The sequence below is a fragment of the Typopeltis vanoorti genome, chromosome 21, assembly GCF_054136105.1.
Source record: "Typopeltis vanoorti isolate ZY-2024b chromosome 21, IOZ_Tvanoo_1.0, whole genome shotgun sequence".
Classification (NCBI taxonomy): Eukaryota; Metazoa; Arthropoda; class Arachnida; order Uropygi; family Thelyphonidae; genus Typopeltis; species Typopeltis vanoorti.
Genome location: NC_143569.1, coordinates 32,154,737 through 32,649,775, shown reverse-complemented (window position 1 = coordinate 32,649,775; position 495,039 = coordinate 32,154,737). Strand labels below are relative to the sequence as shown.

The following is a 495,039-nucleotide window of genomic DNA, read 5'->3' as shown; positions in this document are numbered from 1 at the left end:
TGCAAAAGTTCGAAAATATTCAAGTGTTGCCTGGGGCAGACCTCCCCTTCACCCCCCCCCTCTAGCTACGCCTCTGCGGTTGGGTGCTGGAAGATTTTATATTTATGTGTGCAGTAGCTCATCTACACATTCAATTAGTATATGAAATAAAAATTTAGTCGTCATCATCATCATCATCATCATGCATATCAACGATTTAGGCCTAGAGTGGCCTGTTTCGGTCTTAGAATTAATCGTTGAATCTTTTACAAGGATGTCCTTGTTTTCTTTTTCCTAATGGCTTTAAGGCTTGTTTTGGTAATTTTTAGGTTTTCATTCTTTGAATGGTGTTCCATCCATTTATGTTTACATTTTTTAATTTTTTTCTATTACCTGTTCTTGGTTTAATTCTTTCATAATTTTTTCGTTTCTTTTGTGATCAAATAGAGTATACTTTGCAGTTTTTCTCATAAACTTCATTTCTGCTGTTATTAATCTTTGTTTGTCTTTTTGTTTTATTGTCCAGATTTCACTTCCATACAATAAGACAGTTAGGGCGCTAATGTATTGTATATTTTTAGTCTGGTTTGTTTTTGAACTAGGTTTGGTTTAAATATAGAGTTAATTACACCTGTTATTTTTAAATATTTTGCAATTTTTAGGTTTATATTTTTCGTTTTCATGTGACGAGTTACGAGCATTCTAGGTAGTTAACGCCACCGTAGCGCAATTGGGAAGAATAGCGGAGCATTGCGCCCTTCGATTGGAAAAGACCTGGGTTCGATTCTCGTCGTGATAACGGACATCCCTATATGGGCTTTTTCAGTTGAAGATGAGTTAGCCGATCTCATATGGTGGTAGCAGGGGTTTTTTCTCCCGGAAACTCGGGTTTTTCATCCTGCGTACAGACAAATCGGCCGCCAGAACACATGTCTTTACAGACAAAAAATACTGTTGTTGGTGATGATGGGCGATAGATGGTGTTGATGGTAGTCGTATCGTAGTTGGAGAATTAAGTAGTAGTGGAGTGGATGAGATCCATTTAGTGAAATGGAGTATGATGAGTCCTTGGACTCCCAGGAGGCGTCACGTAGTAATAATAATAATAATAAATGAATTCACATTGTTCTAAAATCTTATTATCTATTACTATTTTAGTTCTTGCTAGATGTTGTCCTTTAAAGGCCACAGTTTTTGACTTTTCTGTTGATATTATCATACCATAATCTTTGGCTATCTCATATAGATCTAAAATAGCTTTCTGTAAGTAATCTTCAGAATTTATAATTATTATTTGGTCGTCGGCAAAAAGGAGAGTGTTTAAGTTCACAGAAGGAGAAAGTTTAATACCTTGATAAATATTTTTATTCCATTTTTATTATTATTTCATTTAGGTATATATTAAAAAGAGTTGCTGAGAGAGGACATCGCAGTCGGACCCCTTGGTTTATCTCTCTCGTATATGATAACTCATGATTTAATCTTATTTGTATTTGATTATTTTCATATATACTTATGATAGCTTTTAGGATATTATTTGGTATTCGTCTTTCTTTTAATATGTTAAATAAAATGCTTCTTTAACTTTGTCAAATGCTTTTTTAAAGTCAATAAATGCAATATGTGTTTCTAAATTGTATTCTCTTCTTTTCTCTATAATTAATTTTAGGCAAAAGGCCGGATCTATACATGATCGTCCTTTCCTAAATCCATTCTGTACTTCTAAAATAAAGTTTTCGGAATATTTCGTTAGTTTGCTATTTAAAATTCTGCTATATATTTTGTAACAGGAATTTAGTATACTTATACCTCTATAGTTTTTAGGGTCATCTCTGCTACTTTTTTTAAAGATAGGAATAACAATTGCTTTTTTCGATTCCATTGGGGAGTTACCAGTTGAATAAATTTTATTTAAAAATAATACGAGTCTCTTTGAATCTTGTTCCTGCATATTTATATAGTTCTGGACCTAGCTTATCTTCTCCAGATGATTTTCCGTTTCTTGTTTCTTTCAGGCTGATTTCTAATTCTTCTTGAGTTATTTCATTTTCATTAAATGTTTGCCATTTATATTTTTTAAACTATTTATCTGTTTACAATTCTGTGTAGAAATTTAGAAATTCTTCTAATTTCAATTCAGTGTTTAATTTTATGTTTCTTTAGTATCTGCATATATGTGTTTCAAAATCTTATATACATTGGGTCTTATTTTATATAAATCATGTTCTAAATTAGAAACAAATTTGTTACATGATTCTCTATCTCTTTTCCTGACTGCTCTTTTAGCTATGGCTCTTATTCTTTTATATTCTATTTCATCTTCTAATATTTTACTGCTTAACCATTTATGATAGGCTTCTTTTTTCATTTTGATTATTTCTCTGATTGTATCATCCCGTATCTTCAGTTTTTTTCTTTTATTGAATTTTTTGATCTTTCCTAAGCTTTCATTTGCTGCTGCATTTAGTATAATTTTCATATCAAGCCATTCTATTTCTATTTCTTCATTTTGTTTTATTTTATCTAGATATTGGTTATTTCTTTGTTCATATAGGCATTGTATATTTGTGTCATTTTATAGTCTAGTTTTATAAACAAATGTTTTAAATTTTCTTTCTGTTCTTGTTACCTGTAGCCACTTATGTGGCAATCTTAATTTTATTTTAACGAGGACGTGGTCACTACTTATTTCATATCCTGTGTGAGCTCTAATATCTAACGAAAACTTTGATATCTTTTCATTTAAGATAAAATAATGTAATATTGATTTCCATCCTCTTGCGGCCCAAGTATATTTATGTATGTCTTTATGTTAATAGGAACAATTCATTATTTTTAGGTTAATATAAACTACAAAATCAATCGATTTTTTACCATTCCTGTTTAGAGAATGTTCTCCATATATTCCTATATTATTATTAATTTTCGTTACTTAAATATAAAGAACTAATAAGCTTCATTTCGGCGATATAAACATTATTTAAATTAAGGGGATATTAAATCCTACATTGTTTTAAAACCGAATAAGAAACTCAAAGATTGGAATCAGAGAGTTTCATGCTGAATATAGTAAACTATAAAGTATCGGCGACCACTAGCGTGAGCTAATGCAAGTGACCCTGGTACGTAGTACAATACCGGAGAACGCGCAGCAAAGTCGGTAAAGTTCTGATCGCTATTCTTAGGTATTTTCCATAATGTAAAAACACATTTCCTAGGAAATGTATGCTGTTATTACATTATGGTGGGAGGTCACTACCCAGACCGGTTTCAGCCTTTAATTTGGTCTAGCTACTCACTGATGAAGCCTCAAAAAAGGCTGAAACCGGGTTAGAGGGTTATTGCAAATGAACATTACACTATAAAACGTTTTCTACAAAAGCAGCAAAAGACCTACAAACGTGAAATTTTACCTTTAAATAGAACTTGCAATATCAAATATTTATTTATAAGTATTAGAAATGAGCACTACCGTTTAGAGTTGAGTTATTTCGTACTACGACTGAACTGAAGCTACTGAGACTAGAAATGACCTGTTTTTGACAATTAAAAAAAATAATTAAAAAAAACAGTTTTCTTAAGGAAAATTCCTATACTTTCATATCATCCATATCACAAAAAAAAAATTGTCCATAGTATTCGATTATTACAGATAATATGAAGTTAGGATTAATGCAAAGCGATGGTGGTATTTATCATACATCTCTCTCTCTCTCTCTCTCTCTCTCTCTCTCTCTAAACTCATGATTCATTGATTGACAGTATATTTCACTCTCAGCGAACACTTAGAAGAAATAGACTACCTTCCTACCTGTCTCAAAAGTTAGGTCTAAATGAACTTTTCCTCCTCCTCTCTAGGGAATAAAAGGCATCGGAGGATTTATTTTATTAATTTTTAAAGCTTTGTACATTATACCCATCTTCATGTTCTGAAGGTGACTTATTGTATCATGAGTTTCAACACACTAATTCAGCTCTTTAACTAATGACTTCAATGGCGTATTCGATAGTTACAAGATTCCTGCTTCTTCAGCACAAAAATTACTAGCATCCAACTTCCATATGTCAAAGAAATGTCAGAATGTATTGGTAAAGTTCTCAAGCCACTGAATATTCATACTGCATTTCATTCTGCCCAGAAACTGTCCGTTTATCTTCCTTTGCCAAAAGACAGGCTTAATAATTAAGCTTTTCGGGTAACTAACTGTGGTCCGCGGCCCGTTTGGGGGCCGTGAAATAATGAAAACAAATTTAAAATATTTGAAGTGTGAGATATCAAAAGTGTATGTAAGATGCTAAAAATGTAACATTTGCATTTCTTTGCAATATTCGCTGTGTATGTTTTGTACTGAATATAAATATAATAAATATTATAATAATATGTCTGTATTACTGGCCGTTAAATATTTTAATTTTTCCAAAAGGGCCTTTACATCCATAAGTGAGGGAAGCACTGCTCTATATTATGTTTACTTCCATTCCTATTTTAAAAAGCAGACCTTCATAACCTTTACATGTGATTAATCAACCTGAAAGTGAACACAAAAGCTTTGGCTTAAATGTATAAAATCTCCACCGTGCACGAATAATGTGGTGGATCCTGTCTTTGGTAGAACGTCTCCAATAAATTTCACTGAAAACTCTTCCACAAAAACGATGTGAGATTTCTTGCAGCCTAACTTTTGAAAGTGGATGGACAGCTGTTTTCCACCTTTAGCGAGTTGATCTAAAGTTATCAATGATTCTAATAGACATCCCAGGAGGAGGGTACAGCTGACAACTGTTGCCATTTATGATTCCTAACGCCAAAACTATATATATAATTGTATGAAAGAATGTGAACTTAATGGTCGATTATTTGAGTTGCAGGTCTAAAAATCAGTGGATAAAAAAATCCCACTTGCCATGCTAGAAATCAACTATATCGGGAAATGCCTGTCGAAGAAAGGCTTAGAAAAAGTTCTTCATTTGACGACTAGAATCGAAATTATAATAATCTTTCTTCAGGTGGTCAGGTGCAACGGATGCAAATGCCATTCTACTGGGCCCTGCACAAGCCCTAATTTATTAGTTAAATATTTTTATTTTAAAGAGTTGTAGACTAGTAGTTGGGGGGATAACGATTCCATGTAAAACTATTGTCATTCACCAGTCTGCAGTGGGGCAGCATGGAGAATTATGGTCCAAACATCCATGATGAATCAGATAGGAATAAAAATGGCTCTCATTTTGCAGAGACCAGATTGTTACTACCTACAGCAGCATGAACACAGCAAAATATGAAGGCAGAGGATGTTAGCGATCTCTCAGATAATCAGTTTATGTTGCCATTGGGAACTTGATCTTGGAACTTTAATCTGTAGGACTCAGAGCAATGAAGCATGGCTAACTGAATTAACTGAAAAGCTAAAATGAATAAAATGTAATATTCTTATATTGTGATAAGTTATCCGTAGTGGTAAAGAAATTCTTCAACTAAAAATGCAGACATCTTTTACTACAGAGCACATAAGGAAAGAGTCGGTGGAGTAAAGTCATGGCCATCAGAAAATTGTAAAACATAATAGAATTTAGCAGTACTTCTGATCTAATAGCAAGTATTGTTATCCAGATCTCAAAAGTATATCACTTTCATGGGTCATCCAATCCAAGTCTATTGTCAGAATAACAGTAAGTTATTCTGATAAAGAAATTGATGATTTCTCTCCTGATGTATAACACCTTTACAACAAAGCAAGACATAGACATCATTTTTTTTCAAAATTGTAATTGCTATTCAAGAAACAAGTGAAAGTACAATGGGACATTTTAGATATGGCACATAAGATTATAGAGTAGTAGCAATGAATTAATACATCATGAATTATTTTTTCAAGAAAAGAACATGAAGGAAGTGAACATGGAAAAGTCTAAATGGAAGAATTAGTGAAATTGAGTATCCTGAGCAACAGGAAAAACATCTTTCAGAACCTTCAACATTGGAAGTGACCATCGTATAATAGCCAGTAAGATTTTTATTGGCAATTTACGCAATTAATTTCGAAAAAAAAAAAAGGAAAAGAAAAGAAACTATTTTGAAGATTAAAGCAAAATATAGATGTACTCAAACTCAAACATTAAAAAAAGATATTCCAACATGAAAGAAACAACAACGACATTATTGATCCATCGAAAGTAATGATATTATTACTCAAAATTTTTGTAATACTAACTTCTGGTAGATGGTCTTATGGAACAGAAACAAGACAAAATTGCTAAAGAAACAATAGAGTTTAGGAAGAATCGAATTGAAATATCTGATAACTTAACAGATAAAGCTGGATATACTGAATTTTGCGAAACAGTCAAAAAATATATCAGGGATAAGAAAATTCAATTGTAAAATCGTACAATAAACAATTGAGGACAACTGCGCCCTCAAAAGCCAAAACAGCAATAAACAAATCAAAAAAGCCAAACAGCAATAAACAAATGATTGAAGTCGGTGAGATGGGTACAAAACCAGAGAGATAGATATAGAGCGATAGAGAGAGAGATGCTGAGAGATGTATAGTCAAAAGGATTGAAGAATTTCATCGTCAGCATGATAGATTGGAGAATTAAGTGGTAGCGGAGAAGAAGAGATGTATTTAGCAAAGTATAGTAGTGTTTCCTCCCACGATGAGTCCTTGGACTCCGTGGAAGTGTCACGTAATAATAATAATAATAATAATAATAATAATAATAATAATAATAATAATAATAATAATAATTTCCTGATATGCACCCTCATGGAGTGCTCAGGTTATTATGACAGCATTATATGATAAAGTATACATTATTACTAATTGCCTACCAACAATTTTCCTGCAAATCAGTCAATTACTCGTGAGCACTCCAATATCCAATATCTAGCATTTCATACTTCTAAGGCACTTCTGGCTGAATCAATTCACATAGATCTTAGTCGTCTTCTGGGTCTCTTGCTAACCTTTCCTATTCAATTCTCTTTAAGTTACCACGCTCCATGTCCTGCGCTTCAGTAAATACCATTATTATTAGCTTTGCTTTTTTCTCTAAAATTTCCCCAAATAATCCTATATGCTTGGTGGGATTCGTTTCCTACTCTGCTGTTCAGATATCCAACAAGGGCTGCTTTTTCCATTTTTTTATGTCAGCTGCCTATCCCAATGACTAAAAATATTCCTTCACTTCTTCCTTAAAAGAACCTTCTGTGGGACCACAGGCACAAATAACTTTCTTTTTAATTCCCCATTTTGAATTTTTTTTTCTCCACATAACTCTACTTGAAACTTTATAATCAAGACATTTATCGTGGGCTGACCGTACATACCGTTTGGAACGGGACAGTTTTTTCATATTTCCTGGCTGTCCCGTCATTTTAATAAAAATGTCAAATTTGTCCCGTTTTTAATAAAAACCAAAAATACAGTATACAGTACTTTAATATTGATCAATCATAAATTATTTTCATAACCTATAATCGTATTATTATTATTATTATTATTATTATTATTATTATTATTATTATTATTATTATTATTATTATTATTATTATGATGATGACAGGCAACTCCAGGGAGCCCTTAGACTCATCAAGGGAGGCCCCAATTCATATTCATCACAACTATTCGACATTCACACAGTATCTATCATACCTCGCCTTAAACTCATTCACTGTCACAGCATCGACCACCGGCTCTGGCAGCCCATTCCACTCATTTACCACTCTAAAAGTAAAGAACCCAGCTCTAACACCCTTACTAACTACACTTTTGCCCAGTTTCCATGGATGTCCCCTAGCCTCCCATAACCAGCCCTGTTCTCAAAAATATCTTCTGAATTAATTTTATAGAAACCCTTCAGTAATTTGAATGTCTCAAACATATCTCCCCTCCTCCGGCTATCAACCAATTTTTGCAACCAACAAATCCTCAACCTGTTCTCATAAGATTCATTCCACAGACCTGCTATCATCTTGGTCACTCGCCTTTGGATCCTCTCAATCTCCTCCCCATCAAGAAGAAACCTGGGTGACCAAATCTGGGTACAGTAGTCCAGATGGGGTCTTATCAAGGCTCGATACAGAGGAACAATAACCTGCTTGTTTCTGCTTGTCAACGTATTCTTCAGCAACCAAGTGATTTGACGAGCAGATTTGGCCACTTTTGCAATGTGCCCACTAAACTTCAACTCCTTATCCAGGAAATCACGTACCTCATCGATTTCTTGGAGTACAGCTCCATCAATGTAGTAAACTGCTACTAATCTTTTCACCCCGAAATGCATAACCTTACATTTTGCCACATTGTCTCAATCATATCTCCCCTCCTCCACCTATCAACCAATTTTTGCAACCCACAAATCCTCAACCTGTTCTCATAAGGTTCATTCCACACACCTGCTATCATCTTGGTCACTCGCCTTTGGATCCTCTCAACCTCCTCCCCATCAAGAAGAAACCTAGGTGACCAAATCTGGGTACAGTAGTCAAGATCTTATCAAGGCTCGATACAGAGGAACAATAACCTGCTTGTCAACGTATTCTTCAGCAACCAAGTGATTTGACGAGATGATTTGGCCACTTTTGCAATGTGCCCACTAAACTTCAACTCCTTATCCACGAAATCACGTACCTCATCGATTTCTTGGAGTACAGTTCCATCAATATAGTAAACTGCTGCTAATCTTTTCACCCCAAAATTCATAACCTTACATTTTGGCACATTAAATTGACATCCATTCTCCTTAGCCCAGATCTCGAATCTATCCAAATCATCTTGCAAAATTTGGACCTCATCTGCATTCAGTATTGCCCTAACCAACTTTGCATCATCCGCAAACAAATGAACTGTTCCTCTCAGATCCTTTCCTATATCATTAATGAACAAATTAAACAGCAGTGGTCCAAGAACAGATCCTTGTGGCACACCACTAGTCACAGGCCATCTTGTGGACTCTACTCCCGAGTAAACCACTCTCTGATATCTCTCTGTCAACCACCCTCCTATCCATCTCACCAACCCTATATCCATTCCCATATGCTGCAATTTACTGATTAGAATTCCATGTGGTATCCTGTCAAAGGCCTTAGCAAGGTCCAGTAGAATCACTGTAAACCCATTACCCTTATCCAGTTCAGCCGTCACTGTGTTATAATACGTGAGCAAGTTACTGAGGCATGACCTACCTTTCATAAAACCATGCTGTCCCAGATACAGTATCCCATTTTCATCTATCCAATCTTGTATTTTCCTCTTGACTATTTTCTCCAAGACCTTGATAATGATTCCTGTTATGCTGATTTGCCGGTAATTTTCAACAGCAGCCTTGGAACCACCTTCATGCAGTGGAACTATTTTCCCCTCTTTCCACCTCCTTGGGACTGACCCAGACACGAGGCTCAAATTAAACAAAATGGTCAAGGGCACTGACAATTCTTTGGCGGCTTCAGGTGCGACACGAGCTGGTATACTATCCAATCCCACAGATGTATTGACATTGAGGTTCTGTAATAGACTAGTTACCTCTACTTCATTCATCACAATTCCAGTATAAGCTGTTGGTTCTTCCATTCCTGCAATGTCACCACCTGGATGATATACTCTTGTAAAGTGCTCGCTCAGTAATTCCACTATATCGACTCATTCGGTTACCTCCCTACCCTCAGCATTTTTTAAATTCATTCTGCCATGAGCATTTTTCCTTTTACTTGCAACATATTGAAAAAACTGTTTGGGATTCTCTTTAGCCTGCATGGCCAATTTTCTTTCGTAATCTGCTTTTGCTTTTCTTACCACCCTTGTTATCATCCTGACCTGAGCTTTATACTGTTCCTGCGCATGCTGGTCACCTCTCTCCTTAAATTCCCTCCACAATTGTTTCTTTCTTTGCAGCTCAAGCTTAATAGTGTTATTCATCCATTTAATCCCTACTTGATTTATTATTCAGACTCTTGGTATACAGTCAACCATTACCTCCTGCAAACACTTCTTAACCACCTCCCATGCAGTATCAACATCCAGCCCTTGCAGTTTTACATGCTATGGCACTGAGCCAAGCACATTCCTAAGTTTGTCATACTTAGCCCAGTAATTCCACATGTACCCTGTCTTAATTGTAAATTCCACTCCTTTAGCCACCTCCCAAGTCATGACCTTATGGTCAGTCTCACCAATTGGTGGCAACATGGTCATGTTCGTTACAGCCACATTCTCAGTCGCAATTACTAGGTCAAGCACTCTCTGCCTCCTGGTATTTTCCACTACATGCTGTCGCAGATAGTTTTCCCTTAATAACTGCATAAAATCCAATTCCTTCCTCCCATGTGCTCTTTCCTCTTTCCAGTCAATGTTACCATAATTGAAATCACCATAATAATTACTCTTCTTCCACTCATTTCTTCTATTTGCCTATGCATACTATCCCCACCATCTCTTCCATCACCTGGTCTATAGCAGCACCCAATTGTATATTTTGTTCTGCTAGATTCTATCTCACACCAAACAGCCTCAAATGTGCTCTTTTGTCTATCCTGCAGTTGTTCAACTTCTATACTCCTTGGCTGCAACTCATCAGCTATCATCAATAACTCTCCCCCCCCCTTTTTTTTTATTCTCCCTGTCACTCCTGAACACGCTATACCCATTGCATTCAATCCCACTAGCTTTATCATCTTCTGCCAGCCATGTTTCACTAATACCAACAACCTGTGGCCTGGAAGTGCCATCCAAGGCCAAAAACTCCTCCTTCTTGTTCCTAATACTCCTGGCATTAGTGTACATGAATTACAGAAGCCCATTAGTCCCATCCCTACTTTGATGCCTTATACTAACTATCCCATTCTGATTTGTTGTACTCGCTCTTCGTACTCGCCCTTCGTACTCGCTCGGGCATATTATACTCATTCATACACTCAACTGCCTCCCTAAAGTCTGCATATCTACTCTCCCCCCCTTAATAAATCTAGTTTCCCTGAGTCTGTACATCCACTTCCACATCATTCATCAACACTTTTTCAAGCCTCCGTACACCAACTCCATTCAAATGTAACCCATCCATCTTATATAAATCCTTTCGCCCATCGAACTCACTCCACACATAAACAAATTCCACTCCACTCTCCATGCATAACCCACGCATAAAGTCATTGGCAATTATGGCCACTCCTTGTAAGCACTTCACTGTCATACTGCGGTAAAATACTCACCATCCTAACTCTCTCACTCTTCTCTTTTGCTACCTCAAGTAATTCCCTCACATCCTCTATCGTTTCCATTTTGTCTTCTTTCAAATCATTTGTTCCTGCCACAATTATCATTTCTTTCACCCTCTGTTTTTGCACTCGAATAGATTCGCTGACGTCCTTTATGTTCGCACTCGGCTGGTACGATTTCGTCAAACTCTCAACTATCACACCTCTTAATAACGAATCCCCATACAGCACTCGCTCCTTCATTTTATTGACGTTTACGAACATTCTATTATTTTTCGTAATAGACTTTCACCGTTTATTGGTCAGTACGTTCATCACACATTTTTCCATATGCTCCAGTTGCCTTTTTGTTCTGTGTATCGCACCGCTTAATCTTGTGATTTCACTACTCGCATTTATCTCACCATTTTCATTATCAATCAATCATCCATTCGTTCTGTATTTCTACCTTCATTTGCACTTTCAACGACGCTCTCACACCTATCTGGCACTACCTCGCAATTCCCTATCACACCGCCATTTTGTTCATTCTGACTATCGTTAACGATATCACTCTCGCCACCCGAAACACGCTTGAGACCCTCATTCTCCTTAAACTTTCTGCACATATTATCTCCGCTATCACCATCTAACCAGACTCCCACCGCTCTTCGCAAAGCATACATCTCACAGACAGCACATTGCATAAACTCTTTTACATCAATACTCTTAAACAAACATGGCGACCTGGCCGCCATTTTTTTATCGATGCCATATGTACGCTATCTTATCTTAAAAATAATAATTAAAATAACACAGAAAACACACCAAAATCGCAGAGACACACCAAGAAACAAAAAGCAAACAATACTACGTCAAATTCTAGTAAAATTGCCAATGATAACACAAAATACTACTAATCTTTTCAGGAGCTCTCGACAAGCCGACGATCATATCAGTGCGACACCTATTGACCTGTGTCAATATCAATATCGTGGATACCAATAATTTGTATAACCATGGAGTCGCATTGTTCGATACTAAATGTCGATATTTGCAGTGATTTATTCAGAGAAAATAAAAAAAATACATGTTGGCAACACTTGCACGTCTCAGACATGGCGTCTCTTCTGCTGTAGCGTTAGTTTTTGTTTTGCCTGTATGCTAACTGGTGGCTTTGTTATTCATTGCCGCTGGTTTAAACTTCATAGTGTTGCAAGTTTTAAGTCTTATTTATTAAGTCATCATCATCATCATGCGTATCAAGGATTTAGGCCTAGTATGGCCTGTTCCAGCCTTAGAAGTCATTGTTGAATCGTTTAAGAGGACGTCCTGGTTTTCTTTTCCTAATGACTTGTAGTTTAAGGCTTGTTTTGGTAAGCTTTCTGTTTTCATTCTTTGAACGTAAAAAAAAAAAAAAAAAAAAAAAATCAGCTAATGCCTATTCGTTCCCATATCGGGAGTAGGCGGGGCGTTTACCCTATCTAACGATTGGAGACTGAGTGGGCAATTCAATCTCCACTGGTAGCCAATCAGGAAGATAGCTAGACCAAGGCTATCACTGATTCATCGGTACGCAGTGAAGAAGGTGTTTTTGAAGTGTTCCATCCGTTTATTTATTTATTTTATTTATTACTTAAAAAACTTATTTACTTATATATATACTAATATATATATACATACATATACTTATATATTAAAACTTATTTAAAAAACTTATTTATTAAGTGTTGTTATTTTTTAAACTTTAAGTCTATCCTTGCAATGCCAAATAGGCGAAACTGCAGCTTTAATGACGATCTCCAGAAAGAATTAAAATTTATTAAACTGGACAAGCTATGTAGTGATGGAGTAAAAGTGGTATGCCAACATTAAAATGTCCATTTTTCCATTGCTCATGGTGTGTGCCCCACAACCAACACCTACGTTGGTTGTGGGGCACACATTACACACAATTATCTCCAGTGCGCTGTCGACTATTTACCAATTGATATAGAATATTTTGCAGTGAAAGTATACAAATACAGTACTTAAATATACACAGTCAGAGTTGAAGAACTGAAAAACATTTCTGCCTTTGCAGGAAACAATTACACTAAATTGTTAGAGCATGGAAATACAAGATTTTTGTCCTTAGGTCCATCAATTGACAGAATTTTCAACATGTTTGATGGGCTTCGTTCTTATTTTCTTTATCAAGAAAAATGCCCTGTAATGTTGCGAAAATTATTTGAAAACCCCTGTTTGAAATTGTGGTGGTTATTTGCAAGAGATCAAGTGTCTACGTTCCAAACATACATTAACTTAATTGAAAAAGATAATATTTCAGCTACAGAGGTAGCCATGAACATTGATAATCTTGTAAACAATTTAGAGTGCAGAAAAAGTGAAGTGTTTGTAACTACTGATGCCAAAAAACAACTGAAAATGTTAATAAATTCAGAAGAAATTAATGTGATTAAGTTTTTCGAGATAGTTGAGGATTTCTATGAAACCAGCCTAGAATATTTCAATATGTGGGAGTGCAGTTTAGGAAACGCTGTGAACTTATACATATCTCAAGTAGCACCCACTTGAGAAGTTCAAGTAGGTGCTACTTTTGGAAAAAAAAAATGAGAGAACATTTTCTGTTAAGAACAGTATGTGGTCAAAGGAGAAATCTAGATTAAGTGTTGAGACAATGAGGACTATGCTAGTTGTAAGACAAATTTTTGTCATGGAGTCTAAGAAGTTTTATGATAAGATGTTGAAAGACCAAAATTTGCTGCGTAAGATCACTTCATGGGAGAAATATTCATGGTACGATCGTGGTGAAATACACTCCCCTCTACGTCTACCTACGTCTCTCTCTCTACTTAAAGTTTTGCATGGGTTCTGTCACTGAAGAATAATGGTAAACTCAATATGTTTATGAAATAAAACTTTTTTATTGTCTTACGTTTTTCATGTACATAGCAGCGTGAATGAATTCAATGAATAAGTATGATAGCTGGTGTGTGTAGCATGTGGCCTTACTCGATGAGTTTCTGACTCCCTGAAGGTCTCTCTTAATAACAACAACAATAATAATAATAATAACCCCCGTCCAGTTTTTGCCATCCCAATGTCCCGTTTTTGTCTCAAGGAAATATGGTCAGCGTAATTTTTCTTCGTGTTGGTGCGGAATGCTATCGCTACTCCTTCCTTTCCTTGATCATTAGTGCCTGAAAAAAAATCCTGTACTTATTATTTAGTAAGATCGCTCCTGTTTTTTTCTTATTTTTTTTGATAATGTCAATTATGTCCACATGGTACTTTTCAATTCTTCTGTAAGTTCGATTTCCTTTCTATTAATTCTCATTGTATTGATGGTTCCTATATTCAGTTCTTCTGATGTTGGGTTTCTTCTTATTCTTCTAGATGTTGGGTTTCTTCTTATTCTTCTAGATGTTGAGTTGAAGCTTGTTCCAGTAGTTGATATTTCACTGTTTTTTCTGATTCCCTGACAAAAACAGCTGGTACCTTGATTAACCGGGCGACGCCCCAGCTGACAGGACATGACATCTCATCATATGCATTTGTAGTTTAAGCCAATAGAGAGTACAGTTTGGTTAGCTAAGTCCCAAATTGCCAGCCCATCCTTGTTCGTTCAGTTAGTCACTGAATGAAGAATTTCATTCAGTAGTATATCAAGATGGCAAAGCAAATGAAGACAAATGTTAAATAACTAACCTGCCACAAATTCCATCTGAAGTTATGTGGAGCATCCAATGCAAGCATAATGGAAACTGCAGGTGAGGATCAAGTCATAACTGAACTTCTATAAGCAGGCTGGAAAGTAATCTACATAATATTTTCAGTACTTTTTACCCATGTTAAAAGAAAAACGATGTGTCAAGAGACCACTCTTATTTTGATACACAACAAAGGTGAAGTAGAAGAGTTGAAGAACTATCGACACATCAGCTGCTATCCGTGGTTTACCAAGTGTTTGCAAAAGTCTTGGCTCATAGACTGGACAACTCTAGGCCTTGCACAACCAAAAGAACAGGCGAACATTCGAAGTGATTTTGCACAGTGGACCACATTCAAGTTGCACATCAGATTATTGAATGGTGTAATGAGTACCAATTACCATTATATATGTTTTATTGATTATGAGAAACACTTGAGTGTTTCTCATAATCAAAGCGCTATGAGACCGGCAAGAAAAGAAGATATGTTAGGACCATCAAATCACATACACCGATGCAACAGCAACAATTAATTTCAATAGAAATATCTCCACTGTGGAAATTCAAATAGGCATAAGACAAGTTGACACAATATCTCCAAAATTATTCCCAGCATACTTTCTCGTAGAATAAATATTCAAACTTCTTGATTAGGAAGAAAAAGGTCTGAATATAAATGGAAAATATTTAAGGTATTTACGCTTTGCAGCTGAGATAATCTTCACTTCAAGTCCACATGAATAGCCAGTATATTCTTCTATCTGTGGACTCCAAATTGTTATCAAAACTGCTGGAAAATAAACCTAAAGAAGGCCTGAAAAAAGGTGTCCATGTTATGTTTAATAGCTACATAAAACCCGAAATAATAAAAATCAATGACGATGAAATTGAACAAGTGGATCATTGCATATCTTAGGACAACGGATATGAATGGATCAAAATATTAGAGAATAAATCAAATGACGAATAATGCTTGGGTGAAAATCAGTTGGAGAATTACAGTCAATTTTCAAAAGCCAGTTACTTAAATGGATTCTCTCTACATTGACATATGGCTGTGAAGCATTAAATGCTAAGGAAACACAAAAATTAAGAACAACACAATTTAGTATGAAAAGATGTATGTTTGGTATCCCAAGACTGGATCACAAAAGGAATACTTGGACAAGAACTCAAACCTAAGTCTCTGACATTATAGAAAGGGTGAAACTGGATTGTATTCCATTCCATGGGAGGAAAACGACCACAAACCGACTAAATCGTGATGGATTGATGAAATCATGAGATTTGCAGCAGTAACACGGGAAAGTAAAGCTATTGACGGAAAATCTTGGAGTCATCTGGAAAGGCCTTCATCAAGTAGTGGAACGATAATGGCTGACGATGATAATAATGATATATATATATATATATACATACAAGTTGCCTGAGCAGCCAACTGTTATGGAGGTCTGACCAAATTGAACCTATGTCAGATATATCTATTCTGAGCATCCATTGTTGCTCCATATTACTGTCCTAATCTAGTGATATCTTGTTTGATATTGTCAATCCATTTCACCTCGTTTCTTAATGCTTTCTAGATCACTTAACATAATCTTGTTGACTAAGCGAATGTCCTACATTCTGACATGGTCAAGCTTTAGTAGTCAGTGCTAAGAGATACCTGACCACTCTGCCACGTATCTCATCAAATTCAAAGTTACTAACAAGCGTATAAGGTGCAGCGTGGATACGCTGAACAAAGGGATCATTCACGTCCCGGATGGGACGGCTTGAGATTTCATCACGCTACTAAGAACGGCGCACTATTTAAAACTTATGAATTGTTTATTTTCGGCATTTTCCATTAAATAGATTCGGACCAGGGTTGACCGCGGGGAACTGAAATCGCAGAAAGCGAACCCAGAGATGAGGGGAGACTACTGTATTGACTTAATCCAAATTACTAGAAATAAAATTAAATAAAGAAACAGAGAAAAACAGGTAAAACAAAGTTGGGCGACATGCCACTGTTTTTCCAAGAGCTGCTTTTCCCTCACTGACACAGATTCTCATAAATAAGTACAGATACACGACTTAATTGCTATATTACTATTATATTCTCAGCTCATTTCACTGTGTACATGAAAACAAATAAGTTCTGAAATTTAACTGTCTGAACAGGATGACGAGTAGGGTTCGGGCTATGTGAAAAAAAGTTTTCGTCTTCCTTCCTTCCCCTTCTCCAGGACGAATAATATAATTGTATATTATATTATTCATTTTGGTTTCATTCTGTAGAAAGAAAATCTAGGAGAAAATCCTTTCTTCAGTCGTATGTGCATGGCTAAAGAAACCTTTAGTTAAGAAAAGCGTTTTGAAAAAAGTCTTATTTTAATATTTTAACAACAACAAAAATCACATGGATATAAGACAGTGAAAAAAAAAAAAAAAAAAAACACTACCCTACATAGCTTCCTATGTGTTGTTATAATCTTACGAATTCAATAAATCCTTGGAGACTGCCATGATTGTTTTAGCAAGTTGATGTCTACTTTTTCATGCAAAGTAGATGCATGACAAATTAGTGCATGCATCTACTTTGGCATGCACTAAGAGGCTGTATGAAAATAGCCTATTTATTTAACCTCAGTTACAGTACATTTAAAATTTAGATTATTTTACATATTTTTGACATACTGTAAAACAAGCTGTCTTAACACAAAAACAATATGCATATTTCTTGTAAAGTACTTCCAAAAATCACAATTTACTAAATCTCTTCATTGCGCGATTGATTCCAGATCTATGACGATAGATGAAATCTCTTGATATTGTTGCTTTGTTCTATCACTGTTTTCAGCTAATTATGTCTAAGAATAATCACAGTTGCAGCAAGCTTCACAATGATAATTGCTAATGAATGTATTTATATATAATTATTTTTCTTATCAATCAAGTAATAATTTTCGGAATTCTGAGAGATCGATTTTTCCATCATCAGTGGTACAGTAATTCAACAGCTGGAAAAAAAAAAATAATAATAAATATAAAAATATGAATGTTTTAGAATTTCTGAATATTCTATAAATTCATTTTCATTAATGAAGCGAACGATGCTCATTAGAAATTTAAATATCATTTGGAGTAAACGTATGAAATAGGGAGTTATGAATTAGTCGAATTGCCCTCAACTGAGCGGTATCGAGAAATACGATGATTTTGGTGCTGTTCCTAATTGCTAAGAGGAACTGACTACCTAATTACAAAAGGATGGAAGGCAGCTCATGGATAGTGCTTTGAATAAGGTGCATTATCAGGTTTGACGTAAAGGTTCTACTGCGTCAAACCAGATTATTATGCTTTAGAAAATTATGTAGGAAGCTTTCGTTCCAGTAAGAATTATTTCATTAACTACCAGAGCAAATATTTGGGTCAAGACAATGAAGCACAGTAATATGACTGTGGAAAAGATGAGTAAAAAATCACGCTCATCCTAATATGACTTGTCAGAGGCCAAGATGCTGAAGGTCATTTCATGAACATCAGTAGAAAGTTATGGTCTAACCTAGAAGGTCTACCGTATACAGAGAGGGGGGAAATGGTTAAGTAATAAGAATGTTTGAGAAAATGATGAAAGTTATTGGGCATTCTGGTAGTTAGATGGATAATATGTGGCATCATTACTTAGAACAAATATTTTAGCATTTCTTCCAGCTTAAGGGAAGCCAGTTGAAGATACAGACACTAAAGTCATCTAAGTTGATTGGAATTATTGTTAATTAAGGCTATAAGGACAGTCAGTTATGTCTGGAATGCTAGTGGAGGATTAGATGGTAACCGTCTTCGTAGATGGAACAAGCGAGTTCCAGAAGAATAACGTGCCTGCACTATTTTCGGTATCGTTCGAGATTGGTTCTCCAAATACGATAGCGAAGTTCAGGTGCTGCCATAGCCGCCACATTTGCCAGTCTGAATTTCGTAGATCTTTCCTAGGATTACGTGAGTCGAGAGATCTGCCTAACGTAGTTCAAAGTTCAAAGGTCTTATAGAATCCACAAACTATTACGATGACAGTAATAATATTCAAAGTGGACAGTGTATCATTTTATATTGATGTTTCGGCCACGACGTTTGCGAAGTATATGTGAAAGTAATGCCGAACTAGTCTCTTGACACATGCTTGGTCCGCTGACTTCGCTACGTTCCAGGACAGCGGCATGTTACCGAAGTCAGAAACTCAAGAGGTGCCAGTTACAGCATTACTTCCACATCTGCTTCACCAAATTTGTTCCGTATTAGAGTTTATTAATGTATTTTTTTTTAGAAACGATTTCTAAATAAAAATGAAAAAGAAGCATTCGTTGATTGGAGGAAACGCATTAATTGCCATTTTTCTCGAAGAAAAATAAAAGAGTTAGTCATGACGTTGTGCGAAATAATATCAATCAAAAGAATAGCTTCAAATAACTAACATAATAAAATACTTTTATAGTAATAAAAATGTATTAACTGACAATAAAATCATTTTAGGCAGACTTCACATTAAAATATATTTGTCTTAAAATGTGGGGTTTAAAAGGAATGGAATAAAAAAAAAAAAAGCTAATTTTAATTTATCTCTGGGATATAATTAGTTAATTTATGAAGAAAAGGCCCGAATCACGTATAGGAATACGAATGAAAAGATAGCGAAATCATATCTGAAAATTCTAGTCAACATTGCTAATAGTTTGGGTGAAATATAAAATCATTCTATGGATTACACTGATTAAAAATGTTTAATTTAAGTTAGAAGTTCTCTGATATTTAAAAAGAATAAACGGGTTCTAACTAGTCCTAGAAAACTTGACATAAAACGTCATGTACTTAGGCAGTACTCACTCCCGTTCCTCATAGGGATTTTGGTAGTAAAGACTTCTGCTAGAACTGGTAAATCGTCTATTTCCTTTCTATACACCGTTAATAGTACAATCACAAACATCAATACCATGGCGGGATGCGAATCTGCACCTTCACAGCTAAAGAGCAGGTACGTTAACCATTCAGCCAATCAAGCCAACTAAAACGTCAGGACTATCGATTTCTAGTGACTAAATGTCAGTATGACAAAGAAATATTATTGATGCACAATTATGTTTTGTGTCTAGTAGTAATATACAAGAAATCATATTTCCAGGTTGTGATCAGAACAAGAGAAACCAAAAGGACTTCTCAACAATTAATCTTAGATAAATTAAATATTAGTATAAAATTGCTTTTTTCTTCGTATTTTTGGTAAATTTATTTCTTTAAATGTTTTGATTAATTATAAAAAAAGATATAAGTACAAATACTAATTATTACCTATATTTACAAAATATATGTTGAGGTTTCGCTTAGTACCAAATCTATAATGAATATTGTGATGGAGTCGTAATCTTCTTGGGGGGAAAATAGGAGGGGGGGGGGAGATTTTAAGAACCATCGCTACCTGTATGCATCCAGTGAATGATTTTAATACTCGGCATTTCATATGATGATATGTCCAAATATTTTAAACTATAATAGTGTGAATGTTTTTTAAAGTACGAGTAGTTTTACGCTTGATTGTTCTCATGTCTCTATTTTATTTTACATAGTCATACCATTGTAACTAACCTAACATGATACAATGAAACAAACAAACAAACAATGAATAAAATCTTTCTACAAACCTGTTCAGTAAGCATAGCATCAACTGGAAAACCTTCATCCCGCAATATATCTCGAATTTTATTTCTGTCTTCAAAACCAGAAGAATCTATGCTCCTAAGAACATTTAAATCGTATCCTTTTCGTTCTTGGAGCTGTTTTCTTATTTCTTTCATCACATTTTCCTTTGAAATTACTGATTCACTTATGGGGAAAAAGAAAGTTTTAAGCAAAAATTCATAACTGATAATCATTACTTCCATTATTCAATAATAATAATAATAATAATAATAATAATAATAATAAGTAAGAGTATGTTTTTCGAATGAGTTTCATCATGAAACTCATTCGAAAAAACTACTCATGAGAAAAAAAACTTACTCTTTCTCCTGAGGAACTTTCGGACTTTCTCCCACAGTCTTCCGCATCGTTTCCATTTGATCTTCTGAAATAAAAACGATTAAATAAAAATAAATTGAAGCCGAATATTTTTTTATAACTGGAATAGTAATGGTAGCTAAATTATTCATTAACAGACATTGAGTGAGAAAGCATAATATTCGATGTGGTGCATATATATGGACTGCCCATGAGGTAGGTTATGAAAGGGTAAATATCTACTTATGAAACTAATATTACTGAGCGACTTTTATGAAACTAAATAGACGTGCATGCTGAGATATGTTTCAATATGTTTGGATTTGCATGAGAAAGAGTAGCACATTAATCGGATTAGTCTATCATATGTAAAAAAAAAAAGGTGTCCAAGTACTAAGAAAACGGGATGTTAGGCTGCACTTCTGAAATAAAAGTAAATATAAAGTCGAATTTTTTTAATAGATATAACTAGAGAACAGCAGTGCTGGCTAGATTATTGATCCGCAGATATGGAAAGTGAGAAAGCAGAGAAAGAAGAAAAAATATATTTTTTAAATATATATATATATATATATAATATCTATATTCTAATATCTAATATTATATTGGTTACTGTGATACATTTAAAAAAAGATATTTAATGACTAGAAAACCGAGAATAAGTTAGAAAACTTTAATGATACAACTAGTTTCGGCTTATTATGGCCTTCATCAGGTATCTTTGTAGGTAAAAGAAACAATAATAAAAGACTGAAGATATTAAGAAAACTGAGAAGCACAGATAAATTGCAATACATAATTGAAATAAAAATCATTGTATTAAAATTCTATGTGTTCTATTTACGTGCCATTGTTTATTGTATGCGTGGTAACAGAAAATTTGAACGCTTGGATATCATCAATGATGAATTTGTCATAAGACTTTCAGAAAATTGTCGGACTGAGCTCCAGATAATGATGACGACTCTTTGCAAAAAGGAAAAAGGTCTCGAAAGAACAAAAATGTGAGATTTCATGGGAAACAATGGGCATTAAAGGACAAAATGATGCAAACTATGAATGCATTTACAAAATAGGAGTTCAACAAATGTCTAACTTCATATGATGATTTGGAGACAGGATCTGTTGGACAAAATCAATGCATCAATAAAAATATGCTTGTTGTCCCTTTATTTTATACTCTCTTGCTATTGTGTGTGTGTGTGTGTGTGTGTGTGTGTGTGTGTGTGTGTGTGTGTGTGTGTGTGTGTGTGTGTGTGTGTGTGTGTGTGTGTGTGTGTGTGTGTGTGTGTGTGTGTGTGTGTGTGTGTGTGTGTGTGTGTGTGTGTGAATGTTATTAATTACAATTTTTATAATGTTCAGATTAGTTAAAGTAAAACCATTCGCTTTTATCATTATTTTTGTTCAATGCGCTATCCGAGTTGCAGCCATTACGGATGAAGAAATAGGCCCTCAGAGATCAGTGTACTATGTATGATAATTGCATTAATCTAGTTTTGCATATTTTTCCCGTCAAAGAGAATTATGAGGTAAATTAATAGTGGTAGAAATTAAGGGTAGTGTTGTCTACAAGAGTTACATTCGACTGTAACTTTTGTAGACAACACTACTCATAACAGTACCCAAAAGTTACATTCAAATGAAATAATCTAGAGTTTGGAATTACTTTGGAATTACGATTTTAGAATTACTCATGTTTAGTTGAGTTAAAAGATATACATACTAACAGGAAAAAAATATACATACTAACAGGAAGTAATTTTATAAACTGCAGGGCAGTAGCAATGGTATTGGAATAAAAGGTATATACATCATGTTTAGGACCTCACCCCATTTTGCCTTATTTATAAGTTATTTTATTAAACGAAACTATAGCATTTATATTTATTTATTTATCACATCACAGGATCGGTTGGCTGAGTAGTAATATGCCCACTCTCCCAACAGTAGGCACCAAGTTCGAATCTTTGAATCCTGCCTTGGGCGTAGATGCTTGTGATTGTTATTGGGTGGGAGACGGGAATTTCAGCTCCCGGTGTGAGACTGCTTCCCAGCTTATTCGAGGCCTGAAGTAGTATGAAAAAAATCCATTTCCGGAATATGTAAGAAATAATTTTAAAGAATACAAATAAAATAATAAAAAAATTGATATATTTAATTATTTTAAATAATCCGAAGCTTACTCAGGTACTGATGTACTATATGTTTATAGCCTTTCATGGGTGGGGAAAACAACAACAACAACAAAAAATTCCTAGCACATGAATAATGCTCTTCTTCTGTTGCTTGAAAACTAAAATTATAAATGGTATGATCAGATTACAAATAAAGTATAATATTTAAATAACGGCTTTACAAGTTTCTGATCTGATTATGAGTCCACCCCTTCCCCAAACACGCACGCACGCACACACCCACCCCCATCCACACACAGCCAATGGATCTTTTTGGCTGACTTGTTACCGGAACGACTTGAACAGATGTACGACAACACTTAAGACCTAAATACATTCAATATGTTGACGGTATGTTAATTATCAGAGAACCCAACACGTTTTGGGTGGGAGTCCATTGTGCATCATATTAGCAACATACTTGCCTCTGTATGAAACACTTTTCAAAGTTGAGGATAACGACGGATCGTCCTTACTGGATATGCTTATATCAAAATCAGGAAACCAACTGCGCTCTATTCCTGTCCTACTGAGTTAGAAGATGGACATGTCGAACCATTCTAAAACACGGAACTGAACTCGGTTCTGTACAAAATTCTCGATGTCTGAAAGATTAACTGTTTCACTTCTTGACAGAGAGATTAGCGTACCCGTTTGATTGTGGATTCAAATTCCATGGTGGAATGAATATTTGTGTTTTAGGTGGAGGACATTTTCGTCGCCCGGAAAGAGACCATCACAGGCCTGAAAAGTTTGATTCAACTTTGTTCTCTGGAAGAGAGTTCAGTTTAGTTCACCAAAGATATTATTCTGTATTATAGGTTAAGCTTTTCGTTGGTTGGATTGGCATAAATTATTCTTTATGCAATAGTTACAATAAAACTAAAGTACTCGTAGAAAGCGAACTGCATATAGGAATCACTCAACACACTGCACAGATACTTTGGAGGTATGACATCGAAGTGAACCCAACACATTTGAGTGAGAGTTAGCTTAATGTTGATAATAAATATGCATGTTCTTACCGCCCTGAACGAAAAGCAGCAATAATGGTGGTGACCAATTTATGAGAGCAATATGCATGAAAACACCTATAGAACTAACATAAGGCAGAAACAAAAAGGCCAAAATTCTCCTTAAGCATTCTTAGGGAGGTTTTAGGTGAACATCACTAATTAGTAAAGCAAGGATGAGCATATTTTGATTTGTACATTGTTAGCAATTGAAGAGGTAAGAAATTGTGTTTTGAGCAGAGATGCAGGCCTAATTTTTTAAAAGGATTAAGAAGCTGTGGCTGAGATATGTTTCTGTCAGTAAAGCCTAGAGGTGTCAGAACAATCTGATACCGTTTGTAGATGTGAGTATTATTGAGAGTAAAGGTAAATGAAATGAGATCTTTGCGAGAAACAAGAAAATGTTTTTGTTTTTTTTTGATAATATGACAGTTCACATGGTTATCCTCGCCCCCACTGGAGAACAGCAAGGAGATTTGAGTTTAAATCCTCGGTTATAAACGCTCTTGAAGCATCTAATTATTGTGCACTGCAAGCTCTGGCAAATGAAGAAGAAGAAGATGATGATGAATGAAGTGAATCATTATCAACTAAACTATGGTTAACTGATAACAGCATGCTCCATTCTTCTTCTTCATTTAAAGAAAGTGGGTGAAAATACATAGCCAGGATAATGCGTCATTAGTAGGGAAATGAGAAGAAATTAACCATAATAACTAGTGGTGATATAATTGCAAAAGGTAGAAGGCAAACCATAAGATGGAAATTATAAGAAGATAAGACTGGAGTTTCACATGAAATAAGCTATAAAGAGCTAACAGGAGAATCAGCTTTATCGGTTCATGTTTTGGACATGTCTCGTAGAGTCAGTGAAAGACATCATTCTTCAACGATCAAAAATTTGAATGCATATTCTTTGAGGTAGTTCCAGTGGAAAGAAGCCACAGATCGTTTTGTCGTAATGATGATATAATTTAATCTCAATCTGGTCGTCCATACTGGAAGTACTGCGGAATGAAGAATATGGTTAAAATGCAATCTAAAAGCGTAAATGTCAACAACCCACAATATGCAATGCGCTAGTATTTAGTCTTATCTGATGTACTGTGTATCAAGCCTGCATTTTATATTTGATTTTTAAGTTTTGTGTTTTTATATGATGTTTTCCTTAATTGATAACAAATAGTTAAGCATTGTTAAAAGTGCACGGATTACTTCTGTATTAAAGAATAATATGCGCTTTCACTTTTGAAGTAAAATTACATTTAAAAATAAAAATAGAGATGTCATTTTGAAATGTTTCATAAATTATACTGAAATAAGTATTGGGCACCCTTTATATTATACTACAATATATTGATATGTACGAATAAATTCGTGTATATTCATTAAACTCCACTGCTATGTAAGGTAATATATCGACTCTATTACGAGGGTGGTCTGAAATGTTCTCGGCCTTGACCATAGATGGCAACACTATCAGCAAGATTTTTTTTTATATAAGTTGGCACATCTGTCATAAGCAACCATGTGAAATTGCAAGTCATTCTATTAGGTATATTTTTATATATATATATACAGCTGTCTGAAGCAAAAATGTTGTCGTATCCCTTGAAATGGATCAAATTGAGTATCGTACGGTTATAAAATTCTTTGTAAAAGAAGTTTTAACGCCAAAAGAAATTCATTCGAAGTTCATAAAAGTTTATGGGCACTCTTCTCCTTCGTTTTCGACGATTAAGAAATGGGCTGCCAAGTTTAAACGTGGCCGTACCAGTCTTGAAGGTGATCCACGTGAAGGACATCCAAAAAGTGTAACAACACTAGAAATCATTGATCAAGTGCAAGATATGGTATTGGATGACCGGCGAGTCAAAGTACATGAAATTGCTGAGACTTTAGGCATTTCAAAAGAACGTGTAGGATATATTTTGCATGAAGAATTGCAAATGAAAAAGCTTCCCACAAGTTGGGTGCCACGCTTGTTCACAGAAGATCAAAAATGAACTCGCATGAAAATCTCTGAACAGTGAGTGCTTAGAGCGTTTTAACAAGAATAAAACTGATTTTGTGTGTCGATTTATTATTATGGATGAGACTTGGATTTCCCCCCCCCCTTACACACCAGAATCCAAACAGCAGTCAAAATAGTGGACAGAAGCCGGTTGTTCAGCGCCAAAGAAGACAAAGTCGGTTCCATCAGCAGGAAAGGTCATGGCATCGGTGTTTTGGGATGCTAAAGGCATTTTGTTTATTAATTATCTTGAAAAGGATAAAACAATAACCAGGGAATATTATTCCGATCTTTTAACCAGACTAGACGAAAAAATTCATGAGAAAAGACCCGGTTTGCTGGAAAAAAAAATCATTTTTCGTTAGGACAATGCACCTGCCTACAAATGTGTTTTGGCAATGGGAAAATTAAGGGATCTGCACTGTGATTTGTTGGAAGATCCACCCTATTCCTCAGATTTGGCTCCTTCTGACTTCTGTCTCTTCCCAAAACTAAAACTCTTTCTCGCTGGTCAGCGTTTTTCTTCGAATCAAGAGGTGATTGCAGCTGTAGAGGGTTTTTTGCTGATCTTACTGATAACCACTATAGGGACGGAATAATGGCGCTGGAGCATCGCTGGAATAAATGTGTTAGTCTTATGGGAGATTATGTTGAAAAATAAAAATAATTTTGAAAGTATAAATTCGTTTTCTCATTGTTAGGCAGAGAACTTTTCAGACCACTCTGGTATTCTCTGTAAGCAACATAAGCAACCGATAGAAATATAAAGGTGCCATCTTAGCTAAGAAACGTTATATGAAACTAATACAAAGTGGAGCTAAGGTTGACAGATATCTCAGTGTGATGTAGAAACTATGAAGCAGGAATTCGAAGACACATAAAAAAAAAATTGGGAAGGCTTGGTTTCTGTAAAAGATGGTGCAAAACATCATCCTAGTTCCTTTTTTCCACTTGATGAGTGGATGTGAGGGTGGTGGTGGTCCGTGGCTGGTTCTTCTAGTATATATTCAGATCTTTGTAGTGTCTGCAGGAAGAAAGCTTACGGCTGCTGCATTTCTGGATAAAGCTATGCTTTCGCCATTGCGGCAATTTTATACACAGAGCCATTTCTATATCAACACAACAATACATCATGTTATACTGCAAGTAATGCTGAAACATGAACATGTTTCAGCATTACTTGCATTTTTAACGAAAATGTTGTGGAAAAGCTTGTCTGGTCTGTAAATAGTTCTGATTTCAACGTGAACACCATAGGAACATCGATTGCGGGCGAATCAGTATACACCATTTCAGTCTACCATAATCATATAATCTCTGATAATATGTATTATAGATTATAGATCATAGACTTTTGGGCCCCCCTTCTTTGAGAGATTTCTGTCCCACACATTTTGTGTGTAATTGAGGACTTCAAAACATTATTAAATATTTGCGTATAATTTTTCGGATATAAATATTTCAATTAAATTAATATCTTATTAGATTAGCACAGATAACACGATTGAGTACACCTACCCGGCCACAATTCAGGATGATGTTCCATAAATCGAAGAACATATTTATCTGCATTAGTAATGATAAATCGACGTCCAGATGCTTCGATCCTTGCTCCGATATAGAGGTCTTGAGGCTGGTAATAAACAGGTTCGTCTCCAGGTACTTTTTTTCTTAGTCGACTTCGTTTCATGAATACACCTGCAGCCATACCCGAATTAGGAACAGGAGGTTCAAATATTAACATTGTATCATCTCCGGGGAAATAAGTAATGATGAAAAGCCGCCCTTTGTCTAATGGCCATACAGAATCCTAAAATTTGATTTAAAAAAAAAAATTTAAACATAACATTGAAAAAATTTAAATATGAATCAAAGAAATTATGAAGATATCGTTTAATTTATTTTAAACTTATTGAACCATTCAGTTAAACCTTTATGAACACGAGTATGGGTAATTTTCAAGATATTGTTCCTTTAAAATGAATTACAGAACACTGTATAGTTTAATGGTAACGTCATTGAAGAGACTGTCTTTAGTGAGAATGCATTATGATTATTTGCCAGGTTTTCACTACGCTTTAAAATTCTTGAGGTAATGAATATTCATGAATATTCATCTTTTCTTAGGTAGGATAGATAATTATGGAGGACACATTACCTTCTGTTAGAAATTTATCTTCGGTTTGTAGAACAAATCTCCACTTTTTGTTATATTCCAAGCTTTTCTATAAAAAATACATATCATCCATACGTAACGTAGGCTCTTGAGAAAGTTGTGATAGTGCGACAGTGTGATAAGAGGGAAGAATTTGGTGTACGAATACATTATATATAACAAAAAAAAAAAAAAATCCTCGTTTTCAAAACAAAACAAAAAAACAAAATTTTTGAAATGTTCTCATTTGTTGTTCTAATACGATTCATGTTCATGAATATATTTGTTCTTATACGATCTATGAATATATTTGTTTGGTCTAACACGATGTGTTAACATATGAATGAGCATGGGAGCGATGACCTTCTGTATATACAGTATATACAGTATAAGTGTGCTTTGTCAGACGAACATTGCTGTATTGCCCATTAATAATACCTTAATTTGATTACAACATTGATTACAGTTAAAATTACCACGAATATTTCAAGTCTAAGTTTCAGATCTAATTGGGATGACGATTTAAAAATTGGGTATAAGCAAATTCTTATTCTAAACCGGTATAACTGATAATCAAACAAAAATTTGGAATATACATTTGATAAAGAAGTAAACTCTCTCTCCATAAAATATTAAAATAAAGCATTATAAATTTAATAACTAACTTCTAACACCTTTTCGTTCCCTAAAAGAAGTAGAAGAAACATTTTTAGTCTTAACTCCATCTTTCGTCATCATCGGGTAGTTAAGTCCATTTTTAACCAACAATTGATCAACTTACAGGTGAAAAAAGTACCGTAAACAACGCCGATATCGCATGTTCCTAACTTATTACTATGTGAAATAGTGTGAGTTCTGGCTCGAATTTTTTGGGTTGAGAGGCGTAAAAACTGAGTTTCCGGGGCGGGATGGGGGCGGGGATAAAGAAAATGAAAAAAAAAAAATCGACTAACTTGAGAGCCAGCTTAAAAAAAAACGAAGAAAGTAAAGGCCTAGAGAAAGTTTTATTAATCGACGACTAATAAAACTTTCTCTAGGCCTTGACTTTCTTTACATAAAATATAAAGACCGATATAATATATTGGATATAACGGAATTCACTATATTGGTTTTTCTTCTACCGATGTCTTGCCATGCAGTTCAATAACGGTGTAATCCAAGAGTCTTGATCATGTTTTATTGTCCTTAATTTAAAACTGCTGACTAAAAAGAGGCCAGCTGGTCAAAAGTATTCGACGCCCATTCGGCGCACTGCTTATTATAGGCAAGAACAAGATTGGCTTACTCTTATACTTCCAGTAGGCGCCAGGCGGTTAAGATCATAGCGAGCCCAAACTATTTGTTCGGAGAACTTCTTCCGAAATAGCACACAGTGTCTCTATTTTCTTGGTAAGATTTTTTTTTTTTTTTTAATATGAAGATTGAATCTGTAGTAACTCTAAACTTCTTGGATTCCTGACAAGATCTGGAAGCCTGGATAGCTCGTTTTTGTTTCACTCAGGTGACTTGGCAATGCTCCAACACATACATCATACTAAAAAAAAAAAAAAGAAAGAGTGTGAGAAGCAAAGGTTATTTTTGTTTCGTTTCTCATATTTTCTAAGTAACTGCATATTGACATTGACTTTCTTCCGCCCAATAGTATTACAGAAACTGATTACTGTTCGTTTTAATATGCATGCTTTCTTTCATTATGATAAAATACATTGTTTGCATTTCATTGTGATAAAATGTAAGATATATCTAAATTCATATTTAAATTTCGAGTAGACAAAAAATTGTCTTCAGCACAAGTGGAATATACAGGAGATATGATAGAGGCATATAAATTATTAAAAGGGTTTTATAGGATTGATACTAATAACTTTTTAGGACCAGTGTAGGAAGGGAGAGAACGAGGGATCATCCCTGGAAATTGTGTAAGAGTGTGGTTAACAAGGGTGTTAGGACTAGATTTTTTGCTTGGAGGGTTGTAAATGGGTGGAATGCGTTGCCAGAGGTGGTTGTGAATGCTTCATCTGTGAATGAGTTTAAGGGGAAGTATGACAGGTATTATGTGAATAATGGTTAGTATGTCAATGTTGGGGGTCTCCCGCGATGAGTCTTTTGACACCATGGAGGCACCTTATATAATAATAATAATAATAATATTGAAAACGGCAGATTTGATAGCCAGCTTAGATGGTTTAGCCTCTTGTTTAACTGGAATATTAAACTTTTGCCCAAATACCGAGTTATTCTGTTTAAACATTAAGTTTCTATTACTGCTTAGGGCTGATTTCTCAAATCGACTACTGTCAAGTAGTCGATTTGAGACAGAACATATTGCTCGTACACTAGCAACGGAGTAATCAAAATGAATTTAAAAAAACAAAAAAGAAAGAAAGAAAGAAAACAAAGACATCAGAAGTAAACTGTTTACTATATATGCGCATTTAAATTATCATATTTATTTATACTCTAAACATATATTTAAATTACCTATTTATTTAGTGAAGTAATCTAGTTTCACTTACCATATAAGCTTCATATCTTAAGAAGGTCTCACCAAACTGGAGCCATTTTATAACATCTTTTTTGGGTGGCTTTGGAATGATAGAAAAGCAGTTCTGCATGGAATCTTCCCAACTGCCAAGGCCATTATGAGGAGCAATGGGCTATAAATAAATATATTATTTGTTAGTGTGTGTATCGCATAGTATTTCCAGAAATAGTTTTATTAAAAATTAATACTGAAATAGCTTTTTTTATGGTAAGTCAGTAGCAAAAATTACTACTGATTTACATAAAAATGTACCTGGTTTGAAAATACCACTAGTATTTTCCGACCGAAGTGTCGTGATATTTATACTTTAAATATTAATCGTTAATGGATAACAAATATTTTTCAACCTGCAAAGTTCGGTCATTACTTATCCAGGAAGGATGTATTGTTTAGAAATGCAAATTGCATTGTAAGGTAGAAGAATGTAGAAGAATATAAGTGAAATACTGTTTGTAAATGTTCTGATAAATTACTGCACATGAAGAAATTGCTTTTATATATATACTTTATTACACTGTAAGACATCCCCCCCCCACACACACACAATAAGCAGTTACAGGCATTGCACTACGTTTTGAGGGTCTATTGGTAATGGATGATTACTTCTGAGTTACGGAAACAAGTCGGAGAGGCTTCGCAGCTTTCTAGGAAGGGGATGGAGGTGGGAGTATGAGAATGACTTTGAGAAATATGATGACAAATCACATGATCTACAAACAGAATGCTGTTGTCGATTTAATTCTCGATGTTGCATAAATTCTAAAGATAAATTTGTCGAGACATTTTTTTTATTATCATATAACACTTCCAGGGAGTCCAAAGACTCATCGAGTGAGGGCACCTACACCATAACTCTCCGTCTCCACTACCTCCAGCAACTGCTTTCATCGTCTATACCAACGCAATCTACCGCCGACCACCACCACTATTATTTTCACAGAAAATCACAAACATCCATGCCCACGGCGGGATTCGAACCCGCAGCCTTTTGGCTGGAGAGTGGATATGGTAACCACTCGACCAACAAGGCCGGGTGGACTAGTTTAAGGGGGAAAAAATTTAAGGCAAAAAAAAAATTGCTTGAATATCTTTCTGATAATAAACCACAACGCCAGACAGGCACATTCAGTTCTAAGACACTGTATAGAATTTTTTTTTTTCTAGGCTATTTTTTTCAGACAGTTCCTGAGTTAGTCGAATTTTAACGTAGGATAAGTATAGATTTTTCTATAGGAAACTCAGGATTTTTAGTACCGCAACTTGGAAAAATTCATAATAAAAATCACATGATATTCATGCAATAATATCAGATAGAATAAGTAACATGACATGGTAGCTGTTATCTCTCGGATTCTTGCACGCTAGTGAGATATCGCACTAGTCTTCGGGCGGTGATGAACGTGGAAATGGGCTGCCAATCAACGATTTCCAAAGTTTGGGCTCAGTGATATCTACACACTTTGGGGATACAAAAAAGCATAATGTTTATTTTATTTATTTTGTTTTTAAAGTGATAGGTAACATAGTATGGGGGTAAAACGCATGGCATCATTTGAGGAAACCCTTACGTTCATACTTGACTTCCAATAATAATAATAATAAGTTTTTATTTATCAAAATGATACCATTAAAATATAAAACATAGAAGTACTAAGCGGAGTAATACGCCTATTTGTCGTGCGTGACTGTATTGCAAAGCCATTGGTTTAGATACATACCATTGGATACACTGGTGGTGGGAGCTCACTCATATCCACCGGAACGAAATCCTTAACCCCAAACTTCGTTTTATAGTAATATTTAGTAAAATCATCACAGTCGTATATTAGGAATTTCTTTCCATAAATGACAACTGTTTTTCCAATGCCGAAATCAGCGGGTGTGAACCATTCTTTGGTATCTTCTTCGGTGGTTTCGAAAACTGCTCGTGCAAAAGTTTCTAAAATAAAATGAAAACGATGCAAATTAAATGCTTTATTTTTAATTTAAATAATGAAGTAATTCCGAACTTATCACTAAACATAATATTACATAAACTAAATATTACAGTTAACGTTCCTCTACTCGAATCAACGGTCTTATTGGAGAATAGCTTTTTCCCATACTGGTAACTGGTATTCTTGAAAAGGAGCTAGATCACTTATCTTTTGTGCTGAAAATGATTTTTTTTTTTTTTTTTTCATTTTAGTGAAGATCACAGGGGACTCATTCAAGCAAGTAGGTTCCACGGGTTCAGATGTAATTTAACAAACCTTGCCATTGGCTACCAGCGCTGTGACGTAAAACAATGAATAAAAAATATTCAAGAAATCACTGCATCTTCATTTATGATGCAGCATATTAGATTCTTCAGCATATGGAGCCGAGAAAGGGTAATCATCATAGTTCAAGGAGCATCTAGAATTGCATAACAAGGAAAGGTAAATAACAAGGTAAAAAAAACGTTGCTTTGTCTGTTCAGGAGTATTTTTAGGTAGTGGAGTCATTTGATGATATCACCTATTGCTATGCCGTTTTAGTTTGTATATGCAACACTGCATAAAAAGAGAAATAGACTCTTCTTACGCAATGATGAAACATAGGATTAGTAGGTAGTGTGGCCGAGCGGTCTAAGGCGCTGGTTTTAGGCACCAGTCTCATTGAGGCTGTTCGAATCCCACCACTGCCGTGTTTTTTTTTTGATACTTCATGTGGAATTTGTGGGGGTGTCGAGGCTAGCTGGTGAACGGACGTGCTATCAGAGAGCTCCTGAGAGATTTGTGTTTTTTGTTGATTTATTGATGTTTTGGATTCAATTTAATGGACTTAAGTGTGTAATTTAGGTATATTATTGGAGCTTTATTAGCGTGGTTAGTGTACTAAAGTGTTTTATAACATAATCTATGTCGGGAAGTCGCCGCTAGATGAATTCGTAATGTGTAGTGTTCGTGCAAGCTCCAGATAAGATAAGTATCATTTTCAGTTATCGATACAAATTACTTAATATTGTGTAGTTTTGTTTTGTTTGCCTTGCGTATTTTAGTGCGTCTATTTTTGGTGTGTTATAACGTATAATTTGACAAAACACGTTGTAAATAAGTATGGCACCTGTGCGAAGGAAAATGGCGGCCAGTAATGAAGGTTCGCCATCGTTATCAAAGAACGGTAGCATAAAAGAAATGAGTCAGTGTACTAGCTCTGAAATGTACGCTTTGCGGAGTGCGGTCGGAGTGTGGTTAGATGATAATAAAGGATTGAATGTGTGTAGAAAATGTAGGGAGAATGAGGAATTGAAGTGTATTTCGGATCGTGAGTGTGATATTTTTGTCAACCTTCAGAATGAAGGAAATAGCGATATGACAAGAAACGGCAAGGTTGTACATGAAAATTGTGAGAGTGTGAATGTAGAAAGTGTGAATGATAGTATAAATGGTTTCTCAGAGAACAAAAAAGATGAGATAGATGCATTGAGTGAGATCGCGTTGTTGAATAGTGCGATAGAAAGCGCAAAACAGCAGCTAGAGTGCATGAACAAAAGTAGACTGAATGAACCAACCAATAATTAAAGGTATGACAGGAAAAATAGACGTATGAATGTGAACATGAACAAAATGAAGGATAGAGTGCTGTATGGAGATTCGTTAGTACGAGGTGTGTTAGTTGAGGATTTGACAAAATCGTACCAACCTGGTGCGACCATAAAGGACGTAACTGAGTCTATTAGAGAGCAAAAGGAAAGGGTGAAAGAAATGATTGTTGTGGCAGGTACGAATGATTTGAAAGGAGATAAAATGGAAATGATAGAAGACCTGAATGAATTGTTTGAGGTAGCAAAAGAAAAGAGTGAGAGAGTTAGAATGATTAGTCTTTTGCCACGGTATGACAGTGAAATGTTTAAAAGGAGGGCTATAATTGCAAATGACTTTATGCGTGGGTTATGTATGACGAGTGGTGTGGAATTTGTGGATGTGTGGAGTGAGTTTGATGGGAGAAAGGATTTATATAAAATGGATGGCTTGCATTTGAATGGTTACGGTGTAAGAAGACTTGAGAAAGTGTTGCTGAATGTAGTGGATGTGCAAATTCAGGGAAACTAGATTTGTTAAGGGGGGGGGGGAGTAGAGATACAGTCCTTATGGAGGCAGTTGAATGTAAGAATGAATATAATATGCCAGAGCAAATAAGGACAACAAATCTGAGTGGGATAGTTAATATAAGGCATCAAGGTAGGGTTGGGGCTAATGGGGGTCTTAAATTCATGTACACTAATACTAGGAGTATTAGGAACAAGAAGGAAGAGTTTTTGGCCATGGTTGGCACTTCCAGACCACAGGTTATAGGTATTAGTGAAACATGGCTGACTGTAGATGATATAACTAGTGGGATTGAATGTGATGGGTATAGTGTGTTCAGGAATGACAGAGAGAATAAAATGGGGGGAGGAGTATTGTTGATGATAGCTGATGAGCTCCAGCCAAGGAGAATAGAAGTTGAATTGCAGGATAGAGAAAAGAGCACATTTGAGGCCATTTGGTGTGAGATTGTGGCTAGCAGAACTAAATATACAATTGGGTGCTGCTATAGACCAGGTGATGGAAAAGATGGTGGTGACAGTATGCACAAGCAAATAGAAGAAATGGGTGGAAGGAGAGTGATTATTATGGGAGATTTCAACTATGGTCGCATTGATGGGAGTGAGGAGAGGACATACGGGAGGAAGGAACTGGATTTTATGCGGTTATTAAGGAATAACTATCTGCGACAGCATGTTATGGAAAATACTAGGGGTCAGAGAGTGATTGACCTGGTAATTACATCTGAGGATTTGGCTGTAAGAAATATGACCACATTGCCACCAATCGGTGAGAGTGATCATAGGGTCTTAACTTGGGAGGTGGCTAAAGGTGTAGAATTTTCAATTAAGACAGGGTACATGTGGAATTATCGGGCTGGAAAGTATGACAAGCTTAGGAGTTTGATTGGTTCAGTGCCATGGCATGTACAACTGCAAGGACTAGAAGTTGATAGTGCATGGGAGGTAGTTAAGAAGTGCTTGCATGAAGCAATGGCTGACTGTATACCTAGAGTCCGAATAATAAATCAAGTAGGGGTTAAATGGATGAATAACACCATTAAGCTTGAGTTGCAAAAAAAGAAACAACTATGGAGGGAATTTAAGGAGAAGGGTGACCAGCAGGCACATGAACGGTATAAAGCGCATGCCAGAAGGGTGACGAGTGTGGTAAGAAAAGCAAAAAAGGATTACGAAAAAGCATTGGCAATGCAGGCTAAAGAGAATCCTAAACAGTTTTTTAGATATGTAGCAAGTAAAAGGAAAAATGTACATGGCAGATTGATTTTAAAGAATGCCGATGGTAGGGAGGTAACTGAATCAGTTGAGATAGTTGAGTTACTGAGTGAGCACTTTGCAAAAGTATATCATCCAGGTGGTGACATTGCAGAAACGAATAAACCAGTAGATTATATGGGAATTGTGGTTAATGAAGTGGAGGTGAGTAGTCTATTGCATAACCTCAATGTCAATACATCTGTGGGATTGGATGGTATACCAGCTCGTGTTGTACGAGAAGCAGCTAAAGAATTGTCAGTACCCTTGACCATTTTGTTTAATTTTAGTCTCAGGTCTGGGTTAGTCCCGAGCGGGTGGAAAGAGGGGAAAATAGTTCCACTGCATAAAGGTGGTTCCAAGACTGCTGTTGTAAATTACCGACCGATTAGCATATCAGGAATCATTGTCAAGGTCTTAGAGAAATTAGTCAAGAAAAGAATACAGGATTGGATAGATGAAAATGGGATATTGTATGGGGGACAACATGGTTTTGTGAAGGGTAGATCATGTCTCAGTAACTTGCTCACGTTTTATAACACAGTGACGGCTGAACTGGATAGGGGTAATGGGTTTACAGTGATACTACTGGACCTTGCCAAGGCCTTTGATAGGATACCACATGGAACCCTAATCAGTAAACTGTAGCAGATGGGTATAGATATAGGGTTGGTGAGATGGATAAGAGGGTGGTTGAAGGAGAGATATCAAAGAGTGATTTATTCAGGAGTGGAGTCTAAAAGACGTCTTGTGACTAGTGGAGTGCCACAGGGCTCTGTTCTTGGACCACTGCTTTTCAATTTGTTCATCAATGATATTGGAAAGGATCTGAGAGGAAGTGTTCACTTGTTTGCTGATGATGCAAAGTTGGGTAGAGAAATTATGAGTACACAGGATGTCAAAATTTTACAGGATGATTTGGATAGTTTGGAGAACTGGGCTAGGATAAATGGATGTCAATTTAATGTGGCAAAGTGTAAGGTTATGCACTTTGGGGTGAAAAGAATAGCAGCAGTATATCGCATTGGTGGAACCATACTCCAGGAGATTGATGAGGACAGGGATTTGGGAGTGTTGGTGGATAGGGAGTTGAAGTTTAGGGGGAACATTGCAAAAGTAACTAAAACAGCTCACCAAATCACTTGGCTTCTGAAAAATACTTTAACATGCAGAGACGAACAAGTTGTTGTTCCTCTGTATCGAGCCTTGATAAGACCCCATCTGGACTTCTGTGCCCAGCTATGGGCACCAGGGTTTCTTCGTGATGGGGAGGAAGTGGAGAGGGTCCAGAGACGAGTGACCAAGATGATAGCAGGTCTGTGGAATGAACCTTGTGAGAATAGGTTGAAGATTTGTGGATTGCAGAAATTGGACGATAGGCGAAGGAGGGGTGATATGATTGAGACATTCAAATTACTGAAGGGTTTTTATAAGATTGATCCAGAAGATATTTTTGAAAATATGACTGGTGGTGGGAGGACTAGGGGCCATGCATGGAAGCTGGGCAAGAGCGTGGTTGACAAGGGCGTTAGAGCTAGGTTCTTTACTTGGAGAGTGGTAAATGAGTGGAATAAGCTTCCAGAGTCTGTTGTGGGTGCTACGACCGTGAATGAGTTCAAGGCAAGGTATGATAGATACTGTGTGAATGTTGAATAGTTGTTCTTGACATGATGTTAGGGCCTCCCTCGATGAGTCTGTCGACTCCTTGGAGTTTCCCGGAACAATAATAATAATAATAATAATAATAATAAGATTCGTGAATATATTGGTGATCACTGAGTATTCGCTATCTAAATGTTGTACTTTGCGCAGTCGCAAGTGCAGCTGTGCCATGACTTATCAAAACCCTATCACGTCTTAGATGGTCTGCGATTTACAACTTTCTTTCCATTACTTTTTTCCCCAACTGTTGTATAAATTGAAGTCTACTCTTTTGTATACAAAGATCATATTTTTCATCCACTATTCTAATATGCTAAGTCAAACTTCCATTCTTTTAAAGTGAGTTTGACGACTGACTTTACATACTGGCCAGATATCTGGAGAAGAAGAAAAATTGGAGTTTCCAGATGAAAAATCTTTGCCGTCTCTGACTGAGACGATTAAGTCTCCTATCTTCAAATTCTGGAAACTTCCTTACGCCCATCATTTGATTTGAATCCAGTTCTTTCCAAGATGGAGACGTGCGTTGTACGTCACAGAATCATCCAGAAAGCAGCAATGCATAAATATACTTGATGTGATTATAAAATTCACTATAATATAAACACTTACTTGGAACGTCGTTTCTGTTAATGGGTATTTTCTGTCTGTTTACTAGTGCTGGATAAGGATCTCTTCCGCTGTTCGGTACTTGAACTTCGGTTATTTGTAGGGTATCATCTGATAGATAATACTAGAAAATGTGAATAAAATGTAATTAAAATCATCCTTCAAATCTTCAAAAATTACGAAATTAAGAAACGCACGCGTGACACATACAAGAGGATAGTCAAAAATTATCCATAATATTTAAGTGCTCAAAATAAACGACCAAACAAATGTTAGGGTGAAAATCGATTATGGCGTCAATCCAAATCAAGGACTGATGAGAGGTTAGAAAAGACTGTGCGTTTTTTTCTCGAAAACTGCAGGGTGACTAACAATAAAGTGCCAAACGAACTGCAGACAAAACAATTCTACCTACGCATTTATCTACAACAGTCTCCCATAAAATATGAGCAAAACGTATTCCTTAACAACTCACAACGATCATGGGCAAAATCGTTTACATATCTATAACTTCCTTGAATCAATATCGTGAGGAATGTGACAGTTTCCCTGAAGTGTATAGTCACTGGTAACAAAGCTACTGCTAGGTAACAGTAGAATACGGTAATAGTCGAATATATACGATTGCTCACAAATAAGCATCGTCTCACGAGTGCATTGTATGGCAGGGGAATGCACTCATATCTTAGTGATGGCAAGAGAGAGAGAGAGAGAGAGAGAGAGATAGAATTATTTTATCGCTAACTTTTTTAAATATTGGATGCCTTTCGATTTCAAAACGTATAAAAGAAAGAACACAGATAAAATAAAAGTACAGATAAAAGAATGCCGCCTACTCCCTTGGGTTAGAGGGAGGGATGGAGAGAGAGAGAGAGAGAGAGAGAGAGAGAGAGAGAGAGAGAGAGAGATCGTGATATAATTCTTTGAACAGCAAAAATAACTCAGTAAATGAAACAAGGAGAAAAGACAGTACTCAGACAGATAGCCGGATACTATCTAAATTTACTTACCAGTATAACAACTGGACGCATTTCACTTGGCATATTTATGGTGTCATCCCACATAGCAAAATATCTCAATACTTTCCTGTCAAAATTCAAAAATTTGTAGAGTTTATCGTCCTGCACATTTTCATACTCATACTTTGGAGGTATTGGCTGTCTCTTTTCTGTGTAAGGATCTACAGGCATACTCTCTGGTGCATTTACTTCTATTCCACTACATATTAGAAATTCCTGATGGAAAAATAACAAGAATTTATTACACAGTAACGATGAAAAGAGTTATTAATAATCAGAATAATAAGTGATAATAAAAATATCATCAAGCAGTTAATGTCAACTGGAGGTGAGTTAGTCGGTTTCACACGGAGGTGAAAGGGTTTTTCCTCCGGGAAACTCGGGTTTTTCGTCCCGCAACCAGGCAAGCCGGCCAGTATAGCACATATAATTTGCAGACAAAAGGATACTTATAGGTATAAGGCTAACTACCTTATCCTCGAAATACGGTTAAGAAATCTAAGGATACTTGTTAGGTCGTTGACGCTTAAGTGCTTGTTAGAACCACTGATGATGATGAATCAGTTATGAGGAAAGAACTTTAAAATGTTTCATTCTTATTATTGAAACTTTTCACAAGATGAATAAAAGTAGGAACGTTTGTACTATGAACTCCTGAAGAACTTTCGCTAATAATAGCGCATAGAGCGTTTAATTACATACAGCACGAGTTGTTTAGTAATGGATTAATTCAAATATACAATCTGTGAAAATTTTCATAAACAGGTAATTCTCGCTTTATCCCGGATTTATGAGTACTTTATCAAGTATTAAGTATCAACAAAATCGAAAATTCGAAAATATAAATATCAATTGCAATAAATAGATGCTAAACATTCATATATATATATATATATATACTGTATATATATATATACGGCATTTCAAACCACACGCGTAGCTATGCAATAAACTACTACTGCGCTCAGTTGATTGATAATTTTGAAGGATTTCAAGAACCAGCAGAGATCGTAAAAAATGAAACAGAAGAAACGTAAATATTACTAACCAATTGTAGCTTGAGTTTTCTACAACTGATGTAAATGATTTGCTTCGAGCACCCAATGGAGAGTTTCAGAAATTTTGAAATGGCAAAATGTGAAGGAGCTGAGAAAGAAAGAAGATTTAACAGCCGAAATTTTTGTTCGTTCCTTCACCGTCTGGAGTGCTTGACGAAGTTTTTCAACTCATTGAAAAAGCAGTTGAGATTTTCGAGTCACAAGATTTAAATTTTGAGCGTACTAGATTCTTGTCCTACAGACTAAAGATAGAAAATTTTCAAGCTACTTCATGCCTTCAAAAAATGGGGCAGTCTTGTACAGGACGATGAAATTCATCTTCCATGTAAAACATTACTATGATCAAATTTCAACTGATTGAAATTTGATCATAGTAATGTTCATAATAATGGCGGTTCCCGACTTTATGAGTTAATCAACTGATTAACTCATAAAGTCGGGAATCGCCTGTATTTGCTTTATTATTTTTTTTCCCTCAGATAAGCTAATTAAAAAGCTTCAAGGATGCAAGCAGAGACATTACATCTCAACCGAGATCAACAGAAAGAAATGGGGAAAAAAAGAATTATTTATTACATTGAAGTGCTGTAGTTACAGCGGTTAAAAACATTAAAAGCAAAAATTGTAAAATATACATAACTTACTGTTATACTATAAATGCTTTAAAAAATGCAATCTTATCCAATTGCAAACTATAAATTACCATCTATAGTAACTATTATTAACACATTATACAAAAAACGGAAAAATCTATAGAAAATTCACTGTAAAAATAAACAAAAAAACTTACCGTTTTTAACTTACTAGAACAACATGTTTTGCAAATGCATAATATGCAATCATGACTTTAATAAAAAAAAATCATTGAATGAAAAAAATACTATTATCATATGTATGTAATGTAATTTTTAAATTTTGTAATTTCTATAAATTTATAATGTAATTATTATATGTATGCAAGACATAATAAAGTGAAAAAAAAATATTATTGACAGTTGGATTGCATCAAGGGTCAGCATTAAGTCTGTTCCTGTTTAATATTGTGAATGGAGGTGGTGACGGAGGAGATGAGAGAAGACGCATCTTGAACAATCTTTTATGCGGATGACATCGTGCTGTGTGCAGAATCAACAGAAGAGGTATCAGCTAAACTGGAAAGGTGGAGGAAAGTACTGGAAGAGAGAGGTATGAGACTGAGCAGAAGTAAGACAGAGTATATACTGTATGTGTTGCAAAGTGGATGGCAGCCAGGAGACAGATCTGGAGTGAGCTAGAAGGAAATGGCATAAGGAAGGTTAGGGACTTTAGATACTTAGTGGGAATGCAGGATACAAACGGGATGGAGGAACTAGAGAGAGAGAGATGGCTGAATGGCTATGCGATAAGAGGATGCCGATCAATCTAAAAGGCAAAACTTACAGGACAGTAGTGAGACCAGCTATGACGTATGCTACGGAAACTGTGGCCTTGAGGAAAAATAACATCAGCAGGATCGAGGTAGCGGAGATGAGAATGTTTAGGGGGATGTGCGGTGCGACCAGAAAGAATCGTCTGAGAAATGACTGTGTAAGGGGAACGTGAAAGTTACGAACTTAGGAGCGAAGATTCAGGAAGTAAGGTTGAGATGGTTTGGTCATGTGATGAAGAGGGAGGATGAGTATGTGGGAAGAAAAGTCATGCAAATGGATGTACAGGGGGAGGAGGAAGTGTGGGCGGCCAAAGAAGAGATGGAGGGAGCTGGTGGAGGAGGACCTGAGGATGAAGAACTTAGATGTGGTTACAGCCCAAGACAGGAGGATGTGGAGGAGACTCATTAAAAACAGCGACCCTACTTAAGTGGGGCAAGCTGCAGAAGAAGAAGATTATCATCATTATTATTATTAATCCAGATACGGAATAACAGTCTATGCAAACACATCAAACAGCCACCTAACAAAATTAGAAACATTACACAGGAAAATCGTGTCAACAGTGATCCGGACACCTTACACGCAACAACCAATATCCGACAAGCACATGGCAATACACAGAATTCTGAGCATTAAAATCCTGAAACACTACATGACATTAACAAGGAATTACTTCAACATCACCTATCGAAACAACAGACACATATCGTATAACACGACCTACAACAACTCTCTACATCCCTACACCCTTCAACAATTCATACAGTTCTTTTGTGAGATCACATCAGATACCCACGCAACTCAACAAACTACCAAGAAATTTAAAACACATAGATAACTATAGAACATTAAAATACGAACTCTGGAAAATATACCAACAAAGTTAATATACCATTAATACTAATATACACATCACAAATCACCAGCATCCAATGCCAACATCCCATACATAAACAGTAGCAACAACATAAATAGTGAAGCCTAACTCTCTTCACAAACGCTAACCCAAGCTTCGAAGTAGGTGGGATTAACTCGCCTCACTCAACCACACGTAATCCTTATAATCAAAGAAGCAGATTATGTAATAAAACAGTTAGTAAAATATAATATAAGATACTGATTATTATGTGATAATAGCATTAATATAATACTCTTATGTAACATGAAAATATAATGTAATAAATTATAATTAAAAAATTATATAAACAAAAAAAATTATTATACAAAAAATTCTGAATAATCTTCATTGTTAACATTAGAAGAACATGTGTTGTAAATACATAATATAGAGGCAAAAAAAATACTATTAAAACTTTTAGTTGAAATCAATGTAGAAAATGCAGCACTTAGAGCTGAATTCTGTAAAATTATAAGTTGCAATGCCACTCAAGATGTCTATTGTATGTGTAAATATTTTAGCAATCAATAAATTACTATTACTAAATATATATATATTATTAGTAGTAGTAGTGCTTCATTTAAGAGTTCCATTGAATTAGTAGCACTACTTCGAACTTGGTTCTTTCCAGAAGCCAGAGAGAACTCAAACTCAGAATACCAGTAGCTCATTTTTAAAAGTTATATCATCTATAGTTGAGGTATGGAATGGTAGCTGAAATTATAACATTCGTGCCATGTTTAGAAATGATCTGAATAATATGAAATCTTAATATGCATCATCAGTGGTTAGAACATTCACAGATCTGATGAATGAGATTATCAGTTGCATTGAAAATAACCAACTTGAATTATGAAACGGTATTGGTAGTGTATGTGGTGTTCTTTCTCTCAGATCAGGATTACACACGTTTACACTTTAAAAAGGAATACTTTATTCATCTATAATATTAGCTAGCAGTTTACCATCTTCTAGACGCGTAAACAATTGTAATACAGGTTATTAATGATTATTAAACACCTAAAGAAGGAGAACATCAGTAAATTAAAATTAAAATAAATTTCATGGACTATGAAAACGACAGCAAAGTTTGGATGGCATCAAAATGTTTTCTCTGGAATTTTTTGTTGCTTTAACCAGTGCTCCATGTCTAACATATAAACTGTGAATTGAACAGTTTTTCACATCGTCGTTATCATATGGAATTATTCTTTTAGCAACAAAAAAATAAATAAATAAAAATTTACAGATGGAAAATAACAAGATATGCTTGCAGTAGTTTCACAGTTTTTGTTTCCCTTTCCCCACACCGTACTTCGGTCGGTAAGGACAATGTTCTTTGATTGAGAAAACTTGGGTTCGGTTTCATCTAAGATGCCAAGAACTTTTTCAACTGAAGATGAGTCAGCCAGTCCCATACAGAAATGGGAGGAATTTCCTCTATGACACTCGGATTTTTCATTCCACAGATCAAGCAAATCGGCTGATTGTAACCTAACTCTACATCTTCAACAAAACGTCAGAGTTCATTTTGACAAGATATGCACTTTCTATCGTTTGTAGTCTGTAAGTAGGTTTTCAAGTGACCTTAGATCGGAAGAGAAAGTCCATTATCTGCTGGTAATTCTGGACGCCATACATTATATGTATTACTGAATTCTTTTTAATGGGGGTTATATTAAAAACTGAATTTACCACGTTAGTTCAAATCTGATTCGCAACGTTAAATTGATGCTTTTGAGGAAGCATAAGAACTGAAACGCTAGAAAAAAATATGGAAGAGCAAAATTGCAGAGCAGATGTTTTATATGACACCCACAGGTTGGCATGAATGACAACAATTTCGAGAGAAAAACTTGAAAACCATAATTTGTGCGGTTATTTTAAAAATCGTGAAAGATTTATATCTGAAAAATAATCGCTAAATATTAAAAGTATTACTTATTAAATTCCTGGAAAAACGTTTTTATTCTTTTTATTTGTTTTATTTTATTTTTCTATTTAATGATTTATGTTTCCATGAAGTTAAAGAGCTAATTAATATAACAACATACAGCGTTAAAACAGTAACATTATTAATAACACAAGCTGTTATTCGTGAAAAAAAGGAAATGAAAAACTAAACTTATCATAAAATAAGTTTAGTTCACATATATTCTTTATCTTACCTTGGTCCACTGGTCGCAGCTGGTGATATGGAAGACTTTTCCATAGAGTGGAATATCGATACCTAGATTCAGATCTCTCCACTTCCAAAATCCTAATCCATCATATCTTGGAAATCTGTGTCTTTTAACAAGTTTGCCCTGGAAATTTCAAGCATATGTTGTTAATTAACAAAATGGAAATTTCCGAATGAAAAGGGGAAAAAAATATTTTTCTTCGGTTAAATATCAACTACACGAACATAAGGTTGCAAACTTGTAGCACATCAGGTGTCTTGTTGGGGGGAAAAAAGCAGAGTGAGGAAGTCTTTTATAAAGAAAATAGGTAAGTGAAATGAAAGAGATTCAGTAGAGTTGAACTTGGAAAGTAAATGGTTCTTGACTAGCAGCTGTTCGTGATATGGATGTTTGTTGCTATCTTACGATTATAGAAGAAACTGGAGGAATAATTATGGACAGTTCTTCAGAAAACTATCCATGAAAATTCTTATAGAAGAGACATAAGGAAGAAATACGACATCTGGTATAAAGAGAAGCGAAAATGTGAACAACGGAATCATCATTTAACTGGACTACCCTCTTCTGAACAGTATTAAGCATTTTTAAGGAAGTTTTCAGTGCACTACCCAGGGTTGCCAGATTGGCATTTCATGGCCAAATTTAAAAAATTTGGCACTTTTGTGAACTCTGGGGCCATGAAAAAATCAGTTTGGCCATTTATGCAAATGTGGCCATTAATTTGGCCATTTTTACAAAGATTTCAATAACACCAAGCATGCCTAAGCTTCATTCTGTACTTGTATAAAACAAGTACACAAAGCTCCCGCTCGCTATTATTGCAATAAACTTGATCCAGTTCTGTTGATAAAAAATTACCACTAAACACGATGCAGCTTCGTTTTGTACTCGTATAAAACACGTACGCAACAGCTATACCAGCTTGGGTCTATGTCTGTTTTGATCGACTCTAGTAAGTTAGCGTAGACTTTGTGTTGGTTCCATGAAAATTCATCGAATGAACAATACATCGAACAATAATTTGTCGAAAATGCAATTCATCGAATGAACAATACATCGAACAATAATTTGTCGAAAATGCAATTCATCGAAAAAACAATTCACAGAAAATTTTTAATTTTCGCTGTTATGAATGTTTGTTCCATTTAGAACAAAAACTGAACCATGCAGAAGCTTCTTGTACTTGCAACTTCTACTAATTCCGCTAAGTCAGAGAGTTATTGTAACACATAATTTGGACACGTTATTTCTTTGTCGCCCCCCGAATATAGCTGAACTGAAACGGTTCGATATTTTCTTGTAAAAGTTTCAAATAGCGAATCCGAGTAAAATTCATCCCATGATAATTGCTGTATTGAAGTCGCATATTATTACTAGCAACAATAATAATAATGGAGCCTGCGTAGTTCAGTCGGTATTAACGAAGCCGTTTAGTTAGAAAGACCTGGGTAGTTGGAATCCCTTTTACGACGCGCATAATTTTTATCAGTCCTGTTCAGCTAAAGGTAAGTTAGCAGGTATAATACGGAGATGGCTGGGCTTTTCCTCCCGGAAACAGACAAATCAGTCACATGAACAGACATGAAATAGTTATCGGACAAAAAAGCTTATAAGAAACCATATTGTTCTATAATTTTTTCCTATTCAAGTAGCATTGCTATCTCCCTATGCACGGTTCGATTTTTGTTCTAAATGGATCAATTTTTTCATAACATTTTCAAACATTTAAAATTTTCGGTGAATTGTTGTTTCGATGAATTGCATTTTCGACGATTTGTCGTTCCATGAATTGTTCATTCGATGAATTGCCTTTTCGATGAACTCTCCGGATACCCTTTGTGTTGCAAGTGTTGTTCCGTTGCGTGATATCAGACATTTGGTGCTCTTTGGTGATAGTTCTATCTCATAAGCTTTCATACTGGAATATTTTGCATAAACTTTACCCGCATTGTGAAAATATGCAAGTAATGTGTTCAATTTCGTAAGAATGGTAATTAAGTGATTTTAGTATAATTAATGAATAATTTTTTAATATCGTTTATAAACTCGATCTTTATCTTGCTTATTTTTGTTATTTTCCCTTTACCAGATTGGTGTTTGCTGTGCCAGATTAGTATTTGTACTACAGATTTTGTAGTTCTATTATCTATAATTTGTTTTTTGTTTCTTCATTTTCTGAATTGAGATATTTTGTTTTTTTTCAAGCCTTTAAAATGCCTAAGTACAAAAGTGTTAATAGAGGTGGAAGAAAATATAAAAAAGAGTGGGAAGTAAAATATTTGTGGCTGAAATCTTCTGATGATGGACAACATGCATATTGCACGTGTTGCAAAACTAACGTGCTGCCAAAACTTTATAACATATCTGTTCACGAAAAATCAAAGAAACACCAATATAAATCTCCCAGTATATCACAAACAACTCTAGATAAAGTTATCAAATCGTCCATGAATGACCAGGAAAACCAAGCAGAAATAGAACTTAGCCTTGCAATAGCATGCCATTCCTCAATTCATGCTGTAGATCATATAGGTGAAGTAGTAAGAAACATTACCAAAAGAGTGTTCTTGGTGGCATTAAACTGCACAGAACCAAATGTATTGCAATTATAGAAAATGTAATTGCTGCTTCATTGAAAGAGCAACTGAAGCATGATTTAGAAGGTAAAAAGTATGTATTACTAGTAGATGAATCTACAGATATTGCAATACAAAAGCATTTATGCATAGTTCTTAGATTTTTTTTCAATGAAACAAATAAAATTCACTCAGCTTTCTTGGGTCTTATACCTGTTGTAGAGACAACAGCGGAGGTTTTATTTAATAAAATTTCAGAAGTGTTAGCTTCATATAATCAAACTCTTAAGAACTGTATTGGGTTTGCTAGTGATGGTGCTGCTGCTATGGTTGGAAGTAACAATTCCCTTGGACTAGGATTAGAAATGAAAAATCCGAACTGTATTCAAATGAAGTGCATTTGCCACTCTCTGGCAATTTGTATACAGCATGCATTTTCAAAGCTGCCATCCAATGTTGGATTCATTTTGACTGAAATTCCTTCGTGGTTTTCAAATAGCAATATGAGAAGAGAAGATTTTAAGGCTCTTTTTGAAGTGATGAATTCAGCAGTTGAAGATGACCAGGAACGAGATGCACCCCTTCCATTTATGAAATTGTCCAAGACAAGGAGGTAAAGTCTTCAATAATATACTGCTAAATTGGGAAGAATTAATTGCTTACTTCACCTACTGTGAACAATCTGGAGGTCAGGATATAAGGCATGGTTGATAAAAGAGATGTTACAAGACAGGATGAATTATTTTTACTTTGTATTTGCTACTCCCATTGTTAAAGAGTTCGAAAGGCTTAAAATTTTGTTCCAGCAAACCTATGCTGATCCTTACGATCTTGCCAAAGAACTGCGCACACACTGAGATAGTCTTTATCAAAGGCTGTACAACGAAGATGGAACATGCAAAATAGTAGAAAATGTAGACTTTGGAATTAAATTTGATCAAGAAATTAGGACGTACTTGATCAGCTTTAGCACTTCTCCTAATATGGAACAAGAAAATAATAAAATAAAGTCTGTGAAATTTAGGTGCCAAGCCATGCCTCAAGAATCGTTGAATCAAGTGAACAAAAGGCTCCCTGAGTCAGCTGATTTATTTAAAGGTCTGTCACTTTTAAATCCTACTGTTATTCTAAGCCAAATAGAAAAGGGAAAATTTTCTGATCTGTCATTTTTCCATCTAATAAACGAAGTTGATGTAGTTGAAGGCCGATACAGAAAAATTAGCCTTTTTTTTTCTTGGAATGAAGAAAACTTCAAACAAGATGGAATCCCTAAGGAAGCTTTAGAATTTTGGCAAGCAGTATCCAAACACAACAATTTTAAAGAACTGTCGAATTATGCCTTATTGTGCCAGCAAGTAATGCAATAGTTGAACGAATTTTTTCTTATGTAACATCTATCAAAACTAAACCCAGAAACAGGATGTAAATTAAACTGCTGGATTCAATTGTAAGAATCCGTTCATTCTTAAGCGATAACAATATGTGCTGCCAAAACTTTAAATGTACTCCCGAAATGCTACAAATGCACAACAGCAAAACCTTTTACGACTCTACTGCAGAAAAAGAAGAATAAGATATTCAATATCTTGAAGTGCTGTCAAATTAACAGCTGAGTTTCACTGTAAGTATTTCAAGTTTAATTAAAAGTATTTTTGATTATATGTAATCGAATATATAGGCATAATTTATGCACACTTAATTGTTGGTATGCTAATTCACACAATTCAATCATTTTATATCTTTGGCTATATTTGTGACCTAATACTTTTCCAAAGTGGCCATTTTTGGCCATATTTTCTTTAAATTTTGGCCATAAGCTGTTGTGTTCATCTGGCAACCCTGGCACGACTCCAGCGTTTAGGCGTTATTCCATGGCTGGGTGGGCTTTGGGATTTATATAATGTGTCTTGAACGGAAAAGAAATCACATATAAAGAATTAATGGGATTTTTTTTCTTTCCTTTTGTTTCTCAGAATTTTCTTCTTACTGATTATTCAGGATTATGTAACTTACAAGTTACAAGTGAGAAATGCATCATGATGAATTTGGTCTGTTTTCGATTAGTGATTATATTCCACTGAAATGGCCCTGTTTCATTAAGTAGATTAAAGGTTTTATTTTTCTGAATAAAACTTTTAATCCAGTTTTCGTGGAGCTGCTCCAATAACTTCCGTTAAAGGACTCGATCACAATCATAAAGGATTTCCCATTTCCACTTTTCTATGCACATACCAGCTGCTACTTTTATTTAATACCATGTTTCCATATAAGCATGCGACTGCCATGCTTATACGGAAACATGCTTAGAATTTTACTAAGTTAAATTCCCTGAGCATAGTTTGGTGAGATATGGGCGGGAATAGCCTTCATTAAATGCTTCAGTCCATTGCTGCACACAAGGAAGTTCTGTCTGTGGATATATGCCTTCCCTTCTCAGACAACAGCGATTTCGATCCTGACAGACTCTCTTAGGATCATAGTTACTCCTCTTAGACAAGAAATGTAGATTATATTTTCACAGATTAAACACTCGGGATATCTCATCTTTTGAGAAACCAGTCAACTCTACTGTTTTCAAAATCGTGGCTCCAGCCAGCACTCACAATAAGCCCTTTAACGAACTACGAGAGATCCTTAGTTTTTCCCATTGTGATCAACATTATTGACGATTACTGGCCAGCAGCATTCTTAAATAGTTGCCTAGATAACGTGGGGACGCATGTGACCAAGTATTTTGCGCATACGCTGCGTAAGTGACGTTTATGTTAGAAATGTTTCTAACGTTTAGAAATGTTTATCTGCATAAACATTTCTAATTCAGTGGCTGGTATGGGTATACATATATATGAAAGTGGAACTGAAATTCTGTATATATGAAATTTTCAGATATGAATATAATGTAATCTTAGATTAATATCGTTTGTAGTTGGTTTTGATTTACGTTTTTCTTTTTATTATAACATGGGGAACGCCAACAAAATAAACAATGCGAATCATTAAAATGAATTAATTTAAACTGTAACATAAATTTGAAAGAGAACACTATTGCAATAACTTCTGTAACATAAAGACTACAAAACGGAGTAAGGCTGGAAAAAAAATATCTATGCTCTTTGAAGCGTGAAAAAAAATGTTACTATGGTATTATACAGTATAACTGCAGTGGGTTTTCAATACGTTTCTTTTATTCTACATTCAAATATAACACTCTGGTGTGTTTAAGTCACAGCAGGCCGACTTTAATTGTCAGATCTAAAAACGGTGCCATATTTTTTTCTTTTTTTTCTGGTGCACAAAAGTGCGTGCATTTGCATAAAGCGCCTTACAACAATAATAATTGACCTAAGTACACAGTGATAACGACATCAACAACAAAGAACTGGAAAAAATTACTGACTATCTAGATATGACAATCGAAGTTGGCCGGCTGTGACTTAAACGCACCAGAGTCATCCCAGTTGTTATCAGTTCACTTGGTGCAATTTCAAAGAAGCTATCCAACTATTTACAAGAATTAAATATTAACAAATTAACCACATAAAATCTACAAAAAAAACTTCATTACTTGGAAGAGTCCATATGTTACGATGCTCCCTGACAGATTGTTCTTAGATTATTGGGTAAAATGCTCTGTATTACAGAACAATTTGACTGTATTACCGGTCAAATTGTTCTTAAAATATCTTCTTCTCTCGCTCTCTAATAATAATAACTCCTTACTGCCAGAACTGGAATCATGATGAACCAATGATGGATCCACGACTAAATATGTTATCGCTTACACTAAGGTAGAGGGAAGAACTGATCCCACTAATGCAGCCACATTCGCGAATGTTCACGTCTTGAGTTTAAACCGTAAGAGGAGCTGGAGAGAGAAGGGAACCCATGAACTCATTTGATAAATTACAAACAGTCGCGCCTCGTGACCAATGAGCCACAAACTAAATGTCAGCCGAAAAAAATTAAAACCATGATGAGAGGTTCGTTTTTATGTAGTGAGAGATATGAACTGTAGTACTGTATACAGAATCATGATATTTATCAAAAATGGAAATGGTGTAGTAGGAAATCAAACAGGAAAAATCATGCAATCCATTAATAGCAGAATTGCCCTATTTCTATATTGAATTTATGAATTGCGTAATATAAATTTTGACTGATCCGAACACTTTTTCTGCAAAGAGGATCAGCTTCAGGCACGATGGCTTCTTCTTCTTCTTCTTCTTCGCTCTCTCTCTCTTGGAGATATATATATATATATATATATATATATATATATATATATCTCCAATTTCACTTTTCATAGCTAACTCTCAAAGTGAAGAATCCTATGAAATCCCGATCCCGAACTGTTCGCGGCCAACCAGTTATTACTATGGATCATGCCGATTCGGTTGATATGATAATCCTTCATATTGGCCGAAATATTTTTTTAAAATATTGTCATTTAAATTCTGAAGAAAAATAAATGTAGCTGATAAAGTTAAATTTTACTTCATCTTTCGTCGTATGTTATTATATTTTTACTTCTGAAGCCTTTAAAAATAGTCTTTTTTTCATCCTTCACAATTTTTCAGTTCCAGATTTTTAATCCTTTAATATATTTCGACTTTTAATTTTTACAAGTTTTATAGTGTATTTATTATTAAAATCAAATCATTCATCATTCGATCTTTTAATAAGTATCCTGTCATTTTTACGCTTTAGATTCTTTTATTCATATCTCAGATTTTAATTTTTAAGATTCAATGGAGCTCCATCTTACTATTCTACTTATCAATTCATTCATCACCATCTACAATCTCCGCTTCAAGTTTTAAAGATCGTAATTGCCAAAAATAGAGTAAATCTAGGAATTAATACCTACGTATATGATCATTTCATGAGTTATTTAAAAGAGCTGCATTCAAAAGACACGTTCTGATCTCTTTACATCAAAGATTATAAAAGGAGCAACATGAACAATAAGTTCAGAGATAAGATAATTTTTACATTAAGGTAAATTTATCTTATCATTAAGATAAACAATTTTTTAACAATAACAACAAAAAAGTTGCAAAATGAACGTTTTAATATACTCTCCTGAACTAAACATTGAGCTGAAAGAAATACCTGAGGTATGCCACAGTTTTTCACACGAGGTTCATGAATGTCCATTGTATCATCCTCCATATAATAATGAATTTTGACAGGGCGGATGCGGTACTGTTCTTGTGGCCAGTCATATATCTCTTCCCGAAAATAGCCCTCGAAGCCAAGGACCTATGCCGAAAATATAACAAATAATATTTATAATAATAGTTTGATGAATGTATAATAATGAATATATTGATTAGTTTGAGAACTCGATATTTTTTTCTTTTGTCGGACTTCTTGATATCTCACACATTGTACTAGTTTTATTAAGACAAATTCATTTGAAAATTCCTTAAAATATAGTTAACAAATGCCCAGGAGCGACAAGTTTGCGGATGCGAAAACCGACAAAACTGCATCTCAATCATAATAACGCAGATTTTTATTATTATTATTATTTTACATATTTTCTTGAATTTAGAAGAGGCAAACCAATACTTGTCTAGGGCCGGCATATGCTCTAACGACTGTTCTGAAGTTATCATAATATGAGATTAATATCCATCTATATATATAATAGTATATAATTTAGATATTAATAAGTATTAATATCTAAATTATATTATATAGCAAATAAATATAAAATGAATTTACAAAAACACATTACTGCTTTTAGGGCCAGTTCGTTGTTTAGCATTAGCAACCACACCTGGATTATTGTGCACAGATCTGACATCCCGGGTTCCAAGGGGGTAAAAGGAGCTGTGGAAAGGATGCAAAGAAGAGTTACAAAGATTATATCCGGATTATGGGATTTATATTGAGGACAGATTGCGAATAAGTGGATTGCAGACTCTGGTCAGAGCCTCCGTAGCTAAGTCAGTATAGACCTTTGGTCGGAAAGACCTGGGTTCGATTCCCGTCGGTAACGTGAGGAACCTTTATCTGGTCTCTTTCGAGGAAAGGTGAGTTAGCTGGTCTGGTGCATCTATAGTAGGGTTTTTTCACCCGGAAACTCGGGGTTTGTCGTCCCTCAGAACAGACAAACCGGCTACGTCCCAGCCATATTCCGGTCCCGAGCCCGGATAAAAAAGGGGGGGGGGGGATGATGGTGAACTACCCTATAAAAAAAAATCTCACCAAGAACATTATGTGGGCAATACCTACAACGTCAATCGGAAACAATTGAAATGGGAAAAACCACCACCAGACTGGTTAATAGGAGAAAGAGAGGTGATATGATAAATGATTATAAACTTTTGAATGGGTGCTATAGGATATCATTTGATGAAAATTTTCCGTTATATGGAAGGTGGGGGAGAGAACACAGGACATCCATGGAAATATTAAATTAATTTGCAGTCAAGAATTAGGTTTTTCTACCAGAGAGCAGCTTATAAAATTGCTTGGTATCGTTAACATATATATATATATTCGACTGAACATATTTTAGTCTCACATATTCGACTGGAACCATGTTACATATTCTGGTTACATCCTGTATCCTAAATTCTATAAAATTCCATCCAACCATAGCGGAATTATCAATATCATTTTGATTCATTTTGTCAATAAAAATGATTCGATTTGGAACTACGATTGAACCACGTTGAATCTCTTGTTCTTGTTAGGTCCTATATCTCAAATTTTATTAAATTCTAACCACTGGAAAAGTTATTGAGATATATAATATATAATTTCGAAATACTGTATTTTATCCTTAAACATACCGACTGAATTTGAAACAAAACTTGGAAAGACTGGACAAATGTTTTAGGATTCTAAATACCAAAGTTCAATAAAAATTTATTCAACCGAAGTCCCAGAATTATTTGTGTATGAACAGTCGAATGGGGAAAACGACTCTATATTGTAATAGTTTTTCAAAACGCACCTATTATTAGGTGCGTTTATACATAATGTCAAAAAAATTCCAAATAGCAGTACCTCTTTCCTTACTGAATGCACCGACACAAATGAAATGGAATCGTTATACAACGCGAACTTCAATCGGTGAGCGTTTTAATTAGTATGGTGTCCAATGCTATACTCTTTCGCCCACCTTAGTCATAGTTTTTTTTTTTTTTTCATTTTTAACAGGTGTGGTATGGTATTCATATTGGCCACCTGATGGTATAGCCTGTTTAAAACAGTATCTGACTGATGATGAGCTTAGATACACTCCTCAAACCCTGGCTATACCACAAAACTCATTTCACCGTGTAACACATCTACTTGGTCCTTGATCCTTTGTCAGCCTATAAAATCGAACCTCTTCAAATCACACGCGCAGTATTGAACTGATGTGTTTTGCTTATCACAACATATAGGAATGTTGAGGTATCATCCATCGTAGTATTCCGTCGGAGAACTCAACAGCAGCGATTATGGATATCAGCTGCTTATGGATTGGTAAAAATTGGGGGGGGGGAGTGGTCTGTTCTCTTTGGAGCACGAAAATGTGTTAAAAGATTAATTTATTTACTCGATCATATATATGTGTGTGTGTGTGTGTGTGTGTGTGTGTGTGTGTGTGTGTGTGTGTGTGTGTGTGTGTGTGTGTGTGTGAATTTCTCGCGTTATACAAATCAATATATATATATATATATCAAAATCAAGTATAAATAATAATAATAATAATAACAAAAGGTGACTTACTTTTTTGTCAAATGCAACTGGATCTGGCAGCTGAAGCGATTGGAAAACGGGTTTCTTTGGACCATACGTAAACTCCACAAGTGTATTATCATTTAGTTTATTTTCTGCATTTAATAGTTCTAGAGCCATTGAAGGCGTATTCGGCAGAATTGTCTTGGGTACACGGCATCCTTTACTATATAGTAGAGTCTGAGGTATAGGGAATCGATATTTCTGGAAAGAAAAAAACATTAAGTGATTAACAAAGGTTTAACATTAAGTGATTAACAAAGTGATTAATAATATTATAATAATATACAAAAAGGACATGACTAGACTTTCTTTCACATCAAGAACGCTACTTTCAGTCTGCAAATTGTTTATGATAAATTACTAAATTTTAAAGTTTACTCATTTTTTAAAAAAATAAAGAGATATCTACGTAACTTCACGCAAAAATAAACAACAGGTTTTATTATTAACTAGTTATCAAACAGCTCCTTATACTTGGTAAAATTCGTTACAATAAATCATACTAATATACAGATTTGATTCTAGTCACCAAATGGAGGAACATTTTCAGCGGGTTTCAAATTATTCAGATGGTTTTTTTTTTCTCCGATTTTAGTCATATTAGTGACAAACCAGTGTTTTTGAACTAAATGACTAAACGACACCCGCATACGAAAGGCTGTAAACCGTAAACAGTACATAAGTACTGTGGAATTAGATCTGGTAATACTGCTTTAGAGATTAACATGGAACTTTTTCAAGATCCGATAAGCAAGGTATGGCAGCCGCCAGGAAAATGCTATACGAAGTGTTATCCTAAAGATCGGAGAATTCGAATAGTGCGTGAACCGGTAGTAGTAATAGCTTTGTGCTGCTATAAGGCAGCGCTTCCCAAACTGGGGGCCGTAGGTTTTGTTGATGGGGGGGGGGGGGGCGTGAAATAGTGAAAACAAATTTAAAATGTTTTAACACTAAATAGATTTTTTTTTATCTTAAAAGAATCGTATTTAATTTTTATTATTATTATTTCTTTTTTGGTAATTTTTATATTTTAATGGAAAAAATCACACATTGGTTCACAAATATTGCTTCCTGTGTATTTCGGCGCTTAATCTTCTTCTTCTTCTTCTTTCACTATGCCTTATCCCATGTTAAACGGGGTCGGCGCACCGATCTTTAACCTTCCTCTTCCAAGTTCTCCGGTCCAGGGCATCCTTCGGACTCCATCCTTTCTCCCTAAGACCCTCTGTCACCTTATCCCTCCACCTGAGCTTGGGCCTGCCTCTTTTCCTCCTTCCCTCCAACTCTGTACTCCACTCGTTTACCAACATACTCCTCACCCTTCCTCTCTACATGTCCGAACCACCTCAGCCTACTTTCTTGTATCTTCTTGCCAATTGGTCCAACCTTAACCGTCCCTCTGATGTAGTCATTCCTTATCCTGTCCTTCTTTGTCACACCACTCATCCATCTCAACATCCGCATCTCCGCTACCTCCATCTTCCTCTCCTGTGCCTTTGTTATAGGCCACGTCTCCTCGCCATGAAGCATCGCCGGCCTCACCACCATCTTATACAGCTTTCCTTTCCTCTTACAACTCACTCTCTTGTCGCACAGGACCCCGCTCATCTTCCTCCAGCCGCATGTTATTCGGTGCTATATTTCCTCATCCAGGTCACTATTCCTCTCGACGACCGACCCAAGGTACTTGAATTTCTTCCCTGAAATTAGCCTTTCACACTGAAGTCATATGATCATATCCTCGTCACTCCCCGTTGACATATATTCAGTCTTCTCCTGGTTAATTTTCATGCCTCTCTCCTCCAATACCTTTCTCTACTCTTCCAGGGTATTTTCAAGCTTCTCTCGGGATGATTCGCATAGAACAATGTCGAGCAAACAGAAACTCAGGTCAGGTCTAGTGTCGGCATGAGAGAAGGATTCCCCATTGTCGTAGGGCTACACCAAGGGTCAGTTCTGACCAGGTCAAAGAGGTAGGGGCTCAGAACTGACCCTTGGTGTAGCCCTACGACAATGGGGAACCCTTCTGTCATACCGACACTAGACCTGACCTGAGTTTCTGTTTCCTCATACATCTCCTTCACCAACCTCACGTACTTCTCCGACACCCCCCCCCTTCTTCCTCATACACCTCCATACCTCCTGCCTGGCCACTCTGTCGTATGCCTTTTCCAGGTCTATAAACACCATGTTCAGCTCCATTTGCATCTCTCTATATTTCTCCATCAATCGCCTTAGCGCAAATATCGCATCCGTTGTCCCCCCCCCCCCTCCTGGCATAAATCCAAACTGCTCCTCACCAATTTTCGTTTCCTGCCGTATCCTCCCTTCAATTACTCTTTCCCATATCTTCAATGTGTGTGACATCAGCTTGATCCCTCTATAGTTGCCACAGTCTTGAACATCTCCTCTTCCTTTGTAGATTGGGAAGAGAATACTTTTCCTCCATTCCTCTGGTATCTTTTCCTGTTGGGCTATTTTCCTCATCAGATCCCATAACATATCCACGCCCTTACTACCCAAACTTTTCTACACTTTACGGAAATAGTCTTTACGGAAATATTCTTTCCATCTTCCTCTGATTTTGTCCTCCTCTTGTAATACTACTCCTGAGGCATCCTTTATCTGCTTGACTGATGTTATGTCTTCCGAGGCCTTATCTCTGGCTTTCGCTATTCTCAACAACTGAGCTTCACCACCGTTTTTCTCCAGTTCTTCATAAACCTCATCAACTGCCCTCGCTTTCGCCCTTGCCACAGCTCTCTTTGCATTTTTCTTCGCTAATCTATATGCCTCCTTGTCGGCTCTAGTTCCAGTCATGTCCCATTTTTTCTTTGCCTCTTTCTTTTCCTTGATCTTCAACTGCACCTCCTCATTCCACCACCATGCCTCCTTATCCTCAGGCGGTCCCTTTCCTGATGTTATACCAAGCACCTCTTCTCCAATTTTTCTATTATTCCGACTATTAACGTCCCACCATTCTTCCACATCCTCTGGTAACTTCATTTCTTTCAATGCCTTTTCTTTAAACTTATTCCTTGGGCCTTCCTCTTCCAATTTCCACCACTTTATTCTCCTCTGTATCCGCCACTTCCGTCTATTCTTCTTTTCCCCTTTTATATCACAGTCTACCACAACCAACCTGTGCTGTGCCGCTACACTTTCTCCATTAATCACTTTACAGTTTTTCACCTCCTTCAGATATTTCCTACGGCACATAATATAGTCAATCTGACTCATTCTATCCCCGCTCTTATAGGTTATCAGATGCCCAACTCTCTTCTTGAACCACATGTTAGCTATAGCCAGATCGAAGGCCACAGCATATTCTATGATTCTTTTACCTTCTTCATTTCTTTCACCACTACTCCAACCCCCATGTACCCTTTCTTCACCGCTTCGTCGCCTTCCTACATGCCCATTCAGATCTGCTCCGACGATCACTCTCTCACCATCAGGGATTCCCATTACTACTTGGTCAAGTTCTCTCCAGACTGTCTCTTTCTCCTCCTCATCACAACCTACTTGTGGGGCGTAGCAACACACTATAGTAGCCACACTTCCTCCCATCTCAAACTTAACGCTCATAATCCGATCATTCTTCCGGCACACTTCGCAGACTCCACCCTTCAGCTCCTTATCGATGATAATTCCAACTCCGTTTCTTCCCTTCTCATTCACACCGCTATAAAACAGTTTATATCCCTCCGCCAGCTCCTTTGCTTTATTGCCCTTCCACCTTGTCTCCTGCACGCACAAGATCTTCAGCTTCCTTCTTCTCATCATGTCTACTATCTCCCTACTCTTCTCATTCATCGTACCCACATTCAACGACCCGATTCTTACTTTACACACACTCTCTTTCTGTTGGACTCGCTTCTTTAGCCGAACCCGTCCTTGGTTCAGTAGCCCTAGCCCACTTCTCACAGTCCTCGGGTGACAGAACTGGCGTCGCTTACGGGGTACGCCCTAGCCGTGGTCCTTTCTCTGTTATTCAATATTTCATCCTTGGTTTTGGCATGGTTTTTTAATGGCCGGATGCCCTTCCTGACGCCAACCCTCCCCATTTATCCGGGCTTGGGAACGGCACCGAGAAGACTAATTTCCCCTCCCCATTTGGCTGGGTTTTTCAGCGCTTAATGAATATTAGTAAATATATGCTTATTCATATAAGTTTCATTTCAAAGCAGAAATCTAAGAATTGCAGTTTCAAATATTTCACCTGATATTGACTTTTTGTGTAGCAGTATTGAAACATCCATCACATTAAATTGTTATTAAACTTCTTTTATATTTTTAATTATTATTTTGTTACTAATCGTTTTCGTTTCATGTGCTTGTACTGCAAATGTATAATAACAATATATCTATCTATATAAAAATATGAGATAACGTGCCATGTCAAATGTGTATGTAAGATGCTAAAAATGTAATATCTGCATTTGATTTTTGCAATATTCGCTATGTTTTGTATTGAATAATAAATACAATAAATATTCTATGTCTGTATTACGATTTTTTTTTCGAGGGGGCCGTGAAATATTTTAATTTTTCCAATGGGGGCCCTGACATCCAGAAATTTGGGAAGCACTGCTATAAGGAACAAGCAGTACCCTTTGTGAATCAGTATGCCAACAGCCGGAAAGTTGAGAGGTTGCGTTTTTGAGTTATGCGCATTTTTGTAACGTCGTGTTTTAGTAGTGATGCGATTTTCTTCTCCAACTGAAATAATCTACAATGTCGTAACCAGTGATGAGTCGGTTATGGTTATGACCCAGAGATAAAACAGCAGTCTAAACAATATCAAAATAATGTTGATTTTTTTTTTCGACAACCAAGGCATTATCCACAAGGATATCCTCCCCGCCCCTCGGTCAAAGTATCAACAGAAAGCTTTACTGTGAAATTTAAAGGGGCTAAGGGAGGGCATTCGGCGCAAATGTTCAGAAAAGTGGAAGAACAACGACTGGGATCACCACCATGACAACGCGTCCACCTATACATCACCCATTGTTCGACAATTCCTGGCTTCCAAAAAGGCTCAGGGGGTGGAGCTCCCTAGTATATATATATATATATATATATACATATGTATTAATCATTATAGTGATTGTGTACATATTTTAAAATAATTATAATAAATATTTCCAGGTAAAATATTTAAACATTTTTACTAACAGTCGCCTAGCAATAGTCCCAGTAACAATATCTTCCGTACCAACAGAGACAACATTAAGCAGATTCAACGTGATGAGAATGTTCCTGGACCATGCACCGATTTCTAATGTAAACAAGGGTTATTGCTCTCAATTCGATAGGTGAATACCACGCCAGCATCTTCGCAAACCACAGCAACAATTTTCAAAACATGAAATCTAATATAAACAGCCGTGTTCAGTTTTTAACATTATGGGGGGGGGGGGGGGATGAACTATTTTCGTACTGTTATTCATACCAATAATACAGCAAAGTTACGAGGATGAATATATGATTTCCATATAACTTACCGTTGGATCTGTAAACGAATATCCTGGCAAAAAAGGTAGATATATATGCTCTCCCATTTTGAAATACCCAAAACTTCTATTTTAACGATATTCAAAAAATGTGTTGCTGTTGGTTGAAATAATTATAAAGTTAACCGATCGTCCTACCCAATCAGCTTGACACTGACTAGTTTTTGTTCGCTTACATTGCTTTATGTTAAGATGACAATAGGTAGAAAATATCTATCATTCTGTCCTTTGTTGGTCCCCTAGTTGCTAGGCAATAGCCACTGAAAGCTCCGATACTATTCTCAAATTTTCAGAAGTTTGCACGCAACTTTATTGATCATTCAAGTAGAACGTTAGTTCTACATTAGTTCTGGCCACATAGTGGCGCCGTGGAGCAGTCACTATTCCATAAACGTTAATTTTTATTCCTTTTTTTTTTTTTTTTTTTTTTTTTTTGTAAAGAAATTGAATGCTTCAAAAACGAATAATTTGTACATAAAGCGATATACATGTAATTCCTACATGGCAGTTCTAAAGTCTTCAGTTATAAAGACTTACACTGGAAAATACGCGAATAAGCCGAAAGGAAATATTTCATAAATAAATGAAACGAAGGAAAGGTTAATTACTGTAAATTAGAACAGCATATATGGCGATATTAATTATGTTAAAAAGCATCAAAGTGTGATTAGTGATTAGTGAATACCAATTTCCTTTTAATTAAAAGAAAGTCTATTCATTTAACGGTATGTAGATAAATTATGATCAAAACTACACTAGAAGATAATATTTCGGATAAAAATAAATAATAAAATAAAATAAAATAAAATAAATAAAAAAGGCAGTCAATTTTTTATTTTTTATTACCAGGGTCAACGAGAGATGAGAGAAGGAACTCCAGAATCACAAATTCTGGAGTTCGATTATGTTACATATGTTTGTCTTCCACGGCACTACCATTGTTAGCTGGTTCTTCCTTGGAGGGAGGGCAAAACGGTTAGCTGCCCTATAACCCAAGGAAAACTGTCTATATGGGACCAAATTAAACGATATTAAAATAAGGTTATTTTTATTTAATTAAACATTTAAAAATTACATTTAAAAAGTAAAAAAAAATTTAAAAAATAAAAAATAAATTAAAAATAAAAATAAAAAATTACATTTTTTATTTTTTATTTAATTTTTTTAATTAAAAAACAATTAAAATAAAAAATAAAAAGTGATTAAAATTAAAAATTAAAAAAATAATAAAATTAAAAATAAAAAAATTAAATTAATTTTTTTTTAATTACAATTAAAAATAAAATTAAATTAAATACAATTAAAAATGCTCCGGTGTCAAGAGTTTGGGAATCCATTGGGCGCAAATGTTCAGCCATGATTGAGAACACTTCCACAGAAATATTCAGGACAACATGCAGCTGGAGTACTGTAATTCTGCGATCCTCCTTGATGATAATCGCTGCTGTGTTGATCATTGTCTCTGTGATGGACGTTGAAGGTCTTCCCTCACGTTCAAGATCTTCCACATTTTGCCTTCCTTCCTTAAAAGTTTTATGCCAGCGAAAAACACTTGCCCTCGACATTGCTTCATCGTGGAAAGCTTCGCATATTATGTTAAAAGTGTCCGATGCCAATTTTTGCAAACGCACACAAAATTTAATCGCATAACGCTGTTCCAATGATGCTTCCATTTCGACGACTGGTCGCGGCTCCTAGGCGCGCCGAAACAAGCTTGCGTTTAGGCACGTGACACTCTGGTACATCAGCCCGTATACGCCATCTATCAACCTCTTTTGTTAATACAGACAGCAACATTTCTTTATTCTACAGAAATTAATATTGGGATGAGTGGTTTTGCCACAGTAAAATTAGTCTCATTACTTATTGAGCAGCACTCGTAGTTTGCAATTGAATAAGATTACATTTTTAACAGCATTTATAGCTTAACAATATGTTATATTTTACCATTTTTATTTTCCCTTTTAATATATTTTTATAATTTTTTATTTTTTAGTCTTTAATTCCTATATATTTTATTATTATATTATTATTATTCTAAGAAACTTTTACATCAAAGGATTAATTAATTAAATAATAATAATTTTTAACAACATTTATAGGATAACGATAAGTTATATATATTTTACAATTTTTGCTTTTAATGTATTTAAACTCTGTAACTACAGCACTTCAATGTAATAAATATGTTTTTTTTTCTCTGTTGATCTCGGTTCCGATGTAATGTTTCCGCTTGCATCCTCGAAGTTTTATAATAAGATTATCTGAGGACGACACCGGTTACACATATATATATAATATTCATCAAAGCTTGATTTGCTTCCTCAGTCTTAATAAAAGGCTAGTTATATTCCATTAATTCGAGCCCTACCTAAGGGCCTATGAGTTGTGGAAATACTTTCTGAAAATGAAAGCTGTGCCGAACAAAGCGGCCTTTTGCAGCTGACCAATTTTTAATCCATCTAACTCGAGTGCTTCTAGATGTTCTTTCAATGTTTTAGGGATGGCGCCTAAAGCACCTATTATTATGGAAACAACTTTCTTTTTCTTTTGCCAGATTCGTTCAACTTTGATTTGCAAATCACGATACTTTGTAATTTTTTCATTTTCTTTGTCGTCAATCCGACTATCTCCTGGTACTGATATTTCGATAAACTGAACACCCTTGTTTTCACTTTTTTTCAACCACTCTAATATCGGGTGTATTACATTCCAAGCTTTTGTTAGTCTGGATTTTGAAATCCCAGAGTATTTTAACTTTTTCATTCTCAACCACTTTCTGGTGAACTTTATGCTTCCAATAGTCTTTAGATACTTTAAACCCATACTTTTTACATAAATGCCAGTGGTTTATCTTAGCTATGTTATCATGCCTTTTACGGTACTCAATTTATGCGATTTTGCTGCATCCACTTATAACGTAGTCTAGCATTTTATATATATATATAAAATGCCAGACCTCAAACATGCCAAAGGTGAAGTAATACAGATCTTATAAATATTGTACCTGAACAAGTTGCCATAAGGTGCATTGACCTCATTAAATAAAGATCTCAGGATGAGAGTAATATGTAGAAAGTTTTTTACCTTGTAATATATATATATATATGTACTATGTACTATATATATATAGTAAGTCAAGTTTGCGGCTGCACGTAGTGCAACACTTGGCAACTCGTGGTAAAGGTGGAGCAAGTTCTGATCACTTTCCTTAGAATTTTCCCGTAATGCAAAGCACATTTTCTTGCGGAAATGTATGATGCTATGCATTAAGGTAATGGTCACTACCCATACCGGTTTCGACCTTTATTGAGGTCTCGTCAGTGGGAGCCAGACCTAAAACATGCCAAGGGTGACGTAATACAGAGCTTATAAATATTTTACCTAAACAAGTTGCCATAAGGTGCTTTGACCTCATTTAAAAAAAAATCTCCGGATGAGAGTAATAATGTACAAAGTTTTTTCCCTTGGATACTTATTATGTTAAAGATACAAAGAAATTTTATAAGCTAGGTTTTTTTAATCCTTTTTCCCAAGTAAGCAAACAGACAAGTAAGTCAAGTTTGCGGCTGCCCGTAGTGCAACACTAGGCAACTCGTGGTAAAACGTGACATACTTGTCTGTTTGCTTACTTGGGAAAGAGGATCAAAAAACCTAGCTCATAAAATTGCTTGGAATCTTTAACATAATATATATCCAAGGTAAAAAACTTTCTACATATTACTCTCATCCTGAGATTTTTATTTAAATGAGGTCAAAGCACCTTATGGCAACTTGTTTAGGTAAAATATTTATAGGCTCTGTATTAGTTCACCCTCGGCAATTTTTGGTCTGGCTCCCACTGACGAGACCTCAATAAACGTCGAAACCGGTATGGGTAGTGACCATTACCTTAATGCATACCATCATACATTTCCACAAGGAAATGTGCTTTGCATTAGGGGAAAATTCTAAGGAAAGTGATCAGAGCTTGCTCCACTTTTACCACGAGTTGCCTAGTGTTGCATTACATGCAGCCGCAAACTTCACTTACTTCTCTGTTTGCTTACTTGGGAAAAAGGATTAAAAAACCTAACTTATAATATTGCTTGGTATCTTTAACACACACACACACACACACACACACACACACACACACACACACACACACACACACACACACACACACACACACACACACACACACACACACACACACACATACACACACACACACATATATGTAGAAAGTTCTTTTACCTTGGGTATATATTATGTTAAAGATACAAAGCAATTTTATAAGCTAGGTTTTTTTAATCCTTTTTTCCAAGTAAGCAAACAGACAAGTAAATCAAGTTTATGTCTGCACGTAGTGCAACACTAGGCAACTCGTGGTAAAGGTGGAGCAAACTCTGATCACCTTCCTTGGAATTTTCCCTAATGCAAAACACATTTCCTTGCGGAAATGTATGATGCTCTGCATTAAGTTAATGGTCACTAACCATACCAGTTTCGACCTTTATTGTGGTCTCGTCAGTGGGAGCCAGACCTAAAACATGCTAAAGGTGAAGTAATACAGATCTTATAAATATTTTTAAGCTTAAGGATCTTCCTCAGCCATAGCCAAGTTAGCCGGTCTTGGGCGTGGGCAGCAGGGTTTTTTCCGCCAGTTTATCTGGGGTTTTTCATCCCGCAAGCAGGCAAACCGGCCCCGTGAACACACAGGTTACAGTCATAAATACTTACGGCAAGGAAGGCAATGGGAAACCACCTTGCTCATAATCATCTCTCCCTAGAATGGTAGCATATAGCTACCCTCCCCCGGCCGTATGGCACATGGGAACCAGAAGAAGAATAAATATTTTACCTAAACAAGTTGCCATAAGGTGCATTGACCTCATTAAATAAAAATCTCAGGATGAGAGTAATATGTAGAAGGTTTTTTACGTTGGGTATATATTATGTTAAAGATAACAAGCAATTTTATAAGCTAGGTTTTTTTTAATCCATTTCCCAAGTAAGCAAACAGACAAGTAAGTCAAGTTTTACCACGAGTTGCCTAGTGCGCACTACATGCAGCTGCAAACTTGGGAAAAAGGATTTTTTTAAGAAGAAGGAGAAATATTCTTTGCATTAGGGGAAAATTCTAAAGAAAGTGATCAGAGCTTACTCCAACTTTGCAATGAGTTGCCTAGTGTTGCACTACATGCAGCTGCAAACTTGACTTTCTTGCCTGTTTGCTTACTTGGGAAAAAGGATTAAAAAACCTAGCTTATAACAGGTTATAACAAGGCTTATAACAAGGTTATGTTAAAGATGACCTTGGTATCTTTAACATAATAAGTACCCAAGGGAAAAAAATTTTTCTACATATTACTCTCATCCTGAGATTTTTATTTAATGCGGTCAAACCACCTTATGGCAACTTGTTCGGGTAAAATGTTTATTAGCTCTGTATTGAATGCATAGTGCATGCAGAAGATGTCAAAATCTTGCAGGATGATTTGGATAGATTGGAGGTCTGGACTAAGGAGAATGTATGTCAATTTAATATCACAAAATGTAAGGTTATGCATTTTGGGGTGAAAGGATTAGCAGATGTATACCACATTGCTGGAAGTGTACTCCAGGAGATTGATGACGCCAGGGACTTGGGAGTGTTGGTCGATAGGGAGATGAAGTTTAGGGGGCACATTGCAAAAGTGGCTAAATCAGCTCATCAAATCTCTTGGTTGCTGAGGAATACTTTGACGATCAGAGACAAGCAAGTTATTGTTCCTCTGCACTGAGCCTTGATAAAACCTCATCTCGACTACTGTGCCCAAATTTGGCGACCTTGGTTTCTTCTTGATGGGGGAGGAGGTTGAGAGGATTCAGAGGCAAGTGACCAAGATGATAGCAGGTCTATGGAATGAACCTTATGAGAATAGGTTGAAGATTTGTGGGTTGCAGAAATTGATTGATAGCAGAAAAGAGGAGACATGATTGAGACATTCAAATTGCTGAAGGGTTTCTATAGGATTAATTCAGAGGATATTTTTCAGATCAGGACTGGTGGTTGGAGGACTAGAGGACATCTATGGAAGCTAGCGAAGAGTGTGGTTAATAAGGGTGTTAGAGCTGGGTTCTTTACTTTTAGAGTGGCAAATGAGCGGAATAAGCTGCCAGAGTCTGTTGTGAGTGCTATGACAGTGAACGAATTCAAGGCAAGGTATGATAGATTCTGAGAATGTCGAATAGTTGTGTGGACATGATGTTTAGGGCCTCCTTCGATGAGTCTAAGGACTCCTTGGAGTCGCTCGTAGTAATAATAATAATAATAATTGTAATAATAATCACTTCATCTTAAACGTTTCAATGATGACTTCTCAGGCCGGAACAGAATCTAGGTCTGAATCCTTGATACGCATGATGATGATGATACTTACTTCACCCTTGGCATTTTTAGGTCTGGCCTAAAAATATAAATAATATAAATAATATTTATATAACGCCTGTCTCAGCTCCTTGTAGGTCTCTAGGTTTTTGTCATCGAACGGCAGTTTGTTTATCATGTCAGGTAAGTAGAAGTTTCGAGTGTTTTTCCGTAGTAATTCTTGTACTTATATGCTATGTAGGTTGTTGACTATGGTCATGTTTTCTGGTATGTTGTTCTGGTTATCCTGGAATCCTAAAAATATCTTGAAATTCTTGAGGCAGACGACATTTTAAGTTCAGAAGTCAAAAAATAAAATATTGTGTGAATATTTGTAAAGAGTTAGAAAAGTTCTAAAGTCCAAGATGAATGGAGACAATAGGTTGGACTGAAGTAATCTTTTAACATGACTGCGTAGTGGCATAAGTGTTTCACCTTAAATATGTTTTGTTCTGTCCATGCTGCCCGCATAAGTGTGGGTTGTTCCCAGGATATCAGTTTTGCCATTTTATTTTGCAACCATTGTAACCTGTTAAGTTCGTAGTCTATGCATAATGCTTATGATGTGATTGCGTATCTTAAAATGTTTTCACATAATGCTTTAGAGATTAGTATTTTTGTGTGTGTCGGGGCAATATCCTGAGTTTGTTTGGTAGGTAGTTTATATGGCTATTCCAACTTTGATCAGCATCGACGTGATTCCGAGATAGCGTTTTGTTTTCACCTGTGTGATGGTTGTGGTTTTAGCTTCAGCGCTTTGTATATAGGAGGGTGGATGTCGCACAGTGAGATATTTGGTTTCTATAAATAGGGTTTGGGGGTTTTGAATATCACTCGCTTTGTTTTTCCAGGGTTTATACATATGCCGTTTTCGGTTAGCCAGTTATTGATTTGATTGTCGTCGTGTTGCATATTTGTGTAAGCGATATTTGCGTTGTTTTGAATGGATACTATGGCCGTGTCGTCTGCGTACTGGAAGATGTTTCTTTTTAAGGGAAGGTGGCTTATGTCATGTGTATATATGTTAAATAGAATGGGAGACAGGACAGCTCCTTGCGGTACTCCACAGATTACCGGTATCTCTTTGCTGTACGCTGATCCTATACGTGCGATGTGCTTCCTGTTTTTCATGTATGATTTAAAGTTTAAACCACTGGAGTAAGCGACCTCCGATTCCGATATGTGATAGTTTCGTTAACAAGTTTTTGTTAGGTCAATGAAAACGACTAATGCTATTCTGTTTTTATCCAATGCAGCGTTTATTAGGTCTGTGAAATCTTTCAGGATTGTTGCTGTTCCTTTATTTTTTGAAAACCATATTATGTTGTAGGTATGATTTGAAATTTTTCAACGTATGTGGAGAGTTTGCAATGCGCGATGTGCTCCATGATTTGGTTGAATACAGACAATGTGGCGATGGGTCTGTAATTACTTATAATGTTGTTTTTTTTTCATGTTTATGTGATTAATGCAGTCTTTAGTGTTTCAGGTATGTGTCCCTTTTTCGAAGATTTTATTTAACAGTTTTAGTATAACTGGACAACATAGGTTGGTTGAGTGTTTCTTGATATCTTTTGGTCTGATTCCGTCTATTCCTGGTCCTTTGTTAGGGTTTAATTTGTTGAATTGCAAGTGATGGTTCTTCTTTTGTTACTACGGGGAACCTCATCGACTGGGTTGCTCTTGGACATGTTTCTCGAGACTTTATTTTAGAATTAACTGCAAAAGTTCAGAAGGTTCACAGTGCCGCCCGGGGCGGACATCCCCCTTCGCTCCTCCCTAGCTACGCTTCTGGATTTGTGGGTCACAAGCAAAGCTGTGTGTTATTGTTTCTGAGAGAGTGGTTCTGTGTGTATTGTCCAGCATTTCATTAATCAGGTGCCAGGTTTCCTTTATGTTTCTGAGCAGTTGTTAATTTGTTTCTGTTGTAGTTTCTTTTTTGCCGTTCTAATCTGTGTTGTTAAGAGATTCCATTTTCTTTTGTATTCAGCTTGTAAAACTAGCTGAATACAAAACTTCTTAAGTTGTTTCCATAGGACATCTTTTCTTTGTATGCCTATTAATATGTTGTCTGTTATCCATGGATTGTGTTTAGTTTGGGAGCGTATTTTTATTTTTGTTAATGCTTTGTTATATATTTTGTTATATGTTATATATTTTATTGATTGATAGCAGAAAAGAGGAGACATGATTGAGACATTTACATTAAGTTTAAGATTATTATATGCAGCATCAGCAGAGTTTAAAGATGCTATCTGTATCCAGTCTGTTTTTGTGATTTCATCGTTTACTATTGTTTCGTTTAGGATGCTATTATATTTTTGTAGTCTCAGTGAGTTTTATAGATTCTGGTTCTGTGAGTAACTGTAATGCTGTGAAATAATGGTCTATATATAATGGTCTATATAATGTGAAATAAAGCCCATAAATTCAAATAATTTGCCTGCTATCAACATTTACATCAACATTACACAATGAATTCCTAGTAAGTTCGACTAGTCAATATTTATCATGGCGCCAACTTTTGCTTACTGAACAAAAGGGATTTTGTAGAAAATCCATAAGAACAAAAGACCAATTGTTAACTGAAAAACGATTTTGAAAAATTCGAAAGACGAAAAGCTAACTTATGTATGACATGGTGATTACCATAAAACTTTCAACTCTTTGCTACATATCTGGTTACAAATTGTTTAGAAATGATGATTGAAGTGAGTAAAAACATCAAAATTATTAGCATCATGCCCACTTGAGAAATTCAGATTACAATCAATGAAGATAATCTGGGTAAAGTGAATATCAAGAGAAGAATTTTTCAAGGTGACTCACTATCACTCTGTTGTTCATCCTGAAACTGATTCTTCTAAATTTAATTCTAAAGAAAACTAGCTTGAGCCTCAAGCTGTACGGAAAATCCTCCAGGGAAATTTAGATACTGCTCAATACTTTCACTCAAGATTTCATGAAGATTCACGGAATCTTCAGTGAAGACATTTGTATGGACTTTGGACTTGAAAAATGTGGAACACTCTCCATAGTTCGAGGAAAAATAACAGGCAACAAAGGAATCACATTTGCAAATGGAAAGAAAATTAAAAACCTTCCACATCAGGAATCCTAAAAATATCTTGGAATTCTTGAGACAGACGACATTTTAAGTTCAGAAGTCAAAAAAGAAAATATTGTGTGAATATCTGTAAAGAGTTAGAAAAGTTCTAAAGTCCAAGATGAATGGAGACAATACTGTAACAGCGATCAAAACCTGGGTCATCCCTATAATCAGATACACAGCAGGGATAATTGACTGGACACAAGCCAGTCAGTTATCAGAGTGAACCATACCTTGCACCCAATCAGTGATGTGCATCGGTTGTACATAGCCAGGAAAAGTGGAGGACGTGATCGTTTGTAAGTGAAGCAAACAGTAAAAGAAAAGTGTGCGTTGACTGATTATATCAAGCAAAGAACAATAAATAAGTTAATGGAACCTTTCAAATTAAAACTGGTGAAGATTCTAAAAAGAAGTACAAAGAGAAAGAGATGGCAAAAATATCAGAAGAAGAAAAAAGCACTCCATGTTAGTATTTGATGACGGGAAAGTTGCAGTTGCTTAATTTGGCAATAGCTTTAGCAGGGTGGCATCAAGAAAGAGTCGGAAGACCTGATAATTGCTGTTCAAGAACAAGCACTACAAATTAATGCAATAAAGTCAAACATGGAAAAGATCTGTAACGATACCAAATGTCTACTGTGTATAGAAAAAGAAAATAGAGAGAGAGAGAGAGAGAGAGAGAGAGAGAGAGAAAGAGAAGGGGGACCATATGATTAGTTGTTACGGCAACATTGTTCATACAAACTATAAACAAAGGCACGATCTGGTAGCAAAATTTGTACACTGAAACTTGTGTAGGAAATATGGTTTACAACTTGCAAAATCCCTTGGCAACACACAGTTGGAAAAGTTATTGAAAATGTAAATGCCAAGATATTACGGGACTTTCAACTTCAGATAGACAAGACATCTGAACATAATATGTCAGACATCACTGTAGTCGAACAACAATAATCGATTGTGCGGTTTACTGATGTGGCAATACCAGGGAATAGTAGAGTAGAAGAAACATTGCAAGAAATACTAAAGTATAAAAATCCGGAGATTGGAATTTAACGAGTTTAGAGCAAGAGCGTAACAACAGTTTCAATTATCATAGCACAGGAGCGCTGTGAGCAATAAAAAGGACATTTATGAAACATATGAAAAAGTTGGGCCTCCCAAATATAATACCCTCTCAACTCCAGAAAATTGAACTTTTAGAGACATCTCACATCTTACAACGATATCTAGTCGATTCCTAGGCCTTTGATTATAATATTAATAACTGATTTTAAGGTGGTAGCCGATGTTAGTTCTCCAATATGAGACCACTGCCCTTCGTAGTGGAGGCCTGAAGTAGTTTGAAAATTTTCCATGCTTAGCTACTCCTAGCATAGGACTTTTGGATTAACTAATCTTTTGCCCACCCAAGGCACTAATGTGTTATAGGTTTTTCAGCCTTTAGCCAATGATAGGTTTCACATAAATAAAAAATGTAGTTAATTGCATTCATTCGATGAGCAAACGTTTAATAATATCAAGTTTCTGACTGACTGGCTGGTGAGAATTATCATGAATATATTGCTTTTAAAAGTTTCTACTTCTTTCTTTTTTTTTTTTAATATACGAAAAAAAAGAGCGTTCATAAGGAAACCGATTTTTTTTCCTTCTGTAAATTATGCCCATGAAAAGTTAAAACTTATTGCATGTTACTATTGTGGTTGGGTAAAGGTTTTGATAATTCGGAAACCCCACTCTAGGGACCAAGAAGGAAACTGTTCTAATTTATTAGATAGTGGCCTCACACTGTGCTATGCAACGTAAATCATCAACTATTTAAAGACATTCACAAACTTGATGTCTGTGTCCTACTATGGACACTGATTTATCAAATCCAGGTGCAAAGTCCCACTATGGAATTTGTTGTCCCACATTAGGATTTTGTAACTGGGGACTGGTAGTTGACGTCACTTGATGAACCAGGAGTTAGATTTATCAGGAAATCGACTGACGGCAATCAAATATTGCATTTTATTTTATTTTTTTATTTAACGAACTTTTTAAAGGAAATGTGTGTATTGAATTAAAGCCTGTGTAGCTCAATGGATGTGGCGTTTATACACCACAGCGTTTGACCGCAGGAAGGAAAAATTCTTGGTTTCGAATCTAGTGGGCGACTAGAGGAAATTTTTCTAAGCCTTTTTTCGACCGGTTCCCGAGTTAGTCGATCTCTGGCACGGTCAAGCGGATTTTTTCTGCTGGAAACTCAGGTTTTTCGTCCGGTAAACTCAAGAAAATCGACCCTAGAACCCACACTATTCAGACATTAAATATATTGTGCTAGGCTTAGGGACCACGAGATGGCGGCACTTGTTAAGCCATCTCTCTTAACTGTTTGGCGCTTAATTAGTGATAGACTTAGGTCAACTATCTCTGATTGGGTACCAGTGGAGATTGAACTGACCATTCAATCTTCAAAAGTTAGATATTGCTATAACGGCCTCGCCTACTCCCTATACGGGAATAAAAGGCGTTTACTGAATTTTAACTGAGAGCTGATGTATTGAATTTATCTAGGAATTTTTTTTAAGTTCCATTTCAAATAACGAGAGGACAGCAAACAAATCAACCAATGTTGAAGCCAAAAACGAGATAACGGAAAAATACTAGTAAACAATTGTTACTAAAATTGCATCATAGACAAATTAACTATGAAATTATCTGCCAGTACCTGTGGTCTCTTTCAGGAGTCGAAATTTCCTTCTCCATATAACTGAAATTATTATAGACAAATTGTTTGTTCTGCATAAATAGGAGGGAAAATTTACCGACTTCACCAATATAAAAAATCATATATACATACCACAAGATCAAATAGAAAAGCATGATCCTATTACATCATTAGCCTTTCAAACTTATTCTTTATTTAAAAACTTTAATGGTACTTCCCACATCATTCAAATCTAAATGAAAATAATTCGATGATTCTTTTGAAATTATTGGAAATCTATATCCGTATTAAGAACATTAGTTTTAAAAATCATGTTTACCTATAGAATCTCGCACTCCCCAGCGACTGCCATTACATTCAATCGCATGCCTTATAATTTTATACATCATACGTTTACTTTCTGAATGTTTTTTTTCTAAGTCTCACTGTCATGTTCGTAATTTGATGATGACGGTTGAAATTACTAGAGACATCTAAGCAACGTAATCAAGCTTTATTTATTTATTTCATATGTGCTCTCCTGTCAAGGAAATAAACTTGACCCAGAGAAGCATAAGTCTGAAAACTTTATTTTATAAGGCTTATGCTTGAATGACTTTAGTAAAAATTATTGAAATATTTAAAATTAACCCTTTGCAATTGGTGAACTCATATATCATGCTGGTAAATTTTCATTAAATTTAAATAAGATTTCTGAAAACTTTTCAAAGTTCATATCAGTTCAGTTTGTTTTGTCATTTTTCAAAATTTTAAATAATAAATTACTCTGCAAATACGAATTAGTTTTTTCCAACAACTGCAGCATTGAGCATCATTTCTGTTATTATTGATATGAGACCTAATGCAGAGAGTCAAAGAGACTAGATCATCAAGGGAGGAATGGGAAAATGTGTGTGAAACTTCAACTATGGTATGCAAACGTGATAAAGGTATGAATAGCTGAGAAAATGGTTATGTATCTGGCGAAGGGGTGGGAAAATATGCTTTGGGTTCGGAGCTTTTGAGCATGTCTGGGGAGGGAAAAGAGAAAATTCTAGAACAAGGCCAAATATATTGCTATCTAATTATAAGAATACGCTATGTGGTAATTTGTTATATCTATACACAAATGCCAGGCGCATCAGGAACAAAGGGGTTGAGCTTGTTGCTTTATTGAATACGATGTAGCCTAAGATTGTTGGCATTAGCTAGCTGTTCAAAACTAGATATGATAACTAAGATTAAGTGTAATGACAGAAGAGATAGGAGGGGGGAGTACCACTAATGATATCAGGCAATATAAGTCCAGTAAGGGTACAAACGCAAGAAAACAACGTTGGTAAGAATGTACCATGTAACAGTGAGTTTGAGGCTATCTGGTAGCTAACAAAATGAAATATATGGCAGGTTGTTGCTACACACCTAGTGACTCAGTTGCAGGGGACGAAGAAATGCATCGCTAATTTAGCTTTATGGCTACTAAACGAGGTATCATTATGGGTGACTTAAAATAAAAATAAAATAAATCAGCTAATGCTTTCATTTCCTTATAAGGAGTAGGCAAGGCCTTTTAACCCTATCTAGCTTTGGGAGACTGAATAGGCAGTTCAATCTCCACTGATAGCCAATTATAGATAGCTGGTCCATGACTAATCACTAATTGTAAGCGACCACCGATGAAGAGATAGCAAACAAGTGTTGCCATTTCTTAGTAACTAACCCTAAAAGGATATGTTAGTCTGAAATAATGTGGGTTCTACGGTCGATTTTCTTGAGTTACGGGAAGAAAAACCCGAGTTTCCTGGAGAAAAAACCCACTTGCCCATGTCAATGATCGACTAACAAGGGAACCGGTCGAAGATAGGCTTATAAATAGAAAACGTTCTTCCAGTGGGCGACTAGATTTGAACCTATGTCTAACTTTGAGGGACTTAGTGCAGAGGATACAAGCGCCACTTTCACTGAGCTACACATGCTAATTATGGGTGACTTTAATTTTCCAAACATTGATTGGGTAGAAGAGAAATCTCATTATAAGAATGAATAGAAATTTATTTGTATGTTGCAAAACAACTTTCTCAAGCAGCATGAAAAATAAGTAAGTCGAGGTCAATGAGTGCTGGATTTGTTCATAGCATCAGAAGGGGTCTCTGATAAGAATGTGACTATTTTACCACCAGTTGGTGACAGTGATGATGATGCCCTGCTCTTTTGAGAAGTATCTAATTATATTGATGTTCCCATTATAACAGGTTACATGCTGAAGTAGAAAACTGGAAATTATGATCAACTTAGGAAAATACTATCTTTGGTCCCATGGAATCAGTTACTTAATGGGAAAAATGTAGTAATGCATGGGAATTTTTGAAAACGTGCTTAAATCAGCCAGTATCTCAATGTATCCCTAATGTTCAACGAATAAATAGGTTGGGAGTGAAATGAATGTGCAACCTTATTAAGCAGGAAAACCATAAGAAGAAAGAGAAGATGTTGTAGACCAGGAGATGGCAGCACTTGTTAGCCATCTCTTCACCGAATGCAGCTTAAAATTAGTGGTAATTTTGGGCTAGATATTTCTGATTGGCTACAGTAAAGCTTGAACTGCCTACTCAGTCTCCAAAAGTTAAATAGGGCTAAAACGGTTTTTCTTACTCCCTATTAAGGAATAAAAAGGCATTAACTGATTTTTTAAAATTTTATTTTTAATACCTCATTTGGAATTTGAGGGATAGATATGATCATCTGGGTAAATTGGATATAAGAAAGCATTGGGGCAAGTACAAATATGGATAATTAAGATTGTCTCAGTATTCTGGGACATTCAATTGGAGGATAGATTGTGGAAATTTCGTCTTCAATGCATGGTGGATGTCTGCGTGGTTAGTCTAGTGGCTGTGCGCTTCGCAACCATATGCCTGGGGTAGGAGTGTCCTAGGTTCGATTCCCGTCGGAGACGTGAGGAGCTGAAGGATCTTCCTCAGCCATAACCAAGTATGGCCAGTCTTGGGCGTGGACAGTAGGTTCCCTAGTTTATTCTGGGGTTTTTTCATCCCGCAAAGCAGGCAAACCGGCCTTGAAAACTCAACACTACGGACATAGGATACACAGGGTAGTATGGCTGACCACCTTATCCTGTGAACGGTTTGAGGTACGATGATTAATAAATCCTCGACACCACAAGGTAAAAGAGGGAAAAGGAAGATGAGATGAGATGCATAGCGGATAGAAAGAGGAGGAAAGGATGATATTATCGAGACATATAAGTTGGTGAAAGGAGACTATAAGATAGATACAGGGAAATTATTGCATAGGATAATGGATGATGTGAAAATAAGAGATTATCCCTTGAAAAGGTACAAAAGTTATGTATGAAAGTGAAAAGGAAATTTTTTGCTTTGCTAGTAGTACAAAATGAAGTGGAATGCATTGACATGGTAGGTGGCAAACACATCCAACATTGAATGTGTCCAAGGAAAGTTTTGATCGATCTCCTGCGATGAGTCTTCATAGAGGCTTTGAAGTTGTACTGCTATTAAGATCTTGGAGGAGCCACATCCACCCTTACCCGATATTAACAGCTGCCCCAAGGCTATCGGTAATGTTCATGGGCCTCGGGGGTAGTGGTACTTCAGAACAGTAAGAATACAAGTTGATTTCTGTTATAGCCTTAGTTAGGGATATACTCAGGATATTATAACAGAGAACTTATCAGTTTTTCGTTTCAACTATAATCCACTAGTTGAATAGACTGCTTGAAAATGTCATGGTCAATTAAAACTCATCCAACTTGGAAATGAATGGTGTTATTTTGTTTCTTGGTGCAAACAATATACCAAACAAGAAATGCATATGAGTTAATGTAATCTGAGGGTGATAACCTGTTACATACCATTTTGCAACAAAATGTTGCAAAATGGTATTGGTTATTCAGTGATTGAAGTAAGTCAATCCAAGATGAGTCAATATGTATTAGAGCCATGAAATAAATATATCATACTTCTGTGTAGGTGGGGAGATGATCGTGGTTATTTCTTTGAAAAGGAATGTACAACTATTGTTTCTCGTTATCAGAAATATGTTTTGCCATCTTTCGGCCAAAGAAATAATAATAATAAATGATATTCCTCAGTGTTCTTTGGCTAAACTTTGTTTGCTTTTGTTATGTCTTCTAATTTGCCTCAGCCATTCTATTTTTTTTTTTTTTTGTCCTTTAGATCTTGGTTTTGCAGTATAATTTTTTAATTAAATTAGGAAAGCTGGATAGTTAATTTGCTCAGCTCCATTGGGCTTGAGTGTTCGCTTGGTTTGATGTACTATACTGTCACTGAAACTATCGTGTTCTGCTTAAGTGAAGAGGGCTGAGTTGACAGCTTGGTAGAGTTGTGCTTGTATGTTAAGTTTTGTTGGTGTGTGCTGTGGTGATTTATTCTGTTATTGTCTTTGCTTGAAATGTACGTTGTGTAAAATGATTTTAAGAATTGTTATGCATATTTACTATAAAATAATAATAAAAAAGGACGGTGCACATATTAAGCCAGGCTAAATATTCGAGTTTAGTCAAGTGCATCGTAATAACATAATAGAAAGTTTCACCAAGTTTCGATGCGAAAAGCATCAACTCATGTTATACGTCGAACAAATACACGTATAAATTCTCATCGCGGTAATAGCACATGTACTTCCCAAGTGAAGTGCAGCTTATAAAATCTGACCTTTTTTTTTTGCGTTACTTCATTACACATTTTTCCAATCAGGCTAATAACACATTTGTGTGTGAGTAGTTGCACTTTTCATAACACTCAGCAGAATATATAAGTATAAATATTGGTATAAAATATATACCAATGTTGATATATTTTACTAACAGCATTGGTTTTAAAATTTTCATTTATATTATAATTGAAAAATTTGTATATGAGGATGTTTTACAAAATAAGGTAACATCGTGCTTGAAAATGCTTCATTCTTTGGGTGAAGGAGAGTTGAATAGGTGAGTGCATTGTCAGTTTCCTCACAACTTTACATATGATCATTTTGCAAGATGGCAGAATCATAAGTGAAAAGCTGCAGAAGAGCATGGAGTAAATATGTCAGGGAAACAAGTCAGGATTTGTGGAATGCTTTTACTTATGACAAGAAAGATGTTCAAGAGGAGCAGACCTGAGCAAGCACACCCACTGTTGATGACATTTTCATACAGATGCCATAATCAGTGAAAACCAGATATGAAGTTCAGTGACATTGACCAATAAATTAACATTTCACTGGGTTTTGTGCATGCCATCATTCATGGTTGTCAAAAAGTTTCTGCATACAGAGCCAAAGCAGGCTCATGAATGTTCACAAATCTCCTGGAATGGGATGCTGTCCTGATGTCTGATAATAATGACAAAAGAATGCAGTTCTGTAACATGTTATGATAATGAAATGTGAGTATATTATGCAGTACTCATAATCAGTAAAAACCAGATATTAAGTTGAGTGACATTGACGAATAGATTAACATTTCACTGGGTTGTGTGCATACCATCATTCATGGTTGTCAAAAAGTTTGTGCATACAGAACCAAAGCAGGCTCATCATGATTGTTCACAAATCTCCTGGAATGGGATGCTGTCCTCATGTCTGATAATCGTGACGAAAGAATGCAGTTCTGTAACATGTTATGGTAATGAAATGTGGGTATATCATGCATTACTTAAAAAAAAAAAAAAAAAAAAAAAAAAAAGAGCCATAACCTAGGAACATGTAATTTCTCCCTTGGATAAATCTTCAGCAGTATTATGAGCAACGGTATTTCAGGGATCATAAAGACATGCTTTAAGCAGTGGCATAGGAATGCTGTTATAGGGCAGTTGCCAAGAATGCTAGTGGCAGAATATTTTAGCAATTATCAAGGTTGCTTATGTTGTCACACTAAAGAAAAAAAAGTGCATAGCTATGAATTTGGCAGTTTCACCAAAAGCCTATGTTACTGGCTCTGAGCATTTCTTAACTTGAGTGAGTGTGTGAATTCTGAATGCTGTTATAACATATTAGATATTATATCTAGCCATTTCTCATAGATACCCTGGTTTGCTTCATGAAAGCATGTCAGTGTACAGTAATACCATGTCAACACCTCCCGAACTGTACATATAAGCAGTTATGGTGCTACAAATGAGAAGTTCTGGACTACTTACTGCAGTGCCCTAAACTTGCCTCCCCCCCATTGGTTTCCATTTCTTTGGACTACTGAAAAATGCACCTCTATGTCAAATGATTTGCAACATTGATGTATATCATGCCTTTTTTTTTTTTTTCTTTTTTTTTTAAGATTGTTGACTTGTAATTTCTGCTATACTAGTATAGAATGATGCTATGGAAGAACTAATACATACTGTACTTGATATACATGCATGTATGTCAGAATAAAGACCTTTGCATATGAGTTTTGGTTACCTTATTTTTTGAGACACCCTTGTAGAAGGATTTCATTTAACTATATTACTTGTGTTATTTGTTATTTAGCTAAATTCAAAAACTCATTGTCAAATTATTTTACTTTTTTTTTTTTTGAATAAAGGGAGGTCATCTCTATTGCTGCTTCTCCCTCTAGTTCTTTTGCTTAGAATTGATGGTTTTGAGTTTGAACAATATCACAGAATTTGTAATTTCCTTTTAGCTGATACAAAAAAACTATTTGCTTTTGAGAGGCGTCAACTGCTATTGAAACGAGCAGTTCATAATCTGAAACCACTGACCAAATAGAAGGCAAAAGTATCTGATCAATGGTTTCAGATTAAGGATTACTTGCCTGAACTTTGGAGGAACATTAGTAACTAGCTTTATCTGCAAAGAATTCCATTGAGATATAATTTTAGTGAATTAAATGTCATAATAAACTAAACAGTAATAAATGTCTAGTAATTTTTTGTATTCTAATAAGAATAATTCTGATTTTGGAAGATATTGATACCACCATGGAGTAGGACTCATTTCCAGAAAACACAACATCGCACAACCCACTGTTTACATACTACACAATTCACCATCCATACCCTTGCAATTTACTGCCTATAATAGTATTTTGGTCTATTAATTATGTGTAACATCTGGCCAGTTTGTCTGTATGCTGAATGTAAGAGTTTCTGTGAGAGAAATTCCTGCAACCTTCATATGAAAATATCAGATAACATATCTTAAGTCATTAAATGATAACTCTTCAGTATGCTATAATGGAAGGCAATTTATGCTTCTTGGAAAGTCAGTGTGCATTCTGATTATATGGAATGCTTAGATCATAGGGAAATTGAAATATAAATTATATTTATATTCATGATTTAAGCATTCCATGTACTTTTTTCCTTTAATCCTTTATCCAAGTGTAAGCAAACAAAATTTGTGTGACGTATCCTCATGACTAGGTTACTTGTATATAGAGGCTGAAGATGTAACGAAGTGAATAAACGTTCTGTGGAATGAAAATTTCGCAGAACTTTGTATATATTCTGACCATAATATATACAAAGTCTAGAATTTCATGCAGACCTCGGCATATATTCTAGACTGTATATATTCTGGATATTGCATATGCTGGACTTGTCAAAGGCATTTGACAGAATACCACATGGAAAACTATTACAAAAGTTGGAGCAAATGAGGATGGATATGAAGCATGAATGGGGGGGGGGTGGCTGACAGACAGACACAAGAGAGTAGTATATGGGAATGGAACCTAAGAGATTGAGAATGACCAGTGGAGTACCTCATGGTTCTATACTAGGGCCACTGCTCTTTAATTTGTATATCAATAATATAGCAGAAGATTGGAGGGAGGGATATTCAGTTGTTTGCTGATGATACAAAACTGAGAAGGGCAATAGTTGATAAAAGTGATGAAGATATCCTGCAGGATGATTTAAATAAATTGTCATTGTGGACAAAAGATAATGATTGTCAATTTAATGTTGCAAAATGTAAGTTTATGCACTTTGGACTGAAAAGTTGCATACTGTGTATCACATTGATGGTATGGGATTGCAGGAAATTGATGAGGCTAGGGACTTGGGGAAAAATGGTGGACAGTGAATTGAAGTTTGGAGGACATATTGCAAAAGTTGGTAAAATAGCTCAGATGTTGAAACTTAGATCTTGAAAAACATGCTAACAAGTTACTATCCCTCTTTATGAGGCTATGATTTAGTTGCATCTTGACTACTGTACACAGATTTGGTCACTTGGATTTCTTGGGGATTAGGAGGGTGTAGAGAGGATTCAGAGATGAGTGACCAAGCTGATGACAGGTCTGTGGAATGTTTATTAAGAGGATAGGTTGAGGCTGTGTGGATTACAAAGTTTAGTTGATAAGTGGGAAAGAGGGGACTTGATAGAAACTAATAAGATATTAAAGGGGTATTATAGAATTGATGCAAAGAAAATTTTTCAACATATGACAAAGAGAGAAGTAGGAATCATTCGTGGAAGTCGTGTATGACTGTGGTTAGTAAGGGTCTGCAGACTAGATTTTTTTGCATACAGAGTGATGAACGAGTGGAATGAATTGCCAGAATTAGTTGTGAGTGCTCTGACAATAAATGCATTTAAGGAGTGATATGATAGGTTTTGCATGTACAAGCGTTAGTATGGGTCTCCTACGATGATTCAGACTCCACGGAGATACTGTATAATAATATACCACATAATTAGGAAAACAGAGATGTATAATTTTATATGATGTAATCTAATACTAGTTCAAATTAAAAAAAAAAAAAATCATAGTTAACTTAGATCCAATGTTAACATGGGTATGCTGTGTGTGTGTGTGTGTTGGGGGGTTGGGGGGGGGGGGGGAGTGTTAGCATATCCAGCCAAGATGCCATGGGTGGAATCCCATGTAAGCATGGATGTTTGTGATTGTCTTCATACATTCGTTCATACAAGTGAATAAACACTCTCCCAAGATGGAATGGGTGGTCACCGTGGGAGACATAGACCCAACCCAATGGGAGAGGCCTTTACCCCTGCAGTGGGGAAAAGTTACAGGCTGTTAAATATACAGTGTGTGTGTGTGTATATATATATATATATATATATATACACACACACACACATAAGGGATAAAAACAATTCAAACATATTATTCTTTATTAATTTTTCAAGAGTAATATAGAAAAAAGATTAAGCATAAGAAAAAGAATAAACATAATAGCCACCTCCATAGTGCACTTGGACGAACAATGGAATATTGTGCCCTTCGATTAGAAAAGTCCTGAGTTCAATTCTCATCATGATAAGAATATTTGTGTGCTTTTTTTTCAATTGAAGGTGAGTTAACTGATCCTATATGGAGGTAGCAGAGTTTTCTTCCAAGAACTTTAGTTTTTTATTCTGCATACAGGCAAATCAATAAAGTAGAGTGCTTTTCCATGATGAGTAGTAAGAGTGAGATGGCAGTTTATGTTTGGCCTTAGTGCATATTTACTTTTTTCTCATATATTGTATTCTGATCTCCATCCTAAAATATATATCATCACTTTCCCTATTAATAAAAATAAGTTCATATCCAGGTTGATTAGCATCTAACAATTCGGATTGTTGTATATCAGCATATGATATGACATGATGCATTAAAAGAAGGATCATCTTCAGTTATGTTCTTACTTTTGCTTCCAGAAGTTAATCTTTTAGCCCTTTGAAAGATATTTGAATCAGAATCTGATAATTCTTCAACATTTCCTATCAGTGGCGCACTCAGGATTTAATCTTGGAGGGGGGGCCGAGCACTCAGGATTTAACCTTTGTGGGGGGGGGGCGAGTTGAGTAGACGTTTTGCGAATACACACTACACATCGCATACGACCTATAACTGAGCATCTGCAGTGATCGCTAATTCATAAGTAGCACACAACATAAATAAAAAAAAATGAATTTTAATTAGGATAAGATTTTTGGAAATTTTTCTAATGTTTTTTCCTTTTTCTTTGGGGGGTGCCCAGCCCCCTTGCCCCCCCCCCTCTGGGTGTGCCACTGTTTCCTATAATATTTCTAGACTTTATCATGTAATTAGATCATGTAATTAGATATAGAGCTTTGGGAAAAAGAATCTAGATCTTTTATCAGTTTTTGGTGTTAAAGTTTTTAAGATTCACACCAGGTGTTATTGTCATCTTGTCAAAATAATCTTAAACATATCTTAATGAATTAACAATACATTTACTTATATGCTATTATCACTCCGGTGCACAAGATGTTGCAAGGCAAGTAAATAAATGCCATGTGGGTTGGGTTCAAGCATCAAGTAATCATTTGATGGTGATTAAAAAGATGAAGGTTATAATATAATCTTGAAGAAATACTTTGTAGGGAAGCCTGTTTCACAGAACTGAGGTAAATAGAATGAAAGATGACTTGGAGTAGCTCGTTCATTGAGTTAGCAGTTCAACTGTAAAGGGGTTTTTGGGCAGCTCTAGGTTTAGTAGAAATGGGAGTTATAATGGATACTACTACTGAACAATGCCCATGAAAAAAAAAAAGAAGAAGAAGAAACAGAATGATGAAGAAACAATATGGAAACTGACTTTGAGATAGTGGCTGAAGAGAGTCTGTGAGAGAGGAATTGTTAATCAACTAACTGCTCTTTTTTGAATAGCATCAAGAATTTTTGGAGAACTTTTAAGTGCACATGAGAGAGAGCAGTATTCCAAGGTTGGGCAGATTTGAGATTTGTACAGAGTGAGTAACTGAACAGATGAAAGTAACATCTTGGGTGAAAAGGGATGCCAAGTTTTCCAGAAGCTGAGAATACTATATCTTGATTGTTGAGTTGAACATTGCCAAAGGTAAGGGAAGAACTGAGGTGTTTTTTGCAAGAAGAAAGACAAAACTGTGTTTTAGAAACATTAAAGGTGACTAAGTTGTTACTGCCCATTGGAAGATGGTGTAGAGATTGTGTGTTTAGAATGCTTATTGTAGATGCTCTAAGCTTGAGATGGTTTAGCATTACAAGTTGTGCCACATATACATAAATTGGCATTTATGTATATGAGGAAGAGGGTAGATAAAATAACAGAACCCTGAGGAACACCTGCATTAATAGGAAAACTGAAGAGCGCCATAACCTTCTACCATTACACATGAACAATCAGAATGAAAAATGGCAATCTGTTTGCAAACGGAGGAATGCAGACCATAAGGTTGCAATTTGCTGAGAATTCCTTACTGCCAAACCATATCAAATGCCTTGGAAATGTCAAGTAGCAGAGCATAATTTCTCCAAAGCTTTCCATGCCGTATGTTCAGAGGTGGGTGATATTTGAGGAGATCTGCTGTGGATATTGATAAGAAATTTATATTGGTGAGCACTGATTGACAGTTCATTCAAGTAGCTTAATAATTCAATTTAATATATATAAATTATATTAAATTATATTATATTATATATAATATATATGTTATATATATATATTATTATATATTTGTATTTATTTATATTATTATATATTTATTATATTTATTTATATATATATTTATATATTTTATATTATTATATATATATATATTATATTATATTATATATAAAAATTATGATAATATGTATATATAAAACACCTCTGTAGCACAATTGGAAGAATGATGGTACGTTGCATCCTTCGATTGTAAAAGGCCTAAGTTCGACACTCGTCATGACGGGAGGAATCTTTATATGGACTTTTTCAATCGAAGGTGAGTTAGCTGATCTCATACGGAGGTAACAGGGTTTTTTCTCCCGGAAACTCAGGTTTTTCATCCCGCATACAGACATATCGGCCCTTCAGAACACACGCAATTTACAGACAAAACATACTAGCTGTGGTGGTGGGCAGTAGATGGTGCTGATGTTGTTGATTGGTGGTAGAGGTTCGGTATAGTGGTGGAGACAGAGGGTTGTACAATAGGTGTCCTCCCATGATGAGTCTTCGGACTCTTTGGAGGTGTCACGAATAATAATAATATATATATATATCAATAGTTTGAAGGTAGATGTCACCTTTTTTTTGAATTGGCTATATATCAACTTCCGTACTGTAAGGTGGATGCCAGCTGAATATTAACATAGTGTATAGATGATAAAGAATGCATTCATTAGTTCAGAAGAACATCTTTTGAACACATTTGATGGGATGATTGGATCAGGATCAGAAGTCGTTTTGGTATCCAGGTTTTTCCACATTCTTCTGACCTGTCTGTCCAAACAGACATGGCAAGCACAAATGGCAAGCAGTGCAATGTTCCAGTTAATGGAGATGATTTGTCTTGGTCATCTTTTCTGCAATTATATTAGAAGAATGATGCCAGTAGATCAGCTTTATCTTTCGTTGATGTTAAAATACTACCATCTGGTGTTGAAAAAGAGGTGGAAGCAGAGACAAACAAAAGTTGCACCTAATAGCTATTGTAAGTGCCCAGAAGTCATTGCCACAGGTGGTGAGTTTTCTACATTTAACATTTTCAAAGTCAGACTTAGCTATGTTAATGATGAACATGAAATGTTATTGGTTATGAATGAGGCTGGACTTTGTCACAAGGCCACGCTTGGACCACTCTGGCACACCTTTTGAAAAAACATTGGCTTGGATATAGGATGAAAATTTTGAACAGACTGGGGAATAAAAACCCTCATTCCACCATGAATTATTTCAATAACAATATTACAACAAGTATCTGGATCCGTAGAATGAAAAGAGCAGCCTGAACAAAAAGGAGGAGTAAAAATCTCAAAGATCATCTTACTTAGCATAGTTGTAGTGCCAAAGTACATGAGGTTGTAAATGGTTATGAGGAGGTTAGTTCACTATAGATGAAACAAATGAAATTTTGATCTGCATTACCAGGAGGAGCAGTGGTCACCTCAGCAGTGTATCTGGAAGGAGAACTGGTTAAGAAAAAAGATTTAGAGTGTTGGGTGAATGGAGAAGATTTCCAGGAATTCTGGTTGGGAGGTGAATGATTTGCTTTAGGTCATTGTTTATAGCAAATACCTCTTCTTCTCTTCCAGCTTTGTCAGTGGAGTTAGAGAAAGGGAGCCACTTAGAGTTGTGGATATTAAAGTCACCAAGGAAGATGACTTCATTGTTAGGGATTTTGGATTTGCCTCATTATGTATCATAATGAGGCAAGAAACTCTTAAGTCACAGAAAGTCAAAGAGGAGATTCAAGATTAGGCATCCTCCAGCATGGAATATCTAATTGCACAAAAGCAGAGGTTGTGGTTCTCCCAAAGAGAGTTCTCCCAACTATCCTTGTTGTGGATGCAATCATAATAGAGAGTGTAATTTGGGCAGTAGTTTTTTTTGTTGTTGTTGTTGTTGTTGTTGTTGTTGTTGTTGTGGAAGAGATTTGTGGTTTGTTCAAAAACAGATCAGGCTTGGATGCCTGCAGGTGATGCTGCTCATAATTTGGGTTGGTATAAATACAAACCCAATGTAATGTTGGTAAAGTAAATGAAAAACAATTTTTGCAAGTTTTTTTGAGTATTTTAATTTTTTGGGGGGAGGTTTGTTTTTTATTTTAACTGCAGTAACTACATGTACAAACTCCCTTTGTGACTTATAGACCACTCTCTGTTTCTAAGGTGAAATTAAAAGTTGGGGAACATACTGTGGGACTATATAAATTCTTAGACATATTGTCAGTACAGAGAGCATCTGGTCTCCCTGCCATAACGTAGCCTTGACAATGTCTCTTGCATACTATTACATGGCCTCCCTCTAGGCATAACCTATCAGTCAGATCATGTACCAACTTATTAGGAAGCCTCCTAAATCCAATATCTGGTTGTCCTTTTCCCCCATTGCAGCTTGCCTATAGAACTGCTTTACTGCTGTACCCTCGAAGATGGAGGAGGTTCTGGATCTCCACAGTATATTTGAGTGGGATGTTCTTAAAGGTTTCACTTACATGGCGGATTGGAGGGGGGGGGTGAAGCTAGAACCCCTGCTTTGGGAGAACCAAATATGGCAACAGTTCACTTTAGGGCCCCCAATAAGCAAAGTGGTGGTGTTTCATCAGGCAGTGAAGTTCAGCTACAACCTAGCAGGTCTACTTGACATTTACTCCAACTAGGAAGGTATCCTTTTACAGTTGGTTTTATGTTTTTTCTGTTTTTTTATCTGCTATCTTCTGTAACTGAGAGGTGATAATCTTCTGATAAGATCCAGAAACCTTCCTCTTTAACTTTCCAACTTTCTTCTCCTTTGCTGGATTTTGTAAAAGAACTGAATCACATAAAACTAGGTTTCTTTCTATACAAGATTTATTTATAGCCAGTCTCTGCCTTTCTGGAGGTGATTCCCTTATTTCATATATTATTTCCCATGTAGTGGAAAAAACTGTACATCATGTTAACCAAAAATTTACCTATATCTTTGTAACCAGAATTGGGAGAAGAATAAATTATATCTTATCAGGAATAAACAGAAAGTGCAAAGAAAATAAAATAGTGAGAATATTAATATCCCAATCCTTTATTCTTGTGTCATCTAAGATGGAAAGTATTAGCTTTATAGAATTTTTCGATCTCTCAATTAATCTTTACATTCAGATTGATATCCAGTGCTGAATATTTTCTTAATATCCACTAATTTGCATACCTGAAAAAATAATTTTAATGTTAAGCTAGGGACCTTTGTTAGTAAGTCAGTTTTTAGAAGCCATATCTGCAAGAAAGTGTTGTTAAATATTCGTGGATCCAGGCAGCCTACAAGTTATTGAGTAGGAGAGTGATCACATGATGCTAAATGTAAGGGAGGTTGTGGGATGAAGGAGGTATTGCAGTTTATTTACACTAATACCAGAAGTATTCAAAATAAGGTTGAGGAGTTTCTGGCATTGGTTAGCACAACTTGGCCAAAAGTTATAGGCATTAGTGAGGTGTAGTTGACCGAGGATGATATGGTGACAGGAATAGAATTCGAGGGATATATAGTCTTCAGAGAGGACAGAAGGAACAGGATTGGGGAGGGGTTTCGCTAGTATGACAAGCTGAGGAGTCTGCTTTCAGCAGAGCCATGGCATAAGAATTTGGATGGGAGAGGTGTTAGTAGTGCATTGGAAGTGAACAAGGAGTGTTTGAAGAAAGGAGTATCTGAATGTATACCTAGTCTGAAAGTGTTGTTAAATATTCTTGGGTCCAGCTTAGCGAGGGGGAGAGAGTTATGACATGTTGAGAAATGTTGCACTTCATTAAGCAGGAGTTACACCAAAAAGGATTGCAGAGGGATTATAAAGAAAAAGGTGATCAGCATGCCCATGAGCACTATAAGGCACTGGCAAAAAGGGTGACCAGTATGGTAAGGAAGTCCAAAGCTAATTATGAGAGAAAGCTAGCTGATGAGGCCAAATAAAATCCTAAAGTGTTATTTTGCTATGTAGCAAGTATAAGGAGGAATGACTATGGAAGGATGACATTTAAAAGTGCTGATGGTAGGGAGGTAACAGAACCAAACCAAATAGTTGAATTACTGACTGAGCATTTTGTAGTGATGTACTATCTAGGTGTGACATTGCAATGTCAGAACGGATAGTAACCCTTCCCATAATGCATAGCATTATGCATGTCCATAAGGATATGTGCTTTGCATTATGGGATGCTAAGGCAAGTGATGTGAAGTCATTAGCTTTATACGAGTTGCCCAGTCCTGATAATAGTTTAGGCACAAACGTTGTTTGCTTGCACTTGGATAAAAGATTAAACCAACAATATAATTTCTTGGCATCTTTAATTGCAATGCCAGAAGTGATATTGACTGATAGGAGAATAGAAGTTGAAGAAATGGAGGTGCTTAAAATATTGCAGAACCTCAATATGAACACAGCAGTGGGATTAGATGTCATATTGGTCCATATATTATAAGAATGTGCAAGGAAATTACTAGCTCTTCTGACCAATCTGTTTAATTTAAGCCTCATTAATGGGAAGGTTCCATTGGAGTGGAAAGACTGCAAAATAGTCCCATTGCATAAAAAAGGCTCCAAGACAGAAGTAACAAGTTACAGTTCAGCATCTCAGGAGTGGTGGTGGTGGTTAAGGTATTGGAGAAATAAGTGAAAGACAGAATTCAGGACTGGGTGGATAGGGATACGATACTCTGTAAGGGACAGCATGGTTTTGTGAAGGGTAGTTCTTACCCTAGTAATTTACTTACTTTTTATAATCAAGTGACAGTGGAGTTGGATAAAGGAAATGGTTACTTACTGATGTTGCTAGACTTTTCAAAAGCATTTGACAGAATACCAGATGAAACTCTATTGCATAAATTGGAGCAAATGGGAATTAGTGGGTGGCTGATGGACAGATATCAAAGAGTGGTTTATGGAGAAGTTGAGTCCAAGAGAAGGCAAGTAGTGTACCACAAGGCTAAGTACTTGGTCCTCTGTTATTTAATTTGCATATCAGTAATATAGGAAATGATTTGACATGACATATTCAGTTGTTGGCAGATGATGCTAAACTGAGAAGAACAATAATAAATGAAGATGAGGCAGAGATCTTGCAGGAAGACTTAAACAGACTAGCAGTATGGGCAAAGGTAAATGGCTTCCAGTTTAATATTACAAAGGGTAAGGTGATGAACTGCAAGAAACAGATGAGGACAGGGACTTAGGTGTGATTGTGAACAGGGATTTGAAGTTTAGGGGGCATATTGCAAAGGTGATCAAAACAGTACATCCGTCAATACATGGCAAGAAGGGAGAGAACAAAAGTCACCAGTGGAAATTGTGTGTGATTAACAAGGGTGTTAGGACTAGATTTTTTTGTTTGGAGGGTGGAATGGGTTGGCAGAGGGGGTGGAAAGTGCTTCGTTAGTGAATGAGTTTAAGGAAAGATATGATAGGTATTGTGTGAATGATGGCTAGTGTGTGAATAATAGATCTCCCACAATGAGTCTTCTGACTCCATGGAAATGTCTCTATAATAATAATAATAAATAGGCATTTTGCCATTGTTTCAGCAGTCTAATCAGCAGTCTAATATTGAGATTGCATATCTGCAATTACAGGGGAAAGGGGGGGGGGGATATGATTGAGACATTTAAGCTGTTGGAGGTTTACTATGGGATTAGCATTGGGGGAGATTTTTTATATGGTAGAATGAGGGAGAAGAACATAGACAAGGTATCATTCCTAAAAGTTGCAAAATTAAGTAGTGAGTAAAAGGGTAAAAAGACCTCCCACGATGAGTCTTGTCACTCCATCAGGACATCAAGAAATTAATAATGATTAAAAAAAATAAGAAAATGTATTATAATTAATAGTACAAATAATAAAGTAACAACTTTTCTCTAAATAAATCAGTTTAATAAAAATTAGTGATTTTTCCATTCACTGAAGGTTTTTTTTTTTTCCAGAATACATCTAATAGAAGTTATTATTATTATTCCTAACACCTCCAAGGAGTCCGAAGACTCATCGCGGGAGGACACCCACAACCATCTCAACCACTACATTGAACCTCTGCTACAAATTAACGTCATCTACCGCCCACCACAACTAGTATTTTTTGTCTGTAAATTGCGTGTGTTCTGAAGGGCTGATTTGTCTGTATGCAGGATGAAACACCTGAGTTTCCAGGAGAAAAAACCCTGCTACCTCCATATGAGATCGACTTTATCCATCGATTGAAAATCGTCCAGATAAAGATTCCTCCCTTCACGACAAGAATCGAACTTAGGCCTATTCCAATCGAACGGCGCAATGTACCATCATTCTTATAAGTGTATGAAAGCTGGGTAACCCTTCAAGTTTTTGCAACATTCTGCACTTTACAGTTTAAGAAACGCTATTCTAAATGGGTTTTATAACTGACAAGAATGACAGTATATATATTCTTGATTGTATATATTTTCTACATCAGACTACATATCAGTTTAAAAATACTTTTCTGAAATTGGTTTTAGTATTTTTGTAACCAGACTGATCAGACAGAAGACCTGCATGATCTGTTCTAGAACAAAAGGAAAATTTATGTCCAGATCATATACTTCACCCCAGAATTGATCTGTTTTCTATGCAGTCCTTCGGCTTTTATAATTCCACTTGGTAATTTTGTTCTTTAAGTGTGAATACTAGCCTGAGTAATTTTTCTCAGTTGAATAGTTTTCTTATTATTCATACCAGACCTCCTTGGAGTTAAAAGAGTTATTGCAGGAGGTACACACTGTCAGACACAAAGTTCATCTGTATTCCTCACACTGTCAGGCGATGCAGTCCACTCACACAACCACTCTCCATCCAAAGAACCTGCTCTTCACTCCCTGCTCACACCTTCCTTATATATAAGGTATCCTCATTACCTCCAATTGGTGAAAGCAATCATGTGGTATTGACTTGGGAGGTTGCAAAATTTGTGGATTTCTCTCTTAAAAAGGGGTATATACGGAACTACAGGTTAGGCAATCATAACATGCTTCGGAGCGAACCTTGTACTCCAAATTTTCTCCTTGTAAATTCTCCATAACATTTTCTTTTTTTGCAGATCAAGCTTGATACTACTACTCATCCATCTAACACCTACCTTGTTTGTCTTCCTGACCATGGGGACACAACCTGATATTGACCTTCCTCAGATATCCGCTGATTTTATCCCATGCACTGCTAACATCTTTCCCCTGCAATATGTTCTGCCATGGGATGGCTGCACATATTGCAGGGGAAAGATGTTAGCAGTGCATGGGATAAAATCAGCGGATATCTGAGGAAGGTCAATATCAGGTTGTGTCCCCATGGTCAGGAAGACAAACAAGGTAGGTGTTAGATGGATGAGTAGTAGTATCAAGCTTGATCTGCAAAAAATGAAAATGTTATGGAGAATTTACAAGGAGAAAGGCGATCAGTACACCCATGAGCAGCACAGGGCTCAAGCTAGGAAGGTTACCAGCATAGTAAGAAAAGCTAAACCAGATTATGAGAAGACCTTAGCCAAGTAGATCAACGGTAGTCCCAAAGAGTTCTTCCACTATGTAGCAAGTAAAAGGAAGAATGACTTCGGAAGGATAACCTTAGTGGGTGCTGATGGTATCGAGGTGACCAATTCAGATGTAATAGTAGAGTTACTGAGTGATCACTTTTCAAAAGTCTATCACCCAAGTGAGGATATCTCTGTACCTGTAGCACTAACTAATTGTGAGAATTGAAGTTAAGAAATCAGAGGTACTTAGTATATTTCAAAATTTAATTACAAACACTGCTGTAGGTTTAGATGGAATATCAGCTCTGGTGTTGTGTGAATGGGCAAAGGAATTGTCATTGCCTCTTACTTGATTATTTAACTTAAGTTTGAACTCTGGTATGGTCTCTAGGGAGTGTAAGGAAGGCAAAGTAGTTCCTTTGCATAAAGGTGGCTCTAAAACTGTGGTAGTTAATTACAGGCCAATTACCATCTCGGGAGTGGTGGTAAAAGTATTGGAAAAGTTGGTTAAAGACAAAATTCAAGAATGGGTGGATCAGGATATGATAATCTATAGGGGCCAACATGGTTTTGTTAAAGGTTGATCCTGCCTTAGCAATTTATTAACTTTTTATAATAGAATGACATCTGAGTTGGACAAAGGAAATGGTTACACAGTGGTAGTTATGGATTTTGCTAAGGTTTTTGACAGGATACCCCATGGAATACTGTTGCACAAATTGGAGCAGATGGGGATGGATACTAAACTGGTGATAAGGATAAGAGAATGGCTCAGGGAGAGATACCAGAGGGTGATGTATGGAGGAGCAGAGTCCAGGATGAGACAAGTGACCAGTGGTGTGCCTCATGGCTCTGTGCTTGGGCCATTGTTGTTTAATTTGTACATAAATGATATAGGAAATGGCTTAAAGGGAGATATTCAGTTGTTTGCTGATGATGCAAAGTTGGGTAGCACAAAAAAAAATCAAGCTGATGTTGAGAATTTGCAGGATGATTTAAATAAGCTAGCATAAGGTAATGGATGTTGGTTAAATGTGGAAAAGTGTGAAGTGATGCATTTTGGGAGTAAAATATTACCGGCTGTGTACTACATTGATGGAATGGTACTCCAAGAGATTGATGTGGCTAGGGACTTAGGGGTGTTGGTGGATAGGGAGATGAAGTTCAGGGGACACATTGCTAAGGTGTCCAAGATTGCACATAGGATTACTTGGCTATTGAGGAATACACTAACATCCAGAGATAATGAGGTTATTATTCCACTTTATAAAACGTTGATACTTCCACATTTGGATTACTGTGCTCAGGTCTGGTCTCCTGGATTCCTTGGAGATGAGGAAATTGTGGAGAGGGTTCAAAGGAGAGTGACTAAGTTGGTGAGTGATGTAAAAAATGCTCCCTACATTGATAGATTGAGAGCTTGTGGATTGTAGAGGTTGGTTGATAGGCAGAGAAGATGGGATATGATAGAAACATTTAAATTACTAAAAGGTTTTTATAAGATTGATGCAGAGGAAATGTTTCAGCTGTGTGATAGTGATGGAAGAACAAAAGGTCATCCCTGGAAATTAAGGAAAAGTGGTGTTAACAAGGGTGTGAGAACGAGGTTTTTTGCATGGAGGGTGGTAAATGAGTGGAATGCATTGCCTGACTCAGTTGTGAGTTCTTCGTCTGTAAATGAATTCAAGAAGAGATATGATAGATATTGTTTTGATAGTTTGGGTCTCCTGCAATGAGTCTACTGACTCCATGGAGATACCCATAATAATAATAATATTATTATTATTATTATTAAACAAGGCCTCATGGAGTCAAAGACTCATCTAGGAGGTCCGTTTATCTCACACACATCTCATCATACCGTGTCTTAAACGCATTCAAACTCCTTGCAGACACCACACTCTCAGGCAAGGCATTCCAATCAGTCACAACTCTGCACGAAAAAAACCTGCCTCTCACTCCCCTACTCACACCCTCTTTATACAGTTTCCAGGATGACATCTGGTTCTCCCCTGATCCCCCACTATTCTCTAAATATATATATATATTCTAAAAATATATATATATTTTTTTTTCTTATTCAATTCACCTAACTTCTTGCTCAAGAAAGCAACAGGTTTCAGAAATTCTTGATCTCATTGTTCTACTACTGTAACCAGAACCGGCACTAGGGTCTTTGCCGCCCACATGCAATTTCTATCTAAGCGCCCCTGTAATGATCCGGGCGTGTGTGGTTCTTTTACGATAATAAAAATTTAAATTATTTGAAATTTCTTAAATAAATTTTGACAGAACAGCCACACATTGGTTCGCTAAATGTAACGAACCAGGGGTGTTGACCAGGCAGGATAATCGTTAAAAACCGAATATTTAAAAAATTCTCAAAAGTTAAAGCAAATTTTGATAAAGCCACTTCACTTTAATCATTTAATATAATGATACAGGGATTATAGCCTTCTCACCGACCCGAATCGCTAACAAAATTAAAATGAATTTTAATTAAAGTTAAAATTTATTTGAACTAAAGTTTAAAAATTTATTCCATTTTACAAGTTACTAAATTCTTAGTAACTTGTAAAAATTTTTTAATAATTTTTATAAGTGCAACTATCTTTTAGGAAAATAAAAGAAACTCAAGATAGATGAGAAAAATAAGAAAATAATTCAGAAATAATTAGAACATTTAATATAAGTATTCAAAAAATAACATCTTTACAGAATAACAGAAAATGAATTAAATTATTAAATTACATAAATATACTTGAAATTTTTTAAATTAAAATTTTAGTGTTTTTGAATTTCACATTCACAAAATTAGAAATAACGGTCTTAATGTCTAATTCTGTACATATATAATTTTCAAGCTATTAATGCCAAACTAACAAGCCTTTTTTGTGACATACTTGTTCTTAAGTAGGTTTTAATCAATTTCAACTTGGAAAAGGAACGTTCATCGCTCGCTACACTAGCAGGTAAGGTTAATAGTATTCTTAAAGCAATTGAAAAGTTAGGGAAAGATAAAGTATTGGACACAATAAAATTAAGAATATCGAAAGGGTTTTGAATATTTAAATTATCCTTCCGAAAAATATCCCGGAAAGCACATAACTCGTCATATAGTTCTATTGCATTTACGTCTTTATTGTTGCCGTCCTTCAAGAGAATCTCTAAATCGTCACAATTTTTTTTTGTAAATCTTTGTTATTAATTTGTAGTAATGTATATAAGAAATTTAAATTATCATAATCTGTTTTTTAGTTGTTCAAAACGTTCTATTAATGAACACATTGCAACGTCTAGAAGCGTATAAAACATATTCACTCTAAATTTATCTTCTGGCGATTGTGGCGTTTTGTCATGATGCTCGTAGTCAAATTGTCGTGTCTTCTTTCGTCGTTGAATTTCCGTACCAGTTTTTAATTCTTGTTCTCCATCCACCTCTTCACTCAGTTCTTTTGCCGTTTTTTTAGAACTTCTTTGAAATTTGTATCTGATCGATACTCTTTCTTGTAAGAATATTTTTAAGTTTTTGATAGATTCTAAAGCAAGTGTAATGTTCATATTTTTGTCTTGAAGCATTTTACTCACAGGGTTTATTCTGTTAAGTAAATCATGTCAAGTTATAAGAGAGCAAATAAATTTGTAGTCCTTTATTTTAGCACATAATGTTTGTGCTTCATGCTGAGTTTCTTTATTAAAATTTTCATTATTTAAAATTTCAAAAAGTGCATCGTAAATTTCTCCTAACTGATATCGTAGAGGCCGGATTGCATTAATTTTACTTTCCCATCGCGTTTCTTTAAAAGGATTGCCCAACGTTTGTAAGAGAATGAAAAGAAATTGTATATTTCTTGAATAATTGCAAAGAAACTAATTGTATCTGCATTCACTTTGGCTGCATCCTTAATGATTAAATTTAGAGTTTGAGCAGCACATGGCATGTAAGAAGCTTGAGGATTTTTGTTCAAAAGGAAATTTTGGAGCCCATATTATTTCCCTTTCATATTTGCCCCATTATCATACCTTGACCTCAATGTCTTCAATGGGAATGTTCCATTTTTCCAGTTGTTCCATTATTGTTGCACATAAACTATGTTCTGTGGAATCTGATATATCTGCCAAACCTAAAACGTTTTCCTTGATCTTGACAATTCCATTGTCACAGGAAACAAAGCGAATAATAATGGTCATTTGTTCTGTTTTACTTGCATCAGGTGTGCAGTCTAAAATTATGGAATAATATTTAGATTTTCGAATTAATAATAAAATTGTATCCCTGATTGCGTTACTTCAAGTTTCCAATATTTCATTTTGACTGTCTTTACTCAAATAGTGTACTCTATTGTTTCATTGTAGGGCCCTTTCAATATGATTTTCCATAACGGCATCAAACTTCACAAACAGTTCGACTAATTTTAAAAAATTGCCGTTATTCCTTTCATATAATTTATCAGATGATCTGTGAAAAGCTAAATTTTGGCTACCAAGGAATTTTATAATTACAATCAAAAGTTCTAAAACACTCATCCAATGTTTCTTTTCCATTTCATACATGCTTTGAGTCTGGCAATCAATAGTAGTTTTGCTTTTTAAATTTTTATCAAGTTCCTTCCATTTTGAGAAATTTTTCATGTGAGTTAAACTAGTCTCATGTCTATGCAAAGTTGTACTTACATTTCTTTAATCGGCGAAAATTTCTTCAATAGGTGCGAAAAGTTTGCAACAAAAGCAAAAAACAGAATTTAAAGTTTCGGAATAAATGAGCCATGTTCTTGGCACGAGCTCCCTGTTTTCCATTTTTCTATTACAATACGTGTCGTCAAATTTACGACCATATGTATCTGTGATATATTATATTTTTCTTTTGAACAGGCTCCATTTCAATTAAAGCAACTCGTAATTTTTCATCAATATTTCCCCATTCACCTGGATCTTCTAAATTTACAGAGACTAACAATGTGTTAGTTTCGTGGTAAACTACAACTAAATCTTCTCCTAACTGTTTTTCACTTAAATTATGCATCTTGTTCAATAGTTGCAATAGTACTTTCATGAAAACTGGATGATGTGCACGGTACTTCAACTCTGATTTCTGATGTATTGAGTTGGTTACAATCTGCATCAAAATATTTTAATATTTTAACAAATTTATTAAGAGCCCCAGTTTGTTTCTTAATATCTGCTTCTTTCGCAGCATGACGCTTACGATTTTGTACACTGGATAACTTTTTTTTAATTTTTGATTCCATTTCTATTTTATACCCACAAGAAATTATTACACAACACGACACAGAGACGAAATAATAGTCCGCACTGCGCTACTGTCAGTAGCCTACTGAGATGTGTACCATATGACTAGTTAACTAGCAGCAAATGTTTTGTACGAAAATTCGTTTCTGCACATAAAAACCGTTCACCATTTCACTTTAGATAGACTGCAGTAGACTAAGCATGCTGCAGGCAAGCATTTAGCCTGCTCTCACTGCAAAATTGTAAATAGCCGGCTGATCAATGAGGCGGCAATATACAATTTTTTAAAATTTTTATTCGGTGTATCCAGCCTTATGTATTTTAATATTGATCATTCTAAGAATTTTTTGTTTTTATGATAAAAATTGTGTTTCTTAAAAATGAACCTGCAAACCGTGCCCTGCTTGCGGCGCCGCCCTGTTAAATATTGAATGGAGAACTTCTTGACAAGTTATTCATTCAGGATCTAACATGTAAGCTTTACAAAATAACAAATAACAAAATTCCACTGATAAGCAGGTATTATGCAAAAAAATTTGCATAATACCTGCTTATCGGTGGAAGGTGAGAAACACCTAAGTTGTTGTATGTGTTGCTGTATGCGTTAGCTCTGCTAACGCATACAGCAACATATCAGTATGTGTAATATATTGGAATTACTTATTGTCAAACGGAAAGCTAAAAATCAAGAATTATGTCGGATTAGCAATTCATGTAAAGGAATAATGGCATAAATTATTAAGCTGTCAAAAAGTCGTAAGTCGCCGGGTAAGAAATAACTACTAGGATCAACGGTCATGTCTAAGTCGCAAGTGCCTGTCGTAACGCCGAAGGCACTATGGGGAAGGCTGATGTAAGTGCCTTTCCTCGAAAGCAACATCTAATAGCAAGGAGGAAAAGCAAGGGATCAACCTAAGGGCAATGTAAGTTATGGATCATGTGAAAAAACAATACAGAAAAAGAGGACGCTGAGAAAGAATATTTAAGGCAATACGTGCCAAGCTCTGGCTTTTTTGTTTCTTCTGGGATTTTGGAGATCGAGAACTCTCGACGAGTGATCGGAGATAGGACAAGCCGAGGGTGCTATGTCAACGGACAGCCAGCCGTATTCATGACTTGCGCTGAGAAGGATTCCGCGGAGACCCGTGCGAGCGGAAAAGGCTCGTAGTTCCAGCCATTTCCTGATTTGTGTCTGGTAGCAGAGAACAGAACAACTCAGTCACGAGCCCAGAACCAGCCAAGATGAAGGATGACCCAAGCAACACATGGCAGTTAATAGACCTTTGGAGGGACTTAGTAAAGTAAAGATCCTTTTGTTTTATATCTTGAGATTGTTTGAAGGTAGAACTTGTGTCTTGATAAAGCAAGACTGAGGACATTTTAGAGAACTTTGACAGGATAGAGTAATTAATACAGTCAATTCTATTAGACAAAGAATTGTATAGGATAAATCTAACTTGTATATAATTGAAGTAGTGAAAACTCTTTGTTAATTGAGTAAATTTAACTAAGAGAGAAATGAGTTGTGAAATATCTATTTAAAGTAAATGTGAATGAAGGAACTCGACTTGTGTGTGACATTGTTTAATTATCCATTTGTATTACATAATTTTGCATGTCAGTTTATGTAAGAAGGTTAGATTAGTATTGAATAGTTTGTATAGCATAAGACATTCACTTAGCTAGCAATTCAGATGTTTTGATAACTTAATACAAGATTTTATGTACCCATCTTTTAGCATTAATAAACATGTTTTGTTACTTGAACCTGAGTCTTGCCTGAATTCACGGTGACAAACTACCACTTGTGAAAATAGAACCAAATAGAGTGAAGGAGTTTAGATAATCATAAAATTACGATTAGATCTTAGGTCACGACTGCAAGGTACCGAGATCTATATCGTTGTGTCCCTATCTACGATTATTAAACTTTCTTTTTCTCCTTTCAAGTGAATCTCTATATTTTCTTTATTCAAACTTTAACTGTGCACGAGATAATACAAATTTCCACTATTTAAACTTTTTCTCCCCTTAGTGTCCCTAATATTTATATTATACTGTGCCTTTCAGGACATTTAGTTTAAGATATATAATTCGAAAACAAGGAGCAATTACAAAAATATGTCTGAGTGTGAAACAATTAAGCAGTCGTGACCCTTTATCTCGTAACTTAACACATTAATTTCCCGCGTGATTAGGTTTGTACGTTTTTCAAGTGGTACATTAGGCAGCAATTTCAGACAACAACTGTATTATTAGTGAACAAAAGTTTATTTAAAATCTCAAACATGGTACAATTCAATTTCTATTATATAAAACACAATTCAATACTAAGAATAAAAATTACAAAATTACACAAGCAAAATACAAGTATTAGGGCAAAATCCTATATGGGAATTTGCGATCATGCCGTCATAACAGACTTTATGCATATAAATATACACATATAATCCTGGAACAAATTAACACTTTACTTAACCTTATACTACTCAGAATGCTCTATATTGCTATAATACCATTGACATTAATGTTTATTTTCAGTTTACCTTACCTAACTTACAAAACAATATAGGTTAAACTATCCTTTTGCTATACCCATACATACATTTGACCATTAAGACACTCTCATATGAGATACTATGTGCATACATAAATCTCTAGCACATGAATGCTTATCAAATAATATAAACTAGTTTACTCTTGTTCTACTCTGATTTGTACTAAAGTCCTAGTATATTTTCGACTGTCCAGTAATTAACAATGATTGCAACTATATGCGATTTCAATTGATACAAGATTTTACAGTACCTTTCTAGGACGAACCCTGGATTTCACGATCTATACCTTTCGTGCTTGAATTAAGGACACGCACAGGATCTTCTATTCTATTACAATGGAATTCATCACGTGGGTACGGACTTCTATATGGATTTTCTTTCCCTCGATACGAGTATGGATAATGAGATATACATAGACAATTTCTTCCATCTTGTAACTATACGGCGTTCCTCGTCTCTTGCAATAGGAATTCGAGATCGAATTCCAGTACACTTTGTTTCCTTGTTGCGTCGGACGGAGATAACTCCTACGGCGTCACTCAGGAAAACCCGTGTTACCTATACGAAAAATTTGTGAAGAAACTGAGGGGGAAAAAAAAGCCCTGGGGGGGGTTCCTAATTCTTTTATCTGCATGGCCCTTATCGGCACCTTCAGTTTCTTCCCCCCCCCCACTGGAGTCGATCTCATTCACCAATTAAAGTCGTGTTTTTTCTTCCCAAAACATGCTACGGTCCCTTGCACGTGACTCAGTTGACAACGTCTCACTTTGGGAGTTGACCTTGAGTGCACGACATTTGTCTTAAGCTAGCCTCTATACAAAATTAATCCCCTTTTTAGAATTTACTTGAATATTTTCATCGTTTTAATTTCAGATGGCTTTGTGTGAATTCTTTTTAATACTCATTATTCAGGACTTTCATCATTTCAAAGATAAAAAAAATAAATAAATAGAAGTTCAATCCAATATGAAATGGTAACACTAAATACAAATGGTATTATCTCATTGATTTGCAAGAATTTTGTTTGTAGACAGCAAAGATGGAATGCTCTTCCATGTAAAACAGGAGTGTCAAACTCAAATTGGACTGCGGGCCATTTGCTATAAAACTATCTCAAGTGGACCGCAAAAAATTTTCGACTAAAAAAACCTGCACTAATTCGAATCGAAGGGAAGTGAAAAATTAGTATAAATTAATTGGAAAATTAATAACAAAAATTTTATTTATTCTAAGCATTACAAGACATAAAATCATATTATAATGATTATGACAACTCAAAAAAAAATAATATAAAGAATATTTTTATTATATTAATATTTACAATAGATAGCATTTAATCCAAATTAAAACAAAATTAAATTTTATTTAAATAAATCAAATATTTATATATTTATACATTCTAAAAAATAAAGTATAAACTCATTAATAACCATCACAAAAATTTACAGTGTCCTGTTAGTTTGAAATTTTTTGTGTTTGCGTTGAAATAAAATACTTCTATTTTTTTTTTTTTTTTGGTGGGGGGGGGGGACCTATATTTTCAATTTTTAAAAGAATTTTTAAATGTTACTGAAAATATTTTGGGAAAAATTACAATATTTTCGGGTTTAAAAAAAAATATATATATGTATATACTTTGCATAATATAATTATAATAATTTAATTTCAGTATTTTATTTTTTTCCCGACACAACGTTTATTATTAACCAGCCTGTCAAAATTTGGACTCAAAGATTGTGAGCATACAACCTTCGTTATGGCAGAAAGGTTGACGTCGGTTAATCTTGATCTGTGGGCTGTTTTGTTACCTTTCATACATGAGAATAATTGTTAACATAAAAAGGTGCTTCCAAAATAACATAAAATATTTGATGCAAACTTTTTTATTTCCGGATATTTTTGACCTAAATAACTGTATATTTTTGGTACACCGACTTCTTGGTATTTCGTTTTAGAATGGAATCATTTTGGAAATCAATAAGTTCCATTTGAATGCAAATAGGAGCTTTTTCGAAATTAAAGAAAAAAGGATCTGTAAAAAGCGAAAAAACTTTTTCTTGCTCTTTGAAATCTTTAAATCGCCTATCAAATTCTTCTTTTATCTTTTCTAGTTTGGAACAATATTGAGAAAAGGTAAAACTTTGATTCTTATTGTTCAACTGTTCACACATAGGAAAGTAACTTAGAATTTTTTTTTGTTAATGATTTTGAAACAAAACTAACTTACATCTAAAACTTGCCAGTGCATCATACATGTGTGTTATTAACTGATCTTTCCCCTGAAGTTTGACATTTAAATCATTCAAATGTCCTGTAATATCAACTAAGAATGCCAGATCTTGTACCCATGTCTGATCATTAAGAAATGCAACATCATGATTTTTCATTTCTAGGAACAATTTGATCTCTAAAAGTAAAAAAAAAAAGCTTTATAGAACCTTATGACAAGATAACCAACGAATCTCTGTGTAATAAGGTAGCCCTTCAAATTCACTCTCCAGTTCTTTTAGAAATTGTGCAAACTGGCGGTGATTGAGGCCTCTGGATCGGATGAAGTTCACGGTATTTGTCACAGGCTTAAGTACGCTGCTCATTTCCAACATTTTGGAGCAGGACCTGCTAATGAATAATGCAGTGGAAAGATTGCAGTTTTGGAATGTCTGGATAAATTTCCTTTAACTTTGCTGCAAGTCTTGACACAAAACCTTTATTTTTGCCTGTCATTGCTGGAGCACCATCGGTTGTCACTGCTACGAGCCTGTTCAAAGGAAGTTAATATTTTTCAAAAATGTCTTCCCCTGTAGTGGTTCCATGAATGGGAATCATTCCCAAGAACTCTTCAGTAATATTCATATTGTCGTCGCATGCCCGAAGAAACAAAGCAACTTGAGCCACATCGTGAATATCGAAACTTTCGTCAAGTGCAATTGACAAGCACTATACATTTGCAGATATTTCTTGCAACTGGTCACGCAGATTATCTTCCATTTCGGTTATTCTTTCGATCACAGTATTTTTGGACAAAGAAATATCACGAAATTCTGGCACATTTTTGGGACATACGTTTTCGTCTGCTTTTATCATACATTCCTTAACCAAGGAACCGTCACTAAAAGGTTTCGAATGTTTCGCCAATAAATAGCTGATTTCATAACTGGCTCTCACTGCTGATTCATTATCTTTCATAATTTTTGAAAATATTTGTTGTTGACTTTGAAGTGAATTCTTCATACTTAATTTTTCTTCTCTCAGTTTACCCTCAAAGCGTGAATATTCTTTGTGAATTTTATCGTAGTGCCTTTTTATATTATATTCTTTGGCGACACTAATTTCGTTACAAATAATGCACACAATTTTGTCCTTTGTTTCAGTGCAGAAGTAATTTAATTCCCATTTTTCTTGAAATTTTCTCCTCTTATCAGCAATTTTTCTTTTTCTTGTTGGCTTGGAAAGTGACATTGTCCCGGTCAATAAATATAGTATTAATATTATTAACAATTTTTATAAAAATGTTTTAATAAAACCGCACAAAACTGTAGACCAGTGCATGATACTATTGCAAATAAAAATAAAAAATAATAATAAAAGGAATTTTCTCACTGCTAGATTGTCATTGAATCGTGTTTGCCGCACTGACTTCAAAGATCACTGATTGACTGTAGCAGGCAATTATAAACTCATAGCTGAATTCCCATGAGTGCGTATGCTGCACGTCACATGAACAGCTAGTAGCCAATAGAATTCAACTTTTTCAGTATGCTACCAGCAGCGTGCTGTAAATTAACAATGAAAGCATAAATATAGTTTACGGCTGATTAGGATCCGGATCTAACATTGAAATTGCGACATAAATTTTTATTATTGCAATTACTGTATATTATAGCAGATTGTTGCATCCATATTGTAACTATGTAGTTTACGATTGATTAGGATCGGATCTAACATTGAGATTGATATAAATTTTTATTACTGCAATTGTATTATAGCAGATCGTTGCATCCATATTGTAACTATAAATGTCGTATGAAAACGAATAAATCGATACCGTATTTACTCGAATATAACTCGCACTTTTTTTTCCTCAAAATTAAAGCTAAAAAATCATGGTGTGAGATATATGTGGGGATTTTTAGAAACTAAAGTTTTCAGAAAAAAAACTGAAAATTGGGATGACTTACCAAGAATCTCCTCTTCATTATAGCTACTTCCGGCCTCCAGAGCGGTTTCCTTGTGTGCATTGTCAAAGTCATCTATCCAAATAGCATCATCTTCTTTCCCATTATTCCAAGTAAAAATTACAAGTAATTTACAAGATTTTAGATACGTAATGAACACCCTTCACGAATGTCTGAGAAGTGAAAGCAGAACGTGAAATAGGCAGCAGTGGTAGGCCAATAGAGATAGAACAGCTATGAAGATGTGGATATGATTGATGCGGTATTAACAAAAGATCGCGTTACCAAAACACAAAGTCAGGCCAACATTTTTGAGCTGAAATGCTAATTCTCTTCAACCAAATTCCATAATATCTGAAACTGTCTTAACAACATTCACTCTATATGTTTTAGTTTTAACACGTTTACAAATTTAATTGCAGCTTTGTGTTTGAGTTAGTGGGGAACTCGCACACATCTAACTAAAAACAATAGATTTTAGATACTGTGTTTGCCGGTGAAACATATGGTTTTGCTTAAGTTTAAACAGCGTGGTTAATGTAGGAGAGGACATGTGATTCATTAGTTAGTGCTGTTTTTATACCAGTTGTCTCTAATTGTAGTTGGGGAAGGCATGTTGTTTACCGCAGGGAGCGAGTTATTGTTCTGACGTAAAAGTGGTTAAACTTTATTTTCGTGTGTGATGTACAGTACATGCAAAACGTTTTAATTTCTTTTTTCATAAAGTAAAATCAGGGTACAGGGGTGTGAGTCATATGCAAGGGCGAGTTATATTTGAGTAAATACGATATTTCTGTTTTATTATAAAAAGCAATCATCCTTTTTTTTAAAATCTTTCCTTAAAGTGTTGGGGGCTGCACGAAATTGCTTTGGGGGCTGCCAGTTTGACACCCCTGATGTAAAATAATGATTAGATTCTCATTTAATGTATTGTACAGAAGCCTGGAGTCTGTCTAGGAAAGGATATTGTTGTGCAGAAGAGAATGAGTTGATATAAGTGGCTACTCTTATATGGAATAAGTGATTTTATAGGTTGCAAACCTCAGGAGACAAGATGAATAAGAAGAAACCTGAGTGAAGTTTATGAAACTGTTAAGGGAATGGATAAGATGAATTATAGGGATTATTTTAAAGCACTTTCCCAAGATTTGTTTACTAGGTGACATAGTTTTAAACTAATAATCCAAGGACTATATCTATATCCTCATGCTATTCAAGATACACATCAGCAAATTCCTTCTTTCCCTCTAAGCACTTGCCCACATCACTGTTGTGTAGTAGGTTTTGTGACAACTTATTGTGGGGAACTTATATAAATAAAATAAAACCAAAAATTCATTAGCCCTACTCTTAATCTTTGTAATACTATGCCCATGAAAATTACTCTATTATGGTGAAAATAAACCACCCAGCAAAAATACTTTTGCAAGAATACAAGGATTGCACCATTGGATCACATTTTTGATAGAACTACAGGATAGAGGAATAAATATGTCCACAAATCAAAATTTAGATGGAAGAGATAATTTTGAGAAGTAGAGGCCATCAAAATCCAAATATAATTTAAATAAGAACAGTTCAAATAATTCAAGGATTTGGTTTTTCCTAGGACAAATGCCTTTTATTAACTACAGCCAAGATTTCACATATCTACTGTCTCTTTAGAATATTGTTTCTAAACTTATTCTTGTATGGCATGTTATTTCATTTATTTATTAATTTTGAGATATCTTTGATAGCATAACAACATGTAAGATACTTATATTTTTTGCTGGTTTTTGGTAGCAGGAAACTTTGCTTTTGAAAGATGGGTTCAAATCCCATGCTAGATGTTTGTCACACCATCATTGAATGAATTGGACTGAAATAAAATGAAATGAATTTTCATCACTAGTGTGATATCACCACTGTACTTATTAGAGTATGGTGGGCATGTCACACCATACCTGAAATAACAGAAAAGAAATTTTTTCTTCAGAACTATATTTTCTGTTTATCTGATGCTTAACTGACCAATGTTATAGGGTTTCAGTTTGTGTGTGAGTTATCAATATTTATATATATATATATAATAAATAAAATAAAAATAAATAAGTGTGTGTGTTAATAATGTTATTAAATTTTATTTTCCTTTGAGTTTGTAGTTTGTATGGATTATATAGTTATATAGACTTCATCACGTGTCTAATAAATACCTTGTTTAGACTGATAATTAATTGCATTTTGTTATATATATAGATATACACATTTTATTTTGTCAAGGTTCTTGGTGAAGAATTGCAGATTTGAACAGGAATGGAATTTGCACATTTAATTACAACTCCACAGGTGGATAATATAGTACTTCATCAACCATTTCACACTCCAATATCAGGAACGTTATGCATTACAAGCCATCATATACTTATATCTTCAAGAAGTGATAGTTCAGAAGAAGTTTGGGTAATTCATATTTTTAATAATTTTAAATTTTTATTTGTTTCCAAAAAGTTAGCAGATGTATCAGAATTAATAGCACTGTGTGGGATTACAGCATGTAGTTATAAAATGTACATGTAATTTCTGCTTTCTTTTTTCCAGCCTTCGAATTATAAAATTAAGAAAAAGGTTTATTTCTGTATGATAAATTAAGAATTTAGTTTTTTTATCTTAATTCTTTCTCTCTGTTAAATTATGCTTTTACTCTATGGTGCAAACAAACAAACAAAAACAGTACTGAATTACTACAATGATATATGTTATGGAGTCAGTGGGTTTATCAACAAAGAAATATGTGTTTACACATGATGATATGTACGTCTGCAGCTGTCGGTGGTCGAATAAGGCATTAACAATAGTGGATTATGTGCTCAAAATTGTCACCTTGTCTTTCAAAACAGGTTTCATAGCACATGTGAAGGTGCTCTGTCATCTTGGAGAACAAGGGTTGGGATCTGCTGGACATATCATGTAATTTTATCCCTTACTTCATCAGAATTTGAAGGTGGGTCATGGTGCAATACCCATTCCTTCAGTATACCCTAAATGAAGGCATCAAGTGATGTGAGATCAGAACATGAAGGGTATTCTGTGAACCTTGAAATGAGCCTCCCAGGGAAGTGCTCTGATAAATAGGTGTATATCTGATAAATAAAACTACATGATGTGTGGCAGATTGCTCCATCCTGTTGAAATATCTGTGCATGAAATGGAATGTTTTTTGCATGACACATCCTATGCATATCTTGGGTGAATGGAACCAACACATTTTAATGTAGCATTTGCTATTCAAGGTCATGGTTACACCACCCTCTTCAATGAAGTAGGGTCTAGTTATGCCATGGCCGGGAACCTCATGCTATTCAGTGACCTTCTCACTGTGAAGAGGTTTCTCTCGGACAAATTCAGGTCTTGAGAAACTAAGAAACCTTTTGGTTTGTCTGTTTACTGACCACATAGATTGAAATGCGCTTCATCTGAGAACCAGACTTTATGGAGTATGGATCTTCATAGACATTGGCTACCACACATGCACAGTATTCACACCTGTGCAGTGTAATCTGTTGCTGTTAAACACTGATCCATCTGAATGACATATGAAAAGGCACCCAGCTCCTTAAGATTCTCTGTAGTGACTGCCTTAGTATCCCAAGTATCTCACAGCACACGTCTGTGATTCTCATTTGTGTTAACAGTTTGTGGTCTCCCTGAATGCCCTTTACATTGCAGCAGAACACTCCTGGTACATCGGAACCTCTCGATTAAGGCAATGATGTCATTATTGCTTGGGGGCACACTTATGGAAACGACAAACAAACTACTCACAAACATGTTGTAGGCTTGGACCATTTGCTCTACCAACTCCATATGAATGAAAATAATGCTCAACAATAAACGTCTTCAAAACCATTGCTTCAACTTAATATAATGGCATAGACTCTACACGTGCTCTTCTACAGATTATATTATAAAATATACTATGATTGCCTTTTATAATAAAGTGACAAGAGCAGTTGATGAGGGAAAGGCATATTGCCTTTTTTTTTTTTTTTTTGTATTTTGCAAAGGCATTTGACAGGGTGCCACATGATAAGCTGATAATTAAGTTGCAGCACACGGATTTAGATGTTGGTTAGTCAACTGGATTCACGATTGGCTGTCTGATGGGTATCAAAGGGTTGTGTATGGTGGGGCAGTATCAAGAAGATAGAAGATTACAAGTGGGGGTTCCACAGTGCTCAGTACTGAGACCTGTATTGTTTAACCTTTATATCAGTGACTGTGAGTGGATTGCAGGGGGATATTCAGTTGTTTGCAGATGATGATGTGATGCACTATTACTAATAGTGAAGGTGCGGCAGTCCTGTGAGAGGATTTGAATAAACTAGACAGATGGGCAAATGAATTAGGGATGTCTGTTTAATGCATCAAAATGTAAAGTCTTGAAGTTTGGGATACACCGGTGGGAGGCTGCATACTCAATTGGAGGAGCTGTACTTGAGGAAGTTGGGGAGACGAGATCTGGGGTGATGATTGATAGAAAACTGATAATTAAGTTGCATTTAATTATCATTAAAAATGATAATTAAATTCAGGGAACGTATTCGAGGGCGCTAGAGTTGTTGAAGAACGTGGCAGTGGGTTTTGAGCTGTGCTGAAAAAAAGTGCTTTTTGAATCGGTGAATAGTGTGACTTCTGTTGAGATTTGTGCTAGGTTGTTTTTCTGTAATACAAATGTCCTTCATTTGTTGTTTTTGGAATTAGCTGTTGTCTCGTGTATTTTTGGTTACCAAGAAGGCGGGCCAAATCAGACGCATAGTGGTGGAAGAGAAGAAGAAAATAACATAAGTTTTCATTATTTAGATATTTAGTATACTTAAATATGCTTTATATGTATAGTTAACTTATACAAGGTCAGGATGGCAACAACTGTCAAATGATGTTTTTCTGATCTGGAAGTGGCAGTTTAACTATGTTCTATGAGAAAAGTGTCCAGGGAATGGAAGGAAAGTAAGATAGTGGCATTGCATAAGGGCAGTAGCAGACTGGAAGTGTCTAATTATAGGCCAGTTTGTGTGTCATCAGTAGTTGTTAAGATCTTGGAGAAATTAGTGAGAGACCGTATACAGCATTGGGCAGATGAGGTTAAGGGGTGCTCTTGTTTTAGTAATATGCTAGCCTTTATAATAAAGTTACAAGAGCAGTTGATGAGGGAAAGGCATATACTGCCATTTTCTTGGATTTAGCAAAAGCATTTGACAGGGTGCCATGTGATAAGCTGATATTTAAGTTGCAACACATGGGTTTGGATGTCAGGTTGGTCAACTGGATTCAGGATTGGCTGTCTGATAGGTATCAGAGAGTTGTGTATGGTGGGGCAGTTTCAAGGAGGCAGAAAGTTACAAGTGGGGTCCCACAAGGCTCAGTTCTGGGTCCTGTATTGTTTAACCTTTATATCAATGACATTGTCTGTGGATTGCAAGGGGATATTCAGTTGTTTGCAGATGATGCGAAGCTGGGAAGGGTTATTAGTAATAGTGCAGATGTGGTAGCCCTGCAGGAGGATTTGAATAAGCTAGATAGATGGGCAAATGAATGGGGGGTGTCAGTTTAATGCAGCAAAATGTAAGGTCTTGAGGTTTGGGACGTTGCATACTCTATGGGTGGAGTTAATGTGGAATGCATTGCCTGATAGAGTGGTGAGAGCGAGAACAGTCAGTGAGTTCAAGGAGTGGTATGATTGTCTTTGTGTTTCCTAGGAGGGACCTCCTGCAATGAGTCTTTTGACTCCATGGAGGCCTGAATAATAATAATAATATTGCAAAGGTGGCAAAAGTAACCCAGAGGATTGCTACAATACTTAGAAGGATGCTGACCTGCAGAGATAGAGTTACCTTTCCATGGAGGCCTGAATAATAATAATAATATTGCAAAGGTGGCAAAAGTAACCCAGAGGATTGTTACAATACTTAGAAGGATGCTGACCTGCAGAGATAGAGTTATCTTTCCATTGTATAAGACCCTGATTAGACCACACATAGACTATTGTTCTCAAATTTGGTCTCCAGGATTTGAAGGGGATAAATTAACTGTGGAAATGGTACAGATGTGGATAAGGAAGATTGTTTCAGGACTGTACAATGTTAGTTATGAGGATCGGCTGAGGGAATGTGGACTGCAGAGTTTGGTAGATAGAAAAAGGAGAGGTGATATGATTGGGACTTTTAAACTGTTGAGAGGGTTACAGGGTTGATACTGGGAGTTCTTTCACTTGGTGGAACAGCAGGAAAGTGCCGTGACAAGGGGGGCCATCCCTGGAAGTTGCAAAAGGAAGCTGTGAGCAAGAGGGTGAGGAGTAGTTTCTTTGCATGGAGGGTGGTTGAACCTTGCTATGCATTGCCTGATAGAGTGGTGGGAGCAAGAACAGTGACTGAGTTCAAGGAATGCTATGATAGACTTTGTGTTTCCTAGGAAGGACCTCCCACGATGAGTCTTTTGACTCCATGGAGGCCAGAATAATAATAATAATAATAATGTGTAGTTGTTTTTCTTAGATAATCAATCTCCTGCCTTTTGGAAAAGTTTGGGGGGGGGGTGAAAATTTTGAGGTTTTGTCTATTCCTGATATTAGAAAAAGACTTGAAGGTAGATATCTTTTCTGCTATGAAGCTGATTTCGGTAATGTCACAAATAAGCAATGATTCTTATGTGAAGTTCCTGCATGATAATCTGAATTGGGGGGCAAATGCTAATGAATACCTGTTCACTGCTCAAATACAAAAGTAAGAATTTGAAATGATTCCAGAAGACATAATATGTTGACATAATTTTATGCAGAAAAACTATGAAATGGATATCTCATAGTGATAGGGAACTAAAGTTGAGTCCACATTGTAAAAATTATGCAAATTACCCAGATAATAACAGTTAAGTTGAGAATGAGAATGATGTGACAAAACTACCTTTGTCCTACACAACTGTTTTTCTTTCCCTTTCATTGATACTTCAGTAACTATTATTATTATATAGTATCTTCATGGGATCCAGTGAGCCAGTGGTTCCCAACCCTTTTCCATTTGTGTATCCCTTTTAAACTCATTTCTATAAATTGTACCCCTTTTTTTTAAAATAGCCATTTTAAATACTGACACTTTTGTTCAATGCCTATCTTAATGTAAAATTGTTTATATTACTTATTTTTCCACCACTACTGATTATTTTTTGTGTACCCTTGAACGGCCCAGCACGTATCCCCAGGGGTACGCGTACCTCTGGTTTCGAGCCGATGCAGTGAGCCATCATGGGAGACCCAATCTAACATTTATACTCACAAAACCTATCATACCTCTTCTTAAACTCATTTACTGTCAGTGCACTAATGACTAATTCTGGCAACCCATTCCACTCGTTCACACTCTCCATGAAAAAAATCTAGTTTGCATACCCTTACTAACTGTACACTTACACAACTTTCAGGGATGATCCCTATTTCTCTGTTTGTCATATATTGAAAAATTTCCTTTGCATCAATATAAGTTTCTCTTATAAGTTTCTATCATGCTCCCTCTTTCCCACCTATCAACTAAACTTTTGTAACCCACACACCCTCAACCTACAGATCCTTGTCACCAGCTCAGTCACTCTTCTCTGAATCCTATCTACAGTCTCCTGATTCCCAAGAAACTCAGGTGACCAAATCTGGTACAGTAGTCGAGATGCAGCTGATTCATAGCCTTATAAGGAAGGATAATAACCTCCCTATCTTTATTTGTTAGCATGTTTTTCAACATCCAAGTAATCCTTTCAGCTATTTTACCAACTTTTGGAATATGCCCTCTGAACTTCAATCCCCTGTTCACCATTATTCCCCAAGTCCCTAGCCTCATCAATTTCCTGCAATCCCATACCATCAAACTTTTTCAGCCCAAAGTGCATAAACTTACATTTTGCAACATTAAATCAACTATTGCCCTTCTCAGTTTTGTATCATCAACAAACAACTGAATATCCCTCCCTCCAGTCTTCTGCTATATTATTGACATACAAATTAAAGAATAGTGGCCTTAATACAGAATCATGATATACTCCACTGGTCATCTTCATTCTCCTAGGTTCGACTCCACCATATATTACTCTCTTGTGTCTATTTGTCAGCCACCCCACCCCACCCCATCCATGCTACTAGCTTCATATCTATTTACATTTGTTCCAACTTTTGTAATAATTTTCCCATATGGTATTCTGTCAGATGCCTTTACAAATCCAGCAGTTTCATGGTGTAGCTATTTCCTTTATCTAATTTCATTGCCACTTTATTATAAAATGTGAATAAATTGCTAAGACAAGACCTACCCTTTATAAATCCATGCTACTCACTGTAGAGTATCATATCCCTATCCACCCACTGTTGGATTTTATCTTTAACCAACTATTTCAATACTTTGACAACCACTCTTGATATATTAATTGGTCTGTAGCTTGCTACGTTTGTCTTGGAGCCACCTTTATGTAAAGGAATTATTTTACCCTCTTCTCCTCCCTTGGAACCTTACCAGAGCCAAGACCTAGATTGAACAACTTGATCAGAAGGAATGCCAATTCTCTTGCACATTTACGCAGTATACATGCTGACATGCCATCCAGTCCCACTGCATTCACACTGATATTTTTCAATATGCTGAACACCTCCTGTTCATCTATTCATTTTGACATGCATCTCTGTCATGTCAACATCTGTAAAATCTCCACCTTTTGCAAAATGTTCACTCAGCAACTCAACTATTTCTTTTGCTTCTGTGACCTTCCTACCATTAGCATTGATTAAAGTCATCCTACCTTGTTCATTTTTCCTGTTACCTACTACATGATGAAAACACTCTTTTGAATTTAATTTGGCCTGCCTATTAAATTTTCTCTCATAATTTGATTTGACCTTTCTCACCATGCTAGTCACTCTTCTTGCTTGCACTTTTGTACTGCTCATCACTATGCTGATCACCTTTTACTTTATATTCCCTCCATAGTATTTTGTTTATTTTTTTACAGCTCTTCATGTATATCTTTACTCATCCACTTAATCCTCACTTGGTTTATTCTCTTGATCTTTGGTATGCAGTCTAATACTGCTTCTCTCAAAGAATATGTGACCACCTTTCAAGCATTACTGACATTCTTTCCTTGTAGCTTCTCAAGCCATGGCAGTGCTCTAAGTTGCCTCCAAAGTATGTCATAATTACCAGCTTTATAGTTCAATATAAACCTTTTCTTGGCAGAGAATTTCACATGTTCACCAACTTCCCAGAACAAAACTGCATGGTCACTCTTCCTGATTGGAGGCAGTGTCTAACTTGGTCCAGATCCAGCACCCTCAAACCACTGTTCCTCTTTATAACATGTTTCAGATAATTATCCCTTGGCAAGTGTATAAATTCCACTTCCATCTTGCATCCTCCCCCCTTTCCACCTTCTAATCTATGTCCCCATAGTTGAAGTCTTCCATAGTAATTGTTTGGCCTGCACTCGTTGTGCTAATCTGCTGTGGCATGACATCTACATCTTCCTATGGATCTCCTGATCTATAGCAGCAATCAACAATATATTTTGTGCTGTTGGCCTCTCTCACACCAGACGGCCTCAAATGAATCATCTCCTCCAGACCTAAAATCCTCTTTAATTTTTAATTTTGTTGGTTGTAGTTCTTCAGCTATCATCAGCAATATCCCACCTCTTGTCCTATTCCCTCTATCCTACCTGAATATACAGTATCCTTTCCATTCTATTCCTGTAAAGTATACTGTATTTTCAGGTAGGATAGAGGAAATCATAACTATCTGTCAACCAAGTCTCACTGATGCCTATAATTTTTCAAGCTGACCAGTGCCAAAAACTTCTCTTCCTTATTTTTGATACTTCTGGCATTCATGTATATGCATTTCAACATCCCCTTGGCCTCACAGTTACATCTGTGTAATGTCATTACCAACCCATTTGAATCTGAAATGTGTGAAGTCACATTCAGCATTTCTTAATCATTTCTGTACTTACACTCATTTATTCAAGGGGTGACCAGACACATGCTTGATTGCATCCCTTTCCCTTAATATCTATTAAGTGCAAAACTAGTTTCACTGGTTTTGCACTTCCAAACTCTCACTAAACAACACTTTCTCCAATCTAATTCCAGAGCCATTCAAATGTAATCTATCAGACATATTAAGTCCTTTCATCCATCAAATTCACTATATACATCTATAAACTTCCACCATTTCTCCTGCACAATCTTCTCATTGACTCATTTGCAATTGTGACCCTTCTTCTCAACTCTGTTATGTCTATAATTATGTGTCAGCTCTAATATATCCATAAAAGTTACATTTGATAACTATGTATACTATTAATATTGTGATTGGCTTGAAATGAAATTTTATACGTGAAAAGAACAATCGCCATAGTCAATTACTAAAAATATAGTTAATTTATTTGTATCATCTATAAATAATTTGCAAATTTGAAATACGGTGGTTATTTTTTTGAAATTTATTTTTATAGCTTCTTCTACATCATATGGTCGATTTTGTTGATAGAAAGCTTGGTGTCACATCAGGAACTGTGATCCTTAAGTGTAAAGACTTTAGAATACTCCGTCTTGAGATTCCTGGTGCTGAAGAAGCTAATAATGTAGCATATTCTATTGAGTGTCTTTCCAATTTGAGTACGTATTTAAAGAGCATTCATTATTTTTATTTTAAGATCATTATAATCCATCCCTTTAATAACATTTAATAATCATAAGAATGTTGATGACTTAACAAATCATAGATTAAGTTAAAAAAATTGTAATCTTATTTACCTAAAGAATATTGCATTACTTAAAAGACATGATCTCAGCCCATAAGCCCATATATTCACCTTTTATTAGTATGTTGGGATGCTTAAGGGTCAAAGCTGTATAACTGAGAGGAGACACATAGCCTTTAAAGGAATGCGGAGAACCGACCAGGGCTTCTGACCTAATGTTCAATCCTCACCTTCTCGTGGTGCATCCTGTTAGGTATCTACCTGGATACTGAACAAACAAGGATGGGCTGGCAATTTGGAATTTATCTGACCAAATTGTTCTTATTGGCTTAAACTAAAATACAAAATGATGATACAACATGACAGAATTTCATGCCAGCTGGGGCGTCGCCTGGTTAAATAAGGCCCCTGTTGTTTTCACCAGGGAACCAGGGCAAACAGTGAAAAGTCAGCTACTGGAACAAATCTGAAAGCACACCCCAACTCAACATCACCAGAGTTAAAGATTGGTACTATCAACATAAGAAGTTTGAATGGCAAAGACATGGAGCTAGCTGAGAAATTAGATAAGTACCAGATCAACATAATAGGGATGACTGAAACAAAAAAGACAAAAACTAGTGAAATCTTTCTAAGCAATAAATACAAAATGTATTCAGGCAATTACAGTCAAGGAAAAGAAGGAGTAGCCATAGTATCCAACACTAAATATGAGGCTAATCTTCTTGAATGGCAGGCAGTCTCAAATAGAGTGATGTGGACAAATATCAGAATGAGAAACTGGACAATGAGACTTATTTGTGCCTATGGTCCCACAGAAGGTTCTACTAAGGTAGAAGTAGAGGAATTTTTTCAGGCTTTAGAGAAAGCAACTGACACAATGAAAAAGGAAAAGTTGGTCCTTGGGGATCTAAATAGTAGAGTAGAAAAATATTTTGGGAAAATTTGGAGAAAAGAGCAAAGCTAATAATAATGGCAAATATCTGTTGGATTTCTGCTCAGGACATGGACTGGTTATTATTAACACCATGTTCGAACATAAAAAATGTGCACAAATTCACATGGAGAGAAGAGACAAGGAATAAGAACAGTCTCATTGACTATATTATTGTCGATGGTGATGTTTTCTCCCTGGTGCAGGACATCAGAGTGTACAGAAGATTTGAACTTGGAAGTGATCACTATTTATTCTTGAGCAGGATAAAACTGAATTTCATTTTGAAAAGAAAAACATGTAAGAAAGTTTTAAAGCGAATAAAAGTTTAGCAGCTTTCAGATGTGAACTGTAGATTAAAATACACAAAGATTATTTAAGAAAAAATGAAAGAGTTTGAGAACAGGAACCAAACCTTGGAGATTCAGTGGCAAGCCTTCAAGAAAACCCTGATTGATTCAGCCAGAGAAGCATGTGGTGAGGTTGTCTGCAAGGATAGAAAAATCAGAACTCCGTGGTGGACACAGGAAGTTAAAGAGGCAGTAAAGGAAAAGAAGAAAGCATATCAAAAGTTCCTGGCAAATAAGTCAGCTTGTGTTCTTAGAGAATACAGAGACAAATGCAAGAAAGCTAAACACTGTGTAAAACTTGCTAAACAAAAGTCAAGGGAGGACTTTGGCAAGAACATAGAAAATAAATTCATGACTTATTTTTCACGGTATTAACAACACCACAAACACTTTTTTTTCAACAAAGATGTTTTGTTAACGCTTATATTTTATTAACGCAAAAGAAAAAAGTCCGAAAATTACTGAAAAAAGTGACATCATGGCCCAAAGAAATCATCAGGAAAATAAAACCAATTCATGTTAAAACACCCCGTATTTATGGATTACCAAAAATCCACAAAATAATATTCCCCTACGTCCCATAGTTGATAGCATAGATAGTCCCACATATAAACTGGCCCGGCATTTAGCTAAGTCGTTTGCCCCTCTTACTGGCAACTCCTCTACTTTTGTAAAAAATTCAATCTATTTCAAAACACTGGTTAAAAATCTAATCCTAAAAGATTCAGACATAATGGTTAGTTTCGATGTCACCTCCTTATTTACCAATGTACCACTTATAGACACTCTTGATTTAATCAAGTCTAAATTTCCCCCAGATATTTTTGAATTATTTCAATTTACCATGAATGCAGGTTACTTTACATGGGGCAGGAAATTCTACAAACAGATTAATGGTACTGCTATGGGTTCCCCCCTCTCTACCCCGTTAGCAAATTTTTACATGGAACATTTTGAAAACAAAGTACTTACCACAGCTACATACAAGCCACAAGTGTGGTTGCGCTATGTAGATGATGTGTTTGCCATCTGGCCCCATGGACAAGACACTTTGGATGCTTTTGTCACCTGCCTAAACAGCCAACACCCCAAAATTCACTTCACAGTAGAAAAAGAATCAAGTAACTGTTTACCATTTCTTGACACATTAGTCACCCGCCTTTCAGATGGATCACTATCTTTTTCTATTTACAGAAAGCCTACACACACAGGAAGATACCTACATAAACAATCACATCATCATCCAGTCCAACAGTACGGCATTTTAAAAACACTGACACAGAGCCAGAGCCATTTGTTCTAATGATACAGCTCTGGCCACTGAACTCCAGTATCTGCGCCATACGTTCTTAGCCAACGGCTACAATCCCTACAAAATAGATAAAATACTACATAGGCCCATTACTCTGCCCTCCCCTAATACACAAGAATACAACACGACCATTTCTATTTCCTATATCAGAGGTACATTGGAAAAGATAGCCAAAGTATTGTTGAAACATGGCCTTCGCGCCACCTTCAAACCTCATGTCAAGCTAGCAACTCTGATCCGCTCGCCTAAGGATAAACTTCACCCTTTAGCACACCCAGGAGTGTATGAAGTTCCATGTGACTGTGACTTGGCCTATTATGGGCAAACAGGAAGATCAGTGAACATCCGCCTGGAAGAACATGAAAGATACATTCGCTACTATTATTATGGCAAGTCGGGACTGGCAGACCATGCTTTGGATACGCCTTCACACAGGATTAGATGCAGGAAAACGAATGTGCTATTTAGGAGTCGTTATAGATCTGAAAGATTATTTTTTGAGTCAGCAATGGCTTTGAAGAATTCTCCCAACCTTAACAAATATGGTTGCATTAATTTGCCAAAAATTTGGGAGACGGTTATCCTAAGAAAAACTCCTGGATAACTGCTTTTTTTTTTCTTTTTTTTTTTTGTCGTTAGAGGGCACCAAAAATAGGACTTTAGATCTTTTGTCTTTTGCAATTCTATTGTTTCACTCACTCACTGTCGCGTTTACTTGTGTGTTGTGCTCTGATGATGCAGAGTTGAAAATCAGTGAAATATAAGCGTTAATAAAACATCTTTGTTGAAAAAAAGTGTTTGTGGTGTTGTTAATACTGTGAAAAATAAGTCATGAATAACCATCAACACCTAAGCTTATCTGTTAGATAGAAAATAAATATCAAGAAGGTGGCAAAATATTTTGGAGGTTGTTGAAGAAGCTTAGAAATGGAGGAAAGAGTGCTGTAAAAGGAGTTAGAGATGATAATGGTGACATGAAAACGGGAGAAAAAAGATATCCTTGAAGTATGGAGTAATTACTTCGAAAAATTGCTAAATGAAACAAGCAGTGATAGCACAGTGGTAAAAAACACTCAACAGGCATACAGTCAGGAATACATATCCATACTTGAAGTAGAAAAAGCCATGAAAGGCTTGAAATGTGGAAAGGCAGCAGAAGTAGATGATATTTGACCAGAAATGCTGAAGTATGGTGGTATAAAAGTCCTACAGTGGCTGCACTGCATAGTTCAGAATGCCTGGACCGAAGGGACGAATTCCTGATGATTGGAGTAGAGCTCTCATAGTACCCATATATAAAAAGGAAAATAAAACTGAATGTGAGAATTATAGAGATATATCCTTACTGAGTGTTCCTGGTAAGATTTATGCAAGTATACTTGATAAACGGTTGAGAAGAATTGTGGAAGAAAAGCTTGGTGAAGAACAAGCTGGATTCAGGTCAAATAGAGGCTGTTAGGATCAGATCTTCACTTTACGACAAATAGTTGAGAAATAATGGGAATATAACAAAGATCTGTATTTAAGTTTTGTAGATCAGGAAAAGGCATATGACAATGTGCAAAGAGAGAAGCTATTCAAAACACTACAGTTATATGGTGTCAATGGGACATTATATCAAGCAATACTTAGTCTTTATTTGAGTTGTAAGTCAGCAATTAGAATTGTACAGGAAAATGGTTTAATGTTAAATCTGGTGTCAGACAAGGACATACATTATCCCCTCTGTTATTTATTATCTATATGAATTACATTATGAAGGAAAGTGGTATTAAACCTGATATCAAAATTGGAGATGTTAATGTTAGCTCTTTGCTTTATGCGGACGATGTTATACTTCTAAGTAAATCCGCTACATGTCTGCATGATTCCCTGACTAAATTTTATAACTGTTGTAATAGATATGGTATGAAGGTCAGCAATAACAAGACAAAGACAATGAAAATAGGCAGAATCATTGAAAATGTCAACTGCATTGTGAATGGAGAACCTATTGAACAAGTAAAGCATTTCAGCTACTTTGGCATGATTTTTAGTGAAATGTTAAATTAAGTATGGAAATAGACAACAGACTCAACAAAGCTGGTATGGTAGGAAATCAATTGAATAAATTCATATGGAATAAAAGAGAAATTAGTCAGAACACTAAATTAGCTGTATACAAGACAGTGTTCAAACCTGTTTTAACTTATGGATCTGAGAACTGGGTCAGAAGTGAAACACTTGACCAAAGACTACAGATATGAGAGTCCTGAGAAATATTAGTGGCATGAACAAGTGGCAATATCATATTAAAAATGAGGATATTAGGAAAGAACTTGACATTGTCAGCATCCAGGAATGTGTTAGCAGATCTACTCTCAGGTGGTATGGTCACTTAAACAGAATGGGAGAGGAAAGATTAGCAAAACAGGTGTTCTCTGCTAGGTTGGCAGGAAAATTACCCAGAGGAAGACCAAGATATAGGTGGATTGATACGGTAAAAAGTGCCTTCGACAATAGAAATGTAAGATCTGATAATGTTAGAGTCTTGACAAGTAACAGTCTGATTTGGAGGAAAATTGTAGATAGGAAGTTAGTAATGATGTAAATTTTTCATGTAGTACTATCGTATCCTGTACACCCCCCTTGAGGGTACATGGCAGGAATTTGATGATGATGATATTAGTGTGTTTAGGTTTCACTGGCCTGACAACTGTTTTGATTGGTTCTTATCAGATAGAGATGAGAACCAAGATTGCTCCCGTACTGAGAATTATATTCTCATAAGCATTCAGGAAAATTTTGATCTGGCTATGAAATGTAAATGGATATAATATCCTTTACATAAATAACATACATTCACTAGAATGAAACCTTTTGGGTTCTTTATTTTAGTAATTTTTGATTGTACCTATCAAGAGTTCACTTATGGAAAATATAACTTTCTGCAATGAGGTGATTGATATGCTTGGACTGAGGATTTTTGCTTTCTTAGGTTCTGCCTGGTCTCACATGAGAGCCAGACAATTTGAAACAGCTCAGGCCACTGAAACTTAAACCACTAATAAAAGGTGAATAGTAAAAAGACTAACCACTCAGTCTGGTTGGCTGAGTTAGGCTCTTTATTTTAATAATGATAATCTGATATTGAACTATCAAAGTATCTTCTATGACTATCATAGTTCAGTATATTCTAGGAAATGATGATGATGATGCTGTTTTTTACAATATATATATATATATATATATATATATAAAAATAAATTCCTTCCAAGTGCAGAGAATAACATAAATTGAATTTGCATTTTTTTTTTTTAATTTCTAATTTCTATATTTTTTGAATTTTTTTTTCAATGCCAGCCTGATTGACCATTTGGACAGCATGAGTGCTCTCCATCTACAGACAATAGATTCAAATCTCACTGTGGCATGGATGTTTTGTAAATGTTTTCATATGTTAGATGAATTTTAATGTACAATGAAATTAATGAAATGAGATTCCCACTATCAGTCCATCACCCTACTTATTGAAAACTTAAGCTGATTTGGAAAAATAACTTTCATGTTTGATCTCTAAAGCAGGATTCCTATATTATTTAACACTCAGCCTACCCACAGTATTGTGTTTCTGATTTTTCATGAGTGAGAAATCAGAAACCTTATTTATAAATATAAAAATATTTATAAATAAGGCAGTAACAAAGCTCTCGGTGTACTGAGCTAGATGCAAATAAACTATTGGACGGTATTATGAGTGTTTTTGTTTTGCCTTAAAACTTTTGATATGTGATGTTGAATGATTTGAGAGAAATGCAGCATAAAAGTCCATTCTACTTGTCAAGTGATTAAATGGATTCTAGCACGGTAAGATAATTTGAGGTTTTGCCAGAGAGCATCATCATTTCCTCTCCACCTAGTGATTAGAGTAAATATTTCATCAAAACAAAAATAGGTATTTTCCTTGAACATCAATCTGTAATTTGACATTTATTACGAATCCCAAAAGCAGTCAGTTGTGTAATGCATTTGATGCCATCTTGTGATTGTATGAACAGTCCTTGAGTTCCTGTCATTTATTGCTGTACTTTATTACTGTATGGGATGGTCCCATATTGTAATAAAATGATATAATCAGATTTTAGTAAGTGTTAAGACACTATTCAGTATTTCTAGAAGCTTTTACAAATGATCCTTTTACTTTACAATATATGAACATTAATTTTTTTTCTTTTATATCACTCCTTGCTACAAGCTGCTAGGCCTAGAGCAAATAAATATCATTTGTGGGGCTAGGGTTAAGAGTAAAGTCATGTTGATATTCTTTTTGAAGATGTGGAGTTATAATTTCATTCCACTTAACTTAGTTCTGTTCCACAGAACTAAGTTAAGTGGAATGAAAGATGAAAAAGCAGGTTTGGTGAGTCAGCAGTTCAGCTCAAAGGATGTTGTTGCGCAACTGTTGTTCAAGTTACTGTAAGTTTAGCAGAAATGTCCATAGTTTGGTGGCAAACATTGGAATTGGCTGTATATAGGCTTGCTTCGATGTTGTAGGTTGGATGCCAGCTGAGTATAATGTACTGTATATAATGAAGAACAGATATAAGCATTATTAATTAATTAATAATTTAATTAATTAGAGTTAACAAATTATTTATTTGTATTCCATGTCTGTGTAGTTTTATCTTCCAGAAACTTTGAAATAAATACTACCATTTGAATGAGAGAGAGAAGTCAGAGTGTAAATGGACAATAGTTACTCCCAGTAGCTTTTAGCTTTTGATAGGGACAAGAAGGCACGACTGCCATTGGCACATACTAAGACAAGTAGTGATGAGAGCTTGGTCCACCCCTTTACCATGAGTTGCCTCAGTCCTGAAGATACTTCAGGCACAAACTTTGTTTGCTTACACTTGGATAAAGGATTAAACTAAATTTATTATAGTCTAACCAAGTGGAGAAAAACTTCCAACTGCCATTGGCACAGGTGGTAATTTCCAGCTACATTCACAGCATACACTGAAGCTGTGAATGTAGCTGGAGCTTTTATCTTAAACTATTAATTATTATTACTGGGGGTCCAAAGACTCATCGAAGGAGGGCACCTACTCTGTTTCCACCACTCAATCTGCCAACTACAATGAACAGAAACTACCATCATCATCATTTACACCAACACCATCTACTGCCACCACCACTACTAGTATTTTTCACAGACAATCACAAATATTTTAACACAAACAGCAAGTAAATAATACTTGACAAGAAATTATATTGTTTAATCCTTTATCCAAGTGTAAGCAAATAAAGTTTGCTCATAAAGTATCTTCATGATTAGAGAACATTGATGGCACATCCATTGCCTCAGTATCCTATCTGAAAGGAAGTGTGTTTTGCATTATAGGATACTAAAATTAATGTGAATTCATCAGCCTCTATATACAAGTAATCTAGTCATGAAGATACTTCATGTGTTGACTATTATGGATCTCAAATAGAGATCCATAATAGTCAACCTCCTGGATGGAGATGACACTTGACAAGACAGATAAAGCTTAAGTTAAATGTATATAAGTACCAAATAAATTGGTATTTTTGGCAGATTTCAGTATTGCAAAACTGTTTTATTACTATAGCTGAAAATATTCTACTGGATATGTTCTTTAATGTTGAAATGATAAAGGATTAAACTATAATAAATTTAGTTTAATCCTTTATCCAAGTGTGAGCAAACAAAGTTTGCACCTGAAAATATCTTCAGGACTGAATATGGTGTTGTACTACCTTACTGGGGTAAGGTAGTACAACACCAGGCAACTCGTAGCAAAGGTGGACCAAGCTAACATCACTCCTATCCCAGTATCTCCCATAATGCAAAACACATCTCCTTGCAGATATGTATAATGTTATGCATTAAGGGATTGACCACTACCCAGACTAGTTTCGACCTTTATTGAGGTCTCTTCAGTGGGAGCCAGGCCCAGTGGTGGAGATACCAGGCAGAAGCATTAGCAAGGTCATCTTTACCTATAGGAGTTGCCAAAAGGTGTGCCACCTTTTTTATTAAATTACTCTGGATTTAGAGAAAGATGTTGAAAGTACTACCTTACCCCAGTAAGGTAGTACACCATATTCAGTCCTGAAGATATTTTCAGGTGTAAACTTTGTTTGCTGACACTTGGATAAAGGATTAAAGTAAATTTATTATAGTCTAACCAAGTGAAAAATAAACTTTCAACATCTTTCTCTAAATCCAGAGTAATTTAATAAAAAAGGTGGCACACCTTTTTGCAACTCCTATAGATAAAGATGACCTCGCTAGTGCTTCTGCCTGGTATCTCCACCACTGGGCCTGGCTCCCACTAAAGAGACCTCAATAAAGGTCAAAACTAGTCTGGGTAGTGGCCAATCCCTTAATGCATAACATTATACATATCTGCAAAGCGATGTGTTTTGCATTATGGGAGATACTGGGATAGGAGTGATGTTAGCTTGGTCCACCTTTGCTATGAGTTGCTCGGTGTTGTACTACCTTACCCCCAGTAAGATAGTACAACACCATATTCAGCCCTGAAGATATTTTCAGGTGCAAACTTTGTTTGCTCACACTTGGATAAAGGATTAAACTGAATTTATTATTATTATGTTTTTTAATGTATTTTACATAATGCATAGGCTACTGTTAGATTTGTTTTATCCTTGCACAGGTTATTCCTAGACTGGATAGATGGATTTTATTGAAATATGGCATTTTGAATCTTACAAAAATTTGTTGAGCCTTCTTGATTTTCATTTCATTTGGCTCATTTGCTAGGCAAAAAGTGATGAAATTATGTATTTCAGTAACTCCAGTATGGAATTTCGTAAAATTTATACATTCATTAGATGAGTGATGTAGTTCAGTTTTGTTTTCAGTCAGATCATTTATATTAGCAAATTTGCAAAAAAAATGCAAACTAATATTAATAGTTCTTTGGTTTCACATGTCTGCAGTACCTAAACTAAAAGTGAATTAAAGTTTCATAAACTGTGCTCTGACTTTTGACCTACTTCTCATCTTTTTTTTTTTTTTTATAAAATAATTTAATTTTACAGTTTTCTCTGAATACTGTAAATTTGTTGCAGGCATCTTGTTAGTCCCCCTAAAAAAATAGAATAGAAAAATTCAGCTCTAAACAATATCAAACTATGTTGTATGTAAATGATTATAAGAGCCAGCTGCTTCAATGTCTGTTTGGTCATGTTTGTATGGCAGATTCTTAGGTTCAAGACTGAATGATTCTTTAGTAGTCTTTTCCTTTCTTTTTTTTTCCTGCACTAACAGATCATTTTATTCAGCTAAATAATTCAAAATAATAATAATTCCTCTTATACTGAATGGAATTTAATGAAATTGTATATGCAGTATCTCTATTAAAATTTCTCAAGTCATTTCAGTTTTAATTGTAGTAGAACTGTTTTGATGTGAAAAAAAAATTCTAATTCTATTCTAAAAAAAATTTAAATTCTAATCTAATAAAAATGAAAAAATATATATATAACACTACAACTGAAATTGTAGTGCTATATTATTTTTTTTTTACTGTTAGTTTTCTATTGTTAAATAATGATACTTTTCTAATTTCAGTTTAGTTATCTCTGTAACAATTATTATAGAGATAATTATAATTAATCTTTTGTTGGAAAGTACATATATGGCTTAACAAGTAAACAATCACCAAGAAATTAAAAAAAAAAAAAAAGAGTAAATATATATTTTTATGTTTTAAAAGCACTATCATCCTTTTACGCTACTTTGCATCTTTTTTTTTTTTTTTTTTTTTTTGGATAAAACCACTGTTTTTTATTCAAAAAAAGAGAAAAAAAGATGGGAGAGAGAATAATAGAACATTTTGCTTGTGAAAGTACATTCTATGATTGCAGTAAATCAATAATTTTTATTACTGATCTACTACATTTTTATAACTGGAAAGTGCATGTTTGATAAAATTAAATAAGATTGTAACTCTATTTCTTTGCATTTTGTGCAACATAGGTATTAATTATTTAGAATTCATAATGGATTATAACCAGCTATTTAAGAAAAATGCATGTTTTTGATATAGGAAATGAACAATTTTATGTGAAAAGAAAGAAAAGCAGTAATTTTTTTTTCTTTTATTGCTTTTAAAGGAAACAGCTGTGTAACATTTATGACAAGTTAGTTTGCAGTACTTATGAATAAGGGAATATAAGAAATGGGATTATAGTATCCAATGAAAAACCATGTCAAACAAAGCACAAGATAATAAAATGAGTGTCAGATGTTAAATGAGAGCAAAAGAGCAGTCTTGTGATGATCTCCTTGGTTCTTACACTGATCCTGATAAATTTCACATTGGTTAGTTACATAAAAAAGTGTTGTATGCAGTATTTTTAAACAAAGCCTAAGCTGTACTGATATATTTCATTTCATTCCAAAGGTGTGTGTGTGTGGGGTGGGGGGGATACAATAATCAGTAGACAAAATTATCCTGAATGATAAATTTTTACCAGTAGTCACACACAGACACAAACTGGTGATATAATTTCATCCTACATCAGAATTAAATTTGTTGCAATTCTGTGCTATATGAACACATAGTGTGACAAATTTAATTTGTGGAAGGGGGATTTAAATTTGAAAAAGACTTATTCCAGATATTGTATCCTTTAACTAATGGGTATTTTGGAAATTGAAAAATCTAGTTCCAAAACTTGGTTCTGTCACTATTGCTCAAGAGTATCATCTAAAAATAAAAAAAAAATTAAAAAAAAATGGAAGACTGCTGTTAAAATTGGCTCAAGAATAAAGAGGTAAATACATTTAAAAGAAAGTTGTTGCATAAGATTAGATTAAATCAAGTCTGTGTGCAATCACAACAATAACATGATATTGGTTTTCAATCAAGGACATCCCATCTAGGACATGAGGAAACTTTATACAGACTTTTCATACCAAAGGTGAATTAATCACTCTTATACAAAAGTATAAGAGTGACTAATAAGTGTGTGTGTGTGTGTTTATATATATATATATTATAAACACTAGGAGCTCTAGCCCACATTGTCATTAATGATGATGAAGAAATAACTGAAGCGCTCAATTTTCTTTCATCCATGTTCCAGAAGTATGGCTGTTACCATGCAAAGAAAAGACATTTTTTCTCCAATGGAATGCAGTCATGGAAATGTCTTATTTGCTCTTTGATCAAACAGACCCAAGTTTGAATCCTGTCTATGAATCTTTATAATTGCTTCATTTGAAAGTAACTAAGTTAGCTAGTTTTACATGGAAATGATAGGTTGTTTCATCAGTTCCAACCATTATCAGTTGTCGATTAAGTAATACTTTTTTTTAATGTATAACCAAAACAAGCATTTTTTAATGCATTTTGTATTTTTTGTTTGTTTATTTATTTATATATATATATATATATATATATTATAAACACTAGGAGTTCCAATCCATATTGTCATTAATGATGAAGAAGAAGAAAGTATGGCTGTTACCAGACTTTTGTTCGAACTACAAACTCTGTTAAATTGTTAATAGCAAAATAAGAAGATGTGTCTCTCTCTCTCCCATATATCAGCTCCATCAAACTGAGTTAGCAAATATTCTGAAGAAGTACAAAACCCGAGCCACATTCACAACAAAACTATGATCTTGCTTTGTCCAATGAAACCAAAACACAACATATATTGCCTTTGCTGTGATGTTGATTGTGATGTCTCGTATTATGGACAACAGAAAAATCCAAAAATTGACAATATACAGAGGAGCACATTAAAGAGGGGAGATCAAGGTCATCAGTTCTATCTAGTCATAATAAATTCTACAAATCAAAATGTCAACCATCTATTAGTCATGTAACAAAAGTTGGATGCATTGGAGATCTTACACTGATGTTATTATGAGACTGAAAGAAAGATACCAAAATCCACAGAAATAATGCTTAGCCTTGACCATATGAATGTAAAACTTAGTTTCAACTTATCAAACTGTTATTCTACTATATTTCACTATGTAAAAAAATGAGATTACACACACACATTCTCAACACCAACATGTTCAGAATAGGTTTGGTTTATAGTAATCCTTTTTTTAGAGTAATGACAGTAACTGAATCTCTAAAGTTTCTTGTATTCTACTGAATCTTTTCTTCTTATTTGCAGTTTATTTGTATATTTGCAGTAGGTGAAGTCTTTTGCGAACAGGGTCTAACCAGTTGTGTTTTTTTGGAATAAATAAAATGGTTCACTCTGTTTTGTTTTGTTTTTCTCTGGGCTTAACAGTCATCATCCTGTCCAATAGTAGGCCTAGGGGCCTGTTACATTCACAAGCCATCTCTTGGCCATTCTTCCCAGCAGCCTCCTTCCTCTGGAGAAGTATAGAACCTGTTGAAGTATCCTGGTCCTATCCATTCTGTTTACATGCTATAACCATTTTTATCTGTATTATTGATATTTGTATTTCTTTTGACTTTAATTAGTCATGAAACCTATATAACATTGTTAATTATTAACTGGTTCAGCTACTGGTCAAGAACTGAACCAGGCATTACAGCAAAACCTGGATAAATGCATAAACTTTTCTTTCTTTCTGGTGTGATATATATACTTATACATATGCTACTGTTGGTCATTATTAATATTTATTTGATGCTTTTTAACTTATATTTGACTATGCAACTAAGTTTATGTTGCTAAAGCTTCTGTTTGTATAAGCATGATTTAATTTTTTCTAGATAATCGTGCAGTTTATTATCCATTTTTCTACCGGGCTATGTTTGATATTCTTGAAGATGGGTGGACAGCTTACTTGCCTGAAACAGAGTATTCAAAGATTATGGTCAATAAAGAAGAGTGGAGAATCAGCTATGTTAACAAAGATTATAAAGTATGTTATAAAGCAAACCAGTAAAGTTTTTTAGCGAGTTACATGAATGTTGTAATTATTTAGCGTAAAAGTTAGTATGGATCTCCTGTCATGAGTCTTCTGACTCCATGGAGATACTCATATAATAATAATAATAGTAATAATATTTAGTATTTCCATTGGGTCATAGGAATTAGCACAATGTCTGTTGTGCATCTGCTTTTTAAACCCATTCATTGTTGATGTACATACCATGTCCAATGAAAATCCATTCTGCTCCATGAACATGTTCTCCTCCTACCATGTATTGCAGAACTTCTTGTGTATCTACCTATAAAACTCCCTCATTAACTAATGTTTCTATCATATATCTATTTTTCATTTATATTCCCATTCAGAAATTGTTTTTATATTGAACATCACACACACATATACAACATTACTTTATTATTTACCTCTACACTTCCCATCACCCAGTTTTAATGAAATTAGAGAAACATGGAGGTGCCAAAAACACTGTATCAATTTGGTTATATCAAACTCCAAAGAAAAAAGTTAACTTTCTTATTTTTTATTTCCATTTCATCTGAGTATCCACAGGGAGGTTTTGTGAATTCATTGAGACATGGCAATAATGCTAATAGCAATAATACTACAAGGGGAAGGGGGGGGGGGGTTCTGGAAAGTTCTGATAAACACCTATAACAAAAATTAATTATGTCTTTTTATATATCCTAAAAGAAAAGATATTTTCTGAAAAAATATTTTTATATGAAAAAACATTTTTGTTTTAATTGTTGATCAGAACTTTCTAGACTCCCCCCCTTGTTAATATAACAGTCTGCTAATTATGTATTTGGTTTAATCCTTTATCCAAGTGTAAGCAAACAAAGTTTGTGCCAAAAGTATTTTCAGGACTGGGGCAACTCGTGGCAGAGGTGGGATAAGTTCTCATCACTTGCCTTAGTATCCCCCATAATACAAAGCACATATCCTTATGGGTATGTATAATGCTATGCATTATGGGAAGGGTCACTACCCAGACTGGTTTCGACCTTTATTGAGGTCTCATCGGTGGGAGCTAGCCCCAGAGGTGGTGATACTAAGGTAGAAGTGATTGAAAAGTCATATTTCCATATGCCAGTTGCCAAAAGGTGTCACACCTTATTATTCAAATTCTCTGGATTAGAGATAGTTGATGGAAGTGTTTTTCAATTGTCTGTGTTACCAATTATATTTTATCATTTATATATTACCAAGTATTTTCAAGACTGGGGCAACTCGTGGCAAAGGTGGGATAAGTTCTCATTGAAATGTTTTTCAATTGTCTGTGTTACCAATTATATTTTATCATTTATATATTACCAAGTATTTTCAAGACTGGGGCAACTCGTGGCAAAGGTGGGATAAGTTCTCATCACTTGCTTTACTATCTCCCATAATACAAAGCACATATCCTTATGGGTATGTATAATACTGTGCATTATGGGAAGGGTCACTACTTGCTTACACATACCTGAAAATACTTCAGGTGCAAACTTTGTTTGCTTACACTTGGATAAAGGATTAAGCCAAATATATAATTGGTAACACAACCAAGTAAAAAACACTTCCATAACAGTCTGCTGCATTATCTTAATCACAATTATAGTTCATCTTTCTGTAGAATGTCTGATATTTCCATTGGACATCATGTCTTCATTATTATTATTATTATTGCACTTTCACCCTCTATCTATCCTTCATGCTCTCACATTCTTTTTTATCTTTTTTTAAACTTTTTTTATACATATAAACGAATAAAAATACCAACATGTTCAACAATGTTAAATTAGATAACCACCATGGCATTGAAGTCTCCATGAATTATCCAAAATCATATTTATACCCTACAGTACATGAAATTTCTACCAAATGCATTAAAAGTCAGGTTTATGTTTTTGAAAAGAAAATTGGAGCAACCATAGAAAAACTTCTCATAGCTCCAACCTGAAACTGGCTAACTCATATTGTTAGAAAAAAACAGGTGAACCAATATACTTCAGTAATCACCCACTGTGACCACATTGATATAAGTAGCATGGGATCCACTACCCCATATATAGGTCTGTGTGTTCACCCATAACTTTTCTTCATTCTCTCACATCCTGTTTTTTTATTTATTTATTATTTTTTTACACACATATAAACAAGTACAACTTGTTCAACATTAAATTAGATAATCACTATGCATAAATTCTTAATTAACCTGTCTTTCAGCCATAACAGTTTTGCACTTCTTCCCTGAATAAACATAAATTCATCTTTTATAGTCAATTGCTAAAGGCAATTTCACATGTTTTCAACATTAACTTCCTTTCTCTCTCTCTTTTTTTTTTTTTTTTCTCATATGCATTTATACACAACTATATAACAATGCTGACATGTTCAATAGTCTTGAATTTGCTTGTTGTAAGGATAAAAACAAGAATGTAGTTTTTGGTCAAGTATAGTATATTAACAGAGTTACAGTAGACCTCTGTTTTATGACCTCTCACTTTTATGGTGGATAAAAATGTTCTTTTATGACTATATGAAATGCCAGCCAAAGAAGTGAGGTGATCAGGGTGCTTATCCTTCAATGACATATGGGCAACTGACTGAAACCATAGAATACAATTGAGAATAAAACAATCTAATAGACAATTTAGGTATTGAACATTATTTGTAACTTATTTAAAAGGTATTAACAACACCAAATTAACTAGTTTATAAAAATTATATTTATTAACTGGCTTATATTTCACTGGATTTCAAACCAGCATCTTCAGAGTGCAAAGCAGCATATTATAGTTTACACAACCTTGAATAAGTTTGTAGTTTGTACTACATAGCCCTATTACTTCTCCCTTCTCTAACTCACAAGAACAAAACATCACTATTCCTATTCCCTACATCAGAAAAGATAGCCCAAGTACTAATAAAACATGGCCTATGCACCACATGCTAAATCAGCAACTCTGATCTGCTCTCCTAAGGATATCAGCTCCATCCTGGAGTGTGTGACTGTGACTATGCTTACTATGGTCAGTCAGGAAGAGCTATTAACATCTGTCTTGGAGAACATAAAAAATACATTTGCTACCATTATTATAGCAAGTCAGGACTGGCAGATCACATTTTGGACATCCCTTCACACAGCATTAGATGGAATATAACCAGTGTACTATTTAAAAGTTGTTACATGTCAGAAAGATTATTTTTAGTGTCAGCTATGGCTATGAAGAATTCTCCTAACCTGAGCAAGTATGGTTGCATTAATTTGCCAAAAATTTGGGAGACTGTCATCTTAAGATCAACTCCTACAAAGCTGTAATCTTTTTTTTTTTTTTTTACAGCATTAGAAGGCACCAAATTAGGACTTTCGATCTTTTGAAATTGAATTGTTTCACAATACAATCTGTGGTTGAAACAAGCTGTTGTAATCTGCCTAACTTTTACTTTATTATCAGTTTAAAAATAAACTACTGTACAGTACATAATATGCTCTCAAAAATATCTGGAAAGAGGAAAGACAAATTTGAGAATACAGAATCCTTAAAGAAGCAGAAAGTAATAATGCTAGAAGAGAAACATGAAATTTTAAGCCTTCACAAATCTGAAATGGAAGTGATGGAATTTTCCTTCAAGTAATAAATTCTTAAAGAATAAATAAAACACTCATGATATTATATTATATTATGCTATGCTATGCAGCTCAAACTATATTTCCGAGAACATTACCCCAGTTCATGACACTGCTTATGGGAAATCATAAAACAGTGTCATGAATTGGGGAAATCAACAGTTTTCCAGGAACCCGTTACATTCATGCAGCAGGGGGTCTACTGTATATGTTTCATTTTTTTTCCCCCTTACAATGTATTTCATTTAGAACTTTATTATTCATCCAGTTGATGCTATATTTTATGAAATTTGCTTCTCATAATAAACTTAGACATTAAACTAGACAATACATCCTTCGGTGTTATCCATTTTGTATCAGTGTGACTTCCCATAAACAACATCTCTCAGTTAATATTTCTTATCCTACTTTCACTTAGTTATTTTGAAATTCAATTTTTAATGCTTTCTAATTATCATTTTTCCCATTGTTTTAATTACCCTTCTAAGGTCAAATGATCACTGTCATGGAGGGATTCTGAGTAATTAATATTAACTATCACTAATTTCTCTGATGTTATTATGTGATCCAAGATCATATCCCCTAGACAAAATATGAGATGTTCACATACATATTGCTGCTGATAACTACCATGAATTTGCCTGCCTTTTTTTTTTTAGAAGCTATTTCATTTGTTATTTCTCATATTAAATCCATTAATAACACTTTGTTTATCCTTATTTCTTTACATAACAGACCTGTAATATTAGCACTGCTTACTCCACTGAGGTGACATACTCATTTTCTCAAATGTACAAACCCCATGCTTATTAAACACAAAATTGTCTTGAACTCCTGCCTAAAGAGGAATTCACTGTATCATCAGTCATAGGCACTAGATAAGCAATAACACTACCTCCTATCTTTTCACTATTTAGTCTCATCTGCAACACTAACGTCACCATTATATACTTCATTATCAAGAAGATCCTCATTAAGCCACAGTTCAGAAATCTTCACACTATCTGAATTTCTCCAGTGAATAATTTAAAACACAAGACACTAATTCTTTATGATACCATTAAAGTACACTTTAATGTTAACTTTCCTCTCTTTAGCAAATGCAAACACTTCTATTACTAGAATACCTTTCATTCCCACTTCCATAATTAAATGTCATGTCTTTTAAAAATATTGCAGATTTCATGTTCTTTCTCATTTTATTGGGTATCAGTGTTATGGAAGGATTCTGAGTAATTAATATTAACTATCTAGTTAATAGAATATAGAGACAAATGCAAGAATGCTAAACAACATGTAAAACTAGCTAAACAAAAGTCATGGGAGGACTTTGGCAAGAATATAGAAAATAAATATCAAGAATGTGGCAAAATATTCTGGAGGTTGTTGAAGAAGCTTAGGAATGGAGGAAAGAGTGCTGTAAAAGGAGTTAGAGATGATAAAGGTGACATGAAAATGGGAGAAAAAGATATCATTGAGGTATGGAGTAATTACTTTGAAAAACTGCTAAATGAAACAAGCAGTGATGACAGCACAGTAGTAAAAAACACTGACCAGGCATGCAGTCAGGAATACATATCCATACTTGAAGTAGAAAAAGCCATCAAAGGCTTGAAATGTGGAAAGGCAGCAGGAGTAGATGATATTCGAACAGAAATGCTGAAGTATGGTGGTATAAGAGCCTTACATTGGCTGCACTGCATAGTTCAGAAAGCCTGGACAGAGGGACGAATTCCCGATGATTGGAGTAGAGCTCTCATAATACCCATATATAAAAAGGGAAATAAAACTGAATGTGAGAATTACAGAGGTATTTCCCTATTGAGTGTTCCTGGCAAGATCTATGCAAGTATACTCGAGAAATGGTTGAGAAGAATTGTGGAAGAAAAGCTTGGTGAAGAACAAGCTGGATTCAGGCCAAATAGAGGCTGTCAGGATCAGATCTTCACTTTACGACAAATAGTTGAGAAATCATGGGAATATAACAAAGATCTGTATTTAAGTTTTGTCGATTTGGAAAAGGCATATGACAAGGTGCCAACAGAGAAGCTATTCAATACGCTGCAGTTATATGGTGTCAATGGGGCATTATATCAAGCAATACTTAGTCTTTATTTGAGTTGTAAGTCAGCAGTTAGAATTGAAGGAAGTACAGAAAGATGGTTTAATGTTAAATCTGGTGTCTGACAAGGATGTACATTATCCCCTCTGTTATTCATTATCTATATCGATCACATTATGAAGGAAAGTGGTATTAAACATGATATCAAAATTGGAGATGTTAATGTCAGCTCTTTGCTTTATGCGGATGATGTTATACTTCTAAATAAATCCGCTACAAGTCTGCAAGCTTCTCTGACTAAATTGAATAGCTGTTGTAATAGATATGGTATGAAGGTCAGCAATAAAAAGACAAAGACAATGAAAATAGGCAGAATCATTGAAAATGTCAACTGTGTTGTGAATGGAGAACCTGTGGAACAAGTAAAACATTTCAGCTACTTAGGCATGATTTTTACTGAAGATGGTAAATTAAATATAGAAATAGACAACAGAATCAGCAAAGCTGGTATGGTGGGAAGTCAATTGAATAAATTCATATGGAATAAGAGAGAAATTAGTCGGAACACTAAATTAGCTGTATACAAGACAGTGTTCAAACCAGTTTTAACTTATGGATCTGAGAGCTGTGTCAGAAGTAAAATACTTGACCGAAGACTAGAGACCACAGATATGAGAGTTCTGAGAAAGGTTATAGGCGTGAACAGATGGCATCAATGGCAATATCATATTAAAAACGAGGATATTAGGAAAGAACTTGACGTTGTCAGCATCCAGGAATGCGTTAGCAGAGTTAATCTCAGGTGGTATGGTCACTTAAACAGAATGGGCGAGGAAAGATTAGCAAAACAAGTGTTCTCTGCCGGGTTGGCAGCAAAACGACCCAGAGGAAGACCAAGATATAGGTGGATTGATATGGTACATAGTGCTTTAGACGATAGAAATATAAGATCTGATAATGTTGGAGTCTTGACAAGTAACAGACTGATTTGGAGGAAAATTGTAGATAGGAAGTTAGTAATGATGTAATTTTTTTCATGTAGTACTATCATATCCTGTACACCCGTTGAGGGTTCATGGCAGGAATTTGATGATGATGATGATGAGTTAATATTAATTAACTAGATAGCTAATTAATATTAGCTATTGATTAGCTAGTGGATAACATTGCTACCAAACTATTTCCATTTATTAATAAAGCAATCCATAAGTTAACCAAGCCACACTTATATATACTGCATAGCCTGCTTGGAATCCAGTTAGCTGCCATAACTCTAACCATGAATCCCTTGCTTCCAAACCTGAGCATAATATTAATGAACTTTGAATTTAGCAGCTGATGTGGTGCCAAAAAGTTTGTAGTCTTATAAATTTTTTATGTGAATGTAATGCAGTATACTTGAGAGTGGACTAAGAGTTTGCCTTTTCTACAGGCCAAACATAATAATTTTTTCTTCAAATCATTTCAGTTGTGGAGTATTTAATGACTTTCATTGAGATACATCACATTGTATGCATTAATAAATTAGCTGATTTTGTACTAAGTAATCTTATAAAAAAAATGGAAAGAGATCAACATAATTAAAAATACTAATTCTCTCTCTCTCTCTCTTTCCATTTATTTACAGTAATGTAATGCAGTTTCTTTTAATGCTCTGTCATGAAATTTAATTTATTGTTATAATTAAATTCACTTGTCTTTATCTCCACAAAGAGAATGAAAAATTAATTTACTAAAAAAAAATTAAAATTTTATTTTAATAAAATTTATTTTGATAAAATTCTGAAGTTATTTTTTAAATAGTTTGTAACTTTAGTTCATATAAAATATGGTTAATCTTCGGCACTGTTTCATAATGGCAACAAAGACAATGCACAGAGTTGACAGTTTTTCAAATGCAAGAATGGCACTTAACTTTTGGCCAGCAGATATTGAGAAATTATGTATATATATATATATATTACTTTAATGGAGTGAAAACTGTACAATAAAACTGTCTTTCTTATCTGAAAGTTTATTTTACACATTTTTTGTCCTACCCATACAAGGAGAGTGCCAATGAGATTTAATTGGCAGTTTAAAGCTGGGAACATGCATATGCAGACACAGGTGTGGTAATGTATCTAAGCAACAGCAGTTTTGGATTAATCAGTATAGATATTAGAATGAGAATATGGGTTCCTTTTAGAGAGGAGAGTATAAAAGTTAAAGAAATGGATTTGGAGACCTATAGATTTATTGGAAGGTATTCTTCTTTCCAATGAAGAATGACCACCAGAAGATAAAAAATCTAGAAGGCCTCTAGTATTGTTCTCTTAAAAGGATAAACAGTATCAGTTTGGAAGGAGTAAATTCCATAGTTTTGGTCTATTGTTTGTTTGTTTATTTAATACTGCATTTGTTCCTATCAATAGATGAAATTGAAGCCAGAACATTTTATGCCGAAAGACAGAAAGATGTGTTTTCCTCTGATACTAGTGACAAGAAGGTACTTACTGATCACATAAAAAAATTGGCATCCCTTATTAGGTCTGCCAAAGACCAGCTACATTCCTTATGTACCAAATCTCTTGCAGTTGCAAACTGTCTTACTATGGCCAAACAGGCATGACAGCCATATCAGAATTTCTGAACACGTGGACTGCATCCATTTCCACCATTACAGCTGCTCTGAACTTGCTGACCATACTTTGGACACTCACAGCAGAATATGTTGGAAGAAAGCCACTTTTTTTGCACCGCAATAAATAGAAACATGAATAGCCACCGAAGGAGGCAAGCTAGCCTCAATAGGTGCCGGTCCCAAGCCCGGATAAATGCGAGGGTTGATGTCAGGAAGGGCATCTGGTCGTCAAACTTCAGTGCCAACTCAAACTATGATTATGAGTCGAAGAGAAAATGATATAAGGGCTAGGGCGTACCCCTTAAGCGACGCGCAGCCACATCGCCCTACAGCTGTGAGAAGTGGACAAGGGCTACCGCATCAAGGGCGGGTGCGGTTAAAGAAGCGAGCCCAGCAGGTGGAGAGGATGTTGCGAGTGGGAACACTGAATGTTGGAAGCATGACTGGAAGGGGAAGAGAGGTGGCAGACATGATGAGGAAGAGGAAGTTGGACATTTTATGTGTGCAGGAGACAAGGTGGAAAGGGGGAAAGGCAAAGGAACTGGGAGATGGATATAAATTGTTCTACTCTGGAGCGAATAACGAGGGAAGAAATGGTGTAGGAATTGTGGTGTGTGGCAGAATGAAGGGTGAAGTACTGGACGTGGGTAGAAGGAACGACAGGATCATGCGAATGAAATTGGTTCTTGGAGAAGAGCGGGTGGTCGTATTATGTGTATATGCCCCGCAAGTTGGTTGTACAGCAGAGGAAAAAGATGAGTTCTGGAACGTGTTAGATGAAGAAATGAGGGAATTGGAAGAAAATGAGATGGTGATTGTCGGAGGAGACTTGAACGGGCACTTAGGAAGACAGAATAGAGACTGTGAAAGGGTGCATGGTGGCCACGGAGTGGGAATGATGAACCAGGAAGGAGAGAGGGTTGTGGACTTTGCAGTAGCGTTTGATCTGGCAATTGTGAACTCGTTTTTCTTCAAGAGGGAAGAACATTTGATAACATTTAGAAGTGGTAACAACAGCTCACAAATTGACTACATTTTGACTAGAAGAAAACACCTTAAGGTTGTGACAAATTGTAAGGTAATTCCAACAGATCAAGTAGCACAACAACACCGACTGCTGTGCGCAGACTTTAAATTAAGATCGAAGATAAGAACTTCTGGTTGCCATGGGATGAAGACAATTAAGTGGTTTCGCTTAAAAGAAGAGAGTGTGAGGAATCATTTTAGGGAGAGAGTGTTAGAGAGGATTTCGGATGGACTGGAAAGTGTACAAGATTGGTGGAAACATAATTCAAAAGTAATCCTGAGCTGTGCAATCGAGGTGCTTGGTGAGACATCTGGAAAGATTAGAGAGCAGAAGGAGGGTTGGTGGTGGAATAATGATGTACAAGTGGCAGTGACAGCTAAGAGGAATGCAAAGCAGAAGTGGGATGAGTCAAGAGTGGAAGAGGACAGAGAGGTGTACAAAGAGAGAAAGCAAGAAGCCAAGAGAGTTGTGGCACAGCGAAGGCCATGGCATATCAAGATCTGTATGATCAATTAGAAACAAAGGAAGGACAGAGAAAAATTTACCAACTAGCGAAATGTAGAAATAAAGCCGCTAAGGACATCTTACATGTGAGGCAGATCAAAGATGCTGAAGGAAGAGTATTATGGAGGGATGTGGACATAAGAAACAGATGGAAAATATACTTTGAGGGACTTCTGAATGAGGAAAATGCAAGGACTCACAGAGGAAATGGGCAGCCTTCTGAGGGGATGGTGCAGAACATCAGTAGAATGGAAGTGACGGAGGCCATGAAGAGGATGAGGAATGGAAAAGCAGTGGGCCCCCGACAGAATTCCAGTGGAGGCATGGAAGGCACTGGGGGAAGAGGGAATTGACCTGCTGTGGGACCTGTTCATGAAAGTTTGCCAACAGGAAAATATACCCGAGGAATGGAGGGAGAGTACTCTTGTTCCCATCTACAAGGGTAAAGGGGATGCACAAGACTGTAAAAATTACAGAGGAATAAAGTTGATGTCCCACACAATGAAGATCCTAGAAAGGATTCTTGATGGTAGATTGAGGGAGGAGGTGGAGATTGCAAAGGAACAATTTGGCTTCATGACTGGTAGATCAACAACAGATGCTATCTTTGGGTTGCGACAGATGATGGAAAAATATCGAGAGAAACAAAGGGAGCTACATCTGGTATTTATTGATCTGGAGAAAGCATACGATAGAGTGCCAAGGCAAGAAGTCTGGAGGTGTCTGAGGGAGAAGAAGGTGCCAGAGAAATATGTCAGGTTGGTGCAGGAAATGTACAGAAATGTGAAGACAAGTGTTCGGACCTGTTTGGGACAGACAGAAAGTTTTCAAGTAACAGTTGGCTTGCATTAAGTCCATTTCTGTTTAATATTGTGATGGAGGTGGTAACAGAGGAGGTGAGAGAAGATGCACCTTGGACAATGCTGTATGCAGATGACATCTTGCTGTGTGTAGATTCAAGAGAAGAAGCGGAAACTAAACTGGAAAGATGGAGAAAAGTACTGGAAGAGAGAGGTATGAGAGTGAGCAGAAGTAAGACAGAGTATATGTGTTGCGCAGTGGGCGGTGGCCAGGAGACAGACCTGGAGCTGGAAGGAAATGTCATCAGGAAGGTGAGAGACTTTAGATACTTAGGTTCGACAGTGGAAGAAGATGGAGGAGGTGAGAAGGAAGTGGGATGCAGGATACAAGCAGGTTGGAGGAACTGGAGGGAGATGGCTGGAGTGTTATGTGATAAGAGGGTGCCGATCAATCTGAAAGGCAAAATTTATAGGACAGTAGTGAGGCCAGCTATGACATATGCTATAGAAACTGTTGCCCTGAGGAAAAATAACATTAGCAGGATGGAAGTAGCAGAGATGAGAATGCTTAGGTGGATGTGCGGTGTGACCAGAAAGGATCATCTGAGAAATGACTATGTCAGGGGAACAGTGAAAGTTACGAACTTAGGAGCGAAAATACAGGAGGCAAGGTTGAGATGGTTTGGTCATGTGATGAGGAGGGAGGACGAATATGTGGGAAGAAGGGTCATGCAGATGGATGTGCAAGGAAGGCGGAAGCGTGGGCGGCCAAAGAAGAGATGGAGGGAGCTGGTAGAAGAGGACTTGAAGATGAAGAACTTGGATGTGGTGACAGCCCAAGACAGGAAGGTGTGGAGGAGACTCATAATAAACAGTGACCCCACTTAAGTGGGAGAAGCTGCAGAAGAAGAAGAAGAAGAAGAATAAATAGAAACATGAGAGACTATTCCTGGAATCTGTCTCAGTCCTGAGAAACATTCTAAACCTTAACAGATTTGGGTGCATGACACCTGACCCAAATTTGGGAAGCACTCATCCTCAGATCTTCAGCCCAGTGGCCAAGACCATCCAATTTAGTCCACTAGGCCCAACTTTTGTTGCCTTTCTTCAGCCACATTTACCCAGTATTAGTGCCTGCTTACAATAACATTGCTTTGTGATCCCTGATGATAGCAATGTAATATTGTTGAAATATGGGAAGTATTAATTAAATTATTATAATTAATATTTAGTGTACATTGTAATTTCCTGAAAAATAATAGTTATAATTAGCCAACGTATAAGCATTTCAACCAAGAAGGAAACTTTATTATGACAGAACAAAGGAACAGATTTCATATATGAAAGAATTGCTTCGAGAACTATAAAACCGACAGTTTATTCCAAATGTTTTATCCTCGTGGATAATTTTTTCATAGCAGGATAATTTATCTGATATACTGAAGTCTATTGAGGTAGGACAAGCATATTGTTCAGTTTAAGGAAGAAAATTAATTGAGAAAAAATATTAGATTTGAATATAATGAGATGATTCTAATTTTGAAGCTGATTATTGGAAAGCCAAAATTATTGATTGCTAGGATTGCCAAAGAATTTTGTATTCTTTGTTTTGTTGTTAGAAAAAAATTTTTTTTCATCATTCAAATTCTTGACATATACCATCGGGGGGGGGGGTTACAGGATCTTATAGATAATGAAAAATTATATCATCACAAACTTCCTATCAACAACTTTCCTTCAGATTAACAGACTAATCTGAAATTGTCATCATCATCATCAAATTCCTGCCATGTACCCTCAAGGGGTGTACAGGTTATGATAGTACTACATGAAAAAAATTACATCATTATTAATTTCCTATCTACAATTTTCCTCCAAATCAGCCATTTACTTGTCAACACTCCAACATTATCAGATCTAATATTTCTATCGTCTAAAGCACTTTGTACCATATCAATCCACCTATATCTTGGTCTTCCTCTGGGTCATTTTGCTGCCAACCTGTCAGAGAACACTTGTTTTGCTAATCTTTCCTCGCCCATTCTGCTTAAGTGACCATACCACCTGAGATTAGCTCTGCTAACGCATTCCTGGATGCTGACAATGCCAAGTTCTTTCCTAATATCCTCGTTTTTAATATGATACTGCCATTGATGCCATCTGTTCACGCCTATAATCTTTCTCAGGACTCTCATATCTGTGGTCTCTAGTCTTTGGTCAAGTGTTTTACTTCTGACCCAGCTCTCAGATCCATAAGTTAAAACTGGTTTGAACACTGTCTTGTATACAGCTAATTTAGTGTTCCGACTAATTTCTCTCTTATTCCATATGAATTTATTCAATTGACTTCCCACCATACCACTTTTGCTGATTCTGTTGTCTATTTCTATATTTAATTTACCATCTTCACTAAAAATCGTGCCTAAATAGCTGAAATGTTTTACTTGTTCCACAGGTTCTCCATTCACAACACAGTTGACATTTTCAATGATTCTGCCTATTTTCATTGTCTTTGTCTTTTTATTGCTGACCTTCATACCATATCTATTACAACAGCTATTCAATTTAGTCAGAGAAGCTTGCAGACTTGTAGCGGATTTATTTAGAAGTATAACATCATCTGCATAAAGCAAAGAGCTGTCATTAACATTTCCAATTTTGATAACATGTTTAATACCACTTTCCTTCATAATGTGATCGATATAGATAATGAATAACAGAGGGGATAATGTACATCCTTGTCTGACACCAGATTTAACATTAAACCATCTTCCTGTACTTCCTTCAATTCTAACTGCTGACTTACAACTCAAATAAAGACTAAGTATTGCTTGATATAATGTCCCATTGACACCATGTAACTGCAGCGTATTGAATAGCTTCTCTCTTGGCACCTTGTCATATGCCTTTTCCAGATCGACAAAACTTAAATACAGATCTTTGTTATATTCCCATGATTTCTCGACTATTTATCGTAAAGTGAAGATCTGATCCTGACAGCCTCTATTTGGCCCGAATCCAGCTTGTTCTTCACCAAGCTTTTCTTCCACAATTCTTCTCAACCGTTTCTCAAGTATACTTGCATAGATCTTGCCAGGAACACTCAGTAGGGAAATACCTCTGTAATTCTCACATTCAGTTTTATTTCCCTTTTTATATATGGATACTATGAGAGCTCTACTCCAATCATCGGGAATTCGTCCCTCTGTCCAGGCTTTCTGAACTATGCAGTGCAGCCACTGTAAGGCTCTTATACCACCATACTTCAGCATTTCTGGTCGAATATCATCTACTCCTGCGGCCTTTCCACATTTCAAGCCTTTGATGGCTTTTTCTACTTCAAGTATGGATATGTATTCCTGACTGCATGCCTGGTCAATGTTTTTTACCACTGTGCTATCATCACTGCTTGTTTCATTTAGCAGTTTTTCAAAGTAATTACTCCATACTTCAAGGATATCTTTTTCTCCCATTTTCATGTCACCTTTATCATCTCTAATTCCTTTTATAGCACTCTTTCCTCCATTCTTAAGCTTCTTCAACAACCTCCAGAATATTTTGCCACCTTCTTGATATTTATTTTCTATATTCTTGCCAAAGTCCTCCCATGACTTTTGTTTAGCTAGTTTTACACAGTGTTTAGCATTCTTGCATTTGTCTCTATATTCTCTAAGAGCACAAGCTGACTTATTTGCCAGGAACTTTTGGTATGCTTTCTTCTTTTTCTTCACTGCCTCTTTAACTTCCTGTGTCCACAAGGGAGTTCTGATTTTTTTATCCTTACAGACAACCTCACCACATGCCTCTCTGGCAGAATTAATCAATGTTTTCTTCAGAGTTTGCCACTGAATCTCCAAGGCTTGATTCCTGTTCTCAAACGCTTTCATTTTTTCTTCAATAATCTTTGTGTATTTTAGTCTACAGCTCACATCTGAGAGCTGCTCAACTTTTATTCGCTTTAAAATTTTCTTACATGTTATTCTTTTCAATATGAAATTCAATTTTATGCTGCTCAAGACTAAATAGTGATCACTTCCAATTTCAAATCCTCTGTACACTCTGGTGTCCTGCACCAGGGAGAAAACATCACTATCAACAATAACATAGTCAATGAGACTTTTCTTTTTCCTAGCCTCTTCTCTCCATGTGAATTTGTGCACATTTTTATGTTGGAACATGGTGTTAGTAATAACCAGTCCATGTCCTGAGCAGAAATCCAACAGATATTTGCCATTATTATTAGCTTTGCTCTTTTCTCCAAATTTTCCCAAAATATTTTTGTATGTCTCACAATCATTTCCTACTCTGCTATTTAGATCCCCAACAAGGACCAACTTTTCATTTTTCATTGTGTCAGTTGCTTTTTCTAAAGCCTCAAAAAATTCCTCCACTTCTACCTTAGTAGAACCTTCTGTGGGACCATAGGCACAAATAAGTCTCATTGTCCAGTTCCCCACTCTCATATTTGCCCACATTACTCTACTTGAGACTGACTGCCATTCAAGAAGATTAGCCTCGTATTTTGTGTTGAATACTATGGCTACTCCTTCTTTTCCTTGATTGTCATTGCCTGAATATAACATTTTGTATTTATTGCTGAGAAAGATCTCACCAGTTTTGGTCTTTTTTGTTTCAGTCACACCTATTATGTCGATCTGGTACTTATCTAATTCCTCAGCTAGCTCCATTTTTTTGCCATTCAGGCTTCTTACGTTGATAGTACCGATCTTTAACTCTGGTGATGTTGAGTTGGGGTTTATTTTCAGATTTGTTCCAGTAGCTGACTTTTCGCTGTTCGCCCTGGTTCCCTGGTGAAAACAACGGGGGCCTTGTTTAACCGGGCAACGCCCCAGCCAGCATGAAATTTTGTCATGTTGTACCATCATTCTATATTTTGGTTTAACCAATAAGAATACAATTTGGTCGGCTAAATCCCAAATTGCCAGCCCATCCTCATCCGTTCAGTATCCAAGTAGATACACAACAGGGTGCACCACGAGAAGGTGAGGATTGGACATTAGGTCAGAAGCCCTGGTCGGTTCTCCGCATTCCTTTAAAGGCTATGTGGAGGTCTCCTCTCAGTTATACAGCTTTGACCCTTAAGCACCCCTCTGAAATTGTCAACGTTCCAATATTATCAGATTTTATATTTCTTTCTTCTAAGGCACATGTTGCTGTATCAATATACCTATATCTTGTTCTTCCTCTGGATTTTTTTCCTGCCATCCTGGCAAAGAACACTTGTCAAGCTAATCTTTGCTCTCACATTCTGTTTAAGAGGCCATACCACCTGAGATTAGCTCTTCTAAATGCTAACAATTGTCAAGTTCTTTCTTTCCTAATATCCTCGTTTTTAATATGATACTGGCATTGATCCAATCTGTTTACTCCCTTAATCTTTTTCATATCAGTGGTCTCAAGTCTGTGATAAAGAGTTCTATTTCTAACTCATTTCTGATATAAGTAAAAACTGGTTTGAACACTGTCTTGTATACAGCTAGTTTAGTAGTTTGACTAATCTCTCTCTCTCTTTCTCTTATTCCATATAAATTTATTCAGTTGACCTCCTACCATACTGGCTTTGTTGATTCTGTTGTCTGTTTCCATATTTAATTTGGAAACAGACAACAAAATTGGTGTAATAAATTGGAAACAGACAACAAAAAGTGCTGTAATAAATTTGGTAGACAACAGTCTACCAAATTTATTACAGCACTTATTCAGTTTGGTCAAGGAATTCTGCAAACTTGTCCTGGATTTATTTTGAAGTATAATATCATCTGCATAAAGTAAAGAGCTGAAATTTTAACACATTCAATTTTGACATCAGGTTTAATACCGCTTTCCTTCATAATGTGATCCACATAGATAACGAATAATAAAGGGGATAGTGTACATTCTTGTCTGACACCAGATTTAACATTAAACCATCTTCCCTGCACTTTCTTCAATTCTAACTGCTGACTTACAACTCAAATAAAGGCTAAGTATTGCTTGATATAATGCCCCATTGACACCATACAACTGGAGCATTTTGAATAGCTTTTCTCTTGGCACCTTGTCATATGCCTTTTCCAGATCTACAAAACTTAAATATAAATCTTTGTTATATTCCCATAATTTCTCTACTATTTGTCTTAAAGTGAAAATCTGACAGCCTCTATTTGTCCTGAATCTAGCTTGTTCTTCACCAAGCTTCCCTTCCACAATCCTTCTCGACCATTTCTCAAATATATTTGCATAAATCTTACCAGATACACTCAGTAGGGAAATACCTCTGTAATTCTCACATTCAGTTTTATTTCCCTTTTTTTATATGAGTACTGTGATAGCTCTACTCTAGTCATCTGGTATTTGTCCCTCTGTCCAGACCTTCTGAACAGTGCAGCCACTATAAGACTTTTATACCTCCATACTTGAGCATTTCTGGTCAGATACCATCTACTCCACCTGCCCTTCCACATTTCAGGCTTTTAATGTCTTTTTCTACTTCAAGTATGAATATGTATTCCTAATCACCACAGTGCTCTCATTTTTTCACCACCGTGCTCTCATTTTTTCACCATAGTGCTCTCATTTTTCTTTATCATCTCTAATTCCTTTAAAGGAATTAGAGATGATAAAGGATTCGGGAGATATTCTGGAGAACCTCCAGAATATTTTGCCACCATCTTGATATTTATTTTCTATGTTCTTACCAAAGTCTTCCCTTGACTTTTGTTTAGCTAGTTTTACACAGTGTTTAGCTTTCTTACATTTGTCTCTGTATTCTCTAAGAACACAAGCTGACTTATTGGGCAGGAACTTTTAATATGCTTTCTTCTTTATTTTTCACTGTCTCTTTAACTTCCTGTGTCCACCATGGAGTTCTGATTTTTCTATCCTTGCAGTCAACCTCACCATATGCCTCTGTGGCTGAATCAATGAATGTGTCCTTCTGAATTTACTACTGAATCTCCAAGGTTTGGTTCCTGTTCTCAAACTTTCATTTTTCCTTCAATAAGTTTTGTGAATTTTAGTCTACAGTTCACATCTGACAGCTACTCAGTTTTTATTTGCTTTAAAACTTTCTTACATGTTCTTCTTTTCATTATGAAATTCAATTTTATCCTGCTCAAGGCTAAATGGAGATCACTTCCAATTTCAAATCCTCTGTACACTCTGGTGTCCTGTACCAGAGAGAAAACATCACTATCAACAATAACATAGTTCAATTAGACTTTTGTTATTCCATGCCTCTTCTCCCAATTTATGTGCATTTTTGTGTTTTGAACATTGTGTTAGTAATAACCAGTCCATATAATGAGTAGAAATCTAATGGGTATTTGCCATTATTATTAGCTTTGCTCTTTTCTCCAAATTTTTCCAAAATATTTTTGTTTGTATGACAAGCATTTCCTACTCTGCTATTTAGATCTCCCCAACAAGGACCAACTTTTCCTTTTTCATTGAGTCAATTGCTTTCTGTAAAGGCCTCAAAAAATTCCTCCACTTTTATCTTAGTAGAACCTTCTGGAACCATAGGCACAAATGTCTCATTGTCCAATTCCACATTCTGATATTTGCCCACATCACTCTACTTGATATTGCCTTCCATTCAAGAAGATTAGCCTTGTATTTAGTGTTGAATACTTTAACTACTCCTTCTTTTCCTTGATTGTCATTGCTTGAATATAACATTTTGTATTTATTGCTCAGAAAGTCACCAGTTCTGTACACCCTCTTGAGGGTACATGTCAAGAATTAGATGATGATGATGAAGTTACCAGTTTTTGTCTTTTTTGTTTCAGTCACCCCTATTATGACAATCTTGTACTTATCCATTTCCTCAGCTAGCTACATTTCTTTGCCATTCAGGCTTCTTATGTTGATAGTACCAATCTTGAACTGGTGATGTTGAAGTTGGGGTGTGTTTCAGTATTTATTCCAGTTGCTGACTTTTTTGCTGTTTGCCCTGATTCCCTGGCAAAACATCAGGAGACTTGTATAACTGGGTAACGCCCCAGCCAGCATGAAATTCTGTCATGTTGTACCATGACATTTTATATTGTCGTTTAAGCCAATAAGAATACAGTTTGGTCAGCTAAATCCCAAATTACCAGCTCTTCCTCATTCAGTGTCCAGGTGGATACCTAACAGGGTGCCCCATGGGAAGGTGAGGATTGGACATTAGGTGAGAAGCCCTGGTCAGTTCTCTGCATTCCTTAAAAGGCTATGTGGAGGTTTCCTGTCAGTTATACAGCTTTGACCCTTAAAATTAAATTTGTGTGAGAGAGAAAGTATAGCTCTTAAGAAAACTTTTTAAATGATTTTTATCTAAATATTTATATTTGCATAATTTTTAATATTTATTAAACAATGTTTCTTTTATATTAAAGTAAATATATATATTGGAAAGAAACTAGGAATACTAAAATAGTACTCATGGTATGAACCAAACCTTTTTTTTTTTTAGTTGCAAGAAAAACACACTAATGCAAGGAAGTATATATTAAAATGAATTTATATTTTCATAGAAGTCTCCACTTAGCAAGGTGGTGGTCTCATTCTGTGCAAAGAAAATCATCTACCACTTAAAGACTTTCTTGAACATCTATGCCAGAGTGGGATTGGAACCCAGGCATATTGTTTTGAAGTGTGAGATGTTACTCACTTGGCCAACAAACTAGCTACAAACAGACATACTCAGGTAACATGCCAAAAAATTTCAACCAACAAAAATAGAAGTGAAGGGAGATTGTAGATCTGAATTAAATGGTTCATTTGAGGCTGTCTGGTGTGAGATAGAGGCGCCAATAGGACAAAATATATTGTTGCTTGCTTGCTGCTATAGACCTGGGATCAAGAAGAAGATGTGGATGACATGTATTGGTAGATTAGCACTATGAATGCAGGCAAAGCAATTATCATGGAAGACCAACTAATGGAAGGAATAAGGGACACATAGCAAAATGGAATTTTTACAGTACTTAGGGATAATTACCTGAAGCAGCATGTGATGGAGGGGACCAAGGGTTTGAGAGTGTTGGATTTGGTAATAGCATCAGAGGATCTATCTATAACTACTCTTCTTACTGGTAGGTTGCTCAACATGTGGAATTTTCAGGTCAACAAAGGGTTTACATGGAACTACAAAGATTATGACAAACTTAGGAGCCAACTTGGAGCAGTGCCATGGCATAAGAAACTACATGGAATGAATATCATTAGTGCATGGGAACCACTCAGGGATTGTTTGAGCGAGGCATTATCAGACTGCATAACCCAGGATCAGGAGGATAAACTAAATAAGGATTAAGTGGATGAATAGCAAAATAAAGTAGGAGTTACAAAAAATAGAAAGCATTGTGGGAGGAATATAAACAAAAAAGTTGATCAGCATTCTCATGGTCAATATAAAGCCCAAGCAAGAAGGGTTACAAGTATGGTAGGGAAGGTAAAATCAGATTATGAGACAAAATTAGCTAAGCAGGGCAAAGTAAATCCAAAGGATTTTTTTTTTTTTTTTTTTTGCTACATAGCAAGTAAGAGAAAGAATAATTATTGAAAGATAACTTTACCTAGTGCTGATGGTAGTAAAATGGCAGAAGCAGAAGAAATAGTTCAGTTACTGGGTAATTACTTTGCAAGGGTATATCATCCAGGTGGTGATTTTGCAGTCAGACATGACAGTGACTGATGTGAGAATTGAGGTAGATGAACTGGAAGTACTCATATTGAAAAATATCAATGAACACAGCAGTGAGCCTGGATGGTATGTCAGCTCATGTGCTATGAGAATGTGCAAATGAACTGGCAACGCTAATGAAGTTGTTTAAGTCAACTCTGGCAAAGTTTCTAGGGAGTGGAAAGAGAGTGAGATCATTCCATTATATAAAGGTGGCTCCAAGACAGAAGTAGCAGACTACAGACCAATTAGTATCTCCTGAGTGGTGATTAAAGTATTGAAAAAGTTGGTTAAAAGTAAAATTCAGGAATGGGTGGATAGGAATATTATAGGTGACAGCATGGGTATGTAAAAGAGAGGTCCAATCTCAGTAATTTATGTACATTTGATTATAAGGTGGTAGCAGAATCGGATAAAGGAAATGGCTACACTATGATATTGCTGGGCCTTGCAAAGGCATTTAACAGAATACGACATGGAAAACTATTACATAAGTTGGAGCAAATGGGAATGGATATGAGGTTAGTGGCATGGATAGCTGAGAGACAGACATCAGAAGGTGGTGTATGGTGAAGTGAAATCAAAGAGAATGAGGGTGACTAGTGGAGTGCTCCATGACTCTGAACTATGACCACCACTCTTTAATTTGTACATTAATGATATAATGGAAGATTTGAGGGAGAGAGATATCCAGTTGTTTGCTGATGATGCAAAACCAGGGAGGGCAATAGTTGATAAAGGTGATATAGATATCTTGCAGGATGACTTAATTAAATTGGCAGTGTGGAAAAAGGACAATTGTTGTCAATTTAATATTGTAAAATGTAAAGTAATGCACTGGGATGAAAGGGTTACATGCTTTGTATCATTTTAATGGTACTAGATTACAGTAAATTGACAAGGCCAGGTATCTGGCCTTGTCTACTGTGCACAGATTTGGTCACATGTTTCAAGGGGACCGCAGACATTCACTCTCCAACCCATGTCTGTGGGTTGCAGAGTTTAGCTGACAGTCAGAGGAGAGGGGAGATGAAAGAAACTTCTAAGTTACTAAAGGGACTCCATAAAATTGACACAAAATAAATTTTTCAATACATGGGAAGTAGGGGGAATACGAGGGGATTACACTTTGAACATATCAAATTACTAAGTAACTCAGTTACCCAGCAGAAATACAGTTAGGTAACCACTGTATCTTCTACCTCTAAGTGATTATCTTTAATATGATTTCTAACTCAGCCATTGTATCTCCTTCCTTCAAGTAATTCTCTTCAGTTAAACAATTTCGACATTGATATGACTTACTGTCACCTAATCTGATCCCCAGGTAAACTTCAGCTGCTGCCATCCAGAGTTTAAATTTTATTAAGTGCATAATTCCAGACTTATTTGTCTGTATTAAGAATGCACTGAATATTCAATTTTGCTCTGATATTTGACTCATTTTTTCAAATATTTGGCTTCTGCCAAATCAGTAGAAAACTTTGGTATTTGCTGTCTGGAGCAGAAAAATTCCTTTTACATGCATCATAACAAAGAATATAATTAAGAACTGAAACAAGAATATAATTAAGAACTGAAACAAGAATATAATTAAGAATTGAAACAAGAATATAATTAAGAATTGAAACAAGAATATAATTATTATTAATTTTTATGGCAGTTTTGTCTATTTTTCTTCAGGAGTACCCCTTGTATAATGTCATTGGATTTTTATTCAATTTATTTAAGGCATTATTGATATTTTAGAGCATAGATAAATGAAAAAAATATGGAAGGAATAATTTTGGACATACCTTTGTAGGATGTTCAAGGTTATCTTCTTTTGAAGCAGCATCAGGCATATAACGATAAACATTTATATAACACTGTAAAAGTATGACCAAAGGAAGGGGTGTAGGGTGAAAAAGTGGAGATAGAATTGCAGATAAAAACAAAAGTATGTGAATTAAAAACTGAGTTTGGACTTCTGTTTGTGGTGCTACAAACATTGAGCTCCAAGAGGTATCTGAATATTCTGTACAATGCAATTCTTCCTACTTTGTGGTGTTTCTATGGAACTGACCATTGTCTCCCTTCAGCAAGACAATGCACAGTGCCAAAGGCTGCTGCTGTAATTGCATGTTTTGTGGCCATATATATAGTCAAGTTTGGAGACATGTATAATGTCTCCAAACTTGACTGGCCTCCATAGAGCCCTGATCTCAACCCTGTTGAACATCTGTGGGATGAATTGGAGCATCTGATGAGGTCTAGGGACGTCTGGCCCATAACAGTCCAGGACCTCATTACATGCTACAGAAAGAATTGTCCAAAATTCCCATTGATTCCTACAGTCATTGCAGCAGAAGATCCTACATCTTACTAAGGCAGTCACCATGGCTGTTTCTTCTTCACGCTGTGGTGTCTGTTGACTTCTTTCCAAGCAATATATACGTGAATTGTCTTATATTACATCATATTGGTAGTGAGGTAATATATGAGGTAGTTTATAAATTAAAGATGCCAAGAAATTGTATGATGGATAAAGGTCTCATCCTTTATCCAAGTGTTGACAAACAAAGTTTGCACGGGAAGTAACTTCATGATTGTATATACAATAGAATCCCATAATGCAATGTGCACAGATTCTTACAGATGTATGATGTTGTGCATTATGGGAAGGGCTATTACCCAGACCAGTTTTGACCTTTATTGAAGTATGTTAAAGTGCAGAGATACCTATTCAAAAACTCTGAGTGATCTACAAGATCACTCTAAATCTCACTCAGTGACCCTAGAGGATCACTATTAAACTCATCACTCCAAGACAGGAAACTCAGCAGTGGCTCAGTAAGACAAAAACCCGCCACCAAGCAGAGCTCATTTACTTCTCACAAAGCAAGCAAACCCATAGATTTATACATCATCAGTGGGAGCCAGACCCCGAAGTGATACTATGGATGAAGTAATGCAGAAGTCACATTTCCATATATACAAGTAGTCAAAAAGGTGTCATACCTTATTACTAAAATACTCTGGATTAGAGATAGATGTCGAATGTTTTTTCACGTGGTTATACTATAAATTAAACATACCAAGAAATTATTTCTTGCATTCTTTCTTAAAAACTTTAAACATCTGTCTCTAATCCAGAGTATTTAAACTTTAAATAACTTTAAACTACTTGTATATGGAATTAAAATCAAAAGTTGTCAAAAGTCAACGTTGTAGCCAAAAGTTGTCACACCTTATTACCAAAATACTCTGGATTAAAGATAGATGTTGAAAGTTCATTCTGCATTACTTCAACCTTGGTATCACTTCTGGGTCTGGGAAGTGGCCCTTCTCATAATACATAGCATTATATGTGTCTGTAAGGATGGTGAGTTGAATTATGGGATAATACTAAAACAATTGATATGAAATCATTAGCCTGTATATACAAGTAGCCCAGTCGTGAAGTTACTTCACATGCAGACTTTGCTTACACTTGGATAAAGGAGGAAACCAAGAATGTAATTTCTTGGAGTTTTTAATTTATAGCATAACCAAGTGGAAAAAACTTTCAACACGAGGCATTTTGAAACAGTGTATACTTTATGAATATGTAATTTTCCGTGGTTTAGCATTCATTAGTTAGTTAATTTTACATTGTTTATTCTGATTACTTATTTATGTGTAATTAATTCTTTCTAGTCTCATTTTTTGTACAACTTTTGATAATACCCCTGAAGATATTAGTCTGATGACTTACAAAACTTGTAGGTTTATATTTGTTTATTTTTATTAAACTCATTATTTATCAAAAATCCTTTGGTCTCAATACCAGAAGCTTTCTACAGAAGTGTATGCTTTACTTTTGTGTTTTTTGGAAAAAAAAAAAAACTGATAATTTCCAGAACTATGTGTATATCCCAAGAAAGCAGGCAGTGTGAAATTTTGTATCATTGTTTATTATCCCACTCTTTGTCAGTAACTTGATCTTTTTCTCATCTCCTAGCAGCAACTATCTCTGCCTATATCTACAGTGACCATACGTCCTTTATTTTACTGCTCTGCCCTTTAGATTTTTTTTTCCCCTAAACTGGCCATTTTATCCTTTATTTTGTGAATTAAAATAGTAAATTGAATATTGGTGTGCAGCACATCGCCCATAGAAACATGAAACTGTCATTTCACCGGCATTCGCTAGCGGTGCGGCATATATGGCTGCGTCGTTGATGTGCATGTGTACATATTGTATTTGACGGTGTGTGTGTGTAGTGTAGAAGCTGTGGTAGGAGCGAATGAACGTCTTGAAGTTTTGCTTATGTCTCCCAGGATCTTATGCCCCAATGAATGAATATTTTCATTAGTGAACAATATGTAGACGAATGAAAAACCCAATTAAAAATCGAAACATTGAAAGCATGCATTTATACCAAATGCAACTTTGACATGAATTGTATACAGTGTTATGAATATTTAAAACACAAACCTGGTTTATTAAAAGAAATTCATTCTTGTGAAAAGTATCAAAATTAATTTTTTAATTAATAATACGATTGTTTAAAATGCTATGTATATGCTTATATTTTATAATAAATGTTATAAAGCTTTTTAGTTTTAGTGAAACAAATAAATGCAACCTGCTTTTCTTATTATGAAACAATTTCTGATTTGTCCTTTATTTTCTCCAAAAAAATATGGTCACTGTACCTGTATCACATCTCACTTATTCTGGTATCCCCCCCCCCCAACCTCCACATTATCATTCATCTTGTGACTTAATGGTAAGAAACATCTGCAAATAGAATGAGAGTTAATTATGTTGTAATTGTTTTAAAATGGTTATCAAATAATTATGTTCTAATAAAATTTGTCTTTGTTACAAAGGCATCTTCAAGGAGCGGTACAGTCTACTAAAAAGACTCTCTGAAAAGACGATCTGTTGATTTTGACTATTTGACTTTTTGAAGTCTTGGGTATATTTATTATTATTATTATTATTATTATTCAGGCCTCCATGGAGTCAAAAGACTCATCGTGCGAGGTCCTTCCTAGAAAACACTAGGAAAGTCTATCATACCACTCCTTGAATTCATTGACCATTTTTGCTCTGACCACTCTATCATTCCATGGTTCAACCACCCTCCATTCAAAGAAACCACTCCTCACCCTCTTGCTAACAGCTTCCTTTTGCAAATTCCTAGGTAGTCCTCTTGTCATCGCTCTTTCCCACTGTTCCACCAAGCGAAAGAACTCCCCAGTATCAACCCTGTAACTAGCTCTCAATAGTTTAAAAGTCTCAATCATATCACCTTTTCTTCTATCTTTCAAACTCTGTGGTCCACATTCTCTCAGCCGATCCTCATAACTAACATTGCACAGTCCTGAAACTATCTTTGTTATCTGCCTCTGTACCCTTTCCACAAATACTGGGGACCAAATTTGAGAACAATAGTCTAAGTGTGGTCTGATCAGGGTCTTATACAATTTAACGATAACTCTTTTATATCTGCAGGTCAGCATCCTTCTCAGTATTGCAGCAATTCTCTGGGTTACCTTCAATATGTTTGAAGGTAACCCAGAGAATTGGGTTACCTTCAAACCTTTGCAATATGTTTTCTGAATTTCAGTCTTTTATCTATCATCACCCCCAAATCTCTTGTCTCCTCCCTACTTCCTCCAGTGCAGCTCCTCCAATCGAGTATACAGTCTCCCAACAATGTATCCCAAACTTCAAGACTTTACATTTTGCTGCATTAAACCGACATCCTCATTCATTCGCCCATCTGTCTAGTTTATTCAAATCCTCTTGCACGGCTGCTGCATCTGCACTTTTACTAATAACCCTTCCCAGTTTCACATCATCTGCAAACTAAATATCCCCCTACAATCCATTGACAATGTCATTGATATAAAGGTTAAACAATACAGGTCCCAGTACTGAGCCTTGTGGGACCCCACTTGTAACTTTCTGCCTCATTGATACTGCCCCACCATACACAACTCTCTGATATCTATCAGGCAGCCAATCCTGAATCCAGTTGACTAACCCGACATCTAAACCCATATGCTGCAACTTTAAATATCAGCTTATCACGTGGCACCCTGTCAAATGCCTTTGCAAAATCCAAAAAAATGGCTGCTCTTGTCACTTTATTATAATAGTTTTATTATAATAAGGCAATCATATTACTAAAGCAAGAGCACCCCTTAACAAATCCATGTTGACTCTCGCAGATGACATTACCCTCATCTGCCCAATTCTGTATATGGTCCCAAACTAATTTCTGCAAGATCTTTACAACTACTGATCAAACACAAACTGGCTTATAGTTACACATCCAGTCTGCTACTGCCCTTATACAATGGCACTATCTTACCTTCCTCCCATTCCTTGGATATCTTTACCATAGCCAGACTTTCTTTGAAAAGCCAGGTTAACGGAGCTGTCAGTTCTTTAGCAAATTCTCTCAAAACACATGGTGAAATTTGCCATCCAGTCCCACAGCTTTACTGACATCCAGGGTACTCAGTATTAAAACTTACTTCTCCAGGATGAAATACTCCAATAAAGTGTTTATTGAACAACTCCACGTCCTCTGCATCACTCACTCTATTCCCATTTTTATCCCACAGTGTCATTTTTCCACAATCATTTCTCCTCCTACTGGCCACATAGCTAAAAAATTCCCTAGGATTATCTTTGGGTCTTACTGCCAGTCTCTTCTCATATTCCAGTTTTGCCTTCCTTACCATATTAGTCACTCTCCTGGCCTGAGTCTTATATTCTTCATGCATCTGCCCTCCATCCCTCTCCTTATATCTCTTCCATAACCTCTTTTTCACCTGCAGTTCCTGTTTGATATTGTTTGTCATCCACTTTACATCAGATTGTGTCCTCTTCTTTACTCATAGAATACAGCTTACTATTGCTGCCAACAAATATTCCTTCACAATTTCCCACTCACTAATGATATCCTGGCCTTCCAATTCTCTCCTTCATGGATCTGCCACAAGTTGATATCTAAGACTATTTTAATCACTCGCCTTATAATTCCACATACATTCCCTTTTCTTTGATAATCCTGCATGTCTATTCATCTTCCAAGTCAAAACCACATGGTCACTCTCTCTCTCCAACTGGGGGTGGGAGGAAAGATGTCATCTCAGTTATTATCAGCTCTTCTGAAGCTATGACCAAATCCAAAACTCTTGAACCTCTTGTTCCCTCAATTACATGTTGCCTAAGACATCTGTCCCTCAAGAATTCCAGAAATTCCATTTCCTTATTACTACATGCATTTTCCTCTTCCCAACTTATACTGCTGTAGTTAAAATCTCCCATAACAATCATTCTTCTTGCACATGCCAAGCTCAACTGCCTAAACATCTCCTGGTCCCCACCCTCTGTGCTCCTTGGCTTGTAGCAACATCCCACTAAGTATCCTGTCTTGCCCACCTCTACCTCACACCATATGCTTTCAAAACCATTAGTGTCACTACCTTCCAAAGCCTTCATTCTTAGAGGACAAAAGTTATCACTTATCATAAGCAGTACTCCACCACCGCATTTACACTTCCTATCCTGCTGAAAAATGTTGTACCCTGCTACTTCTATTCCTGTTATTATATCATCTTCTGTCAATCAACCATGTCTCAGAGATCCCAATAATCTTTGGCCAGGTGAGTAGGTGCTATCAGTGCCACCAATTCATCGCTTTTATTCCGGATCCTCCTGACATTAGTATAAAGCAAAAAAATGTCATTTCTTCTATACCTATCATTATCCCTTCAGATTCTGCTGGACTCATTGTTACTTGATGTCGTTCCCCCTTCCTCCAAGCACCCATTTCCACAAGAGGCCACCCCTCCTATCATCCACCCTAGGAAAATACCTAATGTGAGAATTGAAGCTAAAGAATCAGAGGTATTAAATATATTGCAAAATTTAAATGTAAACACTGCTGTAGGCTTAGATGGAATATTAGCTCGGTGTTGCGTGAATTTGCAAATGAATTGTCAACCCCTCTTACTTGGATATTTAATTTAAGTTTGAACTCTGGTATTGTCCCTAGGGAGTGGAAGTTAGGCAAAGTGGTTCCTTTGCATGAGGGTGGCTCTAAAACTGTGGTAGTTAATTACAGACCAATCACCATCTCAGGAGTAGTGGTAAAAGTATTGGAAAAGTTGTTTAAAGACAAAATTCAAGAATGGGTGGATCAGGATATGATACTCTATAGAGGCCAACATGGTTTTGTTAAAGGTAGATCCTGCCTTAGTAACTATTCATAATAGAATAACTTCTGAGTTGGACAAAGGAACAGGCTACACAGTGGTACTTCTGGATTTTGCTAAGACTTTTGACATAGAACACTGTTACGCAAATTGGAGCAGATGGAAATGGATATTAAATTGGTGATATGGATAGGAGAATGGCTCAGGGAGAGATACCATAAGGTGGTGTATGGAGGAGCCGAGTCCAGAATGAGGCAGGTGACCAGTGGTGTGCCTCAGGGCTCTGTGATTGGGCCAATGTTGTTTAATTTGTATATAAATGATATAAGAAATGGCTTAAAGGGAGATATTCAGTTGTTTGCTGATGATGCAAAGTTGTGTAGCGCAATAAAAAATCAAGCTGATGTTGAAAGTTTGCAGGATGATTTAAATAAGCTGGTAAAATGGGCAAAAGATAATGGGTGTCAGTTCAATGTGGAAAAGTGTAAAGTCATGCATTTTGGGATTAAAAGATTACCAGCTGTGGACTACATTGATGGAAAGGTACTCCAAGAGATTGATGAGGCTAGGGACTTAGGAGTATTGGTAGATAGGGAGATGAAGTTCAGAGAACACATTGCTAAGGTGTCCAAGATTGCACATAGGATTACTTGGTTGTTGAGGAACACACTGACATCCAGAGATAAAGAGGTTATTATTCCCCTTTATAAAGCATTGATACTTCCACATTTGGATTACTGTGCTCAGGTCTGGTCACCTGGATTCCTTGGAGATGAGGAGGCTGTGGAGAGGGTTCAGAGAAGAGTGACCAAATTGGTGAGTGATGTAAAAAATGCCCCCTACATTGATAGATTGAGAGCTTGTGGATTGCAGAGATGGGTTGATAGGCGAAGAAGAGGGGATATGATAGAAACATTTAAATTACTGAAAGGTTTTTATAGGATTGATGCAGGGGAAATGTTTCAGCTGTGTGATAGCGATGGAAGAACAAGAGGTCATCTCTGGAAATTAAAGAAGAGTGTGGTTAACAAAGGTGTCAGAACAAGGTTTTTTGCCTGGAGGTTGGTGAACGAGTGGAATTCATTGCCTGACTTAGTTGTGAGCTCTTCGTCTGTAAATGAATTCAAGAAGAGATATGACAGATATTGTTTTGCTAGTTTGGGTCTCCCGCGATGAGTCTACTGACTCCATGGAGATACCCGTAATAATAATAATAATAATAATTCTAGTTTCCCTGCATTTACACACTGACTCATTCAGAAAACAGTAATCTCTCCATATGCCTACTTCCTTCCTCATTCAAATGCAAGTGGTCTTTCGCATACAGCTCCTTTCTGTCCTAGTAATCAATGGTTAACAATGGTATTAATTAATTAAACTTTTATTTTCACTATATTATTTAAGGAAATTACAACATACTAGGATATACATTAAAATAAATTTTAATATATTTCTATAACCTCAACAAATTTGGCTGCATGAGACTTCCTCAAATTTGGGAAACCTACATCAGAAGACCTTTAGCCCAATCGCCCAAGAATACCAACATTGCCTGCTAGAGGGCACCATCAGGACTTTAGGAGAAATAACAGCTTCATACTTCTTCCTCACTTATTGTTTTGTTGTACCTGCGTGCACTTGTCTTGTACTTAAGTTCTTGAAAATGGCAACGTGACGTTGCCGAAATATAGAAATATATTAAAATTTATTTTAATGTATATCCTAGTACGTTGTAATTTCCTTAAATAATATAGTGAAAATGCATAACCAATGTCTAAGCCTTTCCACAAGAATTAATTAAACTTTTAGAATTGGGGAACAATAGAATTACATCTAGATTTTTATGAGAGCTTGATTCAGTTGCATTTGTTGAAGTTTGGTGCATGCTTCAAACGATTTTCTTGCAATAAATGAGTGTTGAATGCCTTGTTCTTTTCTCTTCATATTTATTTTATTGTCATAACTTTGTCTCCTGATATCTTGAATTCTACGACCCAAATTTTAAAGTTCCTGTTTGACCGCATTAAAAAGATAATCACCAGTAGATTCAGCAGGTAGAAATTTTATAAAATATTAATAAATTCTAGCTGATACAATTAGTCAGAATGCCATTAGATAAATATCCAATTATCTGGGACATTTACTGTTAATGACTTTGATCTGATGTGCAATCTAGAATTACTGCATAATATTTTGCTGTTTTGACATGGTCTGTTTTGTTTTTCTGAATGGCATCTATTATAACTCTAAATAGTTTATTTTGAATAGATTTTTTTTTTGTGATTTATGTGATTACTTTTCCCAAAGTAATCACATAAATTTCTTTACATGTGATTCTTCTAATGTGTTCTTGTATCACAGGATCAAGTTTTCCAAGCAGTTCTATTATACCAAGAAAATTTCCACTGTGTTGGCTACCAAGATAATCAGCAGAACCTTGAAATGCTAAATTTTATTCTGATAAAAGCTGTACAATTGCAAATAATCTTTCAAAAACTTGATGCCACTATTATTTTTCCTTAACATTAGTAGAACTTGCTTTTGGTCTATTTTTTCCTCTTCTAGGAGTATTCTGACCTGAGTATTCTTCCAACTGTTAAATCCTCTAGTAGCCAAAGCACTTGTGCTACTATTTCCAAGGACCTCGACAGTAAACACAAAAGATCTGTCAGACCTCACTAAATACACAAACCAAGGATGAGATATAACTTCACCATTTGAACATTTCTTCTACAAGTAATTTTTGAAAAATGTTGTCCACTTTCATTTTAAGGAAAGTCTTCCTTCATAACTTGTGGTGGTCCTTTTTGTACTAAATAGTCTCTTATATTTTCACAAATATATTCTGGCCAGAATGCGGTCCTTTTTGTACTAAATAGTCTCTTATATTTTCACAAATATATTCTGGCCAGAATGCTGAATCATTTTGATCTGAAAGTATTTTAAAATATATAATATAAGGGGGACCGGAAAGTAATCAATTAGTTTTAATAGGTCATTTTTAGCCAATTGTTTTTTCTTAAATAACACATAAATTATTAAATTCGATTTTTATTTAAATATTAGCATTACTTTTCTATTTAAAAGTCCGTTTTTTTTTTTCATTTTAGATTATTTTTTTTAATATGGCAGACTTTAAAGTTGAAGAGCACCATTTATGTCATTGTATGCTGTTTTTGTTTCACCAAGGAAAGAATGCTGCCGAGGCCACCAAAATCATTTGCTCAACTTATGGAGACGTATTGAAGGTTAACAAATGTCAGCGATGGTTTAGGAGATTTGCAGAAAAAAATTTTGATCTCTTTGATCGTCCTCGATCTGGAAGACCTCTTACTCTAGATGACGATGCTCTTAAGACTCTCATTGAATCAAATCCAAAACAAACCATACAAAAATTAGCAGAGAAACTTAATTCATCATGGTCAACTGTCCAAGAGCACTTACATAAGAGTGGCAAGGTTCTTAAACAGGGTGTATGGGTACCGCATGAACTGTCAGAAAACAATAAAGCACAGAGAAGGGCGATTTGCAATTCATTGTTGACCAGACAACAAAATGACCCCTTTTTGGAATGAGTCGTAACTGATGATGAAAAATGGATGCTGTATAAGAATAATAAATGCAAAAAACAGTGGCTTTCTCCAAATCAAACTCCAGTTCCAACATCTAAAGATGGACTTCATCCACAAAAGGTTCTGTTGTGCGTTTGGTGTGATATTCATGGAATTATTCATTACAAACTCATGGAACAAGGTAAGACTATCACAGCAGCCATCTACTGTGAACAATTAGAGAGACTACATCAAGCATTGTTAATCAAACGTCCTGTGCCTGTCAATCTAAAAGGGGTAATTTTGCAGCAAGATAATGCAAAACCACATTCTGCAAGAATGACTCAAAAAATTAGGCAGTTAGGATGGGAACTTCTACCACATCCTCCATATTCGCCAGATATTGCCCCTAGTGACTATCACTTATTCAGGTCCTTAGAACACAGCATAAGAAATAAAACCTTCTGTTTGCAAGATGATGTCCAAAGGAGTTTGATATTATTTTTTGCCTCCAAAGAAAAAACGTTTTTCAAAAATAGAATTCTAAACTTAGTAGATCGTTGGAATAAGGTTATAATTAACGATAGCGATTATAGAATTGAATAATGTTCATTTGTTCTTTAATAAAATTTATATTAAAAATGTAGTTCAAAAAATTGATTACTTTCCGTTTCCCCTTATATCTACTTGTCCCATATCTGTTTCATGGCTAACTGGACCAAGGTGTTTATCCACAAGGATCTCATCTGACTCATGTTCTTTTATTTCTTCAGTAGAGCTATCTTCTAATATGGACCACTAGGCTTTTTCCATGGGTTCTTCAGCCTCTTCATTGCTCAGGTCATGAATGAGTATCTTCGCTTCTCTCCTGCACAGGTACTTGTTCAGCGAGCCTATTATTTTTTTTTTTCATCTTCTTTTTAGGATTTGCTGATTTTTCATTTTTGACTTGCATTCATGTATTTTCTTCACATCTCTAGCTCATTAGAACATTATCAAAATTTCAGATCTGAAATATTTTAATATTTATTAGAAAACGTAATCTGTATAATACCAGTAGCAGTAATAGCACCTACTCACCTAACGGCCTTATATAAGTAGCTGTGACCTGTGACAACCCAGAAATTACTAGATATATCCTGATTACAGTTCTTTTTTACAAACAAAATTACTATGACAGAAAATTCTATATCTTTGTGATACAATAAAGTTAATACATAGAAAATTTATAATTTTCTGGAAGCTTCTAGAAAATCAACCATGCAGGCCATTATAATAATATAATGGTTGGCTGAGTGGTTAGTGTATCCGCTTTCCAGCCAAAAGGCTGTGAGTTTGAATCCCATCGTGGGCATGGATGTTTGTGATTGTCTGTGAAAATACTAGTGGTGGTGGTGGTATGCAGTAGATGGCGCTGGTGTAAATGATGACAGAGAGATGTAGAGTAGGTGCCCTCCTTTGATGAGCCTTGGGACTCCCTGGAGGTGTCGTGTAATAATAATAATATTATTATTATTAAAACAAAATGTAAATAAATGGCTTATCAAGACTTTTGTCGAAACACTGTCAAACTTACAATTTTTGTATGTATAACAAATAACAATGAACTATAAAGCAAAGAGCTTGCTGTGTAAATTGTGAGAATCGATATAATAAGGTTTGCAATAAGTGGAACCCACATTTGAAGTCTGATAGGTGTTGCATCTTTTAGCAACACCTATTAGGCTTCCAATGTGGCTTCAACTTTGCTTTATAGTTTATTGTTATGCATACAATAGATCTATGGTTGTGACTTTATCTTTGTATGGTCCCTGTGAGTTCAGCTGAACAGTCACAACCATAGATCTATTGTATGCATAACAAACTGTATAATGCATAACAATAAACTATAAAGCAAATTTGAAGCCACATTGGAAGCCTAATAGGTGTTGCTAAAAGATGCAACACCTATCAGACTTCAAATGTGGGTTCCACTTATTGCAAACCTTATTATATCGATTCTCACAATTTACACAGCAAGCTCTTTGCTTTATAGTTTATTGTTATTCGTTATACATTTGTTATGCATACAAAAATTGTAAGTTTGACAGTGTTTCGACAAAAGTCTTGATAAGCCATTTATTTACATTTTGTTTTAATAATAATAATATTGTTATTATTATTACATGACACCTCCAGGGAGTCCCAAGGCTCATTAAGGGAGGGCACCTACTCTACATCTCTCCGTCATCATCTACACCAGCGCCATCTACTGCCTACCACCACTAGTATTTTCACATACAATCACAAACATCCATGCCCACAATGGGATTCAAACTCACAGCCTTTTGGCTGGAGAGCGGATACGCTAACCACTCGGCCAACCATGCCAGCCATTATATTATTATAATTATATTTAGTATTTTTTAATTTATTAATTACCTTAATGGAAGCAAAATAATTAAAAAGTTATATGTTCACGTGACTGGCAGCATGGGGTCCTAGGTAGCGTTGCCCTTGGCTCTGTTTGTTGCTATTTTCAGTGTTAGAAATTTGCACAACACTATCAATGGAATCATCTATAAGAAGTTGAAGACCACAAAGGTTATATGTTAATGAATAAAAAAGTGAACTGGAAAATCACATATTGGCACTTCAGATGCTATCAAATAGAAATCAACCACAATCTTAAAAAGGAATTCATTTCAGAAATGAAATTGCACTTTCTCCAGAAAGAGTTTTCTGGAGAAGGTGCATATATAATATGACATATCAATATAATATGGTATATGTAGGCTTAAATGCAAGTTAAAGCTCACGTGGATAATTTAATAGAAATGAAGTATAGTACAGCACAGAAGAATGAAATTAAATGAAGATTTAAGAATTCCAATATTTTGTTTCTTTTATAGAGATAGTATAAAATATTGGGTTGCCAAATAAGTTTGTTCAGTTTATGCGTTAGTACAAGTTTATGCCGCTTCACCTGTCGCTATTGTTATGCAACCATGCAGTGCTATTGTGCAGTTGAAAGGTGACATTTCACATAACCTTTCAATGAGTTTTTGTTCGGCCTACTTCAGTTGCATGTGTGTAGCATATTTTTAGAAATGGAAGGAAATAACGTACATTACTGGCATATTTTGCTGTTTTATTTCAAAAAAGGCAAACAAGCTGCAGAGGCCCATAAAAAAAAAATGCAGCGTAAATGGGGATGGTGCCTTAACAGAATGCATATGTCAAATTACGTTCTGGAGATTTCGACCTCAGTGATCTGCCTCGCACCAGCTCCTGACCAAGGTTGATTCGAGTGTTGTGAAGGATATCGTCAACAAAAATTCATCACGAACAGTGTGGGAGATTGCTGCAGTACTGAACATATCCCATACAAGTGTTGTAAACCATTTGCACAAACTGGGATATGTTTCAAAACTTAATGTTTGGGTGCCGCATGAATTGACTGAGGCTAATATGACTGCTCACATATCCATCTGTGATTTGCTGTGACGTTGCCAAGAAAATTACCCATTTTTGAAGCGGATGATTATGGGAGATGAAAAATGGGTCTTGTACGATAACGTGGTACATAAAAGATCATGGGGGCACAAGAGCGAACCACCTCAAACAACCTCGAAAGCAGGATTGCACCCAAAGAAGATCATGCTCTCTGTGTGGTGGAATTATAAAGGTGTTACCATCAGACAGAATGATTGATTCAACTGTCTATTACTCACAGTTAACGTGACTGGCCTGTGCAATTAGCACAAAACATCCTGAATTGGCAAATCGGAAAGGAGTTGTCTTTCACCACGACAATGCCAGACCCCACACATCATTAACAACCTGGAGTAAATTGTTACATCTTGTCTCGGATGTTTTGCTGCATCCTCCTTATTCACCAGACCTGGCACCTTCCAATTACCACTTATTCCGATCATTGCAGAATTCTCTGAACGGGAAAACCTTCGCTAATGATGAGGCTGTCAAAAGACACCTGGATCAGTTTTTCGCCAGTAAACCTCAGGAGTTTTATGAACGCAGCATAATGAAGTTAGTGGACAGATGGCAAGAGGTCATTGATAAAGAGGGTCAATATATAACTGACTAGTATGTATTATATATATTAAATAAAATGTATTTCATTCCACTCTGAAAAACCGAATGAACTTATTTGCCAACCCAATAATTTAAAGCTGTAATATGCACAAAGAAAGTTTAAATAATTAGGCTTAGAGCCTCAAGTTCTAGGAAAGGCACCCTCTGTGGGTGCTGTTTAATAGCTATTTGGACATATCTTGGATAGTTCACACTCCATATTTACTTAGTTTAGGTTGATTTTTAAGAACGGCTACCAGTTTCAAAAAAAAAAGTTACAAGGAAATGTAGTAGTTTTTTCCATTCTGTCTGGGTAGTTTTCGTGGTGTGGTCTGTTAAACCTGACTATACATAAAAGAACATTTTTTTAAATATTCTTTTAGGCAGATATTAGTACTTGCATGCTTGTGGATACCTAGAACAGAAGAGTAGAGGGGAAAGAGATTGATCTTTAAGTAGCAGATAAGTTAATGCAGGATTTGAGAGCAAAGCTGATATGGGTCACAGAGTTCATGTGACATTTGAGAACTGTACAGAGATTGCATTTCTTTCAAGTTCTGTAGATTTTATACTGAATTGCCTTTTAATATGGGTAATAATAATAGCATTAACACAATCCATATAGTGTAGGTTGGTGGAAGGATTCAGTATTTTGTTAATTCTTTTGGAATTGTGACCATTAAATAAGAGTGTCTGGTGAGTATAGTTAAGTTCAGCTGCGAGGGAACAGTAAAATAGAGATTACTGAGTCAGTTAGCTAGTGTTTTCATAATAGCATATTGTTAGTAATGGGTGGGTGAGACAGTTTGAGAATCGTATCTGCAAGTGTGAGTAGGTTTTCTATATCCTGTGGAAGAAAGTGTGGCACTTTGTAGATGTGTTATTATACTGCCTAGAAAACCAGGCTGTTGTGATTTTCTTATTCTCTTGTAGATTGATTTTTGGGATGGTAGCTGTTTAGATGGTGGCAAAATCTGTCTAACATGTTTAGCCATGTGTCCAAATAAAGAACGTATCATCAGTGTTTCTTAACCAAATAGTAGGCGTAAGATAGTTATGTCAAGTTTTGTTTTGTTATTTTTTTTCCATAATGCTCCATGTAGAAATTGAAAGTGTTAACAAAAGCCCATGACAGTGCTCTCCATTTGTATATTTTGTTCATCTGGTTAAGTAACTGTATGGTAAAATTGTAGAGATCTAATGTTAGAAGGAAAACAAATATACTTTTTGCTGGTGTTAACATGTCATAAGTGGGATATTTATGATAGAAGATGACAGGATTGTGACATTCTTCATTTGTAAGCTCCTCGACTTTATTTGTAAAGTTCTCAGTCTCAACCATAGATGTCAACACTATCGGCAAGATTTTTTTTTTCTAAGTTGATACATCTGTCATAAATATCCAATTGAAATTGCTAGTCATTCTATCAAGTAGTTTGTTTTATACAGCTGTCTGAAGCAAAAGTGTTGTCTGTATCTCTTGAAATGGAAAAATTGAGTATCGTGCGGTTATAAAATTCTTTGTAAAAGAAGGCTTAACACCAAAAGAAATTCATTTGAAGTTCATAAAAGTTTATGGGCACTCTTCTCCTTTGTTTTCGACAATTAAGAAATGATCTGCCGAGTTTAAATGTGGCTGTACCAGCCTTGAAGATGATCCACGTGAAGGACATCCAAAAAAGTGTAACAAACAGAAATCATTGATCAAGTGCATGATGGTATTGGATGACCGACGAGTCAAAGTGCTGAGCCATAGGCATTTCAAAAGGTTGTGTAGGATATATTTTGCATTAAGAATTGCAAATAAAAAAGCTTTGCACAAGATGGGTGCCGCACTCACATGAAAATCTCTGAACAGTGCTTGGAGCTTTTTAACAAGAATAAAACTGATTTTGTGCATTGATTTATTACTATGGATGAGATTTGGATTCACCATTACACACCAGAATCCAAACAGCAATCAAAACAGTGGACAGAGGCCAGTTGTTCAGCACCAAAGAAGACAAAGTTGGTTCCATCAGTAGGAAAGGTCATGGCATCTGTGTTTTGGGATGCTAAAGGCATTTTGTTTATTAATTATCTTGAAAAGGGTAAAACAATAACTGGTGAATATTATTCCGCTTTTTTAACCAGACTAGATGAAATAATCGTGAAAAAAACCTGGTTTGTAGAAGAAAAAATCATCTTTCATCAGGACAATGCACCTGCCCTCAAAGGTGTTTTGGCATTTAGAAAATTAAGGGATCTGCACTATTAATTGTTGGAACATCCACCCTATTCCCTAGATGATTTGGCTCCCTCTTACTTCTGTCTCTTCCCAAAATTAAACTCATCCTCACTGGTCAGCGTTTTTCTTCAAATCAAGAGGGTGATTGCAGCTGTAGAGGGGTATTTTGCAGGTCTTACTGAGAACCACTGCAGGGGTGGGATAATGGCGTTGGAGCATTGCTGGAATAAATGTATTAGTCTTAAGGGAGATTATGTTGAAAAATAAAAAAATAATTAATTTTGAAATTATAAATTCGTTTTTTCATTGTTAGGCCGAGAACTTTTCAGACCACCCTCGTACATACACAAAGCAGAAAATTAAGATCTCCAAATGAGATCCAAAGACACTCTTATCAGCAAAATTGAAATCAAGACTAGGCAAACAAGTGTTCTAGGAATGGTTACTAGCCTCTGATGGAATTCTAGAACCTCATCAAAGGAACTTCACCAGGGTTCAAGATACAAAAAGTTGATTTAATTAGTCTCTTTTTCAGCTTTGATTTATTTAATTTTTTTTTAACCACCAAGATCAGTAGTTAGCAAAGTCATTCATTCTGTAATTTTCTATAGTAAGATATAATTTAGCTTGTAAAGTTATTTTCATTATTGTCATGCATTAAGAAAAGATGTTACATAAAAATGCAACATCTCCTGGAGACTTTACCATAAGTAAAAACTATTAACTGTTATAGATGTTTTTCCAAATTAACAAATATTTCAAGAAATAGAGAGAATAGTGATTTAGATAAGATTAATATATATATATAACATCGTAATATCTAAATTACAGAATTTTGTGTTATAACTTCCATTATAGTCAGATTTCTTTATTGATGTGTACTTTCTTTCTGATTTTTATAAGTTGTTTTCCTTATCTAGGTATGTCCAACGTATCCTCAATCTGTGATTGTACCTAAAAGTATTGATGATGAGATGCTTATAGCAGTTGCTAATTTTCGCTATTTAGGTAGATTTCCGATTCTTAGCTACTATCATAAAGAAACCAAGGTAAACAACATCAGTTTGAATTTAAAGGGATTTCTGTGCTTAAGATGTCCTTATTTAATATAAACTTATTGAATATATTGCAGAGCCTCAAATTTGCTGGCACTCTAGCTAAACATGGAAAGTACATTTAAAGAAATATTTACTGAAATTGAAAGAAAATTATTTTTAAAATACAGGATTTCCAAACTAAAGCAACCCAGGATTTTAAGTGCAGATATTTTCAAATCAAATTGTTGCTAGTTACTTAACCTAAGAAAGTGCATATACAGACATGCAGAGTTTTGCATGTCTGTATATGCAAATATCCTCTTCTCATCAGGAGGTATCAAGATAGCAATATTTCAACAGAAGAATTTGTGTGTTTTATGGTGTACAATCATTGGGTCAGTATGCAATAAGAACTAGAGAGATGCCAACTGGCATATCCACCTGATGATAGACATAACAAGTGGTTATTAGTGTGATCAGTTTAAAGAAACTGGTAACAATAAGAAATATGTCTATAGGGCATGCTCAAGAACTTTTGGATACCCATTTCCCAAATAGGTTGTTTAATAAAAATGATCAGTTTACTAGCCAATTTGTAGTCACAACCTGCCATCCTTAGAATTTTCTTTTCTTTGATTACATTGAGAATAATGTGTATATATCAAAAGTGATTTCACTGCAAGTGTGAAAGTCAAAATTAGCCATGCTGTAGCTATAGTTTACAGAGATGGATGACATTCATATCAAACTTAATTATCATAAATGATAAACTTTGCATTCCAGTATTATTATTATTATTATTATCAGCACCTCTGTATCATAGATGTTTTCCGTACACTCACTGTACACTGTAAGAAAAAAGCTTTGACCTCTCAATCTTCCTGACCACACCCTTAGTTAATTTCCACAATGACCTAGAGTTCTGTAGGAAGTTTTTGGTATTGAGACCACATTGTAATATGAGGAGTTTATTCAAAATAAACAATTAAAACCTGACAAGTTTCATGGGTCATAACAATTAAATCATCAGGGATAGTGGTACATAAAAATTTTATACAACTAAAGCCTATAACAATTAATCGCACATATTAGATGCTTTTGATAACTTCACAACTGTTAAATAAGTGATAAACCAGAATACAAATGACAAATTCATTACTGTATGCTTGTTGGGACATTGCTAGTTGTTGCTATCATGTTCTGTTTTATCACGCATGCTATATCCTAGGTCCATGGCAGTTAAATTTTTGACAAAAGCAGACCATACTTGATGTAAAATTAAGCCTTGATTTTTATTGCATTATGTAAAGATCCTAAGCATTTGTGAGACTTCTTTAAATTTTCTTGTGAAGCAGTTATTATCAATATATGACAGGAAGGAAGGCTATTTAGGCCAGATAAGAAGGTCGGAGGAAGTCCACATGTCTGAACACGTAAAAGACGTTGAAAAAAAGAAGAGAACATAAATCAGGCCTGGCATTCCACACAACTACTAGTAGCCATCGAGTACTCTGCCAACAAATAAAAATGTTATATATATTGATAATAACTGTTTCACAAAAAAATTTAAAGAAGCCTCACAAATGCTCAGGATCTCTACACAATGCAATAAAAATGCAATAAATGCATTTTTTACATAAATGCATAAAGAAGCCTCACAAATGCTTAGGATCACTACACAATGCAATAAATCAAGGCTTAATTTTACATCAAGTATGGTCTGCTTTCATGTAAAATTTAACTGCCGTAGACCTAGAATATAGCACGAGTGACACCACAGAATGTGATATCAAAAACTAGCAATGTTCCAACATGCATACAGTAACAAATTTATCATGTGTATTCTGGTTTATCAATTAACAGTTGTGAAATTATCAAAAACATCTAATATGTTTTTGATAATTAATTGTTGTAGGCTTTTGTTGTGTAAAGCTTTTATGTACCACCACCACTAATGATATAAGTGATATGGCACGTGAAACTTGTTGGGTTTTAATTGTTTATTTTTCATTAACTCCATGTATTACAATGTAGTCTGTTGAAAGTTTATTTTTCACTTGGTTAGAGTATAATAAAATTAGTTTAATCCTTTTTCCAAGTGTGAGCAAACAAAGTTTGCACCTGAAAGTATCTTCAGGACTGGGGTAAGGTGGTACATCACCAGGGCAACTCGTTGCAAAGGTGGAGTAAGCTACCAACACTCCTATCTCAGTATCTCCTATAATGCAAAACACATCTCCTTGCAGATATGTCTCATGTTATGCATTAAGGGAAGGGCCACTACCCAGACTAGTTTCGACCTTTATTGAAGTCTCTTCAATGGGAGCCAGGCCCAAGTGGAGATACTTTCAACATCTTTCTCTAAATCCAGAGTAATTTATTAAAAAAGGGTGGCATACCATTTGGCAACTCCTATAGTTAGAGATGACCTGCTAATGCTTCTGCCTGGTATCTCCACTTGAGCCTGGCTCCCACTGAAGAGGCCTCAATAAAGGTCGAAACTAGTCTGGGTAGTGGCCCTTCCCTTAATGCATAACATGAGACATATCCGCAAGGAGATGTGTTTTGCATTATAGGAGATACTGAGATAGGAGTGTTGGTAGCTTAATCCACCTTTGCAACGAGTTGCCCTGGTGTTTTACCACCTTACCCCAGTCCTGAAGATACTTTCAGGCGCAAACTTTGTTTGCTCACACTTGGAAAAAGGATTAAACTAATTTTATTATACAATGTGGTCTCAATGCCAAAAACTTGCTACAGAACTGCTTAACCACAAAAACTTATGTGTAGACCAAGAGTTCTACCCCACTTGCCATAAACTTCAAAATCTCACTGGTATTTATATTATATGATCCCCCCTTACTAACTTGTATATTTCTCAATCTGAAGATCATGTTCTCTGACTCTCTCCTTATATATATGCCAGTTATCATCTTGGTTACCTACATCAGAATCTTTTCAACAGTCTCCCCTTCTGCTTGGAACCCAGGTTACTCTATCTGCACATAGCAGTCCAGATGTGGGTCTTTTCATAGCCCTGTAAAGTGGGAGAATAACTTCTTTTTCCCTCCAAGTATTCTTTTTAACATTGTAGTTATCCACCGTGATGCCTTAACCACTATAGCAACGTGATCCCTAAATTTTAATTCTCTGATCACCATAACAATCAAGTCTCTAGTTTCATCAAGTAATATATTAACATATTAATGGAAATTTACTTGCAGCAAATTCTCATTAATATATTACTCTTCTTGCATTTTTCTCAATCCAAAAACCATAACCTTGCACTTGGAAACATTAAATTGACACTCATGTAAAACTCGATTGTAGCTTAAAAATATCAAAGTGCTTTACATCGATTTTTACATAGGTCAAGTCTCATGAGAACTGTAAATAACCTTGTTTGTTTCTATGTATATTTTGCTAAATATTAATGTAGTTAGCCCTATGGGAAGTGACCGTATTTACTGTTTTAACATCAAAAACAAAGGCAATGCTTTGCCATCGGAACTTTGTATATAGCTATGTGTAAGAGCACGGGAAAGTTGTTTACTAGTTTTGTGTATGAGAAAGTGCTTACAAGCTCTGTGCACAATACCTTTAAAGTTAGTATCAAAGAGGTCTGCTAGTTTTAGAGACAAGTTTCCGCTGCCTGGCAAAATACGATCAAAAGAATGCACGGAGGAGAACAAAGAGCGGGTTGAACTTAAGAGAAGATGAAAGAGTCATGCCGAATTCTTCGGGGTTTACTATTAGTGCAAGGTCCCAAGATTGCAAAATAAAAGGGGACTGAGCCGAGCATAAGGATTTCCAGTCGCTGCCAGAGAGAAGGCTTCCAATCGTCAGCAGAGAGTCATCAGAAGTCACAACCAGAGGCAGTCGGAACCAGAGTGGAGGCGAGCTGCAGACCATAAGCGGAGTCCGAACCAGAGCAGTGGCTTCATGTTGGAGGCTTAATGGATATTTTACAACACTCAAAGAGAATTAAAATAGAATTTAATACTTCCTATATTTCGTCCTAGTCACTAGGACATCTACGGGGATTACAAAAACAATTTAATGTAACATATACACAAATAACAAACAATACTAAGCCCAATCACGTGGGTGACACTAAAGTCCTATCTAGGTAGAGCGCCCTCTAAGGGCAGTAGTAGGAGGCCTGGAATGTAAGGTGGGAACTCTGGTGATGAGTGTCACCAGAATCAGAATAATAATTACTCTAATATCAACATAATCAGAATCCAACAAATTTGTTGGATTCTGATTATGTAGATATTAGAGTAATTATTATTTGCTTCAGAATCCAACATGATCTTCCATCACAAAGGCTACATTTGTAAATATTATTTAATGTAAATAACTTAAATTATAATTTGATATCATGTAATTACCTTAATTATATCTAATATTTAATTGTTTAATCAACGATATGTGTTAATAGTAATAAGATTCTGTATTAAATATTATTAAGCTATTTTATTTATTGTTATGTCAATATTATAAGAACTTGTATTTGTAATTTAACTACGCATTTATTGAAATGCAAATATTCTATTTATTCTTGTTTGTGAAAGTTTAACGTTATGTAATAACTGAATGTAGTGGTATAACCTTATGTAACGTTAGCGAAAATTTTTACGTTTATTTGTTGTCATGGAAACGCGTGAAATAAACGAGCGCGAGTGGAACAGAGCGAGGGCTGGAAAAAGAATAATAAAAAAATATAAGAGGTAACAAGGTGGAGTCGGAACGGAATTTTGGAAGTAAAAGGTAGCAAGGGGAAAGCTAGAGAAGTAGAAGTAAATAAAAGGTTCTTAAGGGTAGGAGTTAAGTGGACATTTTCTTTATAAGTGAGCAAGGACGAAACGAATTTTATAGTTAGCTGAAGGTGTAATCAGCAGTAATAATAAAAAGGAAATTAATGCTACAATCGGATAAAATAAAAAGCTGGACGTTTAAGGAAGAATTCTGAATAAACCCAGCTGGTCTAGAATTGTGGCTTATTTCCGATTTACCCTAAAAAGAACCTCACAGTGTTTTAATTAGTTTATGAGTGATTACGAGGATAGATGAAGTACCCTGAATTTGATGTCTAGAAATCTGAAGTGCGTTTGATAGTGCTTCAAGTATAACTATGGATAAGTCTTGTTGATGTGTTATTTTTTTAGTAAGACAAATAAATTCCAAAAGTTTGCTCACAACATAAATGATGTACTAGGAACTATTTCCGGTAAGGTTTATCATAGTGTATTATTTCTATGCTTGAAGAATTGTGTGTTAATTACGCTATGCTTAACGCTACTCTAACTGTGGAAACTCTTCGTTAATAAGAGTTGGAGATAAGAATTGTTTGAAAGATATTTTCAGCTATTAGTGCTTGTGATATTTTGAACTTATAGCATGACTGAGAATTGTGTGAAAATTAACTAGATTGGATGTTCTGCTTATTTGATTTAAGTGTAGAAACTTTGTAACCCAGAAGCTGAGAAAGTGCATGTGAAGACTTAGAAGATTGTGCTAATGTGATTAACTTGACTTAATGTTTGACTTGTTTCTGCTATAAAAATTAGAAGTAATATTTATGTATGTGTTATGTAACCTATATTAAATGTTTCATTTGTTAATCTAACTATTATATTTGCCTGAATTTCTTTTTACTGCACCATTCACAAAAATTTGAATCTAGCGGGAATCCCAGAAAGAAAATAAATACTTCGGCCTGATTGAATGAAAAGACTGCTAACTAACTTTGAATTGATCCTACTATTTCATATAGACTTATCTAAGGATAGAGTGGTGCAGTATAATAGAAATTTCTCTACCCTTGGATTGGTGATCAATTTACAATTAGTTGTATTTTATTTATGAAAGTGACTTGTAACAAGATGGCGGATTCGAACACAACATGAAAATAGAACGTCACGACAAGACTTAGGCAGTCATGACTGGTGGTTGGAATGTCTAAGAATTACTGTTTCCTATATCTTGGGAGTTTTACACAACCCTATTTATTGAGGTTCAGTTGGTTTTTCAGATTGCTGCTGTTTCCAAAAAATGGGCTCCTCTCTCTCTCTCTCTCTCTTTCTCTCCCCTAAGCAACTTTTATGAGCATTTTAAAAAACATCCTCTTGATACTGCCATTTAAAACTTATTGCACAATACTTATTGTATTATCTCTCTTTCACTGACAAATTTCTTGCAGTCCATTTCCATCAGTATAATATGCTGTATTACAAATAGTATTAAAAAGCTGTATTAAAAATGGGTGGACAAGTACTCTTTAAAGCTCTAGCAGAAAGATTTACTTGATATATACAATTAAGGAAAACCTCTACTGAATGGAAAACATCAAAGACCATAATTCTGCACAAAAAAAGGTAATAAAGAAGACAGTAATTACAGACTCATCTGTCTATTAACTAATAGAAAGATGCAGAGAATACCACATTCCACTTTGTCTTCTTTTTATAGATTTTAAAAAGGCATTTGACACTGTTGAACATAACTCAGTATTCCAAGCTTTAATAGAACAAGAAATAGAAATAGCATACATCCAGCTCATAAAAGATATCTACAAAGATGGCACAACAAATATCACTCCTTTCAATCACCCAATTAAAATTAACTTAAGTAGAGGAGTACATCAGGGCAATGTCTTATCACCTAATCTCTTCTCATCTACTCTGGACAGCATCATTCGAAAAACTGACATGAAAGATGGAATAAACATTGATCATGAAATGTTGAATATCTTATTATTTGCTGACAATATGGTATTAATATCTCACTCCCCTGAACTCTGAAATACATCTGGATCAAACAAGATGGATGAAAAATGATAAAACAATACTGTAAAGATTATACAATCACTCTAGAATCCCACACCATCTAAAAAGTTGAAGACATCTACCTCGGATAGTCCATAAAAATGAATAATGACATATCAAATGAAATAGAAAGGAGAAAAAAAGCTGCTTGGATAGCCTTCAACAAAATAAAATCAACAATCACCAACCAAAACATAGATATAGAAATAAGAGCCCATCTTTTCAATAGTCACATCGTTCCAGCATTAACCTATGGCAGTGAAACATAGAACACAACTTTAAAAGAAGAACAAAGCTTAATAACAACTCAATGTACAATAGAAAAAAACAATGTGCAATATAAATAAGATAGACCACGTAAGACACACGCAGAAATCAGGAAGAAGTCTGGACTCAAAGATGTAATAAAAGCAATCTACAACAGCAAAAGTAGATGGGCAGAACATCTCGCCAGAATGAGAGACAACAGATGGACAATCAGAGTAACAAATTGGTTTATGAGAGATACCAAAAGGAAACCTGGAAGACCAGCCTTCAGGTGAGAAGACCCAATGATTAAGAAAATGGAAAAGAAAAGCCCAAGACAGGAATAGCTGTACTCTTTATGGCCTGCAGTCATGGAGAAATCCTGACTGAAATCACAGGTCCATCAAGGTAATTACAAATAGTGTAATACACTATTTGTAATCTTTTGATCCCAAAACCTTATACTTACTATGCTAAACTTTCAGTCATTATCCTTTGCCCAGTGTAGTGCCATTCTATTTAACACATTCACACCGAGATGTTCAAAAAACTCCTGTTGCCGCCTTCTGGTAGATTGAGAGAATACACCTTACCCTGCCACAATTTCCTCTTTACGTATCACCAGATGCACCACGTATCACGACAAGTTCTTCTATTGTAACCAAATCTGTGTGTGAGGTGGGATGTGTTTGTTTAGTATATATCAGAAAATTATAACTAAGGAGAACACTATATTTTGTTTGAAATATAGTGTTCTCCTTAGTTTATAATTTTATAACATTAATGAGCCATTTGAAAATGGAAGATATAAGGGAGTGAAAGAACAGGTGTGAATATAAATGTTTTCATTACTGACAAATGAATTTTTAATGTTTACATTTGTGATGTTATGTGTCCTATAAGTTGCTGGAATGGAATGAATAATATTTGATCGTATAAACTAGAGATATGCATATTTGCATTTACATTGGACATAATTTTAAAAAAAAATTATGAGGAGAGGGAAAGAGATTTGTTTGCAAAATATAAATAACTAACTAATAATAAACAGTGGGTGTATATATTGGTAACTCAGAAAATAGCTATAGGGAGGGGCTAATCCAATGAAAACTAATAATGTTTATCAGATGATTTATCTGAGTATGGTAGGAATACATGTGAGTTAATGGAAAGACAAATTATCTTGCATGATTTGTCGTGCTTGTCATGTGTATTTATTTCTGTTTTATTTATATTTCACTTTTGTTTTCTAAAAATTTTCTTTTATTCACTTATGATCAGTATTTACTTTTTTTACATAATATATAAACATGAATAATTTCTGATCATCATTAGAATTATCCACTGTTTTTGTGAATCCTATATTTTTTACATTTTTTTTCTTTTTTTGTCACTAGCTCTTCTCTCTTATCAATAACAATAATATATATTAAAGAAATAGTAACTATAGTATTAAACCCTAAATATGAGGATAATCTTCTTGAATGGCAGGCAGTATCAAGTAGAGTGATGTGGGCAATATCAGAATGGGGAACTTGACAACAGACTTATTTGTGCTTATGGTCTCACAGAAGATTCTACTAAGGAAGAAGTGGACAAGACATTAGAGATTGCAGCTGATGCAACGAAATGGAAACATTGGTCCTTGTTGAAGATCTAAGCAGCAGAGTAAGAAATGATTACCAGACATATAAGAATGTTTGGTGAAAATTTGGAGAAAAAAATTGCAAAATTAATAATAATAGTAAGCACCTGCTAGGTTTCTGCTCAGGACGTGAACTAGTTATTACTAACACCATGTTCTAACATAAAATTGTGCACAAATTCACATGGAGAGAAGAAGCAAGGAATAAGAAAATTCTCATTGCCTATGTTATTGTCAACAGTGATGTTTTCCCACTGGTTCAAGACACAAGAGTATATAGAGAATTTTAAATAGGAAGTAATCACCATTTAGTGCTGAGAAGGATAAAATTGAACTTCATATGGAAAAGAAGGGTGTGTAAGAAAGTTTTGAAACAAATCAAAGTTGAACAGCTATCACATGTGAACTGTTGACTCAAATACACAAACATTATTCAAGAAAAACTGAAAGAGTTTGAAAACAAGAACCAAATCTTGGAGATTCAGTGGCAAACCCTGAAGAAAACTTGGACCAATTTAGCCAGTGAAGTATGTGGTGAGGTAATCTGCAAGGATAGAAAAATCAGAACTCCATTGTGGACTCAGGAAATTAAAAAGGCAGCCAAAGAAAAGAAGAAAGCATATCAAAAGTTCCTGACGAGGAAGTGAGTTTATGCTCTTAGGAATTACAGAGAAAATGGAAGAAAGCAAAGCATTGTGTAAAATTAGCTAAACAAAAGTCACTGGAAGACTTTGATAAGAACATAGAAAATAAATATCAGGAAGGTGATAAAATATTCTGAAGGCTATTGAAAAAGATCAGAAATGGAGGAAAGAGTACTGTAAAAGGAATTAGAGATTATAAAGGAGATATGAAAACTGAGGATAAAGGTATTCTTGATGTATGGAATAATTATTTTGAAAGATGGCTAAAAAAAAAATCAAGGCAGTGACAGCATGGTAGTAGAACACACTCAACAGGAATGCCATCTGAAATATGTATGTGTACTTAAAGTAGAAAGAGCTATCGCAAATTATATTCGACCAGAAATGCTAAAATATGGAGGTATAAAAGTTTTATAGTGGCTATACTGCATAATTCAGAAGGCCTGGTCTGAGGGCTGAGTTCCATATGATTGGAGTAGTACCATCTATAAAAAAAGGGAATAAAACTGAATATGAGAATTACAGAAGAATTTCTCTACTGAGTGTTCCTGGTAAAATTTATGCATGTATTCTTGAGAAACAGCTTTGAAGAATTGTGGAGGAGAAGCTTGGAGAAGAACAAGCTGGGTTCAGGCTTGTTCTTCTCCAAATAGAGGTTGTCAGGATTAGATTTTAACTATAAGACAAATAGTTGATAAATCATGGGAATATAACATGGTTCTGTATTTAAGTTTTGAAGATTGGAAAAGGTATATGATAAGGTGCCAAGAGGAAAGCTGTTTAAAACGTTCAAATTTATATGGTGTAAATGGATCATTATAACAAGCAATACATAGTCTCTATTTGAGTTGTAAATCATCAGTTAGAATTGAAGGAGGTACAGGAAGATAGTCTGTTGTTAAGTCAGGTGTGCGATAAGGGTGTACATTATCTCCACTGATATTCATCATCTTTTTGGATCACATTATGATGGAAAGCAGTATTAAACCTGATATTGAAATTGGAGATATTAATATCAACTCTATGCACTATGCAGATGATGTTATACTTTTAAATAAAGCCAGGACAAGTTTGCAGGGTTTCCTGACCAAATTGAATAACTGCTGTAATAAATTTGATATGAAAATCCACGTTAAAAAAGACAAAGACAATGAAAACATCAACTGCATCCTGAATGGAGAACCTATAAAACAAGTAAAACATTTCAGTTATTTAGGTGCACTTTTAGTGAAGATGGCAAATTAAATTTGAAAATAGACAGCAGAATTAGCAAAGTCAACTGAATAAATTTATATAGAATAAGAGAGAGAGATTTGTCAAAACACTAAACTAGCTGTATACAAGACAGTGTTCAAACCAATTTTAACTTATGGAGCTGAGAGCTGGGTTAGAAATGAAACTCTTGATCAAAGACTGGAGACCACAGATATGAGAGTTCCTGAGAAAGATTAGAAGAGTGAACAGATGGCATCACTGGCAATATCATATTAAAAATGAGAATATTAGGAAAGAAACAATGAAATTATCAGCATTCAAGAATGTGTTAGCAGAGCTGATCTCGGGTGGTATGGTCACTTAGACAGAATGAGAAGAAAGATTAGCAAAACAGGTGTTCTTTGCCAGGCTGGCAGGAAAAAGACCCAGAGGAAGAGCAAGATTTAAGTGGATTGATATAGTATAAAGTGGCTTATTTTGTTTTTGAAATCCTTAGAGTTTAAATTATACATGTTTTGGTCATAAAGTATTACAAAATGAAGATTTATTGTTACATAGACCATATATTTACAACGTACTTAAGCTCTTACAAATTGCCTACCGGTTTCGCTAGTAACTGACCAGCTTTCTCAAGGCTTGCATAGTACAAAAAAGAGGTAAATGCAAAAAAGGTTTCAAAATACAAAGAACCGTTAGTACCTGTTAGGTAGCTAGGGTGACACGTTCGCGTGACATAACTACTCAGCATCATGAACACGTGTTACATGCAAACGCGTAATATGGTTATTTGCGTACTGTAGCTCTGTTGAACTGAGGGAGTTAATTAGATTTTTCCAGGTATCGTTCAGAATGGCCCCTTGATTTCTGTTTAGGTTACTTCCCGTACGTAGTACAACTGCCGCTTCTTTAAATACTCGATGCCTGTAATCCTCGTCTACGTAGGGCATGGAGCTGTTATTCCAGTCTATAGTGTGGTTCGAAGTTGAAAAGTGATGTGCCAATCCTGAGATGATCGTTCTGTTGTGATTAACATCGCCTATATGTTCTTTCTGTCTTATTTCCAGGCTTCTCGAAGTCTGTCCGATGTAGGAAAGACCGCACGTGCATGGGATATTATACACACCTGGATATTTATAAAATGGCACACTGTCTTTAGGGGATCTTAGGACCTGTCTTATGCTATTTGTTGGTTTAAATACAACCCTGATGTTATGTGTCTTTAACAATCTTGCAATTTTTGTTGAAGTTGAACCTATAAAGGGGATGACTGCTGTTGAGATATGCTGGGCAGCTGTTCTTTCTTGTTGGTTATCTTAGAGTTAATCCTTAGAGTTTTTTTTATATAAGGTGAAGTTTTTCCTAAATGTGGTGGTATTTTGTTAGATAGATATTTATAGAGGTAATATTTTGATGATTATCTTGATTCCACTGTGGATCTACGTGGAATTCCCATCTTGTTTATTTTTGGAGCATAAATATGTTGAATAACCAGATGTTTTGAAGTAGTTCATTCTTTCACCTCTTTGGGCCAGTTACAGCGATGTCATGTTGAATTACATGATGAGTAAATAGAGAACTAGAGGTCATCCTAGGTTGTGTGAGAGTGTGATTAGTAAAGATGTGAGGATTACAATTTTTTGTTTAGTGAGTGATGAATGACTGGAATGAATTGCCAGAAGTAGTTGTGAGTGCTTTGACACGTAAAAATGAGTTTTAAGGAGCGATATGATAGGTTGTGTGAATAATAGTTACTGTGGGCCTTTCACAGTAGCTTTTCTGACTCCATGGAGATGCCAGTAATAATAATATAATGATAATAAAACCATTTAGTTATCTATATTTTTAGTAGGTTACTGTCATTTTCTATTTTATAGAAGTCCCATGATGCAGTCATAACTTTTTAACTGTTTAGCCACATTAACACACATACCTAGAGCAGAGGACTTCTGATCTGATGGCTCAGTTCTTTCCACTGAATTATCTCTGTCACGCTTTTTTAACCACTGGATATAATCCCTAAAAATATATAAAATATTGCATCTCCCTTCCCCAATGTACATGGCACCTTTGGCTTACCCTATTCTACTTTGTACAGAATGTTAACATCTGCCTTAGATGGAACGATTTCTTCAATGAAAACAGCAATCCTGCAATGGAGGCTATTACAAATCTGAATATTGTTGTGCTTTGTGCTCTGAAAGTATTAAGTGCTATATTGGATCTAGCAGAATGTTGGCAAACTTAATATAGTCTGTTACAAAATAAAATTTATTTTGCTTTTATTATGCTATTGTGAGTTAATGTATAAAAAAAATCATGATAATAGGCAAAGTTAGAGTATTTCTACACACTTCCAACTCTCCTTTTATTTTTATTATGAATGTTTATTATACAAGTATATGCCCCAACTATGGACCATCCAGATGAAAAGATAGAAGATTTCTATGAAACATTAGAATCCACATTAAATAATTCTAAAGACTTCTACATAATTATAATGGGTGACTTTAATGCCAAAATTGGAAGCAGAGATGACCATCTGAACTCCATCGGTAAATTTGGATTTGGACAGAGGAATGAAAGAGGAGAAAGACTTATTGAATTTGCAGAAGAAAATAACTTTTATTATGAACAGCTTTTTCAAGAAGAAAATCAACTGAAAATGGACTTGGAGAAGCCCAGTTGGACAAACTTACAATGAAATAGATTTCATCCTCTCCAACAGAAGATATATAATAAATAATACCGAAGTGCTTAATAGATTTAACACAGGAAGTGACCACAGACTAGTAAGGACAAAAGTATGGATCAACAAAAAATGGGAACAGAATAAGCTCATAAGAAAAAAGTCCAATTTAGTGAATCTACAAAACCTCTACCACAATAAAAGCTGTTATAGAGAATCACTCAAAAATGAACTAAAAAAGTTAAACACAGCTACTACCATCAATGATGCTAATGAAATATAAAAATCTATATTGAATTGTGCACTAGAAATAGGAGGTGTAAAAAGGCACCAAGGAGAGGAAAAACTAAGACAGGATACCTTAAATCTGATGAAGAAAAAAAGAGATATGAAAACAGATTTGAATGACACCAATAAAATAGAATATGCGGAAATTTGTAAAACGATACGTAAAAGGATGAAACATGAACTTAGATCTTATAATACTAGAAAATTAAAGAAACAATAGAAAACAATAGTAATATGAAGGTCCTGAGTTGAACATTATCAGTTGGAACAAAGGAAATAGCTGCTGTAAGAGGAAAAAATTGTGAACTTATAAAAAAAATAGAGATGCAATAATCAAAAGAATTCAGGAATTTTATACTGAACTCTATGAAGACAAAGACCGGGACATCCAAGAATCATCTATGGATAACTCGAGTGAGGAAGAACGTGATGCCCCTGAGATCTTACAAGGTGAAGTGGAAATGGGACCGCGGGAAATGAAGAATGGAAAGGCCCCAGGAGAAGATGGAATTATGGTAAACTTCTTAACATTCTTCCTCACTTCTGGGAGGAAGTGCTGTCATCAAACAGCTGACTAAACTCTTTAATAAATGCCTAAAACAGAGAAAAATTCTGAAAAATTTGAACAACTCACTTCTAATATTAATTTTTAAAAAGGGCAATAAGGAAGAAATTAAAAACTACAGACCTATAAGCCTACTCCCCACGATATATAAAGTTTTCACAAAAATTATAAATAATAGAATAATATCTAAACTGGAGGGAATGCAATCCTGTGAACAAGTTGGATTTAGAAAGAATTACAATACTTTGGACCATGTTCACACATTAAGACAGCTCATTGAAAAATCAATTGAATACAATAAACCCTTATGTTGGGCCTATATAGACTATGAAAAAGTTTGATTCAGTTAAAACATCTGCAATACTAAAAGCACTTGAAACCCAGGGAACTGAGAAACCACATATTGAAACACTAAAACATATTTACAATAATGCAACTTCTGTAATTAAATTATATAAAAACAGTGAAAAGTTCCCAATACAAAAAGGCATTTGTCAAGGCGACACCATATCTCCCAAATTATTTACAGCTGCACTAAAGGAAGTCTTTAGAAGCCTTGATTGGGAAACAAAAGGAATAAACATAAGTGGAGAAAGGCTGCATCATCTGAAATTTGCAGATGATATTGTCCTGATAGCAGATAATCTTGAAGATCTGGAAGAAAGGCTAAATCAGCTAAATGAAGCCTCCAGAGAAATTGGATTAAAAATAAATAGAGAAAAAACAAAAATAATGATGAATAAATACATAAACCATAGAACTATCAAAGTTGAAAACCATGAAATAGAACAAGTTACTTCATAAGTGTATTTGGGCCAATTGTTGTCCTTTGAGGAATGCCGAAGAAAAGAGATTGAGCTAAGAATTCACCTTGGATGGATGGCTTATGGGAAAATGAGAGACATATTCAGAAGTGACATCCCTATGAGTCTAAAAGGGAAAGCTTTCGACCAGTGCATACTTCCTGTCCTAACATATGGAGGAGAAACATGGTTTAACAGAAGCCCTAAACAAAAAGCTGAGAACAACACAACATCGCATGGAAAGAAGTATGCTAAAAATAACATTAAGAGATAGGAAGACAAATATCTGGATAAGATCTCAAACAGGTGTCATGGATATTGTAAAATACATTAAACAGGCTAAGTGGAGATGGGCTGGCCATATTGCCAGATGCAGTGACGGGAGATGGACTAGAAAAACAACAGAGTGGAGACCAATGGATGGAGCAAGACAAAGAGGAAGACCGAGAAGAAGGTGGAGAGATGAACTGGAACAAATTGCAGGAGTGAGATGGATGGGAGAGGCAGAAAACCGAGTGATCTGGAAAATCATGGGGGAGACCTTCATCCTGCAGTGGACAGAACCAGCAGGTTGAAGAAGAAGAAGATGAATGTTCCAAATAAAACTTTTGTTTTTAGCTTTAAAAAAAGTAGTAAAAGCACCTATTTTCATTGCTTGGTTTAAATTGATATCGCAATAATAAACTGAAAATTTTGTTTTCATTAATTTTAAAAGACATTCTTTTTATATTTCTCTGATGTCAGTTAAAATAATAAAGATTATAGTTGCTGTTCCTGAATTGCTCCTTATATGTAAACTTTCAGTAGTATTTGTAATAGTATTTCAGTAGTACATGCACAAATTTGAATCTGTGTGGTGTGAAGTTGAAATAAACAGGTTAGTATATCTGATGCTGTTATAGGTCAGGGAATGCAGAGAATACTGATGTTGAAATGTTTAGGCATATTAGTTAGGCATGAAAAAAGAAGGTGATCCTGATCTTCTTCTTTTTCTTCAACCTTCTGGTTCTGTCCACTGCTGGACGAAGGTCTCCCCCATGATTTTCCAGATCACTCGGGTTTTCTGCCTCTCCCATCCATCTCGCTCCTGCAATTTGTTCCAGTTCATCTCTCCACCTGATCCTGATGGGAGACTTTAATTACAGGAATATAGAATGGAAGGAGGAGATCGTGTATGGGAATAAGGAGAGTGAGTTTGTTGAATTTCTGAGAGATAAATATCTTAAGCAGCATGTGACTGAAGCATCTAGAGGTTTTAATTATTATTATTATTACGTGACACCTCCAAGCAGTCCAAAGACTCATCGAGGGAAGGCTCCACCTACTCTACGACTCTCCATTTCCACCACTCAATCCACCAATTACAGCAAACCACAACTACACCAATGCCATCTCCTGCCCACCAGGAGATTGTCTGTGAAAATACTAGTTAGCACTGGTATTTTCACAGACAAGATATAGTGGACAATAATTTCACTATATCCTTTGCAACTGTTATTCTGCTGATGTGACTATCCACCACTGTCAATCTGCCATAATTATTTTTCCTCTTGCTTTGCCATATAGCAGAAAAATTCCATCGAGTTAACCTTGGCCTGACCAGCCAATCTCCTCTCATACTACACCTTTTCTTTCTTTACCATGCTCATCACCTTTCTAGCCTGTATTTTATACTCTTCATGGATCCGAAGCACCATCAACTGACTTATACCTCCTCCATAACATTTTCTTTTCCAGTACAGCTTACTTGATTTCACTGTTCATCCATTTCACTCCTACTCTATTTACTCACTTAACCCTTGGTATGCAGTTATACATTGCTTTTGTCACATACTGCCTTGTGAGTTTCAATGCATTGTCAACATCTTTTCTCCTCTGTTCATCTACCAATTTTACTGATGCTGACTACAGAGCTTCCTCCAATCATCCGCTTTATACTTCCACATACTGCCATTTTTGGCAGTAACCTTTTCTTGTTTCATCACTTCCCAAACAAGCATCTCATGATTACTCTCACCAACTGGCGGCAGTGTCAACACCTCATTAACACTACATCTTGTAGTGTTAATGAGGTGTTGAGGAAATTATCACCAAATCCAAAACACTGCCGGCCTGGTTGGCCAATTGGTTAGCGTATTTGCTCTCCAGCCAAAACTTTAGTCCTAAAGCCAGAGTTTGCTGGAAACTAAATGGGCTGAATGTGTGTTAGTTTACAGCAAACCCTGACTTAAGGACTCTAAGCAATTTTTCAACTTTTTTTGGCCAACTATCCATACCACTTGGTTGTAATTTATATGTATACTTATATAAGTAATTTTTTTTTATTTATTATTTATTAATTTTGCTCTCCAGCTTAATTTAATTTTGTAACCTAATAGATAATAATAGGACTCTAGCTTTGATGTAAGTTTTTTTTTTTATTCACCAGAGGTCAGGCCAATAGTTGTAAAGGTTGGTCAGTAACTTTAGCATGCCATGTAGATTGCAGTGCAGCTTGTTTCTTTGTATATATGTGTATACTCCAGATGATGTAAAATCTCTTGCAGTGAATTTAATTAATTAAAATTTTCGAATTCGATTTTACAGAGGTTTCCATTCATATATTTTGTATGAATTTATGTAATAATATGTAGTAATTGTACGAATGTCCGTGTGGGGACACCTGTAACCCCCATCGGGCGCGTCCCCTGGTGACGGATCGGGGAAGGCTCGTCATAGTTTACTATGAAGGGTAGGAGGGAAATAAAATACCTCCTGTGGACCAACAGAATAGCACTTCCCTCATAGGCCGGTCGGGGGGCCTCGAAGGTGGAAGCCCCACCACCAGACTCGGGTGCCGAAGGCTAATCCCCTGCACCTCTTAAAATTTCACTCATTAAAAGAAATAACAAAGAGATAGCCGAACTGCCTAAATGGTTAATGACAAAGCGAGGAAAAAGGTACATGAGATACGGAACATTGAACGTTAAAAGTCTATATGGAAAAGAAAACGAATTAATAGATGAATTTAAAAAATCAAGATTGGATTTGCTAGCAGTCACAGAAACAAAAAAGAAAGGTCAAGGTTGCCAGAAAATGAAAGATGGGTATATACTTTTCTATTCAGGGGTAAACCCAAGAGAATGGGGAAAACAAGGGGTAGCTTGCATAATTAAACCAGATCTCAAAGAATATATTGCTAAATGGCAACTAATAAACGAAAGGTTGTTGACATTTACTATAGATTTTAAATCAGACAACCAAGTATTCACTGTAATTGTTGCATATGGCCCAAACGATAATGCCAATAAAGAAATTAAAGATGAATTCTTTGAACTCTTACAAAAAACAATTGAAGAAGTTCAAGGGCATATCATACTACTAGGAGACCTTAATGGCCGGGTAGGGAATCAAGTAGATGAAGAAACAAAACAAGTGTTGGGATCACAAGGAGAAATAACCCGGAATAATAATGGAGAAAGAATAATAAATCTTTGCTTTACAAATAATTTTGTAATAGCAAATACTCTGTTCAAGCATAAAGAAATCCATAAGTTTACCAGGGAAGAGCCCAATAGAAACGAAAAATCTATAATCGACTATGCCATCATAAGCAGATCGTACTGGAAGTATACAAAAAATGCAAGAGTCTACAGAAGTCCTGAAATAGGCAGTGACCACTACTTATTAGTATTGGAAACAATCCATAAAATAAAAGTTGAAAAATGTAGAAAAAGTAGCAAGGAAATAAATGTTAAGATAAAGAACTACAAACTAAAGAAAGAAGAAACAGCCATTGAGTATAAAAGTAAAATAGAAGAGAAGATGAAAGAAGTAGAAAAAGAGATATATGAAGACCAAGATGTAGAAAACCTATGGTACAGGTTCAAAACACTTCTTCTAGAAACAAGCAAAGAAATTTGTGGTGTATCATTAAATAATAAACAGAAGAAACATAAAACACCCTGGTGGACTGAAGAACTAAAAGAAGAAATTAAAAAGAAAAAGCAATTATGGAAGAGATATATAACATCAAAGCTGCAGGTTGATAGAGAACTATACAACAACCAAAGAAATAAAGTTAAAACCTTAGTGAAAGCAGAGAAAAGAAAATGCTGGGAAGACTTCGGACATACTTTAGAACAAAATTTTAAAGGAAACCAAAAACTCTTCTATAATGTTTTAAGAAGAATGAGGTCAGAGAAAGAATGCCCCATAAAGTTTATCAAAAATAAGGATGGAAAGTTACTCACAAATTCCGAAGACATCATGGAAAGATGGAAACAGTACTTTCAAGAATTATTGGAAAATGCAGGACACGGAAAAAAATAGAACCCTAAGAGCAAGACACACAAGCAAAATAGAAGATCAGAGTGAAGAAATTCATGCAAATGAACTGTTAGCAGCAATAAATAAAATAAAACTGGGCAAATCAGCAGGCCATGACCAAATAACACCAGAAATGGTAAAGAATTTAGGAACGAAAGCCATAAAATTTCTTTTACTCCTATTCAATGTTGTATGGAAAAAGAAAATTATTCCCAAAGACTGGGAAATAGCTATAATAATCCCTATATTTAAGAAGGGAGACAACTGCAAATGTGAAAACCATAGAGGAATTTCGCTTTTAAGCGTTCCAAGAAAATTATATACCCGCATTTTAGAAGCGAGGCTTAGGAATCAAATAGAGGACACACTGGATGAAATGCAATATGGCTTTCAAAAAAATAGAAGCACACAGGATCTTATCTTCAGTCTTAGACAAATATCAGAGAAAACATTGGAATACGGAAAAGAACTACATTCATGTTTTATAGATTTTGAAAAGGCATTTGACTGACTTCCCAGACACTTAATATGGCAAACATTAAAGAAAAACAAGATACAAGATAACTTAATAGCAGCCATACATAGCCTCTACAAAAGTAATAGAAATTATGTAAGAACCTGTAATAATAAATCAAAAGAATTTGAAACAAACGTAGGAGTGAGGCAAGGCTGTATCCTCAGCCCTCTTCTCTTCATCGTAGTAATGGATGAAATTTTAAAGGCATGCCAAACAAAAACAAAAAAAGTTCCACTTAGGATACAGGAAACTGAAAGAAACCAGGGTTTCACATATGGCTTTTGCAGATGTTGCAGTGATTCTAGCAAATACAGCTGAAGATCTGCAGTACAATATCAACATTTGGTATGAAGAAACAAAGAAAAGGAATATGACCATAAATATAAATAAAACTAAAACAATGATCATATCTAGAAACCAACAAAAACACATAATAAAAATAGAGAATCTCCAACTGGAACAAGTCCACTCCTTTAAATACTTGGGATCATATATATAAGAAGATGGTAGAGTAGACACAGAAATTAACAACAGGATAAGAGGGGGAACAAAGCTATTCTATGCAATGAAAGGCCCACTCCTAGATAAGAAAGAAGTCACCCAAAATACCAAAATGGCAGTGTACCGTTCAGTGTTTCTACCACATTAACATACAGTTGTGAGTCTTGGTGTTTAACAACAGGAAACACAAATAAACTACAAACAATTGAAATGAAATATCTCAGGAAAGTGGCACAAAAAACAAGACTAGACCGAATAAGAAATCAAACCATAAGAGACAGCCTTCAAGTTGCACGTCTGAATCAATTCATGACACAAGCCCAAATGAGATGGTTTGGACATCTCAATCGAATGGAAGAAGGAAGAATAGCAAAAACTGTATACGAAAGCCAGAAAATAGGAAAAAGAAACATAGGCAGACCCAGGAAAGGTTGGCAAAAGGAAATTAAAGAAAAATTGGAAAAGAAGGGAATTAACTGGAAAGAAGCAAAACAACAAACCTTGGACAGGACGGCATGGAAATCTCTTTGGCAAAATCTCGACGCTTAAAAGCACAAGAGATCATAGACGAAGAAGAAGAAGAATTGTACGAATGTTAATTTTTACTGTAAAAGTGCACAAAAAGGATTAGCTGAGAGGAGATTATAATGAATGACAGTGCATAAACAAATGTTTGCAAGATCTTGCAAACATAAATATATGCACCCACAATATAGTGTCTCGCATGGAGCCTGCCAATGTGAAGTCACTGTGCCGACAGGTGATCCTGGCAACAATTACGTGGTTACATAGAATGAGACAAGCTATTTAAGAGGGCTGAGAGGGCTCTCAAAAATATAAAGAATAGAGGATTTAGAAGACTCTCACTGGTCACTCTATCACTCTCCTTCCTGAGTTTGGAGGCTTCTGGCTCTGGTCCCTTTCAGTGGACGAAGTTCTGGTGGTGAAGGTGAGGCTGTATTTCGATGGAACTCCAGCCAGACTGCAGTGACATGCTCGGAGCATACAGCTATCCGTTGGCATAGCAGAAGACATCGGCAGTTAATTTCCTGTTTCCAATGGAGAAATCTGCCTAAATTTCCAGGAAAAGGTTGCAAGATTAAGCAAACCTAGCTGAAGAATTGTTCATATTAAATGGACTGTATCTGTAAAAGCTATTGTAAGCAAGCATAAATTTTGTTAATGTTTTAAAAGTTTACAGTTGGGATTCATGTATGTAATGAAAGTGCTTACAGGAAATTGTTAATAACTTGTTAAGTAAAAGTTATGGTCATGAAAGGAAATGAATGTAAATTTTATATATAGAATGAATGGAGATTAGCTAAGTTACCACATAAGGAATAACTGTATGTTAAATTTATATGCATTAACAATATAAAGTGTTATGTAAGAGAAACTTGATTGTATGTTGCACTTAATGTGTATATGACTAGGTTGAGAAAGAGATTTTCTCCCTCTTACATTGTGACTTGTAGTTTCATACTAAGATCAAAATAAAATGTTTTGTTCATATAACTATCTTGCCTGATCTATTGCCAATGTACTGTCTCCAAAAAAATTAGTGAACTTGTGAGCTTGTTTGATTAAAAATCGCCACGACCTAGCTATAAGAGATTGTGTATGTTAAATTTGATCTTGCCTATGTTCCATACTTTAATTCTCAAGCTATATATACAAATTAGAATGGTGCAGTCATTAAACAAATAAAATTTTCTAATTGCATAGTGAGAGTTGGTAACCTGTTTATCGTGGATTGACTAATAACAAAGATCATTCACTAGCAGTGGGAACATAAAGAAGATCATAAGGGATTAATAGAGAGGTCTATCTTATGCAGATTATAGTTATGACTGAGTAAACTAGAAGAAGTAAGTTAGGCCTAAGGTGCACGTGTAAAAGAATAACAAAGGCACGGTTGATATAAATACAAGGTTGATAATAGACGTAGAATGTTAGAATGGTGCAGTCAACATCAATTAACAATTAAATTATAAACCAATATTATAATTTAACAATGACTTTAATGTGAAGGTCGAAACCTCAAGTGTTTATTTTAGTTTATATTAAACTAAAGTTTTACTCTAACATGGTAGTTGTTTCCATGATTTTCATGATGTATTAAAATGTCGGGCCCAATGTCATGTTGCAGTCAGTCATGTTTTTGTTTTTTTTATTTCTTTTTATACAGCATACACACACACACACACGAGTCCACATAGCTTATAGTAAATCAGTACTGTGTGTGGGTGGGTAGGGACCACGAAAGTAAGCTCTTGGTATATTAACTTTCTTTAATCATATGTAATAAATTACATTCTGAGACAAAAGTATGTGTATTCATGTAACAAAAAAGGAAGGGGAAAAAAAATTGATATTAGTATACAGTGAGAATAAGGACAAAGACAATGAAAACAGGTAGAATCGTTGAAAATGTCAACTGCATTGTGAATGGAGAACCTGTGGAACAAGTAAAACATTTCAGAATGTTTTACTTGTTCCACAAGTAAAACATTCTGAAATGGAAATTAATTATGGAAATAGACAACAGAATCAACAAAGCTGGTATGGTAGGAAGTGAACTGAATAAATTCATATGGAATAAGAGAGAAATTAGTCAGAACATTAAATTAGCAGTATACAAGACAGTATTCAAACCAGTTTTAACTTATGGATCTGAGAGCTGGGCTTGAAGTAAAACACTTGACCAAAGACTAGAGACTGCAGATATGAGAGTCCTGAGAAAGATTAGAGGCATGAACAGATGGCATCAATGGCAATGTCATATTAAAAACGAGGATATTAGGAAAGAACTTGACATTGTCACCATCCAGGAATGCATTAGCAGAGCTAACCTCAGGTGGTATGGTCACTTAAACAGAATGGGCGAGGAAAGATTAGCAAAACAAGTGTTCTCTGCCAGGTTGGCAGGAAAACGACCCAGAGGAAGACCAAGATATAGGTGGATTGATACGGTACAAAGTGCCTTAGACGATGGAGTCTTGACAAGTAACAGACTGATTTGGAGGAAAATTGTAGATAGGAAGTTAGTAATGATGTAAATTTTTCATGTAGTACTATCATATCCTGTACACCCCTTGAGGGTACATGTCAGGAAATTGATGATGATGAGAATAAGGATTCTAAAACTGAACTAATTCCTTACTCCACTTTTGCTATTAAACCAAAGAAATATTTTAATCCCTTTCATTAAATGCTAAAACTTTAAAATATAGCTGATTTGTACAATTCCAAACATTATAACCAACTACCAAAAAGTCTGGACTACCAAAAAAAAAAAAAAAAGGTACAATATTATGCCAAAAAGAAATTTGCTGTAGTAAAATTTCTGTTTCACAAACTGTCTGTATTTGCTCTGAATTTGCTATAGTGTAGTCAACTTTGATGGTACTTATCAAAAGAAAGATACTGATATTAAATAAATTTCAGTAATTTATAGCATGTATTGTAATAATACATGCCATGAATTTAACATATTGCAGTCACTACACATCTGAAGTTCATTTAGACTTCAAAATAATAACAATCTGTCAAACTTGCAGCCTAGACTGAGCAGCATCGCTGGAGGTTACCTCTTTCCCAAATGACAAAGTCAGCCTCAGTCATACCCTGACTTGTTTTTTTTCAGTATACATACACATCACCACCTCAGTTTCTGGAATATCGCATCACTTCAATGGCTGACACAAAACTCTTCTAATACCTGATTAAACCATTGTACAAATAGCATTCATCTGTACATAATTACATCCTACATATAATTACCTCTGAATTATATTATTTAATTCTATTGTTGATTCATTTTTAAAACTTTAGTAATCAGTAAAGCATACTGTGGGATGTATGGAGAGGTAGCACCTTAGTACCGATGTCAGCTGCTGATCTCTGGGTCAGGATGTTGGGCTCTGGTCCTCACATACACTCAAATCTCACTTATGGCTCCAAGAAGTTGGTAGTGCACACCAGCAGCCACAACCCGGTAAACCGTCTCGGCTGGTGGACTATACTAAGTGAGGGTATCAGCAATATAGAATGCTATAAATAGGGAATGTCACCCCTTATGTGCACAAAGTCTGGAATGGCCAAGATGTCAGAAGAATCAACACTGACTGATCAAGGGCATGACAGCAAGATGTGCGGCACATCGAATGCACACTCCTGACATCTAAGGGACTTGTGGCCAGCCGTCATGGAAGAGATCAGAGCCTCACCACATATTTATCCATTGTCAACTATGAAACGCACCATGTCACAATATGAAGTTAGAGATGTTGTTGAGACCCCTGGAACCATCAGCTCTTATAGCTACAGGGAAGAAGAGTTTGAAACTGGGAATTGAGAGAAAAAAATGGCGGCTGCATTGTCATTCCATGATTTTAATTTGGATTTCAGTAGGTTCGTTAAGTGCGAGGTCTGTTATATGTATTCCTTCGATTACATAAATGATTTGTGGATGTTTAGTGCGGATGGAAGAAGGGTGTGTGCGAAATGTGACCTGAACGAGGAATTGATGAATGCGAATATGAAGTTGATAACAGAAAGTGCTAGTACCGATTGTGTCGTGAGTGCACGTTTGAAAGAGGATGGCGGGAAAGACAGGCGAAAAAATGTTAAAAAATCAGGAAAAAAGAAAAAGAGCGATTTGACAACCGTAACGGATGTTAAAAGGGACGAAAGTGAGGCGGAAAGAAACGAAATTGAGAGAACGAATGAAAGTAGAAATGGCGTGGTGCAGAAATCGCAAGTAAAAAAAATCGAAAGAATGAATGATTGCGAAAAAAGAATGACTGATGGCGAAAGTTGGACGCATGTTGGAACGAAAGTACTGAACCAAAGAAAGATGAATGACAGTAAAAGTGAGAAAAATGATAGCGAAAGTTGGACGCATGTTAGTCCGAAAGTACGGAAACAAAGAAAGATATGTGAGAGTGAAAGTGAGAAGAATGACAGTGAAAGTTGGACGTATGTTGGACCGAAAGTACGGAAACAAAGAAGGATGAATGAGAGGGAAAGTGAGAAGAGAGGGTCGAGAGTTAGAAAGTTAGAAAGATTTAATGATAGAGTGAATGTGTCGCGAGGTTCAGAAGGTGAATTGGATTGGATGAAGCAAGAAATGAAATGGATGCGGAATGAAATTAAGAGAATGCAGGTCAAAACTATTAAAATAAATCATGATGGCATGAAAGAGTTAACAAAAGATGAGCGAGTGGCATTGTATGGTGACTCCATTATTAAAGGTGTGCTAGAGGATAAAATGCACAAGGTATGTTTTCCAGGCGGTAAAATGAGTAGAGTGATTGAGGCATTGAATATGAGGCGGGAACGAGCAAAAGAGTTAATTGTATTAATTGGTACGAATGATTTGAGAGAGAACAAGGAGCATGTCAGAATGAATGTCAGGAGACTGCTTGGAAAGATAAAGGAGAATAGTGTGACAGGAAGGGTGGTCAGTGTGTTGCCTAGGTATGATTGTGGTGAAATGAGGCGGAGAGCAAGGATTATGAATGATATTCTGGCTGAAATGTGTGAGGAGATGGGAGTACAGTTTGTTAATGTGTGGAATGAGTTTGAGGGACGAAGTGAGCTGTATGGGAGCGATGGACTGCATTTGAGTGGTTATGGTGTGAGTCGCTTGGAGAGACTGCTGCTGGAAGGTAGAGAAGTGAATAGAGAGAATGAATCAGATCGAGAGGGGAGTGATGTGGAAGAGCAGGAGAGTAAGACAGGAGAGATTGAAGGAGTGGAAGTGAGTGGTATGAGTATAGATAATGAGAGAATGGGTGTGCAAGAGGAACAGGGAAACGGGGAGGCTCAGGGTGGACAGGGATACACAGCGTGAGAAAGGTGGATGCTCCAAGAGGAGGTGAGAGAATGTGTAGGCAGGAAAGTAATGGGATGATCAGGGATCAAAAGGAAACAGATGGAATTGCAAAGGGTTCTAAAATGAAGAAGCAGAAAGGGAAATGGCCCCAGTCCAGCATGGAGAGATCACATCGAGTGAGTGGTATCAGTGGAACTAGCTGTAGATCCAGAAATGAGTTGTTGTGTTTGTATACCAATGCTAGAAGTATAAGAAACAAGGCGGATGAAATGGTTGCACTAATTGCGTCTGTGCACCCAGAGATTGTCGGAATAAGTGAGACATGGTTAGATGAGGATGACATCCTGACAGGAATAGAGATGGAAAGGTATGATGTGTTTCGTGAGGATAGAAGGGGTAAAAAGGGAGGGGGAGTGCTATTGATGATAGAGAAAGAGTTATGTCCATACAAGGTAGAGATGCAAGGGGGAAATGGGGCCAGTGGTTTTGAGGCAGTATGGTGTGAGATAGAGGTGAATAGATTCAAATACTTGGTGGGATGTTGTTATAGACCTGGTAATGTGGATGGTGGTGATAGTGAAATGTATAGTCAAATAAGCCAAGCAAATAAGAAAAGGATGATCATTATGGGTGATTTTAATTATGGCAATATAGATTGGAATGAAGAGATAGCAACTGGAAGTAAAGAAAATGAGTTTCTTGAGTTTTTGAGGGATAACTACCTCAGAGAGTATGTAACAGAGGGCACAAGAGGATTAAGGGTCTTGGATTTGGTCATCTCATCGGAGGATGTAATTATCAATGAGGTATCAAATCATCCACCAATTGGCGAAAGTGACCATGAGGTGATTACTTGGGTGGTTGCCAGCAGTGCAAGGACCCCTGTGAAAAAAGGGTATATGTGGAACTACGAGGGGGGTGATTATGAAGAGCTCAGGAGACAGCTTGCAGGTGTAGCATGGAATGAGGAGTTAGCTGGAAAAGAGATCAATGCAGCTTGGGGGATTTTCAAAAAATATTTAGTGGATGCAATGTCTAAATGTATACCACGGGTGAGAAGGTTAAATAAGTTAGGTGTGAGATGGATGAATAAAGAGATTAAGCATGCAATACAGAGAAAAAGGGCATTGTGGAGGCAGCATAAGAGAAGTGGAAGTAACCAATTTCATGAGTTCTACAAAGACCAGGCAAGGAGAGTGACTTGGTTGGTGAGAGTAGCTAAAGAGAGGTATGAACAGCAGTTAGCTAATGAAGCTAAAAAGAATCCTAGGGAGTTCTTTCGATATGTAGCCAGCAAAAGAAAGAATGATTATGGAAGGATGACATTGATTGGAGGAAATGGTATAAAGACAGCTGTTGCAGAATGTGTGGTGGAGATACTTAATGAGCAGTTCATAAAGATCTTTCAATCTTGTGAATGTGACTTCATGGAGAGATTAAGAGCAGTTGATGATGGGGAGGAGAGACTGACTGTAAGTGAGCAAGAGGTGTTTGGGGAGTTGAGTAAACTAGATGTAAATAAGGCTGTGGGACTTGATAATATATCACCGCGTATTCTGAAGGAATGTGCCAGAGAGTTGACACCTGCCTTGACATATTTTTTTAATACGAGTCTTGCACTTGGTCAAGTCCCTAAAGAGTGGAAGGAGGGCAAGATTGTGCCACTTCATAAAGGAGGTGATCGAACTCAAGCATCAAACTATAGGCCTATCTGTGTGTCAGGTGTTGTGGTTAAGTTGTTGGAGAAGCTTGTGAGAACTAGGATCCAGAGTTGGGTTGACAACAATGGTATAATCTTTGATGGACAGCATGGATTTGCTAAAGGGAGGTCGTGTTTTAGTAATCTACTTACTTATTACAATAAAGTGACTGCTTCCTTGGACAGAGGAGAAGGATACACAGTAATATACTTGGATTTCGCAAAAGCTTTTGATAGAGTGCCTCATGATAAGTTGACAGTCAAACTAGAGCAGATGGGGTTGGATATTAGATTAGTGCATTGGATTGGAGACTGGCTATCTGATAGGTATCAACAAGTTGTGTATGGGGGTGCAATATCCAGGAAAAGGAAAGTCACTAGTGGAGTGCCTCAGGGATCTGTTTTAGGGCCATTACTATTTAACTTGTATATTAATGATATTGGCGAAGATTTGGATGGAGATATTCAGTTGTTTGCAGATGATGCAAAGTTGGGATGAACCATAAAGAGTAGTGAAGATGTTGTGGCCTTGCAAGAAGACTTGAATAAATTGAGTGATTGGGCAAGCAAATGGGGATGTGAGTTCAATGTTGCAAAATGTAAGGTTTTAAAATTTGGAAAACAAAGATGGGATGCAGAATTTATGCTTGGTGAAAATATATTGTTGGAAGTAGAGGAAATAAGAGATCTGGGAGTGATAGTGGATAAGGATCTAAAATTTAGGGGTCACATCGCCAAAATTGTGAAGACAACACAAAGACTTCTGGGAATGATGAGGAGGACACTGACATGTAGAAGTAGGGAGATTCTTGTTCCATTGTATAAGGCTTTGATTAGGCCACACATGGACTATTGTGCCCAGATTTGGTCACCTGGTTTTCAGAAGGATGAAGAGATGTTGGAAAGGGTCCAAAGGCGACTGACTAAGGTAGTTTCTGACCTCTGGAATGTCGAGTATGAGGAAAGATTGAAAAGATGTAATTTGCAGAGACTGGTGGAGAGAAGGAAGAGGGGAGATATGATAGAGACCTACAAGTTGGTAAGGGGTTGCTATAGGATCAATGGTGGAGAAGTTCTACAGCGAATAGTGGGAGATCAGGGGAGAACCAGAGGTCATCCCTGGAAACTGTATAAAGAGGGTGTGAGTAGGGGAGTGAGAGGCAGGTTTTTTTCGTGCAGAGTTGTGAATGATTGGAATGCCTTGCCTGAGAGTGTGGTGTCTGCAGGGAGTTTGAATGTGTTTAAGACCCGGTATGATGAGATGTGTGTGAGATAAAAGGACCTCCTAGATGAGTCTTTGACTCCATGAGGTCTTGTTTAATAATAATAATAATAATATTGTAAGACAAGACCTACTAAGGTAGTGTATGAAGATAATATCCCAAACCCTTCAGGGAGGATATTCTCAGATATCCCTTGTCTGAAAACCAGGAGCAATTTCTTGAAAATAGTAACATGGAACGTCAGAACACTCTACGAGGCAGGCAAATTAGATAAACTACTCCAGGAATTAGAAGTGATGAAGGCCGATATTGCAGGTATCAGTGAAGTGAGGTTGACAGATACAGGAATAATAAGAAGAAAAAATCACACTATAATCTACTCTTGCAGTGACTTACACCTTAATGGAGTAGCGCTTGTCCTAAGTAATAGAATTGCAAAATCTCTACAGGGATATTGGCCCATAAATGACAGATCATAACAGCCAAAATAACTGCACAACCATTCAACCTGTATATTATCCAAGCATATGCACTAACCCAAGATCACCCAGATGAAGAGTTGGAACAATTTTATGAAGACATCCAAACTGCAGTCTCCAGTGCTAAGTCAGATGATGTTATCATACTGATGGGCGACCTAAATGCAGAAGTGGGCTCAGAAAAAATCTCATTTTGCATGGGAAACCAAGGGCTTGGAATCAGAAATGAAAGAGGTGAAAGATTAATTCAATTCTGTGAAACCAATGACCTAATAATTGCCAACACACTGTTTAAACATCCTCCCAGAAGACTATATACCTGGACAAGCCCTGGGACATCTATAGAAACCAAATTGACTATATAATAATAAGCAAAAGATTCTGAAATGCAATAACACAAACAAAAACATATCCTGGAGCAGACATAGGATCAGACCACAACCCAGTGATTGCAAAAATCAAAATAAAACTTAAGATACCAAGCCAACCATTCATAAGAGAAACTTATAATTCAGACTCACTTAACAACCAAGAAGTTAAAGACTGCTTTATAAAAGAATTCACAAAATCCCTTAACAAGTCTGACACCACAACTCACACAGAAAATAGAATGCCAGTTGATGAAATTAACATGAACTGACAAACATTCAAGAATAGCATCAATGAAGCAGCCAAAAATACACTCCCACAATTAAAAAGGAAAAGGAATAAACCTTGGATGAATGAAAAATACTGATGTTGATGAAACAAAGAAAAAAAGTTAAAGAACAAACCTGAATATAAAAGCATGAATAAAGAAATAAAAAAAGAATGCAGGAAAGCCAAAGATGAATGGATTAAATATAAATGCATAGATATAGAAAACCTTGATAGAAAACACAGAAGTTGAGAAATGCATGAAAAGATCAGAGAAATGACAAGCAGGACAAATACAGCAAACCATGCAAGTGTCATTCGAGACTCAAGAGACCATATTCTAATGGATAAAAAAGAAATCATGGAAAGATGGATTGAATACACAAGGAAATTATATGAACAACAAAGAAATGATATTCCTGAACAGACTGATTTAGAAGGACCATCCATTTTACTCTGTGAAGTTGAAAATGCCATCAGAAAACTAAAACCACATAAAGCTGCAGGAATAGATAACATCTTGGCAGAATGGTTGAGGGCTCTCGGTGAAGGAGGACTGAAATTTCTTATAAAATTATGCAATAAAATATATGAGACTGGATTTCTACCCAAAGATATTAATCACTCAATTTTCGTTCCAATTCCCAAAAAAACAAAAGCTACAAGATGTGAAGAGTTCAGGACAATTAGCCTCATCAGTCAAGTATCAAAAGTCCTCCTATATGTTATTCTTGAAAGAAATAAAAGAAAAATAAACAGAAATAAATGATACCGAAAGTGGCTTCAAGGAAAATGTAGGTACAAGAGAAGGTTTTTTCAACGTCAGAACCATCTTAGAAAGATATCTAGAAAAACAAAAAGTTGTGTACCTCTGCTTCATAGATTACAAAAAGGCATTCGACAATGTCCAACATGAACAATTAATTGAAATCCTTTCAGAAATAGGCAAACCTTCTATCTGGCTAAGATATGTAGATGATGTGTTCTCTATTTGGCCTCATGGCCCAGACACGTTAGATTCCTTCCTTGGTCATCTCAATAGCCTACATCCAAGAATCCAGTTTACTATGGAAAAGGAAAAGAACAATTGTTTACCTTTCCTAGACACCATAGTCACGCGCCTGCCTAATGATACACTTGCCTTCACTGTATACAGAAAACCCACACACACAGGCAGATACATTCACAAACTCTCCCACCACCACCCCTCACAACAATATGGCATCATTAAAACCCTTACCAAGAGAGCCCACAATCTTTGTTCCAGTGGAACCACCCTCACTACTGAGCTTAACCACATACACAGAACTTTCCTTTCCAATGGCTACAGCGAACACAGTATCAAAAAAATAATCAATTCCTCCCCCATTCCCCGCCCCTCTCATCAACAAGAATTTAAAAATGCCATCACCATACCCTACATCCGTGGCACTTCGGAAAAAATAGCTAAGATACTAAAAAAGTATAACCTACACACAGCATATAAGCCCTACCGCAAACTGGCTACCCTTATCCGTTCTACGAAAGATCAGCTCCCTCCTCTCTCTCTGCCTGGAGTTTACAAAGTACCCTGTTCCTGTAAGCTTGCGTACTTTGGACAGACAGGCAGATCAGCATCCATCCGCCTAGAGGAACACAAGTCGTACATCGTTAAACACAACTATGGCCATTCAGGCTTGGCTGACCATGTTTTGGACACCACCCACAGAGTATCATGGAAAAAAATCACCATGCTCCACCACAGCAAATTCAAGAAAGAGAGACTTTTCTTAGAAGCAGCAGCAGCTCTCAAAAACCAACCAAATCTTAACAAATACGGTTGCATCAAGCTTCCGAAGATTTGGGAAACAGTCATCGCCAGAGGTCCCACCTTACATTCCAGGCCACCTACAACTGCCCTTAGAGGGCGCTCCACCTAGATAGGACTTTATTGTCACCCACGTGGTTGGGCTTAGTATTGTAAGTTTTTGTGTGCATGTTACATTAATTGTCTTTGTAATCCCCGTAGATGTCCTAGTGACTAGGACGAAATATAGGAATTATTAAATTCTATTTTAATTCTTTGTGAGTGCTGTAAAAAAGTCCATTAAACCTCCAACATAATGTCCTCACAGCACTTAAGCCTCTACACAAGAATCAATCTCCTGGAGGGAGAAGACACCTGACAGGACAGGAAAGCATACTGTGCATTGTGGCATCAGCATTTAGATATTTGAATGATTCAGTGTACTTTATTTTATTTCTGGTTGCAAGGTTTTAAAATGTAATTAATATCAGAATTAGGATCAGTTACATTTTGATAATCTTATGGTTTTATAATGTGGCATGAGAGGATAGGTCAGAATTACTTATCAGCCTTCAGTGAATTTACTGACTTAATTTGTTTATTCCGTAACATAATATCATAATTGATTTCTCTTTAACATATTCATGCTGCATCTGGCAGGAGCTTGCCTGGTCTTGTAACATGTCCTTTTCCATTTAGGGCATGCATATATTTACACATTTGTCAACATATGTACAGTGGTACCTTGACTTACGAACTTAATTCGTTCCTGACCATGGTTCGTATCTCGAAAAGTATGTATCTTGAAACCCAATTTTCCATTATATCTTATGGGAAATCAATTAATCCATTCCCAGATTCAAAAAAATCCAAAAAATAAAAAAAATATTCTCAACTAAATGAAGAAAATGCAAAGAAATGGAGAAGGAGCATTTTTACACTATAAATATGCATTTTGTATACCATTACATGTTAATTTTTATTTATGAAATCTTTGGTTTTACATGATTAGTATGAAAATCATCTTCCATTAAATTGTAAAAAAAAATCAATTTTCTTGTGGCTGGTTTTGTGGTTCAGGAGTTTTCGATTTGTTGTCATCAGTTGCTTCCTTTTGTCTCTTAGGTGAGGGAAGTTTTTATGTTGGGGATAATGTCGAAACATCTTTGAAAAAGAGCTTTGGTATAAAGCTTTTTGAAGTTGGAAATAACATTGATCCATTGGTTGTAGGAATGGTATGGTATGGTATTAGGAGGCTAGAACTTAATTTTGATGAAATTAAACTCTTCATCCAAATCTTCTTCCAACTATGGGGGATGTGCATTGTCCATTATAAGAAGAACTTTCTCAGGTAGACCCTTTTCTTGTAGATACCGTTTCACTGATACCGTTTTGGGAGCAAAGACCTCTGTCATCCACTCACAGAAGAATTGCCTGCTTACCCAGGCTCTGCTGTTACCTCTCCACGTATTGCTGAGTTTGTGCCTGTTAACTTTCTGCTTTTTAAAGACTCTAGAGTTTACAGAGTGGTAAACCAACAGAGGTTTTATTTTCAGGTCACTGGCATTGGCATAAAAAAGCAAAGTTAGTCTGTCTTTCATTGGCTTGTGTCCTGTCAGTGCCATTTCCTCCTTGGTGATGTACGTTCTCTTAGGCATTTTCTTCCAGAAAAGCCCCGTTTCATTGCAGTTGAAAACTTGTTCTGGTTTGTAACCTTGTGACTCTATCAGTTTCTGAAATTCCTTCATGAACCTTTCAGTGGCTTCTTTGTCAGCACTAGCACCTTCTCCATGTCTAACGACACTGTGGATACCAGTTCTATTCTTGAATTTCTCAAACCATCCTTTGCTAGCTTTAAACTATTTGCCAATGTCTTTGCTACTGCTAGTGGATGGCAAGTTCTGCGAAAGATCTTTGTAAATAGTTTGAGCTTGTAAACAGATCATGTTTTGGGAGACACTATCTTCTTTCAGTTGCATGTCATTAATCCAGACGAGTAATAAAGTTTTCATTTCTTCCATAACTTTATTTCTTCAAGATGACATGATAGATACTCCTTTGGCCACATCCAGTTCCTTATAAAAATCTGCTTTCTTGACAATTGTAGCTATGGTGGATTTGGACAAGTCATACTGCTTGTACAGATCACTTTGCCTGACTCCTTTCTCATATTTTTCCACAATCTCTTTCTTAATTTCTGTTGTGATTTTCTTTTTCTCTTCTTTCTTAGTTTTCTTTGGCCCCATGTTGAAAATAATACTCTGATCAGTGAAATGATGCCTATCTGGTAGATTATTTAGAAAATAAACATGAAGCTTCAATAAAACACGTCATTTATAAAAAGAAATACATACAGTACACATAATAAATACAAACCTAAAAAACTCTTCAAGAAGTGTATTGTTTGTTTACACAAATACCAAAATGGATGCACAAAAAAGCAAATACGTGCAGCATTCGTCGTTCAGATCACTATTCAGATAAATATGACGTAGTAACAACAATCGTTACTAGAGACTATTCAGCGCATGCATGCTCAGCTAAATGTGCATACATATATGCTGTGTACTCTGCATTAAGCCTGTTTCTAGTACTAGGGGAAAAAGTTAAAAAAAAGTATAATGTAACACAGGCTTTAGTTCATTTGAAAAGAAAAGCATCACGATTCATATCTAGAGGTCAAAATGGGATATGAAAAAAGTTTGTATCTCGAAAAGTTCATAAGTCAAGATACCACTGTATATATATATATATATATATATATATATATATATATATATATATATATATATATATATGTATGTGTGTGTGTGTGTGTGTGTGTGTGTGTAGTTTGTTTGTTTGTTTGTTTGTTTGTTTGTTTGTTTGTTTGTTTGTTTGTTAAAGATGCCAAGCTATTTTAAACTTGGTTTTACTCCATTTCCCAAGCAAGCAAACAGACAAATAAATCAAGTTTGCGCCTGCTTTTATTGCAAGTCTAGCCTCAAAGTAGTGCAAGTCAAGGCAACTCATGGTAAAGGTAGAATAAGCTCTGATCACTATTCTTAATGTTTACCCTTAATGCACAGCCCATCTCCTTGAGGAGATGTATGATGCTATGTATTAAAGACAAAGGGGCCACTACCCAGACCGGTTTCGACCTTTATTGAGGTCTCATCAGTGGGAGCCAGGCTAGAAATACCAAGATTTTAGTAATACAGAGCTTATAAGTATTTTACCAGAACAAGTTACCATAAGGTGTTTTAACCTTATAAAATAATATTATACCCAAGGTAAAATACTTTCTACATTTATATCTCATCCTGAGATTTTTATTTAATAAGATTAAAACACCTTATGGTAACTTGTTCTGGTAAAATACTTATAAGCTCTGTATTACTAAAATCTTGGTATTTCTAGCCTGGCTCCCACTGATGAGACCTCAATAAAGGTCGAAACTGGTCTGGGTAGTGGCCCCTTGTCTTTAATACATAGCATCATACATCTCCTCAAGGAGAAGATGGGTTGTGCATTAAGGGTAAATATTAAGAATAGTGATCAGAGCTTAATCTACCTTTACCATGAGTTGCCTTGACTTGCACTACTTTGAGGGTCAGCTAGACTTGCAATACATGCAGGTGCAAACTTGACTTATTTGTCTGTTTGCTTACTCTTGGGAAATGGAGTAAAACCAAGTTTAAAATAGCTTGGCATCTTTAACATTTATTATACCCAAGGTAAAATACTTTCTACATACATATATATATATATATATATATATATATGGCAAACCAGTTTCAAGTTTATTTGACAAACTTTTCATTTAAAGCTAATATTCATATACTTCTTCATGGATAGAAAATATCTGAAAGTAATGTTTTCTTATTTTGATTTTTTGAGTTTATAAATATATATGTACAGCATTTACTTTTAAGAATATTCATTACATAAGTAGATTGGTTTGTGCACCAAGTGGGTATCTATGAATGTCTAGTGATATTTCTTTTTAATGCTTTCTTACTAAATAGCTTAAGGAAATTACAACATACAAAAGAGCATACATTAAAATAAATTTTAATACACTTCCAATATTTCGGCAATGTCACTTTGCCATTATCACAGGAACTTAAATACAAGATACATGCATGCAAGCACAACACAGTAAATGAGGAACGAAACAGGAAGCTATTCTTTCTCCTCAAGGTCCTGGTGGTGCCCCCCTAGCAGGCAATGTTGGTATTCTTGGCCTATTGGGCTGAAGGTCTTCTGATGTGGGTTTCCCAAATTTTAGGCAGTATCATATAAATATCATATAAATATAAATACATATAAATATCATTTACAAAAGAAAATTCAAACTCTTGTAATATAAAATTTCTTGTTTTCTTTTTAATGATTATACCATGCTGCATTATCCACAAAAACATCAAAAGAAAACAAAAGAAATTGCTGAAGGTAGTAGTTTTTTCCCTCTCCTTATCTCTTGGAACAGAGTTGACTTTTATATGCCAGTATGAACACTATGACCTTTATTTTTACTCTTTACATAATGAATACTTTCCCTTCTTATTTCACTCCAGGTTTTTCCCATAAAAAAAAAACGTTATACAGAAAACCACAGTTGTACCTTTCATAAAATAATCATATATGTTCTTTTTTAATCTATTTTCTTTTGTAAGTGATATAAATATCATTTACAAAAGAAAATTCAAACTCCTGTAATATAAAATTTCTTGTCTATTTCATTCTCAAATAAGGTCTCTGATAAATCACCAGATTTCAAAATGCAGATTTTGCATGAAGTTCTGCAATTCTGTATGTCACTTTTTTACCTCAGGTGATTTCCAAAAACAAGATAAGCCTTGCTAATCTTTTAGGATTAGCCAGACTTTACTTCAACTTTTTGGAAATATTTTCCAAAAACTAAAATTTCTTCTTTCTTGGGGTTAAAGAGCAAAAGTAATAGTAGAAGTGAGGTCGTTGAAGTGTCAGGTAAAAATTTACCTTATCCATTATTTTGAAATAGGTTTTTAGGGTATTTTACTGTATTTCCTGCCAAAGTAAAGCTTTTAATTTGTTTTGTATACACATGTGCAGTGCAGTACAGTGCAGTGGTAGTGTGTGCTAGGGGTGGTGGTTTACTCATTGTACTATTTATTCATGCCCCTCCTCCATATAGTACCTTTTTAACCAAAGCTCTTCACAAATGTGCACCTGCATAACTAGCTGCACATTTATATATATATCATCCTTTATAGGATGATATATAATTTGTTCCCTGTCATAGTACTTTCTGCACCACCCATAACAACTCTAAATTGGATATTTATTTATCTATAACAAGTCTATTTGTATTAATGCCTGTTATTTTTCCTCAGACATGCCTGATATACACAAATGGTTCGTATCTGATTGATGTCAAATGTGTAGAAAGGCATATGTGTTCGTCGAACATGTTGTTTAATTTTGACGGTATATATCAAAACACAGAATTATAAGTAAATAATTATTTATTGATTTATTGCTGAAATTTCGCTGGTGTTATAACCAGCATCTTCAGAGAACAAAAACACAGTTTGTCACAGTACATGAGACTACAACAACATCGTGTAACAAAGAGACTAGTTAAAAAAAAAATTGTAGCAACAACACAAAGACTAAAGTCCTAATGGTCCCTCTAGCTAAAAAAAAAAAAAAAAGAGAGAGAGAAAGCAGGTACTAGTTATGTCTTAAGATGACTGTCTCCCAAATCTTAGGCAAATTTATACAGCCGTATTTGTTGAGATTCGGAGCATGTTTCAAGGCTTCTGTTGATTCTAAGAACAATCTCTCTGACTTGAAAAAGCTTCTGTGCAGTACATTTGTTCATGTTGATCCTGTGTGCAGGGGTATCCAAAGCATGGTCTGCTAGGCCTGACTTGCCATAGTGATAGTGCAGGATGTATCTTTTATGTTCACTGATGCCCACAGGTCTTCCTGTTTGACCGTAGTAAGCTTGATCACACAAGAAGTACTTTGTAGACTCCTGGATGTGATAAATGAGGGATGCTGTCCTTGGGTGAACAGATGAGTGTTGCTAATTTGACACACGGTCTGCATACAGTGCGTAGTTGATGCTTATTGAGAATTCTAGATATCTTTTCCAATGTGCCTTTAATGTATGGGATGGTGACTGTTTTGTTGTAGTTGTTCATAGTGGATAGTGGGAGGGGGTTTCTTAGGAGCATTTAGTATTTTGTTTATCTTATGGAGATTAAGTCAACGGTCATCGCGCGCTGAACGCACCGGTTCTCGTCCGATCACCGAAGTTAAGCAGCGTTGAGCTCGGTTAGTACTTGGGAGGGTGACCACCTGGGAATACCGAGTACCATTGGCAGCTTTTTAAATAAGTCAGCCTGTGTAGCTCAGTGGATGTGGCGTTTGCACACTACCGCGCTAGGCCGCACGAAGGAAGTCTTGGTTTCGAGTCTAGTCGGCGACTAGAGGAAATTTTTCTAAGCCTTTTTTCGACTGGTTCCCGAGTTAGTCGATCTCTGGCACGGGCAAGCAAGGTTTTCCTCCCGGAAACTCGGGTTTTTCGTCCTGTAAACTCAAGAAAATCGACCGTAGAACCCACATTATTTCAGACATTAAATATATTGTGTTAGGATTAGAGACCACGAGATGGCGGCACATTTGAGCCGTCTCTCTTCACTGCGTACCGCTTAATTAGTGATAGCCTTGGGCCATCTGTCTCTGATTGGGTACCAGTGGAGATTGAACTGCCCACTCAGTCTCCAAAAGTTAGATAGGGCTAAATGGCCTCGCCTACTCCCGTATATACGGGAATAAAAAGGCGTTAGCTGATTTTTTTTTTTTTTTTTTTTATGGAGATTATAGCCAGTGGCCAAGAAGGTGTGACATGAGTGAGCCAGTTCAGCAGCAAGAACATTGTCATTGGAACAGATTGCTCTCGCTCTGTGGGTTAGCATTTTTAAGATACCATACTGTTGAGAAAGGTGATGGTGTGATTGTTTGTGTAAATATCTTCCTATGTGTGTGGGTTTTCTAAAAACTGAGAATGATGGAAAAACTGGAAGATGTGTGATTAGTGTATCCAGGAAGGACAGACAGTTATTAGCTTCCAGTTCCATTGTAAAGTAGATTTTTGGATCTTGGTTATTTAAATACGCTAAGAATGTATCCAATGTGTCTGGGCCATGTGGCAAAATAGCAAGCACATTGTCAACATAGCGTAGCCAAAGCATTGGTTTGAGAGTGGCTGTATTGATAACCACTCTCAAACCAACGCTTTGGCTACGCTATGTTGACGATGTGCTTGGTGTTGTCAACATAGCGTAACCAAAGCGTTGGTTTGAGAGTGGCTTTATTGATAGGTAGTTTTTCCACCAGGTGTTCTATGTAGAAGTTGGCTAACGGGGGAGCCCATAGCTGTTCCATCTAATTGTTTGTACATTTTCCCTTTCTATGTGAAATATCCTGCATGTATTATGAATTTAAATTATTCAGATATATTAGGAAAGTGTGACTTTAGCAAGTTAAGGGTTTCAATTAGTGGTATATTTGTGAATAGTGAGGTGATATCAAAGCTCATAGGTGATATCATTAAGTCTGAACTTTCTAAGCTATGGCGTTCTAAAATACTTTTTAGGTGGGCAGAATTTTTGATAAAGGAGGGAGAATTGTTTGTGAGAGTGGCTAGTTAGCTTAACTAAATGTCTAGCAAGTTTGTATTATTATTATTATTCAGGCCTCCATGGAGTCAAAAGACTCATCGTGGGAACATAAAGTCTGTCAAGATTCATCGAGGGGAGGTCCCCCTTAAGAAACACAGTCTATCATACCACTCCTTAAACTCATTGACCGTTCTCGCTCTCACCACTCCATCAGGCAATGCATTCCATGGTTCAACCACCCTCCACGCAAAGAAACCACTCCTCACCCTCTTGCTCACAGTTTCCTTTCGTAACTTCCAGGGATGACCTCTTGTCATCACTCCTTCCCGCTGTTCAACCAAGCGAAAGAACTCCCCAGTGTCAACCCTGTAACCACCTCTTAACAGTTTAAAAGTCTCAATCATATCACCTCTCCTTCTTCTATCCACTAAACTCTGCAGTCCACATTCCCTCAGCCGATCCTCATAGCTATCCTTGTACAGTCCTGAAACCATCTTTGTCATCTGTCTTTGTATCCTTTTCACAGTTAATTTATCCCCTTCAAATCTTGGGGACCAAATCTGAGAACAGTAGTCTAAGTGTGGTCTGATCAGAGACTTATACAACGGCATGATAACCCTTTTATCTTTGCAGGTCAGTGTCCTTCTCATAATTGCAGCAATCCTCTGTGTTACCTTCACCACCTTTGCACTATGTCCCCTAAATTTCAGGTTTCTATCAATTATCAACCCCAGATCTCGTCTTCCCTACTTCCTCCAGTATAACTCCTCCCATAGAGAATGCAGCATCCCATCAGTGTTTCCCAAACCTCAAGACCTTACATTTTGCTGCATTAAACTGACACCCCCATTCATTTGCCCATCTATCTAGCTTATTCAAATCCTCTTGCAGGGCTACCACATCTGCACTATTATAAATAATCCTTCCCAGCTTCGCATCATCTGCAAACAACTGAATATCCCCTTGCAATCCACTGGCAATGTCATTGATATAAAGGTTAAACAATATAGGTCTCCTAGTACTGAGACCTGTGGAACACCACTTGTAACCCTCTGCCTCCTTGAAACTGCTCCACCATACACAACTCTCTGACAGACAGCCAATCCTGAATCCAGTTGACCAATCTGACATCCAGACCCATGTGCTGCAACTTAAATATCATCTTATCATGTGGCACCCTGTCAAATGCCTTCACTAAGTCTAAGAAAATTGCAGTATATGCCTTTCCCTCATCTAATGTTCTTGTAGCTTTATTATAAAAAGGCTAGCATATTGCTAAAACAAGAGCGCCCTTTCACAAATCCATGTTGACTCTCACAGATAACATTACCCTCGTCTGCCCAATGCTGTATACAGTCCCTCACTACTTTCTCCTAGATCTTAACAACTACTGATGACACACAGACTGGCCTGTAATTAGACACTTCCAGTCTGTTATCACCCTTATGCAATGGCACTATCTTACCTTCCTTCCATTCCCTGGGCACCTTTCCCGCAGCCAGACTTTTATTGAAAAGCCAGGTTAAAGGCACTGTCAGTTCCCTAGCACATTTTCTCAAAACTTGTGGTGAAATACTATCCAGTCCCAAAGCTTTACTGACATCCAGAGTACTCAGTGTCTGAAACACACTCTCCTCCTGTACCTCTAAACCTCGAACCAGCCCTATCCCTCTAGCATTAAAACTGACTCCTCTAGGATGAAATACTCCAATAAAGTGTTCATTGAACAATTCCACTATGTCCTCTGCATCAGTCACTCTATTCCCATTTTTATCCCACAATATCATTCTTCCATAGTCATTTCTCCTCCTACTGGCAACATAGCTAAAAAATTCCCTAGGATTTTCTTTGGATCTTAGGGCCCATCACCTCTCATATTCCAGTTTCGCTTTCCTTACCACACTAGTCACTCTTCTGTCCTGTGCAACACTCCTCACTCCTCACGCATCCTATCTTGAACACCACAGATCATTGAGTCGCTATACATTATACCTCTTACCATTCCCTCTCTCCTATTGTTTCCATTCTCTCCTCTTCTTTCATTCCCATAAGTCTCTCTCATTCCCTCTCCTCTACTGCTATTCTCTCTTCTAGCATTCCCATACCTTTCTCTCCTACTGTTTCCATTCTCTTCTCTTCAAGCACTCCCATACATCTCTCTCTCCTACTGTTTCCATTTTCTCCACTTCTAGCACTTCCATATCCCTCTCTCATTCCGTCTTTCCTACTGTTTCCATCCTCTCGTCTTCTAGCATTCCCATACCTCTCTCTCATTCCCTCTCTTCTACTATTTCCTTTCTCTTCTCTTCTAGCACCCCCATACCTCTCACTCATTCCCTCTTCTACTGTTTCCTTTCTCTCCCCTTCTAACGCTCCCAAAAATTCTCTCTCTCTCTCTCTCTCCCCTACTCTGATTTGGCTTGCATTTATCTCTTCCATTCTCCTAATCTTATCTTTCATACTTCTGCTCTCATTCACAAGACATTCCACCTCCTCTTTCAGCTCATCTATCTCCCTCTGCAGGTCAGTCACTCTTAATCTAAATTCACTCTCCCAAACAAAACCATCTCCTAAACTTTCACAGTCACTCACGCCTTCCACACTATCAACTATTATTTTCTCATTCATATATATATATATATATATTTTTCATTCTCTCCTATCACACTACTTGTCTTCCTACATTCATTCCCCATTCCTGGAGCAACAAGGTTGGATATTGATATTTTGAATGCACTTATTTCCTCCCACTGCCTGCATCTTGCGCACATATGCTCTCCGCTCTCTTTCACAAGCCACATATCCAATTCCCGAGACGCATACACGCCGCAAGTACTGTAAGTGCCACAAAGTCCCTTATGATATTGCTTATAATAGAGTTCTTAAATGGCGGAGGACTTGGTGATACGCCACTTGCGATTGCAGCTGAATCTGCCATCATTCCTTACTGCCGAGTAGTGTAATCGTTAATTATTCAATTAATAAATTCCATTAAATAAATAAGAAAAAAAGTACAAACAATTACAAGCAAAACAAAACATTTAAGTACACTAAATAAAATGAAATATAACTAAATACAGTAATGAAAACTTAGCTTCGTTTTGTCTTCCACCATTATGCATTCGATTCCGATGGCAACCAAAATATATTATATCGTGACAGCAACTAACTTCCAAAAAACAACCACTGAAGTACACTCGTATTCAGAGAAACAATTTAGCACTCAAAAACGTGGAAAAATGGGGAAAAAAACGGATTATTCACCGATTAAAAATCACTTTCTTCTGCACAGCTCAAATTCACCACCACATGCTACAGCGACGCTAGCGCCAATCTATGTGGAACTATTTATACTATCTACAATAGGGCATAAGGGTGTACCTTGTTTGTGAATATTTGGTGCTCCATATATCCTGGGTGTTTTAACATGGAAGGGCTTGAGTTTGTTTACTGTTTCTTTAGGCCAGGTAGTGGCTTTTTTTCAGTAATTTATGCACCTTATTCTTTTGTGTGTTGGTGGGATTGCGATCTATAATTTTGTATGTTGACTGGTCTTGTAAAAGTGTGCATTTTGTTTTCTTATTCTGTATCCAATACCGCAGTTGGGTTCCCTTTGTCTGCTTTTGTTGTCTGGTTGTTATTATTGTGTAACTCTTTTAGAGCAATGATTTCCTTATGTGGGATATTATTTCTCAGAGGCTTAGACCGGATTAGAATGTTGGCCACATCTAAACGTATGTTATTATCTATTGCTGGAGTCAGGTCGTATATTCCCCGTTTGACGGGGCCATTATTTTGGCTTTTGGAACTTGTTTGGGAGTAACGGCAAAATTGTGCCCCTGACTTAAAGCACTAATGGCTTCTTTGGTTAAGGTGAGCAATGATAAATTCACAATGCCACAATCTTGTTGTAATTGTGGTCATTGTGTAGCACTGCATTGTTGGAGAATTTCAAACTTTTTCTGGTGCCGGTTTTTGACTTTGATGAATTCTTTTTCATCAAAAGAAAACAAAATGCACACACTTTTACAAGACCAGTCAACATACAAAATTATAGATTGCAATTCCACCAACTTACAGAAGAATAAGGTGCATAAATTACTGAAAAAAAGTCACTTCCTGGCCTAAAGAAACAGTAAACAAACTCAAGCCCTTCCATGTTAAAACACTCCAGATATATGGAGCACCAAATATTCACAAACAAGGTACACCCTTATGCCCTATTGTAGATAGCATAAATAGTCCCACATACAAACTTACTAGACATTTAGCTAAGCTATTAGCCACTCTCACAAAGCTATTAGCCATTCTCCCTCCTTTGTCAAAAATTCTGCCCACCTAAAAAGTATTTTAGAACACCATACCTTAGAAAGTTCAGACTTAATGGTGAACTTTGATATCACCTCACTATTCACAAATACCGCTAATTGAAACCCTTAACCTGCTAAAGTCACACTTTCCTACTGATATATCTGAACAATTTAAATTCACAATACATGCAGGATATTTCACATAGAAAGGGAAAATATACAAACAATTAGATGGGACAGCTATGGGCTCCCCGTTAGCCAACTTCTACATAGAACACCTGGAAAAACTAGCTATCAATACAGCCACTCTCAAACCAATGCTTTGGCTATGCTATGTTGACGATGTGCTTGCTATTTGGCCACATGGCCCAGACATTGGATACATTCTTAGCGCATTTAAATAGCCAAGATCCAAAAATCCAATTTAAAATGGAACTGGAAGCTAATAACTGTCTGCCCTTCCTGAATACACTAATCACACGTCTTCCAGAAGGTTTCTTATCATTCTCAGTTTTTAGAAAATCCACACATATAGGAAGATATTTACACAAACAATCACACCATCACCTTTCTCAACAGTATGGTATCTTAAAAATGCTAACCCGCAGATCGAGAGCAATCTGTTCCAATGACAATGCTCTTGCTGCTGAACTGGCTCACTCATGCCACACCTTCTTGGCCACTGGCTATAATCTCCATAAGATAAACAAAATACTAAATGCTCCTAAGAAACCCCCTCCCACTATCCACCATGGAGAACTACAAAAAAACAGTCACCATCCCATACATTAAAAGCACATTGGAAAAAGATATCTAGAATTCTCAATAAACATCAACTATGCACTGTATGCAGACCATGTGTCAAATTAGCAACTCTCATCCGTTCACCCAAGGACAGCATCTCTCCTTTATCACAACCAGGAGTCTACAAAGTACCCTGCTCGTGTGATCAAGCTTACTACGGTCAAATAGGAAGAACTGTGGACATCTGCATCAGTGAACATAAAAATACATCCTGCACTATCACTATGGCAAGTCAGGCCTAGCAGACCATGCTTTGGATACCCCTGCACTCAGGATCAACAGGAAGAAAACAAAAGTACTGCACAGAAGCTTTTAAAAGTCAGAGAGGTTGTTCTTAGAATCAACAGAAGCCTTGAAACATACTCTGAATCTCAACAAATACAGCTCTATAAATTTGCCTAAGATTTGGGAAACAGTCATCTTAAGACATAACTAGTAACTGCTTTCTCTCTTTTTTTTTTTTTTTGTAGCTAGAGGGATCATAATTAGGACTTTTAGTCTTTGTGTTGTTGCTACAATTTTTTTTTAAACTAATCTCTTTGTTACACCATGTTGTTGTAATCTCATGTACTGTGACAAACTGTGTTTTTGTTCTCTGAAGATGCTGGTTATAACACCAGCGAAATATCAGACAATAAATCAATAAATAATTATTTTCTTATAATTCTGTGTTTTGATATATACCGTCAAAAGTATACAACTGATTAATGTCAGTTGAAATATAGTTACACATACTTCATTGAAATTTAAACCAACCAATTATAAAAATTCTGTTAATTATCTGTTACTTATATAACCTGAAAGTAAAAAATTTTTGCCCTTCTACTTAGCTTTGGATTTTTCTGCGATTTGTCATGTGCCTGTCAGATGATAAACTGAAAGTAAAAGCTGATTTATTGCATCCCATACCATGGGCAAATATGCAGTAATACAATTTGTCTGTTGGACTGTGTGAATGCAAATGTGTTAAATGAAAGGAGTTGTTTTTAGATGTCATTAACATTGTTATGCCAGTAATCAGTCTATACCTTTTGAGTACTCAAAAGATATATCTGGTTATATCATTCATAGTAGCCATTACAAAAACTGGTAGGATCAGATTGTGTTTGTTCACTATTTATACTTGTTTGTATATACAGTGAAATCTAACTAATTATGTAAATGCTAAATTGCACCAAATTCTGTATTTATTATTATTCACAGTCTTTCTCTTTTAAGGCTGCACTTCTGCGATGTAGCCAACCACTAGTTGGTACCACTATGAAACGATGCAAAGAAGATGAAATGTTATTTAAAGCTGTACTGGGAAAGGAAAAGAAAGGTTACATTATTGATACAAGATCCCAAAGTATAGCACAATTAGCAAGAAGTAAAGGTAAGAAATTGCAGTCAATAGTGGCTCTTTTGAATATAAATTACAGCATACTGAATTTATCAGTTTTTATATTTAGTTTTGTTCTTCTGTTTCTCCTTCACTATGGAAAAATATGAATATCAGTTATCATTAATTCATACATTGAATAATTGCTATTCTTGTCTTCTAAGGTACTCCTGACTGCAGCAGTGTGAGTGAAAGGATCAGAAAATTAGAAACCTGGCAAATAATAGCCAAATTTGGAAGTAAATGTTCAATTGGAAACTACTAATGGTTTAGTAATCTATTATTCATGTCACTAAAAACACACGTACTAATCACAGTGATAACCTTTAATATGTAAATATTTCATCCCAAGTATCTTGAAACATCATCAGTACAGTAATTCAAACAATACTAGGAATAACATACAGTTAGGATGCATGATTACAATGGAATCTCAATATGCGTTGCAGTAACATGTTATAGAAGTAAATTAAAATATAGCTATAAAAAAAAAAAAATATATATATATATATATATAACTATAAAAAAAAAATATATATATATATATAAAGATTATTTTACACAATTTTGTATGACAATTTCCCATACTTTAGGAATAGTAAGAACGTCTTGCGGTTTAAATTTGGTCTGTGTAGTAGGACTTCAGCACTTTCTTTATATAAACGTTTATGTTTATATAAAGATCTATGTAAAAGTTTCAACTTTTCCCAGTGGATCCTATGGTTTGGATTTTCAACTCTGTGTTGAGAGAGACCAGATTTCTGCCATTTGAAAAGATGAATGTGGTCTTGATGTTCCAAACAGATCTACCTGTCTGTCCAAAGTGAGACAGTTTGCAGGAGCATGGGATCTTATAAACGCCATAAAATTCCCATACCTTATGTCAAAGGCATCTCCAAACGTCTTTCAAAAATTATGAAGAAATACAATTTTGCCACTACTTACAAACCCATCAACCATATCTATAACTTGTTACCTTCTCCTAAGGACAAACTCTCACCTCTGATGTTACCTGGCGTTTATGAGATCCCATGCTCCTGCAAATTGTTTTACTTTGGACAGACGGGTAGATCTGTTCAGAAACACATCTCGGAACATCAAAACCACATTTGTCTTTTCAGACTGCAGAAATCTGGTCTCTCTCAACATGGAGTTGAAAATCCAAACCATAGGATCCATTGGGAAAAGTCGAAACTTTTACATAGATCTTTATATAAACATGAACGTTTATATAAAGAAAGTGCTGAAGCCCTACTACATAGACCAAATTTAAACCACAACGACGTTCTTACTATTCCTAAAGTATGGGAAATTGTCATACAAAATTGTGTAAAATAATCTTTATATGTTTTTTTTTTTTTTTTAAAGCTATATTTTAATTTTCTTCTATAACACGTTAGTGCACGCATATTGAGATTCCATTGTAATCATGTGCCCTAACTGTATGTTATTCCTAGTATTGTTTGAATTACTGTACTGATGATGTCCCAAGATACTTGGGATGAAATATTTACGTATTAAAAGTTATCACTGTGGTTAGTACATGTGTTTTTAGTGATGAATTCACCACAGGTTTCATTACATAAAAAGCATATTATTCATGTCCTCCTCCATACACTGCCTTGCCTTAGTAAATTGTTTACTTTTTTATCACACTTTGCAAAAGCATTTGACAGAATTTTACATAGAACTCTGTTGCATAAATTGAAGTAAATGGGCATGAATATGTATCTGGTGATTTGTGTTAGAGGGTGACTGATGGACAGATATCAAAAAGTGGCTTATGGAGGAATTGAATCCAGGAGAACGGTGACTAGTGGTGTACTACTGGCTCAGTAATTGGTCCTTTGTTATTTAATTTGTACATCAATGATATAGGTAATGATTTGATAGGAAATATTCAGTTGTTTGCTGATGATGCCAAACTGGGAAGAGCAACAGTAAATGAAGGTAATGCAAAGATCCTACAGGAAGATTAAATCAACTAGCATTAAGGGCAAAGGTAAATGGCTACCAGTTTAATGTGGCCAAGCATAAGGTGATGCACTTTGGGAAGAAGATATCACAGTCTGTGTACTATAATGATGGCACTGGACTGCAGGAAACTGATGAGGCCAGGTACTTGGGAGTGATTTGTGGACAAGGAGTTGAAGTTTAGAGAGCTTATTGCTGAGGTAGCAAAAACATCAGATTACGTGGTTGTTGAAGAACACAAGCTGACAAGCAGGGATAGAGAAGTTATTTTTCTCTATCGCTGCTTCCAAAGAACTGGAATTTTTGGAATGCTCCAAAAATTCCAGTTCTTTGGAATGCTCCCTATGAGAATAGATTGATGATCTGTGGGTTTCAAAAACTAGCTAATAGGCAAAAAAGAGGGGGATATGATAGAAGCATATAAGTTGTTAAAGGGGATTTATAGGACTGACACTGAAGACTTTTGTGAGTACATAGCAGGAAAGGAGAGAATGAGGGATCACCCATGGAAATTGTGCAAAGACCTTTGGTTAGCAAGACTGTTAAGACTAGATTTTTTTGTTTGAAGGATGGTGAATGGGTTACCAGAGATGGTTATGAGTGCTTTGTCATTGAATGAGTTTAAGGAGAGATATTGTGTAAATAATGTCTAGTGGTTGAACAATGGATCTGCAATGAGTCTTCTGATTCTATGGTGGTATCTGTGTAATAATAATAATGATACTAATATTTTAATTAAAGTTATAATAATGGAATTAACTCACGTAAAATATTATTTGTTAGTAGAATTTTCACCTGCATATCACAGGTATCTTCAGTACATGCATAAAGCTAATTAAACAACAACTGAAAATTCCAAAAGGTGCCACCTAAGTAGCTAATATAAGATAACTAAAAAAAGGTCAATAAATTTTCTAACTTATTAAAAAAAAAAGATAAATAAATAAATTATATATATATATATATACAATTAAAAAAAGTTAGGAAAGATTAGCTGATTTATAAAGTACTATCTCCCACAAAGGGGAAAGACGTAGACCATCGGATCTGTTTAAGTTAGGAGAGTGAAGTAAAGTTTCCCATGTTTCTTTATAAAGCTGTTCCATGAGAAACCGACTTTGTTGGTTCCTCATGGAATGGCTGATGATGAAAATGATGATGATTTTAATTAAATGAGTAATTTTTAGGTATTCTTTACTATTGTGAGGTAGTAATAAGCAGGATAGCTTTCATTCTTAACAATGTTTCATGGTACAATCAACACAATAGAAAAAAATACAATTAATTTATTGAACCTACTAATATTTCACTTATTTTATCTTCAGAGCACAAATTAAGTGACAAGTGCATAACACTCAACTAGATCACTGTAGAAACTTTTTGAGTTGTAACTGAAAAATGTAATGTCCTAACATTGTGTCCATTAGCAACCGAATAACTATAAAGTTAATTTGGAGAAGTCAGGTTATTTGGTCTCGGAATGACTGTCTCTCAGATCTTTAGCAAATTAATGCAACTATACTTGTTGATATCGGAAGAGGTGCTTCATAGTTGATGCTGATTCTAAAAAGAGTCTCTCAGATGTATAGCAACTTCTGTTTAGCAAAATGTCTTCTTCCATTTAATCTGGTGTGAAGGAATGTCCATATAGGTGATAGTGAATTTAAGTTTTGTGGTCTTCAATTGAGACAGATGTAACCATTCCAATAGTCTGACTAGTCTGTTAAAAGTAGGTTAAACTGCTGGTGCAAGCAAATTTATAACTTTATGGTTATCTGGCCCATAGAGGACAACTTGTTAGGACATTAGTTTTTTTTTTTTTTTTTTTTCAGCTACAATTTGAATTGTTTCTATAGTGATCTAGTTGAGTGCTATGTTCTTGCCACAGTTGTAATTTGTACTTTGAAGTTATTGACTAGAAAACCAACAAAATATTAGTAAGTTTGATAAATTATTTTTTTTTTTTCTTGGTGATGTTTATATGAAATACTGTTATGAATAAACAACAATATCTGTGCTTTTTTATACATATAGTACATCATTCTGTTTGTCTATAAAATGCATTCCATTTTTTTTTTCTTTTTGAGCTATTTAACAGACCTTAATGAGATTAAGCAAAGGAATCCTTACTAAAATTTATCTCCCAATTATTTTCAAACGGTTTGATATATCATATTACATAAAGTAGAAAATCTTTATGTAACCCAGCCTATTCTTTCTCCCATGTCTTAAACAGATCTCATGCTATTCTATCATCTTTCATATTCTTTCATCTTGTTTAAGATGAAAGAATAACATGAACTCATTGATATGGAATGATATCAATGGTGTCATCACTATCAGCTGAGCAATTATATTATTCCTGATACAGTAATAAGAAATCCATGTTTATAGTATACTGTTAACCACCTTACCGACCATTAAAGATCAAATGCGCATCCTCAAAAGCTTTGTATCCATCATAAATTTCAATGTAATATCAATGGTATTACAATTTTAATATGCACTCCGTATCCATGGTAATGTGGACGTATATATACGTCCTGGCCGGTAGCATGGTTAAAGAACTACTAGTAATTTTATACTGTAAAATAAAAATTACTATCTTATAATTTTACAGTATAGAGCTTACTTAGTTCATTCAGTATAGATGAAGCTCTTGTTTAGAAAGATCCTGGGTTTGGATCCCATCTAGAATGTAAAGAACCTTTGTCAGAATTTTTCAGTTGAAGTTGAGTTATCATTATATCGAGATGGCAGGGTTTTTTCCCAAAACTCAGGGTTATCTGACAAAAGGCAAACATTTCAAGAACACATGGATTTTTACTGCCATAGTACACAACATTGATAGGAATAACTGACCTATCATTGGTAGCATCAGGTTTCTAAGATGCATGTCAAATTATTTGACTGTGATAAGCTATTGAACCTAATGGAGAAAAGGAAGATGAGATAATTTTATAGTATAAAAAAGAATACACCCTTTATTGAGGCCAGGTCACGGATTAGAATTTCCTTATCGTGGCGATCTCCATGTTTTAGTCTATGGATATGACATTGTGCCTAGAGCCCAGTCATCCAAAAATAGTTTAAGATATGCAGTTTAGCATGTTGTCATTTAATCTTTCTATACATCCTGTGCAGAAAGATTCAATAACCCATGTTGTAATTGAATCTTTCTGCATAGAATGTATATAAAAAATATTACTACAAGTCTTTTTTTAAATATATCAACAACTGAGACATAACTTGGTTTAAAACATCTATAGATGTCTATGACATCTATAGACATCCAGCTAAATCTGGATATGATTCTGTAACACCCATTGAATAATATGGATAAGAAGTGCAATTTGGTCTCACTATTTCATTTACCTCAACTGGTAGGGAAGTTAATAATATATTGTACATTTAAATCCTTGTAAAAGATTCTAATGGCAGTGGGCTGAACATATTGCTTGAAGACAAGATCAATGATGGGAAAAAGAAGTACTGGATTGGATTCCACGAGAGGAAAAACTACAATGATGCTGACCCAAATCAGTGGATTGGCAATATCATCAGATTTGTAGGAGTGGCATGGGAAAGAATAGCCATGGACAGATAGTTTTGGAGTAATCTTGGAAAGGCCTTCATCCAGCAGTGGATTAATAATGGGTGATGATGATTATATATATATATTTTAACAGTTAGTATCTGGATAGGCAAAAAGTAAAATCTTAAGAAGAAAATGACACCAAATTTTTAGAGGTTAAGGATTTTGATTAGAAGTATGAGTACTAAAGGCAAGGGGAGACATAGTGAAATCTTTCTCACAAGAAAGAACACAGGCATGTGGTTTGATAGCATTGATTCACAAGATTGTCCTTACCCCAGTGGGAGAATGATAAGATCACATTTAAAGCATTGGCTGTTTGAAAACTATAAGGTTTATCAAATGAAAAAGAGGAATATTATTTGGAAACAACTGAAGCAGCTAAGGCCAAATATACAGGGTTAGACTAAAAGAAATAGACACTTTCAAAGTTTTACAGAAAGAAGAGTTTTAATAGCATGGCTGAAATACTTTGTTTGAAGAGTACATCCTGAAGTTTACATGGGTAAGTTACAAGTGTTCTATGTGCGATCCTTTTGTAACACAACAAATATCAATGCGATAGTCCAGTTCTTCCCAAACACTTCTCAGCATGTCCATGTCAACAGTCGCAGCAGCTACTGTGATGCGTTGTTTAAGATCGTCCACACTTGTAGGGAGAGGAGGAACAAAAACTCTGTCCTTTATGTACCCCATAAGAAGTAGTCACAGGGTGTTAAATCTGGACTTCTTGATGGCCAACATGTAAGAGCCATCTTCTGAGTGGTTGAACATCCAATCCAACACCGAGGCAAATTTTCATCCCGGTAATTTCTAACTTCAAGGTGCCAGTGCGGCAGAGCACATCTTGGACAAATTGTCATTGTCTTTTTGTAATTGAGGCATCAGCCACTCACATAACATGTCTAGGTAAGTTATTCCATGCACTGTTTTTTTCTGGAAAAAGAATGGTCCATACGCATTTTTACGGAATACAGTGCAAAAAACTTTCACATTGGGTGAATCCCTCACATGCTCCACTACAGCTCTCGGGTTTTCAGTTACCCATGTACGAACGTTGTGTTTGTTCACTGTACCACTAATGTGGAAAGTTGATTCGTCACCAAAAATTAGCCTGTCAAAGAAATCATCACTTTCTTCACTCCGTTGCTCATGTCCATACAGAATGAGTGATGGAGGATTTTGTCATTTTCATTGAGGTTCTGCAATAATTGCAACCGGTAAGGGAACATTCGTAAACGTTTACACAAGATATTCCACACAGTCTTTTGTGGAACTCGAAGTTGTAAACTTGCACGTGTTGTCGACTTCTTCGGGCTGCACGTGTAAGTCTCACGAACACGAGTCACTGTTTCCTTGGATACAGGTGGTCCCCCAGGACTTTTCCCCCTTGCACAGACAACCAGTTTCCTTAAATTTCTTGCTCCAGTCGTAGATCGACTGCCTTGTGAGTGGTTGTTTACCATACCATGTTCTAAAACGACGCTGCATGACAGTAACAGAATTTGTTTTTGCAAATTCAATCACCAGAAATCCTTCTCCACCTGGCTAGTGGCCATACTGCTCGACTTACGTCAAGGGCGCTCACGTGCTGCTGACGTCACGAAGACAAACGAAAAGTGGAGGTCGTAAACTTGAGGACTTTTTCTATAAAACAGTACTAAATGCTTTCTGATGTAACAAACAAATTTCAATTTATAAAGCATTTAAGCCAGGGGTGGCCAACCTTTTATAGTTCATGTGTCAATTTTTTCATTTTTTAGTTAAGATGCGCCATACAAACTTATGCCACTTTTCAGCCCTTTTAAAATATGATAATATGGATATATTTAACAGTTATGCATAAATTGATTTATTATATATGTGGTAATATAGACACTTTTAGCAGTTTTAAATAAAAGGATTTCATATAAAGACAAGATAAACATTAATTATTTTATTGAGACTTTTGAAATTGCTTTGCTCTTGCTAAGCTTGTAATATTTGGAGTTAATTCTGTTACAGAAAGCATCAAACAGTTTTTCACATTTGAATCAATCAGTCGTGACCTTAATCATTTTCATTGATGAAAATGCTTGTTCGCATCTGTATGTAGTTCCAAAACGACACATATAACTGAGCAAATTTTCTCAGTTCTGGAAAATGTTCACAGGGCAACAATCGCCAGAAATTAATTATATCAGAAGCATCTGGGAGTGATGGAAGTTCATTAAATTTCATTTTCAATAAAGAATTGGTTTTGAGATCAATAAGTTCCATTTGTATGTTACTAGGAATCGTCAAGATTTTTTGTTCAGTGAAAAGGGATTTATAAATGCAAGTATGCAGTCTTCTTCTTCGGCAAAATCGCTAAAACGACTGTTAAAGAACTCTTGCAATAATCTGCGTTTGCCAGTATATTCTGTAAAGTTGCCATTATCTTCAACAGATTCACTTTGTTCTTTTAAATGTGGAAGACTCAAATCCCTGTTTTCTAACTGGGAGATGAAGAGTTTTAATTTCATTTTGAATGCATTGATGTCATTTACTAAGCTAGGAAACAATTTGTTCTTGCCTTGCAGTTTCAAATTTAGATCATTGAAGGGGCTGGTAACATCAACTAAAAATACTAAATCAAATAGCTATTTCTCATCAAACAACAGGGCTTTTTCCTCATGCAGCCTCATCCTTCTCTTCCAGAAAATTACGAAAACTTTCTTTCAGCTTCCAAAATCTACTGAGAACTTGTCCTTTAGAAAGCCAGCACACCTCACAATGAAGGATGAGATCACCATATTCCATATCTAGCAGTTCACAAATTCTCTGAATTCTCTTCTGTTTAACCCTCTTGCTCTAATTTTATTCACACACTTTACAACTGGTATCATACCATGCTTCAAATTTAGAGTTTTCCCACACAGAGATTCTTCATGTATAATACAGTGATACTTTAGTAGAGAATGACCTAAAAACCTTTCAAGTAAAGTTACAGTCCCAGAAACTCTACCTACCATTGACGGTGCTCCATCAGTGCAAACACTGATGAGCTTACTAGAATCTAGTTGTTGATTTTTTAGACATGACTTTACTTTGTCAAATATGTCTGACCCTCTGGTTTTTCCATGAAGTGCTCAAGACTGATAAGTTCTTCAAAGATGTTAAAATTAACATCAATTCCTCTTATAAAAATGCTTAATTGGGCTACATCACATGTCAGCGGATTCGTCCAAGGCTAAAGAAAAGAAAGAACAAGCATGAACGTGGTGTTTCAATTGCTCATTAACATCATGGGAAAGTTCTTCGATGCGTCTTGTAATTGTTTGCTTGGACAGAGAAATTTGGTTTACTATTCTTTCAACATTCTTATCACCAAGACATTTTGCAAATTTTTCGAGACAGGGTTTAACAACTTCCTCTCCATCAGAGAAAGGCTTTTTTAGACAACACAAAGGTAATTTCATAAGACGCCTCCAGCATTGCCACACTTTCACAACTTCGTTTCACAAATATATTTTGCCTCTTTTTTATTTCTTCCTTTTTCTTAACCACATATTCTTTCCACAACTCAGACCCAGGAACTAACTTCAGTTTATCTTCTAATTCAGCTTGATGTCTTGTATAGTGTCTGTTAAGATCATGTCTTCTATTATCTGAGAGAGTGCTTTCACAAACAATGCACAATGGTTTCCCTAAAGGACCCGCAATAAATAAGAACTCATTTTCCCACAATTCATTAAACTGGCGCTTGCTATCACCTTCTGCTTTTCTTCTGCACATTTTCTTTTGCAAAGTAATGGGTAACTGACTGTAAAAAAAAAAATTATTTCAAAAAGTAAAGCTTATTATTAAATAATTTATTTAAATTATTTTATCGTTTTAAATATTATGAACATTCAAAAACAGTTCTACAAGTTTAAGATAAGATTCCTGTTTTCATGAAGGCCTAATACAGTTCTATAAGTTTAAAAATCACATATATATTTTTTTTTCATAGAGAGTGTTCGTCTCTCTCTCTTGTAATATATTATGTCCAATGAAATACGAGATCACTTCCTGCCATAAAACAGTCAATCAGCTGGCAATCACACACACACACACACAACCCAAACATCCTCATTACGAAAGCTTTGCTGATGATCAGTTAAATTTTAGGAATAAACCTACTATACGTAAATAAAAAGGAAAGATATTGTATAAAAAAAACATAAAAACACATACATACAAATACACCGAATAATTGCAGGTTTCAGTAATCAGCAAATTAGGGGAGTAGGCAAGAACTTGACATACATGTTCAAAATGAAAAAATTTATTTTAAAATTTACAGAACTATGTTAAGCCTTCATGAAAACAGAAATCTTATCTTAAACTTAAAGACCTGTTAATAAAAACATATAAGTTCGAAAACACAGAATTGTTCACTCACATCGAATCAGAAGTTAATCGAACGTTATGACACGAGAGTCAGCTGTAAACTGATTGAGTAACTGGTGATGCGTGTCAGCATTTGCCGGTGCCTGTTGCTTCAAGATCAAACAAGTATAATAAGTATGCACTCTAGAATTCAGTGGTAGGTTAATTGTGTGTTTATATATATAAATCATATACAAAATTTTTTAAAATTTTTCTCTGGGGTTCAGTGCGCCACTTCTAATCATGCAATGCGCCACTTTTGGCACATGCGCTATAGATTGGCCACCCCTGGTTTAAACTGTCTATTTCTTTTAGGCTCACTCTGTATTATATCTGTGAATTACATGTTTTTCTGGCCAATTTGTCTATTTTTTAGGAAAAATCCTTCCACCTCTGTATAAGACCATCTAACTCACCTTTAGTCAAAAAGTCCTTATAAAAATTCTTTGTGTCAAAACCCAGGGTTTTTCAACCAAAGAGCATCATGATCAACTGATAAAGACATATGGAGTATATTCTCATCAGCAAAACTAATAACAGCATTTGTGGTTAGTGGGAGAAGAAGACCATTTAACATATGGAGAAATCTGAAAATTGGAATTCATTCATTGTGATACATTGGGAACATTCAAAGAGGATACTGATAACCAGATTTTCAAGTACCCTGAAAATGTTAAGAGTGATTATGAATTTTTCTACTTTCTTTTAGGACGTCCTCGGCCTTGCTTCCCTTCTTTTGGAATCCAGTTTGTTAGTATGGTGGTGCATTGCTCATCTTCTCTTCTGGATCGATATCTGGCTCATTTCCATTTTAGTTACTTATGGTGAAGGATGATATCAGTGATGTGAGTCTGGCTTCTTATCCAGGTGTTTTGCTTCTTATCTTTTAATGTGATGCCTAGCATCAACCTCTCAATTTTTCTCCGCGTTGTTAGCGAACATGTTTCACATCCATATGTGATGACTGGAAGTATACACTGATTAAATATCTTCCTTTTTAAACAGAGTGGGACATCATTGTTTTGGAAAATGTTTTTCAATTTTCTGAATGCACTCCAGACAAATTGAACTCTCCTATTTAGTTCCTTTTGGAGTCCACAGTTTAGATCAATGAGATGACCTAAGTATATGAAGAGACTCTTTCCAAGAAATTATTTTCTATTATTATGTTTTTTGGTGTTACAAAATGATTAAACATGATTTTAGTTTTTTCTCTGTTTATTTTAGACACACTTTTCTGCTTGCATGATATAGGTATTGTATCATTATATTAAGGTCTTCTGTAGTGTTTGTAAAAATTACGATATCATCTGCATATCTTAGATATGTTAAGTTTCTGTTATTAATTTTTATACCAAGGTTTGTCCAATTTATATTATTAAATATTTCTTGAAGGACTGCTGTAAAGATTTTGGGTGATAGAGAGTCTCCTTGTTGGACACCTTTTTTAATTGATATTTTATTGCTATTTGTGTGAAGTTGGATTGTTGCTGTTGCAGTGTGGTATATTTCCTGGAGGAGGTCTATATATTCTCCAGGAACTCCCTGATTCTGGAGTGCTTTGATTATTGCATTAGTTTTGATGGAATCAAATGCTTTTTCATAATCAATAAAGGCTAAATAAAGAGGCAATTGGTTTTCTTCTGCTTTTTCTATTATTTGTTTTACTGCATGAATATGATTAATTGTGTTAAAGCCTTTATGGAATCCTGCTTGTTCTACTGGTTGATTTGAGTCTAGAAGAGGGGTTAACCTGTTTGTTATTACTTTTGTGAGAATTTTTACAGATTAGAGAGAATACTAATTAGTCTATAGTTCTTTACTTCTTCTTTGTCTCCTTTTTTAAATAACAGTATCAGAGTAGCATTTTTCCAGTTTTCTGGTATCTTCCCCTCTTCTAGGCATAGATTTAGTAACTTTGTGATATGGTGAATTATATTGTTTCCTCTCCATTTAATTAATTCTATGTGAATTAGGTCTTCACCAGGACATTTTCCATTTTTCATTTGTTTTAATGCTTGTTTTATTTCACCACTGACACCATCAGGACTTGATATCTGATAGATATCAAGATTCTATTATTCTTTTAAAGATTATATATATATATATATATACACACACACATACAGGGAGTCCTCGACATACGTCGTTTTGACTTTATGGCGGTAATCCCATAAATAATTTAAAAAATAAATTTCGACTTGAAGCAGTGCAACATAAAATTCAAACGTTGCAGGCGAACTTGTTTGTGAGCACGGCGGAAGAATACGCTGTTACGCGCCGTTTGTTTGGGAGAGGTGGCATCGCTTGGGTCCATACACTCTTTGGGTATCGCGTGCTTTGTTTACATCCACTCTCTCACTTTTGTGTTTGCGTTTTTTTGTGACTTTTTACCCTTCGATATGGCTCCCAAACGTAAGGCAGACTCTTCTGATGGCAGTGTGTCGAAGAAAAGGAAAGCCATTACATTAGAAGTGAAATTAGACATTATTAAAAGGGCAAAAAAGGGAGAAACACCAACGAACATCGACTGCATGTTGAACTTAAGTCATACCACAGTCGGGACTATTATCAAAGATAAAGTTCGCATCCTTGAACACGTGAAAGGATTGCCGCCCATGAAATTGACTGTGCTTATGAAAAAACGTAGTAGACTCATGATTGAGATGGAAAGGCTTCTTGTTCTTTGGCTGGAAGACCAGCATCAACGCCGTATCCCAATTAGCCTCATGTTAATTCAAGAAAAGGTGAAAAGATTGTTTGAGGCATTGAAAAGTGAAAGGGGGGGGGGGGGAAACGAGTGCAGGTGAAGAGTTTAATGCTAGTAAAGGTTGGTTTATGCAGTTTAAGGCTCAGGGAAATTTACATAACCTTAAGGTGTAAAGTGAAACTGTTAGTGGTGATGATAAAGCAGCTGGTGAGTTTCCTGAGGGGTTGGCTGAGATAATAAGGGAAGGGGGGGGGGCTACAGTGCTCAACGAGTGTTTAATGTGGAAGAGACAGGCCTATTTTGGAAATGTATGCCTAATCGTACCTATATCGCCAACGAGGAGAAGGCAACACCAGGCCATAAAGCTGGTAAGGAGAGACTGACTTTGCTTCTTGGGGATAATGCTGCTGGCTACTTAAAACTGAAGCCCTTGTTGGTCTATCAGGCTGAAAATCCAAGGGCACTAAAGGGCATTTGAAAGGGTCAACTGCCTGTCATCTGGAGGTCCAATAAGAAGGCATGGGTGACACTTCAAATCTTCGAGGACTTTACCAACCATTTTGTGCCAGAAGTTCAGAGGTACTGTACAGCCAAGGGGCTGCCCTTTAAGGCATTGTTAGTGCTAGACAATGCCCCCGGTCACCCTGCCCACTTGGATGACTTTCACCCTAATGTTAAGGTGGTTTACCTTCCACCAAACACCACAGGCCTTTTGCAGCCTGTGGACCAGGGTGTTATTGCTTCCTTTAAGGCCTACTACCTATGCAGGACATTTGCTATAGCTTTCAGGGCAACTGAAAAAGACAGGAACTTAACCCTCAAAGACTTTTGGAAATCATATAGCATTTATAATGCCATACAAAACATTGAGCATGCTTGGGATGAAGTGAAGCAGACAAATTTGAATGGTGTGTGGAAAAAACTGTATTCCCAGTTTGCGAATGATTTCCATCACTATGAGGAGACAGTTGAAGCTGTCACAGAGAAGGTTATTACCCTGGGGAAGTGGATGCCAAAGATGTCACAAAGCTTCTGGCATTTCATGGGGAGGAGTTGTCAGCAGAAGACCTCATTCAGTTAGAGAAGAGCTGATTGAGAAGGAGGAAATGGTTCCAACCCCTGAACCTAGGAGATTCACTACCAAGGGCTTGGCAGAAGGTTTTGCCCTCATTGAGGATGGGCTGGCCAAGTTTGAGGCTGAGGATCCCAACACTGCTAGGTACACAAAGGTCTTCCGAGGGGGGGGGGGTTATGGATTGCTTGCAGTGTTATAGGGAGATATATGAGGAGAAGAGGATGGTATCATTCCAGACTAGCCTGGAACGTTTTTTCATGAAGGTAGAGAGGCCTGCAGCAGGCGCTGGTACCTCAACTGTCTCTTCAGTTCCTCTTCCAGCCTTTCCATCTTCTTCAGTTGCACCTGCAGTATCTCCTGCACCTTCTGCAGCCTGTCCTGACTCTCCAGCCTCCTCCTTGCAAACACCCCTTCCAGTGTGCAAGCCAACCACAGGATAAAAGGTAAAGAATTGTTTTCATTTTTTTTTTTTTTTTTTTTTTTTTTTTTTTTTTTTTTTTTTTTTAATCACCTGTACAGAATGTACAGTTTCATTTGTCATTTTGGGGATTGTTCTCATTTTTATGTTTGTTTTTTTATTATAGTTTCATTTTTGTCATTTTTCTGTACTATACAGAAATTATGTTCTCCCTTTCATTTTCCTATGACCTAGTTCTGTTTCTTGATATATATACGTATGACTTTAGGGTGTTTTAGATTAGGTAAGGAACTTAGGCTATGGTAATTCCGACTTGCATCGAAAATCGCCTTACGTCGGTCCGTAGGAACGGATCTCCGCCGTAACTCGAAAACCCCCTATATATATATATATATATATATTGTTCATAGGACACTAATGAAACATTTCGTGAAGCATTCATATTCACATCTCAAGATAGTTTTTAAACATGTCTAACTTCTAAAAGAAAGGAAATCTTAGATAGTGCTCTATACCTTGTGAAAAAGAATAAAAAACATGAACACCATGTTTGGTGATAATTGGAGATGGTGTCCTATGCCTCTGGAGTACAGATATATATTAATTGTAGTCCTGCTGCAGGACCACAATTCTTTTTATTGGAGGCTTGAAAAAGTAGCATAGTATATTATGTTATGTTAATAAATGTTCAGGAATGTGTTAGTTAAGCTAATCTCATGTGGTATGGTCATTTAAAAGAATGGGAGAGGAAATATTAGCAAAACACAGGATTATCACAAGATATAGAACAATTTTTAGAACAAGATTTCAGGATTGTCTAACCCTTACTCTATCCATGGTACTAAAAGTGTGCTATTGATTTTTAATCTTTTGTAGATAGGATTAATATTTAAACAAATTTCTTTAATTGTTATTTTCATTTGCTTTATTTTAAGATTATTATTATGATTATTTTTCTGTATCATTTTTAATTTTTCCAGGTGGAGGTTTTGAACCAGAATTCCATTACAGCTTATGGAAGATTGTTCATAAGCATATTGAAAGACATCCAGTTTTATTAGAGTCACTTACTAAATTGATTGAAGGTTATGTATCTTTTTAAGTTTTTGATCATGTGAGAGAACTTTTAAATATGGCCATAAAATATTGGATATAATTATGAAAATATCATTGAAGTACTAAAGAAAAATTTGATATTTACAAGAATTTGACTGGTGAACCTTAAGAAAATTGTCCTTAAATAAAAAAATATTAGGATAAAAAAAAAGAAAAGTTAAACGTGTTAAACAGCAGCTAGATTTGGTAGTGCTTTATTGTCGTGTGGCTGAGACAATTTCAAATTTAAGTCCTTTAATTATTTTGATGACTCAGCTGTGCCAATGAGTTAAACAGAAACAAATATTATGCTTAAAGAGAAATAGGAGCAGATGTCTTTTTCTCTTTAAGCATAATATTTCTGAATACATATTTTAATAAAGATGTAAAATAGGTTTGTTTACATTTCAAAGTTTATCGGTGTAATTTTACTACAAAAATGACACACTTTTGAATTTTTTGATTAATAGGGATCTTGTGTTTTTACTCCCCATAGTTTGTAAATATGCACAAGTGGTTTGCAACTTCAAGCATGTGGAGTTAATAAAAAACACTCCATACTTGCTACAAAATGCTTATTTGACTATGTAACTTTCATACGTATATATATATATGCTCATATTTTTTCTGTATCTTGGATGGTTTTTATTTCTTCTACCTCTTTAGAAGAAATAATTGACAAATAGTCAACTTTCTCACCCTGAGTAAAACAGAGCCACATGGAAGACACATTTAGGCTTTATTAATTATATAATGTGTTGCCTCAAGAACATGGGCGAATTTACAACACCATAATGATTCTTAGCCATTTGTTAGTATTTTATGGTTTACTGTCAGTATTTATCATCATCATCAAATTCCTGATATGTACCCCCTTTGGGGGGGGGTACAGAATGATTATGATAGTACTACATGAAAAAGTTACTCAATAATTTTCTTCCAAATTAATCTGTTACCTGTCAAGACTCCTATATTATCAGATCTTACATTTCTGTCTTTTAAAGTTCTTTTTATTGTATCAGTCCATCTACATCTTAGTCTTTCTCTGGATCTTTTTCCTGCCAACCTGGCAAAGAATACTTGTTTTGTTAATCTTTCCTCTCCCATTCTGTTTAGGGAGAGGAAAGATTAACAAAAGATTAACACATACCTGAAATGCTAACAATGGCAAGTTCTTTCCTAATATCCTAATTTTTAATGCGATACTGCCATTGTGAGATGCCATTTGGCCACTCCACTAACCAAGTTGAATTCTATGTGGAATTTCTTCTTTACTGTCAGCCACTACTGTGATTTTTTGTCCTAGGTAAACATAGGAGATTATATCAATTCTGGTGTTCTATGCTGTTCCATTTGTGCTGGCTTTTTGGTAATATATTTAATTATACATTATTTTTGTTTTGTCTCTGTTTATATTTTATCCTTTCTTTTTAGTTTCTGCATTCAATTCAAAGTTTCCTAAAAGAACAGTATCATCAGCAAATCATAGGTGATTTAGTCCTTCCTGTTTACCATAATTCCTTGATTTTTAAAGGCTTCTAAAATAGCTAATGTTGAGATTGAATCAAATGTCTTTTCGAAATCACCATGTTATACCTAAAGTTTTTTGTATAATAAATTTAGTTTAATCCTTTATCCAAGTGTGAGCAAACAAAGTTTGCGCCTGAAAGTATCTTCAGGACTGGTGTAAGGTGGTACAACAACAGGGCAACTCCTTGCAAAGGTGGAGCAAGATACCAACACTCCTATCTCAGTATCTCCCATAATGCAAAACACACTGAAGAGACCTCAATAAAGGTCGAAACTAGTCTGGGTTGTAGCCCTTCCCTTAATGCATAACATTAGACACATCTGCAAGGAGATGTGTTTTGCATTATGGGAGATACTGAGATAGGAGTGTTGGTAGCTTGCTCCACCTTTGCAAGGAGTTGCCCTGTTGTTGTACCACCTTACACCAGTCCTGAAGATACTTTGTTTGCTCACACTTGGATAAAGGATTAAACTAAATTTATTATACTCTAACCAAGTGAAAAATAAACTTTCAACATCTAAGGTTTTTTGGTATTTATTTGTATTTTCAGTTATTTGTCTTATCACATATATATGATCAATGGTGCTGTAATTTTTTCCAAAACCCTGCTTGTTCTAGAGGTTGGCAAAAATCTAATCTATTTTGCATTTATTTATCAATATTTAAATATTTGCACTTTTCAAAAATTTTTCAGCTCTTAGCTGGTAATGTGTATGCTACTATACATAGGATTGTTTATTTATCACACTACTCATTGGGTATTAATGCTTTCAGATTTGTATTGGCTTAAACCAGTACACAATAAAATGACTTAAAAATATATTTATTTAACATGATTAGATAATATAATTCTGTATAACACTGTCACAATGTATCTCTGTGAGGTATTTGGATGTACTTGATTCAAAATTATATTCTTGTTTTAATCCTTACCCAAACATCAGAATACAGAAGTTTGTGCAGAAATATACTCACAACTAGCTACTTGTATATAGAAGCTGCTGACCACATCGGATTGCCTCAGTACCCCATAATGCACAGCATGCCTCCCCATGTGTATATTGTTATGCATTGTGGGAAGGTTCACTACCCAGAATAGTTTTGCCCTTAGAGATCTTATCATTGGGAGCTAACCTTGTGGAGATACTGTAAGCTGAATCAATGCACAAGTCAGATTTTCATATACAAGTAATAAAATGATGTATCACATGCTATTAAAATATTGTAGATAATCGAAGGTTGTAGCAAGTTTTTTGTTTGGTATGGTTTTGTTAGAAAGTAAATTATACTTGATAAGAAATTATATTCATGTTTTAAAGCTCAAAATCATTTGGGTAGTGCCTCTTTTCATAATGCGTGGCATTATACATGTCTAAAAGAGAATATTCTATTTATTATAGGATACTGAGACAGCTTGATAAGTCAAGTTGCCTCAGTACAAAAGCTTTTACATACAAGTAGTCTAATTTGTAGAAATACTTCACATGCAAACTTTTATTTGTCTGCAGAGGAAGAGATTTAAATCTAGAATATAATTTCTTGTAAAGTATAATTCACTTTCTAACCAAGCAAAAAAAAAATTATTATGTTTAAATTTTGGTTTTTGCAGACCCATTTTAATGGCAAAATTAGAACAAAACAGATTTGCTATACAAGGATCTGATTATGAAATTCTTTGTTTTATGACTGTGATCATCTTCCTCATACACAAGAATTGTTCCTTGTTCCTCAGAGGACAATAATTTACTTCAGCATAAGGGGTAGAAAAATGGAGAGCATCCTAATTTTCTTTGTTTGTTTACAGAAAGTTTACAAAGTGAATAATCATCGCTATCAGATTCCTAATATTGATCCTCAAGAGGAGAGGAAGAGGGAATGTACAGGATGACACCATGATAAGTACCATGCGAAGAGTTGACATTATTACTAACTTCATATCAAGTCTTCCTCTAAATTAGTCTGTCACAACACCAATATCGTCAGATCTTATATATCAGTCTTTAAAGGCACCTCTAACTGTATCAGTCCATCTAGATCTTGGTCTTCTTCTTCTGAGACTTTTCCCAGCATTTTGACATCAAATACCTGTTTTGTTAATCTTTCCAATTCTATTTAAATGATCCTCCCACATACCCTAGAGATTAGCTCTATTCACACATTCTTGAATGTTAACCATGTCATGTTCCTCCTTCCTGATATTTTCATTTTTAATGTGATTCTGCCATTCATGCCATTTCATTCCTCTAATTTTTCTTTGAACTTTCATATTTGTGGTCTCCATTCTTTTATTAACTGTTTTATTTCTAGCCCAGCTCTCAGATCCATAGTTTAAAATTGGTTTGAATACCATCTTTTATATAGTTACTTTAGTCTTTTTCACTAATTTCTGTCTTATTCCATATAAATTGATTTAGTTTTCCCCTTCCATACCAGTTTTGCTTATTATGTTGTCTATTTCTCTTTAATTTGCTATCTTCACTAAAATTTGTGCCTAAAGAGCTCGAAGGTTTTACTTGTTCTGTAGGATTTCTATTCAGAATGCAGCTGATGTTTTCAATGTTTCTACCAATTTTCATAGTCTTTGTCTTTTTATCACTGATTTTTATACCAAATTTGTTACAACAGTTATTCTGTTTAGTTATGAGTTATCATCTAAATAAAATAGTGAGCTCAGATTAATATATCCAATATTGATACCAGGTTAATGCCACTTTCCTTCATAATGTGACTCATATTAGTGTAATGGAGCAGTGTCTCAGAAAAGGAAGGTGACAGTGGTGTGCCTCAGGTTTCTGTTCTGGTCCCTTACAGTTTAACTTATTTCATGTGGATTCACTGGGGTCTTCAAATGTTTGCCAACGATGCAAAATTGGGTAGAATGGTCAGGAGTAGTGATGATGTTAATTTTCTACAGGAAGATTTGAGTAGACTTTTAGCTTGGACAAATGAGTGGGGTTGCAGTTTTAATATTAACAAATGCAAGGTGTTACACTGATGGCTCTTCTATGTGTATTGGTGGAGCTGCACTTCAGGAGGTGGATGAGATTTGGGATCTTCGAATGATTGTGGACAGTGGACTGAAGTTCTGAGGGCACATTGCAAGTGTTGCAAAGATTGCACATCATATTTCTGCTATGATAAAAAGTACATTGACATATAGGGAAAAGGCGTGGTGGTGCCTCTATATAAGCCATTTGTCAGACCACATAGGGACTATTGTGCTCATATTTGGTCACCTAGTTTTCATTGTGATGTGGAAACACTAGAGAGAGTCCAAAGACATATAACACTACAGAGTCCTGATATCACATCAGGACTCTGTAGTGTTGGTTGTGAAAAGTGTTTGAGAGATGGTGGATTGCAGAGGATGGTGGATAGGAGGGAAAGAGGATATATGATAGAGACCTTCAAGTTAGTTAATGGATTCTATATACAGAAGGAATTATAAAAGAGTGAATGTTAAGATCGGAAGAATGAGAGATCATCCCTGGAAGTTATATAAAGATTGTGGTGAAGAAGGGTGTGAAGAGTAGATTTTATACATGGAGAGTTGTTAATGAGTGGAATGCATTGCCAGAGCGCATTGTGAATGCAAGTAGTGTAAATAACTTTAAAGCTCATTTTGATAGAACATGTTGCTAGTTGAGTGGGCCTCCCACAATGAGTTTGTTGACTCCATGGAAGTTACCAAAATAATAATATTAATATACATGGTGAGTAACATTGTCCTTTGCACACCTGATGTTACATCAAACTATCTTCCTGTACCTTCTTTAATTTTGACTACAGCTCATATATAGACTATGTATCAGTCTAATGTCCCATTTACATCATATGATTGTAGTACTTTGAATAGCTTTTTCCTTGGCACCTTTTCATAGGCCTTGTAAAGATTTACAAAACATAAATACAGATTCTTGTTATATTCCTATGATTTCTGAACCATTTGTCTTGAAGTGAAAATTTGGTCCTGACAACCACTCTTTGGCCTAAACTCAGCTGGTTTTTCTCCAAGTTTCTCTTTCACAATTTTTCTTAGCCTCTTTTGAAATATACTTGTGTGTGTGTGTATATATATATATCTTTTCTAGAACACTCAGCAGCTATATTCCTCTGTAATTCTCACATAAATTTTATTCCCCTTTTTAAAGATGTGGGCTATGAGAGCTCTACTCCAATCATTGAGAATTCAACCTTCTGATCAGGCCTTTGGAATTATTTAGTGCAGCCACTATAAAATTTGGAATTATTTAGTGCAGCCACTATAAAACTTTTATACCTTTATATTTGAGCATTTCTTGTCAATTATTACTTACTCCAGTTGCCTTTCTACATTTCAGTTTTTTTATGGCTCTTCTATGTTGAGTATTGATATGTGCACTTGTTGCATTCCTCTTGTTTCTGCTCTTCTGACACTTCTTGTCTCGTTACCAGTTTTTCAAAGTAGTTACTCCAGACATTTAAAACTGAAGGTCCTTATATTACATCTAGAACTTATATTCACTTTCCTTGTCAACTTTAACATCTCTGATTCCCTTTACAATACTCTTTTCTCAATTTCTAAACTTTTTCAATAACCTCTAGACATTTTTTCGTATTCCTGATATTTACCTTTTATATTCTTACCAGTCTTTCCATGACTTCTGTTTAGTTGCTTTTACACATTACTTTGCTTTCATGTATTTTTCCATTTTCTCTCAGAGCATATGCTGGCTTAGAATGCTAGAAATATGCTACAGACTTTCAGTAAGCTTTATTCTTTTCCACAACTCTCTCTACCTTCTTTAGTCTGCCATATGTTTGAATTTACAGTTCACCTCTGAAAGTGACTTGACTTTGATTGTTTTTACATCTTTATTATATATATACACTTTTCTTTTCAGTATAAATGAGATATCAATTCTGCTGGCAGTTGGTGAGAGTGATCATAGGGTATTGACCTTGCAGATGACCAGAAAGAAGAGTGTTTCAGTCACAACAAGATATTTGGAATTATAGATCACATGATTATGGAAATTTCTGTAGTCAATTTAATAGCAATACAATGGAAGCATGAACTGTGAGGGGGGGGGGGAGATTAATAGTGTGTGGGAATTAGTTAAGAGATCTCTTAACCACTCAACTGGTCACACGGATCAAATAGATCAAAAATATAAGCTTCGTATCCATATAGTTTTTTTCTATAATATCCAAAGGTTATATTCATTCAGTGGACACTTTGCATCCATGTAATTGTGGATGTACATACACATCCAAGCTGGTGTGGTGGTTAAGTAAGCAGTGTATGACTTGTATATTGATAGACAGATAAAGAAGCTAGCGATATCTACCATTGCACTAGCTTTTGCTCTTTTTTCAAGAGCAAAGCTACTGCAAAATCTAGTGCTTTATTGGCCAACAGCACCAATACTATTCATGTGCTACAGAATGAGCTATTCAGCATGCTGAATGCTGAGCTTTGGATGATTCTTTTAATGCCTCAGATGCATCAGTGAAAAATTTAATAACTTAACCAAGAAGATATATAAGCCCTAGTCATCTCCTGAATGTATTGTAATTAAACAGCCATATTTTTAGTTCAAGGAAAAACTATCAATGCTCTTAGTCTCAGTCATAACACAAATTGCCCAGTCTGCAAATTATGGCAAAAATAGAACAAAGTCTATACACCCCCCTCCACCTCATATTGCCAGTAATATCTACCCAGACATAGCCTACATTTTAAATTCTGTAAAGCCTTTGAAAAGAAATTTATCTTTTGTAGAATTTGGCAAACTTAAAAGACTACACCAAAACCAGAATATTATCATAACGGAAGTGCTATGGTAGTACTCAATTGCTCTGAATATGATCGAAAATTGTTAATCTTATTCAGACATCAATGAAAATACCACCCAATTAACACCAACCCTACCCTAACACACACGCACAAAAAAAAAGCTCTCAAAAAATTATTAGAAATAATTGTATCCTTCACCTTCTGAAACTATCCAAACACTATCATGCCAACACCTGAGGATCCGTGATGAGGTATGTGGATGGAGTCAGTATACTGCCTCATCTCCAAACTATCCACACAATCATTCACACCTCTCCTTGAATCCATTAAGAGACATAGTGTTACTGACTGACTGACTCTGTAAGCCCATTCTGTTCATTTGCAACTTTCCAAGACTACACTAGTCTCTCCACTGAAATCTGTCACATTTGGGACAATATTTTTAGTTCCTTTCCAGTTATTTCTGATATCATTTATATATAAATTAAACAGCAGTGGTCCTTGCATTGAACCTTGCAACACACCACTTGTCACCTGTTTTCACCTTGATTCTGCCCCTCCATGTTGATATCATTTGATATCTGTCCAGCAGCCACCCTCTTATCCATCCCCATTTGCTGTAGTTTGTGTAACAGAATTCTACGTGGTATTCTCTCAAATGCCTTTGCAAAATCTAACAGAATCTTCATGTAGCCATTTCGTTTATCCAATTCAGCTATCACTCTATTATAAAATAGTTAGTAAATTATATAATACAGAGACAAGCATGACTGACCCTTCACAAAGCCATGTTGCCCCTTATAGAGTATCACATTCTTATCCACTTGTTCTTGAATTCTCTTTTTGATCAATTTTTCTAGTAGTTTTACCACCCCTCTGAGATACTGAAAGTTTTTTTCACTTGGTTATACTGTAAATTAAAGATGCCAAAAAATTGTATTCTAGGTTTAAACCTTTATCCAATTGTAATCAATGTTTGCACATGAAGGATCTTCATGATTGGGCTACTTGTATAAAGAGGCTAATAACTTCACATTAATTGCCTTAGTATCCCATAATGAAAAGCACACACCCTTATGGACGTGCATAATGCTATGCATTATGGGAAAGGCCACTATTCAGAACAGTTTCGACCTTTGTTGAGGTTTCATCAGTGGGAGCCAGACCCAAAAGAGATACCAAGGTTGAAGTAATGCAAAAGTCATATATTTCACATATGCAAGTATTCAAAAGGCATGATACGTGTCCATAGGATGTGTGTGCTTTGCATTATGGGATACTAAGGTCATTAGTATCTGAAGTAGATGAAGTCATTAGCCTCTAAATACAACTGGCTCAGTCATGAAAATACTTCATATGCAAACATTGTTTGTTTACACTTGGATAAAGGATTAAACCAACAATATAATTTCTTGGCATCTTGAATTTACACTCCTGACATATTGATTGGTCTATAATTTGCTACTGCAATCTTTGAATCTCCCTTATGCAAGTGAATTATTTTACCTTCCTTCCACTCTGTTCCACTCCACATTTTGTCCTCCTAGCAGAGCTGAGGCTTAAATTAAAGAACTTAGTCAGAGGCATTGCCAGTTCCCTTACACATTCCTGCAAAATATAAGCTGATATCCAAATCTCACAGCTGTATTTACATTGAGATTCTGCAAATATCCTAAGAACTTCTAATTCATCCAACTCTGTTCCCATATAAGCCTCTGCCACATATGTCACAACATTAACATCACTTGGATGATATACCCTTTCAAAGTGTCACTTAGTAGCTCATTGTTTTATTTGCTTCTGTCACCTGGTGACTATTTGCTGTCATTAAGATTATTCCACATAGTCATTCTTCCTCTTGTCACAAAATGATAGAACTGTTTGGGACTTTATTCTGGCTGCTTAGCTAGTTTCTTCTCATAATCTGATTTTGCCTTCTTTACCATAGTGGTCGCCTTTCTTGCCTGACTGTACTCAGGGGTTGAAATAAATATCCAAAGAACAAATCCTTTTGAATCCTCAGACAGTTATTCTGGAATGGAATGCTACATATATATTTTTTGTTTTTGTAAATACAGGATGATTCTAAATTATTGTTCTGGTTTGCATGGCCTATAATTTTCAAACAGGAAACAACAAAATAAAACTGCTTGCAGAATATGAAAGCGTAACTCAGAATTTTATTTTATTTTCTTTTTTTTTGGCAATGCTGTAGTCTATACATGATGTCTGGGAGATAATATGAGATGATACTTCAAAATGTTCAAGAGAAAGCAGTGTACATACTTTGGTTTTTTGAAATAAAGTCAGTTATCACAATGCAACATCATTACAGAACTCAGTATGGAAAACATCCACCTTCAGATAATGCTATCTGACATTGGTTAAAGCAAGAGACTAGTAGTAGTGTTCAGCACCAAAAAGGAGCAGGAAGACGTTGATCGAATTTAGGAAGCATTTTTTTGAAGCCCACAAAAATCAACTAGACAAGGTTTTTTTTCCAGCTTGTCTTTTGGGAATCCTACATTCATTAATTTTTTGTTGTGTCTTTTAGTGTCAGCAGCTCTTCTGTCTTATCAATAATAGATATCTCACATATGCTAGTATTTTGATCTAGACCAACAGCTTCTTATAATCCACAGAAGTATTCATTTTTTAAAAAATTCAGGAATAGATAAATTTTTACAATGTCTCTTTCCAAAGACTAGAATAAAAATGTCCCTATATCTTTAAAAACTTCCCAAACTCAAGAGATGCTATACTGCACAAGCAAGAAAAACAAGTAGCTTTATTTATCATTAAATACAGTAAACAGACATTTAACATCTTTGTGCTATGTTTAGGGACAATTAGTGTAATTAGAGAAAACTCGAACGACACTCTTAATGGAAAAACATCCCACTCCTACTGACTATGCTGCATGCATGCATGCAAACAGAACCAATTTATTGTCGCAGTAAACATAGCAGCAGCTAACTAAACACATTTGTACTAACATCCACTTTCAAATTTTCGGTTCCAGTGTAGCACTCTGTTTCATAAATAGAGTGCTACACAAAGCACTCTATTTATGAAAAGCAAAATGGATATGTGTATATAACTTGAAATCAGTTTGAATTGCATTTTAGATATTCAATATCATCCAGACTCTTAACAGATACTAATTTTAGAAATAAAATTCTACTTCATGCACACCATTTATGTGAGAAGCACAAAGGATTTATGCTTCTTGGTGAGAATAGATTATTATTGGCAAATACTAGAGTGAAACACGAATAATTTGAATTTTGATACGATTTTTAAATATAGCCTTATAATACACACAGAAATCAGAAAAAGTAATCACTTGGGAAATTATTTTTCCGGATTGAATCAAAGAAAGACTGAATCCTTTTCTTTAGTGTTACATGGTGATCAGCATTCATTTCAGACAAATTATGGAGACTACAACCATGTTAGAAATAATTATTTTAATTTTCCGACAATTTGACCTTCATATGGAGGTCATCATCTGGAGTATATACATATATACAAAGACAAGCTATATTACATTTCACACAGTATGCCAAAGAGACAATGATTTGATCAACAGTTATTCTACTGGCCTGACCTCTAGTGAAAAAAAATTAATAAAATAAATAAATAAAAATAAAATAACTACATCAAAGCTATATTCTATTTATGACAACATCAGAGAACAATTTCATATAGATAATTTTATTACAGCAAAAGTGATGTCCTACAAGAGAGTTGTTATATTAGAGTTAAGATCCTGGATTACTTAGAGTCCTATTTATAATTAACTCTTAGGCATAAAGGTTATGTGGGTATAATAAATTTAGTTTAATCCTTTATCCAAGTGTGAGCAAACAAAGTTTGCACCTGAAAGTATCTTCAGGACTGGGGTAAGGTGGTGCAACATCAGGGCGACTCCTTGCAAAGGTGGAGCAAGCTATGTGGGTAGAATATGTGCCTTCCATATTCTTGGGATTTTTAGACCATCATCATTGTTAAGATTAGAGTGGTTGATAAGAATTTCACAGGCCTCCTGAAATTTATGTTCACACCACGTTTTGGTGTGATGTAAACAACAAATGCCTTTCCAGTCAATTCTATGTAGAGTATTCAGGGCATGATCAGCAAGGCCAGCTTTACCATAGTTAACAAAGAACTTACTGAACTCATCCAAGGATCCACTTCCTCCACTGGCCCACCGTGGAGTATATCATATGCATTCACCTGTTTCTCCTATATAGGACAAATTACAGGTGAATGCATATGATATACTCCACGGTGGGCCAGTGGAGGAAGTGGATCCTTGGATGAGTTCAGTAAGTTCTTTAGTTTTGGAGGAGGTTTAAAGGTGGCTTTAAGGTTGTATTTCTATAGCATTCTGTTTATTTTATCTGATATGGAATGGTTATAGTTTTATTGTAATCTAGTTTTAATTTTGTTTTCAAGTGAGGTCTTGTGAAGAATTTTGTTGATAGTATTGCATAGTTTTTCATAGCTTAGTGTAGTAAAGATAATTAATTGCCTACATAGCACAATTGGAAGAACAGCAGAACATTGCACCTTTGACTGGAAAAGACCTACGTTTGATTCTCGTCGTTACGAGGGGAATCTTTATAGGGCTTTTTCAATCGAAGGTAAGTTAGCCGATTTCATATGGAGGTAGCAGGGTTTTTTTTCTCCCGGAAACTCGGGTTTTTCATCCTGTGCACAGACAAATTGGCCTTCAGAACACACACAGTTTACAGACAAAAAATACTGTTCTTGGCGATGATGGGCAGTAGATGGCATTGATGAGAGTAGTGTGGTAGTAGGAGAATTAAGTAGTAGTGGAGAGGGTGAGATGCACCATATTTGCTGGCTTATAAGACGCACTTTTTTCCTTTGAAAATAGGTCTGAAAAACCAGGTGCGTCTTATATGCCGATACTCAGTTTTTTATTATTTTCATTTCTGGAAATTTTCTCTGTTCCGAGTTATGCGATTTCTTTCTTGCTTCATTGTGTGAGAACATTCTAGTTACGTAGAGTTCAGGGGATGCGTATGTTGTCGCAGTCGTTGTGAACGGTGATAAAGTTCTGCCGTTAAATTTTCTCTAAATTTCTTGGCAAATTGTGGCTGAAAAACGTCAGCATTGCTACAATATTGCATACAAGCTACGTGTGATTGCCTATGCTAAAGAATATGGAAACAGGGCTGCAGAGAAGCATTTTGGGCCACCCCAAACTGAGAAAATGATAAGAACTTGGCAGAATCAGGAAGAGGATCTAAAAAAAACCAACTCATAGTAAACATAACCTACAAAGTGGAACTGCAAAATGGCCAGAACTTGAGGCAGAACTGAATACTTGGATTTTAGACCAAAAAGCAGGACTTTCAGTGTCTACAAAAATTATTATTCATCAAGCGAAAGCGATAGCCACTAACAGAGGGATCGCCAACTTTACTGGATCAACATCATTGTGTTCAAGATTCATGAAGAGAAACCAGGTATATATGTAGACTAAAACAAAAATATCACAAAAGATGCCAGCTGAATATGAAAAAAAAATTATTGAATTTCATCGCTTCATCATTAACGCAAGGAAACGAGAAAATTTTGAACTTGCGCAAATAGGAAACATGGACGAAGTTCTGATGACTTTTGATGCGCCCTCAAACAAAACTGTAGATTCCAAGGGCACTAAAAGTGTTACTATTAAAACTTCGGGGCACGAAAAAACTCACTACATGGTTGTTTTATCCTTCTGTGCTGATGGGACAAAATTGCTGCCACTATGGATTTTTAAAAGGAAGATGCTACCCAAAGAAAAACTGCTTAAAAGAGTGCTTGTACATGTTCATGCAGAAGGCTGGATGGATGGAGGAGGAATGAAGTTACGGATAGATAAAATTTGGTCTAGGCGCCCTGGCGGACTGTTGAAGAAGCCTGCCATGCTAGTATGGGATCAGTTTCATTCTCACAGAACAGAAGATGCTAAAAATAAACTCAAGGAATTGAAAACTCAGTTAGCTGTAATTCCAGGAAGTCTAACTAGTTAGCTTCAACCTTTAGATGTTTATATTAATAAATCATTTAAGGAATTTATGAAGGAGAAGTGGAACAGCTGGATGCAGTCTTCAGATTTTGAGGTTATGCCATCAGGAAGAAGGAAGGGGCCTAGCTTTTTGCAAATGTGTGAGTGGGTCAAAGCTTCATGGGATGCTGTGAAAACTGAGACAGTGGTTAAATCATTTAAGTGTGGCATTAGTAATGCACTGGATGGTACAGAGGACAATTTGTTGTATGAGGACTCAGATTCTGATTTAGAAGAGGTTTCAAGTGTCTCTTCATTTAGCTCTGGAGATGAATTTCTGGGTATTGACGAAGAAGATTAGAAGGTGGGTGCTCCTTCCTAGTTAGATTAGGTATTTGTTGAAAGTAGACCTACTTATTACTTTATATTTGAAATACTATAAATTCATTATAATATTCAGTGATAAAGTTTTTTCCCTAAAAAATGTGCAGAAAAAAGGGGGTGCGTCTTATACACCGGCAAATATGGTATTGGTGTGGTAGAGTGTCCTCCTGCAATGAGTCCTTGGACTCCATGGAGGTGTCACATAATAATAATAATAATAATGCCTGCATCAAGTTTTATTTTCATATAAGTGTTTTGGCTTAGTATACTTTGGTTTTAGGTCAGCATAACAAACAGCAATAATCTTCATTCTCAGTCTCTAACTGTATACATAGTATTTATCAGAAAAATTAAGTTGACTTCTATGATGTTTTACTGTGCTTGTAAAACATGAAGTAAAGTTCCATCTGGTTGATGCGATGAAGGGTAATTTTTTAGCAACAAAATCTTGCAAAGCTTTTATTGTCGTGTCCACAGTTCATTGCCGACAAATTCATGGGAAAATTGATTGCTGACAATTGATCAGGGAGAAAATTCGTCACAGAGAGACTATTCATTGCAGGAAAATTTATCATGGGAAAAATTCATCGCTGATATATGTGAAAAAAAATTTCTCATATAAGAAATTAATATTTTAAAAAATTTCTTTCAAAAAATATTTTTTAAAAAAATTAAGAAATATTTTAAAGAATTAAGAATTTTTTTTTTTTTTAATTTAAGAAATATTTTATATATTATTTAATATTTTGATTATATTTAGCTTTTTGAAAATTTTTATTCAGTATAAAGTGGATATATGTGAAAAAAAAGAAATATTTCCCATATAAGAAATATTTTTTAAAAAAATTTAAGAAATAGCCCACCTAGTTGGCCGAGTGGATAGCTTATCCGCTCTTCAGCCAAAAGGCTGCGGGTTCAAATCCTGCCATGTGCATGGATGTTGTGATTGCCTGTGGAAATACTAGTGGTGATGGCGAGTAGTAGATGGCGTTGGTGTAGTTGCGCTTAGTTGTAGTTGGTGGAGATAGAGTTGTGAAATAAGTGTCCTCCCTCGATGAGTCTTTGGACTCCCTAGAGGTGTCACATAATAATAATATATAACATCTGGATGGATGTCTTAGTGCTCAGAAATATAATGAACAGTTTGCAGAATAACTATTCTTAAATATGATGCCCTTTCTCTCTATACCTATTCCAGTTTTGTAAATATTAATATTCCATCAGCAGAACCTGTAGTATTTAAATAATAAAAAATATTTACAACTTTTTAAGATGAAACAGAAATTAGGAAACTCACTGATCAATAAAATATTGCTTTCATTGTATAAGAATTAAAATATTATGAAAATATAATTAAAATCTAAACAAATAATACATTAAAAAAAACTATATTTTGTGAAATCTATCTTGCACTGCATTTACTTTTTATATATTGGTATCAATGCATATCATTTCAATTTTCTAGTGAAATAACGCTTTCAGTGAATTTTTTCCGCAATGAATTTTACTACCAATGAATTGTCCATGAACCGTTTATTGTTTTCATTGATTTATATGCTGCTGATGAGAAATCAGAAAAAATGCTACTGATACACTGATAGCTTGGAAAAACAATCGATATTCCTTGATTATAATAGATTTAGTTTAATCCTTTATCCCAGTGAGAGCAAACAAAGTTTGCGCCTGAAAATATCTTCAGGACTAAATATAGTGTTGTACTATCTTATCCAGTAAGTAGTGCAACACCAAGGCAACTCGTGGCAAAGGTGGAGCAAGCTACCAGGCTCTTCTAACCCAGTATCTCCCATAATGCAAAACACATTTCCTATATGGATATGTATACTGTTATGCATTAAAGGGATTGGCCATCTACCCAGACTAGTTTCGACCTTTATTGAGGTCTCTTCAGTGGGAGCCAGGCCCAGAGCTGGAGATACCAGGCAGAAGCAGTAGCAAGTCATCTGTGCCTATGGGAGTTGCCAAAAGGTTTATCACCTTTTTTAAAAATTACTCTGGATTTTTCTCTAAATCCAGAGTAATTTTAAAAAAAAAAAAAAAAGGTGATAAACCTTTTGGCAACTCCCATAGGCACAGATGACTTGCTACTGCTTCTGCCTGGTATCTCCAGCTCTGGGCCTGGCTCCCACTGAAGAGACCTCAATAAAGGTCGAAACTAGTCTGGGTAGATGGCCAATCCCTTTAATGCATAACAGTATACATATCCACATAGGAAATGTGTTTTGCATTATGGGAGATACTGGGTTAGAAGTGCCTGGTAGCTTGCTCCACCTTTGCCACGAGTTGCCTTGGTGTTGCACTACTTACTGGATAAGATAGTACAACACTATATTTAGTCCTGAAGATATTTTCAGGCGCAAACTTTGTTTGCTCTCACTGGGATAAAGGATTAAACTAAATCTATTATAGTCTAACCTAGTGATAAATAAATTTTCAACGATATTCCTTGATATTCGAGAAGCTTTGCTTCAGAACTAAATTCAGAACGTGAGCATAGCAATGCAGAAATATTGCTAAAGAATATTCCTCGATAAGTTTCCTCTGTAACCCATTAATATGCCCACTCATTACACAGGCACCATCATAAGTTTGACCTACTAACTTGTCCTTCATATTAAATTCTTTAACTCTGCTTTCAGCATGTTTAAAAACACCACTAGACATTCTATCATCACTTGTCTGTAAATCCAATGAACTTTTCATGTATTTGCCCATTACAGACAAAATGGAAAACAGCTGACACTGCAATTTTGACATAACATTAATAGTTTCATCCAGAATAATGGCCACAAATGTAGTAGCAGCAGTTTCTTTTTTTTTTTGCATCTTATAACCACTTCAGGTATGGCACTAATGATACTGTAGAAGTTAATCGAAATACAGTCGAATCCTTTAAATGACTGTCTAAAGATAATCATACTCACAAAGCACATTTAAAAATTCTATATAATTTCCTTCATTAGCTGAATCTTCAGCTAATGACTCATCATGACTTCTTAAAGGAAGCTCTTGCTTAGCTTAATAGCATACACCATCAATTAATCTTTTTTAAAATGTCCCTATTTTTCCTTGCCTGTTCATTATGATGGGTAACTTCAATTTTTCTTTGTTTGTCAATGTGAGTGTCAATTCTTTTTTCTCCAAACATCTTAAGATTTAAAAGTGCTGAACATGTAATTGGGAGCACTCATGTTTTTGCAGTGCTGCTGTTAAGTGATTAAGGTCAAATATCCATGCTTATTCCAAACACCTTTCTCTCTGTAGAATAATAAACAAGGCCAACAAAAAAGTCATGACCGCGCTTCACATCCCATTAACCATTCTACTGTATTGTATTGTATTGTGAAATAGAGAAGTGTCTCATGTACTTAGTTTTTGCATCTTTGTGCTTGCTCAGTAGATTTGGAAGGAAGACAAGGCTTATCCCCTTCGAGTACAGTCATACAATTCACAAAACTTCTGGCAGAAAACGGAACATTCATTTGCTCTCATGCTGTTTCCCATTGTAAATATGGGCAAAAAAGTTATAAATTTATGGAAAATTATATATTAAAAACTTGTCTATATTATATATAAAAACTTGCCCACCAGGTCAGTTCACACTTCGTGCACACAAAACAGATGAAACACAGAAAACAAAAACAGCAACTCATGACAAATGACAACATTCAATTGGATTAGTTGACACAATAACCAATCACAGCCACTGATTTCTAGGTACTATTTTCTTGGTGCTCATCCTGCCTCACCTTTTGGATGATTTAAAAACACAGGAACTCTAAGAATTTGACCCACTGTGCCATCTGTACGACTTTTCAAAAGGCTTAAAGGCAGTGGTGTGTTGGGACCAGCTTGTGCGAGTCAGTTGTTAAAATTTTTCAAATTTAGCGAACTGGTTGTTAATGTTTTTAAGTCAGGCGAGCCGGTTATTAAAATTCTTTATGAAAGGATAGATGATGAATGGTGGTATATACTTTTTTCTCGTAAATATTTTGAAATTGTATAATAAACACTTACGGATATTATTATTATTATCAAAAATAAATGCATAAAGGAGAATTCACAAAACACAAACTCAATTTACTAACGGGAATTTGGAAACGATTTTATTTACTAAACAATGTATTCATAAAACACAAACACGTTATCAAAACTCCCAGTTATTTGAATAAACAATAATGCCTTATTTTTTGACAAATTTCCAAGAACTTGCAACATTAAGTTCTTGGAAATGCAACATTGTTGCACTATCAATAAATACAAAAATTCATCGCAACGGCTACAGTCTCTGGTCATTTGATCGAAAAAAATTCCTGATAAAAAAAAAATAATAATAATAAATAATAAAAATTCTATTCAGGATTATTAATTTGTGCAGTTTATTTTGGTTGAAAACCATTTCAACCCCTGCTTGTATCGTACTGTTCATGAGTTTGCTGGTCGCTTTTCTCCTTATATACCCACCACCACCACATTTTCTTTTTCTGCAGCTCATACTTAATGATATTACTCCTTCATCTAACCCCTATCTGATTAACCCTCCTTACCTTAGAGTTATACAATTTAATATTGCTTATAAATGCTCCTTAACTATCTCCCATGCACTATTGACATTTTTCCCTTGCCAGAGTTTATTGCATGACACAGCCTCACTCTTCCTCCTAAGCTTATCATAATCACATGCCTTATAGTTTCACATATGTCTTCTGGACAGAATATTCCTTATGTTTTACATCTCCCAAGTTAAATAAAGACCACCACATGGTCACTTTTGCCAATCAGAGGAAATATTTATGGATATACTTGGTTATGGATAGATCTTCTGATCCTATAACTATGTCCAATACTCTCGCACTCCAAGTCCCCTCTATCACATGCTGCCTCAATAATTCTCTCAGTAGGTATATGAATTCCATTTCCTTCCTTCCATGTGATCTCTTTTCCTTTCAACCTATATCTCTATAGTTGAAATTCCCCATACTTCACCTGTACTGATTGTACTAATTTGCTGATACATGTCTTCCAGATCATCTGTGGAACTCCTTGGTCTATAGCAACAACCAACTGTATATTTTGTCTTACTGGTCTTTATCTCACACCAGATTGCTTCAAATGAATAGCCCCCCCCCTTCCACCTGTCTCCTATTCTTTTTGTCTGCACTTCATCTGCCATCATCAGCAGTACCCTCTCCCCCCCCCTCTCATCCCATCTTCTCTATCTTCCCTAAAAATACTAAACCCTTCACATTTTATCGCTGTAACTTCATCATCTGCTGTTAACCATGTCGCACTAATGCCTATAACATTTGGCACGGTTGCACTAACTAATACCAAAAACTTGTTCCTGATACTTCTGGCATTAGTATGCAGAAACTGCATCCCTTTAGGCCTTCCCCATCACCTTTATTTCCTGAATTGACCTGTTCAATATTTTTGCTTGAGAGACTAGATTCTACACTTGGTCTTTCTCGCATTCACTCGACTCATGGATTCCTTCACATACTCTCATTTGCAATGACCCTAATTGCTTAAATTTCCCTGAATTTGTGCTTCAGCATGCTCATTGAACAAAGCTCTCTCTAGACACCTAACACCAAAACCATTTATATGCAGTCCATCAGCATTATATAAGTCCTTTTTTCCGTCAATCTCATACCATGTGTTCACAAATGCTATGTTATTCCTTCTGCACAACATATGTATTGATTCATTTGTTATCTTTGCCTTCCTCCTCAATTCACCTATACCATAGCTTTGTAAGAGACTTATGATCTTCACCTTTAAATTAGAGATTGCTTCAAATGAATAGCCCCCCCCCCTTCCACCTGTCTCCTATTCTTTTTGTCTGCACTTCATCTGCCATCATCAGCAGTACCCTCTCCCCCCCCCTCTCATCCCATCTTCTCTATCTTCCCTAAAAATACTAAACCCTTCACATTTTATCGCTGTAACTTCATCATCTGCTGTTAACCATGTCGCACTAATGCCTATAACATTTGGCACGGTTGCACTAACTAATACCAAAAACTTGTTCCTGATACTTCTGGCATTAGTATGCAGAAACTGCATCCCTTTAGGCCTTCCCCATCACCTTTACTTCCTGAATTGACCTGTTCAATATTTTTGCTTGAGAGACTAGATTCTACACTTGGTCTTTCTCGCATTCACTCGACTCATGGATTCCTTCACATACTCTCATTTGCAATGACCCTAATTGCTTAAATTTCCCTGAATTTGTGCTTCAGCATGCTCATTGAACAAAGCTCTCTCTAGACACCTAACACCAAAACCATTTATATGCAGTCCATCAGCATTATATAAGTCCTTTTTTCCGTCAATCTCATACCATGTGTTCACAAATGCTATGTTATTCCTTCTGCACAACATATGTATTGATTTTTTGAGTTATTGTTTCGACGTAATTTATTTTAATATCTTCTTACTACATAATGTTTCAAATGAAGATTTTTCTTCATTTGTTATCTTTGCCTTCCTCCTCAATTCACCTATACCATAGCTTTGTAAGAGACTTATGATCTTCACCTTTAAATTAGAGATTCCAAGAAATTATATTCTTGGTTTAATCCTTTATCCAAGTGTAAGCAAACAAAGTTTGCACCTGAAATATTTTCAGGACTGGGCGACTTGTATATAGATGCTAATGACTTCACATCACTTGCCTTAGTGCCCATAATGCAAAGCATGTATCCTTAAAGGCATGTATAATGCTATGCATTATGGGAAGGGTCACTACCCAGACCAGTTTCAACCTTTATTGAGGTCTCATCAGTGGGAGCCAGACCCAGAGGTGATACTAAGGTAGAAGTAATGCATAAGTCATATTTCCATATATGAGTAACCAAAAGAATATAATTTCTTGGCATCTTTAATTTGTAGTATAACTAAGTGATAAACTTCCAACAAGTCTTCACCTTCTCGGCCTTCATTTTTGCTTCATCCAACAACTCCTTCACATCCTTTAGTTATGAAAGTGAAACATTTCCATGTTTCACTTTCATAACTGTCAGTTTTAAATATTTCAATTTGTCTTTAAGCCAGTTATATTTTTAATAGCTATATTTACAGCAATTATATACTGAAATATGTGTTTTATTTTTTACTGATATAAATTTCAAGTTCTTTTTGAGTTATTGTTTCGACGTAATTTATTTTAATATCTTCTTACTACATAATGTTTCAAATGAAGATTTTTCTTCATTTTATTTTTAAATTGAGAATTAAATTCTTTGTTAACATATTATTATTATTGAGATTGAAATAACAATATAGATGATACAATTTCTGTTATAGCATGCAATGATGGCAACAGTAGCATGGACAAGTGGCTGTCACGATTAGAATCTTGTGGGTGGTTAAGTCATGTTAAAGATGTTTTGACTTGTGCTTGTGTCATTGCTCAGTGTGTTGGACAAGAAGGTACATATTAATCATACTTCATTGAAGCATTTGTTACATTTTTGTGACTTTCAACACTACTATTCAGTTTACTGTTTCATTCTTATAGTAAATAAGATTCTATAGTAATCCAATAGATCTTATAGTAAATAAAAGTAGACATTAGAGATGAATAATGATTGATAAACTTTTAGCTTTTTTTTTTTACGCTGAAAAGAGTTAGAAATATAATCTGCTTGTGCACAATAATAATAAATAGAGATTACTTAAGTATAAAGAGCTAATAAGCTTCATTTCGGCAACGAAAACATTACTTAAATTAAGGGGATATTAAATCCCACATAGTTTTAAAACCGAATAAGAAACTCAAAGATTGGAATCAGAGAGTTTCTTGCCGAATATAGTAAACTATAAAGTATCGGCGACACGAGCGTTAGCAAATGCAAGTGATCCTAATACGTAGTACAATACCAGACGACTCGTTGCAAAGGTGGGGGAAGTTCAGATCGCTATTCTTAGGTATTTTCCATAATGTAAAAACACATTTCCTAGGAAATGTATGCTGTTATTACGTTACGGAGGGAGGTCACTACCCAGACCGGTTTCAGCCTTTTTTGAGGCTTCATCAGTGAGTAGCTAGACCTAATACCAAAATGTATAGCGATAGGAACTTATGTACTCTGCGAACGAGTTTTCCAAACAGGTGCAACCATTAAGTTACTTAAGTATAAAGAGCTAATAAGCTTCATTTCGGCAATGAAAACATTACTTAAATTAAGGGGATCCTACTACGTACTAGGATCACTTGCATTTGCTAACGCTAGTGTCGCTGATACTTTATAGTTTACTATATTCGGCAAGAAACTCTCTGATTCCAATCTTTGAGTTTCTTATTCGGTTTTAAAACTATGTGGGATTTCATATCCCCTTAATTTAAGTAAATAGAGATTATTTATGTAAAAATTTATTCCTGTTTTTTTTTTATTTATAGAATTTGCATCCAACATATCATAGATATCTTCAGTATGATTCGAAAAATGAAATAAATCACATGAATTATTATTATAATAAGGATTAAAATGCAGATATGTGGATTCATGAATTGTAGTTGAGCAGCCCAGTCTAATTATAATCAATTTATTAAAAATCATAAGAAATTACCAGTTATGTACAAACATCACAATGGACTATGTTTATCTCTACTTCCCACAGTAGGGATAAACAGTCAATTCAGATCTTTTCAGATTAGAACAATGTGGCAGTGATTTACAACTATTCTTATAGAGACTTTCTCTAAGGACCCTACTCTATATGTAGGACATAAATCTTTTTACTTGCAGTTATGAAATTATAAGCAGCAGGCCAGAAGAGTCACTGCTGTTATACGGAAAGCTGTAGAGAATGAAAAGCGACTGATTCTGCAAGTTAAAGGCAATCCAAAATAATTGTCATTATGCTGCAAGTGAAAGAAAGAATGAATATAAAAGAACGACTCTACTGAATGCAGATGGTATGGTGATTGATGCAGAAGAGATTGTTCAAGTAATCATTGGCCATTTTCCTAAAAGTTATCAGCCTGGTGTATGCAACATTGAGTTCTTCACTATGTGAAGAAACTCGGGTACATGAGGAGGAACAAGGGCAATTGCACAAACTGAATATGAATTCTGCAGCAAGGACCAATGGGATATCAGCATGGATGCTAAAAGAGTGTTCAGCTGAACTGGCTACTCCTTTGACCAGACTATATAATTTGAGTCTCAGAACAGAGAAGGTTTCACAGGAGTGGAAAGAATGTATGATAATCCTATTGCGAAGACCAATGTATCCAATTATGAACATCAGTATTTCTGGAATGATACTGGGTAGGGTTCACATATACAGAAATGGATTGACAGAGAAACTATACTTTGAAATGAACACCATGGGTTTATCAAGGGAAGGTCATATTTGAGCAACTTGCTCACATTCTACAATAATGTTACCATTGAGTTACACAAGGGGAATGGATACACCATGATACTTTTGTATTCTGCTAAGGTTTTTGATAGAATACAGCATGGAAGACTGTTGCATAAATTGGAGAATGTGGAATTGGTTTATAAATTATTGGCAGTTAAAAATTTGTAGGATGCAGACATTAGTGAACAGGAGAAAGAGGGGGGTGATATGTTGTTATTGTTGTTGTCAAGTCCATTGAAGAGCTTCTAGATATGACCGTGGATCTGTAGAACTGCTTTGGCAATCTGTTGAATTTTGATGGAGTAGAGCTTGGGTCTAGGGTTGTTGTCAATTTTCTGTAGAGCAGCAGCAATTGCTGGACAAGAATAAATATGGACAGGTGCATTAATTCAACTCCTGCACAGTTTTACATGTTTCATAGCTCCTACTACTGTCTGGCTGAATTTTCTTTAAAATGTTCCATCGTTTTTACTGATTTCATTCTTCTTCTTGATAGTTTGTTTTACCAATCTTATTTTGGCGACAGAGTTAGCATCAATTAGTGATATTGGGTGTAATTTTTGAGGTAAGTATCTTGCTTCTTTAGCTAATCGGTCTGCTGTTTCATTGCCTTCAATATTTACATGGGCTGGTATCCATTGCAGTGTGCAGTTCTTATTTTTCAAATTTAATGAAAAATAAGAACTGCAAAAAAAAAAAGGCATTGGTCAACTGGATTCAGGATTGGCTGTCCGATAGGTCCCAGCACTATGTCCTGTACCATTGAGTTCCTTGAAACTGCCTCACCATACACAACTCTCTGATACCTATCGGACAGCCAATCCTGAATCCAGTTGACTAACCTGACATCCAAACCCATGTGCTGCAACTTAAATATCAGCTTATCATGTGGCACCCTGTTAAATGCCTTCGCTAAATCCAAGAAAATGGCAGTATATGCCTTTCCCTCATCTACTTACTGCTCTTGTAACTTTATTATAAAAGACTAGCATATTACTAAAATAAGAGCACCCCTTCACAAGTTCATGAATTTTCTGTGTGTGATTTGTTTTTCCATTTTTTAATGCCTCAAGTGCAGATTTTGAGTCACTATAGATGGATATTCCTTCTGAATGTTTATTACTGGATTTGAGAGATAGAATTTGACAGCTGTTTGTATGGCTGTTAATTCACAAGTTTGAAGCTATTTTGCCAGCTGTGGTTTTGATTGCATTTCCTCGTCTCCAGGTAGAGTTAGAAAAATCCTCAAACCTCCTTGGTTGAGTGCTTCGTCAGATGATCCATCAGTGTAGGCAATGACATGGTTTGGATTGTTTAAGTGATGTATAGTGTCAAGTCCTTTTCTTTTATTTTCTTGCTGTGAATCCTTTTTTGAACAAGGTTCGAGGAAATTTAAATTTATCGTTTTTTTTTTTTTTTTGGTAGAATAGTGGAAAAGAATGGCTCTTTGCTTATTTCAATGGATAGGTGCTCTAAGTCAATCTGTTTTCTAATTTCATAATAATATTGTAATAGATGATCAATGAGTCCAGGCATCAAAAGTCCTGAGTGAGATGTGATCCTGTTGGTGGCTCCTGATTCTGTTGGTGAATTTAACTGTGGAGAGTTTTCTTCTGTCTTCTAGTATGTGAAGCCCACACTCTTGTTGAGCTTTTAAATTATTTGTGGATGAGACTGCACCTATGATAATTTCTGCTGCTCTTTATTGTCAAGTTTTTTTTGTTTTTTTTTGAGCTAGTAGAAGTTGGAGCCCAGATTGATGAGGTATATTCCACAGTGGGTCATATGAGTGCAGTAAATGTAGTTTTGAGTGTCATTGAGTGAGAGGGTGATATGATTGACACTTATAAACTTCTGAAAGAGTCATGGGATTTCAGTAGATGGAATTTTTCATTTTATGTAGGATAGGGAAAGAACTCAAGGGCATCCTTGGAAGTTGAGAATGAATGCTGTCAAGAAGGGGGTAAGGGCTAGATTTTTCTCTCAGAGTGGTGTGTGATTGGAATGGATTGCCATTGGATGTGGGGTGTACATGTGTATTGTGAATGAATTCAAAAACAGGTATGACAGCTGGTCACACCTGTTTCTCAATACCTCTCTCAATGAGTCCCTAACTTCCTGGAGGTATCTCTTAATAAATGTAATAATAATAACAATATTAGTTTCTGTTTTGAAATATATCTGATTATCATTACCGAGATTTTTTTTGTATACTTTTTTTTTCCTGTGTAAGTGAAGGTTAAGGATTATTTTAAAATATGTAGAAACAAAATTAAATTAATTTTCTATAAATTATATTTAAATTTAAATATAATAATTAAATAAAAATTATCATAAATGCATGCTTATGTAATTTTTCAGGATCGTGTGTACTTGTTCATGGAGCTGAGGGAACAGATGCTACTCTCCAAGTTTGTGCTCTAGCACAAATTATTCTTAATCCAGATTGTCGGACTGTTCATGGTTTTGAAGCTTTAGTTGAGAGAGAATGGTTGCAAGCTGGTCATCCGTTTTCTACTCGATGCCACCATGGAGCTTATTCTTCAAGTAATTTTCGAACTAAAGATCAGAGTCCAACATTTCTCATATTTCTGGACTGTGTTTATCAGGTGATTAAAAAAAATTTGTGTGTGTGTGTGTGTGTGTGTGTGTGTTCTAGATTTGCCTCTTTTTGTAAAAAGCAATTTACTAATTAACTTAATATGAAGAGGGCTAAAAATAGGTACCGAGGAAATTATTATTATTATTATTCAAATTAAGTGGATATTGAATCCAACATTATTTCAAAGCCGAATAGAGGAACAAGAGTTTCATGCCGAATATAGTAACAAGAGTTTCATGCCGAATATAGTAACTATAAAAGTTTCGGCAGATTCAAGTGTAAGCAAACCTTTCATGACAGGGACAACTCGTAGTAAAGGTGGAGTAAACTCTGATCACTATCCTTACTACTCCACCTTTACTACGAGTTGCCCCTGTCATGAAAGGTTTGCTTGCGCTTGGTTCCACCGAAACTTTTATAGTTTCTATATTCGGCATAAAACTCTATTCAGCTTTGAAATAATGTTGGATTCAATATCCACTTAACTTGAATAATTTTGCATCGCTGAAGTGAAGCCTTTTAGCTCTCTTTTTCAGAAATTATTATTATTATTTAGGCCTCCACGGAGTCAAAAGACTCATCGAGGGAGGTCGTTCCTAGGAAACACAAAGTCTATCATAATACTTCTTAAACTCATTGACCGTTCTTGCTCTCAGCGCTCTATTTGGCAATGCATTCCGTGGTTCAACCACCCTCCATGCAAAGAAACCACTCCTCACCCTCTTGCTCACAGTTTCCTTTCATAACTTCTAGGGATGACCCCCTTGTCATCACTAATTGCTGCTGTTCAACCAAGCAAAAGAACTCCCCAGTGTCAACCCTGTAACCACCTCTCAACAGTTTAAAAGTCTCAATCATATCACCTCTCCTTCTTCTATTCACCAAACTCTGCAGTCCACATTCCCTCAGCCGATCCTCATAACTAACATTGTACAGTCCTGAGACCATCTTTGTTATCTGCCTTTCTACCCTTTCCACAGTTAATTTATCCCCTTCAAATCCTGGGGATCAAATCTGAGAACAATAGTCTGTTATCAGGATCTTATACAATGAAATGATAACTCTTTTATGTCTGCAGGTCAGCGTCCTTCTCATTATTGCAGCAATCTTCTGTGTTACCTTCACTTATTTTGCAATATGTCCTCTGAATTTCAGGTTTCTATCAATCATCAAACCCAGATCTCTTGTCACCTCTACCTTCTCCAGTATAGCTCTTCCAATAGAGCATACAGTGTCCCATCGATGTGTCCCAAACCTCAAGACCTTACATTTTGCTGCATTAAACCAACACTTCCATTCATTTGTCCATCTGTCTAGCTTATTCAAATACTCTTGTAGGGCTACCACATCTGCACTAATTACTAATAACCCTTCCCAGCTTCACATCATCTGCAAACAACTGAATATTCTCTTGCAATTCACTGACAATGCCATTGATATAAAGGTTAAACAATATAGATCCCAGTACTGAGCCCTGTGGGACCCCAGTTGTAACCTTCTGCCTCCTTGAAACTGCTCCACCATACACAATTCTCTGATACCTATCAGACAGCCAATCCTGAATCCAGTTGACCAACCTGGCATCCAAACCCATGTGCTACAACTTAAATATCAGCTTATCATGTGGCACCCTGTCAAATGCCTTCGCTAAATAGCAGTATATGCCTTACCATCTACTTACTGCTCTTGTAACTTTATTATAAAAGGCTAGCATATTACTAAAACAAGAGTGCCCCTTCACAAATCCATGTTGACTCTCACAGATAACATTACCCTCATCTGTCCAATGCTGTATGGTCCCTAAACTAATTTCTCCAAGATGTTAACAACTACTGATGACTCACACAAATTGACCTATGATTAGACACTTCCAGTCTGCTACCACCCTTATGCAATGGCACTATCTTATCTTACTTCCATTCCCTGGGCACCTTTCCCATAGCCAGACTTTCATTGAAAAGCCAGGTCAAAGGAGCTGTCAGTTCTTTAACACATTCTGTCAAAACTCATGGTGAAATACCATCCAGTCTCACAGTTTTACTGACATCCAGAGTACTCAGTATTTGGAACACGCTCACCTCTAAACCTCAAACCTGCCCTATCCCTCTAGTATTAAAATTTACTCTTCCAGGATGAAATATTCCAATAAAGTGTTCATTGAATAATTCCACTATGTCCTCTGCATTAGTCACTCTATTCCCATTTTTATTCCACAATGTCATTCTTCCACAGTCATTTCTCCTCCTACTGGCCACATAGTTAAAAATTTCCTAGGAATTTCTTTGGGTCTTAGGGCCAATCTCTTCTCATATTCCAGTTTCGCCTTCCTTACCACACTAGTCACTCTCCTGGCCTGTGTCTTATATTCTTCATGCATCTGCTCTTCACCTGTCTCCTTATATCTCTTCCATAGCCTCTTTTTCACATACCGTTCCTGTTTAATATTGTTTGTCATCCACTTTAGACCAAATTGTGTCCTCTTACTATTGCTGGTAACAAATATTCCTTCACAATTTCCCAAGTACTAATGATATCCCGGCATTCCAATTCCTCCCTCCATGAAACTTCCCCAAGTCAATGTCTAAGACTATTATAATCACCTGCCTTATAATTCCACATATGTTCCTGTCTCTTTGATACTCCTGCATGTCTATTCATCTTTCAAGTCAAAACCACATGGTCACTCTCTCCGACTGGTGGGAGAGATGTTATCTCAGTTATTATCAACTCTTCTGATGCTGTGACCAAATCCAAAACTCTTGAACCTCTTGTTCCCTCTATTACATGTTGCCTAAGACATTTGTCCCTCAAGAATTCTAGAAATTCTTTCCCTTATTGCTACATGCACCATCCCCTCCCTAATTTATACTGCTGTAGTTAAAATCTCCTATAACAATCATTCTTCTTGCACTTGCCAAGCTCAACTGTCTAAACATCTCCTGGTCCCCACCCTCTGTAATCCTTGGTTTGTAGCAACACCCCACTAAATATCCTGTCTCTACCACACACCATATGTTTTTAAAATCATCACTGCCTTCCAAAGCCCCAACTCTTAGAGAACATAAGTCGTCACTTATCATAAGCAGTACTCCACCACCACTCTTTCCCTTCCTATCCTGCTGAATAATGCTGTACCCTGCTACTTCTATTCCTGTTATTATATCCTCTTCTTTCAACCATGTCTCAGTGATCCCAATAATCTTTGGCCAGGCTGATGCTATCATCACCACCAATTCCTCTCCTTTATTCTGGATACTCCAAGCATTAGTATAAAGCAGTGGTGTTCAACCTTTTTTTACTTCCTGAGCTACTTTTCTATAAAAAGTTATTCGGCAATCTACTCTCTTATATATAAGTTATTCTGCGATCTACTCTCTTATAAGTTATTCAGCGATCTACTCTCTTATATATAAGTTATTCGGCGATCTACTTTCTTATATAGATCACGTTCCCCCAACCTGATATCTGATTACGCACAAATAAACAACTAAAAAAAAATACACAACTAAAAATTTTATTTGTGTATTTAAAAATTTATTTATCACTTTTAATTATTTTAATGCAACAAATATTTTAATACAACAAAAAAATATATATATATATATTAGAATAAAATATTTATTTCTCTATTTTGGAAAACCAAAGTTAGAAAAAACAACAGATTGATTACAAACTCACAAGTTATAGGAAATGCTGGTTGATTAAAAAAAAAAAAAAAGTTAATGTGAAATTTGGCATTATTTGGACCTCGCAATATTTTCATAGTCAAGTTGATATGAAGAAGTGGCCAATCGCAGACAATCATCCAAATGATCATTTGTAATTTGGTTTCTTAATTGATTTTTTATGACGGTCATAATTGAAAAAGTGGATTCTGACAAGTATGTCAATCCGAAAAACGACAGAATTTTTCTCGCAATATCAGTTAATATTGGGAATTTTTCATGTGCATACTTCCAAATGACTTCATTGTTTATTGATTTTAAATGTAAACTATTCTGAATATTTGTTATCTCAAGTTCTAGTTCAGGCTTGGTTTATATCAAACAGCCTACTAATTTTATTTGAAATTTCTGTGATGTTCAAGTTTTCTTGAAATGGATTATTGATAAAAGATACAATCATTTTAGTTTTATTAAATTCTTTTAAATCATAGCAAAGCATTTCTTGATTTTGTTCAAAAAATTTTAATAAATACAGGAGATGTCTAAATTCATGGTCATTTATAGTTTTCTTTAATAAAAGTAAGTATTGTTGGAAAGTTTTTATAACTTAACATGTTAATTAAATTTTTATCTCTACCTTGTAACTCTAAATTTAAATTGCTTAATTTCGTACAGAAATCTACTAAAAATGATAAGTGTAACAACTATCTTTTATCACTCAATTGTGGATAAATAACTCCTTTTTCATCAAGAAAATTTTTATATCGTTAATTAATACAAGAAATCTTTCTAAAAATTGACTTCTGCAGCCAGCGAACATTATTGTACAACAGAAGTTCCCTATCATCATCTGCCTGTAACTTAAATAACCGCCATTGCAGGGCTTTTCCTCGAACAGAATTTACAATTTTAAATGTAATATCCAAAACATCTTTTGTGTTTAATCTTTTACTACACAGTACTTGTTGGTGTATAATACAGTGTTACCTTAAAAAATCTGGATATTTGTCATCGTTTTTACATAATGAAATGAAACCTGATTTATTACCTATCATTGCAGGAGCACCATCAGTAGTAATAAACACAAGTTTTAAAAGCGGAAGTTTGTGTTGTTTCACAAATTCATCAAATGCCAAAAAAATGTCTTCTCCCCTAGTTCTTCCCAATAATGGTTTAATTTTCAAAAGTTCTTTTTTACTTGAATAATCTTGAAATACCATGTGAATAAATACCATTAACTGAGCAATATCAGTGAAGTCGTTTGATGCATCAAATTGTAATGAAAACGCAACACACTGGTGAATGTCTGACATTAACCTGGCTTGGAAACTTTTCTCCAGCAATTGGAACTCTTCCTTTCGGCAATTTGAAACCTTGTCTGCGGCCTAGAAGTAGTCTCTCTCTAGCGACATCTCAAACCGAGAAGCTCCTTTCTGGAAGTGGGAAACTCCTCTCTCAAGCAATGTGGATCTGGGCAGTCTCTCTGATGGCGACTCTGGACTGGGCGGCCTCCACTCTGACAGCAATTCTGGAACCGGGACCCCTTCTGCTTGCTTCAGTCCCTTTTTATTAGGCCTCCTCTGAGACCTCGCATGAAGTTTGGCAACCCCCAAAGAATTGGTATGAGTCTTTCATCTTAAGTTTCAAGTTCGGCATGCCTTTTGTTCTCCTCCGCTTTCTTTTGATTGTAAGTTGCCGGCCATCGGAAAGTTGTTTGAACTCTTTCTGACTGACTTCGGAGATGTTTACACTTAGAGCCTGCAAGCCTTTCCCATACATACAAGTTTCAATAACAATCTTTCTAATACCGCTATGTACAGCTTCAGTGACAAAAACATTGCCTTTGTTTTTAACACTCTAACATATTCTTATTAAAGCAGTATATACAGTTAGCTTCAAAAGAGTTATTTACAAAAACATCTAATACAAACTATACCGAGACAAACAAAGTTTATTTTTTTACAATATTCACATGGAACTTAACCTAAGTAAAAAAATCGATGTAATGTGCTTTGGAATATTTAATATTTAAGCTATAATTGAGTTTTTACACTTTGCTTATAATCGTATTCACTCGGCTCGCTGTTTGACTTCCACTAATCCAAATTAATTCATTTACCCGGACTTATAAGAAAATTACTGATTTGACAATTTTAACAAATAAATAAGCAATACACTTAAAGCGAATTAAAAATAATATAAAATAATGATAAATAAAATATTATGTTTTCGATTTTAATTAAATTTGTAAGTAAGGAGGAATACACAAGAGATCGACCAAAAATCGCATCGTGATCGACGGGTTGAACACCCCTGGTATAAAGCATAAAAATGCCACTGTTTTTATACCCAGCATTATCCCCTTTAGACTCCACTGGGGGCTCAGCGTTACCTGATGTCGTGACCCCTTCTCCCAAGTACCCATTCCCACAAGAGGCTACCCCTGCTACCATCCACCTTGGACATTCTAGTTTCCCTGCATTGACACACTGACTCATTCAGAACAGTAATCTCTCCAGATGCCTACGTCCTTCCTCATTCAAATGCAAGTGATCTCTCGCATACAATTCCTCTCTGTCCTCAAACGCCCTCCAAGCATCCACATATTCCAATCCTCTCTTCTGACACATTCTAGCTATTATGTTATTCAGTATTACTGAATTCTGTATTCTGAATTACAGTATTCTGCTCATCTCATCACTATGATACCTAGGCAACACTCACACTATAACTCACACTATCTTTCCTCTCTGTGTCTTCTTTTGTACAACCTCAAGCAAGAATCTCATATCTGTCGCTTCCCAATTTACATTACCTCTCAAGTCATTTGTTCCTACCATCACAATCATCTCATCCACCCTTTCACCCTTCTTAATTGCCATAGCCACACTTTCTATCGTTCCTCCAGCAAACACTCTTCATGCATCCTATCTTGCACACCACGGATCATCGAGTCCCCATACATTACACCTCTCACCACCCTATTCCTTGATTGCTCACATGCATCTCTCACTCACTCTCCTTTAACACTTTCTCTCTGTGTTCCCCTACTTACCTGCCTTCCTGACATCACTCTATCCCTGGTTCCAGTGCTCCCTCGCATCCTTCTCATTCTCTCTCCCCCCCTACTGTTTCCATTCTCTCCTCTTCTATCATTCCCATAACTCTCTCTCATTCCCTCTCTTCCATTGTTCCTATTCTCGCCTCTTCTATCATTGCCATATCTCTCTCTCATTCCCTCTCTTCCGCTTATCCTATTCTCTCCTCTTCTATCATTCCCATAACTCTCTTCTACTGTTCCTATTATCTCCTCTTCTATCATTCCTTTAACTCTCTCTCACTCCTACTCTGATTCGCATTGCATTCATCTCTTCCATTTGCCTAATCTCATCTCATCCTCCCAATTGAGACCGTCTCCGAAAACTTCACAATCATTCAACCTTTCCATACTCCCCACTCTCATTATTTTATCATATTTCTCTCGCTATTCTCACCATCTATCATACCACTCATCTCTCTATGTGGAGAATCTCCCACCTCTGACTCAAACTCCCATTGTTCCTCCATTGCCTGCATTTTGTGCATATACATATTTCCCCCTTCTCTCACCTACCACATATACAACTGCCAGGACGCATACATTCCACAAGTCCCGCATGCTACAAAATCCCGTATTATATCACGCAAAATGGAATCCTTAAATGGGGGAGGACATGGTGATATGCCATTTGCAATTTTAACTCCGCTGCCACCATTATTCAAAATAGTGTCGAGGAACTATTACAACTAAATGCTAAATAAGTATAAGGGAGTATAACTATAGGTATAACTATATAAGTAAAAGTACAAAGAAAATACAAACAAAATATTTAAGTATACTAAATATAAATAAAATAAAACAATAATGAAAACTTATGTTATCTTCGTCTTCTCTTCCGCCATTATGCATCCGATTCTGACCCCATCTTCTCGGTAACCAAAATACACAATATAGCGACAATAACCAACTCCAACAAGCTTAGGTGTTGAATTATTCATATTAAACACCAAACCAGCTAAATTATAAAACAGATGTTTATTAACTGGCTTATATTTCACTGGATTTCAAACCTGCATCTTCAGAGCACATTACATATTACAGTTAACGTGCAACAATGAATAAATGAAAAATTCAAATTGTAATGGACAAATGATCTGAAGTCCTAATTTGGTGTCCTTTAATGTTGTAAAAAAGAAGTATTACAGTTACGTACAGGTTGATCTTAAAATAAGAGTCTCCCAAATTTTTGCAAATTAATACTTGTTCAGGTCAAAAGTTCAGGTTAAAAGAAAGATTAACCTGAACAAGTATGGCTGCAAATTAATGCAGCCATACTTGTTCAGGTTAATCTTTCTGACACATTTCTTTTCTTCCATCTAATCCTGGGTGTCCAAAGTGTGGGTTGCCAGTCCAGACTTGCCATAATAATGGTAGCATTTTTTTTTTTTTTTTTTTTTTTTTTTTTGTGTTCTCTAAGGCAGATATTAACAGATCTTCCTGACTATCCATAGTAGGCCAAGACAGAGTCACATGGAACTTCATACACTCCAGGATATGTCAGAGAATGGAGTTTATCCTTGGAGAGCAGATCAGATTTGCTAATATAACATGTGGCTTGAATGGTGTGTAGAGGTCATTTTATTAGTGCTTTGGCTATCTTTTCAGTTGTACCTCAGACATGGAGAATAGGAATAGTGGTATTTCATTCTTGTGTGTTTGAGGATGGGGGAAGTAATGGGACTTTGTAGTATTTTATCTTTTTTGTAGTAATTGTAGCCATTGGCCAAGAAAGTATGGTGCAGATATTTTAAGTTCTGTAGAAAGAGCTGTATCATTAGAATAAATCACTCTGGCTCTGTGTATAAGTGTTTTTAAAATACCATACTGTTGGGCTGGATGATGATGTGATTTTTTATGTAGATATCTTCCTGTGTGTGTGTGTAGGTTTTCTATAAATGGAAAAAGATAGTGAACCGTCTGAAAGCTGGGTGACTGATATGTTAAGGAAAAGGCAAACAGTTATTAGATTCTTTTCTACTGTGAAGTGAATTTTGGGGTGTTGGGTAACAAAAGAATTCAAAGTGTCTTGTCCATGGTGTTGTGTCCCAATTTATGATTATTAGGCTTTCAACTATCCTTACATATGAAACTCTACTTGTCTTTGTCCAAATCTTACTGGTTTGATCACGCTATAATTCTGTATTTTCTAGGACATATATAATCAGTTACTCTAATTTTCTCACTAAGATAATATATGGATTAAATTTATCCTTTCGCTGAGCTAATACACACTTTTGACCTTTAAAACTCTCTTAATTAAAATGCAATGTACATGCATAAATCTCTAGGCACATGAATTACGTATTAATAATAACAAGCTCATTTTTATTCTAGTTTGACATGTACTAAAGTCCTAGTATAATTCTCATTTATCCTTTCAACTGTTCAGTAATTGAACAATGACTATAGTTACATATGATTTGAATTGACACAAGATTTTACAGTACCTTTTGACTTGGGTCTTCTACACTGGTCTCTACCTTTTTCTGATATTTTACCTTCCTAGGACGAACTCTTCTATAATTTATCACTCCTAAATTCTTTTGGCACTAAGATGAGCTTTCACAATCTTTACCTTACATTCTTCAATCAAGGACATACATAGGATCATCTATTCTATGGCTGTGAAATTCACCACATGGGCACTGACTCCTTTATAGAATTTTCTTTCTCTTGTTACGATCACTGGACGATGAAACACACCGACATTATCTTCTCTCTTTTTAACTAAACGGCATCCCTTATTTCTTACAATAGGAACACGGAATCGAAATTCCGCACACTTTGTTTCCTTATTGTGTCGGATGGAGAAAACTCCTAACCCATCACTCAGGAAAACCGCGTGAGACCTATACAAAGACTCGTGAAGAAAAACTCTGAGGAAAAAAAGCCTCATGGGGGGGGGGGGTTCCTAACCCTTTTATACAATGACCCCTACCGGCACCTTCTTCAATTTCTTTTCTTCCCCCCTTACTGGAGCCGATTTCACTGACCAATTAGAGTGACTTTTTTCTGCCGAAACATCATGCAGTCCTTGTGCACGCGATTGACATGTGACAAAGTCTCAATTCGGGAATTATGACCTTGAGCTTTGGTTTTTGTTTAAGCTAACCTCTATGTTATCTATACTAAATTAATCCCCTTTCCAAAATTTTCTAAGGATTAACTCGAATCTTTAATCTCTTATTTCAAGTGTAAAAACTAGCCTCTCACATACAAAATCCTATGACTAATCGTCTTTGCTTTACTTAACCTTATCTTATCATATCACAACTGTAATAAAATTCCCTTCCTTTTTTTTTTTTTTTTATTTAGTTCAACAAACAATTTCAGCTATATTTTTCACTTGGATGCAAGCATGTTTTTCTTTCCTTTTATTTTTTTTGTATTCATTACTTTCAAAGGCTCTTAACGATATCTGCTTAGGAACAAGCTTGCTTACTTAGTTATCTATACAGGGTTTTTATTTCTTCTCTTGTTACATCATGATAACTGAAATTTTCACATTCTTAAGTTATCAGAGTGTAACAATGGAGAACCCATAGCAGTACCATTAGTCTGTAGATTTTTCCTTGCCATGTAAAGTAGCCTGCATGCATAGTAAATCTGAATAATTCGAAGTTATCAGGGGGGAAATTAGACTTTATTATTCTAGTGTCTATTAGTGGTAAATTAGTAAATAAATTTTCTCAGGGATTCACATTGGTGAGTACCTGCATGACAAACCCAAGATTCCCAAGCTAGACCTGATCTTACTTCCTACAATATACACTTGGTATATCATATCTGTAGACTAGTCTCCTACTCTTCTTTCCTCTATTCTCTCTTACTTCTTACCCTCCCCCCAATGCTATTAGAGCAATTCGAGGGCAAGGGGGTGACTCTTTCCTCTCAAACTATAGTTTCCACTATCTACTAAAAAAAGGCAAGCCTTAAGGTGGCAGCCCCACCACTAGGGATACCCATTGTCATGCTAGTCACTTGACATAGGGAAACACATTATTTTCAAGTCTCAACAAAATCCAAACTGGACAGAAAACATGGGAAAAGACCGCAAACTGGAAAAGGTTTAGAAACATTGGAAAAAGAAAAATGTGGTGAAATATGCTACATGGAACATTAGAAGCATAGCACATAAAGAAGAAGAATCAGATAAAATTTTAAATGATGAAAATATAGAAATTGCAGTTCTTACAGAAACAAAAAAGAAACTTAAAGAATAAAAGAAACAACTAATTATCATATCATGTATAGTGGAATGGACAAACAAATACGTGCAAAAGCTGATGTAATGATTTTCTTTGGATCCATAAATCAATTAAAGCAAAAATAACTCATTATTCATACTGGAATGAAAGAATATTAGAAGTGCAATTAAAATTAAATAAAGAAAATTTAACAGTTGTTGAAGTGCATGTTCAAGAAGAAGGTTGATTCCAAGTTGGCAAAGGAGGTAGATTGATGTAGGATCGCTAGGTCATCAGCATACATATACTTGCTTGAGCTGGTATGTGGTAAGTCATACACGTAGATGTTAAAAAGTAAAGGGGATAACACAGAGTCCTGTGGGAGACCATTGTGGAGGAATCTGGGCCCGCTCTTTTTTCCACCAAGGTGTTTTCCACCAATTTTGATAATATTTTTTACAATCAGTAAAAAAATATTATTAGAATGTCAAAATCGATTTAGAAAAGGACGTCTACAATGGATGCAGCTTTTTGTTTAAAACTACTTATAGAAAAAAGAAGAGAATTTAATTTAGAAACTCATCTTTTGTTTATAGATTATGAAAAAGCATTTGACAAAATAAAAAAGATATATACTATTTGATATATTACAAAGAATAAATATACCTAATATTTTACTACATGAAATATTGAATATATACAAAGATAATGAAATAAAAATAAATGAAAAAATGTCTGAAAAACAATCTATAAAACAAGGAGTAAGACAAGGAGTATGTTCCTCTCTCTCCGACACTTTTTGTATTAATGAAATATTAATACAGTGGAACACCTTAAACAATCCAGGTATAGAAATTTCCCATAATAACAAAATAAATATGTATATTATTTCTGGGAAAACTCCCATGTTACTCTTCTTTATAAACTATTATGATTACAGCTATTTTGCCTGCTTCAGTTTAGGAGTACCCCTGTTTAAATGTCATTGGTTATTTACTCATGGATTCTTAGGGCATTATGAGTGTAGATGTACTAAAAAGTATATGTAGCCTAAGGAATAGAAAATTGCACATACCTTTTTCTGGGTGTTGTGGCTTTTCCTCAGTCTGCGATGTCGAAAACTGCAGAGTGTGTGTGTGGGAGGGGGGGGGTAGGCAGTTTGGTAGAGTAAGTTAGAAAAACCTAAAAATAAAAAATAAATATGCTATTATTGCAGATGATCGGGTAATAATATCAGATAAGGAAGACAATTTATAACCTGTAAAAACAAAAATTTTTACAGGTTGTGTATACAGACTTGATAAATAGAACACTCAATCCAAATATAGTACAAAAAGAAACATGCTTGAAAATATACAATACTTTAGCTGTGCCCACATTATTATATGGCAGTGAAATTTTTGCAATAAACAAACAAGATAAACAAAGAATAAAAACAAGTGAAATGAGATTTATGAGAAGAACTGCAAGATACACACTATTAGACTAAAAAAGGAACAAAGATATTTTAAAAGAACTAAAAACAAAATGGATAGAACATGTAAACCAAATGACCAACACCCAATATCCTAAACAAATAATAAAATATAAACCAGTTGGAAACAGAAGGTTGGGTAGACCTCAAAAAAGGATATTAGATAGATAATGAGGCTGGAACAGACAAATATGGTCTATATCTGTAATTAGTGTTTATGATGATTAGTAAATAAAGACATGACATTGTCTGTATTTTTAAGGTTGTGAGTGTTAACTAATGATTTGAAATGGACAGAATTTTTATAAAAGTAGAGGAGTTGTCAGTAAGGAAGATATGCAACTTAGCTAACTGTTGAGCAAGTTTATAAGTAGGACTGTCTATGCTATCAGCTATAAGGCATAGGGGAATATTTGATTTGTGGAATATAGGTAATAAGTAAACAATTAGCTATTTAAATTCATGTGTGTTTATTTCATAAGTTAAAATTAAAATTTTATATTTTATCAGTCCCTCCCATGAAAGGTTGCAAACCAAGCAAGAAACATTTTCAAGTTGCTTCAGATATCTGATGTTAGTCTCACACAGTAGATAAAAATCATCTATCCCCTAAAAGTTATTCACAAACATTTCTTCCACATTGATTCAAACCCTGTTTCTTGAAAGAGAGAGAAAAAGACAGATATAATTTATATAATGTTATACTGTACTGACTAAGCTGTCAAGAATGTCAATACATTTTGTCAGTTGTTTACTATTGACATCTTCAACACTTAGCATTAAAAATATTACACTGAAGCAAAAGGTAAAACATTATATAAATTATATCTGTCTTTTTCTCCATTTCCTTTGAAAGAATTGAAAGTTGCATACCTTTTAATTGTGTGTACTCACATGTATGCATTCGTCATATGGACTAATTGTTTATAAGCCATTGTATATACTTCTTTATGTATCCTGTGTCCATAATTCTACTGTCAGAGGGATTTCTATGTGCTGTATAGTTTCAACTGTTGTTCCTGTTAAGTGTTTCATGTAAGTTTACTCTTGTACTGATACAAAATAATCATTAATTATAAAATTATAAATCTAGATGAGTACACTCTCTGTCTGAGCATGCCAAATTGGGTTTGTGGATATTATGCCAAAGTGAAATTAACACTATACCCGATTAAAAAATGGGAAAATTTTTCTTATTATTTTTGGAACGTACTAGTTTCCTCAATTCAATTTAAATTAGATGAAATTAATACTGTTACAAACATGTATCTGTATTCCTTCCATCTAATATAAATTTAATATATATCCCACTTCCATTCACATGTTAGACCTAGTGGCCTGTCAAAATAACTTGACTTTTCATAAGTCTGATTTATTCTGTACAAAGGTAGTTAATGTTATTGCTTAATCTGCTATGTCTGTCAATATTCTGTATACATTCTCTGGCTGATTTGTCTGTTTTCCAGATCAGAGAAATGCAGCCATAGGATTTGCACTGTTTCAGAAATATTATGTGCCTGTTAGGATTTAGAACCACGATACATGGAAGTTGTCTGCTATACTCTCTCTCTCTCACATGCGCACACATGTGCATGCTCTCTCCCCACTGAAAGCCTTGATTGATTAATAGTTTTTGAGCTCATTCATCACTGAAGGATGAAGGAAGGAGACTGGTTGGCCACTTTACTCCATTTGGGAATAAAGGTTATTATTTTATTTATATTTGTGCACATACATTACACATATACACACAAAAAATGTTTCTCCAGAAGGAAGCCATCAAATTTAGAGGTTAATTCCTTTGTGGAGTTTAAGAGTAGAGGAGTAGGAGGGTGTTATACAACATGAATTGGATTTTGAATGTGTGGAGAGATCTATTCACTTCAGCTGCTAATAACTGCAGTGGTGCCCACATTTATGTATGTGTGGCAAGGATACCTTAAGTCATAGGAGGTCAGAAGCAAAGGATTCTAAATTTGGCATTTTCTGGAAAGTAGTGTCAGATCTTGCAAAGGTATGTGTGCTGCCCTTGTGGCAAAATGGAATCTTGTATAATGTAGTTTGGACACTTAAGGTAAAGTGTGGTTGATGTAGCTGCTGTAGTTTAGATTTCTGTCAAAAATAGGAAGTCTGGTCAAGATGTCTGTAACAAATGATAACCAGCTTCGTTTATATTGGCATTTATGCTACAGATGTTAGTAAAAGTGGATGTGATAGTGATTTGGAAAAATTCGAAAATGAAGAAGGGACGTGCAGTGAGAGGAGATAGACTTTTTAACACGGTTGTCCATACAGAGTGTGACCAGTTTCCCTGGCCTTGACAGTACCTTCTGCATACTATTACTCAGACTTCTTTCCCACCCCCCAAATCCTCCAAGCACAACCTGACAGAGCATCTGGCAACAGATTAAATGAAGCCTATTGGCTCTTTATTTTAAATAATAGTTTATACTTGTCTATAAATAATAGGTTTATACAGGTTTATAAACCTGTTTATACATGTGCTAACTCATTACTGTCAGGTTTGGGGCCCGTGTACTATCTTATACCTGCCTGCAAAGCTACTTTAGAGCTGTATCCTCAAAATGAAGGAGGTTCTGTGTCTCTAAATATGTTTGGCAGTCCCTCTCTTTGAAAGTTATCACTCAAACTGCATGGCAAAGAGAGAGAGAGAGGGAGAGCACTGAAGCTAGAACCACTGCTCTGGAGATCAAAAATGCCATTTGTGCTTCAATCCTCCAATAAGATGGTAGTTGAAACACTCCAATAAGTGTTTCACCAGGCTCTAGCTGGAATTCTTCAACTAGGAAGATATTCTCTTTTCATGGGAAAGAATACTAAGTATGTTGACACCCTTTTGTGACCAATTATATATTTGGCTTAATCCTTTATCAAAGTGTAAACAAACAAAGTTTGTGCCTGAAGTATTTTCAGGACTGGGTCAACTCATGGCAAAGGTGGGATAAGTTCTCATCACTTGCCTTGGTATCTCCCATAATACAAAGCACATATCCTTATGGGTATGTATAATGCTATGCATTACGGGAAGGGTCACTACCAAGACCAGTTTTGACCTTTATCGAGTGTTTAAGTTCAGGTCATTTCCCAAAAACTTGTGCGGTCCCCCAGATCACCCAACAATGAGCAACCGAAGGACCAAAAGCTCAGCATTGTTCCCCCTCCGTAACAGGCTCACCCTGTCACCGAGCAGAATGCCCACCGTTGGCCCTACCCGGTGACAGGCTCACCCCACCACCACCAAGCAGAGCTGCTCATATTTCATCTGAGGGGTAACAGCAACAGCCGTGCCTCAGTTAGCTTTATGGGCTACAGCACTGCCATTCATTACCCTCCCACCCAGGTAGCAGCAACAGCCGTGCCTCAGTAAACTTCATTGGCTACAGCATTGCTATCCACCACCCAGGCGTCCAACCGGTTTCGACCTAGAGGTCTCATCAATGGGAGTCTGACCCAGAGATGGTGATACTAAGATGGAAGTGATTGAGAAGTCATATTTCCATATGCCAGTTGCCGAAAGGTGTCACAGCTTATTATTATTAAAATTCTCTGGATTAGAGATAGTTGATGGAAGTGTTTTTCACTTGGCCATGTTACCAATTATATATTTGGCTTAATCCTTTATCCAAGTGTAAGCAAACAAATGCACCTGAAGTATTTTCAGGACTGGGGCAACTTGTGGCAAAGGTGGGATAAGGTCTCATCATTTATCCCACCTTTGCCATGAGTTGTGGTAAATGGTAAATACAGTTCACTGTTCTCTTTTGAAGTTTGCTGTTCCATTTGGCTGCCAAATCAAAATGAAAGCAAACCATTACAACTTCAGAATTTATCAATCCATTAAGTAATACCAGAAAGTATTTACTAAAATAAAGTGCCAAAAGGCTTCACTTCAGTGATGCAAAATTTATAAAAATCAAGTGGACATTTAAATCCAGCATTATTTCAAAGTCGAATACAGAAACTATAAAAGTTTTGCATGAAATATGACTAGAGAGCTTACAGGAATACACTCGCTGGTATTTACCGGTGAGTGTATTCTATAAGGTCCGGCTAGTTGACCTAGCTGGACCTTATAGAAGATATGCCCACTATGACAGCATCCATATATTTGCATCCTATTGGGGTCCATTTTGATAAGCTTTCCTGACAGCTGTTTCAAAACTGGTTAGTTTTCGTCGAGACCAGGCAGAAGCCTTAAGAGAGAGCAAAAACTCTCAATACTAAGGAACTTGAAACATCAGAGAGGTGTATTTTTCGTAAGCGAACTCTCGGTCAGTGCATGAAGTATTTACTAAAATAAAGGGCCAAAAGGCTTCACTTAGGTGATGCAAAATTTATAAAAATCAAGTGGATATTAAATCCAGCATTGTTTAAAAGTCGAATACAGAAACTATAAAAGCTTCGTATAAAATTTGACCAGAGAGCTTACGGGAACACACTCACTGGTATTTACAAGTTGCCCTAGCCAGACCTTATTACTACAGAAACTTTTATAGTTTCTGTATTCAGCTTTGAAATAATGCTGAATTTCATATCCACTTGATTTTTATAAATACCAGAAAGTTTAGTGTGAGAATAATGTAAAAGAAAAGCTTTAAAAAGTTGACATGTAAAATTATTGTTGTTAATTAGTTAAATCAAATATCAGTTGAGTAATACTTTCTTGAATATCATCAAATGCTTTCCATGAACCTAAAGTTATAGCAAAATCACTAATGCAGCAAGTTCACCAAAACTAAAATGTTTCTTCCTGTTGGCTACATGTATAGTATCTCTGCTCTCAAACCAACTGTGACAATCCATATCACAGTGAATCTGATTGTGAAATGGATATTTGAGAATGTCTTTAGATATTAGATGAATTTCATTGCCTGGTGTGACCACAGGGCTGAAGTGACTTGAAAAAGCACCATGTTTGATCTCTAAATTAGGATTTCCAGATTATATAACCTTAAGTCCATCCATAGTACTTATCTATAGATCTACAATATCTTGTAGATGAGGATTCTCATAAAAATGCATGTTATAATGTATTGTTATATCCCCATTTTTCTCATGCTGACTTCTTTATCATTATTTTATCTTTAATTTACTTTTCTTTACTTATAGTTTTGTATCTCTTTTTCTCAGACTTCAGTTGCCGACAAATTTGTATAGATTTAAGATTGTGCCAGCCGGCTACTAAATTCTGATACATTATCTAAAATACTTAAGGAAAATTGTAGGGATCAAGATATATGCAGTCGTGGGTCCCTATTCTCATATCACTATTGGTTTCCCCTTTAAATGCAATGGTACGAAATTTTCCAAACGGTAATTCAAATCTGCAGAAGATATGACAAACTTAATTATGTAAAAGAAACACATTTATTATTTCACAAAGACAAGTATACATGTTATTTAAATTCTTAACCTTAAAAGAGTCTGGGTTCCCCTTACTTAATTGAACACATTTAAAACTTCTGCACTATGATCTCTTACTGGGCATAAATTCTTCACTTCTGTACATATATCTATCCTCAGACTCTCACAATTAAGTTACCTGATAATATCATACATGAAACATTACATATAAACACTAGACAATTCAATAAATCTGACATGTAATTCTCTAGGACAATAGTACTTATTTCTACTTAATTCTCTCCCCCAAAATATCTGTTAACAGTTAACTACTTTCTGAACATATGACATTACTTTTCTTAGATCACTTAAACAGTCCGGAGCTCGGCCTCCTGTTTCGGCTGGAGCCTAATACGTTCTCTTCTTAACAGTAGACACAGGTGTCCAAATTGCAGACTGTTCTTGTGGCACAACACGTAAATAGCGTGTGTTCTTAACTTCTGTTTCTTTACTTCACGGATACTTTAATCCTACATTAATATAAGAAAATCTTCGCTTACCATTCTTGCTTTGACTAGGTATTCTGATCTGTTCACTGTACCTCCTCTGATGGCGGGCTTTGTTCTACACAAACCGAAAGCACTCATACACAGATTTATACGCTGACGTAGATTCCATCAGCGGCTCTTTCTCCTTATGTGTGTAAACACATTGTAGTTGCAGCTTTGACCGATGTGACATGCATAGCAAGGGGAGATACTTGCTACACGTGGCGGAAAGCTCTACATAGCTCTCCTTTGGGAAGCTTGGTGCCGACGAAACTTGAAGACGAGAGACAAGCGATGAGAGGTAAGAGACCAGAGATAAGAGAGCGATTCGAACTCCCGCCAAAACTTTTATACTCCGGAACAGCTCCCTCACTCGGCGGTGTCGTCACGCATACGGCGGCAGCCGATTGGACGCCGTGGCTACGAACTGTCTTTACATGCCTTAATACTCGTACTTAGCTTATACATATCTATTTGATAATACTACATGACTTTCTACTTTAATTCATTCACAATTACTATCTTAATAAACTTATGGGCTATCTTAACAGTGTTTAGAATTTACACATCTGGTTATTTACATTTTCTTAGGACATTATGCGGTACATTTCCCATCAGGAGGCATAAGCATGTCCTTATCCCTTCCTTCTGAGGTAACGTAACGTTGGGTGGGAAAAAGGGATGACTCATCACTTTTTCTGACACAACAGTATGCAATATTAAGGTATGTTCTTTTCTACATTATGCAAATTATGGAAACAACTATCGTGTTAGAGTAAAACTTTAGTTTAATATAAATCAAAATAGACACTCAACGTTTCGACCTTCACATTAAGATCATCTTCTGGAGTATACACACATATATACAAAGAAACAAGCTGCACTACAATTTACATGCCATGCTAAAGTTACTGATCAACTATTATAACTATTGGCCTGACCTCTGGTGAAAAAAAAAAACTTACTATATCAAAGCTAGAGTCCTATTATTATCAATTAGATTACAAAATTAAATTAAGCTGGAGAGCAACATGTTTACAAAAAGGAAAAAATTATAAAAAAAAAAAAAGTATTACTTATATAAATATACGTATAAATTACAGCCGACTGGTATGGATAGTGGCCATTAAAAGCTGAAAAATTGCTTAAAGTTCTGAAGTCAGGGCATGCTGGAAACTAAGTGGGCTGAATGTGTGCCATCCAAATTCTTGAGATTTTTATGCTACCATTATTGTTAAGATTGGGGTGGTTAATCAAAATTTCACAGGCTTCTTTAAATTTCTGTTCATTCCAAGTTTTTGTGTGATGTAATGAGCAAGTACTTTTCCAATCAATTTGGTGTAGGGTGTTGAGAGCATGAATTTCCCCAATATAAGGTAAGTTACAGGTACAATAGATGCAATAAACTCCAGGATGTGCCAACGGGGGGAGAGGATCCTTAGAGGACTTTAATGTATTTTTTAATTTTAAAGGTGGTTTAAAAATCCTACACCATTAAGATTATAATGGTGTAGGAGTCTATTAATTTTTTCTGATAACCCTTTAATGCAGTGTTTCCCAACCTGTGGTCTGCGGACCCCCAGGGGGTCTGCGGGATATTTTATTTTCATTAAAATTTATCTTATCATGTTGCTCACATCTGTTCACACCTGGCCTAATTGGTATGTTCATATTCTTCCGAATATCTCCATTTATAACAGTATTACATTGTCATAAATGACACATTTAGTGTTGTAAAATTGTAATTTATTACTTCACCTTTATGATATGTAAAATATCGTAAAGATGGATATTATTTCTGGGAAAACTCCCATGTTACTCCTCTTAACAAACTATTATATTTACAGCTATTTTGCCTGCTTCTGTTTAGGAGTGCCCCTGCTTAAATGTCATTGGCTTTTTACTCATGGATTCTTAGGGCATTGTAGATGTATGTTTACCAATAAATATACGTAGCATAAAGGAAGAGAAATTTATACATACCTTTTTCTGGGTGTTGTGACTTTTCTTCTTTCTGCGATGTGCAAACTACTGCAGTTAGGGGGAAAGGGGTTGAAAACAGCAACTGATTTTTAGAGGGGGGTTGTGGGAAAAGGGGGTTCACAACTCCCCTCCTAAAAATCAGTTGTTGTTTTCAATCCCTTTCACCCTTTCCCACCCTATATAAAAAAACGCTCCGCTCATCCCTAATAAATATAATATATATGTATATATATATTATACAAAAAAAAACGGGTTTTTTTCCATTTGCTATTTTAATTCTCCCATATTGCCTACCCCACACACACACACACACACTTCCTTCCAAAACACCCTAACTGCAGTAGTTTGCGCATCGCAGAAAGACGAAAAGCCACAACACCCAGAAAAAGATGTGTAAATTTCTCTTCCTTTATGCTACATATATTTATACATCTACAATGCCCTAAGAATCCGTGAGTAAAAAGCCAATGACATTTAAACAGGGACACTCCTAAACAGAAGCAGGCAAAATAGCCATAAATATAATAATATCATAAATCATAAAGATGATATTTTGCATAAAGATGATATTTTGGATTTTATGGGGGTCGCAGTGAATTAATTCGCTACAGGGGGTCTGCGACATATTAACATTCACTACAGGGTGTCCACGACTTCAAAAAGGTTGGGAAACTCTACTTTAATGTGTGAGATAGCAGTGGTTTTACTGTAATCTATATTCTTTTATGATGAAGTTTTATGAAGAACTTGACTAATAATATTTTTGCTATAGCCATTATTTATAAATGTATTGCTAATAATTTTTTTTAAACAAGAATTAAAAATGATTAGGAATACATTTATACCAGTTTATAGTCAGTGTGTTTGAAAATGTATTTGTATGCTTTGTAGGTGTTCTGGATGTATGGTAGTTTGATGATTTTTTCTGTTGGGAAGTTTGTTTTGGTTGTTGGATTGTTTTGATGGGTTTTTGCTATTTTGTTGCCGTAATTTATTAGTTGAGTTGGGTAATTCTGATTTTGAAAAATCATTGATTTTTTTTATTTTTACCTAAACACAAATTAATTTCTGTGTTTAGGCAATTACGTGTAGTTGAAAACTTGTGAGCATTGATAAACTGTGCTAGGATGACCGATTTTCCATAATGGGTTTATTTTTTATAATGTCAATGTTGCTTTTGCTGTTCTTGTTTTTATTATCCATTCTAAATCTCCCATTTCAGTGAATTTTTTTCACATCTTCACTCTTTTTTTCATCACTGTCAATTTTATTTTAATATTTTAATTTATTTTTAATTTCAATTTTAATTTTTTGCAATAATCATACTTTTAGATAAAAAGCCAAACGGCTATTTTTTCTGGCAAAGTTAATTAAATTAAGGGGATAAAAATCCCTTATTATTTTACAGCCATCTGTAAAATAATAAGGGATTTTTATCCCCTTAATTTAATCATACTCTTACTTTTCTTTATGTGTAATTTTAATTCATGTAAAGAGAACTTTTGTAGCTCAGTTGGTATTGATGATCCCTGCAGCTGGAAAGACCTGGGTTCAAATCCTGTCTAGGATGCAGAGAACCTTTATCAAGGCTTTTCAGGTGAAGTTAAGTTAGCTGGCCTCATGCAGGGATGGCATGGCTTCTTATCCCATAAAACAGGGGAATACCAACCAACCAAACAGAAGAACACATGCAATTTATAACCATAGTGCACAATGCAGATAGGATTGACTGCCTTATCACAAGCAATATCAGGTTTCTTGGGAGCCATGTTATGTGGCTGTGACAGAGCATTCAACCTAACATAAAAGGGAAGATGGAATTGGACTTAAGAGAATGTTTTAACAATTCTATCAGTTAATTCCTGTAGCTCCTTACTTTCGGTAATGAAATCAATATTATCTGTGAATCTTAGGTTGTCAATGATTCTTTGATGACTTAAGATTGTTTCACAATCCTCTAGGACCTTTCTAATAACATATTGCAACAAACATTCAAAAAGAGCTAAGGCAGAATATGCATTGCACATAACAGGAATGTAAGAAAATGTAAAATTGTGTTCTGTTATGCTTCTTCCTTCTAAAATTGCCTACTTTTAATACTTCTCTCATGATCAGGTTATTGCCCTTACCAACAGATGCATGTCTTCCTTAATTTCAGTTGTTGAACTTAGGTATTTGGTAAGTTATATTAGTTTGCCATCAATGCCAGTATAGTGTAACATTTTCTGCAAAGCTTAATTCCATATAGATAAGCTCCCTGTATATCAACAAAGTTGGGTCATAATTTTTTATTAGGCACAACCAAGTGCACTGTAATATTTTCACTCACTTTGCTCCAAGAAAATTTCTGTTTTGCTTCTTAAGAAAATGTAGCTTCTTCCTTCTAAAATTGTTTCATTCAGTCTGGTTATCTTGTTGCTAATTTGATACCATTTAGATTTTCTTCTGTCTTGATACATCTTTCTGATATCTAGTCATTTTCACTCTTCCTCACTTCACCTTTTCTTTTCCTGTTCAGATATATCTGTACAATCCATTCTTTGCCTCTGAATACCTGTGGGTTTTAACTTTCTTCTTTTGTTACACAGTTTCTAAAATTTCCTGAGTTGTCCAAGAGTTGGACTAATATCTGGATCTTTCCAAACATTCTTCAGCTACATTCACAATTATTTTTGTAAATTCAATACATCTTCCATCTGTGACATTGCTGCCATAGTCCTTTACATATATACAGATTTCTTTTATAGTTATTTTAAGTTTTTCTATTATATTCTGTTTTTCTGGTCACTTTTCTTTCTACTCAATTTGAACCTTAAAATTGTGATGATTAGGTTATGATTGCTTCCTTTGTCTGCTGTAGGAAATGACTTAGTTCTTGTAGAATTTATTCTTGATTTAAGCTTTGCTTTAATATGTTCATGCTAGGCTGTGTCTCTTTCATGCTACAGCATCAAACAGGAGCTTGCTTGACCATATATCGAGTCCCTTCCACATTGGGCAGGCACATTTCTACAAATTGGCCGATATGCATGGCACTCCATACATTGGTGTAAAACTAGTATTTGTGAACTTTTTTAACGATATAGAAAATCTCAAAAGTTACATTATCTTATTTCAAGTCATTAATTTTTTTTAATTACTTTTCAAATATTGTGCATTACATAAAATGGTTTGATTTCTTTACCTGGTGATATATATTAATACCTAGCCATACATGTTGCTTTGAGAAAGTGGGGCAGCATGATGTAAACACCAAAGAAAAAAATTTCATGTGTACTGATTATCATCAGTTCATTGAACTTATGATGATTTTATATACACTGGTGATTAATGTAGAAGTTAAACAGAGGGGTAGAGTTTCCATTCTTATCCACCTTGCAATAACTGAAAATACAAGCAAACATATAAATGTGCACAGTACACCACAGTCATTGTTACTTTTAAAATTAATCATATACTTTCTTTGATTTCATTCACTAAAAAAAATGTTCAGTATCCTGCAATATGATATATCACAAATTCTGTCAAATAATGTCATCAGCAGGTTTTGAAATGCAGATTTTGTCTAAAGCTTTTGTAGTTTCTTATTTCTACCATTTTACCTCAGGTGATTTCCAAAAAATAAAAAGAGATTAAAGATTAGTAAGTCTTTCCTTGGAAATGAACTCCAAAAACTAAATGTAGTTCTTTCTTGGGGTAAAAGAATAGAAAAGTAATTTTCAAAAAGTGTTAGGATAAATTTCCTGTTACAAAATACATGACTTATTGTTAAATTGACCATATATTTAATACGTACGTATGTTTGTACAAATTGCCTACCGTTTAAATATATGGTCAATTTAACAATAAGTCTTGTATTTTGTAACATTTTATGACCAAAAACATGTATAATTGAAATAAATTTCCTGTGTCATTTATTTTGAAATGTGGTGTAAGGACATTGTACTGTACTTAGTGCTGCAATAAAAATTCTGTTTTTGTTTTACTCTGCTGTATAATGTGGGAGGAGGAGAGAGAGAGAGAGAGAGAGTTAGTATTAGTATAATGTTATTCATTAAGAATATTATTTTTAGGGAACAATTTAAAAAAATGCACGAGAATTTGTTGCATATCATTCTCTGGACAAGTACAATACGATAAAATTTGTCTTTTGCCATGTATTAATATGTTAATAACTATGTTGTGTATTGTATTATGGAATCTTCCATCTAGATTTCCAAGTCCATTTTCTAGACTTTTTATGTGTGAATAGTATATTTGCTATTGTAAGTCATTTTTAATTGCTTAATCCTTTAACATAGGTCCTCTCTCTTGTTGCTCCGAATCCTACATGAAATAGCAAGTCTTTTCCTGCATCTTCTCTCCAGTTTTTTTGCTCTTTTCAGTCTCATTGTGTTTTGAGGTACTTCTTAATTGCTTATCTAGTTCATTAAATTATTGCATTTCACTGTCTTTGTTTGCTGATGTAGAGGTGTATGCCTACATCTTTTATGACTGCTTTTAATCTCTCTAGTGCTGTTCTACTGCTGATTGACTTGAATATTTCATAAATCCTTTTATATATATATCAGGAAATCAACACTGCATTCTCTTCCTATAGAAGATACTGAGTATGCAGTGGTATACAGAATATATTAGTGAAAGAAACATATTTCCTTCATACTTTTTCACATTTAGGCCACCTTATTTCAAATAATCTTATAATAGCCATTCTCATTTCAGTAGTTCCATGTGGAAGAAATTTTAATTGTCCACTTCTGCATGGAGTTCTAGAATTCCAAGTTCCAGTCATAGTATTGTTTACTAAATCTGCAGACTCTTTTTTTTTTCTGATATATATGGGGAGGGGGGGGGGATCTGGAAAGTACTCATAAACACCTGGAACAAAAATGATATTAAAGCAACTGATATAACCACAGGAAAGAACATACGAGGATATAAGAATATAAGTTACCTTCATAACTCTGCTACTGGTATGTTCTTTCTTGTGGTTATATCAGTTGCTTTAATATAATTTTTGTCTAGGTATTTATCAGAACTTTCCAGATCTCCCTCATAATCTTCTACATCTCAAGTAATCTATGAGAGCCATATACATTTATAACCAACTTTTTGCTGTTATCTTAGCAGATGAGAGTGTAGTCCTTGTTTAACTTAGTAATGATTGACCTAGTGCAGCATTTCTCAGTTTTTTACTTCTGCTAGTGACTAGGAAAATTAGAAGGTGTTTCCCCTCTTGTCTTTGCTTCTAGTTTTAGCCTAGCATAAATAGAATGACCGTCGTGCCTTGGGTGGTCTTGCTAGGAACATACATTCCAAAAATGTTTGCTCATTTTACCCACTGCCAACATTTTCCACTATATTGGGTGCCAGGTAACCCTAGTGGAGCTATATAATTAAATAACTTAAAATTAGATCATCTTCTTATGTGTGTATGTGTGTGCTACATATACAGTGAATTACATGACATCCCATCCAAAAATCAAAAAATTCCAACCTGCCATCTGAAAGTGAATTATTCTGATGTTCATTATTAACAGTTTGACCTGATTATGCAAGCATTAGTCCCCACCCTTCATAACATTTAATTGTTCCAAATAACTGAACTGAGGGATGTCATGTAACTTACTGTAACTTGTAAATCTCATTTTATTGTACTCATTTGGCCAAAATTAACATACTTAGCATTTTTTATATCATTCACACACACACGCACGCACGCGTGCGCGAGATTGCAATATCAATAGCACATCAAGTAAAAAAAAAAAAAATAGTAAATTATACTTGACATGATATTGCATTCCTGTGTTTATCCTTTACTCTAGCACATGAGTAAACAAATTTGCATGTCAAGTATCTTTGTAACTAGGCTACTAGTACATGGAGGCTGTTGACGTCACATCAAATTGCCTCTTTATTCCATAATGAATAGTACACCTTTGGGATATGCATTAAAGAGAAGGGTTGTTATCCAGACAGAATTTGACTTTATTGAGCGCTCATCTGAAAATTTCCTACATCTGAAAAGAGGATTGTTCAGTGCATTATGGAATAAATACTGAGACAATTGGATTGTGAGGCCTACAGCTTCTATATACGTATAGCTAAGTACATTAAGTATGCTAGTGAGGGCTGAAAAGTTCTGATGAACACCTATAACAAAAATGATATTAAAGCAACTGATATAACCACAAGAAAGAACATATCTTTAAACCTTTTAACCCCCATGTTTCGTCAAATTGTAATATTTTTTTTTTCTTTTAGGATATATAAGAAAACATGTCATGTACCTCAATTCTTTCATGGTGATTATCACAACTTTTCAGCGCACCCTCATACAAATAACTTAATTGTGAATACTTCATATACAAACTTTTTTTTTTTTATTTACCTTAACAAGACTATAATTTCTTGTCAAGTATGATTTACTTTCTGACTAAGCAAAAAAACTTGCTACAACACTCTCTCACCCAGAAATTTTAATCATATGTCAATACACCATTTTGCTATTTGTATATGGGAAAAAATGACTTCTGCATTGATTATCTCTCTTTGTCTCCACCAGTCTAACTATTACTGATGAGACCTTAATAAATGTTGAAACCAGTCTGGGTGGTGATCCTTCCCATAATGAATGCCAACATATACATCCAGTGAGGTGTGCCGTACATTATTGAATACTGTGGCAGTTTGATGTTAAGTCAACAGTATACATAAAAGTAGTCTTGTTATGTCATTCTTGAGTAAAGTATAAAAGCAAAATTATAATTTCTTCTCAAGTACAATTTACTTTCTGATCACATGAAAAACTTGCTACAGAAGAAAGAAGGAACTTCTCAATATGTGAATAACTAGACATTGTAGCCCTTGGAGAAAACTTTGGGGAAGACTGTTCCAAAGCACATGGCAGGGAATGGAGAAGTTAGTTTGATATGTTTGTAGTTGGATGATGAATGAACATTGACAATCAATTGGAGGCTGATTTTCAATTGACTTGAGGGAAAGTGGAAGAATATTCACAGCCATACAGTTCAATACAGTGTCCTGGAAGAGGAATAATTAATGCAGAAACATTACCACAGTACATCTGTGGTAAAGTGACTGGAATGATTCTGTGATAGAGAGGTCGTCACCGATTAATCAGATTGCCTTCTTCTGGAGAGCTGCTGTACCCTTGGATATGGGTCTCTTACATTGTGTTTGGAATACCTATGAAGCTGTCACTTCCATAATCAGATTATCTTCTGGAGAGCCTACTGTACCCAAGGGGAAACAGAAATCTTGCTCTAAGGACCAAACATAACACTAGCCACTTCAAGTCTCCAGTAAGCAAGGTGTTAATGTTTTACCAAACAATGAAAGTCACTACCTAGAGATCTAGTTGGCATTTCCTCCGTTTAGAGAAGATATGCTTTATGGCAGCTATAATCCCCAATTACAATTAACAATTTATAATTAAAGTGTCTTCATAATGCAATCAGAAGAATGACACCTTTTAGTTAAAACAATATGGGTTCGAATCTCATCTGGGACATTTACAACTCCTAATTTACAACGCTGTGGTTAGCATATCTGCTCTCCAGCCAAAAGGCTGCGAGGTTGAATCCTGCCATGGGCATGGATGTTTGTGATTGTCTGTGAAAATACTGGTGGTGGTGGTGGGTGGTAGATGGCATTGGAGTAGATGACAATGGTAGTTTTGGTTCATTATAGTTGGTCGATTGTGAGTATGGAGACAGAGAGTTGTAGAGCAGGTGTCCTCCTCGATGAGTCTTTGGACTCCCTGTAGGTGTCACATAATAATAATTTCAACTAAAGGCTCTCCATTTTTCAACTAAAGGAGAGTTTCCATAGCTCAGTAATGACAATGCCCTTTGGTTGGAAACACTTGGGTTGATATCCCATCTAGGATGTGAAGAATCTTTATAAGAGTATTTTTGGCTGCAGATAAGTTATTCAGTCCCATACAGAGCTAAGTTTTTCATCCCACAAAACAGGCAAACCAATCAGAAGAACACATGCGGTTAACATTCCATCTCTCCAACCAGCAAGTTATGAATTCAAATCCTATTGTGGATATGGATGTTTGTGATTGTCTTTAGGTGGGAGATGAATTTTCATGCCTACTTTAAGACCACTACTTCACTTATTGGAAGTCTGAAGTGGCTTGAAAACAAAGAAATTATATACTTGATTTAATCCATTATCCAAGTGTAAGCAAACAAAGTTAGCGCCTGAAGTATCTTTCAGGACTGGGGCAACTCAGGACAAAGGTGGTATGACCTCACATCACTTGCCTTAATATCCCATAATGCAAAGCACATCTCCTTGCAGACGTATAATGCTATTCATTATGGGAAGGGTCACTACCCAGACCGGTTTTGACCTTTATTGAGGTCTCATCAGGGTGAGCCAAACCCAAAGGTGAGATATTGAGGTCTCATTAGCAGGAGCCAGAGGTTATATACTTGGTTTAATCCATTATTCATGTTTACATTTGGATAATGGATTAAACCAACTATATAATTTTTTGGTATCTTTAATTTATAATATAACCAAATGAAAAACATTTCAACAACTATCTATCTCTAATCCAGAGTATTTTAATAATAAGGTGTGATACCTTTTGGCAACTCATATAGGAAAATATGACTTCTGCATTACTTCAACCTTCGTATCTCACCTCTGGGTCTGGCTCCCACTGATGAGACCTCAATAAAAATCCTCGAAACTGGTCTGGATAATGAGCCTTCCCATAATGCATAGCATTATACATGTCTACAAGGAGATGTGCTTTGCATTATGGGATACTAAGGCAAGTGATGTGAAGTCATATCACCTTTGCCACGAGTTGCACCAGTCTTGAAAGATACTTCAGGTGCAAACTTTGTTTGCTTATACTTGGATAATGGATTAAGCCAAGTATATAATTTCTTGGTATCTTTAATTTATAATATAACCAAGTGAAAAACTATCAACAGCTTGAAAACAAAGTTTCATGAGTTTTGGATTCTAGAGCAGGGTTTCTGGACTATATAAAAAATAAATAAATAATACAAAAAATTACATAATAATAACATAAATAAGAGTCGGATGTTGAAAGTTTATTTTTTCACTTGGTTAGACTATAATAAATTTAGTTTAATCCTTTATCCAAGTGTGAGCAAACAAAGTTTGTGCCTGAAAAAAGGTGTTGTACCATCTTACCCCAGTCCTGAAGATACTTTCAGGCGCAAACTTTGTTTGCTCACACTTGGATAAAGGATTAAACTAAATTTATTATAGCCTAACCAAGTGAAAAATAAACTTTCAACATCTTTCTCTAAATCCAGAGTAATTTAATAAAAAGGTGGCACACCGTTTGGCAGCTCCTATAGGTAGAGATGACCTTGCTAATGCTTCTGCCTGGTATCTCCACTTGGGCCTGGCTCCCACTGAAGAGACCTCAATAAAGGTCGAAACTAGTCTGGGTAGTGGCCCTTCCCTTAATGCATAACATTATGCATATCTGCAAGGAGATGTGTTTTGCATTATGGGAGATACTAAGATAGGAGTGATGCTTGCTCCACCTTTGCAACGAGTTGCCCGGTGTTGTACCACCTTACCCCAGTCTTGAAGATACTTTCAGGTGCAAATCCTTTATTCAAGTGTGTTTGCTCACACTTGGATAAAGGATTAAACTAAATTTATTATAAATAAGAGTAGTTTATTCAGGAGTAGAATCCAAAAGAAGGCCTGTGACTAGTGGTGTACCGCAGGGTTCTGTTCTTGGACCACTGCTATTTAATTTGTTCATTGACGATATAGGAAAGGATCTGAGAGGAACTGTTCATTTCTTTGCTGATGATGCAAAGTTGGGTTGAATGCACACGATATCAAAATTTTGAAGGATGATTTGGATAGATTGGAAGACTGGGCTAAGGAGAATGGATGTCAGTTTAATGTGGCAAAGTGTAAGGTTATGCATTTTGGGGTGAAAAGATTAGCAGCAGTATACCACAGTGGTGGAACCGTACTACAGGAGATTGACGAGGCCAGGGATTTGGGAGTGTTGGTGGATAGGGAGTTGAAGTTTAGGGGGTACATTGCAAAAGTGGCTAAATTAGCTCATCAGATCACTTGGTTACTGAAGAATACTTTGACAAGCAAGTTATTGTTCCTCTTTATCAAGCCTTGATAAGACCCCATCTTGGCTACTGTGCTCAGATTTGGGGAAGAGGTAGAGAGGATCCAGAGGCGAGTGACCAAGATAATAGCTGGTCTATGGAATGAACCTTACAAGAGTAGGTTGAAGATCTGTGGGTTACAGAAATTGGTTGATAGGCAGCAAAGGGGTGATATGATTGAGACATTGAAATTACTGAAGGGTTTTTACAAGATTAATTCAGAGGAAATTTTTCAGAACAGGTCTTGTGGTGGGAGAACTAGGGGCCATCCATGGAAGCTGAGCAGGAGAGTAGTTAGTAAATGTGTTAGAACTAGGTTTTTTTACTTGGAGAGTGGTGAATGAGTGGAATAAGCTGCCTGAGTTTTTTGTGGGTGCCATGACTGTAAATGAGTTCAAAGCAAAGTATGATAGATACTGTGCAGATGCTGAATAGTTCTTCTTGACATGATGTTTAGGGCCTCCCTCAATGAGTCTAAGGACTCCTTGGAGTTGCCCATAATAATAATAAATTTTTAAAAAAAAATTTTTTGCCTTCCTGTGATACTGATGTACTATAGATTTCACAACCTTTCAAGACTGAAAGATACATAAATAAATAAATAGCAAACAATGGCCTCATAGCCTTAGTTTCTTCTGCTCTAACTTGGGTGTTTTACTTTCCTGCAACATAACAAACTGTTCTGGCAAACACATACATTGATGGACTGTGGAGATAAGGATACATATTAAGCCCATTGAGCCTAATATAATATGTACAGGGTGTTCGGGATAAATTTGACAGTTTCGTAAGGAAAAAGAAAATCTTCTTTGTATCTATTAAATTTAATGAATTGACAAAAAAACATTACAGGCAGAGTTAATTACAATACTATCAACAAGATTTACTCAAAATAACCACCATTAGCATCGATCACAGCTTCAATTCTGCTTCGGAACCTCGAACAAGCTGATGCTACAGTCTCCCTGGGAAGGGCCGCAAAAACTGTTTTAATTTTATCCATTAACTGGGCTTTTGTATTACTGGAAGTGCGATTGGTGTCTTTTTCAACTGCGCCCCATACAAAATAATCCATGGGGTTAAGGTCTGGGGAGTTTGGAGGCCAAACATTTGGACTAGTGAAGTCGTAGAAATTTTCAGACAACCATTTTTGACTTTTCCCAGAGGTGTGGCAAGGGGCCGAATCCTGCTGCCATACATACGGCCTACCATTGGCTACCCTTGTTATCCAGGGCTTGACTACAGTTAGCAACTCCACGAACAAAGCCCGAATTCCAATGCCAGGGTTCTTCAACACCTGTTCCTGCAGATTTGCGAGGAATTCTGCTGTACGAACGCAATCAGATCGTCTGCTAGGGATCTTTCTTCTTGCTACATCCTCGTAGTCACCATTGCAAGTCTCTAGTTCATGCCTGATTGTTTTTACTGTATTCAGGGAGCATTGGGCAGCAGTCGTAATATCCTTATTTTGATGGCGGGCACGAATCATCATGATACAAGTTATTCTCTTCCATGATTCAGGTGGGTTCCAGCTATCCATCCTTTCTGACATCTTGTATATGAATGAAGAAGGGTCCAAACTTTTAAATGAAGAGAAGTGTGTGTTAATACATGTAACTTACGGAAAAATATAATTAATTATAAATATGTCAAATTTATCCCGAACACCCTGTATGTAAAGGAAATTGGGATAGAAATTTGTTGACTATAATTTTTTAAATAGGTTTAGAAAAAATTGAAGATTAGACTAATCAGTAAAATAACAACAAGACTAGTTTAAGTAACTCACTTTGAGTTGTCTAAAGTTATGCCATGCAGAATGAAATTTATAGCAGATAAATTTGTAATTAAAACAGATTTGAAGTTTATCAGGAAGACAAAGATTTGTGGAAGGCAGTTCATTTGAGACAATCTGGTGTGAGATAGAGGCCAATATGACAAAATGTACAATTTGTTGCTGCTAGGAGCTGCAAGAAAAGGTATGAAGACATGCATCAGTAAATTAGCATGATGAGTGCATGTCAAATAAAAGTTGTGGGGGGGGGGGGCTGCACTTATGGGAACATGGATTGGAAGGAGGAGGGATCGCATGGTAGGAAGGAAATGGAATTTGTTCATCTCCTAAGAGATAATTACTTGAAATAGCTGTACGTTTCTAGCATAGCTCTAAGATACCATGTTTGGTCTGTAGAAGGGTTTCCTGATTATCTGATCCAATGTTCACCCACAATACTTATGTATTATAGGTGTACAACCTTTCGTGGACAGGATTCACATAAAAAAGAACTTTTAAAAAATATGAAACTGTTGGAAATGAAATCTCTGAAAAACAGACAAAAATATAGTTATTATCAAAAGCTGACAAAGATAATTCTGCTGTTCTTGACAGAACAGCTTATCTTTAAAAAATGAGCCCATTAGTTTTATGTAAATTACAATTTAGTTAACCAATATGATTCAACAAAATCATAAACTTACTTAAATCACTCCCTTCCTAGCTATCAATAAGACCAAGTAAAAAGAAGAACAAAAAGATACCATGTAAAATAAATAAATAATATATATATATAAATAAAACAAATAAAAATAGAAAAATTCTTAATCCATCCAACAGTACTAATGTACTATAGGTTAACTAAAACATTTTATGGATACAAGTTACAAAAAAAAAAGGGATGAGGGACAACATTAACTACTTTATTTCTGTTCTCTTGAAATTTACAGCTATCAGAAAATCTGTAAAGTTAATGTACCACTTCAGCTGAAAAATTCAGAGGAATAGATGATCCTAAATTATTTAGTCAAAAAAATTAGCAGCAACTCATATAAAACATAGCATTAATGGGCAAAATTAAGAATGTGTACTTAATATTGAAAACATTTTAATGAGTTTAGACATATCCTATTTGAGTATCCAGTTACTGATACTTCTGTTCTTTTTGCACCACAAAATTACACCTACAAACAATTACTCTCACCATCCAATAAAGAAACAATATGTCATAAGCATACATCTCCCTTCCCTCCTCCTTTCCCCCCCAAAAAGTATAAAAAACTATTTACTATGAAACAAGCTCAGAAAAAAAACCAATGAAATTAGTAACATCAATAAAAAAAAATCACTGTAGCTTAAAAAAAGGGCAACAATACCTACCTAACAAGGAAAAAATATTGTAATTTAAAAAAGATCACAGTTACCATTTCTTATATCAATGGATAAGTGGAATGCTTTCCAAATACAAACTGAAGACAGCTGCTTAAAATTCCCCCACATAATTAAAAAGTGTATTTATAATTTCTTTGTTCAAACAAGGAAAACTATCTTTTTAAACACACCAGTTTTATTGTAGTTATGATTTTAAATATATACAATATATTAATCAATCCATTCAGTATATTTTATATTAAATATTTTTTTATATTTTGTCCAGCAATTCCACATATGTTGGAAATGCTGGATATTAGTTATAATTTTTTATAGCAGTTGTAATTGTTCATTGATATTTTGTGCCTCCTTCATTTAAAATGATTTGTTTTATTTTCATGTTTTCATTTTAGATACATCAACAGTTTCCATGCTCGTTTGAGTTTAATGAAGAATTTCTTATTACATTATTCGAACATGCATATGCTTCTCAGTTTGGTAAGTGCTATTTTAGATACATTTTCAGTAAGTCAGAATTGTATGTATTGCTTTTTATAAGGTGATCTGGAGTACTGTGATTATACATTATTCATTATACATTTGATTATACGCTGATTTGATTATTGATTATACATTTGAAAATCATAGGGAATTTTTTAGCTACGTGGTCAGTAGATGCAGAAATGATTGTGGAAGAATGACATTTTGGGATAAAAATGAGAATAGAGTGACTGATGCAGAGAACATAGTGGAATTGTTCGATGAACACTTTATTGGAGTATTTGATTCTGGAGGAGTAAATTTTAATACTAGAGGGATAGGGCAAGTTCGAGGTTTAGAGGTGCAGGAGGAGAGTGTGTTCCAAATACTGAGTACTCTGGATGTCAGTAAAGCTGTGGGACTGGATGGTATTTCACTATGAGTTTTGAGAGAATGTGCTTGGATGTCAGTAAAGCTGTGGGACTGGATGGTATTTCACCACGGGTTTTGACAAAATGTGCTAAAGAACTGACAGCTCCTTTGATAACTTTTCAATGAAAGTCTGGCTACAGAAAAGGTGCCCAGGGAATGGAAGAAAAGTAAGAATAGTGCCACTGCATAAAGGCGGTAGCAGACTGGAAGTGTCTAATTATAGGCTAGTTTGTGTGTCATCAGTAGTTGTTAAGATCTTGGAGAAATTAGTGAACAGCATTAGGCAGATGAGGGTAATGTTATCTTGAAAGTCAACATGGATTTGTTAAGGGACACTCTTGTTTTAGTAATATGCTAGCCTTTTATAATTAAGTTACAAAAGCAGTAGATGATGGCATTTTCTTGGATTTAGCGAAAGCATTTGACAGGGTGCCACATGATAAGCTGATATTTAAGTTGCAGCACATGGGTTTGGATGCTAGGTTGGTCAACTGGATTCTCGTTGTGTGGACAACTTGTGCAATGTGACCTCTGAACTTCACATCCTTGTCAACCACCACTCCAAGGTCTTTTGTCTCCTTAACTTCTTCCATTATATAGAATCATATATACTTCATATATAAGCGCCTCCGTAGCGCAATTGGAAGAACGACGGTACATTGCGCCCTTCGATTGGAATAGGCCTAAGTTCGATTCTCGTCGCGACGGGAGGAATCTTTATCTGGTCGATTTCAATCGATGGTGAGTTAGCCGATCTCATACGGAGGTAGCAGGGTTTTTTCTCCCGGAAACTCGGGTTTTTCATCCCGCATACATACAAATCGGCCCTTCAGAACACACGCAATTTACAGACAAAAATTACTAGTTGTGGTAGTGTTGGAGGTGGGCGGTAGATGGCGTTGATTCGTAGTAGAGGTAAGATGTAGAGACAGTTGAAGATGTCCTCCCGCGATGAGTCTTCGGACTCCTTGGAGGTATCAGGAATAATAATAATAATAATAATATGCTTTGTGTCATCATAATCTTCTGCACTGCACTGCTATTTCAAATATGGCTGTCTCTCTCTCTCTTTTTCCTTTTGTTTATGTCTCTGTGAGGAATAAAAAATATGTGCAATGTTTGTAATCACAGATGGGATATTTATTGACAGAAGGCCACTGTGTACAGAGAGAAAATTTGTCATGCCTTACAAACAAATGTTGATGAATGATGCAGAAAAGTTTGTAAGTCTATGAACATCATCAGTTCTGGACAACATTGCTGCTATTCAGAAAAACATATGTTTAAAAATTAAGGACATTACTTATGACCTTCACATTTTCTGCCAAACCATTTTACTATATCACTCCTCAGTACCAACATTATAAGGTGGCGAATGTCAAAAAACCTCTTGAAGTATGGCTATGCAATTTGCATTTAGCTTCTGCATTGTCAGCAGAATGTTGTGAAAATATCCCTCTCCTTGCACTTCTCTGTGTGCAGAGGGATGTTTCCACAGCAAAAAGTCTTTCAGAACTGTGAACAAAAATCAATGGTAATGTGTTTTTGATACAGCAGAGAATCATTTTGGCCGATTTCCTACCTATAGACTGTACTGTCAGTGCTGAATAATATCATGACACAATACAATGTTTGCATATTGCTATCTGGAAGAAACACTCACACTGCTTAATATCAGTACTGGCCACACGCACACAGCCAATCTAATTCCACAACACCTTAATTGCTGGGACATCTTTGTTGATGGAAGCACTAAGGAGTTAGGTCAGGACTATAAGGAGGATAATAAATGATAAGGACCTCCTCTCTATAGTCATGAACTAGCAACTTCCATTTCTTTGCCTCATCAACCCAATGGCTTCTTGAGCACGCAGTCACATTCTTTGTTAAAGTCACTGAAACACTAGTGTAGAATAATGGAACACATGTCTCACCAAGTTTGTAGATAATGATGAAAAAATAATTCAAAGAATTCCCCTTTTATTTATGTATTCTTATTTGATCATGACACTACAATCTCCAAGATATAAAAAAATGTTAGTAAAGCTTTTTGGTTTATCTTTATATACTGGAATATTTTCGTTGACTATGCATTTGATTTTTTAACCTTTTTTTTTTTTATTTAGTTCTTTTTATTATTAATTTATTACTCTCCATTTCATCAGCATTACTGAAGCACTGTCTTAGCTTACTGTTAGTGCCAAGAATGTATGGAATGTTTACCAAATTATAGTGGGGGCTCCAGCTCTTGATATTTTCTTGCATCTAAACTGCTGTGTGCTGTCTGGCTTTGTATTGCTTGATGTACCAACTTTGTTCAATTGCTATCAAGTAGTTTCCTGCTGGAAAGTATGCACTCACTTTAGTTGTTGAGAATAGATGTTAATATGTCTCCCCTCTGGAACCAGCTCAGAGCAGGCTATATTATTGAAATTTTACCATATTCACAACATTCTGAAACCAATCTCTTGTTATGATTACAGGTACTGCTTCATCCAGGTTGGTCCACTGATTTTGTGTATTTTTTAGATTATTGAATTAGACCCATTTTTCATTTCAAAATGTAATATATATTTTTTTTTCTAGAGGGGAATGGGGGGGGGGGGGACCATCCATTCTGAGATTTGATGATTTGAACTTGAACAGGATCGATATCTTCGTAATATTCCATATCATCAGAATGATATGATGTTTTAAGAAAAACTCATGTAAATTGTTTAACTTTATGTGAGGGACTTTGTTTAATATGAGTTCATGTGGCATTTATTCTTAATTGTGAAGCTTTTGTTAACCCATAATAAATTGCTTTATTAAATTTATTTGCAACATGTTTAAGTTTACTATTGCAAAGTTATTGTTAGAAATTCCCCTGTCTCTTTTAGGAACATTCTTAGGTGATTGTGATAAAGACAGGAATGAATTGGACTTGGCTAAAAAGACTGTTTCTCTATGGTAGTATACTTTTTTTTTCCAAAAATGCAAGTATGTTTTATTGTAATGTAAATGCAATGCTTGGCAAGCTAAATTTATTATAGATTTTTTTTTCCTTCACCAGCTTTAGAGAATGTTGCACAGATGCTCTGCCTCTTCTATGTACAGTACCCTAAAAATGAAAGGAAAACATCAGTTGAAAAATGAAATTATTTCACTACATATAAATGAAGTTTATTAATATTTTTATTTGGTTGGATTCTAGAATAGCATCTGCAGCTTCAAGATATGGTAATTACAGTGGTGTAGCTAGAGCTTTTGCTGCCCGGGGCAGTCCCTGAGTTTGCCGCCCCTCTCAATACACACCAAAAATACTACAAAAAGTCAAACCACGTATAGGGAAATAAATTAAAACACTATGTTTATTTTTGAAGTAAAACCTTAATTTCAACAATCTAAAATGTTATTTTTCTTGCTTTTCTGTTAGCAAAATCATCAATGACATTTTCGAAGTCTATTTCATAGTAATGTAGGTAATTCATAATCAGTTTTAATTTAGAAAAAATCCTCTCACAACTAGCAATACTTACAGCAATTGTGAGGAAAATTCGCAGTAGTATTACAATATTTGGAAATGAGTTCTCGAGATGTATTTTAGAATTAACTGCAAAAGTTCAAAAAAGGTTCAAAGTGTTTCCCAGGGCGGACTGCCCCCCTCCACCTCTCCCTAGCTATGCCTCTGGGTAATTATACCACTGAATGCTGAAAACTGGCAACCTCAGTGCAAGAAAGATCAATGGAAATTGAGTTATTCTAAATAATAAATATACAGTGTTATATTCAGACAATACTGATCAAGGAAAGGAAGGAGTGGCTATTGTATTCAACACTAAATACAAAGATACATTTCTTTACTGGCAGACAGTTTTTAGTAGAACCTCAGTGCAAGAAAGATCAATGGAAATTGAATTATTCTAAATAATAAATATATAGTGCTATATTCAGACAATACTGATCAAGGAAAGGAAGGAGTAGCTATTGTATTCAACACTAAATACAAAGATACATTTCTTTACTGGCAGACAGTTTTTAGTAGAGTGACGTGGGCAAATTTCAGAATGGGGAATTGATAGTGAAACATATTTCTACCTATAATTTATTACTAATACTATACTAATTTATTATTAATATTTATTGCAAAAGTTGGTAAAACTCAAAAGATTACTTGGATGTTGAAAAACACACTAACAAGTAAAGATAGGGAGGTTATTATCCCTCTTTATGATTTGGTTGCATCTTAACTTATTGTGCACAGATTTGATCATTTGGGGATCAGGAGGTAGTTGTGAAGAGGATTCAGAGATGAGTGACCAAGCTGGTGACAGGTCTGTGGAATGCCCTATGAGGATAGGTTGAAAGTGTGTGGGTTGCAAAGTTGAGTTGATAAGTGGAAAAGAGGAGACATGATAGAAACTTATAAATTTTTAAAAAGGTTCTATAAGATTGATCCAAAGGAAATTTTTCAATAGATGATGAATAGAGTGAGAACTAGAAGTCACTCCTGGAAGTTGTGTAAAGGTGTGCAGATTGTGAGTTTTTTGTTTGGACAATGATGAATGAGTGGAATGGATTGCCTGAATTAGTTGTGACTGCCCTAACAATTAATGAGTTTAAGGAGAGATGTGATAGGTATTGTGTTTATAAAGGTTAGTGTGGTTCTCCTGCAATGAGTGCTCTGACTCCATGGGGATATCTGTATAATAATAATAAAGCCACAGAAGGTTCTATAAGGCAGAAGTTGAGATAAAGAAAAAGGAAAAGTTTATCCTGTCTGGGATAAGCTTCTCCTTTTTGTTTTTGTGATATCTAAGATTCATTTCCTACTCTGTTGTGAGATCTATACAGCAGAGCAGGAAATGAATCCTAGACACCATTTAGTTTTTTCCCTAACTATTCTGGGAACATTTGAAGAAAAGGTCAAAGCTAATAATAAGTACTTGCTGGATATTTGGTTTTGATTCTTTATATCAAAACATGGACTAGTGATTCCTGATACTATATTCTAACATTTTAAAGATGTACACAAATCACTTGGAGAGAAGATATAAGAAATAAGAAGAGACATTGACTCTATTATTGTTGATAACACTGTAAACCTAAATATACAAATATTATTCAAGAGAAAATGGAAATTTGAAAACAGGAATTAAACCTTGAAGTCTTGATGGCATATTTCTGAAGAAAACATTCACTGATTCAGCCATAGATGCACATGGTGAAGTGTCTGCAAGGATAGAAAAATCAGAACTTTATTATGGTGGACTGAGGAAGTTAAAAAGGCAGTCATAGAAAAGAAGAAAGATATAAAAGTCAACTGCTCTGACAGAGAAAAATATCAAAATGCAAAGCAGTATGTTAAAGTAGCTAAAAAAAAAAAAAAAAGAAGAAGAAGCATGGGAAGACTTTGCTAAGAATATAGAGATAAATATCAAGAAGGTGGGAAAATGGTCTAGAGGTTGTTAAGAAAGATTAGAAATAGAATTCTTGTTGAATTGTGCAATGCAGTCATTGTAAAACATTTAGCTCTCCATATTAGTGTATTTCTATATATCAGAAAATTTGTCTTTTCTGATGTGTCCCAGGTATAGAGCATACAAAAAATTCTGCTTTTATCTTATGTGTTGGAGGTGAGGATATAGTGATTTATCTATTTTATAGGGATTGTTAGCTAAGTAACTAAATGTGTGGTGGAGGTAGTTGAGTTTTGTGGCAAATACTGTAGATTGAATTGGTAGATCTGGCTCTGTGTGTTAGTGTTTTGAGGATACCATATTATTGATCTGGATGATGTAGTTGTTTATGTAAGTATCTTCCAGTGTGTTGATGGCATTTAATAAGTAGTTATTTGATTCTTTTCTTCTGTTGTGAGGTGCATTTTAGAATTTTGGAATACTCAAATGCACTAAAAATGAATTTAATGTGTTTGGACTATGGAGTCAAATAGCAAAGACATCATCTATGTAGAACAGCCAGACTACAGGTTTGAGGATAGCTTCATTGAATGCTTTCTTCTCAAATGTACAATACAGAAATTCACTAAAAGCACAGGTGGAACCCTGCTGCCCTATTCTTTTGTTTGTATTTTTTCCTTTCCTTGTAAAATATCTGCAAGTAAAACAGTAAATTTAATTTATTCAAATGTTTCTAGAAGAGTGGGGCAGTGGCTTTATCAAGCTAATTGTGATGTCTGAATTCCTAAAAAGATTCAGTTTTTTAACAGGGTTTTGAAATGAACAGAATTTTTTTTATAAAGAAATGAAGGTGGTTAAGTGATTTTGTTTACTGCTTTTTTTTTTTTTTTAGTTGTTGTTTTTTTAATGTGCATCCATCCCACTAAAAACCTTTCTCTAGAGACCAAACACGATGGAACTTTTTTCAGGCTATTTCAGAATCCCAAGAAGTGGGATGGTGGTTTTACACTGGTAATGATATTTGTCTACCACCTAAAAATATTCACAAATATCTGTGCCTGGTGGATTCAAATCCACAATCTGTGTTTGTTGGAGAGTAGGTATACTATCCACCCAGCCAACCAGGCTTGCAAAAATATCACATATCAGCAGTTCCCATTATTCTCAGTTAGTCACTCTACCAAGTACTCACAGGATTCAGGTTTTGCAAAATTATAGTGATCCGATTAAAATACTTTCAAACTAGTCTGGCCACTTACAAACTTCATGAAAATTCTGTAAGTACAAAATGGCTGTCCATCCAATTCCAGCCTGATAAGAAGCTGTAAATATCTTTTTATCCAACATCTTATTTTGTCATGATGTTTTTTTATTTATTCCTCTCAAATTAAGATGGAATTTTGGGGTTTTTTTTGTTTGTTTTTATTATTTTTTTTAAGGGGGTTTGACTGAAAAGACTAAAAATGTGACTGTATGTATCCAGATCACTGGGCTAAAGATATAAGTCAGCCCAAGAAGAGCAATGGCATTTCTCTCTTGGAGATCTAGGTATTATCAAAGGTAAGGAGAAGTAAAGCAAGATTTTTCTTGTGAGATATAAAACATGACTGCATTTTAGTAGCATTGAGGTTAATAAGATTGTTTTCACCCACACTGAAGAATGTAAGGAGATTATTGTTTAAGACATTGGTTATTGAAGATCTTGAAGCTTTCTATGATTAAGCACTACAAGGATTTTCAAAAATGAAGAAGTGAAATGGAGTATACTGCCATCAACGAAACTATGAATAAGATTTGTATTTATTTATGTAAGAGAAAGAGTGTGGACAAGATTACCGAACCCTTGCTTACCCTGGCATTGGTGCAGAAATCAGAGGAAAAGAAGCCATCTAGTGTGACACATAGCAAGTGACCAGTGAAGAAACTGACAACTAAATTGTAAAGATTGACCATAAGATAAGAGTTTGATATGCAGGTGTCTGTGCCAGATGCAACTGTCGTGACGACTCTTTCTGTCGTGTTCTAAATCTATCTAGTTTCAAGTCACTTTTATGAATAATACAACTAATTACGAAATGATCACCGATCCAAAAGTAGGGAAATTTATATTTATACTGCGCCACCCTATTCTTAGATTAGTCTATATAAATAGTAGGATCAGTTCTAAATTAAGTTAGCTGTCATCTCATTAGGCCGAATCATCTATTATCATTTTCACTTGGGGTTCCTGCAAGATTCGAACATTTATGAACGGTGCAATAATAAGGAATTCAGGCAAACACAATATTTAGATCAACAAAATAAAACATTTAATATATGATATGGTTAACAAATACAAGAACTCTATTTTAAAATGGAACTATACAATTAACTTAACACTTCTTCTTAAGTCACTGATGCTAATTCAATGTTCTAACTTTCATATACTATTCACAGTCTCAAAAACACAAATCTTCTTATCTCAAGTTAATATAACAATTTCACATTTTATTCAGTCTTCACAAATCTTTCAGCTCAATGTTTATATTCACAGCAGGCAATAAACTACGTAAGCTATATTCCAAGCAAATATATTCCCGGACCTTGAGCATCGGAGATATATTACAGTTAATGCTAGAATAGAGAAACTTATACAACTACTCTTACCAGACAAATTCTTCAATACATCAAATTATTGAGAGAGCACTTATGAATTAACTTAATTAACATTAGCGGAACACACATAACAAATATTCTCCATAGTTTAAACTGTATTACTGTAAGTCGCACTTCACTATTCCAAACAACAGTAATTAGGTACTAATATCTTTTCCTGTTCACTTTTCTCCAAGTAACCAATATAACCTTTTCCTAGGGCAACATAGAATTTAATCGTAATCCAGATTAACTGGAACTAATCAGAATTTTCGCATTGACTGTCCAGTTTCCTTTTATCTGATTACGGCATCAACCTTTCTTCATAACAACAGCAGTTTTCGCTTATAACATTAAACTTTATGTTTCACTACTTATAGGTTCACTTCCGAACACTACACTCATAAATCTCTGCCCTGAGGATTATATAATCTTGGTTCCGCAAAACTCTCTCCTCCTTCTTAATAATAATTTTTCTCTTCCCTCTCTATATATATGACCTTCCCCCTTCTCTATATATCTATCTATCTGACCTTCACTCCCACCTTACGTTCGAACGCCACGCTCTACTCCACTCGTGGTTGTTTACGCGTGCGTCTCCATGACAACAGACTGCACGTAAACATTTCGCTAATGTAATGTATGGTCTAATATTATTCATGAGTGATTACATAACATTAAATATTTCACAAAATAAAACAACAGAATATTTAAGCTACTTCTTTAACTTTTTGATTACGTATACAGTTAAATATAAATTAACACTTTACGTTACACCACATATATTTAGTTATACAAAATTCTAAACATATTATTATTTTATAAACTAATAGCAGGTCAGATATTGAGTAAATATTTAATTAGTAATTCTTAATTAAGGAATAATAAACAATTTTATATAAACCATGATTAATATTTAATAAGCAATGTTAAATGTGAATGAAAAATAATAAATTACATAACATGGCTTCATTCACAATTTAACATAGGCTCACCCTTTCTTTGAAAAATTTTTATTATAAGAAAAATTTTTCTTTTTACACTAGGCTCCTTTAAAAAAAAACTGGATTACATATTTCCTTTTCGATTTTTGAAGTAATAGCTAGTTTTACTGAAACTTGGTTCTTTATTATGTTTTGTGCCTTTATTCTCTTTCACTTTATCATCAATTCTCTTATTACTATTATTATCACTTTCTGCATGTCTTTCAAGTTTGTAGTATAGGATTCTCTTCTTTGAATTAAATTCACGTTCTCCATCATTAGAATTAAGTCTTTGTTGTCTCACAACCTGGCGGTTTGTTCTACGATATAGATTAGACATTTTACCAAAATTGACTTCAACCGATAGTTTACTATTAGTGGTAATTTCTGATTTGGGCTTTGTCACTACTACTTTTTGTTCATCAGTAAGAAGAGGAGTATCAGATTGAATATGTACATAAGAGTTATCACCACTATCTCTATTAGATGATTGATTCACAGCTGATTTTTCTTCAGTAGATGGTCCTGATTCAAGTGGCAATCTAAACTGTTTTGTTTGATACTTAGACTTATCATAATTATGAATTTCATTTCCTCTAGTATACCTCCTTAGAAAAGTCACAAGAAAATTTATATCTTGCTAAGAAGTTTGTTCCCAAGATAATGTGAGAACTTAGATTGGAAGTAGTGGGGACAACAAGTAGGTCTTGCCACACGTACAGTCCAAATTCTGGCAGGTATATTCTTGCTCGAAGCTTTTCATATGCCACAAAGTTTGAGTCTGAGAGAGAAGTAATCCTTACAGGTTGTCTCAGCTTGGCAGTGCTCTTCCACAGTTTGTTTTTTAATGTTAGGAAATAATCCATCCTGATGGTAGAGGCATTGCATCCTGTATCTAATAAGATGTCACATTTAGAACCCAGGATTTCTCCTCTAACTGTCATCATTCTTTCATTAGGTGCCTGGTGTTTCTGAATTCCATTATTTCTTCTGTGGTTCACATATCCAAATTTTGAATTCCATCTGTTGTTATAGTAGTTTTCTTTGTTATGGAAGCAGTTCCTGGCATAATGTCCAACTTTGTTGCAATTGTAACACCTAAGAGGATTTCTTTGCTTTATCTCTGTCTTGGATTGAGGAATAGCAGACATTTGTTGTCTAACATCATTTAATCCTCGCATTACCCTATCTAGACTACTTAAAATAGGTTGACTTTGTTGTTCAATTTGATGTTTGATCATCTCATCAATTTTATTTGTAGTGGGATTTTGATTTTCTTGAGATTTCAGAGTAATAGCTGATAACTGTCTCACAACTTCATTAAGACTATCCATTATAGGCTGATTTAACTTATTCACTTCCTGGTGAATTAAAGTTTTTACTTCTGTCATCAGTTTCCTGTCCAATTGCTCTTTAGTCTCTGTCACGTAGTTTACACTACTTGAATTTTCTCCAGTATTACTTGCTTTTCCCTTTTCAACTTTACTTCTCCTTTCTATTTCTGATTGGCTGAATGAACTATCAGTTTTATTCACGACATTCACAAGACTTGCATTGGTTGAGGGATAAAGGTCACCTAGTATTTGTTCTTTTTCCTTAACACTTTTGAGACACTCTTCTAAAGTAGAAATTTTCTTCTTGTAGGCTGTTTCTCTTAATTCTTGCCTAACACCTTGTCTAAATTGTTGGAACACAGCCCAATCTAAGTGAGGTTTATCTTCACCAGTAACATTCAAACTGTTGGCCAATGTTAATAACCGATTGTGAAAATCAGTAACAGTCTCTTTATCCTTTTGAACAATTTTCTGCAATTTCCACAAGTTAGGACCTACACTTCTAAGTTTACAAAATTGAGACAATAAGGTGTCTTTAAATTTGGAATACTCAAAAGTTTCTCGAAGTATTGGAGAAGAATGCAAAAATGTTTTTGCTTTACCTACCAATTTACTTCTAATCAGAACTAGCAATTGAAAATCAGTCCAACCTGCAATTTCTCTAAGTTTTTCAACATAGGTAAAGAAAAATAGTACATCATCTGATTCTTCACCTGAATATTGGGGAAAAACCTGTTGCGGGTTTACCGTACGAAAGAATTCACTGTCATTCATTTCAGAGCTTGATGTGACAGCCATAGTGATTAATAAATTACTATCTCAATTAATTCAATCTTTTTACTTTAAAATTAACTTTTATCTTTGCCTGAGTCCAAATTATAACCAGTTCACTGTGATTTAATTATTTCACTTTCTAAAATTTCAGGGAGTAATTCTACGATTATTATCACTAAACTTAAATTCAATTTCTTATCTTATAGTTGTTAAATTTAATTCCTACCTATTAAATCACATCCTGTCGACTGCTGTGCCATTTGTCGTGACGACTCTTTCTGTCGTGTTCTAAATCTATCTAGTTTCAAGTCACTTTTATGAATAATACAACTAATTACGAAATGATCACCGATCCAAAAGTAGGGAAATTTATATTTATACTGCGCCACCCTATTCTTAGATTAGTCTATATAAATAGTAGGATCAGTTCTAAATTAAGTTAGCTGTCATCTCATTAGGCCGAATCATCTATTATCATTTTCACTTGGGGTTCCCGCAAGATTCGAACATTTATGAACGGTGCAATAATAAGGAATTCAGGCAAACACAATATTTAGATCAACAAAATAAAACATTTAATATATGATATGGTTAACAAATACAAGAACTCTATTTTAAAATGGAACTATACAATTAACTTAACACTTCTTCTTAGGTCACTGATGCTAATTCAATGTTCTAACTTTCATATACTATTCACAGTCTCAAAAACACAAATCTTCTTATCTCAAGTTAATATAACAATTTCACATTTTATTCAGTCTTCACAAATCTTTCAGCTCAATGTTTATATTCACAGCAGGCAATAAACTACGTAAGCTATATTCCAAGCAAATATATTCCCGGACCTTGAGCATCGGAGATATATTACAGTTAATGCTAGAATAGAGAAACTTATACAACTACTCTTACCAGACAAATTCTTCAATACATCAAATTATTGAGAGAGCACTTATGAATTAACTTAATTAACATTAGCGGAACACACATAACAAATATTCTCCATAGTTTAAACTGTATTACTGTAAGTCGCACTTCACTATTCCAAACAACAGTAATTAGGTACTAATATCTTTTCCTGTTCACTTTTCTCCAAGTAACCAATATAACCTTTTCCTAGGGCAACATAGAATTTAATCGTAATCCAGATTAACTGGAACTAATCAGAATTTTCGCATTGACTGTCCAGTTTCCTTTTATCTGATTACGGCATCAACCTTTCTTCATAACAACAGCAGTTTTCGCTTATAACATTAAACTTTATGTTTCACTACTTATAGGTTCACTTCCGAACACTACACTCATAAATCTCTGCCCTGAGGATTATATAATCTTGGTTCCGCAAAACTCTCTCCTCCTTCTTAATAATAATTTTTCTCTTCCCTCTCTATATATATGACCTTCCCCCTTCTCTATATATCTATCTATCTGACCTTCACTCCCACCTTACGTTCGAACGCCACGCTCTACTCCACTCGTGGTTGTTTACGCGTGCGTCTCCATGACAACAGACTGCACGTAAACATTTCGCTAATGTAATGTATGGTCTAATATTATTCATGAGTGATTACATAACATTAAATATTTCACAAAATAAAACAACAGAATATTTAAGCTACTTCTTTAACTTTTTGATTACGTATACAGTTAAATATAAATTAACACTTTACGTTACACCACATATATTTAGTTATACAAAATTCTAAACATATTATTATTTTATAAACTAATAGCAGGTCAGATATTGAGTAAATATTTAATTAGTAATTCTTAATTAAGGAATAATAAACAATTTTATATAAACCATGATTAATATTTAATAAGCAATGTTAAATGTGAATGAAAAATAATAAATTACATAACATGGCTTCATTCACAATTTAACACAACTAAATGCTCTGGAAACATGAAGAGTAATCACAAAAGTTTCTCCAAATCTTTCTATGACTTGTTGGGAAAGTGGGCTAGGAGATCTGCTTTAGAACCCATATTAGCAATCACTAATTAATTGGTAGACTACCAAATAGTGAAGAAGTTGGCTATTGATGACCTTTTCCATTGGTTAGAATTAGATTAAGGTGAGAGTAGTGGAACAATAGGTTAATGGCTGACATTTTTTTGGAATGGACTTAATATAGGCTTGCTTCCATACTAGAAGACTTGTTGTATCCAAGCCATTCAAAATTCTAATTTTCTTCAGATGACAGACTAGAAGAGATATGGAATAAGCTGTTTTTGGTATAGTAGGATGTAATTTAACATGGTTATCTGTACAGGAGTTGCAGAAGCACAATGACAAAAGATCAGCCTCATCATTGGATGTGATGAGGTGGTGGTTTCATCCCCCCCCCCACTCACACATGTAGTCCTAATGTGTGTGTGTGTGTGTGAGAGAGAGAGAGAGATGAAAGTATGATAGAGCAGAAGTTAAACCTTATATATTATATTATACTTCACAAGAAATTATATGCTTTTTTTTTCCCACCAATACCCAAGTGTAAGCATAAGCATGAAGCACCTTCACAAATAGTTTGCTTATATATCTATAGAGGCCGTTGACTTTGCATCAATTGCTTTTGTATTCTATAATGCAGAACACACTTCCTTCCTTTCAGAAATGCATATTGTTATGCATTATGGGAAGGTCACTACCAGACTCGTTGTTTCAACCTTTATCGAAGTACAGTTGAAATGCAGAGGTATCTCTCCTAAAAATTCTGAGTGATCTACAAGATCACTCTAAATCTCACTGAGTGATCCTTTTGAGTCACTCCCAAAGCAATTAAACTCTCATCAGTGACTCTACTCAGTGACAGGTAAAAACCTACGACCAAGCAGAACCGCTCAACTTCCCAAAATCAAGTCCAAAAATGAACATTATTAAAATGCCATCAGTAGGAGCTACACTTGGAAGATAACAAGGTTGAATTAATGCAGAAGTTATATTTTCCATATACAAGTAGAAAAAAGTTGTCAAATATGATATAGATTGCAACCAAGTAGAAAAATTTTCCACGACTATTTCTCATCCATATAATATTTGTTTATATTATAATAATATAAGCATATATTATTAGTAGAAAAAACATGTATCATTTTATTATGAAAGAGTTGTGGAAAATTTTTATGATGAAGTTTTATGAAAAAAGTTGTGGAAAATGTAATATAAATATTCTTACACATATCCAGTGTATAGCTTGAAGGTCATGACTAGCTGCGCATGCATATATTATGAAATATTATTATTATAATATAAACATACTAGCGGGGCTATGCCCCCCCATGTTCTGGACTGGTAGACCGGTTCTCCTTGAATTCTGATGACTCGAATTTTGAAGACTCGATACTCAGGGTAGCCCCTGAGTTTCAAAACATTTCAAAAAATGTGACATACAAACGTGACATAAAAAGGCTTATCATTTTATATATATAGGGTAGATATTATTAGTAGAAAAAATATGTATCATCTTATTATGAAATAGCCTGGATGAAATAGTTGTTGAAAATTTTTCCACTTGGTTACAATCTATATTATACTTGACAAGAAATTATATTCTTGTTTATGAATTTATGAATGTTTATGAATAATATATTATGAAATATTATGATTATAATATAAACATATATTATTAGTAGAAAAAACATATCATCTTATTATGAAATAGTCTGGATGAGAAATAGTTGTGGAAAATTTTTCCGCTTGGTTACAATCTATATTATACTTGACAAGAAATTATATTCTTGTTTCATTTTATACCCAATAAGCATAAGCATGAAGTAGCTTCACTAGTCATATATATATATATATATATATATCATCATCATCATCATCATCATCATCATCAATTTCCTGATCATAGTAACCTGAACATCCCCAAGGGGTATTCAGGTTACTATGATACCACTACATGATTAACCCTGTGGAGGTCGTGGCAGATCTGACAGATACAAACAAATTGTTTAATATAAATATTCTTATTCTTACACATATCCAGTGTATAGCTTGGAGGTCATGACTAGCTGTGCATGCATGTATTATGAGTGATATTCCACACTGTTTATGCAGTCAGTTTTGGTTTAACACATGTTATGTAAAAGTGTGTGATATTTGATTGTAAATTGTATCTGAGAGATACTGCAAACTCTGATGTCAGTATAGTATTGGTCTAGTTTTTTTTTTTTTTTTTATTTATCAATGAAAATGGCTGGAAAAATATATTGATTGGATAATCCATCGGATGTTGAAGAGATTCAGTGAATGTTACTTGAGTCCGATGATGAGAATGATAGAGTCGAATGCGAAGATGAAAGTGATTTAGAAGATAATGATTACGTGAAAGTTCATTCAGAAGATTCGAATACCGAACAAGATATTTCTAGTGAAGAAAGTGAAGATGAATTGGACATGAATGAAGAGTATTTTCTTGGAAAGGATAAAGAATCAAAATGGAGGAAAAAATCCAATAAGAAGACAAATTAGAAGACAGCCACAGAATATTTTGTATCAACTTCCGTTAGTTCAGCCAAATGCAAAAAATGCCAAGACAGAACTTGAAACTTGGAATTGCTTTATCACAGATGATATTTTAGATCTACTCTTATTATATACAAATAAATACATTGATTCTATTTTGAACCAGTATTCAAAAATACTGGTTCAAAATAGTATTTTGAAAAATACTATTTTGAACCAGTTTGAAAGCATTTTTAGGCTTCTTATATCTATCTAGTTTACATCACAGCAATCGGCTAAATTTTTATTCTTTATATTTCTTTGTTCAATAATTTCTAGATTGTAACTGAAAATAAATAAACCATCATGTATTATATTAGCAGGTTTTTTTTTTTTTTTAAGATTTATGGCAGTTTAGCACATACATTCAGATGCATTCATTACTAATATAGATAGATTCAGATACACACGACCTAAGCTGTAATTTTTTCAACTGCGACCTCCACAGAGTTAAGTTTACATTTTTATTCATCTCCTATCAACAATTTTCCTCCAAATCTATTACTTGTGAGCACTCCAATATTGTCAATATCTAACATTTCGTGCTTCTAAGGCACTTCTGACTGAATCAATCCACCTAGACTTTGGTCTTCCTCTGGGTGTCTTTTCTACCATCTCGACATCAGATACCTGTTTTGCTAACCTTTCTTCACCCATTCTATTTAAGTGGCCACACCAGCTTAGATTAGCTCTGCTTACATATTCTTGAATGCTAATAATGTAAAGTTCCTTTCTTATATCTTCATATTTAATATGATTCTGCCATTGATGCCATCAGTTTACTCCCTTATTTTTCTTAGAATTCTCATATCTGTGGTCTAGTCTTTGATCAATGCTTTATTTATTGATTTATGCTTTATTTCTAACCCAACTATCAGATCCATAATTTAAAACTGGTTTGAACACTGTCTTGTATACTGCTACTTTGGTGTTTTGGCTAATTTCTCTTTTATTTCATATAAATTTATTCATCTGGCTACCCACCATACCAGATTTGCTTATTCTGTCTATTTCCAGATTTATTATGTCTGTTTCCAGATTTAACCTGTCATCTTCACTAAAAATTGTGCCTAAATAGCTGAAATATTTTACTTGTTCTGTAGGATCTCTATTCAAAAATGCAGCCTGAAGTTGTCTATTCTCCTGCCTATTTTCATAGTTTTGGTCTTTTTATTTGCTGATTTTCGTGCCAAATTTGTTACAGCTATTATTCAATTTAGTTAGTGAATTCTGGAAACATGCACTAGATGCATTTAGGAGTACAACATCATCTGCATAAAGCACTAAGTTTGACATCTCCAATTCTAATATCAGGCTTGCCACTTTCTTTCATAATGTGATCCATATAGATGATGAATAAGAGTGGAGATAATGTGCATCCTTGTCTTACCTCTGATTTTACATCAAACCATTTTCCTGTATTTCCTTGAGTTCTAACTGCTGACTGAAAACTTAAATATAGACTATGTACTGCTTTGTATAATATTTTATACAACCCATATAATTGAAGTGTTTTGAAAAGCTTTTCTCTTGGCACCTTGTTGTATGCCATTTCCAGATCTACGAAGCACAGATCCTTGTCATATTTCCACAATTTCTCAACTATTTGTCTTAAATTGAAAATCTGATCTTGACAACCTCTATTTGAACCCAGCTTGTTCTTCTCCAGGTTTCTCTTCCATAATTTTTCTCAACCTCTTTTCAAGTATGCTTGCATAAATCTTGTCTGGAATAGATGATGAGAGGAATTTCTCTTAGTAGAGAAATTCCTCTGTAATTCTTACGTTCAGTTTTATTCCTTTTTTTATAGATGGGTGCTATGAGAGCTCTGCTTCAATCATTGGGAATTCAACCTTCTGACCAGGCCTTCTGAAGTACGAAGTGTAGCCACTGCAAAACTTTTATACCTCCATACCTAAGCATTTCTGGTTAAATATCATCTACTCCAGCTGCCTTTCCACATTTCAAGTTTTGATAGCTTTTTCTATCTCAAGTATTGGTATGTACTCCTCTTTGCATTTCTATTGAAAATTTTCTAGTATGGTTCTTTCACTTCGTAGTTCATTTAACAGTCTTTCAAAGTAATTACACCAGACATCTAGGATATTCTTATCTTCGGTTTTCATGTCACCTTTATCATTTTTGATTCCTTTCACGGTACTCTTTCCTCTATTTCTAAGTTTCTTCAATAGCCTCCAAACCATTTTGCCACCTTCCTGGTATTTATTTTCTATATTCTTACCATAATTTTCCCATGACTTTTGTTTAGCTACTTTCACATTCACACACACACAGCTTAGCTCTCTTACAATTTTTCTCTGTATTCTTTTAGGGCATATGCTGACTTATTTGCTAGGAACTTTTGGTATGCTTTCTTCTTCTTCTTGTTCAGGACTGCTTCTTTAACTTCTTGTGTCCACTATGGTGTTCTTATTTTTCTATCTTTCCTGACAATTTCACCACGTACCTCCCTAGCTGATCAATGTCTTCTACAGAGTTTGCCACTAAGACTCCAAGGTTTGGTTCTTGTTTTCAGTTTGTTTCATTTTTTCTTCAATATTTGTTTGTATAGTCAAGCCTACAATTTACTTGTAAAAGCTGCTCAACTTTAATTCTTTTTAAAACTTTCTTACATACTGTTCTTTTCAATGTGATATCCATTTTTATCCTGCTTAAGTAATGGTCACTTCCAATTTCAACTCCTCTATACACTCTTGTATCCTGAACAAGCATGAAGATATCACTATCAATAATGATGTAATCAATGAAGCTTTTCTTATTTCTTGTGCCTTCTCTCCATGTGAACTTGTGCAATCTTTATGTTGAAACATGATGTTGGAGGCTTAATGGATTTTTTACAACACTCACAAAGAATTAAAATAGAATTTAATACTTCCTATATTTCGTCGTAGTCACTAGGACATCTACGGGGATTACACAAACAATTAATGTAACATATACACAAATAACAAACAACACTAAGCCCAACCACGTGGGTGACACCAAAGTCCTATCTAGGTAGAGCGCCCTCTAAGGGCAGTAGTAGGTGGCCTGGAATGTAAGGTGGGAACTCTGGTGATGAGTGTTTCCCAAATCTTCGGAAGCTTAATGCAACCGTATTTATTGAGATTTGGTTGGTTTTTGAGAGCTGCTGCTGCTGCTTCTAAGAAAAGTCTCTCTTTCTTGAATTTGCTGTGGTGGAGCATGGTGGTTTTCTTCCATGATACCCTGTGGGTGGTGTCCAAAACATGGTCAGCCAAGCTTGAATGGCCATAGTTGTGTTTGAAGATGTAAGACTTGTGTTCCTCTAGACGGATGGATGCTGATCTGCCTGTCTGTCCAAAGTACGCCAGCTTACAGGATGGATTTTTTACAACACTCACAAAGAATTAAAATAGAATTTAATACTTCCTATATTTCGTCCTAGCCACTAGGACATCTATGGGGATTACAAAAACAATTAATGTAACATATACACAAATAACAAACAATACTAAGCCCAACCACGTGGGTGACACTAAAGTCCTATCTAGGTAGAGCGCCTTCTAAGGGCAGTAGTAGGTGGCCTGGAATGTAAAGTGGGAACTCTGGTGATGAGTGTTTCCCAAATCTTCGGAAACTTAATGCAACCGTATTTATTGAGATTTGGTTGGTTTTTGAGAGCTGCTGCTGCTGCTTCTAAGAAAAGTAAGAAAAGTACTACTGCCCTTAGAGGGCGCTCTACCTAGATAGGACTTTAGTGTCACCCACGTGGTTGGGCTTAGTATTGTTTGTTATTTGTGTGTATGTTACATGAATTGTTTTTGTAATCCCCGTAGATGTCCTAGTGACTAGGACGAAATATAGGAAGTATTAAATTCTGTTTTAATTCTTTGTGAGTGTTGTAAAAAAAAAAAAAAAAAATCCATTAAGCCTCCAACATGATGTCCTCACAGCACTTAAGCCTCTACACACGTATGTTGAAACATGATGTTAGTAATGACTAGTCCATGTCCTTAGCAGAAGTCCAGTAAATACTCTTACCATTAAAATATAAGACTTATTATTGTTTATAATAATAATAAGGATAGTGTTCCGTTTTACAAATATCCAGGTGTTATAATATTCCATGTACTTGTGGCCTCTCCTACATTGGACAAACTTCAAGAAGCCTCAAAATCAGACAGAAAGAACATGTTGGAGATGTCAATCATAACAGGATGATTACCTCCGGTTTAGCGCATCACTTTTCAACTTCTAACCATTCTATAGACTGGGAAAATAGCTCTATGCCCTACATAGACGATGATTTCAGACACCGATTATTCAAAGAAGCAACAGTAGTCCTACGAATAGGCAGCAACCTAAACAGAAATCAAGGTGCCATATTGAATGAGACTTGGAAAAATTTAATAAATTCACTCAGTTTGATGGAACTACAGTATGCTAACAATCGTATACCGCGTGCTTATGCAACGCGTGTTCGGGACACAGACTAAAGATTCACAATACATGCTGACATTGTCACGTGAACGTATCAACTTAGCTACCTTATAGTTACTAACGGTTTTGTATTCTTTATGCTTGGTGCATTTTTCATATTTTTTTTGTGTTTACCGTTCAAGCTTTGAGAAAGCTGGACAGTTGCTAACGAAACTGGTAGGCATTATTATATGAACATATATAGTAATTAAAAAAACCTATGGTCACATAAACAATAATAAGTCTTATATTTTAACACTTCATGACCAAATATGAATACTTTAAATACTCTTACCATTGTTAGTAGCTTTGCTGTTTTCTCCAAATTTTCTCAAAATATTCCCATATGTCCCTCAGGGGCTCACTTTAGTGAGTATGGGCGTGGCAAACCCGAGGTACCTGATGCTGGACCATGCCTTACTTCATGTAATATACATCTGTTATATTATCTAGACTGGTCCCTCCTCTTCCTCCTTTGCTTCTTTCTTTCTTCTCTTCTTGCTCCTTCCCCCGAATGCTATTAGAGTATTCGAGGGGAATCTTTCCTTTTTTGCTATGTCTTTTCGTCTTGTGCTAACAGGACATTATCAAACACTGTAACATGATTAGGCCATCAAAAAATGTTCATACCTCAACGTCCATTGCGTGGGTTACCAAGGGATGCATTTGGGTTTTAGGCAGAGGGACCTGTTCGAAAAATATGTTACAGTCTCCCTTAGACACCACCTCTTCAGCACTCTGCTAGAGGAAACTCCATCAATGGGCCCGCTACCCATTTGGGGAGGTGTTTAGGGGCAGTGCAAAAAAAAATGGTTCTGCAAAAGGATGGAAATGGCAACAACAATGGCACCAGACTGTGACTTTAGGCAACTGGAACATCTTCTCTCTGACAGGGAAGGAGTTGGAACTGGTCGAGGAAGCCAAGCGCTACCGGCTAGACTTAGTCGACCTTTCTTCGACCAAGAGGAGAGGCTCTGGAACTGTTGACCTGGATAAGGGGTGGAAGCTCTACTACTCTGGTGTGAGCCCGACAATGTCTGCTCAGGCGGGTGTGGGAACAAGCCCCAAGCTGTCAGACTGTGTTGCTGAGTGGATCCCATTGGGGGGGGGGGGGGATGTGTGTTAAGGCTTCAGATGAAAAACTATGATTTGGCTGTGGTGCAAACCTATGCACCTAATCTGGAGTCAGAACACTCTGTCTTCCTAGAGGAAGTGGATGCTGCTTTTGCAGGGTGGTAGACATGGAATCAGTCCTGCTAATGGGTGACTTCAATGCACATGTTGGAACAGATGACCAGACATGGAGGGGTGTGGTTGGGCGGAACGGTGCCTCTGACCTTAACGCGAATGGGTTGAAATTATTGGACTTCTGCTGTGTCCATAATGAATACCTTCGTCCAGCACCGAGAAGTCCATAAGTATACCTGGTACAGGGACACACTAGAACAAAGGTCTCTGATTGACTTCTTTATAGTCTCAGCAGTCCTATTTTCCTCAGTGTTGGACATTCGTGTGAGGAGAGGGGGCAGAACTATCAACTGATCACCACCTTGTTGTGTGCATTCTACTACTTCAGAAACCAGATGCTACCATCAACGCTGTAGGCCAGCTATACCACGTGAAATGGGAGGCATTGGAAAATGAAGCTGTGAGGAAGAATTTTGCAGATGACATTTCCTCCAGGTTCAACGTGATTCCCAAGCATACTGCAGATGTTGAGGAGGAGTGGAAGCTGTTCAGAACGGCTGTCACTGCCTCTGCACCCTCATGCTGTGGCAGAAAGTGGCTCGACGTGGCAACAGGCAGAGAGAAAAGGACACCTTGGTGGAACCAAGAAATCCAAAAAACTGTCCTGGCAAAAAAGGAGTCCTACCTAACATGGCTTATGGTCAGGTCACCTGAGATGCTGAGGCAGTAAAGACGGCAAAGCAGAAGGCTTGGGAATCCTTTGGAGAAAGATTAGATTCATCCTATGCAAATGCAAACAAAGTATTCTGGCAGACCATCTGCCACCTTCGAGGGAGGAAATCGTGCACAGCAAGGGCAGTTAAGGCCTCTAATGGTGCACTTTTAACAACCGAGAAGGATATCCTCCACAGATGGAGGGAATACTTTGAGAACCTTTTTAACCCGGGTTGCCCAGCAGTTGTGGACATCCAAGATCGGGGTTAATGACTAGTCATTGCCCCGATTAGCTCAGATCGGGGCAATGACTAGTCTCACAGCAGAAGAGGTCCATTTTGCAATAAAATCGCTAAAATTGGGCAAGGCTGCTTGCTATGATGAAATCAGCCTGAAATGCTAAAAGCCTTAAATCGAGACGGTGTTCTCTGGATGACTTGAGTGTGTGTCAGGCTGCTTGGATATCTGGGCGAGCACCAAAGCAATGGCAGACAGGCATAATAATACCAGTCTTCAAGAAGGGAGACCAGAAGGATTGCAGTAACTATCGTGGCATCTCTCTGCTCAGCCTGCCTGGGAAAGTGTATGCTAGGTACTTGGAAAGATGGTGCAGGAGCATAGTTGAGTCAAAGTTCCAGGAAGAACAATGTGGCTTTCGTCCTGGTAGAAGCACAACTGACCAAATCTTCACTTTAAGGCAAGTCTTTGAGAAATCTTGGGAATGTGCCAAGAATGTCTACACATGTTTTGTGGACTTGGAGAAGGCATATGACCAGGTTCCTCAGGATAAGCTTTGGCAAGTAGTACAGGAGTATGGAGTGGATGGCCAACTATTAGCTGCCATCAAGTCCCTATATGAATGCCCAGAGTTTTGTGTCAGGGTAAACAGCACAAAGTCTGAACCTTTCACAGTCTCCGTTGGCCTCTTCCAAGGGTGTGTTCTGTCACCCCCTCCTTTTCATAGTATTTCTGGACTGGATTGATAGGCACAGCCGAGGCGGTGAGTGTGTCAGAATTAGAAGATGTAGCATTGGACGTCTGCTTTTTGCAAATGACTTAGTTCTGCTTAGCTCTTCCACAGATGACCTCCAGTGGACCCTGGATAGGTTTGTAGCTGTTTGTGCAGACGCCAGAATGAAGATCAGTGTGGCCAAAACTGAAACATTTGTGGTCTCGAGACAACCATCCCAGTGCACTCTACATGTAAGTGGAGTCCCAGTGAGGCAGGTAGAGAAGTTTAAATACCTTGGGTCCATATTCATGAATGATGGAAAGTGGGATGTAGAGCTAGATACTCGAATTGGCTTAGCAAGCTCAATATTGTGGGAGCTTGGCTGTTTGGTAGTATTGAAGCGGGAGTTAAGCCAGAAGGCAAAGCTGGCTGTCTTCAATACAGTTTATGTCCTCATCCTCACCTATGGTCATGAGAGTTGGGTAATGACCAGAAGAATGAGGACACGAATCCAAGCGACTGAAATGAGGTTCCTTCGAGGGGTTGCGGGGCTGACAAGACTCGACAGAGTCAGAAGCTCTGCAATTCGGGAAACCCTCAATACTTAACTGCTGCTTCTCCGTGTTGAGAGATCACAGTTACGTTGGTACGGACACCTGGTCAGAATGCCACAAGAGAGGCTTCCTCAGCAGGCCCTCTTTGCCAAGCCAAGAGGGTGGAAGGCCAAGGACTCGCTGGATAGATTATATCCAAAACCTTGGGTGGACACGTTTGGGAATCCCACCAGAACACCTGAGCTTGGTGGCAGAGGATCGTGACCATTGGAAGTTCCTCTTGCAGCTGTTGCCCCCACAATCCAATTAGGAAAGGTGGGCCTTGAATATGTATGTATGTATTCCCATATGCTTGATGTGATTCATTTCCTATTCTGCTGTTCAGATGTCCAACAAGGAATACTTTTTTTCCATTTCCTTTATATCAGCTGCCTGTTCTAATGACTCAAAAAATTCCTCCACTCCTTCCTTCAAAGAACCTTCTGTGGGACCATAGGTACAAATAAGTTTCATTGTCCATGTCCCCATTTTGAAGTTTGTTCACATAACTACTTGAAACTGCCTTCCAATCAAAAGTTTATCTTCATTTTTAGTATTGAATACTGTTGCTACTCCTTCCTTTCCTTGATCATTATTGCCTGAAAATAACATCTTATACTTATTATCTTTGTGTCAGTAATGCCAGTTATGTCCATGTGGTACTTTTCCAATTCTTCTGCAAGTTTGATTTCCTTTCCATCAATACTCCTTATATTGATGGCTCCTATTTTCATTTCTTCTGATGTTGGGTTTATTCTTCTTCTAGATGTTGAGTTGGAGCTTGTTCCAGTAGCTGACTTTTCATTGTTCGCCCTGGTTCCTTGACAAAAACAGAATGGTCTTGTTTAACTGGGAGATGCCCCAGCTGGCATGAAATCTCATCATGTTGTACCATCATATGCATTTGTGGTTTAAGCCAACAGAGAGTATAATTTTATCACAAATTTCTAGTTCATCCTCGTTTGTTCAGTACTCAGTAGATACCTACTAACATGGCATGTGAAGGTGAGGATTGGACATTAGGTCAGAAGCCCAATCGGTTCTCCACATTCCTGAAAGGCAATGTGGAGGTCTCCTTCCAGTTATTTGGCTTTGACCCTCAAGCAGCCCCTCACACACACACAGATACACACACACATAGATTTATGCGATTAGTGAGATACTTTGTGCTTATGCTTAGACACACACACACACACACTGGTGTCCAAAACCTAAGGACAAACTGTATATCTGAAGATGACAACCAACCACAAATTTAGATGGATCAGCTTGTGGCAATTTGCATAACTGATGATTTTGAGTAGAAAATGGGTACGCATTCAAATTTTTGAATCATGCACATGGGGGGGGGTCAAGTGGTAGTACTCAACAGGATAAAAAGTAAAAGACTGTGCTAAGAGTTAGATTCATTCAAACACAGGTACATGGATATCTCTGTAAACCATGGCAAGACATCTGCAACAGATAGGCCTATATGCCTGTAGTCTGCGTCCCTTTATCCACAGCTCATCATAGAGCATGCCTTCAGTGGTGTTGTATCCATAAAAATTGGACAAGACCCTAATGGGCTGATGTACCCTTTACAAATGAGAGTCATTTTAGTCTTTCCTCCAATTCTAGATACTTGATCTGGCGTGAAAGTTATACTACTTACTATCACAAGAATATTCTTGAAAGGGATAGATGCAGTGGTGCTAGGGTCGTGGTGTGGAGAGGCATTATGCTTAATGAATGCACCGAGCTACAAGTGATGGAAAAAGGGACTATGACTGGTGAACAATATTATAATCAGTTCTTCAACATCATGTTTGATTGTTCTGTGATGCTAGAGTCAAAGAATTTATTTTTATGGATGACAATGCCACACCACATTGGACACAAGCAGTGGAGATACTTCTGGAGACCAAGGATATTTATCGAATCAAGTGGCCAGCATGCTCTCCAGTTTGTAACCATATAGAACACATTTAAGATGCAATCAGGAGAAGCATTGGTACATGAAATTTCCTTTCAGAAAACAAACAAGCCCTTATCCTTGCTCTTTCAAGAACTCCTGAATTGCTTGAGGCAAACTGGTCCAATTCTCCTGAAAACTGCATCGCAGTTCAGGGTGGACATATTCCATACTGAAATGTCTCTCACGATAGTATTCTGTAAGCACTGTACATTAATTCCTTAACTATGTCCTTAGGAAATTTTATACTTTTGCCAAAACCCTATTGCAATTTAATTTGTAAGAAATTTATAACACATTTTTTGTGTAATATAATTTATTAGTATGCTGGTAATAAATTTATATCCACATTTGGCTGTAGAGAATGACCAAGTGCAGAATCTAGTCTCTGAAGCAAAATTTAATAGGGTAGTCAATTCAGGAAGTAAAGGTGGATGGGAACTTAAAAAGGATGCTGCAGTTTCTAAATACTGATGCCAGAAGTATCAGGAAACAAGAGGGAGGAGTTTTTTGGCATTGGTTAGTGTAACCTTGCCAAGTCATGAAAGTTTTTTCATATATGGGTAAAAATGTAGTTTGTCCCTAGCTGTTCTGTATGATGTACTGAATATAGATGTAATTTTTCTGTGTGTGTGTGTGTGTGTGTGTGTGTGTGTGTGTGTAAGAAGGAGAAAGGTGAAACAAGCATAAATAGCATTTTTATTCATTTCCATTATGCATTCATATGCTGTACTGTTCAATGTGCTGCCCTTCCTGGTATGCCATAAACTGCATCCTTGCACAATGTGTTCAATGGCAGAATGCAGCTAGTCCGAGCTGTTGTTGCACAAATGCTGTGGTATGCTGTCTTTCAGTCATGGCAAGTTATCAGGATGATCCCAATAAACCCTCTCTTTGAGAAATCCTCAGAGCCAGAAGTCACAGGGAATCAGATCAGGTGAATGAGGTGGTCGTGCTGTGTAAAATGCTCGTCTAATCTGTGTTATGCTTTAATTTGTAAGCCATATTCAATAATGCATGTTCTTTACTATTAAAACTAGTTTTGTTCTTGATAATCTTGTATTCATAAAATCACTTTGAAATATGTGAAAGGTTGTAAACATATCATGCACGTAGTATTATGAGTGTACTAAAGGTTGAAGACTAGATGATCAGGGGAATACTTAATGAAAGTGTGACAAAATTGTGTTTCCCTGGTGCAAAAATTCATGATATTAGTCAATGCCATCTGGATGCAAAAAGGTAAGGTGAAGGAACTGATTGTCTTGGTTGGCACAAATGATTTGAGAGGTGAGAAGTATTTATTCTAGGGAGAATGTAAAGTGTTGTTAGAAGAGACAAAACTGAAGAGCAAGAAGGTGAAGATTGCAATTCTACTTCCACACTATGATAAAAGTGAACTCAGGAGGAGCTTGTTGGTAGTTATTGAATCAATATGTAGGTTATGCAGAAGGAGTGATGTAGGATTTGTGGATCTGTGGTCTGGGTTTGATGGAAAGAAGGATTTGTATAATGCTGATGGACTGCTTTTAAATGGTTTTGGTGTTAGGTGTCTAGAGAGAGCCTTGTTCACCAAGCATGCTGAAGCACAAATTCAGGAAAACATAAGCAATTAGGTGAAAGCAGGTGAGTTTGTGTAAAGGCACCCATTAGGTGATTGAATGTGAGAATGACCAAGTGCAGAATCTAATCTCTGAAGCAAAATTTAATAGGGTAGTCAATTCAGGAAGTAAAGGTGGATGGGAACTTAAAAGGATGCTGCAGTTTCTAAATACTGATGCCAGAAGTATCAGGAAACAAGAGGGAGGAGTTTTTTGGCATTGGTTAGTGTAACCTTGCCAAAAGTTATAGGCATTAGAGAGACTTGGCTAACAGCAGATTTTTTTTTCTTTTATGTTGTGCCCATACACAAGAGGTTGGTTAATCAACCTATAGTACATTAGTACCGTGTGGGTGGTGGGCTGAGAAGCAAATACAGATGTAGTTATAGGGATTGAATGTGAAGGGTTTAGTATTTTCAGGGAAGATAGAGAAAATAGGATGGGAGGGGTGAGTACTGCTGATGATGGCAGATGAATTGCAGCAGAAATGAATAGGAGATAGATGGAAGGGTGGCTGCTATTCATTTGAAACAGTCTGCTGTAAGATCAATACCAGTAAGAAAAAATATACAGTTGGTTGCTGCTATAGGCCAGGGAGTTCCACAGATGATCTGGAACATGCGTCACCAAATTAGTACAATGAGTGCAGGTGAAGTGATTATTATTATGGGGGACTTCAATTATGGAGATATAGACTGGAAGAAGAAGAAAGATCACATGGCATGAAGGAAATTGAATTTATACACCTACTGAGAGATAATTACTTGAGCATGTGATGGAGGGGACCAGGAGTGGGAGAGTATTGGACCTGGTCATAGGAATTCAGAGTTGCTATCCATAACCAAGGTAACTACATTGCCCCAGACTGGTGAAAGTGACCATGCAGTCTTGACTTGGGAGATTGTAAAACATGAGGAATATTCTGTCAAGAAGGGATATATGGATCTACAAGGCAGGTGATTATGAAAATCTTAGTAAGAAGCTTATATCTACAATGGCATAAAACACTGCAGGGTAAGGATATTAGTAGTACATGGGAAATAGTTAAGGATCATAGAGGAAGCAATATTAAATTGTATGCCTAAGGTAAGGAGGGTTAATCAGTAGGAGTTAGATGGATGAGTAATATCATTAAGCATGAGCTGCAGAAGAAGAAAATGCTGTGGAAGGTATATAATGAGATAGGTGACCAGCCAAGTCATGAACAGCACAGCACGAGGCTTAGACAAGAAAGGCGACCAGCATGGCAAAACCACATTACGAGAAGGACCTAGCTGAGCAGGCCAAAGAAAATCCCCAGGAGTTTCGTTTCATTACAGCAAGTAAGAGGAGGAATGTCTATGGAAGGTTAACCTTAATGAGTGATGATGGTCACAAGGAGACAGAAGCAGATAAATAATTGAGTTACTGAGTGACCACTTTGCAGTTGTATATCATCCAGGTGAAGTTACTGCTTTAACATATGTGGCAGACACTAATGTGATTGGAGGTTCTTAGGATATTGCAGAATCTCAATGTAAATACAGCTATGGAATTAGATGGAATATCAGCTCAGGTTTGGTGAGAATGTGCAAGGGAACTGACAATACCTCTGACTAGGCTCTTTAATTTAAGTTTCAGCTCTGGTAGAGTTCCAAGGGAATAGAAAGAGGGCAAAATAATTCCTTTGCATAACGGAGGTTCTAGACTGTAGAAGCAAATTATAGATTACAAATTACAAATTATAGACCTATCAGTATCCCAGGCACGGTGGTAAAAGTACCGGAAAAATTGTCCAAAAAGAGAATTCAAGAATAGGTGGATAAAAATATGATACTGTGTGACGGGCAACATGACTTTGTGAAGGGTAGGTCATGCCTTAGTAATTTACTAATTTTTTATAATAAAATGACAACAGAGTTGGGTCGAGAAAATTTCTACATGATGATTCTGCTGGATTTTGCAAAGGCATTTGACAAGAAAACCACGTGGAACTCTGTTACACAAATTAGAACACATGGGGATAGATATGACACCGGTTAAGTGGATAAGAGGGTAGCTACTGGACAGATATCAACAAGTGGTATATGGAGGGGCAGAATCAAGGCAAAAACTGGTGACTAGTGGTGTGCCGCAAGGTTGAGTTCAGTGCTGGGACTCAACTCATTATTGCTGTTTAATTTGTACATAAATGATATAGGAAATAACCTGAAAGGAAATGTTCAGTTATTTGCTGATGATGCGAAATTAGGTAGAGTAAGTTAATGTTTAATGTAGATGAAAACATACACGTATCCCTGTTTTTAAGGCCTTGTGAAGAGTGTCATCCAGTGATTCAAATCCTGTGAAACTTTGCAGAAATACATTGCGCATCATTCAGAAGCAATATCTGAGAAAAAACAAAGTAGTGCCAAAATTCCTCACCATGAGACAATGTAAACACCAGATGCAAGGAATTTGCATATCATGCAACTCAGCAAGTGACAGGAGGGTATAAAGTTATAGGCATTGGTGAGACTTGGCTAACAGCAGATGATGTAGTTACAGGGATTGAGTCTGAAGGATTTAGTATTTTCAGGGAAGATAGAGAAAAATAGGATTGAGGGGGGGGGGGTGAGTATTGCTGATGATAGCAGATGAATTGCAGCCAAAATGAATAGGAGATAGGTGGAAGGGTGGCTGCTGTTCATTTGAAGCACTCTGCTGTGAGATCAAGGCCAGTAAGAAAAAATATATGGTTGGTTGTTGCTATAGGCCAGGGAGTTCTACAGATTATTTGGAATACATGCATCACCAAATTAGTATGAGTACTGGTTGAGTGATTATTATGGGGGACTTCAACTATGGAGATATAGACTGGAAGAAGAAAGATCACATGGCATGAAGGAAATGGAATTGATACACCTACTGAGAATAATTACTTGAGCATGTGAAAACAATGGACACAGGAATTTTCCCGTCATTCTAGTTGTTAGCACTGTCCACAGTGATTGCATTAATCTTGCCTTAACATGCTTTACTTTTAAGCTATACTACCTAAACCATAGCAATGCTGTTGCTGCACTCTGCAAATTTTATCACCTGAACAAATGTTGATGAGTATAAGTTAAGGGGATAAAAATCCTTTATTGTTTTTCAGCCAGTAAGCGAAACTAAGATCGAAAACTACGATCTGTAGTTTTCGATCTTAGTTTCAGCTTACTGGCTGAAAAACAATAAGGGATTTTTAAATGTTACAGATCGTAGTTTTCGATCTTAGTTTCGCTTACTGGCTGAAAAACAATAAGGGATTTTTATCCCCTTAACTTATATCAACCTCGCCAGAAAAAAATAGCCCTTTGGCTTTTCATCTTAGTTATTAAATGTTGATGAGGTCCACTATCTCCATAAGCTCTGCGAAGAACGATTAGTTTTTTTGCAAAAATTAGATCATTGGAAGGTAGACCTGGCAAATATCACTATCCAGTCAGTTCACAATAAGTGAATGAAATTACTATTACTACCATTGTGAAACCATGAATAGTAGCATTGGTTCCTGCAGTGCATGTGCTGTATCAAGACACATGCATATGCCCCACACAACTGTCTGGAAAATTCTATTGATGATTTCTCATTTCTACTCATTGAAGATAACCATGATAGAGGAGTTGTGCCTGCAGGGCTTTGAAAGTTGACTGACATTTGCTTTAACATTCTTTGCTCGAGTGGAGCTGGACAATGCATGGCCATAGATGTGGGGTTCAGGTTTTTAACATGAATGGAGTTGTGAATACCTACAATTGTGGGTATAGGCTATGCAAAATCTGCATGCAATCCAACAAATAGCTTTTTATTCACCCAAAGTTACTGTCTGGTATGGGTTTACAGCTTTGTTTACCATTGGACCATTCTTCTTTGAGGACATTCTCCAGTCAGGTCCTGTGACCTGCTCAGTTTTTGTCAACAGATATCACAATAAGATAAACAATTTTGTTGTGCCACAGCTACAGCAGTGCTTGTCCATGGATTCAGTTATTTTCATGCAGGATGGGACCCTTCCACACATCAGTCAATCTGTACAGGAGGTTCTTCAAGAATATTTCATGGAAGCCAGAGTGATCAGCCATATGTTTCCCACTGCATGGCTGCCTTGTTCACCTGGTCTGATCCCCCTACGATCCCCCCCTCTGGGGATTTCTCAAAGACAGAGTTTATTGGGATAATCCTGATAACTTGCCAGCATTGAAAGACAGCATAAATGCAACATCAGTCCTGACCAGCTGCATTCTGCCATTGAACACATTGTGCAAAAGATGCAGTTTGTGACAGGAAGGGCAACACATTGAATAGTACAGCCTGTGAATGCATAATGGAAGTGAATAAAAATGTGTTATTTATGCTTGTGCCATGTTTCTCCTTCTTACACACACACAAAAATTACTACATCTACATTCATTACATCATACAGCATCCCTGGTGTGGTGGTGACTTTTGGAACTACTTTTTTTTTTCTCAGATATTGCTTCTGCATGAAACACAATGTATTCCTGCAAAGTTTTGCAGTATTTGGATCACTGGGTGGCACTCCACAAGCCTTAAACAGAGATACTTTAATTTTGATCACCCTGTATTTGGATATTTGTGCTGCAAGAAATCAAGTTTCAGTTATAAATAAGGAAAAGGGTTGGAATGGTTATCACAATTTGGAGAGGGATAACAACAGCTAATGAATAATATAAAATGCTAAAGAAAACTAGTCCACAGCAGATCAAAAAAAAAAAGAATTCCAGGTTTAGCATTCTCTGACATGAGAAGTGAGATCTTGACTGATCTATAAGTATATACTTCCTTTGTAATGAAAAGTCATGTAAATATATAGTTCAGATATCTGAACTGGCATTTGTAGATTCTGTTAAAATATCACATCACATTTATTTGTCTGTAAGTGGTGGTGTACACAGTTCATGTTAATGATGCAGAAATTTTTTTGCATGTATTATTGTCCTTTTATTTAGTTGTTTTGTGGAAAGTTTTTTCTGATATGCAGAATGATGTTGTTTTTCATCATTGGTGAGGGAATAAGAACTATATAAAGAAGAGGAGCGTGCTGTGGGGAAGAAGACGTGTGTATGAAGAAATTACTTTATCTTATCTGATTACATTTTGGAGTATGTCTTATGACAATGTTTCATGATGCTCAGATTTACATTTCTTATTGTTTTTACTTTCATATCAGGAATTTTATTATTGTTCTTTTTTTAAAAAAAAAAACAATAATAACAATTACTTGTCATTGTAGAAAGTTCTGTTATGTTTTAACTTCAGGTAGTTTGTCCTAAATTTCTATATCTGTTTTTGTCTATATAAATATTTTAAAATGATTAGTCTTCTTCTTCCTGACATGGAATTTAGACCAAGTGGCCTGTTCCAGTCTCATGTCATCTCTTTCTTGGTCTTCCAATTCTTCTTTTTCCACTTATTTTATATTTGTGTAATATTTTTGGTAGTCTGCTGTTGTCCATTCAATTTAAATTTTCTAACCATATTTGTTTATACTGTCTTGTGTAGTGTGTGTTGAGGCTTAAGTGCTGTGAAGAATTCATGTTAGAGGTTTAATGGAATATTAACAGCACTGAGAAAGGATTAAAACTAATTTTAATATTTCCAATATTTCTCTAACAGAGACGAAATATTGGAAGTATTAAAATTAGTTTTAATCCTTTCTCAGTGCTGTTAATATTCCATTAAACCTCTAACATGAATTCTTCACAGCACTTAAGCTCAACACACGTATTCTGATCATTCATGGTGATGAAATAGCACGCAAAGCAAAACAATATGGTAAGTCGAAACTACACTTATCAAGGCTATTAAATCGGCTGGCTTTTTTAAAAAGATGTCAGGACTCAAGAGTTATTCCTAACTGTGTTAGGCTTAAAACCAAATTTAAATCTAATAATGCCCTCCGGATATACAAACGTGCTAGTCTGGCACTATTACGAGAGCAGATTACTGAAACTCGCGCCAGCCTCGCTATGCAAACGCTGCCATTGTTTCATTACAGACAGAGCTCTCCGCTATACTCAATCCTGAACTTTGGTCTATTCTCCTTAGCATCTCAGAAGCTTCCTCTCAAAAAGAATTCCAGAAAATAAAAAATAAGCACATCAAAAAGTTCAATAACCTTTGCAAATCTAAACCACTACCTGAAGTTCAACTGCTCCATACAGTAGTCAACCTATCTTCTAAAAGACTTAGCGAAGATGATAAGGGTAATGCCACTGTTGTTCTCAACGCCTCAGAATATAATCGGAAAAATGGATATTATTCTCCGTGATCACGCTACCTACATACCACTGGAACACAATCCCACAAAAACTCAAGTTAAAAAAATTAAAAAACCCACTTAAAAATGTTTCTTCCTGGCCTCCTGACATTACAAAAAAAACTCAAACCATTCTGTTCTCGTCCCCCCCAGATGTATGGTTTATCCAAAATCCACAAATCTAATTCTCCCCTAAGACCTATAGTAGATGCCACCGATGCACCTTGCTACAAATTATCAAAGCAGCTAGCTAACTCTTTGACCCCCCCCCCTCACTGATCTTACCTCATCTTATGTAAAAAACTCCACCCATTTTAAAAACTTAATTGAAAATCTTAGTTTAAATAATACAGATATATTGGTCAGCTTTGACATCATCTCTTTGTTTACAAATATTCCCCTAATCGACACCTTAACACTCTTAAAAAACGTTTTTCCTTCTGATATCTTAGAGCTCTTTTCCTTTGCCATCAACCCTGGGTTCTCTTGGAAGAACAAAATCTACAGACAGATAGAAGGAACTGCCATGGGTTCCTCCCCCCCTCCCCCCCTCTTGCCAATTATTACATGGAAAATTTTGAAAAACGAGCCATTGACTCTTCACCTCTAAAACCTTCTATCTGGCTAAGATATTTAGATGATGTGTTCTCTATTTGGCCTCATGGCCCAGACACATTAGATTCCTTCCTCAATCACCTCAATAGTCTACATCCAAGAATCCAGTTTACGATGGAAAAGGAAATAACAATAGTTTACCCTTCCTAATGATAACCTTTCTTTCTCTGTATATAGAAACCCTACTCATACAGGCAGATACATTCACAAACTCTCCCACCACCACCACCACTCCCAGCAATATGGCATTATTAAAACTCTGACCAATAGGGCCCACAATCTTTGTTCCAGTAAAACTGTCCTTTCAACCGAACTCAAACACATTCCTTTCCAATGGCTGTAATGACTACAGAATTAAAAAAAATAATCAAGTCCTTCCCCATTCCCCGACCATCTCTTCAGAAGGACTTCAGAAATGCCATCACCATTCCTTACATCCGTGGTACTTCAGAAAAAATAGCTAGATCATTAAAAAAGTACAACCTCCATACATCTTTTAAGCCCCACTGTAAACCTGCTACCCTTATCTGCTCCACTAAAGACCAGCTCCCTCCTCTTTCAATGCCTGGTGTACATAGAGTACCTTGTTCCTGTAAACTTGCCTACTTTGGACAAACAGGCAGGTCAGCATCCATCCGGTTAGAAGAACACAGTTCTTCTGCAAACACGATTCTGGTGAGTCTGGCCTTGCAGACGATGTTTTGGATACATCCCACAGGATCTCCTGGAAAAAAACTACCATGCTCCACCATAGTAAATTCAAAAAAGAAATTACTAATTATATGAAGAGCCAAAGGCTTCAATTCGGCGACGTGAAATTATTTACTTTTTGGTATTAACTAGGTCTACCTACTCACTGATGAGACCTCAATAAAGGTTGAAACCGGAGCTGGGTTTCAGCCTTTATTGAGGTCTAGAGCTGGGTTTCACATTATGAGAAAATACCAAGAACAGTGATCGGAGCTTGCTCCACTCTTGCTATGAGTTGCCTCAGTGTTGCACTATCAGTATTTGCTTGCGCTTGGACTCGCCGAACTTTATATAGTTTCTATATTTGGCATGAAACTCTTTGAGTTTCTTATTCGGCTATGAAACAATATGGGATGTAATATCCCTTAACTTAAATAAAATCAAAAAAGAAAGATTATTCTTTGAATCTGCATCTACACTCAGGAATCACCTAATTTAAACAATACGGTTGCATTAAATTTCCCAAAATTTTGGAAACTTTAATTATCAGAGATCCCCCTTTACATCCATGGCCACCTGCAAATGCCCATAGAGGGCACACCACCTAGATAGGACTTTGGTTTCACTTTGTGTTGTATTTGTGTGTGTGTTATTACAAAAAGATTTTGTAATCCCTGAAGATGTCTCTGTGACGGAGATGAAATATTGGAAGTATTAAAATTAGTTTTAATCCTTTCTCAGTACTGTTAATATTCCATTAAACCTCTAACATGAAGTCTTGTGTAGTAATTCATTGGTTTTATTTTCAGGGATTGTAAGATTTCTTCATTTGATTTGTGGACCCACTTGGTATATCCAGCTGTTTTTCTAAGGAATTTCATTTCTGCTGTTTGAATTCGTTTTTCATCTTTCCTTTTTATGGTCCATTTTTCGCTTCCATATAGTAGAGTTGGTTTTGACAAGACATTATATAGTCTGATTCTAGTGTGTTTTTGTACTAGGGATGGCTTAAATATATTATTTATTATGCCATTTACTTTGACAAAGTTTGATATTTTAGTGTCTATGTCTTTTTCTTCTTCGTATGATAGATCACATCCCAAGTATCTGAATGTGTTTACTTGTTCTAGTATTTTATTATCTATCACTATTTTACTTCTTATTGGGTTTTCTCCTTTGAATGCCATTATTTTTGTTTTTTCTTTAGATATTGTCATATTATATTGTTTTGAGATATCATTTAATGATTTTAACGATCTTTGTAAATCATCTGCATATAGTAGTGTATCTATCTAAAATTATTAGTAAACTGTATATATTTTTTAATGATAATTTGCAGGCAGCTTGAATATAATAAGCTTGTTAGCAACACAATTCATTAATATAAAGTTATGAGAATAGAATTTTTTTAAAAAAATCAAATTTAGTTACACACTGAGTTATATGACATGATCCGCTTGTTGTTGTTTTTTTTTTTGGGGGGGGGGGATTAAGTATTTAGATAACTGGTTAAACTTTTACACCTTTCTGATGTTGGGCAGTGGTTTAATGTTTTTAATCAATAAAATGTAAATGATAAACATCAGAATGATCAGTTTTAATGTTAGATCCAAGTTTGGAAAGATCTGATATTAAATGAGATGTCAGTAACATACTATATTTGATTACCGACTTCCTTAATTCTTATAAAAAGTATATGTGTAGGATAACCTATGTTATTGTGTGCTTCTATAGGTCTCATATCAACCGAACAGATGTCTTGGGTACTTATTTGAATCCTATGTATGAACCTAATAACAAAGTAATATGGCCTTCTGTTGCTCCACAGAGCTTGGTAAGCATGTGTAAGAATACTGTATATTTTGTTTATATCTGATTCTGCTGATATTAATAAATTGTGATTATTACATTTATTCACTGTTCATAATTATGTATTTTGACATACACTATCTAACAATAATTATCCAGACACTTTAGCAATTTACAATTAATGCTAGCAGCAAACCCTAATATCAGTTAGGTCCACCTTTGGCTTTGGTCACCTCCTGTGCCCTTTGAGGGAGGTTTTCCACCAATGAGTGGCAGACATCAGGTGGAATTTGTCTCCATTCCTCCATCAAAGCAGCACTGAGTTCGGTGACAGATCAAGGATGTGCTGCTCTGGACCTCAATCACTGCTCTAATTCGTCCCACAGGTGTTTGATGGAGTTGAGGTCAGGACTCTGGACAGGCCAGGGCAGTTGTTTAACACCCATCTCTTCATACCATATCATAATAGCTGCAGCTTTGTGGCATGGGACATTGTTGTCTTGATAGTAACACAGGTCCATTCCATGAACCTCTACAGTGTACACAGCACCTGATTATCCAGAATATCAAGGTACTGCCCTGCCTTCGTGAAACCATGGACAATGACCAGTGGTCCCACTCCAAACCAGCTGAATTCATCCCATACCATTACTCCTCAACCAAACTTTACTGTGGGTACAACACAATGTGGCAACACACATTCACCAGGCTTCCTCCACACCTGCCATCAGACTGAAAACAGGTGAACCTTGATTCATTGCTCTAGAGTACGTTTTCCACTGGTCAATTGTCCAGTTCACACACTCTTTGTGCCAGGCCAGATGAGCTGCCTTGTTCATTGTTGTGATGCCAGAACATCTTCATTTGTTGATCACATTGCCAATTGTTGATTTTAGATGCTCCAGTTGAGTGGCAATGACAAGTATGAACATGCCACCAATATGACAACCCATGATGACACCTCTCTTGAAGTCACTAAGTTCGCATTGTGTTGCCATACCACCTGTATTTAACTGCTACCATGAAATACTGCTTCATACTATCTGTACACCGGTTTTAATGTTATTAACAAACCTGAAATGTTCCGTAACTTCAAATAACAGGGGTGTCCAGACAATTATTGGTAGATCGTGTATATTTATGAAATTTTTTATATCTCATTAATTTGTATCGCTGTCCACTCAATTAGCCGAGTGGTTACGTGCTCAGCAACCATATACCTGGGAAAGGAGTGTCCTGTGTTTGATTCTCATCACTGACGTGAGGAGCTAAGGATCTCAAGTTAGCCGGTCTTCGGCATGGACTGCAGGGTTTTTCTCCCCAGTTTATCTGGGGGTTTTCCCACAAAAGCAAGCAAACCAGTCTTAAGAACACAACGCTTCACAGACAATTACACATGGTTGAGAGTGGAGATTACGATCCCACTTCATTGTGAGTTACGAAACCCAAAAATGGGAGGCCAAGGCCCCACATGGAGCTGTAGTGCCGAAGAAGAAGAATTTGTATTACAATTTTGCCTATTTTTCTTTAGGAGTACCCCTTTTATGATGTCATTGGCTTTTTACTCAATTTTTAGGGCATACTGATGTTTTAAAGATATAGCTGCATGAAGAATACAAGGAAGGAATAATTTTGGACATACCTTTGTAGGATGTTCCTGGTTGCCTTCTTATTGAGCACCATCTGGTGATAAGCATTTATATTACTGCTGAAGTATGACTGAAGGGGGGGGGGGGAATGGAGAGATGGAGAATTGTGGGTAAGACTAATTTATTATTATTATTATTATTTCAGGCGACTCCATGGAGTCCTTAGACTCATCGAGGGAGGCCCTAAACATCATGTCCACACAACTATACGACATTCTCACAGTATCTATCATACCTTGCCTTGAACTCGCTCACCGTCATAGCATCCACAACAGACTATGGCAGCTTATTCCATTCATTTACCACTCTAAAAGTAAAGAACCCAGCTCTAACACCCCTGCTAACCACACTCTTGTCCAGTTTCCATAGGTGTCCCCTAGTTCTCCCACCACCAGTCCTGATCTTAAAAATATCCTCTGAATTAATCCTATAGAATCCCTTTAGCAATTTGAATGTCTCAGTCATATCTCCCCTTTTCCGCCTATCAACTAGTTTCTGCAACCCACAAATCTTCAACCTATTCTCATATGGTTCATTCCATAGACCTGCTATCATAGTCACTCGCCTCTGGATCCTCTACACCTCCTCCCCATCAAGAAGGAACCGAGGTGACCAAATCTGGGCACAGTAGTCGAGATGAGGTCTTATCAAGGCTCAGTACAGAGGTACAATAACTTGCTTGTCTCTGCTCGTCAAGGTATTTTTCAACAACCAAGTGAGTTGATGAGCTGATTTAGCTACTTTTGCAATGTGCCCCCTAAACTTCATCTCCCTATCCACCAACACTCCCAAGTCCCTGGTCTCATCAATCTCCTGGAGTACAGTTCCACCAATGTGGTATACTGCTGCTAATCTTTTCACCACAAAATGCATAACCTTACATTTTGTCACATTAAATTGACATCCATTCTCCTTAGTCCAGAACTCCAATCTATCCAAGTCGTCCTGCAAGATTTTGACATCATCTGCATTCACTATTGCCCTACCCAACTTTGCATCATCTGTGAACAAATGAACTGTTCCACTTAGATCCTTCCCTATATCGTTAATGAACAGATTAAACAGCAGTGGTCCAAGAACAGAACCCTGCGGCACACCACTAGTCACAGGCCGTCTTTTGGACTCTACTCCTGAATAAACTACTCTTTGATATCTCTCCATCAACCACCCACCTACTCATCTCACCAACCCTATATCCATTCCCATATGTTGTAGTTTATGGATTAGAATTCCATGTGGTATCCTGTCAAACACCTTTGCCAGGTCCAGCAGTATCACTGTAAACCCATTACCCTTATCCAGTTCAGCCGTCACCTTGTTATAAAACTTAAGCAAGTTACTGAGGCATGATCTACCCTTCACAAAGCCATGCTGTCCCCTGTACAGTATCTCATTTTCATCAATCCATTCCTGTATTTTTCCCTTGACTACTTTCTCCAAGACCTTGACAACGACTCCTGATATGCTGATCGGTCAGTAATTTGCAACCATAGTCTTGGATCCTCCTTTATGCAGTGAAACTATTTTCCCCTCTTTCCACACTTCGGGACTAAACCAAACCCGAGACTCAGATTAAACAACATGGTCAAGGGCACTGATAATTCCTTAGCCGCTTCACGCAAGACCCGTGCCAGTATACCATCCAATCCCACAGATGTATTCACATTAAGGTTCTGTAATAGACTATTCACCTCCACTTCATTCATCACAATTCCCATATAAACTAATGGTTCCTTCATTTTTTCAATGTCACCACCTGGATGATATACTTTTGCAAAGTGCGTGCTCAGTAACTCCACTATATCAACTGATTCAGTGACCTCCTTACCATCGTCATTCCTTAAAATCATTTTAAGGAATGACTTACATATCAATACTAAAACAGCTATTTCTATCGCTAAATTTTGAACTCCAAACAATCATTCTTCATTGGAGTTCTGACAATCGTGTTAACTTCGAGGCAGGCTTAGAAAATTCAGTTTAGCAGAGGCAATTGAACACCTATGTGAAAAAGAGTTCGGTGACAATTCCTCCATTCTCCTTTAACTGTGTTAAAGAATGTGCAGCAGCAGCCTCAACACACGTTCATACTCAAAACCATTCATCTCTACAAAGCAATACCAGGCATGCTCTGATCTGGAGAAAACCATGGATATGTTATGACCCTGCTAATATCCGTGAAATGTATGCTTATGGTGGAGATAGCATGATGGTTTGGAGAGGCTTCTTGTTGGGCGGATGCCCCAACCTGTATGTGCTGCAGCTTATAGAGATAAAGTCCTGGACCACTGTGTTCATCCGTATGCGGGTACAATAGGGGAGACATTTATCCTACAAGATGATAATGCTTGTCCTCATTGATTCTCGTGGAAAGGCTTAGACGTTGGTTATGCATTTTCACTATATTATTTCAGGAAATTACAGGGTACTAGGATATACATTAAAATAAATTTTAATATATTTCTATATTTCGGCAACGTCACGCTGCCATTTTCAAGAACTTAGGTACAAGATACGTGCACACAGGCACAGCACAAACAATAAATGAGTAAGAAGAATGAAGCTATTATTTCTCCTGAAGTCCTGATGGTGCCCTCTAGCGGGCGATGTTGGTATTCTTGGGCGATTGGGCTGGAGGTCTTCTGATGAAGGTTTCCCAAATTTGAGGAAGTCTCATGCAGCCAAATTTGTTGAGGTTTGGTTCGTTTCTTAGGGCTGAAGCTGATTCTATGAAAAGCCTTTCATATCTGTATTTGCTACGGTGTATTATCCTGGCTTTTTTCCACCGTATTCTATGGCAGGTATCCAGAGCATGGTCAGCAAGACCAGAGCGGCTGTATTGGTGAAACCGGATGTAGTCCTTGTGTTCTGAAATTCTGATATTTGCTGTCCTGCCTGTTTGGCCGAAGTAGGACAGCTTACAGCTGCAAGGGACCTGGTACACCCCAGGTAGATCTAGGGGGGGGGGAGGTTGGTCTTTTGTTGAGCAGATAAGGGATGCCAATTTTTTATATGGTTTGTAACAAGAAGTTAAGTTATGTTTTTTTAGGATTTTTGTGATTTTTTCTGAGGTGCCTCGGATGTAAGGTATGGTGATGGATTTAGAGTAATCCTTGTTGTGAGAGGGAGGGGGGGGGTTGTGGTTTACTGGTTTTAATATTTTTTGGATTTTTTGGGGGGGGGTAGCCATTGGCTGAGAACGTGTTGAGGATGTGGTTTCGTTCTGTGGTTAGGGCATTGTCATTTGAGCAGATAAGTTTAGCCCTGTTGTGTAGTGTCTTAATGACTCCATATTGTTGTGAGGGGGGGGGGGGATTGTGGGTGAATGTATCTGCCTGTATGGGTGGGTTTTCTATATACTGAGAAAACCAAGGTTCCACCAGGCTGGCGGGTGACCAGTGTGTCTAAGAACGGAATGCAGTTGTTTTTTTCCTCTTCCAGGGTGAATTTGATTCTGGGGTGTTGGTTGTTTAAGTGTGTTAAGAAGGAGAGGAGTGCATCGGAGCCATGTGGCCAAATAGTGAATACATCATCTACATAGCGAAGCCAAATGGTTGGTTTTTGTGGGGCAGAGTTCAAGGCTTGCTCTTCAAAAGTCTCCATATAAAAGTTGGCCAAGGGTGGGGAGAGTGGAGAACCCATGGCTGTCCCCTCTATTTGTTTGTAGAATTTTCCTTGCCAAACAAAGTAGCCTGAGTTCATTGTGAACTGAAATAGGGCTGTGATATCGGGAGGAAATTTAGCTTGGATTAGCTCTAAGGATTCTTTGAGAGGGACATTCGTAAATAAGGAGGAGACATCAAAACTGACCATTATGTCAGTGTGTTTGAGTGTAAGGTTTTCTATGCTGGCTTTGAAATGGGCTGAGTTTTTTATGTATGAAGGTGTGTTGCCAGTATAGTGTGAAAGAGCTTTGGCCAAATGTTTAGCTAGTTTGTATGTGGGGGAATCAATGCCATCCACTATGGGACGTAATGGCACATTTTCCTTGTGAATTTTTGGGAGTCCATAAATACGGGGGGGGGGGGGGGTATGGAGTTATATGGTTTTAGTTTGTTGGTGATTTCCACAGGCCAAGAAGTGACCTTCTTAAGGAGCCTGTGGAGTTTTCTAATTTGTGAGTTGGTGGGATTGTTTTCGATAGGTAGGTAAGTGGCACGATCTAACAATAGAGATTTCAGCTTACCTGTGTAATCTTTTTGGTTCAGCAATACTGTGGCATTCCCTTTGTCAGCTTTGGTGATTATTATTTTCTTGTTTTTCTTTAATTCTAATAGAGATTTAATTTCTTTACTGGGCATGTTGGTTTTAGGTGGTTTGGCTTTAGTCAGAACACAAGCTACATCCAGTCTAATATCGTTGGCGACGTGGCTTGGGAGGTGTCGGATCCCACGTTCAATCCGTATCATGATATCCTCAGCAGGTATTCTTTTGGGCGCAATGGCGAAGTTGTGGCCACGTGCGAGGGCGTCAAGTGCTTCGGGTTTCACACTTAGTGACGACAGATTCACTACCGTATTGGTAGGAAGTTGCGGTTTAGAGATCACAACCTTTTTTAAATTTTCGAATTTTTTGATGTGCCGATCTCGGACTAATCTAAACTCTTTCTCCGCTGCAGTGCACAAGATGTCGTGTAAAATCGACCAAATTTCGTGGCTTAAGGTGCTTGAAAGGACAACTTCGAGTGCCTGTATAGTTGAGTTAGCTTCACTCAGGAAACGCCGAGTGGCGGCAATTTGTTCTCTGAGTAAGGCTTGGCTGGCACGGTTATAGATACGAAGTGCCTTTTGCGAAGAGAAACGGTGCTTGAATTTCACACAGTTAGGGATTATCTGGTTATCCCGGCAGCGCTTCAGGAAGGCGAGACGATTCAGTTGTCTTGATGGACAACTGAATCGTCTAGGTTCCTGATGGAACCTTGGTTTTCTCAGTATATAGAAAACCCACCCATACAGGCAGATACATTCACCAACAATCCACCCCCCCTCACAACAATATGGAGTCATTAAGACACTACACAACAGGGCTAAACTTATCTGCTCAAATGACAATGCCCTAACCACAGAACGAAACCATATCCTCAACATGTTCTCAGCCAATGGCTACTCCCCCCCAAAAAAAAAAATCCAAAAAATATTAAAACCAGTAAACCACAACCCCCCCCCTCCCTCTCACAACAAGGATTACTCTAAATCCATCACCATACCTTACATCCGAGGCACCTCAGAAAAAATCACAAAAATCCTAAAAAAACATAACTTCTTGTTACAAACCATATAAAAAATTGGCATCCCTTATCCGCTCAACAAAAGACCAACCTCCCCCCCCCCAGACCTACCTGGGGTGTACCAGGTCCCTTGCAGCTGTAAGCTGTCCTACTTCGGCCAAACAGGCAGGACAGCAAATATCAGAATTTCAGAACACAAGGACTACATCCGGTTTCACCAATACAGCCGCTCTGGTCTTGCTGACCATGCTCTGGATACCTGCCATAGAATACGGTGGAAAAAAGCCAGGATAATACACCGTAGCAAATACAGATATGAAAGGCTTTTCATAGAATCAGCTTCAGCCCTAAGAAACGAACCAAACCTCAACAAATTTGGCTGCATGAGACTTCCTCAAATTTGGGAAACCTTCATCAGAAGACCTCCAGCCCAATCGCCCAAGAATACCAACATTGCCCGCTAGAGGGCATCATCAGGACTTTAGGAGAAATAATAGCTTCATTCTTCTTACTCATTTATTGTTTGTGCTGTGCCTGCGTGCACGTATCTTGTACCTAAGTTCTTGAAAATAGCAGTGTGACGTTGCCAAAATATAGAAATATATTAAAATTTATTTTAATGTATATCCTAGTACGTTGTAATTTCCTGAACTAATATAGTGAAAATGTCCTCATTGAGCAAAGCTCATGGACCAATATCTGTAAGAGGCTATCATACACATATGGAATGCACATCTCTTATTTAGTGATTTGTGGACTGAAGATCTAGCTGTGAAGTTTGTACTTGATGTAGTGACTACAGTTAATATACCATGATAACTGAAATTTGAACAATGTTGTTGGGGAACTTGTATTATTTAACTAAACTGTGGTAACTGAAATTCGTGCATATCAGAATCATATAAAGCATGGACTGCCTGTACATATACATATATATTGAACTACAAAGTAAAGAATTGTGATAAACTCAGGTGACTTGAAGCAGTACATGGAACATTTTGTGAAGAGAAATCAGTTATTTATTGGAAGCAGTATCTAAATGCAGGTGGAAGTTCAGTGGGTGAATAATCTCATTAAAGTCAACACTCACGAAAAGAAAATAATGTGGAGGGATTTTGGGGAGCAGAGTAACAAGCATTTGCACAACCAATGTAAAGCACAGGTTGTGCTTTACCCAAGATAAAGGAAACTTGGAGCTATTACTATTCATCATGTAAAAGAAAGAAAGAATCATTGTGGAAGAATAACCTTACTGAACACAAGATGGCAGTAACTGCAGTCTTGTGGTTAAACTATTCAGTAACTATGTTTGCTAGAATCTATCATCACATATTACATTTTGCTGCAATGGGAACTGAAGACAAGATATGGTATACAAAGGCCATATTATAGATGTTGCTGCATATTGTTAAGTTCTGAATTTAACTGAAAATTAATTTAATTTACGTTTCTTTCAGACTTAACATGCGTTTGCAATTTTGAACGTATATTGACATATCAGATGTGCTAAATTACTGGTGACTTACCAGAAACATTACTAAATTGAGGTTATTTATCCATAATTCATGTTGCAATATAAATATTGTGAATTGTCTGTGATTTAAGCTATGTTACTTTTGTGTAAATGCTTGTAAATTTGCTGGGAGACTAGTTAATCGGATTAGGTGCAGATGGCCTGAAACTGAACACGTGAAACAAGTACACGTGCACCAAGTAAGGCAAGCACGCAAGTTCCCTCCCTCCCCTCCACACACACTCACATCGAAGAGCATACTAGGGGAGAGAGTGGTGCTACGTACTGGGAGATGTAGGGTGACTCAAGCAGGGGGGGGAAGCAATGACGTAGAAAGAAAGGATGGCGCGCAATTTAAAAACGATAGCAGCGCCTAAGAGAAGGCTTTTTGTCGCTTTTCGTTTTTGGTTCTGGAACCTCCTTGTAGCACCTTCTCGCCCCCATGCTTCGACGAGGTCATCGAGACAAAGTCTGAAGGAGCATGCCATGATGTTCATGAAAGCTTGTCGGTCAATGTTTAGCCCAGTGGAAGGCAGTTTCTGATTCCCCAGGAAATAGCTGAGCCATGTTGAACCAGTCAACGAGAAAACAACGGGCAATTACTTTTGGCAGCGGAGATATGTCCTGTCCGGACCACCAGTGGAACAGAACACTACAGATAATATAGAATGAGCCAGGAATCAAGAAGAGAAAGTTCAATCATGATGAATGAGATGGCCAAGAATAATCCCCCAGCAAATGGTAATGTAAACCCTATGTTTTGTTAAGTAACTGTGTTACGGGAGAAAGCTTGTAAATTTAGGAAGGACATTAAGTTTTTTTGAGGTTATTAATTATGCTATGGACTTTAGAGAAAGTTAGATTTTGAAGGAATTAGTGCAGAAGCACGTGGAGGTTACTTTGTGATTTGATAAGTGAATAATCCTTAGCCTTGAAGTGTATAATAGTACATGGCTCTTCATAGATAGAATTGTGTACTGAATTGATGTGTGTTGTATGCTATGAGAAATTTAGAAGGTTTTGATTATTATGTTCATTCTTTGATATTAGTGAAATTACATGTCTGTGTCTATTTATAATGTGTAAATGTCTGAATTGAAATTAAATGTCCTTTTCTTTAAGTTTAACTAGTGACTTGCCTGATTTTATATTTCTATTGCACCTTCTCATAAAATTCGAACCACAGCGGGAGATAAATTGTTAGGGAGGCTACAACTGCAAAATAAGCTTAAGTGATTTAAGATAGTGTACTAAACTGAATTCTGGTTCCTTGATTTTGCACTGTTCAATAATCTAGGATTCAGGGTGGTGCAGTATAATAGAAATTTTCCCTGACTACGAAGTAGGAATCAGAACCAGTATTGAAACAAAGGGGATCGGCATTGTCCAGTAGTAAACCCTTTGTCTTCAAAATCCATGTGCACCATTCTTAAGAGTGAATAACAGCCTTGAGTGAATCTTAAGATGGATAGAAAGATAGAGTATATTATTTAGATGAAACTAAGCTAGATAGATTTAAGAAAAGAATTAAGTAAGAAATATTCAAAGAAATAAGTAAAAGTAATTAAAGTGAATAACATAAATAAAGAAAAATAAAATAAACATATAATTAACAATGGCATATAGAATTAACAATATCAACACAAACAATATTAGGATTAGATGGAATTTCAAGGGATATGTTAAGGAATGTTCGGGTGAATCGGTAATACCTTTTTTTTTAACCTGGTTGTTTATTTTGAATCTTAATACAAGTATAGAGTGGTAGTTAAGGCTCTAGAAAAGTTTATAAGAATTTGAATTCGATAAGGAATGGACGTACAGTATATTCTCTGTGAAAGAGCAGTATATTCTCTGTGGAGGATGGATCTTGGTAATTTGCTTTCCTTTTTATATTAAAGTTATGGCTGCATTGGGTAAGAGAAATGAATTTTTTTTTCATTTTTTGTTTATGTGAATTCTACTCTCATTAATTTAGTGGTTAACAAAATCTTAGTGGGAGGAGAAGTTGGAGAGTGCAGAGTTTAGTGGATATGTAGAAAAGAAGTGATATAATAGAGATGTTTAAGTTAGTAATGGAATCTTGCAGAATTAAAACAGAAGGCTTATTCATAGAGTAGAGAGTAAGAAGATAATAAGAGGCCTTACCTGAAAGTTGTATAAATGGTGAAGAAGGGAACGAGGAGTTCATTTTTTACATGGAGAATTGCAGGTGAGTGGAATGTATTGTGAATGCTAGGAACATAGAGGCTGAGTTGAATTACAGCAAAAAAACTAAGGCTATCAGACTGGTTTGTTTTTCTGGGATAAAAACCCACTTAGAAGTGTGCATAAATTTAAGGTTTAATGTCATAGATATAAATTGCTAGATATTTAAGGTCCCCCCCCCCCACACACACACAGACACATTGAGTCTCGTTAACTCCTTGAAGATTTGTTATTAATAATAGTAATAATAATAATTTATCATGTACATTTGGTTTTCAGAATCTTCTATAGAAATATTCTATGCTTTGAATTTTGTTGTGTAGGTACTATGGACATCATTATATTTAAGATGGGTATGTGATCCACTTCCTCAGAAACGAGCGTGGCAGACTATTGCTGAAATTAGAACACGAGATAAAGAACTTCGTGCACAAGCTGTGAAGCTACGAAGGTAATAATCACTGATTTTTGAAGCGACTGGTCTCTTCTTTAGTTATGCCAAATTACTATCCTGATATTGAATTTATCTTACATTATTTTGCATTCCTTCTGTCTACTGAATTGTTACTCTTTGTAGTATTTTACAACATATGAAAAGTAACATACTTTGTGGCTAAATTGGACAAAATAACTGTGAATGCTATGCACAGTTATCCTAGGTATTAAATTTCATTACTTGTTCCTTTTTTGGTAGAAAGACATATACATTGACTATTCATAAGTATTATTTTTGAGGAAATTGAACTGAATATTAATTATAACTCTAATTAATACTTCCAATATTTTGGCAAAGTCAATTTACCGTCATCAGGGAACACAAAACAATGACATATGCCTTCAGGCATTAGCACTAGGTAAATGAGGCTGAAGAAATGAAAGCAAAGTTGAGCCTACTCCTAAATGTAGGAGTGTAGGCTTAAACATGGTAAAAGTAAGATTTGAAGCAAATTTGGTGGCACCTCCTAGTGGGCTCAGTGTGGGTGGTCTTGACCATTTGGCTGAAGATCTGAGGATAGTTTCAGGAATACCTTCTCATATTTGTATTTGCTGCAATTGAGTAAATGACTTTATTCCAGTGTATCCAAGTGGTAGGTGTTCAAAGCATGATCAGCAGTTTCAGAATAGCTGTAATGGTGGAACTGCATGTAATCTCATGTGTTCAGGAATTCTGGTGTTGACTGTTTGTAACTGTTAAGAGTTTTGGTGGCATTGAAGGTTGCCATTGCCTCACTGGGATATAGCAAGGAGATCTGAGTTCAGGTTCCTGATCATGGTAGATCTTGAGGATTCTAATGCTTGAGCACTACAAAGTTTGTTGAATGAAAAGGAGGAATGGAGTCTGCTGTTGTCAGCAAAGCTATGGATAGATTAGAATTCTGTGAGAGCAGGTCATTTATATACAAGAAGAAGAAGCGAGTGGGTGAAAGAACAGAACTCCAGGATTCTCCTGAATTGGTGGGGAAGTCTGAGGAGAGTAAACCATCCACCATGACATGTAGGGAATGACTAGTGAAAAGTTGGCAATCCAGTTGCAGAGTGAAAAAGGCAGACCATAGGATGGCAGTTTGGTAAGTAGGCCCCCTGTGCCAAACCTGATCAAATGCCTTTGAAATATCGAGGGCAACCACATGAGTTTCTCCAGATTTCTCCATGGCCTGAGTCCATAGGTGGGTGGTGAAAGCAAGATCAGTTCTAGATTGCGAGTGGAAGAATCCATACTTCTGGTCACTGATTAGTTGATATGTCTCTGGGTGGCTCAGGAGTTGGTTGTTGATGACCTTCTTCATAAGTTTGGAGAGAACAGAAGTAGGAGCAGTTGGATGGCAGTTTGTTCATTGACTTATCACCTTTCTTTCGGATGGACTTGATGTGGACCTGTTTCCATGTTGTAGGGTAGATGCCAATTGAATAGGATAGATTGAAGAGGCGATACAGGATAGGTGTTAGTTGTGGGGCAACAATTTTTTAACATAATAGGTGGGATACCATCAAGACCAGATGCTTTTTTTGTGTTCAGGTTATTTGGTCTGAGCAGGTGTTTGCATCAGAAGAACTGAAGCAGTAGTCGGACCATGGGAAGGAGGAATAGAAGTCATGAAGGTCATTCCAGTTGCCACCATTGTAGTGCCAAAGGACATGAGACTGGGAACTGGTGAGCATAGGTTGTTCTGCAACAAAAGAGACTTGTATGTGGTTGCAGTCTGAGTTTCCAAGAGGAGAACCGACAACCATAGTATACGTGGAAGGGAGCTTGTTAGGAAGAGGTCAAGTGTATTGGAAAATTGGAAGGTTGGCTGGTATTCCGGTAGGAAGATTGATGATGTGAAATAGGTCATTGCTAATGTCCAACACCTCATGATCCCTGCCTGCTTGATTAGTGAAACTGGAAAATACCAATATGAGTTGCAGACATTGAAGTCCCCAAGAAGGATGACCTCACTGATGGGGTATTTAGACTGCAGAAAGTCTAGCTTTAGAGAGATAAAGTTGAAGACGTCAGAGTGGTTGACAGAGTTTGGAGGGAGCATATGAAAAGGGTAGGTTGATTTGGTAGAGAAATTTTGAGCCAAAGCAGATCAAACAGTGGGAATTTAAGGATTTGCAGTCTCTAGCATGTTATTTTGGTTCTCAGGAATGCACGAGTGCCACCCTTGTGACAGAAAGAAGTGTTTGATGAGTTTGGACAGTTGAGGTGTACAGTGGTTGTTGAGGTTGCCAGTTGGGATTCTGAAAGAAATAATAGTTCTGATTTTAGATGACTGTAAGTAATGGTGTACATCATTTATATTGCTGTCTAGGGCACAGATGTTGGTGAAGTGGATGTGGAAACTTTTTTTTTTTTGGTAAAAATTAGTGTTGGTGTGATGCTTGGTTAACCTAGCCATGCTTAGTGAAAACTTGACATGCCGGTCCCAATCCTGGATAAATGGGAAGGGTTGAGTGCAGGGCTAGCAACCCAGTCTCAGAAAAAAATCTTTGCTATGCAAACTGAAACCTTCCAAAATGTGATATGGATGAAGGAAATAGAACATGAACTGCCATGAACACGAGGCACCTCTGTGAAAGCCCTTCTGGGGAAGCAGAGGTGCGGAAAAAAGTGACAGACACCTTACCAAAATTCAAGCTTAGACTGGGATGTTGAAATGTTAGAACCATGTTCAAAACTGGGAAGACATACCAAGTCTCGAGAGTTCTAGAAAAATACAGACTAGAAATAATGGGATTAAGCGAAACGAGATGGATAGGAACTGAAAAAATCATATTAAACTCTGGTCACTACTTAATCTACTCTGGGAACCAAATTATGAATGACCACACAAAGGGAGTTGCACTAATGATGACAAAGAAAGCTCATGGTGCACTAATGGAGTGCAACCCAATATCCGAAAGAATATAAATGCTAGATTTAAAGCCGGCAAGCAGAACATCACAATAATTGCTATATATGCACCAAAAAATGATGCGATCCAGGAAGAAAAGGATAATTTTTATAACATGCTACAGAGAAGTATAGAAACAACAAATAAAAAAGATATGCAGCTTATAATTGGAGACTTTAATGCTAAGGTTGGAAATGATAATACTAATAAAGAAACTGTTATGGGAAAGTATGCAGAAGGAGAAATAAATGAAAATGGAGAGTTACTTATAGACTTTTGTATGTTCAATCAGCTTGTAATAGGGGGGAGTCTCTTCCAACATAAAAAAATACACAAGTGGATATGGATAGCACCAGATAGAAAGACAAAGAACCAAATAGACCATGTACTCATATCAAGGAATTGGAGGAAATCACTCCTGGATGTCAGAGTTAAAAGAGGAGCCAAGGCATATTCAGATCACTCTCTCCTAACAGCTACCATGAAAGTAAAAATATTATTATCATTATTATTATTATTGTTCCGGGAAACTCCAAGGAGTCGACAGACTCATCGAGGGAGGCCCTAACATTATGTCTGGAACAACTATTCAACATTCACACAGTATCTATCATATCTTGCCTTGAACTCATTCACGGTCGTAGCACCCACAACAGACTCTGGAAGCTTATTCCACTCATTCACCACTCTCCAAGTAAAAAACCTAGCTCTAACACCCTTGTCAACCACGCTCTTGCCCAGCTTCCATGCATGGCCCCTAGTCCTCCCACCACCAGTCATATTTTCAAAAATATCTTCTGGATCAGTCTTATAAAAACCCTTCAGTAATTTGAATGTCTCAATCATATCACCCCTCCTTCGCCTATCGTCCAATTTCTGCAACCCACAAATCCTCAACCTATTCTCATAAGGTTCATTCCACAGTCCTGCTATCATCTTGGTCACTCGTCTCTCTACCCTCTCCACTTCCTCCCCATATTTAAAAATAAACAAACAGTGCACAATAGGAAGAGGTTTAGAATTGAAAAACTCAAAAACAAAGAGATCATAAATAAATTTATAACAACTCTACAGGATAAATGGGATAAACTCGAAAAAAGAGAAAGAGATAACATAGAGGGAAAATGGACTAAGATTAAAGACATACTAATAAGCACATCAGAAAAGATATTGGGATTTTGAACTAATACAGACAAGGAATGGATATCAGAAAACACCAAATTAAAAATAGAGGAGAGAGAGAGAATAAAAGAGAAACTGTTACAGATTGGCAAAAATGTTGAACAAGAACAAGCAGAAAGATATAGAGCAATTAACAAAGAAATAAAAAGAAGTGCAAGAAATGGTAAAAGAAAATACATAGAGAATCTAGCACAAGAGGCAGAGGATGCTGCATATATAAATGATACTAGAAAGTTGTATAATATTACAAGGAAATTAAATGGAAAAAGAAACAAATGGATAGTTCCTATATACAATAAAGAAGTAAAACTATTATTAAATGAAAAAGAACAGATAAATAGATGGGTGGAATTCTTCTCAGAGAAATTTCAAGAAATGACTGATGGTGACCAGAGCCTAGAATTAAATGAACAAAATGCATCATTAGATATACATTTGAACGAAATTACAAAAGCAATAACTCAGATCAAAACAGGTAAAGCACCAGGAGCAGACAACATACCAAGTGATATACTAAAAGCAAATCCAAAACTTATAGCAGAGATATTATATCCCTTACTAAATTAGATATGGCAGAAAGAAGAGTGGCCTAAGGAATGGAATACTGGATTACTGGTTAAATTACCCAAAAAAGGGAACCTATCTGAATGCAAAAATTGGAGAGGTATAACATTGCTGAGTGTTATAAGTAAAATACCAGCATGGATAATACTAAAAAGAATCAAAATAGAAATAGAAAAACAACTAAGACCAGAACAGGCAGGATTTAGAGCCAATAGATCATGCACCGACCACATTGCTACTTTTGCCACATAGAACAATCATTGGATGGGAGGCAAGCTTATATTTAAATTTTATCGATTTTGAACAAGCTTTCAACAGTATAAATAGATCTTCCCTGTGGAAATTACTTAGAAATTATGGATTCCCAGAAAAAATAATAAGAATAATTTAAAAAATGTATGAAGATTTTGAAATTAAAGTAATGCATGGAAATACCCTCTCAGAACCATTTAAAACAAAGACAGGAATAAGGCAAGGTTGTATCCTCTCCCCTACTATGTTTTTAATTGTCGTAGACTGGGTGATGAGAAAAGTATCTCATGGAAGTACAGGATTACAATGGTTACTTCAAAACCAACTCCACGATCTAGATTTTGCAGATGATGTCTGCTTACTTTCACAGAAGCATCAACATATAGAACAAAAAACAACAACACTTGTAGAAACAGCCAAAAAAGTTGGTCTTAGGATAAATAAAAATAAAACAATGTTGATGAAAATAAATGCAAAACAAAATAAACAAATAACAATAGAAGAAATACTGCTTAAAGAAGTAGAACAATTCATATACCTTGGTTCAATAGTATCAATAAAAGGAGGAACCACTGAAGATATAAATAGAAGGAAACAGCTGGCTTATTCAAATTACTTATTCAACTTTCAACCAACTTAGAAATATTTGGAAAAACAACAATTTGTTTATAAAAACTAAAATGAGAATATTTAACTCAAATGTAAAGGCAATACTAATGTATGAATCAGAAACCTGGATGTTAAACAAAAAGATAGTTAACAGTGCCCAGGTCTTCCTAAACAAGTGTTTAAGAATGATACTGGGAATATATTGGCCAAAACAAATATCAGACAAAGAATTATGGCAGAGAACAAACCAGAAACCCATGTTGCAACAGATACGTGAAAGAAAATGGAGATGGTTGGGGCATGTGTTGAGGAAAGAAGATAAAATAATACTAAAACAGGCTCTAGATTGGAACTCACAGGGTAAAAGAAGATGAGGAAGGCCAAGAGAAACATGGAAAAGAACAATACTGAAAGAAATAACAAATATTAATAAAAACTGGAACCAAATAAAAGCAGAAGCAAAAAACAGAGTCCGGTGGAAAATGGTGGTGGAAGACCTATGATCCCAGGTGGAGTGAAGAGGATTAAGTAAGTAAAGTAAGTGATGCTTGGTTGGATTTTTTGGGTTGTATTTTTAATGTTTTTTATGGGATTTTTGAACTATTTTTATGGAAGAATTTTTGAGATCTGCAACTACACCATACATGGTTTAGTTTCCCCTGCAGCCACAGTATTTGGTCTCCCTCCAGTCACAAACTGGCAAAATACATGGTTGCAGGATTTTTCACTGTCTGATTGGAAGCCTTCAGGTTCTTTACTACCTAGTTCGGTCCCATGTACTAACCAGCGGCAGGCCTGCAAAACCATTTGACTGCTGTACCCTCAAATGGGGGGATAGTCCAGGCCCCTACAGTGAGATTGGTATGTCATTGAGGGTTTCACTCTCACTGCCTGTGGGGGGGGACACAGAAACTGGAACCCTTGCTCTAGTGACAAAACATGGCTGCTGCCACTTCAGGTCTCTAGTGGTCTAGTTGGCATTTCCTCTAACTAGGGAAGATATACATTTGAGGTGGTTATGCTCACCAGAGTCCCATTTGTGGAAACAGGCTATACTGCTGGAAGGTGGGGATGACTTGACTGCGAGAGGTTATATATATTGTGCATCGACAGCCCTTCAGTAGCCCATCTGCTAATCTACAGTACATTTTTGTACTGTGAGTGGGCTAAGGATTGTTTTTTTTTATCCATTTTATATTTTTTTGTATTTTTTAATTTATTTTTATATAATCCAAAAACCCTGCTCCAGAGACCAAACATGGAACTCTTTCACGCCACTTCATGCCTCCAGTATGCAGGAAGTGGTCTCACACCAGGCAATGAAATTCCTCTCCTACCTAATCATGCTTTGGACACCTACCACAGGATGTGCTGGAATAAGGCTATTCCTGGAATTCAACTCAGCCGTGAGAAATTTTTCCTTTTTCTACTTCGGTCTCCTCATGTCTGAAGACTCATGACCTTGTTAACAATGTTCCTCCATCTTCTTCTTTCTGTTGTGGCAGCTGAAGCTTTCTCCATTGACATACCCGATATTTTTGAGATTTGATCCAGCCATCTTAACCATGGACGCCTCTTTTTCTGTTTCCTTCTACCTCGCCCTGTATCATCATCTCCAGATTATCATTCTTCCTTTAAGATATGTGGCCACAGGATTAAAGTATTCTCTTATCGACAATATCATTTAGCTATTTTTTAATGTTCAGTTGTGAAATGATGCTGCCATTAGTTTTTTTTTTCCATCCATGAAATCTTTAGCATCCTTCTCCAACACCACATCTCAAAGGAGGTGAGTCTTTCTTTATCTATTTTATTTAGTGTCCATGAATCCGAACCATATAGAACAATTGGAAATACAAGGCTGTTGACCAGCAAGTTTTGGTGACCAAGGAGATCTTCTGTAGTTGTGTCATTGCCTCTCTCCGCATAGGAATTCTTCTTTTAATTTCAGATCTGTAGCCTTTTTTATTTTTTATTAGTGCTCTCAGATCTACTGTTCAACTTTTTCAGATCAATTTTGCATTGAGAGTTCTCTTTTTTCCTATCACCATATGTTTGGTCTTAGCACTGTTGATTTTTAGCCCACATTTATGCTCTCCCATTCAACTCTCATTATGAGTGAATTTAGTTTTTCCATGCTAGTGACTATTAGTACTGTGTCATCAGCAAATCTGAGATTGTTTATTTTTCTTCTTCCAATTGAAATTCTACCCTTCCAACCATCTAGAGCTTTGCTCATTATATGCTCTCCATAGATGTTAAATAGATCAGGGGGAAAGGATGCAGCCTTGTCTCACTCCCTTTCTACTTAAAAACATTCTGACATATTTTTTTCGATTTTCGCTACTGCTGTGTTCTTCTTGTAAAGTTGTTTTATTAAGTGCTCCAAGTGTTCTGGAATTTCCACTTTTCTTAAGATTTTCCATAGAGTATCCCAGCTAACACAATCAAAAGCCTTTGTATAATCCACAACGCACAAATACATAGAGATGCTGAATTCGTGAATTTGATCTGCCAGTCCTGGCAAGTCAGGACTGGCAGACCACGCTTTGGAGACTCCTTCACACAGGATTACATGGAAGAAAACTTATGTGCTACTAATGTGAACACTAATGTGCTATTTTGAAGTCATTACCGATTCAAAAGATATTTTTTGAGTCAGCCATGGCTATGAAGAATTCTCCTAACCTGAACAAGTATGATTACATTAATTTGCCAAAAATTTGGGAGACTGTTATCTCAAGAGCTATTCCCACATATCTATAATACTTTTTTTATAACATTAGAGGGTGCCACATTAGGATTTTAGATCTTTTGTCGGTTACAACTGGTATTGTTTCACTTACTTACTGCCACATGTGCGTATTGTCATGTGCTCTGAAGATGCTGATTTGAAATTCAGCAAAATATGGGTATCCCTTGATTAAAGCGATTAATTAATCCCTCGATGTTGGCACATATATCAAAATCGCGTTCATCAAATATAATAATCAATGATAAAAATTACAATTCATCCATGATTGATTACTGTATTAATAATTCGTTTTATATGGTACTCTTTTAGGAAAGATAAAAAATGAATGCAAAAGTAAATGTTTAATAAATTCTTGTTACGGCAATTTTTTATTACAAAAAATTATCAACAGTCGTTTGAACAGTTTTAGTTTTTTCTTTTCAGCATAAATTCTACAATAACAAGCAAAATGACTCTCTAGACCTCGGCAAACAAGCATTCTTCGCTTAACACTGGATCCATATCCGTATCCATTACTTTCTGCTTAAGTGATTCTAAACTGCGAAATAGTCCATCTAGTTCTTTGATTATAGCAATGATGTCGTATTTGGTGGAAAAAATAAAACTTTCATATTTTTACACAGACCTTTAAGAGAATTTGGATGACCAGGTGCGTTATCTAAAAGCAAAAAAGCTTTGAAAGCTAAGTTATTTCTCTTGCAATAAGCTTCAACTGCCGGACAAAAATAAGACTTAAACTAATCTTCGAATAGGCTTTGGGTAACCCAAGCCTTCTGATTCACACACCAAATTACAGGTGAAGAGTTCTTGTTACATCCTTTTAAAGCCCTTGGGTTCTGAGTTCGATAGACAAGCAGTGGCTTCATTCATTTAAAATCTCCATCAGTATTCCCTGCAAGCATAACAGTTATGCGATCTTTTGATACTTTATAGCCAGGCTGCGCTGCTTTTTTTTTTTATATAAAAGTTCTAGATGGTATTTTTTTCCAATAGAGGCCAGTTTCATCTACATTGAAAATTTGACAGTAATCATAATAATTTTCTTTGATAATTTTCTCAGCAGGAAATGTAGATGCAGGAAATAGCTCAGCAGGAAATGTAGATGCAGCATCTTCATCGGCACTTGCAGCTTCACCTGTTATTTTCACATTCTTTAGTCTAGTCCTAGATTTAAAATTTTCAAGCCAGCCTTTGCTAGCTGTGAATTTTGAATTGTCTTCTTTATATTTAGTCTCTTTAAGTCTTGAAAAGAGACATAGAGCTTTGACTGTGATATTATAGGCACTAATTGGAATTCTCTTTTGATTGCAGTCTTCCAGCCAAATAATCAACAGATCTTCCATTTCAACCATTCTAGCACTTTGGTTATGTGTGCATTCCATACTTGCAGGTGTAGATGCAACTTTATCTTGCTCACAATACTCGTCAGCTTTGTATAAAATAGTCCATATTATAGACTATAATTAAATCTTTTAATTATATCAAGTTTTGTATCTAAGGTAATTACTTTTCTCCTCTTTTTTTCACTTAATGAACTGGTTGTGGGATTGCTCTTATTCTTCAACATGATCAATGGGCTGCAAAATTTATGAAGAACGTAATTTGTAAATACAGCAGAACAACTGGAGCTTGTAATACACCCACTCTTAATGCTGGCAGCAAAGTAACTGGCTGGCTCTCAGACTCTGGGAGTGTGGCTATGTGGGAGGAATGACATCATCATGCTCACGACTTTCTTCTTTCTCCTCGAGGCTTGCATGTTTTTGTGGTAAATTTAAAGGCTCCTTAATTAAAACTCGTGCTGCATATATCAAGGGATAGTCGCAATTTATTTCACTGCATTAATCAAATCCCGTGCTAAGTAAGGAATACCTGTATAAGCAAGTTAATAAACATCTATTTTATAAAATAGTTCATTTGGTGTTGTTAATACTGTTAGAAATAAATTATGAATAAAAAGAAAGATCTACAAAATGGTAGTGAGACCTGGCAGATGATCGAGAGATGGAAGAAGAGAATAGACATAGCTGAAATGAGAACGCTGAGACTTGCAAGTGGTGTAACAAGATTGGACAAGATCAAAAACTCACTGATCAGGGGGGAACAATGAAGATAATCCAATTATCTGAGAAGATTAGAGAATCAAGGCTGAAGTAGTTTGATCATGTTATGTGGTGAAGCAAAAGCTATGTGGGAAGGAAAGTTCTGGAGATGAAGCCACCAGCCAAAAGAAGTAAGGGGAGACCTAAACAATGATGGCTCGAGAGGGGAACTCTGAGACCTTGGACTAGAGGAGAAATGCGGATATTAATATGTAACTAATCCATTCCCATATTAATAGTGAAATTTCCTACATATAAATGTATTTAGCTTTAGAATGACACTACTGTTTAAACTTCAGACAGTGCAGTATGTGTCCTGGCATCTTTTTAAGAAAGTAAGCCTATTGAGTTGTCGCTGCAATTTTGATGTTCACATATCTAATTTGATGCACTTTATATGGGATTTCATCTCCACGTAGAATCTGTGATGTAATAAAAGGCTTAGGTGTTAGTGATTATTCAGGGATGCTTCATGGTATAAAAAAAACACCAGAAGAAAAAAAAAATTATTAGGTTGCTAATTTTTCTGATTTCTAAGTAGCATCTTCAGGCTACAGATTAGAACTGTTTGTAAAACACAAAGCACTCAACTGAGTAGTTGCAGAAACAGTTCAAATTGTAACCAAAAAGGAACTAATGTCTTTATTATTATTATTGCTACCTCAAGACCTCATGGAGTCAAAGACTCATCTCGGAGGTCCTTTTATCACACACACAGCTCATCATACTGTGCCTTGAACACGTTCAAACTCCTTACAGACACCACACTCTCAGGCAAGGCATTCCAATCATTTACAACTCTGCATGAAAAAAAACCTGTCCCCTCACTCCCCTACTCACATCCTCTTTATACAGTTTCCAGGGAGGACCTCTGGTTCTCCCCTGATCTCCCACTATTTTCTGTAGAACTTCTCCAGTATTGATCCTATAACAACCCCTTACCAACTTGGGTCTCTATCATATCTCCCCTCTTCCTCCTGTCCACAAGACTCTGCAAATTACATCTTCTCAATCTTTCCTCATACTCGACATTCCAGAGGTCAGAAACTACCTTAGTCAATCGCCTTTGGACCCTTTCCAACATCTCTTCATCCTTCAGAAAACCAGGTGACCAAACCTGGGCACAATAGTCGATGTGTGGCCTAATCAAAGCCTTATACAACGGAACAGGAATCTCCCTACTTCTACACGTCAGTGTCCTCCACATCATTCCCAGAAGCCTCTGTGTTGTCTTCACAATTTTGGCTATGTGTCCCCTAAATTTCAGATCCTTATCCACTATCACCCCCAGATCTCTTATTTCTTCCATCTCCAACAATATATCCTCACCAAGCATAAATTCTGCATCCCATGTTTATCATGATATCTCCTGGAGACTGGATAATATGCAATTAATTTATTATTATTATTATTATTAAGAGAGACCTCCAGGGAGTTAGAGACCACATACTACACACACCAGCTATCATACTTATTCTTGAATTCATTCACACTGCTTTCACTCACAACCCAAAGGTAATCCATTCCAACCACACGCCACCGTCTGAGAGAAAAATCTAGCCCTCACACCCTTCTTGGTGGCCTTCATTCTCAGCTTCCAAGGATGCCCTCTCATCCTTTCCCCACCCTCCATAAATTGAAATCCTGTATGACCCTTTCAGAAGTTTGTAAGTCTCAATCAACCTCTTTCTCCTGTTTGCTAGTGTCTGCAGTCTACAAATTCTCAATCTGTCTTCATAATCAGTATTCCACAATCCTGATATCATTTTTAACTCTCTCCTTTGTACTCTCTCCAATATATCAGAATCACAACGAAAACCAGGAGACCAGACCTATGCACAGTAGTCCAAGTGAGGTCTTATCAAAGCCTTGCAAAGAGGCAAAATAACATCCTTATCTTTACATGTGAACGTTCGTTTCAGCATTGCAATTATCTTTTGAGTTGTATTTGCAATCTTTGCCACATGGCTCCTGAACTTCAACTTCCTATCTATTAACACTCCAAGATCCCTATCCTCATCAGTTTCTTCTAGCCTAATCCCACCGATATAATATGACATTGGATATCTAATCATGCTGAAGTGAATGACTTTACATTTACTGATATCCATTTTCCACTGCCCACAATTCCAGCCTATTCAAATCATTCTGCAAAGACTGCATATCAGCAGCATTCCTGATTACCCTACCTATCTTTGCATCATCAGCAAATAACTGTATGTCGCTTGTCAAATCCTTCCCAATATCATTAATGTACAGATTGAATAACAGTGGACCAAGCACTGATACTTGTGGTACACCACTTGTTGCCTTAAACCTTTCAGACTCAGATCCCCCGTATACCACTTTTTGATATCTGTCAATCAGCCATCCTCTTATCCATGCTAATATTCTATAACCCAAACCCATTTTTCTCCAATTTATGCAACAGTCTTCCATGCTGTATTCCGTCAAAAGCCTTAGCGAAATCTAAAAGTATCATGGTGTATCCATTCCCCTTGTCTAGTTCAGTGGTATCATTGTTATAGAATGTGAACAAATTGCTAAAACATGACCTTTCCTTAATAAACCCATGTTGTTCATTGCAAAGTAGAGATTCACTGTCAACCCTTTTCTGAATGCGAGTTCTAACCAATTTTTCCAAAATCTTCACCACCACCACCACTCCTGAGATATAAATTGGTCGATAGTTGGATACATCAGCTTTTGCACCGCCCTTATGCAATGGAATTACCATATATTCCTTCCATTCCTGCGGAATCTTTCCTGTTCTGAGACTCGTATTAAACATCCTGGTCAAAGGAATGGCCAGGTCAGCTGAACATCTTTTAGCACACATGCTGATATTCCATCAGTCCCTATTGCTGAATTCTTATTCAATTTGTACAACAGCTCTAAAACCTTAGCCTCACACATCTGCATTTTTTCATCTAGTGAAGAGGTAACACTGAGCTCAATGTTGCGTTCACCAGGTTGATAGCTTTTAACGAAATGGGCACTCATTAACTGAACAACCTCTTCTGCATCTGTAACCCTCACACCATCTGGATTTAGAAGAGTTATTCTTTCATATTCATTCTTTCTTTTACTTGCAGCATATCAATGGAATTCTTATGGGTTGTCTTTAGCATGCAGAGCTAGTTTCTTTTCATACTCAGACTTTGCTTTCCATACAACAGTTGTGACTATTCTCCTTATGCAAACAGTATTCCTTCCACATTGTCCTTTTCTTACGAATCTCTTGCTTAATAAGATTACACATCCATTTGACTCCTACTCTATTCTTCAAACTCTCGGGACACATTCTGATATCGCATCATTTAATCATCATCAAATTCCTGCCATGTACCCACAAGGGGTGTACAGGATACGATAGTACTATATGAAAAATTTACATCATTACTAACTTCCTATCTACAATTTTCCTCCAAATCAGTCTGTTACTTGTCAAGACTCCAACATTATCAGATCTTATATTTCTATCGCCTATGGCACTTTGTACCATATCAATCCACCTATATCTTGGTCTTCCTCTGGGTCGTTTTCCTGCCAACTTGGCAGAGAACACTTGTTTTGCTTATCTTTCCTCTCCCATTCTGTTTAAGTGACCATACCACCTGAGATTAGCTCTGCTAACATATTCCGGATGCTGACAATGTCAAGTTCTTTCCTAATATCCTCTTTTTTAATATGATATTGCCATTGATGCCATCTGTTCACACCTCTAATCTTTCTCATATCTGTGGTCTCTAGTTTTTGGTCAAGTGTTTTACTTCTGATCTATATATATATCTCTGAGATATATATCTCAGATCCATAAGTTAAAACTGGTTTGAACACTGTCTTGTATACAGCTAATTTAGTGTTCTGACTAATTTCTCTCTTATTTCATATGAATTTATTCAATTGACTTCCTACCATACCAGCTTTGTTGATTCTGTTGTCCATTTCCATATTTAATTTACCATCTTCATTAAAAATCGTGCCTAATTAGCTGAAATGTTTTACTTGTTCCACAGGTTCTCAGTTCATAACACAGTTGACATTTTCAACAATTCTACCTATTTTCATTGTCTTTGTCTTTTTAATGCTGATCTTCATACCAAATTATTACAACAGTTATTCAATTTAATCAGGGAATTTTGCAGACTTGTAGCGGATTTATTTAGAAGTATAACATCGTCTGCATAAAGCAAAGAGCTGATATTAACATCTCCAATTTTGGTATCATGTTTAATACCACTTTCCTTGATAATGTGATCCATGTAGATAATGAATAACAGAGGGGATAATGTACATCCTTGTCTGACACCAGATTTGACATTAAACCATCTTCCTGTATTCTAACAGCTGACTTACAACTCAAATAAAGACCAAGTATTGCTTGATATAATGCCCCATTGACACCATATAACTGTAGTGTTCATGTTAGAGGTTTAATGTAATATTAAGATCACTGAGAAAGGACCAAAACTAACTTCAACACCTCGCCTCCGCCACAGAGACACCCCCAGGACCACAACCCCCCCCCTCCCCTCAACAACACACACACACAAACATAACACAAAATGAAACCAAAGTCCGATCTAGGCGGTGCGCCCTCCACGGGTACCCGAAGGTGGCCCGGGATGCAAAGAGGGACCTCTGACAACTAAAGCCTCCCAAACCCTGGTAGGGTTTGGGAGGCTTTATTTTTGGGAGAGTTCCTTCTGTCACATGCTGCTTGAAGAAGTTGTCCTGCAACAGCTCAGTAAATGTATTTTCATTCTTCTCATGAGATTTTACTGCTACCCAATCAATATTTAGATAATTAAAGTCTCCCATTATGATTACTCTTTTCATGCTCATCTTTTCTATTTGGTGATTCATTTCTTCATCACTAGCAACTAATCCACCAGGTCTGTAACAACACCCCACTATGTAATTTGTCTTGTTAGATTCCACCTCACACCAGATGGCTTCAAACTCACTGGCACATGAAATATTGTTAGTAGTACTACTGGATTTAAGTCATCCGATATCATTAGCAGCACGCCCCTTTCTCTCCTATCCTCTCTATCCTTCCTAAAAATACTGTACCCATGTTACTCAATACCAGTTAGTAGGTCTGATTCTGATAGCCAGGTCTCACTAATACCTACAATCTGAGGTCACAACATATTAACTAAGGCAACAAACTCTACCCCTTTGTTTCTGATACTCCTAGCATTTGTGCACAGACATAATAATCTACCTGAATGTTTTTTTGTATCCTCTTGTTTGCAGTCTGCCTGACACAGTTGGACAACTTGCAGATCTCTATTCTTTTCTAATGTCTTACACATATAGACATCTTTGCACACATATGATAGGTCCAAACCGGACGAACGCAAACCTGAAATCGTTCTTGCCTCGTCAACATTTCTATGACAAAGCCCATTTTCTTCATTAACACAGTTATATAACATTATCTCTCTTACACTCACATTCACACATTCCTCCCTTTATAATTTAGTTTCCCTGATACCAGATGCATTCAGGTGTAGGCCATTCCTCTTATACAAATCCAATCTTCCCTCAAACTCACTCCACACATCCAAAAACTCGCATCTATTCCTTGGATGTGAGTTTATGGATACAACTACATAGCCCATGTATTGAATCGTTTTCCATCATAGCCCTTCTTTTTAATTAATTTTTATCATGGAGAGGTAAAATACTAACGATTTCCACTTTCTCACTCTTCACTCTCGCCTCTTCCAACGACCCTTTCACATTCTCTCTCATACTGAACTTATCGCCAGTTAAATCGTTCATACCTACTACAACTACGATTTTGTTTACTTTTCTTTTCTGTTTTTGAATTACTTGCATTATATTTTTAATTTTTGCTCCAGGAAAACTCGATGTTATAACTCGCTCATCTATAGCATGTTTAATTATAGAGTCGCCATACCAAATAACTTCTTTCTTTTTACTAACAACGTCACTTACCTGTTTCCTTGCTTTGTTGCTTCTTATTTTCCTGTTCATTTTTCTTTTTCTCCCTATGCTCATTTAAACATCTCTCAACTTTTTGCAATTCCCATGTTGTCTCTCTGATGATCTGTTTCAACTTTGCTATTTTGGCGGTTAATTCATTTTCGTTAACCACCTCCTCCATTTGCATAATAAGCTCTTGTTCTTGCTTGCGGTGCTTTTTTTAGCATTATCTTTCTTGCCCTTTTTTGGCACCATTTTAAATGTATACTAAATATTGAAATATCTTAATAAAAATATATGATAAAATACTAAATACACTATAAAGCGCTAGAATCTACACTAGTATACTAATTTTAATAATTTTAATACTAATTTTAATAAACAAAACACTAATTTTCTAAGGGAAAACACAGTAAAAACAGACAAAAATCACCAACTTCACAGGAGCACTAAATTCGCCAACCAACCACTATGTATCCTCGAGCCTATTTGCCACTTGATTGTGTTTAGTGTAAATAATTTAACTAGATGTGGTCTTAGAATGACTATCTGAGATCTTTGGCCAATTAATGCAGCCATACTTATTGAGTATGGCTTGAGTATTTCATAGCTGATGTTGATATCGAGTATGGCTTGAGCATTTCAAAGCTGATGTTGATTCTAAAAATAGTCTCTCAAGCCTGTAGCACACTCTATGCAGTAGTAATGGTTTTTTTTTTTTAATCCTCTGTGATGGAGTGTGTGTGTGTGTGTGTGTGTGTGTGTGTGTGTGTGTGTGTGTGTGTGTGTGTGTGTGTGCACAAATGCATAAACATGCTGAACAAAGCAATGCACAATGAGAAACATTACATTTAAAAAAATGTCAGTCTCTTCTATAACTACATAGTGGTTGTCACCTTTGTTAGTCTTTGCTATTTGTTTACTACTTTTTGTATTTACACCTGAAGAAATCCTCTATAATTAGGATGAGACATTGTGTTTTTAATTAAAATAATTGTAACCATTTTATTCCAGTTTTCTGCCTTATAAACTCTTAGTTATGTATAAATAATTATTCCATACTCAAGAGGCAAAAGAATCTGTAGTACTTCAGTGCTATGTGTGGGGGTGCTGGTGAGCATTGAGAAAGAAGAAGAAATCTATTGACATTTTTCTTGAAAAGTTAGAGGTTATAGTTGTTGGAAAGCATTTCAAGAGAAGACTGTTCTGGAGGATAGAGGCAGGTTTTTTTGAGGTTGAGGAAGCTATTGATGTGATTTGTTTTTTTTTTCCAGTTGAGGCCAAAATGCCAGTCTGAGAAGAGATCTGAGACTGTTTGGTGATTTGTTTATTACTGAAGGTAAGGGAAGGTGAACTAAGATCTCTTTTTTGTGAGAGAAAAAGGCCAGCTGTGTTTTGGTGGCATTTGAAGGTAACCAGGTTGTCCTCACTCCATTGAAAGATGGTATAGATATTAGTGCTTAGGGCATTAGTTAAAGATGATCTTGAAACTTGGAATGTTCTGAGCACTGTATGGTTTGTTAAATTAATAGGATAAGTGGAGTTTTCTATCATCAGCAGAGTTGTATATAGGATTACTGGTGTTTGAGACTAGGTTGTTTATGTATAGGAGAAAGAGTGTAAGTGATAGAAAACTGATCTTAGGCCCTCCTGCATTGGTGGAAAGCTTGAAGAAAGGATGCCATCTACCATGACATGCAGTGAACAGCCAGAAAAAAAAAGCTGGCTACCCAATTGCAGAGGGTGAGAGGTAGACTGAAGGAAAGCAGTTTGCTTAGCAGACTTCGATGCGAAACACAATTGAAAGCCTGAAAATGTTGACAATGACAGCATGTTTCTCCAAACCCTTCCATGTCACATGTCCAGTGGTGGGTAATGTAGTCTAAGAGATCAGCTGTATATCTAGGTTGGCAGAATCCATATTGGTGGTTGCTGATTGGACTGGTGGACCTTTAGATAGTGGAGAAGTTAACGGTTGATAACTTTCTACATTATTTCGAAGAGGATGGTGAGTCAGCAACAATTTGATAATAGACTTTTATCCCTCTTTTTTTTTTTAGAATAGGATAGTAACTGCTTGGTTTTATGCATTGGGATAAGTACCAGCTAAGTGGAGAAGATTGCAGAGACGATGAAGTATAAGTGTTAGCTCTTCATCACAACATTTGAGTACAATTGTAGACATGACATTGGGACCAGAAAACTTTTTTAAATATTCTTCTGATAAAATATATCCCTTTTGTTAGATATATGTGTCCATTGTTTCCTATGAACTCTAATAATATGTTCCCTCTTTCTCTCATGCAGCTGTAACTGTGAACTTGAGTACTAAACACATGCTGCATGATGTATGTTACCTTTAATGTAGTTCTTTTACTGTTTTTTTTTTATTTTATTCTCTTAGATCTTATAACAACCAACAACAACATAGTTCTTTTTAATGTAGTTAATAATTTTAAAATAGTTTTTTAATGTAGTTCTTTTGATGTTCATTATTATATTATCTTAGATTTTATAATGACTAATAAAATATTAGACACAATAAGCATTTTGACACATGTTTAACCAGTATTAATTTTTACAGGTATGCATAATTTTTTTTTCTAATTACTATTTTCTTCCTTATAGACAGTTGGATGAACTAGAAAGAGAGGCAATGAATGCTGGATTGCTAACTCCCCCACCAGATGAAATTTCCTGTGATAACAGCTAAATGTTAGCAAGTGGCCCAGTTCTGTCCTGCAGTGTTAGTCCTATCATGCTCTTTATTTTCCTGTAAATTGGTTGTTTGCATGTTATTGAATTAATAAAAGCATAAATAAATCTGTATCAAGTTGTCAAAATTTGTTTTAGATCTCTATTCTCATCTTCTTAAAATATAAAAAATATGTTTAGCAAAAGCCAGTTTCATATAGCCTTTATTTCTGTAACTCTTGTCATTTCATATTGTTAGATTAATACAATGGCAAATATAAGGTGCTAAGAATTTATTAACAATATTAAGAGCATAGCAAGTTTGGGAAAGTTGTGAGTTATAGTCAGCCTTCCCCCCTCTCTCTCACTCTCTCTCCTCATTCAGTTACTGACAAGGTGACTGAATGGGGAGCGAGGAGCAAAACAAAATATTAAGGTCTTTATTATCTATAAAATCCTTAATATTATATTATTATTTAGTTTTTGTCAAAGTAAGAAATGAATTTTCAGAATTACTGACTTAAATGTTGAATTTCTTTCTAAATAACTTTTCATGGGGGGGGGGAGACATAAAATATACATATATATAGCTATCTTGGGTATTTGCTTTGCTTGGGTATCTTTATACTTTATTGCTGTTTTCAATATTTCATCTCTAGTCAGGTTATTATTACCACAGTATTATTATTATTTTATTATTTGGAAAAGTACATGCAGATAAACCTATTTGGCTTGGTTAAATTATATCTCATTGTAAATTTGTAGATTTTAAATATATTTGTTTTTATGATGTTGTCCATTTGACATACATTGTATATTAACATGCTGTTCAAAAAATTAGATATTACACACAATTACAGTTTTTCATCTGGGTTATAATGTGTAATAGAGTGGGTGAATCTTATCTAGAAAATTCTGAAATCTTACAAAAAAAAAAATATATATATATATATATCATTATTATTATTATTCCATTGGTGGCAAAATTTTTTCAGAAACATAATTTATATTTTCTGTGATGTTTACAATTCATAGAAAGTAATGAAAAAATCTAAATATTATGAATGAAGATTTGTTTGCTGATAATAATGTATCCTTTGAGATATATATTTATTTGCATTTTCTTGGATTGTAATTTAAGATACACTATTACATTGCTTGCAGTTTCCAATAGGCAGCAGAAACATTGGAAACTGCAAGCAATGTAGTTTGTTTGCAGTTTCCAATTTTCTGACACCTCTTGCTTAAAACTCTTAAAGAATTGAACCTCAGAATTCAACAAGATGGATTATTTTAAGAGTTTTAAGCAAGAGGTGTCAGAAAAGTTACCACAGAGATAACTGTATATATATATAATTATGTTATACTTTTGTGTAGTAGCATGGATGTAAAAATTTTTGTTCATATCATTAAGTGATTTTTTTTTAACACCCACAAAAGTTTGTAAACTTGTAGCACATTAATGCCATGAGTAGACTAAGTTTTTTTATATTTATTTGTTTGTGTATGTGTAGATATACACTGTTTGGAAAGAAACCAACAGCTACCATAGTGTGAGGAACAAACAGTAATGGCACCAACCTTAATGAGATGTAAGACCTCCTTTCACTGTGATGACTGCAGCAATCCTATGAGGCATATTTTCCACAAGCATACAATAGTGATCAATGGGAATTTTGGACCATTCTTCCTGTAGGCATGTTACGAGGCTCTGGACTATTGTGGGCCACACAACTGACCTCGCCCAACTCCAGTTCATACCGCAAATGTTCAATAGGGTTGAGATCAGTCGAGTGTGGTGATGTTCATGTCCACGAATCACTTAGTTACAGCAGCAGCAACCTTATATAGTTCATTGTCTTGCTGAAAAAGACAAGGGTCATTTCCATAGAAATGGTACAAAGTAGGAAGCATTGTCAAGAATGTTCAGATACTTCTCAGAGTTCAGTGTCCGTGGCACCACAAACAGAGATCGAGGCCAAATCAGGAAAAATAGGACCATATCATCACACCGCCCTCTAAATTTCATAGTCGGGATTATGCACTCTGGTAAGAGATGTTTACTGGGCATCCACTACACCCACACCCATTCATCTGCTCAGTAGAGGGTGTAGCATGATTTTTTGTTCCATAACGCATCTTTCAAAGCTTCCACATCCTGCTGTACATTCTCTTTGCACCACTGAAAATGGCACTTCGTGTTGGTTTGGGTAATGTCAGGCATATTGTGGTCCTGCCATGGAAACCAATGTTGTGAGCCTTGGTTCTGAATGTTTTTGTGCAGATTTATGTTCTAGTCGATGCCCAGGACTCCGCATTCAACATGTTGCTGATGAATGGCAGTTTTTACGTATTATCCTTCGTAGCACCGTACGGTCATGTTTAGTCAATGTGGTGAGTTGTCCACTGCGGGTAGCACTTGCAGTTCACTCCCTGTGCTTCCATCTCGGTCTAGTTGTTAACCTGGGATGGCCTATTTGTAGAACATATAAGCCTGCAACATGGCATCCTATCACAATGCCTCTTTCAAACACTGTTAATTCCCTTCTTACACTCATTTTACTGACACAGTTGCTCTGACTTGGGAGCATCATATTCCTGCAATTTATACCATCTACAAGCACGTGAATCATTACATAGCACAATACACCTTGCCCGTGGGGGTGTCTGTTGACTTTTTTCCAAGCAGCGTGTATAAAATTTTTTATACATATTCTAGAAATCCTGCTCTAGAGACCAAACGTACTTTTTCAAGCCACTTCTGGCCTCCAATAAGTGGAACAGTGGTCTCACACCAGACATCAAAATTCATCTCTCACCTAAATGCATTCCCAAACGTCCATGGCAGGATTTAAACTTACAGCAGGAAGCGATTGTGCTATCCACATTGCCAGCCAGACTGGCAAAGTAAACTTAAGGAAGGTTCTGAATGTTGATCACTATATATATCTCAGTGTTTTAAGAGTAAGGGAAACAAGATGCTTTTGTTTTTTTAAAGTAAAACTGATGCAGAATTTAACACTTTATCAAACCAGCATACAAAATGGTCACTAGTATCAAAAAATAAATAAATAAACAACCACAGTTTACCTTCTGTGTCATCATGTTCCAATTTATATAGTAGAACTGTGAGTAGTGTGAGTATTTTTTTACTGCGATATTACATCTATAATGAACCTGATGTACATTTTATACACTCTTTATGTTCTCCACTTACCTTTGTTTTCATGATTATGGGATCTGACAATTTCTGTTCAAGACTGATTGGAGACAAAGAGCTAACTAAAAAAAATTTTTTTTTTCAATATTTTTAATAACTTTTAATTTAACCTGAGATGAGAGCATCTCAGATATTAGAAACTACATAAGACCATTGTTATATTTAAGTACCTTAAATTCAGCCGAGGAAGAGTGAAAATATATTTGTCTCCACTGCATAAAAAGTCTGGAATCTTCATATGCCATTTCCACTTTTATTGTAAAGAAATGCAGTGATATTGTAATATGGAAATTAAATCATTCCTGATAATTTTTTTTGTTTGTGTCTCAATCTTATGTATGTCAAATAAAAAAAAAATCTACAGAATAGGTTTCCCAAAATGTACATGGACATAAATATTTTTAGCAGTATAATTATATCTATGGATGTATTGTTTTTATCACTTGTGCAATTTCCAGTTTTAGTAGATGATTATTACATTGATAAATTTACATACTGTTCAAGTACTCCTTTCTTTTCTTTTTCAAAAATGAAAAATGAATACTGTTCAAGTAATTTATTATGCTTAGTTTATATGTATATTGTTGAAATCATGTATAAGACAGTAAATTTTATTTTGAAATAAAAAGTTGAAGGAAAATTACTATGGATTTAATTATCTTTTTATTACATACTAATAAATAATAACAAGCATACTAATAGAAAGCTCAAAACATTTGTAGAAATATAGTAACTCTTGTTATGTTTATACAAATGATTTTAGGCTTTCTATCAGCATGTTTGTTATTGGTGCAGAAGAAATATCACATATTTGTTCTACATGTCAATGAAATTAAACTGAAACCAAAAAATTTTGTTAATCCCTGGGATCACATGAATATGTTGCATGCAGAAAATTGTAAGTGAATATTCATTAAAATTACTACTAAATAGTTGTATTTAAAAAAATTAAATTAAATTAAAAAATAAAAATAAAATAGCTTTTTTGAAGTGCTGAAGTTATTTTTATTTCAAGTATACATTTAAAAGCAGGAATTGTTATAGTCGTTTTTAATATTTCAAACATTCTGACCTCCATCATCAAATTCCTGACATATGCTCTTGGGGGGGGGGGGGGAGACAGGATCTTATGATGGTACTACATGAAAAGTTACACCAATATAATCCTTCCTATCAACAGTTTTTCTTCAGATTAGCCTGTTATCTGTCAACATTCCAGTATTATCAGATCGATATTGATTCTTGTCACGACGGAAGGAATCTTTATATGGACTCTTTCAATTGAAGGTGAGTTAGCCGATCTCATACAGAGATAGCAGGGTTTTTTCTCCCAAAAATTCGGGTTTTTCATCCCACATACAGGCAAATTGGCCCTTCAGAACACACGCAATTTACAGACAAAAAATACTGGTGGTGGTGGGCAGTGGATGTAGATGATTGGTAGTAGAGGTTCGGTGTAGTAGTGGAAACAGTTGTACAGTAGGTGTCCTCCCTCGATGAGTCTTCAGACTCCTTGGAAGTGTCACGAATAATAAAAAAATAAAATTATAATAATAAAAGTCACTTTAGCTGAGCACTGATTATTATAATAAATTTAGTTTAATCCTTTATCCAAGTGTGAGCAAACAAAGTTTGCGCCTGAAAATATCTTCAGGACTGAGGTAAGGTAGTACAACACCGGGAAACTCGCAGCAAAGGTGGATCATGCTCTCAACTCCTTGTCTCAGTATCCCCCATAATGCACAGCACATCTCCTTACGGACATGTATACTGCTATGCATTAAGGGGCCCACTACCCATACCAGTTTCAACCTTTATTGAGGTCCAGAGTGGAGATACTAATGCAGAAGCAATGGGAGAGGTCATCCTTACCTATAGGAGTTGCCAAAAGATGTGCCACCTTATTATTAAATTACTCTGGATTTAGAGAAAGATGTTGAAAGTTTATTTTTCACTTGGTTAGACTATAATAAATTTAGTTTAATCCTTTATCCAAGTGTGAGCAAACAAAGTTTGTGTCTGAAAATATCTTCAGGAATGAGGTAAGGTAGTACAACACCAGGCAACTCGCAGCAAAGGTGGATCAAGCTCTCAACTCCTTGTCTCAGTATCTCCCATAATGCACAGCGCATCTCCTTGCAGACACGTATACTGCTATGCATTAAGGGAGGGGCCACTACCCATACCGGTTTCGACCTTTATTGAGGTCTCATCAGTGGGAGCCAGGCCCAGAGTGGAGATACTAAGGCAGAAGCAATGGGAGAGGTCATCCTTACCTATAGGAGTTGCCAAAAGGTGTGCCACCTTATTATTAAATTACTCTGGATTTAGAGAAAGATGTTGAAAGTTTATTTTTCACTTGGTTAGACTATAATAAATTTAGTTTAATCCTTTATCCAAGTGTGTACTACCATATAGTTTCTTGTACTACCTTACCTCAGTCCTGAAGATATTTTCAGGTGCAAACTTTGTTTGCTCACACTTGGATAAAGGATTAAACTAAATTTATTATAGTCTAACAGTGAAAAATAAACTTTCAACATCTTTCTCTAAATCCAGAGTAATTTAATAATAAGGTAGCACACCTTTTGGCAACTCCTATAGGTAAGGATGACCTCTCCCATTGCTTCTGCCTTAGTATCTCCACTCTGGGCCTGGCTCCCGCTGACGAGACCTCAATAAAGGTCGAAACCGGTAAGGGTAGTGCCCCTCCCTCTTAATGCATAGCAGTATACATGTCTGCAAGGAGATGTGCTGTGCATTATGGGAGATTCTGAGACATGGAGTTGAGAGCTTGATCCACCTTTGCTGTGAGTTGCCCGGTGTTGTACTACCTTACCTCAGTCCTGAAGATATTTTCAGGGACAAACTTTGTTTGCTCACACTTGGATAAAGGATTAAACTAAATTTATTATAGTCTAACAAAGTGAAAAAAAACTTTCAACTGATTATTATATATGCAAGGTTATGAACTTTGGGTTATTATGGGTGCATACTGTGTATCACATTGATGGTAATAAATTGCAGGAGATTAATGAGGCTGGTGACTTGGGTATGGTGGACAGGGAGTGGTGTAAGTAAGTAATCAATTTGATTACTCCCTGTTGAACTGTAAGATGTTTAAGATTTTGGCATTACTTTTCCTGACTGACAAGATAGCCATATTCCAAAGCTGTACAACTCTAGGCACTGATAGTAAACATTTGTTCAGATGAGTAATATCAGGAATGGAAGACTAATTATTTTTGTTGGATTCTAATATAGCTGTAGATTTAATACAGTGATGTAATGAGAAGATTTGGGTTATTATTCCAAGATTTCTTATTTGAAGTCAAAAGTGGATATCTTTATCTTACTTTAGAAACCATAAAGTATGTGGTTTCTAAAATGAAGAACAGTGAATTGCTGTCTTACCAAAGTTTTTGATGGAAAGTGGGAACTGCATATTATGTAATTCCTAGCAAAAGAAATACTGAAATGCAGAGCAAAAAAGGATAAACAATAGATCTGAGCCTGCATATGTTCCTTCTGATCGAAATAATAGAAATTTACAATCACCTTTTCTTTCTGTACACAGAGAGAGAGAGAGTACAGGCAAAGCAACAAAATTTCAATAAATGTTAGATAATAAAAAAAGTTGTATCTTCATCAGTGGCAGATCAGACCTTGATTTAATGGGGAGACTAACAAGCAAAGATAAGGACGTTATTCTTCTTTATAAGTCCCTGATATGGCCACATCTGGATGGTAAATTTCTATAACTTCAATAAGATCTGGTCTGAGGAAGTAGTGAAGAGGTTCCAGAGATGGATTCTCTTCACTACTTGACCAAGATGGAGATTGACCTGTGAAATGCTCTCTGTGATTATAGATTGAGGATCTGTGGGTGGCAAAAGTTGGTTAATCATCAGAAAAAGAGGAGATAGGATTGAAAATGTAAGCTATTAAAAAAGGTTTTATGGGATTGGTGCATAAGAAATGTTTCAGCACTTTGCAAGGGGGAGCCAAACAAGAAGTCATCTGTAATTTCTTGAAATAGAGTAAGAGTTTGGTTATCAAGAGTATCAGGACTAGGTTTTTCCACTTGGATAGTGGTGAATGAAATGGAAGAATGGGTTGCCAGAGTCTGTTGTGTGAGTGCTTTGTTGATCAGTGATTTTAAGGAGAGGTATGATGGATGTTGTGTAGATAGTTTGGATCTCCTGCAATGAGTCATCAGACTCCATGGAGATATTTGTGCAATAATAATAATAATAATGTTTACCTCGAGTTCTTTATTTTTTTTTTTTTTTTTAATAGAATGAATGCTTGTTCATTTACAACTGAATGCCAGATCCAATGAAATGCATTGAAGTTGTAAAGAGTAACAGGCTGGAGGTTACTGCTTTAAACATCTTGTTTAAAACATTATCTTTCAATAGCAGGTGTCTGGATAACCAAAATAAGATGTTTTGCAGAATCACCCTAATGGAATCTGTATTGGAAATTGTTGATTAGGTTGGTGGCACAGTTGGCTAATAATGGATTATATATTATTTCTTAAAAGTTGACAGCAATTAGATAATTCAATAGATTAGATTTGAGTTTTCAAGAGTATAGATAATGAATTAGGAAAATGTAAAACATGGTATAAATAGCTGTTTATATAACTCTGTGCACAAGTTTTTATTTTTTAAATCAAAAATGTTTTTGATTGCTGAGAATTCTTCTGATCTCTCATTAAAAATTTATCAGTGGTCAAAGGTCTTGAGTGTTAAGGTTTTGAGCCTGTGTTAAGCATTTAGTACAGGTGAGATTTTTGTTATCAGCACAAAAACGTGAGAAATTCAGGTCAGATTTGTCTTTTAGTGATACTGATGGAGAATTCAGTGTAGTAGAATAAATATTATAATCAATGGCCTTAGTAAGTGATCACAATGCATAACTTGCATTTGGGCATAAAATCCATTTCTCACTTTTTTTACCGTTTTGAAGTCAGGTTCAACTATGTTGTTAATTCTCTTTAAAGGTTCTGCAAGTTCAATCAGATAAATGATGAGGATTTTTTTTTTTTAAAGCCTGTTATGACCTATTATTAGGTTTCATATTTATTGTAAACTATCTTGTACATTTGTTAATGAACCAAAGCTTGGAAAAAGGATAATAATTTTAAGTGGAATAAGGTATGAAGGTAGAATATTTGAAAATGTATAGAGCCAGCACTTGGAACAGTATGGACAAATCCACAGGCAAGCAGTTTGTATTTTGATTATTGCACTGCTCTTCTAGATTTGGCCATGTAAAGTAGCAAAATGAATAAAATGCAAATCACTTGCTTTTTTTTTGTTGAAGAATCAACAACACACACACACACACACACATATATATATATTATTTTGAACTTCAGCCATTACACACACACACAGACACTGCTGTCTCCTCTCCTTTTACATAGAAAATAACTATTTGTGATTATTTTTATTATATTTAATTTATATCAAAGTTAATTGTGCATATTTCCATATTTTCATTAAATATAAAATATATATGTAATTTATATATTCAGTGTCCAAAATATTAGAAACATCCCCCATGCTAAATGAAATCCCCTAGAACTGCATATCTAACGACACATATGACAGGCAATGTAGATTGAGTGACTTTAAATATAGTATGGTGTAGGAGTTTTGTGAGCCAGTAAGAGTATCCTGGAAGTCATTATGCTTGGATGGCTATGTGTAGCAATCACAGATACAGTGTGATAAATAGAAAATATGAAATCGAAATAGCTGATCAATACAAGAGGGAGATAAAGGATTGTAAAATCCTATAGGCATGGGACAATTGGTCAGATGACTGTGGGACAACCAAGAACTGAAATAGAGCATATTTGAATGTATGCATTAGAAACATTCAAAATGGGATGTTACAATAAATTATCATCAAGAGTACCAAGCCTTAAAAAGATATAGGGTCATCACTGACAATGAGGTTAATCTTTTTAATTTTCCTGTCAATTTTCATAGTGCTAAGATGGATGAAGGAAAATCAGCATTGGTTACCAGAGAAATGAAGAAAGGTCAGTCTCATGGAATGAATAGGCCCAGTTCGGTCATTCATGCAAGTGGAAGAACAATATGGCCACACAATGCAACAAATGGGCCATCCATAATGCTTGGTCACATCAATGAAAGGCAGCAATCTGGAAATGTTTTCATGACACTCCGCGTAGAACAAGGACAATGGAACAGTATTGTCAACCATCTGTGTGTAACAAACACATTTTCTACAGGGCATACAGGTGTGTACATAACTCAAATGCATGGGTGTTATGACATTTGCTCTTTAATGGGGAAGATTATTTTTAAATCCTCTCTAGGATGTGAGGAACTTTTACAAGGACTTTTTTCAGGCCAATCAAACAGGATGTGTCATCCATGAATGGCTCTAGGATTGGCCTTCTTTGTCACCAGATCTCAGCTGTATCACCTTTAGGAATCCACAACCCATAAATCTGGTAGAACTGTATGAATTCATTATGCCTGCCTGAAAAATAGGATACCTGTGGAATGTTGCAAGAACCTTGTGGAGCCAATGTCCTAGGATATTCATATATTCTTAGACTCACAATGGTTCAACACACTAAAGAAAGGATTCTGTATTTTATTTTGTTAACATACACTATGTTAAAATAGGTATTCGAACTTCCTGGTTTTAGAATGAAACAATATGTTTCATTCTAAAACCTATGTTGGGAGGCAAACAGATATACTTCTAAAGTACGTATGTATAATATCAATAACAGAGAGAGAAAAATTGTGGAGCGAAGAAAAAAAAATTATAGAAGGCCATAACAGTTGTTTATCTGTTGGTGATATTAGAGAAAGACTGCAACATCTGAAAGCTTGTAGGTAGCATTATCAGCCATTGAAAATATAAGTTACTTATCACCTCATTCAAAAAATGCACAAGAAAACTGAGAAGGCTAACACCAAGAAAACTGCTGTAATTTCCATACAACAAAGGGTTGTATGGAAATTACAGCAGTCCAATGTGGAAACGATTAACCAAGAATCAACATGGATCTGAAGGTCAGTAATTAATCACAATGTAAGGAGCTGCAATCCCAGTTTCTACTGAAGGATGACTGTGCAAACCAAAGAGCAACCAACAGTGTATATACTGTTGTTACCAATCAGCAATATGTCCTACATTGGAGCAATTTTTAACCTAACCCATGCCTCTTGCAACTCAACATGCTTCGTATCGTACTGCAGGCAATATGGTTTCATACAAACAATGTAGAAAAATTTAACTGACCTGCACAGTCACGAGAATGTCGAGTGGAGACCAGACCCATACGTCCAGCAACCTAGTGGTCGTGTTGACTGAGAAATGGTTCAAATTATTATTTTTTTTTTTTTCAAAATATTTTTTTTTCAGCTATAATCCCCTAAGAATATGCTGAAGTGGTTTTGCGAGAACCTTTAGTTCGAATTTGTGAGGGTTCTACCAACACCAGTACTTCCAATTCCGAATCAACCTCAAAATATATTACATATTATGCACCGACTGTTGCTACTCTCATTCCATACTCGTAGTCATGGTCGGCTGGATATTTTGAGGGGCCTTGGGAAAAAGGTATTAGTGGAGTCTCAAAATATTTGCGAAAAAAAGAATTTTTTTATCAAAAAATCATATAATTTTATTAAACATCATTTACAAACACTAAATACATATAGTTATATATACAGGAATTAAAAAGCGTTAGCTGATTTTTTTTTTTTAATGCATATAGTTATATACTAAAATCTTTCCCATATTAATACATCTCTGAAACATCAAAAATTCTATTATTTAAATAAAATTCAAATTTTCTTAGAAATTTGAAAGTGCGGAGCCCCTCTGAACGCGAGGCCTTGGTATAAGGTCCGAAAAACTGACGTCTGAGTTTTTCGGGTTTGAGAATCCCTGCTCGTATTACTTCGCTTCTAACCAGCTGACAAATCCGAAGTGAGATTTTCTATTCTTGCGCTGCCACCTACGTCGAGGATTACATGTCCAGATCCTCCTATTAGGTTCGTTCAACAACGTCACTATGACGTCATCTCCCACATATCTCTATTGCATATCAGTAGTTCGAATTTTACTGGCTCGCTACTGGTCATGTCATCACTGTAAAAACTGGTCGAAAAAAATCCCTAAAAGTGCAAAAAAAGTAGCCAAGGAATAGTTGTTCGCACGTGTTAGAGTATAGAATTTAGATTTCTTAGAAGTATAGTGTTGCTAATACAGTATAGTACACCTACAGATACGAGAACCCTTCGATACTTCTGCGCATGTCAACAGAAGGAGAATCCATTCTAATAATAGAGTAATCAAACCTTATTGTGGGATGAGTTGTTTATTAATACACGTCGAAAAATTAACTTCTCTTTTGTGATCATTGTAATTTTTAAAGTGCTAACTATTTTGCTTGTATAACAGGTGGAAAATTTTACCTATAAAGCGCGTGTTTGAGACCAATTTGTACATCCTTCATTTCTTTCTCCCCTTCAGCATGAATCGACTGTTCTTGGCACAAAGCCAAGCAATACTTATTTTGTATAGGGCATGCTATACTATTTTAATATAGTGTGTAAAATGACGATTTTGTTAAAGGTAATCCAAGCTCCAGGTGCAGGCATGGTAATACATGCAGAGTAAGTGTTCAAATAAAAAAAAAAATGTATATAGCTAGACTTGCATCACTTGCAGGCGCAAACTTGACTTGTTTGTTTGTTTGCTTACTTGGGAAATGGAGTAAAACCAGGTTTAAAATAGCTTGGTATCTTTAACACACACACACACACATATATATATATATATATACAGTATATATATTCAATCAAGCGAAAGGAATTATAGAAATTCTAGAATTAATCCATTTGGCACTGTTATAGCGTCAAATAATTTTAGGTAGAGAAAAGCTGTTGCGACATGTTTGTGATACACAGGAAATCTGTTTCAACTTGTTTGAATGTCTGTTGGACAGGAAATATCGGCAATCATTTAAAAATCATATAAAATTATATGATTTTTTGATTAAAAAAATTCTTTTTTGCAAATATTTTGAGACCCCACTAATACCTTTTTTCCCAAGGCATAGAGTTGCTGCTGGTGCAATTAAGATTCGTGAAGTCACTGAAGAAAATGACTTTATTGTCGGAAAAGTTGTGCTACAGAACTCTAAGTAGTTGTTGATTTTAGGTATTCACAAAAATAAATAAAAGTAAAGTAACAGAAAGAGCTACGAATATTTTTATGATTTAAATGAAATACCTCACGACTTGATTTTGTAGTCATCTGATATTCTGTTGTCTACATGTAACCTGATGATAGTTAAAAGCGTTTTGTTAATCTCTACGTCTTCATAAATTCCTTGATAAAGCTTTCCCTGTTTGATATTTCTGACGACAATGAACTTGAAAGTTTTCATAGAACGTTTGATTAGTTTTGTAAATGAATGTCCTTGATTTTAAAAAAAAATTTACTTAATTATTTAATTTATTTATTTATATATTGTAACAGAGGGGGGGAAATGGTAACCCATCTCAATTATGTACAGATGTGCATCAGGTTTTCGAGGTGAACTTTAATAAAAAATCAATTAAATAATTAGTTGTTGTTTTTTTATGCTCCTATGCGCATCTTAAACAACTGACTTCAGAAGAATCGCCAAAAATAAAAATGTCGATTTTCCCAATTGATTCCTCTTTTTGATGTGATGGCTTGCGTATTATTGCTTGCTTCAAATAAATGAATAATTCCACTGAATCATTCAATAACTTGTCTTGCATACTTTTGCTTTCACCTCAAAAGGATTTTTTTTTTAAAAAAATCAATTTCGTCTGTTTCTGTCTAACTTCTTGAACTTTGAGTAACCTTAGTATAAACTTAAATATTCGTCAACGGTTTGAATACTTTTGTTTTCTTTTGATCAGTTGGGAATTTCCCTGTCACTATTTCACAATATCTTTTGCATAAAATTACATCGTTTACTGTTACTCTGCCAGTGTATCTTTGCCATCCTGGTATGATCTCTTATGATAGTCGATGGTAAGTAACCTAGAAACCACTCTCTATGAATATCGCAATATTAAAGGAATTAAGCTAACATTACAATGAGTAGCTAGTGAAAGAAAGAATGAGATATCCATTAATGGGTCCTTGACCTTTTACACTGCACGATCAATTCCGTACCTTCCTGCGGAAGACACATTTACTTGTTATTGGAGAACAAACATTTACAGTAGCACACTTTTAGCATGGCGCCCTGGTTGCCATGGCGAAAGCTTCGATCTGTGTACAGCTCGATACTAAGGCTGTCTTAGAATGAAAATATTTCTCTCGCCCCACTCTACGAAGTCCTTGTGCTTTCATCTACTTTTCTGTATCTCGGTGAGAATAAGATGCAGCAGATGTTTCTTCCGAAATACAAGAAATACAGGGTAACGTGCATGAAGACTCAGGGGCCACCTGCTCTCCTTCAGCCTCTTTCCTGAACATCGACGACTGGCGCGGTTAGCATTATTTAAAGGGCGAACCTTTGTTGTCGAGCGACAGCTGTACACCTGAAATCCGAACAGGGGAAGGGTGGGGGGGGATATAGCAGCTGCTTTGTGTACTGCCCTTTTTTAGGCAAGTCACATGCCGGACACGCGAAACCATCTGCGTGGCTCCAAGGCAGTGCAAGACTGACTAACTTGTGAAGGTCAATTTTGTGAAGAAGCTTTTTAAAAATCTAGATCACTTTTATCATTTTGACTCGAAAACTTGTTTATTCAAGCGATGACTTCCTTAATTCATAAGGTGTAGATTAATTTAATTTACATAAATTTACTTCAGATTTTTATAAAATAATGACAACTGAAACTTGAATATTGACATTTGCTTTAATTAAATATATTTAGTGGTATATTTAGTATGTTCAGTAAAATAGAGCAACCTGAAAATGAATTTAAACGAAAACCATATGAAATTAGGTGGTAAAAAGTTGAAATATTTAATTTATGGGCATTGTTTAAATAAAATAATACTTATTATGTTAAAACGAGCAATTAATAAGCTAATTTAATACCCTGGAAGATAAAAATGTGTTCAATCTACAAGTTTATAGAAATACAAAACATATTATTAATTTAAAATTCTCTCGCTAGATGGCAAGACCGGCACCATTTCAAAACGCTCTTCTCTAAAGCAGCGGATATTGCATCAAGTGCATGAAAAAATCCAATTTGCAGAGGCCATACAAGAAACAGACTAAACAAGGAAGTTCCTAAACGGAACATGGCTACAAGGTGTTTCACACGCACGTGCTCTTATTCCAGGAAGTTGTAATGAGGCACAGCTGCCACCTCTTATCCATGAACATTGCTGTTCAAAGTGAAAAGCAATGTTAGAGCACATTTATTTTTGGCATGGCGATTACAACATCTACGCCATTATGATGAGCACCGCTATCTTCTTTGTCTATCGTCTTTCGTCATTGATGTCACAACTTTTTCATTTATTGGAAATTTAGAAACTTGTCTTTAGCACAAAAGGAAAACTGAAGAAAGGATCAGTAGTGTCTGTTATTTTTTCTGTTTCATTATATCAGTATACTTTCGTTCAAGAAAAATATTGTACGAAATGTCTGTAGTATTCTTAAGGGGAGGTGGGGGGAGAGAAATGAAAATATAATCATATCAGAAATGTTTAGGGACTGCAGAAACATCGTTGAAATTATTTTGGAATAATTAAATAGTAAAATAGCTGCATCTAACAAATTTATTGCATAAAAATTCAAAAACTTACTTGGAACTGCTAAGATTTTCATGTTTAAGTGGCTAAGCAGTTTAGACGTGATAATATTTATATTACTAAAAACTCTCTACGTCAGCATTTGAATGAGATCGGTTTAAGACTGTTATTGCTAATAGTGTAGTTCTTTGGATGGATTTTCTCTAGTGGAATCCTTTTATGATGCAATTTCAGTTCGAAGAGAAATTTGTTTGAAACCTGAGTATATTGTGAAGATTTTTCCACAAGAAATCAGTGCTGGTCAGGTTTTCAGTGTCCTTTATAAGCATTTTTATAACCTCTAAAATGTCCGGTTTTATTGGCTTTGGACATTCATCTGCACTGAAATATTTTATTGATTTCAGCACACGGAAATTATTTGGAAGACTGCCTTAGTTGCTTTATAAGCTCAACAACAACTATACCTATTACATCTCTTTCAAACGCAACCAAGATATAGCTTAGGAGTTATATAATTGTGAACCGAAACGCTTTCATTAAGCCTTTTTTTTCCTCCTGGTTTAAGAAAGATTAAGTGAATCAACAAGATGCAGTCGATCATTCAGTAATGAAGTAGTCTTGCGTTTCTACCTCAGATTTCTTGTTTACTCTTTGATCCAGTAGATGGGTCCTGATGAAAAAATTTTCCCTTCCATCCCCCTCCCCAGCAAGGCGAATGGATAATAGTGATCCTACCGAGAAAGACAAAAACATATGCAACATAGTAGGGCCCTAGAAAATTATACCAGTTTTTTCTCTTTCGTTAGGCCTGTTTGCAACCTCACCAAGAATGGATTTAAAATATTTTAAAAACATTTTTTCTTGTCAGAAAACATGAAATAAAGAATTTCAGCTATGTAACACCTTTCTGCATTTCTTCTTATGTAAAAATGGGTTTTTAACCCAATTCACTGTTTGTAATTTATTATTATTATTTCATTTATATTTATTTTTAATAAATAAATATTGTAGATTTATTATTACCGTAGATTCAGTTGGCATTTATCTTGTTATATGCCTATAGAAGCTTCATTTATTGCAAGGAAAATGTAACCAGACGAACCAGCAAAAGGGAGAACCAACTGTATGTATCTTTTATCATAAAATTCAAATTCTTTGAAAAATACACACTTTCAGCATATTGAAGAGAATGAGAAACACCTCGTAGATGTGAAACTTTTTTTTAATGTTGCTTATGCCCCATTGTTTATGCCCATCATAACTGAAGCATTAATTGTTCCTGTTGCAATTAGATTTTACGAAATGTAATGTTTCTTTAAGCATTTTTATTGTATTGCATATTGTTTCAGCACTGCTTTCATACAATTGTAAAAACAAGCTATAATAATGTTTATCTCAGAGTAATATTTTATACCAATTCTTTATAATTGACTAAACAGTAATGCCTGTACTTTTATCAATAATTAAACTAAATTTACTGTTTTAAAGGGGTAACGATAACTGAAATATAAATGTGTGCACAAAACCTCACGAGTCAGGATATCATTACCAACCTGGATCTGAACTGCAGATACCAAAATAGTTTGCTTTGGAATTTTATTATTATTATTATTATTATTATTATTAATAATACCTTCATGGATTCAAAAGACTCCTCTCGGTAGGTCCCACTGTTACATACACCGTCTCCACACTTTCAGTCAATGCATTCCAATCACTTACCATTCTCCATGAAAGAAACCTACTCCTCACACTCCCCTTGCTCCAACTCTCCTTACATACATTCCAAGAATGACCTCTTGTTCTTTCCCTATCTTCACCCATTCTACGCAAAAACCTCCTCGACATTAATCTGGTAATAACCTCTTAACAGCTTATCTCGATCATATCCCCTCTCTTTCTCCTATCCACCAATTTCTGCAAATTGCATTTTCTCAATCTGTCTTCATACACAACATCAGTACCGTAACGAGGGCGTGACGAAAGTGACGGGCGCAAAACGTATAACATTTTTGTCATTTTGGGGTTGGGGGGGGGGGCGCAAGTTAGACACTTGCCACAGGAGCTTCATACTCTCGTTACGTCACTGCCCAACATTCCAGAAACCATCTTAATCAATCGTCTCTGGACCTTTTCCAATGCATCTTCATCTTTTTGAAAACCAGGTGACGAAATCTGTGCACAGTAATCTATATGTGGCCTGATCAAAGCCTTATACAAGGGAACAATAACATCCTTACTTCTACAAGTTAGTATCCTCTACATCATTTCCATTATCCACTGTGCTATCCTCAGAATTTTAGCGACATGTCCTCGAAACTTTAGGTCTTTCTCCACAATCATTACCAGATCTCTCACCTCCTCTACCACTTCCAAGATATTTCCACTGATTGTGTACTCTACATCCCATCTCTGCTTCCCAAATTTCAAAACGTTATACTTTTCAACATTGAATTGATATCCCCACTCATCTACCCCTTCAGCCAATGTTTCTTGCAAAGCCACAGCAAATTTTGAAAACAAAAATCTGAATTGATGAGCCCAGTACTCAACTAATTTTGGCTCACCGTTGTAATGTGTTTCTTTATTATGATAAATGTTTATTTATCACATTTTATTTTTATTACTTGTTAATTTTTATAACTGCTGTATATTTAAGAAAAAAATAAAATAAAGCCATGACGTAAATAACAAATTCACCCATTAACAACTATTAAAAAACATTTAATAAGAAAAGCATTAAATTACCAACCATATTTTCGCGAAATTTGGTAAACCAAAATTTTGGAAAACAAAAAAGAAATTTTCAGCTATCTTAGTTTTAAGATAGCTGAAAATTTCTTTTTTGTTATCAAAGGGTTTCTATTGGGGTAGGGTTATGAGAATTTGTAAGACATGGTTTGCATAATGCTGAATTTGTCTTAGGTGTACCCATGGTCTCTTCTCCACTACAACCCCCCCCCTTAAGAATGCCTTCCATCTTGTTACTAATTATCACATAGTAGATGTACGTATGTACCTTTAGTCTTACAGTCAATGTCACAAAAGGAAGAATAGCCTACTTCCGCTAAAGACAATAATTCTGCTTCTTTTTTTCTTGGAGTTTTATCGCTTTAGCAATGTAAAAGAAAATAAACTAGGACGGACCTTAAGAATTCCTTCTCGAAGACAAGCTCGTCCGTGGCTCATTTAGAAGAAAGACGTGATATGTGACTTGTTGGAAAAGAGCTGGGTTCGATTTTCGACATGATGCGTGCAATCTTTATATGGGATTTTTGTTCTTTTTTACCAACTGAAGGAGAGTCAGCCGTCTCATCAAGAAGTAGCAGTTTTGTACCAGAAACTTGGCTTTCTTGGAGAAAAATCAATCTGTTATATGTTTAGAATTTTAGGGGGAAAATGCAGGTAGTTTTTTTTTTGTAGTACAGTTATGTAAAATAAATTTTACATACTGCGCTACGTAGGCTCAGCAAGACAGTATTATGAATACTTATTTTGTCATGTGGACTTTCATATTTAAAAGTCTCCAAAAATGCCGTGCTACATCTTACTGTGTGCGTGTGTTAATGATTTCCTTCATTAATTTTATGCTCTGAATATCATAGTTTCCAACGCTTTCCGTTAAATTCTTCGAAAACGATAAAAGATTCTGAGGGCGAAAAATCTTTTTTTTTTTCGAGCACTTAAAAATAAAAATTATTTTTATTACTAATGATTTCATAAAATAATACATTTCTAGAACAAGTGGTACTGTCCGAAATTCTTGTCTAGACAAGCTTTTTAACGACTTGCATCTTAAAAACTGACCTTATAATATATTCAGAAGCGTAAATATCATCCCTATGGAGGTGGGACAGATTTTCTGAAACTCTCAGAGTCGATTAGTACCCATTAATGCCATTCATTATTAAAAGTAAACGTAATTTTGCTTGGTCTAATGTTGCATTAAAATAGTCCGATTGAAGCAAAACGTGAGATAGCCGAATAATCTAATAGATTATTCAGCTTTCTATGGTCGTTTGGGGGGGGGGGGGGGGGATCGTAACCAGTCTTAGACTTGAAATGCGAAAATCATTGTATAGTAAGGCACGCATATTAATGTTACCCAGCAGCGTCTTTCTTTCCTTCTAATTGTTTACATTAGCTGAACTGTCAATATTGGCGTCGTTTACGTGTAAACCAGAGCTTTCATGGTGTTGATAAATTTATAGGATATAAAGGGTGGAGTTTATGTATTGCGAACATATATTTTTACTTTGTTCAGCTTTGCCACTACAAACAGCTCGCCGTTTTGTCACTTTCTTTGTTTCTACAAATAGTTATACTGAAACAAAAATTGAGTTTATCCAACAAATTTTTCTAAAGATTCCAAATTCTGAATTCTTATAAAATTCTTCAGCCAGAATCCAGTGATAAATTCATATGGACGAAACGAATTAGGTAGATGCTTACATATTTTACAAAGCACTTTAAAAAACAATTGTACAAAAAACCCTCTGATCTTTCAGTGATCTGACCCAGGCCATAACTTGTCATCACTGGCATGCACAATTCTTCTGCTTCATCCAAGAAAACAACAAATAAAACATTAATTGAATTTCGGTTGGGTTGTTTTGAATTACGACCGAAGCATCTAAGGCTGTGAAGCCAGTGTATTAATGGCTGCTAAAATCTCAATCTCCATATAAGACCCGGTTAACCCACCGATGATGGGGTTAACAAGGAAATGTGAGAAACCAGACCTTTTCAGCCAAATTGCAACCTCGTTACCGACTGAGCTACAGAGGTTCGCCGATAATTTGGAATTGAAGATGGTCATAGTTATAATGATATGGAGTGAATTGAACAACTCAAAGCAATGGTCATTTAAATCAGTGAATGCTCAGATTCCATGGCAAGAAACTAAATAAATGTCTTAACCGTTCGTGTGTTTTTTTTTAATTGAAAAGAAAAATAGATAGGAACCCAACAGCTCTTACAACAAACATCGTCTTTCTTGTGTTACAACATCCTGATCTCTTCGTAGACCAGAGAAAAGGTCAGATTTGTCTGTTGTCAGGTCATTCGTCTGGTGGCTTCTGTCGTTAGAACAACCCTAGGAATTGGCACGTGGTGTTGATGTACATGACTATTGTGGAGCTCTCTCTCTCTCTCTCTCTCTCATCCCTGTGTGGCTGTTCATCAGGCTACTGCGGCATCCTTGTAGAGGGCGTGGGTGGGCACATTTATTGAAATCTAGGCGGCACACACACACACACTCCCACGTCTGGTGTCATCACATGGTCAGGGGGTTTGTCGAATTATACGGCGTCTCCATTTCCGGTCTGCTTATTCTTCCTCCTTCCATGCCATGTGGTTGACAGATGTGAGGGAGTCAAATATCGGAGACTGTAGAGTGTTCAAAGATACAACGTTATAGTCTAGTCACTCCTCGGCAACTGCTGAAAACAGAGGGGAAACACAAATATACTGTTTTAATGTAGATACGGAAGAATGGAATGAAGGAATTAAGATATTAATGATTACATCATTTTTAAAGACTCGATTATATGATTTTCAGTCTCTCATAACGTAGAAAACTTGTGTTCCTCGAACCAACTTTTAACTATGTGTGACCTCGTCAGACGTGCCTGCTACAATCTAACAACGAGGTAGCCAGTTGGAAGTTTTGATTGGAAAAAAATTGTGTGCACTTGATAAATTATTAAACACTGTTTCTTTCTTTCTACCAACAATGAACAACTAATCGCCGATGCCTATATGTTTGTTAATTGCTTTTGTGCTCGCTCAAACCTGTTGTTTGGTCTTCTTATTATTACATGGCACCTCCAATGACTCATCGTGGAAGGGCGCTCTACTCCACAACACTCCATCTCCATCACGTAATCCACCAACTGCACAAACGCCACTACCATCTTCATCATCTAAATACAACGCCATTTACTTCCCACCACCACTAGTTATTTTCTGTCCATAAATTGCGTGTGTTATTCTCATGTCCGATTTGTCTGAAAAATATTTGTTTAAAATTTCTTTCTTTTAAATTTTTTATTTTGTCTTAATACATTGGCAAGCAAACACACATGATATGTCCATACACATATAGTTTATATATATACTGGGGGGCTCTTCCCCCTGACGCCTACGGCTTCCCCCTCCCGTGTTCCAGACTGGTAGGCTGGTTCTCCTTGAATTCTGATGACTCGAATTTTGAAGACTCGACACTCAGGGTAGCCCCTGAGTTTCAAAATGTTTCAAATAACTTGACAAAAACGTTACAATAAACGCTACACAAAAACGTTACAGCCTACATCCGTTTCAAGCCAACGTCACATCCATTGCCAATTTCAGCTTATCATTTTATAGTATAGAGTAGATATATACAGGGTGGTTCAAATTTTCACGTACAAACTTTGAGAGGTGGTAGAGAACATCAAAATGAACCATATTCACATAGGAAAGCATGACTGGAAACACCCTAAAGTGATAGGTGGCGCTGTTCGCCAGTGCTCCAGGTGAGCAATTGGGTTTCCTCATTCAAGCTTTCGACGTCGTATGAAGGACATACGTCGTTTTACGAACGCTGAGATGGCATACATACACCTCGTTTACCATATTATGTATCCAACTGCTATTGAACTGTTCAGTTACGCCTAATAAAGTTTTTTACACTACTTACTGCCTCGTTTTATTTCTGTGTCTTTGTGTCCCTGTTAGTACCTTCCGGTGGCGTTTCCGGTCATGCTTTCCTATGTGAATATGGTTGATTTTGATGTTCTCTACCTCCTCTCAAAGTTTGTAAGTGGAATTTTGAACCACCCTGTATATATATATATATATTTTTTTTTTTTAATTTTTTATATATATATATATATATATATATATATATATATATATATATATATATATAGCCATCACCGAGGTCCATCATATATAAATAATGCACTGTTTAAGATGGTACAAGGTGTAACTTATTTTGAGTTCCTTACTAATTTCTTATTATATTTTTACACTATTCGATGTCTAGGCTATCTATGATTATGCAGTGACATCATTGTCATGCCCAAATATTCAATAGGACGGCACCAGAGAGCTTTCATTTGAAAGTATTATGGGCTTTGTTGAAAGTCTTGAAGGAGGGGGTGTCAAGAAATCGTCATTACGTCACTTTTAGTAGAACTAAAAATAAATAACTTTATGGGAACTTCTGTTCTTAATACGATTTTTTTAGTTGTGAGAATAAGTGATGCATTTACAGCTCCTTTCCTGAGACTGTATAGACAGGCGAGGCAAAGATCGGACTGCTTCGTGATAGTACCTGTAATAAGCATCGATCTTCCTAAAGAAATCGACACCATTGACTTCATATTTCGCCTACATTTTACATTATATTGGTAAGGATATGGTATACTTATATATCCCATTGTTAATAATCGATTTAATTTCTTGTTTTTTAGTTATGCTTTTTATAGAATTTTAACGCGAATATTTTGTGCTATTTGTTTTCTTTGATGTTCAGGAAAGTAGTATATGACGTCACTTCCCGTGACTGTAAGTCACGGGAAGTGACGTTTCTGTACCATAATTCATGCGAGTTGAGATCCTGCCTGCTCTTACAAATGAGGAAGAGAAAAAAAAATTTAACTTTGGAATTTTTAAAATATGGTCAGTTATAATTAGTATGCCTAATTAATATGATAGTAGTGGATATATTAACGAAACTTTATATGAAACAATAATAAACTAATGCTTAAATGCCATTACTGAAGAATGAATGAAAGAATTTGAAAACAAGCACGAACTTTAGCGATGCAATGACCAAGTCTGTCAATCTAAAATATTGACAGACTCGGCCAAGGACGCTTGTGATAAAGTTGTCCACATATATATAGGAAAGTTAGAATGCGTGGACTCAAGAAGTTAAAGAAGCTATCCAGGAAAAGAAGAAATTTTGTAGAAAGTTTCAAGCAAGCAAATCAGCATGTGCCCGTAGAGAATATAGAGAAAAATGTAGAAAAGCTAAGTTATTGAAAAACTTTGAGAAGAATATAGAAGATAAATATCATCAAGGTGACAAAATGTTCTGGGTAGGTAGTGAAAAAAAAAACTTAGAAATGGAGGAAAAAATATTGTAAAAGAAATCAAATATACTAAAGATAATATAAAAACTGAAGATAAGGTCATTATAGATATGTGGAATAATTAAATGAGAAAAGAGGAAATAAAACCACATATATAGTGGGATTCGACAAATTATGCAAAATCCTCCTTTTCACGAAATAAAATGCGTGCACCCCACCTCATTTTTAATGGAGACGTAAGACGAAATAGGGAGACCAGTAAAGACAATACGGATTTTTTTTTTTTTTTTTTTTTTGGAAATTATAATTTCTTACAGTAATTAGTAGAATGGCTCTTTATATTACGCATAGCCTTCTGTGTTCTCAAAGTTAAAAATCTTTTTAGAAAGTTAATTTTTATTAAATAAAAAATATTCTATTTTGTTTTTGTCCTCTGCAGCTACTTGCGACTCAAGAATGGGCGAGAATATTTCTCGAATCCTATATATAATATTTAATAATATTTAGATATGTAATGATATTTAGACAATGTATTTAGAATATTCGACATGAAGTGCGCAGATATGGAGCTAATCTACGTAGTTTAGAAATCTTAGTCTGATGATCAAATACCAGATGACTGAATTACGGCTGTTGTAAAATAGAAGTGAAACCGAATGGAGAATTATAAAGGAATTTCCTTATTACGCGTCCCTGGCAAGAAACATGAAAGCATTTTCGAAAATCATTAGAATTTAACAAGGGTGTCGATTAAAGTTTTGTGGATTGTAAAAAAAGTATACGATCAAGACTAAGGAAAATGCTATTCAAGTTTAGAATTGCATTACGTATATGCAGATTATACAGATATGGTCCTAAAGGGATTGAAGAATATGCTGGAAGCGCCTTCTACATAAAACCGAACGTTAGACACTTCTTCACTGTTATTTATGGCCTTATATGGAATACATTATTAAAAATAGCAATATTAAACTGGATATTCAAAATCGCAGGTATTGAGCCCAGTTCTTTGTTTCCACTTTGAGTTTATCAGGACTCTTTAAAAATGATTGGAATAAGCGTGGTGTCAAAATTGACAATAAAAAGATGAAAACAATGTAAACAAAGAATATCAACTATTTTCTTATTAATCATTCTTAATAGTAACATAACATATTTTAGTTAATACTAAAGTACAATGTTTAAGGAAGAGGACATATTACATATAGAAATGGATAATGGAATAAGCAAAACTGGCAGAGGTGAAAAAAAAAAGTCTCACGTCTTTAGAGTTTTGTGGAACTCTTAAGACAAATCAGTGTACTATTAGAACACAAAACAGTTTACAAAGTATGCTTATTCCAATAGCTAATCATATCGAAGACGAAAAATCATAAATCAATAAAAAATTAAAATCCTAGTGCTAACTAAAAATTGTCATTTTCATGCATTCCTAGACTTATGTACCAGGTAATGATTACGATAAAATATAACCAAGACAAAAAGAATCCTGCAGTGTTGTTAAAACGATAATGAGAAAATATATTATATAAATATATGAGTACAAACACAACTCTCAATGATATTGAAAAAGAATCACAGCGTGGTTCTCAGAACATAGGTAAGATGGATGTTGTATATGATTATGCATACAAGATGCTACGTAACAAGTACACATCTCAACCAGCATCGATATTATATGTAAAAAAAATGCAATTATGTATTTGACCGATGCTTAAAATCCTTTACCATGATGTCGACCAGGTAGCTCGGGAAAGGAAGATAACACAGAACAGTAAAGAAGTTGGCCGCAAGAAATGTTTAAAATTAAACAAATAAATAAAGTTAGAAATTGATCTAACAATATAACTTTGAATAGACGGCAATATATGAATTAATTAGGATTTTCGCGAAGCCAAGTAACTTGGTCATGACAGGACATTAAGCCTAACTTGTAAGAGAAAGATGGATGAACAGTTCCACCTAGCAGAAAGTCATAGAACTATAACCGTGACACAATATTAATTTAATTTAATACTAAACTTACAAATAAATCATAAAAAATTTTAAACATAAGGGAGTACAAATTTCTACAGTTTTCCTCACTAATTAACAAGTTTTAAAAACTTGCTGATCAGTGAATACGTTACCGAACTACCAGAAAACGTGACAAATGCAATAGAGTTTACTCTTATCCTTGGACGCTTGTGAAGTAGTCTCTCCAATGAGATATCAATCGCTCCCAGTAAACATAATATTTCACTTCTCGGACTAATCTTCTTGCCTTTGGTTTATTAAGTAACAGTCATTAAGTAATATATTTTAATATCATTAACGTGCCTGCAGTGTTACGTTGCATGTACATTTTCCAACTTATTTTGTCGACGAACATACCTCCAGTGTTTTATAAGCCAAGGATAAGAATATATTAGATAGTTTGGCTGGAGAGACGTCCCGAATTCGACAAACAGTGTATGTCAGAACAAATGAAAACAGATAATAGCGATCCTTTCACAACGCATAGCTTTCTCTGCTAACTGCACTAGAGTGTGTTAGAAGAGTGACAGGAACATGACATTGGTTGCAAACATAGAAGGAAGACCATTTGCGAGCCGAGCCGAGAAACAATCATTTAACGGAAAAGCCATTAACGAATTTTGCTGGCCACATACATATATCACTCGATCCGGTCGATAGATAAGGTTCTCGGTGTCTGTACACACAAGTAAGAATATACATATTTAGTTTTGTTAACAGTCGGCAACCACAAGTATTTATATAATTACAGCCTTTGTCGAGAGTCTTGGCCACTTCCGGAGCGCTAATTAACTCTGTTTTAAACGGTAGAATGGTGAACTAATCGGTTATGATTTGTTTGAAGTGTTATGCTTTAACATTACCTTCACAGTTAATGCGATAAGTGCACTTCGAGTGATAACATTCGTTGCTATGGAATGTACACTGGTTTTTGAAAAGGAAAAATGTGATGGAGAGAACAGGGTAGACAACATCTATGGCTCAGACAGGATCGAAGACTTGCATCAGGATTATTAAAACCAATAGTGGTGCGGTAAAGGAAATTTTTAAGAAAAATCAACAAACCGAAGGCTATAAGATATCGATGAGTGGCCAGATATTGGCTATCTGTCACGATCAAAAGTTGGAAAATATGAAATCAATATTCGTTTTGAAGAGTCCTCGAAGAATGATCTCACACAAGAAAAGACCATTGGATTTCACTGAACTCGACAAGTTTTTCTTTCTTCAAAGTATATGATAAAGTGTAGATGAATTCTTCTTTTTTTCTTATTATCCACTTAGCTTACTCTTTCCCTCAACTATCAGAATACATTTGTCAATAAATCCTTTAAAACGCTGAATGTATATAAACAGGTATTCGTTTTATCTAAAGATGCATGTTTATTTGCTAGTCACGTATGCAAATTTTGGACCTTTACGACCGAATTTTACATGATCTCTCTGTATGACCATGAAGAGTGGTTTACATGCGGATCCAACATTTTGAACACTCAGTGCAGTTTAACCATTGAAAAATCTGTCCAGTTTTCAATATCAAGGAAATTGTTTGTTTAAAAGTATGAGAAGACTTTTCTTTTTCTTAATTTTATTCCTTTTGATTTATTTTTTTTTATTTCTGTGTTCTTCGGTTTAGTCAAAGAACAAGGTCGCTTATTGTTGTAACAGTATATTTTGTTTTCAAAATCTTATTCTAAAAATTTTTTTTTTTCATGCAATTTGAAACTCCCAAGGGAAAAAATACTTTGAATATGCATATCCTGGTTTTGATTGGTTCGTGTTTAATTTCTATGGCCACCGGAAGAAGCGAAGACTCTCTCTCTCTCTCTCTCTCTCTCTCTCTCTGTGTGTGTGTGTGTGTGTGTGTGTGTGTGTGTGTGTGTGTGTGTGTGTGTGTGTGTGTGTGTGTGTGTGTGTGTGTGTGTGTGTGTGTGTGTGTGTGTGTGTGTGTGTATCATGAATTAGACACAATTCATGAAATACGTGGATGAAGAAGTACGTGTGTTTCCCTATGCATTTTGGAAATAATTATTGTTGAGAAAAAATACTTGTGTAAGTGATATTCGTGTTAGTGGAAGAATAAATTAATTACTACCTACATCCAGCAGTATAACTGGCTTAATGATTTACGAGGGTCCGGTTTCGTATTTTGTTAAAAGCGATCAAACTACTGAAGAAACTGTATGTTTGTCATTGTCATTGGATTATTCTATCCGCTTTATGGAAGACGGAGAAGAAGACTGATTGAAATTAGGAACGAATGATATAAACTAATTCTTTCACTACTTAACGTATGCAAACACAGATTTTGTACGTAGCAAACCAGTGGTGAGTAGACACGTCATGCTTCCCTCTCCATTTGCGTTCTGAAAAAATGGAACGCAGCATTACTTGAAAAGTTATGCACAGTTTTTGCTATGTCACTTCTGATTCTGTTTCACCAGAAGCTGTGTATACAATCAGGTTTTCGTGTGAAACAAAGCAACGTCAATTTACAAGTTTAACGAACTAAACATGGAAGCTGTTAGGATGATGGCAGTCCTAAGTCCTACTTGCTGCGACAGACATCTCAGTATTAATACTAACACTGATGATTCGTGGTTAATTTCTATGACAAAAGGGGTAGAGATTCCCTCTCTCTCTCTCTCTCTCTCTCTCTCTCTCTCAGGCACAACAAATGAAATCTTATAATTATTTCATTATTATTATTATTTATTATTTCGTGACACCTCCAAGGAGTCCAAAGACTCATCGAGGGAGGACACCTACTCCACAAAACTCTCCATCTCCACCGCTCAATCCACCAACTACACCGAACCTCTACTATTATCTACATCAACGGCATCTACTGCCCACCACCACCACTAGTATTTTTTATCTGTAAATTGCGTGTGTTCTGAAGGGCCGATTTGTCTGTATGAATGAAAAACCCGACTTTTTGGAATTAAAAATCCTGCTATCCAGAAGGCTTTACATTTTTATTTTTATCTTCAGTAGGCCAAATGTTTATTAAATGACGGTGCTAAATATTTTCTAATCTTTATCATGTGCCAATTTTACCAAGAAAAATGTGTCACCATTCCAGAAAAAAACTGGATTACGTGTGCCAAACCTTTTTTTCTTTAGAATTGACTTGCTGGTTATTTAATGTACTCAAATAATTTTTTTAAAAAATGAAGCATTTTAACATTTTTTAATGCTTAGATATAATAATAAACCACCGTGAGATTACGATATTCATAAAAGAGAGAGAGAAAAAATCTGCAGTGCGCAGACTCACACATCGCAAACTAGTATCTCAGACTCATCTTTAGATAGAAATCTTCGAGTGTCTCTGGACTGGCGCCAATCCACGATAGAATTTTGAACAGTCCACGAATGACAATCCATTTTGTATAATTACCTACTCGCTGCTGAAATGACAGCTAATCATTATATGTGTGGTCACTTTATTAGAGCCATCCCCACCCTTTCAGAATGCTTCATGACGTGGTTATCTGAAATGAATAGAAGACTGTAGTACAAAAATCGAGCAGCACTTTATTTAGTATTCATCGTTCATTCATTCATGAGTTAACCATTGCACTTTCAAAATAGCATATTTATTTTAAATATTCTATGATTGCGAACACGCATCATCTGCAGAGCTGAATGTTGAGGAACACCTACGCTAAATATATGAGTTTATACGTAACTAAACAACTATTCAGAGATAATAATAATAATAATAATACATATTTAGCCTGTAAAGAAAGTTTTGAACCAATGCTAGTCTTTCCTTTTTACTTCAACTTTTATTTGCGCGGCAGCAAAGACGAAATGGAACTGTACCGACCAGTTCTAGAATTGAACAAGAATCGGCTAACCACTGAATACGAATATATTAACATAATTATGTACACGAGAAATTAAGTTGCAAAACCTATAACACATTAGCACTGTGTGTAGGCAAGTGGTTAGGAAGAGAGAGCAAATGAACCTACTAATGTTTTGCTTGAAGAGTAAACAGTTGTAGCATTTGGAGAACATTATGTGAGGAAGATTGTTTCAAAGAACAGAGTCAGACGGAGAAGGCAACTCGGTACGTTTGTAGATGAACTCTGAATGACAATGACCTAGCTTAAGTAATTTTACAAGATTAGAGGGAAACAGAGGAATAATAGAACCAGTATAATACCGCCTATGAAAATAGTATAGAAAGGCCTAAATAGAAAGGGAATATGAGAAATGGCTAGAGAGCGCTTGTGCATTTCGCTAATATAAATGTTAATACAAGTACTGATTAACATTTCTATTTATATTTCTATATCAATTTTCATATTTATATTTTTATATATACATATATATTAACACTATACAGCATAATTCACATAATATCAGTATTTATGCTAGATTACAAGGACTGGAAGTTGATTTTATTGGCAAATTTAATTAATTATATGTAATACTTTTCGATAAGTCTCTGTTTATGTGTGTGTGTGTCAGAGAGAGAGAATGAGGGTGGTTATCAGTTAGCTGGACTACTCTCGCTTCTGGATCATCGGTACAAGCACCTGACTTTGTAGTATACGTGTAGAACGAATTATTTAAAGCATTCTGAACCATGAAACGATATACTTACGGTGATGAGACGGGTGGATTTTTGAATATATTACATTGTTCTTTATCTTATGCCAAAACAACTAAGTCCAAGACTCTGAGTCGTGTATGTGTTCGCTCGCTGGCTAGTTTGCAGAATGAAACCGAAGATTCTGGGATATAAATATCATCCCACCGTTTGAGTAATCCCTTTTGCTAAAAATCCCTTAGGTGAAAATGATTACATCGCACACTATGAAACCACCACCTTCTTATTGGAGGCTAGAAGTGTCTTGAAAACCTACCGTGTTTGGTATTGGGAGCTGAGTTCCTGGATAATCTAACCCTTAGCTCACCAAAGGTATTAATGTGCAGTAAGTTAACTTTTCATGAGTGGAAGTGTCATAAAATTCGCGAGGAAAATTTATTTCTTTTCCTTCCGAATTAAGACTGCTATCGAACCCAAGTATTTCCAACCCAAGTGAGTCATCGCTACTGACTGCATTAAACTTCCACTATAAAATATGAAAACGATACAAGAATCGATATTTAAGCAAATTATTGCTTTATTGAAACTACTTCAAGTGGCGTCACTGCATCAAACAGAAGATATGAACATCCACGCAGTTTTAGAATTTATAAATGATTCAATACTCTTTTTCACTACATCTGACATTACATTATTATAAATATATAAATGATTCAATACTCTTTTTCACTACATCTGACATTACATTATTATAAATATAAAATAAATCAGCTAACGCTTTTTATTCCATTATAGGGAGTAGGCGAGGCCTATATACCCTTTCTAGCTTTTGAAGACTGAGTGGGCAGTTCAATGCCCACCGGTAGCCAGTCAGAGATAGCTGGCCCATGTCTATCACTAATTATAGCAGCCACCGATGAAGAGGCTGGCAAACAAGTGCTGCCATCTCTTGGTACCTAACCCTAATAACATAGGTTGCTGTCTGAAATATATAATGTGGGTACTACGAACTTAAAAACTAAGAACTTAGACTTGAACTTAAGTCTAACTTCAAGCGACCAAGCGCAGAGGACGCGAGTATCACTTCCACTGAGCTACACAGGCCTGACATTATTATTGTTTCTTCAAATGACTTAACAAACGGGAGAATGTTGACGCTAACAAAAATGTAGGGGGAGTAACCTGAATGAAGCAAAAAGTCATTCAGAGCTACTTCCTTTTTCTTTTTTTTTTTGCGTTTCGTTCATATACCTATCGGCTTAACGTTTGGTGAGTTATTCAGTTCAAGTGGTTCTCACTCTTCTTTTCCTTTTAATTATGTGTTTCGGTATTTTTTTTTTAATTAAATAATGAAATTTAAAAAAAAATATGCACTCCAGTTCTCAATTTATATGCTAACACTGAATATGCGGTCGATGTCTAACAGAAACATTCGTGTAGAATCGAACTCAGCATGATTGTCGTATAGAGCACACCAGGTATTGATTCACAACTTATTTGATAATTTACATTACAGTATTCGTTATAGTACTACTTAAACTTGCTTTTAAAGAATTTGTTTAAATAATCTTTAAGGTAGTCTGAAGTGAAACCATTGAGATCACGTGTACCAAATGAATGACAAATTAATAATATCACTAACGATAAAGCATTGGCGATAATTATGATTGTTTTTAAAGTTCAGTTGAGTTTTTTAAAACTGAAAGTCAGTCGACATTTTTATTGGAGATAGCAAAGCGTCCGTTATTGTAAGATCGAGAAGGAGAAAAAAAAAAAAAAATTCCAACGTGTCAGGAAATGACGCAGTTTGAGTCAAGAATTGCTTCTAACGGAGCCAAGAAATAAAATTAGCTTGTTTGCGATGGAATAAAGGCACTGCCTTCGTGTAACTTTTTCTTGTAGATAAAATTTCCAACAGACACCCCTTAAAAGTAAAAACAAATTTCATTTATTTGTTTTTTGTAATGTTAATGGTATGTAGAGTTGACCTGAAACATTTTAAAGTCACTGACATAACGATATCACTTCTATTTCAGTCAAGTTGTTCTTGTGGGTATTCTTGTGGTTTGATTGAATTTGTTTTTAACCATATAATATAATACATTATATATACTCTGAATAAAACTATTAACTCAAAATATCTTAATTTACAGTAGGTATATTAGTGGTATTACTGTTTTGATTCCCATGTCTATTCCGAATTAAAATTCAGTAATTCTGTTCGATAATGTATTTGAACATACTCAGAGATTTTTTTTAATGGATATACATTAAAAACTTTAATTATAAGCGCTAATATAATACAGTTTATTGAATAATAATGAAAACAAGTGTCTATGGAATACTCTTCTGTCGTATTCCATAAAGAAAAACCCACTGATGAATTCTGACAGTTTTGCGCATGCGTACAACGAACGGTGCAAACGATATATTTTTATAAGAGAAACATGAAAGCACAATCTTCCCTTCGGCAAAAAATAAAATGAAAAAAACATTCTAAGCGACTGTTTGCAGTTACATATACGATTAATCTACAATGTGAAGTAGCTATTGTAAGCAAAGATTATAATTTTCAATGCATCACTTTTAAACTCCATAATTTATGTGCATGCAAAGAGAATTAAAACGGCCGTTCTGAGTTTGCTAATTGAGAGGTATTCAACTCTGCAGGGGATGAAGAGATTACAAACACTGATTTCCATTCGTTTTCCTCAAAAGCGGGGACAAAAACAAAACGCTCGGTTAAAAGTCCGAAGCGTAACTCGATTTAAAAACTGAAAATTTATTTCGAAAAAAACAACAGCAGAAACCCAGAAAGCATTTCTGATCCATCTTCTACTCGCAAGTGCAATCTATAATGCTTTGTTTTACGAGTAAGGCGAAGGCGAACGTCGTTTCAGTGGGCCGTATTACTCTTTCCCATCATCCCTAAGCCATAATGGGGAGGGTCTACTATGAACTATTGATCGACTACACGTGCCTACTTAACCAAGATCGGAAGCGTTGCCACGTCATACACGTCTACTCGGGCGATCAATTTGTCTCTATTGACAATCCCAGGCTCCTTTTCATGCCCCCCCCCCCCTAAAGTATTCGCCTTTCTTCTTCGAGAGAAGACAGAGAACACACTCACTTTTCATACATTCAAACACACAAGCTCAGCTTGCGAGAGCTCATATTACTGCCACGCATAAACAGGGAAATTCACTTTTTTTTTTGTTCTTCGTGTGTGTGTGTGTGTGTATATATATATATATATATATATATATATATAATATGAATTATCGATATCATCTACTGAAGAATGGAGTAAGGTATTATGGGTACCGGGAAAGTTGCCAGATGGTTGGATTGTTTTTCTTCGTGACTGCGGATTTCTGACCATATCTGCAGAGCTCTGTGTGTGTGTGTCGATATAAGGGTTTTGATGTTCTTTTTCCCTCTGTTCATAGATTTTCTCCAGCTCTTTCGTATTTCTTTTGCGTCAGTAGATATTAACATTTTGTGCTGAACAAAATATACTGAAAAAGTGATTTAATGACGAAAATAACAGGAAGTTGTAGACTTCCTTAGAAGGAAGTTTGTACAAATTATTTTTCTAGTTCACGATTACTGCATACGTAATTGGGATAGTATTAGATATAACTCCATTCTAGTTTTAAGAAAGATCTCAAGTTTTCAACCTCTCTCTCCTCTATCTACATGCTAAATTAGCGTTCACCTTTCGGGGGGGGGGGGGGCTATTTAGAATTAAGATAGAAGCAACTGAAGCCACGAGACAGTGTATTGTCTATTAATTACGTGTGTTCTGTTGGTTTATGGGAGCGAAAAACTCCTCAACTGCCCTCTGAAACCTGTTTATTCGCCTTCAATTAAGGAGATATCATCATTGTCGTCACAGAATTAATTGATTACTGAATATTCCTTCTACTTCCCAAATTAGATTTTATATCAAACATTCAAGTGATTTTACCAAAATCAGTGTTTAATGTTATGTTAGAAACATTTAGAAAATAAAGTGCTGATCACTGAAGTAACTTCAGTTTGACTTCCGGAAACTGTTGTTTTGGAATTACAGCGAAAGCAATTAAGGCTATGAAATCAGTGTGTTTTATTTTTTTTATTTATTTTTGTGACCGGCACCCACCCACGAAAGGTTTTTGCATACTTACAGTACATTTCGAATTATCTGCTCTGGAAGGCAAACACGGAACTTTTTCAAACCGTTTCAGGCCCCTCTTAATAAAGGGGAAACGGTTTCTCACCGAGCGATCAAATTCGTCTCCCAACTAAGGACCATGACCGAGAAGATATTTGAATCGGCAGTCTGTTGGTTTGAAAGAGGGTACGCTAACCATTGGGGCAAACAAGCCGGCATGTGTCTGTTAACTAAATATTCTGCTGAGGTTTTCTCTCCTCCCCCTTTTTATGCAGATAAAAAACCGGAATTTCCAGGGGGGGGGAGAGATAATCTCCATATGAAACCAACTAATTCACTTTCAGCTTTCGAACCCAGGTCTTTCCATTCAAAAGGGCTTTGTCAGTACCGAATGAGCTACGGAAGTTCCTGTTCCAGACACAAACAGTTTGTGGAGGAAGGATGAGAGATGTTTATATTTGTAGTGGATCCGTGGTGATCTAAGGAAACTAGGCTAGAACATGGTTTACGTGCACATAATTAGTATCGTAAGCAGAACAAGAATTTCGATAAAATTGTGATGTAAAGAATCGTTTTCTGAAAATATATCTTCCGATTTAAGCGGATGACATTTATCACCTGGTGTGAAATCAGCATCCTTTTTAGAGGCTTGAAAAAAGTAACTTTCTTAGGCTGTCCATGGGCAATGGGCTTATAACCGTTTGTGGATGGGATTCACATAAAAGCTGTCATTTCATATAAAAGTTTCCTTGTACGAATCCTAACGCTGTATAAATCCCAGGTTCTCCCAAAAATAAAATACTTTCACGTTGGGAATGGCCCATCAAAAAACTTTCCTAAAAATGCTTGATGCTATCCAGAAGAGGGCAGTCCGCTTAGTTGACGATCTCCTACTCCCTCTAGTCACTTTCTTACAAGCAGAATACTTGTAAGAAAGTGACTAGAGGGAGTATTCTGCACTTTCCTTATACCTTTTCTAGGGAGAAAAAAATCAACACGTGGAGTGAGCATTCTCCACTAAATTGGCCACCATCATTCCTTCACTTTCCTCTAAGTATGAAAAACACACGCAGCTGCTATTCAACAGCAGATGTTCCACACACACACAAACACTTGTTTTCTTTCGAAGTCTTTCTAGCACCATTTTCCCACCTGCAAATTGTGCTGTTCCAAAAGATCAACAGGTTTCTTTCTCTTTGCTTGATCTTATGCTATAGGTTTTGCAACATTCCACATAAAGGTTAATATATGAAGAAAAAGTATGGCTTATTACTTCAATCACTGCTGTATCGGTGTGTTATCTTCGCGCTAGCATTTTGATAACAGTTTGAAAATATATAGGCATATGGAGTTTGCTTCAAATATTTCATTAACATTAAGCTAAGGGTAAAAAATTTGGTCTGCTTAACTAAATTCAATACAAAGAATTTGCATTCTTTGTATTGAATTTATATTTTTGCACTTTTGTAGAGGCGAACTGTGATTAAGCTTAGTAATCATTTTTAATACTTAATATTGGGCTTGGTTTGTAAATTCTCGGAACTTATCATTCACTTAACGTGCTCGAATAAAGAAAATAATGAGAAATATATATATTAATATTAAATCATTGTATTATTAGCACAAAACTTCTGTGTGGTTCTGTTCACTATAACTGATTTCAGTGCTTTAATTAATCCTAACAAATTATGTTAAGTTTAAATCCAGGATGGCATTATTCCGTAATATTCCCCCCCCTCCCCAAAAAAAAACCTCTCTGTTCGAAGATATAAAAAAATAAATATAGCAGATGCTTTATTTTTTGGAAAGTTTATAAAAATCTTTGCAGATCCAGAGGGAGATAGGAATGAATAGTTCCAGAAATAAACTGCGACTTTTCAATTAAATAAGCTACTTTTTAATTAAAATGCAATTTTTTTTTTAATATTATTGAAAAATTGGAGTATATTAATCGAACCAATGTTATATCTAAATATTTCCCACTCCTCTCCCACTGTACATCTTTATTGTTCTCTCTATGTTCATCAATTGTTTAACATCTGAATTGAAAATCAGAATCTTTATTCAGTTTATTGGATGCGTCTATAACATATCAAACTCTGATTCGATCGAAACTACTCTAATCTTATTTTGTATAAAAATCTTTTGAACAATAAGAGAAACATTGGGTCTTAAGATTCTGTTTTATAAAACACGGAATACCTGATCCAAAAGTACAGTTTTGTTGTACACAGAATCCAAAGATTTTCTTTCGATTTTCATAAATTTATAACAACATAAATGCCTGGAAATATGCTGATATAATTGACGTGTTAAAACAAACCAAATGATAACTTTTTTAACATGTGATTGTATAATATGTCAGTGTGTGTGTGTGTGTGTGTGTGTGATGAGAGAAAAAGAAAGGCACCAGACAACTCTTTGCTTTCGTGTAGTAGTTGAGAACTAATAAATTTATTGACAACGTCCGGCGCGGTAAGTATTGTTACAACTGGCTCTCTACTACCACCCACATAATCAGACTTTTACATTAACAACAACCAGCGCCGTCTATCGGAAGGTTTCATTTAGCACGTGACATGAAGAAGGCGTCACCTTCTGAGGCTGGAACCATCAGTACGGTTGAGCAAGAAGAGAAAACAGCGAGGCACCGAGAAGAAACCATTGCATCCAATACGGGAAAATTGACATAGGAGAAGGCGATAAACGACTAAAAGGACAGCTCTGCAGCACCAGTGGCCGTACCTTCTACTGGATTCGGGCGGTTCTGGATTCACCAGCACTATCGTGGAAACAAAGTAGCTACCCATCAGCCAACCAATTTACTTTTTCTTTTTTTTTTTACTCATGGATAACAAGATTTATGGTTGCGATATTTACCGCCAATCATTAAATACCCAATATGCTTTCCCAGGTGTTAGGAACATGCATTGCCTTGGTATTTAGGTGCAGTATAAAACTGGCGTGTGATAGGCTCTAACGTTGCCATGGCAACATAGTTGCGTTTCTCGTAACCAAACATTTTTTCCCAACTGAAATTTCATCATGACTTAAAGACACCACTTTGTTTTCGCTACTTTTAAAGTATCAATAATGGTGTTATATATTATAATGTCAGCATGCTATTTGCGCTGGGAGTGAAAACTGCTGTAACATTAAAGGGTTAATGAACTTTTTATGAATGATTAAAATAACGGCATACTTGCTCGTGCTATTGAAAGCAGACGAAAGAGGATTTGAGCAACAGCTATTACGTAGCTGGCTTAATTAGAATGCCGTATTACGCAAAACAAATATATTATTGTTATATTTGATTACCTTGGTGATTATAAAATGGAGACCTATTTTTTAAAACTAATTTCGAAAAGGAAGGAAAAAAAAAAAAAGGAAAGGATTACATTATGTTGCTGTTCACAGAATTAAAACCCTGTTACTGTGTTTCATGAACAGTTGCTATGAAAAAATTAGTATGGTTTGGTCGTTCCAATTGTAAATGTTGCATAAAATGAATGAAAATATAAACTACAAGTTGAAAGAGGTTTATCATTTTAGATTCTTTCCGTTAATCTTTTCTACCACTTCTAGGTAGTATATATATATATATATATATATATATATACTTTTTTTTTTTAAATCGCCGTGATACCACTGCTTGCTTATTGGAGATCTGAAGCGATATAAAACATGCCTGGCCTCTGCAGAATGATTCCCAAGTTTTCTACATCGGCCTACATGTCGCTAGTGTGGTTTCAACTTTTTCGGACCTGACTAAGAAATAAAATAGTTGATATGAATAAGGTTTTTAATGTATTCAACATTTCCGGAGGTGCGAAACCACTGCTTTATATTACTAATAATTATATTAACTTTATGATTTTTATCACTAAGAAATTCAATTTTTAGGAAGCATTTTTTGTTATTGTTTAGTTGATATAATATTCTATGATTACAATTAGTCAAAATATAGTGGTTGATCAGGATTTTTGAATTAGCATTTTGAATTAATAAAAACTATTAAATTATGTATATATTTTCACTCTGCATTTTGTTTAATTTGGGGATTCTGGACGTGACCGTTTCTCATATTTCGAAGGTAGGATAATATTAGATTCTTATTCAGTTCTGATTGTTTTTTATGTGATGTATGCATTTAAAAAAATACTCGACGTTACAGACAAAAAAAAAAAACCTTTGAAAAAAGAAATTAGGCTTAGCTAACAGCTGGTTGGCTGAAGGTAGTTGTTTGTTTCCATTTGCCAAACACATTCTATATCAATAGTTCAAGTTTGCCAGCAAATAACACAGCACCATATATTTAATTTTTTTTTTTTACAAGGAAAAAAATAGCAATCAAAACATAGCATTATGACATCACAGAATAATCTCTTACATGAAGATCAGCACATCATACGTAATCAGCATTAACTCTTGCAATCACTTAAAAGTATCAAAACTCTTTCTGGATGGGGTTTGAACACTGATCTAAAGCGCGAAAATTCTAGTAAATTGCTCCCACTATATCATTAAACACTCTTAATCCCTACTTTTTTTTTTAAGGGAACATTACAGTTAGCCCGACAGGGGGCGCCACTAACCCACCACAAGGAATGATGACAAACAGAGCAGAGTTAACTTCAGCGCCTACAATGCTCATATACAACACGCTATACTTTTTCTTGGTTTGGCAAGGCTTTTTAAGGACAGTCATTTATATTTTGGGCGACATTGGGCTAAAAGTTAAGGAGGTCACCTTTTGTCATTTTCCCCCTTTCTTTTTTTTTTTTTTCCTTCATCTCCTCTTTCACCTAGCGGCAGTTGTAGAATATTACCAGCACCCGTACTATCTTGAGATAGGCAATAATAACCTTTTGGGTTTGGTTTTATTGAGAAGGCTTCGGCATTAATCGATGTAAGGCGACATTGGGCTAACGGTGAAGACACCAGCCTCCACCTAGAGGCAAGTACTCAAATGACTTCATAAAATTCTTTTGTATCTATAGTTTATGATGTCATCCAAAACACCGCTGGCCCTGGCACTACTGGATAGATGACTCTTTTTAACAGACCAAAAACAAGTGACCTTATACAAAAAAAGTCTTGCGTTGCTGCAGACACCTGTCTTTCGGCACTGTCATTGTTTATATAGATAAACATCCTGAACTCGTCCATATACAATAAATAAACGGAATGATCACTAACAAGTCACTGCGAAAAATATTTGTTATTGCACCCAAATAGTTTCTCATCTTCTACAGAAAATTGAAGGAACGTTGAAGCTACAGAAACTACAAAACACGCAGAGAGAGTTCAATTATTTGTTATGTTCCAGTGAATATTTGACAATAAACAGAAGATCAAGGCAATTAATATACACTGTTCAGATATTTCACGATAATTGAGTACCATTAGAAACATGAAATTACGAAAAGTAAAACATCAGAGAAAATTTCCTGTTTGTAGGAAGTTCAATGATTTTGTACTATTTTGCTATACACTAGTCAGTGTTGAAACTTACAAAATTAAAACTGACATGAACAGCATAAATGTTGCATAAAATGCAACATTTACAGGATTCTTGATACCATTTATGTTACAGTTGCATGAATAGAAAACAAATCGTTTGACACTTGTACAGAAAACAACAAAACTATTAAACTGCAGTAGTTGATAGGGGAAAATGAAATCGTAGGCTATTTGTTCAGCAGTTTTAAGCGTGTTTTGTAAATTTCAAGCCAAATCAGTGTGTTTAACATGAAAAATCTAGTGAAGCACTTTTATACTACAAAGATTATATATAGCATGCACAAACTGTAGGTTATAACAAAGTGATCTACTACACACAAAACAAAATCCTCTTTGGCATAATGGACTCTTTTTTTTTTTTTCTTCGAAAAGTTGGACTAAGCTCTTTATCTGAGAAGGCGGCGATCGAAGCGCCATCTGGTAACCAGTGTGTGAGAATTCAAGGAGAAATTTGATATGGTGTCAAGTGGTCATTTCTTCATACTGATAGATTTTACTTTATTTTTTAATTCTTTTTTTTTAAGTCGGAGATTTAGAAAAGAGGATATTTTAATCTTTTTTTTTTGCCATTTGTTTTTTTTATGCTGCGCTTCAAAAACGATTTAGTAAATGAAGTCATTTTTTTTATCCTTGGTATATTCTTGAAATGGTGCAGAACGGCCTTGGAACTTTATTTGGCCAATATGAATGCAAAGTCCCAAGAATAAACATCAATTTTTTCTAAATCACCAACAAGCAGTTATCTTCAGTACACTGGAATGTTTAAATCTTGGATACAGAAAGGCTACTTGAATTGTGTTGGAGCCTTGTGGGAATGCACTATATTAACACAATCCAGGCGAATGCACTAATGCTGACGCTGAGGAAACACATAAGTGGTGGAGTGGCGACTGATCGTACAATGCAAGGTTGTGACTCGAATGCACTTTGAAGCATGTTGAGAAGGTCCTGCTGGATACTTCGCTTTTTTTTTTTAAAGATATATTATTATCCTGGGGAAAAGGTGGAATAGGGTGTATCCTTTATAAATATACTTAAAATGGTTCATTGTTGCTTTTGATGGCGATTCTAGTCGACTTCAAAACACAACCAATAGTTTTAGTTGGAGTAACTAATTTGCCTTCCATCAGTTTGAAGGCATGAGAAACTTGGTGAATTCTATCCACACTCTACATTAAACACACCGAACAAAACAATGCCAGTTTCCATTAGCTTCATCACTTCATTGTTTAGATAATGCAATACTAAACAACCGAGATTTAGAAGAGGATTAACTTTGCCAGTATAACGTAAAGATAGTTTTCCTGAAGAACATGAAGATACAACAACATATTGTTCGTTTTTCTTCTAAGTTCACTTAGTGGTCCGGGTAGGAAAAGTGAAGAGAGATTGGGTGTTAAAACGTAAATCACATCAACAGAGTGGAATAATTCCACCTTCCCACTGAACAGTACTAAGGACACCTATAAACAAGAATAGGTGGGAGTGTGTGTGTGTGTATGTATGTGATGGAGAGAAAAAAGAAAAAAGAAAAACAGTTAGGGGTGGAGTCACTGCTCTTTTTTTTTTTTTTTGAGTACTGCAAAACTGGCCACCATCTTCACCGAAGCCACAAACATAGGCACGTGCACTTTCACAATAGTGACGTCACCATTTATACATTGCACGACTGTACACACGGATCATAGCAAATGAGCACCTTCTCGAATAAGGAAGGATAAACATCCGGCAGAGGTCGCTATAGAACGCATCACGCCGCAACGTCATAATGGTGAATTTCTGCTGTTTCCTGGATGACCTGAGCTGCAGGTTGTCGCCTGCGATCTAAGGTGCACTGTGGGAAAAATAAAACGAACATTAGAAAACTATCAGGTTTAAAATTGTTTTAAGCAATCTGTTTAAAATAATTATTTTATTTAAATTGTTATATTATTATATGCAGTTGTCTTCTAATAAATGATAGTTTGAGATGGAAGTGACTCATGTATATAACGTTTGCATGGTTTTCAATGTATTTTATTTTTATAGAATTTAATACATCTTATGTTAATTTATCCTTTAAAATTTTTAAATGTTTTTAAAATTCTCAAAATATACCCTCTACTTTAAAAAAAATCATATAATTAAAATATAAAAAATACTTTTATAACGGAGTAAAGCACATCCTTGGGGAAATTTTTAAGAAAATGTTTAAATTAATCTGCAACTTTCTCTCAAATTAACCTGTTACTAATGTGGGAAAGTCCTTACCAATAAGTTGCGCAAAGACTGCAGACAATATTTATTATTAGTCTTTGATATCACGGTTAGCAGACGTTACAGTATCTGAAATTTCAAAATGGCATAGCGATTTAGTCTCGCTACATTCTATAATCTTCTTAACTCTTTATTAGTATGCTCCATATATTGAAAACAGCTATTATTTTATTAGTGCGAGTTCATTGACTTTACAATAATCTGTACCTACTTCAGTTGAAAGAGTCGACGCACTTCAATAATATCTGTGTGATTATAAATGAATTGACATATCTCATCAATGAGTCCTTACATAAGCGCTTTAGTTGTTATAATTTCTTTGTTTTTTATATCTTAATTTTGGATAAATGAGCTGTTTAATTATAAGTCGTAATCCCCAATATGAATTGTTTGGGAAATATACTTTTCGCATATAATTAAAGTATTATTTTTATTAAAATTAAAATTATAATTAAAGACTCTAAGTGACATTAAGTCTGCAAAAAAAAAAAAAAAAAAAAAAAATAGTTGTATCTAACTATTCTAGAAATAGTATAATCTGTGGTGTAAATGAGCTACTCAGTAAACGGTGAAGTTTTAAGTTTACTGTTTGTCATTGATTACTGGCTGCCTGCAGTGCGTATGTATCATTCTTCAGAGACATGTTGGATGTCATCCACCAAAAGAGTCTCAACTACAATGCTTGAGATGCTGTGATCCCCCCCCCCCCCGCAGCCTTTTCACTTACGCTGCAACTGCTCTTATTGTATCATGTCATGGGGTGGCGGTAGGACAGTTATATTACATTCTCAAAAAAAAAAAAAAAAAGTCAGGATCACAGGCTTTTTGTGCATGTATGTGGAGGGGTGATTGCGCGAAGACTTTCATAGATTTAATCCTCCACTAATGTGGACCGCACGTTCAACTCTGGGCAATTAGCCAACTTCTTCCCTCTCCCACAAGTCGGACTAAACATGCAATGTAAATTTTGGAGGTTTTCCCCTTGAAACCATTCTTCATTGATTTAATATAATTTTGTTTCAATAATTATACATAATTCACAATTGTTCGGTAGTAATGACCATTTTTCTGTGAGGAAATCGACAGTGAAATTAACAAAATGTATAGTTAGTCTTCCATGAATAGAAGACTAATTCTTCATAGAATAGTTTAGTGTTAATTGTATGTAAAATGTATTGTTGAACCTTTCTGCTATAAGGAAAAAAACACTGAAATATTTCGAATCTGTGTTTCAATAAGTTTGAAACAATAAGCTTCAAAAATAGACTTGGAAAATTGCCACATACAAATTAAAATATTAAGCATTTCGTAGGAAACGTTATGAGCAATAATCTGTCATCTCTTGAGTGATTTTTATTAAATTTAGGAAGTTTCCTTAAAATTCAATTTTCCAAATACAGTTATCGTTCCGAGTATACTGTATTACTCATCTGTTATGCGCATTTTCCATTTTCGTGTGCATATTCAATTAATAAATTAAAAACGGAAATAAACATCACACGAGACAGACCTCCGCCTACCTCTTTGTCCATTCAAAGAAGTGTTTGAATAATAGAACTTGTTTAATAATACTCAACTCTCCCACACAGCTATTTGACCCTAATTGAGACTAACTGGTTTAAATTCAATTAAGGCTAATTAGCATTAAATAATTGCAGTGCGCAAAACAAAATTCTCTCTCTTTCACACAAACACCCATCTGCCAATGTAGTTCCACCTGGTCCAGGTGTTTTTGATCGCCCCTATTACTCATGCACCTGGTTTTTACAGTCACAGACACGTGTTCTAAGTTACTACTTACCTGACCTCTCAAGGTATCTCTTCCTGGGGGAGGTAATGGGCGTTCTCCACTCATCCGACGCCTGTCTAGCGTTCCGTCCTTGAGAGGAAGTGTAGCGTACGGCTGGGGAAACTGGTTAGGGTAGTTAGAATTCGGCATATAGGGGACGGGTGTTTGGAGGAGAGGTCGAGTTTTATCGACATCGACATACCGCTGGGCGGCCACGTGCGGTAAAGTTGAGCTGCCGCTGTACGAGTAGCGTTTATCTGGATTCCCTGTAAAAGAGACACAAAGAAATGAAATGAAAGAGAGCTAACATAGATTTTTTTTTTCTTTACTAAGAAAAGATTTAGGATTTTAAAGAATTCAGGGGAGAGAACTGAACTAGCAAGATCCGGTTCGCCTCTAAAACGAACTCCATGACCTTCATTTTGAATATTTCTTTCTTATTGTTCGCATTGTATAGTTTGAATTAGCTCTCATAGCTTGAGAATTCTTGGTATGTGTTCAGATATTTTTTTTAAGTCCCCGTTTTATATATACAAAATTCTTTTATAATAAAATAACGCTGGAATTTAGGCCATGCCACTCAATATCTAAGGTCTTCTTTGCTAGTTAAGACGGAGGTGTCGTCATGTATAATACATTTACTCGCTTTTGCAAATATAATTTGTTTTATTTCTTAGAGATAGTAATTTAATTATATAAATATATAATATAGTAATAGTTATAGTAATAATAGTACTAGTAATAAATAGAAGCCAAAATGAGATAACTTTTAACCTTATATAATTATTTCGTTTAATATTTTCTAAAATATAGCATACACCTTTAAATATTTTATATTATATTATTACAATTAAAAATAAAATGAAATAAAATAAAATAAAATATAAAATAAATAATTACTTCCTAAAATTTAATTTTAGGAAATAGGAAATATACTTAGATTACTCTAAGGCAGTGGTTCTTAACCGGTGTTCCGCTGAAGGTGAATAGGTGTTCCGCGAGGAGTTCTGGAATTTGTCATTTTTAAATTAATTTAATGATGGTTTAATCGATGTTTAATTAATTAATTATCAATTGTTGATTAATAATAAAAAATCAGCTAAATTACCAATTAATTATTAATTTATACATTACAAATAACCAAGGTGTTCCGTAGTCGAAAAAAGTTTGAGAAACACTGCTCTAGGGTATCAGATGGCAATACTGTAGCCAATGAAGTTTTAACTGAGGCTCGGCTATTGCCGTTACCCCTGGGACGTTGAGTTTCGCTCTCTTAGGTTTCTTCCGAAATTTTGCTCCCGGTGAGGGGGGGGGGGTTTGCCCTGGGAGAGCATTTTGAGTCTCCAGGGAGGGTGTTCTCCCTGGAGACTCAAAATGGTTATCTGGCATGGCCCGATAAGGGGCTTTGTCGGTGGATGCTTTTCCCTGGAATATGAGCGGTTCTGCTCGGTGGTGGGCCGTCACTGAGTGGAGCCAACGCTGAGTTGGATGGTTTTTCGGCCTCTATCGAGTGATCTAGGGATCGTCCTAATTTTTAGAGATGGCTTTACTTACTCAGTAGCCGATGAAGTTTTAACTGAGGCTTTTTTACCCAGCCATGACCAGAGCTTATAGCTAAATAACATCCCATCCACACATTTTCTTCAAAAAAGGGATAAAGAGTCAAGGACTCAGTCCATCCCCCCCCCCCAAAAAAAAAATATATATATATATATACTGTAATTAATTTAGTTTAATAAACCGAAAGAGGATATTTGTGTAATTCACATGAAAAACACAAGGAAATAAATAATATTTATTTAAAGCGATATATTTCTAGTCTTCTGTCTATGGCTTTTTTATTACTTATTTCCTTGTGTTATTCGTGTGAATTAAAGAAACTCCTTATGGCACAAGTATCTCTTAAAGAACGAACATGTTCTTCAACGTACTTGAAATGAAATAATTTAAAAATTCCAACTAGTGGACGAAACATGTTTTCCAAGAAGTTTTTAATTAAAAGAAACCAAAACAGGCGGGTCGCGTGCCAAGGACATGAAATTAGAAACCCAAACAACAAGTCTGAACTAGAAATAGACCACTACCCCCCCCCCCCTTATTTGGTCATGATGTAACGACGACTAACTTATTACCAACCGCAATACGAATCAAATGTCATTTCTTCGGTTTATATACGACTAACAAACAGCCATATTAGATAATGTATTTATTTTAAACTCAAAGAAGATGACGTTATACAGACGCGAGTGTTATCACTGATATCTAGTAACGCTCAAGGGAAAACCACAACATGTAATTAGGAAGATGTCGAGCATTTTTTTTTTTTTTTTTAACTTACCAGCAAGGGCGGCCTTGAAACGCTTTTCTTCCCTTCGCACATATAGACATGCCCCAAAGAGAACTATAAGAATCACTCCTACAGATGCCCCAATGGGTGCGATGACAGTGAGGCGGAGATAAAAGGGAATATCTTCTCCTTGCTCCACGATGGGGTGGGTGGACATATCTGACAACGCTAAAAAACCAGCAGTACATAAAAACAAATCTAGGTCAGGCATCAGAATCAAGAAATATACACTATGATTTATTATGCTTAAGACAACACGTGCTTATTAGGGTAAGAGAATGATTATTATCCTTCTCTTACCCTGTAAAAGAAGAACAAAGCACTGACAAAAGTTTGTTAATTGGTCATTTGGTAGTTACTGATATGTGAGAATTATTAATGACACTATGAAAATCAAGTTTTTTTTTTATTATTATTATTAGGTACGTTTCACCAAATCACAGAATTTTTTTTTTTTTTTTGCACATCAGTTATTCGTATAACTCTAGAGCTACACAAACTTAATTTACATTTGGAATATGAGAATGAATAATTTATCAATAGTCATCTCGATTTCAATTTAAATAGGACCAATTTTAATGACCAAATATGGCTTGGAAAAACAATTAAAATTTTTAGCAACAGAATAATTCCATCCAGCTCTGGCAGAATAGAATTTAACGTAATTTTATGTGTCAAAAAGACTTAAAGATAATACTAATGACAATAATTTAACTATATGTAGTATATTATTATTTAATCTCTAGAACAAAGTTCCCCGCTTATTTACACTTAATGTAGCTATTCTAAATAATTAAAGACAAAAATGTCTTTAATTCGATGTACTTAATTTCAACCTCGGTTTTAGACTTGATAACCCTTCCAATAGAAGCGAAAACCGAGAAAAACGGACAAGTTTTAGTCAAGATGATCTCGACTAAAACATCAAATTAGTTATTTTCCATTCATCCAGTCTTCAATTTAGGCTTTGCATATCAAATCATTTGATATGCAATTTAATTGCTTGATCATTGTGTGATTTGTAAATTAGGGCCTTGTCATGCAGAATCCGGCTTATTAATTTTCTTCGGTTATTTTTGTAGCAATTTTAAACAAAGGAGGCAGCCATATTTGTGTGTGTTGAAAAAGAGAGATTTTCAGTTAGAAAGCTCTTATTAAATGTTTCTCGCAGTCTTGTGATTTGAACCCAGAACTTATCAATTAAGGTGTTCATACTTCAATGCTTCTGCCATGAATGATTAATGGCTCAGGTTTTATAGAAATATTTAGAATTATCGATTTTCTTTCACGTTTGAAATGATTACCAAAAAATTCGATTTTTGTTATTTTTTTATTATTTATTTATTTATTTATTTTTACATAGAAAACTTTGAATTCATTCAAAACGATGTATTTTTATTACTGGCTAAAATTAAAAAATAAATAAAATTGTGACCTGCTAAGCCAGCAGCAAAGTAGGTTAACAACACAAAAATCTTGAGATGCATTTTATTCATCATTTTTGAAGACAGAATTACTTGGCAATGTGCCCTAGTGTTTATAAAGAAATTTATCTTGCTGTAGGATTTAGTGATCAGACAAAGAATATAGCACAGTAATGGTATTCCGAATATTAGAAAGTAAATTAATTATACGATATAAGGATGTTTATCAGAATTATTTAACTCTTATTTCTAAAAACTATGGATGTTGCACATCAGCGACCCCTATCAAAAATTTTATTCCAGTTCAGCTTACCCGCATCTATTAAAAACAGTCCACCAATATGCATGTTTTCCAATATATAATACTGACACGTTTCAATGTCTCAAATTTCGCACTAATCAATAGCCAAATGAAGCAATTTTTTTTTTTTTTTTTTTGGTTATGCAAATAGTGAATAAATACAACATAAGTATGGAAATGATCCCAGACAATCATTAAAAGATATTTCGTAATAGCATCCATGTATAATGATGTCATCACAGCAGTTGAACTCAAAGCCGTTTTGGCTGGCTTATGTAATGTAATCAGCTTTGTATATGATAATTTTTTACATATCATTTATTGTTTTTCCATTAACAATGATCAAGGTGAAGTCAAATATGAAAGCCTGACAAATTTCAATAAGGATTCCGAATACTAAATTTCACTGAAATTACTCTAACTGAAGCAGAACAACATGGGTACGGATGCACAGACAGAGGAAAGTGACGAAACAAATCTAGTAGGTGTGCTACTAGATCCACACACATGGCAGGCTTTAAATAGTTGTGACCCTTAAGCTATAACTTTTAAGAAATCTCATTCTACTGGGTGACTAAATTTTAGGTTTTTAATAGCTTTCGAAAGCACTTGTAATGATGAGGGGACCCTAAGTTGTAGCTTGTCTAGCTTAAACGTAAATTCAGCCAAGAACAGCACTTAAAAACTATAGCAAATTATGAATTCTACATATTATGGATTACAGTTAAATACTACCAACTTGGGGCTTAAATCTATTAGGTTTAAATCTGTTAGAAAAAGAAAAAAAAACCTTATTAAAACTCTTTTCTACAAAAGTGCCTAATATTAAAGTTGGTTCTAAGAATGTGACTGGCGTATTATGCAAATCTTAATCACCAGGATTCATTATCTTAATTTTGGCGCATAAAGGGCAGACAATGAACGAGATGGAGAATGAGTATTTAAGTCTGATGTCTTTCATTTAAGAAAGAACATAAATGGCTCAATTATGTTTTTTGATAGCTTAAATGAAACTACTTTTTTTTATTCCTCAGCTAAATTAACAACACGATGTTAACAATAACGTCAAAATATATTTAAATGTGAAAGCACAACCTACACTCAACCTTAATTGGATCTAATTATACCTTAAGTGACATTTGAGAGAAAGATTGCTTCTATCTTATCTCCTACACCATCTGCAGTTCTTTTTGTTTCTCATATATAATGTCCTATCTGTCTTTTAATAGGTGTCCAAGTACAAGTTACAGAGGTGAATTTCCAAGGTCAAAAATTAATTAAATAAATAAAGCTAATTTTAAGCAGAAAGAAAACCACAAACAAGTAGACAAAAAAATGGTTTAAATTTTGGATCTCCCTTCCCTTTACTGATTGCCTGCAAGTTCGTTTGTAATACAATTCATCCCTCTTACACCAGTTACGTGTCTCGAGCGTCTAATTCATTTAATGTCCTCTTATGATACTACGTCGAATCCATTTATCACTAGAACGAGACATACAATTGCATTCCAGGGCACAACTCACCTCCTCCTTCGGTTCTGATAGTGAGCATCTCGCTAGGATCACTTTCACCAGGATCTCCCACAGCTTTTAGATAAAGTTGATATCTGGTTCCCTCTCTTAACCCACTCAAAACGTACTGACTATCGGGGGCTCGAGGCACGGTCAGTTCTGTCCATGGTCCCTGCTCATCTTTGTAGTGCAGTGTGTAGTCTGCAATAGATGTAATAATAAATATAACAAAGCATTTATGCACTGCTCTCAATTGTATGCGTGTGTGTGTGTGTGTTATATGAACAGAATGTCAAAACCTATTCATTATCTTTTTGCTTAATTTGACATTTATCTGTTAAATTCTGCAGTAATAGGTATTATTAAAAATATGCAACCTATTCCAAGACTGTCTTTGTGCATTCAACTGTTTTTCAGATGAAAGCCAATGTAATTCTTAAAACTTAAAACAACGACTCATAGATGATGTTTCTCTATACTATGTATAATTCAGAAATTATACATAGTATAGAGAAACATTTCGAATTAGTCTTTCCAATCCAGCTATGGGACCAATCTCGGTAATAATTCAAGTTATGCACTTATCCTTAAACAATAGAAATTCAACAGAACTTATGATGTCAAATGGATGTTATTTCCGATACATTTCATACTATTAAATGTATAATATTAGTAAAAATAAATTTCGTGTGATGATACTGCGTTCCCCCTTTTTACGGGAGTTCACAGTACCATCTAGTCCCCCCCAAATTTTACCCGGGCTCCGGAACCGGCATAGGCTGACGAATCAGACCTATGGCTGGGTCAATTTTCCTGACTGTAATCCGTGTGTCCTCAGACCGGTTTCCCTGCTTGCGGGATGAAAAATACCAGATAAGCTGGCGGAAAAAACCCTGCTGTCCACGCCCAAGACCGGCTAACTTGGCTATGGCTGAGGAAGATCCTTAAGCTCCTCACGTCGTTGACGGGAATCTGCCTGAGGAAGGAGGGTCCTAGGTTCGAAGCGCAAAGCCACTAGGCTAACCGCGCGGACTATAATATTGGTAAGTTGATGGAACTAACATTTCTGCATTAGGTTATATGGTCAATATATAATTTAAACTGGAGTCGAAGCGATGCGTTTGAGTGAAAATTCATCAAAGTCGAATTTTCTGTAAATAGTGGTACTGTATGGAGTAAATAAAGAAAAACAAAACCAATCCGCTTTTCAACCAGCAGGCTTGAAATTAGTTCCATGTTTGATCTCTAGAGCGAGATTTCCGGATTAGAAAAAAATAATTATTATAAAATAATAATAAAAATCCTTAGAGGTACTAATGTAGATTTACAATCTTTCGTGGTGGGAATCGCTTAAAAATTGAAATCAACTCAGAAAGCTAGAATGCTGAAAATGACGCTATATCAAACACAGTGCCACCTAGCGATATTTTTGTTCTGCATAATTATCTTTACATGGTTAATAGATGTACAATAACAAATCGATTCGACTCCTCCTAATATGCAAAGCAAGTTCAAACGTTTTTTCCCACACGCAAATCTCACGCGTTTACCACTAATTAGGTTAAATGAGGACAACGACAAGTAAAAGAGAGGAAAAAATTACTTACGAGTCACGTGTTCACTGGCGTCGCCCTTCTGCTTCCACTTGATAGTAATACTAGATCTAGTCTGAGACTCCACCCACAGGAAAGGCGGAAGGGGTGGATCTGCAATGCATATTAAGAAAAAAATAATAATCACGCCTCTGGTACATTCAACTGGATAAAGTGAAAATGTCCTTCCATTCTTTAATACATTAAGAAAAGTTGCGCAAGGCATCTCTGCTAAGTAGTTTTCTCACTATTTAGGAATTTTTTTAATGAAAAGATGCTTATCAATTAAGAAATGAATTTAAAAAAATTGTTTTTCTCTAAGGTGTGCTAAGAAATTTGTAATACTTCAAGGAAAAACAAAATAATGAAATTTCCTTAGGTTAGAAAAAAAAAAAAGTGAGAATACATTCACCATTGAGACAGATAATAATACAATGTTGTCGTGGTCGTAAGTTCTTCAGTAATAAAATCATATTCTGCCATAACGTCCTTTAGAAAAACCTACTACTTCGTGCAAAGAACACCTTTCTATATGCCAACATCCCCCTCACTTTGCAAGACCGGTTAAATTTGGCATCGGTTTAAAAACTCCCGGGAAAAATAATAAAGTTGCTTCTATTGTACCAATTGAACTTAAACTTATTCACTCAAAAAGCCCTTGTTCATTTGTTCCATATATTTGCTGGGTTGTAACATGCTGTAAGTTCATTGATACTTTAGCATTTGTAGGTATCTTTACAGTACGTGTGACATTACTACCCAATGGATTCGAGACGGGTTGTGTATTTATGAAGGGAAAAGAATGACTATAGCCACTATACCAGACCGACTAACTCGGAGGTTAGGTGAACCATATTACTACATAATTACTACTATGACAAACCAATACACGTAACACAAGATTCACCATTCCACGTAATAGGTTAACTTGTATATGTTATATTAACTTATCATTTCCCTCTTTAAAACAGTTCTTGTTTAAATATTCAAGTAAATTAAATTAATAATTATGGTTTACTTCAATATTTCACCGTTGACACTTTCTGGTTTCGTTAACCGGGAGGTAAGGGTATAATTCTATTCTGCCCCTATTGAGCCTACACTCACTGCTAATGCAATGATATACTCTCATTATTGCTAATGCAATGATATACTCTCATTATTGCTAATGCAATAATGAGAGTTTGCAGAACCAATATTGGTTCTGCAAACTCTCGTATGAGGGATCAATAATAATAATTACTAATAAAAATAAAATAATTTATTTTTTTATTAATTATCCTTTATTTATTTTTGCTACCAACTCGTTAAATTCTGGTCTCGCTGAGGAAAAAACAGTACGATTATTATTGAAATTGTGAATAAGAAAATACTCGGTGGATATAAACAGCCTGTGGCCTTTAAAACTGCCTTCGCAAGCGAAGAGCACCTACTAGATTCATCTGTCTGCCCATCCGTATGAAATAATTCGAGAACAAATAGACTGGTTTGATGAAAGTTTATATTAAAGCTTCTGAAGATATTGAACAGTTGTAATATTTCTTAAGATCGACAATAATTATAATTTTGCACAAATAATAAAATACGACTTTTCATCGCTCAGTTATGCATGCAGTGAAATTACCTTTGAGCGCAGATTAATTTTAATCTATCCGATCCAGTATAATTTCTTCTTGTCTTTTGTTTGAGAGTGATTAAGTCATAATCTTAATATCGCGAACACGCCTTCCATATAATGCGCCCGTTACCTGTCTGCTTTGCTAGACACGTGAATTAATTTGGATAATAGAGGACTTATCTAAACTTTACTCCTACTTTAAACTTACAATAGACGCTGTAAGCGCTGCTGTTTAAAGAGTAGCGCTTGCATTCCGAATAAAGTCAATGCTCTCTATTTAAATAACAGTCAAACTATACTCCTAAAGTCTACTTTAGAAATAACACTATGAAATACAATAGAATCCCCCAAAGTACTCGGAACTCTAGACAGATCACTTGACAAAGATTGCTGGCAGAGTAAAAATGCGTACTGACATTTGGCCTTTTCATAGGATGAAGATGCTAGCACATTTGCACCACACCTTTTGGCATTAGTGTATTCCACAGCAGCATACTGCATCCCAGTGCGAGGGATGCAGTATGCTTAAGTAAGCATCCAAGATAGACGACCTATCTTGAAGAACTTCTGTGTAAATGCTACGTGAAGCTTCTGATACACATTAGCCTGGAAACTTCACTACCAGGAACACACCTCCGACTTACCCCTCACTATTAGTGATCCAATTACCAGACTAAATGACTTTGACCTTCCAAGACATCTACGAACTACACTTAACCGGATAGGGACATGCGAACAGATGTTCTACGAGTGGAAGTGGACGGACTATCTATACGTGTACTGTGATTCTGGCAATTTCGCCCAGGCATATCGTTAGGGCTGCCATGTGTTCATATCGCGGAGCTCACATGCACTTTTTTTTTCTTTTTTTTTTTTTACTGTTAAACCTTAAACTTCGTGTATTCAGAATCTGTTAATATGCAATGCTTTTTTTTCTGCTTTATATCGTAGTTTCATTTATTTATTCTCTTACCACTTTTTTATGTACTGGATATATATACCATTCGCTAAATAAATAAATTTGGATAAGTTTATTCTGTGAATTCCAATATTTCCTTTTGATAGTATCTCTAATGACAAGTTTGTGCCTAATTTTGTGCAGTAATAAGTTGTCAATAATGATCAAATCGAATCATATATTTATATATTTCATTTTCAGTGCTAGGATGTCAAAATGAGACTTTATGAAACAGTACACGAAAAGCAAAAATATTGTTGATAGCATATCTTTAAGAAAAAAAGTAATGTTTGCAGATATCTATCTATTCGTTTTCTCTTGGGGGAAAATAATGTAGAAGTCCATACGGCAGCAAACATTCCAATTCTTAAAAATTCAGAATCTTTAGCTCTTTGTGAAAGATAGATCCTGATCTATTGGAAATAACACCACGTTCTAAAAAAAAAAAAAAAAAAAATTCAGTTACTCCTGAATTTCATCCCTTCGCTACTTACCAGTATCGGAAGTTTGAGTGACGACGTCCTGGGATGCTGGCCCACTTCCTGCATTGTTAAAGGCTTGTACAATGACGGCATACTTGGTGGACTTTTGGAGGTTTGTTAATTTGCATTCTTCCTGTTCCAGCTGCTTGCTGAATTCTACTGTTTTATAAGTATAGGGCTCCGAGGACTCGTGAATTTTGTAGCCGATGTAGTAACCTCGTAGTTGTCCATTCCATTGATCTTTTGGAGGGGCCTGAAATATTGAAAACATCGAGAATGTAATAAACAAGGTCTGATTGGTGTTTTGCAATGCATACAGTTTTATAAAGTTTCAAAGGCAGTGATTGTTTTCTGTTAGCTACAGAAAATAGTTTTTTTTGCTTTAAATTTTTCATATGCGACTTCCCAAAAAATGATCATCACAGTGTATACTGATAAAGCTGGAAAAGATAACAATTTCTTCAGGAGCTTGAAAACAGAATCTTCGCTCCCTAAAAAAGCAATGCTTCGTACAGGTGCGTTGTTACAGTTTACATTGCAATAGAACATGGAGAGTGCAGTTAGAGCAATGTGGTAGATGACCATGCTTGTACTCTCGTACATATGGAGTTTCAGAGCTGAAGGTCAACAAGACATTTCGCACCGAAGGTCGTCATTTCGAAAGAAACAGCTGAGCGTCAACAGCACCACCTGAGAAAATCAGCACCCAGTTAGAAAGCTGAACAATATGAGGGTGCTGTCGACAAGGTCGGTCCAGGAATTAGCGTATCAAACCAAAAATAGTTTTGTGGATAGGATGAGAATAAAAAAAAAAACATAGTTGAACACTAGCGTGGTTTTTATGTTCCTCTTGCTCCACACAGGTTAAGTTATGACACAAAGAACACGAGCTAATGAATTCCTCGTGTATGGCTTCCATCTTTCGAGTGGTATCTTAGTATGAGATTTGTTTGACTGGTCAGAATTTACTCTCCCATCTGTTGCGTATTGATCCAGATGTGGTTAGCATTACCTGTGGGTATAACACCATTTATATCAGAACTAATTTTTTTAAGACACTTCTCAAAAAGAAAAAAAAAACTTCTGGATGTTATCTGATAGTGCTCTCATGAGCTTTAGAAAATACACAAAGTTCATAATCATTATGAAACCAAATACTATTGTTTCAGCATTTGCACTGCTGAGAGTTCTATTTCTTTGGTTTTAAGTTTGTTCAACAATGTTTAAAAAAAAAAAAAAATCAGTTTTGTCCTATATGGACATTTTATATATGATATGGGAATGATCATATAATTCATTTTGTGCTTTAGCAATACCTCTATGACTATAGGAATAATTAAAGAGAAAAATAGACGTAAAGGCATAACTGATACGCAGGAAACTATTTAATGTAAAAAATTGTGTAATGGATGGAATTGCCAGCATGGTTGGCCAAGGGATTAGCGTACCCGTTCTTTATCCAACAGGCTGCTGATTCGAATCTCGTCATGGTCATGGATGTTTCCGATTGTCTTCGTTGGGAGATAGATTCCATCGCCCTGTGTAAGACCACCGGGCGATTTAAATGAATACAGTTTCTTTTTCTATGATCCTAGACGTAAAGCACACACTTAAAAGGTGGACCACGTCCTTCAGTTGGAAAGATCTAAATGCAAATCTCTGCAAAACAAGCTTATAAGAGCTTTCTGTTTAACAGGTAGCTGGTCTCATACGGAGGAGGAAGTAGGGTTTTCCCAGAAACTCGGGTTTTTCATCCGGCAAAACAGGCAATTCGGCTGGAAATATGTACGCAGTTAATAAACATTCACAGACCTCACAGTGCTAGATGCTTCAGCAGTAATTCCAAATGACAGCGGCTTAAGATAGTAAGGATGAATTTTAAACATACAGAAGCTGCATCCGCGCGGTTAGCCTTATGGCTTTGGCTTCGCAACCATATGACTGGGGAAGGAGTGTCCTGGGTTCGATTCCCGTCGACAACGTAAGGGGTTTAAGGATCTTTCTCAGCCATAGCCAAGTTAGCCGATCTTGGGCGTGAACAGCAGGGTTTCTTCCCCAGTTTATCCTGGGGTTTTTCTTCCCGCAAAGCAGGCAAACCTCCCTCGTGAACACACGCTTCCACAAACATGGGATACTACCTGGAATAAGGAGCAGCCAACCTATTCTGCGGGGTTATCGGTTACGGAAGCTTACGCGATAAAATGTGTGTAGGCCTGCGCGAAAGCGTCACATACGATGTGGACAGAGGCGGCAGGAATTGTGGAAAGTCAGGATCTCTCTGCAAAAACAGATAAACCAACTAAAGAAGGAAACATACTCCTGACAAATATATTACACTAGCTTATGGTCTTAGCAGTTTTCTCATAATCGTAAATAAGAACATTCTGCACAAGTTTACTCTCAGCATTGAAATAGTCAGCAACAAAGTGCAATATTGTTGAGAATAGTTGTATTATGTTCATTTTAAAATTAGACGATTTGTACCTCGTTTATGCAATGAATATGCAAGGTTCCAAAGTACACATCTTAATGCATTCAAAGCATGCTTCATCCTCACCGATCATACCGTGATTTATTTACCTATCTGGTTCCATTGCTACCAATGAAACCTTCTTGGTTTCCGACCAAACATGTTTGGAATGGCTACCAAGAAATACAGTTTACTAAATATTTCTTAGCATATGCTATGAATACACAACAAGATTCATAATTGTAGCTAAATATGCAAAACACGAAAAGACTCCATTAGCTTAGAAATGCTTTTTTGTAAGAAAAAGAAAAGAATCTGTGTGGTCTCTTTTAAAAGACAGGCATGAAACTAACTTCTTAAACTTGTTGAGAAACAGTTTGTGACAGATGAGGGGAAAATTAACCTTAGGCAATGACTGGGAGGTGTTCTTCAGGGTTCAAAGACTTCAACGCTACCTAGGAACATGATTTGCAGGTCATTTGCACCGATGCCATCTTTGGGTATTAAAATAAACCATGTCTTTTATTTTTCGTTAACCATGTCGTTAAGTTTCTACTCGAAAGATTTCATATGTATGCAGTAATTCTGTTTGTTACATTCCATCTATCTGTTATTCCATACTTGTATTTTATTACTTATTCTGTTTGTTATCCCTCATGATATTACTGTGTCATATACGCAGTATCTTCTACTATCTTACTCAACAACATATGTGCTAAATATATTCTGTTTATCTACTTGTCACAAAGGAGAATTTATTCATAAAGAATTATTCACATAGCGATCACTTTAATTTAGAATCGGTTACTTGCTCATCTATTATGCTCGAGTAAATATCTTTAAGCTATCATTCATTTAACATAACAACTGTTATGAATGATTGGCGTACGTTGGATGAGTATTGCAGTGCTACATCAGATCTTTCCCCTCATAAAATAATAATGATAAATCCATAAATAAATATCAAAAATAATTCGCAGATGGCACTGTACGTATGTTATGAACTAACTGCTGATTTTTAAATTACTAACTGTCGGTAAGCATAACTCAAAATTACATTTATTCACATTTTATCAATTTACCGTTTTAATTTTTTTTCTTCTAAATTTAAATATAAATAAACATCCAGCGGATTTAAAAGGCAAAAAAGCTAATAATTTATTATAAATAATATTTCTTGATGTTTTAAAGATGCATAATCATTTTAAATATCTTAATAAATTGACGGATAAATAAAATTTTAATTATCATATGAAGTAAAGAACAAAGAAAAATTAAATCTCTGCAATATTAATGACAGATAACGAGCTGCTAAATATTTTTTTGAAGATATTTCCAAAATTTATTGAAATAAATGAAGTTGAAAACTAAAAAGAATTGGAAATATATATAGATTCGAAAAGGAGGGAAAAGAAAACACGTGTTTTTTTTTTGTTTTTTTTCCTGAACTTCAACTGTCTTTAATCGAGAACTTTATATTAATGTTTCCGTTACTTTCAACTAAAGTTCCATGTTCATTTTTCTCATGAAAGTGTGATCCCATAAAGTTATTTAAATTATAGTCTTTCTTAACCAGAATCCTTGTTAACACATCAACTGGGGAGCCGTGGTCGAAATAGACTGTTCCGATAAACGGTATTGGAAGCAATCTTATTATGTCACCTTTTTTTTTTTTTTTTTTTTTTTTTTGCGTCTTGAAGATAGCTACTATGGATTAATTTTACTCCATTTCACAAAACTATTTCATTTTAATTCATGTTTTCCAATTATAGTTTACCGCTATAATCGAGCACATTTTACAGTGGCATTCCTCAGAAACTCGCATTAAATTACATACTTACCCTGTTCGTGCCTAGAGGCATCACATAAAGCCAATCACATTAAATTGCCTCTAATTAACTAGAAGAATTTGCTTTATGGAGTCATTTTCGGATATAAAGTCACGTGACATTGGGAGACAAAAGGCGAAAGCTAATTTTTAAAAGAAATGTCACATTTTCAAAAATGAAGTCGCTCGTATTAACAGGAGGTACTTCATTCTACTCTTTGGTGCGCATTCTGTACATTAAAATAAGAATTATTAGAACATCCTTGCCTGAAAGGGTTAAAAATGGAAGCGCATTCCAGTAAATATATTTGATGCATTTTTCCTTTGCCTTCTCATTTGAGAGTTATTATACTAAAGAAAATAGCAAATCTTTTTCAAATTAGAAGCTTATAATATAACTCAAAACTTGTATGAAAACACAAATTGAATTACCAGTTTTTTTATTAGTGGACTATTAGTTGAATAGGATTAAATGCAAATAATATTTTTAAAATTTTTGTTCCAACAGTTTCACTCAAAAGTGGTTTATTCAAGCCATGTCAGATCTTCAGTCACCAGGAGAGTAGTATCACACCGGACAATAAAAATCATCTACGACCTAATAGCACTTTGTGATTCGGACCTGCAGAGATTCTACGTACTCTTTTAACTAGGCCAGATGTAATATCTACTTCCGAAGTTCTAATTCAAGTCTAGAATTCAAATGACCTCACCTTTTCGAAGATTACATCTTCAGAGTTGCTTATTTTGAACTTGGTGATATTCTCAATGCCAAGATTTCAAGAATCGGTATTTAAAGTCTGCTGTAATTGGGAATGATTTCTGGGTATGGGGGGGGGGGTACTTTACTAACTAGAGAAAATTCCTTTTCGCATTCGAGGTACTTGTGGCTGTATTTGTGTAATAATATATAATAAAATATATAAGCATTACAACTCCTCTTTTCAGGTAGTGAAAACAGGAGTTGGCATTTTGTTCCTCCAAGTGTTTTCACTACCTGTATTTCCCAGACCGCCTTGAGATCTACAATGAACAAAATGTCATAAGTTATTGGTCATAAGTAGTAAGCATGATTGACCAATCCATCCAACAGACTGGTTGCAAACCTCTGCTTATGGACTAGCTATTATTCTGCGATATATTTTCGGCACAATGAACAAATCTTCATCTATGATAATTCACAACAATACATTTAATTTAGGATTTTGTTAAAAAGTATTCAGAATTGGTGCGACCTTTCTCCAGAACTGATCATCAGGTGACGACTCACGATTCCTGACGTATGTCAAGAGAACTTATCGTTAATATATCTATCAGAAGGTTTTCCTTTAAGATAAAGCCAGTAGAATAAGTTAAAACACAACGTATACCGCTTCGGCTGGTCATCATATTGATCGAGTGTAATAAGCTGAAACCCGTGGGACTTCATTTGAAAGGTTTCCTTAAAATTTTCCGCACAATCGGCTACGTGCCTCGCTAGCGAGCACATGCTGTTTCGTAATCTGTCGGTAAATTTTACGATTGCACTCAACTGTAGATATATTGATGTTTGGCTTACCTATACTGCTAGTTCGATGCCAAGTATCCGAGTTGCTTGCATCAGACGTTAATGGTGCTTCTGTTTGGAGCTGCGCAAATACGATTGTTCTCAGTTAAGAACGTATAGGCTAAGCTTGCAATAGTTCGATTTCTAAAATGATATCAAAAATAAGCATGTCGTATATTATTCACTATTCTAGGATTCCCCTCAAAATCTAAAGATATCTTAACAATCAAAGGAATTGTGGGAATGCTGGATTGAAGAGAAAACGTGTGTGTATTTTATTAATTTCCCCATTTAAAAAAAAAAAAAAAAAAAAAAAAACTCCGAATTCTTTAAGAACTTTAATTTATCATCAAGCAGACAATCTTCTATTCTTATTAGAATATATCGCTAGACAGCAATGGCCAATCACGTATATTTTTCTTTCGTGTAAATAGCTAGAAGTAAGAGAGGATTATAACATTTCAGACTACAAAAGCTTTAGAAAATTTGATTGAGGGATGAAGTAAGAGTTCTCCATGGGAAAAAGGAAATTATTGCTTTTCTCAGAAAACCAATTTACGGATCTCCATCCCCATAACACAAATCTTCGCTAGTTTTCTCTTTCTCTAATTCAGTAATTTCTGAATAGGAAGTGGCTTGCAATTATGCATAAGAAACAACATTAGCAATCAGTAATTATAAAGAAATATATTCTCCTAATGCTGGATAGTGTAACTGGATTGGATCCGGCTCGTGATTTGCAATTCTAAATAATATAATCATCGAGATATAATATAATAATCTAAATATAATAATCATATGAAGCCTTTAGGGCTCAAAACATTACTTAAGTATGTAATAATTCAATCATATCTTTATGACTCGATGACTTACAGCTACGTAACTTTAGTTTTACATAAACGTAATTTTGGTTAATGATGATATAGTTAATCCCATCTCAGTAATCAGCTGTCTGTCAATGTACGTATTTTCTGGGTGGTTTGTCTCTTGTGCAGAGATAAAAACACAAGCGAATGGGAGGGTAATGAATGCACTACCCCTTCATGTGATACCAGCTATTTCACGAGCTTTTGAAGTCTTTGGTTGGTTTTTGCAATCAAAGGCCATCGTCGCTACAGAAGAGTCATTGATATATAATATCAAATACAGTATATAAAAAAAATCACAGAAGAATGCATCACTAAGTTTCATATAGGCAAGGTCACAGCTTTGCACTGTATTTTGAACAGGCATTAAATACAGAGAAACCGCTGGTGTACTTACTTTCCATTTAACTCTTAATGTTCCAGTTCCTCTTCCTTCAACAGACACATCCGTAGGAGGTGCTGAAGGCTCTGTATTAATAAATAACAAACGGTTACACAAACTATTTAAAACAGGTTGGGTATAATATGTCATTCTGTCAGTAGTTTTTTTTTTTCCCCCAACACTGTAAGAAATGTTAGCCAGTGATTTCGAAATAAGTTATTTTCTAGAGAATTACTTCATTTCACTTGTTAAATGATTATTGTGTAATCTTCAAACTTCAAATATGTAATGTGTGGAATTGTAGAATTATAAAAAAAAAAAAAAAAAAAAAAAAAAAAAAAAAAAAAAAAAAAAACTGCGTATATCAGAAGTGATGGATATGTATGTGGACTGCATTTGGTAATTTAGTATTATTATTAGTAGTAGTAACCAGAGACTTCCATTCACCTCGTTCTTCGCCTTCCCAACCTCCTGACATCTAGCATGCCGTAATTCTGACTGACTTAATTTCTCATCAAAAAAAGCATATATAGTGAAGATGATTAATTAACAGTAATAAACAGTAGTTCGATATGTATAACAAATGATTAAGTTACTTAAGTATAAAGAGCTAATAAGCTTCATTTCGGCAAAGAAAACATTACTTAAATTAAGGGGATATTAAATCCCACATAGTTTTAAAACCGAATAAGAAACTCAAAGATTGGAATCAGAGAGTTTCTTGCCGAATATATAGTAAACTATAAAGTATCGGCGAACACTTGAAGCCTCAAAAAAGGCTGAAACCGGTCTGGGTAGTGACCTCCCTCCATAATGTAATAACAGCATACATTTCCTAGGAAATGTGTTTTTACATTATGGAAAATACCTAAGAATAGCGATCTGAACTTTCCCCACCTTTGCAACGAGTCGTCCGGTATTGTACTACGTACTAGGGTCACTTGCATTAGCTCACGCTAAGTGTTCGCCGATACTTTATAGTTTACTATATTCGGCAAGAAACTCTCTGATTCCAATCTTTGAGTTTCTTATTCGGTTTTAAAACAATGTGGGATTTAATATCCCCTTAATTTAAGTAATATAACAAATGATTTTCATCCCTCTTCCCTCTCAAAAGTACAAATAAACTGCAAAAATGTATCTCTCCTTCCTCAGGCCATGTTTTTTTTTTATATATATTTTTTAATAATGTAATACCAAAGCAACAACTCGAATCAAAAATGGAGCAAGTCCCACATAATAACACAGTCAGAAAATTTGTTAATACAAATATTTGCTTACTTGATTGGTGTAAAAAAGACAGTATGTGTGTGGGTAGAATAAATATCCATAATGACCAAGCAAAGAAAAACAGTTTTTTTTTTTTAAACAGAACTCCAGTCACCTTTTCATAGAAGCTGATTTGCTATGTGCTGAAGTAATATATACAACTCAAGTTTTATGCACGTTCTGTTTCCTGGTACAAGTACTTATGTTGCGAATCACTCGATTAATTATATATCTTATATGAAATCGTATATTATGTTATATATTACAACCCTTAAAGGTTTATGTGAAATGAGAAATCTGCAAAGGAGATTTGCAAATGCATTTGTAACATGTGGTATTTGCAAATATCTTTAATTAATACAAAAATACTTTAATATAGATACTGTACTGGTTTCTCTGTGGTATATGTCTGCTTATACGAGTACATGAAATGTAGTGAGTACACACTGCGAATATCATTTTGAATATAGCATTTCAAATATCTTAATTAACATAAAAGGTTAAAATGTCTGTGTTTAAATAGAATAAAAAGCACTTAAAAAATCTCTTACCAGGGTGAAAAAAAAATTTATCTGATAAATCATGAGCCACTGATATCGTTAAGTAAATCACTCATTTATAAGAGAAACAGCTCATTCAATTTTCTGTTTATCAAAAAAAAAAAAAAAAAAAAAATGTTTTCTGCTTTTCCCCAATAAGTTTTATTTTCACATCGCATGTAAGAAGACAGGGATAAAACAGAAAACTATTTTTTTAAGTGCGCTAGTCAGTCTTGAATATTATGGTTAGCGCACTGTATTTAACTAGGGAATCAGCATCGCTTGGCTACAGGGTTCAGCAGTAAAAGAGGCTCTGTAAAATAGTATAGCAGTATGCAGAGGAAACTGTCCAAATTATGATCCGAAAGGAGACAGTATATTTCAATGTCTCTTATCCATGCGTCCAAACATAATCTAAAAATGCAACAAATAAAAAAAAAATAATAAAATCTATACGAAAAAAAGAAACACATCTATTTATCCAGCATTCGTGTCCTTAAATTCAAAGATAAATGATATGTAATATCTCTTGCAGTCATCCAAATATCCGACTTTTTATTCCTAATAGGATCTCAACACCTAGTGCTTATCTCGATTATCCAAACTACATTTTACGCAATTCCTTTGACACGTGTTGGACAGATCTGAAATCCCAATGCCGAACCTAGAATTTTTGATCTATTCTGGTTCAAAATCACCTAAATACATTTGAAAGCATCGATTTTCTGTCTTTATAACCACACTAAAGTTCGATTTCTTACACTATGAAGGGTGAGATTGTCTTTCTAGGAGACTTCAAAGTCCGCAACTCAAACTAGCGTCCCATCCCCAGCAACTGATAAAAACTACTTAGCAGAAATTGTTCATCTATCTACCTTACGCATTTACTACTACTACTCACTTCCTAACACACTTAACCAATTCTTTTTTTAACAAGTTTCAACAATTTTAACCAATTCTTCTCCTCTCATATACTCATTTGTCCTGCTTTTTTAGGGGGGAAGGGATTCACTGAGAACTGAATTTCGACCATGTTTCCTTCATTGAGGAACGTCTTAATCAGTCTCGTAGTCTTCGACATTATAATGAGCCAAATGAGAATACTTTTGTCATTTTTCTACTTTTCATTTCCAAATCTGCTTTGACCAAACTACAGAAATAGTGAAGGAGTTCATCATCCATTCCACTCAAACCTCTATCCAAGTCTCGGCTTTTTTTTAATACAATTGCCAAGGGGCAGAAAAAAAAATAAGGATATCGCAAGTAGCCTGAGACTAGAATTCTAACTCTGCACTAAGCCTACACTGCATTTCTCAACAGCTTAAAGTCTTAAAAAAGAGCTAAACGCAACAAAATCTAACCTCTTGTTCAAGCTTCATTAGAGCCTTCCATTGCCGAGACCAATAACTTCTGTCATTCTATGCGCCATATAGTGCTGCGCCGTTGGGTAGGAGGCGCCCTTGTGCAAAACGTTTTTCAGCGCCCCCATAAAATAAATTTCCATGAAAAATGTTTTCGAAAAATTTTACTTTGTTAAAAGTACAAAACAGTTTAGACGCATACATAAAAATAAATTTTATTTAACAATAGTAGAACATTGTAATCAATAAAATTCATTAATAAGGAATTTTTAATAACAAAAATTTTCAAAAATATTTATTTCGTTAATATATAAATACAACAGAATATATATATAAACAAAAATTACTTTTATTTTAATATAAAAAGAAATATTATTACATAACAAAGATAATTTGGAGATGTTTTAACTATATAACAATTAAGATAAACATAGATTTATTTTACATATTTATCCGTCTTGATTTAGCCACCACAAAATTTTTAATAATATCTTTAATGTCTAATAAATCTATAATATTATTTCCAATTGATATAATTGATAAATCCGTTAGACACTCTCCAGACATTGTTGACCGCAAATAATTTTTTATTAGTTTCAGTTTTGAAAAACTTCTTTCCCCTGATGCTACGGATATTGGTAATGTTAAATAAATACGCATCACAATCGCAGTATTCGGAAACGTGTCGGTTAATTTATTTTCGTATATATAATTAAAAACATCCTGAGGAGCCAACTCTTTTCTTTTTTGTAAAGATTTTCATTAAATCTTCATCGTTCCAATCTTTTAATTTGCTAATGTCTCTTATAACTTTAAAGTCCTCGCTATGTTGTTTTAAGAATATGAATCTTTCCCTGACTGAAGTTATTGTCATGTCTAAAATCGCGAAGAAAAAAATTATTTTAAAATTTTGTTTAGGATCATGCGTTGTGTCATCTGATGCTTCGTAACCAAACATTTTTGTTTTTGTTATTTTGCGAATGTCTTGAAAATAGGATCAATATTAAGATCATTTGCTACTTCTTTTGCAGTTTTAATAATGTTTGTTCTCGTTGCAATTGTCTTTGTTCACCAGATAACTTCTTTGGTTTTTTTTTTCCCGACATCTAGAAGTTAACATACTTGGTTAGACTATAAAATAAGAAGAGCGGTAAAAGTGTCCGCCAAAATAAATAATAATTTCTGAAATTTCCCCTTAAACTTATTTTTTAATCCCTTAACCGACAATTATTTTTTAGGGTGAATGGCCCAAAACTGACTTTTTTTTATTATTACAGAATTCGATTTTTCAGATGTTTTGAATAATAAATATGCTTACATTTTTAGGGTTATTAAACGGTAATTGTTTAATAATTAAGAAATTTCTAGAATATTAAAATTATTTATTAAAGAAATTAGTAAAAGGACTCCAACCCCAATGTCTTCCAACCAGAACAAGAAGAAATATATAAATAAATCTATTATTGAAAATTATTTATTTTCTACACCCAACATAACATAAAAATCTTTTGTTTTCAAAATAAGATAATTAACTAAAATGAAACAATTTAACTGATTTTCAAACTTAGCAAAAATATAATAGACGTACTTACTTTACGTGAATAATAATCCAAATTCACAAAAAATTTTACTAAACAACAATAAATATATTTTATGAAACAAAAGGCAACGCTGCACAGTAACACTGTAACGCACAAAATTAAATGATGCAAAAATACACCAAAAAAGTATCAAGAAAGGGCCAATTGCAGTATGTGTACAAACCTAAAGATCATCTGAAGAGTTTTATAGCTCATAATAATCTATGCTTATTAATTTAAGTCGATCCGCGTCAGCATGACGCGACGATAAGAACGCTGATAGTCTACCCGGCATATATACAGGATTTTTAGCTATGGTCCCTCAGCAGCGACTCGTATATATACAGTATAATCGGTTAAATAGTGAAATGGCGCCCCTCATCTTGAATATAACCATCCCAAGTTTCAAATCTTTCAAATTCAGATCTCTTTATCATTCCTCAATGATATGTGTGTATGTGTGGAGAAGGGGGGGGGAATAACTCTGAACTTTAATGCTACCAAAACGCAGTCCTGTCTATTTCTCATAACACTAAGATCACATAATTACATTTCTCTTCTTGAACTGACTTACATGTTTATCTTTTCTTAATATAAATTGGTTATAAATCAGCCTTACATCCTCCAGAAAAACGTGGTGTTCTTTTCTGCCCAAGACTATTCTTGCCTGCTGATACCATATTCCCCCCCCCCCCAAACATGGCACTGATGCACTATAAGTCTTCCATTGCCGGTCTGTTATTAAAATATAACTCGCAAATCTGATCTTGGAATGGATCTCACTTATTGATAACATCAAGCACTAAAAGTGCTCGATACTATTAAAAAGGGAGCAATTCGATCGATTTGGATTCGCTGAAGTCATTTTCTAATGAACTTTTGCTTCTAATTCTTCTGCTGATATTTTCACGGGTTATGTTCTGCTGAACCACCCACTATCATTTCTACAATTTCTTCTAAGATTAAGAACATAATGATTGCTGGTCAATATTCAACTTGAAATCTACCGAACGAACTTTCCTTCCATCTACTTGTATTCTTTGGAACAACTTCTCTCACTCTATCTTCTTCAAAAGATTACAACTTCCAGATATTCAAGGAAACTATCACATTTTTTTAAAACTTTCCAGAGGTTGATGTAAATCTTTTAAATACAAGGCAGAAATTTTAGAAATTTTGTCCTGTACTGTATGTTTACTCTCTTGTAATGCTTAAGCTCGGGAAAAAAAAAAAAAACCTCCGATTCTGTGCGAAGGACAGAAAGCGCATAAATCCCTTCAGATGTTACTTCTTCAGTAATTCACTGTTCATTCGCCGCAGAAATAACGAAAGATAGTAATAACAGCAATAATGATTTCCTTTAAATTTATGAACAATTTCTTACATCCCTACGTAATGACAAGTATTACACCATTTCAGTACAGTCCACCACTCTCGGATTTATCATTATAGAAGAAACAATTACAATTTAGTGAATGCAAGACCTATTGACGAGTCCATCGATGGTCAGTGTCTTCATCGAATCTTCACCGAGGTTTTCAAATGAAAGGGAAGTTTATGGTGAACTAATTAGTTCATCATGCCCTTTTATACCACGCTTGTAATGTTGAAGCTCAACTGATTGAGCAACCGTAGATGAAGGAAGATTCATCATTTGCACACTTAAGATTAAGCAGAACATAAGAGAGCTTGCTGTTTTTCCTCAGCTGTGTTGTTGTCATATTCCGAAACTAGTTGCATACATCAGCAAGGATTTCTCTTCCAAAATCTAACATTTTCATCCCATAGAAGACGCGCCCAAAATTCAACCTACAGACTAGAGGAGTCGAACAGTCATTAGTGTGATGACTGAGGACAGAAGTATCCCATCGTTTTTACTATGTGAATATGACAAGCTGAGGAAAAGCAGCACTCACCCTTCAAGCTCTCTTACGTTCTGCTTAATCCTAATGCAAATGATGAATCTCCCTTCATCTATGGTCGCTTAATTAATTGCTGCTTCAACATTACATTGTTATAAAAGGACATGATGGACATGATTAGTTCATCGTATAAAACGCATGATAATCAGCGACCACTGCATTTCGCAATTTTATTAATGCCTATTGAACACCTCTGATAGGAATGCGCGCGCGCACACGCACACGCAGGGGATTAGCAGAAACGAAACTCATCTAAAAGAGTTCTTGCATAATACAAATACAAGGCGTATACAAAGTTAATGTAAGTAAACAGTGTAATACATACAGACATGTTCCTCGAGTCTGTTGCCATAGTTACTCTATTTAATCTTTGTAAACAGAGCTTACGAACATAAGAAATTAATAGAAAGGCTTGGCGCTATAGCAGTAATTGCGAATATTGAGTGGAATAGAAAGCGTAACAAAGAAAAGATATCCGGCGAACGCCGAAATAGCGTCAGCCGTTACAAAATATTGCCAGCAACAAGAAAAATCATATAGAGAACGTCAATCCCTTGAGATAGTCACGAAGCTCATCGAGATAGCGGTAGTAGAGAAAGTCAACAGGGAAGAGAGAGAGAGAGAGAGAGAGAGAGAGAGAAACATTAAGATGAAGGATAGAATGATCTGATAACATAAAGAATCTCGCTTGGTTTGACAAAGCAAGACCCATGAGAAATGGAAGTTGCATTTCTATCTGTAGTTCCAAAGCATTACTGGAGTGAGTAGTCAAGACAGCCCATCGATATCAGTAATCTAGTGAACAAATGCTATTTCATTCTCTGCTAGAAAACAACTGAATAGTTTTCATTGTTGTTTGTTATTCGGAACATTTTAATTACTTAGGCACGAGCTCCAATTCTAAACTTCCGTTTTTCGTTTATTTTTCTTCCCCCCCACTTATTTTTCTAGAACGAAGCGGAACTAAAAACGAATTTGTGTGTGCAGCAGCCCGAAAGAAGCCCTAGAATACTAGTGTTTCCATTTAGCAATCTTTTAGCGTAAGAATCTGAACACTTCTGTTCGCTTGTGTGCCGACATTCTTGGCACTGTTCCAAGTTTCTATAATCGGTAGAAAGAAGGTGAACGTTTCCTTGTCGCGTGGCAGCTATGCGATTCACTCGTAGCCCACAAGTGGTGATGGAGTTCTTTTCTTGTAACACGTCCTTGATCTTGCAAAGGTTTTATGAAATTTAGCATTGGATTCATGCGTTAAAATTGTAACTAGTTTTCAGGCATAGGATCCATTGCATTTTTTTTTTTTTTATTCTTAAACTGAGTAAGAACTTCCGGTTCCCCTTGGGATTGAGGGGTGTAGTTTTTACTCAAAGAACTGTCAAGAATGTTTGCTTGGATTTAAGCACTAATAAAAGGCGAACATCTTGGGTAACCAATCTGTAGCTGGTTACTTCTGGCCATCAACAGCTTCATATGATAAAACACTTTACTAAGGACAAATCTTTCGCTAGCAAATGACCAAATCATTAATTGTGGTCCTTATAAGCACTGACTTAAAGGGGCGAAGCAAGAATGCTTTTCATCTTCCCCGTTATCTGTAGAGGACAGTGTAGGGATAAGGTGTTATTGAGCTATTAAAGCTCTGATCGTGGCAAGAGGGTAACAGCAATAGCCAAGCCGCATTTAAAACTTTATTGGCTACAGCATTGCCATCCATTACCCTCCAAGGGTATTAATCACCGCATCTCACGGCCGATTCAATTCACTCTCTTCCCTCATTAATTGTAGTCCTTATCCTTATAAGGACTGGCTTAAAGGGGCGAAGAAAGAATGCTTTTCATCTTCCCCGTTATCTGTAGATCTGTAGAGGACAGTGTAGGGAGAGGATTTTGGATAGATGAAACCCTCAGAGGGTAATGAATGGCAATGCTGTAGCCAATGAAGTTCTAACTGAGGCTCGGCTATTGCTGTTGCCCTCCTGCCATGATCAGAGCTTTAATAGCTCATTAATTGTAGGAGATAATCATCATTTTATATAATAGTAGAATATAAATAAATTTAAAGTGTCTTTTTTAAATTAAAAAATATATTAATAATTACAATATATCATGGAAAAAAATATTTTTTTATTTTTCATAGAAAAAATATTTTATATATTTTCAATTTTAACATATAATATTAATGTTACAATATTATTATATAGGATAATGTTAAATATTTAAAGAGTTATCTAATTTCTTAAAAGGGCGAATACTGGCTTCTGAACTTGTGTCTCCGATAAATTTTCGAAATATTTTAAGTTTCTTTTGTACGTTTAGGTTATAAAATATGATTGGATCCATAATACCCTCCATTATAATAATTTTTTTGGAATGTATTTCAAATATAAGCGTTCAGATAGGTAAAAATTCACATTTGTTTCTTTACCTTCTGAATATTCCGATGATGATTTGCACTGGTAGTTTGAATCACTTGTGACTGGCTTTCGTAAGTTTCTTATGAAAATGTAATTCTAATAATCCGGTTGTCTTAGAACGTTTTTGTTTATCGTTTATCCCCTATAGATTATTCTTTTTTCTTTTTTTTTACTGATTCATTTTCTATTTAATATTCAAGAAAATAAAACTTTAAGACTATAAATTACGTATTAAATAAATCGGCTTGTCTGATTCTGAAGCAAACTCCAAACTAGATATTTTGCTTGTTACAAGACAAGGCAATAAAGTTCGGGAGACTAAAATAGAAATCTGTGATGAATCACTAAATGTTTATTTTAATTGCAGAATATCATCATAGTAACACCTCCCTCGTTGTGCGATAGAGATAGGAAAGTGTCGTGTGATGAAGGATCGAGAAGTATTACGAGTGACCAAGTAAGTGCCCATGTCATTCTTTACCATGCAAGATTTGACTTTGTGTGAGGGTGTGCGCGCACTTTTATTACGGAGAAGAAAATAAACAGTAGGGACAGTCGTAGTGTGTTACCATTCCTATGAAATATTTGCTGTCTATAGTCCCTTAACATTCAAATGAAATGGACATTATAGCCTTGCCACCCTCCGCCTTTTTTTTGCAATATGTACACTCTCCATTGCTTGCTTCATCATTTGAGTCTCCAGCTCAAACACAGAGACGGTGTCTCATAACTAACAATAATGGGCAGAAGCATAATTTTTCTGTATGCGCATGTGGTGTACACTCCAATGAAGATTATGAATATTTTCTGTGTAATTTGACGCCATTGGATTTTATGGAAAGCCTGTATAGTTACAATAACTAGAACGGGAGAAAATAGTGAGAATATTCGGACTCGAAATGCTCGCAGTTTACCCTCCAGTAGTAATTTGGAAATTTATTGGATTCATTGTTTTTTTCTGTCTCTCTACTCATCATTCCGTAACGGTTTAGAAACCTCCGCAGCTCAGTCACTATCGACGATATCCTATGGTTGGAAAGACCTGGGTTCGAGTCCCGTCTGTAACGTGATGAACGTTTATCAGGACTACTACTTTTTCAAATGAAATTAAGTTAGCTGGTTTCATAAGGACCTGGAAGGCTTTTTTCTCCCAGAACAAATGACCATGTTCTTCAGTCCTTCCTTATAAGGACTGGCTTAAAGGGGCGAAGCAAGAATGCTTTTCATCTTCCCCGTTATCTGTAGAGGTCATAGGGATAAGGTGTTATTGAGCAATTAAAGCTCTGATCATGGCAGGAGGGTAACAGCAATAGCCGAGCCTCAGTTAGAGCTTCATTAGCTACAGCATTGCCATCCATTACCCTCCGAGGGTATTGGATTGAATGAATCAATCACCGCATCTCACCAATCCACACCATGTTCTTCAATCTATAGCCATCATTTCATATAATAGTAGGATATAAATAATTTTAAAGTGGCAATTTTTAAGTATAAAAGATTTAATGTATAGAAAAAATATATTAAAATATTTTAGTTATTTTGATATAGTATTAATCTTACAATGTTATTATATAAAAAATTAACTAATTTCTTATAAGAACTTTGAAGTACATAGTCTCAAATGAATTTCACCTTTAAATATTTGTCTTTACATATTCGTCTTTCTGAAACTAATTTTTAAATCTCTCTCTCTCTCTCTCTCACACACACACACACACACACACACACACACACACACACACACACACACACACACACACACACACACACACACACACACACACACACACACACACACAAATTTGGCTTGCAATTTTTTTAAAAAAGAAAACCTATTCTTCACTTTTATTTCCATTCTGTGAAATTTCTTAAATGATGGAAAACAGTCTTTTTTTTTTTTTTTCTTTTTCTGAATCATAAATTATAAGAAAAGCATGGCTATTAATGTTCTGGGTGTTCGTAGAAGCTCGTATTTACTGTGATCACCAGCAGCATGATGGCCAATCAATCTTTACTGACTTTGAACGCAGAGCAAGAGTTTTATAGCAGGAGCTTCTCGATCATACTTAAGTAGATATCCCAACTCTCCTTGGGGAGCTGTCTGTTCAGGTCCCGGAGATAATCGATCACGTCCTGAAGAGAATCATCGACACCTAAACTACAAATTTTTCTGATGCAGGGAGCAGCCGGTTGAAGGAGACTTTGTGGCCAACTACCAGGTAAAACCACTTGGAAGATTTTTTGGTCGTCCATCAATATTTAGAAACCTCATTTATGGATAGGAAGAGGGCAGGGCTACTCCTCGAGGCGAATGGCATAGCTTACATGATGTTTGGAAAAAAAAAAAAAAAGGAAAGAAAGAAAAACTGTGTCCTAATGATACTAATAGTAAGGTGAAGAAGTTCGATACTAAAAAAAAAAATATATATATATATATATATGGGCAGTATTTTCATCGTCTTTTTCTAACCTTCCAAGCAGTTGTAATTACTTCGTACAGTACGTGGTTGTTCGTTTCTTATATGTCTACCGTTTGAAAAGAAACCTGTTGTGAAATATTCCACATAACGTTGGAATATATGGTCATTCAGGAACGTTGAATATCTCGAGTACCTGGCAGGAATCGGGGACCATACCACAGTTTAAATATTCATTTTTTTTCGTAAAAAAGTTAAAATTTATTTATTATTATCAATTCGAATAAAGGAATTAAATATTTTCCCTTATATATTTCAAATAGCAATTAGTTTTGAAACTTTAGAAATTGTAAAATTAAAGATAAATGAACATCCTAAATTATTCTTGAATGTACAAAGTACAAGAAAACTTATATATTGGACGATTTCCTTATTTGTGATCTAAGTTTACTTAATAAAAAAAAAAGGAACTTTGAACTAGCTGAAATGAGAACGCTGAGACTTGCAAGTGGTATAACAAGATTGGACAAGATCAAAAACTCTTCATTGTTCCACTGATCAGGGGGAACAATGAAGGTAACCCAAGTATCTGGAAATGAGAGAATCAAGACTGATGTGTTTCGATCATGTTATTCAGGGAGAGACAAAAGCTATGGGGGAAGGCGAGTGCTGGAAATGTAGCCAGCAAAAGAAGTAAAGAAGAGAACGTAAACAACGATAGCTGGACAGCTTGAGAGAGAACCTCCAAAACCTCGGACTAGAGGAGAAAATGGTCTTGAATAGAACTGAGTGAAGGAGGTTGATCCGCTGTTCTAGTTGAGTGCAAATGAAACTGAAGGACTGTGACACACCTACATCGAAGTAAATTGACTCGTGTTATTTGTTTATTTTTTCATTTTAAAATATAGAAAAGACTTGTGTATTGTATGTGTAGACTTTTATAACAGTATGTAAATGATTACTTTTTTATTCAACAAACATGCATCCACATAGCGAATTCACTATAATATATGTCATTATCATATTATTGGCGACGAATTTTATTTGCGATAACATGCCAAATATGTCATAAACGATAGTCCCTCTAATTTTTGCCGGCCAATGTGCGCGTGAAAAACATTTTGGGTGCAACTTTCCAGTCTCAGACTCAATGTGTGCGGTAGTCTGTGCTTACAAGAGCGAAAGTCACAAATACTAAATTAGGGTAATTCTCTTCAATCCACGTAACTGCAAAGGTACAATAGACACTCGAAACAAATATGCCTCTTCAACTTGCTAACGTCAGCGTCAGTTCACCCACACGAAACAGACTAAAAGTAATTAATTAGAATGTATTAAGTTAGAATAAAAGTAATATTTGAGTGGAAACACTGGAGAAATTGCTAAATAAAAGTGACAAGTATGATTTATCGTACAATACGTAAATTTTGTAGTACGTTCAAAAATTATTGATTGTACATTAAAAATTCGTAAAGCAAAAATTTTGTGCGTGCAGTTACTAGGAGAGCACACGCACACAGCTTAGAAAAAACATTGGTCATAAAAAATAAAATAGTGACAAAAAATTCAAGGCATAGTTTGACGAGTTGTTTCTAATATTAAGCAACTTTTTCCTTACGACAGGATGTACAGTGGATTCAGGTTACATCAGTAAAACTGCAGAATAAATTTCCTGTTTTATTTTTAAATAAAAATCTATTCTTATTAACATAAAATTGAGAAACATTTTAATTAAATACAATGTTTCAGTCTATTCACAAGCATGTATAATATTTTCTTCTGCACTAACCTAAGCAATATTTTTAAACAGTATTTAAAGTTATTGAAAACCTTTAAAATAGGAGAAACTTACTATTAAAATCGTTATCAAGTAGCATCGTTTCATAATCGGTATACATCCAATTAAAATTGAAACAATGACATTTTGCAATTCACATAAGGAAAAATTTCGTAATAAAAATTGCTCCATCATTTTGATTAATATTAAGGCACTAGTTACCTTTTTTTTTATTTATTTAATCTTCGATAGAGCAAAGATCTATTAATATATGCAATTTCAATCTTGTCTTTATTCCCTCTCTTAAACATTTCAACTCCCTCTTCGCTGTCCATACTAAAAAATGTCAGGAACTTGACAATATCAGCAATAACAGAAAAGAATGGCTCATTTAGCGAAAAAAAGATAAAGAAAATGCAATAAAAATAAAATAGTATTTTATCGTATAAGATAAGACCGTAATAAATACAATATATTAGATAGAAACTATGATATGAACCATCTGTCACATGACTTACAAGAACAAACGAATAACAGTATATAAAGACAGCATAAGAAAAAAGCGTGACAATAAACTATAAGCGATAGGATATCAGTTCATTTCATTAGATCACTTTCGCTGCATTTAAAGGAATTTACCTGATTCTTTAGTCACGAACCGTTGAGACTCGGACGGGTTTCCTCTGCCAACTTCGTTCTCAGCTAACACTCGCACTACATAGAAAGCTCCAGGCTGAAGATTCCTCAGCATAGTTGATGACTGAGTAGCCGCCACGGTCTCCTCTTCCAATCTGTGAGGAGCTCCTAAACAAAAGATACCGAATTTCATTAAGCCTTTGTAAGAAACAAAATGTGAAATATTATATGTTGCATTATTTTTCTAGTGAGTGCACACACTCCTTAGTGATAATGAGTGTGTGCAGTCACTAGAAAAATAAATAAAATAAAAATAAAATAATACGCTAATACGATAAAAGTATTAGCGTATTATTTTATCTATGTTCATTTCAATTTTGTTTAGGTTTGAGAGTGATGGCATGAATTACTTGTTCAAAATTAACAAAATTAAATAAATTACATTTATCAATGTAATTTATTTAATTTTCTTAAAATAATAATTTAACGTAATTTTAAATAATTTTATTTAGGTAAGTTTTATAAAATATTTTAAAGAAAATTTTACATAAAAAAAATTACTTTTTTAAAATTCTATATTATATGAATACATTTTTCACACGAGTAATAGAATAATTGTTCAGTTAATAATTAATAAATTATTATATCATTTATCAAAATAATATTTGATATTCCTTAAAAATAATAGTTACTTAATTTTAAATGTGTATTATTGGAAAAATATTATCATAATTTTTAAAATTATAAAAAATATACCTTTTTAAATATTCTATATTACTTTAATATATTTTTCATACGACATTAGATTTGTTTACCCCGTGTGGTGATCGGGATAAGAATACCTTCACTGTAGCCCATGAATATCGTACGAGGCAACTAAAATGGGTACCCAGGGAGAATAATGGATAGCAATGCTGTAGCCAATGAAGTTTAAACTGAGGCTCGGCTATTGATGTTACCCTTCTGCCATAATCAGGGCTTATAGCTCTATATTACCCCATCCATACATTTTCTTCTATAGATAACGGGGAATATGAAAAGCATTTTTGCTTCACCCATCTAGCAAAAAAAAAAAAAAAAAAAAAATTATTCAGCTAACACTGATTTGAATATACTGAATTCTGTTATTGGGCTGTAATTATGTTCTTTCATTGAAAAAATTCTTAAAATGAAAGAAGTCAGAGTTTGATAAATGGATAACATTTTTATTCTTCTTTAATTGTTATTTTAGCTATGTTTAATATCGGTGGATTTTTTTGTCCACTACGATTTTTATTTACACTTTTTTTTTAGTTATGTTTTCCCAGACGTCTCATAAAAAAATTAAAGGATTTTTCATTCTACAAAACACATTAACTTGTCAGAAAAGACAATAATATAGTGGCTTTATAGCTTTGGTAATGACCAGTAGCCCAATCCACCTTTTCAAAATATATCCATCTGAACTTCATCTATACGATATGTTTGCTTAGTTTACATCGACAACAATAGATTATAAGACAAGTGCAATAATGCTTTTCCTAATAATAGGATATTTATTAATATGATAGAATTATTATTATTTTATTTATTTATTTTATTAGTTTTGGTAAATAGGTTTTTTATATGTAGATTTGCTTTATATTTAATTCCAATTTTTTTAAACCCAAGTTTTGCTTTCGCGTGTGTTTCAGTGTAATGTTCTTGCATCATTTGTTTTTTTTTTTTTCAATATTCTTAGAACGAGTTATTTTCCGGATTTACAAGAACTGACGATCAAGTACTTCATTGCTGTTGCTGCCCATTTCTTTTATTCTGTTCTTATTCTCTACTTTATCCCGCTGTTATTACCATCTGAAGAGTTCTGCCGATCCTAAATCTATCGAAAAGCAATCCGTCATTAGATAACTCAATGGAATCCTAAACCTTTCCTAACGATAATCAAGTCTAGTTATACGGAACAGCAGCGTCAATGGGAACGAACCTGAACATAAAAGAGAACTGAGAGTGAAGTTTACGTTCACCTAAATGTAAGCGGATGACACGCTGGGGTGTTTGTGTTTCCCCTTTAATGGAACCTAACGAGCGGAACGTGTCGTCATTTTACGGAAGAACTGGGTTAGCGTACCTTAACGTATCTGCAGAAGACTGTTTTTCCCTTGAAAAAAAAATCCTTTAAAATTTAGTGACGCAAAACTCTCGGTGTCTTAAACATAAACTTCTATACATTACACACACACACACACACACACACACACACACACACACACACACACACACACACACACACACACACACACAAAGGAAAAGAAAGAAAGAAGTAAAAATTTAATTCTGGGACTATTCTATTTATTATTATTATTATTATTTCGCTTAAATATTACAAAGATAAAACAAATACTGTACAAGAAAAGATGTGAATTCAGGGAATAATTTTGATTTTTTTTAAATACGAAATAATTCTCTCTCTATATATATATTTTTTTAAAATAAACAACTATTTTTTTATGCAACTTCCCACTCAAGAAAGGTAGTAAACATATGGTACACTAGTACCGTGGGTGGGTCAAGAAATTATTTTAATATTATTTTTGTTTTAGTTACTTTGTATTAAAAATCAGGAAACCCAAACATCGAACTTTTGGAAGCCACTTCAGGCCTCCAAAAATGTCGTAATGTCAGAAGTAGTAAGTAATGTTACCTACTACTTCTGAAACTTGGTTTTACAAATGAATTCATTACATCTTGAATTGAACAATGCAGACAGTGTTTTTCTTTATTTACACAAAACGGAAATTTACTTTTAAAATGCGTGTCAATTTAAAGGGATGATGTAACAAGCTCTGGATAGGAGCTGTAATGTTCCAACCCATGTGCATCATCCTTCGGGGAATCTCACTGATGATACAAGAAGGCGGGTAAATGACATGCGAAAATAAGTCCCTCTCTCTCTCTCTCTCTCTCTGTATGCGCACGCGCGTGCACTGTTTTTGTGTCACTTGTAAGGATTCGAGTCAAGCTGACACGTCTGTTAGGGAGGACCTATTAACTTGAGCGTCATGGAGACTTCGTGAACTGTAATCTGTCATAGCGACATTTTTTATGGTAGTAAGAAAGGGAGAGATCATTTATTCATTTATAATCAAGCCTTGTTTACATTTTGAAATCTCTGTTTGTCCTGAATTTATCTAAGCATTGTACCTACAGTAAAAAACGAAACATTAAATTAGATATATCATTAAAAGAAAAATAAATATGCGGTGCTCTTTTCAAGGGGAAAAAAAGTTTCGAAAGTGACTGACAGCTTAACATTCGATTAATAAGAATATTCGGCATAATAGGTTTATACCGAAGATTGTATTCTCGTAAGCTCTCAGTTTATGTTTTTTTTTAACTGAAAGAAAAATTATTTAAAAAAATGAAACATAACTAAAAAGTGAAAGATAATAATGACTACACCACAAACGAAAATAATGCCCATTTAATTGTTACTAATTATATACGCAATTTTTCTGCAAAAATATTGTTGCCATGGAGACAAAGGTATACTACTATTGTAAATATATATTCTCTGTCACGACCTATTGTTGCCATGGGATTATAACGAGATATCCGCTGTAGACTACCAATCAATTTTATGAGATTTAGAAAACCACTCGCATATGGGTTAAATACTTTCCCTAATTTCTTAGCTCACTATAACTATTTTTTTTATGCTCATTAGGCAGAACAAAACTTGACTTCTCATTGTCAATGTAAAACTCAACGCAACAATTAAGTACCTGCATCTCTCCAATACTGAACAATGAACTGGGTGATTGGGCTGTTGCCTCCGTATGGAATACTCCACCGAATACTGGCACTTTGACTCCAAGTCTGTTCCACTACCACATCTGCAGGTGGACTGGGGACCTCTGAAAGAGAAAATATAAATAGAGAATAATTTTTTTTTAATATAAACTTCTCAAGTTTGAAACAAAAACTGATGTTTTGCTCTTTCATATCACTTATTGAGCATCAAATTGTTTTAATATGGAAATGCTACGAATTATAATGACTACACTCAACAGCAAACTCATAATAAAGTAACATATAACAAGACCGGATTGAACAAAGTGACTGTATATCAGTTATATCATTCTTTGCAAAACTAGTTAGTGAAATGTTGCGTAGCATCTCGCATGTTACAAAAAACAATGAATAAATTGCTCCTTAAGAGAGCTCTCAATTTAATTGCTATGATAATGACGTCATTAGCATAACAATTGAAATTATAACAATTCAACAAAAGGTTATTATGAAACATACCTTCACACAAACGCACGAATACAAAAAAAGAAAAAACTAATTTTCTTAACCAAATTCTTTAATTTTAATGAAAGAACGAGTTGGATTTAATGAAAATAATTTTTTTTTTCCAACTTACCTAGGACTACTAATTTGACTGTCCTCTCGTCTTTACCATAGGTATTCTTCACAATACAAATATAGAGGGCGTTGTCTTCACGATCTGCCCCTTGGATATGGAGTTCAGAGGTAGTCCTACGTTCCGTGACGCTTTCAAACACTTCATATCTGAGGGGAGAGATAAACAAGAACGGAATTATTAGTTTCTGCTCATTACTTTCTTTCAGTGTCAAAGTGGCTTCTTATTCACTCCCACATTTACACTCGCTTAACGAGGATGCTTTTCAAGAGAGGGAGAAAACTCTAAGTAGTCCTTCAGACCCAGAGGATATGTTAAGAGTTCACTTTTAATGGGGAGAAAAAGAGCTTAAATGATTAAACTTCGACATGAAATCATGCCACCCATCTCGCTTCAACATTCTTTCAGATGATGTCGCTAAAGAGGATCGCAACGAGTTGGAATTTTGCACTGCTCTGTTGAAGTGTCCTTCAGTGGAATGCGTACAGAGACTTCCAATAGCAACAGTTCCATATTTCAGCTATAATTACGCAAAGTTTAATAAACAAAATATTGAATTTACCCGAACTTTGCTAAGGGGTGGTCGGAGATTTCGTAAGGCCCTGAGCGCTTTCTTTAGGTTCATCAAAGTGTCGCTCCCTTACTGTGGAGTTTGACAGCATTCTAATTACATTCCTGTCTTGAGAAGCAGGTCTGACTACGTTAAATATAAGAATGACCTTTTGGAATTTTTTTTTAATATTAATACAAAGATTTAGGATTTATAATGATAATAAATTCTTACATCTGGTCTATATATCAAACGAATTAAATTTTTATTTGAATGATCAATTTTTTTATCATGTTAATTTTATGATTTTACCAGAATTGACACCAAAAAAAGGCTCAGCCTCGTGTCGATGACGCAGAGAACGTTTCATCGTTTGAATTGTTATTACAATGAAAACTGAGTCCATTTCAGCAATCCGAAAACCTCACACATCAGTGGATCAACCGGGATAAAGCAACAGTTCCATTCCCGATAAGAAATTGGTTCGTGAACAACAGCACATTGCGTTGGTCGGAATTTCGAGTGTGCAATCCACTGTGAACCGGTTCCAGAAGGACACACCATCAACTCAGTTCTATTCACATCAATTAGAGCACATGTATGCTGTCATACGCATTCTCTACTTGGCACTTGAAAGCAAGGAATCCTTCAGCAAGGCAACCCAGACTGCACACAGCAATTCAAAGGGGATGGGGGGAAAAAGGAGAAAAAAGCAATATCTCCCTAGCTCAGCTTTTCCTCCGTATAACCGTCAGGAGGGAGTCGAGATATTAACCTTCCGATAGTAAAACATTTGGGTTCGAAGCCAAAACAAGACTCGAGGAACCTCTATAAGGGCTATTCAGCTAAAAATATTTAGTTGGTTCCTTATGGAGACTTCAGGGTTCTTCCCCTCCCCGAAATTTGAGTTTTAGGGAATTGAGGCCAAAATGAATTGAAAAATGTTTTTTCCGGGATTGAAAGTCAATCGCAGAGAATAAGAACTGGTGGTGGAGATATGAATCAAAACCAACGAGCATAACAAGTACATTTTAGTAAATATTTTTCTATTGCAATTTATAGTATTAAAATAAAAATGCCCGACGTCCACAAACTTTTAGGTTACTCGTGAAGTATTAATTATCTATAGAATTTATGACATATCATTGGTTCGTTGTTAGATGATTTTTCAAAGGATGCTTTCTTTTACAAGTTAAAATTGCCTTCAGGTGCACGCATGTAACTTCTTTGAATGGTTCTACTTCTGAAAAATCACTTAACAAGGATTATATGCGGAAGGTGAAAAGGTTTGAAGACCTTTCATTATTCTCAAACGGTTTTAGCATTCATCCTCACACTCACTGCACTTATATGAGGATGTTCCTTTACATTTAGTGAATCTTGCATATTCCGCACAATTATTCTTTTGTAAAGCTCTCGTCGAAACTGCCTTTCTTGTATTTAATTACTCAGTCATTAAAATGATCCTTATTCTTTCTTTTAAAGAGAGAGAGAGAATAAGGATCTATCTAAATAAGGATCTAAATTCATCTTAAGGTATCAAGTCTAGTCTCATCCATGGGTAGCAAAAGTTTCTTTAATCATTGAAATTAGATCAGTATAAACACAACGGACTGTCTTAGTTCCTCTGGCGTAATCTAAACCAACAATTAGCATCAATTTTTTTTTCACTGTATATCATTATATTATATTCGTGACCAGAAGATTGATGATACCAGTCCTAAAAATCCTGAATATAACCTGATACGATTTGAATTGCATTTTAAAAAGAGATCAAGGTTTGGTTTTCTTTTTACTTGCAAGTAACGTACAATACAAAACTGTTCAAGGTAACTTCGTGTAGAAATGACTAACAATCATTTGCTATTGTCATTATAATTACTGTTATTATGAATGTTTCGTTTATTTCCTACTGATCAAGTGCAAATGTCAGCTTAAACAATAGCCAAATGATTTGGCCTTTAACAGAACAGGCAGTACTTTAATTAGCAGCCTTCACAAGTAGACAAATGTATAGCATTTGTTGATGTTTCTTATGTAATAAGTCGTTTTTTTTTTTTTTTTTTGAGAAAAAAACCGGTAGTGTTAAGCATGTTGCATTCAGCCATGATATCATTATGTTCCGGGAACTCGGTTTAACTGACATGCTTAGAATCTGTATGTGCTTATGGATATGAAAAGTCGTTTGTAACTTTAATGCAATTTGTATGAAAGATCACGTCGAAAAACTGGATCTACTTGTCTTATGATATATCATTCTCTTGATCTGTCTAAACAGTAAAAAGTTACACCCATTCTAAATGCATCTTTTTCGCAAGTACTTTGCGTATGTTGTAAACAAAGGAAAAAATCTGTTCTCAGAAAACACTACCCCCCCCCCCCCCCACACACACACTAGAAAGTATTTCTATTCGCGTGAAAAGTACTTCTGCTTAGTTAATATCATTCGCAAGTGGTCATTAATTTCTCGACTGCCACCTTGTCGGTAACAAGTCAACGGATGCTGTGACTGTTCTCAGTCTCAGTTTAAAAGAATTAAGTTCGAATCTGGTCAAAAAAAAAAAAAAAACACTCTTTGACTTTTCAAAGGAAATTAAATGGACAATTTTAAATACTAGCGTGATTTGGAATTCAAAGCAGGCGAGTATATCTGTTCTAATAATTACGTATTCAATAGTCAGATTCCATTTTACCGGATAAAAACCATGATACCTCCATATAAGACTTCGCCTTTCACCTTTAAAAATACGCGTCGTAGGTGGGTAGAACTTCCCTCGGAACCCAAGAACAACAATCACTGTATTATATGCAGATGATATTGCAATACTGGCAAGATCTATGAGCCCAAATCTGGCAATTAGTAAGCTACAAAGCGGCATTCACATAATAGAAAAATGGCTGTCAGACTGGAGGATCCAAGTAGACCCCGAAAAAATTTCAGCAGGACTGTTTTCCAGAAAAAGCATCCACAACATGGATGACATTCACCTCTTAGGTGTCAAGATCCCATGGCAGAATGACATCAAATATCTCGGAATAATACTCGATAAAAAAAAAAAAAACTCCACTTCAGCAATCACATAAAGCACACTGCCTCAAAGACATCGAAAGTAATCGCCCAGCTCTGCACTATGATCAACAGGAAAAGCAAACTGGACACACAAACCAAGCTACTCATCTACAAGATGGTAATATGCCCGGTTATCACATACGCATCCCCCGCATGGAGTCATACCACCAATACAAACATCCAAAAACTACCGATAATACAGAACAAATGCCTGAGGATGATCTTAGACGCCCCTTGGTACATCAGAAACTCACAAATCCACAGAGAAATGAACATCCCTTACATTTCCTCCCTACTCCTAGATCTTGCTGAGAAGTTCTTCGCCACAACAAGCAACCACCCAAACCCGTTGATCAAGGAAGCTTCAGAATATAACGAAGAGGAAAGATACAAACACAAAAGGCCAAAGTCCATCCTACGCCCAGCTAAACACAGCTAAACTCACAGCCATCACGTGGCGAGCTAAAATCTAATTAAACAATCTATTCAAAATACTCCTTTAACGGACAAAGGGGGAAAGAAAAGCATCTTTGCTTCACCCATCCAGCCAGTAATGTTATGCGGGTAGAACTTGCGTTTTCCCACCTCAGACGAAGACATTAACTCCCACAACTGCGTTTAAGAGGATCAAAAATTTCAGACTGGAGAGTTATAGTTAGGTGTTTCCAGTGGAGTTTCCTTCCCATAGGCAAACTGAACAGAGATTACAATTGACATAACATACGTGCTCTTCTGATCTTATCGTGTCGTCATTAATCCAACTAGTTTTAACTCAGTCCAACGTGAGAAATCATGCAGTTTTAAGGTGGTTCTTCTACAGTATAATGTGCATGCACTACCAGAAAACATTTGGTCTTCGTCAGAGCCTATGAAAGCTGAATATAGACTTTTAATTGTTATGTCGTGAGCAGAGCCGTACTTATACTTTTCCTCAGGCGGACGGAGTCCGAGTGCTCCGCTCCGGGTCCCACTCTCATTGTTTGGGGCCCTTAAATTGCCCCAGATTTTTCGGGCGCCCCAGTTACAGCATGTCGAGTTCAAAATGTATACGTATTTAGCTTTCATTGTAAGATTTGTTTAAACTTGAGAATCGGAAGTGAGGGAGGAATTTTTAATTCTTAATGATCTTCAAATTTTTTTACAGTAAAGATAAAATGAAATCTACCAAGCTGTTTAACAACAAATCGCATTAAACGTGAATAAGAACTGAAAGAATTCGTGATTTTGTGATTTAATCAATTCTCTGTAAAAATTATCTACCTGTTGGACATTTCAAGTATTCGAAAAATAATGACAAATAAGAGACTTCTGAAAATATTGGAGAAAAAAATAAAGAAATAATTTGACTATTTCAGGGAACTTAATCGCAAGTTGATATAAACTTGAAATCTTAGAGGAGAAGCTTTTTTTTTTTTTTTTGCTATATCTCTCGATATAATTAAAATAATTTCGTTTTATTTGAACTAATGTCTGAAAATAACAAACGGAATAACCTGGAAGCTTTTGCTGCTCAAAATTCTCAATTAGAAACCTCTGGTAATTGGTTTTTTTTTTTTTATTGCGTAGCAAACAAAATCACTTGCCCCACAGTTTTCCCCCCAGAAAACAGAAAAACTATCCAGAGAACACATATATTTAACAGGCACAATATACTGGCCTTCTCAGTCAAACTCAGTCCAATTCTCTTAATGTCCCATGGTAATATCACTATGACTACGGCATTTAAAAAAAAATCAATTTGAAGGAATAATATCACAATATTTTTAAGGTATTCTACTTGTTGGATAAAACTAACTTATCTACACTGTAAGAGCTTGTCACCATGAATGAAATCCGCAGGGCACATCCATTTAGAATTCTCAGTAAAGGAAACGCTGGTTTTTTCCCCAGAAACTACAGCCTTATTCTACAGCACGTAGAATAAGGCAGCCTAGTTTATCTGTACTCAGTCAAGCAAAGTATGCAATTTTCTTTTCATCAAGCCAAAAGCTATCATATGTAACATAACTTTGCCACACCAGAACAGTCGCTGTAACACCGCCAATCAAAAGTGTTGCTAGCTTGGTATCGAGTCACGGCAGTGATTCTTAAATTACGTGGAGAATCCATGGCAACTCTTATTACAACAATCATTAGGATCCAAATTCGACCTGCTGTAAGCCCGTTTCATGTTGAATATTATCGCTCCACTCTTGGATTCAACATAGGGTGTTCAATAGAATGCATCTTCCGAAATTTAAACGATTAAATACAACGAATGAAAGAATTGGAGCACTTTAAAAATAGCGAAAACCGGTCAGAACGAGTTGACATGATACGTGTAACACCATTTGATCGATTTCAACTTGATTTAGAATACAGTTGTTTCCGATGTTGCTTGAAGTTCTCCGAGAATTTCAACCCAATAAGACTAAAATAAAGGATATATAAAGATAACTCTTGTGTAGAAGCCTTTACAAGTCTCATTTTTCAAACGTTTATGACCACATTTGAAATATGGTTGTTTCTTATGTTCTTTAACGCCTCTTGAAAATTTCGGCATAATCGGACCAAAATGGAAGAGAGAGAGAATGGTTATAAAGGAAGAAAAGAAAATGCCGAGGGTAGTATATATACTGTATATCAGTCTCTTTACGTGGTAGGCTTAATGGCCAATTAACTTGGCTTCATACAAACCTAATTAATATTCATACTGGATAGTTAATCCTGTGCATATTCTTCTATTACATTGCATGTATTCTTTGGCTGCTTTTTTGTTGCATTCTGCCACCTCCATATGCGATTTGCTAACTCACCTTCCTTTGAAAGGATCTTATGATGGTTCTTCGGGATTTGAACACGGGTCTTTCCGTTCAAAGGCCATCATTGTTATGCACTGAACCACGAAGGCTCTCTTATATCCCATATTGTAAAGTGTGCTGGCATTCATGCTGAATGTAAATCCAGGAAAACTAAGTTTTCCTCTTTAGGAAATACAGAAAGAGAAAACGAAATAGAATGAAGAGGAAGATAAGTTGAAGTAAAGTAACAACTGGAAGGAAAGAGAAACTTGCTGTGGCGGTAATACGTACATATGTTTATGCTTAGAAGGACGGCAGATTAAAGTTACCCTGAGATGAAAAAATCTCATTACGTCTAGCTGTCAAAAATTAAGAATGAAAGTAAAGGGTCCTTCTTTGTGAGAAATAAGAGAAGATTGAGTAGTTTGCTAGCATTGAAATTAACACGGTTATGAACTCCATTGAAAAGTAGTTCGAAGATTAGAATTCAGGGCTGTTGAAGCAAATAAGGTTTACAAATGAGAAAGAGGAATGCAGTGTGGCTGTCTAAATAAAATTTAACTCGCAGGCAAAATTTCAAGTTAGGTTAAATGTTTCGGTCTTATGTGGCCGAAAAAAATATTTTTCCCCAACTCGGAAAACTTGGATTTTTCAGCTTCCAAAAATATCAACCCAGTTAGAGGCAATTTGTAAATTGCAGAAACAATCAACTCACAACTTAGTCGTATTGCTGAGTGAAGATCGCATTGCAACTTGATTTTTTCTTATCCACTGAAGGGGATGAGAAGCAGGAAGCTGTTACAATTGCTTACCAGTGTTATCGTCTTTCGCACTCGTCTTATTTATCACTGTATCAGTTGCATAAGGGTTTTCTTCACAACTCCGACGTTTCCTGAGATACAGAGAAAGAGCGAGAGAGAGAGAGAGAGAGAGAGAATATGTGATTACTGCGATTAGTTTCTAGAAGAGCAAATTGTGTTTGCAAAAAGGCTAACCACAACAGAACAAACAACGGGAATATATTCAATGCTCTTACAATACAAAATCACAATGGCATTTACGACCCCAGATAGCTCTTCCACTGTCAACAAACAATTGACCTTTGTCATTGGCGCGCCAATTCTTTAGTAGTTGAAGTGGCAAATGATTGCATTTCCAAATAAACAACTTCATTCACAAGCACTAAGACAGCGATAAACTTGAGGTCAAAAGATCATTACTTACCTAGTGTTCTTCTTATCTGGGAGGGGTGACTGGTTTTTGGTCCATGTGATTGTGATCGGGCTATCTCCTACAGCTTCGCACCGGAGACGGGCTGTTTCTCCCCATTGAACTGTCTCTACGCTGAATTTCTGCTCGAACCTGGCTGGGACTGGAGTACAGAAAATTAATTGTGTTAGTCTCTAATCCCGTAAGGAATTGTATAAACAAACACATCCACCAAAGCTCAGTTTAGCTAAGCCTGATGAAATCGGATATAATCTCTCTTTAAAATCACCGACACGAATGAATTTGTTATTCTAACTCAAAGGGATTAACATTAGAAATATTTATGTTTGCATTCTTTGCCCTGAGTTGTATCGACATAAATATATTAACTATAGTTAAATGATTACAAGATACAACTTGTGAAAGAAAATGGCCTACTAATCTAATAAAGCATTTGTTATTCTTTGTGCTCTGCACTGTGAACTTCCTGTTATTTAGCGAGACAATTACATGCAATTTGAACATACATGAAATATTTTAATAAGATCAGCGAGTCTTAAACGTATTCGAATTAGTTTCTTCTTTTGAAATGTATAAATACATTGCTCATATATATGAAAACAAAGCATATGAATACAAGTCGATATTTGGAGAAAAGTTCTAATAATAAGTACGATAATTTGTTACCAGAAAACATGTATACAGCACGTATTTTAAATCTATCAATATATACAAAAGTTGGGTCACTTTTACAAGAATGGGACGTCATACACATATCACTATAAAATTATATTAAACATTTAACAAATTCAAGGAATTCTAAATTAGAATGATCTTTGAAAAATTGCATAAACATAGTTGATATAACTTGTATTGTATTGTAATAATTGTTTTCATTTTAATGTACTAAATGACTCCAAATAATTTATAACTCCCCCCCCCCCCCACACACACACCCAAAAATAAAAAAATAAAAAAATTTGAAAATGACATGGCTCTCACCATACGTCTGGTAATTTTTAAGTTTATGTCATTGCAAATGAGCAAATTATGCTATTGACCAAATTCAGTGCTATTAATAGATTATATAACCCTAATGATTTCGAAATGGGTTGTTCAAATTGACTTCTAGTATTTGACTAGTACATGTTCTCAGAAAGCAATTCAAAAAACTTGCTCAAGATTTTATAATGCAATTTTATTTGTTTATTTGCTTGACAAACGACTAAAAGCAAGTGTCAGACAAGCAACGAAACCTGTTCTCCGATATCATCCATAAATTTTCAGATTAAGTAACCCCTAAAAAGAAAAACGACAAAGTTGTTGATGTCGAGTACAACCGGTCGGATTACATCATCCAAAAATAAAGCACGTTCATACTAATGAGCACTGTTTTGGAGTATGCTTAAAGTGGTTGGTGCATGCGCGCATAATTCTACTAATAGTCTTGAGAAACATATGGAGACAGTAAGATGCGGTCTCTTAACATCAAGGTCACTGCGTTCCATGAATTACGGGAACCACTTTGGGGAAAAGCTCAAAAAACCAAAGAGAGCAGCTGTTTATCATTTGTCCCAGAGGTGTCATTTACTGTCTGCGTGCTTTCCCCCACTCCTTTTTTTAAACTGAAATATACGTAGAACCATCCTTGGTTGACATCTGTGGGAAACAGTAAAGTAGGTCTGAGATGTCTTCATCGCTTAGTATTGTGCAGTAAAACTCAGGGACGAATAACAACATCAAAGTAGTAGCCATTAAGAGTAGGGCGTGTTTTAAGCTTTAAAAAAACTCACTTTGATAACATGTTGAATAATTAAATAGATCGAATGTCACTGAACATATAAGCAACGCATAAGGGAGTGGAGTAATGAATTATAGATACTACATTTATATCTTGTGGAAAAGATCGTGTGTGTGGTGGTGTTGGGGGGGGGGGTTAACATTACTGCAACAATACTTACTTGTGCGTGCAGCGCTGTTGCAGATGATTTGACTTTATACAGTCCGCGCGGTTAGCCGAGTGGCTATGCACTTCGAACCATATGCCCGGGAAAAGAGTGTCCTGGGTTCGATTCTCATCGCTGACGTGAGGAGCTTAAGGATCTTTCTCAGCCATAGCCAAGTTAGCCGGTATTGGGCGTAGACAGCAGGTTTTTTCTCCCCAGTTTATGTGGAGTTTTTCATCCCGCAACCGGCACCGTGAACACACGGTGCTACAATCAAAACTAGCCCCCCCCCCCCCCCCCCAGCGGCAGGCCGACTAGGGGTTGTACTAACAAAGTCGTATCTATGTAACACGAGGACCTTGCAATGGAAGCGGGAAAAACGCACAGAGGAAGATTTGGCTTTATACAGATAAAAAAAAAAAAAAAAAAAAAAAAAAAAAAAATCAGTTCCTCCCTGGATTTACATCGTTAGTGAGCAGCAGGCCTTCTTTCCCAAGAAACAGGGTCCCATCTGTTTTTTCTATGAATATTCCAGAATATTAGCTCGTAAATATCCCAGGAAATTTTCATTTTTCTCCATCCCAAATCATTATAATATATGAAAGTATACTTTTTATCATATACAATACTTAAACTTTGATATTCTAGCAACGTTGCTCACGGATTCAGTTCTCAGTTGACACCTGTCTTAATTTAGCCTTAATGAGAAGTAGCTATAGTGAGAGAACTACTGACTAATTTAAAATTTGCGAAAAGATAAATACTTTAAAACAAAGGAATAAAAATTATTTTTGTTTTTTTTATTGCTAAATATTTTAAGAAAATTTTTGAACGAACTTTCATTTTTTTTAATTTTCAAGTGCACTAAATTATAGTTAAAGGAATATAATATTTGATTTTGATTAAATTTTATCGGTCCTTGACCCACGAATAACCACGATACAAATTATATTCAAATATAGTAATTAGTAACTACTGATGGTAAACAATTCGAGTATTACGATGCATAAATTAATTAATTAATTAATTATTCTCGTTTTAAAAGGGCGTCTCATTACCGAACAATAAAAGAAAGGGAAGAAAAAAAAGCATTATCTTAACACACCGCCATTTCTCGGAACTCGCGGATATTAGCTTCTTCTTTTCCGGGAATTCCCGGGGATGAAGAAAGCTGCATACAAAGCGAAACCGTAGCAAGCAGTACCACCATACGTGTAGTTTGTACACCAAGCTATCTATTTAAACAATGAACAAGTGATGACGTATAGAATGTTTTCTTGTAACTCATCGCTCAAACAACATTAACACCAAAATGGATCGTTCCAGAATAAAACTGCCAAAGTAAGTAGCTGGGAGTAGTAGGATAATGAGAATAAGATGAAATAGCTGGTTTTAGACGACAGAAAATGTGTGAAAAGTATAACAAGGCCTTTGTTTCTTAAATTAGCCACTAATTCTTAGTAATTCTAACGCGTTATCTATATTCTCTGGCATTCTTTAAACAGAAGTGTAGCGAACATGGAGTATTTATAGACTCTCTTTGGAGTGGAAATAACTGCGATATTTCTCGAACAATAGATATTTAGACAAAGAAAGAAAACACTAATTTTGCTTGACATCGGAAAGCCAAAGCGCAATCTTATTCAAACTTTCTCTTCAAAATGATTTGTATATATTGGGTATCGGATTACTTCGTTAAGAAAGCAAAAGAGAAATCCTAAAGAAAAATAAGTCAATGTGGCCAGCATTTGCTATCTTGATGCAAACATCGCATAACAAGGGAACTAAAATTTCTATAGCTATCCAGGTGAAGGTTACTGTCCTATAAGAGTAATTCCTAGAATAGCCATGTTTCTGAATTGTCCGCTATTAATAATTCGCCTAATGGCATTTCAATTTCTCTAATGAGTAGGTTCCATGCCTCTTATATGGACACACATTGAGCTGAAGGCTTTTCTCAAGACAGATTCCGTCTTCTTTTTCTGGTCAACACTCAAGGAAAAAAAAAAATTTTTTTTTTTCTTCTGAATATTCCACTTTTTTAACCTCAAAAAATAATACCGAAACGACAGACATAACAAGTGAATCCTGTGACATCAGTTTTCTTTCAAATCAACAATTTGACAGCCCATCCTTCTATACAAGTCGAACATCATGGACGAAAATATTAACTTCGCATCTAATAAAAACACTGACTTAGCAGGCACTGGAATGATAATACAATAACTACGGTATAGTGTACATGTGAGAAAAATCATTAAAATATACAGAATACATTTTAAGTTCACTAAGCACTTTATCCCTCGTGAGAAATGAATTTAAGAATATTTCCTTTAATGATAGGTATAAGTTATACTGTCGTAGGAAGTGGTACATGAACTAAATATTCGTTCACAAGGAATTAGATTCGTCGAATCGTGATGAGTTTTAGTTTCTTACTTGCCATTGTCACAAACTATAACTGTGAAGTATCGAAAATGTTTTAGGACAGTTTTATCGTCAACCCTCACTGACAATATAACATCTTTACAGACAGAATTTGGAGAATAAAAATTTTATTCTCTAGTCTATGAAAGAAATCTCGAAGATTACAGGTCAAAGTTTTACGTTGACAAAAGTTCCCTGTAAAATCCGTTAATTCAATCTTTTATTCTCTTCTTGTTCTCCAAGGAGCAGTCGGAGTGCTTGAATTCTATATTCTCTCTCTCTCTCTCCGTTACTAAATTTACCCCTTTGCTCAGTGGAATGGCCCATCAATGAACTGTGAGCTTCACGAACAATCTCATAAAACCATCAAAGTTTTCCCCCAAACCACCTTATAGTCAAGTGGAACAGGCAGAATCCCTTCGATCGCGAACCGCAGTTGACGCAAAGCATCTTCCCCCCTTTTTCTTTTTCTTTTCTTCCCCCCCCCCTCCATTTATCGTAATGCATCGCACCAGAGGACGAGGCTGTAACCTGATGACCTAATGAGGAACTATCCATTGTCGTGTGTGGGGAAAAGGAAGCGATACAAATATCGACCGTGGCAAGTCGCTGAGTTCATAGAGCACACGGGTGCTGCAGGAGAAGCAGAACTATAGGCGTATATTTGTGCTCTTCCGCGAATGAAATCAATACACGAGACGACTTGGAAACTGCAGTGTTTCTCCACGATTCAACAGAATATTTGTCCAGTTGTTCGTTTTCCTGGTTCGGAGAATTGTAGAGGGAAAAAAATGGGACATAATCTCAGACTTTGGGGATTTCGGAATTCAGCGAAAAATATGAAAGTGGATAAAATATTGTTGAATCGGCAAGACCTTTGATATTTCAATCCAATAAGCACAAAAACCAAATTTCATTCTGAGAAAAGTACACTCCAAAGATTTTTACGAATGGTACCGATGACCCTTGAGATACCTTGACAGAATTTTGCTACCCTTTAAAGTTATTTCTTTACTATAAAAGCTACTCAAAGAAGAGAATTCTGTTCAGCTGAATGGATTATGTAAAACTTTTCATTGTTCCTTACATGGATATATTTTTTTTTAATTCGCATTCGCTATGAAAAAATTTACTTTTCACAATGATATATTTTATGGATGAAACCCGTGTTGTTCAATCTCGTGTTCATGAATGACTGGTCGCTGACAGCATTACGAAATTTTAGCAAAAACTATCACATCTGTTGAAATTTTATAAAAAAAAAAAAAAAAAAAAAAAGAGGCGAACTCTCGTTAGAATTATTTGGAGTTATGGCCAAAACAACTGAAACCATGAGGCCAGTTTATTATTTATGTAAATTGGGTGTGTTGTGTAAAGTTTGTCTATATTGCATGATTGTTATTCTAGATTTATTTATTTTTTTAAAGGTCTGGAAAATTATTGGCCAAGTAACCCCAAAGCTGTCCTGATTTATGCATGTTTTTCTGAATTAAATCGAAGCGGGAATCAGCTGTGCATTTAAGAAAAATAATGTGAAATACTGTACACACAGGAAGTACCTCTGTTATAACCGCTTTGTAAATAGTTGAATGCTCACTTTGTTAACATCCTGAATTATTTTAATTATATGAATCCCCTACCCATGAAGCGTTACAAACCTATAACACATTTGTACAGAGGAAGGGTTATGACTGGATAACGAATGATCGCTTATATCATCTTCTGATGATATAAACACATGAATATTTTGTTGAAATGCTTTTAGATAGCAGACGAATTTTATCTCCCTGTATGAGACCACCATCCTGCTCAATGGAGGTCCGAAAGTAGCTTAACAAAGTGCCATCTTTATTTTCTAGAGAAGGATTTATCGGATTATCTAACTCTTAGCCCACCTGTAGTATTAATGTACGGTAGTACTAAATTCATTTAGTATTTTGGTCGGGCTATTTATGGTACTAAACATATTTCATAGGGATTCATATATAAAAAAAAACAATGAATAAATAAACATTTTCAGTAGCGTGAAGTCTCTTCTAACGCTGAGAAATCTTGATTTTTCTTGACAAAAATTAGTGTACTAGCAACTTGTCATTATCGTTTATGATATTTAAATTATTTCCCCTTTACTTCTAACAACAATGCTCACATACAGGATCAAGATAGTGATAGTTTTTTTTTTTTTTAAATAACTAATCGGTTAGCGGCTATTATGAACATTTTGGCGAGCAATTTATATTTAAAAATTAGAAAAAAAAAGTTTGGTGTATTTAGTTTTTCTTACATAGAAAGTAAACAAATTTTTATTTAAAGAAATTTGAAGGCTTTTTTCATTATTACTTAGAATTTGTATACTTTTTTAGAATAATTAACCCTTGAAAAGTGACTACTGTTGCTGACAAAAGTTGCCTAGTTTCATCTGTACCAACATGACTGAGTTTTATTGCAATCTCTGCTGTGAGTTCATAAAAAGAACTGCGAATTAATCAATTCGCTTCCTCCTAACTCTCGATTCAGTCAACCCCTGTCTGTTTTAATTAAATAGAATTTTATTAATAATAAGTCAATACACACTTATTAAAATAACACGGAAAAAAATCTGTTTAATTCTCAGGAAAAAGAAAAAAAAATGGTTAAGATAAACATTTTGTTCTTGTTTATGTATTGAAATCACGAAACTTTTTTTTTATTCCACCTCCCACACACATGCATATAGAACTCCATTTCTGTCCCTTTTACTCTAAAATATATTAAAAAAAAAATGCGCTTCTGAATTTAGATTATCGACGTAATATTGGTAGAATTGCCGAAAAGCTAAAGGGAAAAACTCAAACAACCAACGAAAGCCTTTAATTTGTCAGAAACGTAACTCTTGATTCTCACTCATCTGTTTCTGGAACGTTCATCGGATCCCGTGTCGTGTTTCTTTACAGAGCACATAAATACACTCCCCATCCCTAGAAATAACCAAACTTTATTTGGAAGTCAGTACAGCGAAGTAGCTCCTCCCCCTTATTGTTGCGTCACTTGGTTACCTTACCGTGAACACTGATGGTGACCGTCTTCACTAGAGCATCGCCAATACCGTTGGTGGCGCTGCATTCATAATGGCCTGCATCCTGCGGTCCGGCTCGTGCAATTGTTAAAGATCCATTCTCTGCCACAACGTAACGAGTTGATGACGTCACAGACTGAGCCACTGCACCTGCGTAAACAATTAAAAGAGATCGTGAGTAAGAGATAAAGGATTGGTAATGGCGAAACATCAATTATGTATAGCACAGCGGTGATGTGTGTGTGTGTGTGTGTGTGTGTGTGTGTGTGTGTGTGTGTGTGTGTGTGTGTGTGTGTGTGTGTGTGTGTGTGTGTGTGTGTGTGTGTGTGTGTGAGAGAGAGAGAGAAAGAGAGAGAGAGCGAATGTCGAATAAATGAATTACAGGCAATAGGATGAACTGTAAGTGAAAGAGTGAGGGAGCTAATGTGCAAGGAACAAGAATAGATATCAATAAACCAAAAGGTATAAGAAACAGACTGAAGTTATGTGGAGAGAGAGAGAGAAATAGAACACAACTTAAATTGTCCAATTGCTGAATAGTGCAGTTCGACACAAGGATGCTGCAACTCTCGAGAAATGGTTATAAAAATAAAATATTAATCTACTTCTATATTTGTGCAAGCATTTATATTTCTATGCATAACGTAAATATGAATTGTCAAACTGCATCTCTCTGGTTCTTATATTGTACTTTAAGGGGCCGATGAACAGATTTAGGGTTGCACAAACGTAGAGAATTCTAAAGGTGAAATGCCGAGCCGATAGGAAACAGTTACTCCATTTTCAATTTGTAATGAAAGTGGAGGAAGGTAATGATATTAAAAAAGAGGGTGGGAGGTAATTGTACTTGAACAATTCTTACGTGAACGTACCATGACGTTGGAAGTTTGTATGAGTATGTGAAAACTTAGTGTGTGTGATAAAGCTTTTATGATAAAAATATAAAATTATATTTAATTATTTAATATTATAATTTAATTATAAAATATAATATAAAATTTTATATTATTATAGTTTATTATACATTGTCAAGTGTAACATATATTGCAAACAAGACAGTTTGCAATATATGTTACGCATTAATTATTAATGTGTGTCTATTTCAAAGTCAACTTAAAAACATACAACAGAAAATATAATATAAACTTAAAGAAAAAAATTAAAGTAATATTATAGAGGGCGTAACTTCTTTTTGTTTACAAGAATAGTAATGAAATTCGAATAAAATGAATTTCGCATCGAATTTCATTTTATTCGAATAGAATAAAATGAAATTCGATGCGAAATTTCATTTAAAACTATTAAGATATGTAAACAATAAATGCAAAAAAAAAAATTATTTGAAATAACAAATATAAAGAAATAAACTCAGATTTACATTAAAATCAAAGCGAACTTAAAAATGTACAACAAAACGATAATATAAACTTACAAAAATGAAAAATAAAAACAAACGATATATAGAGGGCGCACTTCTTTCTGTTATAAGAATAGTCGATTAAAGTAATTTTTTTATAAATATGAAAACAAAAAATTAATGCAAAAGAAACTAAAGTAATATCTATGTATTTAAAAATTAAATAATAAATGCTAAAATATGAATATTGTGATGGATATCTAAAGCTTAGTCTGCTCGAACTAGATAAGATTAACATATCGTATATGAAAGAAAAAAAATACAATCTTAAGTTCTTTTGGTTTTTTCACTTCGTTCTCATTCTTTATATGGATGAAAAGAAACCAGTTTCTTTTCAATGCTGTCATAAGATGCCACATTCAAGAGTTACTTCCTAGTCCGTTTCCGTCACACGTACTCTTGACCCTAGGATCTTATGGTTTGCACTCAAGTGCTCTAATCGCGTTCCCTCTGATGAAAGCTATCGCAGCCTTGGCTGACCATATCGGAACCGTTCAATACAAGGTTCTATCTCATCGACGTGTGTAGATTGTCGTAGTGAGGCAAATGGATAAGGCAACTTACCTCCGTTTTATCGAGAGAGAGACACCATTTTTCATTAAAAATAATAGTAAAATAAAAAATCCTTGAGAACTTAATATTAGGACAAAGTTTCAATTCTGAAAAATAATCCCGAGCCAACCAAAAAAACCTTACAAAAAAAAAAAAAAAAAAGAAGAAGAAGAAGAAGAAAGAGTTTGTATTTGAATGACTGATTATTTGGCTAACTTTCCTTCTAGATTTTATTTTAATGTTCTTTTCCATATCAGATTATTTAAGGGTCACTGATCCCACCAGTAACAATTATGACTTAGAATCCCCTACTACGTAAATGTTCTTATTTTCTTGTGCCATACTTACGAACCTTGTATTCTCGAGATAAAAATAATTAATAACGGTTGACGCCTACGGGAGAAAGTCGATTAAGATGGGCAAGACACGTCTTGGGAAGGAGGAGTAACTAATCAGAAAGATCACGAAAGTGAAGCGAAAACAACAGACAGGAAATTCTTTCTGAGGTTCTTTCTTTCTCTTAATGCATAAAGATATGGAGGAGATTAGTTGGAAGAGAAAGTGCAGGTGAAAGGAGAGGAAACGTGAGGAATTTTTAGAAGCTTTTGTGGCACTATAACTGCTCTCTGTTGCCTAGGGAGAGTTGTGACATTTGACCACTCGCACAGTTCTCTCTCTCTCACAGGTTTCTGTATTTTGTATTGAGCCCTGTTTCGTATACTGTAGGACTATAACTGATTATTACTTCGCATAAAGTTCTGTAGTTTTCATGGTTAGGATAAACTACGTCTCTGATTTGGAACATCTGCGCTAAGATAATTTTTCATTTCTTTTGTAAATAGTTAATATGGGTAGTCCACTTCATATATCGTGACCTGTGTCATGGTAGTAGTACACGAGCATTTGTGTACCACATTGCTGTGATCTCTTTCATGGTAAATTATTAGCATTTGAATAGGTGTTGATGTAAATCTAGGGTTTTTAATAAGTATCACGTCTATTCTCTGTTCAGATAGGTAGCATTGTTGTGGGGCAACTTTGAAAAGTTGGTTTATATCTTCTTATGTTTGCTTTACAGCTTTCTGAAGATTCGAATTGGCTACAGCCGGTACAATGTTATTGACATTTCAAAGTACGTGGCCATTTTGGGCAGTGTTTGAAAGTCATGTAAATATTAAATAGCGGAGGAGACAAAATAGCTCCTTGCAGCATGTTCCTGTTGGTGCAATGAGTTCCATCTCACTTTCATGCATTGATTTATTCTAGAAGGTGTTTTTGAATCAATTAGTTTTCCACCGATTCCTGTTGCTATTCGGTTTCTAATTAGAATGATGTGATATACTGTACCAAGAGCCTTAGTGAAGTCCATAAAGAGAGTATTACATACTTGTTTTTGCGAAGAGAGAGATTTATTTTCTGCGAATTCCTCGAGTTAATCAGCTGCACTTTCTCCTTTCTGGAAGCATACTGTTTTGAGCTTATTATTATTTGATTATTTTCTGAAGGTAGGCTTGAAGCCTGTGATTGACAATTCTTTCCGTTATTATTATTATTATTATTATTATTATTTCTCACCCAATGAGATTGAAGATGGTGGTTGTTCGCGTCCTTCTTGTTTCCACATTTATAAACTGGAATAATTTTTAATTGAAGAGGAATATTTCTTAACTTGTGAAGGATGTTTTTAGAAAGCTAAATTTGTGCTTTATATCAACAGATTTGATTCCATCAAATTCTGGACTTCTATTTATTTATTTTATTATGTATTTTATTTTATTTTTAGCATTTCAGTTGCCAACGCTATTTCTTCCATCGTGACTGAATGAAAACAAATAGCTTTCTTGCTGTGGTAAGCTATCTTGCTAAGACGAAATGTATCGGATTGCTTTAATTTTGCAAAATTATTAAATTTGTCGACGCGAATGACGATCTATAGATCTGAATCTTCTGAATGAAATATTTTTAGTAGTAATTCTTATACATTCTCTTTATTTATTAGCGCTGTTATCACTGCTTAATAAAGATCAACACCTATTTTTTATTATTTTTTTAGAAAAAAAAGGAGGGAAGGCGTTGTAGTAGAATCATTTGCCTTTTCTTACTTGTTACTAAATTCCTCACTCTTTTATAATCATCTCTAAGATTTGCGTTTTGGGGAGAATTTTTGACTTCCCCTCCCCATCTCCAAAGTGCATCTTTTTGCTGAATTAAGAGAACAATTTCATTATTAATCCAGGGTAAATGTTCTTTTTCTTTTGTTTCGTGGTTGTTTAATTAATTTAATGTATATATCTTGGAATATCCCCTCACGAAAATTATAAGTCTGCAGTACAAGAGACCTAAAAAAAAACGTTTTCGAACCACTTCAGGGCCTCCAATAAGGGGGGGGGGGGGCGATGGTCTCACACCGGGTCATGAAAGACAATTCCCACAAACATTCATGCCCACGGTGGGATTCGAACAAAGCGAGTAAGCCATGCTCGGTCAACTATGCCGGCAATTGTTTTGAAGATAACATCGTATATTCTTTGCTGAAAATTTTTACGGATGAAGCTCCCCCAATTATGCCCTGCACTCTGACTTAGTGTTGTTTTAGTGAAGATTTTGCTTCATGCTTAATATTTAATGCTATAAAGTAATGATCAGCCAGTTTTATATGATGTAGGTATGGTACTCAATGTCTAGAATTTTGTTGTCATTGCCAATCGCATTGATGGGATTGATGCATGAACTAATCAAATCTTAATCCTAATCTTGTGGCTTCCTCTCTTTGAGAGGGTTGCAAATGGTTACTAGGGAGATAATGAGGCAAGATGGTTTCCCGTTGCCTTCTCTGCCGTAAGTATTTATGACTGTAGCCGTGTGTGTGTTCACGGGATCCGTTTACCTGTTTTGAGGGATGAATAACCTTTACCTCCGTATGAGACCGGTTAACTCATCTTTAGTCGAAAGAGACCAGATAAAGGTTCCTCACGTCATGGACGGGAATCGAACCCAGGTCTTTGTCTATACCGACTGAGCTACGGAGACTCTAGCTAATCAAATGATTTTCCTTCATCTCCTCTCTTGTGCCATTTGCTATGGCATTTACAAAGTAGTTGGCTATTGGATCCAATTTTTTTTTTTTTTTTTTTTAAATTTTATTTTAGACGGGGTAGTCTGGATCAGCTGTATCAAAATTCACATCACCCATCACAACAACTTAATTATTGTGTTTTAAGGTAAGATTGCTGAACCAGTTCTCTGTTTAATGAAGGAAAGTCGTGTTTAGATAATCCGGACGGTATAATGCTAGTAAAGCGAGGATTTCTGATATTCTGCTTCTGTAAATGGAACAGTTCCTTCTAGCATACTGTAGGTTGGTTTAACACAGTATTCCTCCTCTTTTAGTTGTTTTCCGATAAGTATACAGATAGTAGTTCTTCAGTGTTTCTTAATCCTATTTGAAATTCCTGTTAATATTCTGCTTACAGGCAATTTCAGTTGGGATTCAGATATCTGATGTTCCATAATGTTAAGGAGATAGGCGATCAGGTTAAGTCATTAATATGATCGTCCGTGGCAGGTAGTTTTTTGCCAGATAGCGAGTAGTAGCAGACTTGAATACTTCTATTGACTTATGGAATATATCATTAAAAAAACCTGAGCAGGTAGTCATGGGCGAGTACATTTTTTGCGTGGCGAGTAGGGTTTTGCATAATTTGTCGAGCCCTATATACATCATCCATTTCTTTATATATATATATATACCCCATATTATATAACCTGGGTTTTTTATGTCTCTGATTTTTGTCCGCTATTTGTCTGAGGGAGGTGATTGTGATGGATAGAGATCGAAGGCGCTGTGGGTGTTTCTCCTTCTTGGAGTAGTGAAATCAGCGATTTCGCACTGAAAAAAACTAGTCATTTGGTGATTTATGGTTTTTTAATAGCGCAAGAACAGCAAAGGTCATACTGCGCCATATAAGATTGTAGTAATACACCAGGTAAGACAATCTTAAACATCCATTCCCGCAGTGGGATTCGAATCCTATTGGTTGGAGAGTGGGTAAGCCAACCAACCGGCACTGAGAAAACTGATGATGAATGTTATCCAGTGATTGTTCTCAATGTTTTGATCTTAAGTGATTTTGTGCATTTTTCCCCTCACATCTCTTAACTACAAATGAGACAGCTAGTCCCCGATGATTTTAATACCTGAAATGCCCTAATTCAACAGTAGTTTGTCAATATAGAACGATTAAAATAAAGAAAAAGGAATAATTTCACCAGGATTTAACAAATTTTGCATACGAGTTATTATCGGAATTTGGCGATAAAAACTTTGTAAGATAATATTTCATAATAAATCACATAGCGAAATTTAGATTTGATATACTTGCATTAAAATCGATTAGGAGGCATAATAACCACATAAACAAATACATAAAATCGGTTTTCTTTTTCGCGAAAATTAGCAAACAATTGGACTTAAAACTATCTTTGTGCATGCCTCGAAATAAGTTCAAGTTTTCACACAATTTTCTTTTGCCATATCACTAGTGAATAGTAATATAATCCAATGTTTGTAAGGTGAGAGAATGGAATTTATTCAAATAAAAAAAAATAAAGTCGAGTTTCCTCTGCTTAAGTCTTTATCCCAACCAGTTTAGTCAGCAGGAGGAAACTGAAATCGATCTTGTGAAGTGTTTCCTGAATTTTTTTCGTTTATCTCCGATATTCTTTTGAAGTTTTATTTTCTGAATCTCGGTATTAAACATAAACCCAAGTTTTTTTTGTTTTTTTTTAATAGTCAAGGAAACAACGCTGTTGGCAGAGGGTGAATTGGTCGTCACACTCACCAGATGAATGGTAATTAAAGCTCACTTCTTCCTTCGTCTGAAGGACCATCAGCCGGACCCCGGTGTAACTGGATATTAAAGTGGGATTACTAATGACTTACGGTGAAGCCTGGGCTTTTTCATAGCTGCCATCAATTTAGTACCGACGGCTCGCTGCTTTAGAGGACTCTGTTCTCAAAACAACGAGAAGGGGGGGAAGAAAAGGAAGGGTAGTGCTTCACTAGCGATAACATCCGTTCGACTCCACGGTTTGAAGAAGTGACAACTGGATAAAGCTATACGTCACTTGAATTCGCCATTTTCGCTAGAGGATAAAAAAAAGAAAATGTCATTCTTTGCTATGGATACATGATTAGTTGTGCGTGTGTAAATAACACCATGTGGTCCATCAGCTTTCAATAGAGCCCTGGTTTCGTCGCTATAGCAACGGTGTTATTTTTCCAATGTGTGTATGTGTTATGTGTTCACTTTAAACATGACAAATCTTTTGCGGGAGGCATTTCTCTTCCTCCTCCTCCTCCCCCTCCCCCCCACCCCCAGAAATGTCCCTTATAGATATGATATTTCTGTAGTCCATCTCGTTTTAGTCTGAAACAGGTTTATTTTTAGAATTTTGAGTGTTGTTTACATAAAATTCTATATCTTAAAAACAAGTTTATATACGAAATGTCCGTATTTTCAAAAACACAAATTCAGAAAGATCATATTAATTCAATGCGAGAGATTAATCAATCAAAATACTGAAATTAAAAATGACATCACTGTGAAAGATATCGACTACGCAGAAGAAATCATACAGAATTCAATATGGATTGAATAATCCATATTCAATGGATTATTCCTTTCATTATTACTTTCAACAACTAATAAGACACTTGTGGATGCAAAAAATGTTTTAATTTCCATCTCTTGCAGTTTTTCTCAAAGTGTTATTTTAAGTATAGGCAATATCGACTTAAAATAAAACTGGATTACGATGCGGCCGAAACATGCTGGTAGTACCCAAGGAAAACAAAGAAATCTTTCATAAATCCTTCGAACACCTAGCGACAAGCAGCTACATAAACTCCCAAATGAAATCAAATCTATAACCTCAGCTTATGCGTTTAGAAAAAGATGGAGAGACTACTTCATGGGACTAAACAATGTTGACAATTACTTTAAACGTATAGTATAAGGGATCATTATAACTCACATATCATATCCAATTAAGTTACCAATATACTAACTAGTTCATTCACTTAGGAGACTAATATATTAACATGTACATGAAATCAAACCGTGTAAGGTGAGCCCCTCATAGATACTGTCACTGGACTCAGTGACTGTTTCGAACTAATTTAATTCTCAAGTAACCAATATGGCTACGGCCCTTGGTTACACATAAATACACAAACTAACTTACTTTATCACTAAAACCACTAACTTATTATAAACTACGAAAACTATCTGAAATGTATTTTACTCTATTTGCATATATATATATATATTTAAATATTTATATACATTTATATATATTTATATTTATATTTATATATATAAACATTTATATATATAAATGTTTCATGCAATGAAACATTTATTAACTGTAACAAAATAATAGTCAAAAATAAGTGTAATTACCAACAGAAAATGATAGTAATACTTGAACTGTATTGTATAATATCGTACATTGAATTGTGCAATTTGAACTGTATTGTATAATAGTGCACATTGAATTGCATAATATAAATATCTTGTATATACGTGATGGGAATGATAATAAAACTGTTAAAATCTATAGCACAAAAGCCCAAGATCCTATAAAAATTTTAACCTGGTTTGAAACCTTCTCCTTTAATTTATTGACAGCTATTAATTACTGGCTATTTGATTGAAAACATCTGATAAAGGTTTCTCATGTCATAGACGAGTTTCAAAGGATCTTTCCAACCAAAGGACTCATCTAAACTACGGAGGCTCACTGACAGCCACGAAATAAGTCATTAATAAACCCATTCAAATGCTAAATGGAAAGAAATCCAAGCAAGAAAAAATATTTGATTGGGTTTAGGTTAGATCATAAGGTCCCTATCAGCAGGTCCGCATTTTTTATTACCTCCATGCTGACCTATTGTTGTGGATTTGTGGTCGCAACGAAACAATAATAATAAAAAACGTTACGACATAAAGAATATTTATGCAAATACACACGACATTACTTCATCTTATTGTACTAATTAATAACAAACATATCTAGAGGGAATTGGAATGCAATGAAATCATCGGGGATTTTAAGCCATAAAAGAATTGATAAACAACAAAATATAACTAATGCATCTAAAAGGACAGAAAAGCTCTGAAGGATATAAAGAAACAATGAAAAACAGAATAACTAATTGCAAATGACAAGAATATGGGGATTGTCATTAGCAGAAATGGTAAACAACTATACTGTTTCTTTTCGGAGATTTTAGAAAGGGTCTCGCTCTAAACAAGAAAGAATAATAAATTGATTCCGAGAGACAGAGAAATGTCTTTTACAGTGAAATAAATGTTCCTTTGAAATCTCTAGTGTATACATTAATCTAAACAAAGTTTTCCAACACGAGATTCAAATACGGCAATATACATAAAACTGAATAAAATGCATACGTTTTCTCTTCTACGAATAAATTAGAAATCTGGTTCTTTTTTCTATTTTAAAGGATAATCTCGAACATTTTACTTTCTGTTTATTGTTAGACAGAGATTAAACTCAACGTTTTATAGCTGCATTTTTTTAAAAATGCATGGTTGTGCACGTCTCAACATTATCTTATAAGATAAACAAAATAGCGCATATTGCAGGGGCAAATAAATAAATTTCTTTATTTTTAAATAAAGAAAAAAGAATTACACGAAATAAACGCAGTTTCAGTAATTAAACTGTGCTCAAATTAACAGCATTTATTTTTTCATACTCATTTTATTTACCCCCCAGATATTAAACTTTTCTAGTATACATTTTTGTTTAGGCCATAAATTTAATCATTGATGAGTCGAGAATCAACTCATCTTTTGATATGTTGAGAATCAACATATCAAAAGACGAGAATCAAAAACTCGAGTTTTTGATTATAGTACAATCGCCAGCTCAAAGCACAGATCGTGTGCTTTTATGAAGCAGTGCAAGTTCTGAAGCACGCTGTGTAAACATCATACTCTACATGCTACTAAACTTGGTGGTCATTCGTCCATATAATCTATACATAGCTTGCAACAGATCGAATATTTTTCTGGTATATTTTATCCCTAGATGAAACTGGGAGGCAAATCAAATATCAGTTATCTGAACATCATTGTGACTGAAGTCGGCCCATCAGTATTGCTAATGTACATCGATAATAATATTATCGATGTACATTAGCACAAGAGGACAATGCTGCCATTCCAGAATATGCTCATAGTTTCAATCAATTTAAAGTTCATACATCCCTCTGATGGGTTAAATTCCTAACAGTTTGTATTATATTGTGTGTTATTATTTAACGTCTTGTAAACTGGGCAAGCATTTTGATAGACTTCAGCAAATTAGTCTCTCTAGTCCTAATAAAATGACAATGAGTGTATGATAACTATACGGCCGAGTAAATTATAAAGCCTTAGACAACAGAAATGAAGAATTAAAATACAAACAATAAAAGATAGTGATGACCTGGTATTCCTATAGAACACTGCATCGCTAATGTAGCAATGTTACGAAGTTGTCATAACATTCACGTAAACAGATTTGTGGTTCGAATTCCGTACAAGAAGCAAAGCCCTTTTAGAAGGACGTTTCAATCGAAGGTAAGTTTGCTCTGCTCCTACGGATGTGACAAAATTTTTCTTTCTGGAAACCCAACATTTTATTATTATTACGTACATCTCCATGAAGTCGAAAGACTCATCGCCGGAGGACACTATACACCATCCCCTACATAGTTCTTTTTTGTGTGTGTGTGTGTGTGTGTGTGTGTGTGTGTGTGTGTGTGTGTGTGTGTGTGTGTGTGTGTGTGTGTGTTCTCTGGACTATTTGCCTGTATGCGGGATGAAATACCCAAATTTCAGAGAGAGATATCCGTATTGGCTAATTCACCTTATCGAAAATGTTCGCATAACCATTCCTCTCTTAATGAAAATCCAATTCGGTGCTTTTCTAGTCGAAGAACATGCGTCGTCTTGTTTTCTGCAGGCTGAACTACAGAGGTGCTAATTTTATTCTGGCAACATAGATAATCCGTTGAAAGTTTTTTTTTTCACTAGGTTAGACTATCATAAATTTAGTTTAATCCTTTATCCCAGTGAGAGCGAACAAAGTTTGATAAAGGATTAAATTAAATTTATGATAGTCTAACCTAGTGGAAAAAAAAAAAAACTTTCAACATCTTTCTCTAAATACAGAGTAATTTAATAATAAAAAAAAAAAAGGTAGCAAACCTTTTGGCAACTCCTATAGGTAAAGATGACCTTGCTACTGCTTCTGCCTGGTATCTCCAACTCTGGGCCTGGCTCCCACTGAAGAGACTTCAATAAAGGTCGAAACTAGTCTGGGTAGTGGCCAATCCCTTAATGTATGACAGTATACATATCCACAAGGAGATGTGTTTTGCATTTTGGGAGATACTGGGATAGGAGTGTTGGTATCTTGCTCCACCTTTGCTACGAGTTGCCCGGTGTTGTACTACTTACCCAGGTAAGATAGTACAACACTATATTCAGTCCTGAAGATATTTTCAGGCGCAAACTTTGTTTGCTCTCACTGGGATAAAGGATTAAACTAAATTTATGATAGATAATCCGGGCGGAGTGTGAGCAAGCACTTTACAATGTATTCGATTCATACATCTGTTCCACTAGGAACGAAGTGGAACAGATACCAACCAACTCGATTTGATACATGTCTTAATCACTTCCTCTCTTTTATAAAAAATAAAATTAAACTCGCTTAATTAATAAAAGTAGTCACTTAGCTTTGCATTGGCAAAATTTAAAGTAAAATATGTTCAAAGATTTATATTTTTGAAAGTCTTTGACATTTATTAATAAATACTTATGTTATTAATAAACTTCCTATTAATATTACAAATTATAATATACGTGTGAATAACCACTTATTTTTAATTAAAATTTATTTTTATTTTTAATTATTTCAATAATCATTTCTCTTGTACTCCAAACAAAAAGGGACAATAAATATGAAACGAATACTTATCAGTTCATTACAAAGTCAGCATGAAACATTTTGTCACTTACCGTTTATCTTTCTCCACGTTAGCCTTGGTGTAGGATGACCTCTGACCTTACAGTCTAATGATATTCTTGTACCCAAGCCTACTGAAGTGTCTTGCGGTTCTTTGAGCCACTTGGGGGGCGCTAATGAGAGAAGGAAATGAGAATCATTTATATACACACACACAAAAATATATACACACACACAAAAAAAAAAAAAAAAGAAAGAAACTAATGAAGAAAAATTACAAGTATCACAGTTCAAAGCTCTTATAAATTATTGGATGTAATGATCCTCTGTTCAATAGGATGCCCTTTCAAATCTGCAGTTGGGTGACTTGTGGTCTTTCGATATCAATCTAGTAGGATTTAACAAGTTTTGATTGTAATTTTTGTGAAAGGTGATAAAACCAATCACAGATATGCGACCAGTGAAAATGTTGTGAGTTTTGATAATTAAAATTATTAATTATCTTAAGTGGTCTGTGAAAAGAATCATGGATTTTTTTATATTTTTTTAGAAGTACTCTCCAATAACGAAACTGTATTCTCTGGTAGGGAGGATCTGGAATCAGAGTGAATAAGTGATGCACGGAGCGACGAGAAACATCTACTTTGCTCCAGGCTCTTATGAATAGGACGGACGCATTCTAAAAAAAACTTAGATGATGTTTCCCCGAGACATGTTCTCTTATCTGATGAGCTTGCCTGATACTGAATTGTAAGAATAAGTATTTGGGAAGAATCCTATTTTTTGCGAGAAGGTACAAGATGAGGTTTGATAATGTCTTTCAGCCAGAGCAGTGTTTCTCAAATTTCAGATATCCGCGTACCCCCTCCTTAAATTTTCATTATTACCAAGTACCCCATAATTAAGTAAAAAATAAATTAATTAATTAAAAACGAATAAATTAATTAAAAATTAAATACCTATTTTATTTGAATATATATGTTCATGTAAACAAAAAATATTATTTATTTTTAATAGAACAAAATTTGGAATAGGTTCGTCTTCATTTCCCGTCCATGAAAAATCCACATTTCAAGTAATTCATATCATACTTACGAAGAGTTTCATCCTCTTCCTAGTTGGTTCTCTAGAGATGTCAGACGACACACTCTTATCAATTTCATTTGATCCAGATGCAATATCGAGTTTTCTTGTTGCTTACAGCTACTTGTATTTGCTATATTGCTCTCTTTTGGGGTTTTATAAATCCAATCTTTAACCAGTGATCCATACGTAAGAATTTGAAAGCTAAAAAAAATACCGTATTTACTCGAATATAACTCTAACTTTTTTCCCGAAATTAAAGCTAAAAATCGTGTTGCGAGATATGTGTGGGGATTTTCGGAAACTAAAGTTTTCAGAAAAAAACTGAAAATGGTGCGACTTACCAAGAAGCTCCTACTCGCTATCACTACTTTTGGCATCGAGAACAGTTTTTTGTGTGCATCGTCAAAGTGATCTACCCAAATAGCGTCATCTTCTTTCCCATTATTTCAAGCAAAAATTACCAATAATTTACAAGACTTGAGATACGTGGAGCAGCGAAGAACTGCTTATGATTGGTGCGGTATTAACAAAAGATCGCGCGAACCAAAGACAAATTAGCATTTCAACAGTTGAGTTGAAATGCTAATTCCCTTCAACCGAATTCCATAATATCTGAAACACATTCACTATATATTTCTTAGTTTTAACACGTTAACGACGGGGTGGTGTCAAGTTCCATATGTTCCACCGGTAACATATGGTTTTGCTTGGTCTATATAGCAGTTTCTGTTGGAGGAGAATGTGATTCATTACTTAGTGCCGTTTTTATCCCGGTTGTCTCTAATTGCACTTTTTGTTGAAAAATATAATGACTCCTTTAATTATGCATAGCCGAAAATTGCCACGTACCCCCGGGGGTACGCGTACCACACTTTGAGAAACATTGCATTAGAGAATGGTCTGGAATCATCATTAAACTAAATGAAAACAGATTTTTGAAATTTTGTTTGTCTACGCAGTGTAATCCATCAAATGAAAAAATGAGGAATCGGTTATATTATCATTAGAAAATAAAAATAGCAGTTTGGAGATTTTTATTATGATAAGTAGGGAATAACAGGTGAGGAAAATGACTGCTGAACTGGGAAAGAGAAAAAAAAAAAAAAAAAAAAAGCAAGAAAAAAAAATAAAACTGTGTGTTACTATTTGTTCGTATTCCAGACTACAGATAATTTTAACTTGGTTCAATAGCAGATTTTCTATTGAATGAACAATGCAATTTAGTAAAAACAGTAAAAGATCTTCTGCCTCATATAACAGAATATACTCATAGTAATGCGCGACTGACCGTGGAAGAATATAGCAAGCAAACATATGCTGAATGTGTATCAAACCAGTAGATATTAATTTAGAAGCCTACCTGTTGATCAGGCTAAACCATAGCGACACACTATTGTTACAAATCTAGCATGACAAAGAATAGTCCGTCGTTGTGGCGTGACTGTTATATAATATGACCTTCGCATCATTATGATTTCACCTGATGGACTATGTATGCACTCGACGAAAACTGAGGTTGCATTTTTTTAAAAATTAAATACGGTTTCATTATACACACACTTGAATATTTCTGTTTACAATTATAGTTTTATATTTCTTAATAAAATCTGAGAATCCAATTTTTTTCTTGCCCTAACAATGGTTCCTAACCGTATAGGGAATGGGTCGTCACTGCTAGCTGAGTGCAAGTTTTAGATTTGATTACGATAAGCTTTGCGTATGATCTTCTCTTCTTGATTCCCCCAGAATTATTGATAATCCTCTGGTTTTTTGTGATGTTGACATTTTAGAGCAGTAAAAAATTTGCTCTTGATGTCTGGAATGTTTTCGTGTAGCATTTCTAGGTTTTCTTTAATATTAATATAATTGTTATACGACTGCTAATCGAGTCTACTGTTTATTGGAAAGACTTCGGTTTGTACTCGTCTAGTACGTGAAGAACCTTCGTAAGGGCATTTTCATCCCAGGAACAAACTAACCAGTCAGAAGAAAAGAACTCAGTTAAATGAAGATAATACACTACTTCGACCATAATTCAAAATAACCAAAGATTGTTGTGTTATTGGTCATGTGATCTGTCGTGTGTGGAGCTAATACGCGCTACGAATGATTCGATTGCTATGATGCTTTCCAAGTTACTCTGGTATTTTACCTCATAATTAAAATATCTTTATTTTATTCCACAAATATTTGATGTAATGCTGGAATGAAAGGTAACCACCCCTAATTTGTCATTGTTGGTCATTTTATGAAAGGTTTGCATGTGGCAGTGTGTCTCTATCAATTTTATTAAAATTAAAAACTTACACAGAACCTTGTGTTAATTTACTACAATCAATTGTCCATAGTGGCCTTTTAGTCGAATTTTAGCAATAACACGTTATTGCTTAGTTTATCAGAAATGGGGAATTACCGGATTAGAATATTCAGTCTTTATACTAATGAAATGATTTTACAAGAATTAAAACGGCGTTTAACCTATTCAAGAAAAAATCATGTTTTAGACACCAGTGCCCACCCTTATGATAAAGTCAAGTCTCTAAATGAGCTGTATTCTCATTATCCATACAGATGTACAACAAATTCGGCAACATAGATGTATAAAACATTAACGATCTGCAATGCCAGGCAAGATTTTACAAACTATAATAATTCTAACACACACACACAAAAAAAGTTTAGAAATCTGCTTAGAAGTGTGTTTATAGAACTTCCCTGTAGCAGTGAAATTTCTTTTCAATTATCATACGACATGAGAAAGTTTGAGAATGGTCTTAAATATACTTCAGTATGGGTGACCAATTCTTGATTTCAAAATATCCATATATGTTGGGTATATTCATATATGAGGACATGGCTTTGAGAACTATTTTAATACATGGATGGGACTGCAATTTTCTAGAACATTGACTTTCTTTTCTGCATGCTGACTCACGATTTTTAATTTTTAATGCAATACAACTACCGTTCTAACTACATGTGGCAATTATGTCAAGAGTGAACCGGATATGTTATGCAATATTTTAAAGAAATCCTTGCTGTTGAAAAACAATCCTGCGAATAAATATACGCTTCTAAGATCATCCTGTGCATTTGCACTTGCTTCCTGTATGCAACGTTCGATTTCTCGCTAAATGTTGCAGAAGTATCACAAAATACTAAGTATTTCGTGTTAGTTCTGATACAGTCGATGAAAAGTCTCTTCATTTTTTAATTTAGGTGAAATTAATTAGTCTAATTAGTAAAGTTTCGGTAACACGTACTTAAATTTTATTGTAGATGTAGATAACATCAGTAATGGAATATCTATTAAGGAATAATGCATATGTTTGTCCTTTTGTATAACGGCAGAGTTGGAGGGGGGGATTCAAACATTATGATCTTGAGTGGTTATGTATTTCTGGTTAGTGTTGCGAACACACTATTTGAAGATTTAAAGATCCTGAAGGAAGAAATTGGTCTTCAAGTTATGCGAGTATAAATGACCTCTTTCGATGGAGCCTTCACAAGATTGTTTAGACAGTAATGAGGAGTGGGGGGGGGGGGGGGGAGGACTATGGTACACGAACTTCTCAGAACATCACCATAATATGTAATTACATGTCTTGAAAAAGGAGAATCATTTCGCTTAGTTGAGTATCATAACATACAGATTACTAATAAGGCAGAATTTTTATGAGATATCACTTATTGCTTAAATAAAGGGTAAAGATAACTAGATGTGCGATCTGTAGCGATGTCTAAGATAAACGTGATTAAATTAGGAAGAATCGAATCTATTGTTTAACCATATAGACAGTTTTTCACAAAATAATAGAGGTATGTGCAAATATTTAGTGAAAATAAATTAAGATACAGCAGTAATAAAGTGTGTGTGTTGAACAAATTCAATACGAGCTCCATGTATAGCTCGGTATATATCCAATATGCAACTGGGCTCTTATCAATGTGCCCTCCAACATTTCAGCAATTAATACAGCTACAATATATTTGTTGGTTCATCTTTTAACTCTTGTTGTGGAGTAATTTTTAATGTTAACGCGTTATAAGTTACGTAATCTATACGAAAGACAGAATATATAGGGTAACTTATGTAAAAATGAGGGAGGTATGATGTGGTGCCTCCTTCTAGTGAAAAATTAGGACATCCCCTCAGACTTGACTATGGAAAAGTAAAATTGTGACATATTCAACAAAAAGTACCGGTGTGTTCACTGCAAAGAAATATACAATAAGCAGGATCAAGATATTTAGTGGATAAAACTGCAAAATCGACAGCTTTTGTTTGCATATCCTGAAATGTATAGTTTAGCGTCGTCTGAAAGTCTAAATCTGTTGGGAAAATTGACTTCTTTTTCCATCCTGTCGTCCATAATCGCAGCGAATTCAAAATAAGTTATTATTATATTAAAGCACCAGTGGTTAATACAACCATTGAGAATACTTAACTAATTAGGATAAAACGATGAGTCTTCAGACTCCATCGAGACACCGTTATAATAATAAATCTCTTTTTCCCTTTTAACTTATATTATACGTTAGTGGCATTGTTTAAGCTCACTATGTCCCAGTTTCGAAAATGTCCATCAAAAACTATAATTATAACAGGAATATAGTAATTTAATGTAGCTATTAACTGCCATATTCAAGTGAAATAGGTATGGTGTTTTGACATATACTAATCCTAATTGGCTAGCATAGAGCTAATCATACTCTTACGTAATACCAGAAAATATAATAAGTAAATTGCAGGTCTCAATTCCTGTCATGGGTGTCACTGTTTTAGAAATGCATCAACTTATTCAAGAAAAATATTATATAACAACGATGCATGTTGTAAAACGAAACAAATGCCAAAAAAAAAAAAAGGTTGTTTATTTGCACGTGACTAAATTCCGATTTTTGTTAAAACGATTCCTTTTCTTGAAAAAATAATCAATTATGTGCGCTGAAATATAATGTTCGTTGTCATCTATACAACACAGTTGGCAATCAGGCATTTCCGACAACAAGCGAATCTTGTTTAAAAGCTTCACGCGCATTGCATTCCACATTACCATGGTAACCAACTGGCTAGCAAGCAGAATTAATAAAGAACTTATTAGTTCATTGAGCGAAGTTATTATCGATTGCTTTTGGGCAACGACGCTGTCACTGACTCTCATTATTATGGACTGATTTTTAGTGCGAGTGTAAAATATGAATTTCAACCTTTTTATGGAAAAGGGACAAGAGAAGGTAAAGCAAAATTTCAAGTGTTACTTTCCACTTATTTGTTGTTTCAAAGTGTAGAAATCCTAGCAATCAAGTATATATAAATTCTAGTTCTAGCAATTTCCTTTATGGACAATCAAAAATACTTTCAACATATCACCATATCCATTTCATTATATACATAGTATATTACTAAAACTAAAAAGTATTCAATAATTACTAAAGAATAGAACTGAAATTCTTCAATTAACTAATATATAAGAAGATAAATTAAGGAATATTACAGATCCAATCATATTTTATAGCTAAATATAGGAATGCCTATAAAACCTTTTTGAAATTTACAAGAGAGCTTATTGAAAGTATAACCATTCATTGGTTGGATGTATAGTATTCAACCAAGTAAAGTAACCTCAGACGAACTGGGGATTACAGATGTTATTCTCGGTATGATATCAAAAAGTAAACAATTCATTGATTGTATAAAATATATAATGCTATAAATTGTTTTTTAAAAAAATCGATATTATTTTCGTTTTTTTAGTAAAAAATAATATAAAATTAAAAACACCAGTAAAAATTATGCTAGTTACTATTATAAGATTTAAAGAAATAAGTGAGCTGTTTGGAAGAGTTGATGCAACGATAAACATGATGGGATAGGGTTTGAAAATAATAATAATAAAAATAGTGCGCTTATTCCACAGATTTTTGGATGTAAGTTAAATGACAAGAGATCTTTACTGCATGAAAACTAACAGGAATCGAAACATTAAGTGAAATTAATTTCAAAACATAATGCACATGATATCCAGTCTCTGTGATTGAGATTATTGATTGACGATGACCACATTTCAATTATCTGCGATTGATTCGAAAGTACAGGTAACCCTCGTACAACGCGGTACTTATACAACGCGGTCTGCAAATTGTAGTAACCCTTTATCTTTTCATATATTTTTCAACGCGCGACTTAAAAATCAAATTTTATCTTCGTTAAATTTGGGTCTGCCCGTATCGCGCATGTAGCTATAAATAGCGAATTTATATTAGGGGAAATACCCTTTAGCACGCATGTACGTCAATTGTTTACCGTATAGTGCTTATTGTTGAAAATCGTCTTCGTTTTCGGCCACGAAAGCGCATTAAAAATCATAAGTGTGTTAATCTCAAGCTGAGCACTTTATTTTTTGGTGAGTTACATACAATATGGAATGGTTTTTTTTATGAAAAAAAATTTCTTTTTTTATAGTAATGGCCACTTAGAGCTCTTTTGCGATATACGCATTTGTTAATAGGGATAAACCCACCCACTGTAAACTGCCAAGGTAACAATCGAACAAGACTGAAGATGCATTCGGTTTCGATCAACACGAGACTCAACCTTCGCGAACTTCTTCATAAATGCTCCAATCTCTTCAATAGTGAATTAATTGATGGCGAAATAGATTTAAATTAGGAGGAACTGGTACAATTAACAGATAACGTCGAACTAAATGGCGGGGAAAGTTCTGCCGAAGATTCTGATTGTGATTAATCCGTTAAAGAATTCAGTTTAAAGAAATTAGCAGAAGGATGGGACTTGGCAAGAAAGTTAGGAAGTTATTTTACGGATAAGGATCTCTCATTGGAGCGCTCCGGAAAATTCACAAGACAATTGGATATTTGTTTAGGTCCATATTATGAACGTAATAAAAAATTGCAGCATAGTGGTAAGGAAGGTCTTATTACTGACTTCTTGATAACTAAACCAGCCGAAGTATGCAGTGAGAATTATACAAATGATGTCCAAAAGATATCCTTCCTTCCTGTGAAGGATATCCTCCACAGATGGAGGGAATACTTTGAGAGCCTTCTTAACCCAGGTGGCCCAGCAGTTGTGGACATCCAAGAGGTGCAGATCGGGGCAATGACTAGTCTCACAGCATAAGAGGTCCATTTAGTAATAAAATCGCTAAAATCGGGCAAGGCTGCTGGCGATGATGAAATTCGGCCCGAAATGCTAAAAGCCTTAAATCGAGACGGTATTCTCTGGCTGACTCGAGTGTGTCAGGCTGCTTGGATATCTGGGCGAGCACCAAAGCAATGGCAGACAGGCATAATAATACCAGTCTTTCAGAAGGGAGACCAGAAGGATTGCAGTAACTATCGTGGCATCTCTCTCTGCTCAGCCTGCTTGGGAAAGTGTATGCTAAGTGCTTGGAAAGACAGTGCAGGAGCATAGTTGAATCAAAGTTCCAGGAAGAACAATGTGGCTTTCGTCCTGGTAGAAGCACAACTGACCAAATCTTCACTTTAAGGCAAGTCTTTGAGAAATCTTGGGAATATGCCAAGAATGTCTACACATGTTTTGTGGACTTGGAGAAGGCATATGACCGGGTTCCTCGGGATAAGCTTTGGTAAGTAGTACAGGAGTATGGAGTGGATGGTCCATCAAGTCCCTGTATGAATGCCCAGAGTTTTGTGCCAGGGTAAACAGCACAAAGTCTGAACCTTTCACAGTCTCCGGTGGCCTCCGTCAAGGGTGTGTTCTGTCACCCCTCCTTTTCATAATATTTATGGACTGGATTGATAGGCACAGCCGAGGCATTGAGTGTGTCAAAATTGGAAAATGGACGCCTGCTTTTTGCAAGATGACCTAGTTCTGCTTAGCTCTTCCGCAGATGACCTCCAGCGGACCCTGGATAGGTTTGTAGCTGTTTCTGCAGACGCCGGAATGAAGATCAGTGTGGCCAAAACTGAAACATTTGTGGTCTCAAGACAACCATCCCAGTGCACTCTAAATGTAAGCGGAGTCCCAATGAAGCAGGTGGAGAAGTTTAAATACCTTGGGTCCATATTCACGAATGATGGAAAATGGGACGTAGAGCTAGATACTCGAATTGGCTTAGCAAGCTCAATATTGCGAGAGCTTGACCGTTCGGTATTATTGAAGCGGGAGTTAAGCCAGAAGGCAAAGCTGGCTGTCTTCAATACAGTCTATGTCCCCATCCTCACGAAAGAATGCGGACACGAATCCAAGCGGCTGAAATGAGGTTCCTTCGAAGGGTTTGCGGGGCTGACAAAACTCGACAGTCAGAAGCTCTGCAATTCGGGAAACCCTCAATACTCAACCGCTGCTTCTCCGTGTTTAGAGATCACAGTTACGTTGGTACAGGCACCTGGTCAGAATGCCACAAGAGAGGCTCCCTCAGCAGGCCCTCTTTGCCAAGCCAAGGACTCTCTGGATAGATTATATCCAAAACCTTGAGTGGACACGTTTGGGAATCCCACCAGAACACTTGAGCTTGGTGGAAGAGGATCGTGACCATTGGAAGTTCCTCTTGCAGCTGTTCCCCCCACAACCCAATTAGGACGAGTGGGCCTTGAAGATGTATGTATGTATGTATGTCCAAAAGATATCAAGTGATGACGACGTCCGACCACTCGTAAATAAAGAACATCTACGAAATGTTAGTTTTGAAGAGAGTGACGACGATTAAAATATACACTTTATTTTATTTTGCCTAAAACATTTATGTATTATATGCAATGGCGTTTACGTACAATTTATAATTTTATACTATGTATTTGTTTCATAGTTTATATTTTCTTAACTTACATGAATTACCTGAATTAAATAAAAATATATTTTTGGTGGATATGTCATTGTTTATATAATATTTTAAAAAAACGATTTCTGAACCTAATCCTACTTTTTCTATGTGATCTGAGTCTCGCATAACGCGATTTATATAACGCAGCATTTTTGTGGAACCTAACATCCGCGTTATACGAGGGTTACCTGTATTACTCTATTTTTTGAACACTCGCATCCTCACTTCCCGCATAGTTGAAAATCTGTAGACAGACTGTCTGCAAGTGAAACCTTATCAATTTCCCTAAGGAATAAAAGCAACTTAAAGAAGAAATTCAACGTACTGTTATATGAAAAAAGAGAAGCAGTACGAACAGTTACATCACAAAAAAGTCATATTTAATCTTGATTCACAGACCTTGACGCATGAATATGGAAAAGTTTTAATTTTGTCTTAATCTCCTGAAACATTTCAAAGTGAATATAGAAAAAAAAAATGTGGAAAAAGGACGGGGGGGGATTATGAAACAGAGTGAGTAGGCCTAATCTGCATTCAAATAGCGGCTATATTGCTACGAGCAAAACTGCCAGCCAGAAATAATTCAAAAAATAGAATTGGCATCTTTCAAGAAATTACGTTGCAACAGAAACATAGTAATTATAAAAGCGGATAAAGAGAAGCCCATAGTATGGATACTGAAAAACATACTCCTTAAAAAAAAAAAAAAAAGACTAACTTACATAGTTCTGAGAATGTGCGGATCTTTGAGATACATAAAACACACATTCTTCCAGTTTCAAAAAAAAAAAAAAAAAGTTTGAACAAAAGAAAGGTTCTTGTTATGCACTTATCTTTATTTCCACTTCTAGCCAATTTCTTTACGGAATCTTTCGAAAAGAAAGCCCTCCGGAAAAGTATCATCAAAAACCCAGAATATTGTATGATATGTAGAAGATATATTCATCTGGTTAAGAATGAACAACTAGAAATTAGTCTTCTTGAGAGGGGGGAAAAATTCTTTACGCATGTAGGCTACTAACACTGGACGATAACTTCATGCGACCACCATCCTTCGCAAAAGTTACGAATAGTTAAACTGCTAAGAGTCAGAAATTTCTACCAGCATAGAGAAAAGAAATCAATAACTTAAATAACCGATCTTAAAATGAATACAAGTCGATCAACAGGATTTCAAAACTTTTCTACAGGCCATGACAAATAAGCAAGATAGAACGATGCGGTAACTTTTGCCACGGACAAATTTTCTAAAATACAACGACACAACTTAAAAGTAGATTTCAACCCTCTGTGCACAAAATCTTAAAGGTACTAACGTACCTTTGGCCGGCTAAGGATTTTTGTCTGTTTTTTTTTTAATTAATTTTGTAATTTTTTTTGTTCATTTTTATCTGGTCCAGAAACCTTGCTCTAGAGACCAAACACGAAACTTTTTTCTCCCATTCATCTCCCACATAAATATGGAACAAATAATAATGGAACGCTTCCGAGAGATGGACATGTCAGAACATGTTAGTGACGTGGAAAAGAAGAAAAACACAAAAATCCAGATTAGCCTATTATACAACAGTGAAAGCCATCCTTCACTTTGGCAGAAAATGGAAATGACGTAGACAGACAATAACTGATTTGTCAGAAAATTCAAGGAAACTTCAGAAATGCTATATGTACTCACCTGAAAAACTTAAAACTATAAAACTGAGTTTATAGTTTCAAAACCGATCTTATAAATTGAATTTATACTTTTTTTTTAATAAAAAAACTGACTCTATAAAGTGAGTTTACAATGGTGAGTTATTTCAATTATCTTTAGTATAAAAACTATTACTTGTATACGCGATGGATTGTCTCGCCCGAATGCATTACTACCATTCTTTTGAGCTTCCTACATCTTTCTATCCAATTTCTTCATTCATGAAATGAGAGTTTATTATCTGTTTGTGTTAGAGGTATTTAAACGCAATCCTATTTTTATGAGCAATGGTGTGCGTCTCCCGTGTTATGCAGAGAAGAAGTCCCGCTTGCTTGCGACATTGCTGCAACTCCCAATAATACATGCAGCAACATCTCGCGCGCACACACACAAAACATCTCCAGATTAATCCGATCATGTGATTTTCTCCTCACTTCCCGATTTTGGCTAGCTGCCAAAAACATATACTGGGGCGTGACCATGCTGCTATACTGACGCTAGCACCGGTGTAACTGGGGTTTGTCGAACATTTTACAGACGGGAAATAAGTCGTTATGCAATTAAATTCTAGCGCTTTGTAACTTCTACTTCATTAGCTCACAGGACGGGGCGTTGTAACCATTGCTGAGTTCAAGATTAGTGTCGCCATTTATAGCGTTATACGACCGACAGGCTTAAGCTACAGGGGAAGGGGGGGGGGGAATCAAGAATTGAGATCATGCCATCTTTATTTGAATTCTCGCTAATTACAGGGTCAAGTGAGGTTGAAAAAAGATACGTTAGCCAATTTTAATTTCTTAAAAAAAAAAAAAAAATACTGTAGAGAAAAGATGTCGATTAAAAAATAAATTTGGGACTTTTATTATAGTTAGGTTTTTTTTTCTTTTCCACATAGGAGTTCGTTCTTAATCTCAAAGATGTAGACTGATATGTTAAGAAACAAAATTACGATTCTTATGCTATCACAATATATTTCAATAACTGGAAACAGTCCATTCCGAAAAATAAAAGGGGGGAGGGTGATAAAAGTCAGCCAAACTGTTATCTCCTCGGTTTTCTTAAAAATAATTCGAAAATAACAAAGATCAACAGTCAACTTATTCACCACTGGAGACCAACCACTTAAACATTGGCAGTGATCTCGATTTCACTGCTCTCAATCCTCCTGCATTTGTAAATGAATCGCCAGTTCTCTTTCGTTGCTCATTACATATCATGAAGTACAGTTTCCTTCATATTTCAACAACTAGCCCCCAAATACCCAAGGATTCTGTACTTTAATCTATGGTCTTTCTTCTACACTTCACCTCAGACATTGAACTGAAATCTTATGAAAAAATTTGATGATGACAGCACTCTCCATCCTTCATTTGACAAACTTTGTTCTATTGAAACATTCTGAGTTTCGTGCTCTTCCATAATCAGAGCTTTGAAGGCTGATTTCCTTTATCATTCTCCAGTGAGAATTACGGGAAAACCTTGTCAACTTCAGTGCCAAAACACAATCCTGTCTTATTTGATGCAAGGAAAACTCCATGTTACTTCTTTTACCTTTGCCAATACCTAGATCTCTTGACAAGATCAAAATTTTCTTGGGCTGATCCATATTTTGAGGCTCTCCTGACACCACAAACGCATCACATTCATAGCCTCTTAACTCCCCAAAATATTTGGTGTCCTTTTCTCCCAAGAGAAGCAAGGCTACTTCTGACGTGTACCACTGCAGCCCTATAAAAATAGCAGATAAGTCCATCTTTAAGATCGTAATTCAAAAGTCTTCCTAAAAATGCTGATGTTCAAATGAGGGCAGTCCCTTTAATAGATGATACCCCTCACAGACTCACTCAGTTACTTTCCCCATAGGCATTCTATTTCTGAATTAGGCCTTTCCTATAAGAGGTTTGTTGGTTGCTGTTACTTGCTTAACTAAATTCCATTATTTAACATTATTCCTCCTATTACTACTATAACAAGCCAAAAGAAAATGAATTAAGAGTCAATGTTCAGATAACAGGAGTCATGGAAACATTTTTTAAAATTTCGGACTCGTTTTCAAGAGTATTTTTGCTAGTGATACAAATGGAAAATGGTTTGAAACCAATTTTGATATAAGCAAAAAAAAAAGTTGACAATACAGCAAACACACAGCCAATGAATCGCACTAAAATTCTTTTTTTTTCTTTTTTTTTTTTTTTAATTGTTGAAATTGAGTTTGTGCATTTCAAGAGAAAATAGTTTATACTGTTGTCTCACTACTAATTGTTTAACAAAACGAATGCGCAGTGCATCATGGGAAAGTGCATACATTTCTGCGCAGTAAGTAAAACATCATTGTATTTGCATTTGCATAAAAATAAAGAAACAATTCGCTACGAACTGTGAAAGATCACCAAAAGAATGCGACCACTATTCTTTTCTTTTTTTTTTCAGTTCTTGGAATTAAATTAATGAATAAAAAATAAATTCTGAATTACATTTACTCCCTGGAAAGAGCGCTTATTTATAATTCAAGCGATTCAGTCGAGTAGAAATAAATAATGGAGAGCCACCACTGCTGGCGTAACATTGCACGACTATTTGCGTCATTGTTGTTCACATGCGTTTCAAAACAAAGCGAATAACGATAGGATGTTGTGCTTTCGTTCGAAAGAATGTTATTAAAATATGATCCCTAGTGTGCAGTTAAGAGTATCTAAAAAGAAAAGGTTGTAGCAGTTCTTTATAAAAGAACATAATCCTCATGTTTTAGTTTCCAGTATACTGTGAGGTGATATGATCTGAGTTTAGATTGGCTTTATCACTAGTAATTGTAAAAATTCCAATATTTATAAAAACTGACAGTAAAACTGTTAAGTTTTACTATCAGATGGAGAACTTCGGCTTGCAGAATATTTATGGCTGTTTCCATGTTTTATTTTGATGTCCTATCTGTTTATTGTCCGACAACGTCAGTGACACAAACACAATGGGGACTGATAAAACTAGAAATATATTTTCTCTATTAAGAATTATTTATTTTTAAAAGGAATTTGAACCATGGCTTGCCAAGATGGTGTTCTGAAAAACAGGATGCTGTCACTCTGTCTGCCTGCCCGTTGCGTTACAATCAAATCCCTTTTAACTACTTTTTTTCTAATTGATAAAATAATAAAATTTATAATAATGTTTTATCAGAAAGTTTTATAAATTTTATAATTTTTTGATAAAGTATCCAGAATTCAATTTTAATCCTGATTCGACCTAAACTGTATATCGAGTCCCATTATTATGATATCTAGTTTAATAGTCACGGTTCTATTGTTGTTATTGTATTATTGTGTTATTTTTTCTTTCTGCCATTGTTGTTACGAGCGAAATATAAAAGTTTAGAGCATGCGCCAAACGTTTCATTAGCAGCCATAGGTTGAAACGTTCGCCTGACACCAGAAACTTTAAATTGCTTATTTTGTGTTTCGAATAAGTACTGTATAAATTGTGTCACGTGATTGTAAACTTCTAACATATGAACAGCTATTTTTGTACATTATTTGGTTATGAATAGCAATGAATTTTAACATACTTTTTATTAATAATTTAATAAAATTAGTTTTATTTATTTTTCATTGATTCTTCATCCTTCAGAAAAAGAAGACCTTAATTCTGACCCTTACTATTAGCGAGAGATTTGCAACATATCTATTTTATCATTAGATAAAAAAATATTTATTTTTATTTCATTTTTTCCCTTTTTGATTATAAAGGAAGACACAGTACTGGATTAAAAATTCCAAATTCATGCGTTAATACAGACTATGCTATATATATATATATATATAACATAGAGAAAAAAATATTCCCACTACCATATTTGACTTGCAAAATCGTTCTTAATTGAAAGAAAAAAAAAACTATAAATATCACATTCGTACTATCACTTCTACTACAGAAGTCGAATTTAAGTATCAGAAAGGGCTTCGTCTACAGAATGCCTTCTACAGCAATCATTAAAGTGATTATTATGTAGGTTTTTTTGTTTTTTCCAAGTGCTCCATATTTCGGTTGGTTCTATTGTCTGTTTAATTCATTGGAAATATTGAATTACTTAGATTACTTCACGAATTAAATTTCAAACCGCTTTCTATAATATGCATTATTATAACAGGCATTCTTTCTATTAATATCTATAGTATACTCAAAATTTATGTGTGTTAATGAATTTCACAAGATGTAGACGGTAATCTGAAACTATTTATAAATTACAGAATGGTGCTCGAGTGAAATATACGAAGAAAAATGTTCATATAAACATGAGTAAGGAAAGAGCGAAATATAAAGGAGTACTGAGAATCTTGGAATTTGCAGTATTAGGATTATTCCGAACTGACCTAGGTTTCGACTTTTGTGACGTACATGACTTTCTAGATCATAATGTAGGAGATTTAAATCTGCTGACCGAAATGTCACAAAACAGAACTTCCTCGCTTATCTCAGCACTAAGAATAAGCAGCCATAAGGTGGTTCCTTACAAAACAAATGAAATTTGCTCGTGTACCATCACGCATGTAGTTGCGGTGTCACGAGAGGTGTACATTTTCGATTTGTTTCCAGTAATACTTCTCCATATGTTTAATATCAATTAAACAACATAAAAAAAAGCTAACCAACCCCTTCTGTGACTCATCCCAACTTAAGAAGTAATAAACCTTAATTCGATGGTTCATTCTCACCGAACATGACAATTAAAGACAAACTTAAGGAAGAGGGTGAAACTGGCGCTATAAAAGATGGGGAAAGCTTGACCCAAAAGGAGAAGTAATATGGAGGCCCTGAAATGATGCGAACTCAACTATCCGTAACGGACGTGAGTAGCTAACGCAGAATTAACAAAAATATTTTCTTCCTGTGTTCTTGGATCGCAGCCAAAAACCGGACGGCAGTCTCTGGGTAGAATCAATATTTAGGATATTCTTGGTGAGTATTAACCTCCTGAGCAGGAACCGTTAGATCCGTTTGTACAATTTTCTGCAAATAAAACGAATCCCCCTTTTATTCTACTGTCTGACGGCAAAAAAGATTTCTATTGTACCCGTGCTGATGGAAGAGACAGAAATGAGGTTTTTGGTCGAGTTTAAATACTAACAGTTCAGTTACCGTGTGCAATATCTTTATAGAATTAGCACATAAACACTAATTTAAAATGCTATTCTCATCTGCCTGCTGCTGCTCGACTAAGCTTTAATGTTGCAATTCATTAGAAGTTGAACTACGTCTCCTGTCTTCTTGGTAAATTATTTGAAATTGGCTGAGGACCAGTTAATTGTGTGAACAAGATAATTTAATTTATGAAAGGTTGTGTCCTATGGATCGCAGACTAGCAGTTCAAGGACATTTGTGTAATAGGAAAAGCTCGTTATTCCTATAACGGTCATGTCGGTATGAGTAGTTTTTTTTTTTTTTTTTTTTTGTCTGCAGACGTCCTTTGATACCATCCTGTCTGCGTGATTATTATAGTATTTACATAAGCGGTTCACATGAAATTATCTAAATGCATGACAGGTTAAGTTTAATATCCTTCTTATACAATGGCTTAAATCAGATTAAAATAGTGTTTTACAAATTTTGACGTGTTAAATATCTGTGCTTCTAACTATTAAAAGGTTAAGATATTAAAACATTTTACTGCAACGATAAAAACGAAACACGTCTGCAATACATTGTGATCTACCACAGAATGGTTTCTTTATCTTTTTTTAATATCTTTAATCGTAATTTAAAATTAACAAGAACACCAATAAAATAAACAACAAATAGATCAAAAGAAAGAAGTAAGACATGGCACACGAAAACGTAAAACTACTAAAGATAAAAATTACTATTAAGCTTCTACATTGAAAACAACTATTAGTTTTGCGTGTTTCCGGGATTCGAACAATCCATTATGTTTCCAACCATTTACTCAGATGGAACAACATCCATACTGCAAGATCTTGAGAAAAAAATTCTAAGTACTTGTAACGAATAATGGACGGATATTTCGGAAGCTTTTAAACAAGTGTACTAATAGAAAATATGATTGAGTTGATAACATTTTGAGAAAAAATGAAGCGTTCGAAAATGGGTTAATGACCCGTCTCGATAGCCCAAAGATTAGATAACAGCTACACTAAAACTGGCGACTAGTATCTAATAACTTTTCTTGAGATGAAGAGAAACACTCTTAGAACAACCAAAGAAATCTTTATAAGATAACCTTTGATCAAAGTGAACTGTGCACAGAGATTAAAAACGCACACCTTAACATTAAGGAACTAAGTGAACACAAATGTTTTTGATTATAAAAAGGCGATTAAATGAAACTATTATGAGAAGGAAACACAGAAAGATTAATAAAACACAGATATGAAATAAAAAGTTACATTTGCTATCTTGCACTTCAGTGTTATTCAGGAAAAACAGTTGATCTGTCACTTGTTTATCAATATATATATATAATTCTTTTTACTATTGCCAGGAAAAATCAGCAGATTTGCACATTTTATCATGGATTATTAATTTATAAAAAAGAAGTGGGGGAGTCTTAACAGTTGAGGCAGCTAATCCATTCACTATAGTTCTCTACTTTTTCACTATCACTTATTATTCTTTGAGTAGCTGACAAATATGTGTACAGAATTTTGACTCTGTAAAGGACATTCGTGATCAGACACTGATACCCAGAGGATACGAATTTTTTTTGTGCATGTGTATAGGAGAATGCAATTCTCTTTTATTAGAATGAAAAAGCACAGAAGTGACATCTAGAAGAATCAGCAAGAGCACTCAAAACAGAGTACATCGCCATCCGGGTACTTCATCCCTCAAGGTGGCACTTTAAAATTACAGGAAAGAAAGTTACTTAGTGAAGGACATCTAGTGGACAATTTTGGATCTTCCCCTACTAATTTAGTGAGAGCGCTCAACAATACGTGCTTAATAGGCTTTTTAAATTATCAGATTAACTGTCACCCAGTCTTGTTGAAACTAGCCCTAACGTAAAATAATTTCTATACTTTATTAATTTTGTTTTCTTTATTAATCAAAATCTTTCGAATATTGTGAATATCATTATTTATCTAAGGCTGTGAAAATACATAAAAGAAAATGATAGATCATTCGAGATATCTTTAAAAAAAGGAAAGAAAGAAACTGCTTATTTATTTAATTTAATTCAAAATGAGTATGAGTTTTAATAATGCATTGAATTTTAATATTTTTTCTCCTTGAAATGATACCAAATCAAACATTTCCCCTTTTTTTCTGGAGGGGGGGGGGGGTATTGGATTCGATTGACAAGTCATCTAAGAAATTTTTGGAATATTCTTTAATGTCTTAATTTTTTAGCTCTTAAAGTACATTAATGTTTTTTTTTTTGCTTTTTTTTAAAAAAAAGGATGCTATATCACCTCGCACACCCCATCTTCAGTACGTGACTCCTTCAAGGTTAGTTTGTATGTCTATAAGTAGAAAAACAAAAATGAAAAAGGATGTGGACTCTCACCATTAGAAAGATCATATTTCTTGAACGAAAGCTCTTGTAGAATCACCTAAAAGTGCAAAGAAAACATTTCAAGGGTGGGTTTAAATAAGGAACAGCCTTACCATTAAGTAAACAGATGGTCCCATCTAAGAAAACTATCCTTAAGATAAAATGTTAGACAAACATCTGAAGAAAACTATTGAAAATGCCTTGCAAAACATGAGCATTTAGATGACAGATGAAAATAAAAAAAAAAGTCTCTGTAACAGATGGAGACGACAAGACTAACCTATGGAAATAAGAAATGATATAAGAAGTTTATCCTAATAGTGAACAGTCAACTTCCCGGAACTATGGAGATATTCTGAGGACGAAACGAAATAGGTGTTGAACATTAAAAGGCAGAATTTGTGACATCATTTTAGTTTCAATACAAGAGGAGACATTTCTGTTCATTTATTTTGTTTGTTTTGTGACTTCCACCCACTAAAGGAGTGTAAACAAATAGTACGTTAGTACCGAAATAGACAAATAGAAAAAGACCAAAAGTAACGACATAGACGAAATAAATAAAAAAAGTAACGACATAGACGAAATAAATAAAAAAAGTAACGACATAGACGAAATAGATAAAAAAAGTAACGACATAGACAAAATAGAAATAGATAAAATAGTACTGACATAGACAAAATAGAAATAAGCAAAAAAGTACTGACATACACAAAAAAGTACCGATATACAGAAATAAACACAACAGAAAAAAAAGCTTTGTCTATTTTTATCAATTCAACACTTTTTTTGTATATTTTACACAATCCGGAACCTTGCTCTCGAGAACAAACATCGAACTATTTTTACACCACTTTAGACATCCACTAAGCAGAAGGTGGCCTCACACACCGGTTGATGAAATTTAAACCGAAAGACAACAATCACAAACATCCATGGCCACGGCGAGATTTGAATGGATACGCTAATCACTCGACAAACCAAGCCAAAATGAATAGCATAATGTAACAAATACTCTCCTTAGTGATAAACTGCTAAGATGAGTAAAAAAATTTGAAATTCAGTTTAATAAATATTAACTACAGTGATATGCACTGGAAATTTTGTAGCAAGTGACTCCACTCAAAACAGCCTTCAAACTACACAAGTCAACCTACTGTGATGGGGCAATTCCTGCAGTGATACAGAGTGGAATTTTTCTGAAAACAAGGAAGACTCCAAAACAACAACAAAATGGTCTTTTTTTTCTGTCTTTCCACGTTTCGTAATATTTAGTCTAAAAAAAAAAATAACCGAATAAGGCCTTTAAATTGTAACAGGAAGAGCACCGGTGAACAATCCGTAATTGGACTACTGGGACAACCTTTCCAGCAATGCAATAAAGAGAAGTGATCCTTTATTGATTAATGTCGTATTCCAGCCACTCTCAAGAGTCCCCGTGAATTAAGGGGTTTCATCTGCTGGTGTGACAGAACAAGAACGGGATCAAAAAGTAAAACTGGTACTTTTCTACTGATTGGCAGAAAGCCAAACGGGCAGATCTAATTTAGTTGATTAAAGGATTGACAAAAATGGATCTGACCCTTATTGTAATGAACTAGAGAACATCACTATCGAATTTAAAAATACCAGACTGACTGCTGACAATTTTTGGCTGGAACTAGCTTTTTCCTTTATGAACATTAGCTAATTTTTAGTAAGTGGACAAAGTACAAGTCAGCAGGGAAATGATCGAGCGGACCGTGGGAGAGAAAGATAAAAATAGTCTGTGTAAAGAAATTGTATTAAAAAAAAAATGATGCCATTACTACTACAATGTGTCATTCTTTTGGGCAATTGCGCATTTTGGTCTGCGCACATTTCCAGCTAAACAAGAAATTTAAAAACTCGTCATATAGTGAACACTGTATTGAAATATGAAATTATTCCCATTAATAACAATAATTAATATTGTATTATAATATTAACCATGAAAAGATTGATGATGCTATACTAAGTGAGATAGCCTCCATTAGCTAAATAACACTCGCTGCATTATGTAGAGAGTGAACCATGTTGATGACGTTGCAGACAGATGAACTAGTTTTTTTTTCTAAACAACTGCAATACGTGACAATAATATGACATCATAAAATTATACATCTGATTCAGCTGTTGGACTAAAAATAGTTCTGAATTCCCATTCCAATAAAAGGCAGGAAGGATTTAAATTCGTTAGCATATCATATTAAAAGGGGAAATGGTATTTTAAAAAACTGTTGCAATAAAATTTACTAGTTTATAAATCTTATAAAACTTACTATTATTATAAACCTTCCTCAATACGACTGTCACTGCGTAAATAAAAAGAAACCCTAGCTTACGTCACCAAATTTTGAAATTTATTAGTTTAAAAATTGCACATTTTAAAAGGGTGCAATGACAGACAGGAATGCATTCCCATGTCTTCACATTTATTTAATGCCTATTAATTTTTATTTAACTGTTACTATATATTTAAATGCATTTATTATGATTATTTTACAGGTAAAGGGGTTGGGAGTATATCGAAGAGGCGTCTCTCGCTAACACACGTCCCGATTTGAAACAAAACTGGCCAATTTTCTATTTATTAGGGCATATACCTGCTAGACATTATATCAGTAAATTAGTTTTGAAAGAGAGTTTAAAAATGACATTTAGTTAACACCAAGGCAAGTAAGCGTAGAATAAAATGCTACAAAGAATAGCATTAACCCGTTTCACTAGGCTTCCTACACGCCCAGTTATCAGCAAACTGTTTGTTAATGTCCAGCAGACAGCATGTCTCCAGGGTTTAGATGTGTGTGCGTGCGCGCGCGCGCGCAGGCTACGAGATGGAAACTGGCACGCGATCTCACCATCATATAGCCGAAGTAACCATCGACGCCACTGTGTTGTGTTAGTCACAGAGAACTCGTCATATAGATGTCGAGGATTCCGATTTAAATGATCCTATTTTACTTGGCAGGCATGTGGGTGACGTGTGGCTACACTGTGCACGTTATCTAGAATTTCTTTTTGTGCCTGTTGACATCGCATCACTTGCAATTGTCGATGTAAAAGCGAGATTCATTCAAGTTGGTAAAAGATCACGTAATTTGTATAGCGTATTTCAGGTGGAAAATATAATCAGAGTAAAACAAATTAAGTCCGGAACTTGAAAGATGATTGTATAAAATTCCAACCCCTAAGGGCGAGTAGCACCAGCAGTAATTCATTGAATATTTAGATATATCTGCATTGTTGGTAAACGTTTCATCCAAAATCAGTTGACTATTGCTGAAATCTAAGCTTTGTTTATATGAAGTAATATTAAAGTTAGCTGCTGCGTCCTTGATTAGCAATCATAATATTATATTAAATATTATATTATATACTATTAAAGCCATTTTCAATATTTCAGAATTTAATAAATATTATAAAATAAATTTCATATATTTAACGAATTTAATTAAAAAAACTAAAGATATTAAAATAATCAATCTAGTTATAATAAACTTAATTATTTTTAATATTGAAATCAGATAATTTTAAAAAAATATTTAAAACACCATATTTTAGAAATAATGTAATAGACTTATATACTCTCTTAATGATTTGTAAGATTTAACCTTGCTTCCTGCGTAAGATTTAATAAGCATTTCTGAACTGAACTTACCGAACACACTTAGTTCTGCAGTAAAACTATCTGTTCCCACGGAGTTACTGACTACACACGTATAATTCCCTGAACTGTGGTAATCAGTTGGGTCTATAGCTAACACAGAAAAATCATCATGAGTTTGTATTTTAATCCCTGAAGAATGAGCTAATGGTGATCCGTTCTTTCTCCACTGAAAGGTCAGAGGTCGACTGGAGGACGTGGCAACACAAAACGTTTTTATACTCTGTCCATCCGTAACATTTTTTGGAAAAGTAAAAGGTTGTATCATGGGTTTTCCTAGAAAAGAAATCAATACAATTATTTTAATTTTCTTTTTGTCTTCCAGTTTTTTAAAAATCATTCATAAATCCATCTCGCTCGCATTGCGGCTAAATGATGCGTCTCAAAGAACCGTTTAAGAGGTGGTGGGGATGCCATATTGCACTCAGAGCTCACTTGAAGTGGATCATATATACGCAAACTTGCTAAGAGAAACAGAAGATTACATTAAGCGTTTCGAGATGTTCATTTAAAATAATCAAAATATATGAGAAAATAACTTGGTATTTAAAGACAGGTGTAGTGGAAAGAAACATCCGAAGAGGGAAATTTATAAACCTTCAAGAGACAGTATTCAATTAAATGAAAACTTGATGATATATGCATAAAAAAGGATTCTAAGGCTTATATACGTAAGACAGGAATACAAGGCATGCATGCGTAAAATGGGATCCTAAGGCTAATGTACGTAAAACGGGATCCCAAGGCTAATGTACGTAAAACGGGATCCCAAGGCTAATGTACGTAAAACGGGATCCTAAGACTAAAATAAATGTGTATATAATTTATATTAGCCTATGTGTATATGTAATTATGCGTATATAATATTTAGTGATATTCTCACATTCCCAACTATGCATAATTACTTCAATAAGGTTTTGGTATATTTGTATGCTTTCTTACAATCATCTAAAATCATGCAAAACCTTTGCTGGTGTGACATGTGAATCCCGAGAATGCACATAATTCATTTTTAAACGTTCTTTTAAGCTTTTATAAGCTCAAGAAACTATTAGCTTTCCCAAAGAGAACTGTATTGACGTAAGTGCCTTTAGTGGGACTCGAACTAATAGCCTTTTGGTGCATAAACAGTGACGTTCACCAGCTGAGTTCAAATTGCAAGTAAGTTAATAAGCAAATAACATTGAAGTTCTTCCAGCAATGCCTCTGTTATGACACTTCAATAAATATTTCAAAAACAGATCGATAAAACGGCGAAGAGGATTCATAGGATACCAGCATGCAATTCGGTGTTGCTTATATCCGAAAAATGCTCTGTGCTGATCAAAATAAATGTAGATAAGTTCGCAGTCTCATACGAGGTCGGGAGAGTTTTTCCTCTTGGAAACTCGGGGTTTTTCACTCCCCAAAACAGCAACCAGTATTGCATGTGTTCTTCATAGGAAGAACACATGCAATAGTAACCACTGGCCTCATAGATAGTGTTTATTGTTGTATGGAGAAGACCAAGGAGCTAGTAGAGTCCGAAATTTCAGATTTTTTTTTCTTCCTTAATTTAGAATAGACCAGGAGAGCTATTCATCAAATGCAATCACTTATGGTGTTTTCCATTTATGACTTCTGTAGAATTTTCATTTTTCACGTTGCACCTGTCGAGTTCGTAATACTCATATTTTTTTATAATGATGAGCACAAATAATTGATCATGACATTTGAATCTTACCAAAGCCTCCAAATTAACTTTGATGCATCGAATTCAAACTAACAATTTAAATTATTTTTGGAAATATTACTTCCATCCATATATATTTTTTTAAACATATAACTACAATGGCCGTAAATAAACCCTTCTGACCTCGTAACTGGATTTTGGGCAACAACTGTTTCCAATAAAAATTATCTGATTCGTCGAGATGAACTTTCATCTTGCATAATAAATTTAGTTTAATCCTTTATCCAAGTGTGAGCAAACAAAGTTTGCGCCTGAAAGTATCTTCAGGACTGGGGTAAGGTGGTACAACACCAGGTGTTGTACCACCTGGTGTTGTACACACTTTGCTCACACTTGGATAAAGGATTAAACTAAATTTATTATACTCTGACCAAGTGAAAAATAAACTTTCAATTTCATCTTGCAATTTGAGAAATTGTTCGACTTTTCAATCAAAAATGAATATAACGTACTGAGTTTTGGATACATTAATATCTATTTGCATTCATGAATTAAATTAAATAGTTTACTAAAGTTACGAGTATCAGTTATCTAAAATGAATAAATATTATGTACTGTCATTTTAGTTTTTATTCGGCTTAGTAAGTCTCATGAACTTTGAAAATCAAGAAATTTATGAGCAATGAGCATCCTACGTATAGAATCCCAAAATACAAAAATTATTTGATTTAGCTATTCATTTTTGATTTCGGTGGTCTAGTGCAGAGATATTGCATTATTTTCTTCTCTGCCACAAGTGCATTTTTTTAAAAAGAGAAGTTGCCCATCAAGTTGTTGTCCGAGTGGATAATGTATGCGTTATCCAAATGAACAGGCTGTGGGTAGCTTTGGTAGTGGATGATTTTCATCGTTTGATGCGAGACTTCTCTTCTGCTTGTTAGAGTCAGAAGTTTGAAAAAAGAGACCATGATTGGTTTCTATAGCACACTTATTCAATTGTTTTGCAGGCTTGGAAACTTTCTTAAGTGGAATTCACTTAAACAATATACTCGTCACCATTTCAAAAAAAAAAAAAAAAAAAAAAAAAAATCACAGCACGTGCGAATCAGTCATTTATGATGATCTAGGTAAATAGTGTGTTTAAAAAAGTTCATAATTGTCAATAAAAAAAGGAAAATATTAAGTCTAGTGAGCAACTGCTTTAGCCTTCAATTATTTCAAATGGAATTTCGAAAGAAATTTTTTGTTGTTGTTTATTATTCCTCTCTGAAGGATAAACAAAATCATATACAGGAATACAGTGAAAATCATTGTGTGTGTGTGTGTGTGTGTCATCTGTGCAAATTTTTGCGCTATAATACATGAGTTCATTAATACCGTGAGTAGGGTTAAGAATCTGATAATCCGGGAACCCAATTCTACAGAACAAACATGGAGAAGTTTCCCGGATATAAAATTTTAACTCGCTGTAGATGAAGTGAGTTCTCGTGGCACAGAAATCAGTAAAGTGCGGAAATAGGCGTGTAGGTGAACTCCGACCTTGTGTTCTAGATGCAATTTACTCTTTGAAAAGAAGTTCAAGAGCGTAAATATTAGCTGAGATGTCGAAGCCATTTATTTAAGTAAGGGGAAATAGATTTCTGCTCGAAGATCCACTGTTCTGAGGTTACTGATTATCGTCGTTCCTCTTTTACACGTCAGATTATTGAAGACTGTACGTTTGTTTCAAGTGTTTGACGGTGAGAATATTGATAAGATAAAAAATAAGGCCTATTCACCAAATGAAGCAATTCACGCATGAAGGACTTTGAGTAGACCTGAAAGGTGCGGATTCTTATCTCTCTTTAAGTCACTTATATTATGATAACGTTGTATCTTTTGAAATTTCATTCATTCTATAAGAGCCTTTATGGAATAAACTCTTTGCTGGGCTCAGTACACACATTTTGTTTAAATGAAAGAATTTAAAACTCATAAAAAAATTTCGTTTTGAAAGAACATAAGATGATACATACAAATGCTTCTATAATTTAATTGGCATAAACAAACTATAAATATACTTATTATAATACTTTACTAGATTGTGCCTTTCCTTTTCGTGTTGTTTATTGAGTCAATACAATATCTTTCTCTCTCTCTTATTTTGTGTCTTTAAATCAGAAGATCAGAAGAATGCTTGATTTAGGGTAAACTTAATAGAATTAAAATGCTCGATACTAGATGTTGCCGATGCCTTCAAATGATATTTTATGTTTGTTTTTCTGATCCATGATGTGGATTGGACATTTCTCTAATAATTGATGCATATATTCTTCACATGGCATTATCAGCAGAAGAAACATACGATTTCAATAGTCATCGTTGTCTTTTAAGAAGTACTATAACAAAATCTTGTGAATATGGTCTCTTTAAGAGACCATGTTCATGAAGATTCCCTCATCCCCCCCCCCCATTCCATTCTGCCCGTGCCAATGAAGTTTGCTGTGAAGTATTGTGTATTTTGGCAAATATAGGAATACTGACATGACCTTTTAAGGTCATGTCAGTATTCCTATATTTATTATTTATTCCTTAATGATCTTTTCTCAAATGAGACATTCTGAGTATTGACGCAGGCCGATATTAATCGATAGAAATGCATCTCTTCTATTCATAGCATCTTAAAAATAAATTGTGGATGCATTTTGCTTGTGATAGGAACAAAATAAAATCTAACTTCCACTACTGTCAGAAACCAAACGTGAACTTAACAAGGAGAGCTTCATAAATATCCTTCGGGTAACTTCCGATATTTTCCTGTAAGCTTCAGGAAAATATCTATAAAAGTTTTTATAGACAAGAAAGAGATATTAACATATAAAAATACTTTCAAGGGAAGTCTGTTTTTTTATGATGCGAATTCAAAACTACTTTGACATCGGTGATGTGTTACCACTTTTCAACGTATTTGTGATTATCCTGATCTTGATCGTTTCAAAACACTTCAGGTCTATTCCTGTTTGCGAATGAGATTGCAAAACGCTTTACTAAGACTCAGCTTACGTTAAATTCCCTTTGATTATAGTGATTATTGCACTAGACTCTCTCTCTCTCTCTCTGTGTGTGTGTGTGTGTGTGTGTGTGTGTGTGTGTGTGTGTGTGTGTGTGTGTGTGTGTGTGTGTGTGTGTGTGTGTGTGTGTGTGTGTGTGTGTGTGTGTGTGTGTGTGTGTGTGAGAGAGAAGGTGTATTCTTTGTAATGAGCAGAGAGATAGAGAAAGAAAAAATATTTTTGTTTTTATTACGTATTTCTGCATGGCCATAACGCCCAATACATGTACAATTTCTGGTTTCTCATGCATTTCTTGCGGTCAAAAATTTCTAAACAATTACACTTCAGATATTCAAAACTCAAAAGAGGGAAAAGACTTTCTAAAGTTTAAGCTTCGTTAGTCATGCGTACAGCTTATCAGATTCTAAAGAAACAGGTTACAAAGAATGCAATTATTCGAAAGAATAAGATTCACAGTTCGTATTCTGGTGTCGTGCACACTAAATTTTGAAAACTGATCTTTCATCCACGAGTAAAGAATTCTAAATGGTAGATTCCATAGGTATAGTAGAGTCGATCCAAACCAGATCATTTTAACTTACTTTTATTTGATTTTTTTTTTAAGTTATTTCGAAAGAAAAGTCAATCATAGCTATTTCGTCTCGATGGCCAATCTGTTTCATGTCATTGTGCTGACTTCGATGATTACTACACCTTAATGAGTGTTCCCAGTCCAAATACAATCGGATGTCATTACTGTACTTCTTTTTGTTAGCATTTAGCCTGTGGTTCTTCCTGATTGAGCTGCTAAATTGACAACAATATTGGTAGGGTAGAGGGTAATTCAAGCTCCTTCCTAGTCATCTTCATTTCTCGGGAAATGGGAAGGAAGGAAGAAAGAGCAAAAGAGCTTTTTTATTGGGATAATACTCTGGAAGACATTTTCTCAAAGCATTTCATGCATTAGCTTCATACTCAAAGGAGCGTCACCATTTGTTATTTTTAATGCTTTGCAGAAGGTTCAACATAAAGCGTACTAGAAACAAACAGTCCCAAATTTTCTATAATTAAAAATATTCAGGTGATTTTGTTGAGACATACTGCATGAATTCAAATATTTTTATTGACGCCTAATACGAATCAAAACAGTTTATTTATTTTTTGTTGAACAACTTTTCATAAGGCGAATTATGTCTCATTCATTCAATGAATTCGGCTAAGCGTCCTGTCAGATCGAACCATAGATAAAGATTTTTCCCCCTAACTCAAAGTTAAACATTAACATAGATAAATCCTATATGGATAGATTAAAAATGATCCCATATAAAATAATAAAATAAAATATTCTAGAGAAAGGATTTATCCATCCCAAGAAGAGTAACGTACCTAGAGTTTCATAAACACTATCCAGCTTGTGAAGCACTGCGCTTAAATCAATACGTGATAATTTCCAACACTCCCACTTAATATATTGTTAAAAAGCACCACAAAAAAATAAGAGGGAGAGAGATGTATAACGGTAAATTCCGTTATAAGTATTTATTGATATAAGTTCATCATAAAGTATACAAGGGCAAAAAAATAAATAAATAAAAATAAAACTTTATAAATTTGACATCGTCGAAATGCCACGTTGCACCCAGTTTTGATCCGTAGTATAACAGGATCAGAAATTTCAAAAAACTGAAGTCAAATAATTTATAAACGAGCTATAAATTCTTTAATATCTGAACTCTTCAGATATGAATTAGACCTTCATCTTCCACCTACCCACAAACGCTAATCATTTCGACTGAAATTTCAAATAAAAAATAACAATAAAACATACGAAACACTTCTTTGTATAATAGTTTATATTAATAAGTTATGTAAGCAACATATTAATAATAAAAATTTCTGTAGAATTTTCAATGTCATTGATATTGTTTCAGGTAGAATATCATTATAAAAATGATCCTTGCTTAACATTTTGGTTTTAAAAAAAACGTATACTTATTAAGAGTCAAATAATTTCTGCATTTGATATAATCCAGTTCAAGTTATATGCATAAATAAATAAAGAGAATCAGTTGAAAAAAATGTTCAAAGATGACAACGATGTTCAACTAGCAGTGATCAAAAAAACTGTTTCAATAACATGATATATACACTTTGGAATAACTGCAAGTTTTTCATTTGATTATTTTTTATTCACAAACAGATTTTAGGGTGCTGACTGTCTTTCACATAAGTAGTAACAAATCAATATTGTTTCCAATTATTTTTTTCTATTGCTCATCCAAAGGTAGACATTATCACTGCCACAACAGGATGTAATCCACTACGTCTGACTTAAATCTTCATTGATTAATTACTGAATCATTATGACTAGAGTAGCAAACAGAATTAAGAAAAAACGAAACGAAAACACAATCATTTTTCTTTACCACATACTTAAACGTTCTCTCCCTCATTACTTTGACCTATGCTTTCTATTGATTATTTTCTTTCCCCTTTATAAAAGCGCTTGCTTTCGGATTATTTTGATTGGCGAGCATTTCAGGATACAAATAAGCCACACCCACACTGCTGTTTCTTCTCGTACTCGATACTTCAGTGATAGTCATAAAAGAAATACATTTCATCACGTTATCATCATTTGTTACAACGTAATGTGTAGATTAGATCGAGTCATGATACAGATAACAAAATTCGACATACGTTTCCTCTACCCCACCCCACGAACGCACAGATATTAAGAACACTCAAAACAAAAAGGTTTTCATGTGCTTAGCCATAATCAACTACTTAAAATCTACCATTAAAACCATACAGCGCATAATCCTTTATGGTAACATGATAGGATTAACCTTCTGTCGCTTCAAGTAAGCGTATTATATCTAAATTGGTTAAACGCTGATAGCAAAGAACAATATCTTATGAATAGTATTAGAAAACTAGCGTCTTCATGCATGAAAAGTACTCGGTTGTTACTAATCAAAAAATGAAGAATCAAAACATTAAATTATATGCATATTAATTTACCGAAGTAGTTAATGTATTACTTGTTAAACTAGTGTAGACTTAAACACTAAATTTAGTGTTGCAACGTGCTGTAACGTAACTGTCTTTAAAACAGCATAAAATCTATCGACACTTGTCTTAAAGGATCCAAGAAGTACTTTTATTTTTGAACTTACTATAAGAAAATTCTTTGGATGGAAACCTTTTAGATGGACTTGCTTCAATAAGTCCATTCTTGACGTCTAAGGTGGAATACTTCGAATATCGAAATACGCATTGTCCATAAATGACCAGTCAGAGTGAAAGAGAGAAAAAAGGATGCAGCAAAAGATGCAGATAAAGAGCGCATGCACTGCTTCTTTCTTTTATTATTATTATTTCGTTTTAATCTACCTTAAAAGCATAGGTAGATGAATACATTTCTGAATAGTTTTAAAACGCTTACAGCTGCATGGATTTCGGTACTAAGAGGGGAAAAAAAAAGCCATCTTTGTAACCATAAGGAAATACAGTGCAAGGAAGCATAAAGATTGATTTATCGCAATAATCATCTTTCTTAACGAAAAAAAAAAACGAATTCCTTTAGTAGTTCAAGACTTAAAAGTGGTGTTTTCTTTATAATAAATAGCGTACGAAAAATAAATACGAACGTACTGAAGAAGTAAAGAGGATCATAAAATATGTGCTTCTGCGTATTGACTAGCGCTAAAGCTCTGAGTGCAAAATATGCATCACAACTTTCTTTAATATTAATAAAGGAAAGTTTAGTTTTGCATAATTTACAAGGAAGAAAAAAAGACGGTAATATCAATAAAGAAAAAGAGCAAATGCACACACACACACACACACATACTCACCTTCGGCGTCCACAAGGCTGGATACAAGGAGGAGCAACATCCAGGCAAACATTCTCTCAGATGTTGAAATCATCGCGATATTTACAAAACGAGCTTCGACTTCGATCCGGGAACTAAAATCCAGGTCGCTTTATCAGAGTAGAACTCTCCAATCTTGCTCACAGCACCAAAATCGAACACACACACAATTTTTTTTTCCCTCGAACACCTTTTACACAATGCATGACGCATATGCCTTATAGCCCTCCGAAGGGAGGGGGCAAGAAATCCAATTATGACATCTCCATTTTTTCCTGGACTTCGGTATCCGTCTTCGAAAAACGCAGCAGGGATCATTCGCGGCGTGTCCTTACACTACCCACACACCAGCCGGTAAAACATGGCGCAGCGGCACACGGTAGAAAACGACTCGAGAGATTGCAGCTAGTCGTAGCGCCGCTGTACGACCGGCATTCACGTGAATGAACACTGCGTGGAATGATGGTCCACGTGAGGGGTGAAGGCTGTCGGGTAGTGAGCGATAAACGCTTGCCATTGTGTGTTGTTGTTGTTGTCGTTAGGCTTAGTTGGAAGCGTAAAGGATGCGTCGTCATCATTTGCCGTACGTATACACACACAAACGCACATACCGAGGTTTGAGAAGTTTTTTTTTTTTTTTATGCGTGCTTCTTGAGCGTGTCCCGATTACGACATTGTTGAGTTCATAACTGTAAATGAGATCAGCAGTCATGAATGTGCTTAGCTTTGAATCGCCTTCCATATACACTTCAAAATAGTCGTTGATTTGAGCTGTTTTAACTTAACAGCAAACAAACATGTTTACCTAAAATATAACATCACAGAATACACTTTTTAAACGTCATCTTCAGTAGCATATGATGTAGAATACTAATACAGGTACAATTGATAAATGTTTTTTTTTTTAAAACAAATTATATAAACATCGAAATAGATACATAACACTTCCGCGTGCACACAACCAGGCTTATATTTTCATTTGTGACCAAAATTGTAAACATTTTTATATTAGAATGTATTTTCTAAAAAAAAGAAAATTATATATATATATATACACATCATTATTTGTTTTGTTAAGCATTTTATTACCTATCATACCACTGTCAAGCGAATATATGTATATTTATCATAATGATATATTTCATATTATTTAAATATGTTTCAATTATATTTTAATAATTTAAATATTTCTTAAATATTTAATAGAATTTTAAAATATCTTATTATATTTTTAAAAAATTTGCTTAGGCTTTAAAAGTTTTTTTAAAAAAATATTCTAATATTTGTACACCTGTATAATTTCTATTATTTAGAAATATAATTAAAGAAATATATATTTTTCTCTAATAGATCTTTTAATAATGCTGTTATTAGGTCTGGTATCTCATTTGGTTATCTGTTTCCTTTTGTTAATGATGGAGTAACCAAAATAGTTGTAAGCCCAACTTTTCATGACCGTAGCATTTATAATGCTAATGTCCAACTAGCATTATAATCCTATCCTATATATATAATCCTATCCTATATATATATATATATATATATATATATATATAATCCTATGAATATATATATATATATATATAATCCTATGAATATATATATATATATATATATATATATATAATCCTATGAATATATATATATATATATATATATATATATAATCCTATGAATATATATATATATAATCCTATGAATAGGATTATAATGCTAGTTGAGTGACTAAGTTACAAGTTTTGTTTCCTTGGAATACCATGCTAATGATACATAAAAAAGTTTTTTTTTTTTGATAACAAGAACATCATGAAATC

The 495,039-nt window shown here is 35.4% G+C and overlaps 3 protein-coding genes and 1 pseudogene across 10 annotated transcripts; 2 read left to right on the top strand and 2 right to left on the bottom strand.

Annotated features, from left to right (window-relative positions):
• Positions 1–17,631: 17,631 nt before the first annotated feature.
• LOC150094720 (EF-hand domain-containing protein 1-like) lies at positions 17,632–60,870 on the bottom strand. Its single transcript, XM_090411651.1, has 12 exons — positions 60,814–60,870; positions 55,295–55,507; positions 52,673–52,822; positions 44,970–45,107; positions 39,428–39,652; positions 38,421–38,541; positions 32,539–32,759; positions 30,792–30,932; positions 27,639–27,930; positions 20,923–20,986; positions 20,565–20,745; positions 17,632–17,891 (listed from the first exon to the last, which is right to left on the bottom strand). Exons 1-12 carry the CDS (start codon positions 60,868–60,870, stop codon positions 17,820–17,822), a joined length of 1,875 nt encoding a protein of 624 aa, XP_090267777.1. The 3' UTR covers positions 17,632–17,819.
• A 16,442-nt stretch (positions 60,871–77,312) lies between these two features.
• LOC150094718 (myotubularin-related protein 9) lies at positions 77,313–359,662 on the top strand. 7 transcript variants are annotated; one of them, XM_090410948.1, is made up of 15 exons: positions 77,359–77,408; positions 94,860–94,917; positions 106,191–106,370; positions 114,456–114,618; positions 128,049–128,200; positions 167,504–167,632; positions 213,518–213,674; positions 228,825–228,929; positions 249,991–250,116; positions 254,419–254,666; positions 288,705–288,789; positions 292,086–292,155; positions 325,629–325,728; positions 336,624–336,751; positions 355,734–359,662. In XM_090410948.1, exons 3-15 carry the CDS (start codon positions 106,224–106,226, stop codon positions 355,816–355,818), a joined length of 1,695 nt encoding a protein of 564 aa, XP_090267074.1. In that variant the 5' UTR covers positions 77,359–77,408; positions 94,860–94,917; positions 106,191–106,223; the 3' UTR covers positions 355,819–359,662. The 7 variants fall into 7 exon arrangements, with proteins under 7 accessions (XP_090267077.1, XP_090267074.1, XP_090267071.1 ...); XM_090410945.1 differs by having other exon boundaries at positions 77,386–77,471; positions 94,863–94,917; XM_090410949.1 differs by lacking the exon at positions 77,359–77,408 and adding an exon at positions 77,444–77,471.
• On the top strand, positions 205,767–205,885 carry LOC150094719 (5S ribosomal RNA; annotated as a pseudogene).
• A 32,363-nt stretch (positions 359,663–392,025) lies between the features above and the next one.
• On the bottom strand, positions 392,026–493,659 carry LOC150094717 (cell adhesion molecule Dscam1-like). Of its 2 annotated transcripts, none has more exons than XM_090410844.1 (15): positions 493,208–493,659; positions 484,641–484,922; positions 461,922–462,041; positions 449,841–450,005; positions 442,443–442,590; positions 434,819–434,967; positions 434,175–434,306; positions 430,417–430,581; positions 416,515–416,585; positions 409,420–409,660; positions 406,365–406,463; positions 404,770–404,958; positions 401,512–401,688; positions 399,186–399,439; positions 392,026–396,962 (listed from the first exon to the last, which is right to left on the bottom strand). In XM_090410844.1, the coding sequence occupies exons 1-15, from the start codon at positions 493,278–493,280 to the stop codon at positions 396,879–396,881; spliced, it is 2,349 nt and encodes a 782-aa protein (XP_090266970.1). In that variant the 5' UTR covers positions 493,281–493,659; the 3' UTR covers positions 392,026–396,878. The 2 variants fall into 2 exon arrangements, with proteins under 2 accessions (XP_090266970.1, XP_090266969.1); XM_090410843.1 differs by having other exon boundaries at positions 401,512–401,698; positions 404,771–404,958.
• Between the last annotated feature and the right edge of the window lie 1,380 nt (positions 493,660–495,039).

Bases quoted from the DNA above. Each gene is read 5' to 3' on its own strand.
- LOC150094720 (XM_090411651.1), bottom strand. From the start codon at position 60,870: ATGGGAGAGCATATATATCTACCTTTTTTGCCAGGATATTCGTTTACA. The intron at 45,108-52,672 runs GTATTTCTTTCA...TGAAATTTCCAG, and splicing joins AAAACTGTGGCATACCTCAG to GGCAAACTTGTTAAAAGACA. The intron at 20,987-27,638 runs GTAGGTGTACTC...TTTTTATTTCAG, and splicing joins TCATCCTGAATTGTGGCCGG to AAGATCAAATGGAAACGATG.
- LOC150094718 (XM_090410951.1), top strand. From the start codon at position 106,224: ATGGAATTTGCACATTTAATTACAACTCCACAGGTGGATAATATAGTA. The intron at 114,619-128,048 runs GTACGTATTTAA...AATTTTTTCTAG, and splicing joins TGAGTGTCTTTCCAATTTGA to ATAATCGTGCAGTTTATTAT. The intron at 254,667-288,704 runs GTGATTAAAAAA...TTTTCATTTTAG, and splicing joins TTCTGGACTGTGTTTATCAG to ATACATCAACAGTTTCCATG.
- LOC150094717 (XM_090410843.1), bottom strand. From the start codon at position 493,280: ATGATTTCAACATCTGAGAGAATGTTTGCCTGGATGTTGCTCCTCCTT. The intron at 462,042-484,640 runs GTAAGTTCAGTT...TTCTCTCATTAG, and splicing joins TGCAGAACTAAGTGTGTTCG to CGCCCCCCAAGTGGCTCAAA. The intron at 434,968-442,442 runs GTAAGTAATGAT...CTCTCCCCTCAG, and splicing joins CCAGATAAGAAGAACACTAG to ATATGAAGTGTTTGAAAGCG.